The sequence below is a fragment of the Tenrec ecaudatus genome, unplaced genomic scaffold, assembly GCF_050624435.1.
Source record: "Tenrec ecaudatus isolate mTenEca1 unplaced genomic scaffold, mTenEca1.hap1 Scaffold_545, whole genome shotgun sequence".
Classification (NCBI taxonomy): Eukaryota; Metazoa; Chordata; class Mammalia; order Afrosoricida; family Tenrecidae; genus Tenrec; species Tenrec ecaudatus.
Window position 1 is genome coordinate 734,513 of NW_027459456.1, and position 576,716 is coordinate 1,311,228.

The following is a 576,716-nucleotide window of genomic DNA, read 5'->3' on the forward strand; positions in this document are numbered from 1 at the left end:
CCTCCTTCCTTTCCCCACCTTGTTTTGATCCAGTGATTTGTACTCCTTTCTTCCTCTCATCCCACCCCTCCCCATTGCTGGAGAAACATCAGTTCCTTGTGGCGCTGGTTTCTTGGCGCCAGACCCTGTTCTTTGGGTGTTCACAAGTCTGCGTCCTGTGTGCAAATATAAGACAGACATATGATCAGGGTTGGACAGAAGATTGGATTTGACAGGTGTTCTGCATCCCAAATCTTCAGCAGGCAAAGGTAAAGTCAGGCTCCTGCCTTTAAGGTTATGTCTCCCATTGTAACTGCATCCCACAGAGGCTCCTGCCTCCTGGTCACCTGAGGCCTGCTGCCTGCCTTCCTCTAGCTCCTGGGGAATTGGGGCAGCAGTGGCAAGAACAACAAAAATCCCCAGGAGTTGACAAGAAGGGAGGCTGCCTTGCTCGAAAGACGGCCCCCTCACCCACCTGCATGTTGTTGAGATGCAGGTTCTCATCCCTGTGGCTGGGCAAGAAACGCCCCCTCCCCAAACGCAGTGGCTTCAAACAGGACCATCATCGTGTGGTTGCTGGGAGGCCACTGGGTCGTGCTTGGAGTCTCCTATGAGTTGGCAGTCACATGGGAGCTGGGGCAGGGGCCTCTGGTGACTCCAGTGCGTACACGTGCACTCAGAGGGCTGGCAGCTGAAGCTGGCCGTTAGCTGGGTGCTTAGCTGGGTTGCTGGCTGGAGTGTCTCCACGTGGCCTTTCCAGGTGCCTCAGGCTTCTTTCAGCATAGTGTCCGGGTGCTGAGAAGTGTCCTGAGAGGTAGCACGTGCAGACTGGACATTCTAAGGGTGAGCACTCAAGAAGAAGTCTTTGAAGGGATTTTTCAGAAGCTGTGAAGCACTTTGTGGGAGGGAAGGGGGTTGCCCAAACTAGATGTCACTGTGTCATCTTCTCCATAATCTATTGGTCACAGAGGTCATAAAGCATCCCAATTTAAGGGGAAAGGGCATAGACTCTACCTTCCTATAGGTAGCCTGTCAAGGAATTTGGGGTTCACATACGAAGACTGGGAGACCCTGGGTGGCACAAATGGTTAAGGACTCAACGTATCAAGAGGTGGGCAGTTGCACCCCTCAGAAGAAATAACTAATGGCCTGCTTCTAGAAGCCCACAGGCTTGAGAATCCTGTGATGTGTAGTTTCTCCCTGGCACCCAGGGGGTCCTCGGGAGCCAGAACCAACATAACAGCAATGGGTTGGGTTTTTGTTGGTTTTGTTTGGGCTAATATTAAAACGACTAGTATGAAATTATATATGTATTGTGTTTAACTCTCAGGACTCTGATTATGCTGAAGTTGAACAAAACCGTCTGCCTCTTCTATGAATGCCAGCCGATGGAGGCAAAAGTGAGGGTCTAGAGAAAGAATGAATGTCACATTCCCGTCCTTATGTTTCAGTTGTCCTTAAAGGGCACAGGGAACAAACCAGACGTCTTTGACATGATTTTAGCCTAATGATGTGCTAGTATGATGATGAGCAGCCTGAAAAGTGGTTTTAACTAATGTGATCCAATATTTGAAAAGTTGACGATTTCACATCAAATTTTATATTCCCAGCATCTCAGTTACAAACAGAAAATCAGGCCTTAAAATCCTTGCATTTCCCCAAGGCAACAACAGTCTGGAGCTAGAATTTGAATGTCCCCTGTGGATGAGCTGACACGTGCCTGTTAACCACAGTCCCCATCCATCCCTATTGCCCCCAACACAGAGGTTGGCTACAAGTATCCTTTATCTATATGGCTAAATAGGTTAGTTGGTTTGGATTGGGTTGCTAGTTTTTCCTGTTTTGTTTTTGCTTACTTTTGATTTTTGGGGGGGCTAGGAAATGGCGTGTATTTTGGTACCATGTCTTCCAAAGCGAGAAAATAAAACCCAGTAAGCCAAGAAGGTCAAACAGTCTAGATTAATGATGAAAGGAGGAGCCCTGTTGGTGAAGTAGATTATGAGTTGGACTTCTAACTGCAAGATCAGAAGTTCGAAACTCCCCCCACCCCCACTCCACAAGAGAAAGATGAGATTTTCTACTCCTGTAAAGATTTACAGCCTTGGAAACCCACAGGGGCAGTTCTATACTCTGTCCAAAGGGTTGCTATATGTCAGAATTGATTCCAGGGTAGTGAGGTTTTCTGGATTGATATAAATAATTTTTGGTGAGTATTGAAAAAACCAGTCAGTATTATTTTTAATACACATCAAAGAAGGTCCACATTAATTGTTCACACAACCCTGCCACCTTCTTTCTTTATTCCCTTGCCTCCCACTCTCCTTTCTTCCTCCCTATGGTCTTTTATCTCATTCTTTTTCTTTCAAGGGTTAGCCTAGGAGTGGGAAAGTCCGACTAATTCTTAACCAAAAGACTAAATTGGTTTTATTGTTGGTGTTATTACTTGGGTTAATTTTTTTTCTTTTCTCTTCTTCTATTGGTTTGTGTCATGTAACCCAGAAAATGGGGAAACATTTGGAACATCAAAACACTATCATTTCTCAGTAGACTACAAGCATTAAAGGCAACAGAGATAAATACTCCAATAATAAAAATAACATACAAGGATAGCTAGAGAGATAAATAGATAGATAGAAAAACCACAAAATCTGAGCAGTTGTGGGAAGGAGAATGGGACTAGCCCCATGAATAAATATAGGTTTGCCAGAGAATAGTTCTATATACATATTAGCATATACTACAAATATGTCCATGAATATAATAGTGCATCCAGGAGGCATAGTTATGAAAATGTCTTAACTATAACAAAACCCCTTGAGGGAGCGTGTCCTAAATATGGGGGATCAGGAACATAGCTCTGAGAGACCTCAAGATCAATTGGTACAAACTAGCTCACAAAGACAATGTTCTGTATCCATCAGGGAAGTGACAGGGGTCTTCAAAATCTAGTGAGTAGCAAACTAAAAGTCGGTTCTTGGTCTCACCCTATGTGTTGGACAGGGTTCTCTAGAGAGACAAAACCATATTGCTAGTAATTATATATAAATATATTTATAAAACTAGATATACAATACAAGAAACGAACCACTAAATTATATACAGATAGATAACACAAGAAACTAACCGTTAAATTATAAAACAGTGAGACACTAGCAGTCCTTTAAGACTTGAGAGCCGCCAGTTGCCAGTCCCTTTTTGTAGAGAGAGCTGGGCTCTATATACCCAGGCAGCAAACAGCAAGGCAAGTCACCAACTGTCACCAACTGTCGGTCCCCAGCTCCAGAGACGAACATTCCAATCCTGTGGGATTAAATGGACCTCAACTTACAGCGACACAGTCCACAAGCTAGGCATCTAACAGGCAGTGTACCCCTTTAAATTGAGGCACAGAACAAGCAAGGCGAGGCTCACAAAGCCATTTATCCCTCTGCCCTTCGATTAATCCTACTTGTGTTTATCGGCCAGGCTGGCACAATAAACTATTGCACCCTGTCTGGAGCAAATAACAGTGAAGAAAATCAAGATGCCTGGCAACAATTAGTCCATATCAGTAATGGACTATGCGTACCTCAGCCTCTATGATGCTAAGGTCAGAAGAACTAAATGGTGCCTGCCTATCACAAACAGCTGCTCTGAAAGGGATCATGGTACATGATCCTAGATAGAGTGGGGAGTAATGTGTAAGAAAACTGAAAGTCATACTACTACTACCAATAGTAATAATAATAATGGTAAAAGATGAGGTTTATTGGTTAGATAGACTAGTGAGATCCCCACTACTATGGTCCTTCATCACCAATCAGGTCTGGAACTGAATTCAACCCCCTGAAAAATAGACAGGTTTATAAAGTGAACCTTATGAGAATCAAAGATTGCAGCCCTCAGTATGGATTACAACTCAATGTCAAGAAGACACACATCCTCACAACTTGATCAATAGGTACCATGATAAATGGAGAAGTTTGTTGTTGTTTTTTTTATTTGTTGTTATTTGTTGAAGTTGTCACGGATTTTTGTCTTCATGAGGTCTATAATCAATGCTCTTGGAAGCTGCAATCATGAGATCAAATGGCGCATTGCATATGGATACATTTGGTGCACAATACGTCTGTAGAGTGCTAAAAAGCAAGGATGTTACTTTGAGGACTAAGATGCACCTTACCCAAGCCATAGTAATTTAAGTTGCCTCATAAGTATGTGAAAGTCAGACATTGAATAAGGAAGGCTGAAGAAGAATTGATATGTTTGAATTGTGGTGCTGGTGAAGAATATTGGAAGTAACATGGACTGCCAAGGGAACAAACAGATCTGTCTTAGAAGAAGTATGGTCAGAGTGCTCCTTAAAGGCAAGGATGGTGAGACTTCCTCTCACATACTTTGGTCATGTTATTAAGAGAGACTAGTCCCTGGAGAAGGACATCATGCCAGGTGAAGTAGAGGGACAGTGAAAGAGAGGAAGCCCCTTAAGGAGATGGATTGACAGTGACTGAAACAAGGGGCTCAAGCTTGGGAACAATTAGGAGAATAATTCAGGGCTAGGTAGTGTTTCTTTCTGTTTGGCATAGGGTCAATGTGGGTTGCAACTGGCTCAATGGCACCTGATAAGAACAACTACACCAAAATGAATCACAGCACTGAGGAGCACACATTCCTCAGAACCATCAACCATTCAAAAGCAAATAGGCAGTATTTGCCCAAGGCCAAATTCAAAAGGCAGGCAAGGTTAAGGGAGAAGGGTGAATGAAAACAGGAAGCAGAGTTTCAATGGCATGAGTGATATTACATTGCAGGAGATTGTCATCAATGTCACATAACAAAACGTGTATAAATTGTTACGTGCAAAGCTGATTTTCTCTGTAAATCTTAACCCACCTTACAATAAAAAGTTTCTTTTTTTAAAAAAAGACACCAACGTTCATATAATAGACACAGCCAAAGATCTCCTGGACAATCCTAAAATGATCTCCCAAATGATTTGGATAGTTAGCCCTCCTCAGGGAGTTCTACCCATTGAAACGCTGCGCGGTTATAGCTGCAATTATATTTCAGGCCAGAAGAGGCAGCAGAGGCCTGGTTGTTCAAATGCTGCAAAACTACCAGACAATGGGCAAACAGCTTCTTTCCACAGACGACTAGCGGCTCTGTCATATCCATGTCTGGTGTTCAACACTTGGCGACAGAATCCAGCCCGCTGGGTTTGGGTGGGGTCTGTTTCTCACCCATGCTTGGCTTAGGATTGTTCTATGGCATCCACAAAGTGGAGTCCTCTCCTTTCTGATGTCCCAAGAAAGCTGTTTTCTCCTTTTTCTCTCTCTGGCCCTCTTCCCAAGAACCCTGGGGTTCACTCTGCTTTCCTCTGGTTGATGTTTCTCAGGCAGTTACTTGACCTTGGTTCATCTACTGCAGGTGACCATTTGCAAGTAACTGTACCGTCCTTGGATGGTATTGTTCATGAGCTAGGCTGCGAACTACGGGTTAAAGGTTTGAGTTCACCCAGAGGTGCCTTCCAAGAAGGGCCTGGTGATATGCCTCTGGAAAAAAACCCACCCCAGCCATGGAAAATTCGAGGGACCGGACTTCTCTAACACACTTGGGCTCTCCATGAGTCCGAGTTGACTCAATGGCAATTGGTTGCTGGTATTCCTGTAAGTAGAAGACAACAATCTTTACGCAGTCCCTCTTGGATTCATGGGAGAAGGATGGCTTCCTCTGAGAGAACTTCTCAGGGCTCCAAGGGCTCAATGATCTTACAAAAAATGAGAGAAACGATAAGCCTGATGACAGAGGATATTGCTATGCAGGCCCCGTTTCAGGATGCTCAAGTTTCCAGGTCTTTCCCTGACTCACAGTGGAGCCCTGTGAGGTTCCAAATAGAAGGGCACCCTTGCTCCCAGGACCTGGAGCCTTGTAGCTGAGCAGAGCGGTCATGATGAGAAAGAGGACCCAAGGGGGAAGTCAGGGGGCTGCTTCACTTGTCTCAGTGTCAAGCAAACAAATGTTTGGGCAGGAAATTTCTCTTCAAGAGTGTTCTGATTTCTTGAAGGAAATCTTTTTCTGAACCATTTCCTCAGGGGAAAACCACTCAACTACCTCGGGAAGGAAGATTTTTCTCCTTCCAAGCTTACCAGGCTGTGCTAACTCACAGAGGAGGTGTGACTAGCAGGCAATGAAACTGATTTCCACACTCCTATGAAAATCAGCATGTGCTCGGCTGCTAAGTGAAAGGTCGGCAGTTGGAAAACCCCACCTGCTCTGCAGGAGAAAGTGGTGGCTGACTGTGTCTGACAAGATGACAGCTTTGGAAACCCAATGGGGCAGTTCTCCTCTGTGCTCTACAGTTGCTTTGAGTTGGAGTGGACTTGACAGTGATAGATCTGATCTTTTTCCCCATGAAAATCGGCTTTCACGAATACATGTGCATTCATCGATGTCTGTGTCTGCTTTGGCATGCATGTGCACATATGTGCCTATTTGCACGTGGATGAATACGTCTGTGAATGTGGGCATTTCTATTTACTTTGCCATGTGTGTGCACATGTCTGCCTTTGTCAGTATGCATGGGGGCTGAGGCAGCATAAAGAGATCACAGAGAAACTTGGAGAGAAAGAGAAAAGTAACCTATTTTCTCATGGGTCTCCCATACCTGACAGTCTACTGGCATCCACCACCACGAAGACCAGAGGTCACTTCATGCCATGTGTCCAGCTGCCCATTGCTGGTTGAGGTCAGTCACCAGGGAGGCAAGTCAGACTGGCCTCGCCAACCTACCACCCACCTGCAGGAGTGATTCCCACCATCTGTCCTGGAGCCCCTCCCACCTTACTCAGCCTCCCTAGACCTTGAGTGAAAGGCGTTTCCAACGTTTTTACATAAAGATTTCTGAGATTGACTGAAGAAATGATTTCATTTGACAAAACAAGAAGCTTTGAATTTAAAGATTTGAGGCAAGTGCCCTCCAGAGAGGGGGACACAGGACGGGGCCATGCTCCCTTCCGGTATGCACAGGGGTTGCTATGAGTTGGAACCAACTTGATGAGCACCTGCCAGCAACAACAACAACCAGAAGTTGTCCAAACTTCTGTGGCCTCAACTCGGAAATGAGAATATTAATATTGCCTCCTAGAAAGAACTCAAGGTATGTACAATTGGTTAATAGGCGTTTGGAAAGTGAGTACATTAAGTGGACTGATGACATTGATAAGGCAATAAGAAACTGAGAAGGCTTCACTAACAGGTGCTTTCACATCTGTAACCAGTAGATTCCTCCCTTCTTCATCTCTTGCCATCATAATCAGCCCCCACACTTTCCAGCCAGCTTGAGGGATTAAATGTTCTGTCTGATCCTATTATAAGCCTCAGCCTCAGAATCAGAGGCTTTACCTGAGGTTTGAGGAGCTATACTGGGAATGAGTGAGAGTAACCTGTCTTTTCTATTGCTCTCCTATCGCTCCCTCTTCCCTAGCCCTTCCCTGTCTCTGGGCCTGCCTTTCCTCCCTAGAGCAGTGGCTTCCGGGAGAAGGGGATGGAAACAATGAGCACAATGAGCACATTCCTGACAAGGCCTCTTACCATGCTATCTTCCAAACCTCTCTTGAGAGGGCCTCCAAGAAGTCCTCTTATGTCATCTCACAATAACTTGTTAGATACCATTGAGTGAGCTCCTGACTCATAGCAAAAGTACACACAAGAGATTGAAGCAACACCTGGTCCTGCACCGTCCTCACAATGGTCCTTGTGTGTGAGCCCATGGTTGCAGCAGTGTTGAGGAGATCCTGTCCAAGAAGGCTGCCAGTGGGTGGGAGGGGCTGCAGATTTCAGAGACTTTGGAGGATGCCAAGGTGGATAGTTCACGGGATATCATATGAGGTCAGCCAGCGGGCCTTGTGGGCCCTTCCCATTGTCCATAGATATATGAAATAAATGGAGGCCCTCAGCAAGATGGGCTGCAGACACCTTCAGGACTCACTTGATCCTTGGGAAGCTCCCTTAGCCTTAGGACACCACCTGCTGGAACTGTGGCTTTGCTGCCTCTCCTGGCTCTCAACTTCCCTCCTAGAGGACTCCAGCCACCTTACTCCTTCCAGATCCTTGCAGCAGAGGCAGATATTGGTCTCTATGCTTTTGCATGTGGCCAGTTTTCTAGGGACAGATCAGCCTCTCCCAAGAATTTGGGTTCACCAGAGTGAGCGTGCCCACAAGTCTGCAGAGTGTATGGCCAGGCCTCTGAAGAGAGAACAGCTGGAAGATTTGCCCCTTTTCAAAAGCGCTAATTCCACAGTTGAGAGCTCGTCTCCTGGGGACTCAGCTTGAGTCTCAAGGAGCACATCCCCTTTGACACTGCTGGCAACTCGAGGTGCTCAGAGTCATATTCTTGCCTTTGAGGAGTGCAAGGGAAATGCTACAATCTGTCCCTTCACATGAACCACCAATCCTTATCTGGAGAACTCTCCGAGATGACAGGGATGGGAGGGAGATATTTCTGGGGCACGCTTTCACCTGCACATCTCTCAGGTGAGTCAAACATTTGACCCCCAAAAGTTGAGTATGATGGTGAGAGTTCAGGCTGGGCGATAGAGTGTCTGGGTTCAAATCGAGAGAATGCACATCTCAGCTCCCATGTTTCTCCTGCATAAAACCCAAGCCAAGCAGTTTATCACTTCCCTGCTGAGCATCCTACTGAGGCCAGCTAAACTCATTCTTTGCTGATGACAACGTTGCTTGTACCAAATGGCTTTGCCATGTAGCCCTTAGCAATGGCCAGAAGGGCTGCTCATCAAACCGCAGAGCAGGGCTTCTGGCGCACATGCTAAGAAGGGGGCTATTCACAACAAGGTCGGTAGTTCAGAACCCACTAGTTGTTTCTCTGGAGAAAAACTGTGGCTGTGTGCTTCCATAAAGATACCCAGCCATGGAACCCCCCTGGAGAGGGCCATGATGAGCTGGAGTGAGCTCTACAGGAGTGGGATTTTTTACTGTGGATGTAATCCCACTTGGGCAGAGATTTTCTTTGTGACATTAAAGAGGCTGTACTTTACACCAATCACATGGCTGGTACAAAAGGATTCAATTCAACACTGAAGCAAACCAACTCCAAGGGAAGAAGGCAGAGAGCTCCAAGGACCACCAACCATGGAGGTTATTGAAGCCAAAACAAGAATACCGCCCACCAGTCCTCAGCGCCAAGGGATGGACAAAGAGAGCCTGCCCATCAAGCTGGTGCACTGGCATGATGCTGTCAGCCTCCGGTGCTGTGAGAACATTGACTTTGGTGTGTTAAAGGCACCCACTTGCGGTATGTTTGTGATGTCAGCGTGTGGAAACTATGGCAAGCCCCCTCCCTGCCTCACAGAAGCAAAGCCTCGGCATTAAAACCCCGTGCCTTCTGTGGCACTTGCCAGCTGTGAGAGGACAGGAAATGCCCTTGGCTTTTCTGCTCCTTGTTGCGACCTCCCTCTGAGGCAGGGAGCAGAGGATGTGAGCTTGGAATCTGTTTTGTTTCATCACTACCCTTTGTCATCTCTCTGAACACTGTCATGTGCTCCTCACCCGTGCTTCGCCCTATCACCAAGCCATGTGCTCTTTAAAACATGCACACACACACACACACACACACACACACACACACACCTAATGTTCACATTTTGAGGCACATTTGTTTTTAATTCACTAATAATAACAATAATTATTCAAAGCCACTTTACCATCTGAAAAGAAATCTCTATGCATACACTTAGATCATGGATGCCAACTGCCTTCTTAAAAACATTTCCCAATGAAATATTCAGCAGCGATTATATTAAGCCTGAAGCTGTTCATCCAGTTTGTGTTAATCAAAACAAAATCAAGAGACGAAGGGATCCAAAAGGACATGTAAGTTCATAGACTGAAAGTAGCCCCATCGAGCACCAAAGGCTTGTCCAGAAGGGCAGAGCCACAGGTAAAAGTTATGTCTCTCTGGAGTTGCTGGCATTTAACTAGATGCAAAATGTCAGCGCAGGAAATGGCTTGCCCAATGCAAATACTAACAAGGGAGGCATGTGTTCCTGTGTAAATGGAGCTTCTGCCAACCCGGGCCTTCAGGATCCAGCTCCCATTGCAGCATCCACAGGAAGCACCAGGGGAATGTTCCATTTGCTTATTTTCCCTTTCTTTGCTAAGAAGAAAAAGAGCCTTTGTGGCCTAGTGGCTACAAGTTAGGCTGCTAATTGCTATATCAGCATTTTGAAACTACCAGCTGCTTTGTGGGAGAAAGATAAGGCATTCTGCTCCGATAAAGAGTTCGAGTCTCAGACACTTACAGGGGCAAACTCACAGGGGCAGTTCTACGCTGCCCTATAAGTTGGCTGTGAGTCAGCATGGATTCGATGGCAGTGAGTTTTCTAAGAGTAAGAAGTATCTAGGGGTGTAAAAAGTTAATGAGCTCTGCTATTAAGGGAAACGTTGTCATTCCCAACCCACTTAGAGGAGCTGTAAAAGAGAAGCCGGGCAATCTTCTTCAGAATCCTCGGCCATTGAAAAGTTTATAGAATGTATTGGCCTTGGTTGTTAAATAGATCCAGGTATATGGTGGAGCATACAGGGACCAATGTCATAAAACGGGGTGGGGGTGGAAAAAATCTCTAAGACAGATGCAAAAACTGTGAGGGAATGAGTTGTTGAGCCTGGGGGATCAGGACCATCATCTCTGGGATTTTCAAAGTTCCTGAGCAAGCAGGAAAGGGGCAACAGTTGGTCTCTCCCCATCCAGAGGACAGCAGAAGAGGAGAACTGATTGGGCCCAATGAATCAATGACTAGTGACTCAAGCAACGATCACCCTCCCCCACTGGAGACCAGAAGAACTAGATGGTGCCTAGCTCCCACTATCGACTGCTATGAAAGAAATCACATTAGAAGGGCTTGATTAGAGTAGAAGGGAAATGTGGGGCAAAACTCAAAATCATGATAAAACACCAAGCTTACTGTTTGGATAAAGGCTGGTGAAATTGCAAGACTATGGTGCTTAGTTACCCTGTAGGTCTGGAACTGAACTCATCATGGCTCGATGTTCAACCAAACAATAGACAGGTCTATAATGGGAACAATGACATTAGAGACATACAAATACCGTAGAATAATAGATCACATGAGATCAAAAGACAGCATTCCCCCAAGAACGAAGTTCAAAAAAGTTGAGAATGAAGGCAGCTTGGAGACAAGAAACAAGAAGATGTGGGGGAAGTGATGGTACATTGTGGGAATTGCTATCAATGACATGAAACAAAATGTGTATGCATTGCTCAATGGACAGCTGTGCTGCTCTTTAACCTTCACCCAAATCACAATAAAAATGTTTTTACTCAAAGAAAACTTCATGGTTCACTTCTACTCTGACACACACGGGGTGATGAGGAAATAGTGTCAACCGGGTTTGCTGTGGTCCAACCACCAGACATGTGCTTATGGGAGAAAGAGCATGCTGACGCTGGCAATACCGAGCAGGACCAAGATGGTTTTATTTGCCTGCATCATGAATATTGTAGGCCTGGTGGTGAGATGATTCAGAGCTCAAGTGCTAACCAAGAAGCCACCCAGTTTAAACTCACCCAGCCCTACTGAAGGAGATTTCCCTCCTCAAAGGTGTTGTTGGTTGTTATGTGCCATTGAGGCGATTCTGACTCCCTGTGATGGGAAGGAAAGGCACACTGTGCTATAGTGTTAGGGTTTTCAGCGGCTACTTCCTCTGAAGTGGGCAGTGGAACCCTTCTTTGTATTCTGTTCTTAGCCTGGAAGTTTCTTTGACACCTCTTCACTTGGGGTAACCCTGCTGGCATTTGAAATACCAGTCACGTGGCTTCCAGCATCACAGTAACACACAACTCACCACAGCACCACAAATGGACAGACAACAACAGGCTAGGAGTCTTCATGGGAGCAGGCAGTCACGTCTTCACTCTCTCGATGGGGATCAGTGAGTTCAAACTGCCAGTCTCTCTGTTACAGATGCACATGCAACCACTGTGCTGCTAGATACATTTCCTTAAAATTCTGCCTAGAAAAATCTGTGGAACAGTTCTTCTCTGTCACAGAGGGTCACTGTGAGCCAGGATGGGCTCTGAGACACACAAATGCAACACCATGAAGCCACCTTACTCTGTCCTGCTCTTCTTTAACTCTATTCTTTTCTGAGCTATCTTTTCCGTATATTCAGAAGAGACTGGCACTGAGCAGTGTTAATTCCACCAAGGCCAGGAAGGAGGTCAAAGAGTCACAAAGGACTATCTCTTTGCTTTCATGCCACTGCACTAAGGAGGCTTGGGTGGCAGCTGGAAGCTGCACATTTCACTCCCTGACCCTTCACTCCTGGCTGAGTCTCCTCAGAGTGAGACTGCCCCTTTACCCAGTTCACTGCATTGGCTGTCTTGCTCTGAAAAGAGAATTCGCACATGTGAGTCTCACTGGGTGGCAGATGGGAATCTTAATGCTGCTCTTTGGAATATGAAAGGCCTCAGATCAGAGTGCTGCAGGGGAGTGATGTCTGCAGAAGAACTGCTGGTCTCCAAGTTAGAAAGAAGCCTTCCCCTTTGCCTCAGAGGTGCGTTCACTGTGGGTGGCAAGTCAGATCCTTGGGCTGGCACTCTCAGTAAACAGATCATATGGGCACCTTGAGAAGCACTTGCACACTGACCCAACTCCCCAAGGATGTAAATATACCAACCAGGATGACTAAGGTCACATTCTTTGCAGGTGTACAAATGAGGTGGGCAGCCACCTTCGCTGATGGTGGCTGCACAGTGAGTGTCTGGAATCACACCTGGCTAGGTGGACCATTGAAAGAGTTGGTGACATGATAATAGGGAGTCCACCCCATTGCCAGTAAAGCTGAGGAAATGGCATTTGAGGAAGCAGGGGCAGCCGGGTCGCCAGCATGAAGTCAGCGAGAACCTTGCTTGTGCCTCCTTTGTTCACTGGTGGCTGCTGACATCTGGGTAGTGAGGACACCATGGCTACTGCCAGAATTTTCCACGGTCCCTGGTTCCACTCTCAAGTCGCTGGCTTCATCACTACCACTGCCATCGAGTCGATTCTGACTCACAACAACCCGAAAGGACAGAGTAGAACTGCGGCTGGTGGGCCTGGGGGGCTGTGGATCATTATGAGAGCATTTCTATCTCGCAGTAACTAAAGGGTCCAAAATGCTGACCTTACGGTTAGCAGCCCAACATAACCCACTTGGTCATGAACCCTTGCCAGCTGATCCAGGGAGTCCATTCCCAAGTGCATATCTAAAAGAATGAAAGATGAGTACCCAGATGGATGCTGCAGTAATCACTATGGGCAAAAGGTAAACAATAAGCCAACAATACCCATCAGTAGAAGAATAGAGAAAATATGATCTACACAGAGTGGGGTATACATATAGTCTGCCACAAGAAAACTAAGGCCTTTGATTCGGACAGACTCTGTAACACAGGTGAACGCAAGACATGAAGTGAAAGACGCCAAACACCAAATGCCATGTATTGTGAGTCCATTTAGAGGAAAAATGCTGGACAGGTAAATCCCGAAGAGCCATAGAGTAGATTGGTGGTTTCCCAGGGTGGGGTGGGAGGGGCAATGGGGAATGACTGCTTAATGGCTGCAGGGTCGATGAAAATGTTCTGGAACTGGATGGTGGGAATCTTTCACAGTGTCCTTAAAACTACTCTTAAAAAGGGGAGAGAAAGAATCTGCAGAAAGCACACACACACACACACACACACTCACACTCAGACCCCTGCAGAAACTCTAGAGGGCTTTTGACTTCGTGTCCTTCTTACACACACACACACACACACACACACACATTCACACTCATACCCTTCCAGATTCTCTGGAGAGCTTCTGATTTCGTGTCTATTTTACACACTCACACACACACACACACACACACACACCACTTCAGAATTTCTAGAGGGCTTCTGATTACTGTTCTTTTTACACACACACATAAACACACAATCAACACTTGCCGAAACTCTGGAGGGCTTCTGAATTCGTGTCCTTTTTACACACTCACACAGACACATACAGACAGGCATGGACCCTTGCAGAATCTCTGGAGGACTTCTGATTTCATGTCCTTTTTAGACACACACACACACACACACACACACACACTCACACGCTTGCCAAATCTTTACAGGGCTTCTGATTTCAAGGTCTTTTTACATATACACATACATTCACACCATTGCAGAATCTCTGGAGGGATTCTGATGTCGTGTCCTTTTTACACACACACACACACACACACACACACACCATTTCAGAACATCTGGAGGGCTTCTGACTTCTTGTCCTTTTAAACACACACACACACACCCTTGCAGAACATCTGGAGGGCTTCAGACTTCGAGTTCTTTTTACACACTCATACACACACATATACACATGCACACACCCTTGCAGAATCTCTGGAGGGCTTCTGATTTCGTGTCCTTTTTAGACACACACACATACACACACATGCCCTGGCAGAACCTCTGGAGGACTTCCGACCTTTGTCCTTTTTAAACACTCTCACCCGCACACACTGTTGAAGAATATCTAGAGGGCTTCTGACTTTGAGTCCTTTTTACACACTCACACACACACACACCCTTACAGAATTTTTGGGCGCTTTACATTGTGTCTTTTTACACACAAAAACAAACACACACACACCCTTGCAGAATCACTAGAGGGCTTCTGATTTTGTTTCCTTTTTACACACACAAACACACACACACACACACTCATACACTTGCAGAATCTCTGGAGGGCTTCTGAATTCATGATCTTTTTTGACACACACACACACACATAAACACTCACACCTTTGAAGAATCTCTGGTGGGCGTCTTACTTCGTGCCCTTTTGACACACACTCATACACTTGCAGAATCCCTTGAGAGCTTCTGACTTCGTGTCCTTTACACTCACACCCACACACATCCTTGCAAATCTCTAGAAGGCTACTGATTTGGTTTCCTTTTTACACAAACACACACACAATCTTGCAGAATCCCTTGAGGGCTTCTGACTTCGTGTCCTTTTTGCAAACACACACACACACTCACACTCACACTCATACCCTTGCAGAATCTCTGGAGGGCTTCTGAATTCGTGTCTTTTTTAGTCACACACATACAAACACTCACACCCTTTCCTAATCTCTGGAGGGCTTCTACTTGGTGTCCTTTACACTCACACCCACACACAACCTTCAAGAATCTCTAGAGGGCTTCTGATATCGTGTCCTTGTTAAACACACACACACACACATACTCACACTCATACACTTGGAGAAACATCTGGAACAGTCTGGTCTGGAGACTCTGATCCTGAGACTGTGGTGTGGGGGCACCAGGCTCACATGGCTGAGGATGTTTTAGTGCAGGGTGGAGCCATGCACCCCAGAGCTCTCTGTATTCCACAGGTCGATGGTGCTGTCAGAAGAGCAGGTGATAAAGGAGCTCGGGGCAGGCAGGCCTGTTGACTGTGCTTCACCTCAGGGTAGACCTGGTGGAGCACAAAGACCAGAGGGACCTGGGTCAGACTTTGGCTGCCCACAGAGATGGGACGGGATGAGAGTAGAGAAAAGGTTGGTCAAGACTTAGCCCCAGGCTTATCCCATAGCAAGCAAGTCATAATGATTAGCTCTTGTCTTTAACAAGTAAAGGAATATACATTAACCAAGCACCTAGTAAGTACTAGGCATTCTAAATCTCCCACTTACATTGTCTCCTTTTCGTAAAAATCAAATGCATCAGGTATGTCATTTCACAATTGCAGAAACTAAGGTTTGGTCAAGTTCAGGAACATGTCCAAAGAGGCCAAGCTAAGACTGCACAGGGGCAAACTGAAAAACGTCTGAGATGAGTCAGCACTAAATTCCCCTCCCATCCTCACAGCCAATTAACAGATAGGAAGGGACCCAGGGGCACTGCTGGGGGAGCAAGGGTGCTGGAGGAAACAAATTCCACACTTGAGGAACTCCAGCTCCTATTGGTAGCCCAGGAAACACGGTCAGTCTCAGCAGACCTGGCCCACGTACCTCTACACTCCAGAAGCAGGAGGAATGATACAGAGCTGAATAAACGTTGCCCACTTTCTTGGGGTCCTTCACATCCCAGACATAAGTACTATGGTCATTGTACACACAAGACAGCCACTGAGTTGCAGGATCAAAGGTCAAGGCGATGGAGTCCGGATACTTCGCATTGGCCACGCCAGCGAAAAGGCGACTGAGGAAAAAGGGGGCGGGGTGTCCAGGGCAGACAGGGCAAACTGGTGAGTGAGCACTAATGAAATGGGGCACTCAAGGGAGGAGCAGCAGGTTGGCCAGCAGTCACTGGAGAAAGAACGCAGCAGCTGGCTTGGCATTCCTTGCCATGGGGCTCTCCAAAAGAACACAAGCTATTTCATAGCCCCCAACGTCAGGCGGGGACAGTGTGTGGCCATGATGCAGCCAAGCAGATGTCAGGCCCTTCTAGACTCACGTCAGAGGACAAGGAAAGACACTGTGCAAGCCACAACCATGGTCATATATCATTTCCTACCAATTGCAGATTTAGTCCCCTCCTGCCTTGAAAGAGAAATTAATACACCCAACTGCAGAACTGCCCCGCTTCCTGACAGCACTGAAACCAGAGCAAAACTTCACTTCCTGCAATCACCCAACCCAAGGCCCGAGGCTACAATAAGCCCCTCCTACCGCAGCTGCAACGCAGCACCACCCTGAGGGAGAAAGGCCTGCTCCGTCAGGTTTCCAGTCTCTCTCAGAAACCCTAAGGAACTGCCCGTCTGTCCTAGCTGTGGTTTTTACAGGACAATGCATTACCACACGGCAGACTCAGATTACCACGGTTGCCCACAGTGAGCAAGAAATGCTAAAAGACCCACTTGTGCTTGACTGCAAGGGTCTTCCCAGAGGTCTATGTGTGCCCTCCTCTCCTTGCAGCATTCCAAGGATGGCCTGGCTCAGAGTGGGGCTCTGACAGGACTCAGGGGCCCACCCACACTGCTCACCTGGCCTCTGTGATGCTGGCAATGTCTGCCCACAGGGCATGGGGCCGGGGCAGCGTGCTGAGGAAGTGCTGGTTGGAGGGGTTGAAAAGGCGCACGGTGCCATCAGCACAGCCACAGAAGATGTAGTCCTGGCTCACCGAGATGCAGTGGGCCACTGTGGTCTGTGAGCACAGAAGCCCCAGTCAACAAGGGCGTCTGCGCACTCCTTCACCCGACACCTCAACATCTATGAGCCAAGAGGCAAGGACAAGTGTAAGGCAGGCCAGCTGCCCTGGCCGGAGCCCCTCAATGCCCTTCCCTCTAACAGCAGCTGACCAGAGGGCCCACAGCCCTGGGCAATTAGGGGGAAGGAGTCAGCAAGCCTTATAAGGCACCTGAGGTTGAGGCAAAGACACACTCAGAAAAGGCCGGCCATGAGAAAGGCAGCAGAGGCAGCAGACAGGGCCAGCACACTTACTGTGATGGTGTCTTTGTGCTGAGCAGAAGACGAAAGCAGAGGAAGAGGCAGAGACAGAGAGCGCGAGCGAGTAGAGAGGTTCCCAAACACCTTCCTCCGCCTGGGGACTCCCCCAGCGTGCATGCAGACCCCGCTGCTAGCCCCAGGACCCCCGGAGCCTGGAAGTGACAGACGGGAGGGTGCCGACAAAGCATTCACTTACCCTCAGCTCCACTCCCTTGTCCAACAGTCTCCGGTCACTGAACTCGCACAGCTGCCCCGAGGATGTGATACAGAAGGTGCTGTCAGCCTTCTTCTCGCGGCCACAGGCTACTTCAGTGAACAGGTTGTTCCGCAGGTCCCCCAGCGTCCCGGAGCGGCCAAACAGGGGCACAGTGGCATTCACCTGTGGAGGCACACCACAGGTGCCACCCACCCACCCACCCTGCAGGCTACCCCCTGGAAAGCAGGCCCTGGGGAGAGAGGGAAAAGGCTTCCCTTGCAGATTGACATAGCACCTGGCCCAGCTGAGACTTCCAAGTGGCTTTTGAGCATGCAGAAGGGGGCGCAGGTGGAACAGATCTGGGCAGACCCCACCCTGGTGGCTACTTGCTGCCTCACCTTTGAGGTCTTGCTGTCATCAAGGTACCAGAATTTGATGTGCCGGTTGCCTGCAATGACAAAGTAGCTGCAGTCCTCAGAGAAGGATACTGCTGTTACCCGACTGGACACCTTGTTGGAAGCCACTACAATGATTTTCTGGAGAGAAAGTCAAGGGAAATCAAGGCTCTGCTTCTAGGAGGTGAGGGAAAAGAAACTTACACACTGAAGGAGGTTAGACAAGCTGTGAACTTGACCTCTCCTTCTGCCCCTTCTTCAGCATCCTAGATACCCAGTTGCTCCTTTCTGCTCAGAGTTCTCTAGAAAGGGATTGAGGCCAGCAGGCGGAGTAAAGGCCACCTGTCAGCAGTTTCTTGGTTCCCCTCCTGGCCCTGCCTGTCCTGAGGCCAGCAGCCCACTCACCTTCCAGGCCCAGACAGTGACAATCATGTCATGCTGGTAGCCCACTGAGACAATGTACTTGGCGCTGGGTGAGAAGGCCACACACGCCACGCCATACTTATGCTCCTGAAGCTCTGCCACCTGGCTGCGCTCTGACACGTCCCATACCTGCACAGCAGGCATGTGTCCACTCTGTGGGGACGAAGACCCCAAAGTAAAGGCCAGAGGCAGCCAGCTCCCTCCCCATCCACGGAGGCCTGGCTCTCCCAGCCACTGGATAAAAGCCTGCACATAAATGAAGGAGATCTAACCTAATGTGCCTGCACATGAATCAAGGACACCCCCAGAGGGAATGTGATCAGTGTTGGGGAACAGGGACTCTCAGGGATGGGCTCCTGGCGTGATTTGGATTGGCAAGAACCACCACTCCTGCGTTTTGCTCCCACAGCCTCACAGGGCAAGTCTATGGGAGGGCAGCCCTGTTCCACACTGTGACCAGCAGGGGGACTCCAGGGATAAGGAATGTTTTAAGGAGGTGTTTTCCAAAATGTGGTTCCCAAATTGGCAGCTTCAGCCTCATCGGGAACTACTTGTTAGCATTGCAAACTGAAGAGAGCCACCCCAGACCTGCTGAGCCCAGGAGCCAGCAGTCTGTACTATGGGGCCACCATAGCACTTCTGACGCAGGCTACAGCCTAAGAACACTGCTCTAGGGCAGACCAAACACCCAAAGTGGACACCAGTACAGAAAGTCAAATTCGGCACCAGTCCTATGCAGGCCACAGGCTGTCACTCTCTGCTAAGGCCAGGCCACCCCCTTTGCAGTGCCTGAGCTTCCTTCCTCACTCACCTCGCTGGTGACCAGGTACTTGCCATCAGGAGAGAAGGCAAGGGCAGTGATGGTTTTCCTGAAAGGAATGCGGCCAGTCTCAAGAGGGGCACTGGCAGCCTGGCCCAGGTCTGGCCTCTCACAGTCCACTCTCAAAACAAGGACAGCAAACCCGCCCTCCCTGTGCTGCTTCCCTTGCAGGCCTGGGGCCCAACAGGGCCCAATGCCACAGAGAAGCAGGTGGCACCCCTCTGGCCGTCCCTGCGGAAAGGTGGCACTCCCCAAAGCCCCAGAGCCCATTTACCTGGAGCTGTTGAGGATGTGGTGCTGCTTGTGTTTCCGGGGATTGAAGAGCACAACCACACACCTGGGGAGAGGGAGAGGGGAGCACAGCCTTAGCACCCCACCTCAGTGGCCCAGCCCAGAGGACCCCACGTTGCCAGAGTGCAGCTGGCTCCTGGCAGCACTCTTCTGCCTTTTTCCCCATCTGTAGCCCCACACAGTGCAAGGGCCTGTAGGGAGCCCTGCCTGCCCAGTGCTCTGTGCACCAGCAACATTGGCCATGCCCCATAGTGATGGGGTGGCCGGTCTTCCCAGAGCCCTTGTCCCTACCCCAGGGCAGAGGGCAGAGAGAAGGATGCACATGATTTGGGTAAGAACAGGCCTCAGCTGTGCCCTTGTTTACAGACCTCCCAGTTTCCAGGAGAGAGTGGGATCTCTCATGTCTGCACCCATGTGTGTACTTGGCAAGAGCCAGCCCTCCACATGTTGGATGAGGAAGCAAGTGGAAGGTCAGGGCCCAGGGCCAGGCCTGCAGGGAGACTAAGGGGGATGGAGAGGCAGAAAACTGCCTGAGGAGGGAACTTCATGGAGTTGCTGGCCCACGTCAGACTCTTTAGCCCAATGAGCCTGAGCAGCGCCATTCTAACAGCCTCCAGGCTCCCTCTCCAGTCAGGCAGCAAGGCTGGGTGAGATTGCATGGATACTGAAATTCAAGAGTGAACTCGAGAGAGGGAGGCAGGTAAGAGTCAGGGACAAGGAGCTAGGAGCCAACAGCTCGCCAGTGTCTCAGGGGCCATGGCGCTCAGCAGGTTTAGGCCCTCTGCCCAGCTGTCCCCTCTCTTCATTAGTGCTATGCCTACTACTTGCTATAAGCTGGCCACAGCAAGCCTGGAGCCCATCCCAGGCAGGGGTTACATATCCCAAGCCCTTGATGGGGAGGCCTCAGGTAAGCAGTGGGCCCAATGGAGTTCTGGGTATGTGGGCTTGGGGGAGGGGAGACACCTTTGGGGCTGGACCAACCCAGGGCATCCCAAGTGGGATGGGGTGCAGGGGCCTGGGCAGGGTCCCTCTTCCTCTCCATCCTCCATGGCCAGTCAGGCTAACACAAGATCTTGGGCAGGCAGGGGGCCTGGGGCAGTGCCCAGATGAGCCAGGGGCTAGCTGGGCAGGGGGTGTTTCCTAGGTAGGCAGAGGGCCTCGGGCAGGGTCTTTGTGGCAGGCCCTGACCCAGGTGGGCAGGGACCTGGAACAGGGATCCCAGGTGTGTGCCCGGCCTGGACTGGACCCAGGGTTGGCAAGGGCCCTGATGCAGGTTCCTGGGCGGGCAGCGGGCCCAGGGCAGAGTCTTGGTGGTGAGCAGGCCCAGGGTGGGGGCAAGGGGTCTGGAGTGTGGTCCTGGGTGGGTCAGCTGGGCAGGGCAGGGATCCTGGTGGCTGGCCAGGTGCCTGGTGGGCTGCAGACCCACATCAGGGGTCATGGTGGCAAGGCCCTCCCTGGTGGGCAGGAGTCTGGGAAGGGGCGGGAAGGCTGCACAGGCCACACCTGGTCTTTGAAGTCCTAGGCCTTGCGCATCAGGTCATTAAGGCCCATGGAGGCAGTGCGGCTCCGAGGCTGGCTCACAGACTTCAGAGCTTGGCTCGCTCAGCTCCTGAGCCCTTGACCTCTATAGGAAGTGCTGGCTGGCCTCCTGTCATGTTCTCAATAGGCTCCAGCTGCTGCCAAGTAGGCCAAGCCTTAAAGGGGCCATGAGCTTCCACCTGTGCGCCCCTCCACCTCACCCTTAAAGGGGCCGCGTGCTGCCGCCAGAGACCTCTTTCAAAAGTGTTCTTCAAAGTGTTTAAGAGCAAGAATGTTACATTAAGGTGCACCTGACTAAAGCCATCTTAGTCATATTTTCGATGGCCTTCTATGCACGTGAAAGTTGGACATTGAAAAGGAAGATCAGAGAAGAATCAATGCATTTGAATTGGGAGGGTGGTGAAGAATATTGAAAGTACTCTGAACTGCCAAAGAACAAACAAATGTGGGTTAGAAGTACAGCCAGAATACTCCTTAGAAGCCAGGATGGTAAGGCTTCCCCTCACGTACCTTGGACATACTGTTAGGGAGAGACCAGTCCCTGGAGGAGGAAGGACGTCCTGCTTGGTGAAGCAGAGAGGCAGTGAAAATGAGGAAGAACTTCGGCCAATGGATTGACACAGTGGCTGCAACAAGGGGCTCAAACATAACAACAATTGAGAGGATGGGGCAGGACTGGGTTGTGTTTCGTTCTATTATCCATAGGGTGGTTAGGGGATGGAACTGACTCAATGGCATCTAACAGCAGAAACAATGTCTACACCCACTACTAACAGGACAGGAAGTTTTCCAACCCCTCTCATCTCTCAACCCCAGGAACAGAGATGCCACCTCCTTCTAGCTGTATTCCAAGTGTCTAGAGCAGAGCTCAGCAATGAAGTACCTAACAAACCTGAAGTAGCTGTTACTTAGCTCCATGCCTCATAGGTCTCAGTTCCCAAGTCCTGAAACAATGACATCAGTGTTGTTGTTTGTTGCCATCAAGTCGACTTCCATTTACACCTGCGTCACACCTGCCTACCTAGAATCCCACCTTATGAAAATAAGTCAGAACAATGATTCTTGCTCACGGTGTCTGCAGAGTATGACTCACCACTCTGAAGGGATGTCATGTAAACATTGAACTGCTAGCTCAAAGGTTGACAGTTCAAACCACCAGCTGCTTCAAGGAAAACGATGAGGCTGTCTGTTCCAGTAATGTTGGACAACGTTGGAAAACTTACATAGGGTCTCCATGAGTTGGAATTGACTGGACAGTAATGGGTTTGCTGTACCTGGAATGATGATGTGACCAGAGAAAGAATGAGAGGGAAGTCTGAAAAAGAAGCACTGACCTGCCCTTCCATCGGGCTGTATTGTGATTTTTTTGCAGCAGATGGTTCGAATGGAACAGGGAATGAAGAGGCAGAGTGCATGGCACAGTTGAGGGCTATTTGCCATTCTGAGCAAGTGCCTCTGTGAGAAAAGGGGGAGGGGAGGCTTGACCTGGATCTTGATCAAAGCCCAAGAAAATATATGAATTTCCAGAATGAGAGAGGTTTCCCAAGTCAGGGTAGTAACAGGAGCTGACAGCTCTAACCTCTGACCCTGTGGGCCCTGTTCAAAGAATCTCCTGGACTGGGTGGGAGGTGGGTGGTTAGGCAGAGAGACAAAGAGAGAGTCGAACTAGGAACTCTGGGTCTTTCCCAGCCTGAGCCTGAGCCCCTGAGCCTCCTCAACTCCACTCTCCCCTTCCACGGCCCCCCACAGGGACACCTTCCAGAGGTCTTCCTGTACCCATATGTAGGTTTTGGCTCTTCCTGCTTTTGGCTCTGCTCAGTGGCAGGTCATTTGAAGGGTGGTTGTGGGATTTGTACAGTTGACATTAGGGTAAATGCGTGATCATTTCTTAAATTTATCCTACTGCAGCTTTAGGCTGTGTTTCCAAACTCCCTGTCCTCTCAGAGGCTCTGCAGAGGGGACAGTGGCTCTGATTCCACCTGGAAGTTCCTGGTTGAGCACATGGATTTCCCATCGCAGTCTAGCCATGGCACCAGGGATCAGGGTGCTAGGAGAGGGGCAAATGGGTCCCCAAAGGAGATGTGTGGTGACCACAAAAGTGACACACTGGTGGTCACCTACTAATTGTACATGGTGGTGCTTGCCCCTCTCAAGGTGGAAACATACAATTTCACCTATGCCTCTTCTCTAAAAGCGAGTGGACCTGCTTGTGACATGAGGTTTTGGAAAGTTCTTTCATGGGCCACAAAGAAGTGTGGCTGGTCCAGTGTCTCAAGCTGATTTCGAGTAGTGTCCAGAGAGTTCGTGGTGAAAGGGGGTAGGGAACTGTGGGGGGCAGGCCAGGGAGTGAACACGGAGTAATTTGAGCCAGACAGAGTAATGAATGGGAGGCAGAATGGATATGGCAGTAATCTGGGGGACGAGTTTGGATCTGCCTCTGTGGTTTTCTGACACTATAAATTTGTCCATTGTCAGACGGCCTCATCTTTCTCCCTCTCAGAGCAGCTAGTGGGTTTGAACTGCTGGCTTTGAGATTAGTAGCGGGATGCTTAACCCACAGCATCACCAAAACTCCTTAGCAAGAAGGATATTACCACAACCACAGCCACCACCCCTTTTTCCTAATTTTCTGAGAGATAGAGAGGAAAGAGTGCTCTCCAGCATTTGACTCCCTTTAAAGAAAATGGGAGGGCCAGGGTGATGATAGCAGGTGGCTGGAACATCCCAGCCTGGCATCCAGGGACACCCGGAAAGATCCTCCCTTATGGGCTCTGTGAAGTAGGCACACTCAAAGACCACAGGACCCCGGTCTCAGCTGTCGGCCTCGGGGCTTGGGTTTCTTAGTTCCTGCTGCTTGGGGAAGGGCTGCTCGATGGAGAGCCTCATCACTTAGCATCATGGCTGCTCAGACGTGATACCACTGAGTCGTGTAATTTACATTTCATGCACAATTGAAGCAACTAATGGTGTCATTCTCCAAGGGGGGACAAGTTGTCATAATGTTAATTACATTGCAGGCGTGCTCCCTCTCCTTTGTCCCCAAGTGCTCCATGGGAATTCCCAGGTAGCAGTCGAGTGGGTGTCCAAGAGAGTGGCAATGGCTCTCTCCACGGTGTCAGGGCTGAGGAGTGGTTACAAGGCCAATAATTCTTTCTCTGACTTCGTTGTGGGTGTGTTGGCGCAGTGCGAGTAGAGGTGGCAGCTAAAACAGCCCAGTGATCTCCCCATCCTTTTCTCCCCTGCGCGTGTGCAATCGGGCAGGGCTGGAGGGTGCCTGTTCAATGCTCAAGCTAATTTTGCTTGATAGGGGACAGTGGAGATGATGTGTAGGGAAAAGGAGGCAAAATCCAACCACTCTTAGTCCAGATATCAGCAGACGGTAGAGCTAAGCCTGTAATCTCTGAGGCTGGTCTGCTGGGATTTAAATTCCAGCTCCCCCTTGGATAACCTGGTTACCCCTGGGCCAGATGGCTTCACCTCTCTGTTCATTCGTGTTCTCACCTATAGACGGAAGCTGATGCACTACCAATGGGTCAGTCGATTCCAACTCATAGTGAGCCTGGAGGACAGAGTGGAACCATTCTATAGGCGTTCCCATAGGCTGTGACTGATACTGGAGCAAATTGACGCATCATTCTCATGGGAAGCTGCTGAGTGTTTCACTGAGCTAATGGTAAATAGTCAAGAGCTTCTGTATTGCCCCGCCAGCGCTCCTCTTAAAGGGGTTGCAAAAGTCACCAAAACCCCACTTCTCTAGAGTTCATTCAGACTCATAGCAACTCAGCAGGATGAAGTAATAACTCCCTGCAGACGTCCGACCCTGAAAAACTTTATGAGCTCAGACAGCCCCATCTTGATTCTGAAGAAAAGCTGGTGGGTTTGAACCACCGACCTTCTGGTTAGCAGTTCTAATGCTTCACCCACACCACCACCCGTGGGATGAAATGAGTGAATGTACATGCAATGCTTAGAACACTAGTACATAACATGCACTTAGTAATTGTGAGCTATTGTGGTAGGAGGGGAGTCCAAAAACCAAACCAAACTCACTGCCATCGAATCCACTCTGACTCCCCATGACCTGAGTTCTACCCTATAGGATAGGGTCCAACTGCTCCTGTGGGTATTTGAGATTGTAACTTTATAGGATTGGAAAGTTTCATGTTTTTCCCTGAGAGTGGCTGGTGGTTTTGAACTGTTGACTTTGGGATTAGCAGCCCAATATGTAATCACTCACGCCATTATTAAATGAGAGCTACGAGTTTCTGACATTTTCTGTGAGGTGGTAGAAGTATATGTCATTCCTATATTTAAAGAAGGTAAATCTACTGAAGCAGGACAATTGCCATGGCTTTCCAAAGAGAGGAGAGATGTCAGTTTTAAGGATATATAGAGCTGTGAGTCATCCCTGGAGAGTACAAATGGTTAAAACACTTGGCCATTAACAGAAACTGAGGAGGTTCAAGCGCACCCAGAAATACCTTGGAAGAAAAGCCTGGCCATCTGTTTCTGAAAGGTTATGCCCATTGAAAGTCCTATGACTCACCATGAATCGCAATCAACTCAGTGTCAAATGGTCATTTTAAATTTCAGGATGGTTCCTGGGCAGAAAGCAAACATTCTAAGTTGTCTATTGAAGAGGAGGTTTGCGAGAGCACCTGGCCCATTCAAACACAACTGATGAGGAACCTCGGTGGGGCCACTGTACACAGACCAGGCCATGCTTTCTCCACATCTGGTTTTGTTGGATGCTGTCAAGTTGGTTTCAACTCGTGGCGACTCTACATACAACCAAAAGAAACACTGCCTGCTCCTGTGCCAGCCTCACAATTGTTATGTTTTAGTGTGTTGTTGTAGAAACTGTGTCCATCCATCTTGGTGAGGGTCCTCCCCTTTTGGGCGCCCCTTTACCAAGCATGATGGCCTTTTCCATGATGTTGCTCCTCATAGCTCCTGATGCCCAAGGATGTGAGATGAAGTCTAGCCATCCTTGCCTCTAAGGAGCAATCTGGATACACTTCTTTCAAGACAGATCTTGCTCCTCAACTGAAATTCTTGCAGAGAGAGTGAAAACACACCTGATTTTCCTAGAGTCTCGTTTCCCAAAGTGGGCAACACCACCCACCTACTGGGCACAGAAAAATCCAGAGATCTACAAAGCAGATATCTACATTTTATCCTGGATGGTGGGCTACAGTACAAAATACTTTCATTGCTGGGGGGTCCTGAGTAATTTCTTTTTCTGAAAAGAGGGCAGTAGGCAGAATAAGTTTGGGAACCTTTGGTCTGGAGCAGGAGCTGGAAACCTGTTTTTCTGCCAAGGACCATGTGGTGATTTATAACATCATTCATGGGGCCATACAGGTCAAATATTTAATGAACTCACCCCTAAGGTGATGGCTACAAATGCTTCTCGTTAGTGAGATGTGTGAAGCTGGCAGCTATTGATTATTTGGGGGCCCTATACAGCCCTCGGGCCATACGTTGGTCTAAGGTAGTCAATTTCAACTTGTGGGTCACGACACCTTTGGGGGTCCAATGACACTTTCACAGGGGTTGCCTGGTTCATTGCAGTAGCAAAATTACAGTGATGAATTAGCAATGAAATAATTTTTATGATCGGGGTAAACACAACCTGAGGAACTGTATGAAAGAATCATGGCATTCGGAAGGTTGAGAAACACTTGTCTAGGGAATGGTTGGGATCTCCATGTAGGCTACACATGAACTTCATAGACAGTCAGGTAGCGTATCACTTGGGTTTCATTGGAGAGGAAAGAACTATTGATCATGTTTCAAGGACAAACAAATCTGGAAGGAAATGCTATTTTGGATGAAAACAAAACATAAAACAAACTCTTGAAAGATTTCTGTATGCTAGAGATGAATTGCAATCAAGAAAATTAAATGATATCTCTGAGGGTTCCAGCAGAAAACAAACCATGCAGAAGGTTTAATTAAAGAGAGTTTAATGAAGACTATTCACAGTGGTGGGGATGGGCTTAAGAAAGCCAACAAAAGATAAGGAGGCCCCTAGGGTCTAACAAGAGCATAAAGCTGTTGCCACGTGTCCTATGGAATTTTCTCTTCAGCTCTTTGACTTTGTCATTTCTTCTCATTGTCTTAGCTACTCTATGATATAGAGCAATTCTGACTCAAAGGAATTTGATACTACTGTCCTCTCCCAATTTCCTTTATTTTCCAACTTCATGTGTGTTAAAATATGCAGTATTGCATCAGATTTCCTATGTTCTAAACCAGTGGTTCTCAACCTTCCTAATTCCTTGGCACTATAATGAAGTTCCTGATGTTGTGGTGAACATCCATTCGTAAAATTATTTTCATTGCTACTTCATAACTGTAATTTTGCTACTATGAAGAAGAGACCGACCCCTGTGAATGGGTAGCTCAACCCCCAAACAGGTCCCGATCCACAGGTTGAGAACCGCTGCTCTAAACTAAGAGGTGTTTCTTTAAGATGTAGTTCAGTATATTGTTAGACGCCCAAGACCTGTTCTTGTTGTTGTTAAGTGCCGTCGAGTGGATTTTGGCTCACAGCAACTCTATGTACAATGTACTGAAACGCTGCCCCGTCCTGTGCATTCCTCACAGTGGTTCTTTGCTTGCGCTCATTGTTGCAGCCACTGAGCTATTCCAAATTGTAGGTGCTTCCTCTCCTTTGCTGCCCTTCTACTCTACCAATATCTGTGTCTTCCACTAGGACAGTGCTTCTCAACCTTCCTAAATCCACGACACTTTCATACAGTTTCCTTTGTAGTGGTAGACACCCAATCATAAAATTATATTCTTTGCTACTTCGTAACTCTCGTTTTGTTACAAGTTATGAATAGTGCCACCCTATAAAGGGTTCGTCTAAGCCCCAAAGGGGTCACGACCCACATGGTGAGAACCGCTGCTCTAAATTGAGGGGAGTTTCTCTTAAGGTCTATTTCACCATACTGTTAGAAGCTCAAGTCCATTTGTTGTTGTTGTTAGGTGCCGTCGAGTGGGTATGTCTCATAGCAACTCTACGCACGATATAATGAAACGCCGCCCTGTCCTGTGACATCCTCACAGTGGTTTTCTGCTTGCGCTCATTGTTGCAGCCACTGTGCTAATGCATCTTGTTGGCGACCGCCTCTCTTTTCCTGCCCTTTCATACCAAGATTTGGGACTTCCTCTAGAGCAGTGGTTCTCAACTTTCCTAATGCCATATTTTCATACCGATTCTCATTTAGTGGTGACCCCCCCAAACATAAAATGATTTCATTGCAGCTTCATAACTGTAATTTTGTTACTGTTATGAGTCACGACACCCCTGTGAAATTTTCATTCCATATCCACAAAGGGGTCGCGACACACAGGTGAAGATCCCCTGCTCTAAACTAAGAGGAGATTCTCTTAAGATAGAATTCAGCATACTGGTAGATGCAAAAGTTCTGTTGTTATTGGTGTTAGGTACCATCGAGTGGGTTTTGGCTCATAGTGACTCTATGCACAATATAATGAAACGCTTTCCCATCCTATGCCATCCTCACAGTGGTTCTTTTGCTTGTGCTCATTGTTGCAGCCACTGTGCTAATCCAACTTTTGGGTAGCTGCCTCTTTTTTGTGGCCTTTCTACGGTACCAAGACTTGTGTCTTCCTCTAGGGCAGTGGTTGTCAAATTTCCTAATGCCATGACCCTTTCACACAGTTCCTCATGTAGTGGTGAGCCCCATCATAACATTATTGTTACTTCGTAGCTGTAATTTTCCTACAGTTATGAATCATTTCACACCTGTGAAAGGGTCATTCGATCGCCAAAAGTGGTCGCGAACCACAGGTTAAAAACCGCTGGTCTAAACTAAGAGGTGTTTCTCTTAATATCTACTTCACCCTATTGTCAGAAGCACAAATCCTATAGTTATTGTTAGATTCTGTTGTGTAGCTTTTGACGCCTAGCAACTCTAAGCACAATAAGATTGGAAGGTGCCCTGTCCTGCGCCGTCCTCCCAGTGGTTCTTTTGCTTGCGCGGATTGTTGCAGCCACTGTTGTATTCCATCGTGCTGTGGGCTGCCTCTTTTTGCTGCCTTTCTACTGTACCCAGATCTATGTCTCCCTCTAGGGCAGTGGTTCTCAACCTTCCTAATGTCATGACTCTTTCACACCATTCCTCATATACTAGTGACCCCTCCAATCATAAAATTATTTTCCTTGTTACTCCATAACTATAAATTTGGTATTGTTATGAATCAGGTCACCCATGTGAAATGCTCATTGTTCCCTCCTAAGACGTCCTGACCCACAGTTAGACAACTGTTAGTCTACACTAAGAGTTTCTTTTAAAGTCTTCTTCAGCATGTTGTTAGAGGCACAAATCCTGTTGTTTCGTACCTTCGAATGTGTTTAGGCTCATACCAACTCTATGCACCATGTAATGAAATGCTTTCCCATCCTGTGCCTTCCATACAGTGGTTCTTTTGCTCACATTCATTTTTGCAGCCACTGTGCTAATCCATCTTGTTGGGCACTGCCTCATTTTTCCTGCCCTTCTGTACCAAGATATGTGTCTTCCTCTAGAGCAGTGGTTCTCAACTTTCCAAATGCCACAACCACTTCACACCATTCCTCGTGTAGTGGTGACATCCAACCATAAAATGTTTGCATTGCTACATCATAATTGTAATTTTGCTTCTGTTATGGATCAGGCCACCCATGTGAAAGGTTCGTTAGTCTCCTCAAAGGTGTCTCGACACACAGTTTGAGAACCAATGGTCTAAACGAATAGGAGTTTCTCTTAAGGTCTACTTCAGAATATTCTTGGAAGCCCAAGTTCTTTTTATTATTGTTTGGTGCCTTTGAGTGTGTGTCGGCTCATAGCAACTGTATGCACAATATAATGAAACTCGGCCCCATCTCGTGCCATCCTCACTGTGGTCCTTTGCTTGCACTCACTGCTGCATCTATTCCATCTTGTAGGGGCTGCCTGACTTTTGCAGCCCTTCTGCTGTACCAACATTTGTGTCTTCCTCTAGGACAATGTTTCTCATACATCCTAATTCTGCGGCCCTTTTGTACAGTTCCCAATGTAGTGGTGGATCCCAATCATAAAATTATATTCATTGATATTTCATAACTGTACTTTTGCTACTGTTATGAATCAGGCCATCACTGTGAAGGGGTGTTTCGAAACACCCCCCACCTGAAAGTGTTCACGACCCAATGTTGAGATCCCTGCTCTAAACTAAGAAGAGATGCTCTTAAGATTTACTTCAGCATATTGTGAAACACACAAGCCCTGTTGTTATTGTTGTTAAGTTCCTTGAGGGGGTTTTGGCTCATCGCATCTCTATGCACAATATCATGAAATGCTTCCCAGACCTGTGCCATCCTGTCAGTGGTTGTTTGCTAGTGCTCATTGTTGGAGCCATATTTGGGGGGGCTGGCTATTTTTTGTTGCCCTTCTACTCTACCAAGATCTTTAGGGCAGTAGTTCTCAACCTTCCTAATGCCACAACATTTTCATACCGTTTCTCATATAGTGCTGACTGCCAAATCATAAAATTATTTTCATTGCAACTTTGTAACTCTAATTTTTCTACTTATGACTGGGCGACCACTATGAAAGGTTCATTCATCCCCCAACAGGGCTCGTGACCCAAAAGTTGAGAACCGCTGCACTAAACTATATAGGAGTTTCTCTTAAGGTCTACTTCAGCACATGATAAGAAACACAAGTCCTGATATTTTGTTGTCAGGTGCAGTCGAGTGGGTTTTGACTCATAGCAACTCTATGCTCCATATAATGTAATGCTGCCCCATCTTGTGCCATCCTCAGTGTTCCCTTAGCTTGAGCTCATTGCTGCAGCCACTATGCCATTCCATCTATTTGGGGGCTGACTCTATATTGCGGCCCTTCAACTGTATCAAGACTTGTGTCTTCCTGTAGGACTGTGGTTTTCATTAATCCTAATGCCACGACCCTTTCATACAGTGCCTCGTGTAGTTATGACCCCCCAACCAAAAAATTATACTGTTGCTACTTCATAACTGTAATTTTGCTACTGTTACGTATCTGGCCACGCCTATCGGAGGGCCATTCGAACACCCCCAAAGGATTTACCACTCACAAGTTGAGAATGGCTGCTCTAAACTAAGAGCAGTTTCTCTCAAGGTTTATTTGAGCATACTGTTAGATGTATGATTCCTCCTGTTATTGTTGTTTGGGCCGTGGAGAGGGTTAGGGCTCATAGCAACCCTGTGCACAATATAATAAAGGCCTGCCCAGTCTTGCATCATCCTCACGGTGGTTCTTTGCTTGCGCTCATTGTTGCAGCCACCGTGCAAATCCGTCTCATAGGGACTTCCTCTCTTCTGCTGCCCTTCTACTGTACTTGCGTCTTCCTCTAGGACAGTGTTTCTCATCCTTCCTATTTCTACGACCTTTCCATACACTTCCCAATGTGTAGTGGCGGTCCCCAAAGCATAAAGGTTTTTTTCTACTGTTATTCCATAACTGTAATTTTACAAGTCTTATGAATCTAGTCACCCTGTGAAAGGGTTGTTCAACCAACCAAAGTGGTCACAAATCACAGGTTGAGAACCGCTGTTCTAAATTAAGAGGAATTTCTCCTGTGGTATAGCTCAGTATATTATTACACGCACGAGTCCTGTTCTTATTGTTGTTAGGGGGCTGTCGAGTGGGTTTGGCTCATAGTTGGCTCATAACAACTCTATGCACAGTATCAGGAAACACTGTTCCATCCTCTAACACCCTCACACTTTTCTTTTGTTTTCACTCATTGTTGCAGTCTCTGTGCTAATCCATCTTTTGGGGGACTGCCTCTCATTTGCTGACCTTCTACTGTACCCAGATTTGTGTCTTCCTCTAGGGCAGTGGTTCTCAAACTTCCTAATGCACGACTCTTTCACACCATTCCTCATCTATTGGTAACCTCCCCCCCAATCATAAAATTACTTTCCTTGTTACTTTATAACTAAAATTATGCTACTGTTATGAATCAGGCCGCCATGTGATATAGTCATTCTCCCCCCACCCCCCAAAAGGCATCACGACCCACAGTTTGACAACTGATATTCTACACTAAGAGGAGTTTCTTTTTAAGGTATGTTTCAGCATATTGTTAGAAGCACAAATCCTGTTCTTGTTTTTGGCTGCCTTCGAGTGGGTTTTGGCTCATACCAACTCTATGCACAATGTAATGAAACGTTGTCCTGCCCTGTGCATCCTCACGGAGGTTCTTCTGTTTGCGCTCATTGTTGCGGCCACTGTGGTAATCCATCTTGTTAGGGACTACCTCTCTTTTCCTGCCCTTCCGTACCAAGATTTGTGTCTTCCTCAAGAATAGTGGTTCTCAACTTTCTGAATGCCACTACTATTTCATACCAGTCCTCATGTAGTGGTGACTCCCCAACCATAAAATATTTTCATTGCTACATCATAACTGTAATTTTGCTTCTGTTATGGATCAGGCCACCCATGTGAAAGGTTCATTAGTCTTCTAAAGGCACTGTGACACAGTTTGAGAACCACTGGTCTAAACTAAGGGGAGTTTCTCTTAAGGTCTACTTCAGCATATTCATAGACGCACAGTCCTGTTGTTATTGTTTGGTGCCTTTGAGTGTGTGCTGGCTCATAGCAACTCTATACACAATATAATGAAACGTGACCCTGTCTCGTGCCACCCTCACAGTGGTTATTTTGCTTGTTGTCATTGTTGCAGCCATGGTCTAATCCAACTTTTGGGGGCTGCCTCTCTTTTGCTGCCCCTCTACTGCCCTTTCATTCATTTCCTCATATAGTGATGAACCCCCAATCATAAAATTATTTTCATTGCTACTTCGTAACTTTAATTTTGCTACAGTTATGAATCAGGCCTCCACTGTGAAAGGGTCAGTTGACACCCCCCCAAAGGGCTCGCGACCCACAGGTTGAGAACCACTGCTCTAAACTAAGAGGAGTTTCTCTTAGAATCTACAGCACCATATTGTGAAAAGCATGAGTCCTACAGTGATTGTTGTTAGGTGTTGCCCAGTGGGTTTCGATTCTCAGCAACTCTACGCACAAGATAATGAAACGCTGTCCTGTCCTGTGCCATCCTCACAGTGGTTTCTTGTCTGCACTAATTGTTGCAGCCACTGCGCTAATCTATCATCTGGGGGTCTGCCTCTCATTTGTTGACTTTCTGCTCTGCCAAGATTACTGTCTTGCTCGAGGACAGTGGCTCTCAACCTTCCTATAATGCCACAGGCCTTTTATACCACTCCTCATGTAGTGGGTACAATCCCAGTCATAAATTTATCGTCATTGCTACTTCATAACTGTAATGTAGCTACTGCTATGAATTGGGCCACCCTGTGCAAGGGTAGTTCATCACCCTAATGGAGTCATGACCCACAGGTTGAGAATCTCTGCTCCAAACTATGAAGAATGTCTCTTAAGATATATTTCAGCACATTGTTAGAAGCAAAAGTCCTGTTGTTATTGTATTTAGGTGCCTTCAAGTGGGTTTTGGCTCATAGCAACTCTATGCAAAATATAACGAAACGCTCCTCCATCCTGTGCATTCCTCACAGTGGTTCATTGATATTTCATAACTGTAATTTTGCTAATCTTATGAATCAGGCAAACCTTGTGAAAGGGTCATTCAACCCACTCACTCCCCAAAAGGGTTCGTGATTCATAGGCTGAGAACCCTGCACTAAACTAAGAGGAGTTTCTCTTAAGATCTACGTCAGCATATTGTTAGAAGCTCAAGTTCTTTTTGTGTTGCTGTTAGTTGCCATCGAGTGGGTTTTGACTCTCAGCAACTCTATGCACAATATAATGAAACACTGCCCCGTCCTGTGCCGTCCTCACAGTGGTTCGTTGATGGCACTCATTGTTGCAGCCACTGAGCTATTCCATCTTGTAGGGTCTGCCTCTCACTTGCTGCCCTTCTGCAGTACCACGTTTTGTGTAATCCTCTCGGGCAATGTTTCTGAACCTTCTTAATGGCATGGCTCCTTTATACAATTCTTAAAGTTGTGGTGATCCTCCAACAGTAATTTTTTTTCATTGTTACTCCATTACTGTGATTTCACTACTGTTATGAATTGGGCAACACCTGTGAGAGGCTCGTCTGAAGCCCCATAGGGGTCACGAACCACAAGTTAAGAACCACTGCTCTAAATTTAGAGGAGTTTCTCTTAAGATCTAGTTCAGCATATTGTTAGAAGTACACGTCCTGTAGTTATTGTCGTTAAGTTCCGTCGAGTGGGTGTTCACTCTTAGCAACTCTATGCACAATATAATGAAACGCTGCCCTGCCCTGTGCCACACTCACCGTGCTTGTGTGCTTGGCCTCAGTGTTGCAGCCACTGTGCTAATTCAACTTGTTGGAGACTGCCGCTCTCTTCCTTCCCTTCTATGCCAAATTTGTGTCTTGCCCTAGAGAAGTGGTTCTTAGCCTTCCTAATGCCACTACCCTTTCATATCAATTCCCATTTAGTGGGGACCAGCAACCATAAAATTATTTTCATTGGTACTTTGTCACTGTAATTGTACTACCGTTATTAATCGGGCCACCCCCATGAAAGGGTCATTCTACCCTCCCAAGGGGCGCAACCCACAGGTTGAGAACTGCTGCTCTAAAGTTAAAGGACTTTCTCTTAAGTCATACTTCATCATATTGTTAGAAGCACAAGTCCTGTAGTTATTTTTGTTGAGTGCTGTCGAATGGGTTTCTGGTCACAGCAACTCTATGAACAATATAATGACATGCTGCCCAGTCCAATGCCATGCTGAGAGTTGTTCATTTGCCTGTGCTCATTGTTGCAGCCACTGGGCTAATCCATCTTGTAGGGGCTGCTTCTCCTTTGCTGCCCTTCTTCTCTACCAAGAATTCTGTCTTCCTCTAGGGAAGTGGTTCTCAACCTTCCTAATGCCACGACTCTTTCATACCATTCCTCATGTAGTGGTGACTACCAAATCGTGAAATTATTTTCATTGCTACATCATAATTCTAATTTTTCCACTTTACTGAACGGTCCACTGCCGTGAAAGGGTCATTCATCCCCCAAAAGGGGTCACGCCCCTCATTTTGAGGCCCGCTGCGCTAAACTAATAGGAGATTCTCTTAAGGTCTACCTAGGTACATTGTTAGAAAAACAAGTCCTGTTTTTTTTTCTTGTGGGTTTTGACTCATAGCAACTCTATGTCAATATAATGTAACACGGTCCCGTCTTGTGCCATCCTTGCAGTGTTTCTTTGGCTTGTGTTTATTGTTGCAGCCACTGTGCTATCCCATCTATATTGGGGCTGAGTCTATTTTGTTGCCCTTCAACTGTATCTAGATTTGAGTCTTCCTCTTGGACAGTGGTTTTCAACATTCTTACTCACGACCCTTTCATCCAGTTCCTCATGTAGTCGTGACCAACCAACCATAAAATTATTTTTGTTGCTACATCATAGCTGTAATTTTGCTACTGCTATAATTCAGGCCACCCCATGAAAGGGCTGTTTGACCCCCTAAGTAGGCACGACTCACAGGTCGATAGCCGCTGCTCTAAACGAAGGGGAGATTCTCTTAAGGTCTTCTTCAGCATATTGTTAGAAGCACAAGTCCTGTTGTTATTGTTGTTGGGTGCAGTCGAGTGGGTTTCGCTCATAGCCACTCTCTGCACAATATAATGAAACTCTGGGGGTCTTAAAGGCTTGAAGGCAAACAGGCTGAAATCTAGCTCAGAAGCAACAAAGCCCACAGAGAAGAAGCACACAAGCCTAAGTGAGCACGAGGTGTTGAAGGGATCAGGTAGCAGACACCAAAGAACAAAAACCATCATTGTGTGATCACCTTCCCCACATAAACGCTGAAGATGAATGTGTGCATAATTAAGTGTGGTGAAGAAGGCTGATGGTGCCCGGCTATCAAGCGATATAACCTCCCGGGTCTTAAAGGCTTGAAAGTAAACAAGCAGGCCCAGAAGCAACAAAGCCCACATGGAAGCATCACACCAACATGTGTGATCATGAAGGGCTGAGGGGACCAGTTTTCAAGCAACAAAGGCAGGAGGGGGGATTATATCATCGTGAATGAGGGGAGTGCATGACAGGGTACCAATGCCCACCTGTAGACAACTGGACATCCCTTGCGGAGAGGTAGTGGGAAGGAGATGATTCACTCAGGGTTCAGTGTAGCAATCATGAAACTCACAACCTTCCTCTAGTTATTAAACGCTTCCTCCCCCCACCTCTCAGGATCCCAATTCTACCTTGCAAACCTGGTTAGACCAGAAGATACACAGCGGTACAGACGGGAACTGGAAACACAGGGAATCCAGGACAGATGAACCCCCCAGGACCAGCGGTGAGAGTGGCGATACTGGGAGGAAAGTGGGTGTAGAAATGGGAAACCGGTCACAAGGATCTACATATAACTTCCCCCCTGGGAGATGGGCAACAGAAAATTGGGTGAAGGGAGACACCGCGCAGTTTAAGATAAGAGAAAATAATAATGTATAAATTACTAAGGGTTCATGAGGGAAGAGGTGCAGGGTGAGAGGGGGAGAGGGGAAAGGGGAAATGAGCTGATTCCAGGAACCCAAGCGGAAAGCAAATTTTGAGAATGATGAAGGCAACGAATGTATAAGTGTGCTTTACACAATTGGTGTATGTATGGATTGTGATGAGTTGTATGAGCCCCAATAAAATGATTTTAAAAAAGAAAAAGAAAGAAATGTCTATAAATGAATGAAGGCAATATATGTACAAAATGCCTGATGCAATCAATATGGATTGCAACAAAAGTTGTAAGAGTCTCCAAGAAAAGATTTTTAATAAAAATGTATATATAATAAATATTTTCCTAACTTATATAAATGATTAATAAGAATAAAATTAAGCACCCTGGGTGTTTTATAGGAAAAAATGATAAAAGAACAAATGAGAGATTCAGCAGGAAGCAATGGATAGGAAAATATTATAAGGAAAGGTTTCTCTTACATGGAATGTACATTCTCTTACATGACAACAATCAGAATATGCCGTAAGAACCACAGACCAAATACTAGAATAAAACAGAGGAAAAAATTCCCAACCCTTCAATAAAATGCTATATGTTTTCTGTGATTTTCACAAAAGTTCAAATTCTTTAACAAAATATTTTGTTCATTCAAATTTTTAATTATGCATCAATTTATGTCTACTTGCATTACATCTCATAAAAAGGCAGAAGAATTGTTTTCACTCTATCTAAAACTAAATAGAAGATAGTGAAGGCGAAAAAATAGCTTTCGTGAATGTTGCTTTGAAATACAAATGGCATTGTCCTAAGAAATTTAAATGATTTAATTTTTAAAAATCATTTTATTAGGGGCACATACAACTCTTATCACAATCCATACATACATCAGTTGTGTAAAGCACATCCGTACATTCATTGCCCTCATCATTCTCAAAACATTTGCTCTCCACTTTAGGCCCTGGCATCATGTCCTCATTTTTTTCCGCCCACCCTCCCTGTTCCCCCCTCACTCATGAACCCTTGATAATTTGTCAGATCTTACATATTTTGTCTCCCTTCACCCACTTTTCTGTTGTCCATCCCCCAGGGAGGAAGTTATATGTAGATCCTTGTAAATGAGGTCTCAGAGCAGCTGGGTGTGATGTAGGGGAGGCTCTGGAAGCAGCTGCAGACACTGCAGATGTTGGCAGCCCAACAGTGAGGGTCACTGCATCCGTGGGTACCAGAAAACTGGCTGGGGTTGCTTATTCCCCTAGATGCTACCCCTGCCTTGAAGAGAACTGTGACAGAGGCCTGTAGACATGTGTCAGGAAAAGATGAGTCCTTCACTGTTTCCTCTTCCCACAAACCTTTGAGGAGAGCCTGCAGGGCAGGGGCTCGGCTCCCTGGCTCCAGTCACCTGCCCTTCCCCACAGCCACACCCTCGCCAGCCCCAACTCCCCCTGCCCTGGGTTTGCTTCTTGAATCAAGAGGAGCAGCCTGGGCAAAGACCATGAAGAAGCTTGTCCTTCAGGCATCCCCTTTGATTGGGTCCCTTGTCCTCCAGAGTGTGGACACATGCACACTAACTGTTGGGGGACTCAGGCTGTCACCACAGGGGCCAGGATCTGAAGAGGATGCTGGCACTGCAGGGCTTCCTGAGGGAAGCAGAGGACTTGCAGAGCTGGCTGAGCAGCCAGCAGCAGGTGGCCAGAGGAGAGAAGACTATGAGCCCACCCTAGTGAGGAAGGGGCTAGGGACAAGGAAGGGGCCCTGGAGCCGAATGAAGACGGGTGGTGGAGGGGGGGCTGCATGCACAAGGGGCTGATGGGGAACATCAGTCTGGACTGAGGACAGCTGTGGCTTCCTATTCCCCTCTCTGCATAGAGGGACAAGTTCTGTGGCTGTCCAGTGCTGCCCTGCCCAGTCACTCACTGAGGTGTCTCACAGCCCACCAGCCAGGGCCCCCTGTGACCCCTCTCCTCTCCTCTCAGCTCCTCTTAACCAAGTTTGCAATATTTCGGCACCAAGTGAAGATGGGTGGCCACCAGGGGCAGCCTGCCCCACTAGCGGAGAGCCTGCTGGAGTGGCGGCCCAGCACTGCCCCCAGGGCCCAGCAGTGGTGACAAGACCTACAGTGAGTACCAGCAGCCTGGAGCAGGGGTGAGTTTGGGGGAGGTGCTGGGCATGGGGTGGAGGGGCTTACAGGGAGACCCTTGCTGTGCTGCGGCTCTGCCAACCCCCTGAGACGTGAACTGGTTTTATGTGTGCCCACCTTGGGGGCCCGGGCCACGTGTTCCAGGGAGCAACTTGTACAGCCTGGAGCTTGGGACTCCTTACTTAAGCTGAGAGGCCATGTCGGACGATCTTCAGCAAAGCTCAGCCTTCGAGTTCTGGGCGTCTGGCTTCAGGGCACGGTGAGGGCAGCTGCTGGTTCTGGCCTGGCTGTACAGCAAGCAGCCTGGCTGTACCTGGCCCTTCTGGGGACTCCAGATAGCACTGGGGAAACTGGGTGCACCGAGAGGCTGGCTTACTTGCTAGAGACCACAGCTAATTAGCAGTGGAGTTGAGACCCGATATGGCCCTCACCATAAAAAGGAAGTGTTTTCTGCCCTGGTGACCCCTGGCCTTCCCTGAGGTCAAGGGTGACCATAGCAGCCATATGAAGAGTGTCAGAAGCAGGGCACAATGACTGCCTCAACCTCCCCACTCTCCCCCCGCCGGGGCTCTTCCAGTCTTGGCCTAGGACCTCTATTGCTGGGGAGCAGGCTGGAGAGTCCCCCACCCCTGCAGGGCCCATAACCTTCCTAGCAGTGCCAGTGGATCTGAAAGGCACAGCCTGGCAGTGTGTGGCCAGGCTCCCTGGATATGGTCCCATTGAAGATCTGGAGAGCAGACCGATTGTTTTCCTTTGATTGTGTTACAGATATCTTATAGGAGAGAAGGACGTTTATAGATCACTGTCTACAGTTTCTGAACTTCAAAGCACTCAAATCATTGCCATCGAGTCGATTTCTATCATCGATGCCCTGTAGGACAGCACACGACGGCCCCTGCGGCTCTCTGAGGCTGTCACTACGGGGGCAGACAGCCGAGCCGCGTCTTTCTGATGGGTTTCAGACCACTGACCTTGCCAGGAGCAGCAGCCCGGGGCATGCCTTTTTCTGACCTTGGGTTTGACTAATATATATATACACACATATAATGCACATATATATATGAATTTTAATATAGAGGGGTTTTGTTTTAAGTGGAAACATGCAGAGCAGTTTAACAATTTCTACACATTTTGTTTGCAGCCCTCATAATATAACACAGCACTCTTCTTGCCTCCTCCCTGGCCCAACCCTCCCTCCTGAATTTTGAGGGCAAATGCTCACCTTTGCTCTGGGAAGCACTTGCCTCACAGGTGCCATGCGTTCACTTTATCAGCTCGACTGTTGCTTGGGCAGGGGTGATTCCCGGCGCTGGGCTCTGTTTTGGATTTGAAGGGCCCTGGTCTCAGGGTTCCAGCAGTCCCTGTCAAACTTGTAATGCCCTCACTTCACGAAGTCAACTTCCATTGGTTTTCAAGCTGTGCACAAGTTGCCAGTTTGAGCTCAACCAGAGCAGTTTGAGGCGGTGGCTGGGCACCATCTAACTCTCCTGGTCGCCAAGACAAGGATGGAGGGCTGTGGTGTTGGTGGTCCGTTAGTCCTGTGGACTGCTTTGCTTCAGTTTTTGATTTTCTTCACTCGTCAACTCCAGATGGGGAGAGAAGGGATCCTAGTTGCTAGAGGTGCCTTTGCAATGGAGACAAACATTTTATACTAAAGTGAGATTCTTACGTGACATTTGCGTGACTGCAGCAGCCCCTGCTCATCTTCCTCCGTGCTCACCCTAGCTGACCACCTTCCTGCCTCAGAGGATGGGGCACTCCCTCTGCCCGTCCACCCTCAGGTCCTCACTTTCAGCCCCACAGGATCCTGTGGTATCAATCCCCCCCCATCAGCCCCACCCCCAGCCTACACAAGGATTACAAACCCTCGCTCCACTCAGATTCTCTGTAGCTAGTGTCACCTCCCCTGTGTTCCTCAGAATGTGCTCTGCACCCATGAGATTATTGATTGGTTTCCACCCATAGTGACCCTCTATGTCCCACAGGGCTTGCTCTGGAGGCAGCTCTCAGAGGGGGAAAGCAGGAGGAGGAGGGGAGGGAGCAGTTGGGCAGAAGAAGCTGTGATGGACCCCACAGAGCCACACTGCCCATGGAGGACAGGACCCTGCGGCTGTTTCCCCAAAGGGGTGTCCCTCAGGGCAGATCAATGCTCTGGAGACCCCACCGCAGGTGGAGGCCCCTCGACCCCTCCTCAGTCCCGCCCTCCACACCCTCACCTACATTTGGAGCTGGGTGAGCTTCTCCTCCTGGGCCGCCAGCTGCCTTTCCAAGTCCTGGTGCCAGGCATGTGGCCCTCTAAGGGGCGGATCCCTGCTCACCCCACAGTCAGGGTCCAGCAGGAGGTCCTCTCAGGAGGCCAGCCAGACCTGGGCCTGCCCCAGCATTCCCCGCAGCTCCTCTTGGTCCTGGCTCACCTGGCAGTGCTCCTGGTGAAGGGCCCAGGCTGTCCGGAGCTCCTGCAGCTGCCTGTCCAGCTCCCGGAGACACTGTGACCTGGGGGGCAGAGGGCTGTTGGGAGGGGCGCAGGGTGTCGCCTGGGTCGGACAGGGCTTGGTTACTGTGGAGCATGGAGAAGCAGGAAAGGGAGCTCTGGCCACGCACCACCCTGGCCCTAGCCTTCAGCGCGCACATCTCTGGGGCCATGACGTGGCTGGTGTCCAGCAGCTGCTACCCCGCCGGCCGCACTGCCTGGGCTCTCAGGCAGAGCTCCTGCCCCAGTGTCTCCTTGGCTCCAGCTGGCCCTTCTGAGGATATAGACTAGCGCCTGCTTCTCTTGAGCCCGAGTGCTGGGTGGGGGACAGGGCATGGGAACAGGTCTCGGGGCCAGAGGGCAGAACCGGGAGGAGGCAGGGAAGAGCTGGGTGCCCCCACCCGCATGGAACAGAGCGAGCCCCCATCCAGGTGGGGTGGCACATACAGCAGTTCCTGGCAGTGCCTGAGGAAGGCGTGGCCATGGGCTACCCACTCCAGCTGCTGTCCCTGCCCCCAGGCCTACATGTCCAGGTGGCCCAGGCCTCCTGCACCTCAGCCAGCTGCCCGGCCAGGCCCTCCTGGACCGCAGGGTGTACCTGGATGGCCTCCATCCCCATCTGAACCACCACCACATCCACAGCCACCAGCTCCCTCTGCAGCTGGCAGAGAGCAGGCTGAATGCTCCTCCACCTAGGACTCTGCAGTCCATCCTGGCTGTACCCCAGCCTAGGTCAAACCCAGGCCCGTCACCCCCATCCCAAAGGGGGCAGGGGCAGGCTGCAGTCCTGCCTGGGGTCAGCTGGGGGTGAGGGCTCCTCATCCATCCATTGCCTACAAAGAGGGGTTCTTGCGGGGGGGAGGGACTGGGGCCCTCCCCTGCAGGAGGCGGTGCTGGCGCTGCAGGACCTTCACAGTCGCCAGGTCGTGGCCAAGGACAGCACCTTCCACCAAGGCCACCTTCTGCATGAGGCCCCACAGCTCGAGCACCGCCTTGTGGAAGTCGAGGGCTCAGCGGGAAGGAGGGCCAGCAACTTTCTCCCTGAGAACAGGGCCACCTCCTTTTGAGCAAAGACTGTGGCTTGGGGATTTGTGGGGCGTTAACACGGAGGGAAATAGGACGAAGACTCTATTCCCTAACTTATAACAGGGAGAATCTGGAAAGCTGGTATTCCACGGTAGGAAAGCCTCTACTTTGGTAAGTTAGAGGTAAAGTCCAAGTATATTATCCTGCTTTAAAAATCATTCCCATGGATTCTCCGTTAACAGCTAGGCTGCCTTAATGTGAGCACATGGCTGATTGTATCTCTGTGTAGAAGCAGATATGATCCTTTTGCCCTCTCTTCCCACCGTGACACCCAGCCCCCCTTGTAGCTTCCCCCAATGCAGGTATTAGCTTTCCTCACCTTGGTGAGCTCAAGTACAGGGGCCTTATGATAGATACCACCCACCTTGTGACCCATGTCACTTCTGAAGAGGTGTGTCTCCAGGCTCCCTATACACGTCCCAAGATAGCAAAGGTTCCACTTCTCCCAGTTCCACGTGGTCCATCAAGAGGAGCTGAAGTGAGCATGCCTAATAAAACATGTCTGACTCTGTATTGTATTCTCTCACCCCTGCCTTTCCTGTCCTCTGTGACTTTACCGTGACCTTTACCTATTATCATCGCTATACATTCGCGCATTCTGGCCCTTCGGTGGTTAGAAGATGGATGGTTTCCTCTGATCACAGCAGGTTCCTGATGAGGCCCGGGGGCCACAGGCAGGGCCCGAGGGAGGAAAGGGTCTTGACACGCATGTTGGGACAAAGGCAAAAAGATGGGGAGCCCTGAGCACATGTGGACGGCAGCTCAGGGAGCGAGTGGGCTGCCTGTCAGGGGGTCTGCCTGTAGCACCTCCAACAGTCAGTGAGGAGAGGGCTGGCCCCAGGGCCACCCAGACCCAGGATTTCGGTTGCAGGACCTGTCAGGTGCTCAGTGCACTGAGACACCAGTTCCCGAGAAAGGAGGGTGTGGGGATGGGAGGCAGGGAGCTCTAAGAGTGGTGGTCAGCAAGAAGACCAGCAGGGCCTGTGCCCCCAATGAAACTGCAGCCCGTGCTCAGGGAGCATTGGGAGAGCACACTTCGTGCTCCTGCCACAAGGAGTGAACTGCGCTGAAGGACTCCAAACTGGGGGCAGGAAGGAGCGTGGTTGAACGGGGAAGGCTGATTGATGCTGGGAGCTGAAGTCAGCCATGCCCCTTCAAAAACACATCCGCACACGAGAATACACACAGAAGTACGCATGCACACACCCACATGCCCACCCCTACACATGAGCACACACACACATGCACACACACGCACACACATCTGGGGTAGGCCCCTGTGTCCCGAGCCCCTTGGCTGTCGCTGGCCTGTCCCTCTGGGCACCCACCTCTGTGCGGGCTTTCATTGCCTTGTCCAGCCTCACCCATGGGGCCTCAACGCAGCTCCTGTGGACTTGACTCTGGGCCATGGAGCTGGGGGAGGCGAGTTCCAGGGCACCTGCCAGCTCCCTCAGGGCCTGCACCCTGGCAGCCCCACACTCTGCCCTTTCTCCCGGAAGACCTTGAACTTCTCTTCCAGCATCTGCCAAAGGTGGGGCTGGACAGGGTCAATGTGGATGGGGTTCAGGCAGCTCCTAAAACTCATGAAAGGGCCAGCTGGCCCCAACAGCTCCCACATCCCTCAGCCCTGGTTCTAGAATTCTGCAGGGCATCTCCTGCCCCCTCAGCCCACCCAGCATCTACCCTACCCTCCGTTCCTCCATCCACTTTCCCGGCACGACTCACTTCCACACACTCCAGGTCCTGCCCACACTGTCTCTGGAGAGGGCCCGAGTTCAGGGAACCCAGGGCAGCCCCTGCTGTCTGCGGCCTGTGGAGGAGGCAAAGCTGGGTCGGTGGATCAGGGATCCTGGTCACAAAGCCCACTTAGCAGGGTCACTTTCCCAAGCCAGGGGCTCCCTGCACCTTCAGGGGCGTTCTGGGAAGAGTTGAGCTGGGCTGAGGATGCCCTGCACAGCACCAGGCTGACCCAGGTCACAGTTCAAGCTACTGCGTTTCCAGCCCAGATGGAACTTAGGTGAGATAACGATTTGCCCATGATCCTAGCCCAGAGGCTGGCCCAGAGTCTCAGGGGCCCTGCATTTGCTGCATGCAAGAACCATGGAGGGGTGCAGCTTCTACCTTTGAAGGGTGTGCAGTCTCCTCCAAACACACAGCATGCCTGGGTGGCACACAACGTGGCTACCTGCGGAGTGTTGGGCTTTAGAATGACCCCACCTGCTGACTCATGGGGATGCTCCAGAGGGTTTGCAAGCCAGTAAATCTTTCCAGGAGCAGGGAACCGCTTCTTTCTCCTGAGGAGCAGTTAGTGGGACTGAACCAGGCAAAAGCCCAACACTTCCCAAGCAGGCCTCCTGGAGCATCGTTAGAGCAAGGGGTAAACTGCTACTGATAATGGGCTTCTGGGAGGAGAGTTTGCAGAAAGGCCTGAAGTGCTGAGCAAGATCTCAGGACGGTGGCCCTCTGGGAGCTTAGGGCAAGACCTAAACCCAGCCAGGAAGCTGAAGGGCTGACCAGACAGATGATGAAGGGGAGGAATGATCATGCTGGGATAACTGCTGACCCCCGCCTGGGGGCACGGCTTCCTGGTTGGAGCAGTGGGAGCTGACTCAGGCCAGACCCCACCTGCTCTGAGATGCTGAGGCCACCCTCAAAGTTCACAGCCAACTGTCTCACGTGCTAGTCAGTATCCAGGTGGGTGCCTGGGGGAGAGGGTGGCTTCTGCAAGTGCTGCCACCCCAGGCCCAGAGTCCCACCCTCAATGCCCGGGCCCTTGGCCACCATGCTGTCTCAGGAGAAAGCCACAAGCCTCCCAGATGCCGTGTCCCACTAGGTGGAGGCCCCCATGAGGAGACATGGATCGCACCAATGAATCACACAATCTGCCTCTGTCCCCTTGAGGCCTCCTCACCCCCCACTATCATCACCCCAGTGCCGCTTCCCACTCTGGACTAGAGTGCATAGGTATTAGGAAGAGATAAAACTCACAACACATGGAACCCAGGAACAGGAATGGGAATAGAGATACCAAAAGGGTAGGGGTAAGGGGGGTAGAGGATGGGAGGAAGGGGAACCGATAGCAATGAATGACATATAACCACACACCCCTCGAAGGGAGAGGAGAAACAGAAAGCTGAGGATAAAAGAGACAATGGTCGATGTGAGATATGAAAATAATAACAATCTAAAATCTATCAAGGAACCACGAGTGGGGAGGAGGAAAAAAAGGTGAGCTGATCCCAAGGGCTCAATAGAAAGTAAATGTCTAGAAAAGAATGATGGCAATATATGTATGACTATGTCAGATACAATTGGTGTATGGATTGGAACAAGAGTTGTAAGAGCCCCCAATAAGGACAAACTGCGGATGACGAAATACACCACTGAAAACCTTATGCTAATCATTGATACGTAGTGGAGAACTAGTAAAACTAGGCAGAACCTTGTCAGAGAGGACCAGATGACGAACACTTTTGGTCAGATTAAAGGGGAAGATCAGTGAAAAAGAGCCAGGCCGTTTGCAGGATGCATGGCCATGGGAGCTGCAACGATCGGTTCAAACATCAGAAAGAAATGAGGGTGGCCCAGGACTGGCAAGCCTTTCCTTGTCCTGTACATTGGGGTTGCTTTCAAGCAGACCAACTGGACAGCACCTACCAACAAGACCAACTGAGGAAGAGGAAGCCACTATGATCCCAGAAACCGACATCACTAGGACGTTTCAGGAGACTTTTATAAGGTAACCAATGGCCTGGCCCTACATCACAGAAAGCTGGGGAAGCACCATTGTCTTGGTTTACCAGACGTTCCCCAGATAAATTACTGTCCAGCTCCCCAAAGGAGGAGAAATACCTATAGACATGACGGAAGGGAGGTTCACTGCGCTATGGGAATGTGCTAATCTGTGCACTTAAATGTTGAAATCCACAGACACACGTGTATAGAAGAGAGTTGTACTTAAATATTAAATGCACATCAAGAAAACTTCCCTAAAAGATCTTTTTAATCTCATAAGCCCACCATTATGCGATAGGCCCCCCAGAATCCACAACCATCTACAAAAGAGATGGAATAAGGCTGACTGCTAGTAAGCGCCAAGTCAGAGAAAGCAAAAGAATCTCATATTTGGTGGGCATCTGCATATAGCTGGGGAGCACCCAAAGCTGTTTCACATAGATAAAGTGGCTTCTGCTCAGATATGTCTGAGTGTACGTGAGGTTTAACTGGCTAAGGCATCATCTCACTTTACTGAATTTCAAAATCAAGATGCTCAAGAACTTGCAATGCTAAAGTGACCAATGCGTGAATCATTCCGCCCTTCAATTAACACCACCTGTGCATCTTGGACATTTGGCGTGATAAGCTAACAATATGAGTCAGCATAACCTGTTGTGAAAATCAGGAAGATACAGAAAGCTCCATTGTTTAATGTAATTATTGTATACGGGAACCTGCAGGATGTAAAATTTCCCATCAACAACTGATGATGGAAAATGATAATGCTCCTTCACCCCCCCCCCCAAAAAAAAAAAAAAACTAATGTTGAGGCACTCTAGAAATGAAAAACCTAAATCTGGGTGAGGCAACACTGAAGTCAGCCTATGAAACGCGGCATGTTAAGATTTCCTTCACATTCAAATAGTTGAAAATCTAAGGCATGAGCTGAGAATAGTAAAACTGTTTGAGGCTCCATAATGGGTGAGGGGAAACACCAGAATAATTGCCTCTTCCTTAATAAACGTGAATCTGCTGGAGTTACATTTGGAGGTGAGATATGGGAAACTGTTTGAATTACAATAGTATGGAAGTAAAAGCAATTTTACACTGTGAGAAGCTCAAGTGTTTTCATTGGAATCGGTTGTCTGAATGACACCAACCTGGAGATTTTTTTTTTCAGTTGTAGCTTTTGATTCTGTGTCTTCTCTTCTGCAGTCTAGGTTTTCAGGGTATTGACTGCTCTTTCTAGACTTTTGACAAACCTTTAGGCTGCAGGTTTAAGGTTGGTGGTGGCTGCAGTTTTGTCTATGGGAAGGAGAGAGACACAGAATCAAAGGGTTTATTCAGATGGTATATGTGTCCTAACGTAGAATTCAGATAGAACAGTCTGGTTACTGTAGTTGCCATCCGTCTGGGACTGAGTTTTGGCTGCAGGAGAAGAAGGATAGGGATAAAAGTTATGCAAACAGAAGCAAGTCACTTTAATATATTGATGCGTTCAGATTCCGGCCTAGACACTGATCCTTTCTGGGGACATTATATGCAGTCTCCCATGACTCCAAAACAGTTCTGAGGAGTCGGTGATTGTGACTGAGTAGGAGGGCTCACTGCCTAGATATCACACGTCATAGGTCCACATGAGGGCTATTCCACGTCAAGCAGTGTCTTAGTGTGCCTCAATCAGTGTTTCCACCCAAATCCCTATGCTTCTGTAGTTCCTAGTACCCTGTATCCTGCAGTCCCTTTTACCCAATAACCCTGGTGTTTATACTTTATAACCACATTTTCATTTGTGGAGATTAAAAAAATTGTTATTAAATAATGTGGTTTATGGAAATTGAAAAAATAAGGCATTAAAAACGTATTTGGCTAAAAAAATATGACGCCAGTTTGCAAGGAAATGTGTGGATAGGCTGAGTAGGCAAAATAGAGCCGGATCAAAGTTGGCAGTCAAGCACTTGCTTCATTGAATGTGTGTCACTATCCACAGTGTTGGAAGTAAATTGGCGTCATGAAACAGGTTCCGGAAAGGTCCCCAAATCACTATTCCAAGGATTGAAACCATACTTTTTCCCATTCCATTTAGCCTTCCAGATCATTCAAGCTTTTAAAAAACAGGTCAATTTCACATTCAGTTCATCATCCCACATCTCAATTGGCTTATATCCGTTCAAAGACCCAGAAAACACAATCTCTGAGTTGTGCTGTATTATACTTATGATGAGCTGCATTATGACCATCTGCTTCACTTTCTGTTTTTAGAAAGTTTATCATAAGTAGCATGCACCCATGCAATACCACACACCTCTAATGCCATTGTAGCTGTAAGTTTATATCCAAAGTTTTGAAGCCCCGCAGACTGATGAAGGTGAGATATGTAAAGCTAGGGGGTGGGAGTCCCCCATCCAGAGATTTTTCACTTTTTTTAATATTAACAAACACACACATTAGTTTCTTTTGTTAGTTTTTTACAATTTTTAAAAAGATGCTCAGTTACTGTTTTGTTGGGGATTTTATATTTTGTGTTTGTTTTTATTTTTTACCTCTTTTGTATAAGTAGGGAATTTATAGGGAAATATGTACTTTATGGAATAAATTTTAAGAATGAAATATATTTCATCTTAAATAAATTAATGTATCTTTGATCTTACAGCTAAATCACTGATTATATATTTGCAGATCCGACTTAAAGGATGAAAGAAAATTCTATCAAGCGTGTTACTTTTGACTTCGAAGCCTTCCTAATAAAATCTTTGAAATACCTGTGGAAAAAAAATAAGAAAAGATAGTATCATGAGGTATTTGACTTCGGTCAGAACTGCCTCATGACAGAATCGTCAGGATGGGGCCGGTCACAACTCAGGACTGAGTATACTTGCATCCAATCAGTTACTGTGGGGTAGATTCCAAGTCATTGAAACCTGGTGTGCAGAGCCAAACTGAACCTTGTGAGATAGGGGCTGCAAGGCTCTGTGATGGTTCAAAAGCAAACCACTAGGTCTGCTTTCTGAGGTACCACGATATGGGTTCAGATGATCATTTGAGTTATGAATTGAGCACTTAACTGTTTGTGCCACCCAGAGATGGCATGGAGGAAAATAGCTTTTCACTGTTTAGTGTCTTTCGCAAATGGAAACGGGTGCTTACTTGTGTCCTGCCTTTTCTTATATTAGTTGTGTTAATCTGAGTACATTAGAGAAATAAATCCACAGAAACTGAAATGTATAAAAGAGAGCTTTAGATAAAGGGTAAATGCACATGGAGAAAAAATCCCAAACCAGTGCAGCCCAAGTGTACAAGTCCAACATTAGCCCATATGTCCCACACCAATCCACAATGTCCTTCTCCATCTCAACAAAGACATGCAGGGAGGGTGGCTGCAGGAGGAAAGAACTGTCCATCTGGGTTTCTGAGGTTGTTAACGCTTTACTGGTATTAAAAGTGTCTTTTGTGCGCCTGGAGCGGCTGGTGTTTGTAACCACTCAGACACGAGGGCTCCATCTCCTTGTGCAGGACCACTCGTGATTTATTATCTACCCCAATGCTGCTCCAAGGGTGGTACATGGGTCGGTGATAAACTGTGACCTGATTAAAATCTGTCCATTTGTAGCTAGGTACAGAAAGGAAAGTCAGAGTGCAGGTCACTGCTATTTCCAATGCCAGCAATGTCATTTAAAGGGCAATGCGCGCAGCAGGGTGTCTAGACTAAGTACACAATGAGGATGACACAATACACCACTGAATACCTTATGCTAATCATGGAAACACTGTCAGGTAGTGGAGGACTAGTAAACCAAGGCAGAACCTTGCCAGAGAGAGGGCCAGATGACGAACACTTCTGGTCAGATTAAAGGGGAGGGCCAGTGACAAAGAGCCAGGTCGTTTGCACGATACATGGCCACAGGGGCATCAAATATGGGTTCAAACATCAAAAAGATATGAGGGTGGCCCAGGATTGGCAAGCCTTTCTTTGTCCTGAACATTGCGGTTGCTTTGAAGCAGACAAACTGGATAGCACCTACCAACAAGACCAACCAAGGAAGAGGAAGCCTCTATGATCCCAGAAACAGACATCACTAGGACGTGTCAGGAGACTTTTATAAAGGTAACCAATGTCCTGGTCCCTCATCACAGAAAGCTGGGGAAGCACCATTGTCCTGATTTACCAGATATTTCCCAGATGAATTACTGTCAAGCTGCCCATAGGAAGGAGAAATACCTATAGACATGACGGAAGGGAGGTTCACTCTGCTATGGGAATGTGTTAATCTGTGCACTTTAGATGTGGAAATCTACAGACACACGTGTATAAAAGAGAGTTGTAATTAAATATTAAATGCACATCAAGAAACTTCCATACAAGATCTTTTTAATCTCATAAGCCCACAATTATGCCATAGGTCCCCCAGAATCCACAACCATCTACAAAAGAGATGGAATGAGGCTGACAGCTAGTAAAATCCAAGTCAGAGAAAGCAATAATCTCATATTTGGGGGGCATCTGAATATAGCTGTGTAGCACCCAAAGCTGTTTCACGTAGATAATGTGGCTTCTGCTCCGATATGTCTGGGTGTACGTGAGGATTGGAAGCAGTAGCATTTAACTGGCTAAGGCATCATCTCACTTTACTGAATTTCAAAATCAAGATGCTCGAGAACTTGCAAAGCTAAAGTGACCAATGCATGAATCATTCCGCCCTTCAATTAACACCACCTGCGCATCTTGGACATTTGGTGTGATAAGCTAACAATATCAGTGAGCATAACCTGTTTTGAAAAACAGGAAGATACAAAAAGCTCCATTGTTTAATGTAATTATTGTATACGGGAACGTGCAGGATGTAAAATTTCCCATCAACAACTGATAATGGGAAATGATAATGCTCTTTGACACCCCCCCAAAAAAACTCATGTTGAGGCACTCTAGAAATGAAAAACGTAAATCTGGGTGAGGCAACACAGAAGGCAGTCTGTGAAAGGTGGCATTTTATGATTTCCTTCACATTCAAGTTCTTGAAAATCTAAGGCATGAGCTGAGAATAGTAAAACTGTTTGAGGCTCCATAATCGGTGCAGGGGAAACACCAGAATAATTGCCTCTTCCTTAATAAACTTGAATCTGCTGGAGTTACATTTGGAGGTGAGATATGGGAAACTGTTTGAATTACAACAGTACGGAAATAAAAGCAATTTTACACCATGAGAAGCTCAAGTGTATTCATAGGAATCGGTTGTCTGAATGACACCCACCTGTAGCTTTTTTATTTTCTGTTGTAGCTTATGATTCTGTGTCTTATCTTCTGCACGCTAGGTTTCCAGGTTATTGACTGCTCTTTCTAGACTTTTCACAAACTCTTAGTCTGTAGGTTTAAGGTCTGGTGCTGGCTGCACTTTTGTCCATGGGAAGGAGAGGGACACAGAATCAAAGGGTTTATTCAGATGGTCTATGTGTCCTAATGTTAAAGTCAGACAGAACAGTCTGGTTACTGTAGTTGCCATCCGCCTGGGACTGAGTTTTTGCTGCATGAGAAGAATGATAGGGATAAAAGTGATTCAAACAGAAGCAAGCATCTTTAATATATTGATGCCTTCAGACTCCAGCCTGGACACTGATCCTTTCTTGGGACTTTATATGCAGTCTCCCCTGACTCCAAAACAGTTCTGATGAGTCGGTGATTGTGACTGAGTAGGAGGGCTCACTGCCTAGATATCATAAGTCGTAGGTCTGCATGAGGGCTATTCCACCTCAATAGGTGTCGTAGTGTGCCTCAATCAGTTTTTCCACCCAAATCCCTAGGATTCTGAAGTTCCTAGTACCCTGTGTCCTGCATTCCCTTTAACCCAATAACCCTGGTGTTTATACTTTATAACCACCTTTTCAATTGTGGAGATTAAAAAATTTTTGTTATTAAAAAAATGTCGTTTATGGAAATTGAAAAAATAAGCCATTAGAAACTTATTTGTCTGAAAAAAATAATGCCAGTTTGCAAGGAAATGTCTGGATAGACTGAGTAGGTGATAATAGAGCTGGCTCAAAGTTGGCAGTCAAGCACTTGCTTCATTGAATGTGTGTCACTCTCCAGAGTGTTGGAAGTAAATTGGCATCATGAAACAGGTTCCTGAAAGGTCCCCAAATCACTATTCCAAGGATTGAAACCATACTTTTCCCCTTTCCACTTAGCCTTCCAGATCATTCAAGCTATTAAAAAACAGGTCAATTTCACATTCAGTTCATCAGCCCACAACTCAATTGGCTCATATCAGTTCAAAGACCCAGAAAACACAATCTCTGAGTTGTTCTTTATTATAGTTATGATGAGCTGCATTATGACCATCTGCTTCTTTTTCTTATTTTAGAATGTTTACCATAAAGTAGCATGCACTCATGCTATACCACACACCTCTGATGCCATTGTAGCTGTAAGTATATATATAATGTATTCAAGCCCCACAGACTGATTACAGTGAGATATGTAAAACCAGGGGGTAGGAATCCCCCATCCAGGGATTTTTCACTTTTTTTTAATATTAACTAAGACACACAATATTGGTTTCTCTTGTTAGTTTTTTACAATTTTAAAAAAGATGCTCAGTTACTGTTTTGTTGGGGTTTTTATATTTTGTGTTTTTTTTATATTTACCTCTTTTGTATAAGTAGGGAATTTATATGGAAATATGTACTGTACGGAATAAATTTTAAGAACTAAAATATATTTTATTTTAAATAAATTAACGGATCTTTGATCTTACAGCTAAATCACTGATTATATATTTGAAGAGCCGACTTAAAGGATGAAAGAAAATTCTATCAAGGGTGTTACTTTTGACTTCAAAGCCTTTTAAATAAAGTCTTTTAACTACCTGTGGAAATAAATAAGAAAAGAAAAGCTAGAATCATGAGGTATTTGACTTCGGTCAGGACTGCCTCTTGACAGAATCGTCGGGATGGGAACGGACATAACTTAGAACTGAGTACCTTTCATCCAAACAGTTACTGTGGGGTAGATTCCAAGTCCTGGAACTAGCAGGTGTGCAGAGCAGAACTGAACCGAGAGAGATAGGGGCTGCTAGGCTGTGTGAGTTTACAAAAGCAGACCACCAGGTATGCCTTCTGAGGAACCACCATATGGGTTCAGATGATCGTTTAAGTTATGAATTGAGCACTTAACTGTTTGTGCCACCCAGAGATGGCATGGAGGAAAATAGCTTTTCACTGTTTAGTGTCTTTCCCAAACAGAAACGGGTGCTTGCTTGTGTCCTGCTTTTTCTTATATTACTTGGGTTTGTCTGAGTACATTAGAGAAATAAATCCACAGAAACTGAAATGTATAAAATAGAGCTTTAGAGAAAGGGTAAATGCACATGGAGAAAAAATCCCAAACTAGTGCAGCCAAAGTCTACAAGTCCAACATTAGCGCATATGTCACACCCCAATCCACTATGTCCTCCTCCATCTTAACAAACACATGCAGTGATGGTAGCTGCAGGTGGAAAGAACTGCCCATCTGGGTTTCTGAGGTTGTTAACTCTTTGCTGGAATTAAAAACGCCTTTTGTGCACCTGGAGCGGCTGGTGTTTGTAACCACTCAGCCACGAGGGCTCCATCTCCTTGTGCAGGACTACTCGTGATTTATTAACTACTCCATTGCTGATCCAAGGGTGGTACATGGGCCGGTGATAATCTGTGACCTGTTTAAAATCTGTCCATTTGTGGCTAGGTACTGAAAGGAAGGTCAGGGTGCAGGTCACTGCTCTGTCATGTAAAGGGCAAAGCCGAAGCAGGGTTTCTAGACTAAGGACACACTGAGGATGATGAAATACACCACTGAAAACCTTATGCTAATCATGGAACCACTGTCAGGTAGTGGAGGACTAGTAAACCAAGGCAGAACCTTGTCAGTGAGAGGGCCAGATGACGAACCCTTCTGGTCAGATTAAAGGAGAGGGCCAGTGACAAAGAGCCAGGCCGTTTGCACGATGCATGGCCACGGGCGCTGCAAAGATGGGTTCAAACATCAGAAAGATATGAGGGTGGCCCCGGACTGGCAGACCCCTAGTGACCCTATAGGACAGGGTAGAACTGCCCCTGTGGGTTTCCCAGACTGTCACTCTTCACAGGAGTCGACAGCCTCATATTTCTCCCAAGGAGTGGCTGGTGGTTTAAGACTACTGTCCTTGTGGTTAACAGCCCAAAAGTACCAGGGCCTCTAGAACTTCAGGATCCCAGGCCACACCCTGAACCCACAAAATCAGAATCTGCCTCCCACCCTGATTTCCAGGAACCTGGGTAAGTGCATGCATGTGAAAGTTTAATAAATACTGCCTTAGAAACCATTACTTTCCTGATCTACCTCCTCCTGCCAGGGGTGCAGAAATGGAATCCCATTGGGCCATGCTCCCCTACAAGCATATTGAGGTCTCAGTGCTCCTATATCCTGCCTGTCGTCCAGATTTCCTGATTCTCACCTGGACTGTTGTCCCTGCAGAAGGGTATTGGTGAGTCCTCAGTATGAACAGCCCCAAATTAGGTCTAGAGACACAGCTCCCATTTCAGAGTAGTAGAATCCACAGTTTACTGTAGAATTAATGGCTTTTACTGGCTTGGGGTAGGGTCTAGTGGGAAACGTGTTTCAGCAAGTGATATTATGTATTCCAGATGTACACAATGAGTTTGTCTTGAGACATATTTATGCCTGAAGTTGTTATGGAGTCTCTTTATATCCCATGCAACGTTAATCTTTTTGAAAATTTATATTTGCTTTTTATTACCCAGATATATGTGATTTATAGCTAGGTCTGATGGATTGGAATCAGATGGCCAAGCCTGGATTAACCATGGGTCCTGGTGACCATTAGTCAGTTCTTTCTGTTAATGATATTTTCACCTGAGTGAATGCATTCAAGACTTTTCTTCTCTTAAGATAAATAAGCAGGTGGGTATCATTTTGCTATGCTGGCACTTCCTTGTGCTGTTTTAAGTTCACCCAGCAATTTTTAAAAACACAGACATATTGTAACTGTCATACACTGAATAATTCATGTGGAAAAATGGGGGGATTGCTAAATAGAGGTGACTCGTGGTACAGTCTTATTTACTGCTTGTTAGAAGGTACTGTGATCTTGTATACATAAACACTAGAAACCAGAAGAGAGAAAATGGTGGCTTCATGGCACAATTCTCACTAGTCATGAAGGAAATTTGGGTTTGATTCTTGGCCAGTGTGCCTCCTGTTACAGCTACCACCTATCTGCTAGTGGAGGCTGGCATATTACTATGATGCTGAACAGATTTCAGCAATGGTTTCAGCAGAATATCTGGAGGGCTTCTGACCTCGAGTCCTTTGTACACACACACGCACACACGCCCTTTCAGAATATCTGCAGATCTTCTGACTTCGTGTCCTTTTTAAACAATAACACACACATGCACGCACCCTTGCAGAATCTCTGGAGGGCTTCTGACTTCTCCTTTTTACACATACACATTCACACCATTGCAGAATGTCTAAAAGACTTCTGAATTACTGTCCTTTTTACACACACACACACACACACACTATCACGCACCCTTGCTGAATCTCTGGAGGGTTTCTGAATTCATGTCCTTTTTTGACACACACACACACAAGCACAACTTTGAAGAATCTCTGGAGGACTTCTGACTTCGTGTCCTTTTCACACACACTCATACACTTGCAGAATCCCTTGAGAGCTTCTGACTTCGTGTCCTTTACACTCACACGCATTTAATATTTAATTACAACTCTCTTTTATACACGTGTGTCTGTGGGTTTCAACATGTAAAGTGCACAGATTAACACATTCCCATAGCGGAGTGAACCTCCCTTTCGTCATGTCTATAGGTATTTCTCCTTCCTATGGGCATCTGGACAGTAATTCATCTGGGGAACGTCTGTTAAACCAGGACAATGGTGCTTCCCCAGCTTTCTGGGATGAGGGGCCAGGCCATTGGTTACCTTTATAAAAGTCTCCTGACACGTGCTAGTGATGTCAGTTTCTGGGATCATAGAGGCTTCCTCTGCCTTGGTTGGTCTTGTTGGTAGATGCTATAAAGATGGTCTGCTTCAAAGCAACCCCAATGTACAAGACAAGGAATGGCTTACCTGTCCTGGGCCACCCTTATATCTTTCTGATGTTTGAACCCATCTTTGCAGCCCCCATGGCCATGCATCGTGCAAACGGCCTGGCTCTTTGTCACTGGCCCTCCCCTTTAATCTGAGCAGAAGGGTTCGTCATCTGGCCCTCTCTCTGACAAGATTCTGCCTTGCTTTACTAGTCCTCCAATACCTGACAGTGTTTCCATGATTAGCATAAGATTTTCATTGGTGTATTATGTCATCCTCAGTGTGTCGTTAGTCTAGAAACCCTGCTGCGTGCTTTGCCCTTTTCTTGACATTGCTGGCATTGGAAAAAGCTTGGCCCTGCACTCTGACCTTCATTTCTGTACCTAGCTACAAACGGACATATTTTAAACAGGTCACAGTTTATCACCGGCTCATGTACCACCCTTGGAGCAGCATGGGGGTAGATAATAAATCACGAGTAGTCCTGCACAAGTATATGGAGCCCTCGTGTCTGAGTGGTTACAAACACCTGCCGCTCCAGGCACACAAAAGGCGCTTTTAATTCCAGTAAAGAGTTAACAACCTCAGAAAACCAGATGGGCAGTTCTTTCCACCTGCAGCCACCATCACTGCATGTGTTTGTTAAGATGGAGAGGACATTGTGGATTGGGTGGGACATATGGGCTAATGTTGGACTTGTAGACTTTGGCTGCACTGGTTTGGGATTTTTTTCCAATGTGCATTTTAACTTTATCTGAAGCTCTCTTTTATACATTTCAGTTTCTGTGGATGTATTTCTCTAATGTACTCAGATTAACACAATTAATATAAGAAAAAGCAGGACACCTGTAAGCACCCGTTTCCGTTTGGGAAAAACACTAAAGAGTGAAAAGCTATCTCCCTCCATGCCATCTCTGTGTGGCACAAACATTTAATTGCTCAATTCATAACAAAAACGATCATCTGAGCCCATATGGTGGTACCTTAGAAGACAGACCTGGTAGTCTGCTTTTGAACCCACACACAGCCTTGCAGCCCCTATCTCACACGGTTCAGATTGGCTCTGCACACCTGGTAGTTCCATGACTTGGAATCTACCCCACAGTAACGGTTTGGGTGAAAGGTACTCAGTCCTGTGTCATGACAGGCCCCATCCTGATGATTCTGTCATGAGGCAGTCCTGACCGAAGTCAAATTCCTCATGATTCTTGCTTTGCTTTTCTTAATTTTTTCCCAGGTAGTTAAAAGACTTTATAAGAAGGCTTTGAAGTCAAAAGTAACACTCTTGATAGAATTTTCTTTCATCCTTTAAGTCGGCTCTGCAAATATATAATCAGTGATTCAGCTGTAAAATCAAAGATCTGTTAATTTATTTAAATTAAAATACATTTGGTTCTTAAAATTGATTCCATAAAGTACATATTTCCCTATAAATCCCCTACTTATACAAAAGAAGTAAAAAAAAAACAAACACAAAATATGAAATCCCCAACAAAACAGTAACTGAGCAGCTTTTTAAAAATTGTAAAAAACTAACAAGAGAAACCAATGTTTTGTGTCTGTGTTAATATTTAAAAAAAATTTTAAATCTTAGGATGGGGGAATCCTACACCCTGGCTTTCCATATCTCACCGTCACAGTCTGTGGGCCTTGAATACATTGGATATAAACTTACAGATACAGTGGCATCAGAGGTGGGTGGTATAGCATGAGTGCATGCTACTTATGGTAAACTTTCTAAAAAAAGGAAAGAGAGGCAGAGGGTCATAATGCAGCTCATCATAACTATAATACAGCACAACTCAGAGATTGTGTTTTCTGCGTCTTTGAACTGATATGAGCCAATTGAGTTGTGGGCTGATGAACTGAATGTGAAATTGACCTGTTTTTTAAAAGCTTGAATGATCTGGAAGGTTAAATGGAATGGGGAAAAGTATGGTTTCAATCCTTGGAAAAGTGATTTGGTGACCTATCAGGAACCTGTTTCATGACAAAAATTTATTTCCAAAACTGTGGATAGTCACACACATCCAATGAGGCAAGTGCTTGGCTGCCAACTTTGAGCTGGCTCTATTACTGCCTACTCAGCCTATCCAGACATTTCCTTGCAAACTGGCATTATTTTTGTTAGCCAAATAAGTTTGTAATGGCTTATTTTTTCATTTTCCATAAACCACATTATTTAATAACAAATTTGTTTTTGATCTCGACAAATGAAAAAGTGGTTATAAAGTATAAAAACCAGGGTTATTGAGTAAAAGGGACTGCAGGACACAGGGTACTGGGAACTTCAGAAGCCTAAGGGATTTGGGTGGAAACACTGATTGAGGCACAATGAGACACCGCTTGAGGTGGAATAGCCCTCATGCAGACCTACGAAGTGTGATATCTAGGCAGTGAGCCCTCCTACTCAGTCACTATCACCGACTCCTCAGAACTGTTTTGGAGTCAGTGGAGACTGCATATAGAGTCCCCAGAAAGGATCAGTGACCAGGCCGGAGTCTGAAGGCATCAATATATTAAAGATACTTGCTTCTGTTTGCATCACTTTTATCCCTATCATTCTTCTCCTACAGCCACAACTCAGTCCCAGGCAGATGGCAACTACAGTAACCAGACTTTTCTGTCTGACTTCTAAGTTCGGACACATAGACCATCTGAATAAACAATTTGATTCTGTGTCCCTATCCCTCTCATAGTCAAAGCTTCAGCCAGCACCAGACCTTAAACCTGCAGACTAAGAGTTTGTCAAAAGTCTACAAAGAGCTGTCAATAACCTGGAAACCTAGCCTGCAGAAGAGAAGACACAGAATCAAAAGCTGCAACTGAAAAAAAAAAAAAAAGCTCCAGGTGAGTTTCATTCAGACAACCGATTCCAATGAAAACACTAGAGCTTCTCAGAGTGTAAAATTGCTTTTACTTCCATGCTATTGTAATTCAAACAGTTTCCCATATCTCACCTCCAAATGTAACTCCAGCAGATTCAAGTGTATTAAGGAAGAGGCAATTATTCTGGTGTTTCCCCTGTACCGATTATGGAGCCTCAAACAGTTTTACTCTTCTCAGCTCATGCCTTAAATTTTCAACTACTTGAATGTGAAGGAAATCATAAAATGTCGCGTTAGACAGGCTGATTTCTGAGTTGCCTCACCCAGATTTATGTTTTTCATAAATCTAGAGTGCCTCAATATGGAATTTTTGGGGGGTTAATGAGCATTATCATTTCCCATCATCAGTTGTTGATGGGAAAAGTTACATCCTGCAGGTTCCCATATACAATAATTACATTAAACAATGGAGCTTTTTGTATCTTCCTGTTTTTCACAACAGGTTATGCTCACTGATATTGTAGGCTTATCATGCCAAATGTCCAAGATGCACAGGTGGTGTTAATTGAAGGGCGGAATGATTCAGGCATTGGTCACTTTAGCTTTGCAAGTTCTCCAGCATCTTGATTTTGAAATTCAGTATAGTGAGATGATGCCTTAGCCAGTTAAACGCTACTGCTTCCAAGCCTCAAGTACACTCGGAAATATCTGAGCAGAAGCCACATTATCTATGAGAAACAGCTTTGGGTGCTCCAGAGTTAAATGCACATGCCCACAAATGTGAGATTATTTTGCTTTCTCTGACTTGGCTTTTACTAGCAGTCAGCCTCATTCCATCTCTTTTGTAGATGGTTGAAGACTGTGGATTCTGGGAGGCCTATGGGATAATGGTGGGCTTATGAGATTAAAAAGATCTTTTAGGGAAGTTTTCTTGATGTGCATTTAATATTTAATTACAACTCTCTTTTATACACGTGTGTCTGTGGGTTTCAACATCTAAAGTGCCCAAATTAACACATTCCCATAGCGGAGTGAACCTCCCTTCCGTCATGTCTATGGGTATATCTCCTTCCTTTAGGCATCTGGACAGTAATTCATCTGGGGAACGTCTGTTAAACCAGGACAATGGTGCTTCCCCAGCTTTCTGGTATGAGGGGCCAGGCCATTGGTTACCTTTATAAAAGTCTCCTGACACGTCCTAGTGATGTCAGTTTCTGGGATCATAGAGGCTTCCTCTTCCTCCGTTGGTCTTGTTGGTAGATGCTATCCAGTTGGTCTGCTTCAAAGCAACCCCAATGTACAAGACAAGGAATGGCTTACCTGTCCTGGGCCACCCTTATAACTTTCTGATGTTTGAACCCATCTTTGCAGCCCCCATGGCCATGCATCTTGCAAACGGCCTGGCTCTTTGTCACTGGCACTCCCCTTTAATCTGAGCAGAAGAGTTCGTCATCTGGCCCTCTCTCTGACAAGATTCTGCCTTGCTTTACTAGTCCTCCACTACCTGACAGTGTTTCCATGATTAGCATAAGATTTTCATTGGTGTATTTCGTCATCCTCAGTGTTTCGTTAGTCTAGAAACCCTGCTGTGTGCTTTGCCCTTCACATGACATTGCTGGCATTGGAAATAGCTGGGACCTGCACTCTGACCTTCCTTTCTGTACCTCGCTACAAATGGACATATTTTAAACAGGTCACAGTTTATCACCGACCCATGTACCACCCTTGAAGCAGCATTGGGATAGATAATAAATCACGAGTAGTCCTGCACAAGGATATGGAGCCCTCGTGTCTGAGTGGTTACAAACACCAGCCGCTTCAGGCGCACAAAAGGAGCTTTTAATTCCCGTAAAGAGTTAACAACCTCAGAAAACCTGATGGGCTGTTCTTTCCACCTGCAGCCACCATCACAGCATGTGTTTTTTAAGATGGAGAGGACATTTTGGATTGGGGTGGGACATATGGGCTAATGTTGGACTTGTAGACTTTGGCTGCATTGGTATGGCATTTTTTTCTCCATGTGCATTTGCCCTTTATCTAAAGCTCTCTTTTATTCATTTCACTTTCTGTGGATTTATTTCTCTAATGTACTCAGACTAACACAACTAATATAAGAAAAGGCAAGACACAAGTAAGCACCCGTTTCCGTTTGGGAAAAACACTAAAGAGTGAAAAGCTATTTTCCTCCATGCCATATCTGGGTGGCAAAAACATTTAATTGCTCAATTCGTAACTAAAACGATCATCTGAGCCCATATGTTGGTACCTCAGAAGACAGACCTGGTGGTCTGCTTTTGAACCCAGACACAGCCTTGCAACCCCTCTATCACACGGTTCAGTTTGGCTCTGCACACCTGGTAGTTCCATGACTTGGAATCTACCCCACAGTAACTGTTTGGATGAAAGGTACTCAGTCCTGTGTTATTATAGGCCCCATCCTGACGATTCTGTCATGAGGCAGTCCTGACCGAAGTCAAATACCTCATGATTCTTGCTTTGCTTTTCTTATTTTTTTCCACAGGTTGTTAAAACACTTTATTAAGAAGGCTTTGAAGTCAAAAGTAACACTCTTGATAGAATTTTCTTTCATCCTTTAAGTTGGCTCACTTTTGAAAAATATTAACACAGACACAAAACATTGGTTTCTCTTGTTAGTTTTTTACAATTTTTAAAAAGCTGCACAGTTACTGTTTTGTTGGGTATTTTATATTTTGTGTTTATTTTCATATTTACCTCTTTTGTATAAGTAGGGAATTTATAGGGAAATATGTACCGTACGGAATAAATTTTAAGAATTAAATATATTTTATTTTAAATAAATTAACGGAACTTTGATCTTACAGCTGAATCACTGATTATATATTTGCAGAACCGACTTAAAGGATGAAAGAAAATTCTATCAAGAGCGTTACTTTTAACTTCGAAGTCTTCTTAATAAAGTCTTTTAACTACATGTGGAAAAAAATAAGAAAAGCCAAGCTAGAATCATGATGTATTTGACTTCGGTCAGGACTGCCTCATGACAGAATCGTCAGGATGGGGCCTGTCATAAAACAGGACTGAGTACCTTTCATCCAAACAGTTACTGTGGGGCAGATTCCAAGTCATGGAACTACCAGGTGTGCAGAGCCAAACTGAACCGTGTGACATAGGGGCTGCAAGGCTGTGTGTGAGTTCCAAAGCAGACCACCAGGTCTGTCTTCTGAGGTACCACCTTATGGGCTCAGATGATTGTTTTATTTACGAATTGAGCAATTAAATGTTTGTGCCACCCAGAGATGGCATGGAGGAAAAAAGCTTTTCACTCTTTAGTGTTGTTCCCAAACGGAAACGGGTGCTTACTTGTGTCCTGCATTTTCTTATATTGGTTGTGTTAGTCTGAGCACATTAGATAAATACATCCACAGAAACAGAAATGGATAAAAGAGAGCTTTAGATGAAAGGAAAATGCACATGGAGAAAAAAATCCCAAACCAGTGCAGCCAAAGTCTACAAGTCCAATATTAGCCCATATGTCCACCTCAATCAAGAATGCCCTCTCCATCTTAACAAACACATGCAGTGATGGTGGCTGCAGGTGGAAAGAACTGCCCATCTGGTTTTCTGAGGTTGTTAACTCTTTCCTGGAATTAAAAGCGCCTTTTGTGCGCCTGGAGCAGCTGGTGTTTGTAACCACTCAGACAAGAGGGCTCCATCTCCTTGTGCAGGACTACTCGTGTTTTATTATCTACCCCAATGCTGCTCCAAGGGTGGGTCATGGGCCGGTGATAAACTGTGACCTGTTTAAAATATGTCCATTTGTAGTGAGGTACAGAAAGGAAGGTCAGAGTGCAGGTCCCAGCTATTTCCAAAGCCAGCAATGTCATGTAAAGGGCAAAACACGCAGCAGGGTTTCTAGACTAACGACACACTGAGGATGACGAAATACACCAATGAAAATCTTATGCTAATCATGGAAACACTGTCAGGTAGTGGAGGACTAGTAAAACAAAACAGGATCTTGTCAGAGAGAGTGCCAGATGACGAACCATTCTAGTCAGATTAAATTGGAGGTCTAGTGACAAAGAGCCAGGCCGTTTGCACGATGCATGGCGATGGGGGCTGCAAAGATGGGTTCAAACATCAGAAAGATATAAGGGTGGACCAGGACTGACAAAGCATTCCTTGTCCTGTACATTGGGTTTTCTTAGAAGCATACCTACTGGATAGAATCTACCAACAAGACCAACCGAAGATGAGGAAGCCTCTATGGTCCCAGAAACTGACATCACTAGGACGTGTCAGGAGACTTTTATAAAGGTAACCAATGGCCTGGCCCCTCATCACAGAAAGCTGGGGAAGCACCATTGTCCTGGTTTAACAGACGTTCCCCAGATGAATTACTGTCCAGATGCCCATAGGAAGGAGAAATACCTATATACATGACGGAAGGGAGGTTCACTCCGCTATGGGAATGTGTTAATCTGTGCACTTTAGATGTTGAAACCCACAGACACACGTGTATAAAAGAGAGTTGTAATTAAAAATTAAATTCACATCAAGAAAACTTCCCCAAAAGATATTTTTAATCTCATAAGCCCACCATTATCCCATAGGCCTCCCAGAATCCACACAGTCTTCAACCATCTACAAAAGAGATGGAATGAGGCTGACTGCTAGTAAAAGCCAAGTCAGAGAAAGCAAAGTAATCTCATATTTGGTGGGCATTTGAATATAGCTGTGGAGCAACCAAAGCTGTTTCACGTAGATAATGTGGCTTCTGCTCAGATATTTCTGAGTGTACGTGAGGGTTGGAAGCAGTAGCGTTTAACTGGCTAAGGCATCACCTCACTTTACTGAATTTCAAAATCAAGATGCGGGAGAACTTGCAAAGCTAAAGTGACCAATGCCTGAATCATTCCGCCCTTCAATTAACACCACCTGTGCATCTTGGACATTTGGCATGATAAGCTAACAATATCAGTGGCCATAACCTGTTGTGAAAAACAGGAAGATACAAAAAGCTCCATTGTTTAATGTAATTATTGTATATGGGAACCTGCAGGATGTAAAATTTCCCATCAACAACTGATGATGGGAAATGATAATGCTCTTTGACCCCCCAAAAAACCCATATTGAGGCACTCTAGAAATTAAAAACATAAATCTTTGTGAGGCAACTCAGAAGGCAGCCTGTTTAACGCGACATTTTATGATTTCCTTCACATTCAAGTAGTTGAAAATCTAAGGCATGAGCTGAGAAGAGTAAAACTGTTTGAGGCTCCATAATCGGTGCAGGGGGAACACCAGAATAATTGCCTCTTCCTTAATACACTTGAATCTGCTGGAGTTACATTTGGAGGTGAGATATGGGAAACTGTTTGAATTACAATAGAATGGATGTAAAAGCAATTTTACACTGTGAGAAGCTCAAGTGTTTTCATTGGATCGGTTGTCTGAATGACACCCACCTGTAGCTTTTTTATTTTCAGTTGTAGCTTTTGATTCTGTGTCTTCTCTTCTGTAGGCCAGGTTTCCAGGTTATTGAGTGCTCTTTCTAGACTTTTGACAAACTCTTAGTCTGCAGGTTTAAGGTCTGGTGCTGGCTGAAGCTTTGACTATGAGAGGGATAGGGACACAGAATCAAATTTTTTATTCAGATGGTCTATGTGTCCTAACGTAGAAGTCAGACTAAACAGTGAGGTTACTGTAGTTGCCATCTGCCTGGGACTGAGTTGTGGCTGTAGGAGAAGAATGATAGGGATAAAAGTGATGCAAACAGAAGCAAGTATCTTTAATATTTTGATGCCTTCAGACTGCAGCCTGGACACTGATCCTTTCTGGGGACTTTATATGCAGTCTCCCCTAACTCCAAAACAGTTCTGAGGAGTCGGTGATAGTGACTGAGTAGGAGGGCTCACTGCCTAGATATCACACTTCATAGGTCTGCATGAGGGCTATTCCACCTCAAGCGGTGTCTCAGTGTGCCTCAATCAGTGTTTCCACTCAAATCCCTAGGCTTCTGAAGTTCCCAGTACTCTGTGTCCTGCAGTCCCTTTTACTCAATAACCCTGGTGTTTATACTTTATAACCACCTTTTCATTTGTGGAGATCAAAAACAAATTTGTTATTAAATAATGTGGTTTATGGAAAATGAAAAATAAGCCATTACAAACTTATTTGGCTAACAAAAATTATGCCAGTTTGCAAGGAAATGTCTGGATAGGCTGAGTAGGCAGTAATAGAGCCGGCTCAGAGTTGGCAGCCAAGGACTTGCCTCATTGAATGTGTGTTACTATCCACAGTTTTGGAAATAAATTGTTGTCATGAATAGGTTCCTGAAAGGTCCCCAAATCACTATTCCAAGGATTGAAACCATATTTTCCCCATTCCATTTAGCCTTCCAGATCATTCAAGCTTTTAAAAACAGGTCAATTTCACATTCAGTTCATCAGCCCACAACTCAATTGGCTCATATCTGTTCAAAGACCCAGAAAACACAATCTCTGAGTTGTGCTGTATTATAGTTATGATGAGCTGCATTATGACCATCTGCCTCTCTTTTTTTTAGAAAGTTTACCATAAGTAGCATGCACTCGTGCTATACCACACACCTCTGATGCCATTGTAGCTGTAAGTTTATATCCAATGTATTCAAGGCCCACAGACTGATGACGGTGAGATATGTAAAGCCAGGGGGTAGGATTCCCCCATCCTAAGATTTTTCACTTTTTAAAAATATTAACACAGACACAAAACATTGGTTTCTCTTGTTAGTTTTTTACAATTTTTAAAAAGCTGCTCAGTTACTGTTTTGTTGGGGATTTCCTATTTTGTGATTGTTTTTATTTTTTACCTCTTTTTTATAAGTAGGGGATTTATAGGGAAATATGTACTTTATGGAATCAATTTTAAGAACCAAATGTATTTTAATTTAAATAAATTAACAGATCTTTGATTTTACAGCTGAATCACTGATTATATATTTGCAGAGCCGACTTAAAGGATGAAAGAAAATTCTATCAAGAGTGTTACTTTTGACTTCAAAGCCTTCTTAATAAAGTCTTTTAATTACCTGGGAAAAAATTAAGAAAAGCAAAGCAAGAATCATGAGGAATTTGACTTCGGTCAGGACTGCCTCATGACAGAATCATCAGGATGGGGCCTGTCATGGCACAGGACTGAGTACCTTTCACCCAAACCGTTACTGTGGGGTAGCTTCCAAGTCATGGAACTACCAGGTGTGCAGAGCCAATCTGAACCGTGTGAGATAGGGGCTGCAAGGCTGTGTGTGGGTTCAAAAGCAGACCACCAGGTCTGTCTTCTGAGGTACCACCATATGGGCTCAGATGATCGTTTTTGTTATGAATTGAGCAATTAAATGTTTGTGCCACCCAGAGATGGCATGGAGGGAGATAGCTTTTAACTCTTTAGTGTTGTTCCCAAACGGAAACGGGTGCTTACTTGTGTCCTGCATTTTCTTATATTAATTGTGTTAATCTGAGTACATTAGAGAAATAAATCCACAGAAACTGAAATGTATAAAAGAGAGCTTCAGATAAAGTTAAAATGCACATGGGAAAAAAATCCCAAACCAGTGCAGCCAAAGTCTACAAGTCCAACATTAGCCCATATGTCCCACCCAATCCACAATGTCCTCTCCATCTTAACAAACACATGCAGTGATGGTGGCTGCAGGTGGAAAGAACTGCCCATCTGGTTTTCTGAGGTTGTTAACTCTTTACTGGAATTAAAAGCACCTTTCGTGTGCCTGGAGCGGCAGGTGTTTGTAACCACTCAGACAAGAGGGCTCCATATACTTGTGCAGGACGACTCGTGATTTATTATCTACCCCCATGCTGCTCCAAGGGTGGTACATGAGCCGGTGATAAACTGTGACCTGTTTAAAATATGTACGTTTGTAGCTAGGTACAGAAATGAAGGTCAGAGTGCAGGTCCAAGCTATTTCCAATGCCAGCATTGTCATGTAAAGGGCAAAGCACATAGCAGGGTTTCTAGACTAACGACACACTGAGGATGACAAAATACACCAATGAAAATCTTATGCTAATCATGGAAACACTGTCAGGTAGTGGAGGACTAGTAAAGCAAGGCAGAATCTTGTCAGAGAGAGGGCCAGATGACGAACCCTTCTGCTCAGATTAAAGGGGAGGGCCAGTGACAAAGAGCCAGGCCGTTTGCAAGATGCATGGCCATGGGGGCTGCAAAGATGGGTTCAAACATCAGAAAGATATAAGGGTGTCCCAGGACAGGTAAGCCATTCCTTGTCATGTACATTGGGGTTGCTTTCAAGCAGACCAACTGGATAGCATCTACCAACAAGACCAACCGAGGATGAGGAAGCCTCTATGGTCCCAGAAACTGACATCACTAGGACGTGTCAGGAGACTTTTATAAAGGTAACCAATGGCCTGGCCCCTCATCACAGAAAGCTGGGGAAGCACCATTGTCCTGGTTTAACAGACGTTCCCCAGATGAATTACTGTCCAGATGCCCATAGGAAGGAGAAATACCTATATACATGACGGAAGGGAGGTTCACTCCGCTATGGGAATGTGTTAATCTGTGCACTTTAGATGTTGAAACCCACAGACACACGTGTATAAAAGAGAGTTGTAATTAAAAATTAAATTCACATCAAGAAAACTTCCCCAAAAGATATTTTTAATCTCATAAGCCCACCATTATCCCATAGACCTCCCAGAATCCACACAGTCTTCAACCATCTACAAAAGAGATGGAATGAGGCTGACTGCTAGTAAAAGCCAAGTCAGAGAAAGCAAAATAATCTCATATTTGGTGGGCATTTGAATATAGCTGTGGAGCAACCAAAGCTGTTTCACGTAGATAATGTGGCTTCTGCTCAGATATTTCTGAGTGTACGTGAGGGTTGGAAGCAGTAGCGTTTAACTGGCTAAGGCATCACCTCACTTTACTGAATTTCAAAATCAAGATGCTGGAGAACTTGCAAAGCTAAAGTGACCAATGCCTGAATCATTCCGCCCTTCAATTAACACCACCTGTGCATCTTGGACATTTGGCATGATAAGCTAACAATATCAGTGACCATAATGTTGTGAAAAACAGGAAGATACAAAAAGCTCCATTGTTTAATGTAATTATTGTATATGGGAACCTGCAGGATGGAAAATTTCCCATCAACAACTGATAATGGGAAATGATAATGCTCTTTGACCCCCCCAAAAAACCCATATTGAGGCACTCTAGAAATTAAAAACATAAATCTTTGTGAGGCAACTCAGAAGGCAGCCTGTTTAACGCGACATTTTATGATTTCCTTCACATTCAAGTAGTTGAAAATCTAAGGCATGAGCTGAGAAGAGTAAAACTGTTTGAGGCTCCATAATCGGTGCAGGGGAAACACCAGAATAATTGCCTCTTCCTTAATACACTTGAATCTGCTGGAGTTACATTTGGAGGTGAGATATGGGAAACTGTTTGAATTTCAATAGAATGGATGTAAAAGCAATTTTACACTGTGAGAAGCTCAAGTGTTTTCATTGGAATCGGTTGTCTGAATGACACCCACCTGTAGCTTTTTTTTTCAGTTGTAGCTTTTGATTCTGTGTCTTCCCTTCTGTAGGCTAGGTTTCCAGGTTATTGAGTGCTCTTTCTAGACTTTTGACAAACTCTTAGTCTGCAGGTTTAAGGTCTGGTGCTGGCTGAAGCTTTGACTATGAGAGGGATAGGGACACAGAATCAAATTTTTTATTCAGATGGTCTATGTGTCCTAACGTAGAAGTCAGACTAAACAGTGAGGTTACTGTAGTTGCCATCTGCCTGGGACTGAGTTGTGGCTGTAGGAGAAGAATGATAGGGATAAAAGTGATGCAAACAGAAGCAAGTATCTTTAATATTTTGATGCCTTCAGACTGCAGCCTGGACACTGATCCTTTCTGGGGACTTTATATGCAGTCTCCCCTAACTCCAAAACAGTTCTGAGGAGTCGGTGATAGTGACTGAGTAGGAGGGCTCACTGCCTAGATATCACACTTCATAGGTCTGCATGAGGGCTATTCCACCTCAAGCGGTGTCTCAGTGTGCCTCAATCAGTGTTTCCACTCAAATCCCTAGGCTTCTGAAGTTCCCAGTACTCTGTGTCCTGCAGTCCCTTTTACTCAATAACCCTGGTGTTTATACTTTATAACCACCTTTTCATTTGTGGAGATCAAAAACAAATTTGTTATTAAATAATGTGGTTTATGGAAAATGAAAAATAAGCCATTACAAACTTATTTGGCTAACAAAAATTATGCCAGTTTGCAAGGAAATGTCTGGATAGGCTGAGTAGGCAGTAATAGAGCCGGCTCAGAGTTGGCAGCCAAGGACTTGCCTCATTGAATGTGTGTTACTATCCACAGTTTTGGAAATAAATTGTTGTCATGAATAGGTTCCTGAAAGGTCCCCAAATCACTATTCCAAGGATTGAAACCATATTTTCCCCATTCCATTTAGCCTTCCAGATCATTCAAGCTTTTAAAAACAGGTCAATTTCACATTCAGTTCATCAGCCCACAACTCAATTGGCTCATATCTGTTCAAAGACCCAGAAAACACAATCTCTGAGTTGTGCTGTATTATTGTTATGATGAGCTGCATTATGACCATCTGCCTCTCTTTTTTTTAGAAAGTTTACCATAAGTAGCATGCACTCGTGCTATACCACACACCTCTGATGCCATTGTAGCTGTAAGTTTATATCCAATGTATTCAAGGCCCACAGACTGATGACGGTGAGATATGTAAAGCCAGGGGGTAGGATTCCCCCATCCTAAGATTTTTCACTTTTTAAAAATATTAACACAGACACAAAACATTGGTTTCTCTTGTTAGTTTTTTACAATTTTTAAAAAGCTGCTCAGTTACTGTTTTGTTGGGGATTTCCTATTTTGTGATTGTTTTTATTTTTTACCTCTTTTTTATAAGTAGGGGATTTATAGGGAAATATGTACTTTATGGAATCAATTTTAAGAACCAAATGTATTTTAATTTAAATAAATTAACAGATCTTTGATTTTACAGCTGAATCACTGATTATATATTTGCAGAGCCGACTTAAAGGATGAAAGAAAATTCTATCAAGAGTGTTACTTTTGACTTCAAAGCCTTCTTAATAAAGTCTTTTAATTACCTGGGAAAAAATTAAGAAAAGCAAAGCAAGAATCATGAGGAATTTGACTTCGGTCAGGACTGCCTCATGACAGAATCATCAGGATGGGGCCTGTCATGGCACAGGACTGAGTACCTTTCACCCAAACCGTTACTGTGGGGTAGCTTCCAAGTCATGGAACTACCAGGTGTGCAGAGCCAATCTGAACCGTGTGAGATAGGGGCTGCAAGGCTGTGTGTGGGTTCAAAAGCAGACCACCAGGTCTGTCTTCTGAGGTACCACCATATGGGCTCAGATGATCGTTTTTGTTATGAATTGAGCAATTAAATGTTTGTGCCACCCAGAGATGGCATGGAGGGAGATAGCTTTTAACTCTTTAGTGTTGTTCCCAAACGGAAACGGGTGCTTACTTGTGTCCTGCATTTTCTTATATTAATTGTGTTAATCTGAGTACATTAGAGAAATAAATCCACAGAAACTGAAATGTATAAAAGAGAGCTTCAGATAAAGTTAAAATGCACATGGGAAAAAAATCCCAAACCAGTGCAGCCAAAGTCTACAAGTCCAACATTAGCCCATATGTCCCACCCAATCCACAATGTCCTCTCCATCTTAACAAACACATGCAGTGATGGTGGCTGCAGGTGGAAAGAACTGCCCATCTGGTTTTCTGAGGTTGTTAACTCTTTACTGGAATTAAAAGCACCTTTCGTGTGCCTGGAGCGGCAGGTGTTTGTAACCACTCAGACAAGAGGGCTCCATATACTTGTGCAGGACGACTCGTGATTTATTATCTACCCCCATGCTGCTCCAAGGGTGGTACATGAGCCGGTGATAAACTGTGACCTGTTTAAAATATGTCCGTTTGTAGCTAGGTACAGAAATGAAGGTCAGAGTGCAGGTCCAAGCTATTTCCAATGCCAGCATTGTCATGTAAAGGGCAAAGCACATAGCAGGGTTTCTAGACTAACGACACACTGAGGATGACAAAATACACCAATGAAAATCTTATGCTAATCATGGAAACACTGTCAGGTAGTGGAGGACTAGTAAAGCAAGGCAGAATCTTGTCAGAGAGAGGGCCAGATGACGAACCCTTCTGCTCAGATTAAAGGGGAGGGCCAGTGACAAAGAGCCAGGCCGTTTGCAAGATGCATGGCCATGGGGGCTGCAAAGATGGGTTCAAACATCAGAAAGATATAAGGGTGTCCCAGGACAGGTAAGCCATTCCTTGTCATGTACATTGGGGTTGCTTTCAAGCAGACCAACTGGATAGCATCTACCAACAAGACCAACCGAGGATGAGGAAGCCTCTATGGTCCCAGAAACTGACATCACTAGGACGTGTCAGGAGACTTTTATAAAGGTAACCAATGGCCTGGCCCCTCATCACAGAAAGCTGGGGAAGCACCATTGTCCTGGTTTAACAGACGTTCCCCAGATGAATTACTGTCCAGATGCCCATAGGAAGGAGAAATACCTATATACATGACGGAAGGGAGGTTCACTCCGCTATGGGAATGTGTTAATCTGTGCACTTTAGATGTTGAAACCCACAGACACACGTGTATAAAAGAGAGTTGTAATTAAAAATTAAATTCACATCAAGAAAACTTCCCCAAAAGATATTTTTAATCTCATAAGCCCACCATTATCCCATAGGCCTCCCAGAATCCACACAGTCTTCAACCATCTACAAAAGAGATGGAATGAGGCTGACTGCTAGTAAAAGCCAAGTCAGAGAAAGCAAAATAATCTCATATTTGGTGGGCATTTGAATATAGCTGTGGAGCAACCAAAGCTGTTTCACGTAGATAATGTGGCTTCTGCTCAGATATTTCTGAGTGTACGTGAGGGTTGGAAGCAGTAGCGTTTAACTGGCTAAGGCATCACCTCACTTTACTGAATTTCAAAATCAAGATGCGGGAGAACTTGCAAAGCTAAAGTGACCAATGCCTGAATCATTCCGCCCTTCAATTAACACCACCTGTGCATCTTGGACATTTGGCATGATAAGCTAACAATATCAGTGACCATAATGTTGTGAAAAACAGGAAGATACAAAAAGCTCCATTGTTTAATGTAATTATTGTATATGGGAACCTGCAGGATGGAAAATTTCCCATCAACAACTGATAATGGGAAATGATAATGCTCTTTGACCCCCCAAAAAACCCATATTGAGGCACTCTAGAAATTAAAAACATAAATCTTTGTGAGGCAACTCAGAAGGCAGCCTGTTTAACGCGACATTTTATGATTTCCTTCACATTCAAGTAGTTGAAAATCTAAGGCATGAGCTGAGAAGAGTAAAACTGTTTGAGGCTCCATAATCGGTGCAGGGGAAACACCAGAATAATTGCCTCTTCCTTAATACACTTGAATCTGCTGGAGTTACATTTGAGGTGAGATATGGGAAACTGTTTGAATTTCAATAGAATGGATGTAAAAGCAATTTTACACTGTGAGAAGTTCAAGTGTTTTCATTGGAATCGCTTGTCTGAATGACACCCACCTGGAGCTTTTTTTTTTCAGTTGTAGCTTTTGATTCTGTGTCTTCTCTTCTGTAGGCTAGGTTTCCAGGTTATTGAGTGCTCTTTCTAGACTTTTGACAAACTCTTAGTCTGCAGGTTTAAGGTCTGGTGCTGGCTGAAGCTTTGACTATGAGAGGGATAGGGACACAGAATCAAATTTTTTATTCAGATGGTCTATGTGTCCTAACGTAGAAGTCAGACTAAACAGTGAGGTTACTGTAGTTGCCATCTGCCTGGGACTGAGTTGTGGCTGTAGGAGAAGAATGATAGGGATAAAAGTGATGCAAACAGAAGCAAGTATCTTTAATATTTTGATGCCTTCAGACTGCAGCCTGGACACTGATCCTTTCTGGGGACTTTATATGCAGTCTCCCCTAACTCCAAAACAGTTCTGAGGAGTCGGTGATAGTGACTGAGTAGGAGGGCTCACTGCCTAGATATCACACTTCATAGGTCTGCATGAGGGCTATTCCACCTCAAGCGGTGTCTCAGTGTGCCTCAATCAGTGTTTCCACTCAAATCCCTAGGCTTCTGAAGTTCCCAGTACTCTGTGTCCTGCAGTCCCTTTTACTCAATAACCCTGGTGTTTATACTTTATAACCACCTTTTCATTTGTGGAGATCAAAAACAAATTTGTTATTAAATAATGTGGTTTATGGAAAATGAAAAATAAGCCATTACAAACTTATTTGGCTAACAAAAATTATGCCAGTTTGCAAGGAAATGTCTGGATAGGCTGAGTAGGCAGTAATAGAGCCGGCTCAGAGTTGGCAGCCAAGGACTTGCCTCATTGAATGTGTGTTACTATCCACAGTTTTGGAAATAAATTGTTGTCATGAATAGGTTCCTGAAAGGTCCCCAAATCACTATTCCAAGGATTGAAACCATATTTTCCCATTCCATTTAGTCTTCCAGATCATTCAAGCTTTTAAAAACAGGTCAATTTCACATTCAGTTCATCAGCCCACAACTCAATTGGCTCATATCTGTTCAAAGACCCAGAAAACACAATCTCTGAGTTGTGCTGTATTATTGTTATGATGAGCTGCATTATGACCATCTGCCTCTCTTTTTTTTAGAAAGTTTACCATAAGTAGCATGCACTCGTGCTATACCACACACCTCTGATGCCATTGTAGCTGTAAGTTTATATCCAATGTATTCAAGGCCCACAGACTGATGACGGTGAGATATGTAAAGCCAGGGGGTAGGATTCCCCCATCCTAAGATTTTTCACTTTTTAAAAATATTAACACAGACACAAAACATTGGTTTCTCTTGTTAGTTTTTTACAATTTTTAAAAAGCTGCTCAGTTACTGTTTTGTTGGGGATTTCCTATTTTGTGATTGTTTTTATTTTTTACCTCTTTTTTATAAGTAGGGGATTTATAGGGAAATATGTACTTTATGGAATCAATTTTAAGAACCAAATGTATTTTAATTTAAATAAATTAACAGATCTTTGATTTTACAGCTGAATCACTGATTATATATTTGCAGAGCCGACTTAAAGGATGAAAGAAAATTCTATCAAGAGTGTTACTTTTGACTTCAAAGCCTTCTTAATAAAGTCTTTTAATTACCTGGGAAAAAATTAAGAAAAGCAAAGCAAGAATCATGAGGAATTTGACTTCGGTCAGGACTGCCTCATGACAGAATCATCAGGATGGGGCCTGTCATGGCACAGGACTGAGTACCTTTCACCCAAACCGTTACTGTGGGGTAGATTCCAAGTCATGGAACTACCAGGTGTGCAGAGCCAATCTGAACCGTGTGAGATAGGGGCTGCAAGGCTGTGTGTGGGTTCAAAAGCAGACCACCAGGTCTGTCTTCTGAGGTACCACCATATGGGCTCAGATGATCGTTTTTGTTATGAATTGAGCAATTAAATGTTTGTGCCACCCAGAGATGGCATGGAGGGAGATAGCTTTTAACTCTTTAGTGTTGTTCCCAAACGGAAACGGGTGCTTACTTGTGTCCTGCATTTTCTTATATTAATTGTGTTAATCTGAGTACATTAGAGAAATAAATCCACAGAAACTGAAATGTATAAAAGAGAGCTTCAGATAAAGTTAAAATGCACATGGGAAAAAAATCCCAAACCAGTGCAGCCAAAGTCTACAAGTCCAACATTAGCCCATATGTCCCACCCAATCCACAATGTCCTCTCCATCTTAACAAACACATGCAGTGATGGTGGCTGCAGGTGGAAAGAACTGCCCATCTGGTTTTCTGAGGTTGTTAACTCTTTACTGGAATTAAAAGCACCTTTCGTGTGCCTGGAGCGGCAGGTGTTTGTAACCACTCAGACAAGAGGGCTCCATATACTTGTGCAGGACGACTCGTGATTTATTATCTACCCCCATGCTGCTCCAAGGGTGGTACATGAGCCGGTGATAAACTGTGACCTGTTTAAAATATGTACGTTTGTAGCTAGGTACAGAAATGAAGGTCAGAGTGCAGGTCCAAGCTATTTCCAATGCCAGCATTGTCATGTAAAGGGCAAAGCACATAGCAGGGTTTCTAGACTAACGACACACTGAGGATGACAAAATACACCAATGAAAATCTTATGCTAATCATGGAAACACTGTCAGGTAGTGGAGGACTAGTAAAGCAAGGCAGAATCTTGTCAGAGAGAGGGCCAGATGACGAACCCTTCTGCTCAGATTAAAGGGGAGGGCCAGTGACAAAGAGCCAGGCCGTTTGCAAGATGCATGGCCATGGGGGCTGCAAAGATGGGTTCAAACATCAGAAAGATATAAGGGTGTCCCAGGACAGGTAAGCCATTCCTTGTCATGTACATTGGGGTTGCTTTCAAGCAGACCAACTGGATAGCATCTACCAACAAGACCAACCGAGGATGAGGAAGCCTCTATGGTCCCAGAAACTGACATCACTAGGATGTGTCAGGAGACTTTTATAAAGGTAACCAATGGCCTGGCCCCTCATCACAGAAAGCTGGGGAAGCACCATTGTCCTGGTTTAACAGACGTTCCCCAGATGAATTACTGTCCAGATGCCCATAGGAAGGAGAAATACCTATATACATGACGGAAGGGAGGTTCACTCCGCTATGGGAATGTGTTAATCTGTGCACTTTAGATGTTGAAACCCACAGACACACGTGTATAAAAGAGAGTTGTAATTAAAAATTAAATTCACATCAAGAAAACTTCCCCAAAAGATATTTTTAATCTCATAAGCCCACCATTATCCCATAGGCCTCCCAGAATCCACACAGTCTTCAACCATCTACAAAAGAGATGGAATGAGGCTGACTGCTAGTAAAAGCCACGTCAGAGAAAGCAAAATAATCTCATATTTGGTGGGCATTTGAATATAGCTGTGGAGCAACCAAAGCTGTTTCACGTAGATAATGTGGCTTCTGCTCAGATATTTCTGAGTGTACGTGAGGGTTGGAAGCAGTAGCGTTTAACTGGCTAAGGCATCACCTCACTTTACTGAATTTCAAAATCAAGATGCGGGAGAACTTGCAAAGCTAAAGTGACCAATGCCTGAATCATTCCGCCCTTCAATTAACACCACCTGTGCATCTTGGACATTTGGCATGATAAGCTAACAATATCAGTGACCATAATGTTGTGAAAAACAGGAAGATACAAAAAGCTCCATTGTTTAATGTAATTATTGTATATGGGAACCTGCAGGATGGAAAATTTCCCATCAACAACTGATAATGGGAAATGATAATGCTCTTTGACCCCCCAAAAAACCCATATTGAGGCACTCTAGAAATTAAAAACATAAATCTTTGTGAGGCAACTCAGAAGGCAGCCTGTTTAACGCGACATTTTATGATTTCCTTCACATTCAAGTAGTTGAAAATCTAAGGCATGAGCTGAGAAGAGTAAAACTGTTTGAGGCTCCATAATCGGTGCAGGGGAAACACCAGAATAATTGCCTCTTCCTTAATACACTTGAATCTGCTGGAGTTACATTTGGAGGTGAGATATGGGAAACTGTTTGAATTTCAATAGAATGGATGTAAAAGCAATTTTACACTGTGAGAAGCTCAAGTGTTTTCATTGGAATCGGTTGTCTGAATGACACCCACCTGTAGCTTTTTTTTTCAGTTGTAGCTTTTGATTCTGTGTCTTCTCTTCTGTAGGCTAGGTTTCCAGGTTATTGAGTGCTCTTTCTAGACTTTTGACAAACTCTTAGTCTGCAGGTTTAAGGTCTGGTGCTGGCTGAAGCTTTGACTATGAGAGGGATAGGGACACAGAATCAAATTTTTTATTCAGATGGTCTATGTGTCCTAACGTAGAAGTCAGACTAAACAGTGAGGTTACTGTAGTTGCCATCTGCCTGGGACTGAGTTGTGGCTGTAGGAGAAGAATGATAGGGATAAAAGTGATGCAAACAGAAGCAAGTATCTTTAATATTTTGATGCCTTCAGACTGCAGCCTGGACACTGATCCTTTCTGGGGACTTTATATGCAGTCTCCCCTAACTCCAAAACAGTTCTGAGGAGTCGGTGATAGTGACTGAGTAGGAGGGCTCACTGCCTAGATATCACACTTCATAGGTCTGCATGAGGGCTATTCCACCTCAAGCGGTGTCTCAGTGTGCCTCAATCAGTGTTTCCACTCAAATCCCTAGGCTTCTGAAGTTCCCAGTACTCTGTGTCCTGCAGTCCCTTTTACTCAATAACCCTGGTGTTTATACTTTATAACCACCTTTTCATTTGTGGAGATCAAAAACAAATTTGTTATTAAATAATGTGGTTTATGGAAAATGAAAAATAAGCCATTACAAACTTATTTGGCTAACAAAAATTATGCCAGTTTGCAAGGAAATGTCTGGATAGGCTGAGTAGGCAGTAATAGAGCCGGCTCAGAGTTGGCAGCCAAGGACTTGCCTCATTGAATGTGTGTTACTATCCACAGTTTTGGAAATAAATTGTTGTCATGAAATAGGTTCCTGAAAGGTCCCCAAATCACTATTCCAAGGATTGAAACCATATTTTCCCCATTCCATTTAGCCTTCCAGATCATTCAAGCTTTTAAAAACAGGTCAATTTCACATTCAGTTCATCAGCCCACAACTCAATTGGCTCATATCTGTTCAAAGACCCAGAAAACACAATCTCTGAGTTGTGCTGTATTATTGTTATGATGAGCTGCATTATGACCATCTGCCTCTCTTTTTTTTAGAAAGTTTACCATAAGTAGCATGCACTCGTGCTATACCACACACCTCTGATGCCATTGTAGCTGTAAGTTTATATCCAATGTATTCAAGGCCCACAGACTGATGACGGTGAGATATGTAAAGCCAGGGGGTAGGATTCCCCCATCCTAAGATTTTTCACTTTTTAAAAATATTAACACAGACACAAAACATTGGTTTCTCTTGTTAGTTTTTTACAATTTTTAAAAAGCTGCTCAGTTACTGTTTTGTTGGGGATTTCCTATTTTGTGATTGTTTTTATTTTTTACCTCTTTTTTATAAGTAGGGGATTTATAGGGAAATATGTACTTTATGGAATCAATTTTAAGAACCAAATGTATTTTAATTTAAATAAATTAACAGATCTTTGATTTTACAGCTGAATCACTGATTATATATTTGCAGAGCCGACTTAAAGGATGAAAGAAAATTCTATCAAGAGTGTTACTTTTGACTTCAAAGCCTTCTTAATAAAGTCTTTTAATTACCTGGGAAAAAATTAAGAAAAGCAAAGCAAGAATCATGAGGAATTTGACTTCGGTCAGGACTGCCTCATGACAGAATCATCAGGATGGGGCCTGTCATGGCACAGGACTGAGTACCTTTCACCCAAACCGTTACTGTGGGGTAGATTCCAAGTCATGGAACTACCAGGTGTGCAGAGCCAATCTGAACCGTGTGAGATAGGGGCTGCAAGGCTGTGTGTGGGTTCAAAAGCAGACCACCAGGTCTGTCTTCTGAGGTACCACCATATGGGCTCAGATGATCGTTTTTGTTATGAATTGAGCAATTAAATGTTTGTGCCACCCAGAGATGGCATGGAGGGAGATAGCTTTTAACTCTTTAGTGTTGTTCCCAAACGGAAACGGGTGCTTACTTGTGTCCTGCATTTTCTTATATTAATTGTGTTAATCTGAGTACATTAGAGAAATAAATCCACAGAAACTGAAATGTATAAAAGAGAGCTTCAGATAAAGTTAAAATGCACATGGGAAAAAAATCCCAAACCAGTGCAGCCAAAGTCTACAAGTCCAACATTAGCCCATATGTCCCACCCAATCCACAATGTCCTCTCCATCTTAACAAACACATGCAGTGATGGTGGCTGCAGGTGGAAAGAACTGCCCATCTGGTTTTCTGAGGTTGTTAACTCTTTACTGGAATTAAAAGCACCTTTCGTGTGCCTGGAGCGGCAGGTGTTTGTAACCACTCAGACAAGAGGGCTCCATATACTTGTGCAGGACGACTCGTGATTTATTATCTACCCCCATGCTGCTCCAAGGGTGGTACATGAGCCGGTGATAAACTGTGACCTGTTTAAAATATGTCCGTTTGTAGCTAGGTACAGAAATGAAGGTCAGAGTGCAGGTCCAAGCTATTTCCAATGCCAGCATTGTCATGTAAAGGGCAAAGCACATAGCAGGGTTTCTAGACTAACGACACACTGAGGATGACAAAATACACCAATGAAAATCTTATGCTAATCATGGAAACACTGTCAGGTAGTGGAGGACTAGTAAAGCAAGGCAGAATCTTGTCAGAGAGAGGGCCAGATGACGAACCCTTCTGCTCAGATTAAAGGGGAGGGCCAGTGACAAAGAGCCAGGCCGTTTGCAAGATGCATGGCCATGGGGGCTGCAAAGATGGGTTCAAACATCAGAAAGATATAAGGGTGTCCCAGGACAGGTAAGCCATTCCTTGTCATGTACATTGGGGTTGCTTTCAAGCAGACCAACTGGATAGCATCTACCAACAAGACCAACCGAGGATGAGGAAGCCTCTATGGTCCCAGAAACTGACATCACTAGGACGTGTCAGGAGACTTTTATAAAGGTAACCAATGGCCTGGCCCCTCATCACAGAAAGCTGGGGAAGCACCATTGTCCTGGTTTAACAGACGTTCCCCAGATGAATTACTGTCCAGATGCCCATAGGAAGGAGAAATACCTATATACATGACGGAAGGGAGGTTCACTCCGCTATGGGAATGTGTTAATCTGTGCACTTTAGATGTTGAAACCCACAGACACACGTGTATAAAAGAGAGTTGTAATTAAAAATTAAATTCACATCAAGAAAACTTCCCCAAAAGATATTTTTAATCTCATAAGCCCACCATTATCCCATAGGCCTCCCAGAATCCACACAGTCTTCAACCATCTACAAAAGAGATGGAATGAGGCTGACTGCTAGTAAAAGCCAAGTCAGAGAAAGCAAAATAATCTCATATTTGGTGGGCATTTGAATATAGCTGTGGAGCAACCAAAGCTGTTTCACGTAGATAATGTGGCTTCTGCTCAGATATTTCTGAGTGTACGTGAGGGTTGGAAGCAGTAGCGTTTAACTGGCTAAGGCATCACCTCACTTTACTGAATTTCAAAATCAAGATGCGGGAGAACTTGCAAAGCTAAAGTGACCAATGCCTGAATCATTCCGCCCTTCAATTAACACCACCTGTGCATCTTGGACATTTGGCATGATAAGCTAACAATATCAGTGACCATAATGTTGTGAAAAACAGGAAGATACAAAAAGCTCCATTGTTTAATGTAATTATTGTATATGGGAACCTGCAGGATGGAAAATTTCCCATCAACAACTGATAATGGGAAATGATAATGCTCTTTGACCCCCCAAAAAACCCATATTGAGGCACTCTAGAAATTAAAAACATAAATCTTTGTGAGGCAACTCAGAAGGCAGCCTGTTTAACGCGACATTTTATGATTTCCTTCACATTCAAGTAGTTGAAAATCTAAGGCATGAGCTGAGAAGAGTAAAACTGTTTGAGGCTCCATAATCGGTGCAGGGGAAACACCAGAATAATTGCCTCTTCCTTAATACACTTGAATCTGCTGGAGTTACATTTGAGGTGAGATATGGGAAACTGTTTGAATTTCAATAGAATGGATGTAAAAGCAATTTTACACTGTGAGAAGTTCAAGTGTTTTCATTGGAATCGCTTGTCTGAATGACACCCACCTGGAGCTTTTTTTTTTCAGTTGTAGCTTTTGATTCTGTGTCTTCTCTTCTGTAGGCTAGGTTTCCAGGTTATTGAGTGCTCTTTCTAGACTTTTGACAAACTCTTAGTCTGCAGGTTTAAGGTCTGGTGCTGGCTGAAGCTTTGACTATGAGAGGGATAGGGACACAGAATCAAATTTTTTATTCAGATGGTCTATGTGTCCTAACGTAGAAGTCAGACTAAACAGTGAGGTTACTGTAGTTGCCATCTGCCTGGGACTGAGTTGTGGCTGTAGGAGAAGAATGATAGGGATAAAAGTGATGCAAACAGAAGCAAGTATCTTTAATATTTTGATGCCTTCAGACTGCAGCCTGGACACTGATCCTTTCTGGGGACTTTATATGCAGTCTCCCCTAACTCCAAAACAGTTCTGAGGAGTCGGTGATAGTGACTGAGTAGGAGGGCTCACTGCCTAGATATCACACTTCATAGGTCTGCATGAGGGCTATTCCACCTCAAGCGGTGTCTCAGTGTGCCTCAATCAGTGTTTCCACTCAAATCCCTAGGCTTCTGAAGTTCCCAGTACTCTGTGTCCTGCAGTCCCTTTTACTCAATAACCCTGGTGTTTATACTTTATAACCACCTTTTCATTTGTGGAGATCAAAAACAAATTTGTTATTAAATAATGTGGTTTATGGAAAATGAAAAATAAGCCATTACAAACTTATTTGGCTAACAAAAATTATGCCAGTTTGCAAGGAAATGTCTGGATAGGCTGAGTAGGCAGTAATAGAGCCGGCTCAGAGTTGGCAGCCAAGGACTTGCCTCATTGAATGTGTGTTACTATCCACAGTTTTGGAAATAAATTGTTGTCATGAAATAGGTTCCTGAAAGGTCCCCAAATCACTATTCCAAGGATTGAAACCATATTTTCCCCATTCCATTTAGCCTTCCAGATCATTCAAGCTTTTAAAAACAGGTCAATTTCACATTCAGTTCATCAGCCCACAACTCAATTGGCTCATATCTGTTCAAAGACCCAGAAAACACAATCTCTGAGTTGTGCTGTATTATTGTTATGATGAGCTGCATTATGACCATCTGCCTCTCTTTTTTTTAGAAAGTTTACCATAAGTAGCATGCACTCGTGCTATACCACACACCTCTGATGCCATTGTAGCTGTAAGTTTATATCCAATGTATTCAAGGCCCACAGACTGATGACGGTGAGATATGTAAAGCCAGGGGGTAGGATTCCCCCATCCTAAGATTTTTCACTTTTTAAAAATATTAACACAGACACAAAACATTGGTTTCTCTTGTTAGTTTTTTACAATTTTTAAAAAGCTGCTCAGTTACTGTTTTGTTGGGGATTTCCTATTTTGTGATTGTTTTTATTTTTTACCTCTTTTTTATAAGTAGGGGATTTATAGGGAAATATGTACTTTATGGAATCAATTTTAAGAACCAAATGTATTTTAATTTAAATAAATTAACAGATCTTTGATTTTACAGCTGAATCACTGATTATATATTTGCAGAGCCGACTTAAAGGATGAAAGAAAATTCTATCAAGAGTGTTACTTTTGACTTCAAAGCCTTCTTAATAAAGTCTTTTAATTACCTGGGAAAAAATTAAGAAAAGCAAAGCAAGAATCATGAGGAATTTGACTTCGGTCAGGACTGCCTCATGACAGAATCATCAGGATGGGGCCTGTCATGGCACAGGACTGAGTACCTTTCACCCAAACCGTTACTGTGGGGTAGATTCCAAGTCATGGAACTACCAGGTGTGCAGAGCCAATCTGAACCGTGTGAGATAGGGGCTGCAAGGCTGTGTGTGGGTTCAAAAGCAGACCACCAGGTCTGTCTTCTGAGGTACCACCATATGGGCTCAGATGATCGTTTTTGTTATGAATTGAGCAATTAAATGTTTGTGCCACCCAGAGATGGCATGGAGGGAGATAGCTTTTAACTCTTTAGTGTTGTTCCCAAACGGAAACGGGTGCTTACTTGTGTCCTGCATTTTCTTATATTAATTGTGTTAATCTGAGTACATTAGAGAAATAAATCCACAGAAACTGAAATGTATAAAAGAGAGCTTCAGATAAAGTTAAAATGCACATGGGAAAAAAATCCCAAACCAGTGCAGCCAAAGTCTACAAGTCCAACATTAGCCCATATGTCCCACCCAATCCACAATGTCCTCTCCATCTTAACAAACACATGCAGTGATGGTGGCTGCAGGTGGAAAGAACTGCCCATCTGGTTTTCTGAGGTTGTTAACTCTTTACTGGAATTAAAAGCACCTTTCGTGTGCCTGGAGCGGCAGGTGTTTGTAACCACTCAGACAAGAGGGCTCCATATACTTGTGCAGGACGACTCGTGATTTATTATCTACCCCCATGCTGCTCCAAGGGTGGTACATGAGCCGGTGATAAACTGTGACCTGTTTAAAATATGTCCGTTTGTAGCTAGGTACAGAAATGAAGGTCAGAGTGCAGGTCCAAGCTATTTCCAATGCCAGCATTGTCATGTAAAGGGCAAAGCACATAGCAGGGTTTCTAGACTAACGACACACTGAGGATGACAAAATACACCAATGAAAATCGTATGCTTATCATGGAAACACTGTCAGGTAGTGGAGGACTAGTAAAGCAAGGCAGAATCTTGTCAGAGAGAGGGCCAGATGACGAACCCTTCTGCTCAGATTAAAGGGGAGGGCCAGTGACAAAGAGCCAGGCCGTTTGCAAGATGCATGGCCATGGGGGCTGCAAAGATGGGTTCAAACATCAGAAAGATATAAGGGTGTCCCAGGACAGGTAAGCCATTCCTTGTCATGTACATTGGGGTTGCTTTCAAGCAGACCAACTGGATAGCATCTACCAACAAGACCAACCGAGGATGAGGAAGCCTCTATGGTCCCAGAAACTGACATCACTAGGACGTGTCAGGAGACTTTTATAAAGGTAACCAATGGCCTGGCCCCTCATCACAGAAAGCTGGGGAAGCACCATTGTCCTGGTTTAACAGACGTTCCCCAGATGAATTACTGTCCAGATGCCCATAGGAAGGAGAAATACCTATATACATGACGGAAGGGAGGTTCACTCCGCTATGGGAATGTGTTAATCTGTGCACTTTAGATGTTGAAACCCACAGACACACGTGTATAAAAGAGAGTTGTAATTAAAAATTAAATTCACATCAAGAAAACTTCCCCAAAAGATATTTTTAATCTCATAAGCCCACCATTATCCCATAGGCCTCCCAGAATCCACACAGTCTTCAACCATCTACAAAAGAGATGGAATGAGGCTGACTGCTAGTAAAAGCCAAGTCAGAGAAAGCAAAATAATCTCATATTTGGTGGGCATTTGAATATAGCTGTGGAGCAACCAAAGCTGTTTCACGTAGATAATGTGGCTTCTGCTCAGATATTTCTGAGTGTACGTGAGGGTTGGAAGCAGTAGCGTTTAACTGGCTAAGGCATCACCTCACTTTACTGAATTTCAAAATCAAGATGCGGGAGAACTTGCAAAGCTAAAGTGACCAATGCCTGAATCATTCCGCCCTTCAATTAACACCACCTGTGCATCTTGGACATTTGGCATGATAAGCTAACAATATCAGTGACCATAATGTTGTGAAAAACAGGAAGATACAAAAAGCTCCATTGTTTAATGTAATTATTGTATATGGGAACCTGCAGGATGGAAAATTTCCCATCAACAACTGATAATGGGAAATGATAATGCTCTTTGACCCCCCAAAAAACCCATATTGAGGCACTCTAGAAATTAAAAACATAAATCTTTGTGAGGCAACTCAGAAGGCAGCCTGTTTAACGCGACATTTTATGATTTCCTTCACATTCAAGTAGTTGAAAATCTAAGGCATGAGCTGAGAAGAGTAAAACTGTTTGAGGCTCCATAATCGGTGCAGGGGAAACACCAGAATAATTGCCTCTTCCTTAATACACTTGAATCTGCTGGAGTTACATTTGGAGGTGAGATATGGGAAACTGTTTGAATTTCAATAGAATGGATGTAAAAGCAATTTTACACTGTGAGAAGCTCAAGTGTTTTCATTGGAATCGGTTGTCTGAATGACACCCACCTGTAGCTTTTTTTTTCAGTTGTAGCTTTTGATTCTGTGTCTTCTCTTCTGTAGGCTAGGTTTCCAGGTTATTGAGTGCTCTTTCTAGACTTTTGACAAACTCTTAGTCTGCAGGTTTAAGGTCTGGTGCTGGCTGAAGCTTTGACTATGAGAGGGATAGGGACACAGAATCAAATTTTTTATTCAGATGGTCTATGTGTCCTAACGTAGAAGTCAGACTAAACAGTGAGGTTACTGTAGTTGCCATCTGCCTGGGACTGAGTTGTGGCTGTAGGAGAAGAATGATAGGGATAAAAGTGATGCAAACAGAAGCAAGTATCTTTAATATTTTGATGCCTTCAGACTGCAGCCTGGACACTGATCCTTTCTGGGGACTTTATATGCAGTCTCCCCTAACTCCAAAACAGTTCTGAGGAGTCGGTGATAGTGACTGAGTAGGAGGGCTCACTGCCTAGTTTTCACACTTCATAGGTCTGCATGAGGGCTATTGCACCTCAAGCGGTGTCTCAGTGTGCCTCAATCAGTGTTTCCACTCAAATCCCTAGGCTTCTGAAGTTCCCAGTACTCTGTGTCCTGAAGTGCCTTTTACTCAATAACCCTGGTGTTTATACTTTATAACCACCTTTTCATTTGTGGAGATCAAAAACAAATTTGTTATTAAATAATGTGGTTTATGGAAAATGAAAAATAAGCCATTACAAACTTATTTGGCTAACAAAAATTATGCCAGTTTGCAAGGAAATGTCTGGATAGGCTGAGTAGGCAGTAATAGAGCCGGCTCAGAGTTGGCAGCCAAGGACTTGCCTCATTGAATGTGTGTTATGATCCACAGTTTTGGAAATAAATTGTTGTCATGAAACAGGTTCCTGAAAGGTCCCCAAATCACTATTCCAAGGATTGAAACCATATTTTCCCCATTCCATTTAGCCTTCCAGATCATTCAAGCTTTTAAAAAACAGGTCAATTTCACATTCAGTTCATCAGCCCACAACTCAATTGGCTCATATCTGTTCAAAGACCCAGAAAACACAATCTCTGAGTTGTGCTGTATTATTGTTATGATGAGCTGCAGTATGACCATCTGCCTCTCTTTCTTTTTTTTAGAAAGTTTACCATAATTAGCATGCACTCGTGCTATACCACACACCTCTGATGCCATTGTAGCTGTAAGTTTATATCCAATGTATTCAAGGCCCACAGACTGATGACGGTGAGATATGTAAAGCCAGGGGGTAGGATTCCCCCATCCTAAGATTTTTCACTTTTTAAAAATATTAACACAGACACAAAACATTGGTTTCTCTTGTTAGTTTTTTACAATTTTTAAAAAGCTGCTCAGTTACTGTTTTGTTGGGGATTTCCTATTTTGTGTTTGTTTTTATTTTTTACCTCTTTTGTATAAGTAGGGGATTTATAGGGAAATATGTACTTTATGGAATCAATTTTAAGAACCAAATGTATTTTAATTCAAATAAATTAACCGATCTTTGATCTTACAGCTGAATCACTGATTATATATTTGCAGAGCCAACTTAAAGGATGAAAGAAAATTCTATCAAGAGTGTTACTTTTGATTTCAAAGCCTTCTTAATAAAGTCTTTTAACTACCTGTGGAAAAAAATAAGAAAAGGAAAGCTAGAATCATGATGTATTTGACTTCGGTCAGGACTGCCTCATGACAGAATCATCAGGATGGGGCCTGTCATAACACAGGACTGAGTAACTTTCATCCAAACAGTTACTGTGGGGTAGATTCCAAGTCATGGAACTACCAGGTGTGCAGAGCCAAACTGAACCGTGTGAGACAGGGGCTACAAGGCTGTGTGTGAGTTGAAAATCAGACCACCAGGTCTGTCTTCTGTGGTACCACCATATGGGCTCAGATGATCGTTTTAGTTACGAATTGAGCACTTAACAGTTTGTGCCAACCAGAGATGGCATGGAGGAAAATAGCTTTTCACTGTTTAGTGTTTTTCCCAAATGGAAACGGTTGCTTACTTGTGTCCTGCCATTTCTTATATTAGTTGTGTTAGTCTGAGTACATTAGAGAAATAAATCCACAGAAAATGAAATGAATAAAAGAGAGCTTTAGATAAAGGGAAAATGCACATGGCGAAAAAAATGCCATACCAATGCAGGCAAAGTCTGCAAGTCCAACATTATCCCATATGTCCCACCCCAAACCACAATGTCCTCTTCATCTTAACAAACACATGCTGTGATGGTGGCTGCAGGTGGAAAGAACTCCCCATCTGGTTTTCTGAGGTTGTTAACCCTTTACGGGAATTAAAAGCGCCTTTTGTGCGCCTGGAGCGGCTGGTGTTTGTAACCACTCAGACACGAGGGCTCCATCTCCTTGTGCAGGACTACAACATGATTTATTATCTACCCCAATGCTGCTCCAAGGGTGGTACATGGGCCGGTGATAAACTGTGACCTGTTTAAAATATGTCCATTTGTAGCTAGGTACAGAAAGGAAGGTCAGAGTGCAGGTCCCAGCTATTTCCAAAGCCAGCAATGTCATGTAAAGGGCAAAGCACGCAGCAGGGTTTCTAGACTAACGACACACTGAGGATGACAAAATACACCAATGAAAATCTTATGCTAATCATGGAAATACTGTCAGGTAGTGGAGGACTAGTAAAGCAAGGCAGAATCTTGTCAGAGAGGGGGTCAGATGACGAACCCTTCTAGTCAGATTAAATTGGAGGGCCAGTGACAAAGAGCCAGGCCGTTTGCATGATGCATGGCCATGAGGGCTGTAAAGATGGGTTCAAACATCAGAAAGATATAAGGGTGGCCCAGGACTGACAAAGTATTCCTTGTCCTACACATTGGGTTTTCTTAGAAGCAGACCAACTGGATAGCATCTAACAACAAGACCAACCGAGGAAGAGGAAGCCTCTATGGTCCCAGAAACTGACATCACTAGGACGTGTCAGGAGAGTTTTATAAAGGTAACCAATGGCCTGGCCCCTCATCACAGAAAGCTGGGGAAGCGCCATTGTCCTGGTTTAACAGACGTTCCCCAGATGAATTACTGTCCAGATGCCCATAGGAAGGAGAAATACCTATAGACATGACGGAAGGGAGGTTCACTCGCTATGGGAATGTGTTAATCTGTGCACTTTAGATGTTGAAACCCACAGACACACGTGTATAAAAGAGAGTTGTAATTAAATATTAAATGCACATCAAGAAAACTTCCCCAAAAGATATTTTTAATCTCATAAGCCCACCATTATCCCATAGGCCTCCCAGAATCCACACAGTCTTCAACCATCTACAAAAGAGATGGAATGAGGCTGACTGCTAGTAAAAGCCAAGTCAGAGAAAGCAAAATAATCTCAAATTTGGTGGGCATCTGCATATAGCTGTGGAGCAACCAAAGCTGTTTCACGTAGATAATGTGGCTTCTGCTCAGATATTTCTGAGTGTATGTGAGGCTTGGAAGCAGTAGCGTTTAACTGGCTAAGGCATCATCTCACTATACTGAATTTCAAAATCAAGATGCTGGAGAAATTGCAAAGCTAAAGTGACCAATGCCTGAATCATTCCGCCCTTCAATTAACACCACCTGTGCATCTTGGTCATTTGGCATGATAAGCTAACAATATCAGTGAGCATAACCTGTTGTGAAAAACAGGAAGATACAAAAAGCTCCATTGTTTAATGTAATTATTGTATATGGGAACCTGCAGGATGAAAATTTCCCATCAACAACTGATGATGGGAAATGATAATGCTCTTTGCTCCCCCACAAAACCCATGTTGAGGCACTCGAGAAATAAAAAACATAAATCTGGGTGAGGCAATTCAGAAGGCAGCCTGTCTAACGCGACATTTTATGATTTCCTTAACATTCAAGTAGTTGAAAATCTAAGGCATGAGCTGAGAAGAGTAAAGCTGTTTGAGGCTCCATAATCGGTTCAGGGGAAACACCAGAATAATTGCCTCTTCCTTAATACACTTGAATCTGCTGGAGTTACATTTGGAGGTGAGATATGGGAAATTGTTTGAATTACAATAGCATGGAAGTAAAAGCAATTTTACACTGTGAGAAGTTCAAGTGTTTTCATTGGAATCGCTTTTCTGAATGACACCCACCTGGAGCTTTTTTTTTTTTTTTAAAGTTGTAGCTTTTGATTCTGTGTCTTCTCGTCTGCAGCCTAGGTTTCCAGGTCATTGAATGCTCTTTCTAGACTTTTGACAAACTCTTAGTCTGCAGGTTTAAGGTCTGGTGCTGGCTGAAGCTTTGACTATGAGAGGGATAGGGACACAGAATCAAATTTTTTATTCAGATGGACTAGGTGTCCTAACGTAGAAGTCAGACAGAACAGTGTGGTTACTGTAGTTGCCATCTGCCTGGGACTGAGTTTGGCTGCATGAGAAGAATGATAGGGATAAAAGTGATGCAAAGAGAAGCAAGTATCTTTAATATATTGATGCCTTCAGACTCCAGCCTGGACACTGATCTTTTCTGGGGACTTTATATGCAGTCTCCCCTGACTCCAAAACAGTTCTGAGGATTCGGTGATAGTTACTGAGTAGGAGGGCTCACTGCCTAGATATCACACTCCGTAGGTCTGCATGAGGGCTATTCCCCCTCAAGCGGTGTCTCAGTGTGCCTCAAGAAGTGTTTGCACCCAAATCCCTAGGCTTCTGAACTTCCCAGTACCCTGTGTCCTGCAGTGCCTTTTACTCAATAACCCTGGTGTTTATACTTTATAACCACCTTTTCATTTGTGGAGATCATACAGAAATTTGTTATTAAATTATGTGGTTTATGGAAAATGAAAAATAAGCCATCAAAAACTTATTTGGCTAACAAAAATAATGCCAGTTTGCAAGGAAATGTCTGGATAGGGCACTTGGACTATCTAGGTTACCTAGCGGGCACTTAGACTATGTAGGTTAACTAGCAGGCACTTGGACTATCTAGGTTACCTAGCGGGCACATGGACTATGTATGTTTCCTAGTGGGCACTTGGACTATGTATGTTAACTTGCGGGCACATGGACTATGTAGGTTCCCTATCGGACAATTAGACTATGTGGGTTACCTAGGGGGCACTTGAACTATGTAGGTTCCCTAGCGGGCACTTGGACTATGCAGGTTACCTAGAGGGCCCTTGGACTATCTAGGTTACCTAACGGGCACTTGGACTATATAAGTTACCTAGAGGGCTCTTGGACTATTTAGGTTAACTAGCGGACACTTGGACGATCTAGGTTTACTAGCGGGCATTTGAACTATCTAGGTTACATAGCGGGCCCTTGGACTATGTAGGTTAACTAGCAGGCCCTTGGACTATGTAGGTTAACTAGAAGGGACTTGGACTATCAGGTTAACTAGCGGTCACTTGGACTATGTAGGTAACCTAGCGGGAACTTGGTCTGTCTAGGTTACCTAGCAGGCACTAGGACTATCTAGGTTACCTAACGGGCGCTTGGACTATGCAGGTAATGTGGCGGGCACTTGAACTGACTAGGTTACCTAGCGGGCACTTGGACTTCTAGGTTAACGAACGGCACTTGGACTATGTAGGTTGCCTAGCGGGCACTTGGACTATCTATGTTAGGTAACGGACACTTGGACTTTCTAGGTTACCTAGGGGGAACTTGGACTATGTAGGTTACCTAGCGGGCACTTAGACTATCTAGGTTACCTAACGGGCACTTTGACTATCTAGGTTACCTAGCGGGCACTTGGACTATCTAGGTTAACTAGCGGGCACTTGGTCTATCTAGGTTACCTAGCGGGCACTAGGACTATGTAGGTTTCCTAGCGGTCACTTGGACTATCTAGGCTACCTAACGGGCACATGGACTATGTAGGTTAACTAGCGGACACATGGACGATCTAGGTTAACTAGCGGGCACTTGGAATATCTAGGTTAACTAAGGGGTCCTTGGACTATGTAGGTTAACTAGTGGGCACTTGGACTATCTAGGTTAGCTAACAGGAACATGGACTATCTAGGTTACCTAGCGGAACTAGGACTATGTAGGTTACCTAGCGGTCACTTGGAGTATCTAGGCTACCTAACGGGCACTTGGATTACTTAGCTTAACTAGCGGACACTTGGACGATCTAGGTTGACTAGCGGGCACTTGGAATATCTAGGTTAGCTAACAGGAACATGGACAATCTAGGTTACCTAGCGGGCACTTTGACTATATAGGTTACCTAGCGGGCACTTGGACTATCTAGGTTAACTAGCGGGCACTTGGTCTATCTAGGTTACCTAGCGGGCACTAGGACTTGTAGGTTCCTAGCGGTCACTTGGACTATCTAGGCTACCTAACGGGCACTTGGACTAGTAGGTTAACTAGCGGACACTTGGACGATCTAGGTTAACTAGCGGGCACTTGGAATATCTAGGTTAACTAGGGGGTCCTTGGACTATGTAGGTTAACTAGCGGGCACTTGGACTATCTAGGTTAGCTAACAGGAACATGGACTATCTAGGTTACCTAGCGGCACTAGGACTATGTAGGTTACCTAGCGGTCACTTTGAGTATCTAGGCTACCTAACGGGCACTTGGATTACTTAGGTTAACTAGAGGACACTTGGACGATCTAGGTTGACTAGCGGGCACTTGGAATATCTAGGTTACCTAGGGGGCCCTTGGACTATGTAGGTTAACTAGCGGGCACTTGGACTATCTAGGTTAGCTAACAGGAACATGGACTATCTAGGTTACCTAGCGGGCACTAGGACTATTTTGGTTACCTAGCGGTCACTTGGAGAATCTAGGCTACCTAACGGTCACTTGGACTACTTAGGTTAACTAGCGGACACTTGGACGATCTAGGTTAACTAGCGGGCACTTGGAATATCTAGGTTAACTAGGGGGCTCTTGGACTATCTAGGTTACCTAGCGGGCACTAGGACTATGTAGGTTACCTAGCGGGCACTTGGACTATCTAGTTTAGCTAACAGGAACTTGCCCTATCTAGGTTACCTAGCGGGCACTTTGACTATGTAGGTCACCTAGCGGGCACTTGGACTATCTAGGTTAGCTAACGGGCACTTGGACTATCTAGGTTACCTAGCGGGCACTTAGACTATGTAGGTTACCTAGCGGGCAGTTGGACTATCTAGGTTACCTAACGGGCATTTGGACTATGCAGGTAACATAGCGGGCACTTGGACTGTCTAGGTTACCTAACGGGAACATGGACATCTAGGTTAACGAACGGGCACTTGGACTATGTAGGTTGCCTACTGGGCACTTGGACGATCTAGGTTAGGTAACGGGCACTAGGACTATCTAGGTTACCTAGCGGGAACTTGGACTTTGTAGGTAACCTAGCGGGCACTTGGACTATCTAGGTTACCTAATGGGCACTTGGACGATCTAGGTTAACTAGCTGGCACTTTGACTATGCAGGTTACCTAGCGGGCCTTTGGACTATGTAGGTTACCTAGCGGGCACTTGGAATATCTAGGTTAACGAACGGGCACTTGTACTATGTAGGTTAACTAACAGGAACTTGGATTATCTAGGTTAACTAGCGGGCACTTGGACGATGCAGGTTCGCTAGCGGGTACTTTGACTATGTAGGGTCGCTAGCGGGAACTTGGACTATGTGGGTTAACTAGCGGGCACTTGGACTATCTAGGTTAACTAGTAGGCCCTTGGACTATGTAGGTTAACTAGCGGGCACGTGGATTGTCAAGGTTACCTAGCGGGCACTTGGACTATCTAGGTTAACGAACGGGCACTTGGATTATGGAGGTAACCTAGCGGGCCCTTGGACTATGTAGGTTACCTAGTGGGCACTTGGACTATCTAGGTTAACGAACGGGCACTTGGACTATGTAGGTTAGCTAACAGGAACTTGGACTATCTAGGTTAACTAGCGGGCACTTGAACGATGCAGGTACCCTAGCGGGCACTTTGACTATGTAGGTTCCCTAGTGGGCACTTGGACTATGTGGGTAACCTAGCGGGCATTTGGACTATCTAGATTACCTAACGGGCATTTGGACAATGTAGGTTCCCTAGTGGGCACTTGGATTATGTAGGTTCCCTTCCTGCACTTGGACTATGTAGGTTACCTAACGGGCACTTGGATTATGTAGGTTCCCTATCGGGCACTTGGACAATGTAGGTTAACTAGCGGGCGCTAGGACTATGTAGGTGCCATAGAGGGCATTTGGACTATCTAGGTTACCTAATGGGCATTTGGACTATGTAGGTTCCCTAGTGGGCACTTGGATTATGTAGGTTCCCTTTTTGCACTTGGACTATGTAGGTTACTAGCGGGCATTTGGACTATGTAGGTTACCTAGCGGGCACTTGGATTATGTAGGTTCCCTATCGGGCACTTGTACAATGTAGGTTAAGTAGCGGGCGCTAGGACTATGGAGGTGCCCTAGAGGGCATTTGGACTATATAGATTACCAAGCGCGCACTTGGACTTTGTAGGTTACCTAGCGGGCACTTGGATTATCTAGGTTACCTAACGGGCACTTGGACTATCTAGGTTCCCTAGCGGGCACTTGGACTATATAGCTTCCCTAAAGGGCACTTGGACTATGTAGGTTCCCTAGCAGGCACTCGGACTATGAAGGTTCCCTAGCGGGCAATTGGACTATGTAGGTTCCCTAGCAGGCCCTTTGACTATGTAAGTTCTCTAACGGGCACTTGGACTATGTGGGTTCCCTAGCAGGCATATGGACTATCTAGGATACCTAACGGGCACTTGGACTATGTACGTTACTAGCGGGCATTTGGACTATGTGGGTTACCTAGCGGATACTTGGACTATGTAGGTTCCCTATCAGGGACTTGGACAATGTAGGTTAACCAGCGGGCACTAGGACTATGTAGGTTACCTAGCGGGCCCTTGGACTATGTAGGTTAACTAGCGGGCACTTGGACTATCTAGGTTAACTAGCGGGCACTTGGACTATCTAGGTTAACAAACGGGCACTTGGACTATGTAGGTTACCTAGTGGGCCCTTGGACTATGTAGGTTACCTAGCGGGCACTTGGACTATCTAGGTTAACGAACGGGCACTTGGACTATGTAGGTTAGCTAACAGGAACTTGGACTATCTAGGTTAACTAGCGGGCACTTGGACGATGCAGGTTCCCTCGCGGGCACTTGGACTATGTAGGTTCCCTAGCGGGCACTTGGACTATGTGAGTACCATAGCGGGCATTTGGACTATCTAGGTTACCTAACGGGCATTTGGACTATGTAGGTTCCCTAGCGGGCACTTGGATTATGTAGGTTCCCTTCTTGCACTTGGACTATGTACGTTACTAGAGGTCATTTGGTCTATGTAGGTTACCTAGCGGGCACTTGGACTATGTAGGTTAACTAGTGGGCGCTAGAACTATGTAGGTGTCCTAGCGGGCACTTGGACTATGTAGGTTAAATAGCGGGCACTTTGACTATCTAGGTTAACTAGTGGACACTTGGACGAACAAGGTTAACAAGCGGGCCCTTGGACTATGTAGGTTACATAGCGGGCACTTGGACTATCTAGGTTAGCTAACAGGAACTTGGACTATCTAGGTTACCTAGCGGGCACTTGGACTATCTAGGTTAACTAGCGGGCACTTGGACTATCTAGGTTACCTAGCGGGTCTTAGACTATGTAGGTTAACTAGCGGGCACTTGGACGATCTAGGTTAACTAGCGGGCACTTGGACGATATAGGTGTACTAGCGGGTACTTGGATTATCTAGGTTAGCTAGCGGGCATTTGGACTATGTAGGTTACCTAACGGGCACTTGAACTATGTAGGTTAAATAGTGGGCCCGTCGACTATCTAGGTTAGCTAACGGGCACTTGGACTATGTAGGTTAATTAGCGGGTATTTGGACTATGAAGGTGCCCTAGCGGGAATTTGGACTATATATAGGTTACCTAGCGGGCACTTGGACTATGTAGGTTACCTAGCGGGCACTTGGACTATCTAGGTTACCTAGCGTGCACTTGAACTATCTACGTCACCTAGCGGGTACTTGGACTATCCAGCTTAATTAGCGGGCAATTGGACTATGTAGGTTAACTAACGGCCACTTGGACTATGTAAGTTCCCTAGAGGGCACTTGGATTATGTAGGTTCCCTATCAGGCACTTGGACTATGTAGGTTACTAGCGGGCATTTGGACTATGTAGGTTACCTAACGGGCACTTGAACTATGAGGGTTCCGTATCGGGCACTTAGACAATGTTGGTCAACTAGCGGGCACTAGGACTATGTAGGTTACCTAGCGGGCACTTGGACTATCTAGGTTAGGTAACAGGCACGTGGACTATCTAGGTTACCTAGTGGGAACTTGAACTATGTAGGTTACCTAGCGGGCACTTTGACTATCTTGGTTACCTAGCGGGCACTTGGACTATGTAGGTTAACTAGCGGACACTTGAACGAACTAGGTTAACGAGCGGGCCCTTGGACTATGTAGGTTACCTAGGCGGCACTTGGACAATCTAGGTTAGCTAACAAGAACTTGGACTATCTAGGTTACTAGCGTGCACTTTGACTATGTAGGTCACCTAGCGGGCACTTGGACTATCTAGGTTAGCTAACGGGCACTTGGACTATCTAGGTTACCTAGCGGGCACTTGGACTATGTAGGTTAACTAGCGGGCACTTGGACTATCTAGGTTACCTATCGGGCACTTGACTTCTAGGTTAACGAACGGGCACTTGGACTATGTAGGTTGCCTAGCGGGCACATGGACGATCTAGGTTAGGTAACGGGCACTAGGACTATCTAGGTTACCTAGCGGTAATTTGGACTATGTACGTAACCTAGCGGGCACTTGGACTATCTAGGTTACGTAACGGCACTTGGACTATCTACGTTAACTAGCGGGCACTTGGACGATGCAGGTTCCCTACCGGGCACTTGGATTATCTAGGTTCCCTAACTGGCACTTGTACTATGTAGGTTCCCTAGCGAGTACTTTGACTATGTTGGTTCCCTATAGGGCACTTGGACTATGTAGTTTAACTAGCGGGCCCTTCGACTATGTAGGTTAACTAGCGGGCTCTTGGACTATCTAGGTTAGCTAACAGGAACATGGACTATCTAGGTTACCTAGCGTGCACTAGGAATATGTATGTTACCTAGCGGTCATTGGAGTATCTAGGCTACCTTACGGGCACTTGGACTATGTAGGTTAACTAGCGTACACTTGGACGATCTAGGTTAACTAGCGGGCTCTTGGAATATCTAGGTTACCTAGCGGGTTCTTGGACTATGTAGGTTAACTATCGGGCCTTTGGAATATGTAGGTTAACTAGCGGGCACTTTGACGATCTAGGTTAACTAGCGGGCACGTGGACTATGTAGGTTACCTAGCAGGCACTTGGACTGTCTAGGTAACCTAGCGGGCACTTGGACTATCTAGGTTAACTAGCGGGCACTTGGACTATCTAGGTTACCTAGCGGGCACTTGGACGATGCAGGTTCCCTAGCGGGCACTTGGACTATGTAGGTTAACTAGCGGAAACTTGAACTAACTAGGTTAACAGGCGGGCCCTTGGACTATGTAGGTTACCTAGCGGGCACTTGGACTATCTAGGTTAGCTAACAGGAACTTGGCCTATCTAGGTTACCTAGTGGGCACTTTGACTATGTAGGTCACCTAGCGGGCACTTGGACTATCTAGGTTAGCTAACGGGCACTTGGACTATCTAGGTTACCTAGCGGGCACTTAGACTATGTAGGTTACCTAGCGGGCAGTTGGACTATCTAGGTTTCCTAACGGGCATTTGGAATATGCAGGTAACATAGCGGGCACTTGGACTGTCTAGGTTACCTAACGGGAACATGGACTTCTAGGTTAACGAATGGGCTCTTGGACTATGTAGGTTGCCTACTGGGCACTTGGACGTGCTAGGTTAGGTAACGGGCACTAGGACTATCTAGGTTACCTAGCGGGAACTTGGACTTTGTAGGTAACCTAGCGGGCACTTGTACCATCTAGGTTACCTAACGGGCACTTGGACGATCTAGGTTAACTAGCGGGCACTTTGACTATGTAGGTTACCTAGCGGGACCTTGGACTATGTAGGTTACCTAGCGGGCACTTGGACTATCTAGGTTAACGAACGGGCACTTGTACAATGTAGGTTAGCAAACAGGAACTTGGACTATCTAGGTCAACTAGCGGGCAGTTGGACGATGCAGGTTCCCTAGCGGGTACTTTGACTATGTAAATTCCCTAGCGGGCACTTGGACTATGTGGGTTAACTAGCGGGCACGTGGACAATCTAGGGTAACTAGCAGGTCCTTGGACTATGTAGGTTAAATAGCGGGCACTTGGATTGTCTAGGTTACCTAGCGGGCACTTGGACTATCTAGGTTAACGAACGGGCACTTGGACTATGTAGGTAACCTAGCGGGCACTTGGACTATCTAGGTTAGCTAACGGGCACTTAGACTATCTAAGTTACCTAGCGGGCACTTTGACTATGTAGGTTACCTAGCGGGCACTTGGACTATCTAGGTTAACGAACGGGCACTTGGACTATGTAGGTGAGCTAACAGGAACTTGGACTATCTAGGTTAACTAGCGGGCACTTGGACGATGCAGGTATCCTAGCGGGCACTTTGACTATGTAGGCTCCCTAGCGGGCACTTGGACTATGTGGGTATCCTAGCGGGCATTTGGACTATCTAGGTGACCTAACGGGCATTTGGACTATGTAGGTTCCCTAGTGGGTACTTGGAGTATGTAGGTTCCCTTCCTGCACTTGGACTATGTAGGTTACTAGCGGGCATTTGGACTATGTAGGTTACCTAGCGGGCACTTGGATTATGTAAGTTCCCTATCGGGCACTTGGACAATGTAGGTTAACTAGCGGGCGCTAGGACTATGTAGGTGCCCTAGACGGCATTTGGACTATCTAGGTTACCTAACGGGCATTTGCACTATGTAGGTTCCCTAGTGGGCACTTGGATTATGTAGGTTCCCTTCTTGTACTTGGACTATGTAGGTTACTAGCGGGCATTTGGACTATGTAGGTTACCTAGCGGGCACTTGGATTATGTAGGTTCCCTATCGGGCACGTGGAAAATGTAGGTTAACTAGCGGGCCCTAGGACTATGTAGGTGCCCTAGAGGGCATTTGGACTTTATAGATTACCAAGCGCGCACTTGGACTTTGTAGGTTATCTCACGGGCACTTGGACTATCTAGGTTACCTAGCGGGCACGTGGACTATCTAGGTTCCCTAGCGGGCACTTGGACTATAGAGGTTCCCTAAAGGGCATTGGACTATGTAGGTTCCCTATCAGGCCCTTTGACTATGTAAGTTCTCTAACGGGCACTTGGACTATGTGGGTTCCCTAGCGGGCATATGGACTATCTAGGATACCTAACGGGCACTTAGACTACGTACGTTACTAGTGGGCATTTGGACTATGTGGGTTACCTAGCGGATACTTGGACTATGTAGGTTCCCTATCAGGGACTTGGACAATGTAGGTTAACTAGCGGGCACTAGGACTATGTAGGTTACCTAGCGGGCCTTGGAATATGTAGGTTAACTAGCGGGCACTTCCACTATCTAGCTTAACTAGCGGGCCCTTGGACTATCTAGGTTAACGAACAGGCACTTAGACTATGTAGGTTACCTAGCGGACCCTTGGACTATGTAGGTTACCTAGCGGGCACTTGGACTATCTAGGTTAACGAATGGGCACTTGGACTATGTAGGTTAGCTAACAGGAACTTGGACTATCTAGGTTAACTAGCGGGCACTTGGACCATGCAGGTTCCCTAGCGGGCACTTGGACTATGTAGGTTCCCTACCAGGCACATGGATTATGTGGGTACCATAGCGGGCATTTGGACTATCTAGGTTACCTAACGGGCATTTGGACTATGTAGGTTACCTAGCGGGCACTTCGACTATGTAGGTTAAATAGCGGGCATTTTGACTATCTAGGTTATCTAGCGGACACTTGGACGAACAAGGTTAACGAGCGGGCCCTTGGACTATGTAGGTTACATAGCGGGCCCTTGGACTATCTAGGTTAGCTAACAGGAACTTGGACTATCTAGGTTACCTAGTGGGAACTTGAACTATGTAGGTTACCTAGCGGGCACTTGGACTATGTAGGTTAACTAGCGGACAATTGAACGACCTAGGTTAACGAGCGGGCCCTTGGACTATGTAGGTTACCTAAAGGGGGACTTGGACTATCTAGGTTAGCTAACAGGAACTTGGACACTCTAGGTTACTAGCGGGCACTTTGACTATGTACGTCACCTAGCGGGCACTTGGACTATCTAGGTTAGCTAACGGACACTTGGACTATCTAGGTTACCTAGCGGGCACTTAGACTATGTAGGTTACCTAGCGGGCACTTGGACTATCTAGGTTACCTATCGGGCACTTGGACTATGCAGGTAACCTAGCGGGCACTTGGACAGTCTGGGTTACCTAGCGGACACATGGACTTCTAGGTTAACGAAAGGGCACTTGGACTATGTAGGTTGCCTAGCGGGCACTTGGACGATCTAGGTTAGGTAACGGGCACTATGACTATCTAGGTTACCTAGCGGGAACTTGGACTATGTAGGTAGCCTCGCGGGCACTTGGACTATCTAGGGTACCTAACGGGCACTTGGACGATCTAGGTTAACTAGCGGGCACTTGGAATATCTAGGTTAACTAGTGGGCACTTGGACTATCTAGGTTAACTAGCGGGCACTTGGACGATGCAGGTTCCCTAACGGGCACTTGTACTATGTAGGTTCCCTAGTGAGCACTTTGACTATGTTGGTTCCCTATCAGGCACTTGGACTATGTAGGTTAACTAGTGGGCCCATCGACTATGTAGGTTAACTAGTGGGCACTTAGACTATCTAGGTTACATAGCGGGCACGTGGACTATGTACATACCCTAGTGGGCACTTGGACTATCAAGGTTACCTAGCGGGCACTTGGACTATGTACGTCCCCTAGTGGGCACTTGGACTATCTAGGTTAACTAACGGGAAATAGGACTATCTAAGATAACTAGCGGGCACGTGGACTATCAAGGTTACCAAGCGGGCACTTGGACTATGTAGGTCAACTAGCGGGCCCTTGGAGTATCTAGATTAGCTTACGGGCACTTGGACTATGTAGGTTAACTAGCGGGCACTTGGACCATCTAGGTTAACTAGCGGGCACGTGGACTATATAGGTTAACTAGCGGACACTTGGATTAACTAGGTTACCTAGCGGGCACTTTAACCATGTAGGTTAACTACTTGGCCCTTGGACTATCTAGGTTAGCTAACGGGCACTTGGACTATGTAGGTTAATTAGCGTGCACTTGGACTATGTAGGTTCCCTAGCGGGCATATGGACTATATAGATTACCTAGTGGGCACTTGGACTTTGTAGGTTACCTAGCGGGCACTTGGACTATCTAGGTTACCTAGCGGGCAATTGGACTATCTAGGCTCCCTAGCGGGCACATGGACTACATAAGTTCCCTAAAGGGCACTTGGACTATGTAGGTTCCCTAGCAGGCCCTTTGACTATGTAAGTTCTCTAACGGGCACTTGGACTATGTGGGTTCCCTAAAGGGCACTTGGACTATGTAGGTTCCCTAGCAGGCCCTTTGACTATGTAAGTTCTCTAACGGGCACTTGGACTATGTGGCTTCCCTAGCGGGCATTTGGACTATCTTGGTTACCTAATGGGCATTTGGACTATGTAGGTGCCCTAGCGGGCACTTGGATTATATAAGGTCCCTATCGGTCACTTGGACTATGTACGTTACTAGCGGGCATTTGGACTATGTAGGTTACCTAGCGGATACTTGGACTATATAGGTTCCCTATCAGGGACTTGGACAATTTAGGTTAACTAGCGGGCACTAGGACTATGTAGGTTACCTAGCGGGCCGTTGGATTATGTAGGTTAACTAGCAGGCACTTGGACTATCTAGGTTAACTAGCGGGCCCTGGCACTATATAAGTTACCTAGCAGGCACTTGGACTGTCTAGGTTACCTAGCGGGCACTTGGATTATCTAGGTTAACGAACGGGCACTTGGACTATGTAGGTTACATAGTGGGCAATTGGACTATCTATGTTAGCTAACGGGCACTTGGACTATCTATGTTAGCTAACGGGCACTTGGACGATCTAAGTTACCTAGCGGGCACTTGGACTATGTAGGTTACCTAGCGGGCCCGTGGACTATGTAGGTTGCCTACTGGGCACTTGGACGATCTAGGTTAGGTAACGGGCACTAGGACTATCTAGGTTACCTAGAGGGAACTAGGACTTTGCAGGTAACCTAGCGGGCCCTTGGACTATCTAGGTTACCTAACGGGCACTTGGACGATCTAGGTTAACTAGCGGGCACTTTGACTATGTAGGTTACCTAGCGGTCCCTTGGACTATGTAGGTTACCTAGCGGGCACTTGGACTATCTAGGTTAACGAACGGGCACTTGTACAATGTAGGTTAGCAAACAGGAACTTGGACTATCTAGGTTACCTAGCGGGAACTTGGACTTTGTAGGTAACCTAGCGGGCACTTGGACTATCTAGGTTACCTAATGGGCACTTGGACGATCTAGGTTAACTAGCGGGCACTTTGACTATGTCGGTTAACTAGCGGGCACTTGGATTGTCTAGATTGCCTAGCGGGCACTTGGACTATCTAGGTTAACGAACGGGCACTTGGACTATGTAGGTAACCTAGCGGGCACTTGGACTATCTAGGTTAGCTAACGGGCACTTGGACTATCTAAGTTACCTAGCGGGCACTTGGACTATGTTGGTTACCTAGCGGGCCCTTGGACTATGTAGGTTACCTAGCGGGCACTTGGACTATCTAGGTTAACGAACGGGCATTTGGACTATGTAGGTTCCCTAGTGGGCACTTGGATTATGTAGGTTCCCTTCTTGCACTTGGACTATGTAGGTTACTAGCGGGCATTTGGACTATGTAGGTTACCTAGCGGGCACTTGGATTATGTAGGTTCCCTATCGGGCACTTGTACAATGTAGGTTAACTAGCGGGCGCTAGGACTATGTAGGTGCCCTAGAGGGTATTTGGACTATATAGATTACCAAGCGCGCACTTGGACTTTGTAGGTTACCTCGCGGGCACTTGGACTATCTAGGTTACCTAGCGGGCACTTGGACTATCTAGGTTAACTACCGGGCACTTGGACGATGCAGGTTCCCTAGCGGGCACTTGGACTGTGTAGGTTCCCTAGCAGGCACTCGGACTATGAAGGTTCCCTAGAGGGCAATTGGACTATGTAGGTTCCCTAGCAGGCCCTTTGACTATATAAGTTCTCTAACGGGCACTTGGACTATGTGGGTTCCCTAGCGGGCATATGGACTATCTAGGTTACCTAACGGGCACTTGGACTACGTACGTTACTAGCGGGCATTTGGACTATGTGGGTTACCTAGCGGATACTTGGACTATGTAGGTTCCCTATCAGGAACTTGGACAATGTAGGTTAACTAGCGGGCACTAGGACTATGTAGGTTAACTAGCGGGCACTTGGACTATCTAGGTTAACTAGCGGGCCCTTGGACTATCTAGGTTAACGAACGGGCACTTAGACTATGTAGGTTACCTAGTGGGCCCTTGGACTATGTAGGTTATCTAGCGGGCACTTGGACTATCTAGGTTAAAGAACGGGCACTTGGACTATGTAGGTTAGCTAACAGGAACTTGGACTAACTAGGTTAACTACCTGGCACTTGGACGATGCAGGTTCCCTAGCGGGCACTTGGACTATGTAGGTTCCCTAGAGGGCACTTGGATTATGTGGGTACCATAGCGGGCTTTTGGACTATCTAGGTTACCTAACGGGCATTTGGACTATGTAGGTTCCCTAGCGGGCACTTGGATTATGTAGGTTCCCTTCTTGCACTTGGACTATGTAGGTTACTAGCGGGCATTTGGACTATGTAGGTTACCTAGCGGGCCGTTGGAATATGTAGGTTAACTAGTGGGCGCTAGAACTATGTAGGCTACCTAGCGGGCACTTGGACTATGTAGGTTAAATAGCAGGCACTTTGACTATCTTGGTTAACTAGCCGACACTTGGACGAACAAGGTTAACGAGCGGGCCCTTGGACTATGTAGGTTACATAGCGGGCACTTGGACTATCTAGGTTAGCTAACAGGAACTTGGACTATCTAGGTTACCTAGCGGGCACTTGGACTATCTAGGTTACCTAGCGGGCACTTAGACTATGTAGGTTAACTAGCAGGCACTTGGACGATCTCGGTTAACTAGCGGGCACTTGGACGATATAGGTTAACTAGCGGGTACTTGGATTATCTAGGTTAGCTAGCGGACACTTGAACTATGTAGGTTAACTAGTGGGCCCGTCGACTATCTAGGTTAGCTAACGGGCACTTGGACTATGTAGGTTAATTAGCGGGTATTTGGACTATGAAGATGCCCTAGCGGGAATTTGGACTATATATAGGTTACCTAGCGGGCACTTGGACTTTGTAGGTTACCTAGCGGGCACTTGGACTATCTAGGTTACCTAGCGTGCACTTGAACTATCTACGTTACCTAGCGGGTACTTCGACTATCCAGCTTAACTAGCGGGCAATTGGACTATGTATGTTTACTAACGGCCACTTGGACTATGTAAGTTCCCTAGCAGGCACTTGGACTATGTAGGTTCCCTATCAGGCACTTGGACTATGTAGGTTACTAGCGGGCATTTGGACTATGTAGGTTACCTAACGGGAACTTGGACTATGAGGGTTCCGTATCGGGCACTTAGACAATGTTGGTTAACTAGCGGGCATTAGGACTATGTAGGTTACCTAGCGGGCACTTGGACTATCTAGGTTAGGTAACAGGCACGTGGACTATCTAGGTTACCTAGTGGGAACTTGAACTATGTAGGTTAACTAGCGGACACTTGAACGAACTAGGTTAACGAGCGGGCCCTTGGACTATGTAGGTTACCTAGGGGGCACTTGGACTATCTAGGTTAGCTAACAGGAACTTGGACTATGTAGGTTACTAGCGGGCACTTTGACTATGTAGGTCAGCTTGCGGGCACATGGACTATCTAGGTTAGCTAACAGGAACTTGGACTATCTAGGTTACTAGCGGGCACTTTGACTATGTAGGTCAGCTTGCGGGCACTTGGACTATCTAGGTTAGCTAACGGGCACTTGGACTATCTAGGTTACCTAGCGGGCACTTAGACTATGTAGGTTACCTAGCGGGCACTTGGACTATCTAGGTTACCTATCGGGCACTAGGACTATGCAGATAACCTAGAGGGCACTTGGACTGTCTAGGTTAACGAACGGGCACTTGGACTATGTAGGTTGCCTAGCGGGCACTTGGACGATCTAGGTTAGGTAAGGGGCACTAGGACTATGTAGGTTACCCAGCGGGAACTTGGACTATGTTAGTAACCTAGCGGGCACTTGGACTATCTAGGGTACCTAACGGGCACTTGGACGATCTAGGTTAACTAGCGGGCACTTGGACTATTTGGTTAACTAATGGGCACATGGACTATCTAGGTTAACTAGCGGGCACTTGGACGATGCAGGTTCCCTAGCGGGCACTTGGACTATCTAGGTTCCCTAACGGGCACTTGTACTATGTAGGTTCCCTAGCGAGCACTTTGACTATGTTGGTTCCCTATCAGGCACTTGGACTATGTAGGTTAACTAGCGGGCCCTTCGACTATGTAGGTTAACTAGCGGGCACTTAGACTATCTAGGTTACATAGCGGGCACGTGGACTATGTACATACCCTAGTGGGCACTTGGACTATCTAGGTTACCTAGCGGGCACTTGGACTATGTACGTCCCCTAGTGGGCACTTGGACTATCTAGGGTAACTAACGGGCAATAGGACTATCTAGGTTAACTAGCGGGCACGTGGACTATCTAGGTTACCAAGCGGGCACTTGGACTATGTAGGTCAACTAGCGGGCCCTTGGAGTATCTAGGTTAGCTTACGGGCACTTGGACTATGTAGGTTAACTAGAGGGTACTGGGACTATGTAGGTTAGCGAGCGGACACTTGGACGATCTAGGTTTACTAGCAGGCCCTTGCACTATGTAGGTTAATTAGCGGCCTCTAGGACTATGTAGGTTAACTAGCGGGCACTTGGACCATCTAGGTTAACTAGCGGGCATGTGGACTATATAGGTTAACTAGCGGAAACTTGGATTAGCTAGGGTACCTAGCGGGCACTTTAACCATGTAGGTTAACTAGTTGGCCCTTGGACTATCTAGGTTAGCTAACGGGCACTTGGACTATGTAGGTTAATTAGTGTGCACTTGGACTATGTAGGTTCCCTAGCGGGCATATGGACTATATAGATTACCTAGTGGGCACTTGGACTTTGTAGGTTACCTAGCGGGCACTTGGACTATCTAGGTTACCTAGCGGGCAATTGGACTATCTAGGCTCCCTAGCGGGCACATGGACTGCATAGGTTCCCTAAAGGGCACTTGGACTATGTAGGTTCCCTAGCAGGCCCTTTGACTATGTAAGTTCTCTAACGGGCACTTGGACTATGTGGGTTCCCTAGCGGGCATTTGGACTATCTAGGTTACCTAATGGGCATTTGGACTATGTAGGTTCCCTAGATAGTCCAAGTGCCCGCTAGTTAAGCTAGATAGTCCAAGTACTCGCTAGGTAACGTAGATAGCTCAAGTGCACGCTAGGTAATCTATATAGTCCAAATGCCCGCTAGGGCACCTACATAATCCAAATACCCGCTAATTAACCTACATAGTCCAAGTGCCCGTTAGCTAACCTACATCATCTAAGGGCCCACTAGTTAACCTACATAGTTCAAGTGCCCGCTAGCTAACCTAGATAATCCAAGTGCCCGCTAGTTAAGCGATATCATCCAAGTGCCCGCTAGTTAACCTAGTACGTCCATGTGGCCGCTAGTTAACCTACATAGTCTAAGTGCCCGCTAGGTAACCTAGATAGTCCAAGTGCCCGCTACTTAACCTACATATTCCAAGTGCCCGCTAGGTAACCTACATAGTCGAAGTGCCCTCTAGGTAACCTAGATAGTCCATGTTCCTGTTAGCTAACCTAGATAGTCCAAGAGCCCGCTAGGTAACCTACGTAGTCCAAGGGCCCGCTCGTTAACCTAGTTCGTCCAAGTGTCCGCTAGTTAACCTAGATAGTCCAAGTGCCCGCTAGTTAACCTACATAGTCCAAGGGCCCGCTAGGTAACCTACATAGTCCTAGCGCCCACTAATTAACCTACATTGTCCAAGTGCCCAATAGGGAACCTACATATTCCAAGTGCCCACTAGGTAACCTACATAGTCCAAATGCCCGCTAGTAACCTACATAGTCCAAGTGCAAGAAGGGAACCTACATAATCCAAGTGCCCGCTAGGGAACCTACGTAGTCCAAATGCCCGTTAGGTATCCTAGATAGTCAAAATGCCCGCTAGGGTACCCACATAGTCCAAATGCCCGCTAGGGAACCTACATAGTCAAAGTGCCCACTAGGGAACCTGCATCGACCAAGTGCCCGCTAGTTAACCTAGATAGTCCAAGTTCCTGTTAGCTAACCTACATAGTCCAAGTGCCCGCTAGGTAACCTACGTAGTCCAAGTGCCCGCTCGGTAACCTACATAGTCCATGTGCCCGCTAGGTAACTTAGATAGTCCAAGTGCCCGTTAGCTAATATAGATAGTCCAAATGCCCGCTAGGTAACCTACAGAGTCTAAGTGCCCGTTCGTTAACCTAGATAGTCCAAGTGCCCGCTAGGTTACCTAGACAGTCCAAGTGCCTGCTAGGTAACCTACATAGTCCATGTGCCGCTAGGTAACCTAGATAATCCAATTGCCCGTTAGCTAACGTAGATAGGCCACGTGCCCGCTAGGCAACCTACATAGTCCAAGAGCCCGTTCGTTAACATAGAAGTCCAAGTGCCCGCTAGGTAGCTTAGACTGTCCAAGTGCCCGCAAGTTTACCTGCATAATCCAAGTGCCCATTAGCTAACCTAGATAGTCCAAGTGCCCGCTAGGTAACCTACATAATCCAAGTTCCTGCTAGTTAACCTAGATCGTCCAAGTGTCCGATAGTTAACCTACATAGTCCAAGTGCCCGCTAGTTAACCTAGATAGTCCTAGTGCACATTAGTTAACCTAGATAGTCCAAGTGCCCACTAAGGGACATACATAGTCCAAGTGCCCGCTAGGTAACCTGCATAGTCCAAGTGCCCGTTAGGTAACCTAGATAGTCCAATTGCCCGCTAGGTAACCTACATAGTCCACATGCCCGCTAGGTAACCTAGATACTCCAAGTGCCCGTTAGCTAAGCTAGATAGTCCAAGTGCCCGCTAGGTAACCTAGATAGTCCAAGTTCCTGTTAGGTAAGCTAGATAGTCCAAGTGCCCGCTAGGTAACCTACATAGTCCAATGGCCCGCTCGTTAACCTAGTTCGTGCAAATGTCCGCTAGTTAACCTACATAGTCCAAGTGCCCGCTAGGTAACCTACATTGTCCAAGTTCCCACTAGGTAACCTAGATAGTCCAAGTGCCCGTTACCTAACCTAGATAGTCGAAGTGCCCGTTGGTAACCTACATAGTCCTCGTGCCCGCTAGTTAACCAACATAGTCCAAGTGCCCGATACGGAACCTATATAGTCCAAGTGCCCGTTAGGTAACCTACATAGTCCAAATGCCCGCTACTAACCTACATAGTCCAAGTGCCTGATAGGGAACCTACATAATCCAAGTGCCCGCTATGGAATTTACATAGTCCAAGTGCCCGTTAGTTAACCTAGATAGTCCAAGTGCCCGCTAGTTAACCTAGATAGTCCAAGTACCCACTAGGTAACGTAGATAATTCAAGTGCACAATAGGTAACCTAGATAGTCCAAGTGCACGCTAGGGCACCTTCATAGTCCAAGTACCCGCTAATTAACCTACATAGTTCAAGTGCCCGTTAGCTAACCTAGATAATCCAAGTGCCCGCTAGTTAACCTAGATCGTCGAAGTGCGCGCTAGTTAACGTACATAGTCCAAGGGCCCGCTAGTTAATCTACATAGTGTAAGGGCCCGCTAGTTAACCTAGATCGTCCAAGTGTCCGCAAGTTAACCTACATAGTCCAAGTGCCCGCTAGTTAACTTACATAATCCAAGTTCCCGTTAGCTAACCTAGATAGTCCAAGGGCCCGCTACTTGACCTACATAGTCCAAGTGCCCGCCAAGTAACCTAGATAGACCATGTGCCCGCTAGTTAACCTAGATAGTGCTAGTGCCCGTTAGTTAACCTAGATAGTACGGTGCCCACTAGGGGACGTATATAGTCCAAGTGCTGTCTAGGTAACGTAGATAGTACAAGTGCCCGCTAGGGTATGTACATAGACCAAGTGCCCGCTAGGGAACCTAGATAGTCCAAGTGCCCGCTTGTTAACCTACATAGTCAAAGTGCCTGATAGGGAGCCTATATAGTCCAAGTGCCCGCTAGGTAACCTACAAGTCCAAGTGCCCGTTAGCTAACCTAGATAGTCCAAGGGCCAACTAGTTAACCTACATGGTTCAAGTGCCCGCAGGGTAACCTAGCTAATCCAAGTGCCCGCAAGTTAACCTATATAGTCCAAGTGCCCGCTAGTTAACCTAGATGGTGCAAGTGCCCGCTAGTTAACCTATATAGTCCAAGTGCCTCTAGGTAACCTAGATAGTCCTATTGCCCGTTAGGTAACCTAGATAGTCCAAGTGCCCACTCGGGGACGTACATAGTCCAAGTGCCGTCTAGGTAACCTAGATAGTCCAAGTGCCCGCTAGGGTGTGTACATAGTCCAAGTACCCGCTAGTTAACCTACATAGTCCAAGGGCCCGCGAGTTAAACTACATAGTCCAAGTGCCCGATAGGGAACCAACTTAGTCCAAGTGTCCGCTAAGGGACGTACATAGTACTAGTGCCCGCTATAGACCCTTCATAGTCCAAGTGCCCGTTAGGGAACCTAGATAGTCCAAGTGCCCGCTAGGGAACCTGCATCGTCCAAGAGTTCGCTAGTTAACCTAGATAGTCCAAGTGTCTGCTAGTTAACCTAGATAGTCCAAGTGCCCGCTAGTTAACCTAGATTTTCCAAGTGCCCGTTAGGTAACCCAGATAGTCCAAGTGCCCGTTAGGTAACCTACATAGTCCAAGTGCCCGTTCATTAACCTAGATAGTACAAGTGCCCGCTAGGTAACCTACATAGTCCAACTTCCCGCTAGGTAACCTAGATACTCCAAGGGCCGTTAGCTAACCTAGATAGTCCTAGTGCCCGCTAGGTAATCTACATAGTCAAAGTGCCCGCTAGGTAACCTAGATAGTCCAAGTACCTGTTAGCTAACCTAGATAGTCCAAGTGCCCGCTAGGTAACCTACATAGCCCAAGGGCCCACTCGTTAACCTAGTTCGTCCAAGTGTCCGCTAGTTAACCTACATAGTCCAAGTGCACGCTAGGTAACCAAGATAGTCAAAGTGCCCGCTCGTTAACCTAGTTCGTCCAAGTGTCCGCTAGTTAACCTACATAGTCCAAGTGCACGCTAGGTAACCAAGATAGTCAAAGTGCCCGCTAGGTAACCTACATAGTCCTAGTGCCCGAAGTTAACCAATATAGTCCAAGTGCCCGATACGGAACCTACATAGTCCAAGTGCCCGTTAGGTAACCTACATAGTCCAAATGCCCGCTAGTAACCAACATAGTAAAAGTACCCGCTAATTAACCTTCATAGTCCAAGTGCCCGTTAGCTAACCTAGATAGTCTAAGGGCCCACTAGTTAACCTACATAGTTCAAGTGCCTGCTAGCTTACCTAGATAATCCAAGTGCCCGCTAGTTAACCTAGATCGTCCAAGTGCGTGCTAGATAAACTACATAGTCCAAGGGCCAGCTAGTTAACTTACATAATCCAAGTGCCCGTTAGCTAATCTAGATAGTCCAAGGGCCCGCTATTTGACCTACATAGTCCAAGTGCCCGCCAAGTATTCTAGATAGACCAAGTGCCCGCTAGTTAACCTAGATAGTCCTAGTGCCCGTTAGTTAACCTAGATAGTCCAAGTGCCCGCTAGGAAACGTACATAGTCCATGTGCCCGCTAGGTAACCTAGATAGTCCAAGTGCCTGCTAGTTAACCTACTTAGTCCAAGTACCTGCTAGTTAACCTACATAGTCCAAGTGCCCGCTAGGTAACTTACATAGTCCAAATGCCCACTAGTAACCTACATACTCCAAGTGCAAGAAGGGAACCTACATAATCCAAGTGCCCGCTAGGGAACCTACGTAGTCCAAATGCCCGTTAGGTATCCTAGATAGTCCAAATGCCCGCTAGGGTACCCACATAGTCCAATTGCCCGCTAGGGAACCTAGATAGTCAAAGAGCCCGCTAGGAAACATGAATCGTCCAAGTGCCCGCTAGTTAACCTAGATAGTCCAAGTTCCTGTTAGCTAACCTACATAGTACAAGTGCCCGTTCGTTAACCTAGATAGTCCAAGTGCCCGCTAGGTAACCTACATAGTTCAAGGGCCCGTTCGTTAACCTAGATAGTCCAAGACCCGCTAGGTAACCTAGACAGTCCAAGTGCATGCTAGGTAACCTACATAGTCCACGTGCCCGTTTGCTAACCTAGATCGTCAAAGTGCCCGCTAGTTAACCTACATAGTCCAAGGGCCCGCTAGTTAACCTAGATAGTCCAAGTGCCCGCTAGTTAACCTACATTGTCCAAGTCCCTGATAGGGAACCTACATAGTCCAAGTGCCCGCTAGGTAACCTACAAAATCCAAGTGCCCGCTAGATATCATAGATAGTCCAAGTGCCCGCTAGGTAACCTACTTAGTCCAAGTGCCCGTTCGTTAACCTAGATAGTCCCAGTGCCCTCTAGGTAACCTAGACAGTCCAAGTGCCTGCTAGGTAACCTACATAGTCCAAGTGCCCGCTAGTTAACCTAGATAGTCCAAGTGCCTGCTAGTTAATCTAGATCGTCCAAGTGCCCGCTAGTTAACCTACATAGTCCAAGGGCCCGCTAGTTAACCTACATAGTCCAAGAACCCACTAGTTAACCTAGATTATCTAAGTGCCCGATAGTTAACCTACATAGTCCAAGGGCCCCCTAGTTAACCTAGATATTCCAAGTGCCCGCTAGTTAACCTAGATCGTCCAAGTGTCCGCTAGTTAACCTACGTAGTCCAAGTGCCCGTTAGGTAGCCTAGATACTCCAAGTGACCGCTAGGTAACCTACATAGTCCTAGTGCCTGCTAGGTAACCTAGATAGTCCATGTTCCTGTTACCTAACCTAGATAGTCCAAGTGCCCGCTAGTTAACCTACATAGTCCAAGGGCCCCCTAGTTAACCTAGATATTCCAAGTGCCCGCTAGTTAACCTAGATCGTCCAAGTCTCCACTAGTTAACCTACATAGTCCAAGTGCCCGTTAGGTAGCCTATATAGTACAAGTGACCGCTAGGAAACCTACATAGTCCTACTGCCCGCTAGGTAACCTAGATAGTCCACGTTCCTGTTAGCTAACCTAGATAGTCCAAGTGCCCGCTAGGTAACCTAGATAGTCAAAGTGCCCGTTAGGTAACCTAGATAGTCTAAGTGCCCGCTAGGTAACCTACATAGTCCAAGTTCCCGCTAGGTAACCTAGATAGTCCAAGTGTCCGTTACCTAACATAGATCGTCCAAGTGCCCGCTAGGCAACCTACATAGTCCAAGTGCCCGTTCGTTAACCTAGAAGTCCAAGTGCCCGCTAGGTAACCTAGTCAGTCCAAGTGCCCGCCAGGTTACCTGCATAGTTCAAGTGCCCGTTAGGTAACCTAGATAATCCAAGTTCCTGTTAACTAACCTAGATAGTCCAGTGCCCGCTAGGTAACCTACATAGTCCAAACGCCCGCTCGTTAACCTAGTTCGTCCAAGTGTCTGCTAGTTAACCTACATAGTAAAAGTGCCCGCGAGGTTACCTAGATAGTCCAGGTGCCCCTTAGCTAACCTAGATAGTCCGAGTGCCTGCTAGGGAACCTACATAGTCCTAGTGCCCGCTAGTTAACCAACATAGTCCAAGTGCCCGATATAGAACCTACATAGTCCAAGTGCCCGTTAACTAACCTAGATAGCCTAAGGGCCCACTAGTTAACCTACATTGTTCAAGTGCCCGCTCGCTAACCTAGATAATCCAAGTGCCTGCTAGTTAACCTAGATCGTCCAAGTGCGCGCTAGTTAACCTACATAGTCCAAGGGCCCGCTAGTTAATCTACATAGTGCAAGGGGCCGCTAGTTAACATAGATCGTCCAAGTGTCCGCTAGTTAACCTACATAGTCCAAGTGCCCGCTAGTTAACTTACATAATCCAAGTGCCCGTTAGCTAACCTAGATAGACCAAGTGCCCGCTAGTTAACCTAGATAGTCCTAGTGCACATTAGTTAACCTAGATAGTCCAAGTGCCCACTAGGGGACATACATATTCAAAGTGCCCGCTAGGTAACCTAGATAGCCCATGTTCCTGTTAGCTTCCCTAGATAGTCCAAGTACCTGCTAGGTAACCTACATAGTCCAAGTTCCCACTAGGTAACCTAGATAGTCCAAGTGCCCGTTACCTAACCTAGATAGTCCAAGTGCCCGCTAGGTAACCTACATAGTCCTAGTGCCCGCTAGTTAACCAACATTGTTCAAGTGCCCGATACAGAACCCTCATAGTCCAAGTGCCCGTTAGGTAACCTACATAGTCCAAATGCCCGCTAGTAACCTACATAGTCCAAGTGCCTGATAGTGAACCTACATAATCCAAGTGCCCGCTAGGGAACTTACATAGTCAAAGTGCCCGTTAGTTAACCTAGATAGTCCAAGTGCCCGCTAGTTAAGCTAGATAGTCCAAGTACTCGCTAGGTAACATAGATAGTTCAAGTGCACGCTAGGTAATCTATATAGTCCAAATGCCCGCTAGGGCACCTACATAATTCAAATACCCGCTAATTAACCTACATAGTCCAAGTGCCCGTTAGATAACCTAGATCATGTAAGGGCCCACTAGTTAACCTACATAGTTCAAGTGCCCGCTAGCTAACCTAGATAATCCAAGTGCCCGCTAGTTAAGCGATATCATCCAAGTGGCCGCTAGTTAACCTAGTACATCCAAGTGCCCGCTAGTTAACCTACATAGTCTAAGTGCCCGCTAGGTAACCTAGATAGTCCAAGTGCCCGCTACTTAACCTACATATTCCAAGTGCCCGCTAGGTAACCTACATAGTCGAAGTGCCCTCTAGGTAACCTAGATAGTCCAAGTTCCTGTTAGCTAACCTAGATAGTCCAAGAGCCCGCTAGGTAACCTACGTAGTCCAAGGGCCCGCTCGTTAACCTAGTTCGTCCAAGTGTCCGCTAGTTAACCTAGATAGTCCTAGTGCCCGCTAGTTAACCAACATAGTCCAAGTGCCCGATACGGAACCTACATAGTCCAAGTGCCCATTAACTAACCTAGATAGCCTAAGGGCCCACTAGTTAACCTACATTGTTCAAGTGCCCGCTCGCTAACCTAGATAATCCAAGTGCCTGCTAGTTAACCTAGATCGTCCAAGTGCGCGCTAGTTAACCTACATAGTCCAAGGGCCCGCTAGTTAATCTACATAGTGCAAGGGGCCGCTAGTTAACATAGATCGTCCAAGTGCCCGTAGTTAACCTACATAGTCCAAGTGCCCGCTAGTTAACTTACATAATCCAAGTGCCCGTTAGCTAACCTAGATAGACCAAGTGCCCGCTAGTTAACCTAGATAGTCCTAGTGCACGTTAGTTAACCTAGATAGTCCAAGTGCCCACTAGGGGACATACATATTCAAAGTGCCCGCTAGGTAACCTAGATAGTCCATGTTCCTGTTAGCTTCCCTAGATAGTCCAAGTGCCTGCTAGGTAACCTACATAGTCCAAGTTCCCACTAGGTAACCTAGATAGTCCAAGTGCCCGTTACCTAACCTAGATAGTCCAAGTGCCCGCTAGGTAACCTACATAGTCCTAGTACCCGCTAGTTAACCAACATTGTTCAAGTGCCCGATACAGAACCCTCATAGTCCAAGTGCCCGTTAGGTAACCTACATAGTCCAAATGCCCGCTAGTAACCTACATAGTCCAAGTGCCTGATTGTGAACCTACATAATCCAAGTGCCCGCTAGGGAACTTACATAGTCAAAGTGCCCGTTAGTTAACCTAGATAGTCCAAGTGCCCACTAGTTAAGCTAGATAGTCCAAGTACTCGCTAGATAACATAGATAGTTCACGTGCACGCTAGGTAATCTATATAGTCCAAATGCCCGCTAGGGCACCTACATAATCCAAATACCCGCTAATTAACCTACATAGTCCAAGTGCCCGTTAGCTAACCTAGATCATCTAAGGGCCCACTAGTTAACCTACATAGTTCAAGTGCCCGCTAGCTAACCTAGATAATCCAAGTGCCCGCTAGTTAAGCGATATCATCCAAGTGGCCGCTAGTTAACCTAGTACGTCCAAGTGCCCGCTAGTTAACCTACATAGTCTAAGTGCCCGCTAGGTAACCTAGATAGTCCAAGTGCCCGCTACTTAACCTACATATTCCAAGTGCCCGCTAGGTAACCTACATAGTCAAAGTGCCCTCTAGGTAACCTAGATAGTCCAAGTTCCTGTTAGCTAACCTAGATAGTCCAAGAGCCCGCTAGGTAACCTACGTAGTACAAGGGCCCGCTCGTTAACCTAGTTCGTCCAAGTGTCCGCTAGTTAACCTAGATAGTCCAAGTGCCCGCTAGTTAACCTACATAGTCCAAGGTCCCACTAGGTAACCTACATAGTCCTAGCGCCCACTAATTAACCTACATTGTCTAAGTGCCCAATAGGGAACCTACATATTCCAAGTGCCCACTAGGTAACCTACATAGTCCAAATGCCCGCTAGTAACCTACATAGTCCAAGTGCAAGAAGGGAACCTACATAATCCAAGTGCCCGCTAGGGAACCTACGTAGTCCAAATGCCCGTTAGGTATCCTAGATAGTCAAAATGCCCGCTAGGGTACCCACATAGTCCAAATGCCGGCTAGGGAACCTACTTAGTCAAAGTGCCCACTAGGGAACCTATATCGTCCAAGTGCCCGCTAGTTAACCTAGATAGTCCAAGTTCCTGTTAGCTAACCTACACAGTCCAAGTGCCCGCTAGGTAACCTACGTAGTCCAAGTGCCCGCTCGGTAACCTACATAGTCCATGTGCCCTCTAGGTAACTTAGATAGTCCAAGTGCCCGTTAGCTAATATAGATAGTCCAAATGCCTGCTAGGTAACCTACATAGTCTAAGTGCCCGCTAGGTGACCTAGACAGTCCAAGTGACCACTAGGTTACCTACATAGTCCAAGTGCCCGTTCGTTAACCTACATAGTCCAAGTGCCCGCTGGGTAACATAGATAATCCAATTGCCCGTTAGCTAACGTAGATAGGCCACGTGCCCGCTAGGCAACCTACATAGTCCAAGAGCCCGTTCGTTAACATAGGAGTCCAAGTGCCCGCTAGGTAACTTAGACTGTCCACTTGGATTATGTAGGTGCCCTAGTGGGCATTTGGACTATATAGATTACCTAGCGGGCACTTGGACTTGTAGGTTACCTAGCGGGCACTTGGACTATCTAAGTTCCCTAGCGGGCACTTGGACTATATAGGTTCCCTAAAGGGCACTTGGACTATGTAGGTTCCCTAGCACGCACTAGGACTATGAAGGTTCCCTAGCGGGCACTTGGACTATGTATGTTCCCTCGCAGGCCCTTTGACTATGCAAGTTCCCTAGAGGGCACTTCGACTATGTGGGTTCCCTAGCGGGCATTTGGACTATCTAGGGTACCTAACGGGCACTTGGACTATGTGGGTACCCTAGCGGGCACTTGGACAATGTAGGTTAACTAGCGGGCGCTAGGACTATGTAGGTTACCTAGGGGGGGACCCTGGGACTATGTAGGTTAAAGAGCGGGCACTTTGACTATCTAGGTTAACTAGCGGGCCCATTGACTATCTAGGTTAACTAGGGGCCTTTGACGATCTAGGTTAGCAAACGGGCACTTGGACTATGTAGGTTACCTAGCGGGCAGTTGGACTATGTGGGTACCCTAGCGGGCACTTGGACAATATAGGTTAACTAGCGGGCGCTAGGACTATGTAGGTTACCTAGCGGGCAATTGGAATAAGTAGGTTAACTAGCAGGCACTTGGACAATCTAGGTTACCTAGCAGGCACTTGGACTATGTACGTTTCCTAGCGGGCACTTGCACTATCTATGTTAACTAACTGGCACATGGACTATGTAGGTTCCCAAGCGGGCACTTGGACTATGTAGGTTAACTAGCGGGCCCTTGGACTATCTAGGTTACCTAACGGGTACTTGGACTATCTAAGGTACCTAGAGGGCACTTGGACTATTTAGATTAACTAGAGGACCCCCGGAAGATCTAGGTTTACTAGCGGGCACTTGGACAATCTAGGTTACCTAACAGGCAATTGGACTATCTAGGGTACCTAACGGGCCCTTGGACTATCTAGGTTAACTAGCGGGCACTTGGACTATCTAGGTTACCTAGCGGGCCCTTGGACTATGTAGGTTACCTAGCGGGCACTTGGACTATCTAGGTTAACGAAAGGGCACTTGGACTATGTAGGTTACCTAGCGGGCACTTGGACTATCTAGGTTACCTAACGGGTACTTGGATTATCCAAGTTACCTAGAGGGCACTTGGACTATTTAGATTAACTAGCGGACACTTGGAAGATCTAGGTTTACTAGCGGGCATTTGGACAATCTAGGTTACCTACCTGGCCCTTGGACTATGTAGGTTAATAGCAGGCTCTTGGACTATCTAGGTTACCTAGCGGGCCCTTGGACTATGTAGGTTACCTAGCGGGCACTTGGACTATCTAGGTTACCTAACGGGTACTTGGACTATCTAAGTTACCTAGAGGGCACTTGGACCATTTAGATTAACTAGCGGACACTTGGAAGATCTAGGTTTACTAGCGGGCACTTGGACAATCTAGGTTACCTACCTGGCCCTTGGACTATGTAGGTTAATAGCAGGCTCTTGGACTATCTAGGTTACCTAGCGGGCCCTTGGACTATGTAGGTTACCTAGCGGGCTCTTGGACTATCTAGGTTAACGAATGGGCACTTGGACTATGTAGGTTACCTAGCGGGCACTTGGACTATCTAGGTTAGTTAACAGGAACTTGGAATATCTAGGTTACCTAGCGGGCACTTGGACTATGTAGGTTACCTTGCGGGCACTTGGATTATGTAGGATACCTTGCGGGCACTTGGACTATCTAGGTTACCTAACGGGAACATGGACTATGTATGTTAACTAGAGGACACTTGGACGATGTAGGTTAACTAGCGGGCACTTGGACTATGTAGGTTAACTAGCGGGCACTTTGACGATCTAGGTTAACTAGCGGGCACTTGGACTATGTAGGTTACCTAGCAGGCACTTGGACTGTCTAGGTAACCTAGCGGGCACTTGGACTATCTAGGTTAACGAACGGGCACTTAGACTATGTAGGTTACCTAGCGGGCACTTGGACTATCTAAGTTAACGAAAGGGCACTTGGACTATCTAAGTTACCTAGCGGGCACATGGACTATGTAGGTTACCGAGCGGACACTTGGACTATGTAGGTTACCTAGCGGGCACTTGGGCTATCTAGGTTAACGAACGGGCACTTGGACTATGTTGGTTAGCTAATAGGAACTTGGACTATCAAGGTTAACTAGCGGGCACTTGGACGATACAGGTTCCCTAGCTGGCACTTTGCCTATGTAGGTTCCCTAGCGGGCACTTGGACTATGTGGGTACCCTAGCGGGCATTTGGACTATCTAGGATACCTAACGGGCATTTGGACTACGTAGGTTCCCTAGCAGGCACTTGGATTATGTAGGTTCCCTTCTTGCACTTGGACTATGTAGGTTACTAGCGGGCATTTGGACTATGTAGGTTACCTAGTGGGCACTTGGAATATGTAGGTTCCCTATCGGGCACTTGGACAATGTAGGTTAATTAGTGGGCGCTAGGAATATGTAGGTTACCTAGCGGGCCCTTGGACTATGTAGGTTAACTAGGACGCACTTGGACTATCTAGGTTAACTAGCGGACACTTGGACGAACTAGGTTAACGAGCGGGCCCTTGGACTATGTAGGTTACCTAGCGGGCACTTGGACTATGTGGGTACCCTAGCGGGCATTTGGACTATCTAGGTTACCTAACGGGCACTTGGACTATGTGGGTACCATAGCCGGCACTTGGACAATGTAGGTTAACTAGCGGGCGCTAGGACTATGTAGGTTACCTAGCGGGCACTTGGACTAAGTAGGTTAACTAGCAGGCACTTGGACAATCTAGGTTACCTAGCAGGCACTTGGATTATGTATGTTTCCTAGCGGGCACTTGGACTCTCTATGTTAACTATCGGGCACATGGACTATGTAGGCTCCCTAGCGGGCACTTGGACAATGTAGGTTAACTAGCGCGCGCTAGGACTATGTAGGTTACCTAGCGGGCCCTTGGACTATGTAGGTTAACAAGCGGGCACTTGAACCATGTAGGTTAACTAGTTGGCCCTTGGACTATCTAGGTTAGCTAACGGGCACTTGGACTATGTAGGTTAATTAGCGTGCACTTGGATTATGTAGGTGCCCTAGTGGGCATTTGGACTATATAGATTACCTAGCGGGCACTTGGACTTGTAGGTTACCTAGCGGGCATTTGGACTATCTAGGTAACCTAGCGGGCACTTGGACTATCTAAGTTCCCTAGCGGGCACTTGGACTATATAGGTTCCCTAAAGGGCACTTGGACTATGTAGGTTCCCTAGCAGGCACTAGGACTATGAAGGTTCCCTAGCGGGCACTTGGACTATGTATGTTCCCTAGCAGGCCCTTTGACTATGCAAGTTCCCTAGAGGGCACTTCGACTATGTGGGTTCCCTAGCGGGCATTTGGACTATCTAGAGTACCTAACGGGCACTTGGACTATGTGGGTACCCTAGCGGGCACTTGGACAATGTAGGTTAACTAGCGGGCGCTAGGACTATGTAGGTTACCTAGGGGACCCTGGGACTATGTAGGTTAACAAGCGGGCACTTTGACTATCTAGGTTAACTAGCGGGCCCATTGACTATCTAGGTTAACTAGGGGCCGTTGACGATCTAGGTTAGCAAACGGGCACTTGGACTATGTAGGTTACCTAGCGGGCACTTGGACTATGTGGGTACCCTAGCGGGCATTTGGACTATCTAGGTTACCTAACGGGCACTTGGACTATGTGGGTACCCTAGTGGGCACTTGGACAATGTAGGTTAACTAGCGGGCGCTAGGACTATATAGGTTACCTAGCGGGCAATTGGACTAAGTAGGTTAACTAGCAGGCACTTGGACAATCTAGGTTACCTAGCAGGCACTTGGACTATGTACGTTTCCTAGCGGGCACTTGGACTATCTATGTTAACTAACTGGCACATGGACTATGTAGGTTCCCTAGCGGGCACTTGGACTATGTAGGTTAACTAGCGGGCCCTTGGACTATCTAGGTTACCTAACGGGTACTTGGACTATCTAAGTTACCTAGAGGGCACTTGGACTATTTAGATTAACTAGCGGACCCCCGGAAGATCTAGGTTTACTAGCGGGCACTTGGACAATCTAGGTTACCTAGCTGGCCCTTGGACTATGTAGGTTAACTAGCAGGCACTTGGACTATCAGGTTAACTAGCAGTCACTTGGACTATGTAGGTAACCTAGCGGGAACGTGGACTGTCTAGGTTACCTAGCGGGCAATTGGACTATCTAGGTTACCTAACAGGCAATTGGACTATCTAGGGTACCTAACGGGCCCTTGGACTATCTAGGTTAACTAGCGGGCACTTGGACTATCTAGGTTACCTAGCGGGCCCTTGGACTATGTAGGTTACCTAGCGGGCACTTGGACTATCTAGGTTAACGAAAGGGGACTTGGACTATGTAGGTTACCTAGCGGGCACTTGGACTATCTAGGTTACCTAACGGGTACTTGGACTATCTAAGTTACCTAGAGGGCACTTGGACTATTTAGATTAACTAGCGGACACTTGGAAGATCTAGGTTTACTAGCGGGCACTTCCACAATCTAGGTTACCTACCTGGCCCTTGGACTATGTAGGTTAATAGCAGGCTCTTGGACTATCTAGGTTACCTAGCGGGCCCTTGAACTATGTAGGTTACCTAGCGGGCACTTGGACTATCTACGTTAACGAATGGGCAGCTGGACTATGTAGGTTACCTAGCGGGCACTTGGACTATCTAGGTTAGTTAACAGGAACTTGGAATATCTAGGTTACCTAGCGGGCACTTGGACTATGTAGGTTACCTTGCGGGCACTTGGATTATGTAGGATACCTTGCAGGCACTTGGACTATCTAGGTTACTTAACGGGAACTTGGACTATGTATGTTAACTAGAGGACACTTGGACGATGTAGGTTAACTAGCGGGCACTTGGACTATGTAGGTTAACTAGCGGGCACTTTGACGATCTAGGTTAACTAGCGGGCACTTGGACTATGTAGGTTACCTAGCAGGCACTTGGACTGTCTAGGTAACCTAGCGGGCACTTGGACTATCTAGGTTAACGAACGGGCACTTAGACTATGTAGGTTACCTAGCGGGCACTTGGACTATCTAAGTTAACGAAAGGGCACTTGGACTATCTAAGTTACCTAGCGGGCACATGGACTATGTAGGTTACCGAGCGGACACTTGGACTATGTAGGTTACCTAGCGGGCACTTGGGCTATCTAGGTTAACGAACGGGCACTTGGACTATGTTGGTTAGCTAATAGGAACTTGGACTATCAAGGTTAACTAGCGGGCACTTGGACGATACAGGTTCCCTAGCTGGCACTTTGCCTATGTAGGTTCCCTAGCGGGCACTTGGACTATGTGGGTACCCTAGCGGGCATTTGGACTATCTAGGATACCTAACGGGCATTTGGACTACGTAGGTTCCCTAGCAGGCACTTGGATTATGTAGGTTCCCTTCTTTCACTTGGACTATGTAGGTTACTAGCGGGCATTTGGACTATGTAGGTTACCTAGTGGGCACTTGGAATATGTAGGTTCCCTATCGGGCACTTGGACAATGTAGGTTAATTAGTGGGCGCTAGGAATATGTAGGTTACCTAGCGGGCCCTTGGACTATGTAGGTTAACTAGGACGCACTTGGACTATCTAGGTTAACTAGCGGACACTTGGACGAACTAGGTTAACGAGCGGGCCCTTGGACTATGTAGGTTACCTAGCGGGCACTTGGACTATGTGGGTACCCTAGCGGGCATTTGGACTATCTAGGTTACCTAACGGGCACTTGGACTATGTGGGTACCATAGCCGGCACTTGGACAATGTAGGTTAACTAGCGGGCGCTAGGACTATGTAGGTTACCTAGCGGGCACTTGGACTAAGTAGGTTAACTAGCAGGCACTTGGACAATCTAGGTTACCTAGCAGGCACTTGGATTATGTATGTTTCCTAGCGGGCACTTGGACTCTCTATGTTAACTATCGGGCACATGGACTATGTAGGCTCCCTAGCGGGCACTTGGACAATGTAGGTTAACTAGCACGCGCTAGGACTATGTAGGTTACCTAGCGGGCCCTTGGACTATGTAGGTTAACAAGCGGGCACTTGAACCATGTAGGTTAACTAGTTGGCCCTTGGACTATCTAGGTTAGCTAACGGGCACTTGGACTATGTAGGTTAATTAGCGTGCACTTGGATTATGTAGGTGCCCTAGTGGGCATTTGGACTATATAGATTACCTAGCGGGCACTTGGACTTGTAGGTTACCTAGCGGGCACTTGGACTATCTAGGTTACCTAGCGGGCTCTTGGACTATCTAAGTTCCCTAGCGGGCACTTGGACTATATAGGTTCCCTAAAGGGCACTTGGACTATGTAGGTTCCCTAGCAGGCACTAGGACTATGAAGGTTCCCTAGCGGGCACTTGGACTATGTATGTTCCCTAGCAGGCCCTTTGACTATGCAAGTTCCCTAGAGGGCACTTCGACTATGTGGGTTCCCTAGCGGGCATTTGGACTATCTAGGGTACCTAACGGGCACTTGGACTATGTGGGTACCCTAGCGGGCACTTGGACAATGTAGGTTAACTAGCGGGCGCTAGGACTATGTAGGTTACCTAGGGGACCCTGGGACTATGTAGGTTAACAAGCGGGCACTTTGACTATCTAGGTTAACTAGCGGGCCCATTGACTATCTAGGTTAACTAGGGGCCGTTGACGATCTAGGTTAGCAAACGGGCACTTGGACTATGTAGGTTACCTAGCGGGCACTTGGACTATGTGGGTACCCTAGCGGGCATTTGGACTATCTAGGTTACCTAACGGGCACTTGGACTATGTGGGTACCCTAGTGGGCACTTGGACAATGTAGGTTAACTAGCGGGCGCTAGGACTATATAGGTTACCTAGCGGGCAATTGGACTAAGTAGGTTAACTAGCAGGCACTTGGACAATCTAGGTTACCTAGCAGGCACTTGGACTATGTACGTTTCCTAGCGGGCACTTGGACTATCTATGTTAACTAACTGGCACATGGACTATGTAGGTTCCCTAGCGGGCACTTGGACTATGTAGGTTAACTAGCGGGCCCTTGGACTATCTAGGTTACCTAACGGGTACTTGGACTATCTAAGTTACCTAGAGGGCACTTGGACTATTTAGATTAACTAGCGGACCCCCGGAAGATCTAGGTTTACTAGCGGGCACTTGGACAATCTAGGTTACCTAGCTGGCCCTTGGACTATGTAGGTTAACTAGCAGGCACTTGGACTATCAGGTTAACTAGCAGTCACTTGGACTATGTAGGTAACCTAGCGGGAACGTGGACTGTCTAGGTTACCTAGCGGGCAATTGGACTATCTAGGTTACCTAACAGGCAATTGGACTATCTAGGGTACCTAACGGGCCCTTGGACTATCTAGGTTAACTAGCGGGCACTTGGACTATCTAGGTTACCTAGCGGGCCCTTGGACTATGTAGGTTACCTAGCGGGCACTTGGACTATCTAGGTTAACGAAAGGGGACTTGGACTATGTAGGTTACCTAGCGGGCACTTGGACTATCTAGGTTACCTAACGGGTACTTGGACTATCTAAGTTACCTAGAGGGCACTTGGACTATTTAGATTAACTAGCGGACACTTGGAAGATCTAGGTTTACTAGCGGGCACTTGGACAATCTAGGTTACCTACCTGGCCCTTGGACTATGTAGGTTAATAGCAGGCTCTTGGACTATCTAGGTTACCTAGCGGGCCCTTGAACTATGTAGGTTACCTAGCGGGCACTTGGACTATCTACGTTAACGAATGGGCAGCTGGACTATGTAGGTTACCTAGCGGGCACTTGGACTATCTAGGTTAGTTAACAGGAACTTGGAATATCTAGGTTACCTAGCGGGCACTTGGACTATGTAGGTTACCTTGCGGGCACTTGGATTATGTAGGATACCTTGCAGGCACTTGGACTATCTAGGTTACTTAACGGGAACTTGGACTATGTATGTTAACTAGAGGACACTTGGACGATGTAGGTTAACTAGCGGGCACTTGGACTATGTAGGTTAACTAGCGGGCACTTTGACGATCTAGGTTAACTAGCGGGCACTTGGACTATGTAGGTTACCTAGCAGGCACTTGGACTGTCTAGGTAACCTAGCGGGCACTTGGACTATCTAGGTTAACGAACAGGCACTTAGACTATGTAGGTTACCTAGCGGGCACTTGGACTATCTATATTAGCTAACGGGCACTTGGACTATCTAAGTTACCTAGCGGGCACTTGGACTATGTAGGTTACCTTGCGGGCACTTGGATTATGTAGGATACCTTGCAGGCACTTGGACTATCTAGGTTACTTAACGGGAACTTGGACTATGTATGTTAACTAGAGGACACTTGGACGATGTAGGTTAACTAGCGGGCACTTGGACTATGTAGGTTAACTAGCGGGCACTTTGACGATCTAGGTTAACTAGCGGGCACTTGGACTATGTAGGTTACCTAGCAGGCACTTGGACTGTCTAGGTAACCTAGCGGGCACTTGGACTATCTAGGTTAACGAACAGGCACTTAGACTATGTAGGTTACCTAGCGGGCACTTGGACTATCTATATTAGCTAACGGGCACTTGGACTATCTAAGTTACCTAGCGGGCACATGGACTATGTAGGTTACCGAGCGGACACTTGGACTATGTAGGTTACCTAGCGGGCACTTGGGCTATCTAGGTTAACGAACGGGCACTTGGACTATGTTGGTTAGCTAATAGGAACTTGGACTATCAAGGTTAACTAGCGGGCACTTGGACTATGCAGGTTCCCTAGCTGGCACTTTGCCTATGTAGGTTCCCTAGCGGGCACTTGGACTATGTGGGTACCCTAGCGGGCATTTGGACTATCTAGGATACCTAACGGGCATTTGGACTACGTAGGTTCCCTAACAGGCACTTGGATTATGTAGGTTCCCTTCTTGCACTTGGACTATGTAGGTTACTAGCGGGCATTTGGACTATGTAGGTTACCTAGTGGGCACTTGGAATATGTAGGTTCCCTATCGGGCACTTGGACAATGTAGGTTAATTAGTGGGCGCTAGGAATATGTAGGTTACCTAGCGGGCCCTTGGACTATGTAGGTTAACTAGGAAGCACTTGGACTATCTAGGTTAACTAGCGGACACTTGGACGAACTAGGTTAACGAGCGGGCCCTTGGACTATGTAGGTTACCTAGCGGGCACTTGGACTATGTGGGTACCCTAGCGGGCATTTGGACTATCTAGGTTACCTAACGGGCACTTGGACTATGTGGGTACCATAGCCGGCACTTGGACAATGTAGGTTAACTAGCGGGCGCTAGGACTATGTAGGTTACCTAGCGGGCACTTGGACTAAGTAGGTTAACTAGCAGGCACTTGGACAATCTAGGTTACCTAGCAGGCACTTGGATTATGTATGTTTCCTAGCGGGCACTTGGACTCTCTATGTTAACTAACGGGCACATGGACTATGTAGGCTCCCTAGCGGGCACTTGGACAATGTAGGTTAACTAGCGCGCGCTAGGACTATGTAGGTTACCTAGCGGGCCCTTGGACTATGTAGGTTAACAAGCGGGCACTTGAACCATGTAGGTTAACTAGTTGGCCCTTGGACTATCTAGGTTAGCTAACGGGCACTTGGACTATGTAGGTTAATTAGCGTGCACTTGGATTATGTAGGTGCCCTAGTGGGCATTTGGACTATATAGATTACCTAGCGGGCACTTGGACTTGTAGGTTACCTAGCGGGCACTTGGACTATCTAGGTAACCTAGCGGGCACTTGGACTATCTAAGTTCCCTAGCGGGCACTTGGACTATATAGGTTCCCTAAAGGGCACTTGGACTATGTAGGTTCCCTAGCAGGCACTAGGACTATGAAGGTTCCCTAGCGGGCACTTGGACTATGTATGTTCCCTAGCAGGCCCTTTGACTATGCAAGTTCCCTAGAGGGCACTTCGACTATGTGGGTTCCCTAGCGGGCATTTGGACTATCTAGGGTAACCTAGCGGGCACTTGGACTATCTAAGTTCCCTAGCGGGCACTTGGACTATATAGGTTCCCTAAAGGGCACTTGGACTATGTAGGTTCCCTAGCACGCACTAGGACTATGAAGGTTCCCTAGCGGGCACTTGGACTATGTATGTTCCCTAGCAGGCCCTTTGACTATGCAAGTTCCCTAGAGGGCACTTCGACTATGTGGGTTCCCTAGCGGGCATTTGGACTATCTAGAGTACCTAACGGGCACTTGGACTATGTGGGTACCCTAGCGGGCACTTGGACAATGTAGGTTAACTAGCGGGCGCTAGGACTATGTAGGTTACCTAGGGGACCCTGGGACTATGTAGGTTAACAAGCGGGCACTTTGACTATCTAGGTTAACTAGCGGGCCCATTGACTATCTAGGTTAACTAGGGGCCGTTGACGATCTAGGTTAGCAAACGGGCACTTGGACTATGTAGGTTACCTAGCGGGCACTTGGACTATGTGGGTACCCTAGCGGGCATTTGGACTATCTAGGTTACCTAACGGGCACTTGGACTATGTGGGTACCCTAGCGGGCACTTGGACAATGTAGGTTAACTAGCGGGCGCTAGGACTATGTAGGTTACCTAGCGGGCAATTGGACTAAGTAGGTTAACTAGCAGGCACTTGGACAATCTAGGTTACCTAGCAGGCACTTGGACTATGTACGTTTCCTAGCGGGCACTTGGACTATCTATGTTAACTAACTGGCACATGGACTATGTAGGTTCCCTAGCGGGCACTTGGACTATGTAGGTTAACTAGCGGGCCCTTGGACTATCTAGGTTACCTAACGGGTACTTGGACTATCTAAGTTACCTAGAGGGCACTTGGACTATTTAGATTAACTAGCGGACCCCCGGAAGATCTAGGTTTACTAGCGGGCACTTGGACAATCTAGGTTACCTAGCTGGCCCTTGGACTATGTAGGTTAACTAGCAGGCACTTGGACTATCAGGTTAACTAGCAGTCACTTGGACTATGTAGGTAACCTAGCGGGAACGTGGACTGTCTAGGTTACCTAGCGGGCAATTGGACTATCTAGGTTACCTAACAGGCAATTGGACTATCTAGGGTACCTAACGGGCCCTTGGACTATCTAGGTTAACTAGCGGGCACTTGGACTATCTAGGTTACCTAGCGGGCCCTTGGACTATGTAGGTTACCTAGCGGGCACTTGGACTATCTAGGTTAACGAAAGGGGACTTGGACTATGTAGGTTACCTAGCGGGCACTTGGACTATCTAGGTTACCTAACGGGTACTTGGACTATCTTAGTTACCTAGAGGGCACTTGGACTATTTAGATTAACTAGCGGACACTTGGAAGATCTAGGTTTACTAGCGGGCACTTGGACAATCTAGGTTACCTACCTGGCCCTTAGACTATGTAGGTTAATAGCAGGCTCTTGGACTATCTAGGTTACCTAGCGGGCCCTTGAACTATGTAGGTTACCTAGCGGGCACTTGGACTATCTACGTTAACGAATGGGCAGCTGGACTATGTAGGTTACCTAGCGGGCACTTGGACTATCTAGGTTAGTTAACAGGAACTTGGAATATCTAGGTTACCTAGCGGGCACTTGGACTATGTAGGTTACCTTGCGGGCACTTGGATTATGTAGGATACCTTGCGGGCACTTGGACTATCTAGGTTACTTAACGGGAACTTGGACTATGTATGTTAACTAGAGGACACTTGGACGATGTAGGTTAACTAGCGGGCACTTGGACTATGTAGGTTAACTAGCTGGCACTTTGACGATCTAGGTTAACTAGCGGGCACTTGGACTATGTAGGTTACCTAGCAGGCACTTGGACTGTCTAGGTAACCTAGCGGGCACTTGGACTATCTAGGTTAACGAACGGGCACTTAGACTATGTAGGTTACCTAGCGGGCACTTGGACTATCTATATTAGCTAACGGGCACTTGGACTATCTAAGTTACCTAGCGGGCACATGGACTATGTAGGTTACCGAGCGGACACTTGGACTATGTAGGTTACCTAGCGGGCACTTGGGCTATCTAGGTTAACGAACGGGCACTTGGACTATGTTGGTTAGCTAATAGGAACTTGGACTATCAAGGTTAACTAGCGGGCACTTGGACTATGCAGGTTCCCTAGCTGGCACTTTGCCTATGTAGGTTCCCTAGCGGGCACTTGGACTATGTGGTTACCCTAGCGGGCATTTGGACTATCTAGGATACCTAACGGGCATTTGGACTACGTAGGTTCCCTAGCAGGCACTTGGATTATGTAGGTTCCCTTCTTGCACATGGACTATGTAGGTTACTAGCGGGCATTTGGACTATGTAGGTTACCTAGTGGGCACTTGGAATATGTAGGTTCCCTATCGGGCACTTGGACAATGTAGGTTAATTAGTGGGCGCTAGGAATATGTAGGTTACCTAGCGGGCCCTTGGACTATGTAGGTTAACTAGGAAGCACTTGGACTATCTAGGTTAACTAGCGGACACTTGGACGAACTAGGTTAATGAGCGGGCCCTTGGACTATGTAGGTTACCTAGCGGGCACTTGGACTATGTGGGTACCCTAGCGGGCATTTGGACTATCTAGGTTACCTAACGGGCACTTGGACTATGTGGGTACCCTAGCCGGCACTTGGACAATGTAGGTTAACTAGCGGGCGCTAGGACTATGTAGGTTACCTAGCGGGCACTTGGACTAAGTAGGTTAACTAGCAGGCACTTGGACAATCTAGGTTACCTAGCAGGCACTTGGATTATGTATGTTTCCTAGCGGGCACTTGATCTCTCTATGTTAACTAACGGGAACATAGACTATGTAGGCTCCCTAGCGGGCACTTGGACAATGTAGGTTAACTAGCGCGCGCTAGGACTATGTAGGTTACCTAGCGGGCCCTTGGACTATGTAGGTTAACAAGCGGGCACTTTGACTATCTAGGTTAACTAGCGGGCCCATTGATTATCTAGGTTAACTAGGCGCCTTTGACGATCTAGGTTAGCAAACGGGCACTTGGACTATGTAGGTTACCTAGCGGGCACTTGGACTATGTGGGTACCCTAGCGGGCATTTGGACTATCTAGGTTACCTAACGGGCACTTGGACTATGTGGGTACCCTAGCGGGCACTTGGACAATGTAGGTTAACTAGCGGGCGCTAGGACTATGTCGGTTACCTAGCGGGCACTTGGACTAAGTAGGTTAACTAGCAGGCACTTGGACAATCTAGGTTACCTAGCAGGCACTTGGACTATGTACGTTTCCTAGCGAGCCCTTGGACTATCTAGGTTGCCTAACGGGTACTTGGACTATCTAAGTTACCTAGAGGGCACTTGGACTATTTAGATTAACTAGCGGACACTTGGAAGATCTAGGATTACTAGCGGGCACTTGGACAATCTAGGTTACCTAGCTGGCCCTTGGACTATGTAGGTTAAATAGCAGGCCCTTGGACTATCTAGGTTAACTAGCGGGCACTTGGACTATCTAGGCTACCTAGCGGGCTCTTGGACTATGTAGATTACCTAGCAGGCACTTGGACTATCTAGTTTAACGAACGGGCACTTAGACTATGTAGGTTACCTAGCGGGCACTTGGAAGATCTAAGTTAGCTAACGGGCAATTGGATTATCTAGGTTACCTAGCGGCACATGGACTATGTAGGTTACATAGCGGGCACTTGGACTATCTAGGTTACCTAACGGGAACTTGGAAAATCTAGGTTAACTATCGCGCACTTCGACTATCTAGGTTAACTAACAGGCACTTGGACTATCTAGGTTAACTAGTGAGCACTTGGACAATGCAGTTTCCCTAGTGGGCACTTGGACTATCTAGGTTCCCTAACGGGCACTTGGACTATGTAGGTTCCCTGGCGGGCATTGTACTATGTACATCCCTTAGCGGGCACTTGGACTATGTTGGTTCCCTATCGGGCACTTGGACTATGTAGGATAACTAGCAGGCCTTTGGACTATGTAGGTTAACTAGCGGGCACTTAGACTATCTAGGTTACCTAGCGGGCACTTGGACTATGTACGTCCCCTAGTGTGCACTTGGACTACTAGGTTACCTAACGGGCATAAGACTATCTAGGTTACCTAACGGGAACTTGGACTATGTAGGTTAACTAGAGGACACTTGGATGATGTATGTTAACTAGCGGGCACTTGGACTATGTAGGTTCCCTTCTTGCACTTGAACTATGTAGGTTACTAGCGGGCATTTGCATTATGTAGGTTACCTAGCGGGCACTTGGACTATCTAGGTTAACGAATGGGCACTTGGACTATGTAGGTTACCAAGCGGGCACTTGGACTATCTAGGTTAGTTAACAGGAACTTGGAATATCTAGGTTACCTAGCGGGCACTTGGACTATGTAGGTTACCTTGCGGGCACTTGGATTATGTAGGTTACCTTGCGGGCACTTGGACTATCTAGCTTACCTAACGGGAACTTGGACTATGTAGGTTAACTAGAGGACACTTGGACGATGTATGTTAACTAGCGGGCACTTGGACTATGTAGGTTAACTAGCGGGCACTTTGACGATCTAGGTTAACTAGCGGGCACTTGGACTATGTAGGTTACCTAGCAGGCACTTGGACTGTCTAGGTAACCTAGCGGGCACTTGGACTATCTAGGTTAACGAACGGGCACTTAGACTATGTAGGTTACCTAGCGGGCACTTGGATTATCTATATTAGCTAACGGGCACTTGGACTATCTATGTTACCTAGCGGGCACATGGACTATGTAGGTTACCAAGGGGGCACTTGGACTATCTAGGTGAACGAACGGGCACTTGGACTATGTACGTTAGCTAACAGGAACTTGGACTATCTAGGTTAACTAGCGGGCACTTGGACGATGCAGGTTCCCTAGCTGGCACTTTGACTATGTAGGTTCCCTAGCGGGCACTTGGACTATGTGGGTACCCTAGCGGGCATTTGGACTATCTAGGATACCTAACGGGCATTTGGACTACGTAGGTTCCCTAGCGGGCACTTGGATTATGTAGGTTCCCTTCTTGCACTTGGACTATGTAGGTTACTAGCGGGCATTTGGACTATGTAGGTTACCTAGTGGGCACTTGGAATATGTAGGTTCCATATCGGGCACTTGGACAATGTAGGTTAATTTGTGGGCGCTAGGACTATGTAGGGTACCTAGCGGGCCCTTGGAGTATGTAGGTTAACTAGGGGGCACTTGGACTATCTAGGTTAACTAGCGGACACTTGCACGAACTAGGTTAACGAGCGGGCCCTTGGACTATGTAGGTTACCTAGCGGGCACTTGGACTATGTGGGTACCCTAGCGGGCATTTGGACTATCTAGGTTACCTAACGGGCACTTGGACTATGTGGGTACCCTAGCGGGCACTTGGACAATGTAGGTTAACTAGCGGGCGCTAGGACTATGTAGGTTACCCAGCGGGCGCTAGGACTATGTAGGTTACCCAGCGGGCACTTGGACTAAGTAGGTTAACTAGAAGGCACTTGGACAATCTAGGTTACCTAGCAGGCACTTGGACTATGTACGTTTCCTAGCGGGCACTTGGACTATCTATGTTAACTAACGGGCACATGGACTATGTAGGTTCCCTAGCGGGCACTTGGACTATGTAGGTTAACTAGCGGGCATTTGGGCTATGTAGGTTACCTTGTGGGCACTTGGAATATGTATGTTCTCTATCGGGCACTTGGACAATGTAGGTTAATTAGTGGGCGCTAGGACTATGTAGGTTACCTAGGGGGCCCTTGGAGTATGCAGGTTAACTAGCGGGCACTTGGACTATCTAGGTTAACTAGCGGACACTTGGATGAACTAGCTTAACGAGTGGGCCCTTGGACTATGTAGGTTACCTAGCGGGCACTTGGACTATGTGGGTACCCTATCGGGCATTTGGACTATCTAGGTTACCTAACGGGCACTTGGACTATGTGGGTACCCTAGCGAGCACTTGGACAATGTAGGTTAACTAGCGGGCGCGAGGACTATGTAGGTTACCTAGCGGGCGCTAGGACTATGTAGGTTACCTAGCGGGCACTTGGACTAAGTAGATTAACTAGCAGGCACTTGGACAATCTAGGTTACCTAGCAGGCACTTGGACTATGTACGTTTCCTAGCGGGCACTTGGACTATCTATGTTAACTAACGGGCACATGGACTATGTAGGTTCCCTAGCGGGCACTTGGACTATGTAGGTTAACTAGCGGGCCCTTGGACTATCTAGGTTACCTAACGGGTACTTGCACTATCTAAGTTACCTAGAGGGCACTTGGACTATTTAGATTAACTTGCGGACACTTGGAATATCTAGCTTAACTAGCGGGCACTTGGACAATCTAGGTTACCTAGCTGGCCCTTGGACTATGTAGGTTAACTAGCAGGCACTTGGACTATCAGGTTTACTAGCGGTCACTTGGACTATGTAGGTAACCTAGCGGGAACGTGGACTGTCTAGGTTACCTAGCGGGCAATTGGACTATCCAGGTTACCTAACAGGCAATTGGACTATCTAGGTTACCTAACGGGCCCTTGGACTATCTAGGTTAACTAGCGGGCACTTGGACTATCTAGGTTACCTAGCGGGCCCTTGGACTATGTAGGTTACCTAGCGGGCACTTGAACTATCTAGGTTAACTAGCTGGTACTTGGACTATCTAGGTTACCTAACGGGTACTTGGACTATCTAAGTTACCTAGAGTGCACTTGGACTATTTAGATTAACTAGCGGAGACTTGGAAGATCTAGGTTTCCTAGCGGGCACTTGGACAATCTAGGTTACCTACCTGGCCCTTGGACTATGTAGGTGAACTAGCAGGCACTTGGACTATCAGGTTAACTAGCGGTCACTTGGACTATGTAGGTAACCTAGCGGGAACGTGGACTGTCTAGGTTTCCTAGTGGGCAATTGGACTATCTAGGTTACCTAACAGGCAATTGGACTATCTAGGTTAGCTAACGGGCCCTTGGACTATGTAGGTTACCTAGCGGGCACTTGGACTATCTAGGTTAACGAATGGGCACTTGGACTATGTAGGTTACCTAGCGGGCACTTGGACTATCTAGGTTAGTTAACAGGAACTTGGAATATCTAGGTTACCTAGCGGGTACTTGGACTATGTAGGTTACCTTGCGGGCACTTGGATTATGTAGGTTACCTTGCGGGCACTTGGACTATCTAGGTTACCTAACGGGAACTTGGACTATGTAGGTTAACTAGAGGACACTTGGACGATGTATGTTAACTAGCGGGCACTTGGACTATGTAGGTTAACTAGCGGGCCCTTGGACTATGTAGGTTACCTAGCGGGCACTTGGAGTATCTAGGTTACCTAGCAGGCACTTGGACTGTATAGGTAACCTAGCGGGCACTTGGACTATCTAGGTTAACGAACGGGCAGTTAGACTATGTAGGTTACCTAGCGGGCACTTGGACTATCTATATTAGCTAACGGGCACTTGGACTAACTAAGTTACCTAGCGGGCACATGAACTATGTAGGTTACCGAGCGGGCACTTGGACTATCTAGGTTAACGAACGGGCACTTGGACTATGTAGGTTAGCTAACAGGAACTTGGACTATCTAGGTTAACTAGCGGGCACTTGGACGATGCAGGTTCCCTAGCTGGCACTTTGACTATGTAGGTTCTCTAGCGGGCACTTGGACTATGTGGGTACCCTAGCGGGATTTTGGACTATCTAGGATACCTAACGGGCATTTGGACTACGTAGGTTCCCTAGCGGGCACTTGGATTATGTGGGTTCCCTTCTTGCACTTGAACTATGTAGGTTACTAGCGGGCATTTGGACTATGTAGGTTACCTAGTGGGCACTTGGAATATGTAGGTTCCCTATCGGGCACTTGGACAATGTAGGTTAATTAGTGGGCGCTAGGACTATGTAGGTTACCTAGCGGGCCCTTGGAGTATGTAGGTTAACTAGCGGGCACTTGGACTATCTAGGTTAACTAGCGGACACTTGGACGAACTAGGTTAACGAGCGAGCCCTTGGACTATGTAGGTTACCTAGCGGGCACTTGGACTATCTAGGTTAGCTAACAGAAACTTTGACTATCTAGGTTACCTAGCGGGCACTTGGAAAATGTAGGTTAAGTAGCGGGCACTTGGACTATCTAGGTTACCAAGCGGGCACTTAGACTATGTAGGTTAACTAGCGGGCACTTCAACTATGTAGGTTAACTAGTGGGCCCTTAGACGATCTAGGTTAGCTAACGGGCACTTGGACTATGTAGGTTAATTAGCGGGTATTTGGATTATGTAGGTGCCCTAGCGGGCATTTGGACTATATAGATTACCTAGCGTGCACTTGAACTATCTACGTTACCTAGCGAGTACTTGGACTATCTAGCTTAACTAGCGGGCACTTGGACTATATAGGTTAACTAGCGGGCACTCGGATTAGCTAGGTTACCTAGCGGGCACTTGAACCATGTAGGTTAACTAGTTGGCCCTTGGACTATCTAGGTTAGCTAACGGGCACTTGGACTATGTAGGTTAATTAGCGTGCACTTGGATTATGTAGGTGCCCTAGTGGGCATTTGGACTATATAGATTACTTAGCGGGCACTTGGACTTGTAGGTTACCTAGCGGGCACTTGGACTATCTAGGTTACCTAGCGGGCTCTTGGACTATCTAAGTTCCCTAGCGGGCACTTGGACTATATAGGTTCCCTAAAGGGCACTTGGACTATGTAGGTTCCCTAGCAGGCAGTAGGACTATGAAGGTTCCCTAGCGGGCACTTGGACTATGTATGTTCCCTAGCAGGCCCTTTGACTATGTAAGTTCCCTAGAGGGCACTTCGACTATGTGGGTTCCCTAGCGGGCATTTGGACTATCTAGTGTACCTAACGGGCACTTGGACTATGTGGGTACCCTAGCGGACCCTTGGACAATGTAGATTAACTAGCGGGCGCTAGGACTATGTAGGTTACCTAGCGGGCCCTTGGACTATGTAGGTTAACAAGCGGGGACTTTGACTATCTAGGTTAACTAGCGGGCCCATTGACTATCTAGGTTAACTAGGGGCCTTTGACGATCTAGGTTAGCAAACGGGCACTTGGACTATGTAGGTTACCTAGCGGGCACTTGGACTATGTGGGTACCCTAGCGGGCATTTGGACAATGTAGGTTACCTAGTGGGCACTTGGAATATGTAGGTTCCCTATCGGGCACTTGGACAATGTAGGTTAATTAGTGGGCGCTAGGACTATGTAGGTTACCTAGCGGGCCCTTGGACTATTTAGGTTAACTAGCGGGCACTTGGACTATCTAGGTTAACTAGCGGACACTTGGACGAACTAGGTTAATGAGCGGGCCCTTGGACTATGTAAGTTACCTAGCGGGCACTTGGACTATCTAGGTTAGCTAACAGGAACTTGGACTATGTAAGTTACCTAGCGGGCACTTGGACTATCTAGGTTAGTTAACAGGAACTTGGACTATCTAGGTTACCTAGAGGGCACTTTGACTATGTAGGTTACCTAGCGGGCACTTGGAATATGTAGGTTAAGTAGCGGGCACTTGGACTATCTAGGTTACCAAGCGGGCACTTAAACTATGAAGGTTCCCTAGTGGGCACTTGGACTATGTATATGCCCTAGCAGGCCCTTTGACTATGTAAGTTCCCTAGAGGGCACTTTGACTATGTGGGTTCCCTAGCGGGCATTTGGACTATCTAGGGTACCTAACGGGCACTTGGACTATGTGGGTACCCTAGCGGACCCTTGGACAATGTAGGTTAACTAGCGGGCGCTAGGACTATGTAGGTAACCTAGCGGGCCCTTGGACTATCTAGGTTAACAAGCAGGCACTTGGACAATCAAGGTTCCCTAGCGGGCACTTGGACTATGTAGGTTAACTAGCGGGCCCTTGGACTATCTAGGTTACCTAACGGGTACTTGGACTATCTAAGTTACCTAGAGGGCACTTGGACTATTTAGATTAACTAGCGGACACTTGGAAGATCTAGGTTTACTAGCGGGCACTTGGACAATCTAGGTTACCTAGCTGGCCCTTGGACTATGTAGGTTAACTAGCAGGCACTTGGACTATCAGGTTAACTAGCGGTCACTTGGACTATGTAGGTAACATAGCGGGAACGTGGACTGTCTAGGTTACCTAGCGGGCAATTGGACTATCTAGGTTACCTAACAGGCAATTGGACTATCTAGGTTACCTACCTGGCGCTTGGACTATGTAGGTTAATAGCAGGCTCTTGGACTATCTAGGTTACATAGCGGGCCCTTGGACTATGTAGGTTACCTAGCGGGCACTTGGACTATCTAGGTTAACGAATGGGCACTTGGACTATGTAGGTTACCTAGCGGGCACTTGGACTATCTAGGTTAGTTAACAGGAACTTGGAATATCTAGGTTACCTAGCGGGCACTTGGACTATGTAGGTTACCTTGCGGGCACTTGGATTATGTAGGTTACCTTGCGGGCACTTGGACTATCTAGGTTACCTAACGGGAACTTGGACTATGTATGTTAACTAGAGGACACTTGGACGATGTATGTTAACTAGCGGGCACTTGGACTATGTAGGTTAACTTGCGGGCCTTTGACGATCTAGGTTAACTAGCGGGCACTTGGACTATGTAGGTTACCTAGCAGGCACTTGGACTGTCTAGGTAACCTAGCGGGCACTTGGACTATCTAGGTTAACGAACAGGCACTTAGACTATGTAGGTTACCTAGCGGGCACTTGGACTATCTATATAAGCTAACGGGCACTTGGACTATCTAAGTTACCTAGCGGGCACATGGACTATGTAGGTTACCGAGCGGACACTTGGACTATGTAGGTTACCTAGCGGGCACTGGGCTATCTAGGTTAACGAACGGGCACTTGGACTATGTAGGTTAGCTAATAGGAACTTGGACTATCAAGGTTAACTAGCGGGCACTTGGACGATGCAGGTTCCCTAGCTGGCACTTTGCCTATGTAGGTTCCCTAGCGGGCACTTGGACTATGTGGGTACCCTAGCGGGCATTTGGACTATCTAGGATACCTAACGGATATTTGGACTACGTAGGTTCCCTAGCAGGCACTTGGATTATGTAGGTTCCCTTCTTGCACTTGGACTATGTGGGTTACTAGCGGGCATTTGGACTATGTAGGTTACCTAGTGGGCACTTTTACAATGTAGGTTAATTAGTGGGCGCTAGGACTATGTAGGTTACCTAGCGGGCCCTTGGACTATGTAGGTTAACTAGGGGGCACTTGGACTATCTAGGTTAACTAGCGGACACTTGGACGAACTAGGTTAACGAGCGGGCCCTTGGACTATGTAGGTTACCTAGCGGGCACTTGGACTATGTGGGTACCCTAGCGGGCATTTGGACTATCTAGGTTACCTAACGGGCACTTGGACTATGTGGGTACCCTAGCGGGCACTTGGACAATGTAGGTTAACTAGCGGGCGCTAGGACTATGTAGGTTACCTAGCGGGCACTTGGACTAAGTAGGTTAACTAGCAGGCACTTGGACAATCTAGGTTACCTAGCAGGCACTTGGACTATGTATGTTTCCTAGCGGGCACTTGGACTCTCTATGTTAACTAATGGGCACATGGACTATGTAGGTTCCCTAGTGGGCACTTGGACAATGTAGGTTAAATAGCGGGCGCTAGGACTATGTAGGTTACCTAGCGGGCCCTTGGACTATGTAGGTTAACAAGCGGGCCCATTGATTATCTAGGTTAACTAGGCGCCTTTGACGATGTAGGTTAGCAATCGGGGACTTGGACTATGTAGGTTACCTAGCGGGCACTTGGACAATGTGGGTACCCTAGCGGGCATTTGGACTATCTAGGTTACCTAACGGGCACTTGGACTATGTGGGTACCCTAGTGGGCACTTGGACAATGTAGGTTAACTAGCGGGCGCTAGGACTATGTCTGTTACCTAGCGGGCACTTGGACTAAGTAGGTTAACTAGCAGGCACTTGGACAATCTAGGTTACCTAGCAGGCACTTGGACTATGTACGTTTCCTAGCGGGCACTTGGACTATCTATGTTAACTAACGGGCATGGACTATGTAGGTTCCCTAGCGGGCACATGGACTGTGTAGGTAACTAGCGGGACCTTGGACTATCTAGGTTACCTAACGGGTACTTGGACTATTTAGATTAACTAGCGGACACTTGGAAGATCTAGGATTACTAGCGGGCACTTGGACAATCTAGGTTACCTAGCTGGCCCTTGGACTATGTAGGTTAAATAGCAGGCCCTTGGACTATCTAGGTTAACTAGCGGCACTTGGACTATCTAGTTTAACGAACGGGCACTTAGACTAGGTAGGTTACCTAGCGGGCACTTGGAAGATCTACGTTAGCTAACGGGCAATTGGATTATCTAGGTTACCTAGCGGCACATGGACTATGTAGGTTACATAGCGGGCACTTGGACTATCTAGGTTACCTAACGGGAACTTGGAAAATCTAGGTTAACTATCGCGCACTTCGACTATCTAGGTTAACTAAGAGGCACTTGGACTATCTAGGTTAACTAGCGAGCACTTGGACAATGCAGTTTCCCTAGCGGGCACTTGGACTATCTAGGTTCCCTAACGGGCACTTGGACTATGTAGGTTCCCTGGCGGGCATTGTACTATGTACATCCCTTAGCGGGCACTTGGAATATGTTGGTTCCCTATCGGGCACTTGGACTATGTAGGTTAACCAGAAGGCCCTTGGACTATCTAGGTTAACTAGCAGGCACTTGGACTATGTACGTCCCCTAGTGGGCACTTGGACTACTAGGTTACCTAACGGGCAATAAGACTATCTAGGTTACCTAGCGGCACTTGGACTATCTAGGTTACCTAGCGGGCACTTGGACTATGTACGTCCCCTAGTGGACACTTGGACTACTAGGTTACCTAACGGGCAATTAGACTATCTAGGTTACCTAGCGGCACTTGGACTATCTACGTTACCAAGCGAGCACTCGGACTATGTAGGTCAACTAGTGGGCCCTTGGACTATCTAGGTTAGCTTACGGGCACTTGGACTATGTAGGTTAACTAGGGGGCACTTGGACTATGTAGGTTAACTAGAGGGCACTTGGACTATGTAGGTTAACTAGCGGGCACTTGGACCATCTAGGTTAACTAGCGGGCACTTGGACTATATAGGTTATCTAGCAGGCACTTGGATTAGCTAGTTTACCTAGCGGGCACTTGAACCATGTAGGTTAACTAGTTGGCCCTTGGACTATCTATGTTAGCTACCGGGCACTTGGACTATGTAGGTTAATTAGCGTGCACTTGGATTATGTAGGTGCCCTAGTGGGCATTTGGACTATATAGTTTACCTAGCGGGCACTTGGACTTGTAGGTTACCTAGCGGGCACATGGACTATCTAGGTTACCTAGCGGGTACTTGGACTATCTAAGTTCCCTAGCGGGCACTTGGACTATATAGGTTCCCTAAAGGGCACTTGGACTATGTAGGTTCCCTAGCAGGCACTAGGACTATGAAGGATCCCTAGCGGGCACTTGGACTATGTATGTTCCCTAACAGGCCCTTTGACTATGTAAGTTCCCTAGAGGGCACTTCGACTATGTGGGTTCCCTAGCGGGCATTTGGACTATCTAGGGTACCTAATGGGCACTTGTACTATGTGGGTACCCTAGCGGGCACTTGGACAATGTAGGTTAATTAGCGGGAGCTAGGACTATGTAGGTTACCTAGCGGACCCTTGGACTATGTAGGGTAACAAGCGGGCACTTTGATTATCTAGGTTAACTAGCGGGCCCATTGACTATTTAGGTTAACTAGGGGCCTTTGACGATCTAGGTTAGCAAACGGGCACTTGGACTATGTAGGTTACCTAGCGGGCAATTGGACTATGTGGGTACCCTAGCGGGCATTTGGACTATCTAGGTTACCTAACGGGCACTTGGACTATGTGTGTACCCTAGCGGGCACTTGGACAATGTAGGTTAACTAGCGGGCGCTAGGACTATGTAGGTTACCTAGCAGGCACTTGGACTAAGTAGGTTAACTAGCAGGCACTTGGAAAATCTAGGTTACCTAGCAGGCACTTGGACTATGTACGTTTCCTAGCGGGCACTTGGACTATCTATGTTAACTAATGGGCACATGGACTATGTAGGTTCCCTAGCGGGCACGTGGACTATATATGTTAACTAGCGGGCCCTTGGACTATCTAGGTTACCTAACGGGTACTTGGACTATCTAAGTTACCTAGAGGGCACTTGGACTATTTAGATTAACTAGCGGACACTTGGAAGACCTAGATTAACTAGCGGGCAATTGGACTATCTAGGTTACCTAACGGGCCCTTGGACTATCTAGGTTAACTAGCGGGCACTTGGACTATGTAGGTTACCTAGCGGGCCCTTGGACTATGTAGGTTACCTAGCGGGCACTTGGACTATCTAAGTTAACGAATGGGCACATGGACTATGTAGGTTACCTAGCGGGCACTTGGACTATCTAGGTTAACTAGGGGGTACTTAGACGATCTAGGTTACCTAACGGGTAATTGGACTATCTAAGTTACCTAGAGGGCACTTGGACTATTTAGATTAACTAGCGGACACTTGGAAGATCTAGGTTTACTAGCGGGCACTTGGACAATCTAGGTTACCTACCTGGCCCTTGGACTATATAGGTTAACTAGCAGGCACTTGGACTATCAGGTTAACTAGCGGTCACTTGCTCTATGTAGGTAACCTAGCGGGCACTTGGACTGTCTAGGTTACCTAGCGGGCAATTGGACTATCTAGGTTACCTAACGGGCCCTTGGACTATCTAGGTTAACTAGCGGGCACTTGGACTATCTAGGTTACCTAGCGGGCCCTTGGACTATGTAGGTTACCTAGCGGGCACTTGGACTATCTAGGTTAACGAATGGGCACTTGGACTATGTAGGTTACCTAGCGGGCACTTGGACTATCTAGGTTAGTTAACAGGAACTTAGAATATCTAGGTTACCTAGCGGGCACTTGGACTATGTAGGTTACCTTGCGGGCACTTGGATTATGTAGGTTACCTTGCGGGCACTTGGACTATCTAGGTTACCTAACGGGAACTTGGACTATGTATGTTAACTAGAGGACACTTGGACGATGTATGTTAACTAGCGGGCACTTGGATTATGTAGGTTAACTTGGGGGCCTTTGACGATCTAGGTTAACTAGCGGGCACTTGGACTATGTAGGTTACCTAGCAGGCACTTGGACTGTCTAGGTAACCTAGCGGGCACTTGGACTATCTAGTTTAAGGAACGGGCACTTAGACTGAGTAGGTTACCTAGCGGGCACTTGGAAGATCTACGTTAGCTAACGGGCAATTGGATTATCTAGGTTACCTAGCGGCACATGGACTATGTAGGTTACATAGCGGGCACTTGGACTATCTAGGTTACCTAACGGGAACTTGGAAAATCTAGGTTAACTATCGCGCACTTCGACTATCTAGGTTAACTAACAGGCACTTGGACTATCTAGGTTAACTAGCGAGCACTTGGACAATGCAGTTTCCCTAGCGGGCACTTGGACTATCTTGGTTTCCCTTACGGGCACTTGGACTATGTAGGTTCCCTGGCGGGCATTATACTATGTACATCCCTTAGCGGGCACTTGGACTATGTTGGTTCCCTATCGGGCACTTGGACTATGTCGGTTAACCAGAAGGCCCTTGGACTATGTAGGTTAACTAGCGGGCGCTAGGACTATGTCTGTTACCTAGCGGGCACTTGGACTAAGTAGGTTAACTAGCAGGCACTTGCACAATCTAGGTTACCTAGCAGGCACTTGGACTATGTACGTTTCCTAGCGGACACTTGGACTATCTATGTTAACTAACGGGCATGGACTATGTAGGTTCCCTAGCGGGCACATAACTGTGTAGGTAACTAGCGGGCCCTTGGACTATCTAGGTTACGTAACGGGTACTTGGACTATTTAGATTAACTAGCGGACACTTGGAAGATCTAGGATTACTAGCGGGCACTTGGACAATCTAGGTTACCTAGCTGGCCCTTGGACTATGTAGGTTAAATAGCAGGCCCTTGGACTATCTAGGTTAACTAGCGGGCACTTGGACTATCTAGGTTACCTAGCGGGCTCTTGGACTATGTAGATTACCTAGCATGCACTTGGACTATCTAGTTTAACGAACGGGCACTTAGACTATGTAGGTTACCTTGCGGGCACTTGGAAGATCTACGTTAGCTAACGGGCAATTGGATTATCTAGGTTACCTAGCGGCACATGGACTATGTAGGTTACATAGCAGGCACTTGGACTATCTAGGTTACCTAACGGGAACTTGGAAAATCTAGGTTAACTATCGCGCACTTCGACTATCTAGGTTAACTAACAGGCACTTGGACTATCTAGGTTAACTAGCGAGCACTTGGACAATGCAGTTTCCCTAGCGGGCACTTGGACTATCTAGGTTCCCTAACGGGCACTTGGACAATGTAGGTTCCCTGGCGGGCATTGTACTATGTACATCCCTTAGCGGGCACTTGGACTATGTTGGTTCCCTATCGGGCACTTGGACTATGTAGGTTAACCAGAAGGCCCTTGGACTATCTAGGTTACCTAGCGGCACTTGGACTATCTAGGTTACCTAGCGGGCACTTGGACTATGTACGTCCCCTAGTGGGCACTTGGACTACTAGGTTACCTAACGGGCAATAAGACTATCTAGGTTACCTAGTGGCACTTGGACTATCTAGGTTACCAAGCGGGCACTCGGACTATGTAAGTCAACTAGTGGGCCCTTGGACTATCTAGGTTAGCTTACGGGCACTTGGACTATGTAGGTTAACTAGGGGGCACTTGGACTATGTAGGTTAACTAGAGGGCACTTGGACTATGTAGGTTAACTAGCGGGCACTTGGACCATCTAGGTTAACTAGCGGGCACTTGGACTATATAGGTTATCTAGCAGGCACTTGGATTAGCTAGTTTACCTAGCGGGCACTTGAACCATGTAGGTTAACTAGTTGGCCCTTGGACTATCTATGTTAGCTAACGGGCACTTGGACTATGTAGGTTAATTAGCGTGCACTTGGATTATGTAGGTGCCCTAGTGGGCATTTGGACTATATAGATTACCTAGCGGGCACTTGGACTTGTAGGTTACCTAGCGGGCACTTGGACTATCTAGGTTACCTAGCGGGCACTTGGACTATCTAAGTTCCCTAGCGGGCACTTGGACTATATAGGTTCCCTAAAGGGCACTTGGACTATGTAGGTTCCCTAGCAGGCAGTAGGACTATGAAGGATCCCTAGCGGGCACTTGGACTATGTATGTTCCCTAACAGGCCCTTTGACTATGTAAGTTCCCTAGAGGGCATTTCGACTATGTGGGTTCCCTAGCGGGCATTTGGACTATCTAGGGTACCTAATGGGCACTTGTACTATGTGGGTACCCTAGCGGGCACTTGGACAATGTAGGTTAATTAGCGGGAGCTAGGACTATGTAGGTTACCTAGCGGACCCTTGGACTATCTAGGTTACCTAACGGGTATTTGGACTATCTAAGTTACGTAGAGGGCACTTGGACTATTTAGATTAACTAGCGGACACTTGGAATATCTAGCTTAACTAGCGGGCACTTGGAAAATCTAGGTTACCTAGCTGGCCCTTGGACTATGTAGGTTAACTAGCAGGCACTTGGACTATCAGCTTAACTAGCGGTCACTTGGACTATGTAGGTAACCTAGCGGGAACGTGGACTGTCTAGGTTACCTAGCAGGCAATTGGACTATCTAGGTTACCTAACAGGCAATTGGACTATCTAGGTTAGCTAACGGGCCCTTGGATTATCTAGGTTAACTAGCGGGCACTTGGACTATCTAGGTTACCTAGCGTGCCCTTGGACTATGTAGGTTACCTAGCGGGCACTTGGACTATCTAGGTTAACGAATGGGCACTTGGAATATGTAGGTTACCTAGCGGGCACTTGGACTATCTATGTTAACTAGCGGGTACTTGGACTATCTAAGTTACCTAGAGGACACTTGGACTATTTAGATTAATTAGCGGACACTTGGAAGATCTAGGTTTACTAGCGGGCACTTGGACAATCTAGGTTACCTACCTGGCCCTTGGACTATGTAGGTTAACTAGCAGGCACTTGGACTATCAGGTTAACTAGCGGTCACTTGGACTATGTAGGTAACCTAGCGGGAACGTGGACTGTCTAGGTTACCTAGCGGGCAATTGGACTATCTAGGTTACCTAACAGGCAATTGGACTATCTAGGTTACCTAACGGGCCCTTGGACTATTTAGGTTAACTAGCGGGCACTTGGACTATCTAGGTTACCTAGCGGGTCCATGGACTATGTAGGTTACCTAGCGGGCACTTGGACTATCTAGGTTAATGAATGGGCACTTGGACTATGTAGGTTACCAAGCGGGCACTTGGACTATCTAGGTTAGTTAACAGGAACTTGGAATATCTAGGTTAACTAACGGGTACTTGGACTATGTAGGTTAACTAGAGGACACTTGGACGATGTATGTTAACTAGTGGGCACTTGGACTATGTAGGTTAACTAGCGGGCACTTTGACGATCTAGGTTAACTAGCGGGCACTTGGACTATGTAGGTTACCTAGCAGGCACTTGGACTGTCTAGGTAACCTAGCGGGCACTTGGACTATCTAGGTTAACGAACGGGCACTTAGACTATGTAGGTTACCTAGCGGGCACTTGGACTATCTATATTAGCTAACGGGCACTTGGACTATCTACGTTACCTAGCGGGCACATGGACTATGTAGGTTACCGAGCCGGCACTTGGACTATCTAGGTTAACGAACGGGCACTTGGACTATGTAGGTTAGCTAACAGGAACTTGGACTATCTAGGTTAACTAGCGGGCACTTGGACGATGCAGGTTGCCTAGCTGGCACTTTGATTATGTAGGTTCCCTAGCGGGCACTTGGACTATGTGGGTACCCTAGCGGGCATTTGGACTATCTAGGATACCTAACGGGCATTTGGACTACGTAGGTTCCCTAGCGGGCACTTGGATTATGTAGGTTCCCTTCTTGCACTTGGACTATGTAGGTTACTAGCGGGCATTTGGACTATGTAGGTTACCTAGTGGGCACTTGGAATATATAGGTTCCCTATCGGGCACTTGGACAATGTAGGTTAATTAGTGGGCGCTAGGACTATGTAGGTTACCTAGCGGGCCCTTGGACTCTGTAGGTTAACTTGCGGGCACTTGGACTATCTAGGTTAACGAATGGGCACTTGGAATATGTAGGTTACCTAGCGGGCACTTGGACTATCTATGTTAACTAGCGGGTACTTGGACTATCTAAGTTACCTAGAGGACACTTGGACTATTTAGATTAATTAGCGGACACTTGGAAGATCTAGGTTTAATAGCGGGCACTTGGACAATCTAGGTTACCTAGCTGGCCCTTGGACTATGTAGGTTAACTAGCAGGCACTTGGACTATCAGGTTAACTAGTGGTCACTTGCACTATGCAGGTAACCTAGCGGGAACGTGGACTGTCTAGGTTACCTAGCGGGCAATTGGACTATCTAGGTTACCTAACAGGCAATTGGACTATCTAGGTTACCTAACGGGCCCTTGGACTATCTAGGTTAACTAGCGGGCACTTGGACTATCTAGGTTACCTAGCGGGCCCTTGGACTATGTAGGTTAACTAGCGGGCACTTGGACTATCTAGGTTAACGAATGGGCACTTGGACTATGTAGGTTAACTAGCGGGCACTTGGACTATCTAGGTTACCTAGCGGGCACTTGGACTATGTAGGTTACCTTGCGGGCACTTGGATTATGTAGGTTACCTTGCGGGCACTTGGACTATCTAGGTTACCTAACGGGAACTTGGACTATGTAGGTTAACTAGAGGACACTTGGACGATGTATGTTAACTAGCGGGCACTTGGACTATGTAGGTTAACTAGCGGGCACTTTGACGATCTAGGTTAACTAGCGGGCCCTTGGACTATGTAGGTTGCCTAGCAGGCACTTGGACTGTCTAGGTAACCTAGCGGGCACTTGGACTATCTAGGTTAACGAACGGGCACTTAGACTATGTAGGTTACCTAGCGGGCACTTGGACTATCTATATTAGCTAACGGGCACTTGGACTATCTAAGTTACCTAGCGGGCACATGGACTATGTAGGTTACCGAGCCGGCACTTGGACTATCTAGGTTAACGAACGGGCACTTGGACTATGTAGGTTAGCTAACAGGAACTTGGACTATCTAGGTTAACTAGCGGGCACTTGGACGATGCAGGTTCCCTAGCTGGCACTTTGATTATGTAGGTTCCCTAGCGGGCACTTGGACTATGTGGGTACCCTAGCGGGCATTTGGACTATCTAGGATACCTAACGGGCATTTGGACTACGTAGGTTCCCTAGCGGGCACTTGGATTATGTAGGTTCCCTTCTTGCACTTGGACTATGTAGGTTACTAGCGGGCATTTGGACTATGTAGGTTACCTAGTGGGCACGTGGAATATATAGGTTCCCTATCGGGCACTTGGACAATGTAGGTTAATTAGTGGGCGCTAGGACTATGTAGGTTACCTAGCGGGCCCTTGGACTCTGTAGGTTAACTTGCAGGCACTTGGACTATCTAGGTTAACTAGCGAACACTTGGACTAACTAGGTTAACGAGCGGGCCCTTGGACTATGTAGGTTACCTAGCGGGCACTTGGACTGTGTGGGTACCCTAGTGGGCATTTGGACTATCTAGGTTACCTAACGGGCACTTGGACTATGTGGGTACCCTAGCGGGCACTTGGACAATGTAGGTTAACTAGCGGGTGCTAGGACTATGTAGGTTACCTAGCGGGCGCTAGGACTATGTAGGTTACCTAGCGGGTACTTGGACTATCTAAGTTACCTAGAGGGCACTTGGACTATTTAGATTAACTAGCGGACACTTGGAACATCTAGCTTAACTAGCGGGCACTTGGACAATCTAGGTTACCTACCTGGCCCTTGCACTATGTAGGTTAACTAGCAGGCACTTGGACTATCAGGTTAACTAGCGGTCACTTGGACTATGTAGGTAACCTAGCGGGAACGTGGACTATGTAGGTTAACTAGCGGGCCCTTGGACTATCTAGGTTACCTAACAGGTACTTGGACTATATAAGTTACCTAGAGGGCACTTGGACTATTTAGATTAACTAGCGGACACTTGGAATACCTAGCTTAACTAGCGGGCACTTGGACAATCTAGGTTACCTAGCTGGCCCTTGGACTATGTAGGTTAACTAGCAGGCACTTGGACTATCAGGTTAACTAGCGGTCACGTGGACTATGTAGGTAACCTAGCGGGAACGTGGACTGTCTAGGTTACCTAGCGGGAAATTGGACTATCTAGGTTACCTAACAGGCAATTGGACTATCTAGGTTACCTAACGGGCCCTTGGAATATCTAGGTTAACTAGCGGGCACTTGGACTATCTAGGTTATCCAGCGGGCCCTTGGAATATGTAGGTTACCTAGCGGGCACTTGGACTATCTATGTTAACGAATGGGCACTTGGACTATGTAGGTTACCTAGCGGGCACTTGAACTATCTAGGTTAACTAGAGGGCACTTGGACTATTTAGATTAACTAGCGGACACTTGGAAGATCTAGGTTTACTAGCGGGCACTTGGACAATCTAGGTTACCTACCTGGCCCTTGGACTATGTAGGTTAACTAGCAGGCACTTGGACTATCAGGTTAACTAGCGGTCACTTGGACTATGAAGGTAACCTAGCGGGAACGTGGACTGTCTAGGTTACCTAGCGGGCAATTGGACTATCTAGGTTACCTAACAGGCAATTGGACTATCTAGGTTACCTAACGGGCCCTTGGACTATTTAGGTTAACTAGCGGGCACTTGGACTATCTAGGTTACCTAGCGGGCCCTTGGACTATGTAGGTTACCTAGCGGGCACTTGGACTATCTAGGTTAACGAATGGGCACTTGGACTATGTAGGTTACCTAGCGGGCACTTGGACTATCTAGGTTAGTTAACAGGAACTTGGAATATCTAGGTTACCTAACGGGAACTTGGACTATGTAGGTTAACTAGAGGACACTTGGACGATGTATGTTAACTAGCGGGCACTTGGACTATGTAGGTTAACTAGCGGGCACTTTGACGATCTAGGTTAACTAGCGGGCACTTGGACTATGTAGGTTACCTAGCAGGCACTTGGACTGTCTAGGTAACCTAGCGGGCACTTGGACTATCTATATTAGCTAACGGGCACTTGGACTATCTAAGTTACCTAGCGGGCACATGGACTATGTAGGTTACCGAGCCGGCACTTGGACTATCTAGGTTAACGAACGGGCACTTGGACTATGTAGGTTAGCTAACAGGAACTTGGACTATCTAGGTTAACTAGCGGGCACTTGGACGATGCAGGTTCCCTAGCTGGCACTTTGATTATGTAGGTTCCCTAGCGGGCACTTGGACTATGTGGGTACCCTAGCGGGCATTTGGACTATCTAGGATACCTAACGGGCATTTGGACTACGTAGGTTCCCTAGCGGGCACTTGGATTATGTAGGTTCCCTTCTTGCACTTGGACTATGTAGGTTACTAGCGGGCATTTGGACTATGTAGGTTACCTAGTGGGCACGTGGAATATATAGGTTCCCTATCGGGCACTTGGACAATGTAGGTTAATTAGTGGGCGCTAGGACTATGTAGGTTACCTAGCGGGCCCTTGGACTCTGTAGGTTAACTTGCGGGAACTTGGACTATCTAGGTTAACTAGCGGAAACTTGGATGAACTAGGTTAACGAGCGTGCCTTTGGACTATGTAGGTTACCTAGCGGGCACTTGGACAGTGTGGGTACCCTAGCGGGCATTTGGACTATCTAGGTTACCTAACAGGCACTTGGACTATGTGGGTACCCTAGCGGGCACTTGGACAATGTAGGTTAACTAGCGGGCGCTAGGACTATGTAGGTTACCTAGCGGGCGCTAGGACTATGTAGGTTACCTAGCGGGCACATGGACTAAGGAGGCTAACTAGCAGGCACTTCGACAATCTAGGTTACCTAGCAGGCACTTGGACTCTTTACATTTCCTAGCGGGCACTTGGACTATCTATGTTAACTAACGGGCACATGGACTATGTAGGTTCCCTAGCGGGCACTTGGACTATGTAGGTTAACTAGCGGGCCCTTGGACTATCTAGGTTACCTAACGGGTACTTGGACTATCTAAGTTACCTAGAGGGCACTTGGACTATTTAGATTAACTAGCGGACACTTGGAACATCTAGCTTAACTAGCGGGCACTTGGACAATCTAGGTTACCTACCTGGCCCTTGCACTATATAGGTTAACTAGCAGGCACTTGGACTATCAGGTTAACTAGCGGTCACTTGGACTATGTAGGTAACCTAGCGGGAACGTGGACTATGTAGGTTAACTAGCGGGCCCTTGGACTATCTAGGTTAACTAGCGGGTACTTGGACTATCTAGGTTACCTAACGGGTACTTGGACTATCTAAGTTACCTAGAGGGCACTTGGACTATTTAGATTAACTAGCGGACATTTGGAAGATCTAGGTTTACTAGCGGGCACTTGGACAATCTACGTTACCTACCTGGCCTTGGACTATGTAGGTTAACTAGCAGGCACTTGGACTATCAGGTTAACTAGCGGTCACTTGGACTAAGTAGGTAACCTAGCGGGAACGTGGACTGTCTAGGTTACCTAGCGGGCAATTGGACTATCTAGGTTACCTAACAGGCAATTGGACTATCTAGGTTACCTAACGGGCCCTTGGACTATCTAGGTTAACTAGCGGGCACTTGGACTATCTAGGTTACCTAGCGGGCACTTGGACTATCTAGGTTAACAAATGGGCACTTGGACTATGTATGTTACCTAGCGGGCCCTTGGACTATCTAGGTTACCTAACGGGTACTTGGACTATCTAAGTTACCTAGAGGGCACTTGGACTATTTAGATTAACTAGCGGACACTTGGAAGATCTAGGTTTACTAGCGGGCACGTGGACAATCTAGGTTACCTAGCTGGCCCTTGGACTATGTAGGTTAACTAGCAGGCACTTGGACTATCAGGTTAACTAGCGGTCACTTGGACTATGTAGGTAACCTAGCGGGAACGTGGTCTGTCTAGGTTACCTAGCGGGCAATTGGACTATCTAGGTTACCTAACAGGCAATTGGACTATCTAGGTTACCTAACGGGCCCATGGATTATTTAGGTTAACTAGCGGGCACTTGAACTATCTAGGTTACCTAGCGGGCACGTGGACTATCTATATTAGCTAACGGGCACTTGGACTATCTAAGTTACCTAGCGGGCACATGGACTATGTAGGTTACCGAGCCGGCACTTGGACTATCTAGGTTAACGAACGGGCACTTGGACTATGTAGGTTAGCTAACAGGAACTTGGACTATCTAGGTTAACTAGCGGGCACTTGGACGATGCAGGTTCCCTAGCTGGCACTTTGACTATGTAGGTTCCCTAGCGGGCACTTGGACTATGTGGGTACCCTAGCGGGCATTTGGACTATCTAGGATACCTAACGGGCATTTGCACTACGTAGGTTCCCTAGCGGGCACTTGGATTATGTAGGTTCCCTTCTTGCACTTGGACTATGTAGGTTACTAGCGGGCATTTGGACTATGTAGGTTACCTAGTGGGCACTTGGAATATATAGGTTCCCTATCGGGCACTTGGACAATGTAGGTTAATTAGTGGGCGCTAGGACTATGTAGGTTACCTAGCGGGCCCTTGGACTCTGTAGGTTAACTTGCGGGCACTTGGACTATCTAGGTTAACTAGCGGACACTTGGACGGACTAGGTTAACGAGCTGGCCCTTGGACTATGTAGGTTACCTAGTGAGCACTTGTACTGTGTGGGTACCCTAGCGGGCATTTGGACTATCTAGGTTACCTAACGGGCACTTGGACTATGTGGGTACCTTAACGGGCACTTGGACAATGTAGGTTAACTAGCGGGAGCTAGGACTATGTAGGTTACCTAGCGGGAGCTATGACTATGTAGGTTACCTAGCGGGCACTTGGACTAAGTAGGCTAACTAGCAGGCACTTGGACAATCTAGGTTACCTAGCAGGCACTTGGACTCTGTACGTTTCCTAGAGGGCACTTGGACTATCTATGTTAACTAACGGGCACATGGACTATGTAGGTTCCCTAGCGGGCACTTGGACTATGTAGGTTAACTAGCGGACCCTTGGACTATCTAGGTTACCTAACGGGTACTTGGACTATCTAAGTTACCTAGAGGGCACTTGGACTATTTAGATTAACTAGCGGACACTTGGAACATCTAGCTTAACTAGCGGGCACTTGGACAATCTAGGTTACCTACCTGGCCCTTGCACTATGTAGATTAACTAGCAGGCACTTGGACTATCAGGTTAACTAGCGGTCACTTGGACTATGTAGGTAACCTAGCGGGAACGTGGACAATGCAGGTTATCTAGCGGGCCCTTGGACTATCTAGGTTACCTAACCGGTACTTGGACTATCTAAGTTACCTAGAGGGCACTTGGACTATTTAGATTAACTAGCGGACACTTGGAATATCTAGCTTAACTAGCGGGCACTTGGACAATCTAGGTTACCTAGCTGACCCTTGGACTATGTAGGTTAACTAGCAGGCACTTGGACTATCAGGTTAACTAGCGGTCACTTGGACTATGTAGGTAACCTAGCGGGAACGTGGACTGTATAGGTTACCTAGTGGGCAATTGGACTATCTAGGTTACCTAACAGGCAATTGGACTATCTAGGTTACCTAACGGGCCCTTGGACTATTTAGGTTAACTAGCGGGCACTTGGACTATCTAGGTTACCTTGCGGGCCCTTGGACAATGTAGGTTACCTAGCGGGCACTTGGACTATCTAGGTTAACGAATGGGCACTTGGACTATGTAGGTTACCAAGCGGGCACTTGGACTATCTAGGTTAGTTAACAGGAACATGGAATATCTAGGTTACCTAACGGGAACTTGGACTATGTAGGTTAACTAGAGGACACTTGGACGATGTATGTTAACTAGCGGCCACTTGGACTATGTAGGTTAACTAGCGGGCACTTTGACGATCTAGGTTAACTAGCGAGCACTTGGACTATGTAGGTTACCTAGCAGGCACTTGGACTGTCTAGGTAACCTAGCGGGCACTTGGACTATCTAGGTTAACGAACGGGCACTTAGACTATGTAGGTTACCTAGCGGGCACTTGGATTATCTATATTAGCTAACGGGCACTTGGAGTATCTAAGTTACCTAGCGGGCACATGGACTATGTAGGTTACCGAGCGGGCACTTGGACTATCTAGGTTAACGAACGGGCACTTGGACTATGTACGTTAGCTAACAGGAACTTTGACTATCTAGGTTAACTAGCGGGCACTTGGACGATGCAGGTTCCCTAGCTGGCAATTTGACTATGTAGGTTCCCTAGCGGGCACTTGGACTATGTGGGTACCCTAGCGGGCATTTGGACGATCTAGGATACCTAACGGGCATTTGGACTACGTAGGTTCCCTAGCGGGCACTTGGATTATGTAGGTTCCCTTCTTGCACTTGGACTATGTAGGTTACTAGCGGGCATTTGGACTATGTAGTTTACCTAGTGGGCACTTGGAATATGTAGGTTCCCTATCGGGCACTTGGACAATGTAGGTTAATTAGTGGGCGCTAGGACTATGTAGGTTACTTAGCGGGCCCTTGGAGTATGTAGGTTAACTAGCAGGCACTTGGACTATCTAGGTTAACTAGCGGACACTTGGACGAACTAGCTTAACGAGTGGGCCCTTGGACTATGTAGGTTACCTAGCGGGCACTTGGACTATGTGGGTACCCTAGCGGGCATTTGGACTATCTAGGTTACCTAACGGGCACTTGGACTATGTGGGTACCCTAGCGGGCACTTGGACAATATAGGTTAACTAGCGGGCGCTAGGACTATGTAGGTTACCTAGCGGGCGATAGGACTATGTAGGTTACCCAGCGGGCACTTGGACTAAGTAGGTTAACTAGCAGGCACTTGGACAATCTAGGTTACCTAGCAGGCACTTGGACTATGTACGTTTCCTAGCGGGCACTTGGACTATCTATGTTAACTAACGGGCACATGGACTATGTAGGTTCCCTAGCGGGCACTTGGACTATGTAGGTTAACTAGCGGGCCCTTGGACTATCTAGGTTACCTAACGGGTATTTGGACTATCTAAGTTACCTAGAGGGCACTTGGACTATTTAGATTAACTGGCGGACACTTGGAATATCTAGCTTAACTAGCGGGCACTTGGACAATCTAGGTTACCTAGCTGGCCCTTGGACTATGTAGGTTAACTAGCAGGCACTTGGACTATCAGGTTTACTAGCCGTCACTTGGACTATGTAGGTAACCTAGCGGGAACGTGGACTGTCTAGGTTTACTAGCGGGCAATTGGACTATCTAGGTTACCTAACGGGCCCTTGGACGATCTAGGTTAACTAGCGGGAATTTGGACTATCTAGGTTACCTAGCGGGCCCTTGGACTATGTAGGTTACCTAGCGGGCACTTGGACTATCTAGGTTAGTTAACAGGAACTTGGAATATCTAGGTTACCTAGCGGGCACTTGGACTATGTAGGTTACCTTGCGGGCACTTGGATTATGTAGGTTACCTTGCGGGCACTTGGACTATCTAGGTTACCTAACGGGAACTTGGACTATGTAGGTTAACTAGAGGACACTTGGACGATGTATGTTAACTAGCGGGCACTTGGACTATGAAGGTTAACTAGCGGGCACTTTGACGATCTAGGTTAACTAGCGGGCACTTGGACTATGTAGGTTACCTAGCGGGCACTTGGACTGTCTAGGTAACCTAGCGGGCACTTGGACTATCTAGGTTAACGAATGGGCACTTAGACTATGTAGGTTACCTAGCGGGCACTTGGACTATCTATATTAGCTAACGGGCACTTGGACTATCTAAGTTACCTAGCGGGCACATGGACTATGTAGGTTACCGAGCCGGCACTTGGACTATCTAGGTTAACGAACGGGCACTTGGACTATGTAGGTTAGCTAACAGGAACTTGGACTATCTAGGTTAACTAGCGGGCACTTGGACGATGCAGGTTCCCTAGCTGGCACTTTGACTATGTAGGTTCCCTAGCGGGCACTTGGACTATGTGGGTACCCTAGCGGGCATTTGGACTATCTAGGATACCTAACGGGCATTTGGACTACGTAGGTTCCCTAGCGGGCACTTGGATTATGTAGGTTCCCTTCTTGCACTTGGACTATGTAGGTTACTAGCGGGCATTTGGACTATGTAGGTTACCTAGTGGGCACTTGGAATATATAGGTTCCCTATCGGGCACTTGGACAATGTAGGTTAATTAGTGGGCGCTAGGACTATGTAGGTTACCTAGCGGGCCCTTGGACTCTGTAGGTTAACTTGCGGGCACTTGGACTATCTAGGTTAACTAGCGGACACTTGGACGAACTAGGTTAACGAGCGGGCCCTTGGACTATGTAGGTTACCTAGTGAGCACTTGGACTGTGTGGGTACCCTAGCGGGCATTTGGACTATCTAGGTTACCTAACGGGCACTTGGACTATGTGGGTACCTTAGCGGGCACTTGGACAATGTAGGTTAACTAGCGGGAGCTAGGACTATGTAGGTTACCTAGCGGGAGCTATGACTATGTAGGTTACCTAGCGGGCACTTGGACTAAGTAGGCTAACTAGCAGGCACTTGGACAATCTAGGTTACCTAGCAGGCACTTGGACTCTGTACGTTTCCTAGAGGGCACTTGGACTATCTATGTTAACTAACGGGCACATGGACTATGTAGGTTCCCTAGCGGGCACTTGGACTATGTAGGTTAACTAGCGGGCCCTTGGACTATCTAGGTTACCTAACGGGTACTTGGACTATCTAAGTAACCTAGAGGGCACTTGGACTATTTAGATTAACTAGCGGACACTTGGAACATCTAGCTTAACTAGCGGGCACTTGGACAATCTAGGTTACCTACCTGGCCCTTGCACTATGTAGATTAACTAGCAGGCACTTGGACTATCAGGTTAACTAGCGGTCACTTGGACTATGTAGGTAACCTAGCGGGAACGTGGACTATGCAGGTTAACTAGCGGGCCCTTGGACTATCTAGGTTACCTAACCGGTACTTGGACTATCTCAGTTACCTAGAGGGCACTTGGACTATTTAGATTAACTAGCGGACACTTGGAATATCTAGCTTAACTAGCGGGCACTTGGACAATCTAGGTTACCTAGCTGACCCTTGGACTATGTAGGTTAACTAGCAGGCACTTGGACTATCAGGTTAACTAGCGGTCACTTGGACTATGTAGGTAACCTAGCGGGAACGTGGACTGTATAGGTTACCTAGTGGGCAATTGGACTATCTAGGTTACCTAACAGGCAATTGGACTATCTAGGTTACCTAACGGGCCCTTGGACTATTTAGGTTAACTAGCGGGCACTTGGACTATCTAGGTTACCTAGCGGGCCCTTGGACAATGTAGGTTACCTAGCGGGCACTTGGACTATCTAGGTTAACGAATGGGCACTTGGACTATGTAGGTTACCAAGCGGGCACTTGGACTATCTAGGTTAGTTAACAGGAACTTGGAATATCTAGGTTACCTAACGGGAACTTGGACTATGTAGGTTAACTAGAGGACACTTGGACGATGTATGTTAACTAGCGGGCACTTGGACTATGTAGGTTAACTAGCGGGCACTTTGACGATCTAGGTTAACTAGCGGGCACTTGGACTATGTAGGTTACCTAGCAGGCACTTGGACTGTCTAGGCAACCTAGCGGGCACTTGGACTATCTAGGTTAACGAACGGGCACTTAGACTATGTAGGTTACCTAGCGGACACTTGGATTATCTATATTAGCTAACGGGCACTTGGACTATCTAAGTTACCTAGCGGGCACATGGACTATGTAGGTTACCGAGCGGGCACTTGGACTATCTAGGTTAACGAACGGGCACTTGGACTATGTACGTTAGCTAACAGGAACTTTGACTATCTAGGTTAACTAGCGGGCACTTGGACGATGCAGGTTCCCTAGCTGGCAATTTGACTATGTAGGTTCCCTAGCGGGCACTTGGACTATGTGGGTACCCTAGCGGGCATTTGGACGATCTAGGATACCTAACGGGCATTTGGACTACGTAGGTTCCCTAGCGGGCACTTGGATTATGTAGGTTCCCTTCTTGCACTTGGACTATGTAGGTTACTAGCGGGCATTTGGACTATGTAGTTTACCTAGTGGGCACTTGGAATATGTAGGTTCCCTATCGGGCACTTGGACAATGTAGGTTAATTAGTGGGCGCTAGGACTATGGAGGTTACTTAGCGGGCCCTTGGAGTATGTAGGTTAACTAGCAGGCACTTGGACTATCTAGGTTAACTAGCGGACACTTGGACGAACTAGCTTAACGAGTGGGCCCTTGGACTATGTAGGTTACCTAGCGGGCACTTGGACTATGTGGGTACCCTAGCGGGCACTTGGACAATGTAGGTTAACTAGCGGGCGCTAGGACTATGTAGGTTACCTAGCGGGCGATAGGACTATGTAGGTTACCCAGCGGGCACTTGGACTAAGTAGGTTAACTAGCAGGCACTTGGACAATCTAGGTTACCTAGCAGGCACTTGGACTATGTACGTTTCCTAGCGGGCACTTGGACTATGTACGTTTCCTAGCGGGCACTTGGACTATCTATGTTAACTAACGGGCACATGGACTATGTAGGTTCCCTAGCGGGCACTTGGACTATGTAGGTTAACTAGCGGGCCCTTGGACAATCTAGGTTACCTAACGGGTATTTGGACTATCTAAGTTACCTAGAGGGCACTTGGACTATTTAGATTAACTGGCGGACACTTGGAATATCTAGCTTAACTAGCGGGCACTTGGACAATCTAGGTTACCTAGCTGGCCCTTGGACTATGTAGGTTAACTAGCAGGCACTTGGACTATCAGGTTTACTAGCCGTCACTTGGACTATGTAGCTAACCTAGCTGGAACGTGGACTGTCTAGGTTTCCTAGCGGGCAATTGGACTATCTAGGTTACCTAACGGGCCCTTGGACTATCTAGGTTAACTAGCGGGAATTTGGACTATCTAGGTTACCTAGCGGGCCCTTGGACTATGTAGGTTACCTAGCGGGCACTTGGACAATCTAGGTTAGTTAACAGGAACTTGGAATATCTAGGTTACCTAGCGGGCACTTGGACTATGTAGGTTACCTTGCGGGCACTTGGATTATGTAGGTTACCTTGCGGGCACTTGGACTATCTAGGTTACCTAACGGGAACTTGGACTATGTAGGTTAACTAGAGGACACTTGGACGATGTATGTTAACTAGCGGGCAATTTGACTATGAAGGTTAACTAGCGGGCACTTTGACGATCTAGGTTAACTAGCGGGCACTTGGACTGTCTAGGTAACCTAGCGGGCACTTGGACTATCTAGGTTAAAGAACGGGCACTTAGACTATGTAGGTTACCTAGCGGGCACTTGGACTATCTATATTAGCTAACGGGCACTTGGACTATCTAAGTTACCTATCGGGCACATGGACTATGTAGGTTACCGAGCCGGCACTTGGACTATCTAGGTTAACGAACGGGCACTTGGACTATGTAGGTTAGCTAACAGGAACTTGGACTATCTAGGTTAACTAGCGGGCACTTGGACGATGCAGGTTCCCTAGCTGGCACTTTGACTATGCAGGTTCCCTAGCGGGAACTTGGACTATGTGGGTTCCCTAGCGGGCATTTGGACTATCTAGGATACCTAACGGGCATTTGGACTACGTAGGTTCCCTAGCGGGCACTTGGATTATGTAGGTTCCCTTCTTGCACTTGGACTATGTAGGTTACTAGCGGGCATTTGGACTATGTAGGTTACCTAGTGGGCACTTGGAATATATAGGTTCCCTATCGGGCACTTGGACAATGTAGGTTAATTAGTGGGCGCTAGGACTATGTAGGTTACCTAGCGGGCCCTTGGACTCTGTAGGTTAACTTGCGGGCACTTGGACTATCTAGGTTAACTAGCGGACACTTGGACGAACTAGGTTAACGAGCGGGCCCTTGAACTATGTAGGTTACCTAGCGGGCACTTGGACTGTGTGGGTACCCTAGCGGGCATTTGGACTATCTAGGTTACCTAACGGGCACTTGGACTATGTGGGTACCCTAGCGGGCACTTGGACAATGTAGGTTAACTAGCGGGCGCTAGGACCATGTAGGTTACCTAGCGGGCGCTAGGACTATGTAGGTTACCTAGCGGGCACTTGGACTAAGGAGGCTAACTAGCAGGCACTTGGACAATCTAGGTTACCTAGCAGGCACTTGGACTCTGTACGTTTCCTAGCGGTCACTTGGACTATCTATGTTAACTAACGGGCACATGGACTATGTAGGTTCCCTAGCGGGCACTTGGACTATTTAGATTAACTAGCGGACACTTGGAACATCTAGCTTAACTAGCGGGCACTTGGACAATCTAGGTTACCTACCTGGCCCTTGGACTATGTAGGTTAACTAGCAGGCACTTGGACTATCAGGGTAACTAGCGGTCACTTGGACTATGTAGGTAACCTAGCAGGAACGTGGACTATGTAGGTTAACTAGCGGGCCCTTGGACTATCTAGGTTAACTAGCGGTCACTTGGACTATGTAGGTAACCTAGCAGGAACGTGGACTATGTAGTTTAACTAGCGGGCCCTTGGACTATCTAGGTTACCTAACGGGTACTTGGACTATCTAAGTTACCTAGAGGGCACTTGGACTATTTAGATTAACTAGCGGACACTTGGAATATCTAGCTTAACTAGCGGGCACTTGGACAATCTAGGTTACCTAGCTGGCCCTTGGACTATGTAGGTTAACTAGCAGGCACTTGGACTATCAGGTTAACTAGCGGTCACTTGGACTATGTAGGTAACCTAGCGGGAACGTGGATTGTCTAGGTTACCTAGCGGGCAATTGGACTATCTAGGTTACCTAACAGGCAATTGGACTATCTAGGTTACCTAACGGGCCCTTGGACTATCTAGGTTAACTAGCGGGCACTTGGACTATCTAGGTTATCTAGCGGGCCCTTGGACTATATAGGTTACCTAGCGGGCACTTGGACTATCTAGGTTAACGAATGGGCACTTGGACTATGTAGGTTACTTGGCGGTCACTTGAACTATCTAGGTTAACTAGCGGGTACTTGGACTATCTAGGTTACCTAATGGGTACTTGGACTATCTAAGTTACCTAGAGGGCACTTGGACTATTTAGATTAACTGGCGGACATTTGGAAGATCTAGGTTTACTAGCGGGCACTTGGACAATCTAGGTTACCTACATGGCCCTTGGACTATGTAGGTTAACTAGCAGGCACTTGGACTATCAGGTTAACTAGCGGGCACTTTGACGATCTAGGTTAACTAGCGGGCACTTGGACTATGTAGGTTACCTAGCAGGCACTTGGACTATCTAGGTTACCTAACAGGCAATTGGACTATCTAGGTTACCTAACGGGCCCTTGGACTATCTAGGTTAACTAGCGGGTACTTGGACTATCTAGGTTAACGAATGGGCACTTGGACTATGTAGGTTACCTAGCGGGTACTTGGACTATCTAGGTTAACGAATGGGCACTTGGACTATGTAGGTTACCTAGCCGGCACTTGGACTATCTAGGTTAACTACCGGGCCCTTGGACTATCTAGGTTACCTAACGGGTACTTGGACTATCTAAGTTACCTAGAGGGCACTTGGACTATTTAGATTAACTAGCGGACACTTGGAAGATATAGGTTTACTAGCGGGCACTTGGACAATCTAGGTTACCTACCTGGCCCTTGGACTATGTAGGTTACATAGCGGGCACTTGGACTATCTAGGTTAACGAATGGGCACTTGGACTATGTAGGTTACCTAGCGGGTACTTGGACTATCTAGGTTAACGAATGGGCACTTGGACTATGTAGGTTACCTAGCCGGCACTTGGACTATCTAGGTTAACTACCGGGCCCTTGGACTATCTAGGTTACCTAACGGGTACTTGGACTATCTAAGTTACCTAGAGGGCACTTGGACTATTTAGATTAACTAGCGGACACTTGGAAGATATAGGTTTACTAGCGGGCACTTGGACAATCTAGGTTACCTACCTGGCCCTTGGACTATGTAGGTTACATAGCGGGCACTTGGACTATCTAGGTTAACGAATGGGCATTTGGACTATGTAGGTTACCTAGCAGGCACTTGGACTGTCTAGGTAACCTAGCGGGCACTTGGACTATCTATATTAGCTAACGGGCACTTGGACTATCTAAGTTACCTAGCGGGCACATGGACTATGTAGGTTACCGAGCCGGCACTTGGACTATCTAGGTTAACGAACGGGCACTTGGACTATGTAGGTTAGCTAACAGGAACTTGGACTATCTAGGTTAACTAGCGGGCACTTGGACGATGCAGGTTCCCTAGCTGGCACTTTGACTATGTAGGTTCCCTAGCGGGCACTTGGACTATGTGGGTACCCTAGCGGGCATTTGGACTATCTAGGATACCTAACGGGCATTTGGACTACGTAGGTTCCCTAGCGGGCACTTGGATTATGTAGGTTCCCTTCTTGCACTTGGACTATGTAGGTTACTAGCGGGCATTTGGACTATGTAGGTTACCTAGTGGGCACTTGGAATATATAGGTTCCCTATCGGGCACTTGGACAATGTAGGTTAATTAGTGGGCGCTAGGACTATGTAGGTTACCTAGCGGGCCCTTGGACTCTGTAGGTTAACTTGCGGGCACTTGGACTATCTAGGTTAACTAGCGGACACTTGGACGAACTAGGTTAACGAGCGGGCCCTTGAACTATGTAGGTTACCTAGCGGGCACTTGGACTGTGTGGGTACCCTAGCGGGCATTTGGACTATCTAGGTTACCTAACGGGCACTTGGACTATGTGGGTACCCTAGCGGGCACTTGGACAATGTAGGTTAACTAGCGGGCGCTAGGACTATGTAGGTTACCTAGCGGGCGCTAGGACTATGTAGGTTACCTAGCGGGCACTTGGACTAAGGAGGCTAACTAGCAGGCACTTGGACAATCTAGGTTACCTAGCAGGCACTTGGACTCTGTACGTTTCCTAGCGGGCACTTGGACTATCTATGTTAACTAACGGGCACATGGACTATGTAGGTTCCCTAGCGGGCACTTGGACTATTTAGATTAACTAGCGGACACTTGGAACATCTAGCTTAACTAGCGGTCACTTGGACAATCTAGGTTACCTACCTGGCCCTTGGACTATGTAGGTTAACTAGCAGGCACTTGGACTATCAGGTTAACTAGCGGTCACTTGGACTATGTAAGTAACCTAGCAGGAACGTGGACTATGTAGGTTAACTAGCGGGCCCTTGGACTATCTAGGTTACGTAACGGGTACTTGGACTATCTAAGTTACCTAGAGGGCACTTGGACTATTTAGATTAACTAGCGGATACTTGGAATATCTAGCTTAACTAGCGGGCACTTGGACAATCTAGGTTACCTAGCTGGCCCTTGGACTATGTAGGTTAACTAGCAGGCACTTGGACTATCAGGTTAACTAGCGGTCACTTGGACTATGTAGGTAACTTAGCGGGAACGTGGACTGTGTAGGTTACCTAGCGGGCAATTGGACTATCTAGGTTACCTAACAGGCAATTGGACTATCTAGGTTACCTAACGGGCCCTTGGACTATCTAGGTTAACTAGCGGGCACTTGGACTATCTAGGTTATCTAGCGGGCCCTTGGACTATATAGGTTACCTAGCGGGCACTTGGACTATCAAGGTTAACGAATGGGCACTTGGACTATGTAGGTTACCTAGCGGGCACTTGAACTATCTAGGTTAACTAGCGGGTACTTGGACTATCTTAGTTACCTAGAGGGCACTTGGACTATTTAGATTAACTAGCGGACACTTGGAAGATATAGGTTTACTAGCGGGCACTTGGACAATCTAGGTTACCTACCTGGCCCTTGGACTATGTAGGTTACATAGCGGGCACTTGGACTATCTAGGTTAACGAATGGGCATTTGGACTATGTAGGTTACCTAGCAGGCACTTGGACTGTCTAGGTAACCTAGCGGGCACTTGGACTATCTATATTAGCTAACGGGCACTTGGACTATCTAAGTTACCTAGCGGGCACATGGACTATGTAGGTTACCGAGCCGACACTTGGACTATCTAGGTTAACGAACGGGCACTTGGACTATGTAGGTTAGCTAACAGGAACTTGGACTATCTAGGTTAACTAGCGGGCACTTGGACGATGCAGGTTCCCTAGCTGGCACTTTGACTATGTAGGTTCCCTAGCGGGCACTTGGACTATGTGGGTACCCTAGCGGGCATTTGGACTATCTAGGATACCTAACGGGCATTTGGACTACGTAGGTTCCCTAGCGGGCACTTGGATTATGTAGGTTCCCTTCTTGCACTTGGACTATGTAGGTTACTAGCGGGCATTTGGACTATGTAGGTTACCTAGTGGGCACTTGGAATATATAGGTTCCCTATCGGGCACTTGGACAATGTAGGTTAATTAGTGGGCGCTAGGACTATGTAGGTTACCTAGCGGGCCCTTGGACTCTGTAGGTTAACTTGCGGGCACTTGGACTATCTAGGTTAACTAGCGGACACTTGGACGAACTAGGTTAACGAGCGGGCCCTTGAACTATGTAGGTTACCTAGCGGGCACTTGGACTGTGTGGGTACCCTAGCGGGCATTTGGACTATCTAGGTTACCTAACGGGCACTTGGACTATGTGGGTACCCTAGCGGGCACTTGGACAATGTAGGTTAACTAGCGGGCGCTAGGACTATGTAGGTTACCTAGCGGGCGCTAGGACTATGTAGGTTACCTAGCGGGCACTTGGACTAAGGAGGCTAACTAGCAGGCACTTGGACAATCTAGGTTACCTAGCAGGCACTTGGACTCTGTACGTTTCCTAGCGGGCACTTGGACTATCTATGTTAACTAACGGGCACATGGACTATGTAGGTTCCCTAGCGGGCACTTGGACTATTTAGATTAACTAGCGGACACTTGGAACATCTAGCTTAACTAGCGGTCACTTGGACAATCTAGGTTACCTACCTGGCCCTTGGACTATGTAGGTTAACTAGCAGGCACTTGGACTATCAGGTTAACTAGCGGTCACTTGGACTATGTAAGTAACCTAGCAGGAACGTGGACTATGTAGGTTAACTAGCGGGCCCTTGGACTATCTAGGTTACGTAACGGGTTCTTGGACTATCTAAGTTACCTAGAGGGCACTTGGACTATTTAGATTAACTAGCGGATACTTGGAATATCTAGCTTAACTAGCGGGCACTTGGACAATCTAGGTTACCTAGCTGGCCCTTGGACTATGTAGGTTAACTAGCAGGCACTTGGACTATCAGGTTAACTAGCGGTCACTTGGACTATGTAGGTAACTTAGCGGGAACGTGGACTGTGTAGGTTACCTAGCGGGCAATTGGACTATCTAGGTTACCTAACAGGCAATTGGACTATCTAGGTTACCTAACGGGCCCTTGGACTATCTAGGTTAACTAGCGGGCACTTGGACTATCTAGGTTGTCTAGCGGGCCCTTGGACTATATAGGTTACCTAGCGGGCACTTGGACTATCAAGGTTAACGAATGGGCACTTGGACTATGTAGGTTACCTAGCGGGCACTTGAACTATCTAGGTTAACTAGCGGGTACTTGGACTATCTAGGTTACCTAATGGGTACTTGGACTATCTAAGTTACCTAGAGGGCACTTGGACTATTTAGATTAACTGGCGGACATTTGGAAGATCTAGGTTTACTAGCGGGCACTTGGACAATCTAGGTTACCTACCTGGCCCTTGGACTATGTAGGTTAACTAGCAGGCACTTGGACTATCAGGTTAACTAGCGGTCACTTGGACTATGTAGGTAACCTAGCGGGAACGTGGGCTGTCTAGGTTACCTAGCGGGCAATTGGACTATCTAGGTTACCTAACAGGCAATTGGACTATATAGGTTACCTAACGGGCCCTTGGACTATCTAGGTTAACTAGCGGGTACTTGGACTATCTAGGTTAACGAATGGGCATTTGGACTATGTAGGTTACCTAGCGGGTACTTGGACTATCTAGGTTAACGAATGGGCACTTGGACTATGTAGGTTACCTAGCGGGCACTTGGACTATCTAGGTTAACTAGCGGGCCCTTGGACTATCTAGGTTACCTAACGGGTACTTGGACTATCTAAGTTACCTAGAGGGCACTTGGACTATTTAGATTAACTAGCGGACACTTGGAAGATATAGGTTTACTAGCGGGCACTTGGACAATCTAGGTTACCTACCTGGCCCTTGGACTATGTAGGTTACCTAGCGGGCACTTGGACTATCTAGGTTAACGAATGGGCATTTGGACTATGTAGGTTACCAAGCGGGCACTTGGACTATCTAGGTTAGTTAACAGGAACTTGGAATATCTAGGTTACCTAACGGGAACTTGGACTATGTAGGTTAACTAGAGGACACTTGGACGATGTATGTTAACTAGCGGGCACTTGGACTATGTAGGTTAACTAGCGGGCACTTTGACGAACTAGGTTAACTAGCAGGCACTTGGACTATGTAGGTTACCTAGCAGGCACTTTGACTGTCTAGGTAACCTAGCGGGCACTTGGACTATCTAGGTTAACGAACGGGCACTTAGACTATGTAGGTTACCTAGCGGGCACTTGGATTATCTATATTAGCTAACGGGCACTTGGACTATCTAAGTTACCTAGCGGGCACATGGACTATGTATGTTACCGAGCTGGCACTTGGACTATCTAGGTTAACGAACGGGCACGTGGACTATGTACGTTAGCTAACAGGAACTTTGACTATCTAGGTTAACTAGCGGGCACTTGGACTATGTGGGTACCCTAGCGGGCACTTGGACAATGTAGGTTAACTGGCGGGCGCTAGGACTATGTAGGTTACCTAGCGGGCGCTAGGACTATGTAGGTTACCCAGCGGGCACTTGGACTAAGTAGGTTAACTAGCAGGCACTTGGACAATCTAGGTTACCTAGCAGGCACTTGGACTATCTATGTTAACTAACGGGCACATGGACTATGTAGGTTCCCTAGCGGGCACTTGGACTATGTAGGTTAACTAGCGGGCCCTTGGACTATCTAGGTTACCTAACGGGTATTTGGACTATCTAAGTTACCTAGAGGGCACTTGGACTATTTAGATTAACTAGCGGACACTTGGAGTATCTAGCTTAACTAGCGGGCACTTGGACAATCTAGGTTACCTAGCTGGCCCTTGGACTATGTAGGTTAACTAGCAGGCACTTGGACTATCAGGTTTACTAGCTGTCACTTGGACTATGTAGGTAACCTAGCGGGAACGTGGACTGTCTAGGTTTCCTAGCGGGCAATTGGACTATCTAGGTTACCTAACAGGCAATTGGACTATCTAGGTTAACTAATGGGCCCTTGGACTATCTAGGTTAACTAGCGGGCACTTGGACTATCTAGGTTACCTAGCGTGCCCTTGGACTATGTAGGTTACCTAGCGGGCACTTGGACTATCTAGGTTAACGAATGGGCACTTGGAATATGTAGGTTACCTAGCGGGCACTTGAACTATCTAGGTTAACTAGCGGATACTTGGACTATCTATGTTACCTAATGGGTACTTGGACTATCTAAGTTACCTAGAGGGCACTTTGACTATTTAGATTAACTAGCGGGCACTTGGACAATCTAGGTTACCTACCTGGCCCTTGGACTATGTAGGTTAACTAGCAGGCACTTGGACTATCAGGTTAACTAGCGGTCACTTGGACTATGTAGGTAACCTAGCGGGAACGTGGACTGTCTAGGTTTCCTAGCGGGCAATTGGACTCTCTAGGTTACCTAACAGGCAATTGGACTTTCTAGGTTAGCTAACGAGCCCTTGGACTATCTAGGTTAACTAGCGGGCACTTTGACTATCTAGGTTACCTAGCGGGCCCTTGGACTATGTAGGTTACCTAGCGGGCACTTGGACTATCTAGGTTAACGAATGGGCACTTGGACTATGTAGGTTACCTAGCGGGCACGTGGACTATCTAGGTTAACTAGTGGGCCCTTGGACTATGTAGGTTACCTAGCGGGCACTTGGACTATCTAGGTTAACGAATGGGCACTTGGACTATGTAGGTTACCTAGTGGGCACTTGGACTATCTAGGTTACCTAACGGGAACTTGGACTATGTAGGTTAACTAGAGGACACTTGGACGATGTATGTTAACTAGCGGGCACTTGGACTATGTAGGTTAACTAGCGGGCACTTTGACGATCTAGGTTAACTAGCAGGCACTTGGACTATGTAGGTTACCTAGCAGGCACTTGGATTGTCTAGGTAACCTAGCGGGCACTTGGACAATCTAGGTTAACGAACGGGCACTTAGACTATGTAGGTTACCTAGCGGGCACTTGGACTATCTATATTAGCTAACGGGCACTTGGACTATCTAAGTTACCTAGCGGGCACATGGACTATGTAGGTTACCGAGCCGGCACTTGGACTATCTAGGTTAACGAACGGGCACTTGGACTATGTAGGTTAGCTAACAGGAACTTGGACTATCTAGGTTAACTAGCGGGCACTTGGACGATGCAGGTTCCCTAGCTGGCACTTTGACTATGTAGGTTCCCTAGCGGCATTTGGACTAAGTGGGTACCCTAGCGGGCATTTGGACTATCTAGGATACCTAACGGGCATTTGTACTACGTAGATTCCCTAGCGGGCACTTGGATTATGTAGTTTCCCTTCTTGCACTTGGACTATGTAGGTTACTAGCGGGCATTTGGACTATGTAGGTTACCTAGTGGGCACTTGGAATATGTAGGTTCCCTATCGGGCACTTGGACAATGTAGGTTAATTAGTGGGCGCTAGGACTATGTAGGTTACCTAGCGGGCCCTTGGAGTATGTAGGTTAACTAGCGGGCACTTGGACTATCTAGGTTAACTAGCGGACACTTGGACGAACTAGGTTAACGAGCGAGCCCTTGGACTATGTAGGTTACCTAGCGGGCACTTGGACTATGTAGGTTACCTAGCGGGCACTTGGGCTATCTAGGTTAACGAACGGGCACTTGGACTATGTAGGTTAGCTAATAGGAACTTGGACTATCAAGGTTAACTAGCGGGCACTTGGACGATGCAGGTTCCCTAGCTGGCACTTTGCCTATGTAGGTTCCCTAGCGGGCACTTGGACTATGTGGGTACCCTAGCGGGCATTTGGACTATCTAGGATACCTAACGGGCATTTGGACTACGTAGGTTCCCTAGCAGGCACTTGGATTATGTAGGTTCCCTTCTTGCACTTGGACTATGTAGGTTACCTAGCGGGCCCTTGGACTATGTAGGTTAACTAGGGGGCACTTGGACTATCTAGGTTAACTAGCGGACACTTGGACGAACTAGGTTAACGAGCGGGCCCTTGAACTATGTAGGTTACCTAGCGGGCACTTGGACTATGTGGGTACCCTAGCGGGCATTTGGACTATCTAGGTTACCTAACGGGCACTTGGAGTATGTGGGTACCCTAGCGGGCACTTGGACAATGTAGGTTAACTAGCGGGCGCTAGGACTATGTAGGTTACCTAGCGGGCACTTGGACTAAGTAGGTTAACTAGCAGGCACTTGGACAATCTAGGTTACTTAGCAGGCACTTGGACTATGTATGTTTCCTATCGGGCACTTGGACTCTCTATGTTAACTAACGGGCACATGGACTATGTAGGTTCCCTAGCGGGCACTTGGACAATGTAGGTTAACTAGCGGGCGCTAGGACTATGTAGGTTACCTAGCGGGCCCTTGGACTATGTAGGTTAACAAGCGGGCCCATTGATTATCTAGGTTAACTAGGCGCCTTTGACGATCTAGGTTAGCAAACGGGCACTTGGACTATGTAGGTTACCTAGCGGGCACTTGGACTATGTGGGTACCCTAGCGGGCATTTTGACTATCTAGGTTACCTAACGGGCACTTGGACTATGTGGGTACCCTAGTGGGCACTTGGACAATGTAGGTTAACTAGCGGGCGCTAGGACTATGTCTGTTACCTAGCGGGCACTTGGACTAAGTAGGTTAACTAGCAGGCACTTGGACAATCTAGGTTACCTAGCAGGCACTTGGACTATGTACATTTCCTAGCGGGCACTTGGACTATCTATGTTAACTAACGGGCATGGACTATGTAGGTTCCCTAGCGGGCACATGGACTGTGTAGGTAACTAGCGGGCCCATGGACTATCTAGGTTACCTAACGGGTACTTGGACTATTTAGATTAACTAGCGGACACTTGGAAGATCTAGGATTACTAGCGGGCACTTGAACAATCTAGGTTACCTAGCTGGCCCTTGGACTATGTAGGTTAAATAGCAGGCCCTTGGACTATCTAGGTTAACTAGCGGGCACTTGGACTATCTAGGTTACCTAGCGGGCTCTTGGACTATGTAGGTTACCTAGCATGCACTTGGACTATCTAGTTTAACGAACGGGCACTTAGACTATGTAGGTTACCTAGCGGGCGCTTGGAAGATCTACGTTAGCTAATGGGCAATTGGATTATCTAGGTTACCTAGCGGCACATGGACTATGAAGGTTACATAGCGGGCACTTGGACTATCTAGGTTACCTAACGGGAACTTGGAAAATCTAGGTTAACTATCGCGCACTTCGACTATCTAGGTTAACTAACAGGCACTTGGACTATCTAGGTTAACTAGCGAGCACTTGGACAATGCAGTTTCCCTAGCGGGCACTTGGACTATCTAGGTTCCCTAATGGGCACTTGGACTATGTAGGTTCCCTGGCGGGCATTGTACTATATACATCCCTTAGCGGGCACTTGGACTACGTTGGTTCCCTATCGGGCACTTGGACTATGTAGGTTAACTAGAAGGCCCTTGGACTATGTAGGTTAACTAGCGGGCACTTAGACTATCTAGGTTACCTAGCGGGCACTTGGACTATGTACGTCCCCTAGTGGGCACTTGGACTACTAGGTTACCTAACGGGCAATAAGACTATCTAGGTTACCTAGCGGCACTTGGACTATCTAGGTTACCTAGCGGGCACTTGGACTATGTACGTCCCCTAGTGGGCACTTGGACTACTAGGTTACCTAACGGGCAATAAGACTATCTAGGTTACCTAGCGGCACTTGGACTATCTAGGTTACCAAGCGGGCACTCTGACTATGTAGGTCAACTAGTGGGCCCTTGGACTATCTAGGTTAGCTTACGGGCACTTGGACTATGTAGGTTAACTAGGGGGCACTTGGACTATGTAGGTTAACTAGGGGGCAATTGGACTATGTAGGTTAACTAGCGGGCACTTGGACCATCTAGGTTAACTATCGGGCACTTGGACTATATAGGTTATCTAGCAGGCACTTGGATTAGCTAGGTTACCTAGCGGGCCCTTGAACCATGTAGGTTAACTAGTTGGCCCTTGGACTATCTATGTTAGCTAAAGGGCACTTGGACTATGTAGGTTAATTAGCGTGCACTTGGATTATGTAGGTGCCCTAGTGGGCATTTGGACTATATAGATTACCTAGCGGGCACTTGGACTTGTAGGTTACCTAGCGGGCACTTGGACTATCTAGGTTACCTAGCGGGCACTTGGACTATCTAAGTTCCCTAGCGGGCACTTGGACTATATAGGTTCCCTAAAGGGCACTTGGACTATGTAGGTTCCCTAGCAGGCACTAGGACTATGAAGGATCCCTAGCGGGCACTTGGACTATGTATGTTCCCTAACAGGCCCTTTGACTATGTAAGTTCCCTAGAGGGCACTTCGACTATGTGGGTTCCCTGCGGGCATTTGGATTATCTAGGGTACCTAATGGGCACTTGTACTATGTGGGTACCCTAGCAGGCACTTGGACAATGTAGGTTAATTAGCGGGAGCTAGGACTATGTAGGTTACCTAGCGGACCCTTGGACTATGTAGGGTAACAAGCGGGCACTTTGACTATCTAGGTTAACTAGCGGGCCCATTGACTATTTAGGTTAACTAGGGGCCTTTGACGATCTAGGTTAGCAAACGGGCACTTGGACTATGTAGGTTACCTAGCAGGCAATTGGACTATGTGGGTACCCTAGCGGGCATTTGGACTAACTAGGTTACCTAACGGGCACTTGGACTATGTGGGTACCCTAGCGGGCACTTGGACAATGTAGGTTAACTAGCGGGCGCTAGGACTATGTAGGTTACCTAGCGGGCACTTGGACTAAGTAGGTTAACTAGCAGGCACTTGGACAATCTAGGTTACCTAGCAGGCACTTGGACTCTGTACGTTTCCTAGCGGGCACTTGGACTATCTATGTTAACTAATGGGAACATGGACTATGTAGGTTCCCTAGCGGGCACTTGGACTATATAGGTTAACTAGCGGGCCCTTGGACTATCTAGGTTACCTAACGGGTACTTGGACTATCTAAGTTACCTAGAGGGCACTTGGACAATTTAGATTAACTAGAGTACACTTGGAAGATCTAGATTAACTAGCGGGCAATTGGACTATCTAGGTTACCTAACAGGCAATTGGACTATCTAGGTTACCTAATGGGCCCTTGGACTATCTAGGTTAACTAGCGGGCACTTGGACTATCTAGGTTACCTAGCGGGCCCTTGGACTATGAAGGTTACCTAGCGGGCACTTGGACTATCTAGGTTAACGAATGGGCACTTGGACTATGTAGGTTACCTAGCGGGCACTTGGACTATCTAGGTTAACTAGGGGGTACTTAGACGATCTAGGTTACCTAACGGGTAATTGGACTATCTAAGTTACCTAGAGGGCACTTGGACTATTTAGATTAACTAGCGGACACTTGGAAGATCTAGGTTTAATAGCGGGCACTTGGACAATCTAGGTTACCTACCTGGCCCTTGGACTATGTAGGTTAACTAGCAGGCACTTGGACTATCAGGTTAACTAGCGGTCACTTGCTCTATGTAGGTAACCTAGCGGGAACGTGGACTGTCTAGGTCACCTAGCGGGCAATTGGACTATTTAGGTTACCTAACAGGCAATTGGACTATCTAGGTTACCTAACGGGCCCTTGGACTATCTAGGTTAACTAGCGGGCACTTGGACTATCTAGGTTACCTAGCGGGCCCTTGAACTATGTAGGTTACCTAGCGGGCACTTGGACTATCTAGGTTAACGAATGGGCACTTGGACTATGTAGGTTACCTAGCGGGCACTTGGACTATCTAGGTTAGTTAACAGGAACTTGGAATATCTAGGTTACCTAGCGGGCACTTGGACTATGTAGGTTACCTTGCGGGCACTTGGATTATGTAGGTTACCTTGCGGGCACTTGGACCCTCTAGGTTACCTAACGGGAACTTGGACTATGTAGGTTAACTAGAGGACACTTGGACGATGAATATAAACTAGCGGGCACTTGGACTATGTAGGTTAACTAGCGGGCACTTGGAGTATGTAGGTTACCTAGCAGGCACTTGGACTGTATAGGTAACTTAGTGGGCACTTGGACTATCTAGGTTAATGAACGGGCAGTTAGACTATGTAGGTTACCTAGCGGGCACTTGGACTATCTATATTAGCTAACGGGCACTTGGACTATCTAAGTTACCTAGCGGGCACATGGACTATGTAGGTTACCGAGCGGACACTTGGACTATGTAGGTAACCTAGCGGCCACTTGGACTATCTAGGTTAACGAACGGGCACTTGGACTATGTAGGTTAGCTAATAGGAACTTTGACTATCTAGGTTAACTAGCGGGCACTTGGACGATGCAGGTTCCCTAGCTGGCCCTTTGACTATGTAGGTTCCCTAGCGGGCACTTGGACTATGTGGGTACCCTAGCAGGCATTTGGACTATCTAGGATACCTAACGGGCATTTGTACTACGTAGGTTCCCTAGTGGGCACTTGGATTATGTAGGTTCCCTTCTTGCACTTGGACTATGTAGTTTACTAGCGGGCATTTGGACTATGTAGGTTACCTAGTGGGCACTTGGAATATGTAGGTTCCCTATCGGGCACTTGGACAATGTAGGTTAATTAGTGGGCGCTAGGACTATGTAGGTTACCTAGCGGGCCCTTGGACAATGTAAGTTAACTAGCGGGCACTTGGACTATCTAGGTTAACTAGCGGACACTTGGACGAACTACGTTAACAAGCGGGCCCTTGGACTATGTAGGTTACCTAGCGGGCACTTGGACTATGTTGGTACCCTAGCAGGCATTTGGACTATCTAGGTTACCTAACGGGCACTTGGACTATGTGGGTACCCTAGCGGGCACTTGGACAATGTAGGTTAACTGGCGGGCGCTAGGACTATGTAGGTTACCTAGCGGGCGCTAGGACTATGTAGGTTACCTAGCGAGCACTTGGACTAAGTAGGTTAACTAGCAGGCACTTGGACAATCTAGGTTACCTAGCAGGCAGTTGGACTCTGTACGTTTCCTAGCGGGCACTTGGACTATCTATGTTAACTAACGGGCACATGGACTATGTAGGTTCCCTAGCGGGCACTTGGACTATGTAGGTTAACTAGCGGGCCCTTGGACAATCTAGGTTACCTAACGGGTACTTGCACTATCTAAGTTACCTAGAGGGCACTTGGACTATTTAGAGTAACTAGCGGACACTTGGAATATCTAGCTTAACTAGTGGGCACTTGGACAATCTAGGTTACCTAGCTGGCCCTTGGACTATGTAGGTTAACTAGCAGGCACTTGGACTATCAGGTTAACTAGCGGTCACTTGGACTATGTAGGTAACCTAGCGGGAACGTGGACTGTCTAGGTTACCTAGCAGGCAATTGGACTATCTAGGTTACCTAACAGGCAGTTGGACTATCTAGGTTAGCTAACGGGCCCTTGGATTATCTAGGTTAACTAGCGGGCACTTGGACTATCTAGGTTACCTAGCGTGCCCTTGGACTATGTAGGTTACCTAGCGGGCACTTGGACTATCTAGGTTAACTAGCGGGCCCTTGGACTATCTAGGTTACCTAACGGGTACTTGGACTATCTAAGTTACCTAGAGGGCACTTGGACTATTTAGATTAACTAGCGGACACTTGGAAGATCTAGGTTTAATAGCGGGCACTTGGACAATCTAGGTTACCTATCTGGCCCTTGGACTATGTAGGTTAACTAGCAGGCACTTGGATTATCAGGTTAACTAGCGGTCACTTGGACTATGTAGGTAACCTAGCGGGAACGTGGACTGTCTAGGTTACCTAGCGGGCAATTGGACTATCTAGGTTACCTAACAGGCAATTGGACTATCTAGGTTACCTAACGGGCCCTTGGACTATCTAGGTTAACTAGCGGGCACTTGGACTATCTAGGTTACCTAGCGGGCCCTTGGACTATGTAGGTTACCTAGCGGGCACTTGGACTATCTAGGTTAACGAATGGGCACTTGGACTATGTAGGTTACCTAGCGGGCACTTGGACTATCTAGGTTAACTAGCGGGCCCTTGGACTATCTAGGTTACCTAACGGGTACTTGGACTATCTAAGTTACCTAGAGGGCACTTGGAATATTTAGATTAACTAGCGGACACTTGGAAAATCTAGGTTTACTAGCGGGCACTTGGACAATCTAGGTTACCTAGCTGGCCCTTGGACTATGTAGGTTAACTAGCCGGCACTTGGACTATCAGGTTAACTAGCGGTCACTTGCACTATGTAGGTAACCTAGCTGGAACGTGGACTGTCTAGGTTAACTAGCGGGCAATTGGACTATCTAGGTTACCTAACAGGCAATTGGACTATCTAGGTTACCTAACGGGCCCTTGGACTATCTAGGTTAACTAGCGGGCACTTGGACTATCTAGGTTACCTAGCGGGCCCTTGAACTATGTAAGTTACCTAGCGGGCACTTGGACTATCTAGGTTAACGAATGGGCACTTGGACTATGTAGGTTACCTAGCGGGCACTTGGACTATCTAGGTTAGTTAACAGGAACTTGGAATATCTAGGTTACCTAGCGGGCACTTGGACTATGTAGGTTACCTTGCGGGCACTTGGATTATGTAGGTTATCTTGCGGGCACTTGGACCCTCTAGGTTACCTAACGGGAACTTGGACTATGTAGGTTAACTAGAGGACACTTGGACGATGTATATTAACTAGCGGGCACTTGGACTATGTAGGTTAACTAGCGGGCACTTGGAGTATGTAGGTTACCTAGCAGGCACTTGGACTGTATAGGTAACCTAGTGGGCAGTTGGACTATCTAGGTTAACGAACGGGCAGTTAGACTATGTAGGTTACCTAGCGGGCACTTGGACTATCTATATTAGCTAACGTGCACTTGGACTATCTAAGTTACCTAGCGGGCACATGGACAATGTAGGTTACCGAGCGGACCTTGGACTATGTAGGTTACCTAGCGGGCGCTTGGACTATCTAGGTTAACGATCGGGCACTTGGACTATGTAGGTTAGCTAATAGGAACTTTGACTATCTAGGTTAACTAGCGGGCACTTGGACGATGCAGGTTCCCTAGCTGGCACTTTGACTATGTAGGTTCCCTAGCGGGCACTTGGACTATGTGGGTACCATAGCAGGCATTTGGACTATCTAGGATACCTAACGGGCATTTGGACTACGTAGGTTCCCTAGTGGGCACTTGGATTATGTAGGTTCCCTTCTTGCACTTGGACTATGTAGTGTACTACCGGGCATTTGGACTATGTAGGTTACCTAGTGGGCACTTGGAATATGTAGGTTCCCTATCGGGCACTTGGACAATGTAGGTTAATTAGTGGGCGCAAGGACTATGTAGGTTACCAAGCGGGCCCTTGGACTATGTAAGTTAACTAGCGGGCACTTGGACTATCTAGGTTAACTAGCGGACACTTGGACGAACTACGTTACCTAGCGGGCACTTGGACTATGTGGGTACCCTAGCAGGCATTTGGACTATCTAGGTTACCTAACGGGCACTTGGACTATGTGGGTACCCTAGCGGGCACTTGGACAATGTAGGTTAACTGGCGGGCGCTAGGACTATGTAGGTTACCTAGCGGGCGCTAGGACTATGTAGGTTACCTAGCGGGCACTTGGACTAAGTAGGTTAACTAGCAGGCACTTGGACAATCTAGGTTACCTAGGAGGCACTTGGACTCTGTACGTTTCCTAGCGGGCATTGGACTATCTATGTTAACTAACGGGCACATGGACTATGTAGGTTCCCTAGCGGGCACTTGGACTATGTAGGTTAACTAGCGGGCCCTTGTACAATCTAGGTTACCTAACGGGTACTTGCACTATCTAAGTTACCTAGAGGGCACTTGGACTATTTAGAGTAACTAGCGGACACTTGGAATATCTAGCTTAACTAGCGGGCACTTGGACAATCTAGGTTACCTAGCTGGCCCTTGGACTATGTAGGTTAACTAGCAGGCACTTGGACTATCAGGTTAACTAGCGGTCACTTGGACTATGTAGGTAACCTAGCGGGAACGTGGACTGTCTAGGTTACCTAGCAGGCAATTGGACTATCTAGGTTACCTAACAGGCAATTGGACTATCTAGGTTAGCTAACGGGCCCTTGGATTATCTAGGTTAACTAGCGGGCACTTGGACTATCTAGGTTACCTAGCGTGCCCTTGGACTATGTAGGTTACCTAGCGGGCACTTGGACTATCTAGGTTAACGAATGGGCACTTGGAATATGTAGGTTACCTAGCGGGCACTTGGACTATCTAGGTTAACTAGCGGGTCCTTGGACTATCTAGGTTACCTAACGGGTACTTGGACTATCTAAGTTACCTAGAGGGCACTTGGACTATTTAGATTAACTAGCGGACACTTGGAAGATCTAGGTTTAATAGCGGGCACTTGGACAATCTAGGTTACCTACCTGGCCCTTGGACTATGTAGGTTAACTAGCAGGCACTTGGATTATCAGGTTAACTAGCGGTCACTTGGACTATGTAGGTAACCAAGCGGGAACGTGGACTGTCTAGGTTACCTAGTGGGCAATTGGACTATCTAGGTTACCTAACAGGCAATTGGACTATCTAGGTTACCTAACGGGCCCTTGGACTATCTAGGTTAACTAGCGGGCACTTGGACTATCTAGGTTACCTAGCGGGCCCTTGGTCTATGTAGGTTACCTAGCGGGCACTTGGACTATCTAGGTAAACGAATGGGCACTTGGACTATGTAGGTTACCTAGCGGGCACTTGGACTATCTAGGTTAACTAGCGGGCCCTTGGACTATCTAGGTTACCTAACGGGTACTTGGACTATCTAAGTTACCTAGAGGGCACTTGGACTATTTAGATTAACTAGCGGACACTTGGAAAATCTAGGTTTACTAGCGGGCACTTGGACTATCTAGGTAAACGAATGGGCACTTGGACTATGTAGGTTACCTAGCGGGCACTTGGTCTATCTAGGTTAGTTAACAGGAACTTGGAATATCTAGGTTACCTAGCCGGCACTTGGACTATGTAGGTTACCTTGCGGGCACTTGGATTATGTAGGTTACCTTGCGGGCACTTGGACCCTCTAGGTTACCTAACGGGAACTTGGACTATGTAGGTTAACTAGAGGACACTTGGACGATGTATATTAACTAGCGGCCACTTGGACTATGTAGGTTAACTAGCGGGCACATGGAGTATGTAGGTTACCTAGCAGGCACTTGGACTGTATAGGTAACCTAGCGGGCACTTGGACTATCTAGGTTAACGAACGGGCAGTTAGACTATGTAGGTTACCTAGCGGGCACTTGGACTATCTATATTAGCTAACGGGCACTTGGACTATCTAAGTTACCTAGCGGGCACATGGACTATGTAGGTTACCGAGCGGACACTTGGACTATATAGGTTACATAGCGGGCACTTGGACTATCTAGGTTAACGAACGGGCACTTGGACTATGTAGGTTAGCTAATAGGAACTTTGACTATCTAGGTAAACTAGCGGGCACTTGGACGATGCAGGTTCCCTAGCTGGCACTTTGACTATGTAGGTTCCCTAGCGGGCACTTGGACTATGTGGGTACCCTAGCAGGCATTTGGACTATCTAGGATACCTAACGGGCATTTGGACTACGTAGGTTCCCTAGTGGGCACTTGGATTATGTAGGTTCCCTCCTTTTCACTTGGACTATGTAGTTTACTAGCGGGCATTTGGACTATGTAGGTTACCTAGTGGGCACTTGGAATATGTAGGTTCCCTATCGGGCACTTGGACAATGTAGGTTAATTTGTGGGCGCTAGGACTATGTAGGTTACCTAGCGGGCCCTTGGACTATGTAGGTTAACGAGCGGGCACTTGGACTATCTAGGTTAACTAGCGGACACTTGGACGAACTAGGTTAACAAGCGGGCCCTTGGACTATGTAGGTTACCTAGCGGGCACTTGGACTGTGTGGGTACCCTAGCGGGCATTTGGACTATCTAGGTTACCTAACGGGCACTTGGACTATGTGGGTACCCTAGCGGGCACTTGGACAATGTAGGTTAACTGGCGGGCGCTAGGACTATGTAGGTTACCTAGCGGGCACTTGGACTAAGTAGGTTAACTAGCAGGCACTTGGACAATCTAGGTTACCTAGCAGGCACTTGGACTCTGTACGTTTCCTAGCGGGCACTTGGACTACCAATGTTAACTTATGGGCACATGGACTATGTAGGTTCCCTAGCGGGCACTTGGACTATGTAGGTTAACTAGCGGGCCCTTGGACAATCTAGGTTACCTAACGGGTACTTGCACTATCTAAGTTACCTAGAGGGCACTTGGACTATTTAGATTAACTAGCGGACACTTGGAATATCTAGCTTAACTAGCGGGCACTTGGACAATCTAGGTTACCTGGCTGGCCCTTGGACTATGTAGGTTAACTAGCAGGCACTTGGACTATCAGGTTAACTAGCGGTCACTTGGACTATGTAGGTTACCTAGAGGGAACGTGGACTGTCTAGGTTACCTAGCAGGCAATTGGACTATCTAGGTTACCTAACAGGCAATTGGACTATCCAGGTTAGCTAACGGGCCCTTGGATTATCTAGGTTAACTAGCAGGCACTTGGACTATCTAGGTTGCCTAGCGTGCCCTTGGACTATGTAGGTTACCTAGCGGGCACTTGGACTATCTAGGTTAACGAATGGGCACTTGGAATATGTAGGTTACCTAGCGTGCACTTGGACTATCTAGGTTAACTAGCGGGTCCTTGGACTATCTAGGTTACCTAACGGGTACTTGGACTATCTAAGTTACCTAGAGGGCACTTGGACTATTTAGATTAACTAGCGGACACTTGGAAGATCTACGTTTAATAGCGGGCACTTGGACAATCTAGGTTACCTACCTGGCCCTTGGACTATGGAGGTTAACTAGCAGGCACTTGGACTATCAGGTTAACTAGCGGTCACTTGGACAATGTAGGTAACCTAGCGGGAACCTGGACTGTCTAGGTTACCTAGCGGGCAATTGGACTATCTAGGTTACCTAACAGGCAATTGGACTATCTAGGTTACCTAACGAGCCCTTGGACTATCTAGGTTAACTAGCGGGCACTTGGACAATCTAGGTTACCTAGCGGGCCCTTGGACTATGTAGGTTACCTAGCGGGCACTTGGAATATCTAGGTTAACGAATGGGCACTTGTACTATGTAGGTTACCTAGCGGGCACTTGGACTATCTAGGTTAGTTAACAGGAACTTGGAATATCTAGGTTACCTAGCGGGCACTTGGACTATGTAAGTTACCTTGTGGGCACTTGGATTATGTAGGTTACCTTGCGGGCACTTGGACTATCTAGGTTACCTAACGGGAACTTGGACTATGTAGGTTAACTAGAGGACACTTGTACGATGTATGTTAACTAGCGGGCACTTGGACTATGTAGGTTAACTAGCGGGCACTTTAACGATCTAGGTTATCTAGCGTTCACTTGGACTATGTAGGTTACCTAGCAGGCACTTGGACTGTCTAGGTAACCTAGCGGGCACTTGGACTATCTAGGTTAACGAACGGGCACTTAGACTATGTAGGTTACCTAGCGGACACTTGGACTATCTATATTAGCTAACGGGCACTTGGACTATCTAAGTTACCTAGCGGGCACATGGACTATGTAGGTTACCGAGCCGGCACTTGGACTATCTAGGTTAACGAACGGGCACTTGGACTATGTACGTTAGCTAACAGGAACTTGGACTATCTAGGTTAACTAGCGGGCACTTGGACGATGCAGGTTCCCTAGCTGGCACTTTGACTATGTAGGTTCCCTAGCGGGCACTTGGACTATGTGGGTACCCTAGCGGGCATTTGGACTATCTAGGATACCTAACAGGCATTTGGACTACGTAGGTTCCCTAGCGGGCACTTGGATTATGTAGGTTCCCTTCTAGCACTTGGACTATGTAGGTTACTAGCGGGCATTTGGACTATGTAGGTTACCTAGTGGGCACTTGGAATATATAGGTTCCCTATCGGGCACTTGGACAATGTAGGTTAATTAGTGGGCGCTAGGACTATGTAGATTAACTAGCGGGCCCTTGGACTCTGTAGGTTAACTTGCAGGCACTTGGACTATCTAGGTTAACTAGCGAGCACTTGGACAATGCAGTTTCCCTAGCGGGCACTTGGACTATCTAGGTTCCCTAATGGGCACTTGGACTATGTAGGTTCCCTGGCGGGCATTGTACTATATACATCCCTTAGCGGGCACTTGGACTACGTTGGTTCCCTATCGGGCACTTGGACTATGTAGGTTAACTAGAAGGCCCTTGGACTATGTAGGTTAACTAGCGGGCACTTAGACTATCTAGGTTACCTAGCGGGCACTTGGACTATGTACGTCCCCTAGTGGGCACTTGGACTACTAGGTTACCTAACGGGCAATAAGACTATCTAGGTTACCTAGCGGCACTTGGACTATCTAGGTTACCTAGCGGGCACTTGGACTATGTACGTCCCCTAGTGGGCACTTGGACTACTAGGTTACCTAACGGGCAATAAGACTATCTAGGTTACCTAGCGGCACTTGGACTATCTAGGTTACCAAGCGGGCACTCTGACTATGTAGGTCAACTAGTGGGCCCTTGGACTATCTAGGTTAGCTTACGGGCACTTGGACTATGTAGGTTAACTAGGGGGCACTTGGACTATGTAGGTTAACTAGGGGGCAATTGGACTATGTAGGTTAACTAGCGGGCACTTGGACCATCTAGGTTAACTATCGGGCACTTGGACTATATAGGTTATCTAGCAGGCACTTGGATTAGCTAGGTTACCTAGCGGGCACTTGAACCATGTAGGTTAACTAGTTGGCCCTTGGACTATCTATGTTAGCTAAAGGGCACTTGGACTATGTAGGTTAATTAGCGTGCACTTGGATTATGTAGGTGCCCTAGTGGGCATTTGGACTATATAGATTACCTAGCGGGCACTTGGACTTGTAGGTTACCTAGCGGGCACTTGGACTATCTAGGTTACCTAGCGGGCACTTGGACTATCTAAGTTCCCTAGCGGGCACTTGGACTATATAGGTTCCCTAAAGGGCACTTGGACTATGTAGGTTCCCTAGCAGGCACTAGGACTATGAAGGATCCCTAGCGGGCACTTGGACTATGTATGTTCCCTAACAGGCCCTTTGACTATGTAAGTTCCCTAGAGGGCACTTCGACTATGTGGGTTCCCTGCGGGCATTTGGATTATCTAGGGTACCTAATGGGCACTTGTACTATGTGGGTACCCTAGCAGGCACTTGGACAATGTAGGTTAATTAGCGGGAGCTAGGACTATGTAGGTTACCTAGCGGACCCTTGGACTATGTAGGGTAACAAGCGGGCACTTTTACTATCTAGGTTAACTAGCGGGCCCATTGACTATTTAGGTTAACTAGGGGCCTTTGACGATCTAGGTTAGCAAACGGGCACTTGGACTATGTAGGTTACCTAGCAGGCAATTGGACTATGTGGGTACCCTAGCGGGCATTTGGACTAACTAGGTTACCTAACGGGCACTTGGACTATGTGGGTACCCTAGCGGGCACTTGGACAATGTAGGTTAACTAGCGGGCGCTAGGACTATGTAGGTTACCTAGCGGGCACTTGGACTAAGTAGGTTAACTAGCAGGCACTTGGACAATCTAGGTTACCTAGCAGGCACTTGGACTCTGTACGTTTCCTAGCGGGCACTTGGACTATCTATGTTAACTAATGGGAACATGGACTATGTAGGTTCCCTAGCGGGCACTTGGACTATATAGGTTAACTAGCGGGCCCTTGGACTATCTAGGTTACCTAACGGGTACTTGGACTATCTAAGTTACCTAGAGGGCACTTGGACAATTTAGATTAACTAGAGTACACTTGGAAGATCTAGATTAACTAGCGGGCAATTGGACTATCTAGGTTACCTAACAGGCAATTGGACTATCTAGGTTACCTAATGGGCCCTTGGACTATCTAGGTTAACTAGCGGGCACTTGGACTATCTAGGTTACCTAGCGGGCCCTTGGACTATGAAGGTTACCTAGCGGGCACTTGGACTATCTAGGTTAACGAATGGGCACTTGGACTATGTAGGTTACCTAGCGGGCACTTGGACTATCTAGGTTAACTAGGGGGTACTTAGACGATCTAGGTTACCTAACGGGTAATTGGACTATCTAAGTTACCTAGAGGGCACTTGGACTATTTAGATTAACTAGCGGACACTTGGAAGATCTAGGTTTAATAGCGGGCACTTGGACAATCTAGGTTACCTACCTGGCCCTTGGACTATGTAGGTTAACTAGCAGGCACTTGGACTATCAGGTTAACTAGCGGTCACTTGCTCTATGTAGGTAACCTAGCGGGAACGTGGACTGTCTAGGTCACCTAGCGGGCAATTGGACTATTTAGGTTACCTAACAGGCAATTGGACTATCTAGGTTACCTAACGGGCCCTTGGACTATCTAGGTTAACTAGCGGGCACTTGGACTATCTAGGTTACCTAGCGGGCCCTTGAACTATGTAGGTTACCTAGCGGGCACTTGGACTATCTAGGTTAACGAATGGGCACTTGGACTATGTAGGTTACCTAGCGGGCACTTGGACTATCTAGGTTAGTTAACAGGAACTTGGAATATCTAGGTTACCTAGCGGGCACTTGGACTATGTAGGTTACCTTGCGGGCACTTGGATTATGTAGGTTACCTTGCGGGCACTTGGACCCTCTAGGTTACCTAACGGGAACTTGGACTATGTAGGTTAACTAGAGGACACTTGGACGATGAATATAAACTAGCGGGCACTTGGACTATGTAGGTTAACTAGCGGGCACTTGGAGTATGTAGGTTACCTAGCAGGCACTTGGACTGTATAGGTAACTTAGTGGGCACTTGGACTATCTAGGTTAATGAACGGGCAGTTAGACTATGTAGGTTACCTAGCGGGCACTTGGACTATCTATATTAGCTAACGGGCACTTGGACTATCTAAGTTACCTAGCGGGCACATGGACTATGTAGGTTACCGAGCGGACACTTGGACTATGTAGGTAACCTAGCGGCCACTTGGACTATCTAGGTTAACGAACGGGCACTTGGACTATGTAGGTTAGCTAATAGGAACTTTGACTATCTAGGTTAACTAGCGGGCACTTGGACGATGCAGGTTCCCTAGCTGGCCCTTTGACTATGTAGGTTCCCTAGCGGGCACTTGGACTATGTGGGTACCCTAGCAGGCATTTGGACTATCTAGGATACCTAACGGGCATTTGTACTACGTAGGTTCCCTAGTGGGCACTTGGATTATGTAGGTTCCCTTCTTGCACTTGGACTATGTAGTTTACTAGCGGGCATTTGGACTATGTAGGTTACCTAGTGGGCACTTGGAATATGTAGGTTCCCTATCGGGCACTTGGACAATGTAGGTTAATTAGTGGGCGCTAGGACTATGTAGGTTACCTAGCGGGCCCTTGGACAATGTAAGTTAACTAGCGGGCACTTGGACTATCTAGGTTAACTAGCGGACACTTGGATGAACTACGTTAACAAGCGGGCCCTTGGACTATGTAGGTTACCTAGCGGGCACTTGGACTATGTTGGTACCCTAGCAGGCATTTGGACTATCTAGGTTACCTAACGGGCACTTGGACTATGTGGGTACCCTAGCGGGCACTTGGACAATGTAGGTTAACTGGCGGGCGCTAGGACTATGTAGGTTACCTAGCGGGCGCTAGGACTATGTAGGTTACCTAGCGAGCACTTGGACTAAGTAGGTTAACTAGCAGGCACTTGGACAATCTAGGTTACCTAGCAGGCAGTTGGACTCTGTACGTTTCCTAGCGGGCACTTGGACTATCTATGTTAACTAACGGGCACATGGACTATGTAGGTTCCCTAGCGGGCACTTGGACTATGTAGGTTAACTAGCGGGCCCTTGGACAATCTAGGTTACCTAACGGGTACTTGCACTATCTAAGTTACCTAGAGGGCACTTGGACTATTTAGAGTAACTAGCGGACACTTGGAATATCTAGCTTAACTAGTGGGCACTTGGACAATCTAGGTTACCTAGCTGGCCCTTGGACTATGTAGGTTAACTAGCAGGCACTTGGACTATCAGGTTAACTAGCGGTCACTTGGACTATGTAGGTAACCTAGCGGGAACGTGGACTGTCTAGGTTACCTAGCAGGCAATTGGACTATCTAGGTTACCTAACAGGCAGTTGGACTATCTAGGTTAGCTAACGGGCCCTTGGATTATCTAGGTTAACTAGCGGGCACTTGGACTATCTAGGTTACCTAGCGTGCCCTTGGACTATGTAGGTTACCTAGCGGGCACTTGGACTATCTAGGTTAACGAATGGGCACTTGGAATATATAGGTTACCTAGCGGGCACTTGGACTATCTAGGTTAACTAGCGGGCCCTTGGACTATCTAGGTTACCTAACGGGTACTTGGACTATCTAAGTTACCTAGAGGGCACTTGGACTATTTAGATTAACTAGCGGACACTTGGAAGATCTAGGTTTAATAGCGGGCACTTGGACAATCTAGGTTACCTATCTGGCCCTTGGACTATGTAGGTTAACTAGCAGGCACTTGGATTATCAGGTTAACTAGCGGTCACTTGGACTATGTAGGTAACCTAGCGGGAACGTGGACTGTCTAGGTTACCTAGCGGGCAATTGGACTATCTAGGTTACCTAACAGGCAATTGGACTATCTAGGTTACCTAACGGGCCCTTGGACTATCTAGGTTAACTAGCGGGCACTTGGACTATCTAGGTTACCTAGCGGGCCCTTGGACTATGTAGGTTACCTAGCGGGCACTTGGACTATCTAGGTTAACGAATGGGCACTTGGACTATGTAGGTTACCTAGCGGGCACTTGGACTATCTAGGTTAACTAGCGGGCCCTTGGACTATCTAGGTTACCTAACGGGTACTTGGACTATCTAAGTTACCTAGAGGGCACTTGGAATATTTAGATTAACTAGCGGACACTTGGAAAATCTAGGTTTACTAGCGGGCACTTGGACAATCTAGGTTACCTAGCTGGCCCTTGGACTATGTAGGTTAACTAGCCGGCACTTGGACTATCAGGTTAACTAGCGGTCACTTGCACTATGTAGGTAACCTAGCTGGAACGTGGACTGTCTAGGTTAACTAGCGGGCAATTGGACTATCTAGGTTACCTAACAGGCAATTGGACTATCTAGGTTACCTAACGGGCCCTTGGACTATCTAGGTTAACTAGCGGGCACTTGGACTATCTAGGTTACCTAGCGGGCCCTTGAACTATGTAAGTTACCTAGCGGGCACTTGGACTATCTAGGTTAACGAATGGGCACTTGGACTATGTAGGTTACCTAGCGGGCACTTGGACTATCTAGGTTAGTTAACAGGAACTTGGAATATCTAGGTTACCTAGCGGGCACTTGGACTATGTAGGTTACCTTGCGGGCACTTGGATTATGTAGGTTATCTTGCGGGCACTTGGACCCTCTAGGTTACCTAACGGGAACTTGGACTATGTAGGTTAACTAGAGGACACTTGGACGATGTATATTAACTAGCGGGCACTTGGACTATGTAGGTTAACTAGCGGGCACTTGGAGTATGTAGGTTACCTAGCAGGCACTTGGACTGTATAGGTAACCTAGTGGGCAGTTGGACTATCTAGGTTAACGAACGGGCAGTTAGACTATGTAGGTTACCTAGCGGGCACTTGGACTATCTATATTAGCTAACGTGCACTTGGACTATCTAAGTTACCTAGCGGGCACATGGACTATGTAGGTTACCGAGCGGACCTTGGACTATGTAGGTTACCTAGCGGGCGCTTGGACTATCTAGGTTAACGATCGGGCACTTGGACTATGTAGGTTAGCTAATAGGAACTTTGACTATCTAGGTTAACTAGCGGGCACTTGGACGATGCAGGTTCCCTAGCTGGCACTTTGACTATGTAGGTTCCCTAGCGGGCACTTGGACTATGTGGGTACCATAGCAGGCATTTGGACTATCTAGGATACCTAACGGGCATTTGGACTACGTAGGTTCCCTAGTGGGCACTTGGATTATGTAGGTTCCCTTCTTGCACTTGGACTATGTAGTGTACTACCGGGCATTTGGACTATGTAGGTTACCTAGTGGGCACTTGGAATATGTAGGTTCCCTATCGGGCACTTGGACAATGTAGGTTAATTAGTGGGCGCAAGGACTATGTAGGTTACCAAGCGGGCCCTTGGACTATGTAAGTTAACTAGCGGGCACTTGGACTATCTAGGTTAACTAGCGGACACTTGGACGAACTACGTTACCTAGCGGGCACTTGGACTATGTGGGTACCCTAGCAGGCATTTGGACTATCTAGGTTACCTAACGGGCACTTGGACTATGTGGGTACCCTAGCGGGCACTTGGACAATGTAGGTTAACTGGCGGGCGCTAGGACTATGTAGGTTACCTAGCGGGCGCTAGGACTATGTAGGTTACCTAGCGGGCACTTGGACTAAGTAGGTTAACTAGCAGGCACTTGGACAATCTAGGTTACCTAGGAGGCACTTGGACTCTGTACGTTTCCTAGCGGGCATTGGACTATCTATGTTAACTAACGGGCACATGGACTATGTAGGTTCCCTAGCGGGCACTTGGACTATGTAGGTTAACTAGCGGGCCCTTGTACAATCTAGGTTACCTAACGGGTACTTGCACTATCTAAGTTACCTAGAGGGCACTTGGACTATTTAGAGTAACTAGCGGACACTTGGAATATCTAGCTTAACTAGCGGGCACTTGGACAATCTAGGTTACCTAGCTGGCCCTTGGACTATGTAGGTTAACTAGCAGGCACTTGGACTATCAGGTTAACTAGCGGTCACTTGGACTATGTAGGTAACCTAGCGGGAACGTGGACTGTCTAGGTTACCTAGCAGGCAATTGGACTATCTAGGTTACCTAACAGGCAATTGGACTATCTAGGTTAGCTAACGGGCCCTTGGATTATCTAGGTTAACTAGCGGGCACTTGGACTATCTAGGTTACCTAGCGTGCCCTTGGACTATGTAGGTTACCTAGCGGGCACTTGGACTATCTAGGTTAACGAATGGGCACTTGGAATATGTAGGTTACCTAGCGGGCACTTGGACTATCTAGGTTAACTAGCGGGTCCTTGGACTATCTAGGTTACCTAACGGGTACTTGGACTATCTAAGTTACCTAGAGGGCACTTGGACTATTTAGATTAACTAGCGGACACTTGGAAGATCTAGGTTTAATAGCGGGCACTTGGACAATCTAGGTTACCTACCTGGCCCTTGGACTATGTAGGTTAACTAGCAGGCACTTGGATTATCAGGTTAACTAGCGGTCACTTGGACTATGTAGGTAACCAAGCGGGAACGTGGACTGTCTAGGTTACCTAGTGGGCAATTGGACTATCTAGGTTACCTAACAGGCAATTGGACTATCTAGGTTACCTAACGGGCCCTTGGACTATCTAGGTTAACTAGCGGGCACTTGGACTATCTAGGTTACCTAGCGGGCCCTTGGTCTATGTAGGTTACCTAGCGGGCACTTGGACTATCTAGGTAAACGAATGGGCACTTGGACTATGTAGGTTACCTAGCGGGCACTTGGACTATCTAGGTTAACTAGCGGGCCCTTGGACTATCTAGGTTACCTAACGGGTACTTGGACTATCTAAGTTACCTAGAGGGCACTTGGACTATTTAGATTAACTAGCGGACACTTGGAAAATCTAGGTTTACTAGCGGGCACTTGGACTATCTAGGTAAACGAATGGGCACTTGGACTATGTAGGTTACCTAGCGGGCACTTGGTCTATCTAGGTTAGTTAACAGGAACTTGGAATATCTAGGTTACCTAGCCGGCACTTGGACTATGTAGGTTACCTTGCGGGCACTTGGATTATGTAGGTTACCTTGCGGGCACTTGGACCCTCTAGGTTACCTAACGGGAACTTGGACTATGTAGGTTAACTAGAGGACACTTGGACGATGTATATTAACTAGCGGCCACTTGGACTATGTAGGTTAACTAGCGGGCACATGGAGTATGTAGGTTACCTAGCAGGCACTTGGACTGTATAGGTAACCTAGCGGGCACTTGGACTATCTAGGTTAACGAACGGGCAGTTAGACTATGTAGGTTACCTAGCGGGCACTTGGACTATCTATATTAGCTAACGGGCACTTGGACTATCTAAGTTACCTAGCGGGCACATGGACTATGTAGGTTACCGAGCGGACACTTGGACTATATAGGTTACATAGCGGGCACTTGGACTATCTAGGTTAACGAACGGGCACTTGGACTATGTAGGTTAGCTAATAGGAACTTTGACTATCTAGGTAAACTAGCGGGCACTTGGACGATGCAGGTTCCCTAGCTGGCACTTTGACTATGTAGGTTCCCTAGCGGGCACTTGGACTATGTGGGTACCCTAGCAGGCATTTGGACTATCTAGGATACCTAACGGGCATTTGGACTACGTAGGTTCCCTAGTGGGCACTTGGATTATGTAGGTTCCCTCCTTTTCACTTGGACTATGTAGTTTACTAGCGGGCATTTGGACTATGTAGGTTACCTAGTGGGCACTTGGAATATGTAGGTTCCCTATCGGGCACTTGGACAATGTAGGTTAATTTGTGGGCGCTAGGACTATGTAGGTTACCTAGCGGGCCCTTGGACTATGTAGGTTAACGAGCGGGCACTTGGACTATCTAGGTTAACTAGCGGACACTTGGACGAACTAGGTTAACAAGCGGGCCCTTGGACTATGTAGGTTACCTAGCGGGCACTTGGACTGTGTGGGTACCCTAGCGGGCATTTGGACTATCTAGGTTACCTAACGGGCACTTGGACTATGTGGGTACCCTAGCGGGCACTTGGACAATGTAGGTTAACTGGCGGGCGCTAGGACTATGTAGGTTACCTAGCGGGCACTTGGACTAAGTAGGTTAACTAGCAGGCACTTGGACAATCTAGGTTACCTAGCAGGCACTTGGACTCTGTACGTTTCCTAGCGGGCACTTGGACTACCAATGTTAACTTATGGGCACATGGACTATGTAGGTTCCCTAGCGGGCACTTGGACTATGTAGGTTAACTAGCGGGCCCTTGGACAATCTAGGTTACCTAACGGGTACTTGCACTATCTAAGTTACCTAGAGGGCACTTGGACTATTTAGATTAACTAGCGGACACTTGGAATATCTAGCTTAACTAGCGGGCACTTGGACAATCTAGGTTACCTGGCTGGCCCTTGGACTATGTAGGTTAACTAGCAGGCACTTGGACTATCAGGTTAACTAGCGGTCACTTGGACTATGTAGGTTACCTAGAGGGAACGTGGACTGTCTAGGTTACCTAGCAGGCAATTGGACTATCTAGGTTACCTAACAGGCAATTGGACTATCCAGGTTAGCTAACGGGCCCTTGGATTATCTAGGTTAACTAGCAGGCACTTGGACTATCTAGGTTGCCTAGCGTGCCCTTGGACTATGTAGGTTACCTAGCGGGCACTTGGACTATCTACGTTAACGAATGGGCACTTGGAATATGTAGGTTACCTAGCGTGCACTTGGACTATCTAGGTTAACTAGCGGGTCCTTGGACTATCTAGGTTACCTAACGGGTACTTGGACTATCTAAGTTACCTAGAGGGCACTTGGACTATTTAGATTAACTAGCGGACACTTGGAAGATCTACGTTTAATAGCGGGCACTTGGACAATCTAGGTTACCTACCTGGCCCTTGGACTATGGAGGTTAACTAGCAGGCACTTGGACTATCAGGTTAACTAGCGGTCACTTGGACAATGTAGGTAACCTAGCGGGAACCTGGACTGTCTAGGTTACCTAGCGGGCAATTGGACTATCTAGGTTACCTAACAGGCAATTGGACTATCTAGGTTACCTAACGAGCCCTTGGACTATCTAGGTTAACTAGCGGGCACTTGGACAATCTAGGTTACCTAGCGGGCCCTTGGACTATGTAGGTTACCTAGCGGGCACTTGGAATATCTAGGTTAACGAATGGGCACTTGTACTATGTAGGTTACCTAGCGGGCACTTGGACTATCTAGGTTAGTTAACAGGAACTTGGAATATCTAGGTTACCTAGCGGGCACTTGGACTATGTAAGTTACCTTGTGGGCACTTGGATTATGTAGGTTACCTTGCGGGCACTTGGACTATCTAGGTTACCTAACGGGAACTTGGACTATGTAGGTTAACTAGAGGACACTTGTACGATGTATGTTAACTAGCGGGCACTTGGACTATGTAGGTTAACTAGCGGGCACTTTAACGATCTAGGTTATCTAGCGTTCACTTGGACTATGTAGGTTACCTAGCAGGCACTTGGACTGTCTAGGTAACCTAGCGGGCACTTGGACTATCTAGGTTAACGAACGGGCACTTAGACTATGTAGGTTACCTAGCGGACACTTGGACTATCTATATTAGCTAACGGGCACTTGGACTATCTAAGTTACCTAGCGGGCACATGGACTATGTAGGTTACCGAGCCGGCACTTGGACTATCTAGGTTAACGAACGGGCACTTGGACTATGTACGTTAGCTAACAGGAACTTGGACTATCTAGGTTAACTAGCGGGCACTTGGACGATGCAGGTTCCCTAGCTGGCACTTTGACTATGTAGGTTCCCTAGCGGGCACTTGGACTATGTGGGTACCCTAGCGGGCATTTGGACTATCTAGGATACCTAACGGGCATTTGGACTACGTAGGTTCCCTAGCGGGCACTTGGATTATGTAGGTTCCCTTCTAGCACTTGGACTATGTAGGTTACTAGCGGGCATTTGGACTATGTAGGTTACCTAGTGGGCACTTGGAATATATAGGTTCCCTATCGGGCACTTGGACAATGTAGGTTAATTAGTGGGCGCTAGGACTATGTAGATTACCTAGCGGGCCCTTGGACTCTGTAGGTTAACTTGCAGGCACTTGGACTATCTAGGTTAACTAGCGGACACTTGGACGAACTAGGTTAACGAGCGGGCCCTTGGACTATGTAGGTTACCTAGCGGGCACTTGGACTGTGTGGGTACCCTAGCGGGCATTTGGACTATCTAGGTTACCTAATGGGCACTTGGACTATGTGGGTACCCTAGCGGGCACTTGGACAATGTAGGTTAACTAGCGGGCGCTAGGACTATGTAGGTTACCTATCGGGCGCTAGGACTATGTAGGTTACCTAGCGGGCACTTGGACTAAGTAGGCTAACTAGCAGGCACTTCGACAATCTAGGTTACCTAGCAGGCACTTGGACTCTGTACGTTTCCTAGCGGGCACTTGGACTATCTAAGTTAACTAACGGGCACATGGACTATGTAGGTTCCCTAGCGGGCACTTGGACTATGTAGGTTAACTAGCGGGCCCTTGGACTATCTAGGTTACGTAACGGGTACTTGGACTATCTAAGTTACCTAGAGGGCACTTGGACTATTTAGATTAACTAGCGGACACTTGGAACATCTAGCTTAACTAGCGGGCACTTGGACAATCTAGGTTACCTAGCTGGCCCTTGGACTATGTAGGTTAACTAGCAGGCACTTGGACTATCAGGTTAACTAGCGGTCACTTGGACTATGTAGGTAACCCAGCGGGAACGTGGACTGTCTAGGTTACCTAGCGGGCAATTGGACTATCTAGGTTACCTAACAGGCAATTGGACTATCTAGGTTACCTAACGGGCCCTTGGACTATCTAGGTTAACTAGCGGGCACTTGGACTATCTAGGTTATCTAGCGGGCTCTTGGACTATGTAGGCTAACTAGCAGGCACTTGGACTATCAGGATAACTAGCGGTCACTTGGACTATGTAGGTAACCTAGCGGGAACGTGGACTGTCTAGGTTACCTAGCGGGCAATTGGACTATCTAGTTTATCTAACAGGCAATTGGACTACCTAGGTTACCTAATGGGCCTTGGACTATCTAGGTTAACTAGCGGGCACTTGGACTATCTAGGTTACCTAGTGGGCCCTTGGACTATGTAGGTTACCTAGCGGGCACTTGGACTATGTAGGTTACCTAGCGGGCACTTGGACTATCTAGGTTAACTAGCGGGCCCTTGGACTATCTAGGTTACCGAACGGGTACTTGGACTATCTAAGTTACCTAGAGGGCACTTGGACTATTTCGATTAACTAGCGGACACTTGGAAGATCTAGGTTTACTAGCGGGCACGTGGACAATCTAGGTTACCTACCTGGCCCTTGGACTATGTAGGTTAACTAGCAGGCACTTGGACTATCAGGTTAACTAGCGGTCACTTGGACTATGTAGGTAACCTAGCGGGAACCTGGACTGTCTAGGTTACCTAGCGGGCAATTGGACTATCTAGGTTACCTAACAGGCAATTGGACTATCTAGGTTACCTAACGAGCCCTTGGACTATCTAGGTTAACTAGCGGGCACTTGGACAATCTAGGTTACCTAGCGGGCCCTTGGACTATGTAGGTTACCTAGCGGGCACTTTGACTATCTAGGTTAGTTAACAGGAACTTGGAATATCTAGGTTAACTAACGGGAACTTGGACTATGTAGGTTAACTAGAGGACACTTGGACGATGTATGTTAACTAGCGGGCATTTGGACTATCTAGGATACCTAACGGGCATTTGGAATACGTAGGTTCCCTAGCGGGCACTTCGATTATGTAGGTTCCCTTCTTGCACTTGGACTATGTAGGTTACTAGCGGGCATTTGGACTATGTAGTTTACCTAGTGGGCACTTGGAATATGTAGGTTCCCTATCGGGCACTTGGACAATGTAGGTTAATTAGTGGGCGCTAGGACTATGTAGGTTACCTAGCGGGCCCTTGGAGTATGTAGGTTAAATTGCGGGCACTTGGACTATCTAGGTTAACTAGCGGACACTTGGACGAACTAGCTTAACGAGTGGGCCCTTGGACTATCTAGGTTACCTAGCGGGCACTTGGACTATGTGGGTACCCTATCGGGCATTTGGACTATCTAGGTTACCTAACAGGCATTTGGACTATGTGGGTACCCTAGCGGGCACTTGGAAAATGTAGGTTAACTAGCGGGCGCTAGGACTATGTAGGTTACCTAGCGGGCGCTAGGACTATGTAGGTTACCCAGCGGGCACTTGGACTAAGTAGGTTAACTAGCAGGCACTTGGACAATCTAGGTTACCTAGCAGGCACTTGGACTATGTACGTTTCCTAGCGGGCACTTGGACTATCTATGTTAACTCTCGGGCACATGGACTATGTAGGTTCCCTAGCGGGCACTTGGACTATGTAGGTTAACTAGCGGGCCCTTGGACTATCTAGGTTACCTAACGGGTATTTGGACTATCTAAGTTACCTAGAGGGCACTTGGACTATTTAGATTAACTAGCGGACACTTGGAATATCTAGCTTAACTAGCGGGCACTTGGACAATCTAGGTTACCTAGCTGGCCCTTGGACTATGTAGGTTAACTAGCAGGCACTTGGACTATCAGGTTTACTAGCCGTCACATGGACTATGTAGGTAACCTAGCGGGAACGTGGACTGTCTAGGTTTCCTAGCGGGCAATTGGACTATCTAGGTTACCTAACAGGCAATTGGACTATCTAGGTTACCTAACGGGCCCTTGGACTATTTAGGTTAACTAGCGGGCACTTGGACTATCTAGGTTACCTAGCGGGCCCATGGACTATGTAGGTTACCTAGCGGGCACTTGGACTATCTAGGTTAACGAATGGGCACTTGGACTATGTAGGTTACCTAGCGGGCACTTGGACTATCTAGGTTAACTAGCGGGCCCTTGGACTATCTAGGTTACCTAACGGGTACTTGGACTATCTAAGTTACCTAGAGGGCACTTGGACTATTTAAATTAAATAGCGGACACTTGGAAGATCTAGGTTTACTAGCGGGCACTTGGACAATCTAGGTTACCTAGCTGGCCCTTGGACTATGTAGGTTAACTAGCAGGCACTTGGACGATCTAGGTTAGTTAACAGGAACTTGGAATATCTAGGTTACCTAGCGGGCACTTGGACTATGTAGGTTACCTTGCGGGCACTTGGATTATGTAGGTTACCTTGCGGGCACTTGGACTATCTAGGTTACCTAACGGGAACTTGGACTATGTAGGTTAACTAGCGGGCACTTGGACTATGTAGGTTAACTAGCGGTCACTTTGACGATCTAGGTTAACTAGCGGGCACTTGGACTATGTAGGTTACCTAGCAGGCACTTGGACTGTCTAGGTAACCTAGCGGGCACTTGGACTATCTAGGTTAACGAACGGGCACTTAGACTATGTAGGTTACCTAGCGGGCACTTGGACTATCTATATTAGCTAACGGGCACTTGGACTATCTAAGTTACCTAGCGGGCACATGGACTATGTAGGTTACCGAGCCGGCACTTGGACTATCTAGGTTAACGAACGGGCACTTGGACTATGTAGGTTAGCTAACAGGAACTTGGACTATCTAGGTTAACTAGCTGGCACTTGGACGATGCAGGTTCCCTAGCTGGCACTTTGACTATGTAGGTTCCCTAGCGGGCACTTGGACTATGTGGGTACCCTAGCGGGCATTTGGACTATCTAGGATACCTAATGGGCATTTGGAATACGTAGGTTCCCTAGCGGGCACTTGGATTATGTAGGTTCCCTTCTTGCACTTGGACTATGTAGGTTACTAGCGGGCATTTGGACTATGTAGGTTACCTAGTGGGCACTTGGAATATATAGGTTCCCTATCGGGCACTTGGACAATGTAGGTTAATTAGTGGGCGCTAGGACTATGTAGGTTACCTAGCGGGCCCTTGGACTCTGTAGGTTAACTTGCGGGCACTTGGACTATCTAGGTTAACTAGCGGACACTTGGACGAACTAGGTTAACGAGCGGGCCCTTGGACTATGTAGGTAACCTAGCGGGCACTTGGACTGTGTGGGTACCCGAGCGGGCATTTGGACTATCTAGGTTACCTAACGGGCTCTTGGACTATGTGGGTACCCTAGCGGGCACTTGGACAATGTAGGTTAACTAGCGGGCGCTAGGACTATGTAGGTTACCTAGCGGGCGCTAGGACTTTGTAGGTTACCTAGCGGGCACTTGGACTAAGTAGGCTAACTAGCAGGCACTTGGACTCTGTACGTTTCCTAGCGGGCACTTGGACTATCTATGTTAACTAACGGGCACATGGACTATGTAGGTTCCCTAGCGGGCACTTGGACTATATAGGTTAACGAGCGGGCCCTTGGACTATCTAGGTTACCTAACGGGTACTTGGACTATCTAAGTTACCTAGAGGGCACTTGGACTATTTAGATTAACTAGCGGACACTTGGAACATCTAACTTAACTAGCGGGCATTTGGACAATCTAGGTTACCTACCTGGCCCTTGCACTATGTAGGTTAACTAGCAGGCACTTGGACTATCAGGTTAACTAGCGGTCACTTGGCTTTGTAGGTAACCTAGCGGGAACGTGGACTATGTAGTTTAAATAGCGGGCCCTTGGACTATCTAGGTTACCTAACGGGTACTTGGACTATCTAAGTTACCTAGAGGGCACTTGGACTATTTAGATTAACTAGCGGACACTTGGAATATCTAGCTTAACTAGCGGGCACTTGGACAATCTAGGTTACCTAGCTGGCCCTTGGACTATGTAGGTTAACTAGCAGGCACTTGGACTATCAGGTTAACTAGCGGTCACTTGGACTATGTAGGTAACCTAGCGGGAACGTGGACTGTCTAGGTTACCTAGCGGGCAATTGGACTATCTAGGTTACCTAACAGGCAATTGGACTATCTAGGTTACCTAACGGGCCCTTGGACTATCTAGGTTAACTAGCGGGCACTTGGACTATCTAGGTTATCTAGCGGGCCCTTGGACTATGTAGGTTACCTAGCGGGCACTTGGACTATCTAGGTTAACTAGCGGGTACTTAGACTATCTAGGTTACCTAACGGGTACTTGGACTATCTAAGTTACCTAGAGGGCACTTGGACTATTTAGATTAACTAGCGGACATTTGGAAGATCTAGGTTTACTAGCGGGCACTTGGACAATCTAGGTTACCTACCTGGCCCTTGGACTATGTAGGTTAACTAGCAGGCACTTGGACTATCAGGTTAACTAGCGGTCACTTGGACTATGTAGGTAACCTAGCGGGAACGTGGACTGTCTAGGTTACCTAGCGGGCAATTGGACTATCTAGGTTACCTAACAGGCAATTGGACTATCTAGGTTACCTAACGGGCCCTTGGACTATCTAGGTTAACTAGCGGGCACTTGGACTATCTAGGTTAACGAATGGGCACTTGGACTATGTAGGTTACCTAGCGGGCACTTGGACTATCTAGGTTAACGAATGGGCACTTGGACTATGTAGGTTACCTCGCGGGCACTTGGACTATCTAGGTTAACTAGCGGGCCCTTGGACTATCTAGGTTACCTAACGGGTACTTGGATTATCTCAGTTACCTAGAGGGCACTTGGACTATTTAGATTAACTAGCGGACACTTGGAAGATCTAGGTTTACTAGCGGGCACTTGGACAATCTAGGTTACCTACCTGGCCCTTGGACTATGTAGGTTAACTAGCAGGCACTTGGACTATCAGGTTATCTAGCGGTCACTTGGACTATGTAGGTAACCTAGCGGGAACGTGGACTGTCTAGGTTACCTAGCGGGCAATTGGACTATCTAGGTTACCTAACAGGCAATTGGACTATCTAGGTTACCTAACGGGCCCTTGGACTATTTAGGTTAACTAGCGGGCACTTGGACTATCTAGGTTACCTAGCGGGCCCTTGGACTATGTAGGTTACCTAGCGGGCACTTGGACTATCTAGGGTAACGAATGGGCACTTGGACTATGTAGGTTACCAAGCGGGCACTTGGACTATCTAGGTTAGTTAACAGGAACTTGGAATATCTAGGTTACCTAACGGGAACTTGGACTATGTAGGTTAACTAGAGGACACTTGGACGATGTATGTTAACTAGCGGGCACTTAGACTATGTAGGTTAACTAGCGGGCACTTTGACGATCTAGGTTAATTAGAGGGCACTTGTACTATGTAGGTTACCTAGCAGGCACTTGGACTGTCTAGGTAACCTAGCGGGCACTTGGACTATCTAGGTTAACGAACGGGCACTTAGACTATGTAGGTTACCTAGCGGGCACTTGGATTATCTATATTAGCTAACGGGCACTTGGACTATCTAAGTTACCTAGCGGGCACATGGACTATGTAGGTTACCGACCGGGCACTTGGACTATCTAGGTTAACGAACGGGCACTTGGACTATGTACGTTAGCTAACAGGAACTTTGACTATCTAGGTTAACTAGCGGGCACTTGGACGATGCAGGTTCCCTAGCTGGCACTTTGACTATATAGGTTCCCTACCGGGCACTTGGACTATGTGGGTACCCTAGCGGGCATTTGGACTATCTAGGATACCTAACGGGCATTTGGAATACGTAGGTTCCCTAGCGGGCACTTGGATTATGTAGGTTCCCTTCTTGCACTGGGACTATGTAGGTTACTAGCGGGCATTTGGACTATGTAGGTTACCTAGTGGGCACTTGGAATATGTAGGTTCCCTATCGGGCACTTGGACAATGTAGGTTAATTAGTGGGCGCTAGGACTATGTAGGTTACCTAGCGAGCCCTTGGAGTATGTAGGTTAACTAGCGGGCACTTGGACTATCTAGGTTAACTAGCGGACACTTGGACGAACTAGCTTAACGAGTGGGCCCTTGGACTATCTAGGTTACCTAGCGGGCACTTGGACTATGTGGGTACCCTAGCGGGCATTTGGACTATCTAGGTTACCTAACGGGCACTTGGACTATGTGGGTACCCTAGCGGGCACTTGGACAATGTAGGTTAACTAGCGGGCGCTAGGACTATGTAGGTTACCTAGCGGGCGCTAGGACTATGTAGGTTACCCAGCGGGCACTTGGACTAAGTAGGTTAACTAGCAGGCACTTGGACAATCTAGGTTACCTAGCAGGCACTTGGACTATGTACGTTTCCTAGCGGGCACTTGGACTATCTATGTTAACTAACGGCCACATGGACTATGTAGGTTCCCTAGCGGGCACTTGGACGATGTAGGTTAACTAGCGGGCCCTTGGACTATCTAGGTTACCTAACGGGTATTTTGACTATCTAAGTTACCTAGAGGGCACTTGGACTATTTAGATTAACTAGCGGACACTTGGAATATCTAGCTTAACTAGCGGGCACTTGGAAAATCTAGGTTACCTAGCTGGCCCTTGGACTATGTAGGTTAACTAGCAGGCACTTGGACTATCAGGTTTACTAGCCATCACTTGGACTATGTAGGTAACCTAGCGGGAACGTGGACTGTCTAGGTTTCCTATCGGGCAATTGGACTATCTAGGTTACCTAACAGGCAATTGGACTATCTAGGTTACCTAACGGGCCCTTGGACTATCTAGGTTAAATAGCGGGCACTTGGACTATATAGGTTACCTAGCGTGCCCTTGGACTATGTAGGTTACCTAGCGGGCACTTGAACTATCTAGGTTAACTAGCGGGTACTTGGACTATCTAGGTTACCTAACGGGTACTTGGACTATCTAAGTTACCTAGAGGGCACTTTGACTATTTAGATTAACTAGCGGACACTTGGAAGATCTAGGTTTCCTAGCGGACACTTGGACAATCTAGGTTACCTACCTGGCCCTTGGACTATGTAGGTTAACTAGCAGGCACTTGGACTATCAGGTTAACTAGCGGTCACTTGGTCTATGTAGGTAACCTAGCGGGAACGTGGACTGTCTAGGTTTCCTAGCGGGCAATTGGACTCTCTAGGTTACCTAACAGGCAATTGGACTATCTAGGTTACCTAGCGGGCCCTTGGACTATGTAGGTTACCTAGCGGGCACTTGGACTATCTAGGTTAACGAATGGGCACTTGGACTATGTAGGTTACCTAGCGGGAACGTGGACTGTCTAGGTTTCCTAGCGGGCAATTGGACTATCTAGGTTACCTAACAGGCAATTGGACTATCTAGATTACCTAACGGGCCCTTGGACTATCTAGGTTAACTAGCGGGCACTTGGACTATATAGGTTACCTAGCGTGCCCTTGGACTATGTAGGTTACCTAGCGGGCACTTGAACTATCTAGGTTAACTAGCGGGTACTTGGACTATCTAGGTTACCTAACGGGTACTTGGACTATCTAAGTTACCTAGAGGGCACTTTGACTATTCAGATTAACTAGCGGACACTTGGAAGATCTAGGTTTCCTAGCGGGCACTTGGACAATCTAGGTTACCTACCTGGCCCTTGGACTATGTAGGTTAACTAGCAGGCATTTGGACTATCAGGTTAACTAGCGGTCACTTGGACTATGTAGGTAACCTAGCGGGAACGTGGACTGTCTAGGTTTCCTAGCGGGCAATTGGACTCTCTAGGTTACCTAACAGGCAATTGGACTATCTAGGTTACCTAGCGGGCCCTTGGACTATGTAGGTTACCTAGCGGGCACTTGGACTATCTAGGTTGACTAGCGGGCCCTTGGACTATCTAGGTTACCTAACGGGCCCTTGGACTATCTAGGTTACCTAACGGGTACTTGGACTATCTAAGTTACCTAGAGGGCACTTGGACTATTTAGATTAACTAGCGGACACTTGGAAGATCTAGGTTTACTAGCGGGCACTTGGACAATCTAGGTTACCTAGCTGGCCCTTGGACTATGTAGGTTAACTAGCAGGCACTTGTACTATCAGGTTAACTAGCGGTCACTTGCACTATGTAGGTAACCTAGCGGGAACGTGGACTGTCTAGGTTACCTAGCGGGCAATTGGACTATCTAGGTTACCTAACAGGCAATTGGACTATCTAGGTTACCTAACGGGCCCTTGGCTATTTAGGTTAACTAGCGGGCACTTGGACTATCTAGGTTACCTATCGGGCCCTTGGACTATGTAGGTTACCTAGCGGGCACTTGGACTATCTAGGTTAACGAATGGGCACTTGGACTATGTAGGTTACCTAGCGGGCACTTGGACTATCTAGGTTAGTTAACAGGAACTTGGAATATCTAGGTTACCTAGCGGGCACTTGGACTATGTAGGTTACCTTGCGGACACTTGGATTATGTAGGTTACCTTGCGGGCACTTGGACTATCTAGGTTACCTAACGGGAACTTGGACTATGTAGGTTAACTAGAGGACACTTGGACGATGTATGTTAACTAGCGGGCACTTGGACTATGTAGTTTAACTAGCGGGCACTTTGACGATCTAGGTTAACTAGCGGGCACTTGGACTATGTAGGTTACCTAGCAGGCACTTGGATTGTCTAGGTAACCAGCGGCCACTTGGACTATCTAGGTTAACGAACGGGCACTTAGACTATGTAGGTTACCTAGCGGGCACTTGGACTATCTATATTAGCTAACGGGCACTTGGACTAACTAAGTTACCTAGCGGGCACATGAACTATGTAGGTTACCGAGCGGGCACTTGGACTATCTAGGTTAACGAACGGGCACTTGGACTATGTAGGTTAGCTAACAGGAACTTGGACTATCTAGGTTAACTAGCGGGCACTTGGACGATGCAGGTTCCCTAGCTGGCACTTTGACTATGTAGGTTCCCTAGCGGGCACTTGGACTATGTGGGTACCATAGCGGGCATTTGGACTATCTAGGATACCTAACGGGCATTTGGACTACGTAGGTTCCCTAGCGGGCACTTGGATTATGTAGTTTCCCTTCTTGCACTTGCACTATGTAGGTTACTAGCGGGCATTTGGACTATATAGGTTACCTAGTGGGCACTTGGAATATGTAGGTTCCCTATCGGGCACTTGGACAATGTAGGTTAATTAGTGGGCGCTAGGACTATGTAGGTTACCTAGCGGGCCCTTGGAGTATGTAGGTTAACTAGCGGGCACTTGGACTATCAAGGTTAACTAGCGGACACTTGGACGAACTAGGTTAACGAGCGAGCCCTTGGACTATGTAGGTTACCTAGCGGGCACTTGGACTATCTAGGTTAGCTAACAGAAACTTGGACTATCTAGGTTACCTAGCGGGCACTTGGAATATGTAGGTTAAGTAGCGGGCACTTGGACTATCTAGGTTACCAAGCGGGCACTTAGACTATGTAGGTTAACTAGCGGGCACTTGGATGATATCGCTTAATTAGCGGGCACTTGGATTATCTAGGTTAGGTAGCGGGCACTTGAACTATGTAGGTTAACTAGTGGGCCCTTAGACGATCTAGGTTAGCTAACGGGCACTTGGACTATGTAGGTTAATTAGCGGGTATTTGGATTATGTAGGTGCCCTAGCGGGCATTTGGACTATATAGATTACCTAGCGTGCACTTGAACTATCTACGTTACCTAGCGAGTACTTGGACTATCTAGCTTAACTCGCGGGCACTTGGACTATATAGGTTAACTAGCGGGCACTTGGATTAGCTAGGTTACCTAGCGGGCACTTGAACCATGTAGGTTAACTAGTTGGCCCTTGGACTATCTAGGTTAGCTAACGGGCACTTGGACTATGTAGGTTAATTAGCGTGCACTTGGATTATGTAGGTGCCCTAGTGGGCATTTGGACAATATAGATTTCCTAGCAGGCACTTGGACTTGTAGGTTACCTAGCGGGCACTTGGACTATCTAGGTTACCTAGCGGGCACTTGGACTATCTAAGTTCCCTAGCGGGCACTTGGACTATATAGGTTCCCTAAAGGGCACTTGGACTATGTAGGTTCCCTAGCAGGCACTAGGACTATGAAGGTTCCCTAGCGGGAACTTGGACTATGTATGTTCCCTAGCAGGCCCTTTGACTATGTAAGTTCCCTAGAGGGCACTTCGACTATGTGGGTTCCCTAGCGGGCATTTGGACTATCTAGGGTACCTAACGGTCACTTGGACTATGTGGGTACCCTAGCGGACCCTTGGACAATGTAGGTTAACTAGCGGGCGCTAGGACTATGTAGGTTACCTAGCGGGCCCTTGGACTATGTAGGTTAACTAGCGGGCACTTGGTCTATGTAGGTTAACTAGCAGGCCCTTGGACTATGTAAGTTAACTAGAGGGCACTTGGACGATCCTGGTTACCTAGCGGGAACTTGGATTATGTAGGTTCTCTAGCGGGCATTTGGACTATATAGGTTACCTAGCGGGCACTTGGACTATGTAGGTTACCTATCGGGAACTTGGACTATGTAGGTTAACTAGCGGGCACTTGGATTTTCTAGGTTAACTAACAGGCACTTGGACTATGTATGTTCCAGAGCGGGCAATTGGACTATGTAGGTTCCCTAGCGGGCGCTTGGACTATCTAGATTCACTAAAGGGCACTTGGACTATGTAGGTTAACTAGCGGACTATTGGTCAATCTAGGTTAACTAGCGGGTACTTGGACTATCTAGGTTAACTAGCGGGCATTTGGGCTATGTAGGTTAACTAGCGGACACTTGCACTATGTAGGTTACCTAGCGGGCACTTGGACTATCTAGGTTAACTAGCGGGCACTTGGACTATGTAGGTTAACTAGCGGACAATTGCACTATGTAGGTTACCTATCGTGCACTTGGACTAAGTACCTTACCTACCGGGCACTTGGACTATGTACTTTCCCTAGCGGGCACTTGGACTATGTAGGTTACCTAGCAGGCACTTGGACTATGTAGGTTAACTAGAGGACACTTGGACGATCTAGGTTAACAAGTGGGCCCTTGGACTATGTAGATTAACTAGCCGGAACTTGAATGATCTAGGTTAACCAGCGGGCACTTGGACTATCAAAATTAACAAGCGAGCCCTTGGACAATGTAGGTTAACTAGCGGGCCCTTGGACTATCTAGGTTACCTAGATAGCACTTGGACTATATAGGTTCCCTAGCGAGCACTTGGACTATCTTGTTTGGTAACGGGCACTTGGACTATCTAGGTTACCTTGCGGGAACTTGGACAATGTAGATTACCTAGTGGGCACTTGGACTATCTAGGTTACCAAACGGGCACTTTGACTATCGAGGTTACCTAGCGGGCTCTTGGACTATGTAGGTTAACTAGCGGGCACTTGGACTATCTAGGTTACCTAACGGGCACTTGGATTATGCAGGTAACCTAGCGGGCACTTGGACTGTCTAGGTTTCCTAGCGGGCACTTGCACTTCTAGGTTAACGAACGGGCACTTGGACTATTTAGGTTGCCTAGCGGGCACTTGGACGATCTAGGTTAGGTAACGGGCACTTGGACTATCTAGGTTACCTAGCGGGAACTTGGACTATGTAGGTTACATAGCGGGCACTTGGACTATCTAGGTTACCTAACGGGCACTTTGACTATCTAGGTTACCTAGCGGGCACTTGGACTATCTAGGTTAGGTAACAGGAACTTGGACTATCTAGGTTACCTAGCGGGCACTAGGACTATGTAGGTAACCTCGCGGGCACTTTGACTCTCTAGGTTAACTAGCGGGTTCTTGGACTATGTAGGTTAACTAGCGGGCCTTTGGACTATGTAGGTTAACTCGCGGACACTTGGAGGTTCTAGGTTAACTAGCGGGCACTTGGACTATCTAGGTTAACTAGCGGGCACTTGGATTATCTAGGTTACCTAGCAGGCACTTGCACGATGCAGGTTCCCTAGCGGGCACTTGGACTATCTAGGCTCCTTAACGGGCACTTGGTCTATGTAGGTTACCTAGCGGGCACTAGGTCAATGTACATACCCTAGCGAGCACTTGGACTATCTAGGTTACCTAGCGGGCACTTGGAGTATGTACGTCCCCTAGTGGGCACTTGGACTATCTACGTTACCTAGCGAGTACTTGGACTATATAAGTTACTAACGGGCACTTGGACTATGTAAGTTCCCTAGCGGGCACTGGACTATGTGGTTTCCCTAGCGGGCACTTGGACTGTCTAGGTTAAAGAACGGGCACTTGGACTATCTAGGTTACCTAGCGGGAACTTGGACTATGTAGGTTACATAGCGGGCACTTGGACTATCTAGGTTACCTAACGGGCACTTTGACTATCTAGGTTACCTAGCGGGCACTTGGACTATCTAGGTTAGGTAACAGGATCTTGGACTATCTAGGTTACCTAGCGGGCACTAGGACTATATAGGTAATCTCGCGGGCACTTGGACTCTCTAGGTTAACTAGCGGGTTCTTGGACTATGTAGGTTAACTAGCGGGCCCTTGGACTATGTAGTTTAACTAGCGGACACTTGGAGGTTCTAGGTTAACTAGCGGGCACTTGGATTATCTAGGTTACCTAGCAGGCACTTGCACGATGCAGGTTCCCTAGCGGGCACTTGGACTATCTACGCTCCTTAACGGGCACTTGGTCTATGTAGGTTACCTAGCGGGCACTTGGTCTATGTACATACCCTAGCGGGCACTTGGACTATCTAGGTTACCTAGCAGGCACTTGGAGTATGTACGTCCCCTAGTGGGCACTTGGACTATCTACGTTACCTAGCGGGTATTTGGACTATATAAGTTACTAACGGGCACTTGGACTATGTAAGTTCCCTAGCGGGCACTTGGACTATGTGGGTTCCCTAGCGGGCACTTGGACTGTCTAGGTTTAACGAAAGGGCACTTGGACTGTCTAGGTTAACTAGCGGGCACTTGGACTATGTAAGTTCCCTAGCGGACACTTGGACTATGTGGTTTCCCTAGCGGGCACTTGGACTGTCTAGGTTAACGAACGGGCACTTGGACTATCTAGGTTAACTAGCGGGCACTTGGACTATGTAAGTTCCCTAGCGGGCACTGGACTATGTGGTTTGCCAAGCAGGCACTTTGACTGTCTAGGTTAACGAATGGGCACTTGGACTATATAGGTTAACTAGCGGGCACTTGGACTATGTAAGTTCCCTAGCGGGCACTGGACTATGTGGTTTCTCTAGCGGGCACTTTGACTGCCTAGGTTAACGAATGGGCACTTGGACTATCTAGGTTAATTAGCAGGAACTTGGACTATGTAAGTTCCCTAGCGGGCACTTGGACTATGTGGATTCCCTAGCGGGCACTTGGACTGTCTAGGTTTAACCAAAGGGCACTTGGACTATCTAGGTTAACTAGCGGGCACTTGGACTATGTAAGTTCCCTAGCGGGAACTGGACTATGTGGTTTCTCTAGCGGGCACTTGGACTGTCTAGGTTAACGAACGGGCACTTGGATTATCTAGGTTAACTAGCGGGCACTTGGACTATGTAAGTTCCCTAGCGGGCACTGGACTATGTGGTTTCCCTAGCGGGCATTTGGACTAAGTACCTCACCTAGCGGGCACTTGGACTATGTACCTTCCCTAGCGGGCATTGGACTATGTAGGTTACCTAGCAGACACTTGCATTATGTAGGTTACCTAGCAGGCACTTGGACTATGTAGGTTAACTAGAGGACACTTGGACGATCTAGGTTAACAAGTGGGCCCTTGGACTACGTAGATTAACTAGCCGGAACTTGGATGATCTAGGTAAACTAGCGGGCACTTGGACGATCTAGGTTAAGCAGCGGGCACTTGGACTATCAAAATTAACAAGCGAGCCCTTGGACAATGTAGGTTATCTAGCGGGCCCTTGGACTATCTAGGTTACCTAGATAGCACTTGGACTATATAGGTTACCTAGCAGGCACTTGGACTATGTACGTCCCCTAGTGGGCACTTGGACTATCTACGTTACCTAGCGGGTACTTGGACTATATAAGTTACTAACGGGCACTTGGACTAAGTAAGTTCCCTAGCGGACACTTGGACTATGTGGGTTCCCTAGCGGGCACTTGGACTGTCTAGGTTTAACGAAAGGGCACTTGGACTATCTAGGTTAACTAGCGGGCACATGGACTATGTAAGTTCCCTAGCGGGCACTGGACTATGTGGTTTCCCTAGCGGGCACTTGGACTGTCTAGGTTAACGAACGGGCACTTGGACTATCTAGGTTACCTAGCGGGAACTTGGACTATGTAGGTTACATAGCGGGCACTTTGACTATCTAGGTTACCTAGCGGGCACTTGGACTATCTAGGTTAGGTAACAGGAACTTGGACTATCTAGGTTACCTAGCGGGCACTAGGACTATGTAGGTAACCTCGGGGGCACTTGGACTATCTAGGTTAACTAGCGGGCACATGGACTATGTAAGTTCCCTAGCGGGCACTGGACTATGTGGTTTCCCTAGCGGGCACTTGGACTGTCTAGGTTAACGAACGGGCACTTGGACTATCTAGGTTACCTAGCGGGAACTTGGACTATGTAGGTTACATAGCGGGCACTTTGACTATCTAGGTTACCTAGCGGGCACTTGGACTATCTAGGTTAGGTAACAGGAACTTGGACTATCTAGGTTACCTAGCGGGCACTAGGACTATGTAGGTAACCTCGGGGGCACTTGGACTCTCTAGGTTAACTAGTGGGTTCTTGGACTATGTAGGTAACCTCGGGGGCACTTGGACTCTCTAGGTTAACTAGCGGGCCCTTGGACTATGTAGGTTAACTAGGGGACACTTAGAGGTTCTAGGTTAACTAGCGGGCACTTGGATTATCTAGGTTACCTAGCAGGCACTTGCACGATGCAGGTTCCCTAGCGGGCACTTGGACTATCTAGGCTCCTTAATGGGCACTTGGTCTATGTAGGTTACCTAGCGGGCACTTGGTATATGTACATACCCTAGCGGGCACTTCGACTATCTAGGTTACCTAGCGGTCACTTGGAGTATGTACGTCCCCTAGTGGGCACTTGGACTATCTAAGTTACCTAGCGGGTATTTGGACTATATAAGTTACTAACGGGCACTTGGACTATGTAAGTTCCCTAGCGGGCCCTTGGACTATGTGGGTTTCCTAGCGGGCACTTGGACTGTCTAGGTTTAACGAAAGGACACTTGGACTATCTAGGTTAACTAGCGGGCACTTGGACTATGTAAGTTCCCTAGCGGGCACTGGACTATGTGGTTTCCCTAGCGGGCACTTGGACTGTCTAGGTTAACGAACGGGCACTTGGACTATCTAGGTTAACTAGCGGGCACTTGGTCTATCTAGGTTAGTTAACAGGAACTTAGAATATCTAGGTTTCCTAGCGGGCACTTGGACTATGTAGGTTACCTTGCGGGCACTTGGATTATGTAGGTTACCTTGCGGGCACTTGGACTATCTAGGTTACCTAACGGGAACTTGGACTATGTAGGTTAACTAGCGAGCACTTGGACTATCTAGGTTAACTAGCGGGCATTTGGCCTATACAGGTTACCTAGCCGGCACAGGACTATGTGGTTTCCCTAGCAGGCACTTTGACTGTCTAGGTTAACGAACGGGCACTTGGACTATCTAGGTTAACTAGCGGGCACTTGGACTATGTAAGTTCCCTAGCGGGCACTGGACTATGTGGTTTCCCAAGCGGGCACTTGGACTGTCTAGGTTAACGAACGGGCACTTGGACTATCTAGGTTAACTAGCGGGCACTTGGACTATGTAGGTTACCTAACGGGCACTTGGACTATGCAGGTAACGTAGCGGGCACTTGGACATCTAGTTTAACGAACGGGCACTCGGACTATGTAGGTAGCCTAGCGGGCACTTGGACGATCTAGGATAGGTAACGGGCCCTTGACTATCTAGGTTACCTAGCGGGAACTTGGACTATGTAGGTTCCCGAGCGGGCACTTGGACTATCTAGGTTACCTAAGGGCTCTTGGACTATGTAGGTTAACTAGAGGACACTTGGACAATCTAGGTTAACTAGCGGGCACTTGTACTATCTAGGTTAACTAGCGTTCACTTGGACTATGTAGGTTCCTTAGCGGGCACTTGGACTATCTAGGTTGCCTAGCGGGCACTTGGACGATATAGGTTAACTAGCGTGCCCTTGGAATATCTAGGTTACGTAGCGGGCACTTGGTATATAGGTTAACTAGCGGGCACTTGGACTATGTAGATTAACTAGAGGACACTTGGACTATCTAGGTTAACTAGTGGGCCCTTGGACTATGTAGGTTAACTAGCGGACAATTGGACAATCTAGGTTAACTAACGGGTACTTGGACTATCTAGGTTAACTAGCGGGCACTTGGACTATGTAGGTTAACTAGCAGACACTTGCACTATGTAGGTTCCTAGCGGGCACTTGGAATATCTAGGTTAACTAGCGGACACTTGCACTATGTAGGTTACCTATCGGGCACTTGGACTAAATACCTCACCTAGCGGGCACTTGGACTATCTATGTTAACTAGCGGGCACTTGGACTATGTAGGTTACCTAGCGGACACTTGCACTATGTAGGTTACCTAGCGGACACTTGCACTATGTAGGTTACCTAGCAGGCACTTGGGCTATGTAGGTTAACTAGAGGACAATTGGACGATCTAGGTTAACAAGTGGGACCTTGGACTATGTAGATTAACTAGCCGGCACTTGGATGATCTAGGTTAACTAGCGGGCACTTGGACGATCTAGGTTAACCAGCGGGCACTTGGACTATCAAAATTAACAAGCGAGCCCTTGGACTATATAGGTTAACTAGCGGGCCCTTGGACTATCTAGGTTACCTAGATAGCACTTGGACTATATAGGTTCCCTAGCGGGCACTTGGACTATCTAGGTTCCCTAAAGGGCACTTGGACTATCTAGGTTAACGAACGGGCTCTTGGACTATCTAGGTTAACTAGTGGGCCCTTGAACTATGTAGGTTAACTAGCGTACAATTGGACAATCTAGGTTAACTAACGGGTACTTGGACTATCTAGGTTACCTAGCGGGCACTTGGACTATGTAGGTTACCTAACGGGCACTTGGACTATGCAGGTAACGTAGCGGGCACTTGGACTTCTAGGTTAACGAACGGGCACTCGGATTATGTAGGTTGCCTAGCGGGCACTTGGACGATCTAGGATAGGTAACGGGCCATTGACTATCTAGGTTACCTAGCGGGAACCTGGACTATGTAGGTTCCCTATCGGGCACTTGGACTATCTAGGTTACCTAAGGGCACTTGGACTATGTAGGTTAACTAGCGGACACTTGGACAATCTAGGTTAACTAGCGGGCACTTGGACTATCTAGGTTAACTAAGGGGCCCTTCGACTATGTAGGTTAACTAGCGGGCACTTGGACTATCTAGGTTACCTAGCGGGCACTTGGTCTATGTACATACCCTAGTGGGCACTTGGACTATCTGGGTTAACTAACAGGCACTAGGACTATCTAGGTTACCTAGTGGGCACTTGGACTCTGTAGGTCAACTAGCGGCCCCGTGGACTATCTAGGTTAGCTAACGGGCATTTGGATTATGTAGGTTAACTAACGGACACTTGGACGATCTAGGTTAACTAGCGGGCACTTGGACTATCTAGGTTAGTTAGCAGGCACTTGGTCTATGTACATACCCTAGTGGGCACTTGGACTATCTGGGTTAACTAACGGGCACTAGGACTATCTAGGTTACCTAGTGGGCACTTGGACTCTGTAGGTCAACTAGCGGGCACTTGAATTATGTAGGTTAACTTGTGGGCCCTTAGACTCTCTAGGTTAGCTAACGGTCACTTGGACTATGTAGGTTAATTAGCGGGTACTTGGACTATGTAGGTTCCCTAGCGGGCATTTGGACTATATAGATTACCTAGCGGGCAATTGGACTTTGTAGGTTACCTAGCGGGCACTTGGACTATCTAGGTTACCTAGCGGGTACTTGGATGATACAGGTTCCCTAGCCAGCACTAAGACTATTGGTTCCCTAACGGGCACTTGGACTATGTAGGTTCCATAGAGGGCACTTGGACTATATAGTTTTATATCGGGCACTTGGACTATGTAGGTTAACTAGCGGGCACATGGACTATCTAGGTTACCTAGCGGGTACTTTTACTATCTAGGTTAACTAGGGGTCCCTTGGACTACGTAGGTTAAGTAGCGGACACTTGCACTATGTAGGTTACCAAGCGGGCACTTGGACTATCTAGGTTAACTAGCGTGCACTTAGACTATGTAGGTTAACTAGCGGACACTTGCACTATGTAGGTTACCTAGCGGGCACTTGGACTATGTAGGTTAACTAGCAGGCCCTTGGACTATCTAGGTTAGCTAGCAGGAATAGGATTATGAAGGATCCCTAGCGGGCAATTGGACTATCTAGGTTACCTAGCTGGCGCTTGGACTATGTAGGTTAACTAGTGGGCCAATGGATTAGGTAGGTTTACTAGGGGGCACTTGGACTATCTAGGTTAACTAGCGGGCACTTGGACTATGTAGTTTCCCTAGCGGGCATTTGGACAATTTAGGTTACCTAGTGGGCACTTGGACTATGTAGGTTACCTAGCGGGCACTTGGACTATCTAGGTTACCTAGCAGGCACTTTGACTATCTAGGTTAACGAACGAGCACTTGGACTATGTAGGTTACCTAGCCGCCACTTGGACTATCTAGGTTAGCTAACAGGCACTTGGACTATCTAGGTTCCCTAGTGGGCACTTGTACTATAGGTTACCTAGCTGGCTCTTGGACTATGTAGGTCAACTAGCGGGCCCTTGGACTATCTAGGTTAGCTAACGAGCACTTGGACTATGTATGTTCCAGAGCGGGCACTTGGATTATGTAGGTTGCCCAGCGGGCATTTAGACTCTGTAGGTTTCCTTGCGGGCATTTGGACTATGTAGGTTACCTAGCGGGCACTTGGGCTATGTAGGTTCCCAAACGGGCACTTGGACTATGTAGGTCCCCTAGCGGTCACGTGGACTATGTAGGCTCCCTAGAAGGCACTTGGACTATGTAGGTTAACTAGCGGACACTTGGACTATCCAGGTTACCAAGCGGGCACTTGGACTATGTAGGTTACCCAATGGGCACTTGGACTATCAACGTTAACGAACGGACACTTGGACTATGTAGGTTAGCTATCAGGAACTTGGAATATCTAGGTTACCAAGCAGGCACTTGGACTATGTAGGTTACCTAGCGGACACTTGGACGATTTAGGTTAACTAGCGGGCACTTGGACTATCTAGGTTAACTAGCAGGCCCTTGGACAATCTAGGTTTACTAGCGGGCACCTGGACTATCTAGGTTACCTAGCAGGCACTTGGATTATGAAGGATCCCTAGCGGGCAATTGGACTATCTAGGTTACCTAGCTGGCACTTGGACTATGTAGGTTAATTAGCGGACACTTGCACGATCTAGGTTAACTAGCGGGCCCTTGCACTATGTAGGTTAACTAGCGGGCCCATGGATTATGTAGGTTTACTAGGGGGCACTTGACTATCTAGGTTAACTAGCGGGCACTTGGACTATATAGTTTCCCTAGCGGGCATTTGGACTATTTAGGTTGCCTAGCTGTCACTTGGACTATATAGGTTACCTAGCGGGCACTTGGACTATCTAGGTTACCTAGCAGGCACTTGGATTATGTGAGTTCCCTATCGGGCACTTGGACTATGGAGGTTACTAGCGGGCATTTGGACTATGTAGGTTACCTAACAGGCACTTGGATTATGTAGGTCCGTGTCGGGCACTTGGACAATGTTGGTTAACTAGCGGACACTAGGACTATGTAGGTTACCTAGGGGGCACTTGGACTATCTAGGTTAGGTAACGGGCACTTGGACTATCTAGGTGACCTAGTGGGAACTTGGACTATGTAGGTTACGTAGCGGACACTTTGACTATCTTGGTTACCTAGCGGACACTTGGAAGAACTAGGTTAACGAGCGGGCCCTTGGACTATGTAGGTTACAAAGCGGGCACTAGGACTATCTAGGTTAACTAACAGGAACATGGACTATCTAGGTTACCTAGCGGGCACTTTGATAATGTAGGTTACCTAGCGGGCACTTGGACTATCTAGGTTAGCTAACGGGTACTTGGACTATCTAGGTTACCTAGCGGGCACTTGGACTATGCAGGTAACGTAGCGGGCACTTGGACTTCTAGGTTAACGAACGGGCACTCGGATTATGTAGGTTGCCTAGCGGGCACGTGGACAATCTAGGATAGGTAACGGGCCCTTGACTATCTAGGTTACCTAGCGGGAACTTGGACTATGTAGGTTAACTAGCGGACACTTGCACGATCTAGGTTAACTAGCCGGCCCTTGCACTATGTAGGTTAACTAGCGGGCCCATGGATTATGTAGGTTTACTAGGGGGCATTGAATATCGAGGTTAACTAGCGGGCACTTGGACTATGTAGTTTCCCTAGCGGGCATTTGGACTATTTAGGTTGCCTAGCGGGCACTTGGACTATGTAGGTTACCTAGCCGCCACTTGGACTATCTAGGTTACCTAGCAGGCACTTTGACTATCTAGGTTAACTAACGGGCACTTGGACTATGTAGGGTAACTAGCGGGCACTTGGACTGTGAGGTTACCTAACGGGCACTTGGATTATCTAGGTTAACGAACGGGCACTTGGACTATGTATGTTACCTAGCCGCCACTTGGACTATCTAGGTTAGCTAACAGGCACTTGGAATATCTAGGTTCCCTAGCGGGCACTTGTACTATCTAGGTTACCAAGCTGGCACTTGGACTATGTAGGTCAACTAGCGGGCCCTTGGACTATCTAGGTTATCTAACGGGCACTTGGACTATGTATGTTCCAGAGCGGGCACTTGGATTATGTAGGTTGCCTCGCGGACATTTAGACTATGTAGGTTTCCTTGCGGGCATTTGGACTATGTAGGTTACCTAGCGGGCACTTGGACTATGTAGGTTCCCTAGCGGGCACTTGGATTATGTGAGTTCCCTATCGGGCACTTGAACTATGTAGGTTACTAGCGGGCATTTGGACTATGTAGGTTACCTAAGAGGCACTTGGACTATGTAGGTCCGTGTCGGGCACTTGGACAATGTTGGTTAACTAGCGGGCACTAGGACTATGTAGGTTACCTAGCGGGCACTTGGACTATCTAGGTTATGTAACGGGCACTTGGACTATCTAGGTGACCTAGTGGGAACTTAGACTATGTAGGTTACGTAGCAGACACTTTGACTATCTTGGTTACCTAGCGGACACTTGGACAAACGAGGTTAACGAGCGGGGCTTTGGACTATGTAGGTGACCTAGCGGGCACTTGGACTATCTAGGTTAGCTAACGGGTACTTGGACTATCTAGGTTACCTAGCGGGCACTTGGACTATGTAGGTTACCTAACGGGCACTTGGACTATGCAGGTAACGTAGCGGGCACTTGGACTATCTAGGTTAACTAGCGTGCACTTAGACTATGTAGGTTAACTAGCGGACACTTGGACGATCTAGGATAGGTAACGGGCCCTTGACTATCTAGGTTACCTAGCAGGAACTTGGACTATGTAGGTTCCCTATCGGGCACTTGAACTATCTAGGTTACCTAGCTGGAACATGGACTATGTAGGTTAACTAGTGGGCCCATGGATTAGGTAGGTTTACTAGGGGGCACTTGGACTATCTAGGTTACCTAGCGGGCACTTGGTCTATGTACATACCCTAGTGGGCACTTGGACTATCTGGGTTAACTAACGGGCACTAGGACTATCTAGGTTACCTAGTGGGCACTTGGACTCTGTAGGTCAACTAGCGGGCCCGTGGACTATCTAGGTTAGCTAACGGGCATTTGGATTATGTAGGTTAACTAACGGACACTTGGACGATCTAGGTTAACTAGCGGGCCCTTGCACTATGTAGGTTAACTAGCGGGCACTTGGACTATCTAGGTTACCTAGCAGGCACTTGGTCTATGTACATACCCTAGTGGGCGCTTGGACTATCTGGGTTAACTAACGGGCACTAGGACTATCTAGGTTACCTAGTGGGCACTTGGACTCTGTAGGTCAACTAGCGGGCACTTGAATTATGTAGGTTAACTTGTGGGCCCTTGGACTCTCTAGGTTAGCTAACGGTCACTTGGACTATGTAGGTTAATTAGCGGGTACTTGGACTATGTAGGTTCCCTAGCGGGCATTTGGACTATTTAGATTACCTAGCGGGCAATTGGACTTTGTAGGTTACCTAGCGGGCACTTGGACTATCTAGGTTACCTAGCGGGTACTTGGATGATACAGGTTCCCTAGCCAGCACTAAGACTATTGGTTCCCTAACGGGCACTTGGACTATGTAGGTTCCATAGAGGGCACTTGGACTATATAGTTTTATATCGGGCACTTGGACTATGTAGGTTAAATAGCGGGCACATGGACTATCTAGGTTACCTAGCGGGTACTTTTACTATCTAGGTTAACTAGGGGTCCCTTGGACTACGTAGGTTAAGTAGCGGACACTTGCACTATGTAGGTTACCAAGCGGGCACTTGGACTATCTAGGTTAACTAGCGTGCACTTAGACTATGTAGGTTAACTAGCGGACACTTGCACTATGTAGGTTACCTAGCGGGCACTTGGACTATGTAGGTTAACTAGCAGGCCCTTGGACTATCTAGGTTACCTAAAAGGAATAGGATTATGAAGGATCCCTAGCGGGCAATTGGACTATCTAGGTTACCTAGCTGGCGCTTGGACTATGTAGGTTAACTAGTGGGCCCATGATTAGGTAGGTTTACTAGGGGGCACTTGGACTATCTAGGTTAACTAGCGGGCACTTGGACTATGTAGTTTCCCTAGCGGGCATTTGGACAATTTAGGTTACCTAGCGGGCACTTGGACTATGTAGGTTACCTAGCGGGCACTTGGACTATCTAGGTTACCTAGCAGGCACTTTGACTATCTAGGTTAACGAACGGGCACTTGGACTATGTAGGTTACCTAGCCGCCACTTGGACTATCTAGGTTAGCTAACAGGCACTTGGACTATCTAGGTTCCCTAGTGGGCACTTGTACTATCTAGGTTACCTAGCTGGCTCTTGGACTATGTAGGTCAACTAGCGGGCCCTTGGACTATCTAGGTTAGCTAACGAGCACTTGGACTATGTATGTTCCAGAGCGGGCACTTGGATTATGTAGGTTTCCTTGCGGGCATTTGGACTATGTAGGTTACCTAGCGGGCAATTGGGCTATGTAGGTTCCCAAACGGGCACTTGGACTATGTAGATCCCCTAGCGGTCACGTGGACTATGTAGGCTCCCTAGAAGGCACTTGGACTATGTAGGTTAACTAGCGGGCACTTGGACTATCCAGGTTACCAAGCGGGCACTTGGACTATGTAGGTTACCCAATGGGCACTTGGACTATCTACGTTAACGAACGGACACTTGGACTATGTAGGTTAGCTATCAGGAACTTGGAATATCTAGGTTACCAAGCAGGCACTTGGACTATGTAGGTTACCTAGCGGACACTTGGACGATTTAGGTTAAGTAGCGGGCACTTGGACTATCTAGGTTAACTATCAGGCCCTTGGAAATCTAGGTTTACTAGCGGGCACCTGGACTATCTAGGTTACCTAGCAGGCACTTGGATTATTAAGGATCCCTAGCGGGCAATTGGACTATCTAGGTTACCTAGCTGGCACTTGGACTATGTAGGTTAACTATCGGACACTTGCACGATCTAGGTTAACTAGCGGGCCCTTGCACTATGTAGGTTAACTAGCGGGCCCATGGATTATGTAGGTTTACTAGGGGGCACTTGACTATCTAGGTTAACTAGCGGGCACTTGGACTATATAGTTTCCCTAGCGGGCATTTGGACGATTTAGGTTGCCTAGCTGTCACTTGGACTATGTAGGTTACCTAGCGGGCACTTGGACTATCTAGGTTACCTAGCAGGCACTTGGATTATGTGAGTTCCCTATCGGGCACTTGGACTATGGAGGTTACTAGCGGGCATTTGGACTATGTAGGTTACCTAACAGGCACTTGGACTATGTAGGTCCGTGTCGGGCACTTGGACAATGTTGGTTAACTAGCGGGCACTAGGACTATGTAGGTTACCTAGCGGGCACTTGGACTATCTAGGTTAGGTAACGAGCACTTGGACTATCTAGGTGACCTAGTGGGAACTTGGACTATGTAGGTTACGTAGCGGACACTTTGACTATCTTGGTTACCTAGCGGACACTTGGAAGAACTAGGTTAACGAGCGGGCCCTTGGACTATGTAGGTTACCTAGCTGGCACTAGGACTATCTAGGTTAACTAACAGGAACATGGACTATCTAGGTTACCTAGCGGGCACTTTGATAATGTAGGTTACCTAGCGGGCACTTGGACTATCTAGGTTAGCTAACGGGCACTTGGACTATGTAGGTTACCTAGCGGGCACTTGGACTATGCAGGTAACGTAGCGGGCACTTGGACTTCTAGGTTAACGAACGGGCACTCGGATTATGTAGGTTGCCTAGCGGGCACTTGGACAATCTAGGATAGGTAACGGGCCCTTGACTATCTAGGTTACCTAGCGGGAACTTGGACTATGTAGGTTAACTAGCGGACACTTGCACGATCTAGGTTAACTAGCGGGCCCTTGCACTATGTAGGTCAACTAGCGGGCCCATGGATTATGTAGGTTTACTAGGGGGCACTTGACTATCTAGGTTAACTAGCGGGCACTTGGACTATGTAGTTTCCCTAGCGGGCATTTGGACTATTTAGGTTGCCTAACGGGCAATTGGACTATGTAGGTTACCTAGCTGCCACTTGGACTATCTAGGTTACCTAGCAGGCACTTTGACTATCTAGGTTAACTAATGGGCACTTGGACTATGTAGGTTAACTAGCGGGCACTTGGACTGTCTAGGTTACCTAACGGGCACTTGGATTATCTAGGTTAACGAACGGGCACTTGGACTATGCAGGTTACCTAGCCGCCACTTGGACTATCTAGGTTAGCTAACAGGCACTTGGAATATCTAGGTTCCCTAGCGGGCACTTGTACTATCTAGGTTACCAAGCTGGCACTTGGACTTTGTAGGTCAACTAGCGGGCCCTTGGACTATCTAGGTTATCTAACCGGCACTTGGACTATGTATGTTCCAGAGCGGGCACTTGGATTATGTAGGTTGCCTCGCGGACATTTAGACTACGTAGGTTTCCTTGCGGGCATTTGGACTATGTAGGTTACCTAGCGGGCACTTGGACTATGTAGGTTCCCTAGCGGGCACATGGATTATGTGAGTTCCCTATCGGGCACTTGAACTATGTAGGTTAGTAGCGGGCATTTGGACTATGTATGTTACCTAAGAGGCACTTGGACTATGTAGGTCCGTGTCGGGCACTTGGACAATATTGGTTAACTAGCGGGCACTAGGACTATGTAGGTTACCTAGCGGGCACTTGGACTATCTAGGTTATGTAACGGGCACTTGGACTATCTAGGTGACCTAGTGGGAACTTAGACTATGTAGGTTACGTAGCAGACACTTTGACTATCTTGGTTACCTAGCGGACACTTGGACAAACTAGGTTAACGAGCGGGGCTTTGGACTATGTAGGTTACCTAAGGGGCACTTGGACTATCTAGGTTAGCTAACGGGTACTTGGACTATCTAGGTTACCTAGCGGGCACTTGGACTATGTAGGTTACCTAACGGGCACTTGGACTATGCAGGTAACGTAGCGGGCACTTGGACTATCTAGGTTAACTAGCGTGCACTTAGACTATGTAGGTTAACTAGCGGACACTTGGACGATCTAGGATAGGTAACGGGCCCTTGACTATCTAGGTTACCTAGCGGGAACTTGGACTATGTAGGTTCCCTATCGGGCACTTGGACAATCTAGGTTACCTAAGGGCACTTGGACTATGTAGGTTAACTAGCGGACACTTGGACAATCTAGGTTAACTAGCGGGCACTTGGACTATCTAGGTTAACTAAGGGGCCCTTCGACTATGTAGGTTAACTAGCGGGCACTTGGACTATCTAGGTTACCTAGTGGGCACTTGGTCTATGTACATACCCTAGTGGGCACTTGGACTATCTGGGTTAACTAACGGGCACTAGGACTATCTAGGTTACCTAGTGGGCACTTGGACTCTGTAGGTCAACTAGCGGGCCCGTGGACTATCTAGGTTAGCTAACGGGCATTTGGATTATGTAGGTTAACTAACGGACACTTGGACGATCTAGGTTAACTAGCGGGCCCTTGCACTATGTAGGTTAACTAGCGGGAACATGGACTATCTAGGTTACCTAACAGGCACTTGGTCTATGTACATACCCTAGTGGGCGCTTGGACTATCTGGGTTAACTAACGGGCACTAGGACTATCTAGGTTACCTTGTCGGCACTTGGACTCTGTAGGTCAACTAGCGGGCACTTGAATTATGTAGGTTAACTTGTGGGCCCTTAGACTCTCTAGGTTAGCTAACGGTCACTTGGACTATGTAGGTTAATTAGCGGGTACTTGGACTATGTAGGTTCCCTAGCGGGCATTTGGACTATATAGATTACCTAGCGGGCAATTGGACTTTGTAGGTTACCTAGCGGGCACTTGGACTATCTAGGTTACCTGGCAGGTACTTGGATGATACAGGTTCCCTAGCCAGCACTAAGACTATTGGTTCCCTAACGGGCACTTGGACTATGTAGGTTCCATAGAGGGCACTTGGACTATATAGTTTTATATCGGGCACATGGACTATGTAGGTTAACTAGCGGGCACATGGACTATCTAGGTTACCTAGCGGGTACTTTTACTATCTAGGTTAACTAGGGGTCCCTTGGACTACGTAGGTTAAGTAGCGGACACTTGCACTATGTAGGTTACCAAGCGGGCACTTGGTCTATCTAGGTTAACTAGCGTGCACTTAGACTATGTAGGTTAACTAGCGGACACTTGCACTATGTAGGTTACCTAGCGGGCACTTGGATTATGTAGGTTAACTAGCAGGCCCTTGGACTATCTAGGTTAGCTAGCAGGAATAGGATTATGAAGGATCCCTAGCGGGCAATTGGACTATCTAGGTTCCCTAGCTGGCGCTTGGACTATGTAGGTTAACTAGTGGGCCCATGGATTAGGTAGGTTTACTAGGGGGCACTTGGACTATCTAGGTTACCTAAGGGCACTTGGACTATGTAGGTTAACTAGCGGACACTTGGACAATCTAGGTTAACTAGCGGGCACTTGGACTATCTAGGTTAACTAAGGGGCCCTTCGACTATGTAGGTTAACTAGCGGGCACTTGGACTATCTAGGTTACCTAGCGGGCACTTGGTCTATGTACATACCCTAGTGGGCACTTGGACTATCTGGGTTAACTAACGGGCACTAGGACTATCTAGGTTACCTAGTGGGCACTTGGACCCTGTAGGTCAACTAGCTGGCACTTGAATTATGTAGGTTAACTTGTGGGCCCTTAGACTCTCTAGGTTAGCTAACGGTCACTTGGACTATGTAATTTAATTAGCGGGTACTTGGACTATGTAGTTTCCCTAGCGGGCATTTGGACTATATAGATTACCTAGCGGGCAATTGGACATTGTAGGTTACCTAGCGGGCACTTGGACTATCTAGGTTACCTAGCGGGTACTTGGATGATACAGGTTCCCTAGCCAGCACTAAGACTATTGGTTCCCTAACGGGCACTTGGACTATGTAGGTTCCATAGAGGGCACTTGGACTATATAGTTTTCTATCGGGCACTTGGACTATGTAGGTTAACTAGCGGGCACATGGACTATCTAGGTTACCTAGCGGGTACTTTTACTATCTAGGTTAACTAGGGGTCCCTTGGACTACGTAGGTTAAGTAGCGGACACTTGCACTATGTAGGTTACCAAGCGGGCACTTGTACTATCTAGGTTAACTAGCGTGCACTTAGACTATGTAGGTTAACAAGCGGACACTTGCACTATGTAGGTTATCTAGCGGGCACTTGGAATATGTAGGTTAATGAGCAGGCCCTTGGACTATCTAGGTTACCTAGCAGGAATAGGATTATGAAGGATCCCTAGCGGGCATTTGGACTATCTAGGTTACCTAGCTGGCGCTTGGACTATGTAGGTTAACTAGTGGGCCCTTGGTCTATGTAGGTTAACTAGCAGGCCTTTAACTATGAAAGTTAACTAGAGGGCACTTTGATGATCCTGGTTAACTAGCGGGCACTTGGACTATCTAGGTTAACTAGCGGGCACTTGGACTATCTAGGTTAACTAGAGGGCACTTGGACTATGTAGGTTACTAGCGGGCATTTGGACTATGTAGGTTACCTAACAGGCACTTGGACTATGTAGGTCCGTATCGGGCACTTGGACAATGTTGGTTAACTAGCGGGTACTAGGACTATGTAGGTTACCTAGTGGGCACTTGGACTATCTAGGTTAGGTAACGGGCACTTTGACTATCTTGGTTACCTAGCGGACACTTGGAAGAACTAGGTTAACGAGCGGGCCCTTGGACTATGTAGGTTACCTAGCGGGCACTAGGACTATCTAGGTTAACTAACAGGAACATGGACTATCTAGGTTACCTAGCGGGCAATTTGATTATGTAGGTTACCTAGCGGGCACTTGAACTATCTAGGTTAGCTAACGGGTACTTGGACTACCTAGGTTACCTAGCGGGCACTTGGACTATGTAGGTTACCTAACGGGCACTTGGACTATGCAGGTAACGTAGCGAACACTTGGACTTCTAGGTTAACGAACGGGCACTCGGATTATGTAGGTTGCCTAGCGGGCACTTGGATGATCTAGGATAGGTAACGGGCCCTTGACTATCTAGGTTATCTAGCGGTAACTTGGACTATGTAGTTTCCCTAGCGGGCACTTGGACTATCTAGGTTACCTAAGGGCACTTGGACTATGTAGGTTAACTAGCGGATACTTGGACAATCTAGGTTAACTAGCGGGCACTTGGACTATCTAGGTTAACTAAGGGGCCTTTCGACTATGTAGGTTAACTAGCGGGCACTTGGACTATCTAGGTTACCTAGCGGACACTTGGTCTATGTACATACCCTAGCGGGCACTTGGACTATCTGTGTTAACTAACGGGCACTAGGACTATCTAGGTTACCTAGCGGGCCCTTGGAATATCTAGGTTAGCTAACGGTCATTTGGATTATGTAGGTTAACTAACGGACACTTGGACGATCTAGGTTAACTAGCGGGTTCTTGCACTATGTAGGTTAACTAGCGGGCGTTTGCACTATGTAGGTTAACTAGCGGGCACTTGGATTATCTAAGTTACATAGCGAGCACTTGAATTATGTAGGTTAACTAGTGGGCCCTTAGACTATCTAGGTTAGCTAACGGTCACTTGGACTATGTAGGTTAATTAGCGGGTACTTGGACTATGTAAGTTCCCTAGCGGGCATTTGGACTTTGTAGGTTACCTAGCGGGCACTTGGATGATACAGGTTCCCTAGCCAGCACTAAGACTATTGGTTCCCTAACGGGCACTTCGACTATGTAGGTTCCATAGAGGGCACTTGGACTATATAGTTTTCTATCGGGCACTTGGACTATGTAGGTTAACTAGCGGGCACATGGACTAACTAGGTTACCTAGCGGGTACTTGGACTATCTAGGTTAACTAGCAGGAAAAGATTATGAAGGATTCCTAGCGGGCAATTGGACCATCTAGGTTACCTAGCTGGCGCTTGGACTATGTAGGTTAACTAGCGTGCCCATGGATTATGTAGGTTTACTAGGGGGCACTTGGACTATCTAGGTTAACAAGCGGGCACTTGGACTATGTAGTTTCCCTAGCGGGCATTTGGACAATTTAGGTTACCTAGCGGGCACTTGGACTATCTAGGTTACCTAGCAGGCACTTTGACTATCTAGGTTAACTAACAGGCACTTGGACTATGTAGGGTAACTAGCGGGCACTTGGACTGTCTGGGTTACCTAACGGGCACTTGGATTATCTAGGTTAACGAACGGGCACTTGGACTATGTAGGTTACCTAGCGGGCACTTGGACTATCTAGGTTCCCTAGTGGGCACTTGTACTATCTAGGTTACCTAGCTGGCTCTTGGACTATGTAGGTCAACTAGCGGGCCCTTGGACTATCTAGGTTAGCTAACGGGCACTTGGACTATGTATGTTCCAGAGCGGGCACTTGGATTATGTAGGTTGCCTAGCGGGCATATAGACTATGTAGGTTTCCTTGCGGGCATTTGGACTATGTAGGTTACCTAGCGGACACTTGGACTATGTAGGTTCCCTAACGGGCACTTGGACTATGTAGGTTCCCTAGCGGTCACGTGGACTATGTAGGCTCCCTAGAAGGCACTTGGACTATGTAGGTTAACTAGCGGGATCTTGGACTATCCAGGTTACCAAGCGGGCACTTGGACTATGTTGGTTACCCAATGGGCACTTGGACTATCTACGTTAACGAACGGACACTTGGACTATGTAGGTTACTAGCGGGCATTTGGACTATGTAGGTTACCTAGCAGGCACTTGGACTATCTAGGTTAGGTAACGGGCACTTGGACTATCTAGGTGACCTAGTGGGAACTTGGACTATGTAGGTTACGTAGCGGACACTTTGACTATCTTGGTTACCTAGCGGACACTTGGACAAACTAGGTTAACGAGCGGGCCCTTGGACTATGTAGGTTACCTAGCGGGCACTAGGACTATCTAGGTTAACTATCAGGAACATGGACTATCTAGGTTACCTAGCGAGAACTAGGACTATGTAGGTTACCTAGCGGGCACTTGGACTATCTAGGTTAGGTAACGGTCACTTGGACTATCTAGGTGACCTAGTGGGAACTTGGACTATGTAGGATACGTAGCGGACACTTTGACTATCTTGGTTACCTAGCGGACACTTGGACGAACTTGGTTAACGAGCGGGCCCTTGGACTATGTAGGTTACCTAGCGGGCACTAGGACTATCTAGGTTAATATCAGGAACATGGACTATCTAGGTTACCTAGAGGGCACTTTGATTATGTAGGTTACCTAGCGGGCACTTGGAGTATCTAGGTTAGCTAACGGGTACTTGGACTATCTAGGTTACCTAGCGGGCACTTGGACTATGTAGGTTACCTAACGGGCACTTGGACTATGCAGGTAACGTAGCGGGCACTTGGACTTCTAGGTTAACGAACGGGCACTCGGATTATGTAGGTTGCCTAGTGGGCACTTGGACGATCTAGGATAGGTAACGGGCCCTTGACTATCTAGGTTGCCTAGCGGGAATGTGGACTATGTAGGTTCTCTAGCGGGACCTTGGACTATCTAGGTTACCTAAGGGCACTTGGACTATGTAGGTTAACTAGCGGACACTTGGACAATCTAGGTTAACTAGCGGGCATTTGGACTATCTAGGTTAACTAAGGGGCCCTTCGACTATGTAGGTTAACTAGCGGGCACTTGGACTATCTAGGTTACCTAGCGGGCACTTGGTCTATGTACATACCCTAGTGGGCACTTGGACTATCTGGGTTAACTAACGGGCACTAGGACTATCTAGGTTACCTAGTGGGCACTTGGACTCTGTAGGTCAACTAGCGGGCCCTTGGACTATCTAGGTTAGCTAACGGGCATTTGGATTATGTAGGTTAACTAACGGACACTTGGACGATCTAGGTTAACTAGTGGGTCCTTGCACTATGTAGGTTAACTAGCGGGCACTTGGACTATCTAGGTTACCTAGCAGGAACTTTGACTATCTAGGTTAAATAACGGGCACTTGGACTATGTAGGGTAACTAGCGGGCACTTGGACTGTCTAGGTTACCTAGCGGACACTTGGATTATCTAGGTTAACGAACGGGCACTTGGACTATGTAGGTTACCTAGCCGCCACTTGGACTATCTAGGTTAGCTAACAGGCACTTGGACTATCTAGGTTCCCTAGCGGGCACTTGTACTATCTAGGTTACCTAGCTGGCTCTTGGACTATGTAGGTCAACTAGCGGGCCCTTGGACTATCTAGGTTAGCTAATGGGCACTTGGACTATGTATGTTCCAGAGCGGGCACTTGGATTATGTAGGTTGCCTAGCGGGCATTTAGACTATGTAGGTTTCCTTGCGGGCATTTGGACTATGTAGGTTACTTAGCGGGCACTTGGACTATGTAGGTTCCCTAACGGGCACTTGGACTATGTAGGTTCCCTAGCGGTCACGTGGACTATGTAGGCTCCCTAGAAGGCGCTTGGACTATGTAGGTTAACTAGCGGGAACTTGGACTATCCAGGTTACCAAGCGGGCACTTGGACTATGTAGGTTACCCAATGGGCACTTGGACTATCTACGTTAACGAACGGACACTTGGACTATGTAGGTTAGCTATCAGGAACTTGGAATATCTAGGTTACCTAGCAGGCACTTGGACTATGTAGGTTACCTAGCGGACACTTGGACGATTTAGGTTAACTAGCGGGCACTGGACTATCTAGGTTAACTTGCAGGCCCTTGGACAATCTAGGTTTACTAGCGGGCACTTGGACTATCTAGGTTACCTAGCAGGCACTTGGATTATGAAGGATCCCTAGCGGGCAATTGGAGTATCTAGGTTACCTAGCTGGCACTTGGACTATGTAGGTGAACTAGCGGACACTTGCACGATCTAGGTTAACTAGCGGGCCCTTGCACTATGTAGGTTAACTAGTGGGCCCATGGATTATGTAGGTTTACTAGGGGGCACTTGACTATCTAGGTTAACTAGCGGGCACTTGGACTATGTAGTTTCCCTAGCGGGCATTTGGACTATTTAGGTTGCCTAGCGGGCAGTTGGACTATGTAGGTTACCTAGCGGGCACTTGGACTATCTAGGTTACCTAGCAGGCACTTTGACTATCTAGGTTAACTAACGGGCACTTGGACTATGTAGGGTAACTAGCGGGCACTTGGACTGTCTAGGTTACCTAACGGGCACTTGGATTATCTAGGTTAGGTAACGGTCACTTGGACTATCTAGGTGACCTAGTGGGAACTTGGACTATGTAGGATACGTAGCGGACACTTTGACTATCTTGGTTACCTAGCGGACACTTGGACGAACTTGGTTAACGAGCGGGCCCTTGGACTATGTAGGTTACCTAGCGGGCACTAGGACTATCTAGGTTAATATCAGGAACATGGACTATCTAGGTTACCTAGAGGGCACTTTGATTATGTAGGTTACCTAGCGGGCACTTGGAGTATCTAGGTTAGCTAACGGGTACTTGGACTATCTAGGTTACCTAGCGGGCACTTGGACTATGTAGGTTACCTAACGGGCACTTGGACTATGCAGGTAACGTAGCGGGCACTTGGACTTCTAGGTTAACGAACGGGCACTCGGATTATGTAGGTTGCCTAGTGGGCACTTGGACGATCTAGGATAGGTAACGGGCCCTTGACTATCTAGGTTGCCTAGCGGGAATGTGGACTATGTAGGTTCTCTAGCGGGACCTTGGACTATCTAGGTTACCTAAGGGCACTTGGACTATGTAGGTTAACTAGCGGACACTTGGACAATCTAGGTTAACTAGCGGGCATTTGGACTATCTAGGTTAACTAAGGGGCCCTTCGACTATGTAGGTGAACTAGCGGGCACTTGGACTATCTAGGTTACCTAGCGGGCACTTGGTCTATGTACATACCCTAGTGGGCACTTGGACTATCTGGGTTAACTAACGGGCACTAGGACTATCTAGGTTACCTAGTGGGCACTTGGACTCTGTAGGTCAACTAGCGGGCCCTTGGACTATCTAGGTTAGCTAACGGGCATTTGGATTATGTAGGTTAACTAACGGACACTTGGACGATCTAGGTTAACTAGTGGGTCCTTGCACTATGTAGGTTAACTAGCGGGCACTTGGACTATCTAGGTTACCTAGCAGGAACTTTGACTATCTAGGTTAAATAACGGGCACTTGGACTATGTAGGGTAACTAGCGGGCACTTGGACTGTCTAGGTTACCTAGCGGACACTTGGATTATCTAGGTTAACGAACGGGCACTTGGACTATGTAGGTTACCTAGCCGCCACTTGGACTATCTAGGTTAGCTAACAGGCACTTGGACTATCTAGGTTCCCTAGCGGGCACTTGTACTATCTAGGTTACCTAGCTGGCTCTTGGACTATGTAGGTCAACTAGCGGGCCCTTGGACTATCTAGGTTAGCTAATGGGCACTTGGACTATGTATGTTCCAGAGCGGGCACTTGGATTATGTAGGTTGCCTAGCGGGCATTTAGACTATGTAGGTTTCCTTGCGGGCATTTGGACTATGTAGGTTACTTAGCGGGCACTTGGACTATGTAGGTTCCCTAACGGGCACTTGGACTATGTAGGTTCCCTAGCGGTCACGTGGACTATGTAGGCTCCCTAGAAGGCGCTTGGACTATGTAGGTTAACTAGCGGGAACTTGGACTATCCAGGTTACCAAGCGGGCACTTGGACTATGTAGGTTACCCAATGGGCACTTGGACTATCTACGTTAACGAACGGACACTTGGACTATGTAGGTTAGCTATCAGGAACTTGGAATATCTAGGTTACCTAGCAGGCACTTGGACTATGTAGGTTACCTAGCGGACACTTGGACGATTTAGGTTAACTAGCGGGCACTGGACTATCTAGGTTAACTTGCAGGCCCTTGGACAATCTAGGTTTACTAGCGGGCACTTGGACTATCTAGGTTACCTAGCAGGCACTTGGATTATGAAGGATCCCTAGCGGGCAATTGGAGTATCTAGGTTACCTAGCTGGCACTTGGACTATGTAGGTGAACTAGCGGACACTTGCACGATCTAGGTTAACTAGCGGGCCCTTGCACTATGTAGGTTAACTAGTGGGCCCATGGATTATGTAGGTTTACTAGGGGGCACTTGACTATCTAGGTTAACTAGCGGGCACTTGGACTATGTAGTTTCCCTAGCGGGCATTTGGACTATTTAGGTTGCCTAGCGGGCAGTTGGACTATGTAGGTTACCTAGCGGGCACTTGGACTATCTAGGTTACCTAGCAGGCACTTTGACTATCTAGGTTAACTAACGGGCACTTGGACTATGTAGGGTAACTAGCGGGCACTTGGACTGTCTAGGTTACCTAACGGGCACTTGGATTATCTAGGTTAACGAACAGGCACTTGGACTATGTAGGTTACCTAGCCGCCACTTGGACTATCTAGGTTAGCTAACAGGCACTTGGACTATCTAAGTTCCCTAGTGGGCACTTGTACTATCTAGGTTACCTAGCTGGCACTTGGACTATGTAGGTCAACTAGCGGGCCCTTGGACTCTCTAGGTTAGCTAACGGGCACTTGGACTATGTATGTTCCAGAGCGGGCACTTGGATTATGTAGGTTTCCTAGCGGGCCTTTCGACTATGTAGGTTAACTAGCGGGCACTTGGACTATCTAGGTTACCTAGCGGACACTTGGTCTATGTACATACCCTAGCGGGCACTTGGACTATCTGGGTTAACTAACGGGCACTAGGACTATCTAGGTTACCTAGCGGGCCCTTGGAATATCTAGGTTAGCTAACGGTCATTTGGATTATGTAGGTTAACTAACGGACACTTGGACGATCTAGGTTAACTAGCGGGTTCTTGCACTATGTAGGTTAACTAGCGGGCGTTTGCACTATGTAGGTTAACTAGCGGGCACTTGGATTATCTAAGTTACATAGCGAGCACTTGAATTATGTAGGTTAACTAGTGGGCCCTTAGACTATCTAGGTTAGCTAACGGTCACTTGGACTATGTAGGTTAATTAGCGGGTACTTGGACTATGTAAGTTCCCTAGCGGGCATTTGGACTTTGTAGGTTACCTAGCGGGCACTTGGATGATACAGGTTCCCTAGCCAGCACTAAGACTATTGGTTCCCTAACGGGCACTTCGACTATGTAGGTTCCATAGAGGGCACTTGGACTATATAGTTTTCTATCGGGCACTTGGACTATGTAGGTTAACTAGCGGGCACATGGACTAACTAGGTTACCTAGCGGGTACTTGGACTATCTAGGTTAACTAGCAGGAAAAGATTATGAAGGATCCCTAGCGGGCAATTGGACCATCTAGGTTACCTAGCTGGCGCTTGGACTATGTAGGTTAACTAGCGTGCCCATGGATTATGTAGGTTTACTAGGGGGCACTTGGACTATCTAGGTTAACAAGCGGGCACTTGGACTATGTAGTTTCCCTAGCGGGCATTTGGACAATTTAGGTTACCTAGCGGGCACTTGGACTATCTAGGTTACCTAGCAGGCACTTTGACTATCTAGGTTAACTAACAGGCACTTGGACTATGTAGGGTAACTAGCGGGCACTTGGACTGTCTGGGTTACCTAACGGGCACTTGGATTATCTAGGTTAACGAACGGGCACTTGGACTATGTAGGTTACCTAGCGGGCACTTGGACTATCTAGGTTCCCTAGTGGGCACTTGTACTATCTAGGTTACCTAGCTGGCTCTTGGACTATGTAGGTCAACTAGCGGGCCCTTGGACTATCTAGGTTAGCTAACGGGCACTTGGACTATGTATGTTCCAGAGCGGGCACTTGGATTATGTAGGTTGCCTAGCGGGCATATAGACTATGTAGGTTTCCTTGCGGGCATTTGGACTATGTAGGTTACCTAGCGGACACTTGGACTATGTAGGTTCCCTAACGGGCACTTGGACTATGTAGGTTCCCTAGCGGTCACGTGGACTATGTAGGCTCCCTAGAAGGCACTTGGACTATGTAGGTTAACTAGCGGGATCTTGGACTATCCAGGTTACCAAGCGGGCACTTGGACTATGTTGGTTACCCAATGGGCACTTGGACTATCTACGTTAACGAACGGACACTTGGACTATGTAGGTTACTAGCGGGCATTTGGACTATGTAGGTTACCTAGCAGGCACTTGGACTATCTAGGTTAGGTAACGGGCACTTGGACTATCTAGGTGACCTAGTGGGAACTTGGACTATGTAGGTTACGTAGCGGACACTTTGACTATCTTGGTTACCTAGCGGACACTTGGACAAACTAGGTTAACGAGCGGGCCCTTGGACTATGTAGGTTACCTAGCGGGCACTAGGACTATCTAGGTTAACTATCAGGAACATGGACTATCTAGGTTACCTAGCGGGCACTAGGACTATGTAGGTTACCTAGCGGGCACTTGGACTATCTAGGTTAGGTAACGGTCACTTGGACTATCTAGGTGACCTAGTGGGAACTTGGACTATGTAGGATACGTAGCGGACACTTTGACTATCTTGGTTACCTAGCGGACACTTGGACGAACTTGGTTAACGAGCGGGCCCTTGGACTATGTAGGTTACCTAGCGGGCACTAGGACTATCTAGGTTAATATCAGGAACATGGACTATCTAGGTTACCTAGAGGGCACTTTGATTATGTAGGTTACCTAGCGGGCACTTGGAGTATCTAGGTTAGCTAACGGGTACTTGGACTATCTAGGTTACCTAGCGGGCACTTGGACTATGTAGGTTACCTAACGGGCACTTGGACTATGCAGGTAACGTAGCGGGCACTTGGACTTCTAGGTTAACGAACGGGCACTCGGATTATGTAGGTTGCCTAGTGGGCACTTGGACGATCTAGGATAGGTAACGGGCCCTTGACTATCTAGGTTGCCTAGCGGGAATGTGGACTATGTAGGTTCTCTAGCGGGACCTTGGACTATCTAGGTTACCTAAGGGCACTTGGACTATGTAGGTTAACTAGCGGACACTTGGACAATCTAGGTTAACTAGCGGGCATTTGGACTATCTAGGTTAACTAAGGGGCCCTTCGACTATGTAGGTGAACTAGCGGGCACTTGGACTATCTAGGTTACCTAGCGGGCACTTGGTCTATGTACATACCCTAGTGGGCACTTGGACTATCTGGGTTAACTAACGGGCACTAGGACTATCTAGGTTACCTAGTGGGCACTTGGACTCTGTAGGTCAACTAGCGGGCCCTTGGACTATCTAGGTTAGCTAACGGGCATTTGGATTATGTAGGTTAACTAACGGACACTTGGACGATCTAGGTTAACTAGTGGGCCCTTGCACTATGTAGGTTAACTAGCGGGCACTTGGACTATCTAGGTTACCTAGCAGGAACTTTGACTATCTAGGTTAAATAACGGGCACTTGGACTATGTAGGGTAACTAGCGGGCACTTGGACTGTCTAGGTTACCTAGCGGACACTTGGATTATCTAGGTTAACGAACGGGCACTTGGACTATGTAGGTTACCTAGCCGCCACTTGGACTATCTAGGTTAGCTAACAGGCACTTGGACTATCTAGGTTCCCTAGCGGGCACTTGTACTATCTAGGTTACCTAGCTGGCTCTTGGACTATGTAGGTCAACTAGCGGGCCCTTGGACTATCTAGGTTAGCTAATGGGCAATTGGACTATGTATGTTCCAGAGCGGGCACTTGGATTATGTAGGTTGCCTAGCGGGCATTTAGACTATGTAGGTTTCCTTGCGGGCATTTGGACTATGTAGGTTACCTAGCGGGCACTTGGACTATGTAGGTTCCCTAACGGGCACTTGGACTATGTAGGTTCCCTAGCGGTCACGTGGACTATGTAGGCTCCCTAGAAGGCGCTTGGACTATGTAGGTTAACTAGCGGGAACTTGGACTATCCAGGTTACCAAGCGGGCACTTGGACTATATAGGTTACCCAATGGGCACTTGGACTATCTACGTTAACGAACGGACACTTGGACTATGTAGGTTAGCTATCAGGAACTTGGAATATCTAGGTTACCTAGCAGGCACTTGGACTATGTAGGTTACCTAGCGGACACTTGGACGATTTAGGTTAACTAGCGGGCACTGGACTATCTAGGTTAACTTGCAGGCCCTTGGACAATCTAGGTTTACTAGCGGGCACTTGGACTATCTAGGTTACCTAGCAGGCACTTGGATTATGAAGGATCCCTAGCGGGCAATTGGAGTATCTAGGTTACCTAGCTGGCACTTGGACTATGTAGGTGAACTAGCGGACACTTGCACGATCTAGGTTAACTAGCGGGCCCTTGCACTATGTAGGTTAACTAGTGGGCCCATGGATTATGTAAGTTTACTAGGGGGCACTTGACTATCTAGGTTAACTAGCGGGCACTTGGACTATGTAGTTTCCCTAGCGGGCATTTGGACTATTTAGGTTGCCTAGCGGGCAGTTGGACTATGTAGGTTACCTAGCGGGCACTTGGACTATCTAGGTTACCTAGCAGGCACTTTGACTATCTAGGTTAACTAACGGGCACTTGGACTAAGTAGGGTAACTAGCGGGCACTTGGACTGTCTAGGTTACCTAACGGGAACTTAGATTATCTAGGTTAACGAACAGGCACTTGGACTATGTAGGTTACCTAGCCGCCACTTGGACTATCTAGGTTAGCTAACAGGCACTTGGACTATCTAGGTTCCCTAGTGGGCACTTGTACTATCTAGGTTACCTAGCTGGCACTTGGACTATGTAGGTCAACTAGCGGGCCCTTGGACTCTCTAGGTTAGCTAACGGGCACTTGGACTATGTATGTTCCAGAGCGGGCACTTGGATTATGTAGGTTTCCTAGCGGGCATTTAGACTATGTAGGTTTCCTTGCGGGCATTTGGACTATGTAGGTTACTTAGCAGGCACTTGGACTATGTAGGTTCCCCAACGGGCACTTGGACTATGTAGGTTCCCTAGCGGTCACGTGGACTATGTTGGCTCCCTAGAAGGCGCTTGGACTATGTAAGTTAACTAGCGGGAACTTGGACTATCCAGGTTACCAAGCGGGCACTTGGACTATGTAGGTTACCCAATGGGCACTTGGACTATCTACGTTAACGAACGGACACTTGGACTATGTAGGTTAGCTATCAGGAACTTGGAATATCTAGGTTACCTAGCGGACACTTGGACGATTTAGGTTAACTAGCGGGCACTGGACTATCTAGGTTACCTAGCAGGCACTTGCATTATGAAGGATCCCTAGCGGGCAATTGGACTATCTAAGTTACCTAGCTGGCACTTGGACTATGTAGGTGAACTAGCGGACACTTGCACGATCTAGGTTAACTAGCGGGCCCTTGCACTATGTAGGTTAACTAGTGGGCCCATGGATTATGTAAGTTTACTAGGGGGCACTTGACTATCTAGGTTAACTAGCGGGCACTTGGACTATGTAGTTTCCCTAGCGGGCATTTGGACTATTTAGGTTGCCTAGCGGGCAGTTGGACTATGTGGGTTACCTAGCGGGCACTTGGACTATCTAGGTTTCCTAGCAGGCACTTTGACTATCTAGGTTAACTAACGGGCACATGGACTATGTAGGGTAACTAGCGGGCACTTGGACTGTCTAGGTTACCTAACGGGCACTTGGATTATCTAGGTTAACGAACAGGCACTTGGACTATGTAGGTTACCTAGCCGCCACTTGGACTATCTAGGTTAGCTAACAGGCACTTGGACTATCTAGGTTCCCTAGCGGGCACTTGTACTATCTAGGTTACCTAGCTGGCTCTTGGACTATGTAGGTCAACTAGCGGGCCCTTGGAGTATCTAGGTTAGCTAACGGGCACTTGGACTATGTATGTTCCAGAGCGGGCACTTGGATTATGTAGGTTTCCTAGCGGGCATTTAGACTATGTAGGTTTCCTTGCGGGCATTTGGACTATGTAGGTTACCTAGCGGGCACTTGGACTATGTAGGTTCCCTAACGGGCACTTGGACTATGTAGGTTCCCTAGCGGTCACGTTGACTATGAAGGCTCCCTAGAAGGCTCTTGGACTACGTAGGTTAACTAGCGGGAACTTGGACTATCCAGGTTACCAAGCGGGCACTTGGACTATGTAGGTTACCCAATGGGCACTTGGACTATCTACGTTAACGAACGGACACTTGGACTATGTAGGTTAGTTATCAGGAACTTGGAATATCTAGGTTACCTAGTAGGCACTTGGACTATGTAGGTTACCTAGCGGACACTTGGACGATTTAGGTTAACTAGCGGGCACTTGGACTATCTAGGTTAACTAGCAGGCCCTTGGACAATCTAGGTTTACTAGCGGGCACCTGGACTATCTAGGTTACCTAGCAGGCACTTGGATTATGAAGGATCCCTAGCGGGCAATTGGACTATCTAGGTTACCTAGCTGGCACTTGGACTATGTAGGTGAACTAGCGGACACTTGCACGATCTAGGTTAACTAGCGGGCCCTTGCACTATGTAGGTTAACTAGCGGGCCCATGGATTATATAGGTTTACTAGGGGGCACTTGACTATCTAGGTTAACTAGCGTGCACTTGGACTATGTAGTTTCCCTAGCGGGCATTTGGACTATTTAGGTTGCCTAGCGGGCAGTTGGACTATGTAGGTTACCTAGCGGGCACTTGGACTATCTAGGTTACCTAGCATGCACTTTGACTATCTAGGTTAACTAACGGGCACTTGGACTATGTAGTGTAACTAGCGGGCACTTGGACTGTCTAGGTTACCTAACGGGCACTTGGATTATCTAGGTTAACGAACGGGCACTTGGACTATGTAGGTTACCTAGCCGCCCCTTGGACTATCTAGGTTAGCTAAAAGGCACTTGGACTATGTATGTTCGAGAGCGGGCCCTTGGATTATGTGGGTTGCCTGGCGGACATTTAGACTATGGAGGTTTCCTTGCGGGCATTTGGACTACGTAGGTTCCCTAGCGGGCACTTGGACTATGTAGGTTCCCTAGCGGTCATGAGGACTATGTAGGCTCCCAAGAAGGCACTTGGACTATGTAGGTTAACTAGCGGGCACTTGGTCTATCCAGGTTACCAAGCGGGCACTTGGACTATGTAGGTTACCCAATGGGCACTTGGACTACCTAGGTTAACGAACAGACACTTGGACTACGTAGGTTAGCTATCAGGCACTTAAACTATCTAGGTTACCTAGCAGGCACTTGGATTATGTAGGTTACCTAGCGGACACTTGGACGATTTAGGTTAACTAGCGGGCACTTGGACTATCTAGGTTAACTAGCAGGCCCTTGGACTATCTAGGTAAACTAACGGCACTTGGACTATGTAGTTTCCCTAGCGGGCATTTGGATTATTTAGGTAACCTAGTGGGCACTTGGACTATGTAGGTTACCGAGCGGGCAATTGGACTACGTAGGTTAACTAGAAGGCACTTGGACTATCAAGGTTACCTAGCGGGCCCTTGGACTATGTAGTTACCAGCGGGCACTTGGACTATCTCGGTTACCTAGCAGGCACTTTGACTATCAAGGTTAACGAACGTGCACTTGGACGATGTAGGTAACCTAGCGGGCACTTGGACTGTCTAGGTTACCTAGCGGGCACTTGGACTATCTAGGTTAATGAACGGGCAGTTGGACTATGTAGGTTAACTAGCGGACACTTCGACTATCTAGGTTAGCTAACGAGCAATTGGACTATCTAGGTTAACTAACGGGCACTTGGACTATGTAGGTTGAATAGCGAGCACTTGGACTATGTAGGTTCCCTAGCGGGCACTTGGACTATGTAGGTTCCCTATCGGGTACTTGGACTGTCTAGGTTATTTAGGGGGCAATTGGACTGTCTAGGTTACCTAGTGGGCACTTGGACAATGTAGGTTAACGCACGGGCACTTGGACTATGTAGTTTACCCAGCAGGTACTTGGATTATGTAGGTTAACTAGCGGGTACTTGGACTATCTAGGTTACCTACGGGCACTTGGACTATGTACGTTCCCTAGCGGGCACTTGGGCTATCTACGTTACCTATGGGGCACTTGGACTATGAAGGTTAACGAACGGGCACTTAGACTATGTGGGTAACCTAGTGGTCACTTGGACTGTCTAGGTTACCTAGCGGGAACTTGGACTATGTAGGTTAACTAGCGGGTACTTGGACTATCTAGGTTAACTAGCGGGCCCTTGGTCTATGTAGGTTAACTAGCAGGCCTTTAACTATGTAAGTTAACTAGAGGGCACTTTGATGATCCTGGTTAACTAGCGGGCACGTGGACTATCTAGGTTAACTAGCGGGCACTTGGACTATCTAGGTTAACAAGAGGGCACTTGGACTATGTAGGTTACTAGCGGGCATTTGGACTATGTAGGTTACCTAACAGGCACTTGGGCTATGTAGGTCCGTATCGGGCACTTGGACAATGTTGGTTAACTAGCGGGCACTAGGACTATGTAGGTTACCTAGCGGGCACTTGGACTATCTAGGTTAGGTAACGGGCACTTGGACTATCTAGGTGACCTAGTGGGAACTTGGACTATGGAGGTTACGTAGCGGACACTTTGACTATCTTGGTTACCTAGCGGACACTTGGACGAACTAGGTTAACGAGCGGGCCCTTGGACTATGTAGGTTACCTAGCTGGCACTAGGACTATCTAGGTTAACTAACAGGAACATGGACTATCTAGGTTACCTAGCGGGCATTTGATTATGTAGGTTACCTAGCGGGCACTTGGACTATCTAGGTTAGCTAACGGGTACTTGGACTACCTAGGTTACCTAGCGGGCACTTGGACTATGTAGGTTACCTAACGGGCACTTGGATTATGCAGGTAACGTAGCGGGCACTTGGACTTCTAGGTTAACGAACGGGCACTCGGATTATGTAGGTTGCCTAGCGGGCACTTGGACGATCTAGGATAGGTAACGGGCCCTTGACTATCTAGGTTATCTAGCGGGAACTTGGACTATGTAGTTTCCCTAGCGGGCACTTGGACTATCTAGGTTACCTAAGGGCACTTGGACTATGTAGGTTAACTAGCGGATACTTGGACAATCTAGGTTAACTAGGGGGCACTTGGACTATCTAGGTTAACTAAGGGGCCTTTCAACTATGTAGGTTAACTAGCGGGCACTTTGACTATCTAGGTTACCTAGCGGGCACTTGGTCTATGTACATACCCTAGCGGGCACTTGGACTACCTGGGTTAACTAACGGGCACTAGGACTATCTAGGTTACCTAGCAGGCCCTTGGACTATCTAGGTTAGCTAACGGGCATTTAGATTATGTAGGTTAACTAACGGACACTTGGACGATCTAGGTTAACTACCGGGTTCTTGCACTATGTAGGTTAACTAGGGGGGTTTGAACTATGTAGGTTAACTAGCGGGCACTTGCATTATTTAAGTTACATAGCGGGCACTTGAATTATGTAGGTTAACTAGTGGGCCCTTAGATTATCTAGGTTAGCTAACGGTCACTTGGACTATGTAGGTTAATTAGCGGGTACTTGGACTATGTAAGTTCCCTAGCGGGCATTTTGACTTTGTAGGTTACCTAGCGGGCACTTGGATGATACAGGTTCCCTAGCCAGCACTAAGACTTTTGGTTCCCTAACGGGCACTTGGACTATGTAGGTTCCATAGATGGCACTTGGCCTATATAATTTTCTATCGGGCACTTGGACAATGTAGGTTAACTAGCGGGCACATGGACTAACTAGGTTACCTAGCGGGTACTTGGACTATCTAGGTTAACTAGGGGTCCCTTGGACTACGTAGGTTAACTAGCGGACACTTGCACTATGTAGGTTACCTAGCGGGCACTTGGACTATCTAGGTTAACTAGGGTGCACTTGGACTATGTAGGTTAACAAGCGGACACTTGCACTATGTAGGTTATCTAGCGGGCACTTGGACTATGTAGGTTAACTAGCAGGCCCTTGGACTATATAGGTTACCTAGCAGGAATAGGATTATGAAGGATCCCTAGCGGGCAATTGGACTATCTAGGTTACCTAGCTGGCACTTGGACTATGTAGGTTAACTAGCGGGTCCATGGATTATGTAGGTTTACTAGGGGGCACTTGGACTATCTAGGTTAACAAGCGGGCACTTGGACTATGTAGTTTCCCTAGCGGGCATTTGGACAATTTAGGTTACCTAGCGGGCACTTGGACTATGTAGGTTACCTAGCGGGCACTTGGACTATCTAGGTTACCTAGCAGGCACTTTGACTATCTAGGTTAACTAACGGGCACTTGGACTATGTAGGGTAACTAGCGGGCACTTGGACTGTCTAGATTACCTAACGGGCACTTGGATTATCTAGGTTAACGAACGGGCACTTGGACTATGTAGGTTACCTAGAGGGCACTTGGACTATCTAGGTTCCCTAGTGGGCACTTGTACTATCTAGGTTACCTAGCTGGCTCTTGGACTATGTAGGTCAACTAGCGGGCCCTTGAACTATCTAGGTTAGCTAACGGGCACTTGGACTATGTATGTTCCAGAGCGGGCACTTGGATTAAGTAGGTTGCCTAGCGGGCATTTAGACTATGTAGGTTTCCTTGCGGGCATTTGGACTATGTAGGTTACCTAGCGGACACTTGGACTATGTACGTTCCCTAACGGGCACTTGGACTATGTAGGTTCCCTAGCGGTCACGTGGACTATGTAGGCTCCCTAGAAGGCACTTGGACTATGTAGGTTAACTAGCGGGAACATGGACTATCCAGGTTACCAAGCCGGCACTTGGACTATGTAGGTTACCCAATGGGCACTTGGACTATCTACGTTAACGAACGGACACTTGGACTATGTAGGTTACTAGCGGGCATTTGGACTATGTAGGTTACCTAACAGGCACTTGGACTATGTAGGTCAGTATCGGGCACTTGGACAATGTTGGTTAACTAGTGGGCACTAGGACTATGTAGGTTACCTAGCGGGCACTTGGACTATCTAGGTTAGGTAACGGGCACTTGGACTATCTAGGTGACCTAGTGGGAACTTGGACTATGTAGGTTACGTAGCGGACACTTTGACTATCTTGGTTACCTAGCGGACACCTGGACGAACTAGGTTAACGAGCGGGCCCTTGGACTATGTAGGTTACCTTGCGGGCACTAGGACTATCTAGGTTAACTAACAGGAACATGGACTATCTAGGTTACCTAGCGGGCACTTTGATTATGTAGGTTACCTAGCTGGCACTTGGACTATCTAGGTTAGCTAACGGGTACTTGGACTATCTAGGTTACCTAGCGGGCACTTGGACTATGTAGGTTACCTAACGGGCACTTGGACTATGCAGGTAACGTAGCGGGCACTGGGACTTCTAGGTTAACGAACGGGCACTCGGATTATGTAGGTTGCCTAGCGGGCACTTGGACGATCTAGGATAGGTAACGGGCCCTTGACTATCTAGATGGCCTAGCGGGAACTTGGACTATGTAGGTTCTCTAGCGGGACCTTGGACTATCTAGGTTACCTAAGGGCACTTGGACTATGTAGGTTAACTAGCGGACACTTGGACAATCTAGGTTAACTAGCGGGCACTTGGACTATCTAGGTTAACTAAGGGGCCCATCGACTATGTAGGTTAACTAGGGGGCACTTGGACTATCTAGGTTACCTTGCGGGCACTTGGTCTATGTACATACCCTAGTGGGCACTTGGACTATCTGGGTTAACTAACGGGCACTAGGACTATCTAGGTTACCTAGTGGGCACTTGGACTCTGTAGGTCAACTAGCGGGCACTTGGATTATCAAAGTTACCTAGCGGGCACTTGAATTATGTAGGTTAACTAGTGGACCCTCAGACTCTCTAGGTTAGCTAACGGTCACTTGGACTTTGTAGGTTAATTAGCGGGTACTTGGACTATGTAGGTTCCCTAGCGGGCACTTTGACTATCTAGGTTAACTAACGGGCACTTGGACTATGTAGGGTAACTAGCGGGCACTTGGACTATCTAGGTTACCTAGCGAGTACTTGGATGATACAGGTTCCCTAGCCAGCACTAAGACTATTGGTTCCCTAACGGGCACTTAGACTATGTAGGTTCCATAGAGGGCACTTGGACTATATAGTTTTCTATTGGGCACTTGGACTATGTAGGTTAACTAGCGGGTACATGGACTATCTAGGTTAACTAGGGGTCCCTTGGACTACGTAGGTTAACTAGCAGACACTTGCACTATGTACGTTACCTAGCGGGCACTTGGACTATCTAGGTTAACTAGCGTGCACTTGGACTATGTAGGTTAACAAGCGGACACTTGCACTATGTAGGTTATCTAGCGGGCACTTGGACTATGTAGGTTAACTAGCAGGCCCTTGGACTATATAGGTTACCTAGCAGGAATAGGATTATGAAGGATCCCTAGCGGGCAATTGGACTATCTAGGTTACCTAGCTGGCGCTTGGACTATGTAGGTTAACTAGCGGGCCCATGGATTATGTAGGTTTACTAGGGGGCACTTGGACTATCTAGGTTAACAAGCGAGCACTTGGACTATGTAGTTTCCCTAGCGGGCATTTGGACAATTTAGGTTACCTAGCGGGCACTTGGACTATGTAGGTTACCTAGCGGGCAATTGGACTATGTAGGTTACCTAGCAGGCACTTTGACTATGTAGGTTAACTAACGGGCTCTTGGACTAAGTAGGGTAACTAGCGGGCACTTGGACTGTCTAGGTTACCTAACGGGCACTTGGATTATCTAGGTTAACGAACGGGCACTTGGACTATGTAGGTTACCTAGCCGCCACTTGGACTCTCTAGGTTAGCTAACAGGCACTTGGACTATCTAGGTTCCCTAGTGGGCACTTGTACTATCTACGTTACCTAGCTGGCTCTTGGACTATGTAGGTCAACTAGCGGGCCCTTGGACTATCTAGGTTAGCTAACAGGCACTTGGACTATGTATGTTCCAGAGCGGGCACTTGGATTATGTAGGTTGCCTGGCGGGCATTTAGACTATGTAGGTTTCCTTGCGGGCATTTGGACTATGTATGTTACCTAGTGGACAATGGACTATGTAGGTTCCCTAACGGGCACTTGGATTATGTAGGTTCGCTAGCGGTCACGTGGACTATGTAGGCTCCCTAGAAGGCACTTGGACTATGTAGGTTAACTAGCAGGAACTTGGACTATCCAGGTTACCAAGCGGGCACTTGGACTATGTAGGTTACCCAATGGGCACTTGGACTATCTACGTTAACGAACGGACACTTGGACTATGTAGGTTACTAGCGGGCATTTGGACTATGTAGGTTACCTAACAGGCACTTGGACTATGTAGGTCAGTATCGGGCACTTGGACAATGTTGGTTAAATAGCGGGCACTAGGACTATGTAGGTTACCTAGCGGACACTTGGACGAACTAGGTTAACGAGCGGGCCCTTGGACTATGTAGGTTACCTAGCGGGCACTAGGACTATCTAGGTTAACTAACAGGAACATGGACTATCTTGGTTACCTAGCGGGCACTTTGATTATGTAGGTTACCTAGTGGGCACTTGGACTATCTAGGTTAGCTAACGGGTACTTGGACTATGTAGGTTAACTAGCAGACACTTGGACAATCTAGGTTAACTAGCGGGCACTTGGACTATCTAGGTTAACTAAGGGGCCCTTCGACTATGTAGGTTAACTAGCGGGCACTTGGACTATCTAGGTTACCTAGCGGGCACTTGGTCTATGTACATACCCTAGTGGGCACTTGGACTATCTGGGTTAACTAACGGGCACTAGGACTATCTAGGTTACCTAGTGGGCACTTGGACACTGTAGGTCAACTAGCGGGCCCTTGGACTATCTAGGTTAGCTAACTGGCATTTGGATTATGTAGGTTAACTAACGGACACTTGGACGATCTAGGTTAACTAGTGGGCCCTTGCACTATGTAGGTTAACTAGCGGGTAGTTGGACTATCTAGGTTACCTAGCAGGCACTTGGTCTATGTACATACCCTAGTGGGCACTTGGACTATCTGGGTTAACTAACGGGCACTAGGACTATCTAGGTTACCTAGTGGGCACTTGGACTCTGTAGGTCAACTAGCGGGCACTTGGATTATCTAAGTTACCTAGCGGGCACTTGAATTATGTAGGTTAACTAGTGGGCCCTTAGACTCTCTAGGTTAGCTAACGGTCACTTGGACTATCTAGGTTCCCTAGTGGGCACTTGTACTATCTAGGTTACCTAGCTGGCTATTGGACTATGTAGGTCAACTAGCGGGCCCTTGGACTATCTAGGTTAGCTAACAGGCACTTGGACTATGTATGTTCCAGAGAGGGCACCTCGATTATGTAGGTTGCCTAGCGGGCATTTAGACTATGTAGGTTTCCTTGCGGGCATTTGGACTATGTAGGTTACCTAGCGGACAATGGACTATGTAGGTTCCCTAACGGGAACTTGGACTATGTAGGTTCCCTAGCGGTCACGTGGACTATGTAGGCTCCCTAGAAGGCACTTGGACTATGTAGGTTAACTAGCGGGAACTTGGACTATCCAGGTTACCAAGCGGGCACTTGAACTATGTAGGTTACCCACTGGGCACTTGGACTATCTACGTTAACGAACGGTCACTTGGACTATGTAGGTTACTAGCGGGCATTTGGACTATATAGGTTACCTAACAGGCACTTGGACTATGTAGGTCAGTATCGGGCACTTGGACAATGTTGGTTAACTAGCGGGCACTAGGACTATGTAGGTTACCTAGCGGGCACTTGGACTATCTAGGTTAGGTAACGGGCACTTGGACTATCTAGGTGACCTAGTGGGAACTTGGACTATGTAGGTTACGTAGCGGACACTTTGACTATCTTGGTTACCTAGCGGACACCTGGACGAACTAGGTTAACGAGCGGGCCCTTGGACTATGTAGGTTACCTAGCGGGCACTAGGACTATCTAGGTTAACTAACAGGAACATGGACTATCTAGGTTACCTAGCGGGCACTTTGATTATGTAGGTTACCTAGCGGGCACTTGGACTATCTAGGTTAGCTAACGGGTACTTGGACTATCTAGGTTACCTAGCGGGCACTTGGACTATGTAGGTTACCTAACGGGCACTTGGACTATGCAGGTAACGTAGCGGGCACTTGGACTTCCAGGATAACGAACGGGCACTCGGATTATGTAGGTTGCCTAGCGGGCACAAGGACGATCTAGGATAGGTAACGGGCCCTTGACTATCTAGGTTGCCTAGCGGGAACTTGGACTATGTAGGTTCCCTATCGGGCACTTGGACTATCTAGGTTACCTAAGGGCACTTAGACTATGTAGGTTAACTAGCGGACACTTGGACAATCTAGGTTAACTAGCGGGCACTTGGACTATCTAGGTTAACTAAGGGGCCCTTCGACTATGTAGGTTACCTAGCGGGCACTTGGTCTATGTACATACCCTAGTGGGCACTTGGACTATCTGGGTTAACTAACGGGCACTGACTATCTAGGTTACCTAGTGGGCACTTGGACTCTGTAGGTCAACTAGCGGGCCCTTGTACTATCTAGGTTAGCTAACTGGCATTTGGATTATGTAGGTTAACTAACGGACACTTGGACGATCTAGGTTAACTAGTGGGCCCTTGCACTATGTAGGTTAACTAGAGGGCACTTGGACTATCTAGGTTACCTAGCTGTCACTTGGTCTATGTACATACCCTAGTGGGCACTTGGACTATCTTGGTTAACTAACGGGCACTAGGACTGTCTAGGTTACCTAGTGGGCACTTGGACTCTGTAGGTCAACTAGCGGGCACTTGGATTATCTAAGTTACCTAGCGGGCACTTGAATTATGTAGGTTAACTAGTGGACCCTTAGACTCTCTAGGTTAGCTAACGGTCACTTGGAATATGTAGGTTCCCTAGCGGGCATTTGGACTATGTAGATTACCTAGCGGGCCAATGGACTTTGTAGGTTACCTAGCGGGCACTTGGACTATCTAGGTTACCTAGCGGGTACTTGGATGATACAGGTTCCCTAGCCAGCACTAAGACTATTGGTTCTCTAACGGGCACTTGGACTACGTAGGTTCCATAGAGGGCACTTGGACTATATAGTTTTCTATCGGGCACTTGGACTATGTAGGTTAACTAGCGGGCACATGGACTATCTAGGTTACCTAGCGGGTACTTGGACTATGTAGGTTAACTAGGTGTCCCTTGGACTACGTACATTAACTAGCGGACACTTGCACAATGTAGGTTACCTAGCGGGCACTTGGACTATCTAGGTTAACTAGCGTGCACTTAGACTATGTAGATTAACTAGCGGACACTTGCACTATGTAGGTTACCTAGCGGGCACTTGGACTATTTAGGTTAACTAGCAGGCCCTTGGACTATCTAGGTTACCTAGCAGGAATAGGATTATGAAGGATCCCTAGCGGGCAATTGGACTATCTAGGTTACCTAGCTGGCACTTGGACTATGTAGGTTAACTAGCGTGCATATGGATTATGTAGGTTTACTAGGGGGAACTTGGACTATCTAGGTTAACTAGCGGGCACTTGGACTATGTAGTTTCCCTAGCGGGCATTTGGACATTTTAGGTTACCTAGCGGGCACTTGGACTATGTAGGTTACCTAGCGGGCACTTGGACTATCTAGATTAACTAGCAGGCACTTTGACTATCTAGGTTAACTAACGGACACTTGGACTATGTAGAGTAACTAGCGGGCACTTGGACTGTCTAGGTTACCTAACGGGCACTTGGATTATCTAGGTTAACGAACGGGTACTTGGACTATGTAGGTTACCTAGCCGCCACTTGGACTATCTAGGTTAGCTAACAGGCACTTGGACTATCTATGTTCCCTAGTGGGCACTTGTACTATCTAGGTTACCTAGCTGGCTATTGGACTATGTAGGTCAACTAGCGGGCCCTTGGACTATCTAGGTTAGCTAACGGGCACTTGGACTATGTATGTTCCAGAACGGGCACTTGGATTATGTAGGTTGCCTAACGGGCATTTAGACTATGTAGGTTTCCTTGCGGGCATTTGGACTATGTAGGTTACCTAGCGGGCACTTGGACTATGTAGGTTCCCTAACGGGCACTTGGACTATGTAGGTTCCCTAGCGGTCACATGGACTATGTAGGCTCCCTAGAAGGCACTTGGACTATGTAGGTTAACTAGCGGGCACTTGGACTATCCAGGTTACCAAGCGGGCACTTGGACTATGTAGGTTACCCAATGGGCACTTGGACTATCTACGTTAACGAACGGACACTTGGACTATGTAGATTAGCTATCAGGAACTTGGAATATCTAGGTTACCTAGCAGGCACTTGGACTATGTAGGTTACCTAGCGGACACTTGGACGATTTAGGTTAACTACCGGGCACATGGACTATCTAGGTTAACTAGCAGGCCCTTAGACAATCTAGGTTTACTAGCAGGCACTTGGACTATCTAGGTTACCTAGCAGGCACTTGGATTATGAAGGATCCCTAGCGGGCAATTGGACTATCTAGGTTACCTAGCTGGCACTTGGACTATGTAGGTTAACTAGCGGACACTTACACGATCTAGGTTAACCAGCGGGCCCTTGCACTATGTAGGTTAACTAGCGGGCCCATGGATTATGTAGGTTTACTAGGGGGCACTTGACTATCTAGGTTAACTAGCGGGCACTTGGACTATGTAGTTTCCCTAGCAGGCATTTGGACTATTTAGGTTGCCCAGCGGGCACTTGGACTATGTAAGTTACCTAGCGGGCACTTGGACTATCTAGGTTACCTAGCAGGCACTTTTACTATCTAGGTTAACTAACGGGCACTTGGACTATGTAGGGTAACTAGCGGGCACTTGGACTGTCTAGGTTACCTAACGGGCACTTGGATTATCTAGGTTAACGGACGGGCACTTGGACTATGTAGGTTACCTAGCCGCCACTTGGACTCTCTAGGTTAGCTAACAGGCACTTGGGCTATCTAGGTTCCCTAGCGGGCCCTTGTACTATCTAGGTTACCAAGCTGGCACTTGGACTATATAGGTCAACTAGCGGGCCCTTGGACTATCTAGGTTATCTAACGGGCACTTGGACTATGTATGTTCCAGAGCGGGCACTTGGATTATGTAGGTTGCCTGGCGGACATTTAGACTATGTAGGTTTCCTTGCGGGCATTTGGACTATGTAGGTTCCCTAGCGGGCACTTGGACTATGTAGGTTCCCTAGCGGTCACGTGGACTATGTAGGCTCCCTAGAAGGCACTTGGACTATGTAGGTTAACTAGCGGGCACTTGGACTATCCAGGTTACCAAGCGGGCACTTGGACTATGTAGGTTACCCAATGGGCACTTGGACTATATAAGTTAACGAACGGACACTTGGACTATGTAGGTTAGCTATCAGGCACTTGGACTATCTAGGTTACCGAGCAGGCACTTGGACTATGTAGGTTACCTAGCGGACACTTGGACGATTTAGGTTAACTAGCGGGCACTTGGACTATCTAGGTTAACTAGCAGGCCCTTGGACTATCTAGGTTAACTAGCGGAACTTGGACTATGTAGGTTACCAGCGGGCACTTGGACTATCTAGGTTAACGAACGTGCACTTGGACTATGTAGGTAACCTAGCGGGCACATGGACTGTCTAGGTTACCTAGCGGGCACTTGGACTATGTAGGTTAACTAGCGGACAATTGGACGATCTAGGTTAACTAGCGGACACTTGCACTATGTAGGTTACCTAGCGGGCACTTGGACTATGTAGGTTAACTAGCAGGCCCTTGGGCTATCTAGGTTACCTAGCAGGCACTTGGACTATGTAGGTTAACTAGCGGACACTTGCACTCTCTAGGTTACCTAGCGGGCACTTGGACTATGTACCTTCCCTAGCGGGCACTTGGACTATGTACCTTCCCTAGCGGGCACTTGGACTATGTAGGTTACCTAGCAGACACTTGCACTATGTAGGTTACCTAGCGGGCACTTGGACTATATAGGTTCCCTAGTGGGCACTTGGACTATCTAGGTTAACGAACGGGCACTTGGACTATGCAGGTAACCTAGCGGGCACTTCGACTGTCTAGGTTACACAACGGGCACTTGGACTTCTAGGTTAACGAACGGGCACTTGGACTATGTATGTTGCCTAGCGGGCACTTGGACTATCTAGGTTAGGTAACGGGCACCTGGACTATCTAGGTTACCTACAGAAAACATGGACAATGTAGGTTACCTAGCAGGCACTTGGACTATCTAGGTTACCCAATGGGCACTTTGTCTGTCTAGGTTACCTAGCGGGCCCTTCGACTATGTAGGTTACCTAGCGGGCACTTGGACTATCTAGGTTAACGAACGGTCACTTGGACTATGTAGGTAACCTAGCGGGCACTTGGACTGTCTAGGTTACCTAGTGGGCACTTTGACTATCTAGGTTAACTAGCAGACCTTGGACTATGTAGGTTAACTAACCGGCCCTTGGACTATGTAGGTTCCCTAGCGGGCAATTGGACTGTCTAGGTTAACTAGGGGGCAATAGGACTGTCTAGGTTACCTAGTGGGCACTTGGACTATGTACGTTCCCTGGTGGGCACTTGGGCTATCTACGTTACCTAGCGGGCACTTGGACAATATAGGTTAACGAGCGGGCACTTAGACTATGTAGGTAACCTAGTGGTCACTTGGACTATCTAGGTTACCTAGCGGGAACTTGGACTATGTAGGTTAACTAGCGGGCACATGGACTATCTAGGTTACCTAGCGGGTACTTGGACTATGTAGGTTAACTAGGTGTCCCTTGGACTACGTACGTTAACTAGCGGACACTTGCACAATGTAGGTTACCTAGCGGGCACTTGGACTATTTAGGTTAACTAGCGGGCCCTTGGACTATCTAGGTTACCTACGGGCACTTGGACTATGTACGTTCCCTAGAGGGCACTTGGGCTATCTACGTTACCTAGCGGGCACTTGGACTATGAAGGTTAACGAGCGGGCACTTAGACTATGTAGGTAACCTAGTGGTCACTTGGACTATCTAGGTTACCCAGCGGGAACTTGGACTATGTAGGTTAACTAGCGGGCACATGGACTATCTAGGTTACCTAGCGGGTACTTGGACTATGTAGGTTAACTAGGTGTCCCTTGGACTACGTACGTTAACTAGCGGACACTTGCACAATGTAGGTTACCTAGCGGGCACTTAGACTATGTAGATTAACTAGCGGACACTTGCACTATGTAGGTTACCTAGCGGGCACTTGGACTATTTAGGTTAACTAGCAGGCCCTTGGACTATCTAGGTTACCTAGCAGGAATAGGATTATGAAGGATACCTAGCGGGCAATTGGACTATCTAGGTTACCTAGCTGGCACTTGGACTATGTAGGTTAACTAGCGTGCATATGGATTATGTAGGTTTACTAGGGGGAACTTGGACTATCTAGGTTAACTAGCGGGCACTTGGACTATGTAGTTTCCCTAGCGGGCATTTGGACATTTTAGGTTACCTAGCGGGCACTTGGACTATGTAGGTTACCTAGCGGGCACTTGGACTATCTAGGTTACCTAGCAGGCACTTTGACTATCTAGGTTAACTAACGGACACTTGGACTATGTAGAGTAACTAGCGGGCACTTGGACTGTCTAGGTTACCTAACGGGCACTTGGATTATCTAGGTTAACGAACGGGTACTTGGACTATGTAGGTTACCTAGCCGCCACTTGGACTATCTAGGTTAGCTAACAGGCACTTGGACTATCTATGTTCCCTAGTGGGCACTTGTACTATCTAGGTTACCTAGCTGGCTATTGGACTATGTAGGTCAACTAGCGGGCCCTTGGACTATCTAGGTTAGCTAACGGGCACTTGGACTATGTATGTTCCAGAACGGGCACTTGGATTATGTAGGTTGCCTATCGGGCATTTAGACTATGTAGGTTTCCTTGCGGGCATTTGGACTATGTAGGTTACCTAGCGGGCACTTGGACTATGTAGGTTCCCTAACGGGCACTTGGACTATGTAGGTTCCCTAGCGGTCACATGGACTATGTAGGCTCCCTAGAAGGCACTTGGACTATGTAGGTTAACTAGCGGGCACTTGGACTATCCAGGTTACCAAGCGGGCACTTGGACTATGTAGGTTACACAATGGGCACTTGGACTATCTATGTTAATGAACGGACACTTGGACTATGTAGATTAGCTATCAGGAACTTGGAATATCTAGGTTACCTAGCAGGCACTTGGACTATGTAGGTTACCTAGCGGACATTTGGACGATTTAGGTTAACTACAGGGCACATGGACTATCTAGGTTAACTAGCAGGCCCTTAGACAATCTAAGTTTACTAGCAGGCACTTGGACTATCTAGGTTACCTAGCAGGCACTTGGATTATGAAGGATCCCTAGCGGGCAATTGGACTATCTAGGTTACCTAGCTGGCACTTGGACTATGTAGGTTAACTAGCGGACACTTACACGATCTAGGTTAACCAGCGGGCCCTTGCACTATGTAGGTTAACTAGCGGGCCCATGGATTATGTAGGTTTACTAGGAGGCACTTGACTATCTAGGTTAACTAGCGGGCACTTGGACTATGTAGTTTCCCTAGCAGGCATTTGGACTATTTAGGTTGCCGAGCGGGCACTTGGACTATGTAAGTTACCTAGCGGGCACATGGACTATCTAGGTTACCTAGCAGGCACTTTTACTATCTAGGTTAACTAACGGGCACTTGGACTATGTAGGGTAACTAGCGGGCACTTGGACTGTCTAGGTTACCTAACGGGCACTTGGATTATCTAGGTTAACGGACGGGCACTTGGACTATGTAGGTTACCTAGCCGCCACTTGGACTCTCTAGGTTAGCTAACAGGCACTTGGGCTATCTAGGTTCCCTAGCGGGCCCTTGTACTATCTAGGTTACCAAGCTGGCACTTGGACTATATAGGTCAACTAGCGGGCCCTTGGACTATCTAGGTTATCTAACGGGCACGTGGACTATGTATGTTCCAGAGCGGGCACTTGGATTATGTAGGTTGCCTGGCGGACATTTAGACTATGTAGGTTTCCTTGCGGGCATTTGGACTATGTAGGTTCCCTAGCGGGCACTTGGACTATGTAGGTTCCCTAGCGGTCACGTGGACTATGTAGGCTCCCTAGAAGGCACTTGGACTATGTAGGTTAACTAGCGGGCACTTGGACTATCCAGGTTACCAAGCGGGCACTTGGACTATGTAGGTTACCCAATGGGCACTTGGACTATATAAGTTAACGAACGGACACTTGGACTATGTAGGTTAGCTATCAGGCACTTGGACTATCTAGGTTACCGAGCAGGCACTTGGACTATGTAGGTTACCTAGCGGACACTTGGACGATTTAGGTTAACTAGCGGGCACTTGGACTATCTAGGTTAACTAGCAGGCCCTTGGACTATCTAGGTTAACTAGCGGAACTTGGACTATGTAGGTTACCAGCGGGCACTTGGACTATCTAGGTTAACGAACGTGCACTTGGACTATGTAGGTAACCTAGCGGGCACATGGACTGTCTAGGTTACCTAGTGGGCACTTGGACTATGTAGGTTAACTAGCGGACAATTGGACGATCTAGGTTAACTAGCGGACACTTGCACTATGTAGGTTACCTAGCGGGCACTTGGACTATGTAGGTTAACTAGCAGGCCCTTGGGCTATCTAGGTTACCTAGCAGGCACTTGGACTATGTAGGTTAACTAGCGGACACTTGCACTCTCTAGGTTACCTAGCGGGCACTTGGACTATGTACCTTCCCTAGCGGGCACTTGGACTATGTACCTTCCCTAGCGGGCACTTGGACTATGTAGGTTACCTAGCAGACACTTGCACTATGTAGGTTACCTAGCGGGCACTTGGACTATATAGGTTCCCTAGTGGGCACTTGGACTATCTAGGTTAACGAACGGGCACTTGGACTATGCAGGTAACCTAGCGGGCACTTCGACTGTCTAGGTTACACAACGGGCACTTGGACTTCTAGGTTAACGAACGGGCACTTGGACTATGTATGTTGCCTAGAGGGCACTTGGACTATCTAGGTTAGGTAACGGGCACTTGGACTATCTAGGTTACCTACAGAAAACATGGACAATGTAGGTTACCTAGCAGGCACTTGGACTATCTAGGTTACCCAATGGGCACTTTGTCTGTCTAGGTTACCTAGCGGGCCCTTCGACTATGTAGGTTACCTAGCGGGCACTTGGACTATCTAGGTTAACGAACGGTCACTTGGACTATGTAGGTAACCTAGCGGGCACTTGGACTGTCTAGGTTACCTAGTGGGCACTTTGACTATCTAGGTTAACTAGCAGACCTTGGACTATGTAGGTTAACTAACCGGCCCTTGGACTATGTAGGTTCCCTAGCGGGCAATTGGACTGTCTAGGTTAACTAGGGGGCAATAGGACTGTCTAGGTTACCTAGTGGGCACTTGGACTATGTACGTTCCCTAGTGGGCACTTGGGCTATCTACGTTACCTAGCGGGCACTTGGACAATATAGGTTAACGAACGGGCACTTGGACTATGTAGTTTACCTAGCAGGCACTTGGACTATTTAGGTTAACTAGCGGGCACTTGGACTATCTAGGTTACCTACGGGCACTTGGACTATGTACGTTCCCTAGAGGGCACCTGGGCTATCTACGTTACCTAGCGGCACTTGGACTATGAAGGTTAACGAGCGGGCACTTAGACTATGTAGGTAACCTAGTGGTCACTTGGACTGTCTAGGTTACCTAGCGGGAACTTGGACTATGTAGGTTAACTAGCGGGCACTTGGACTATCTAGGTTAACTAGCGGGCCCTTGGTCTATGTAGGTTAACTAGCAGGCCTTTACACTATGTAAGTTAACTAGAGGGCACTTTGATGATCCTGGTTAACTAGCGGGCACTTGGACTATCTAGGTTAACTAGCGGGCACTTGGACTATCTAGGTTAACTAGAGCGCTCTTGGACTATGTAGGTTCCCTAGCGGGCATTTAGACTATATAGGTTACCTAGCTGGCACTTGGACTATGTAGGTTACCTAGCGGGCACTGGACTATCTAGGTTGACTAGCGGGCACTTGGATTATCTAGGTTAACTAACGGGCACTTGGACTATGTATATTCCAGAGCGGGCAATTGGACTATGTAGGTTCCCTAGCGGGCACTTGGAATATCTAGGTTCCCTAAAGTGCACTTGGACTATCTAGGTTACCTAGCGGGCACTTGCACTATGTAGGTTACCTAGCGGCCACTTGGACTATGTAGGTTAACTAGCAGGCCCTTGGACTATCTAGGTTACCTAGCAGGCACTTGGACTACGTAGGTTAACTAGCGGGCACTTGCACTCTCTAGGTTACCTAGCGGGCACTTGGACTATGTACCTTCCCTAGCGGGGACTTGGACTATCTATGTTAACTAGCGGGCACTTGGACTATGTAGGTTACCTAGCAGACACTTGCACTATGTAGGTTACCTAGTGGGCACTTGGACTATATAGGTTCCCTAGTGGTCACTTGGTCTATCTAGGTTAACGAACGGGCACTTGGACTATGCAGGTAACCTAGCGGGCACTTGGACTGTCTAGGTTACATAGCGGGCAGTTGGACTTCTAGGTTAACCAATGGGCACTTGGACTATGTATGTTGCCTAGCGGGCACTTGGACTATCTAGGTTACCTAACGGGCACTTTGTCTGTCTAGGTTACCTAGCGGGCCCTTGGACTATGTAGGTTAACTACCGGGCACTTGGACTATCTAGGTTAACGAAAGGGCACTTGGAATATGTAGGTAACCTAGCGGGCACTTGAACTGTCTAGGTTACCAAGCGGGCACTTTGACTATCTAGGTTAACTAGCAGACCTTGGACTATGTAGGTTAACTAGCGGGCCCTTGGAATATGTAGGTTAACTAGCGGGCACTTGGACTATCTAGGTTTCCTAGCAGGCACTTGGACTATGTACATACCCTAGTGGGCACTTGGACTATCTAGGTTAACTAACGGGCACTAGGACTATCTAGGTTAACTAGCGGGCACTTGGACTATCTAGGTTACCTAGAATGCACTTGGATTATGAAGGATCACTAGCGGGCACTTGGATTATCTAGGTTAACGAACGGGTACTTGGACTATTTGGTTACCTAGCCACCACTTGGACTATCTAGGTTAGCTAACAGGCACTTGGACTATCTATGTTCCCTAGTGGGCACTTGTACTATCTAGGTTACCTAGCTGGCTATTGGACTATGTAGGTCAACTAGCGGGCCCTTTTACTATCTAGGTTAGCTAACGGGCACTTGGACTATGTATGTTCCAGAACGGGCACTTGGATTATGTAGGTTGCCTATCGGGCATTTAGACTATGTAGGTTTCCTTGCGGGCATTTGGACTATGTAGGTTACCTAGCGGGCACTTGGACTATGTAGTTTCCCTAACGGGCACTTGGACTATGTAGGTTCCCTAGCGGTCACATGGACTATGTAGGCTCCCTAGAAGGCACTTGGACTATGTAGGTTAACTAGCGGGCACTTGGACTATCCAGGTTACCAAGCGGGCACTTGGACTATGTAGGTTACCCAATGGGCACTTGGACTATCTACGTTAACGAACGGACACTTGGACTATGTAGATTAGCTATCAGGAACTTGGAATATCTAGGTTACCTAGCAGGCACTTGGACTATGTAGGTTACCTAGCGGACACGTGGACGATTTAGGTTAACTAGCGGGCACATGGACTATCTAGGTTAACTAGCAGGCCCTTAGACAATCTAGGTTTACTAGCAGGCACTTGGACTATCTAGGTTACCTAGCAGCCACTTGGATTATGAAGGATACCTAGCGGGCAATTGGACTATCTAGGTTACCTAGCTGGCACTTGGACTATGTAGGTTAACTAGCGGACACTTACACGATCTAGGTTAACCAGCGGGCCCTTGCACTATGTAGGTTAACTAGCGGGCCCATGGATTATGTAGGTTTACTAGGGGGCACTTGACTATCTAGGTTAACTAGCGGGCACTTGGACTATGTAGTTTCCCTAGCAGGCATTTGGACTATTTAGGTTGCCGAGCGGGCACTTGGACTATGTAAGTTACCTAGCGGGCACTTGGACTATCTAGGTTACCTAGCAGGCACTTTTACTATCTAGGTTAACTAACGGGCACTTGGACTATGTAGGGTAACTAGCGGGCACTTGGACTGTCTAGGTTACCTAACGGGCATTTGGATTATCTAGGTTAACGGACGGGCACTTGGACTATGTAGGTTACCTAGCCGCCACTTGGACTCTCTAGGTTAGCTAACAGGCACTTGGGCTATCTAGGTTCCCTAGCGGGCATTTGTACTATCTAGGTTACCAAGCTGGCACTTGGACTATATAGGTCAACTAGCGGGCCCTTGGACTATCTAGGTTATCTAACGGGCACTTGGACTATGTATGATCCAGAGCGGGCACTTGGATTATGTAGGTTGCCTGGCGGACATTTAGACTATGTAGGTTTCCTTGCGGGCATTTGGACTATGTAGGTTCCCTAGCGGGCACTTGGACTATGTAGGTTCCCTAGCGGTCACGTGGACTATGTAGGCTCCCTAGAAGGCACTTGGACTATGTAGGTTAACTAGCGGGCACTTGGACTATCCAGGTTACCAAGCGGGCACTTGGACTATGTAGGTTACCCAATGGGCACTTGGACTATATAAGTTAACGAACGGACACTTGGACTATGTAGGTTAGCTATCAGGCACTTGGACTATCTAGGTTACCGAGCAGGCACTTGGACTATGTAGGTTACCTAGCGGACACTTGGACGATTTAGGTTAACTAGCGGGCACTTGGACTATCTAGGTTAACTAGCAGGCCCTTGGACTATCTAGGTTAACTAGCGGAACTTGGACTATGTAGGTTACCAGCGGGCACTTGGACTATCTAGGTTAACGAACGTGCACTTGGACTATGTAGGTAACCTAGCGGGCACATGGACTGTCTAGGTTACCTAGCGGGCACTTGGACTATGTAGGTTAACTAGCGGACAATTGGACGATCTAGGTTAACTAGCGGACACTTGCACTATGTAGGTTACCTAGCGGGCACTTGGACTATGTAGGTTAACTAGCAGGCCCTTGGGCTATCTAGGTTACCTAGCAGGCACTTGGACTATGTAGGTTAACTAGCGGACACTTGCACTCTCTAGGTTACCTAGCGGGCACTTGGACTATGTACCTTCCCTAGCGGGCACTTGGACTATGTACCTTCCCTAGCGGGCACTTGGACTATGTAGGTTACCTAGCAGACACTTGCACTATGTAGGTTGCCTAGCGGGCACTTGGACTATATAGGTTCCCTAGTGGGCACTTGGACTATCTAGGTTAACGAACGGGCACTTGGACTATGCAGGTAACCTAGCGGGCACTTCGACTGTCTAGGTTACACAACGGGCACTTGGACTTCTAGGTTAACGAACGGGCACTTGGACTATGTATGTTGTCTAGCGGGCACTTGGACTATCTAGGTTAGGTAACGGGCACTTGGACTATCTAGGTTACCTACAGAAAACATGGACAATGTAGGTTACCTAGCAGGCACTTGGACTATCTAGGTCACCCAATGGGCACTTTGTCTGTCTATGTTACCTAGCGGGCCCTTCGACTATGTAGGTTACCTAGCGGGCACTTGGACTATCTAGGTTAACGAACGGTCACTTGGACTATGTAGGTAACCTAGCGGGCACTTGGACTGTCTAGGTTACCTAGTGGGCACTTTGACTATCTAGATTAACTAGCAGACCTTGGACTATGTAGGTTAACTAACGGGCCCTTGGACTATGTAGGTTCCCTAGCGGGCACTTGGACTGTCTAGGTTAACTAGGGGGCAATAGGACTGTCTAGGTTACCTAGTGGGCACTTGGACTATGTACGTTCCCTAGTGGGCACTTGGGCTATCTACGTTACCTAGCGGGCACATGGACAATATAGGTTAACGAACGGGCACTTGGACTATGTAGTTTACCTAGCAGGCACTTGGACTATTTAGGTTAACTAACGGGCACTTGGACTATCTAGGTTACCTACGGGCACTTGGACTATGTACGTTCCCTAGAGGGCACTTGGGCTATCTACGTTACCTAGCGGGCACTTGGACTATCTAGGTTACCTACAGAAAACATGGACAATGTAGGTTACCTAGCAGGCACTTGGACTATCTAGGTTACCCAATGGGCACTTTGTCTGTCTAGGTTACCTAGCGGGCCCTTCGACTATGTAGGTTACCTAGCGGGCACTTGGACTATCTAGGTTAACGAACGGTCACTTGGACTATGTAGGTAACCTAGCGGGCACTTGGACTGTCTAGGTTACCTAGTGGGCACTTTGACTATCTAGGTTAACTAGCAGACCTTGGACTATGTAGGTTAACTAACCGGCCCTTGGACTATGTAGGTTCCCTAGCGGGCAATTGGACTGTCTAGGGTAACTAGGGGGCAATAGGACTGTCTAGGTTACCTAGTGGGCACTTGGACTATGTACGTTCCCTAGTGGGCACTTGGGCTATCTACGTTACCTAGCGGGCACTTGGACAATATAGGTTAACGAACGGGCACTTGGACTATGTAGTTTACCTAGCAGGCACTTGGACTATTTAGGTTAACTAGCGGGCACTTGGACTATCTAGGTTACCTACGGGCACTTGGACTATGTACGTTCCCTAGAGGGCACTTGGGCTATCTACGTTACCTAGCGGGCACTTGGACTATGAAGGTTAACGAGCGGGCACTTAGACTATGTAGGTAACCTAGTGGTCACTTGGACTGTCTAGGTTACCTAGCGGGAACTTGGACTATGTAGGTTAACTAGCGGGCACTTGGACTATCTAGGTTAACTAGCGGGCCCTTGGTCTATGTAGGTTAACTAGCAGGCCTTTACACTATGTAAGTTAACTAGAGGGCACTTTGATGATCCTGGTTAACTAGCGGGCACTTGGACTATCTAGGTTAACTAGCGGGCACTTGGACTATCTAGGTTAACTAGAGCGCTCTTGGACTATGTAGGTTCCCTAGCGGGCATTTAGACTATATAGGTTACCTAGCTGGCACTTGGACTATGTAGGTTACCTAGCGGGCACTGGACTATCTAGGTTGACTAGCGGGCACTTGGATTATCTAGGTTAACTAACGGGCACTTGGACTATGTATATTCCAGAGCGGGCAATTGGACTATGTAGGTTCCCTAGCGGGCACTTGGAATATCTAGGTTCCCTAGAGGGCACATGGACTATCTAGGTTACCTAGCGGGCACTTGCACTATGTAGGTTACCTAGCGGCCACTTGGACTATGTAGGTTAACTAGCAGGCCCTTGGACTATCTAGGTTACCTAGCAGGCACTTGGACTACGTAGGTTAACTAGCGGGCACTTGCACTCTCTAGGTTACCTAGCGGGCACTTGGACTATGTACCTTCCCTAGCGGGGACTTGGACTATCTATGTTAACTAGCGGGCACTTGGACTATGTAGGTTACCTAGCAGACACTTGCACTATGTAGGTGACCTAGTGGGCACTTGGAGTATATAGATTCCCTAGTGGTCACTTGGTCTATCTAGGTTAACGAACGGGCACTTGGACTATGCAGGTAACCTAGCGGGCACTTGGACTGTCTAGGTTACATAGCGGGCACTTGGACTTCTAGGTTAACCAATGGGCACTTGGACTATGTATGTTGCCTAGCGGGCACTTGGACTATCTAGGTTACCTAACGGGCACTTTGTCTGTCTAGGTTACCTAGCGGGCCCTTGGACTATGTAGGTTAACTACCGGGCACTTGGACTATCTAGGTTAACGAAAGGGCACTTGGAATATGTAGGTAACCTAGCGGGCACTTGAACTGTCTAGGTTACCAAGCGGGCACTTTGACTATCTAGGTTAACTAGCAGACCTTGGACTATGTAGGTTAACTAGCGGGCCCTTGGAATATGTAGGTTAACTAGCGGGCACTTGGACTATCTAGGTTTCCTAGCAGGCACTTGGACTATGTACATACCCTAGTGGGCACTTGGACTATCTAGGTTAACTAACGGGCACTAGGACTACCTAGGTTAACTAGCGGGCACTTGGACTATCTAGGTTACCTAGAATGCACTTGGATTATGAAGGATCACTAGCGGGCACTTGGACTCTCTGTGTTAACTAACGGGCACTTGGACTATGTAGGTTAACTAGCAGACACTTGCACTATCTAGGTTAACTAGCGGGCCCTTGCACTATGTAGGTTAACTAGCGGACCCATGGATTATGTAGGTTTACTAGCAGGCACTTGGACTATCTAGGTCAACTAGCGTGCCCTTGGACTATCTAGATTAGCTAATGGGCACTTGGACTATGTAGGTTCCTTAGCGGTCACATGAACTATGTAGGCTCCCTAGAAGGCACTTGGACTATGTAGGTTAACTAGCGGGCACTAGGACTATCCAGGTTACCAGGCGGCACTTAGACTATGTAGGTTACCCAATGGGCACTTGGACTATCTAGGTTAACGAACGGACACTTGGACTATGTAGGTTAGCTATCAGGCACTTGGACTATCTAGGTTACCTAGCAGTCACTTGGACTATGTAGGTTACCTAGCGGGAACTTGGAAGATTTAGGTTAACTAGCGGACACTTGGACTATCTAGGTTAACTAGCGGGCCCTTGGACTATCTAGGTTTACTAGCGGGCACTTGGACTATCTAGGTAAACTAGCGGGCACTTGGACTATGTAGTTTCCCTAGCGGGCATTTGGATTATTTAGGTTACCTAGTGGGCACTTGGACTATGTAGGTTACCTAGCGGGCACTAGGACTACGCAGGTTAACTAGAAGGCACTTGGACTATCAAGGTTACCTAGCGGGCCCTTGGACTATGTCGGATACCAGAGGGAACTTGGACGATCTAGGTTAACGAACGTGCACTTGAACTATGTAGGTAACCCAGCGGGCACTTGGACTGTCTAGTTTACCTAGCTGGCCCTTGGACTATCTAGGTCAACGAACGGGCACTTGGACAATATAGGTTAAGTAGCGGACACTTCGACTCTCTAGGTTAGCTAACGGGCAATTGGACTATCTAGGTTAACTAACGGGCACTTGGACAATGTAGGTTGCCTAGCGAGCACTTGGACTATGTAGGTTCCCTAGCGGACACTTGGACTATGTAGGTTCCCTATCGGGTACTTGGACTGTCTAGGATAACTAGTGGGCAATTGGACGGTCTAGGTTACCTAGTGGGCACTTGGACTATGTACGTTCCTTAGCGGGCACTTGGGCTATCTACGTTACCTAGCGGGCACTTGGACAATGTAGGTTAACTAGCAGGCCCTCGGACTATGTAGGTTAACTAGTGGGCACTTAGACTATCTAGATTACCTAGCGGGCACTTGGATTATGTACACATCCTAGCGGGCACTTGGACTATGTAGTTTACCTAGCAGGCACTTGGACTATGTAGGTTAACTAGCGGGCACTTGGACTATCTAGGTTACCTACAGGCACTTGCACTATGTAGCTAACCTAGAGGTCACTTGGACTGTCTAGGTTACCTAGCGGGAACTAGGACTATGTAGCTTAACTAGCGGGCACTTTGACTATCTAGGTTAACTAGCGGGCCCTTGGTCTATGTAGGTTAACTAGCAGACCTTTGGACTATGTAAGTTAACTAGAGGGCACTTTGATGATCCTTTTTAACTAGCTGGCACTTGGACTATCTAGGTTAATTAGCGGGCACTTGGACTATCTAAATTAACTAGCGGACTCTTAGACTATATAGGTTCCCTAGCGGGCATTTGGACTATATAGGTTACCTAGCGGGCACTTGGACTATGTAGGTTACCTATCGGGCACTAGACTATCTAGGTTAACTAGCGGGCACTTGGATTATCTAGGTTAACTAAGGGGCACTTGGACTATGTATGTTCCAGAGCGGGCAATTGGACTATGTAGTTCCCCTAGCGGGCACTTGGACTATCTAGGTTCCCGAAAGGGCACTTGGACTATCTAGGTTAAAGAAAGGGCACTTGGACTATCTAGGTTACCTAGCGGGCACTTGGACTATGTAGGTTAACTAGCGGAAAATTGGACGATCTAGGTTAACTAGCGGACACTTGCACTATGTAGGTTACGTAGCGGGCACTTGGACTATCTAGGTTAACTAGCGGACACATTGACTATGTAAGTTAACTAGCGGACACTTGCACGATGTAGGGTACCTAGCGGGCACTTGGACTATGTAGGTTAACTAGCAGGCCCTTGGACTATCTAGGTTACCTAGCAGGCACATGGACAATGTAGGTTAACTAGCGGGCACTTGCACTCTCTAGGTTACCTAGCGGTCACTTGGAGTATGTACCTTCCCTAGCGGGCACATGGACTATCTATGTTAACTAGCGGGCACTTGGACTATGTAGGTTACCTAGCGGGCACTTGGACAATCTAGGTTAACTAACGGGCACGTGGACTATGAAAGTTAACAAGCGAGCCCTTGAACTATGTAGGCTAACTAGCGGGCCCTTGGACTATCTAGGTTACCTAGATAGCACTTGGACTATATAGGTCCCCTTGCGGGCACTTGGACTATGTAGGTTAACGAACGGGCACTTGGACTATGCAAGTAACCTAGCGGGCACTTGGATTGTCTAGGTTACATAGCGGGCACTTGGACTTTTAGGTTAACGATGGGCACTTAGACTATGTATGTTTCCTAGCGGGCACTTGGACTATGTAGGTTACGTAACGGGCACTTGGACTATCTAGGTTACCTAGCGGGAACATGGACAATGTATGTTACCTAGCAGGCACTTGGACTATCTAGGTTACCTAACGGGCATTTTGTCTATCTAGGTTACCTAGCGGGCCCTTTGACTATGTAGGTTACCTAGCGGGCACTTGGACTATCTAGGTTAACGAACGGGCACTTGGACTATGTAGGTAACCTAGCGGGCACTTGGACTGTCTAGGTTACCTAGCGGGCACTTTGACTATCTAGGTTAACTAGCAGACCTTGGACTATGTAGGTTAACTAGCGGGCACTTGGACTATCTAGGTTTCCTAGCAGGCACTTGGCCTATGTACATACCCTAGCGCGCTATAGGACTATCTAGGTTACCTAGCGGGCACTTGGACTATGTACGTCCCCTACTGGGTACTTGGACTATCTAGGTTAACTAACGGGCACTCGGACTATCTAGGTTAACTAGTGGGCACTTGGACTATCTACGTTACCTAGAAGGCACTTAGATTATGAAGGATCCCTAAAGGGCACTTGGACTATCTAGGTTACCGAACGGGCACTTGGACTATCTAGGTGACCTAGCAGACACTTGGACTATGTAGGTTAACTAGCGGAAAATTGGACGATCTAGATTAACTAGCGGACACTTGCACTATGTAGGTTGCCTAGCGGGCACTTGGACTATCTAGGTTAACTAGCGGGCACTTGGACTATGTAATTTCCCTAGCGGGCATTTGGACTATTTAGGTTACCAAGTGGGAACTTGGACTATGTATGTTACCTAGCGGGCACTTGGACTATCTAGGTTACCTAGCGGGCACTTTGACTATCTAGGTTAACTAACGGGCACTTGGACTATGTAGGTTCCCTAGCGGGCACTTGGATTATGTTGGTTAACTAGCGGGCACTTGGACTGTCTAGCTTACCTAGCGGGCACTTGGTATATAGGTTAACTAGCGGGCACTTGGACTATGTAGGTTAACTAGTGGACACCTGCACGATCTAGGTTAACTAGCGGGCCCATGGATTATGGAGGTTAACTAGCGGGACCTTGGACTATCTAGGTTACCTAGCGGGCACTAGGACTATGTAGGTTACCTAGTGGGCACTTGGACTATCTAGGTTACCTAACGGGCACTTTGAATATCTAGGTTACATAGCGGGCACTTGGACTATGTAAGTTAACTAGTGAGCACTTGGACTCTAGGTTACCTAGCGGGCACTTAGACTATCTAGGTTACCTAGCGGGCCCTTGGACTATGTAGGTTTCCTAGCGGGTACTTGGACTATCTAGGTTAACGAACGGGCACTTGGACTATATAGGTAACCTAGCAGGCACTAGGACAGTCTAGGTTACCTAGCGGGCACTTGGACTATCTAGGTTAACGAACGGGCACTTGGACTATGTAGGTTCCCTAGCGGGCATTTGGACTATATAGATAACCTAGCGGGCACTTAGACTTTGTAGGTTACCTAGCGGGCACTTGGACTATCTAGGTTACCTAGCTGGCACTTGAACTATCTACGTTGCCTAGCATGTTCTTGGAGTATGTTGGTTACCTAGCGGGCTATTGGACTATCTAGGTTACCTAGCGGGCACTTGGACTATCTAGGTTAACTAACGGGCACTTGGACTATGTAGGTTCCCTAGCGGGACCTTGGACTATGTAAGTTCCCTAGCGGGCACTTGGACTATGTGGGTTAACTAGAGGGCATTTGGACTATGTAAGCTACCTAGCGGGCACTTGGACTATGTAGGTTCCCTATCGGGCACTTGGAGAATGTAGGTTAACTACAGGGCACTAGGACTATGTAGGTTACCTAGCGGGCCCTTGGACTAGCTAGGTTACCTAGCGTGCATTTGGATTATGTAGGCTCCCTAACGGGTATTTGGACTATATAGATTCCTTAGCTGGCACTTAGACTTTGTAGGTTACCTAGCGGGCACTTGGACTATCTAGGTTACCTAGCTGGCACTTGAACTATCTACGTTACCTAGCGGGTACTTGGAGTATGTAGGTTACCTACCGGGCTGTTGGACTATCTTGGGTACCTAGTGGGCACTTGGACTATCTAGGTTAACTAACGGGCACTTGGGCTATGTAGGTTCCCTAGCGACCCTTGGACAATGTAAGTTCCTTAGCGGGCACTTGGACTATGTGGGTTCCCTAGCGGGCATTTGGACTATCTAGGTTACCTAACGGGAACATGGACTATGTAGGTTAACTAGCAGGCCTTTGGACTATGTAAGTTAACTAGAGGGCACTTTGATGATCCTGGTTAACTAGCGGGCACTTGGGCTATGTAGGTTAACTAGCGGGCGCTTGGACTATGTAGGTTCCCTAGCGGGCATTTGGACTATATAGGTTACCTAGCGGGCACTTGGACTATGTAGGTTACCTAGCTGGCACTTGGACTATCTGGGTTAACTAGCGGGCACTTGGATTATCTAGGTTAACTAACGGGCACTTGGACTATGTATGTTCCTGAGCGGGCAATTGGACTATGTAGGTTCCCTAGCGGGCACTTGGATTATCTAGGTTCCCTAAAGGGCACTTGGACTATCTAGGTTACCGAACGGGCTCTTGGACTATCTAGGTTACCTAGCGGGCACTTGGACTATGTAGGTTAACTAGCGGACAATTGGACGATCTAGGTTAACTAGCGGACACTTGCACTATGTAGGTTACCGAGTGGGCACTTGGATTATCTAGGTTAACTAGCGGGCACTTTGACTATGTAGGTTAACTAGCGGACACTTGCAATATGTAGGTTACCTAGCGGGCACTTGGACTATGTAGGTTAACTAGCAGGCCCTTGGATTATATAGGTTACCTAGCAGGCACTTGGACAATGTAGCTTAACAAGCGGGCACTTGCACTCTCTAGGTTACCTAGCGGGCACTTGGACTATGTACCTTCCCTAGCGGGCACTTGGACTATCTACGTTAACTAGCGGGCACTTGGACTATGTAGGTTACCTAGCAGACACTTGCACTAGGTAGGTTACCTAGCGGGCACTTGGACTATGTAGGTTAACTAGAGGACACTTGGACGATCTAGGTTAACTAGGGGGCACTTGTCGGTCTAGGTTTATTAACGGGCACTTGGAGTATCAAAGTTAACAAGCGAGCCCTTGGACTATGTAGGTTAACTAGCGGGCCCTTGGACTATCTAGGTTACCTAGATAGCACTTGGAGTATATAGGTTCCCTAGCGGGCACTTGGACTATCGAGGTTAATGAACGGGCACTTGGTCTGTCTAGGTTACATAGCGGGCTCTTGGACTTCTAGGTAACGAACGGGCACTTGGACTGTGTATGTTGCCTAGGGGGCACTTGGACTATCTAGGTTAGGTAACAGGCAATTGGACTATCTAGGTTACCTAGCGGGAACTTGGACAATGTAGGTTACCTAGCAGGCACTTGGACTATCTTGGTTACCTAACGGGAACTTTCACTATCTAGGTTACCTAGCGGGCACTTGGACTATGTAGGTTACCTAGCGGGCACTTGGACTGTCTAGGTTACCTAGGGGGCACTTGGATTATCTAGGTTAACGAACGGGCACTTGGACTATGTAGGTTACCTAGCCGCCACTTGGACTATCTAGGTTAGCTAACAGGCACTTGGACTATCTAGGTTCCCTAGCGGGCACTGGTACTATCTAGGTTACCTAGCTGGCACTTGGACTATGTAGGTCAACTAGCGGGCCCTTGGACTATCTAGGTTAGCTAACGGGCACTTGGACTATGTATGTTCCAGAGCGGGCACTTGGATTATGTAGGTTGCCTAGCGGGCATTTAGACTATGTAGGTTTCCTTGCGGGCATTTGGACTATGTAGGTTACCTAGCGGGCACTTGGACTATGTAGGTTCCCTAACGGGCACTTGGACTATGTAGGTTCCATAGCGGTCACGTGGACTATGTAGGCTCCCTAGAAGGCACTTGGACTATGTAGGTTAACTAGCGGGCACTTGAACTATCAAGGTTACCAAGCGGGCACTTGGACTATGTAGGTTACCCAATGGGCACTTGGACTATCTAGGTTAATGAACGGACACTTGGACTATGTAGGTTAGCTATCAGGCATTTGGACTATCTAGGTTACCTAGCAGTCACATGGACTATGTAGGTTACCTAGCGGACACTTGGACAATTTAGGTTAACTAGCCGGCACATGGACTATCTAGGTTAACGAACGTGCACTTGGATTATGTAGGTAACCTAGCGGGCACTTGGACTGTCTAGGTTACCTAGCGGGCACTTGGACTATCTAGGTTAAAGAACGGGCACTTGGAATATGTTGGTTAACTAGCGGACACTTCGACTATCTAGGTTAGCTAACGGGCAATTGGACAATCTAGGTAACCTAGCGGGCACTTGGACTATGTAGGTTCTCTAGCGGGCACTTGGACTATTTAGGTTACCTAGCTGGCACTTTGACTATCTAGGTTAACTAACGGGCACTTGGACTATGTAGGTTCCCTAGCGGGCAATTGGACTATGTAGGTTAACTAGCGGGCACTTGGACTATCCAGGTTATCAGGCGGGCACTTGGATTATGTAGGTTACCCAATGGGCACTTGGACTATCTAGGTTAACGAACGGACACTTGGACTATGTAGGTTAGCTATCAGGCACTTGGACTATCTAGGTTACCTAGCAGTCACTTGGACTATGTAGGTTACCTAGCGGACACTTGGACAATTTAGGTTAACTAGCGGGCACTTGGACTATCTAGGTTAACTAGCGGGCCCTTGGACTATCTAGGTTTACTAGCGGGCACTTGGACTATCTAGGTTAACTAGCGGGCACTTGGACTATGTAGGTTACCTAGCGGGCACTTGGACTATCCAGGTTATCAGGCGGGCACTTGGATTATGTAGGTTACCCAATGGGCACTTGGACTACCTAGGTTAACGAACGGACACTTGGACTATGTAGGTTAGCTATCAGGCACTTGGACTATCTAAGTTACCTAGCAGTCACTTGGACTATGTAGGTTACCTAGAGGACACTTTTAAGATTTAGGTTAACTAGCGGGCACTTGGACTATCTAGGTTAACTAGCGGGCCCTTGGACTATCTAGGTTTACTAGCCGGCACTTGGACTATCTAGGTTAACTAGCGGGCACTTGGATTATGTAGGTTACCTAGCGGGCACTTGGACTACGTAGGTTAACTAGAAGGCACTTGGACTATCAAGGTTACCTAGTGGGCCCTTGGACTATGTAGGTTACCAGCGGGCACTTGGACTATCTAGGTTTACGAACATGCACTTGGACTATGTAGGTAACCTAGCGAGCACTTGGACTGTCTAGGTTACCTAGCGGGAACTTGGACTATCTAGGCTGACGAACGGGCACTTGGACTATGTAGGTTAACTAGCGGACACTTCTACTATCTAGGTTACCTAACGGGCAATTGGACTATCTAGGTTACCTAGCGGGCACTTGGACTATGGAGGTTCCCTAGCGGGCACTTGGACTATTTAGGTTACCTAGCAGGCACTTTGACTATCTAGGTTAACTAACGGGCACTTGGACTATGTAGGTTGCCTAGCGAGCACTTGGACTATGTAGGTTCCCTATAGGGTACTTGGACTGTCTAGGTTAACTGGTGGGCAATTTGACTGTCTAGGTTACCTAGCGGGAACATGGACTATGTAGGTTAACTAGCGGGCACTTGGACTATCTAGGTTAACTAGCGGGCCCTTGGTCTATGTAGGTTAACTAGCAGGCCTTTGGACTATGTAAGTTAACTAGAGGGCACTTTGATGATCCTGGTTAACTAGCGGGCACTTGGACTATCTAGGTTAACTAGCGGGCGCTTGGACTATGTAGGTTCCCTAGCGGGCATTTGGACTATATAGGTTACCTAGCGGGCACTTGGACTATGTAGGTTACCTAGCTGGCACTTGGACTATCTGGGTTAACTAGCGGGCACTTGAATTATCTAGGTTAACTAACGGGCACTTGGACTATGTATGTTCCTGAGCGGGCAATTGGACTATGTAGGATCCCTAGCGGCCACTTGGACTATCTGGGTTCCCTAAAGGGCACTTGGACTATCTAGGTTACCGAACGGGCTCTTGGACTATCTAGGTTACCTAGCGGGCACTTGGACTATGTAGGTTAACTAGCGGACAATTGGACGATCTAGGATAACTAGCGGACACTTGCACTATGTAGGTTACCGAGTGGGCACTTGGACTATCTAGGTTAACTAGCGGGCACTTTGACTATGTAGGTTAACTAGCGGACACTTGCACTATGTAGGTTACCTAGCGGGCACTTGGACTATGTAGGTTAACTAGCAGGCCCTTGGATTATATAGGTTACCTAGCAGGCACTTGAACTATGTAGCTTAACTAGCAGGCACTTGCACAATCTAGGTTACCTAGCGGGCACTTGGACTATGTACCTTCCCTAGCGGGCACTTGGACTATCTACGTTAACTAGCGGGCACTTGGACTATGTAGGTTACCTAGCAGACACTTGCACTAGGTAGGTTACCTAGCGGGCACTAGGACTATGTAGGTTAACTAGAGGACACTTGGACGATCTAGGTTAACTAGTGGGCACTTGTCGGTCTAGGTTTATTAACGGGCACTTGGAGTATCAAAGTTAACAAGCGAGCCCTTGGCCTATGTAGGTTAACTAGCGGGCCCTTGGACTATCTAGGTTACCTAGATAGCACTTGGAGTATATAGGTTCCCTAGCGGGCACTTGGACTATCTAGGTTAATGAACGGGCACTTGGACTGTCTAGGTTACATAGCGGGCTCTTGGACTTCTAGGTTAACGAACGGGCACTTGGACTGTGTATGTTGCCTAGGGGGCACTTGGACTATCTAGGTTAGGTAACAGGCACTTGGACTATCTAGGTTACCTAGCGGGAACTTGGACAATGTAGGTTACCTAGCAGGCACTTGGACTATCTTGGTTACCTAACGGGAACTTTCACTATCTAGGTTACCTAGCGGGCACTTGGACTATGTAGGTTACCTAGCGGGCACTTGGACTGTCTAGGTTACCTAGGGGGCACTTGGATTATCTAGGTTAACGAACGGGCACTTGGACTATGTAGGTTACCTAGCCGCCACTTGGACTATCTAGGTTAGCTAACAGGCACTTGGACTACCTAGGTTCCCTAGCGGGCACTGGTACTATCTAGGTTACCTAGCTGGCACTTGGACTATGTAGGTCAACTAGCGGGCCCTTGGACTATCTAGGTTAGCTAACGGGCACTTGGACTATGTATGTTCCAGAGCGGGCACTTGGATTATGTAGGCTGCCTAGCGGGCATTTAGACTATGTAGGTTTCCTTGCGGGCATTTGGACTATGTAGGTTACCTAGCGGGCACTTGGACTATGTAGGTTCCCTAACGGGCACTTGGACTATGTAGGTTCCATAGCGGTCACGTGGACTATGTAGGCTCCCTAGAAGGCACTTGGACTATGTAGGTTAACTAGCGGGCACTTGAACTATCCAGGTTACCAAGCGGGCACTTGGACTATGTAGGTTACCCAATGGGCACTTGGACTATCTAGGTTAACGAACGGACACTTGGACTATGTAGGTTAGCTATCAGGCACTTGGACTATCTAGGTTACCTAGCAGTCACATGGACTATGTAGGTTACCTGGCGGACACTTGGACAATTTAGGTTAACTAGCCGGCACTTGGACTATCTAGGTTAACGAACGTGCACTTGGACTATGTAGTTAACCTAGCGGGCACTTAGACTGTCTAGGTTACCTAGCGGGCACTTGGACTATCTAGGTTAACGAACGGGCACTTGGAATATGTTGGTTAACTAGCGGACACTTGGACAATTTAGGTTAACTAGCCGGCACTTGGACTATCTAGGTTAACGAACGTGCACTTGGACTATGTAGGTAACTTAGCGGGCACTTGGACTGTCTAGGTTACCTAGCGGGCACTTGGACTATCTAGGTTAATGAACGGGCACTTGGAATATGTTGGTTAACTAGCGGACACTTTGACTATCTAGGTTAGCTAACGGGCAATTAGACAATCTAGGTAACCTAGCGGGCACTTGGACTATGTAGGTTCTCTAGCGGGCACTTGGACTATTTAGGTTACCTAGCAGGCACTTTGACTATCTAGGTTAACTAACGGGCACTTGGACTATGTAGGTTGCCTAGCGAGCACTTGGACTATGTAGGTTCCCTAGCAGGCACTTGTACTATGTTGGTTCCCTATCGGGTACTTGGACTGTGTAGGCTAACTAGTGGGCAATTGTATTGTCTAGGTTACCTAGTGGGCACTTGGACTATGTATGTTCCCTACCGGGCACTTGGGCTATCTATATTACCTAGCGGGCACTTGGACTATGTAGGTTAATGAACGGGCACTTGGACTATGTAGGTTAACGAACGGGCACTTGGACTATGTAGTTTACCTAGCACGCACTTGGACTATGTAGGTTAACTAGTGGGCACTTGGACTATCTAGGTTACCTAGCTCGCACTTGGACTATGTAGGTAACCTAGCGGGCACTTGGACTGTCTAGGTTACCTAGCGGGCACTTGGACTATCTAGGTTAACGAACGGGCACTTGGTATATGTTGGTTAACTAGCGGACACTTCGACTGTCTAGGTTAGCTAACGGGCAATTGGACAATCTAGGTAACCTAGCGGGCACTTGGACTATGTAGGTTCTCTAGCGGGCAATTGGACTATGTAGGTTAACTAGCGGGCACTTGGACTATCCAGGTTATCAGGCGGGCACTTGGATTATGTAGGTTACCCAATGGGCACTTGGACTATGTAGGTTCCCTAACGCGCACTTGGACTATGTAGGTTCCATAGCGGTCACGTGGACTATGTAGGCTCCCTAGAAGGCACTTGGACTATGTAGGTTAACTAGCGGGCACTTGAACTATCCAGGTTACCAAGCGGGCAATTGGACTATGTAGATTACCCAATGGGCACTTGGACTATCTAGGTTAACGAACGGACACTTGGACTATGTAGGTTAGCTATCAGACACTTGGACTATCTAGGTTACCTAGCAGTCACATGGACTATGTAGGTTACCTAGCGGACACTTGGACAATTTAGGTTAACTAGCCGGCACTTGGACTATCTAGGTTAACAAACGTGCACTTGGACTATGTAGGTAACTTAGCGGGCACTTGGACTGTCTAGGTTATCTAGCGGGCACTTGGACTATCTAGGTTAACGAACGGGCACTTGGAATATGTTGGTTAACTAGCGGACACTTCGACTATCTAGGTTAGCTAACGGGCAATTGGACAATCTAGGTAACCTAGCGGGCACTTGGACTATGTAGGTTCTCTAGCGGGCACTTGGACTATTTAGGTTACCTAGCAGGCACTTTGACTATCTAGGTTAACTAACGGGCACTTGGACTATGTAGGTTGCCTAGCGAGCACTTGGACTATGTAGGTTCCCTAGCGGGCAATTGGACTATGTACGTTAACTAGCGGGCACTTGGACTATCCAGGTTATCAGGCGGGCACTTGGATTATGTAGGTTACCCAATGGGCACTTGGACTATCTAGGTTAACGAACGGACACTTGGACTATGTAGGTTAGCTAACAGGCACTTGGACTATCTAGGTTACCTAGCAGTCACTTGGACTATGTAGGTTACCTAGCGGATACTTGGAAGATTTAGGTTAACTAGCGGGCACTTGGACTATCTAGGTTAACTAGCGGGCCCTTGGACTATCTAGGTTTACTAGAGGGCACTTGGACTATCTAGGTTACCTAGCAGTCACTTGGACTATGTAGGTTACCTAGCGGGCAATTGGACTATCCAGGTTATCAGGCGGGCACTTGGATTATGTAGGTTACCCAATGGGCACTTGGACTATCTGGTTAACGAACGGACACTTGGACTATGTAGGTTAGCTATCAGGCAGTTGGACTATCTAAATTACCGAGCAGTCACTTGGACTATGTAGGTTACCTAGAGGACACTTGGAAGATTTAGGTTAACTAGCGGGCACTTGGACTATCTAGGTTAACTAGCGGGCCCTTGGACTATCTAGGTTTATTAGCCGGCACTTGGACTATCTAGGTTAACTAGCGGGCACTTGGATTATGTAGGTTACCTAGCGGGCACTTGGACTACGTAGGTTAACTAGAAGGCACTTGGACTATCAAGGTTACCTAGTGGGCCCTAGGACTATGTAGGTTACCAGCGGGCACTTGGACTATCTAGGTTTACGAACATGCACTTGGACTATGTAGGTAACCTAGCGAGCACTTGGACTGTCTAGGTTACCTAGCGGGCACTTGGACTATCTAGGCTGACGAACGGGCACTTGGACTATGTAGGTTAACTAGCGGACACTTCTACTATCTAGGTTACCTAACGGCCAATTGGACTATCTAGGTTACCTAGCGGGCACTTGGACTATGGAGGTTCCCTAGCGGGCACTTGGACTATTTAGGTTACCTAGCAGGCACTTTGACTATCTAGGTTAACTAACGGGCACTTGGACTATGTAGGTTGCCTAGCGAGCACTTGGACTATGTATGTTCCCTAGCGGGCAATTGGACTATGTAGGTTCCCTATCGGGTACTTGGACTGTCTAGGTTAACTGGTGGGCAATTGGACTGTCTAGGTTACCTAGCGGGAACATGGACTATGTAGGTTAACTAGCGGGCACTTGGACTATCTAGGTTAACTAGCGGGCCCTTGGTCTATGTAGGTTAACTAGCAGGCCTTTGGACTATGTAAGTTAACTAGAGGGCACTTTGATGATCCTGGTTAACTAGCGGGCACTTGGACTATCTAGGTTAACTAGCGGGCGCTTGGACTATGTAGGTTCCCTAGCGGGCATTTGGACTATATAGGTTACCTAGCGGGCACTTGGACTATGTAGGTTACCTAGCTGGCACTTGGACTATCTGGGTTAACTAGCGGGCACTTGAATTATCTAGGTTAACTAACGGGCACTTGGACTATGTATGTTCCTGAGCGGGCAATTGGACTATGTAGGTTCCCTAGCGGCCACATGGACTATCTGGGTTCCCTAAAGGAAACTTGGACTATCTAGGTTACCTAGCGGGCACTTGGACTATGTAGGTTAACTAGCGGACAATTGGACCATCTAGGTTAACTAGCGGACACTTGCACTATGTAGGTTACCGAGTGGGCACTTGGACTATCTAGGGTAACTAGCGGGCACTTTGACTATGTAGGTTAACTAGCGGTCACTTGCACTCTCTAGGTTACCTAGCGGGCACTTGGACTATGTACCTTCCCTAGCGGGCACTTGGACTATCTACGTTAACTAGCGGGCACTTGGACTATGTAGGTTACCTAGCAGACACTTGCACTAGGTAGGTTACCTAGCGGGCACTAGGACTATGTAGGTTAACTAGAGGACACTTGGACGATCTAGGTTAACTAGTGGGCACTTGTCGGTCTAGGTTTATTAACGGGCACTTGGAGTATCAAAGTTAACAAGCGAGCCCTTGGCCTATGTAGGTTAACTAGCGGGCCCTTGGACTATCTAGGTTACCTAGATAGCACTTGGAGTATATAGGTTCCCTAGCGGGCACTTGGACTATCTAGGTTAATGAACAGGCACTTGGACTGTCTAGGTTACATAGCGGGCTCTTGGACTTCTAGGTTAACGAACGGGCACTTGGACTGTGTATGTTGCCTAGGGGGCACTTGGACTATCTAGGTTAGGTAACAGGCACTTGGACTATCTAGGTTACCTAGCGGGAACTTGGACAATGTAGGTTACCTAGCAGGCACTTGGACTATCTTGGTTACCTAACGGGAACTTTCACTATCTAGGTTACCTAGCGGGCACTTGGACTATGTAGGTTACCTAGCGGGCACTTGGACTGTCTAGGTTACCTAGGGGGCACTTGGATTATCTAGGTTAACGAACGGGCACTTGGACTATGTAGGTAACCTAGCCGCCACTTGGACTATCTAGGTTAGCTAACAGGCACTTGGACTATCTAGGTTCCCTAGCGGGCACTGGTACTATCTAGGTTACCTAGCTGGCACTTGGACTATGTAGGTCAACTAGCGGGCCCTTGGACTATCTAGGTTAGCTAACGGGCACTTGGACTATGTATGTTCCAGAGCGGGCACTTGGATTATGTAGGCTGCCTAGCGGGCATTTAGACTATGTAGGTTTCCTTGCGGGCATTTGGACTATGTAGGTTACCTAGCGGGCACTTGCACTATGTAGGTTCCCTAACGGGCACTTGGACTATGTAGGTTCCATAGCGGTCACGTGGACTATGTAGGCTCCCTAGAAGGCACTTGGACTATGTAGGTTAACTAGCGGGCACGTGAACTATCCAGGTTACCAAGCGGGCACTTGGACTATGTAGGTTACCCAATGGGCACTTGGACTATCTAGGTTAACGAACGGACACTTGGACTATGTAGGTTAGCTATCAGGCACTTGTACTATCTAGGTTACCTAGCAGTCACATGGACTATGTAGGTTACCTAGCGGACACATGGACAATTTAGGTTAACTAGCCGGCACTTGGACTATCTAGGTTAACGAACGTGCACTTGGACTATGTAGGTAACCTAGCGGGCACTTGGACTGTCTAGGTTACCTAGCGGGCACTTGGACTATCTAGGTTAACGAACGGGCACTTGGAATATGTTGGTTAACTAGCGGACACTTCGACTATCTAGGTTAGCTAACGGGCAATTGGACAATCTAGGTAACCTAGCGGGCACTTGGACTATGTAGGTTCTCTAGCGGGCACTTGGACTATTTAGGTTACCTAGTAGGCACTTTGACTATCTAGGTTAACTAACGGGCACTTGGACTATGTAGGTTGCCTAGCGAGCACTTGGACTATGTAGGTTCCCTAGCGGGCACTTGTACTATGTAGGTTCCCTATCGGGTATTTGGACTGTCTAGGTTAACTAGTGGGCAATTGGATTGTCTAGGTTACCGAGTGGGCACTTGGACTATGTATGTTCCCTAGCGGGCACTTGGGCTATCTATGTTACCTAGCGGGCACTTGGACTATGTAGGTTAATGAACGGGCACTTGGACTCTGTAGGTTAACGAACGGGCACTTGGACTATGTAGTTTACCTAGCACGCACTTGGACTATGTAGGTTAACTAGTGGGCACTTGGACTATCTAGGTTACCTAGCACGCACTTGGACTATGTAGGTAACCTAGCGGGTACTTGGACTGTCTAGGTTACCTAGCGGGCACTTGGACTATCTAGGTTACCTAGCGGGCACTTGGACTATGTAGGTTAACTAGCGGACAATTGGACCATCTAGGTTAACTAGCGGACACTTGCACTATGTAGGTTACCGAGTGGGCACTTGGACTATCTAGGTTAACTAGCGGGCACTTTGACTATGTAGGTTAACTAGCGGACACTTGCACTATGTAGGTTACCTAGCGGGCACTTGGACTATGTAGGTTAACTAGCAGGCCCTTGGATTATATAGGTTACCTAGCAGGCACTTGGACTATGTAGCTTAACTAGCGGGCACTTGCACTCTCTAGGTTACCTAGCGGGCACTTGGACTATGTACCTTCCCTAGCGGGCACTTGGACTATCTACATTAACTAGCGGGCACTTGGACTATGTAGGTTACCTAGCAGACACTTGCACTAGGTAGGTTACCTAGCGGGCACTAGGACTATGTAGGTTAACTAGAGGACACTTGGACGATCTAGGTTAACTAGTGGGCACTTGTCGGTCTAGGTTTATTAACGGGCACTTGGAGTATCAAAGTTAACAAGCGAGCCCTTGGCCTATGTAGGTTAACTAGCGGGCCCTTGGACTATCTAGGTTACCTAGATAGCACTTGGAGTATATAGGTTCCCTAGCGGGCACTTGGACTATCTAGGTTAATGAACGGGCACTTGGACTGTCTAGGTTACATAGCGGGCTCTTGGACTTCTAGGTTAACGAACGGGCACTTGGACTGTGTATGTTGCCTAGGGGGCACTTGGACTATCTAGGTTAGGTAACAGGCACTTGGACTATCTAGGTTACCTAGCGGGAACTTGGACAATGTAGGTTACCTAGCAGGCACTTGGACTATCTTGGTTACCTAACGGGAACTTTCACTATCTAGGTTACCTAGCGGGCACTTGGACTATGTAGGTTACCTAGCGGGCACTTGGACTGTCTAGGTTACCTAGGGGGCACTTGGATTATCTAGGTTAACGAACGGGCACTTGGACTATGTAGGTTACCTAGCCGCCACTTGGACTATCTAGGTTAGCTAACAGGCACTTGGACTATCTAGGTTCCCTAGCGGGCACTGGTACTATCTAGGTTACCTAGCTGGCACTTGGATTATGTAGGTCAACTAGCGGGCCCTTGGACTATCTAGGATAGCTAACGGGCACTTGGACTATGTATGTTCCAGAGCGGGCACTTGGATTATGTAGGCTGCCTAGCGGGCATTTAGACTATGTAGGTTTCCTTGCGGGCATTTGGACTATGTAGGTTACCTAGCGGGCACTTGCACTATGTAGGTTCCCTAACGGGCACTTGGACTATGTAGGTTCCATAGCGGTCACATGGACTATGTAGGCTCCCTAGAAGGCACTTGGACTATGTAGGTTAACTAGCGGGCACTTGAACTATCCAGGTTACCAAGCGGGCACTTGGACTATGTAGGTTACCCAATGGGCACTTGGACTATCTAGGTTAACGAACGGACACTTGGACTATGTAGGTTAGCTATCAGGCACTTGGACTATCTAGGTTACCTAGCAGTCACATGGACTATGTAGGTTACCTAGCGGACACTTGGACAATTTAGGTTAACTAGCCGGCACTTGGACTATCTAGGATAACGAACGTGCACTTGGACTATGTAGGTAACCTAGCGGGCACTTGGACTGTCTAGTTTACCTAGCGGGCACTTGGACTATCTAGGTTAAAGAACGGGCACTTGGAATATGTTGGTTAACTAGCGGACACTTCGACTATCTAGGTTAGCTAACGGGCAATTGGACAATCTAGGTAACCTAGCGGGCACTTGGACTATGTAGGTTCTCTAGCGGGCACTTGGACTATTTAGGTTACCTAGCAGGCACTTTGACTATCTAGGTTAACTAACGGGCACTTGGACTATGTAGGTTGCCTAGCGAGCACTTGGACTATGTAGGTTCCCTAGCGGGCACTTGTACTATGTAAGTTCCCTATCGGGTACTTGGACTGTCTAGGTTAACTAGTGGGCAATTGGATTTTCTAGGTTACCTAGTGGGCACTTGGACTATGTATGTTCCCTAGCGGGCACTTGGGCTATCTATGTTACCTAGCGGGCACTTGGACTATGTAGGTTAATGAACGGGCACTTGGACTATGTAGGTTAACGAACGGGCACTTGGACTATGTAGTTTACCTAGCACACACTTGGACTATGTAGGTTAACTAGTGGGCACTTGGACTATCTAGGTTACCTAGCTCGCACTTGGACTATGTAGGTAACCTAGCGGGCACTTGGACTGTGTAGGTTACCTAGCGGGCACTTGGACTATCTAAGTTAACGAACGGGCACTTGGAATATGTTGGTTAACTAGCGGACACTTCGACTATCTAGGTTAGCTAACGGGCAATTAGACAATCTAGGTAACCTAGCGGGCACTTGGACTATGTAGGTTCTCTAGCGGGCACTTGGACTATTTAGGTTACCTAGCAGGCACTTTGACTATCTAGGTTAACTAACGGGCACTTGGACTATGTAGGTTGCCTAGCGAGCACTTGGACTATGTAGGTTCCCTAGCAGGCACTTGTACTATGTTGGTTCCCTATCGGGTACTTGGACTGTGTAGGCTAACTAGTGGGCAATTGTATTGTCTAGGTTACCTAGTGGGCACTTGGACTATGTATGTTCCCTACCGGGCACTTGGGCTATCTATATTACCTAGCGGGCACTTGGACTATGTAGGTTAATGAACGGGCACTTGGACTATGTAGGTTAACGAACGGGCACTTGGACTATGTAGTTTACCTAGCACGCACTTGGACTATGTAGGTTAACTAGTGGGCACTTGGACTATCTAGGTTACCTAGCTCGCACTTGGACTATGTAGGTAACCTAGCGGGCACTTGGACTGTCTAGGTTACCTAGCGGGCACTTGGACTATCTAGGTTAACGAACGGGCACTTGGTATATGTTGGTTAACTAGCAGACACTTCGACTGTCTAGGTTAGCTAACGGGCAATTGGACAATCTAGGTAACCTAGCGGGCACTTGGACTATGTAGGTTCTCTAGCGGGCAATTGGACTATGTAGGTTAACTAGCGGGCACTTGGACTATCCAGGTTATCAGGCGGGCACTTGGATTATGTAGGTTACCCAATGGGCACTTGGACTATGTAGGTTCCCTAACGCGCACTTGGACTATGTAGGTTCCATAGCGGTCACGTGGACTATGTAGGCTCCCTAGAAGGCACTTGGACTATGTAGGTTAACTAGCGGGCACTTGAACTATCCAGGTTACCAAGCGGGCAATTGGACTATGTAGATTACCCAATGGGCACTTGGACTATCTAGGTTAACGAACGGACACTTGGACTATGTAGGTTAGCTATCAGACACTTGGACTATCTAGGTTACCTAGCAGTCACATGGACTATGTAGGTTACCTAGCGGACACTTGGACAATTTAGGTTAACTAGCCGGCACTTGGACTATCTAGGTTAACAAACGTGCACTTGGACTATGTAGGTAACTTAGCGGGCACTTGGACTGTCTAGGTTATCTAGCGGGCACTTGGACTATCTAGGTTAACGAACGGGCACTTGGAATATGTTGGTTAACTAGCGGACACTTCGACTATCTAGGTTAGCTAACGGGCAATTGGACAATCTAGGTAACCTAGCGGGCACTTGGACTATGTAGGTTCTCTAGCGGGCACTTGGACTATTTAGGTTACCTAGCAGGCACTTTGACTATCTAGGTTAACTAACGGGCACTTGGACTATGTAGGTTGCCTAGCGAGCACTTGGACTATGTAGGTTCCCTAGCGGGCAATTGGACTATGTACGTTAACTAGCGGGCACTTGGACTATCCAGGTTATCAGGCGGGCACTTGGATTATGTAGGTTACCCAATGGGCACTTGGACTATCTAGGTTAACGAACGGACACTTGGACTATGTAGGTTAGCTAACAGGCACTTGGACTATCTAGGTTACCTAGCAGTCACTTGGACTATGTAGGTTACCTAGCGGATACTTGGAAGATTTAGGTTAACTAGCGGGCACTTGGACTATCTAGGTTAACTAGCGGGCCCTTGGACTATCTAGGTTTACTAGAGGGCACTTGGACTATCTAGGTTACCTAGCAGTCACTTGGACTATGTAGGTTACCTAGCGGGCAATTGGACTATCCAGGTTATCAGGCGGGCACTTGGATTATGTAGGTTACCCAATGGGCACTTGGACTATCTGGTTAACGAACGGACACTTGGACTATGTAGGTTAGCTATCAGGCAGTTGGACTATCTAAATTACCGAGCAGTCACTTGGACTATGTAGGTTACCTAGAGGACACTTGGAAGATTTAGGTTAACTAGCGGGCACTTGGACTATCTAGGTTAACTAGCGGGCCCTTGGACTATCTAGGTTTATTAGCCGGCACTTGGACTATCTAGGTTAACTAGCGGGCACTTGGATTATGTAGGTTACCTAGCGGGCACTTGGACTACGTAGGTTAACTAGAAGGCACTTGGACTATCAAGGTTACCTAGTGGGCCCTTGGACTATGTAGGTTACCAGCGGGCACTTGGACTATCTAGGTTTACGAACATGCACTTGGACTATGTAGGTAACCTAGCGAGCACTTGGACTGTCTAGGTTACCTAGCGGGCACTTGGACTATCTAGGCTGACGAACGGGCACTTGGACTATGTAGGTTAACTAGCGGACACTTCTACTATCTAGGTTACCTAATGGCCAATTGGACTATCTAGGTTACCTAGCGGGCACTTGGACTATGGAGGTTCCCTAGCGGGCACTTGGACTATTTAGGTTACCTAGCAGGCACTTTGACTATCTAGGTTAACTAACGGGCACTTGGACTATGTAGGTTGCCTAGCGAGCACTTGGACTATGTATGTTCCCTAGCGGGCAATTGGACTATGTAGGTTCCCTATCGGGTACTTGGACTGTCTAGGTTAACTGGTGGGCAATTGGACTGTCTAGGTTACCTAGCGGGAACATGGACTATGTAGGTTAACTAGCGGGCACTTGGACTATCTAGGTTAACTAGCGGGCCCTTGGTCTATGTAGGTTAACTAGCAGGCCTTTGGACTATGTAAGTTAACTAGAGGGCACTTTGATGATCCTGGTTAACTAGCGGGCACTTGGACTATCTAGGTTAACTAGCGGGCGCTTGGACTATGTAGGTTCCCTAGCGGGCATTTGGACTATATAGGTTACCTAGCGGGCACTTGGACTATGTAGGCTACCTAGCTGGCACTTGGACTATCTGGGTTAACTAGCGGGCACTTGAATTATCTAGGTTAACTAACGGGCACTTGGACTATGTATGTTCCTGAGCGGGCAATTGGACTATGTAGGTTCCCTAGCGGCCACATGGACTATCTGGGTTCCCTAAAGGAAACTTGGACTATCTAGGTTACCTAGCGGGCACTTGGACTATGTAGGTTAACTAGCGGACAATTGGACCATCTAGGTTAACTAGCGGACACTTGCACTATGTAGGTTACCGAGTGGGCACTTGGACTATCTAGGGTAACTAGCGGGCACTTTGACTATGTAGGTTAACTAGCGGTCACTTGCACTCTCTAGGTTACCTAGCGGGCACTTGGACTATGTACCTTCCCTAGCGGGCACTTGGACTATCTACGTTAACTAGCGGGCACTTGGACTATGTAGGTTACCTAGCAGACACTTGCACTAGGTAGGTTACCTAGCGGGCACTAGGACTATGTAGGTTAACTAGAGGACACTTGGACGATCTAGGTTAACTAGTGGGCACTTGTCGGTCTAGGTTTATTAACGGGCACTTGGAGTATCAAAGTTAACAAGCGAGCCCTTGGCCTATGTAGGTTAACTAGCGGGCCCTTGGACTATCTAGGTTACCTAGATAGCACTTGGAGTATATAGGTTCCCTAGCGGGCACTTGGACTATCTAGGTTAATGAACGGGCACTTGGACTGTCTAGGTTACATAGCGGGCTCTTGGACTTCTAGGTTAACGAACGGGCACTTGGACTGTGTATGTTGCCTAGGGGGCACTTGGACTATCTAGGTTAGGTAACAGGCACTTGGACTATCTAGGTTACCTAGCGGGAACTTGGACAATGTAGGTTACCTAGCAGGCACTTGGACTATCTTGGTTACCTAACGGGAACTTTCACTATCTAGGTTACCTAGCGGGCACTTGGACTATGTAGGTTACCTAGCGGGCACTTGGACTGTCTAGGTTACCTAGGGGGCACTTGGATTATCTAGGTTAACGAACGGGCACTTGGACTATGTAGGTAACCTAGCCGCCACTTGGACTATCTAGGTTAGCTAACAGGCACTTGGACTATCTAGGTTCCCTAGCGGGCACTGGTACTATCTAGGTTACCTAGCTGGCACTTGGACTATGTAGGTCAACTAGCGGGCCCCTGGACTATCTAGGTTAGCTAACGGGCACTTGGACTATGTATGTTCCAGAGCGGGCACTTGGATTATGTAGGCTGCCTAGCGGGCATTTAGACTATGTAGGTTTCCTTGCGGGCATTTGGACTATGTAGGTTACCTAGCGGGCACTTGCACTATGTAGGTTCCCTAATGGGCACTTGGACTATGTAGGTTCCATAGCGGTCACGTGGACTATGTAGGCTCCCTAGAAGGCACTTGGACTATGTAGGTTAACTAGCGGGCACGTGAACTATCCAGGTTACCAAGCGGGCACTTGGACTATGTAGGTTACCCAATGGGCACTTGGACTATCTAGGTTAACGAACGGACACTTGGACTATGTAGGTTAGCTATCAGGCACTTGTACTATCTAGGTTACCTAGCAGTCACATGGACTATGTAGGTTACCTAGCGGACACATGGACAATTTAGGTTAACTAGCCGGCACTTGGACTATCTAGGTTAACGAACGTGCACTTGGACTATGTAGGTAACCTAGCGGGCACTTGGACTGTCTAGGTTACCTAGCGGGCACTTGGACTATCTAGGTTAACGAACGGGCACTTGGAATATGTTGGTTAACTAGCGGACACTTCGACTATCTAGGTTAGCTAACGGGCAATTGGACAATCTAGGTAACCTAGCGGGCACTTGGACTATGTAGGTTCTCTAGCGGGCACTTGGACTATTTAGGTTACCTAGTAGGCACTTTGACTATCTAGGTTAACTAACGGGCACTTGGACTATGTAGGTTGCCTAGCGAGCACTTGGACTATGTAGGTTCCCTAGCGGGCACTTGTACTATGTAGGTTCCCTATCGGGTATTTGGACTGTCTAGGTTAACTAGTGGGCAATTGGATTGTCTAGGTTACCGAGTGGGCACTTGGACTATGTATGTTCCCTAGCGGGCACTTGGGCTATCTATGTTACCTAGCGGGCACTTGGACTATGTAGGTTAATGAACGGGCACTTGGACTCTGTAGGTTAACGAACGGGCACTTGGACTATGTAGTTTACCTAGCACGCACTTGGACTATGTAGGTTAACTAGTGGGCACTTGGACTATCTAGGTTACCTAGCACGCACTTGGACTATGTAGGTAACCTAGCGGGCACTTGGACTGTCTAGGTTACCTAGCGGGCACTTGGACTATCTAGGTTACCTAGCGGGCACTTGGACTATGTAGGTTAACTAGCGGACAATTGGACCATCTAGGTTAACTAGCGGACACTTGCACTATGTAGGTTACCGAGTGGGCACTTGGACTATCTAGGTTAACTAGCGGGCACTTTGACTATGTAGGTTAACTAGCAGACACTTGCACTATGTAGGTTACCTAGCGGGCACTTGGACTATGTAGGTTAACTAGCAGGCCCTTGGATTATATAGGTTACCTAGCAGGCACTTGGACTATGTAGCTTAACTAGCGGGCACTTGCACTCTCTAGGTTACCTAGCGGGCACTTGGACTATGTACCTTCCCTAGCGGGCACTTGGACTATCTACATTAACTAGCGGGCACTTGGACTATGTAGGTTACCTAGCAGACACTTGCACTAGGTAGGTTACCTAGCGGGCACTAGGACTATGTAGGTTAACTAGAGGACACTTGGACGATCTAGGTTAACTAGTGGGCACTTGTCGGTCTAGGTTTATTAACGGGCACTTGGAGTATCAAAGTTAACAAGCGAGCCCTTGGCCTATGTAGGTTAACTAGCGGGCCCTTGGACTATCTAGGTTACCTAGATAGCACTTGGAGTATATAGGTTCCCTAGCGGGCACTTGGACTATCTAGGTTAATGAACGGGCACTTGGACTGTCTAGGTTACATAGCGGGCTCTTGGACTTCTAGGTTAACGAACGGGCACTTGGACTGTGTATGTTGCCTAGGGGGCACTTGGACTATCTAGGTTAGGTAACAGGCACTTGGACTATCTAGGTTACCTAGCGGGAACTTGGACAATGTAGGTTACCTAGCAGGCACTTGGACTATCTTGGTTACCTAACGGGAACTTTCACTATCTAGGTTACCTAGCGGGCACTTGGACTATGTAGGTTACCTAGCGGGCACTTGGACTGTCTAGGTTACCTAGGGGGCACTTGGATTATCTAGGTTAACGAACGGGCACTTGGACTATGTAGGTAACCTAGCCGCCACTTGGACTATCTAGGTTAGCTAACAGGCACTTGGACTATCTAGGTTCCCTAGCGGGCACTGGTACTATCTAGGTTACCTAGCTGGCACTTGGATTATGTAGGTCAACTAGCGGGCCCTTGGACTATCTAGGATAGCTAACGGGCACTTGGACTATGTATGTTCCAGAGCGGGCACTTGGATTATGTAGGCTGCCTAGCGGGCATTTAGACTATGTAGGTTTCCTTGCGGGCATTTGGACTATGTAGGTTACCTAGCGGGCACTTGCACTATGTAGGTTCCCTAACGGGCACTTGGACTATGTAGGTTCCATAGCGGTCACATGGACTATGTAGGCTCCCTAGAAGGCACTTGGACTATGTAGGTTAACTAGCGGGCACTTGAACTATCCAGGTTACCAAGCGGGCACTTGGACTATGTAGGTTACCCAATGGGCACTTGGACTATCTAGGTTAACGAACGGACACTTGGACTATGTAGGTTAGCTATCAGGCACTTGGACTATCTAGGTTACCTAGCAGTCACATGGACTATGTAGGTTACCTAGCGGACACTTGGACAATTTAGGTTAACTAGCCGGCACTTGGACTATCTAGGATAACGAACGTGCACTTGGACTATGTAGGTAACCTAGCGGGCACTTGGACTGTCTAGTTTACCTAGCGGGCACTTGGACTATCTAGGTTAAAGAACGGGCACTTGGAATATGTTGGTTAACTAGCGGACACTTCGACTATCTAGGTTAGCTAACGGGCAATTGGACAATCTAGGTAACCTAGCGGGCACTTGGACTATGTAGGTTCTCTAGCGGGCACTTGGACTATTTAGGTTACCTAGCAGGCACTTTGACTATCTAGGTTAACTAACGGGCACTTGGACTATGTAGGTTGCCTAGCGAGCACTTGGACTATGTAGGTTCCCTAGCGGGCACTTGTACTATGTAAGTTCCCTATCGGGTACTTGGACTGTCTAGGTTAACTAGTGGGCAATTGGATTTTCTAGGTTACCTAGTGGGCACTTGGACTATGTATGTTCCCTAGCGGGCACTTGGGCTATCTATGTTACCTAGCGGGCACTTGGACTATGTAGGTTAATGAACGGGCACTTGGACTATGTAGGTTAACGAACGGGCACTTGGACTATGTAGTTTACCTAGCACACACTTGGACTATGTAGGTTAACTAGTGGGCACTTGGACTATCTAGGTTACCTAGCTCGCACTTGGACTATGTAGGTAACCTAGCGGGCACTTGGACTGTGTAGGTTACCTAGCGGGCACTTGGACTATCTAAGTTAACGAACGGGCACTTGGAATATGTTGGTTAACTAGCGGACACTTCGACTATCTAGGTTAGCTAACGGGCTATTGGACAATCTAGGTAACCTAGTGGGCACTTGGACTATGTAGGTTCTCTAGCGGGCACTTGGACTATTTAGGTTACCTAGCAGGCACATTGACTATCTAGGTTAACTAGCGGGCACTTGGACTATGTAGGTTCCCTAGCGGGCAATTGGACTATGTAGGTTAACTAGCGGGCACTTGAACTATCCAGGTTACCAAGCGGGCAATTGGACTATGTAGGTTACCCAATGGGCACTTGGACTATCTAGGTTAACGAACAGACACTTGGACAATTTAGGTTAACTAGCCGGCACTTGGACTATCTAGGTTAACGAACGTGCACTTGGACTATGTAGGTAACTTAGCGGGCACTTGGACTGTCTAGGTTACCTAGCGGGCACTTGGACTATCTAGGATAACGAACGGGCACTTGGAATATGTTGGTTAACTAGCGGACACTTCGACTATCTAGGTTAGCTAACGGGCAATTGGACAATCTAGGTAACCTAGCGGGCACTTGGACTATGTAGGTTCTCTAGCGGGCACTTGGACTATTTAGGTTACCTAGCAGGCACTTTGACTATCTAGGTTAACTAACGGGCACTTGGACTATGTAGGCTGCCTAGCGAGCACTTGGACTATGTAGGTTCCCTAGCGGGCAATTGGACTATGTAGGTTAACTAGCGGGCACTTGACTATCCAGGTTATCAGGCGGGCACTTGGATTATGTAGGTTACCCAATGGGCACTTGGACTATCTAGGTTAACGAACGGACACTTGGACTATGTAGGTTAGCTAACAGGCACTTGGACTATCTAGGTTACCTAGCAGTCACTTGGACTATGTAGGTTACCTAGCGGATACTTGGAAGATTTAGGTTAACTAGCGGGCACTTGGACTATCTAGGTTAACTAGCGGGCCCTTGGACTATCTAGGTTTACTAGCGGGCACTTGGACTATCTAGGTTACCTAGCAGTCACTTGGACTAGTTAGGTTACCTAGCGGGCAATTTGTCTATCCAGGTTATCAGGCGGGCACTTGGATTATGTAGGTTACCCAATGGGCACTTGGACTATCTGGTTAACGAACGGACACTTGGACTATGTAGGTTAGCTATCAGGCAGTTGGACTATCTAAGTAACCGAGCAGTCACTTGGACTATGTAGGTTACCTAGAGGACACTTGGAAGATTTAGGTTAACTAGCGGGCACTTGGACTATCTAGGTTAACTAGCGGGCCCTTGGACTATCTAGGTTTACTAGCGGGCACTTGGACTATCTAGGTTAACTAGCGGGCACTTGGATTATGTAGGTTACCTAGCGGGCACTTGGACTACGTAGGTTAAATAGAAGGCACTTGGACTATTAAGGTTACCTAGCGGGCCCTTGGACTATGTAGGTTACCAGCGGGCACTTGGACTATCTAGGTTTACGAACATGCACTTGGACTATGTAGGTAACCTAGCGGGCACTTGGACTGTCTAGGTTACCTAGCGGGCACTTGGACTATCTAGGCTGACGAACGGGCACTTGGACTATGTAGGTTAACTAGCGGACACTTCTACTATCTAGGTTACCTAACGGGCAATTGGACTATCTAGGTCACCTAGCGGGCACTTGGACTATGGAGGTTCCCTAGCGGGCACTTGGACTATTTAGGTTACCTACCAGGCACTTTGACTATCTAGGTTAACTAACGGGCACTTGGACTATGTAGGTTGCCTAGCGAGCACTTGGACTATGTAGGTTCCCTAGCGGGCAATTGGACTATGTAGGTTCCCTATCGGGTACTTGGACTGTCTAGGTTAACTGGTGGGCAATTGGGCTGTCTAGGTTACCTAGCGGGAACATGGACTATGTAGGTTAACTAGCGGGCACTTGGACTATTTAGGTTAACTAGCGGGCCCTTGGTCTATGTAGGTTAACTAGCAGGCCTTTGGACTATGTAAGTTAACTAGAGGGCACTTTGATGATCCTGGTTAACTAGCGGGCACTTCGACTATCTAGGTTAACTAGCGGGCGCTTGGACTATGTAGGTTCCCTAGCGGGCATTTGGACTATATAGGTTACCTAGCGGGCACTTGGACTATGTAGGTTACCTAGCTGGCACTTGGACTATCTGGGTTAACTAGCAGGCACTTGAATTATCTAGGTTAACTAACGGACACTTGGACTATGTATGTTCCTGAGCGGGCAATTGGACTATGTAGGTTCCCTAGCGGCCACTTGGACTATCTGGGTTCCCTAAAGGGCACTTGGACTAACTAGGTTACCTAGCGGGCACTTGGACTATGTAGGTTAACTAGCGGACAATTGGACCATCTAGGTTAACTAGCGGACACTTGCACTATGTAGGTTACCGAGTGGGCACTTGGACTATCTAGGTTAACTAGCGGGCACTTTGACTATGTAGGTTAACTAGCGGACACTTGCACTATGTAGGTTACCTAGCGGGCACTTGGACTATGTAGGTTAACTAGCAGGCCCTTGGATTATATAGGTTACCTAGCAGGCACTTGGACTATGTAGCTTAACTAGCGGGCACTTGCACTCTCTAGGTTACCTAGCGGGCACTTGGACTATGTACCTTCCCTAGCGGGCACTTGGACTATCTACGTCAACTAGCGGGCACTTGGACTATGTAGGTTACCTAGCAGACACTTGCACTAGGTAGGTTACCTAGCGGGCACTAGGACTATGTAGGTTAACTAGAGGACACTTGGACGATCTAGGTTAACTAGTGGGCACTTGTCGGTCTAGATTTATTAACGGGCACTTGGAGAATCAAAGTTAACAAGCGAGCCCTTCGACTATGTAGGTTAACTAGCGGGCCCTTGGACTATCTAGGTTACCTAGATAGCACTTGGAGTATATAGGTTCCCTAGCGGGCACTTGGACTATCTAGGTTAATGAACGGGCACTTGGACTGTCTAGGTTACATAGCGGGCTCTTGGACTTCTAGGTTAACGAACGGGCACTTGGACTGTGTATGTTGCCTAGGGGGCACTTGGACTATCTAGGTTAGGTAACAGGCACTTGGACTATCTAGGTTACCTAGCGGGAACTTGGACAATGTAGGTTACCTAGCAGGCACTTGGACTATCTTGGTTACCTAACGGGAACTTTCACTATCTAGGTTACCTAGCGGGCACTTGGACTATGTAGGTTACCTAGCGGGCACTTGGACTGTCTAGGTTACCTAGGGGGCACTTGGATTATCTAGGTTAACGAACGGGCACTTGGACTATGTAGGTTACCTAGCCGCCACTTGGACTATCTAGGTTAGCTAACAGGCACTTGGACTATCTAGGTTCCCTAGCGGGCACTGGTACTATCTAGGTTACCTAGCTGGCACTTGGACTATGTAGGTCAACTAGCGGGCCCTTGGACTATCTAGGTTAGCTAACGGGCACTTGGACTATGAATGTTCCAGAGCGGGCACTTGGATTATGTAGGCTGCCTAGCGGGCATTTAGACTATGTAGGTTTCCTTGCGGGCATTTGGACTATGTAGGTTACCTAGCGGGCACTTGGACTATGTAGGTTCCCTAACGGGCACTTGGACTATGTAGGTTCCATAGCGGTCACGTGGACTATGTAGGCTCCCTAGAAGGCACTTGGACTATGTAGGTTAACTAGCGGGCACTTGAACTATCCAGGTTACCAAGCGGGCACTTGGACTATATAGGTTACCCAATGGGCACTTGGACTATCTAGGTTAACGAACGGACACTTGGACTATGTAGGTTAGCTATCAGGCACTTGGTCTATCTAGGTTACCTAGCAGTCACATGGACTATGTAGGTTACCTAGCGGACACTTGGACTATGTAGGTAACCTCGCGGGCACTTGGACTCTCTAGTTTACCTAGCGGGCACTTGGACTATCTAGGTTAACGAACGGGCACTTGGAATATGTTGGTTAACTAGCGGACACTTCGACTATCTAGGTTAGCTAACGGGCAATTGGACAATCTAGGTAACCTAGCGGGCACTTGGACTATGTAGGTTCTCTAGCGGGCACTTGGACTATTTAGGTTACCTAGCAGGCACTTTGACTATCTAGATTAACTAACGGGCACTTGGACTATGTAGGTTGCCTAGCGAGCACTTGGACTATGTAGGTTCCCTAGCGGGCACTTGTACTATGTAAGTTCCCTATCGGGTACTTGGACTGTCTAGGTTAACTAGTGGGCAATTGGATTGTCTAGGTTACCTAGTGGGCACTTGGACTATGTATGTTCCCTAGCGGGCACTTGGGCTATCTATGTTACCTAGCGGGCACTTGGACTATGTAGGTTAATGAACGGGCACTTGGACTATGTAGTTTACCTAGCACGCACTTGGACTATGTAGGTTAACTAGTGGGCACTTGGACTATCTAGGTTACCTAGCTCGCACTTGGACTATGTAGGTAACCTAGGGGGCACTTGGATTGTGTAGGTTACCTAGCGGGCACTTGGACTATCTAGGTTAACGAACGGGCACTTGGAATATGTTGGTTAACTAGGGGACACTTCGACTATCTAGGTTAGCTAACGGGCTATTGGACAATCTAGGTAACCTAGTGGGCACTTGGACTATGTAGGTTCTCTAGCGGGCACTTGGACTATTTAGGTTACCTAGCAGGCACATTGACTATCTAGGTTAACTAGCGGGCACTTGGACTATGTAGGTTGCCTAGCGAGCACTTGGACTATGTAGGTTCCCTAGCGGGCAATTGGACTATGTAGGTTAACTAGCGGGCACTTGAACTATCCAGGTTACCAAGCGGGCAATTGGACTATGTAGGTTACCCAATGGGCACTTGGACTATCTAGGTTAACGAACGGACACTTGGACAATTTAGGTTAACTAGCCGGCACTTGGACTATCTAGGTTAACGAACGTGCACTTGGACTATGTAGGTAACTTAGCGGGCACTTGGACTGTCTAGGTTACCTAGCGGGCACTTGGACTATGTAGGTTAACGAACGGGCACTTGGAATATGTTGGTTAACTAGCGGACACTTCGACTATCTAGGTTAGCTAACGGGCAATTGGACAATCTAGGTAACCTAGCGGGCACTTGGACTATGTAGGTTCTCTAGTGGGCACTTGGACTATTTAGGTTACCTAGCAGGCACTTTGACTATCTAGGTTAACTAACGGGCACTTGGACTATGTAGGTTGCCTAGCGAGCACTTGGACTATGTAGGTTCCCAAGCGGGCAATTGGACTATGTAGGTTAACTAGCGGGCACTTGAGTATCCAGGTTATCAGGCGGGCACTTGGATTATGTAGGTTACCCAATGGGCACTTGGACTATCTAGGTTAACGAACGGACACTTGGACTATGTAGGTTAGCTAACAGGCACTTGGACTATCTAGGTTACCTAGCAGTCACTTGGACTATGTAGGTTACCTAGCGGATATTTGGAAGATTTAGGTTAACTAGCGGGCACTTGGACTATCTAGGTTAACTAGCGGGCCCTTGGACTATCTAGGTTTACTAGCGGGCACTTGGACTATCTAGGTTACCTAGCAGTCACTTGGACTAGTTAGGTTACCTAGCGGGCAATTGGTCTATCCAGGTTATCAGGCGGGCACTTGGATTATGTAGGTTACCCAATGTGCACTTGGACTATCTGGTTAACGAACTGACACTTGGACTATGTAGGTTAGCTACCAGGCAGTTGGACTATCTAAGTTACCGAGCAGTCATGGACTATGTAGGTTACCTAGAGGACACTTGGAAGATTTAGGTTAACTAGCGGGCACTTGGACTATCTAGGTTAACTAGCGGGCCCTTGGACTATCTAGGTTTACTAGCGGGCACTTGGACTATCTAGGTTAACTAGCGGGCACTTGGATTATGTAGGTTACTTAGCGGGCACTTGGACTACGTAGGTCAACTAGAAGGCACTTGGACTATCAAGGTTACCTAGCGGGCCCTTGGACTATGTAGGTTACCAGCGGGCACTTGGACTATCTAGGTTAACGAACATGCACTTGGACTATGTAAGTAACCTAGCGGGCACTTGGACTGTCTAGGTTACCTAGCGGGCACTTGGACTATCTAGGTTGACGAACGGGCACTTGGACTATGTAGGTTAACTAGCGGACACTTCTACTATCTAGGTTACCTAACGGGCAATTGGACTATCTAGGTTACCTAGCGGGCACTTGGACTATGGAGGTTCCCTAGCGGGCACTTCGACTATTTAGGTTACCTAGCAGGCACTTTGACTATCTAGGTTAACTAACGGGCACTTGGACTATGTAGGTTGTCTAGCGAGCACTTGGACTATGTAGGTTCCCTAGCGGGCAATTGGACTATGTAAGTTCCCTATCGGGTACTTGGACTGTCTAGGTTAACTAGTGGGCAATTGGACTGTCTAGGTTACCTAGCGGGAACATGGACTATGTAGGTTAACTAGCGGGCACTTGGACTATCTAGGTTAACTAGCGGGCCCTTGGTCTATGTAGGTTAACTAGCAGGCCTTTGGACTATGTAAGTTAACTTGAGGGCACTTTGATGATCCTGATTAACTAGCGGGCACTTGGATTATCTAGGTTAACTAGCGGGCGCTTGGACAATGTAGGTTCCCTAGCGGGCATTTGGAATATATAGGTTACCTAGCGGGCACTTGGACTATGTAGGTTACCTAGCTGGCACTTGGAATATCTAGGTTAACTAGCGGGCACTTGGATTATGTAGGTTACCTAGCGGGACTTGGACTACGTAGGTTAACTAGAAGTCACTTGGTTTATCAAGGTTACCTAGCGGGCCCTTGGACTATGTAGGTTACCAGCGGGCACTTGGACTTCTAGGTAACGAACGGGCATTTGGACTGTGTATGTTGCCTAGGGGGCACTTGGACTATCTAGGTTAGGTAACAGGCACTTGGACTATCTAGGTTACCTAGCGGGAACTTGGACAATGTAGGTTACCTAGCAGGCACTTGGACTATCTTGGTTACCTAACGGGAACTTTCACTATCTAGGTTACCTAGCGGGCACTTGGACTATGTAGGTTACTTAGCGGGCACTTGGACTGTCTAGGTTACCTAGGGGGCACTTGAATTATCTAGGTTAACGAACGGGCACTTGGACTATGTAGGTTACCTAGCCGCCACTTGGACTATCTAGGTTAGCTAACAGGCACTTGGACTATCTAGGTTCCCTAGCGGGCACTGGTACTATCTAGGTTACCTAGCTGGCACTTGGACTATGTAGGTCAACTAGCGGGCCCTTGGACTATCTAGGTTAGCTAACGGGCACTTGGACTATGAATGTTCCAGAGCGGGCACTTGGATTATGTAGGCTGCCTAGCGGGCATTTAGACTATGTAGGTTTCCTTGCGGGCATTTGGACTATGTAGGTTACCTAGCGGGCACTTGGACTATGTAGGTTCCCTAACGGGCACTTGGACTATGTAGGTTCCATAGCGGTCACGTGGACTATGTAGGCTCCCTAGAAGGCACTTGGACTATGTAGGTTAACTAGCGGGCACTTGAACTATCCAGGTTACCAAGCGGGCACTTGGACTATGTAGGTTACCCAATGGGCACTTGGACTATCTAGGTTAACGAACGGACACTTGGACTATGTAGGTTAGCTATCAGGCATTTGGACTATCTAGGTTACCTAGCAGTCACATGGACTATGTAGGTTACCTAGCGGACACTTGGACAATTTAGGTTAACTAGCCGGCACTTGGACTATCTAGGTTAACGAACGTGCACTTGGATTATGTAGGTAACCTAGCGGGCACTAGGACTGTCTAGGTTACCTAGCTGGCACTTGGACTATCTAGGTTAAAGAACGGGCACTTGGAATATGTTGGTTAACTAGCGGACACTTCGACTATCTAGGTTAGCTAACGGGCAATTGGACAATCTAGGTAACCTAGCGGGCACTTGGACTATGTAGGTTCTCTAGCGGGCAATTGGACTATTTAGGTTACCTAGCAGGCACTTTGACTATCTAGGTTAACTAACGGGCACTTGGACTATGTAGGTTCCCTAGCGGGCAATTGGACTATGTAGGTTAACTAGCGGGCACTTGGACTATCCAGGTTATCAGGCGGGCCCTTTGATTATGTAGGTTACGCAATGGGCACTTGGACTATCTAGGTTAACGAACGGACACTTGGACTATGTAGGTTGGCTATCAGGCACTTGGACTATCTAGGTTACCTAGCAGTCACTTGGACTATGTAGGTTACCTAGCGGACACTTGGACAATTTAGGTTAACTAGCGGGCACTTGGACTATCTAGGTTAACTAGCGGGCCCTTGGAATATCTAGGTTTACTAGCGGGCACTTGGACTATCTAGGTTAACTAGCAGGCACTTCGACTATGTAGGTTAACTAGCGGGCACTTGGACTATCCAGGTTATCAGGCGGGTACTTGGATTATGTAGGTTACCCAATGGGCACTTGGGCTATCTAGGTAAACGAACGGACACTTGGACTATGTAGGTTAGCTATCAGGCACTTGGACTATCTAGGTTACCTAGCAGTCACTTGGACTATGTAGGTTACCTAGCGGACACTTGGAAGATTTAGGTTAACTAGCGGGCACTTCGACTATCTAGGTTAACTAGCGGGCCCTTGGACTATCTAGGTTTACTAGCGGGCACTTGGACTCTCTAGGTTAACTAGCGGGCACTTGGACTATCCAGGTTATTTGGCGGGCAATTGGATTATGTAGGTTACCCAATGGGCACTTGGACTATCTAGGTTAACGAACGGACACTTGGACTATGTAGGTTAGCTATCAGGCACTTGGACTATCTAAGTTACCTAGCAGTCACTTGGACTATGTAGGTTACCTAGAGGACACTTGGAAGATTTAGGTTAACTAGCGGGCACTTGGACTATCCAGGTAAACTAGCGGGCCCTTGGACTATCTAGGTTTACTAGCGGGCACTTGGACTATCTAGGTTAACTAGCGGGCACTTGGATTATGTAGGTTACCTAGCGGGCACTTGGACTACGTAGGTTAACTAGAAGGCACTTGGACTATCAAGGTTACCTAGCGGGCCCTTGGACTATGTAGGTTACCAGCGGGCACTTGGACAATCTAGGTTTACGAACATGCACTTGGACTATGTAGGTAACCTAGCGGGCACTTGGACTGTCTAGGTTACCTAGCGGGCACTTGGACTATCTAGGTTGACGAACGGGCACTTGGACTATGTAGGTTAACTAGCGGACACTTCTACTATCTAGGTTACCTAACGGGCAATTGGACTATCTAGGTTACCTAGCGGGCACTTGGACTATGGAGGTTCCCTAGCGGGCACTTGGACTATTTAGGTTAACTAGCAGGCACTTTGACTATCTAGGTTAACTAACGGGCACTTGGACTATGTAGGTTGCCTAGCGAGCACTTGGACTATGAAGGTTCCCTAGCGGGCAATTGGACTATGTAGGTTCCCAATTGGGTACTTGGACTGTCTAGGTTAACTGGTGGGCAATTGGACTGTCTAGGTTACCTAGCGGGAACATGGACTATGTAGGTAAACTAGCGGGCACTTGGACTATCTAGGTTAACTAGCGGGCCCTTGGTCTATGTAGGTTAACTAGCAGACCTTTGGACTATGTAAGTTAACTAGAGGGCACTTTGATGATCCTGGTTAACTAGCGGGCACTTGGACTATCTAGGTTAACTAGCGGGCACTTGGACTATGTAGGTTCCCTAGCGGGCATTTGGACTATATAGGTTACCTAGCGGGCACTTGGACTATGTAGGTTACCTAGCTGGCATTAGACTATCTGGGTTAACTAGCGGGCACTTGAATTATCTAGGTTAACTAACGGGCACTTGGACTATGTATGTTCCTGAGCGGGCAATTGGACTATGTAGGATCCCTAGCGGCCACTTGGACTATCTGGGTTCCCTAAAGGGCACTTGGACTATCTAGGTTACCGAAGGGGCACTTGGACTATCTAGGTTACCTAGCGGGCACTTGGACTATGTAGGTTAACTAGCGGACAATTGGACGATCTAGGTTAACTAGCGGACACTTGCACTATGTAGGTTACCGAGTGGGCACTTGGACTATCTAGGTTAACTAGTGGGCACTTTGACTATGTAGGTTAACTAGCGGACACTTGCACTATGTAGGTTACCTAGCGGGCACTTGGACTATGTAGGTTAACTAGCAGGCCCTTGGATTATATAGGTTACCTAGCAGGCACTTGGACTATGTAGCTTAACTAGCAGGCACTTGCACTCTCTAGGTTACCTAGCGGGCACTTGGACTATGTACCTTCCCTAGCGGGCACTTGGACTATCTACGTTAACTAGCGGGCACTTGGACTATGTAGGTTACCTAGCAGACACTTGCACTAGGTAGGTTACCTAGCGGGCACTAGGACTATGTAGGTTAACTAGAGGACACTTGGACGATCTAGGTTAACTAGTGGGCGCTTGTCGGTCTAGGTTTATTAACGGGCACTTGGAGTATCAAAGTTAACAAGCGAGCCCTTGGACTATGTAGGTTAACTAGCGGGCCCTTGGACTATCTAGGTTACCTAGATAGCACTTGGAGTATATAGGTTCCCTAGCGGGCACTTGGACTATCTAGGTTAATGAACGGGCACTTGGACTGTCTAGGTTACATAGCGGGCTCTTGGACTTCTAGGTTAACGAACGGGCACTTGGACTGTGTATGTTGCCTAGGGGGCACTTGGACTATCTAGGTTAGGTAACAGGCACTTGGACTATCTAGGTTACCTAGCGGGAACTTGGACAATGTAGGTTACCTAGCAGGCACTTGGACTATCTTGGTTACGTAACGGGAACTTTCACTATCTAGGTTACCTAGCGGGCACTTGGACTATGTAGGTTACCTAGCGGGCACTTGGACTGTCTAGGTTACCTAGGGGGCACTTGGATTATCTAGGTTAACGAACGGGCACTTGGACTATGTAGGTTACCTAGCCGCCACTTGGACTATCTAGGTTAGCTAACAGGCACTTGGACTATCTAGGTTCCCTAGCGGGCACTGGTACTATCTAGGTTACCTAGCTGGCACTTGGACTATGTAGGTCAACTAGCGGGCCATTGGACTATCTAGGTTAGCTAACGGGCACTTGGACTATGTATGTTCCAGAGCGGGCACTTGGATTATGTAGGTTGCCTAGCGGGTATTTACACTATGTAGGTTTCCTTGCGGGCATTTGGACTATGTAGGTTACCTAGCGGGCACTTGGACTATGTAGGTTCCCTAACGGGCACTTGGACTATGTACGTTCCATAGCGGTCACGTGGACTATGTAGGCTCCCTAGAAGGCACTTGGACTATGTAGGTTAACTAGCGGGCACTTGAACTATCCAGGTTACCAAGCGGGCAATTGGACTATGTAGGTTACCCAATGGGCACTTGGACTATCTAGGTTAACGAACGGACACTTGGACTATCTAGGTTAGCTATCAGGCACTTGGACTATCTAGGTTACCTAGCAGTCACATGGACTATGTAGGTTACCTAGCGGACACTTGGACAATTTAGGTTAACTAGCCGGCACTTGGACTATCTAGGTTAACGAACGTGCACTTGGACTATGTAGGTAACCTAGCGGGCACTTGGACTGTCTAGGTTACCTAGCGGGCACTTGGACTATCTAGGTTAACGAACGGGCACTTGGAATATGTTGGTTAACTAGCGGACACTTGGACAATTTAGGTTAACTAGCCGGCACTTGGACTATCTAGGTTAACGAACGTGCACTTGGACTATGTAGGTAACTTAGCGGGCACTTGGACTGTCTAGGTTACCTAGCGGGCACTTGGACTATCTAGGTTAATGAACGGGCACTTGGAATATGTTGGTTAACTAGCGGACACTTCGACTATCTAGGTTAGCTAACGGGCAATTGGACAATCTAGGTAACCTAGCGGGCACTTGGACTATGTAGGTTCTCTAGCGGGCACTTGGACTATTTAGGTGACCTAGCAGGCACTTTGACTATCTAGGTTAACTAACGGGCACTTGGACTATGTAGGTTGCCTAGCGAGCACTTGGACTATGTAGGTTCCCTTCGGGCACTTGTACTATGTAGGTTCCCTATCGGGTACTTGGACTGTCTAGGTTAACTAGTGGGCAATTGGATTGTCTAGGTTACCTAGTGGGCACTTGGACTATGTATGTTCCCTAGCGGGCACTTGGACTATCTACGTTAACTAGCGGGCACTTGGACTATGTAGGTTACCTAGCAGACACTTGCACTAGGTAGGTTACCTAGCAGGCACTAGGACTATGTAGGTTAACTAGAGGACACTTGGACGATCTAGGTTAACTAGTGGGCACTTGTCGGTCTAGGTTTATTAACGGGCACTTGGAGTATCAAAGTTAACAAGCGAGCCCTTGGACTATGTAGGTTAACTAGTGGGCCCTTGGACTATCTAGGTTACCTAGATAGCACTTGGAGTATATAGGTTCCCTAGCGGGCACTTGGACTATCTAGGTTAATGAACGGGCACTTGGACTGTCTAGGTTACATAGCGGGCTCTTGGACTTCTAGGTTAACGAACGGGCACTTGGACTGTGTATGTTGCCTAGGGGGCACTTGGACTATCTAGGTTAGGTAACAGGCACTTGGACTATCTAGGTTACCTAGCGGGAACTTGGACAATGTAGGTTACCTAGCAGGCACTTGGACTATCTTGGTTACGTAACGGGAACTTTCACTATCTAGGTTACCTAGCGGGCACTTGGACTATGTAGGTTACCTAGCGGGCACTTGGACTGTCTAGGTTACCTAGGGGGCACTTGGATTATCTAGGTTAACGAACGGGCACTTGGACTATGTAGGTTACCTAGCCGCCACTTGGACTATCTAGGTTAGCTAACAGGCACTTGGACTATCTAGGTTCCCTAGCGGGCACTGGTACTATCTAGGTTACCTAGCTGGCACTTGGACTATGTAGGTCAACTAGCGGGCCATTGGACTATCTAGGTTAGCTAACGGGCACTTGGACTATGTATGTTCCAGAGCGGGCACTTGGATTATGTAGGTTGCCTAGCGGGTATTTAGACTATGTAGGTTTCCTTGCGGGCATTTGGACTATGTAGGTTACCTAGCGGGCACTTGGACTATGTAGGTTCCCTAACGGGCACTTGGACTATGTAGGTTCCATAGCGGTCACGTGGACTATGTAGGCTCCCTAGAAGGCACTTGGACTATGTAGGTTAACTAGCGGGCACTTGAACTATCCAGGTTACCAAGCGGGCAATTGGACTATGTAGGTTACCCAATGGGCACTTGGACTATCTAGGTTAACGAACGGACACTTGGACTATCTAGGTTAGCTATCAGGCACTTGGACTATCTAGGTTACCTAGCAGTCACATGGACTATGTAGGTTACCTAGCGGACACTTGGACAATTTAGGTTAACTAGCCGGCACTTGGACTATCTAGGTTAACGAACGTGCACTTGGACTATGTAGGTAACCTAGCGGGCACTTGGACTGTCTAGGTTACCTAGCGGGCACTTGGACTATCTAGGTTAACGAACGGGCACTTGGAATATGTTGGTTAACTAGCGGACACTTGGACAATTTAGGTTAACTAGCCGGCACTTGGACTATCTAGGTTAACGAACGTGCACTTGGACTATGTAGGTAACTTAGCGGGCACTTGGACTGTCTAGGTTACCTAGCGGGCACTTGGACTATCTAGGTTAATGAACGGGCACTTGGAATATGTTGGTTAACTAGCGGACACTTCGACTATCTAGGTTAGCTAACGGGCAATTGGACAATCTAGGTAACCTAGCGGGCACTTGGACTATGTAGGTTCTCTAGCGGGCACTTGGACTATTTAGGTGACCTAGCAGGCACTTTGACTATCTAGGTTAACTAACGGGCACTTGGACTATGTAGGTTGCCTAGCGAGCACTTGGACTATGTAGGTTCCCTTCGGGCACTTGTACTATGTAGGTTCCCTATCGGGTACTTGGACTGTCTAGGTTAACTAGTGGGCAATTGGATTGTCTAGGTTACCTAGTGGGCACTTGGACTATGTATGTTCCCTAGCGGGCACTTGGACTATCTACGTTAACTAGCGGGCACTTGGACTATGTAGGTTACCTAGCAGACACTTGCACTAGGTAGGTTACCTAGCGGGCACTAGGACTATGTAGGTTAACTAGAGGACACTTGGACGATCTAGGTTAACTAGTGGGCACTTGTCGGTCTAGGTTTATTAACGGGCACTTGGAGTATCAAAGTTAACAAGCGAGCCCTTGGACTATGTAGGTTAACTAGCGGGCCCTTGGACTATCTAGGTTACCTAGATAGCACTTGGAGTATATAGGTTCCCTAGCGGGCACTTGGACTATCTAGGTTAATGAACGGGCACTTGGACTGTCTAGGTTACATAGCGGGCTCTTGGACTTCTAGGTTAACGAACGGGCACTTGGACTGTGTATGTTGCCTAGGGGGCACTTGGACTATCTAGGTTAGGTAACAGGCACTTGGACTATCTAGGTTACCTAGCGGGAACTTGGACAATGTAGGTTACCTAGCAGGCACTTGGACTATCTTGGTTACCTAACGGGAACTTTCACTATCTAGGTTACCTAGCGGGCACTTGGACTATGTAGGTTACCTAGCGGGCACTTGGACTGTCTAGGTTACCTAGGGGGCACTTGGATTATCTAGGTTAACGAACGGGCACTTGGACTATGTAGGTTACCTAGCCGCCACTTGGACTATCTAGGTTAGCTAACAGGCACTTGGACTATCTAGGTTCCCTAGCGGGCACTGGTACTATCTAGGTTACCTAGCTGGCACTTGGACTATGTAGGTCAACTAGCGGGCCCTTGGACTATCTAGGTTAGCTAACGGGCACTTGGACTATGAATGTTCCAGAGCGGGCACTTGGATTATGTAGGCTGCCTAGCGGGCATTTAGACTATGTAGGTTTCCTTGCGGGCATTTGGACTATGTAGGTTACCTAGCGGGCACTTGGACTATGTAGGTTCCCTAACGGGCACTTGGACTATGTAGGTTCCATAGCGGTCACGTGGACTATGTAGGCTCCCTAGAAGGCACTTGGACTATGTAGGTTAACTAGCGGGCACTTGAACTATCCAGGTTACCAAGCGGGCACTTGGACTATATAGGTTACCCAATGGGCACTTGGACTATCTAGGTTAACGAACGGACACTTGGACTATGTAGGTTAGCTATCAGGCACTTGGACTATCTAGGTTACCTAGCAGTCACATGGACTATGTAGGTTACCTAGCGGACACTTGGACTATGTAGGTAACCTCGCGGGCACTTGGACTCTCTAGTTTACCTAGCGGGCACTTGGACTATCTAGGTTAACGAACGGGCACTTGGAATATGTTGGTTAACTAGCGGACACTTCGACTATCTAGGTTAGCTAACGGGCAATTGGACAATCTAGGTAACCTAGCGGGCACTTGGACTATGTAGGTTCTCTAGCGGGCACTTGGACTATTTAGGTTACCTAGCAGGCACTTTGACTATCTAGATTAACTAACGGGCACTTGGACTATGTAGGTTGCCTAGCGAGCACTTGGACTATGTAGGTTCCCTAGCGGGCACTTGTACTATGTAAGTTCCCTATCGGGTACTTGGACTGTCTAGGTTAACTAGTGGGCAATTGGATTGTCTAGGTTACCTAGTGGGCACTTGGACTATGTATGTTCCCTAGCGGGCACTTGGGCTATCTATGTTACCTAGCGGGCACTTGGACTATGTAGGTTAATGAACGGGCACTTGGACTATGTAGGTTAACGAACGGGCACTTGGACTATGTAGTTTACCTAGCACGCACTTGGACTATGTAGGTTAACTAGTGGGCACTTGGACTATCTAGGTTACCTAGCTCGCACTTGGACTATGTAGGTAACCTAGGGGGCACTTGGATTGTGTAGGTTACCTAGCGGGCACTTGGACTATCTAGGTTAACGAACGGGCACTTGGAATATGTTGGTTAACTAGGGGACACTTCGACTATCTAGGTTAGCTAACGGGCTATTGGACAATCTAGGTAACCTAGTGGGCACCTGGACTATGTAGGTTCTCTAGCGGGCACTTGGACTATTTAGGTTACCTAGCAGGCACATTGACTATCTAGGTTAACTAGCGGGCACTTGGACTATGTAGGTTGCCTAGCGAGCACTTGGACTATGTAGGTTCCCTAGCGGGCAATTGGACTATGTAGGTTAACTAGCGGGCACTTGAACTATCCAGGTTACCAAGCGGGCAATTGGACTATGTAGGTTACCCAAAGGGCACTTGGACTATCTAGGTTAACGAACGGACACTTGGACAATTTAGGTTAACTAGCCGGCACTTGGACTATCTAGGTTAACGAACGTGCACTTGGACTATGTAGGTAACTTAGCGGGCACTTGGACTGTCTAGGTTACCTAGCGGGCACTTGGACTATCTAGGTTAACGAACGGGCACTTGGAATATGTTGGTTAACTAGCGGACACTTCGACTATCTAGGTTAGCTAACGGGCAATTGGACAATCTAGGTAACCTAGCGGGCACTTGGACTATGTAGGTTCTCTAGCGGGCACTTGGACTATTTAGGTTACCTAGCAGGCACTTTGACTATCTAGGTTAACTAACGGGCACTTGGACTATGTAGGTTGCCTAGCGAGCACTTGGACTATGTAGGTTCCCAAGCGGGCAATTGGACTATGTAGGTTAACTAGCGGGCACTTGACTATCCAGGTTATCAGGCGGGCACTTGGATTATGTAGGTTACCCAATGGGCACTTGGACTATCTAGGTTAACGAACGGACACTTGGACTATGTAGGTTAGCTAACAGGCACTTGGACTATCTAGGTTACCTAGCAGTCACTTGGACTATGTAGGTTACCTAGCGGATATTTGGAAGATTTAGGTTAACTAGCGGGCACTTGGACTATCTAGGTTAACTAGCGGGCCCTTGGACTATCTAGGTTTACTAGCGGGCACTTGGACTATCTAGGTTACCTAGCAGTCACTTGGACTAGTTAGGTTACCTAGCGGGCAATTGGTCTATCCAGGTTATCAGGCGGGCACTTGGATTATGTAGGTTACCCAATGTGCACTTGGACTATCTGGTTAACGAACTGACACTTGGACTATGTAGGTTAGCTACCAGGCAGTTGGACTATCTAAGTTACCGAGCAGTCACTTGGACTATGTAGGTTACGTAGAGGACACTTGGAAGATTTAGGTTAACTAGCGGGCACTTGGACTATCTAGGTTAACTAGCGGGCCCTTGGACTATCTAGGTTTACTAGCGGGCACTTGGACTATCTAGGTTAACTAGCGGGCACTTGGATTATGTAGGTTACTTAGCGGGCACTTGGACTACGTAGGTCAACTAGAAGGCACTTGGACTATCAAGGTTACCTAGCGGGCCCTTGGACTATTTAGGTTACCAGCGGGCACTTGGACTATCTAGGTTAACGAACATGCACTTGGACTATGTAAGTAACCTAGCGGGCACTTGGACTGTCTAGGTTACCTAGCGGGCACTTGGACTATCTAGGTTGACGAACGGGCACTTGGACTATGTAGGTTAACTAGCGGACACTTCTACTATCTAGGTTACCTAACGGGCAATTGGACTATCTAGGTTACCTAGCGGGCACTTGGACTATGGAGGTTCCCTAGCGGGCACTTCGACTACTTAGGTTACCTAGCAGGCACTTTGACTATCTAGGTTAACTAACGGGCACTTGGACTATGTAGGTTGCCTAGCGAGCACTTGGACTATGTAGGTTCCCTAGCGGGCAATTGGACTATGTAAGTTCCCTATCGGGTACTTGGACTGTCTAGGTTAACTAGTGGGCAATTGGACTGTCTAGGTTACCTAGCGGGAACATGGACTATGTAGGTTAACTAGCGGGCACTTGGACTATCTAGGTTAACTAGCGGGCCCTTGGTCTATGTAGGTTAACTAGCAGGCCTTTGGACTATGTAAGTTAACTTGAGGGCACTTTGATGATCCTGATTAACTAGCGGGCACTTGGATTATCTAGGTTAACTAGCGGGCGCTTGGACAATGTAGGTTCCCTAGCGGGCATTTGGAATATATAGGTTACCTAGCGGGCACTTGGACTATGTAGGTTACCTAGCTGGCACTTGGAATATCTAGGTTAACTAGCGGGCACTTGGATTATGTAGGTTACCTAGCGGGACTTGGACTACGTAGGTTAACTAGAAGTCACTTGGTTTATCAAGGTTACCTAGCGGGCCCTTGGACTATGTAGGTTACCAGCGGGCACTTGGACTTCTAGGTAACGAACGGGCATTTGGACTGTGTATGTTGCCTAGGGGGCACTTGGACTATCTAGGTTAGGTAACAGGCACTTGGACTATCTAGGTTACCTAGCGGGAACTTGGACAATGTAGGTTACCTAGCAGGCACTTGGACTATCTTGGTTACCTAACGGGAACTTTCACTATCTAGGTTACCTAGCGGGCACTTGGACTATGTAGGTTACTTAGCGGGCACTTGGACTGTCTAGGTTACCTAGGGGGCACTTGAATTATCTAGGTTAACGAACGGGCACTTGGACTATGTAGGTTACCTAGCCGCCACTTGGACTATCTAGGTTAGCTAACAGGCACTTGGACTATCTAGATTCCCTAGCGGGCACTGGTACTATCTAGGTTACCTAGCTGGCACTTGGACTATGTAGGTCAACTAGCGGGCCCTTGGACTATCTAGGTTAGCTAACGGGCACTTGGACTATGAATGTTCCAGAGCGGGCACTTGGATTATGTAGGCTGCCTAGCGGGCATTTAGACTATGTAGGTTTCCTTGCGGGCATTTGGACTATGTAGATTACCTAGCGGGCACTTGGACTATGTAGGTTCCCTAACGGGCACTTGGACTATGTAGGTTCCATAGCGGTCACGTGGACTATGTAGGCTCCCTAGAAGGCACTTGGACTATGTAGGTTAACTAGCGGGCACTTGAACTATCCAGGTTACCAAGCGGGCACTTGGACTATGTAGGTTACCCAATGGGCACTTGGACTATCTAGGTTAACGAACGGACACTTGGACTATGTAGGTTAGCTATCAGGCATTTGGACTATCTAGGTTACCTAGCAGTCACATGGACTATGTAGGTTACCTAGCGGACACTTGGACAATTTAGGTTAACTAGCCGGCACTTGGACTATCTAGGTTAACGAACGTGCACTTGGATTATGTAGGTAACCTAGCGGGCACTTGGACTGTTTAGGTTACCTAGCTGGCACTTGGACTATCTAGGTTAAAGAACGGGCACTTGGAATATGTTGGTTAACTAGCGGACACTTCGACTATCTAGGTTAGCTAACGGGCAATTGGACAATCTAGGTAACCTAGCGGGCACTTGGACTATGTAGGTTCTCTAGCGGGCACTTGGACTATTTAGGTTACCTAGCAGGCACTTTGACTATCTAGGTTAACTAACGGGCACTTGGACTATGTAGGTTCCCTAGCGGGCAATTGGACTATGTAGGTTAACTAGCGGGCACTTGGACTATCCAGGTTATCAGGCGGGCCCTTTGATTATGTAGGTTACCCAATGGGCACTTGGACTATCTAGGTTAACGAACGGACACTTGGACTATGTAGGTTGGCTATCAGGCACTTGGACTATCTAGGTTACCTAGCAGTCACTTGGACTATGTAGGTTACCTAGCGGACACTTGGACAATTTAGGTTAACTAGCGGGCACTTGGACTATCTAGGTTAACTAGCGGGCCCTTGGAATATCTAGGTTTACTAGCGGGCACTTGGACTATCTAGGTTAACTAGCAGGCACTTCGACTATGTAGGTTAACTAGCGGGCACTTGGACTATCCAGGTTATCAGGCGGGTACTTGGATTATGTAGGTTACCCAATGGGCACTTGGGCTATCTAGGTTAACGAACGGACACTTGGACTATGTAGGTTAGCTATCAGGCACTTGGACTATCTAGGTTACCTAGCAGTCACTTGGACTATGTAGGTTACCTAGCGGACACTTGGAAGATTTAGGTTAACTAGCGGGCACTTCGACTATCTAGGTTAACTAGCGGGCCCTTGGACTATCTAGGTTTACTAGCGGGCACTTGGACTCTCTAGGTTAACTAGCGGGCACTTGGACTATCCAGGTTATTTGGCGGGCAATTGGATTATGTAGGTTACCCAATGGGCACTTGGACTATCTAGGTTAACGAACGGACACTTGGACTATGTAGGTTAGCTATCAGGCACTTGGACTATCTAAGTTACCTAGCAGTCACTTGGACTATGTAGGTTACCTAGAGGACACTTGGAAGATTTAGGTTAACTAGCGGGCACTTGGACTATCCAGGTAAACTAGCGGGCCCTTGGACTATCTAGGTTTACTAGCGGGCACTTGGACTATCTAGGTTAACTAGCGGGCACTTGGATTATGTAGGTTACCTAGCGGGCACTTGGACTACGTAGGTTAACTAGAAGGCACTTGGACTATCAAGGTTACCTAGCGGGCCCTTGGACTATGTAGGTTACCAGCGGGCACTTGGACAATCTAGGTTTACGAACATGCACTTGGACTATGTAGGTAACCTAGCGGGCACTTGGACTGTCTAGGTTACCTAGCGGGCACTTGGACTATCTAGGTTGACGAACGGGCACTTGGACTATGTAGGTTAACTAGCGGACACTTCTACTATCTAGGTTACCTAACGGGCAATTGGACTATCTAGGTTACCTAGCGGGCACTTGGACTATGGAGGTTCCCTAGCGGGCACTTGGACTATTTAGGTTAACTAGCAGGCACTTTGACTATCTAGGTTAACTAACGGGCACTTGGACTATGTAGGTTGCCTAGCGAGCACTTGGACTATGAAGGTTCCCTAGCGGGCAATTGGACTATGTAGGTTCCCAATTGGGTACTTGGACTGTCTAGGTTAACTGGTGGGCAATTGGACTGTCTAGGTTACCTAGCGGGAACATGGACTATGTAGGTAAACTAGCGGGCACTTGGACTATCTAGGTTAACTAGCGGGCCCTTGGTCTATGTAGGTTAACTAGCAGGCCTTTGGACTATGTAAGTTAACTAGAGGGCACTTTGATGATCCTGGTTAACTAGCGGGCACTTGGACTATCTAGGTTAACTAGCGGGCACTTGGACTATGTAGGTTCCCTAGCGGGCATTTGGACTATATAGGTTACCTAGCGGGCACTTGGACTATGTAGGTTACCTAGCTGGCACTTAGACTATCTGGGTTAACTAGCGGGCACTTGAATTATCTAGGTTAACTAACGGGCACTTGGACTATGTATGTTCCTGAGCGGGCAATTGGACTATGTAGGATCCCTAGCGGCCACTTGGACTATCTGGGTTCCCTAAAGGGCACTTGGACTATCTAGGTTACCGAAGGGGCACTTGGACTATCTAGGTTACCTAGCGGGCACTTGGACTATGTAGGTTAACTAGCGGACAATTGGACGATCTAGGTTAACTAGCGGACACTTGCACTATGTAGGTTACCGAGTGGGCACTTGGACTATCTAGGTTAACTAGTGGGCACTTTGACTATGTAGGTTAACTAGCGGACACTTGCACTATGTAGGTTACCTAGCGGGTACTTGGACTATGTAGGTTAACTAGCAGGCCCTTGGATTATATAGGTTACCTAGCAGGCACTTGGACTATGTAGCTTAACTAGCAGGCACTTGCACTCTCTAGGTTACCTAGCGGGCACTTGGACTATGTATGTTACCTAGCCGCCACTTGGACTATCTAGGTTAGCTAACAGGCACTAGGACTATCTAGGTTCCCTAGCGGGCACTGGTACTATCTAGGTTACCTAGCTGGCACTTGGACTATGTAGGTCAACTAGCGGGCCATTGGACTATCTAGGTTAGCTAACGGGCACTTGGACTATGTATGTTCCAGAACGGGCACTTGGATTATGTAGGTTGCCTAGCGGGTATTTAGACTATGTAGGTTTCCTTGCGGGCATTTGGACTATGTAGGTTACCTAGCGGGCACTTGGACTATGTAGGTTCCCTAACGGGCACTTGGACTATGTAGGTTCCATAGCGGTCACGTGGACTATGTAGGCTCCCTAGAAGGCACTTGGACTATGTAGGTTAACTAGCGGGCACTTGAACTATCCAGGTTACCAAGCGGGCAATTGGACTATGTAGGTTACCCAATGGGCACTTGGACTATCTAGGTTAACGAACGGACACTTGGACTATCTAGGTTAGCTATCAGGCACTTGGACTATCTAGGTTACCTAGCAGTCACATGGACTATGTAGGTTACCTAGCGGACACTTGGACAATTTAGGTTAACTAGCCGGCACTTGGACTATCTAGGTTAACGAACGTGCACTTGGACTATGTAGGTAACCTAGCGGGCACTTGGACTGTCTAGGTTACCTAGCGGGCACTTGGACTATCTAGGTTAACGAACGGGCACTTGGAATATGTTGGTTAACTAGCGGACACTTGGACAATTTAGGTTAACTAGCCGGCACTTGGACTATCTAGGTTAACGAACGTGCACTTGGACTATGTAGGTAACTTAGCGGGCACTTGGACTGTCTAGGTTACCTAGCGGGCACTTGGACTATCTAGGTTAATGAACGGGCACTTGGAATATGTTGGTTAACTAGCGGACACTTCGACTATCTAGGTTAGCTAACGGGCAATTGGACAATCTAGGTAACCTAGCGGGCACTTGGACTATGTAGGTTCTCTAGCGGGCACTTGGACTATTTAGGTTACCTAGCAGGCAGTTTGACTATCTAGGTTAACTAACGGGCACTTGGACTATGTAGGTTGCCTAGCGAGCACTTGGACTATGTAGGTTCCCTTCGGGCACTTGTACTATGTAGGTTCCCTATCGGGTACTTGGACTGTCTAGGTTAACTAGTGGGCAATTGGATTGTCTAGGTTACCTAGTGGGCACTTGGACTATGTATGTTCCCTAGCGGGCACTTGGACTATCTACGTTAACTAGCGGGCACTTGGACTATGTAGGTTACCTAGCAGACACTTGCACTAGGTAGGTTACCTAGCGGGCACTAGGACTATGTAGGTTAACTAGAGGACACTTGGACGATCTAGGTTAACTAGTGGGCACTTGTCGGTCTAGGTTTATTAACGGGCACTTGGAGTATCAAAGTTAACAAGCGAGCCCTTGGACTATGTAGGTTAACTAGCGGGCCCTTGGACTATCTAGGTTACCTAGATAGCACTTGGAGTATATAGGTTCCCTAGCGGGCACTTGGACTATCTAGGTTAATGAACGGGCACTTGGACTGTCTAGGTTACATAGCGGGCTCTTGGACTTCTAGGTTAACGAACGGGCACTTGGACTGTGTATGTTGCCTAGGGGGCACTTGGACTATCTAGGTTAGGTAACAGGCACTTGGACTATCTAGGTTACCTAGCGGGAACTTGGACAATGTAGGTTACCTAGCAGGCACTTGGACTATCTTGGTTACGTAACGGGAACTTTCACTATCTAGGTTACCTAGCGGGCACTTGGACTATGTAGGTTACCTAGCGGGCACTTGGACTGTCTAGGTTACCTAGGGGGCACTTGGATTATCTAGGTTAACGAACGGGCACTTGGACTATGTAGGTTACCTAGCCGCCACTTGGACTATCTAGGTTAGCTAACAGGCACTTGGACTATCTAGGTTCCCTAGCGGGCACTGGTACTATCTAGGTTACCTGGCTGGCACTTGGACTATGTAGGTCAACTAGCGGGCCATTGGACTATCTGGGTTAGCTAACGGGCACTTGGACTATGTATGTTCCAGAGCGGGCACTTGGATTATGTAGGTTGCCTAGCGGGCATTTAGACTATGTAGGTTTCCTTGCGGGCATTTGGACTATGTAGGTTACCTAGCGGGCACTTGGACTATGTAGGTTCCCTAACGGGCACTTGGACTATGTAGGTTCCATAGCGGTCACGTGGACTATGTAGGCTCCCTAGAAGGCACTTGGACTATGTAGGTTAACTAGCGGGCACTTGAACTATCCAGGTTACCAAGCGGGCACTTGGACTATGTAGGTTACCCAATGGGCACTTGGACTATCTAGGTTAACGAACGGACACTTGGACTATCTAGGTTAGCTATCAGGCACTTGGACTATCTAGGTTACCTAGCAGTCACATGGACTCTGTAGGTTACCTTGCGGACACTTGGACAATTAAGGTTAACTAGCCGGCACTTGGACTATCTAGGTTAACGAACGTGCACTTGGACTATGTAGGTAACCTAGCGGGCACTTGGACTGTCTAGGTTACCTAGCGGGCACTTGGACTATCTAGGTTAACGAACGGGCACTTGGAATATGTTGGTTAACTAGCGGACACTTGGACAATTTAGGTTAACTAGCCGGCACTTGGACTATCTAGGTTAACGAACGTGCACTTGGACTATGTAGGTAACTTAGCGGGCACTTGGACTGTCTAGGTTACCTAGCGGGCACTTGGACTATCTAGGTTAATGAACGGGCACTTGGAATATGTTGGTTAACTAGCGGACACTTCGACTATCTAGGTTAGCTAACGGGCAATTGGACAATCTAGGTAACCTAGCGGGCACTTGGACTATGTAGGTTCTCTAGCGGGCACTTGGACTATTTAGGTTACCTAGCAGGCACTTTGACTATCTAGGTTAACTAATGGGCACTTGGACTATGTAGGTTGCCTAGCGAGCACTTGGACTATGTAGGTTCCCTTCGGGCACTTGTACTATGTAGGTTCCCTATCGGATATTTGGACTGTCTAGGTTAACTAGTGGGCAATTGGATTGTCTAGGTTACCTAGTGGGCACTTGGACTATGTATGTTCCCTAGCGGGCACTTGGGCTATCTATGTTACCTAGCGGGCACTTGGACTATGTAGGTTAATGAACGGGCACTTGGACTATGTAGGTTAGCGAACGGGCACTTGGACTATGTAGTTTACCTAGCACGCACTTGGACTATGTAGGTTAACTAGTGGGCACTTGGACTATCTAGGTTACCTAGCTCGCACTTGGACTATGTAGGTAACCTAGCGGGCACTTGGACTGTCTAGGTTACCTAGCGGGCACTTGGACTATCTAGGTTAACGAACGGGCACTTGGAATATGTTGGTTAACTAGCGGACACTTCGACTATCTAGGTTAGCTAACGGGCAATTGGACAATCTAGGTAAACTAGCGGGCACTTGGACTATGTAGGTTCTCTAGCAGGCAATTGGACTATGTAGGTTAACTAGCGGGCACTTGGACTATCCAGGTTATCAGGCGGGCACTTGGATTATGTAGGTTACCCAATGGGCACTTGGACTATCTAGGTTAACGAACGGACACTTGGACTATGTAGGTTAGCTATCAGGCACTTGGACTATCTAGGTTACCTAGCAGTCACTTGGACTATGTAGGTTACCTAGCGGACACTTGGAAGATTTAGGTTAACTGGCGGTCACTTGGACTATCTGGGTTAACTAGCGGGCCCTTGGACTATCTAGGTTTACTAGCGGGCACTTAGACTATCTCGGTTACCTAGCGGGCACTTGGACTATGTAGGTTACCTAGCGGGCACTTGGACTATCCAGGTTATCAGGCGGGCACTTGGATTAAGTAGGTTACCCAATGGGCACTTGGACTATGTAGGTTTCCTAACGGGCACTTGGACTATGTAGGTTCCATAGCGGTCACGTGGACTATGTAGGCTCCCTAGAAGGCACTTGGACTATGTAGGTTAACTAGCGGGCACTTGAACTATCCAGGTTACCAAGCGGGCAATTGGACTATGTAGGTTACCCAATGGGCACTTGGACTATCTAGGTTAACGAACGGACACTTGGACTATCTAGGTTAGCTATCAGGCACTTGGACTATCTAGGTTACCTAGCAGTCACATGGACTATGTAGGTTACCTAGCGGACACTTGGACAATTTAGGTTAACTAGCCGGCACTTGGACTATCTAGGTTAACGAACGTGCACTTGGACTTTGTAGGTAACTTAGCGGGCACTTGGACTGTCTAGGTTATCTAGCGGGCACTTGGACTATCTAGGTTAACGAACGGGCACTTGGAATATGTTGGTTAACTAGCGGACACTTCGACTATCTAGGTTAGCTAACGGGCAATTGGACAATCTAGGTAACCTAGCGGGCACTTGGACTATGTAGGTTCTCTAGCGTGCACTTGGACTATTTAGGTTACCTAGCAGGCACTTTGACTATCTAGGTTAACTAACGGGCACTTGGACTATGTAGGTTGCCTAGCGAGCACTTGGACTATGTAGGTTCCCAAGCGGGCAATTGGACTATGTAGGTTAACTAGCGGGCACTTGGACTATCCAGGTTATCAGGCCGGCACTTGGATTATGTAGGTTACCCAATGGGCACTTGGACTATCTAGGTTAACGAACGGACAGTTGGACTATGTAGGTTAGCTAACAGGCACTTGGACTATCTAGGTTACCTAGCAGTCACTTGGACTATGTAGGTTACCTAGCGGATACTTGGAAGATATAGGTTAACTAGCGGGCACTTGGACTATCTAGGTTAACTAGCGGGCCCTTGGACTATCTAGGTTTACTAGCGGGCACTTGGACTATCTAGGTTACCTAGCAGTCACTTGGACTATGTAGGTTACCTAGCGGGCAATTGGACTATCCAGGTTATCAGGCGGGCACTTGGATTATGTAGGTTACCCAATGGGCACTTGGACTATCTGGTTAACGAACGGACACTTGGACTATGTAGGTTAGCTATCAGGCAGTTGGACTATCTAAGTTACCGAGCAGTCACTTGGACTATGTAGGTTACCTAGAGGACACTTGGAAGATTTAGGTTAACTAGCGGGCACTTGGACTATCTAGGTTAACTAGCGGGCCCTGGACTATCTAGGTTTACTAGCGGGCACTTGGACTATCTAGGTTAACTAGCGGGCACTTGGATTATGTAGGTTACCTAGCGGGCACTTGGACTACGTAGGTTAACTAGAAGGCACTTGGATTATCAAGGTTACCTAGCGGGCCCTTGGACTATGTAGGTTACCAGCGGGCACTTGGACTATCTAGGTTAACGAAAATGCACTTGGACTATGTAGGTAACCTAGCAGGCACTTGGACTGTCTAGGTTACCTAGGGGGCACTTGGACTATCTAGGTTGACGAACGGGCACTTGGACTATGTAGGTTAACTAGCGGACACTTCTACTATCTAGGTTACCTAGCGGGCACTTGGACTTTGGAGGTTCCCTAGCGGGCACTTGGACTATTTAGGTTACCTAGCAGGCACTTTGACTATCTAGGTTAACTAACGGGCACTTGGACTATGTAGGTTGCCTAGCGAGCACTTGGACTATGTAGGTTCCCTAGCGGGCAATTGGACTATGTAGGTTCCCTATCGGGTACTTGGACTGTCTAGGTTAACTGGTGGGCAATTGGACTGTCTAGGTTACCTAGCGGGAACATGGACTATGTAGGTTAACTAGCGGGCACTTGGACTATCTAGGTTAACTAGCGGGCCCTTGGTCTATGTAGGTTAACTAGCAGGCCTTTGGACTATGTAAGTTAACTAGAGGGCACTTTGATGATCCTGGTTAACTAGCGGGCACTTGGACTATCTAGGTTAACTAGCGGGCGCTTGGACTATGTAGGTTCCCTAGCGGGCATTTGGACTATATAGGTTACCTAGCGGGCACTTGGACTATGTAGGTTACCTAGCTGGCACTTGGACTATCTGGGTTAACTAGCGGGCACTTGAATTATCTAGGTTAACTAACGGGCACTTGGACTATGTATGTTCCTGAGCGGGCAATTGGACTATGTAGGTTCCCTAGCGGCCACTTGGAATATCTGGGTTCCCTAAAGGGCACTTGGACTATCTAGGTTACCTAGCGGGCACTTAGACTATGTAGGTTAACTAGCGGACAAATGGACGATCTAGGTTAACTAGCCGACACTTGCACTATGTAGGTTACCGAGTGGGCACTTGGACTATCTAGGTTTCCTAGCGGGCACTTTGACTATGTAGGTTAACTAGCGGACACTTGCACTATGTAGGTTACCTAGCGGGCACTTGGACTATGTAGGTTAACTAGCAGGCCCTTGGATTATATAGGTTACCTAGCAGGCACTTGGACTATGTAGCTTAACTAGCGGGCACTTGCACTCTCTATGTTACCTAGCGGGCACTTGGACTATGTACCTTCCCTAGCGGGCACTTGGACTATCTACGTTAACTAGCGGGCACTTGGACTATGTAGGTTACCTAGCAGACACTTGCACTAGGTAGGTTACCTAGCGGGCACTTGGACTATGTAGGTTAACTAGAGGACACTTGGACGATCTAGGTTAACTAGTGGGCACTTGTCGGTCTAGGTTTATTAACGGGCACTTGGAGTATCAAAGTTAACAAGCGAGCCCTTGGCCTATGTAGGTTAACTAGCGGGCCCTTGGACTATCTAGGTTACCTAGATAGCACTTGGAGTATATAGGTTCCCTAGCGGGCACTTGGACTATCTAGGTTAATGAACGGGCACTTGGACTGTCTAGGTTACATAGCGGGCTCTTGGACTTCTAGGTTAACGAACGGGCACTTGGACTGTGTATGTTGCCTAGGGGGCACTTGGACTATCTAGGTTAGGTAACAGGCACATGGACTATCTAGGTTACCTAGCGGGAACTTGGACAATGTAGGTTACCTAGCAGGCACTTGGACTATCTTGGTTACCTAACGGGAACTTTCACTATCTAGGTTACCTAGCGGGCACTTGGACTATGTAGGTTACCTAGCGGGCACTTGGACTGTCTAGGTTACCTAGGGGGCACTTGGATTATCTAGGTTAACGAACGGGCACTTGGACTATGTAGGTTACCTAGCCGCCACTTGGACTATCTAGGTTAGCTAACAGGCACTTGGACTATCTAGGTTCCCTAGCGGGCACTGGTACTATCTAGGTTACCTAGCTGGCACTTGGACTATGTAGGTCAACTAGCGGGCCCTTGGACTATCTAGGTTAGCTAACGGGCACTTGGACTATGTATGTTCCAGAGCGGGCACTTGGATTATGTAGGTTGCCTAGCGGGCATTTAGACTATGTAGGTTTCCTTGCGGGCATTTGGACTATGTAGGTTACCTAGCGGGCACTTGGACTATGTAGGTTCCCTAACGGGCACTTGGACTATGTAGGTTCCATAGCGGTCACGTGGACTATGTAGGCTCCCTAGAAGGCACTTGGACTATGTAGGTTAACTAGCGGGCACTTGAACTATCCAGGTTACCAAGCGGGCAATTGGACTATGTAGGTTACCCAATGGGCACTTGGACTATCTAGGTTAACGAACGGACACTTGAACTATGTAGGTTAGCTATCAGGCACTTGGACATTCTAGGTTACCTAGCAGTCACATGGACTATGTAGGTTACCTAGCGGACACTTGGACAATTTAGGTTAACTAGCCGGCACTTGGACTATCTAGGTTAACGAACGTGCACTTGGACTATGTAGGTAACCTAGCGGGCACTTGGACTGTCTAGGTTACCTAGCGGTCACTTGGACTATCTAGGTTAACGAACGGGCACTTGGAATATGTTGGTTAACTAGCGGACACTTCGACTATCTAGGTTACCTAACGGGCAATTGGACAATCTAGGTAACCTAGCGGGCACTTGGACTATGTAGGTTAACTAGAGGACACTTGGACGATCTAGGTTAACTAGTGGGCACTTGTTGGTCTAGGTTTATTAACGGGCACTTGGAGTATCAAAGTTAACAAGCGAGCCCTTGGCCTATGTAGGTTAACTAGCGGGCCCTTGGACTATCTAGGTTACCTAGATAGCACTTGGAGTATATAGGTTCCCTAGCGGGCACTTGGACTATCTAGGTTAATGAACGGGCACTTGGACTGTCTAGGTTACATAGCGGGCTCTTGGACTTCTAGGTTAACGAACGGGCACTTGGACTGTGTATGTTGCCTAGGGGGCACTTGGACTATCTAGGTTAGGTAACAGGCACATGGACTATCTAGGTTACCTAGCGGGAACTTGGACAATGTAGGTTACCTAGCAGGCACTTGGACTATCTTGGTTACCTAACGGGAACTTTCACTATCTAGGTTACCTAGCGGGCACTTGGACTATGTAGGTTACCTAGCGGGCACTTGGACTGTCTAGGTTACCTAGGGGGCACTTGGATTATCTAGGTTAACGAACGGGCACTTGGACTATGTATGTTACATAGCCGCCACTTGGACTATCTAGGTTAGCTAACAGGCACTTGGACTATCTAGGTTCCCTAGCGGGCACTGGTACTATCTAGGTTACCTAGCTGGCACTTGGACTATGTAGGTCAACTAGCGGGCCCTTGGACTATCTAGGTTAGCTAACGGGCACTTGGACTATGTATGTTCCAGAGCGGGCACTTGGATTATGTAGGTTGCCTAGCGGGCATTTAGACTATGTAGGTTTCCTTGCGGGCATTTGGACTATGTAGGTTACCTAGCGGGCACTTGGACTATGTAGGTTCCATAGCGGTCACGTGGACTATGTAGGCTCCCTAGAAGGCACTTGGACTATGTAGGTTAACTAGCGGGCACTTGAACTATCCAGGTTACCAAGCGGGCAATTGGACTATGTAGGTTACCCAATGGGCACTTGGACTATCTAGGTTAACGAACGGACACTTGAACTATGTAGGTTAGCTATCAGGCACTTGGACATTCTAGGTTACCTAGCAGTCACATGGACTATGTAGGTTACCTAGCGGACACTTGGACAATTTAGGTTAACTAGCCGGCACTTGGACTATCTAGGTTAACGAACGTGCACTTGGACTATGTAGGTAACCTAGCGGGCACTTGGACTGTCTAGGTTACCTAGCGGTCACTTGGACTATCTAGGTTAACGAACGGGCACTTGGAATATGTTGGTTAACTAGCGGACACTTCGACTATCTAGGTTAGCTAACGGGCAATTGGACAATCTAGGTAACCTAGCGGGCACTTGGACTATGTAGGTTCTCTAGCGGGCACTTGGACTATTTAGGTTACCTAGCAGGCACTTTGACTATCTAGGTTAACTAACGGGCACTTGGACTATGTAGGTTGCCTAGCGAGCACTTGGACTATGTAGGTTCCCTAGCGGGCACTTGTACTATGTAGGTTCCCTATCGGGTACTTGGACTGTCTAGGTTAACTAGCGGGCAATTGGATTGTCTAGGTTACCTAGTGGGCACTTGGACTATGTATGTTCCCTAGCGGGCACTTGGGCTATCTATGTTACCTAGCGGGCACTTGGACTATGTAGGTTAATGAACGGGCACTTGGACTATGTAGTTTACCTAGCACGCACTTGGACTATGTAGGTTACCTAGTGGGCACTTGGACTATCTAGTTTACCTACGGGCACTTGGACTATGTACTTTCCCTAGCGGGAACTTGGGCTATCTACGTTACCTAGCGGGCACTTGGACTATGTAGGTAACCTAGTGGTCACTTGGACTGTCTAGGTTACCTAGCGGGAACTTGGACTATGTAGGTTAACTAGCGGACACTTGGACTATCTAGGTTAACTAGCGGGCCCTTGGTCTATGTAGGTTAACTAGCAGGCCTTTGGACTATGTAAGTTAACTAGAGGGCACTTTGATGATTCTGGTTATCTAGCGGGCACTTGGACTATCTAGGTTAATAGCGGGCACTTGGATTATCTAGATTAACTAGCGGGCGCTTGGACTATGTAGGTTCCCTAGCGGGCATTTGGACTATATAGGTTCCCTAGCGGGCACTTGGACTATGTAGGTTACCTAGCGGGCACTTGGACTATCTAGGTTAACTAGCGGGCACTTGGATTATCTAGGTTAACTAACGAGCACTTGGACTATGTATGTTGCAGAGCGAGCAATTGGACTATGTAGGTTCCCTAGCGGGCACTTGGACTATCTAGGTTCCCTAAAGGGCACTTTGACTATCTAGGTTACCGCAAGGGCACTTGGACTATCTAGGTTACCTAGCGGGCACTTGGACTATGTAGGTTAACTAGCGGACACTTGTACTATGTAGGTTACCTAGCGGGCACTTGGACTATCTAGGTTAACTAGCGGGACGTTGGACTATCTAGGTTAGCTAGCAGGCACTTGGACTATGTACCTTCCCTAGCAGGCACTTGGACTATCTATGTTAACTAGCGGGCACATGGACTATGTAGGTTACCTAGCAGACACTTGCACTATATAGGTTACCTAGCCGGCACTTGGACTATGTAGGTTAACTAGAGGACACTTGGACGATCTAGGTTAACTAGCGGGCACTTGGATGATCTAGGTTAACTAACTGGCACTTGGGCTATCAAAGTTAACAAGTGAGCACTTGGGCTATCAAAGTTAACAAGTGAGCCCTTGGAGTATGTAGGTTAACTAGCGGGCCCTTGGACTATCTATGTTACCTAGATAGCACTTGGACTATATAGGTTCACTAGCCAGCACTTGGACTATCTAGGTTAACGAACGGGCACATGGACTGTCTAGGTTACATAGCGGGCACTTGGACTTCTAGGTTAACGAAAGGGCACTTGGACTATGTATGTTGCCTAGCGGGCACTTGGACTATCTAGGTTAGGTAACGGGCACATGGACTATCTAGGTTACCTAGCGGGAACTTGGACAATATTGGTTACCTAGCAGGCACTTGGACTATCTAGGTTACCTAAAGGGCACTTTCACTCTCTAGGTTACCTAGCGGGCACTTGGATTATGTAGGTTAACTAGCGGGCACTTGGACTATCTAAGTTACCTAGCAGGCCCTTGGACTATGTAGGTTACCTAGCGGGCACTTGGACTATCTAGGTTAACGAACGGGCACTTGGACTATGTAGGTAACCTAGCGGGCACTTGGACTGTCTAGGTTACCTAGCGGGCACTTTGACTATCTAGGTTAACTAGCAGACCTTCGACTATGTAGGTTAACTAGCTGGCCCGTGGAATATGTAGGTTAACTAGCGGGCACTTGGACTATCTAGGTTTCCTAGCAGGCACTTGGACTATGTACATACCCTAGCGCGCACTTAGATTATCTAGGTTACCTAGCGGGTACTTGGACTATGTACGTCCCCTAGTGGGCACTTGGACTATCTAGGTTAACTAACGGGCACGAGGACTATCTAGGTTAACTAGTGGGCACTTGGATTATGAAGGATCCTTAGCGGCCACTTGGACTATTTAGGTTAACTAGCGGGCACTTGGACTATGTAGGTTAACTAGCAGGCACTTGGACTATCTAGGTTTCCTAGCAGGCACTTGGACTATGTACATACCCTAGCGCGCACTTGGATTATCTAGGTTACCTAGCGGGCACTTGGACTATGTACGTCCCCTAGTGGGCACTTGGACTATCTAGGTTAACTAACGGGCACGAGGTCTATCTAGGTTAACTAGTGGGCACTTGGATTATGAAGGATCCTTAGCGGCCACTTGGACTATTTAGGTTAACCAGCGGGCACTTGGACTATGTAGGTTAACTAGCGGACACTTGCACGATCTAGGTTAACTAGCGGGCCCTTGCACTATGTAGGTTAACTAGCGGGCCATTGGATTATGTAGGTATACTAGCAGGCACTTGGACTATCTGGGTTAACTAACGGGCACTTGGACTACGTAGTTTCCCTAGCGGGCACTTGGACTATGTAGGTTACCTAGCAGGCACTTTGACTATCTAGGTTAACTAACGGGCACTTGGACTATGTAGGTTGCCTAGCGGGCACTTGGATTATGTAGGTTCCCTAGCGGGCACTTGGATTATGTAGGTTCCCTATCGGGCACTTGGATTATGTAGGTTAACTAGCGGGCACTTGGATTATCTAGGTTAACGAATGGGCATTTGGACTATGTAGGTTACCTAGCCGCCACTTCGACTATATAGGTTAGCTAGGGGGCACTTGTACTATCTAGGTTACCTAGCTGGCACTTGGACTATGTAAGTCAACTAGCGGGCCCTTGGACTACCTAGGTTAGCTAACGGGAACTTAGATTATGTAGGTTAACTAGGGGGCACTTGGAATATGTACGTTAACTAGCGGACACTTGCACTATGTATGTTAACTAGCGGGCCCATGGACTATGTAGGTTTACTAGCGGGCCCTTGGACTATCTAGGTTCCCTAAAGGGCACTTGGACTATCTAGGTTACCGAATGGGCACTTGGACTATCTAGGATACCTAGCGGGCACTTGGACTATATAGGCTAACTAGGGGGCCCTTGGACGATCTAGGTTACCTAGGGGATACTTGAACTACATAGGTTAACTAGCGGGCACTTGCTGTATCTAGGTTACCTAGCGGGCACTTGGACTATCTATGTTAACTAACGGGCACTTGGACTATGTAGGTTGCCTAGCGAGCACTTGGACTATGTAGGTTCCCTAGCGGGCACTTGGACTATGTAGGTTAACTAGCGGGCACTTGGACTATCCAGGTTATCAGGCGGGCACTTGGATTATGTAGGTTACCCAATGGCACTTGGACTATCTAGGTTAACGAACGGACACTTGGACTATGTAGGTTAGCTATCAGGCACTTGGACTATCTAGGTTACCTAGCAGTCACTTGGACTATGTAGGTTACCTAGCGGACACTTGGAAGATTTAGGTTAACTAGCGGGCACATGGACTATCTAGGTTAACTAGCGGGCCCTTGGACTATCTAGGTTTACTAGCGGGCACTTGGACTATCTAGGTTAACTAGCGGGCACTTGGACTATGTAGGTTACCTAGCGGGCACTTGGACTACGTAGGTTAACTAGAAGGCACTTGGACTATCAAGGTTACCTAGCGGGCCCTTGGACTATGTAGGTTACTAGCGGGCACTTGGACTATCTAGGTTAACGAAAATGCACTTGGACTATGTAGGTAACCTAGCAGGCACTTGGACTGTCTAGGTTACCTAGGGGGCACTTGGAATATCTAGGTTGACGAACGGGCACTTGGACTATGTAGGTTAACTAGCGGACACTTCGACTATCTAGGTTACCTAACGGGCAATTGGACTATCTAGGTTACCTGGCGGGCACTTGGCCTATGGAGGTTCCCTAGCGGGCACTTGGGCTATTTAGGTTACCTAGCAGGCACTTTGACTATCTAGGTTAACTAACGGGCACTTGGAATATGTAGGTTGCCTAGCGAGCACTTGGACTATGTAGGTTCCCTAGCGGGCAATTGGACTATGTAGGTTCCCTATCGGGTACTTGGACTGTCTAGGTTAACTAGTGGGCAATTGGACTATCTAGGTTACCTAGCGGGAACTTGGACTATGTAGGTTAACTAGCGGGCCCTTGGTCTATGTAGGTTAACTAGCAGGCCTTTGGACTATGTAAGTTACCTAGAGGACACTTTGATGATCCTGGTTAACTAGCGGGCACTTGGAATATCTAGGTTAACTAGCGGGAGCTTGGACTATGTAGGTTCCCTAGCTGGCATTTGGACTATCTGGGTTACCTAGCGGGCACTTGGATTATCTAGGTTAACTAACGGGCACTTGGACTATGTATGTTCCAGAGCGGGCAATTGGACTATGTAGGTTCCCTAGCGGGCACTTGGACTATCTAGGTTCCCTAAAGGGCACTTGGACTATCTAGGTTACCGAAGGGGCACTTGGACTATCTAGGTTACCTAGCGGGCACTTGGACTATGTAGGTTAACTAGCGGACAATTGGACGATCTAGGTTAACTAGCGGACACTTGCACTATGTAGGTTACCGAGTGGGCACTTGGACTATCTAGGTTAACTAGCGGGCACTTTGACTATGTAGGTTAACTAGCGGACACTTGCACTATGTAGGTTACCTAGCGGGCACTTGGACTATGTAGGTTAACTAGCAGGCCCTTGGACCATCTAGGTTACCTTGCAGGCACTTGGACTATGTAGCTTAACTAGCGGGCACTTGCACTCTCTAGGTTACCTAGCGGGCACTTGGACTATGTACCTTCCCTAGCGGGCACTTGGACTATCTACGTTAACTAGCGGGCACTTGGACTATGTAGGTTACCTAGCAGACACTTGCACTAGGTAGGATACCTAGCGGGCACTTGGACTATGTAGGTTAACTAGATGACACTTGGACGATCTAGGTTAACTAGGGGGCACTTGGACGATCTAGGTTTATTAACGGGCACTTGGAGTATCAAAGTTAACAAGCGAGCCCTTGGACTACGTAGGTTAACTAGCGGGCCCTTGGACTATCTAGGTTACCTAGATAGCACTTGGAGTATATAGGTTCCCTAGCGGGCACTTGGACTATCTAAGTTAACGAACGGGCACTTGGACTGTGTATGTTGCCTAGGGGGCACTTGGACTATCTAGGTTAGGTAACAGGCACTTGGACTATCTAGGTTACCTAGCGGGAATTGGACAATGTAGGTTACCTAGCAGGCACATGGACTATCTTGGTTACCTAACGGGAACTTTCACTATCTAGGTTACCTAGCGGGCACTTGGACTATGTAGGTTAAATAACGGGCACTTGGACTATGTAGGGTAACTAGCGGGCACTTGGACTGTCTAGGTTACTTAGGGGGCACTTGGATTATCTAGGTTAACGAACGGGCACTTGGACTATGTAGGTTACCTAGCCGCCACTTGGACTATCTAGGTTAGCTAACAGGCACTTGGACTATCTAGGTTCCCTAGCGGGCACTGGTACTATCTAGGTTACCTAGCTGGCACTTGGACTATGTAGGTCAACTAGCGGGCCCTTGGACTATCTAGGTTAGCTAACGGGCACTTGGACTATGTATGTTCCAGAGCGGGCACTTGGATTATGTAGGTTCCCTGGCGAGCATTTAGACTATGTAGGTTTCCTTGCGGGCATTTGGACTATATAGGTTACCTAGCGGGCACTTGGACTATATAGTTTCCCTAACGGGCACTTGGACTATGTAGGTTCCATAGCGGTCACGTGGACTATGTAGGCTCCCTAGAAGGCACTTGGACTATGTAGGTTAACTAGGGGGCACTTGGACTATCCAGGTTACCAAGCGGGCACTTGGACTATGTAGGTTACCCAATGGGCACTTGGACTATCTAGGTTAACGAACGGACACTTGGACTATGTAGGTTAGCTATCAGGCACTTGGACTATCTAGGTTACCTAGCAGTCACATGGACTATGTAGGTTACCTAGCGGACACTTGGACGATTTAGGTTAACTAGCCGGAAATTGGACTATCTAGGTTAACGAATGGGCACTTGGAATATGTTGGTTAACTAGCGGACACTTTGACTATCTAGGTTAGCTAACAGGAACTTGGACTATCTAGGTTAACTAGCGGGCACTTGGACTATCTAGATTAACTAGCGGGCGCTTGGACTATGGAGGTTCCCTAGCGGGCATTTGGACTATATAGGTTACCTAGCGGGCACTTGGACTACGTAGGTTACCTAGCGGGCACTTGGACTATCTAGGTTAACTAGCGGGCACTTGGATTATCTAGGTTAACTAACGAGCACTTGGACTATGTATGTTCCAGAGCGAACAATTGGACTATGTAGGTTCCCTAGCGGGCACTTGGACTATCTAGTTTCCCTAAAGGGCACTTGGACTATCTAGGTTACCGCAAGGGTACATGGACTATCTAGGTTACCTAGCGGGGACTTGGACTATGTAGGTTAACTAGTGGACAATTGGACGATCTAGGTTAACTAGCGGACACTTGTTCTATGTAGGTTACCTAGCGGGCACTTGAACTATCTAGGTTAACTAGCGGGCCGTTGGACTATCTGGGTTACCTAGCAGGCACTTGGACTATGTACCTTCCCTAGCGGGCACTTGGACTATCTATGTTAACTAGCGGGCACATGGACTATGTAGGTTACCTAGCAGACACTTGCACTATATAGGTTACCTAGCAGGCACTTGGACTATGTAGGTTGCCTAGCCGCCACATGGACTATCTAGGTTAGCTAACAGGCACTTGGACTATCTAGGTTCCCTAGGGGGCACTTGTACTATCTAGGTTGCCTAGCTGGCACTTGGACTATGTAGGTCAACTAGCGGGCCCTTATATTACCTAGGTTAGCTAACGGGCACTTAGATTATGTAGGTTAACTAGGGGGCACTTGGAATATGTAGGTTAACTAGCGGACACTTGCACTATGTCGGTTACCTAGCAGGCACTTGGACTATCTAGGTTAACTAGCTGGCACTTGGACTATCTAGGTAAACTAGCGTGCACTTGGACTATGTAGGTCCCTTAGCGGGCACTTGGACTATCTAGGTTGCTTAGCGGGCACTTGTACTATGTAGGTTAACTAGCGTGCCCTTGGACTATCTAGGTTACGTAGCGGGAACTTGGTATATAGGTTAACTAGCGGGCTTTTGGACTATGTAGGTTAACTAGCGGACACTTACACGATCTAGGTTAACTAGCAGGCCCATGGATTATGTAGGTTTACTAGCAGGCACTTGGACTATCTAGGCAAACTAGCGGGCACTTGGACTATGTAGTTTCCCTAGCGGGCATTTGGACTATCTAGGTTACCTAGCGGGCACTTGGACTATCTAGGTTACCGAACGGGCACTTGGATTATCTAGGTTAACTAACGAGCACTTGGACTATGTATGTTCCAGAGCGAGCAATTGGACTATGCAGGTTCCCTAGCGGGCACTTGGACTATCTAGGTTCCCTAAAGGGCACTTGGACTATCTAGGTTACCGCAAGGGCACTTGGACTATCTAGGTTACCTAGCGGGGACTTGGACTATGTAGGTTAACTAGCGGACAATTGGACGATCTAGGTTAACTAGCGGACACTTGTACTATGTAGGTTACCTAGCGGGCACTTGGACTATCTAGGTTAACTAGCGGGCCGTTGGACTATCTGGGTTACCTAGCAGGCACTTGGACTATGTACCTTCCCTAGCGGGCACTTGGACTATCTATGTTAACTAGCGGGCACATGGACTATGTAGGTTACCTAGCAGACACTTGCACTATATAGGTTACCTAGCGGGCACTTGGACTATGTAGGTTAACTAGAGGACACTTGGACGATCTAGGTTAACTAGCGGGCACTTGGACGGTCTAGGTTAACTAACTGGCACTTGGACTATCAAAGTTAACAAGCGAGCCCTTGGAGTATGTAGGTTAACTAGCGGGCCCTTGGACTATCTAGGTTACCTAGATAGCACTTGGACTATATAGGTTCCCTAGCGAGCACTTGGACTATCTAGGTTAACGAATGGGCACATGGACTGTCTAGGTTACATAGCAGGCACTTGGACTTCTTGGTTAACGAACGGGCACTTGGACTATGTATGTTGCCTAGCGGGCACTTGGACTATCTAGGTTAGGTAACGGGCACTTGGACTATGTAGTTAACCTAGCGGGCACTTGGACTGTCTAGGTTACCTAGCGGGCACTTTGACTATCTAGGTTAACTAGCAGACCTTCGACTATGTAGGTTAACTAGCGGGCCCGTGGACTATGTAGGTTAACTAGCGGGCACTTGGACTATCTAGGTTTCCTAGCAGGCACTTGGACTATGTACATACCCTAGCTCGCACTTGGATTATCTAGGTTACCTAGTGGGCACTTGGACTATCTAGGTTAACTAACGGGCACGAGGTCTATCTAGGTTAACTAGCGGGCACTTGGATTATGAAGGATCCCTAGCGGCCACTTGGACTATTTAGGTTAACTAGCGGGCACTTGGACTATGTAGGTTAACTAGCGGACACTGGCACGATCTAGGTTAACTAGCGGGCCCTTGCACTATGTAGGTTAACTAGCGGGCCCATGGATTATGTAGGTTTACTAGCAGGCACTTGGACTATCTGGGTTAACTAACGGGCACTTGGACTACGTAGTTTCCCTAGCGGGCATTTGGACTATTTAGGTTACCAAGCGGGAACTTGGACTATGTAGGTTACCTAGCGGGCACTTGGACTATCTAGGTTACCTGGCAGGCACTTTGACTATCTAGGTTAACTAACGGGCACTTGGACTATGTAGGTTGCCTAGTGGGCGCTTGGATTATGTAGGTTCCCTATCGGGCACTTGGATTATGTAGGTTAACTAGCGGGCACTTGGACTGTCTAGGTTACCTAGCAGGCACTTGGATTATCTAGGTTAACGAATGGGCATTTGGACTATGTAGGTTACCTAGCCGCCACTTGGACTATATAGGTTAGCTAGGGGGCACTTGTACTATCTAGGTTACCCAGCTGGCACTTGGACTATGTAAATCAACTAGCGGGCCCATGGACTACCTAGGTTAGCTAACGGGAACTTAGATTATGTAGGTTAACTAGGGGGCACTTGGAATATGTAGGTTAACTAGCGGACACTTGCACTATGTAGGTTACCTAGCGGGCCCATGGACTATGTAGGTTTACTAGCGGGCCCTTGGACTATCTAGATTCCCTAAAGGGCACTTGGACTATCTAGGATACTGAACGGGCACTTGGATTATCTAGGTTAACTAACGAGCACTTGGACTATGTATGTTCCAGAGCGAGCAATTGGACTATGTAGGTTCCCTAGCGGGCACTTGGACTATCTAGGTTCCCTAAAGGGCACTTGGACTATCTAGGTGACCGCAAGGGCACTTGGACTATCTAGGTTACCTAGCGGGGACTTGGACTATGTAGATTAACTAGCGGACAATTGGACGATCTAGGTTAACTAGCGGACACTTGTACTATGTAGGATACCTAGCGGGCACTTGGACTATCTAGGTCCCTAAAGGGCACTTGGACTATCTAGGTTACCGCAAGGGCACTTGGACTATCTAGGTTACCTAGCGGGGACTTGGACTATGTAGGTTAAGTAGCGGACACTTGTACTATGTAGGTTACCTACCGGGCACTGGACTATCTAGGTTAACTAGCGGGCCGTTGGACTATCTGGGTTACCTAGCAGGCACTTGGACTATGTACCTTCCCTAGCGGGCACTTGGACTATCTATTTTAACTAGCGGGCACATGGACTATGTAGGTTACCTAGCAGACACTTGCACTATATAGGTTACCTAGCGGGCACTTGGACTATGTAGGTTAACCAGAGGACACTTGGACGATCTAGGTTAACTAGCGGGCACTTGGACGATCTAGGTTAACTAACTGGCACTTGGACTATCAAAGTTAACAAGCGAGCCCTTGGAGTATGTAGGTTAACTAGCGGGCCCTTGGACTATCTAGGTTACCTAGATAGCACTTGGACTATATAGGTTCCCTAGCGAGCACTTGGACTATCTAGGTTAACGAATGGGCACATGGACTGTCTAGGTTACATAGCAGGCACTTGGACTTCTTGGTTAACGAACGGGCACTTGGACTATGTATGTTGCCTAGCGGGCACTTGGACTATCTAGGTTAGGTAACGGGCACTTGGACTATGTAGGTAACCTAGCGGGCACTTGGATTGTCTAGGTTACCTAGCGGGCACTTTGAGTATCTAGGTTAACTAGCAGACCTTCGACTATGTAGGTTAACTAGCGGGCCCGTGGACTATGTAGGTTAACTAGAGGGCACTTGGACTATCTAGGTTTCCTAGCAGGCACTTGGACTATGTACATACCCTAGCTCGCACTTGGATTATCTAGGTTACCTAGTGGGCACTTGGACTATCTAGGTTAACTAACGGGCACGAGATCTATCTAGGTTAACTAGCGGGCACTTGGATTATGAAGGATCCCTAGCGGCCACTTGGACTATTTAGGTTAACTAGCGGGCACTTGGATTATGTAGGTTAACTAGCGGACACTTGCACGATCTAGGTTAACTAGCGGGCCCTTGCACTATGTAGGTTAACTAGCGGGCCCATGGATTATGTAGGTTTACTAGCAGGCACTTGGACTATCTGGGTTAACTAACGGGCACTTGGACTACGTAGTTTCCCTAGCGGGCATTTGGACTATTTAGGTTACCAAGCGGGAACTTGGACTATGTAGGTTACCTGGCAGGCACTTTGACTATCTAGGTTAACTAACGGGCACTTGGACTATGTAGGTTGCTTAGTGGGCACTTGGGCTATGTAGGTTCCCTAGCGGGCACTTGGATTATGTATGTTCCCTATCGGGCACTTGGATTATGTAGCTTAACTAGCGGGCACTTGGACTGTCTAGGTTACCTAGCGGGCACTTGGATTATCTAGGTTAACGAATGGGCATTTGGACTATGTAGGTTACCTAGCCGCCACTTGGACTATATAGGTTAGCTAGGGGCACTTGTACTATCGAGGTTACCTAGCTGGCACTTGGACTATGTAAGTCAACTAGCGGGCCCTTGGACTAGCTAGGTTAGCTAACGGGAACTTAGATTATGTAGGTTAACTAGCGGACACTTGCACTATGTAGGTTAACTAGCGGGCCCATGGACTATGTAGGTTTACTAGCGGGCCCTTGGACTATCTAGATTCCCTAAAGGGCACTTGGACTATCCAAGTTACCGAACGGGTACTTGGACTATCTAGGTTACCTAGCGGGCAGTTGGAATATGTAGGTTCCCAGGCGGGCATTTGGACTATATAGATAACCTAGCGGGCACTTAGACTTTGTAGGTTACCTAGCGGGCACTTGGATTATCTAGGTTACCTAGCTGGCACTTGAACTATCTCCGTTGCCTAGCGGGTTCTTGGAGTATGTAGGTTACCTAGAGGGCTGTTGGACTATCTAGGTTACCTAGCGGGCACTTGGACTATCTAGGTTAACTAACGGGCACTTGGACTATGTAGGTTCCCTAGCGGGCCCTTGGACTATTTAAGTTCCCTAGCGGGCACTTGGACTATGTGGGTTAACTAGAGGGTATTTTGACTGTGTAGGTTACCTAGCGGGCACTTGGACTATGTAGGTTCCTTATCGGGCACTTGGAAAATGTAGGTTAACTAGGGGGCACTAGGACTATGTGGGTTACCTAGCTGGCCCTTGGACTATCTAGGTTACCTAGCGGGCATTTGGATTATGTAGGCTCCCTAGCGGGCATTTGGACTATATAGATTCCTTAGCGGTCACTTGGACTTTGTAGGTTACCTAGCGGGCACTTGGACTACTTTGGTTACCTAGCTGGCACTTGAACTATCTACGTTGCCTAGCGAGCACTTGGACGATATAGGTTCCCTAGCAGGCACTTGGACTATGTAGGTTCCCTATCGGGTACTTGGACTGTCTAGGTTAACTAGTGGGCAATTGGACTGTCTAGGTTACCTAGTGGTCACCTGGAATATGTACATTCCCTAGCGGGCACTTGGGCTATCTACGTTACCTAGCGGGCACATGGACTATGTAGGTTAACGAACGTGCTCTTGGACTATGTAGTTTACCTAGCAGGCACTTGGACTTTGTAGGTTAACTAGCGGGCACTTGCACTCTCTAGGTTACCTAGCGGGCATTTGGACTATGTACCTTCCCTAGCGGGCACTTGGACTATCTATGTTAAGTAGCGAGGACTTTGACTATGTAGGTTACCTAGCAGACACTTGCACTATGTAGGTTACCTAGCGGGCACTTGGACTATGTACGTCAACTAGCGGGCCCTTGGACTACCTAGGTTAGCTAACGGAAACTTAGATTATGTAGGTTAACTAGGGGGCACTTGGAATATGTAGGTTAACTAGCGGACACTTGCACTATGTAGGTTAACTAGCGGGCCCATGGACTATGTAGGTTTACTAGCGGGCCCTTGGACTATCTAGATTCCCTAAAGGGCACTTGGACTATCTATGTTACCTAGCGGGCAGTTGGAATATGTAGGTTCTCAGGCGGGCATTTGGACTATATAGATAACCTAGCGGGCACTTAGACTTTGTAGGTTACCTAGCGGGCACTTGGATTATCTAGGTTACCTAGCTGGCACTTGAACTATCTACGTTGCCTAGCGGGTTCTTGGAGTATGTAGGTTACCTAGAGGGCTGTTGGACTATCTAGGTTACCTAGCGGGCACTTGGACTATCTAGGTTAACTAACGGGCACTTGGACTATGTAGGTTCCCTAGCGGGCCCTTGGACTATGTAAGTTCCCTAGCGGGCACTTGGACTATGTGGGTTAACTAGAGGGCATTTTGACTGTGTAGGTTACCTAGCGGGCACTTGGACTATGTAGGTTCCTTATCGGGCACTTGGAAAATGTAGGTTAACTAGGGGGCACTAGGACTATGTGGGTTACCTAGCTGGCCCTTGGACTATCTAGGTTACCAAGCGGGTATTTGGATTATGTAGGCTCCCTAGCGGGCATTTGGACTATATAGATTCCTTAGCGGTCACTTGGACTTTGTAGGTTACCTAGCGGGCACTTGGACTATGTAGGTTCCCTAGCGGGCACTTGGATTATGTAGGTTCCCTATCGGGCACTTGGACTATGTAGGTTAACTAGCGGGCACTTGGACTGTCTAGGTTACCTAGCATGCACTTGGCTTATCTAGGTTAATGAACGGGCACTTGGACTATGTAGGTTACCTAGCCGCCACTTGGACTATCTAGGTTAGCTAACAGGGACTTGGACTATCTAGGTTCCCTAGGGGGCACTTGTACTATCTAGGTTACCTAGCTGGCACTTGGACTATGTAGGTCAACTAGCGGGCCCTTATATTACCTAGGTTAGCTAACGGGCACTTAGATTATGTAGGTTAACTAGGGGGCACTTGGAATATGTAGGTTAACTAGCGGACACTTGCACTATGTAGGTTAACTTGCGGGCCCATGGACTATGTAGGTTTACTAGTGGGCCTTTGGACTATCTAGGTTCCCTAAAGGGAACATGGGCTATCTAGGTAACCGAACGTGCACTTGGACTATCTAGGTTATCTAGCGGGCACTTGGACTATGTAGGCTAACTATGGGGCCCTTGAACGATCGAGGTTAACTAGCGGGCACTTGCACTATCTAAGTTACCTAGCAGGCACTTGGACTATGTATGTTCCCTAGCGGGCACTTGGACTATCTATGTTAACTAGCGGGCACTTGGAATATGTAGGTTAACTAGCGGACACTTGCACTATGTCGGTTACCTAGCAGGCACTTGGACTATCTAGGTTAACTAGCTGGCACTTGGACTATCTAGGTAAACTAGCGTGCACTTGGACTATGTACGTTCCTTAGCGGGCACTTGGACTATCTAGGTTGCTTAGCGGGCACTTGTACTATGTAGGTTAACTAGCGTGCCCTTGGACTATCTAGGTTACGTAGCGGGCACTTGGTATGTAGGTTAACTAGCGGGCATTTGGACTATGTAGGTTAACTAGCGGACACTTACACGATCTAGGTTAACTAGCAGGCCCATGGATTATGTAGGTTTACTAGCAGGCACTTGGACTATCTAGGCAAACTAGCGGGCACTTGGACTATGTAGTTTCCCTAGCGGGCATTTGGACTATCTAGGTTACCTAGCGGGCACTTGGACTATCTAGGTTACCTAGCGAGCACTTGGACTATCTAAGTTACCTAGCAAGCACTTTGACTATCTTGGTTAACTAACGGGCACTTGGACTATGTAGGTTGCCTAGCGGGCACTTGGATTATGTAGGTTCCCTAGCTGGCACTTGGACTATCTAGGTTAACGAACGGGCACTTGGACTGTCTAGGTTACATAGCGGGCACTTGGACTTCTAGGTTAAGGAATGGGCACTTGGACTATGTATGTTGTCTAGCAGGCACTTGGACTATCTAGGTTAGGTTACGGGCACTTGGACTATCTAGGTTACCTAGCGGGCACTTGGACTATCTAGGTTAGGTTACGGGCACTTGGACTATCTAGGTTACCTAGCGGGCACTTGGACTATCTAGGTTAACTAACGGGCACTTGGACTATGTAGGTTCCCTAGCGCCCCTTGGACTATGTAAGTTCCCTAGCGGGCACTTGGACTATGTGGATTCCCTAGTGGGCATTTGGACTATCTAGGTTACCTAACGGGAACTTGGACTATGTAGGTTAACTAGCGGGCATTTGGACTATGTAGGTTACCTAGCGGCCACTTGGACTATCTAGGTTACCTAATGGGAACTTGGACTATGTAGGTTCCCTAGGGGGCATTTAGACTATATAGATTACCTAGCGGGCACTTGGACTTTGTAGGTTAACTAGCGGGCACTTGGACTATCTAGGTTACCTAGCGGGCACTTGGATGATACAGGTTCCCTAGCCAGCACTAAGACTATTGGTTCCCTAACGGGCACTTGGACTATGTAGGTTCCATAGAGGGCACTTGGACAATATAGTTTTCTATCGGGCACTTGGACTATGTAGGTTAACTAGCGGGAACATGGACTATCTAGGTTACCTAGCGGGTACTTGGACTATCTAGGTTAACTAGGGGTCCCTTGGACTACGTAGGTTAACTAGCGGACACTTGCACTACGTAGGTTACCTAGCGGGCACTTGGACTATCTAGGTTAACTAGCGTGTACTTGAACTATGTAGGTTAACTAGCGGACACTTGCATTATGTAGGTTACCTAGCGGGCACTTGGACTATGTAGGTTAACTAGCAGGCCCTTGGATTATATAGGTTACCTAGCAGGAATAGTATTATGAAGGATCCCTAGCGGGCAATTGGACTATCTAGGTTACCTAGCTGGCGCTTAGACTATGTAGGTTAACTAGCGGGCCTATGGATTATGTAGGTTTACTAGGGGACACTTGGACTATCTAGGTTAACTAGCTGGCACTTGTACTATGTAGTTTCCCTAGCGGGCATTTGGACAATTTAGGTTACCTAGCGGGCACTTGGACTATGTAGGTTACCTAGCGGGCACTTTGACTATCTAGGTTACCTAGCAGGCACTTTGACTATCTAGGTTAACTAACGGGCACTTGGACTATGTAGGGTAACTAGCGGGCACTTGGACTGTATAGGTTACCTAACGGGCACTTGGATTATCTAAGTTAACGAACGGGCACATGGACTATGTAGGTTACCTAGCCGCCACTTGGACTATCTAGGTTAACAGGTACTTGGACTATCTAGGTTCCCTAGCGGGCACTTGTACTATCTAGGTTACCTAGCTGGCACTTGGACTATATAGGTCAACTAGCGGGCCCTTGGACTCTCTAGGTTAGCTAACGGGCACTTGGACTATGTATGTTCCAGAGCGGGCACTTGGATTATGTAGGTTGCCTAGCGGGCATTTAGACTATGTAGGTTTCCTTGCGGGCATTTGGACTATGTAGGTTCCCTAACGGGCACTTGGACTCTGTAGGTTCCCTAGCGGTCACGTGGACTATGTAGACTTCCTAGAAGACACTTGGACTATGTAGGTTAACTAGCGGGCACTTGGACTATCCAGGTTACCAAGCGGGCACTTGGACTATCTAGGTTAACGAACGTGCACTTGGACTATGTAGGTAACCTAGCGGGCACTAGGACTGTCTAGGTTACCTAGCGGGCACTTGGACTATCAAGGTTAACGAAGGGGCACTTGGACTATGTAGGTTAACTAGGGGACACTTCGAATATCTAGGTTAGCTAACGGGCAATTGGACTATCTAGGTTACCTAGCAGGCACTTTGACTCTGTAGGTTCCCTAGCGGGCACTTGGACTATGTAGGTTCCCTATCGGGTACGTGGTCGGTCTAGGTTAACTAGTGGGCAATTGGACTGTCTAGGTTACCTAGTGGGCACTTGGACTATGTAAGTTCCCTAGCGGGCACTTGGGCTATCTACGTTACCTAGTGGGCACTTGGACTATGTAGGTTACCTAGCGGGCACTTGGATTATGTAGGTTAACTAGAGGACATTTGGACGATCTAGGTTAACTAGCGGGCACTTGGACGATCGAGGTAAACTAAAGGGCACTTGGACTATCAAAGTTATCAAGCGAGCCCTTGGACTATCTAGGTTAACTAGCAGGCCCTTGGACTATCTAGATGACCTAGATAGCACTTGGAATATATAGGTTCCCTAGCGGACACTTGGACTATCTAGGTTAACGAACGGGCACTTGGACTATGCAAGTAACCTAGCGGGCACTTGGACTGTCTAGGTTACATAGCGGGCACTTGGACTTCTAGGTTAACGAACGGGCACTTGGAATATGTATGTTGCCTAGGGGGCACTTGGACAATCTAGGTTAGGTAACGGGCACTTGGACTATCTAGGTTACCTAGCGGGAACTTGGACAATGTAGGTTACCTAGCAGGCACTTGGATTATCTAGGTTAACTAGCGGGCACTTGGACTATCTAGGTAACTTAACGGGCACTTGGACTGTCTACGTTACCCAGGGGGCACTTTGACTATCTAGGTTAACTAGCAGGACTTGGACTATGTAGGTTAACTTGCGGGCTCTTGGACTATCTAGGTTTCCTAGCAGGCACATGGACTATGTACATACCCTAGCGCACTTGGACTATCTAGGTTACCTAGCAGGCACTTGGACTATGTACGTCCCCTAGTGGGCACTTGGACTATCTAGGTTAACTAACGGGAACTAGGACTATCTAGGTTAACTAGCGGGCACTTGGACTATGTAGTTTAACTAGCGGGCCCATGGATTATGTAGGTTAATAGTAGGCACTTGGACTATCTAGGTTAACTAGCGGGCACTTGGACTATGTAGTTTCCCTAGCGGGCATTTGGACTATTAAGGTTACCAAGCGGGAACTTGGACTATGTAGGTTACCTAGTGGTCACTTGGACTATCTAAGTTACCTAGCAGGCACTTTGATTATCTAGGTTAACTAACGAGCACTTGGACTATGTAGGTTACCTAGCGGGCACTTGGACTATGTATGTTGCCTAGCGGGCACTTGGACTATCTAGGTTAGGTTACGGGCACTTGGACTATCTAGGTTACCTAGCGGGCCCTTGGACGATGTAGGTTAACTAGCAGGCCCTTGCATTATGTAGGTTAACTAGCGGGCCCATGGATTATGTAGGTTTTCTAGCAGGCACTTGGACTATCGAGGTTAACTAGCGGGCAATGGACTATGTAGTTTCCCTAGCGGGCATTTGGACTATTTAGGTTACCTAGCGGGCACTTGGACTATGTAGGTTACCTAGCGGGCACTTGGACTATCTAAGTTACCTAGCAGGCACTTTGATTATCTAGGTTAACTAACGAGCACTTGGACTATGTAGGTTGACTAGCGGGTACTTGGACTATGTTGGTTACCTAGCGGGCACTTGGATTATGTAGGTTCCCTATCGGACACTTGGACTATGTAGGTTAACGAACGGGCACTTGGACTATGTAGGTTACCTAGCCGCCACTTGGACTATCTAGGTTAGCTAACAGGCACTTGGACTATCTAGGTTACCTAGGGGGCACTTGTACTATATAGGTTACCTAGCTGGCACTTGGACTATGTAGGTCAACTAGCAGGCCCTTGGACTACCTAGGTTAGCTAACGGGAACTTAGATTATGGAGGTTAACTAGGGGGCACTTGGAATATGTAGGTTAACTAGCGGACACTTGCACTATGTATATTAACTAGCGGGCCCATGGACTATGTAGGTTTACTTGCGGGCCTTTGGACTATCAAGGATCCCTAAAGGGCACTGGGGCTATCTAGGTTACCGAAAGTGCACTTGGACTATCTAGGTTATCTAGCGGGCACTTGGACTATGTAGGCTAACTATGGGGCCCTTGAACGATCGAGGTTAACTACCGGGAACTTGCACTATCTAAGTTACCTAGCAGGCACTTGGACTATGTATATTCCCTAGCGGGCACTTGGACTATCTATGTTAACTAGCGGGCACTTGGAATATGTAGGTTAACTAGCGGACACTTGCACTATGTCGGCTACCTAGCAGGCACTTGGACTATCTAGGTTAACTAGCTTTCACTTGGACTATCTAGGTAAACTAGCGTGCACTTGGACTATGTAGGTCCCTTAGTGGGCACTTGGACTATCTAGGTTGCTTAGCGGGCACTTGTACTATGTAGGTTAACTAGCGTGCCCTTGGACTATCTAGGTTACGTAGCGGGCACTTGGTATATAGGTTAACTAGCGGGCATTTGGACTATGTAGGTTAACTAGCGGACACTTACACGATCTAGGTTAACTAGCAGGCCCATGGATTATGTAGGTTTACTAGCAGGCACTTGGACTATCTAGGCAAACTAGCGGGCGCTTGGACTATGTAGTTTCCCTAGCGGGCATTTAGACTATCTAGGTTACCTAGCGGGCACTTGGACTATCTAGGTTACCGAACGGGCACTTGGATTATCTAGGTTAACTAACGAGCACTTGGACTATGTATGTTCCAGAGCGAGCAATTGGACTATGTAGGTTCCCTAGCGGGCACTTGGACTATCTAGGTTCCCTAAAGGGCACTTGGACTATCTAGGTTACCTAGCGGGGACTTGGACTATCTAGGTTACCTAGCGGGGACTTGGACTATGTAGGTTAACTAGCGGACAATTGGACGATCTAGGTTAACTAGCGGACACTTGTACTATGTAGGTTACCTAGCGGGCACTTGGACTATCTAGGTTAACTAGCGGGCCGTTGGACTATCTGGGTTACCTAGCAGGCACTTGGACTATGTACCTTCCCTAGCGGGCACTTGGACTATCTATGTTAACTAGCGGGCACATGGACTATGTAGGTTACCTAGCAGACACTTTCACTATATAGGTTACCTAGCGGGCACTTGGACTATGTAGGTTAACTAGAGGACACGTGGACGATCTAGGTTAACTAGCGGGCACTTGGACGATCTAGGTTACCTAACTGGCACTTGGACTATCAAACTTAACAAGCGAGCCCTTGGAGTATGTAGGTTAACTAGCGGGCCCTTGGACTATCTAGGTTACCTAGATAGCACTTGGACTATATAGGTTCCCTAGCGAGCACTTGGACTATCTAGGTTAACGAATGGGCACATGGACTGTCTAGGTTACATAGCAGGCACTTGGACTTCTTGGTTAAAGAACGGGCACTTGGACTATGTATGTTGCCTAGCGGGCACTTGGACTATCTAGGTTAGGTAACGGGCACTTGGACTATGTAGGTAACCTAGCGGGCACTTGGACTGTCTAGGTTACCTAGCGGGCACTTTGACTATCTAGGTTAACTAGCAGACCTTCGACTATGTAGGTTAACTAGCGGGCCCGTGGACTATGTAGGTTAACTAGCGGGCACTTGGACTATCTAGGTTTCCTAGCAGGCACTTGTACTATGTACATACCCTAGCTCGCACTTGGATTATCTAGGTTACCTAGTGGGCACTTGGACTATCTAGGTTAACTAACGGGCACGAGGTCTATCTAGGTTAACTAGCGGGCACTTGGATTATGAAGGATCCCTAGCGGCCACTTGGACTATTTAGGTTAACTAGCGGGCACTTGGACTATGTAGGTTAACTAGCGGACACTGGCACAATCTAGGTTAACTAGCGGGCCCTTGCACTATGTAGGTTAACTAGCGGGCCCATGGATTATGTAGGTTTACTAGCAGGCACTTGGACTATCTGGGTTAACTAACGGGCACTTGGACTACGTAGTTTCCCTAGCGGGCATTTGGACTATTTAGGTTACCAAGCGGGAACTTGGACTATATAGGTTACCTAGCGGGCACTTGGACTATCTAGGTTACCTGGCAGGCACTTTGACTATCTAGGTTAACTAACGGGCACTTGGACTATGTAGGTTGCCTAGCGGGCACTTGGATTATGTAGGTTCCCTATCGGGCACTTGGATTATGTAGGTTAACTAGCGGGCACTTGGACTGTCTAGGTTACCTAGCAGGCACTTGGATTATCTAGGTTAACGAATGGGCATTTGGACTATGTAGGTTACCTAGCCGCCACTTGGACTATATAGGTTAGCTAGGGGGCACTTGTACTATCTAGGTTACCCAGCTGGCACTTGGACTATGTAAATCAACTAGCGGGCCCATGGACAACCTAGGTTAGCTAACGGGAACTTAGATTATGTAGGTTAACTAGGGGGCACTTGGAATATGTAGGTTAACTAGCGGACACTTGCACTATGTAGGTTACCTAGCGGGCCCATGGACTATGTAGGTTTACTAGCGGGCCCTTGGACTATCTAGATTCCCTAAAGGGCACTTGGACTATCTGGGATACCGAACGGGCACTTGGATTATCTAGGTTAACTAACGAGCACTTGGACTATGTATGTTCCAGAGCGAGCAATTGGACTATGTAGGTTCCCTAGCGGGCACTTGGACTATCTAGGTTCCCTAAAGGGCACTTGGACTATCTAGGTTACCGCAAGGGCACTTGGACTATCTAGGTTACCTAGCGGGGACTTGGACTATGTAGGTTAACTAGCGGACAATTGGAGGATCTAGGTTAACTAGCGGACACTTGTACTATGTAGGTTACCTAGCGGGCACTTGGACTATCTAGGTTAACTAGCGGGCCGTTGGACTATCTGGGTTACCTAGCAGGCACTTGGACTATGTACCTTCCCTAGCGGGCACTTGGACTATCTATGTTAACTAGCAGGCACATGGACTATGTAGGTTACCTAGCAGACACTTGCACTATATAGGTTACCTAGCGGGCACTTGGACTATGTAGGTTAACTAGAGGACACTTGGACGATCTAGGTTAACTAGCGGGCACTTGGACGATCTAGGTTACCTAACTGGCACTTGGACTATCAAAGTTAACAAGCGAGCCCTTGGAGTATGTAGGTTAACTAGCGGGCCCTTGGACTATCTAGGTTACCTAGATAGCACTTGGACTATATAGGTTCCCTAGCGAGCACTTGGACTACCTAGGTTAACGAATGGGCACATGGACTGTCTAGGTTACATAGCAGGCACTTGGACCTCTTGGTTAACGAACGGGCACTTGGACTATGTATGTTGCCTAGCGGGCACTTGGACTATCTAGGTTAGGTAACGGGCACTTGGACTATGTAGGTAACCTAGCGGGCACTTGGATTGTCTAGGTTACCTAGCGGGCACTTTGACTATCTAGGTTAACTAGCAGACCTTCGACTATGTAGGTTAACTAGCGGGCCCGTGGACTATGTAGGTTAACTAGCGGGCACTTGGACTATCTAGGTTTCCTAGCAGGCACTTGGACTATGTACATACCCTAGCTCGCACTTGGATTATCTAGGTTACCTAGTGGGCACTTGGACTATCTAGGTTAACTAACGGGCACGAGGTCTATCTAGGTTAACTAGCGGGCACTTGGATTATGAAGGATCCCTAGCGGCCACATGGACTATTTACGTTAACTAGCGGGCACTTGGACTATGTAGGTTAACTAGCGGACACTGGCACAATCTAGGTTAACTAGCGGGCCCTTGCACTATGTAGGTTAACTAGCGGGCCCATGGATTATGTAGGTTTACTAGCAGGCACTTGGACTATCTGGGTTAACTAACGGGCACTTGGACTACGTAGTTTCCCTAGCGGGCATTTGGACTATTTAGGTTACCAAGCGGGAACTTGGACTATGTAGGTTACCTAGCGGGCACTTGGACTATCTAGGTTACCTGGCAGGCACTTTGACTATCTAGGTTAACTAACGGGCACTTGGACTATGTAGGTTGCCTAGCGGGCACTTGGACTATGTAGGTTCCCTAGCGGGCACTTGGATTATGTAGGTTCCCTATCGGGCACTTGGATTATGTAGCTTAACTAGCGGGCACTTGGACTTTCTAGGTTACCTAGCGGGCACTTGGATTATCTAGGTTAACGAATGCGCATTTGGACTATGTAGGTTACCTAGCCGCCACTTGGACTATATAGGTTAGCTAGGGGCACTTGTACTATCGAGGTTACCTAGCTGGCACTTGGACTATGTAAGTCAACTAGCGGGCCCTTGGACTAGCTAGGTTAGCTAACGGGAACTTAGATTATGTAGGTTAACTAGCGGACACTTGCACTATGTAGGTTAACTAGCGGGCCCATGGACTATGTAGGTTTACTAGCGGGCCCTTGGACTATCTAGATTCCCTAAAGGGCACTTGGACTATCTAGGTTACCGAACGGGTACTTGGACTATCTAGGTTACCTAGCGGGCAGTTGGAATATGTAGGTTCCCAGGCGGGCATTTGGACTATATAGATAACCTAGCGGGCACTTAGACTTTGTAGGTTACCTAGCGGGCACTTGGATTATCTAGGTTACCTAGCTGGCACTTGAACTATCCACGTTGCCTAGCGGGTTCTTGGAGTATGTAGGTTACCTAGAGGGCTGTTGGACTATCTAGGTTACCTAGCGGGCACTTGGACTATCTAGGTTAACTAACGGGCACTTGGACTATGTAGGTTCCCTAGCGGGCCCTTGGACTACGTAAGTTCCCTAGCGGGCACTTGGACTATGTGGGTTAACTAGAGGGCATTTTGACTGTGTAGGTTACCTAGCGGGCACTTGGACTATGTAGGTTCCTTATCGGGCACTTGGAAAATGTAGGTTAACTAGGGGGCACTAGGACTATGTGGGTTACCTAGCTGGCCCTTGGACTATCTAGGTTACCTAGCGGGCATTTGGATTATGTAGGCTCCCTAGCGGGCATTTGGACTATATAGATTCCTTAGCGGTCACTTGGACTTTGTAGGTTACCTAGCGGGCACTTGGACTACTTTGGTTACCTAGCTGGCACTTGAACTATCTACGTTGCCTAGCGAGCACTTGGACGATATAGGTTCCCTAGCAGGCACTTGGACTATGTAGGTTCCCTATCGGGTACTTGGACTGTCTAGGTTAACTAGTGGGCAATTGGACTGTCTAGGTTACGTAGTGGTCACTTGGATTATGTACGTTCCCTAGCGGGCACTTGGGCTATCTACGTTACCTAGCGGGCACATGGACTATGTAGGTTAACGAACGTGCTCTTGGACTATGTAGTTTACCTAGCAGGCACTTGGACTTTGTAGGTTAACTAGCGGGCACTTGCACTCTCTAGGTTACCTAGCGGGCATTTGGACTATGTACCTTCCCTAGCGGGCACTTGGACTATCTATGTTAAGTAGCGAGGACTTTGACTATGTAGGTTACCTAGCAGACACTTGCACTATGTAGGTTACCTAGCGGGCACTTGGACTATGTAAGTCAACTAGCGGGCCCTTGGACTACCTAGGTTAGCTAACGGGAACTTAGATTATGTAGGTTAACTAGGGGGCACTTGGAATATGTAGGTTAACTAGCGGACACTTGCACTATGTAGGTTAACTAGCGGGCCCATGGACTATGTAGGTTTACTAGCGGGCCCTTGGACTATCTAGATTCCCTAAAGGGCACTTGGACTATCTAGGTTACCGAACGGGCACTTGGACTATCTAGGTTACGTAGCGGGCAGTTGGACTATGTAGGTTCCCAGGCGGGCATTTGGACTATATAGATAACCTAGCGGGCACTTAGACTTTGTAGGTTACATAGTGGGCACTTGGATTATCTAGGTTACCTAGCTGGCACTTGAACTATCTACGTTGCCTAGCGGGTTCTTGGAGTATGTAGGTTACCTAGAGGGCTGTTGGACTATCTAGGTTACCTAGCGAGCACTTGGACTATCTAGGTTAACTAACGGGCACTTGGACTATGTAGGTTCCCTAGCGGGCCCTTGGACTATGTAAGTTCCCTAGCGGGAACTTGGACTATGTGGGTTAACTAGAGGGCATTTTGACTGTGTAGGTTACCTAGCGGGCACTTGGACTATGTAGGTTCCTTATCGGGCACTTGGAAAATATAGGTTAACTAGGGGGCACTAGGACTATGTGGGTTACCTAGCTGGCCCTTGGACTATCTAGGTTACCAAGCGGGCATTTGGATTATGTAGGCTCCCTAGCGGGCATTTGGACTATATAGATTCCTTAGCGGTCACTTGGACTTTGTAGGTTACCTAGCGGGCACTTGGACTATGTAGGTTCCCTAGCGGGCACTTGGATTATGTAGGTTCCCTATCGGGCACTTGGACTATGTAGGTTAACTAGCGGGCACTTGGACTGTCTAGGTTACCTAGCATGCCCTTGGCTTATCTAGGTTAATGAACGGGCACTTGGACTATGTAGGTTACCTAGCCGCCACTTGGACTATCTAGGTTAGCTAACAGGCACTTGGACTATCTAGGTTCCCTAGGGGGCACTTGTACTATCTAGGTTACCTAGCTGGCACTTGGACTATGTAGGTCAACTAGCGGGTCCTTATATAACCTAGGTTAGCTAATGGGCACTTAGATTATGTAGGTTAACTAGGGGGCACTTGGAATATGTAGGTTAACTAGCGGACACTTGCACTATGTAGGTTAACTTGCGGGCCCATGGACTATGTAGGTTTACTAGCGGGCCTTTGGACTATCTAGGTTCCCTAAAGGGAACTTGGGCTATCTAGGTTACCGAACGTGCACTTGGGCTATCTAGGTTACCGAACGTGCACTTGGACTATCTAGGTTATCTAGCGGGCACTTGGACTATGTAGGCTAACTATGGGGCCCTTGAACGATCGAGGTTAACTAGCGGGCACTTGCACTATCTAAGTTACCTAGCAGGCACTTGGACTATGTATGTTCCCGAGCGGGCACTTGGACTATCTATGTTAACTAGCGGGCACTTGGAATATGTAGGTTAACTAGCGGACACTTGCACTATGTCGGCTACCTAGCAGGCACTTGGACTATCTAGGTTAACTAGCTGGCACTTGGACTATCTAGGTAAACTAGCGTGCACTTGGACTATGTAGGTTCCTTAGCGGGCACTTGGACTATCTAGGTTGCTTAGCGGGCACTTGTACTATGTAGGTTAACTAGCGTGCCCTTGGACTATCTAGGTTACGTAGCGGGCACTTGGTATATAGGTTAACTAGCGGGCATTTGGACTATGTAGGTTAACTAGCGGACACTTACACGATCTAGGTTAACTAGCAGGCCCATGGATTATGTAGGTTTACTAGCAGGCACTTGGACTATCTAGGCAAACTAGCGGGCACTTGGACTATGTAGTTTCCCTAGCGGGCATTTGGACTATCTAGGTTACCTAGCGGGCACTTGGACTATCTAGGTTACCTAGCGAGCACTTGGACTATCTAAGTTACCTAGCAAGCACTTTGACTATCTTGGTTAACTAACGGGCACTTGGACTATGTAGGTTGCCTAGCGGGCACTTGGATTATGTAGGTTCCCTAGCTGGCACTTGGACTATCTAGGTTAACGAACGGGCACTTGGACTGTCTAGGTTACATAGCGGGCACTTGGACTTCTAGGTTAACGAATGGGCACTTGGACTATGTATGTTGCCTAGCGGGCACTTGGACTATCTAGGTTAGGTTACGGGCACTTGGACTATCTAGGTTACCTAGCAGGCACTTGGACTATCTAGGTTAGGTTACGGGCACTTGGACTATCTAGGTTACCTAGCGGGCACTTGGACTATCTAGGTTACCTAGCTGGCACTTGAACTATCTACGTTACCTAGCAGGTACTTGGAGTATGTAGGTTACCTACCGGGCTGTTGGACTATCTAGGTTACCTAGCGGGCACTTGGACTATCTAGGTTAACTAACGGGCACTTGGACTATGTAGGTTCCCTAGCGCCCCTTGGACTATGTAAGTTCCCTACCGGGCACTTGGACTATGTGGGTTCCCTAGTGGGCATTTGGACTATCTAGGTTACCTAACGGGAACTTGGACTATGTAGGTTAACTAGCGGGCATTTGGACTATGTAGGTTACCTAGCGGCCACTTGGACTATCTAGGTTACCTAACGGGAACTTGGACTATGTAGGTTCCCTAGGGGGCATTTAGACTATATAGATTACCTAGCGGACACTTGGACTTTGTAGGTTAACTAGCGGGCACTTGGACTATCTAGGTTACCTAGCGGGCACTTGGATGATACAGGTTCCCTAGCCAGCACTAAGACTATTGGTTCCCTAACGGGCACTTGGACTGTGTAGGTTCCATAGAGGGCACTTGGACAATATAGTTTTCTATCGGGCACTTGGACTATGTAGGTTAACTAGCGGGAACATGGACTATCTAGGTTACCTAGCGGGTACTTGGACTATCTAGGTTAACTAGGGGTCCCTTGGACTACGTAGGTTAACTAGCGGACACTTGCACTATGTAGGTTACCTAGCGGGCACTTGGACTATGTAGGTTAACTAGCAGGCCCTTGGATTATATAGGTTACCTAGCAGGAATAGTATTATGAAGGATCCCTAGCGGGCAATTGGACTATCTAGGTTACCTAGCTGGCGCTTAGACTATGTAGGTTAACTAGCGGGCCTATGGATTATGTAGGTTTACTAGGGGACACTTGGACTATCTAGGTTAACTAGCTGGCACTTGTACAATGTAGTTTCCCTAGCGGGCATTTGGACAATTTAGGTTACCTAGCGGGCACTTGGACTATTTAGGTTACCTAGCGGGCACTTTGACTATCTAGGTTACCTAGCAGGCACTTTGACTATCCAGGTTAACTAACGGGCACTTGGACTATGTAGGGTAACTAGCGGGCACTTTGACTGTATAGGTTACCTAACGGGCACTTGGATTATCTAGGTTAATGAACGGGCACTTGGACTATGTAGGTTACCTAGCCGCCACTTGGACTATCTAGGTTAGCTAACAGGTACTTGGACTATCTAGGTTCCCTAGCAGGCACTTGTACTATCTAGGTTACCTAGCTGGCACTTGGACTATGTAGGTCAACTAGCGGGCCCTTGGACTCTCTAGGTTAGCTAACGGGCACTTGGACTATGTATGTTCCAGAGCGGGCACTTGGATTATGTAGGTTGCCTAGCGGGCATTTAGACTATGTAGGTTTCCTTGCGGGCATTTGGACTATGTAGGTTCCCTAACGGGCACTTGGACACTGTAGGTTCCCTAGCGGTCACGTGGACTATGTAGACTTCCTAGAAGGCACTTGGACTATGTAGGTTAACTAGCGGGCACTTGGACTATCCAGGTTACCAAGCGGACACTTGGACTATCTAGGTTAACGAACGTGCACTTGGACTATGTAGGTAACCTAGCGGGCACTAGGACTATCTAGGTTACCTAGCGGGCACTTGGACTATCAAGGTTAACGAAGGGGCACTTGGACTATGTAGGTTAACTAGGGGACACTTCGAATATCTAGGTTAGCTAACGGGCAATTGGACTATCTAGGTTACCTAGCAGGCACTTGGACTCTGTAGGTTCCCTAGCGGGCACTTGGACTATGTAGGTTCCCTATCGGGTACGTGGTCGGTCTAGGTTAACTAGTGGGCAATTGGACTGTCTAGGTTACCTAGTGGGCACTTGGACTATGTAAGTTCCCTAGCGGGCACTTGGGCTATCTACGATACCTAGTGGGCACTTGGACTATGTAGGTTACCTAGCGGGCACTTAGATTATGTAGGTTAAGTAGAGGACATTTGGACGATCTAGGTTAACTAGCGGGCACTTGGACGATCTAGGTAAACTAAAGGGCAGTTGGACTATCAAAGTTAACAAGCGAGCCCTTGGACTATCTAGGTTAACTAGCGGGCCCTTGGACTATCTAGGTGACCTAGATAGCACTTGGAATATATAGGTTCCCTAGCGGACACTTGGACTATCTAGGTTAACGAACGGGCACTTGGACTATGCAAGTAACCTAGCGGGCACTTGGACTGTCTAGGTTACATAGCGGGCACGTGGACTTCTAGGTTAACGAACGGGCACTTGGAATATGTATGTTGCCTAGGGGGCACTTGGACAATCTAGGTTAGGTAACGGGCACTTGGACTATCTAGGTTACCTAGCGGGAACTTGGACAATGTAGGTTACCTAGCAGGCACTTGGATTATCTAGGTTAACTAGCGGGCACTTGGACTATCTAGGTAACCTAACGGGCACTTGCACTGTCTACGTTACCCAGGGGGCACTTTGACTATCTAGGTTAACTAGCAGAACTTGGACTATGTAGGTTAACTTGCGGGCTCTTGGACTATCTAGGTTTCCTAGCAGGCACTTGGACTATGTACTTACCCTAGCGCACTTGGACTATCTAGGTTACCTAGCGGGCACTTGGACTATGTACGTCCCCTAGTGGGCACTTGGACTATCTAGGTTAACTAACGGGAACTAGGACTATCTAGGTTAACTAGCGGGCACTTGGACTATGTAGTTTAACTAGCGTGCCCATGGATTATGTAGGTTAATAGTAGGCACTTGGACTATCTAGGTTAACTAGCGGGCACTTGGACTATGTAATTTCCCTAGCGGGCATTTGGACTATTAAGGTTACCAAGCGGGAACTTGGACTATGTAGGTTACCTAGTGGTCACTTGGACTATCTAAGTTACCTAGCAGGCACTTTGATTATCTAGGTTAACTAACGAGCACTTGGACTATGTAGGTTGCCTAGCGGGCACTTGAACTATGTATGTTGCCTAGCGGGCACTTGGACTATCTAGGTTAGGTTACGGGCACTTGGACTATCTAGGTTACCTAGCGGGCCCTTGGACGATGTAGGTTAACTAGCGGGCCCTTGCATTATGTAGGTTAACTAGCGGGCCCATGGATTATGTAGGTTTTCTAGCAGGCACTTGGACTATCGAGGTTAACTAGCGGGCAATGGACTATGTAGTTTCCCTAGCGGGCATTTGGACTATTTAGGTTACCTAGCGGGCACTTGGACTATGTAGGTTACCTAGCGGGCACTTGGACTATCTAAGTTACCTAGCAGGCACTTTGATTATCTAGGTTAACTAACGAGCACTTGGACTATGTAGGTTGCCTAGCGGGCACTTGGACTATGTTGGTTACCTAGCGGGCACTTGGATTATGTAGGTTCCCTATCGGACACTTGGACTATGTAGGTTAACGAACGGGCACTTGGACTATGTAGGTTACCTAGCCGCCACTTGAACTATCTAGGTTAGCTAACAGGCACTTGGACTATCTAGGTTACCTAGCGGGCACTTGTACTATATAGGTTACCTAGCTGGCACTTGGACTATGTAGGTCAACTAGCAGGCCCTTGGACTACCTAGGTTAGCTAACGGGCACTTAGATTATGTAGGTTAACTAGGGGGCACTTGGAATATGTAGGTTAACTAGCGGACACTTTCACTATGTAGGTTAACTAGCGGGCCCATGGACTATGTAGGTTTACTTGCGGGCCTTTGGACTATCAAGGATCCCTAAAGGGCACTTGGGCTATCTAGGTTACCGAAAGTGCACTTGGACTATCTAGGTTATCTAGCGGGCACTTGGACTATGTAGGCTAACTATGGGGCCCTTGAACGATCGAGGTTACCTAGCGGGTACTAGAACTATCTAGGTTAACTAGCGGGCACTTGCACTATCTAAGTTACCTAGCGGGCACTTGTACTATGTACGTTCCCTAGCGGGCACTTGGACTATGTATGTTCCCTAGCGGGCACTTGGACTATCTATGTTAACTAGCGGGAACTTGGAATATGTAGGTTAACTAGCGGACACTTGCACTATGTCGGTTACCTAGCAGGCACTTGGACTATCTAGGTTAACTAGCGGGCACTTGGACTATCTAGGTTAACTAGCGTGCACTTGGACTATGTAGGTTCCTTAGCGGGCACTTGGACTATCTAGATTGCCTAGCGGGCACTTTTACTATTTAGGTTAACTAGCGTGCCCTTGGACTATCTAGGTTATGTAGCGGGCACTTTGTATATAGGTTAACTAGTGGGCATTTGGACTATGTAGGTTAACTAGCGGACACTTACACGATCTAGGTTAACTAGCGGGCCCTTGTACTATGTAGGTTAACTAGTGGGCCCATGTATTATGTAGGTTTACTAGCAGGCACTTGGACTATCTAGGCAAACTAGCGGGCACTTGGACTATGTAGTTTCCCTAGCGGGCATTTGGACTATATAGGTTACCTAGCGGGCACTTGGACTATCTAGGTTACCTAACCAGCACTTGGGCTATCTAAGTTACCTAGCAGGCACTTTGACTATCTAGGTTAACTAACGGGCACTTGGATTATGTAGGTTGCCTAGCAGGCACTTGGATTATGTAGGTTCCCTAGCTGGCACTTGGACTATGTAGGTTAACTAGAGGGCACTTGGACTATCTAGGTTAACTAGCGGGCACTTGGACTATGTAGGTTACCTAGCAAGCACTTGGACTATCTAGGTTACCTAGATAGCACTTGGACTATATAGGTTCCCTAGCGGGCAGTTGGACTATCTAGGTTAACGAACGGGCACTTGGACTATGCAGGTAAACTAGCGGGCACTTGGACTGTCTAGGTTACATAGCGGGCACTTGGACTTCTAGGTTAACGAACGGGCACTTGGACTATGTATGTTGCCTAGCGGGCACTTCGACTATCTAAGTTAGGTAACGGGCACTTTGACTGTCTAGGTTACTTAGCGGGCACTTGAACTATCTAGGTTAACTAGCGGGAACTTAGACTATCTAGGTTACCTAGCGGGCACTTGGACTATCTAGGTTACCTAGCGGTCCCTTGGACTATGTAGGTTACCTAGCGGGCACTTGGACTATCTAGGTTAACGAACGGGCACTTGGACTATGTTGGTAACCTAGCGGGCACTTGGACTGTCTAGGTTACCTAGCGGGCACTTTGAGTATCTAGGTTAACTAGCAGACCTTGGACTATGTAGGTTAATTAGCGGGCCGTTGGACTATGTAGTTTAACTAGCGGGCACGTGGACTATCTAGGTTTCCTAGCAGGCACTTGGACTATGTACATACCCTAGCGCGCACTTGGACTATCAAGCTTACCTAGCGGGCACTTGGACTATGTACGTCCCCTAGTGGGCACGTGGACTATCTAGGTTAACTAACGGGCACTAGGACTATCTAGGTTAAATAGCGGGCACTTGGACTATCTAGGTTACCTAGCGAGCACTTGGACTATCTACGTTACCTAGCAGGCACTTTGACTATCTTGGTTAACTAACGGGCACTTGGACTATGTAGGTTGCCTAGCGGGCACTTGGATTACGTAGGTTCCCTATCGGGCACATGGACTATGTAGGTTAACTAGCGTGCACTTGGACTGTCTAGGTTACCTAGCGCGCACTTGGACTATGTAGGTTAACTAGAGGACACTTTGACGATCTAGGTGAACTAGCTGGCACTTGGACGATCTAGGTTAACTAACGGGCACTTGGACTATCAAAGTTAACAAGCGAGCCGTTGGACTATGTAGGTTAACTAGCGGGCCCTTGGACTATCTAGGTTACCTAGATAGCACTTGGAGTATATACGTTCCCTAGCGGGCACTTGGACAATCTAGGTGAACGAACGGGCACTTGGAATGTGTAGGTTACATAGCGGGCACTTGGACTTCTAGGTTAACGAACGAGCACTTGGACTATGCAGGTAACCTAGCGAGCACTTGGACTGTCTAGGTTACATAGCGGGCACTTGGACTTCTAGGTTAACGAACGGGCACTTGGACTATGTATGTTGCCTAGGGGGCACTTGGACTATCTAGGTTAGGTTACGGGCACTTGGACTATCTAGGTTACCTAGCGGGAACTTGGACAATGTAGGTTACCTAGCAGGCACTTGGACTATCTAGGTTACCTAGCTGGCACTTGTACTATGTAGGTTAACTAGCGGGCACTTGGACGATCTATGTTAACTAGCGGGCACTTGGACTATATAGGTTACCTAGCGGGCACTTGGACTATCTAGGTTAACGAACGGGCACTTGGACTATGTAGGTTACCTAGCAGGCACTTGGACTATCTAGGTTACCTAGATAGCACTTGGAATGTATAGGTTCCCTAGCGGGCACTTGGACTATCTACGTTAACGAACGGGCACTTTGACTATGCAGGTAACCTAGCGGGCACTTGGACTGTCTAGGTTACATAGCGGGCACTTGAACTTCTAGGTTAACGAACGGGCACTTGGACTATGTATGTTGCCTAGCGGGCACTTGGACTATATAAGTTAGGTAACGGGCACTTGGACTATCTAGGTTACCTAGCGGGAACTTGGACAATGTAGGTTACCTAACGGGCACTTTGACTATCTAGGTAACCTAGCGGGCACTTGGACTATCTAGGTTAACTAGCGGGCACTTGGACTATGTAGTTTCCCTAGCGGGCATTTGGACTATTAAGGTTACCAAGCGGGAACTTGGACTATGTAGGTTACCTAGTGGTCACTTGGACTATCTAAGTTACCTAGCAGGCACTTTGTTTATCTAGGTTAACTAACGAGCACTTGGACTATGTAGGTTGCCTAGCGGGCACTTGGACTATGTATGTTGCCTAGCGGGCACTTGGACTATCTAGGTTAGGTTACGGGCACTTGGACTATCTAGGTTACCTAGCGGGCCCTTGGACGATGTAGGTTAACTAGCGGGCCCTTGCATTATGTAGGTTAACTAGCGGGCCCATGGATTATGTAGGTTTTCTAGCAGGCACTTGGACTATCGAGGTTAACTAGCGGGCAATGGACTATGTAGTTTCCCTAGCGGGCATTTGGACTATTTAGGTTACCTAGCGGGCACTTGGACTATGTAGGTTACCTAGCGGGCACTTGGACTATCTAAGTTACCTAGCAGGCACTTTGATTATCTAGGTTAACTAACGAGCACTTGGACTATGTAGGTTGCCTAGCGGGCACTTGGACTATGTTGGTTACCTAGCGGGCACTTGGATTATGTAGGTTCCCTATCGGACACTTGGACTATGTAGGTTAACGAACGGGCACTTGGACTATGTAGGTTACCTAGCCGCCACTTGGACTATCTAGGTTAGCTAACAGGCACTTGGACTATCTAGGTTACCTAGCGGGCACTTGTACTATATAGGTTACCTAGCTGGCACTTGGACTATGTAGGTCAACTAGCAGGCCCTTGGACTACCTAGGTTAGCGAACGGGCACTTGGACTATGTTGGTAACCTAGCGGGCACTTGGACTGTCTAGGTTAACTAGCGGGCACTTGGACTATCTAGGTTAACTAGCGTGCACTTGGACTATGTACGTTCCCTAGCGGGCACTTGGACTATCTATGTTAACTAGCGGGCACTTGGAATATGTAGGTTAACTAGCGGACACTTGCACTATGTCGGTTACCTAGCAGGCATTTGGACTATCTAGGTTAACTAGCGGGCACTTGGACTATCTAGGTTAACTAGCGTGCATTTGGACTATGTAGGTTCCTTAGCGGGCACTTGGACTATCTAGGTTGCCTAGCGGGCACTTGTACTATGTAGGTTAACTAGCGTGCCCTTGGACTATCTAGGTTACGTAGCGGGCACTTGGTATATAGGTTAACTAGCAGGCATTTGGACTATGTAGGTTAATTAGCAGACACTTACACGATCTAGGTTAACCAGTGGGCCCTTGTACTATGTAGGTTAACTAGCGGGCCCATGGATTATGTAGGTTTACTAGCAGGCACTTGGACTATCTAGGCAAACTAGCGGGCACTTGGACTATGTACTTCCCCTAGCGGGCATTTGGATTATCTGGGTTACCTAGCGGGCACTTGGACTATCTAGGTTACCTAGCGAGCACTTGGACTATCTACGTTACCTAGCAGGCACTTTGACTATCTAGGTTAACTAACGGGCACTTGGACTATGTAGGTTGCCTAGCGGGCACTTGGATTACGTAGGTTCCCTATCGGGCACATGGACTATGTAGGTTAACTAGCGTGCACTTGGACTGTCTAGGTTACCTAGCGCGCACTTGGACTATGTAGGTTAACTAGAGGACACTTTGACGATCTAGGTGAACTAGCTGGCACTTGGACTATCTAGGTTAACTAACGGGCACTTGGACTATCAAAGTTAACAAGCGAGCCGTTGGACTATGTAGGTTAACTAGCGGGCCCTTGGACTATCTAGGTTACCTAGATAGCACTTGGAGTATATACGTTCCCTAGCGGGCACTTGGACAATCTAGGTGAACGAAAGGGCACTTGGAATGTGTAGGTTACATAGCGGGCACTTGGACTTCTAGGTTAACTAACGAGCACTTGGACTATGTAGGTTGCCTAGCGGGCACTTGGACTATGTATGTTGCCTAGCGGGCACTTGGACTATCTAGGTTAGGTTACGGGCACTTGGACTATCTAGGTTACCTAGCGGGAACTTGGACAATGTAGGTTACCTAGCAGGCACTTGGACTATCTAGGTTACCTAACGGGCACTTTCACTATCTAGGTTACCTAGCTGGCACTTGTACTATGTAGGTTAACTAGCGGGCACTTGGACGATCTATGTTAACTAGCGGGCACTTGGACTATATAGGTTACCTAGCGGGCACTTGGACTATCTAGGTTAACGAACGGGCACTTGGACTATGTAGGTTACCTAGCAGGCACTTGGACTATCTAGGTTACCTAGATAGCACTTGGAATGTATAGGTTCCCTAGCGGGCACTTGGACTATCTACGTTAAAGAACGGGCACTTTCACTATGCAGGTAACCTAGCGGGCACTTGGACTGTCTAGGTTACATAGCGGGCACTTGGACTTCTAGGTTAACGAACGGGCACTTGGACTATGTATGTTGCCTAGCGGGCACTTGGACTATATAAGTTAGGTAACGGGCACTTGGACTATCTAGGTTACCTAGCGGGAACTTGGACAATGTAGGTTACCTAACGGGCACTTTGACTATCTAGGTAACCTAGCGGGCACTTGGACTATCTAGGTTAACTAGCGGGCACTTGGACTATGTAGTTTCCCTAGCGGGCATTTGGACTATTAAGGTTACCAAGCGGGAACTTGGACTATGTAGGTTACCTAGTGGTCACTTGGACTATCTAAGTTACCTAGCAGGCACTTTGTTTATCTAGGTTAACTAACGAGCACTTGGACTATGTAGGTTGCCTAGCGGGCACTTGGACTATGTATGTTGCCTAGCGGGCACTTGGACTATCTAGGTTAGGTTACGGGCACTTGGACTATCTAGGTTACCTAGCGGGCCCTTGGACGATGTAGGTTAACTAGCGGGCCCTTGCATTATGTAGGTTAACTAGCGGGCCCATGGATTATGTAGGTTTTCTAGCAGGCACTTGGACTATCGAGGTTAACTAGCGGGCAATGGACTATGTAGTTTCCCTAGCGGGCATTTGGACTATTTAGGTTACCTAGCGGGCACTTGGACTATGTAGGTTACCTAGCGGGCACTTGGACTATCTAAGTTACCTAGCAGGCACTTTGATTATCTAGGTTAACTAACGAGCACTTGGACTATGTAGGTTGCCTAGCGGGCACTTGGACTATGTTGGTTACCTAGCGGGCACTTGGATTATGTAGGTTCCCTATCGGACACTTGGACTATGTAGGTTAACGAACGGGCACTTGGACTATGTAGGTTACCTAGCCGCCACTTGGACTATCTAGGTTAGCTAACAGGCACTTGGACTATCTAGGTTACCTAGCGGGCACTTGTACTATATAGGTTACCTAGCTGGCACTTGGACTATGTAGGTCAACTAGCAGGCCCTTGGACTACCTAGGTTAGCTAACGGGCACTTAGATTATGTAGGTTAACTAGGGGGACTTGGAATATGTAGGTTAACTAGCGGACACTTGCACTATGTACGTTAACTAGCGGGCCCATGGACTATGTAGGTTTACTTGCGGGCCTTTGGACTATCAAGGATCCCTAAAGGGCACTTGGGCTATCTAGGTTACCGAAAGTGCACTTGGACTATCTAGGTTATCTAGCGGGCACTTGGACTATGTAGGCTAACTATGGGGCCCTTGAACGATCGAGGTTACCTAGCGGGTACTAGAACTATCTAGGTTAACTAGCGGGCACTTGCACTATCTAAGTTACCTAGCGGGCACTTGTACTATGTACGTTCCCTAGCGGGCACTTGGACTATGTATGTTCCCTAGCGGGCACTTGGACTATCTATGTTAACTAGCGGGAACTTGGAATATGTAGGTTAACTAGCGGACACTTGCACTATGTCGGTTACCTAGCAGGCACTTGGACTATCTAGGTTAACTAGCGGGCACTTGGACTATCTAGGTTAACTAGCGTGCACTTGGACTATGTAGGTTCCTTAGCGGGCACTTGGACTATCTAGATTGCCTAGCGGGCACTTTTACTATTTAGGTTAACTAGCGTGCCCTTGGACTATCTAGGTTATGTAGCGGGCACTTTGTATATAGGTTAACTAGTGGGCATTTGGACTATGTAGGTTAACTAGCGGACACTTACACGATCTAGGTTAACTAGCGGGCCCTTGTACTATGTAGGTTAACTAGTGGGCCCATGTATTATGTAGGTTTACTAGCAGGCACTTGGACTATCTAGGCAAACTAGCGGGCACTTGGACTATGTAGTTTCCCTAGCGGGCATTTGGACTATATAGGTTACCTAGCGGGCACTTGGACTATCTAGGTTACCTAACCAGCACTTGGGCTATCTAAGTTACCTAGCAGGCACTTTGACTATCTAGGTTAACTAACGGGCACTTGGATTATGTAGGTTGCCTAGCAGGCACTTGGATTATGTAGGTTCCCTAGCTGGCACTTGGACTATGTAGGTTAACTAGCGGGCACTTGGACTATCTAGGTTAACTAGCGGGCACTTGGACTATGTAGGTTACCTAGCAAGCACTTGGACTATCTAGGTTACCTAGATAGCAATTGGACTATATAGGTTCCCTAGCGGGCAGTTGGACTATCTAGGTTAACGAACGGGCACTTGGACTATGCAGGTAAACTAGCGGGCACTTGGACTGTCTAGGTTACATAGCGGGCACTTGGACTTCTAGGTTAACGAACGGGCACTTGGACTATGTATGTTGCCTAGCGGGCACTTCGACTATCTAAGTTAGGTAACGGGCACTTTGACTGTCTAGGTTACTTAGCGGGCACTTGGACTATCTAGGTTAACTAGCGGGAACTTAGACTATCTAGGTTACCTAGCGGGCACTTGGACTATCTAGGTTACCTAGCGGTCCCTTGGACTATGTAGGTTACCTAGCGGGCACTTGGACTATCTAGGTTAACGAACGGGCACTTGGACTATGTTGGTAACCTAGCGGGCACTTGGACTGTCTAGGTTACCTAGCGGGCACTTTGAGTATCTAGGTTAACTAGCAGACCTTGGACTATGTAGGTTAATTAGCGGGCCGTTGGACTATGTAGTTTAACTAGCGGGCACGTGGACTATCTAGGTTTCCTAGCAGGCACTTGGACTATGTACATACCCTAGCGCGCACTTGGACTATCAAGCTTACCTAGCGGGCACTTGGACTATGTAGGTCCCCTAGTGGGCACGTGGACTATCTAGGTTAACTAACGGGCACTAGGACTATCTAGGTTAAATAGCGGGCACTTGGACTATGTAGGTTAACTAGCGGACACTTGCACGATCTAGGTTAACTAGCGGGCCCTTGCACTATGTAGGTTAACTAGCGGGCCCATGGATTATGTAGGTTTAATAGCAGGCACTTGGACTGTCTAGGTTACCTAGTGTGCACTTGGACTATCTAAGTTACCTAGCAGGCACTTTGATTATCTAGGTTAACTAACGGGCACTTGGACTATGTAGGTTGCCTAGCGGACACTTGCACTATGTAGGTTAACTAGCGGGCCCATGGACTATGTAGGTTTACTAGAGGGCCTTTGGACTATCTAGGTTCCCTAAAGGGCACTTGGGCTATCTAGGTTACCGAACGGGCACTTGGACTATCTAGGTTATCTAGCTGGCACTTGCACTATGTAGGCTAACTAGGGGGCCCTTGAACGATCGAGGTTACCTAGCGGGTACTAGAACTATCTAGGTTAACTAGCGGGCACTTGCACTATCTAAGTTACCTAGCGGGCACTTGGACTATGTACGTTCCCTAGCGGGCACTAGGACTATCTATGTTAACTAGCGGGCACTTGGAATATGTAGGTTAACTAGCGGACACTTGCACTATGTCGGTTACCTAGCAGGCATTTGGACTATCTAGGTTAACTAGCGGGCACTTGGACTATCTAGGTTAACTAGCGTGCATTTGGACTATGTAGGTTCCTTAGCGGGCACTTGGACTATCTAGGTTGCCTAGCGGGCACTTGTACTATGTAGGTTAACTAGCGTGCCCTTGGACTATCTAGGTTACGTAGCGGGCACTTGGTATATAGGTTAACTAGCAGGCATTTGGACTATGTAGGTTAATTAGCAGACACTTACACGATCTAGGTTAACCAGTGGGTCCTTGTACTATGTAGGTTAACTAGCGGGCCCATGGATTATGTAGGTTTACTAGCAGGCACTTGGACTATCTAGGCAAACTAGCGGGCACTTGGACTATGTACTTCCCCTAGCGGGCATTTGGACTATATAGGTTACCTAGCGGGCACTTGGACTATCTAGGTTACCTAGCGAGCACTTGGACAATCTACGTTACCTAGCAGGCACTTTGACTATCTAGGTTAACTAACGGGCACTTGGACTATGTAGGTTGCCTAGCGGGCACTTGGATTACGTAGGTTCCCTATCGGGCACATGGACTATGTAGGTTAACTAGCGTGCACTTGGACTGTCTAGGTTACCTAGCGCGCACTTGGACTATGTAGGTTAACTAGCGGGCCCATGGATTATGTAGGTTTACTAGCAGGCACTTGGACTATCTAGGCAAACTAGCGGGCACTTGGACTATGTACTTCCCCTAGCGGGCACTTGGACTGTCTAGGTTAACTAGCGGGCACTTGGACTATCTAGGTTAACTAGCGTGAACTTGGACTATGTACGTTCCCTAGCGGGCACTTGGACTATCTATGTTAACTAGCGGGCACTTGGAATATGTAGGTTAACTAGCGGACACTTGCACTATGTCGGTTACCTAGCAGTCATTTGGACTATCTAGGTTAACTAGCGGGCACTTGGACTATCTAGGTTAACTAGCGTGCATTTGGACTATGTAGGTTCCTTAGCGGGCACTTGGACTATCTAGGTTGCCTAGCGGGCACTTGTACTATGTAGGTTAACTAGCGTGCCCTTGGACTATCTCGGTTACGTAGCGGGCACTTTGTATATAGGTTAACTAGCAGGCATTTGGACTATGTAGGTTAATTAGCAGACACTTACACGATCTTAGTTAACCAGTGGGCCCTTGTACTATGTAGGTTAACTAGCGGGCCCATGGATTATGTAGGTTTACTAGCAGGCACTTGGACTATCTAGGCAAACTAGCGGGCACTTGGACTGTGTACTTCCCCTAGCGGGCATTTGGACTATCTAGGTTACCTAGCGGGCACTTGGACTATCTAGGTTACCTAGCGAGCACTTGGACTATCTACGTTACCTAGCAGGCACTTTGACTATCTAGGTTAACTAACGGGCACTTGGACTATGTAGGTTGCCTAGCGGGCACTTGGATTACGTAGGTTCCCTATCGGGCACATGGACTATGTAGGTTAACTAGAGGACACTTTGACGATCTAGGTGAACTAGCTGGCACTTGGACGATCTAGGTTAACTAACGGGCACTTGGACTATCAAAGTTAACAAGCGAGCCGTTGGACTATGTAGGTTAACTAGCGGGCCCTTGGACTATCTAGGTTACCTAGATAGCACTTGGAGTATATACGTTCCCTAGCGGGCACTTGGACAATCTAGGTGAACGAACGGGCACTTGGAATGTGTAGGTTACATAGCGGGCACTTGGACTTCTAGGTTAACGAACGAGCACTTGGACTATGCAGGTAACCTAGCGGGCACTTGGACTGTCTAGGTTACATAGCGGGCACTTGGACTTCTAGGTTAACGAACGGGCACTAGGACTATGTAGGTTACCTAGCAGGCACTTGGACTATCTAGGTTACCTAGATAGCACTTGGAATGTATAGGTTCCCTAGCGGGCACTTGGACTATCTACGTTAACGAACGGGCACTTTGACTATGCAGGTAACCTAGCGGGCACTTGGACTGTCTAGGTTACATAGCGGGCACTTGGACTTCTAGGTTAACGAACGGGCACTTGGACTATGTATGTTGCCTAGCGTGCCCTTGGACTATCTCGGTTACGTAGCGGGCACTTGGTATATAGGTTAACTAGCAGGCATTTGGACTATGTAGGTTAATTAGCAGACACTTACACGATCTAGGTTAACCAGTGGGCCCTTGTACTATGTAGGTTAACTAGCGGGCCCATGGATTATGTAGGTTTACTAGCAGGCACTTGGACTATCTAGGCAAACTAGCGGGCACTTGGACTATGTACTTCCCCTAGCGGGCATTTGGACTATCTAGGTTACCTAGCGGGCACTTGGACTATCTAGGTTACCTAGCGAGCACTTGGACTATCTACGTTACCTAGCAGGCACTTTGACTATCTAGTTTAACTAACGGGCACTTGGACTATGTAGGTTGCCTAGCGGGCACTTGGATTACGTAGGTTCCCTATCGGGCACATGGACTATGTAGGTTAACTAGCGTGCACTTGGACTGTCTAGGTTACCTAGCGCGCACTTGGACTATGTAGGTTAACTAGAGGACACTTTGACGATCTAGGTGAACTAGCTGGCACTTGGACGATCTAGGTTAACTAACGGGCACTTGGACTATCAAAGTTAACAAGCGAGCCGTTGGACTATGTAGGTTAACTAGCGGGCCCTTGGACTATCTAGGTTACCTAGATAGCACTTGGAGTATATACGTTCCCTAGCGGGCACTTGGACAATCTAGGTGAACGAACGGGCACTTGGAATGTGTAGGTTACATAGCGGGCACTTGGACTTCTAGGTTAACGAACGAGCACTTGGACTATGCAGGTAACCTAGCGGGCACTTGGACTGTCTAGGTTACATAGCGGGCACTTGGACTTCTAGGTTAACGAACGGGCACTTGGACTATGTAGGTTACCTAGCAGGCACTTGGACTATCTAGGTTACCTAGATAGCACTTGGAATGTATAGGTTCCCTAGCGGGCACTTGGACTATCTACGTTAACGAACGGGCACTTTGACTATGCAGGTAACCTAGCGGGCACTTGGACTGTCTAGGTTACATAGCGGGCACTTGGACTTCTAGGTTAACGAACGGGCACTTGGACTATGTATGTTGCCTAGCGTGCCCTTGGACTATCTCGGTTACGTAGCGGGCACTTGGTATATAGGTTAACTAGCAGGCATTTGGACTATGTAGGTTAATTAGCAGACACTTACACGATCTAGGTTAACCAGTGGGCCCTTGTACTATGTAGGTTAACTAGCGGGCCCATGGATTATGTAGGTTTACTAGCAGGCACTTGGACTATCTAGGCAAACTAGCGGGCACTTGGACTATGTACTTCCCCTAGCGGGCATTTGGACTATCTAGGTTACCTAGCGGGCACTTGGACTATCTAGGTTACCTAGCGAGCACTTGGACTATCTACGTTACCCAGCAGGCACTTTGACTATCTAGGTTAACTAACGGGCACTTGGACTATGTAGGTTGCCTAGCGGGCACTTGGATTACGTAGGTTCCCTATCGGGCACATGGACTATGTAGGTTAACTAGCGTGCACTTGGACTGTCTAGGTTACCTAGCGCGCACTTGGACTATGTAGGTTAACTAGAGGACACTTTGACGATCTAGGTGAACTAGCTGGCACTTGGACGATCTAGGTTAACTAACGGGCACTTGGACTATCAAAGTTAACAAGCGAGCCGTTGGACTATGTAGGTTAACTAGCGGGCCCTTGGACTATCTAGGTTACCTAGATAGCACTTGGAGTATATACGTTCCCTAGCGGGCACTTGGACAATCTAGGTGAACGAACGGGCACTTGGAATGTGTAGGTTACATAGCGGGCACTTGGACTTCTAGGTTAACGAACGAGCACTTGGACTATGCAGGTAACCTAGCGGGCACTTGGACTGTCTAGGTTACATAGTGGGCACTTGGACTTCTAGGTTAACGAACGGGCACTTGGACTATGTATGTTGCCTAGCGGGCACTTGGACTATATAAGTTAGGTAACGGGCACTTGGACTATCTAGGTTACCTAGCGGGAACTTGGACAATGTAGGTTACCTAACGGGCACTTTGACTATCTAGGTAACCTAGCGGGCACTTGGACTATCTAGGTTAACTAGCGGGCACTTGGACTATGTAGTTTCCCTAGCGGGCATTTGGACTATTAAGGTTACCAAGCGGGAACTTGGACTATGTAGGTTACCTAGTGGTCACTTGGACTATCTAAGTTACCTAGCAGGCACTTTGTTTATCTAGGTTAACTAACGAGCACTTGGACTATGTAGGTTGCCTAGCGGGCACTTGGACTATGTATGTTGCCTAGCGGGCACTTGGACTATCTAGGTTAGGTTACGGGCACTTGGACTATCAAGGTTACCTAGCGGGCCCTTGGACGATGTAGGTTAACTAGCGGGCCCTTGCATTATGTAGGTTAACTAGCGGGCCCATGGATTATGTAGGTTTTCTAGCAGGCACTTGGACTATCGAGGTTAACTAGCGGGCAATGGACTATGTAGTTTCCCTAGCGGGCATTTGGACTATTTAGGTTACCTAGCGGGCACTTGGACTATGTAGGTTACCTAGCGGGCACTTGGACTATCTAAGTTACCTAGCAGGCACTTTGATTATCTAGGTTAACTAACGAGCACTTGGACTATGTAGGTTGCCTAGCGGGCACTTGGACTATGTTGGTTACCTAGCGGGCACTTGGATTATGTAGGTTCCCTATCGGACACTTGGACTATGTAGGTTAACGAACGGGCACTTGGACTATGTAGGTTACCTAGCCGCCACTTGGACTATCTAGGTTAGCTAACAGGCACTTGGACTATCTAGGTTACCTAGCGGGCACTTGTACTATATAGGTTACCTAGCTGGCACTTGGACTATGTAGGTCAACTAGCAGGCCCTTGGACTACCTAGGTTAGCTAACGGGCACTTAGATTATGTAGGTTAACTAGGGGGACTTGGAATATGTAGGTTAACTAGCGGACACTTGCACTATGTACGTTAACTAGCGGGCCCATGGACTATGTAGGTTTACTTGCGGGCCTTTGGACTATCAAGGATCCCTAAAGGGCACTTGGGCTATCTAGGTTACCGAAAGTGCACTTGGACTATCTAGGTTATCTAGCGGGCACTTGGACTATGTAGGCTAACTATGGGGCCCTTGAACGATCGAGGTTACCTAGCGGGTACTAGAACTATCTAGGTTAACTAGCGGGCACTTGCACTATCTAAGTTACCTAGCGGGCACTTGTACTATGTACGTTCCCTAGCGGGCACTTGGACTATGTATGTTCCCTAGCGGGCACTTGGACTATCTATGTTAACTAGCGGGAACTTGGAATATGTAGGTTAACTAGCGGACACTTGCACTATGTCGGTTACCTAGCAGGCACTTGGACTATCTAGGTTAACTAGCGGGCACTTGGACTATCTAGGTTAACTAGCGTGCACTTGGACTATGTAGGTTCCTTAGCGGGCACTTGGACTATCTAGATTGCCTAGCGGGCACTTTTACTATTTAGGTTAACTAGCGTGCCCTTGGACTATCTAGGTTATGTAGCGGGCACTTTGTATATAGGTTAACTAGTGGGCATTTGGACTATGTAGGTTAACTAGCGGACACTTACACGATCTAGGTTAACTAGCGGGCCCTTGTACTATGTAGGTTAACTAGTGGGCCCATGTATTATGTAGGTTTACTAGCAGGCACTTGGACTATCTAGGCAAACTAGCGGGCACTTGGACTATGTAGTTTCCCTAGCGGGCATTTGGACTATATAGGTTACCTAGCGGGCACTTGGACTATCTAGGTTACCTAACCAGCACTTGGGCTATCTAAGTTACCTAGCAGGCACTTTGACTATCTAGGTTAACTAACGGGCACTTGGATTATGTAGGTTGCCTAGCAGGCACTTGGATTATGTAGGTTCCCTAGCTGGCACTTGGACTATGTAGGTTAACTAGCGGGCACTTGGACTATCTAGGTTAACTAGCGGGCACTTGGACTATGTAGGTTACCTAGCAAGCACTTGGACTATCTAGGTTACCTAGATAGCACTTGGACTATATAGGTTCCCTAGCGGGCAGTTGGACTATCTAGGTTAACGAACGGGCACTTGGACTATGCAGGTAAACTAGCGGGCACTTGGACTGTCTAGGTTACATAGCGGGCACTTGGACTTCTAGGTTAACGAACGGGCACTTGGACTATGTATGTTGCCTAGCGGGCACTTCGACTATCTAAGTTAGGTAACGGGCACTTTGACTGTCTAGGTTACTTAGAGGGCACTAGGACTATCTAGGTTAACTAGCGGGAACTTAGACTATCTAGGTTACCTAGCGGGCACTTGGACTATCTAGGTTACCTAGCGGTCCCTTGGACTATGTAGGTTACCTAGCGGGCACTTGGACTATCTAGGTTAACGAACGGGCACTTGGACTATGTTGGTAACCTAGCGGGCACTTGGACTGTCTAGGTTACCTAGCGGGCACTTTGAGTATCTAGGTTAACTAGCAGACCTTGGACTATGTAGGTTAATTAGCGGGCCGTTGGACTATGTAGTTTAACTAGCGGTCACGTGGACTATCTAGGTTTCCTAGCAGGCACTTGGACTATGTACATACCCTAGCGCGCACTTGGACTATCAAGCTTACCTAGCGGGCACTTGGACTATGTAGGTCCCCTAGTGGGCACGTGGACTATCTAGGTTAACTAACGGGCACTAGGACTATCTAGGTTAAATAGCGGGCACTTGGACTATGTAGGTTAACTAGCGGACACTTGCACGATCTAGGTTAACTAGCGGGCCCTTGCACTATGTAGGTTAACTAGCGGGCCCATGGATTATGTAGGTTTAATAGCAGGCACTTGGACTGTCTAGGTTACCTAGTGTGCACTTGGACTATCTAAGTTACCTAGCAGGCACTTTGATTATCTAGGTTAACTAACGGGCACTTGGACTATGTAGGTTGCCTAGCGGACACTTGCACTATGTAGGTTAACTAGCGGGCCCATGGACTATGTAGGTTTACTAGAGGGCCTTTGGACTATCTAGGTTCCCTAAAGGGCACTTGGGCTATCTAGGTTACCGAACGGGCACTTGGACTATCTAGGTTATCTAGCTGGCACTTGCACTATGTAGGCTAACTAGGGGGCCCTTGAACGATCGAGGTTACCTAGCGGGTACTAGAACTATCTAGGTTAACTAGCGGGCACTTGCACTATCTAAGTTACCTAGCGGGCACTTGGACTATGTACGTTCCCTAGCGGGCACTTGGACTATCTATGTTAACTAGCGGGCACTTGGAATATGTAGGTTAACTAGCGGACACTTGCACTATGTCGGTTACCTAGCAGGCATTTGGACTATCTAGGTTAACTAGAGGGCACTTGGACTATCTAGGTTAACTAGCGTGCATTTGGACTATGTAGGTTCCTTAGCGGGCACTTGGACTATCTAGGTTGCCTAGCGGGCACTTGTACTATGTAGGTTAACTAGCGTGCCCTTGGACTATCTAGGTTACGTAGCAGGCACTTGGTATATAGGTTAACTAGCAGGCATTTGGACTATGTAGGTTAATTAGCAGACACTTACACGATCTAGGTTAACCAGTGGGCCCTTGTACTATGTAGGTTAACTAGCGGGCCCATGGATTATGTAGGTTTACTAGCAGGCACTTGGACTATCTAGGCAAACTAGCGGGCACTTGGACTATGTACTTCCCCTAGCGGGCATTTGGACTATATAGGTTACCTAGCGGGCACTTGGACTATCTAGGTTACCTAGCGAGCACTTGGACAATCTACGTTACCTAGCAGGCACTTTGACTATCTAGGTTAACTAACGGGCACTTGGACTATGTAGGTTGCCTAGCGGGCACTTGGATTACGTAGGTTCCCTATCGGGCACATGGACTATGTAGGTTAACTAGCGTGCACTTGGACTGTCTAGGTTACCTAGCGCGCACTTGGACTATGTAGGTTAACTAGCGGGCCCATGGATTATGTAGGTTTACTAGCAGGCACTTGGACTATCTAGGCAAACTAGCGGGCACTTGGACTATGTACTTCCCCTAGCGGGCACTTGGACTGTCTAGGTTAACTAGCGGGCACTTGGACTATCTAGGTTAACTAGCGTGAACTTGGACTATGTACGTTCCCTAGCGGGCACTTGGACTATCTATGTTAACTAGCGGGCACTTGGAATATGTAGGTTAACTAGCGGACACTTGCACTATGTCGGTTACCTAGCAGTCATTTGGACTATCTAGGTTAACTAGCGGGCACTTGGACTATCTAGGTTAACTAGCGTGCATTTGGACTATGTAGGTTCCTTAGCGGGCACTTGGACTATCTAGGTTGCCTAGCGGGCACTTGTACTATGTAGGTTAACTAGCGTGCCCTTGGACTATCTCGGTTACGTAGCGGGCACTTTGTATATAGGTTAACTAGCAGGCATTTGGACTATGTAGGTTAATTAGCAGACACTTACACGATCTTAGTTAACCAGTGGGCCCTTGTACTATGTAGGTTAACTAGCGGGCCCATGGATTATGTAGGTTTACTAGCAGGCACTTGGACTATCTAGGCAAACTAGCGGGCACTTGGACTGTGTACTTCCCCTAGCGGGCATTTGGACTATCTAGGTTACCTAGCGGGCACTTGGACTATCTAGGTTACCTAGCGAGCACTTGGACTATCTACGTTACCTAGCAGGCACTTTGACTATCTAGGTTAACTAACGGGCACTTGGACTATGTAGGTTGCCTAGCGGGCACTTGGATTACGTAGGTTCCCTAGCTGGCACTTGGACTATGTAGGTTAACTAGAGGACACTTTGACGATCTAGGTGAACTAGCTGGCACTTGGACGATCTAGGTTAACTAACGGGCACTTGGACTATCAAAGTTAACAAGCGAGCCGTTGGACTATGTAGGTTAACTAGCGGGCCCTTGGACTATCTAGGTTACCTAGATAGCACTTGGAGTATATACGTTCCCTAGCGGGCACTTGGACAATCTAGGTGAACGAACGGGCACTTGGAATGTGTAGGTTACATAGCGGGCACTTGGACTTCTAGGTTAACGAACGAGCACTTGGACTATGCAGGTAACCTAGCGGGCACTTGGACTGTCTAGGTTACATAGCGGGCACTTGGACTTCTAGGTTAACGAACGGGCACTAGGACTATGTAGGTTACCTAGCAGGCACTTGGACTATCTAGGTTACCTAGATAGCACTTGGAATGTATAGGTTCCCTAGCGGGCACTTGGACTATCTACGTTAACGAACGGGCACTTTGACTATGCAGGTAACCTAGCGGGCACTTGGACTGTCTAGGTTACATAGCGGGCACTTGGACTTCTAGGTTAACGAACGGGCACTTGGACTATGTATGTTGCCTAGCGTGCCCTTGGACTATCTCGGTTACGTAGCGGGCACTTGGTATATAGGTTAACTAGCAGGCATTTGGACTATGTAGGTTAATTAGCAGACACTTACACGATCTAGGTTAACCAGTGGGCCCTTGTACTATGTAGGTTAACTAGCGGGCCCATGGATTATGTAGGTTTACTAGCAGGCACTTGGACTATCTAGGCAAACTAGCGGGCACTTGGACTATGTACTTCCCCTAGCGGGCATTTGGACTATCTAGGTTACCTAGCGGGCACTTGGACTATCTAGGTTACCTAGCGAGCACTTGGACTATCTACGTTACCTAGCAGGCACTTTGACTATCTAGTTTAACTAACGGGCACTTGGACTATGTAGGTTGCCTAGCGGGCACTTGGATTACGTAGGTTCCCTATCGGGCACATGGACTATGTAGGTTAACTAGCGTGCACTTGGACTGTCTAGGTTACCTAGCGCGCACTTGGACTATGTAGGTTAACTAGAGGACACTTTGACGATCTAGGTGAACTAGCTGGCACTTGGACGATCTAGGTTAACTAACGGGCACTTGGACTATCAAAGTTAACAAGCGAGCCGTTGGACTATGTAGGTTAACTAGCGGGCCCTTGGACTATCTAGGTTACCTAGATAGCACTTGGAGTATATACGTTCCCTAGCGGGCACTTGGACAATCTAGGTGAACGAACGGGCACTTGGAATGTGTAGGTTACATAGCGGGCACTTGGACTTCTAGGTTAACGAACGAGCACTTGGACTATGCAGGTAACCTAGCGGGCACTTGGACTGTCTAGGTTACATAGCGGGCACTTGGACTTCTAGGTTAACGAACGGGCACTTGGACTATGTAGGTTACCTAGCAGGCACTTGGACTATCTAGGTTACCTAGATAGCACTTGGAATGTATAGGTTCCCTAGCGGGCACTTGGACTATCTACGTTAACGAACGGGCACTTTGACTATGCAGGTAACCTAGCGGGCACTTGGACTGTCTAGGTTACATAGCGGGCACTTGGACTTCTAGGTTAACGAACGGGCACTTGGACTATGTATGTTGCCTAGCGTGCCCTTGGACTATCTCGGTTACGTAGCGGGCACTTGGTATATAGGTTAACTAGCAGGCATTTGGACTATGTAGGTTAATTAGCAGACACTTACACGATCTAGGTTAACCAGTGGGCCCTTGTACTATGTAGGTTAACTAGCGGGCCCATGGATTATGTAGGTTTACTAGCAGGCACTTGGACTATCTAGGCAAACTAGCGGGCACTTGGACTATGTACTTCCCCTAGCGGGCATTTGGACTATCTAGGTTACCTAGCGGGCACTTGGACTATCTAGGTTACCTAGCGAGCACTTGGACTATCTACGTTACCCAGCAGGCACTTTGACTATCTAGGTTAACTAACGGGCACTTGGACTATGTAGGTTGCCTAGCGGGCACTTGGATTACGTAGGTTCCCTATCGGGCACATGGACTATGTAGGTTAACTAGCGTGCACTTGGTCTGTCTAGGTTACCTAGCGCGCACTTGGACTATGTAGGTTAACTAGAGGACACTTTGACGATCTAGGTGAACTAGCTGGCACTTGGACGATCTAGGTTAACTAACGGGCACTTGGACTATCAAAGTTAACAAGCGAGCCGTTGGACTATGTAGGTTAACTAGCGGGCCCTTGGACTATCTAGGTTACCTAGATAGCACTTGGAGTATATACGTTCCCTAGCGGGCACTTGGACAATCTAGGTGAACGAACGGGCACTTGGAATGTGTAGGTTACATAGCGGGCACTTGGACTTCTAGGTTAACGAACGAGCACTTGGACTATGCAGGTAACCTAGCGGGCACTTGGACTGTCTAGGTTACATAGTGGGCACTTGGACTTCTAGGTTAACGAACGGGCACTTGGACTATGTATGTTGCCTAGCGGGCACTTGGACTATATAAGTTAGGTAACGGGCACTTGGACTATCTAGGTTACCTAGCGGGAACTTGGACAATGTAGGTTACCTAACGGGCACTTTGACTATCTAGGTAACCTAGCGGGCACTTGGACTATCTAGGTTAACTAGCGGGCACTTGGACTATGTAGTTTCCCTAGCGGGCATTTGGACTATTAAGGTTACCAAGCGGGAACTTGGACTATGTAGGTTACCTAGTGGTCACTTGGACTATCTAAGTTACCTAGCAGGCACTTTGTTTATCTAGGTTAACTAACGAGCACTTGGACTATGTAGGTTGCCTAGCGGGCACTTGGACTATGTATGTTGCCTAGCGGGCACTTGGACTATCTAGGTTAGGTTACGGGCACTTGGACTATCTAGGTTACCTAGCGGGCCCTTGGACGATGTAGGTTAACTAGCGGGCCCTTGCATTATGTAGGTTAACTAGCGGGCCCATGGATTATGTAGGTTTTCTAGCAGGCACTTGGACTATCGAGGTTAACTAGCGGGCAATGGACTATGTAGTTTCCCTAGCGGGCATTTGGACTATTTAGGTTACCTAGCGGGCACTTGGACTATGTAGGTTACCTAGCGGGCACTTGGACTATCTAAGTTACCTAGCAGGCACTTTGATTATCTAGGTTAACTAACGAGCACTTGGACTATGTAGGTTGCCTAGCGGGCACTTGGACTATGTTGGTTACCTAGCGGGCACTTGGATTATGTAGGTTCCCTATCGGACACTTGGACTATGTAGGTTAACGAACGGGCACTTGGACTATGTAGGTTACCTAGCCGCCACTTGGACTATCTAGGTTAGCTAACAGGCACTTGGACTATCTAGGTTACCTAGCGGGCACTTGTACTATATAGGTTACCTAGCTGGCACTTGGACTATGTAGGTCAACTAGCAGGCCCTTGGACTACCTAGGTTAGCTAACGGGCACTTAGATTATGTAGGTTAACTAGGGGGACTTGGAATATGTAGGTTAACTAGCGGACACTTGCACTATGTACGTTAACTAGCGGGCCCATGGACTATGTAGGTTTACTTGCGGGCCTTTGGACTATCAAGGACCCTAAAGGGCACTTGGGCTATCTAGGTTACCGAAAGTGCACTTGGACTATCTAGGTTATCTAGCGGGCACTTGGACTATGTAGGCTAACTATGGGGCCCTTGAACGATCGAGGTTACCTAGCGGGTACTAGAACTATCTAGGTTAACTAGCGGGCACTTGCACTATCTAAGTTACCTAGCGGGCACTTGTACTATGTACGTTCCCTAGCGGGCACTTGGACTATGTATGTTCCCTAGCGGGCACTTGGACTATCTATGTTAACTAGCGGGAACTTGGAATATGTAGGTTAACTAGCGGACACTTGCACTATGTCGGTTACCTAGCAGGCACTTGGACTATCTAGGTTAACTAGCGGGCACTTGGACTATCTAGGTTAACTAGCGTGCACTTGGACTATGTAGGTTCCTTAGCGGGCACTTGGACTATCTAGATTGCCTAGCGGGCACTTTTACTATTTAGGTTAACTAGCGTGCCCTTGGACTATCTAGGTTATGTAGCGGGCACTTTGTATATAGGTTAACTAGTGGGCATTTGGACTATGTAGGTTAACTAGCGGACACTTACACGATCTAGGTTAACTAGCGGGCCCTTGTACTATGTAGGTTAACTAGTGGGCCCATGTATTATGTAGGTTTACTAGCAGGCACTTGGACTATCTAGGCAAACTAGCGGGCACTTGGACTATGTAGTTTCCCTAGCGGGCATTTGGACTATATAGGTTACCTAGCGGGCACTTGGACTATCTAGGTTACCTAACCAGCACTTGGGCTATCTAAGTTACCTAGCAGGCACTTTGATTATCTAGGTTAACTAACGGGCACTTGGATTATGTAGGTTGCCTAGCAGGCACTTGGATTATGTAGGTTCCCTAGCTGGCACTTGGACTATGTAGGTTAACTAGCGGGCACTTGGACTATCTAGGTTAACTAGCGGGCACTTGGACTATGTAGGTTACCTAGCAAGCACTTGGACTATCTAGGTTACCTAGATAGCACTTGGACTATATAGGTTCCCTAGCGGGCAGTTGGACTATCTAGGTTAACGAACGGGCACTTGGACTATGCAGGTAAACTAGCGGGCACTTGGACTGTCTAGGTTACATAGCGGGCACTTGGACTTCTAGGTTAACGAACGGGCACTTGGACTATGTATGTTGCCTAGCGGGCACTTCGACTATCTAAGTTAGGTAACGGGCACTTTGACTGTCTAGGTTACTTAGCAGGCACTTGGACTATCTAGGTTAACTAGCGGGAACTTAGACTATCTAGGTTACCTAGCGGGCACTTGGACTATCTAGGTTACCTAGCGGTCCCTTGGACTATGTAGGTTACCTAGCGGGCACTTGGACTCTCTAGGTTAACGAACGGGCACTTGGACTATGTTGGTAACCTAGCGGGCACTTGGAGTGTCTAGGTTACCTAGCGGGCACTTTGAGTATCTAGGTTAACTAGCAGACCTTGGACTATGTAGGTTAATTAGCGGGCCCTTGGACTATGTAGTTTAACTAACGGGCACTTGGACTATCTAGGTTTCCTAGCAGGCACTTGGACTATGTACATACCCTAGCGCGCACTTGGACTATCAAGCTTACCTAGCGGGCACTTGGACTATGTACGTCCCCTAGTGGGCACGTGGACTATCTAGGTTAACTAACGGGCACTAGGACTATCTAGGTTAAATAGCGGGCACTTGGACTATGTAGGTTAACTAGCGGACACTTGCACGATCTAGGTTAACTAGCGGGCCCTTGCACTATGTAGGTTAACTAGCGGGCCCATGGATTATGTAGGTTTAATAGCAGGCACTTGGACTGTCTAGGTTACCTAGTGTGCACTTGGACTATCTAAGTTACCTAGCAGGCACTTTGATTATCTAGGTTAACTAACGGGCACTTGGACTATGTAGGTTGCCTAGCGGGCACTTGGACTATGTAGGTTCCCTAGCGGGCACTTGGAATATGTAGGTTAACTAGCGGACACTTGCACTATGTAGGTTAACTAGCGGGCCCATGGACTATGTAGGTTTACTAGAGGGCCTTTGGACTATCTAGGTTCCCTAAAGGGCACTTGGGCTATCTAGGTTACCGAACGGGCACTTGGACTATCTAGGTTATCTAGCTGGCACTTGGACTATGTAGGCTAACTAGGGGGCCCTTGAACGATCGAGGTTACCTAGCGGGTACTAGAACTATCTAGGTTAACTAGCGGGCACTTGCACTATCTAAGTTACCTAGCGGGCACTTGGACTATGTACGTTCCCTAGCGGGCACTTGGACTATCTATGTTAACTAGCGGGCACTTGGAATATGTAGGTTAACTAGCGGACACTTGCACTATGTCGGTTACAAAGCAGGCATTTGGACTATCTAGGTTAACTAGCGAGCACTTGGACTATCTAGGTTAACTAGCGTGCATTTAGACTATGTAGGTTCCTTAGCGGGCACTTGGACTATCTAGGTTGCCTAGCGGGCACTTGTACTATGTAAGTTAACTAGCGTGCCCTTGGACTATCTAGGTTACGTAGCGGGCACTTGGTATATAGGTTAACTAGCAGGCATTTGGACTATGTAGGTTAATTAGCAGACACTTACACGATCTAGGTTAACCAGTGGGCCCTTGTACTATGTAGGTTAACTAGCGGGCCCATGGATTATGTAGGTTTACTAGCAGGCACTTGGACTATCTAGGCAAACTAGCGGGCACTTGGACTATGTACTTCCCCTAGCGGGCATTTGGACTATCTAGGTTACCTAGCGGGCACTTGGACTATCTAGGTTACCTAGCGAGCACTTGGACTATCTACGTTACCTAGCAGGCACTTTGACTATCTAGGTTAACTAACGGGCACTTGGACTATGTAGGTTGCCTAGCGGGCACTTGGATTACGTAGGTTCCCTATCGGGCACATGGACTATGTAGGTTAACTAGCGTGCCTTGGACTGTCTAGGTTACCTAGCGCGCACTTGGTCTATGTAGGTTAACTAGAGGACACTTTGACGATCTAGGTGAACTAGCTGGCACTTGGACGATCTAGGTTAACTAACGGGCACTTGGACTATCAAAGTTAACAAGCGAGCCGTTGGACTATGTAGGTTAACTAGCGGGCCCTTGGACTATCTAGGTTACCTAGATATCACTTGGAGTATATACGTTCCCTAGCGGGCACTTGGACAATCTAGGTGAACGAAAGGGCACTTGGAATGTGTAGGTTACATAGCGGGCACTTGGACTTCTAGGTTAACGAACGAGCACTTGGACTATGCAGGTAAGTTAGCGGGCACTTGGACTGTCTAGGTTACATAGCGGGCACTTGGACTTCTAGGTTAACGAACGGGTACTTGGAATATGTATGTTGCCTAGCGGGCACTTGGACTATCTAGGTTAGGTTACGGGCACTTGGACTATCTAGGTTACCTAGCGGGAACTTGGACAATGTAGGTTACCTAGCAGGCACTTGGACTATCTAGGTTACCTAACGGGCACTTTCACTATCTAGGTTACCTAGCTGGCACTTGTACTATGTAGGTTAACTAGCGGGCACTTGGACGATCTATGTTAACTAGCGGGCACTTGGACTATATAGGTTACCTAGCGGGCACTTGGACTATCTAGGTTAACGAAAGGGCACTTGGACTATGTAGGTTACCTAGCAGGCACTTGGACTATCTAGGTTACCTAGATAGCACTTGGACTGTATAGGTTCCCTAGCGGGCACTTGGACTATCTACGTTAACGAACGGGCACTTTGACTATGAAGGTAACCTAGCGGGCACTTGGACTGTCTAGGTTACATAGCGGGCACTTGGACTTCTAGGTTAACGAACGGGCACTTGGACTATGTATGTTGCCTAGCGGGCACTTGGACTATATAAGTTAGGTAACGGGCACTTGGACTATCTAGGTTACCTAGCGGGAACTTGGACAATGTAGGTTACCTAACGGGCACTTTGACTATCTAGGTAACCTAGCGGGCACTTGGACTATCTAGGTTAACTAGCGGTCCCTTGGACTATGTAGGTTACCTAGCGGGCACTTGGACTATCTAGGTTAACGAACGAGCACTTGGACTATGTAGGTAACCTAGCGGGCACTTGGACTGTCTAGGTTACCTAGCGGCCACTTTGACTATCTAGGTTAACTAGCAGACCTTGGACTATGTAGGTTAACTAGCGGGCCCTTGGACTATGTAGGTTAACTAGCGGGCACTTGGACCATCTAGGGTTCCTAGCAGGCATTTGGACTATGTACATACCCTAGCGCGTACTTGGACTATCTAGCTTACCTAGCGGGCACTTGGACTATGTATGTCTCCTAGAGGGCACGTGGACTCTCTAGGTTAACTAACGGGCACTAGGACTATCTAGGTTAACTAGCGGGCACTTGGTCTTCTAGGTTACCTAGCAGGCACTTGGATTATGAAGGTTCCCTAGCGGGCCCTTGGACTATCTAGGTTAACTAGCGGGCATTTGGACTATGTAGGTTAACTAGTGGACACTTGCACGGTCTAGGTTAACTAGCGGGCCCTTGCACTATGTAGGTTAACTAGCGGGCCCATGGATTATGTAGGTTTACTAGCAGGCACTTGGACTATCTAGGTTAACTAGCGGGCACTTAGACTATGTATTTTCCCTAGCGGGCATTTGGACTATTAAGATTTCCAAGCGGGAACTTGGACTATGTAGGTTACCTAGTTGGGACTTGGACTATCTAAGTTACCTAGCAGGCACTTTGATTATCTAGGTTAACTAACGGGCACTTGGACTATGTAGGTTGCCTAGCGGGCACTTGGACTATGTAGGTTAACTAGCGGACACTTGCACTATGTAGGTTAACTAGCGGGCCCATGGACTAAGTAGGTTTACTATAGGGCCTTTGGACTATCTAGGTTCCCTAAAGGGCACTTGGGCTATCTAGGTTACTGAACGGGCACTTGGACTATCTAGGTTATCTAGCGGGCACTTGGACTATGTAGGTTAACTAGCGTGCACTTGGAAGATCTAGGTAAACTAGCGGGTACTTGGACTATGTAGGTTAACTAGCGGGCCTTTGGACAATGTAGATTAACTAGCGGCACTTGGTCTATCTACGTTAACTAGTGGGCCCTTGGACTTTGTAGATTCCCTAGCGGGCACTTGGAATATGTATGTTCCAGAGCGGGCACTTCAACTATGTAGGTTCCCTAGCAGGCATTTGGACTATGTAGGTTCCAGAGCGGGCATTTGGACTATCTAGGTTCCCTAGCGGGCACTTGGACTATGTAGGTTAGCTAGCGCACACTTGGACGATCTAGGTTAACTAGCAGGTACTTGGACTATGAAGGTTAACTAGCGGATACTTTCACTAAGTAGGTTACCTAGCGGGCACTTGGACTATGTAGGTTAACTAGCAGGCCCTTGGACAATCTAGGTTACCTAGCGGGCACTTGGACTATGTATCTTCCCTAGCGGGCACATGGACTATCTATGTTAACTAGCGGGCTCTTGGACTATGTAGGCTAACTAGAGGACACTTGGACGATCTAGGTTAACTAGTGGGCCCTTGTACTATGTAGGTTAACTAGCCAGTACTTGGACGATCTAGGTTAACTAGCGGGCACTTGGACGATCTAGGTTAACTAAGGGGCACTTGGACTATCAAAGTTAACAAGCGAACCCTTGGACTATGTAGGTTAACTAGTGGGCCCTTGGACTATCTAGGTTACCTAGATAGCACTTGGACTATATAGGTTCCCTAGCGGGCACTTGGACTATCTATGTTAACGAACGGGCACTAGGACTATGCAGGTATCTTAGCCGGCACTTGGACTGTCTAGGTTACATAGCGGGCCCTTGGACTGTCTAGGTTACATAGCGGGCACTTGGACTTCTAGGGTAACGAATGGGCACTTGGACTATGTAGGTTGCCTAGCGGGCACTTGGACTATCTAGGTTAGGTAACGGGCACTTGGACTATCTAGGTTACCTAGCGGAAACTTGGACTATCTAGGTTGCCTAGCAGGCACTTGGATTATGAAGGATCCCTAGCGGGCACTTGGACTATCTAGGATACCTAGCGGGCACTTGGACTATGTACGTCCCCTAGTGGGCACTTGGACTATGTAGGTTAACTAACGCGCACTAGGATTATCTAGGTTAACTAGCGGGCACTTGGATATTCTAGGTTACCTAGCAGGCACTTGGATTATGAAGGATCCCTAGCGGGCACTTCGACTATCTAGGTTACCTAGCGGCCACTTGGACTATGTAGGTTAACTAGCGGACACTTGCACGATCTAGGTTAACTAGCGGGCCCTTGCACTATGTAGGTTAACTAGCGGGCCCATAGATTATGTAGGTTTACTAGCAGGCACTTGGACTATGTATGTTCCCTAGCGGGCACTTGGACTATGTAGGTTAACGAACAGGCACTTGGACTATGTGGGTAACCTAGTGGTCACTTGAACTGTCTATGTTACCTAGCGGGCACTTATACTATCTAGGTTAACTAGCGGGCCCTTGGAGGATGTAGGTTAACTAGCGGGCCCTTGGACTATGTAGGTTAGCTAGCGGGCCCTTGGACTATGTAGGTTAAGTAGCGTGCACTTGGAAGATCTAGGTAAACTAGCGGGTACTTGGACTATGTAGGTTAACTAGCGGGTTTGGACAATGTAGATTAACTATCGGCACTTGGACTATCTACGTTAACTAGCGGGCCCTTGGACTATGTAGATTCCCTAGCGGGCACTTGGACTATGTATGTTCCAGAGCGGGCACTTCAACTATGTAGGTTCCCTAGCAGGCATTTGGACTATGTAGGTTCCAGAGCGGGCATTTGGACTATCTAGGTTCCCTAGCGGGCACTTGGACTATGTAGGTTAGCTAGCGGACACTTGGACGATCTAGGTTAACTAGCAGGTACTTGGACTATGAAGGTTAACTAGCGGATACTTGCACTATGTAGGTTACCTAGCGGGCACTTGGACTATGTAGGTTAACTAGCAGGCCCTTGGACAATCTAGGTTAACTAGCGGGCACTTGGACTATGTACCTTCCCTAGCGGGCACTTGGACTATCTATGTTAACTAGCGGGCTCTTGGACTATGTAGGCTAACTAGAGGACACTTGGACGATCTAGGTTAACTAGTGGGCCCTTGTACTATGTAGGTTAACTAGCCAGTACTTGGACGATCTAGGTTAACTAGCGGGCACTTGGACGATCTAGGTTAACTAAGGGGCACTTGGACTATCAAAGTTAACAAGCGAACCCTTGGACTATGTAGGTTAACTAGTGGGCCCTTGGACTATCTAGGTTACCTAGATAGCACTTGGACTATATAGGTTCCCTAGCGGGCACTTGGACTATCTATGTTAACGAACGGGCACTAGGACTATGCAGGTATCTTAGCGGGCACTTGGACTGTCTACGTTACATAGCGGGCCCTTGGACTGTCTAGGGTACATAGCGGACACTTGGAGTTCTAGGGTAACGAATGGGCACTTGGACTATGTAGTTTGCCTAGCGGGCACTTGGACTATCTAGGTTAGGTAACGGGCACTTGGACTATCTAGGTTACCTAGCGGAAACTTGGACTATCTAGGTTGCCTAGCAGGCACTTGGATTATGAAGGATCCCTAGCGGGCACTTGGACTATCTAGGATACCTAGCGGGCACTTGGACTATGTACGTCCCCTAGTGGGCACTTGGACTATGTAGGTTAACTAACGCGCACTAGGATTATCTAGGTTAACTAGCGGGCACTTGGATATTCTAGGTTACCTAGCAGGCACTTGGATTATGAAGGATCCCTAGCGGGCACTTCGACTATCTAGGTTACCTAGCGGCCACTTGGACTATGTAGGTTAACTAGCGGACACTTGCACGATCTAGGTTAACTAGCGGGCCCTTGCACTATGTAGGTTAACTAGCGGGCCCATGGATTATGTAGGTTTACTAGCAGGCACTTGGACTATGTATGTTCCCTAGCGGGCACTTGGACTATGTATGTGCCCTACGGACACTTGAACTATGTAAGTTAACTACCGGGCACTTGGACTATGTATGTTAACTAGCGGGCCCTTGGACTATCTAGGTTAACTAGCGGGCACTTGGACTATGTAGTTTCCCTAGCGGGCATTTGGACTATTTAGGTTACCCAGCGGGCACTTGGACTACGTAGGTTACCTAGCGAGCACTTGGACTATCTAGGTTACCTAGCAGGCACTTTGACTATAGGTTAACTAACGGGCACTTGGACTATGTAGGTTGCCTAGCGGGCACTTGGACTATGTAGATTCCCTAGCGGGCACTAGGACTACGTAGGTTAACTAGCGGGCACTTGGACTGTCTAGGTTACCTAGCGGGCACTTGGATTATCTAGGTTAACGAATGGGCACTTGCACTATATAGGTTACCTAGCTGTGACTTGGACTATCTAGGTTAGCTAACAGGCACTTGGAACATTTAGGTTCCCTAGCGGGCACTTGTACTATCTAGGATACCTAGCTGGCACTTGGACTATGTAGGTCAACTAGCGGGCCCTTGGACTATCTAGGTTAGCTAACGAGCACTTAGATTATGTAGTTTAACTAGCGGGCACTTGGAATATGTAGGTGAACTAGGGGGCCCAAGGACTATGTAGGTTTACTTGCGGGCCCTTGGACTATCTATGTTCGCTAAAGGGCACTTGGACTATCTAGGTTACCTAGCGGGAACTTGGACTATTTAGGCAAACTAGGGGGCCCTTGGACGATCTAGGTTACATAGCGGGTACTTGAACTATCTAGGTTAACTAGGGGGCACTTGGACTATGTACGTTCCCTAGCGGGCACTTGGACTATCTGTGTTAACTAGCGGGCACTTGGAATATGTAGGTTAACTACCGGACACTTGCACTATGTAGGTTACCTAGCAGGCACTTGGACAATCTAGGTTAACTAGCGGGCACTTGGACTATCTAGGTTAACTAGCGTGCACTTGGACTATGTAGGTTCCTTAGCGGGCACTTAGACTATGTAGGTTAACTAGAAGACACATGGACTATCTCGGTTAACTAGTGGGCCGTTGGACTATGTAGGTTAACTAGCGGGCACTTGGACAATCTAGGTTAACTAGCGGGCACTTGGACGATCTAGGTTAACTTGCGGGCACTTGGACTATCAAAGTTAACAAGTGAGCCCTTGGACTATGTAGGTTAACTAGCGGGCCCTTGGACTATCTAGGTTACCTAGCGGGCACTTGGACTATATAGGTTACCTAGCGGGCACTTGGACTATGTTGGTTACCTAGTGGGCACTTGGACTATCTAGGTTAACGAACGGGCACTTGGAATATGCAGGTAACCTAGCGGGCACTTGGACTGTCTAGGTTACCTATCGGGCACTTGGACTTCTAAGTTAACGAACAGGCACTTGGACTATGTAGGTTGCTTAGAGGGCACTTGGACTATCTAGGTTAGGTAATGGGCACTTTGAGTATCTACGTTACCTAGCGGGAATTTGGACAATGTAGGTTACCTAGCGGGCACTTGGACTATCTAGGTTACCTAAAGGGCACTTTGACTATCTAGGTTACATAGCGGGCACTTGGACTATCTAGGTTACCTAGCGGACACTTGGACTATCTAGGTTACCTAGCGGGCACTTGGACTATGTAGGTTTCCTAGCGGGCACTTCGACTATCTAGGTTTACGAACTGACACTTGGACTATGTAGGTAACCTAGCGGGCACTTGGACTATCTAGGTTAACGAACGGACACTTGGACTATGTAGGTTACCTAGCGGGCACTTGGACTATGTATGATCCCTATCGGACATTTGGACTACTTAGGTTACCTAGCGGGCACTTGGACTATCTAGGTTAACGAACGGGCACTTGGACTAGGTAGGTTACCTAGCGGGCACTTGGACTATGTAGGATCCCTATCGGACATTTGGACTACTTAGCTTACCTAGCGGGCACTTGGACTATCTAGTTTAACGAACGGGCACTTGGACTATGTAGGTTACCTAGCGGGCACTTGGACTATGTAGGATCCCTATAGGACATTTGGACTACTTAGGTTACCTAGCGGGCACTTGGACTATCTAGGTTAACTAGCGGGCACTTGGAAGATCTAGGTTAACTAGAGGGCACTTGGACTATCTAGGTTAACTAGCGTGCACTTGGACTATCTAGGTTAGCTAATGGGCACATGGACTAAGTACGTCCCCTAGTGGGCACTTCGACTATCTAGGTTAACTAAGGGGCACATGGACTATCTAGGTTACCTAGCAGGCACTTGGACTATGAAGGTTCCCTAGCGTGCACTTGGATTATCTAGGTTACCCAGCGGGCACTTGGACTATGTAGGTCTACTAGCGGGCCCTTGGACTATCTAGGTTAGCTAACTGGCACGAGGACTATGTAGGTTAACTAGCGGGCTCTTGCACTATGTAGGTTAACTAGCTGGCCCATTGACTATGTAGGTTAACTAGCGGGCACTTGGACGATCTAGGTTAACTAGCGGGCACTTGGACGATATAGGTTAACTAGCGAGCCCTTGGATTATCTAGTTTACCTAGCGGGCACTTGGACTATGTAGGTTCCCTAGCGGGCATTTGGACTATATAGATAACCTAGCGGGCACTTAGACTTTGTAGGTTACCTAGCGGGCACTTGGACTATCTAGGTTACCTAGCTGGCACTTGAACTATCTACGTTGCCTAGCGGGTTCTTGGAGTATGTAGGTTACCTAGCGGGCTGTTGGACTATCTAGGTTACCTAGCAGGCATTGGACTATCTAGGTCAACTAACGGGCACTTGGACTAGGTAGGTTCCCTAGCGGGCACTTGGTCTATCTAGGTTAACTAGCGGGCACTTGGACTATCTAGGTTAACTAGTGAGCACTTGGACTATCTAGGATAACTAGAGGGCACTTGGACTATTAGGGTCCCTAGCGGGCATTTGGACTATATAGGTTACCTAGCGGGCACTTGGACTATGTAGGTTAACGAACAGGCACTTGGACTATGTGGGTAACCTAGTGGTCACTTGAACTGTCTATGTTACCTAGCGGGCACTTATACTATCTAGGTTAACTAGCGGGCCCTTGGAGGATGTAGGTTAACTAGCGGGCCCTTGGACTATGTAGGTTAGCTAGCGGGCCCTTGGACTATGTAGGTTAAGTAGCGTGCACTTGGAAGATCTAGGTAAACTAGCGGGTACTTGGACTATGTAGGTTAACTAGCGGGTTTGGACAATGTAGATTAACTATCGGCACTTGGACTATCTACGTTAACTAGCGGGCCCTTGGACTATGTAGATTCCCTAGCGGGCACTTGGACTATGTATGTTCCAGAGCGGGCACTTCAACTATGTAGGTTCCCTAGCAGGCATTTGGACTATGTAGGTTCCAGAGCGGGCATTTGGACTATCTAGGTTCCCTAGCGGGCACTTGGACTATGTAGGTTAGCTAGCGGACACTTGGACGATCTAGGTTAACTAGCAGGTACTTGGACTATGAAGGTTAACTAGCGGATACTTGCACTATGTAGGTTACCTAGCGGGCACTTGGACTATGTAGGTTAACTAGCAGGCCCTTGGACAATCTAGGTTAACTAGCGGGCACTTGGACTATGTACCTTCCCTAGGGGCACTTGGACTATCTATGTTAACTAGCGGGCTCTTGGACTATGTAGGCTAACTAGAGGACACTTGGACGATCTAGGTTAACTAGTGGGCCCTTGTACTATGTAGGTTAACTAGCCAGTACTTGGACGATCTAGGTTAACTAGCGGGCACTTGGACGATCTAGGTTAACTAAGGGGCACTTGGACTATCAAAGTTAACAAGCGAACCCTTGGACTATGTAGGTTAACTAGTGGGCCCTTGGACTATCTAGGTTACCTAGATAGCACTTGGACTATATAGGTTCCCTAGCGGGCACTTGGACTATCTATGTTAACGAACGGGCACTAGGACTATGCAGGTATCTTAGCGGGCACTTGGACTGTCTACGTTACATAGCGGGCCCTTGGACTGTCTAGGTTACATAGCGGACACTTGGACTTCTAGGGTAACGAATGGGCACTTGGACTATGTAGGTTGCCTAGCGGGCACTTGGACTATCTAGGTGAGGTAACGGGCACTTGGACTATCTAGGTTACCTAGCGGAAACTTGGACTATCTAGGTTGCCTAGCAGGCACTTGGATTATGAAGGATCCCTAGCGGGCACTTGGACTATCTAGGATACCTAGCGGGCACTTGGACTATGTACGTCCCCTAGTGGGCACTTGGACTATGTAGGTTAACTAACGCGCACTAGGATTATCTAGGTTAACTAGCGGGCACTTGGATATTCTAGGTTACCTAGCAGGCACTTGGATTATGAAGGATCCCTAGCGGGCACTTCGACTATCTAGGTTACCTAGCGGCCACTTGGACTATGTAGGTTAACTAGCGGACACTTGCACGATCTAGGTTAACTAGCGGGCCCTTGCACTATGTAGGTTAACTAGCGGGCCCATGGATTATGTAGGTTTACTAGCAGGCACTTGGACTATGTATGTTCCCTAGCGGGCACTTGGACTATGTATGTTCCCTACGGACACTTGAACTATGTAAGTTAACTACCGGGCACTTGGACTATGTATGTTAACTAGCGGGCCCTTGGACTATCTAGGTTAACTAGCGGGCACTTGGACTATGTAGTTTCCCTAGCGGGCATTTGGACTATTTAGGTTACCCAGCGGGCACTTGGACTACGTAGGTTACCTAGCGAGCACTTGGACTATCTAGGTTACCTAGCAGGCACTTTGACTATAGGTTAACTAACGGGTACTTGGACTATGTAGGTTGCCTAGCGGGCACTTGGACTATGTAGATTCCCTAGCGGGCACTAGGACTATGTAGGTTAACTAGCGGGCACTTGGACTGTCTAGGTTACCTAGCGGGCACTTGGATTATCTAGGTTAACGAATGGGCACTTGGACTATGTAGGTTACCTAGCTGTGACTTGGACTATCTAGGTTAGCTAACAGGCACTTGGAACATTTAGGTTCCCTAGCGGGCACTTGTATTATCTAGGATACCTAGCTGGCACTTGGACTATGTAGGTCAACTAGCGGGCCCTTGGACTATCTAGGTTAGCTAACGAGCACTTAGATTATGTAGTTTAACTAGCGGGCACTTGGAATATGTAGGTGAACTAGGGGGCCCAAGGACTATGTAGGTTTACTTGCGGGCCCTTGGACTATCTATGTTCGCTAAAGGGCACTTGGACTATCTAGGTTACCTAGCGGGCACTTGGACTATGTAGGCAAACTAGGGGGCCCTTGGACGATCTAGGTTACCTAGCGGGTACTTGAACTATCTAGGTTAACTAGGGGGCACTTGGACTATGTACGTTCCCTAGCGGGCACTTGGAGTATCTATGTTAACTAGCAGGCACTTGGAATATGTAGGTTAACTAGCGGACACTTGCAGTATGTAGGTTACCTAGCAGGCACTTGGACTATCTAGGTTAACGAGCGGGCACTTGGACTATCTAGGTTAACTAGCGTGCACTTGGACTATGCAGGTTCCTTAGCGGGCACATGGACTATGTAGGTTAACTAGAGGACACATGGACTATCTCGGTTAACTAGTGGGCCCTTGGACTATGTAGGTTAACTAGCGGACACTTGGACAATCTAGGTTAACTAGTGGGCACTTGGACGATCTAGGTTAACTTGCGGGCACTTGGACGATCAAAGTTAACAAGTGAGCCCTTGGACTATGTAGGTTAACTAGCGGGCCCTTGGACTATCTAGGTTACCTAGCGGGCACTTGGACTATATAGGTTACCTAGCGGGCACTTGGACTATGTTGGTTACCTAGTGGGCACTTGGACTATCTAGGTTAATGAACGGGCACTTGGAATATGCAGGTAACCTAGCGGGCACTTGGACTGCCTAGGTTACCTAGCGGGCACTTGGACTTCTAAGTTAACGAACAGGCACTTGGACTATGTAGGTTGCTTAGGGGGCACTTGGACTATCTAGGTTAGGTAATGGGCACTTTGAGTATCTACGTTACCTAGCGGGAATTTGACAATGTAGGTTACCTAGCGGGCACTTGGACTATCTTGGTTACCTAAAGGGCACTTTGACTATCTAGGTTACATAGCGGGCACTTGGACTATCTAGGTTACCTAGCGGGCACTTGGACTATGTAGGTTTCCTAGCGGGCACTTCGACTATCTAGGTTTACGAACTGACACTTGGACTATGTAGGTAACCTAGCGGGCACTTGGACTATCTAGGTTAACGAACGGACACTTGGACTATGTAGGTTACCTAGCGGGCACTTGGACTATGTAGGATCCCTATCGGACATTTGGACTACTTAGGTTACCTAGCGGGCACTTGGACTATCTAGGTTAACGAACGGGCACTTGGACTATGTAGGATCCCTATCGGACATTTGGACTACTTAGGTTACCTAGCGGGCACTTGGACTATCTAGGTTAACTAGCGGGCACTTGGAAGATCTAGGTTAACTAGAGGGCACTTGGACTATCTAGGTTAACTAGCGTGCACTTGGACTATCTAGGTTAACTAGCGGGCACCTGGATGATCAATGTTAACTAGCGGGCACTTGGACTATCTAGGTTAGCTAATGGGCACATGGACTAAGTACGTACCCTAGTGGTCACTTCGACTATCTAGGTTAACTAAGGGGCACTTGGACTATCTAGGTTAACTAGCAGGTACTTGGACTATGAAGGTTAACTAGCGGATACTTGCACTATGTAGGTTACCTAGCGGGCACTTGGACTATGTAGGTTAACTAGCAGGCCCTTGGACAATCTAGGTTAACTAGCGGGCACTTGGACTATGTACCTTCCCTAGGGGCACTTGGACTATCTATGTTAACTAGCGGGCTCTTGGACTATGTAGGCTAACTAGAGGACACTTGGACGATCTAGGTTAACTAGTGGGCCCTTGTACTATGTAGGTTAACTAGCCAGTACTTGGACGATCTAGGTTAACTAGCGGGCACTTGGACGATCTAGGTTAACTAAGGGGCACTTGGACTATCAAAGTTAACAAGCGAACCCTTGGACTATGTAGGTTAACTAGTGGGCCCTTGGACTATCTAGGTTACCTAGATAGCACTTGGACTATATAGGTTCCCTAGCGGGCACTTGGACTATCTATGTTAACGAACGGGCACTAGGACTATGCAGGTATCTTAGCGGGCACTTGGACTGTCTACGTTACATAGCGGGCCCTTGGACTGTCTAGGTTACATAGCGGACACTTGGACTTCTAGGGTAACGAATGGGCACTTGGACTATGTAGGTTGCCTAGCGGGCACTTGGACTATCTAGGTGAGGTAACGGGCACTTGGACTATCTAGGTTACCTAGCGGAAACTTGGACTATCTAGGTTGCCTAGCAGGCACTTGGATTATGAAGGATCCCTAGCGGGCACTTGGACTATCTAGGATACCTAGCGGGCACTTGGACTATGTACGTCCCCTAGTGGGCACTTGGACTATGTAGGTTAACTAACGCGCACTAGGATTATCTAGGTTAACTAGCGGGCACTTGGATATTCTAGGTTACCTAGCAGGCACTTGGATTATGAAGGATCCCTAGCGGGCACTTCGACTATCTAGGTTACCTAGCGGCCACTTGGACTATGTAGGTTAACTAGCGGACACTTGCACGATCTAGGTTAACTAGCGGGCCCTTGCACTATGTAGGTTAACTAGCGGGCCCATGGATTATGTAGGTTTACTAGCAGGCACTTGGACTATGTATGTTCCCTAGCGGGCACTTGGACTATGTATGTTCCCTACGGACACTTGAACTATGTAAGTTAACTACCGGGCACTTGGACTATGTATGTTAACTAGCGGGCCCTTGGACTATCTAGGTTAACTAGCGGGCACTTGGACTATGTAGTTTCCCTAGCGGGCATTTGGACTATTTAGGTTACCCAGCGGGCACTTGGACTACGTAGGTTACCTAGCGAGCACTTGGACTATCTAGGTTACCTAGCAGGCACTTTGACTATAGGTTAACTAACGGGTACTTGGACTATGTAGGTTGCCTAGCGGGCACTTGGACTATGTAGATTCCCTAGCGGGCACTAGGACTATGTAGGTTAACTAGCGGGCACTTGGACTGTCTAGGTTACCTAGCGGGCACTTGGATTATCTAGGTTAACGAATGGGCACTTGGACTATGTAGGTTACCTAGCTGTGACTTGGACTATCTAGGTTAGCTAACAGGCACTTGGAACATTTAGGTTCCCTAGCGGGCACTTGTATTATCTAGGATACCTAGCTGGCACTTGGACTATGTAGGTCAACTAGCGGGCCCTTGGACTATCTAGGTTAGCTAACGAGCACTTAGATTATGTAGTTTAACTAGCGGGCACTTGGAATATGTAGGTGAACTAGGGGGCCCAAGGACTATGTAGGTTTACTTGCGGGCCCTTGGACTATCTATGTTCGCTAAAGGGCACTTGGACTATCTAGGTTACCTAGCGGGCACTTGGACTATGTAGGCAAACTAGGGGGCCCTTGGACGATCTAGGTTACCTAGCGGGTACTTGAACTATCTAGGTTAACTAGGGGGCACTTGGACTATGTACGTTCCCTAGCGGGCACTTGGAGTATCTATGTTAACTAGCAGGCACTTGGAATATGTAGGTTAACTAGCGGACACTTGCAGTATGTAGGTTACCTAGCAGGCACTTGGACTATCTAGGTTAACGAGCGGGCACTTGGACTATCTAGGTTAACTAGCGTGCACTTGGACTATGCAGGTTCCTTAGCGGGCACATGGACTATGTAGGTTAACTAGAGGACACATGGACTATCTCGGTTAACTAGTGGGCCCTTGGACTATGTAGGTTAACTAGCGGACACTTGGACAATCTAGGTTAACTAGTGGGCACTTGGACGATCTAGGTTAACTTGCGGGCACTTGGACGATCAAAGTTAACAAGTGAGCCCTTGGACTATGTAGGTTAACTAGCGGGCCCTTGGACTATCTAGGTTACCTAGCGGGCACTTGGACTATATAGGTTACCTAGCGGGCACTTGGACTATGTTGGTTACCTAGTGGGCACTTGGACTATCTAGGTTAATGAACGGGCACTTGGAATATGCAGGTAACCTAGCGGGCACTTGGACTGCCTAGGTTACCTAGCGGGCACTTGGACTTCTAAGTTAACGAACAGGCACTTGGACTATGTAGGTTGCTTAGGGGGCACTTGGACTATCTAGGTTAGGTAATGGGCACTTTGAGTATCTACGTTACCTAGCGGGAATTTGACAATGTAGGTTACCTAGCGGGCACTTGGACTATCTTGGTTACCTAAAGGGCACTTTGACTATCTAGGTTACATAGCGGGCACTTGGACTATCTAGGTTACCTAGCGGGCACTTGGACTATGTAGGTTTCCTAGCGGGCACTTCGACTATCTAGGTTTACGAACTGACACTTGGACTATGTAGGTAACCTAGCGGGCACTTGGACTATCTAGGTTAACGAACGGACACTTGGACTATGTAGGTTACCTAGCGGGCACTTGGACTATGTAGGATCCCTATCGGACATTTGGACTACTTAGGTTACCTAGCGGGCACTTGGACTATCTAGGTTAACGAACGGGCACTTGGACTATGTAGGATCCCTATCGGACATTTGGACTACTTAGGTTACCTAGCGGGCACTTGGACTATCTAGGTTAACTAGCGGGCACTTGGAAGATCTAGGTTAACTAGAGGGCACTTGGACTATCTAGGTTAACTAGCGTGCACTTGGACTATCTAGGTTAACTAGCGGGCACCTGGATGATCAATGTTAACTAGCGGGCACTTGGACTATCTAGGTTAGCTAATGGGCACATGGACTAAGTACGTACCCTAGTGGTCACTTCGACTATCTAGGTTAACTAAGGGGCACTTGGACTATCTAGGTTACCTAGCAGGCACTTGGACTATGAAGGTTCCCTAGCGTGCACTTGGATTATCTAGGTTACCCAGCGGGCACTTGGACTATGCAGGTCTACTAGCGGGTCCTTGGACTATCTAGGTTAGCTAACTGGCACGTGGACTATGTAGGTTAACTAGCGGACACTTGCACGATCTAGGTTAACTAGCGGGCTCTTGCACTATGTAGGTTAACTAGCTGGCCCATTGACTATGTAGGTTAACTAGCGGGCACTTGGACGATCTAGGTTAACTAGCGGGCACTTGGACGATATAGGTTAACTAGCGAGCCCTTGGATTATCTAGTTTACCTAGCGGGCACTTGGACTATGTAGGTTCCCTAGCGGGCATTTGGACTATATAGATAACCTAGCGGGCACTTAGACTTTGTAGGTTACCTAGCGGGCACTTGGACTATCTAGGTTACCTAGCTGGCACTTGAACTATCTACGTTGCCTAGCGGGTTCTTGGAGTATGTAGGTTACCTAGCGGGCTGTTGGACTATCTGGGTTACCTAGCAGGCATTGGACTATCTAGGTTAACTAACGGGCACTTGGACTATGTAGGTTCCCTAGCGGGCCCTTGGACTATGTAGGTTCCCTAGCGGGCACTTGGACTATATAGATAACCTAGCGGGCACTTAGACTTTGTAGGTTACCTAGTGGGCACTTGGACTATCTAGGTTACCTAGCTGGCACTTGAACTATCTACGTTTCCTAGCGGGTTCTTGGAGTATGTAGGTTACCTAGCGGGCTGTTGGACTATCTGGGTTACCTAGCAGGCATTGGACTATCTAGGTTAACTAACGGGCACTTGGACTATGTAGGTTCCCTAGCGGGCCCTTGGACTATGTAGGTTCCCTAGCGGGCACTTGGACTATATAGATAACCTAGCGGGCACTTAGACTTTGTAGGTTACCTAGCGGGCACTTGGACTATCTAGGTTACCTAGCTGGCACTTGAACTATCTACGTTGCCTAGCGGGTTCTTGGAGTATGTAGGTTACCTAGCGGGCTGTTGGACTATCTGGGTTATCTAGCAGGCATTGGACTATCTAGGTTAACTAACGGGCACTTGGACTATGTAGGTTCCCTAGCGGGCCCTTGGACTATGTAAGTTCCCTATCGGGCACTTGGACTAGGTAGGTTCCCTAGCGGGCACTTGGTCTATCTAGGTTAACTAGCGGGCGCTTGGACTATCTAGGTTAACTAGCGAGCACTTGGACTATCTAGGATAACTAGCGGGCACATGGACTATTAGGGTCCCTAGCGGGCATTTGGACTATATAGGTTACCTAGCGGGCACTTGGACTATGTAGGTTAACGAACAGGCACTTGGACTATGTGGGTAACCTAGTGGTCACTTGAACTGTCTATGTTACCTAGCGGGCACTTATACTATCTAGGTTAACTAGCGGGCCCTTGGACTATGTAGGTTAGCTAGCGGGCCCTTGGACTACGTAGGTTAACTAGCGTGCACTTGGAAGATCTAGGTAAACTAGCAGGTACTTGGACTATGTAGGTTAACTAGCGGGCCTTTGGACAATGTAGATTAACTAGCGGCACTTGGACTATCTACGTTAACTAGCGGGCCCTTGGACTATGTAGATTCCCTAGCGGGCACTTGGACTATGTATGTTCCAGAGCGGCCACTTCAACTATGTAGGTTCCCTAGCAGGCATTTGGACTATGTAGGTTCCAGAGCGGGCTTTGAACTATCTAGGTTCCCTAGCGGGCACTTGGACTATGTAGGTTAGCTAGCGGACACTTGGACGATCTAGGTTAACTGGCAGGTACTTGGACTATGAAGGTTAACTAGCGGATACTTGCACTATGTAGGTTACCTAGCGGGCACTTGGACTATGTAGGTTAACTAGCAGGCCCTTGGACAATCTAGGTTACCTAGCGGGCACTTGGACTATGTACCTTCCCTAGCGGGCACTTGGACTATCTATGTTAACTAGCGGGCTCTTGGACTATGTAGGCTAACTAGAGGACACTTGCACGATCTAGGTTAACTAGTGGGCCCTTGTACTATGTAGGTTAACTAGCCAGTACTTGGACGATCTAGGTTAAATAGCGGGCACTTGGACGATCTAGGTTAACTAAGGGGCACTTGGACTATCAAAGTTAACAAGCGAACCCTTGGACTATGTAGGTTAACTAGTGGGCCCTTGGACTATCTAGGTTACCTAGATAGCACTTGGACTATATAGGTTCCGTAGTGGGCACTTGGACTATCTATGTTAACGAACGGGCACTAGGACTATGCAGGTATCTTAGCGGGCACTTGGACTGTCTAGGTTACATAGCGGGCCCTTGGACTGTCTAGGTAACATAGCGGGCACTTGGACTTCTAGGGTAACGAATGGGCACTTGGACTATGTAGGTTGCCTAGCGGGCACTTGGACTATCTAGGTTAGGTAACGGGCACTTGGACTATCTAGGTTACCTAGCGGAAACTTGGACTATCTAGGTTGCCTAGGAGGCACTTGGATTATGAAGGATCCCTAGCGGGCACTTGGACTATCTAGGATACCTAGCGGGCACTTGGACTATGTACGTCCCCTAGTGGGCACTTGGACTATGTAGGTTAACTAACGCGCACTAGGATTATCTAGGTTAACTAGCGGGCACTTGGATTATGAAGGATCCCTAGCGGACACTTGGACAATCTGGGTTACCTAGCGGCCACTTGGACTATGTAGGTTAACTAGCGGACACTTGCACGATCTAGGTTAACTAGCGGGCCCTTGCACTATGTAGGTTAACTAGCGGGCCCATGGATTATGTAGGTTTACTAGCAGGCACTTGGACTATGTATGTTCCCTAGCGGGCACTTGGACTATGTATGTTCCCTACGGACACTTGAACTATGTAAGTTAACTACCGGGCACTTGGACTATGTATGTTAACTAGCGAGCCCTTGGACTATCTAGTTTAACTAACGGGCACTTGGACTATGTAGTTTCCCTAGCGGGCATTTGGACTATTTAGGTTACCCAGCGGGCACTTGGACTACGTAGGTTACCTAGCGAGCACTTGGACTATCTAGGTTACCTAGCAGGCACTTTGACTATAGGTTAACTAACGGGCACTTGGACTATGTAGGTTGCCTAGCGGGCACTTGGACTATGTAGATTCCCTAGCGGGCACTAGGACTACGTAGGTTAACTAGCGGGCACTTGGACTGTCTAGGTTACCTAGCGGGCACTTGGATTATCTAGGTTAACGAATGGGCACTTGGACTATGTAGGTTACCTAGCCGCCACTTGGACTATCTAGGTTAGCTAACAGGCACTTGGAACATTTAGGTTCCCTAGCGGGCACTTGTACTATCTAGGATACCTAGCTGGCACTTGGACTATGTAGGTCAACTAGCGGGCCCTTGGACTATCTAGGTTAGCTAACGAGCACTTAGATTATGTAGTTTAACTAGCGGGCACTTGGAATATGTAGGTGAACTAGGGGGCCCATGGACTATGTAGGTTTACTTGCGGGCCCTTGGACTATCTATGTTCGCTAAAAGGCACTTGGACTATCTAGGTTACCTAGCGGGCACTTGGACTATGTAGGCAAACTAGGGGGCCCTTGGACGATCTAGGTTACCTAGCGGGTACTTGAACTATCTAGGTTAACTAGCGGGCACTTGGACTATGTAGGTTGCCTAGCGGGCACTTGGACTATCTAGGTTAGGTAACGGGCACTTGGACTATCTAGGTTACCTAGCGGAAACTTGGACTATCTAGGTTGCCTAGCAGGCACTTGGATTATGAAGGATCCCTAGCGGGCACTTGGACTATCTAGGATACCTAGCGGGCACTTGGACTATGTACGTCCCCTAGTGGGCACTTGGACTATGTAGGTTAACTAACGCGCACTAGGATTATCTAGGTTAACTAGCGGTTACTTGGATATTCTAGGTTACCTAGCAGGCACTTGGATTATGAAGGATCCCTAGCGGGCACTTCGACTATCTAGGTTACCTAGCGGCCACTTGGACTATGTAGGTTAACTAGCGGACACTTGCACGATCTAGGTTAACTAGCGGGCCCTTGCACTATGTAGGTTAACTAGCGGGCCCATGGATTATGTAGGTTTACTAGCAGGCACTTGGACTATGTATGTTCCCTAGCGGGCACTTGGACTATGTAGGTTAACGAACAGGCACTTGGACTATGTGGGTAACCTAGTGGTCACTTGAACTGTCTATGTTACCTAGCGGGCACTTATACTATCTAGGTTAACTAGCGGGCCCTTGGAGGATGTAGGTTAACTAGCGGGCCCTTGGACTATGTAGGTTAGCTAGCGGGCCTTTGGACTATGTAGGTTAAGTAGCGTGCACTTGGAAGATCTAGGTTCCCTAGCGGGCACTTGGACTATGTACGTTAGCTAGCGGACACTTGGACGATCTAGGTTAACTAGCAGGTAATTGGACTATGAAGGTTAACTAGCGGATACTTGCACTATGTAGGTTACCTAGCGGGCACTTGGACTATGTAGGTTAACTAGCAGGCCCTTGGACAATCTAGGTTAACTAGCGGGCACTTGGACTATGTACCTTCCCTAGCGGGCACTTGGACTATCTATGTTAACTAGCGGGCTCTTGGACTATGTAGGCTAACTAGAGGACACTTGGACGATCTAGGTTAACTAGTGGGCCCTTGTACTATGTATGTTAACTAGCCAGTACTTGGACGATCTAGGTTAACTAGCGGGCACTTGGACGATCTAGGTTAACTAAGGGGCACTTGGACTATCAAAGTTAACAAGCGAACCCTTGGACTATGTAGGTTAACTAGTGGGCCCTTGGACTATCTAGGTTACCTAGATAGCACTTGGACTATATAGGTTCCCTAGCGGGCACTTGGACTATCTATGTTAACGAACGGGCACTAGGACTATGCAGGTATCTTAGCGGGCACTTGGACTGTCTACGTTACATAGCGGGCCCTTGGACTGTCTAGGGTACATAGCGGACACTTGGACTTCTAGGGTAACGAATGGGCACTTGGACTATGTAGGTTGCCTAGCGGGCACTTGGACTATCTAGGTTAGGTAACGGGCACTTGGACTATCTAGGTTACCTAGCGGAAACTTGGACTATCTAGGTTGCCTAGCAGGCACTTGGATTATGAAGGATCCCTAGCGGGCACTTGGACTATCTAGGATACCTAGCGGGCACTTGGACTATGTACGTCCCCTAGTGGGCACTTGGACTATGTAGGTTAACTAACGCGCACTAGGATTATCTAGGTTAACTAGCGGGCACTTGGATATTCTAGGTTACCTAGCAGGCACTTGGATTATGAAGGATCCCTAGCGGGCACTTCGACTATCTAGGTTACCTAGCGGCCACTTGGACTATGTAGGTTAACTAGCGGACACTTGCACGATCTAGGTTAACTAGCGGGCCCTTGCACTATGTAGGTTAACTAGCGGGCCCATGGATTATGTAGGTTTACTAGCAGGCACTTGGACTATGTATGTTCCCTAGCGGGCACTTGGACTATGTATGTGCCCTACGGACACTTGAACTATGTAAGTTAACTACCGGGCACTTGGACTATGTATGTTAACTAGCGGGCCCTTGGACTATCTAGGTTAACTAGCGGGCACTTGGACTATGTAGTTTCCCTAGCGGGCATTTGGACTATTTAGGTTACCCAGCGGGCACTTGGACTACGTAGGTTACCTAGCGAGCACTTGGACTATCTAGGTTACCTAGCAGGCACTTTGACTATAGGTTAACTAACGGGCACTTGGACTATGTAGGTTGCCTAGCGGGCACTTGGACTATGTAGATTCCCTAGCGGGCACTAGGACTATGTAGGTTAACTAGCGGGCACTTGGACTGTCTAGGTTACCTAGCGGGCACTTGGATTATCTAGGTTAACGAATGGGCACTTGGACTATGTAGGTTACCTAGCTGTGACTTGGACTATCTAGGTTAGCTAACAGGCACTTGGAACATTTAGGTTCCCTAGCGGGCACTTGTATTATCTAGGATACCTAGCTGGCACTTGGACTATGTAGGTCAACTAGCGGGCCCTTGGACTATCTAGGTTAGCTAACGAGCACTTAGATTATGTAGTTTAACTAGCGGGCACTTGGAATATGTAGGTGAACTAGGGGGCCCAAGGACTATGTAGGTTTACTTGCGGGCCCTTGGACTATCTATGTTCGCTAAAGGGCACTTGGACTATCTAGGTTACCTAGCGGGAACTTGGACTATTTAGGCAAACTAGGGGGCCCTTGGACGATCTAGGTTACATAGCGGGTACTTGAACTATCTAGGTTAACTAGGGGGCACTTGGACTATGTACGTTCCCTAGCGGGCACTTGGACTATCTGTGTTAACTAGCGGGCACTTGGAATATGTAGGTTAACTACCGGACACTTGCACTATGTAGGTTACCTAGCAGGCACTTGGACAATCTAGGTTAACTAGCGGGCACTTGGACTATCTAGGTTAACTAGCGTGCACTTGGACTATGTAGGTTCCTTAGCGGGCACTTAGACTATGTAGGTTAACTAGAAGACACATGGACTATCTCGGTTAACTAGTGGGCCGTTGGACTATGTAGGTTAACTAGCGGGCACTTGGACAATCTAGGTTAACTAGCGGGCACTTGGACGATCTAGGTTAACTTGCGGGCACTTGGACTATCAAAGTTAACAAGTGAGCCCTTGGACTATGTAGGTTAACTAGCGGGCCCTTGGACTATCTAGGTTACCTAGCGGGCACTTGGACTATATAGGTTACCTAGCGGGCACTTGGACTATGTTGGTTACCTAGTGGGCACTTGGACTATCTAGGTTAACGAACGGGCACTTGGAATATGCAGGTAACCTAGCGGGCACTTGGACTGTCTAGGTTACCTATCGGGCACTTGGACTTCTAAGTTAACGAACAGGCACTTGGACTATGTAGGTTGCTTAGAGGGCACTTGGACTATCTAGGTTAGGTAATGGGCACTTTGAGTATCTACGTTACCTAGCGGGAATTTGGACAATGTAGGTTACCTAGCGGGCACTTGGACTATCTAGGTTACCTAAAGGGCACTTTGACTATCTAGGTTACATAGCGGGCACTTGGACTATCTAGGTTACCTAGCGGACACTTGGACTATCTAGGTTACCTAGCGGGCACTTGGACTATGTAGGTTTCCTAGCGGGCACTTCGACTATCTAGGTTTACGAACTGACACTTGTACTATGTAGGTAACCTAGCGGGCACTTGGACTATCTAGGTTAACGAACGGACACTTGGACTATGTAGGTTACCTAGCGGGCACTTGGACTATGTATGATCCCTATCGGACATTTGGACTACTTAGGTTACCTAGCGGGCACTTGGACTATCTAGGTTAACGAACGGGCACTTGGACTAGGTAGGTTACCTAGCGGGCACTTGGACTATGTAGGATCCCTATCGGACATTTGGACTACTTAGCTTACCTAGCGGGCACTTGGACTATCTAGTTTAACGAACGGGCACTTGGACTATGTAGGTTACCTAGCGGGCACTTGGACTATGTAGGATCCCTATAGGACATTTGGACTACTTAGGTTACCTAGCGGGCACTTGGACTATCTAGGTTAACTAGCGGGCACTTGGAAGATCTAGGTTAACTAGAGGGCACTTGGACTATCTAGGTTAACTAGCGTGCACTTGGACTATCTAGGTTAGCTAATGGGCACATGGACTAAGTACGTCCCCTAGTGGGCACTTCGACTATCTAGGTTAACTAAGGGGCACATGGACTATCTAGGTTACCTAGCAGGCACTTGGACTATGAAGGTTCCCTAGCGTGCACTTGGATTATCTAGGTTACCCAGCGGGCACTTGGACTATGTAGGTCTACTAGCGGGCCCTTGGACTATCTAGGTTAGCTAACTGGCACGAGGACTATGTAGGTTAACTAGCGGGCTCTTGCACTATGTAGGTTAACTAGCTGGCCCATTGACTATGTAGGTTAACTAGCGGGCACTTGGACGATCTAGGTTAACTAGCGGGCACTTGGACGATATAGGTTAACTAGCGAGCCCTTGGATTATCTAGTTTACCTAGCGGGCACTTGGACTATGTAGGTTCCCTAGCGGGCATTTGGACTATATAGATAACCTAGCGGGCACTTAGACTTTGTAGGTTACCTAGCGGGCACTTGGACTATCTAGGTTACCTAGCTGGCACTTGAACTATCTACGTTGCCTAGCGGGTTCTTGGAGTATGTAGGTTACCTAGCGGGCTGTTGGACTATCTAGGTTACCTAGCAGGCATTGGACTATCTAGGTCAACTAACGGGCACTTGGACTATGTAGGTTCCCTAGCGGGCCCTTGGACTATGTAAGTTCCCTATCGGGCACTTGGACTAGGTAGGTTCCCTAGCGGGCACGTGGTCTATCTAGGTTAACTAGCGGGCACTTGGACTATCTAGGTTAACTAGTGAGCACTTGGACTATCTAGGATAACTAGAGGGCACTTGGACTATTAGGGTCCCTAGCGGGCATTTGGACTATATAGGTTACCTAGCGGGCACTTGGACTATGTAGGTTAACGAACAGGCACTTGGACTATGTGGGTAACCTAGTGGTCACTTGAACTGTCTATGTTACCTAGCGGGCACTTATACTATCTAGGTTAACTAGCGGGCCCTTGGAGGATGTAGGTTAACTAGCGGGCCCTTGGACTATGTAGGTTAGCTAGCGGGCCCTTGGACTATGTAGGTTAAGTAGCGTGCACTTGGAAGATCTAGGTAAACTAGCGGGTACTTGGACTATGTAGGTTAACTAGCGGGTTTGGACAATGTAGATTAACTATCGGCACTTGGACTATCTACGTTAACTAGCGGGCCCTTGGACTATGTAGATTCCCTAGCGGGCACTTGGACTATGTATGTTCCAGAGCGGGCACTTCAACTATGTAGGTTCCCTAGCAGGCATTTGGACTATGTAGGTTCCAGAGCGGGCATTTGGACTATCTAGGTTCCCTAGCGGGCACTTGGACTATGTAGGTTAGCTAGCGGACACTTGGACGATCTAGGTTAACTAGCAGGTAATTGGACTATGAAGGTTAACTAGCGGATACTTGCACTATGTAGGTTACCTAGCGGGCACTTGGACTATGTAGGTTAACTAGCAGGCCCTTGGACAATCTAGGTTAACTAGCGGGCACTTGGACTATGTACCTTCCCTAGGGGCACTTGGACTATCTATGTTAACTAGCGGGCTCTTGGACTATGTAGGCTAACTAGAGGACACTTGGACGATCTAGGTTAACTAGTGGGCCCTTGTACTATGTAGGTTAACTAGCCAGTACTTGGACGATCTAGGTTAACTAGCGGGCACTTGGACGATCTAGGTTAACTAAGGGGCACTTGGACTATCAAAGTTAACAAGCGAACCCTTGGACTATGTAGGTTAACTAGTGGGCCCTTGGACTATCTAGGTTACCTAGATAGCACTTGGACTATATAGGTTCCCTAGCGGGCACTTGGACTATCTATGTTAACGAACGGGCACTAGGACTATGCAGGTATCTTAGCGGGCACTTGGACTGTCTACGTTACATAGCGGGCCCTTGGACTGTCTAGGTTACATAGCGGACACTTGGACTTCTAGGGTAACGAATGGGCACTTGGACTATGTAGGTTGCCTAGCGGGCACTTGGACTATCTAGGTGAGGTAACGGGCACTTGGACTATCTAGGTTACCTAGCGGAAACTTGGACTATCTAGGTTGCCTAGCAGGCACTTGGATTATGAAGGATCCCTAGCGGGCACTTGGACTATCTAGGATACCTAGCGGGCACTTGGACTATGTACGTCCCCTAGTGGGCACTTGGACTATGTAGGTTAACTAACGCGCACTAGGATTATCTAGGTTAACTAGCGGGCACTTGGATATTCTAGGTTACCTAGCAGGCACTTGGATTATGAAGGATCCCTAGCGGGCACTTCGACTATCTAGGTTACCTAGCGGCCACTTGGACTATGTAGGTTAACTAGCGGACACTTGCACGATCTAGGTTAACTAGCGGGCCCTTGCACTATGTAGGTTAACTAGCGGGCCCATGGATTATGTAGGTTTACTAGCAGGCACTTGGACTATGTATGTTCCCTAGCGGGCACTTGGACTATGTATGTTCCCTACGGACACTTGAACTATGTAAGTTAACTACCGGGCACTTGGACTATGTATGTTAACTAGCGGGCCCTTGGACTATCTAGGTTAACTAGCGGGCACTTGGACTATGTAGTTTCCCTAGCGGGCATTTGGACTATTTAGGTTACCCAGCGGGCACTTGGACTACGTAGGTTACCTAGCGAGCACTTGGACTATCTAGGTTACCTAGCAGGCACTTTGACTATAGGTTAACTAACGGGTACTTGGACTATGTAGGTTGCCTAGCGGGCACTTGGACTATGTAGATTCCCTAGCGGGCACTAGGACTATGTAGGTTAACTAGCGGGCACTTGGACTGTCTAGGTTACCTAGCGGGCACTTGGATTATCTAGGTTAACGAATGGGCACTTGGACTATGTAGGTTACCTAGCTGTGACTTGGACTATCTAGGTTAGCTAACAGGCACTTGGAACATTTAGGTTCCCTAGCGGGCACTTGTATTATCTAGGATACCTAGCTGGCACTTGGACTATGTAGGTCAACTAGCGGGCCCTTGGACTATCTAGGTTAGCTAACGAGCACTTAGATTATGTAGTTTAACTAGCGGGCACTTGGAATATGTAGGTGAACTAGGGGGCCCAAGGACTATGTAGGTTTACTTGCGGGCCCTTGGACTATCTATGTTCGCTAAAGGGCACTTGGACTATCTAGGTTACCTAGCGGGCACTTGGACTATGTAGGCAAACTAGGGGGCCCTTGGACGATCTAGGTTACCTAGCGGGTACTTGAACTATCTAGGTTAACTAGGGGGCACTTGGACTATGTACGTTCCCTAGCGGGCACTTGGAGTATCTATGTTAACTAGCAGGCACTTGGAATATGTAGGTTAACTAGCGGACACTTGCAGTATGTAGGTTACCTAGCAGGCACTTGGACTATCTAGGTTAACGAGCGGGCACTTGGACTATCTAGGTTAACTAGCGTGCACTTGGACTATGCAGGTTCCTTAGCGGGCACATGGACTATGTAGGTTAACTAGAGGACACATGGACTATCTCGGTTAACTAGTGGGCCCTTGGACTATGTAGGTTAACTAGCGGACACTCTGACAATCTAGGTTAACTAGTGGGCACTTGGACGATCTAGGTTAACTTGCGGGCACTTGGACGATCAAAGTTAACAAGTGAGCCCTTGGACTATGTAGGTTAACTAGCGGGCCCTTGGACTATCTAGGTTACCTAGCGGGCACTTGGACTATATAGGTTACCTAGCGGGCACTTGGACTATGTTGGTTACCTAGTGGGCACTTGGACTATCTAGGTTAATGAACGGGCACTTGGAATATGCAGGTAACCTAGCGGGCACTTGGACTGCCTAGGTTACCTAGCGGGCACTTGGACTTCTAAGTTAACGAACAGGCACTTGGACTATGTAGGTTGCTTAGGGGGCACTTGGACTATCTAGGTTAGGTAATGGGCACTTTGAGTATCTACGTTACCTAGCGGGAATTTGACAATGTAGGTTACCTAGCGGGCACTTGGACTATCTTGGTTACCTAAAGGGCACTTTGACTATCTAGGTTACATAGCGGGCACTTGGACTATCTAGGTTACCTAGCGGGCACTTGGACTATGTAGGTTTCCTAGCGGGCACTTCGACTATCTAGGTTTACGAACTGACACTTGGACTATGTAGGTAACCTAGCGGGCACTTGGACTATCTAGGTTAACGAACGGACACTTGGACTATGTAGGTTACCTAGCGGGCACTTGGACTATGTAGGATCCCTATCGGACATTTGGACTACTTAGGTTACCTAGCGGGCACTTGGACTATCTAGGTTAACGAACGGGCACTTGGACTATGTAGGATCCCTATCGGACATTTGGACTACTTAGGTTACCTAGCGGGCACTTGGACTATCTAGGTTAACTAGCGGGCACTTGGAAGATCTAGGTTAACTAGAGGGCACTTGGACTATCTAGGTTAACTAGCGTGCACTTGGACTATCTAGGTTAACTAGCGGGCACCTGGATGATCAATGTTAACTAGCGGGCACTTGGACTATCTAGGTTAGCTAATGGGCACATGGACTAAGTACGTACCCTAGTGGTCACTTCGACTATCTAGGTTAACTAAGGGGCACTTGGACTATCTAGGTTACCTAGCAGGCACTTGGACTATGAAGGTTCCCTAGCGTGCACTTGGATTATCTAGGTTACCCAGCGGGCACTTGGACTATGCAGGTCTACTAGCGGGTCCTTGGACTATCTAGGTTAGCTAACTGGCACGTGGACTATGTAGGTTAACTAGCGGACACTTGCACGATCTAGGTTAACTAGCGGGCTCTTGCACTATGTAGGTTAACTAGCTGGCCCATTGACTATGTAGGTTAACTAGCGGGCACTTGGACGATCTAGGTTAACTAGCGGGCACTTGGACGATATAGGTTAACTAGCGAGCCCTTGGATTATCTAGTTTACCTAGCGGGCACTTGGACTATGTAGGTTCCCTAGCGGGCATTTGGACTATATAGATAACCTAGCGGGCACTTAGACTTTGTAGGTTACCTAGCGGGCACTTGGACTATCTAGGTTACCTAGCTGGCACTTGAACTATCTACGTTGCCTAGCGGGTTCTTGGAGTATGTAGGTTACCTAGCGGGCTGTTGGACTATCTGGGTTACCTAGCAGGCATTGGACTATCTAGGTTAACTAACGGGCACTTGGACTATGTAGGTTCCCTAGCGGGCCCTTGGACTATGTAGGTTCCCTAGCGGGCACTTGGACTATATAGATAACCTAGCGGGCACTTAGACTTTGTAGGTTACCTAGCGGGCACTTGGACTATCTAGGTTACCTAGCTGGCACTTGAACTATCTACGTTGCCTAGCGGGTTCTTGGAGTATGTAGGTTACCTAGCGGGCTGTTGGACTATCTGGGTTACCTAGCAGGCATTGGACTATCTAGGTTAACTAACGGGCACTTGGACTATGTAGGTTCCCTAGCGGGCCCTTGGACTATGTAGGTTCCCTAGCGGGCACTTGGACTATATAGATAACCTAGCGGGCACTTAGACTTTGTAGGTTACCTAGCGGGCACTTGGACTATCTAGGTTACCTAGCTGGCACTTGAACTATCTACGTTGCCTAGCGGGTTCTTGGAGTATGTAGGTTACCTAGCGGGCTGTTGGACTATCTGGGTTATCTAGCAGGCATTGGACTATCTAGGTTAACTAACGGGCACTTGGACTATGTAGGTTCCCTAGCGGGCCCTTGGACTATGTAAGTTCCCTATCGGGCACTTGGACTAGGTAGGTTCCCTAGCGGGCACTTGGTCTATCTAGGTTAACTCGCGGGCACTTGGACTATCTAGGTTAACTAGCGAGCACTTGGACTATCTAGGATAACTAGCAGGCACATGGACTATTAGGGTCCCTAGCGGGCATTTGGACTATATAGGTTACCTAGCGGGCACTTGGACTATGTAGGTTAACGAACAGGCACTTGGACTATGTGGGTAACCTAGTGGTCACTTGAACTGTCTATGTTACCTAGCGGGCACTTATACTATCTAGGTTAACTAGCGGGCCCTTGGACTATGTAGGTTAGCTAGCGGGCCCTTGGACTACGTAGGTTAACTAGCGTGCACTTGGAAGATCTAGGTAAACTAGCAGGTACTTGGACTATGTAGGTTAACTAGCGGGCCTTTGGACAATGTAGATTAACTAGCGGCACTTGGTCTATCTACGTTAACTAGCGGGCCCTTGGACTATGTAGATTCCCTAGCGGGCACTTGGACTATGTATGTTCCAGAGCGGCCACTTCAACTATGTAGGTTCCCTAGCAGGCATTTGGACTATGTAGGTTCCAGAGCGGGCTTTGAACTATCTAGGTTCCCTAGCGGGCACTTGGACTATGTAGGTTAGCTAGCGGACACTTGGACGATCTAGGTTAACTGGCAGGTACTTGGACTATGAAGGTTAACTAGCGGATACTTGCACTATGTAGGTTACCTAGCGGGCACTTGGACTATGTAGGTTAACTAGCAGGCCCTTGGACAATCTAGGTTACCTAGCGGGCACTTGGACTATGTACCTTCCCTAGCGGGCACTTGGACTATCTATGTTAACTAGCGGGCTCTTGGACTATGTAGGCTAACTAGAGGACACTTGCACGATCTAGGTTAACTAGTGGGCCCTTGTACTATGTAGGTTAACTAGCCAGTACTTGGACGATCTAGGTTAACTAGCGGGCACTTGGACGATCTAGGTTAACTAAGGGGCACTTGGACTATCAAAGTTAACAAGCGAACCCTTGGACTATGTAGGTTAACTAGTGGGCCCTTGGACTATCTAGGTTACCTAGATAGCACTTGGACTATATAGGTTCCCTAGTGGGCACTTGGACTATCTATGTTAACGAACGGGCACTAGGACTATGCAGGTATCTTAGCGGGCACTTGGACTGTCTAGGTTACATAGCGGGCCCTTGGACTGTCTAGGTTACATAGCGGGCACTTGGACTTCTAGGGTAACGAATGGGCACTTGGACTATGTAGGTTGCCTAGCGGGCACTTGGACTATCTAGGTTAGGTAACGGGCACTTGGACTATCTAGGTTACCTAGCGGAAACTTGGACTATCTAGGTTGCCTAGGAGGCACTTGGATTATGAAGGATCCCTAGCGGGCACTTGGACTATCTAGGATACCTAGCGGGCACTTGGACTATGTACGTCCCCTAGTGGGCACTTGGACTATGTAGGTTAACTAACGCGCACTAGGACTATCTAGGTTAACTAGCGGGCACTTGGATTATGAAGGATCCCTAGCGGACACTTGGACTATCTGGGTTACCTAGCGGCCACTTGGACTATGTAGGTTAACTAGCGGACACTTGCACGATCTAGGTTAACTAGCGGGCCCTTGCACTATGTAGGTTAACTAGCGGGCCCATGGATTATGTAGGTTTACTAGCAGGCACTTGGACTATGTATGTTCCCTAGCGGGCACTTGGACTATGTATGTTCCCTACGGACACTTGAACTATGTAAGTTAACTACCGGGCACTTGGACTATGTATGTTAACTAGCGAGCCCTTGGACTATCTAGGTTAACTAACGGGCACTTGGACTATGTAGTTTCCCTAGCGGGCATTTGGACTATTTAGGTTACCCAGCGGGCACTTGGACTACGTAGGTTACCTAGCGAGCACTTGGACTATCTAGGTTACCTAGCAGGCACTTTGACTATAGGTTAACTAACGGGCACTTGGACTATGTAGGTTGCCTAGCGGGCACTTGGACTATGTAGATTCCCTAGCGGGCACTAGGACTACGTAGGTTAACTAGCGGGCACTTGGACTGTCTAGGTTACCTAGCGGGCACTTGGATTATCTAGGTTAACGAATGGGCACTTGGACTATGTAGGTTACCTAGCCGCCACTTGGACTATCTAGGTTAGCTAACAGGCACTTGGAACATTTAGGTTCCCTAGCGGGCACGTGTACTATCTAGGATACCTAGCTGGCACTTGGACTATGTAGGTCAACTAGCGGGCCCTTGGACTATCTAGGTTAGCTAACGAGCACTTAGATTATGTAGTTTAACTAGCGGGCACTTGGAATATGTAGGTGAACTAGGGGGCCCATGGACTATGTAGGTTTACTTGCGGGCCCTTGGACTATCTATGTTCGCTAAAAGGCACTTGGACTATCTAGGTTACCTAGCGGGCACATGGACTATGTAGGCAAACTAGGGGGCCCTTGGACGATCTAGGTTACCTAGCGGGTACTTGAACTATCTAGGTTAACTAGCGGGCACTTGGACTATGTAGGTTGCCTAGCGGGCACTTGGACTATCTAGGTTAGGTAACGGGCACTTGGACTATCTAGGTTACCTAGCGGAAACTTGGACTATCTAGGTTGCCTAGCAGGCACTTGGATTATGAAGGATCCCTAGCGGGCACTTGGACTATCTAGGATACCTAGCGGGCACTTGGACTATGTACGTCCCCTAGTGGGCACTTGGACTATGTAGGTTAACTAACGCGCACTAGGATTATCTAGGTTAACTAGCGGGCACTTGGATATTCTAGGTTACCTAGCAGGCACTTGGATTATGAAGGATCCCTAGCGGGCACTTCGACTATCTAGGTTACCTAGCGGCCACTTGGACTATGTAGGTTAACTAGCGGACACTTGCACGATCTAGGTTAACTAGCGGGCCCTTGCACTATGTAGGTTAACTAGCGGGCCCATGGATTATGTAGGTTTACTAGCAGGCACTTGGACTATGTATGTTCCCTAGCGGGCACTTGGACTATGTATGTGCCCTACGGACACTTGAACTATGTAAGTTAACTACCGGGCACTTGGACTATGTATGTTAACTAGCGGGCCCTTGGACTATCTAGGTTAACTAGCGGGCACTTGGACTATGTAGTTTCCCTAGCGGGCATTTGGACTATTTAGGTTACCCAGCGGGCACTTGGACTACGTAGGTTACCTAGCGAGCACTTGGACTATCTAGGTTACCTAGCAGGCACTTTGACTATAGGTTAACTAACGGGCACTTGGACTATGTAGGTTGCCTAGCGGGCACTTGGACTATGTAGATTCCCTAGCGGGCACTAGGACTATGTAGGTTAACTAGCGGGCACTTGGACTGTCTAGGTTACCTAGCGGGCACTTGGATTATCTAGGTTAACGAATGGGCACTTGCACTATATAGGTTACCTAGCTGTGACTTGGACTATCTAGGTTAGCTAACAGGCACTTGGAACATTTAGGTTCCCTAGCGGGCACTTGTACTATCTAGGATACCTAGCTGGCACTTGGACTATGTAGGTCAACTAGCGGGCCCTTGGACTATCTAGGTTAGCTAACGAGCACTTAGATTATGTAGTTTAACTAGCGGGCACTTGGAATATGTAGGTGAACTAGGGGGCCCAAGGACTATGTAGGTTTACTTGCGGGCCCTTGGACTATCTATGTTCGCTAAAGGGCACTTGGACTATCTAGGTTACCTAGCGGGAACTTGGACTATGTAGGCAAACTAGGGGGCCCTTGGACGATCTAGGTTACCTAGCGGGTACTTGAACTATCTAGGTTAACTAGGGGGCACTTGGACTATGTATGTTCCCTAGCGGGCACTTGGACTATCTGTGTTAACTAGTGGGCACTTGGAATATGTAGGTTAACTACCGGACACTTGCACTATGTAGGTTACCTAGCAGGCACTTGGACAATCTAGGTTAACTAGCGGGCACTTGGACTATCTAGGTTAACTAGCGTGCACTTGGACTATGTAGGTTCCTTAGCGGCACTTGGACTATGTAGGTTAACTAGAGGACACATGGACTATCTCGGTTAACTAGTGGGCCGTTGGACTATGTAGGTTAACTAGCGGGCACTTGGACAATCTAGGTTAACTAGCGGGCACTTGGACGATCTAGGTTAACTTGCGGGCACTTGGACTATCAAAGTTAACAAGTGAGCCCTTGGACTATGTAGGTTAACTAGCGGGCCCTTGGACTATCTAGGTTACCTAGCGGGCACTTGGACTATATAGGTTACCTAGCGGGCACTTGGACTATGTTGGTTACCTAGTGGGCACTTGGACTATCTAGGTTAACGAACGGGCGCTTGGAATATGCAGGTAACCTAGCGGGCACTTGGACTGTCTAGGTTACCTAGCGGGCACTTGGACTTCTAAGTTAACGAACAGGCACTTGGACTATGTAGGTTGCTTAGAGGGCACTTGGACTATCTAGGTTAGGTAATGGGCACTTTGAGTATCTACGTTACCTAGCGGGAATTTGGACAATGTAGGTTACCTAGCGGGCACTTGGACTATCTAGGTTACCTAGCGGGCACTTGGACTATGTAGGTTTCCTAGCGGGCACTTCGACTATCTAGGTTTACGAACTGACACTTGGACTATGTAGGTAACCTAGCGGGCACTTGGACTATCTAGGTTAACGAACGGACACTTGGACTATGTAGGTTACCTAGCGGGCACTTGGACTATGTATGATCCCTATCGGACATTTGGACTACTTAGGTTACCTAGCGGGCACTTGGACTATCTAGGTTAACGAACGGGCACTTAGATTATGTAGGTTACCTAGCGGGCACTTGGACTATGTAGGATCCCTATCGGACATTTGGACTACTTAGCTTACCTAGCGGGCATTTGGACTATCTAGGTTAACGAACGGGCACTTGGACTATGTAGGTTACCTAGCGGGCACTTGGACTATGTAGGATCCCTATAGGACATTTGGACTACTTAGGTTACCTAGCGGGCACTTGGACTATCTAGGTTAACTAGCGGGCACTTGGAAGATCTAGGTTAACTAGAGGGCACTTGGACTATCTAGGTTAACTAGCGTGCACTTGGACTATCTAGGTTAGCTAATGGGCACATGGACTAAGTACGTCCCCTAGTGGGCACTTCGACTATCTAGGTTAACTAAGGGGCACATGGACTATCTAGGTTACCTAGCAGGCACTTGGACTATGAAGGTTCCCTAGCGTGCACTTGGATTATCTAGGTTACCCAGCGGACACTTGGACTATGTAGGTCTACTAGCGGGCCCTTGGACTATCTAGGTTAGCTAACTGGCACGAGGACTATGTAGGTTAACTAGCGGGCTCTTGCACTATGTAGGTTAACTAGCTGGCCCATTGACTATGTAGGTTAACTAGCGGGCACTTGGACGATCTAGGTTAACTAGCGGGCACTTGGACGATATAGGTTAACTAGCGAGCCCTTGGATTATCTAGTTTACCTAGCGGGCACTTGGACTATGTAGGTTCCCTAGCGGGCATTTGGACTATATAGATAACCTAGCGGGCACTTAGACTTTGTAGGTTACCTAGCGGGCACTTGGATTATCTAGGTTACCTAGCTGGCACTTGAACTATCTACGTTGCCTAGCGGGTTCTTGGAGTATGTAGGTTACCTAGCGGGCTGTTGGACTATCTAGGTTACCTAGCAGGCATTGGACTATCTAGGTCAACTAACGGGCACTTGGACTATGTAGGTTCCCTAGCGGGCCCTTGGACTATGTAAGTTCCCTATCGGGCACTTGGACTAGGTAGGTTCCCTAGCGGGCACTTGGTCTATCTAGGTTAACTAGCGGGCACTTGGACTATCTAGGTTAACTAGTGAGCACTTGGACTATCTAGGATAACTAGCGGGCACTTGGATTATTAGGGTCCCTAGCGGGCATTTGGACTATATAGGTTACCTAGCGGGCACTTGGACTATGTAGGTTAACGAACAGGCACTTGGACTATGTGGGTAAGCTAGTGGTCACTTGAACTGTCTATGTTACCTAGCGGGCACTTATACTATCTAGGTTAACTAGCGGGCCCTTGGAGGATGTAGGTTAACTAGCGGGCCCTTGGACTATGTAGGTTAGCTAGCGGGCCCTTGGACTATGTAGGTTAAGTAGCGTGCACTTGGAAGATCTAGGTAAACTAGCGGGTACTTGGACTATGTAGGTTAACTAGCGGGTTTGGACAATGTAGATTAACTATCGGCACTTGGACTATCTACGTTAACTAGCGGGCCCTTGGACTATGTAGATTCCCTAGCGGGCACTTGGACTATGTATGTTCCAGAGCGGGCACTTCAACTATGTAGGTTCCCTAGCAGGCATTTGGACTATGTAGGTTCCAGAGCGGGCAATTGGACTATCTAGGTTCCCTAGCGGGCACTTGGACTATGTAGGTTAGCTAGCGGACACTTGGACGATCTAGGTTAACTAGCAGGTACTTGGACTATGAAGGTTAACTAGCGGATACTTGCACTATGTAGGTTACCTAGCGGGCACTTGGACTATGTAGGTTAACTAGCAGGCCCTTGGACAATCTAGGTTACCTAGCGGACACTTGGACTATGTACCTTCCCTAGCGGGCACTTGGACTATCTATGTTAACTAGCGGGCTCTTGGACTATGTAGGCTAACTAGAGGACACTTGGACGATCTAGGTTAACTAGTGGGCCCTTGTACTATGTAGGTTAACTAGCCAGTACTTGGACGATCTAGGTTAACTAGCGGGCACTTGGACGATCTAGGTTAACTAAGGGGCACTTGGACTATCAAAGTTAACAAGCGAACCCTTGGACTATGTAGGTTAACTAGTGGGCCCTTGGACTATCTAGGTTACCTAGATAGCACTTGGACTATATAGGTTCCCTAGCGGGCACTTGGACTATCTATGTTAACGAACGGGCACTAGGACTATGCAGGTATCTTAGCGGGCACTTGGACTGTCTACGTTACATAGCGGGCCCTTGGACTGTCTAGGTTACATAGCGGACACTTGGACTTCTAGGGTAACGAATGGGCACTTGGACTATGTAGGTTGCCTAGCGGGCACTTGGACTATCTAGGTTAGGTAACGGGCACTTGGACTATCTAGGTTACCTAGCGGAAACTTGGACTATCTAGGTTGCCTAGCAGGCACTTGGATTATGAAGGATCCCTAGCGGGCACTTGGACTATCTAGGATACCTAGCGGGCACTTGGACTATGTACGTCCCCTAGTGGGCACTTGGACTATGTAGGTTAACTAACGCGCACTAGGATTATCTAGGTTAACTAGCGGGCACTTGGATATTCTAGGTTACCTAGCAGGCACTTGGATTATGAAGGATCCCTAGCGGGCACTTCGACTATCTAGGTTACCTAGCGGCCACTTGGACTATGTAGGTTAACTAGCGGACACTTGCACGATCTAGGTTAACTAGCGGGCCCTTGCACTATGTAGGTTAACTAGCGGGCCCATGGATTATGTAGGTTTACTAGCAGGCACTTGGACTATGTATGTTCCCTAGCGGGCACTTGGACTATGTATGTTCCCTACGGACACTTGAACTATGTAAGTTAACTACCGGGCACTTGGACTATGTATGTTAACTAGCGGGCCCTTGGACTATCTAGGTTAACTAGCGGGCACTTGGACTATGTAGTTTCCCTAGCGGGCATTTGGACTATTTAGGTTACCCAGCGGGCACTTGGACTACGTAGGTTACCTAGCGAGCACTTGGACTATCTAGGTTACCTAGCAGGCACTTTGACTATAGGTTAACTAACGGGTACTTGGACTATGTAGGTTGCCTAGCGGGCACTTGGACTATGTAGATTCCCTAGCGGGCACTAGGACTATGTAGGTTAACTAGCGGGCACTTGGACTGTCTAGGTTACCTAGCGGGCACTTGGATTATCTAGGTTAACAAATGGGCACTTGGACTATGTAGGTTACCTAGCTGTGACTTGGACTATCTAGGTTAGCTAACAGGCACTTGGAACATTTAGGTTCCCTAGCGGGCACTTGTACTATCTAGGATACCTAGCTGGCACTTGGACTATGTAGGTCAACTAGCGGGCCCTTGGACTATCTAGGTTAGCTAACGAGCACTTAGATTATGTAGTTTAACTAGCGGGCACTTGGAATATGTAGGTGAACTAGAGGGCCCATGGACTATGTAGGTTTACTTGCGGGCCCTTGGACTATCTATGTTCGCTAAAGGGCACTTGGACTATCTAGGTTACCTAGCGGGCACTTGGACTATGTAGGCAAACTAGGGGGCCCTTGGACGATCTCGGTTACCTAGCGGGTACTTGAACTATCTCTGTTAACTAGCGGGCACTTGGACTATGTACGTTCCCTAGCGGGCACTTGGAGTATCTATGTTAACTAGCAGGCACTTGGAATATGTAGGTTAACTAGCGGACACTTGCACTATGTAGGTTACCTAGCAGGCACTTGGACTATCTAGGTTAACTAGCGGGCACTTGGACTATCTAGGTTAACTAGCGTGCACTTGGACTATGCAGGTTCCTTAGCGGGCACATGGACTATGTAGGTTAACTAGAGGACACATGGACTATCTCGGTTAACTAGTGGGCCCTTGGACTATGTAGGTTAACTAGCGGACACTTGGACAATCTAGGTTAACTAGTGGGCACTTGGACGATCTAGGTTAACTTGCGGGCACTTGGACGATCAAAGTTAACAAGTGAGCCCTTGGACTATGTAGGTTAACTAGCGGGCCCTTGGACTATCTAGGTTACCTAGCGGGCACTTGGACTATATAGGTTACCTAGCGGGCACTTGGACTATGTTGGTTACCTAGTGGGCACTTGGACTATCTAGGTTAATGAACGGGCACTTGGAATATGCAGGTAACCTAGCGGGCACTTGGACTGCCTAGGTTACCTAGCGGGCACTTGGACTTCTAAGTTAACGAACAGGCACTTGGACTATGTAGGTTGCTTAGGGGGCACTTGGACTATCTAGGTTAGGTAATGGGCACTTTGAGTATCTACGTTACCTAGCGGGAATTTGACAATGTAGGTTACCTAGCGGGCACTTGGACTATCTAGGTTACCTAAAGGGCACTTTGACTATCTAGGTTACATAGCGGGCACGTGGACTATCTAGGTTACCTAGCGGGCACTTGGACTATGTAGGTTTCCTAGCGGGCACTTCGACTATCTAGGTTTACGAACTGACACTTGGACTATGTAGGTAACCTAGCGGGCACTTGGACTATCTAGGTTAACGAACGGACACTTGGACTATGTAGGTTACCTAGCGGGCACTTGGACTATGTAGGATCCCTATCGGACATTTGGACTACTTAGGTTACCTAGCGGGCACTTGGACTATCTAGGTTAACGAACGGGCACTTGGACTATGTAGGTTACCTAGCGGGCACTTGGACTATGTAGGATCCCTATCGGACATTTGGACTACTTAGGTTACCTAGCGGGCACTTGGACTATCTAGGTTAACTAGCGGGCACTTGGAAGATCTAGGTTAACTAGAGGGCACTTGGACTATCTAGGTTAACTAGCGTGCACTTGGACTATCTAGGTTAACTAGCGGGCACCTGGATGATCAATGTTAACTAGCGGGCACTTGGACTATCTAGGTTAGCTAATGGGCACATGGACTAAGTACGTCCCCTAGTGGGCACTTCGACTATCTAGGTTAACTAAGGGGCACTTGGACTATCTAGGTTACCTAGCAGGCACTTGGACTATGAAGGTTCCCTAGCGTGCACTTGGATTATCTAGGTTACCCAGCGGGCATTTGGACTATGCAGGTCTACTAGCGGGTCCTTGGACTATCTAGGTTAGCTAACTGGCACGTGGACTATGTAGGTTAACTAGCGGACACTTGCACGATCTAGGTTAACTAGCGGGCTCTTGCACTATGTAGGTTAACTAGCTGGCCCATTGACTATGTAGGTTCCCTAGCGGGCATTTGGACTATATAGATAACCTAGCGGGCACTTAGACTTTGTAGGTTACCTAGCGGGCACTTGGACTATCTAGGTTACCTAGCTGGCACTTGAACTATCTACGTTGCCTAGCGGGTTCTTGGAGTATGTAGGTTACCTAGCGGGCTGTTGGACTATCTGGGTTACCTAGCAGGCATTGGACTATCTAGGTTAACTAACGGGCACTTGGACTATGTAGGTTCCCTAGCGGGCCCTTGGACTATGTAGGTTCCCTAGCGGGCACTTGGACTATATAGATAACCTAGCGGGCACTTAGACTTTGTAGGTTACCTAGCGGGCACTTGGACTATCTAGGTTACCTAGCTGGCACTTGAACTATCTACGTTGCCTAGCGGGTTCTTGGAGTATGTAGGTTACCTAGCGGGCTGTTGGACTATCTGGGTTATCTAGCAGGCATTGGACTATCTAGGTTAACTAACGGGCACTTGGACTATGTAGGTTCCCTAGCGGGCCCTTGGACTATGTAAGTTCCCTATCGGGCACTTGGACTAGGTAGGTTCCCTAGCGGGCACTTGGTCTATCTAGGTTAACTAGCGGGCGCTTGGACTATCTAGGTTAACTAGCGAGCACTTGGACTATCTAGGATAACTAGCGGGCACATGGACTATTAGGGTCCCTAGCGGGCATTTGGACTATATAGGTTACCTAGCGGGCACTTGGACTATGTAGGTTAACGAACAGGCACTTGGACTATGTGGGTAACCTAGTGGTCACTTGAACTGTCTATGTTACCTAGCGGGCACTTATACTATCTAGGTTAACTAGCGGGCCCTTGGACTATGTAGGTTAGCTAGCGGGCCCTTGGACTACGTAGGTTAACTAGCGTGCACTTGGAAGATCTAGGTAAACTAGCAGGTACTTGGACTATGTAGGTTAACTAGCGGGCCTTTGGACAATGTAGATTAACTACCGGCACTTGGACTATCTACGTTAACTAGCGGGCCCTTGGACTATGTAGATTCCCTAGCGGGCACTTGGACTATGTATGTTCCAGAGCGGCCACGTCAACTATGTAGGTTCCCTAGCAGGCATTTGGACTATGTAGGTTCCAGAGCGGGCTTTGAACTATCTAGGTTCCCTAGCGGGCACTTGGACTATGTAGGTTAGCTAGCGGACACTTGGACGATCTAGGTTAACTGGCAGGTACTTGGACTATGAAGGTTAACTAGCGGATACTTGCACTATGTATGTTACCTAGCGGGCACTTGGACTATGTAGGTTAACTAGCAGGCCCTTGGACAATCTAGGTTACCTAGCGGGCACTTGGACTATGTACCTTCCCTAGCGGGCACTTGGACTATGTTAACTAGCGGGCTCTTGGACTATGTAGGCTAACTAGAGGACACTTGGACGATCTAGGTTAACTAGTGGGCCCTTGTACTATGTAGGTTAACTAGCCAGTACTTGGACGATCTAGGTTAACTAGCGGGCACTTGGACGATCTAGGTTAACTAAGGGGCACTTGGACTATCAAAGTTAACAAGCGAACCCTTCGACTATGTAGGTTAACTAGTGGGCCCTTGGACTATCTAGGTTACCTAGATAGCACTTGGACTATATAGGTTCCCTAGTGGGCACTTGGACTATCTATGTTAACGAACGGGCACTAGGACTATGCAGGTATCTTAGCGGGCACTTGGACTGTCTAGGTTACATAGCGGGCCCTTGGACTGTCTAGGTTACATAGCGGGCACTTGGACTTCTAGGGTAACCAATGGGCACTTGGACTATGTAGGTTGCCTAGCGGGCACTTGGACTATCTAGGTTAGGTAACGGGCACTTGGACTATCTAGGTTACCTAGCGGAAACTTGGACTATCTAGGTTGCCTAGGAGGCACTTGGATTATGAAGGATCCCTAGCGGGCACTTGGACTATCTAGGATACCTAGCGGGCACTTGGACTATGTACGTCCCCTAGTGGGCACTTGGACTATGTAGGTTAACTAACGCGCACTAGGACTATCTAGGTTAACTAGCGGGCACTTGGACTATCTAGGTTACCTAGCAGGCACTTGGATTATGAAGGATCCCTAGCGGACACTTGGACTATCTAGGTTACCTAGCGGCCACTTGGACTATGTAGGTTAACTAGCGGACACTTGCACGATCTAGGTTAACTAGCAGGCCCTTGCACTATGTAGGTTAACTAGCGGGCCCATGGATTATGTAGGTTTACTAGCAGGCACTTGGACTATGTATGTTCCCTAGCGGGCACTTGGACTATGTATGTTCCCTACGGACACTTGAACTATGTAAGTTAACTACCGGGCACTTGGACTATGTATGTTAACTAGCAAGCCCTTGGACTATCTAGGTTAACTAACGGGCACTTGGACTATGTAGTTTCCCTAGCGGGCATTTGGACTATTTAGGTTACCCAGCGGGCACTTGGACTACGTAGGTTACCTAGCGAGCACTTGGACTATCTAGGTTACCTAGCAGGCACTTTGACTATAGGTTAACTAACGGGCACTTGGACTATGTAGGTTGCCTAGCGGGCACTTGGACTATGTAGATTCCCTAGCGGGCACTAGGACTACGTAGGTTAACTAGCGGGCACTTGGACTGTCTAGGTTACCTAGCGGGCACTTGGATTATCTAGGTTAACGAATGGGCACTTGGACTATGTAGGTTACCTAGCTGTGACTTGGACTATCTAGGTTAGCTAACAGGCACTTGGAACATTTAGGTTCCCTAGCGGGCACTTGTACTATCTAGGATACCTAGCTGGCACTTGGACTATGTAGGTCAACTAGCGGGCCCTTGGACTATCTAGGTTAGCTAACGAGCACTTAGATTATGTAGTTTAACTAGCGGGCACTTGGAATATGTAGGTGAACTAGGGGGCCCATGGACTATGTAGGTTTACTTGCGGGCCCTTAGACTATCTATGTTCGCTAAAAGGCACTTGGACTATCTAGGTTACCTAGCGGGCACTTGAACTATGTAGGCAAACTAGGGGGCCCTTGGACGATCTAGGTTACCTAGCGGGTACTTGAACTAACTAGGTTAACTAGCGGGCACTTGGACTATGTACGTTCCCTAGCGGGCACTTGGATTATCTATGTTAACTAGCGGGCACTTGGAATATGTAGGTTAACTAGCGGACACTTGCACTATGTAGGTTACCTGGCAGGCACTTGGACTATCTAGGTTAACTAGCGGGCACTTGGACTATCTAGGTTAACTAGCGTGCACTTGGACTATGTAGGTTCTTTAGCGGGCACTTGGACTATGTAGGTTAACTAGAGGACACTTGGACTATCTCGGTTAACTAGTGGGCCCTTGGACTATGTAGGTTAACTAGCGGGCACTTGGACAATCTAGGTTAACTAGCGGGCACTTGGACGATCTAGGTTAACTTGCGGGCACTTGGACTATCAAAGTTAACAAGTGAGCCCTTGGACTATGTAGGTTAACTAGCGGGCCCTTGGACTATCTAGGTTACCTAGCGGGCACTTGGACTATATAGGTTACCTAGTGGGCACTTGGACTATGTTGGTTACCTAGTGGGCACTTGGACTAGCTAGGTTACCTAGCAGGCACTTTGATTATAGGTTAACTAACGGGCACTTGGACTATGTAGGTTGCCTAGCGGGCACTTGGACTATGTAGATTCCCTAGCGGGCACTAGGACTACGTAGGTTAACTAGCGGGCACTTGGACTGTCTAGGTTACCTAGCGGGCACTTGGATTATCTAGGTTAACGAATGGGCACTTGGACTATGTAGGTTACCTAGCTGTGACTTGGACTATCTAGGTTAGCTAACAGGCACTTGGAACATTTAGGTTCCCTAGCGGGCACTTGTACTATCTAGGATACCTAGCTGGCACTTGGACTATGTAGGTCAACTAGCGGGCCCTTGGACTATCTAGGTTAGCTAACGAGCACTTAGATTATGTAGTTTAACTAGCGGGCACTTGGAATATGTAGGTGAACTAGGGGGCCCATGGACTATGTAGGTTTACTTGCGGGCCCTTGGACTATCTATGTTCGCTAAAGGGCACTTGGACTATCTAGGTTACCTAGCGGGCACTTGGACTATGTAGGCAAACTAGGGGGCCCTTGGACGATCTAGGTTACCTAGCGGGTACTTGAACTATCTAGGTTAACTAGCGGGCACTTAGACTATGTATGTTCCCTAGCGGGCACTTGGATTATCTATGTTAACTAGCGGGCACTTGGAATATGTAGGTTAACTAGTGGACACTTGCACTATGTAGGTTACCTGGCAGGAACTTGGACTATCTAGGTTAACTAGCGGGCACTTGGACTATCTAGGTTAACTAGCGTGCACTTGGACTATGTAGGTTCCTTAGCGGGCACTTGGACTATGTAGTTTAACTAGAGGACACTTGGACTATCTCTGTTAACTAGTGGGCCCTTGGACTATGTAGGTTAACTAGCGGGCACTTGGAAGATCTAGGTTAACTAGAGGGCACTTGGCCTATCTAGGGTAACTAGCGTGCTCTTGGACTATCTAGGTTAACTAGCGGGCACTTGGATGATCAATGTTAACTAGTGGGCACTTGGACAATCTAGGTTAGCGAACGGACACTTGGACTGTGTAGGTTACCTATCGGGCACTTGGACTATGTAGGATCCCTATAGGACATTTGGACTACTTAGGTTACCTAGCGGGCACTTGGACTATCTAGGTTAACGAACGGGCACTTGGACTATGTAGGATCCCTATCGGACATTTGGACTACTTAGGTTACCTAGCGGGCACTTGGACTATCTAGGTTAACTAGCGGACACTTGGAGGATGTAGGTTAACTAGCGGGCCCTTGGACTATGTAGGTTAGCTAGCGGGCCCTTGGACTATGTAGGTTAACTAGCGTGCACTTGGGAGATCTAGGTAAACTACCGGGTAATTGGACTATGTAGGTTAACTAGCGGGCCTTTGGACAATGTAGATTAACTAGCGGCACTTGGACTATCTACGTTAACTAGCGGGCCCTTGGACTATGTAGATTCCCTAGCGGGCACTTGGACTATGTATATTCCAGAGCGGGCACTTCAACTATGTAGGTTCCCTAGCAGGCATTTGGACTATGTAGGTTCCAGAGCGGGCATTTGGACTATCTAGGTTCCCTAGCGGCCACTTGGACTATGTAGGTTAGCTAGCGGACACTTGGACAATCTAGGTTAACTAGCAGGTACTTGGACTATGAAGGTTAACTAGCGGATACTTGGACTATGTAGGTTAACTAGCAGGCCCTTGGACAATCTAGGTTACCTAGCGGGCACTTGGACTATGTACCTTCCCTAGCGGGCACGTGGACTATCTATGTTAGCTAGCGGGCTCTTGGACTATGTAGGCTAACTAGAGGACACTTGGACGATCTAGGTTAACTAGCGGGCACTTGGACGATCTAGGTTAACTAACCTAACTTTGCTGAATTTACCTGCCCCCAGTTGCGTGTCCTCCCTTTCTTTTAAGGCCGATGGAGACGCACTGGTGTAAGGAGAACGGTGAATGGTGGCCGTTCATAAGCCAGGATCATCAGAAACCGCAGAGTAAATTTTAGGAACGTAGACGTAGGACAGCGGAGAAAACTTCACTTAGGGACTTCAGTGAACTCTCCTTACAATGCTGAGGCCTGACAAGCCTAGTGCTTGTGGGCAACCCGGCTCCTGCCCTAGGTAGTTTTGTTGAGCGTGCCTCCCTCAGGTGGTGCCTTTTGTCTCCCAGCAATATTGCTCCGTGAAATTCTGCCGATGATGGAAACTATTTGCCATGGGTTTTTCCTTTCACCTCATTGGCCTCATCTTTGAAGTACCAATGCTTTTCGACACGGGTGCTGCCTCCCTGAGCTTTCCTTTGTCTTGGCTCAATCGATGCAGATTCCTGTGCTGAATACGCCATGGACTAGTACAGGTGGGTTCTTGTCAGTATACCGGGCAAACGCAGCAATTTCGATTGTCAAGACCCACCTGGCTTGATCAAGGTTCTTTATTCCAGTGAAAACGATTTTTATCCAAATTCTAGAGGAGCACCAGTGTGCCTCTGGGAGCTACACCCGGGCCTGCTGAACAGCGGCTCCGGAGTTTTCATTTTCTGACTAAAATTCAACACGGAATTTCATGGATCTAAGGAAACCGTGAATTGTGGACGTACCAGATTCTCACATCTTCATTGTCTAATGGAAGCTGAAGTTTCCCAGTCTGATCCGGCTGCCACTTCATTTCTGGCAATGACCATTCAATTGTGGACGTTCAGCCTTCTTCGGGATTCTCTTATACCGGCATGTTCCCGCGCCACATTAAGACCACTCGGTGGAGGTTTATGTGACTCAGGACAGCTCTTTATTTCAGGCGTCTAGAACAAAGGGAATTCAAAGAGGTTGATGATCACTTATGAAAGTCCCGTTTCTCTATGATGCCCACTGAGGACACTTCTACATCTGAGTGCAAAGAGCTCGTGTAGCATGATATTCTCATTTCAGCCACGCCGCCTGCAGTTTCTTCCTTGCAGAAAAATCTTTCCCAGTGTACTTCTTTAAAATGCTGCAAAATAGTGGGACAGAAGATTTCGGTTTAGCGTTAACTTTAAACGGGCATAGATACAGGCATGTGGGCATGTTTAGAGACAGTGTTTCACTGGTCTACGGTAAAGGGTGAAGCGCCTGGGTTCCCGTGCTTCACTACTGTATGGCCTCAAGATGATGTGTAGGCACAGCGGCAAATCCATCGGTGGCAATTCTCTCATATTGTCATTGCGATGGGAAGATTCCTTATTCGCTAGGAAATGTTTTACCGTGGAAGACGGGTCACCACAGAGCTGTCTCTTTTGTGTTGAGACAAACTTTGCTGAATTTACCTGCCCCCAGTTGCGTGTCCTCCCTTTCTTTTAAGGCCGATGGAGACGCACTGGTGTAAGGAGAACGGTGAATGGTGACCGTTCATAAGCCAGGATCATCAGAAACCGCATAGTAAATTTTAGGAACGTAGACGTAGGACAGCGGAGAAAACTTCACTCAGGGACTTCAGTGAACTCTCCTTACAATGCTGAGGCCTGACAAGCCTAGTGCTTGTGGGCAACCCGGCTCCTGCCCTAGGTAGTTTTGTTGAGCGTGCCTCCCTCAGGTGGTGCCTTTTGTCTCCCAGCAATATTGCTCCGTGAAATTCTGCCGATGATGGAAACTATTTGCCGTGGGTTTTTCCTTTCACCTCATTGGCCTCATCTTTGAAGTACCAATGCTTTTCGACACGGGTGCTGCCTCCCTGAGCTTTCCTTTGTCTTGGCTCAATCGATGCAGTTTCCTGTGCTGAATACGCCATGGACTAGCACAGGTGGGTTCTTGTCAGTATACCGGGCAAACGCAGCAATTTCGATTGTCAAGACCCACCTGGCTTGATCAAGGTTCTTTATTCCAGTGAAAACGATTTTTATCCAAATTCTGGAGGAGCACCAGTGTGCCTCTGGGAGCTACACCCGGGCCTGCTGAACAGCGGCTCCGGAGTTTTCATTTTCTGACTAAAATTCAACACGGAATTTCATGGATCTAAGGAAACCGTGAATTGTGGACGTACCAGATTCTCACATCTTCATTCTCTAATGGAAGCTGAAGTTTCCCAGTCTGATCCGGCTGCCACTTCATTTCTGGCAACGACCATTCAATTGTGGACGTTCAGCCTTCTTCGGGATTCTCTTATACCGGCATGTTCCCGCGCCACATTAAGACCACTCGGTGGAGGTTTATGTGACTCAGGACAACTCTTTATTTCAGGCGTCTAGAACAAAGGGAATTCACAGAGGTTGATGACCACTTATTAAAGTCCCGTTTCTCTATGATGCCCACTGAGGACACTTCTACATCTGAGTGCAAAGAGCTCGTGCAGCATGATATTCTCATTTCAGCCACGCCGCCTGCAGTTTCTTCCTTGCAGAAAAATCTTTCCCAGTGTACTTCTTTAAAATGCTGCAAAATAGTGGGACAGAAGATTTCGGTTTAGCGTTAACTTTAAACGGGCATAGATACAGAAATGTGGGCATGTTTAGAGACAGTGTTTCACTGGTCTACGGTAAAGGGTGAAGCGCCTGGGTTCCCGCGCTTCACTACTGTATGGCCTCAAGATGATGTGTAGGCACAGCGGGATATCCATCGGTGGCAATTCTCTCATATTGTCATTGCGATGGGAAGATTCCTTATTCGCTAGGAAATGTTTTACCGTGGAAGACGGGTCACCACAGAGCTGTCTCTTTTGTGTTGAGACAAACTTTGCTGAATTTACCTGCCCCCAGTTGCGTGTCCTCCCTTTCTTTTAAGGCCGATGGAGACGCACTGGTGTAAGGAGAATGGTGAATGGTGGCCGTTCATAAGCCAGGATCATCAGAAACCGCAGAGTAAATTTTAGGAACGTAAACGTAGGACAGCGGAGAAAACTTCACTCAGGGACTTCAGTGAACTCTCCTTACAATGCTGAGGCCTGACAAGCCTAGTGCTTGTGGGCAACCCGGCTCCTGCCCTAGGTAGTTTTGTTGAGCGTGCCTCCCTCAGGTGGTGCCTTTTGTCTCCCAGCAATATTGCTCCGTGAAATTCTGCCGATGATGGAAACTATTTGCCATGGGTTTTTCCTTTCACCTCATTGGCCTCATCTTTGAAGTACCAATGCTTTTCGACACGGGTGCTGCCTCCCTGAGCTTTCCTTTGTCTTGGCTCAATCGATGCAGATTCCTGTGCTGAATACGCCATGGACTAGCACAGGTGGGTTCTTGTCAGTATACCGGGCAAATGCAGCAATTTCGATTGTCAAGACCCACCTGGCTTGATCAAGATTCTTTATTCCAGTGAAAACGATTTTTATCCAAATTCTAGAGGAGCACCAGTGTGCCTCTGGGAGCTACACCCGGGCCTGCTGAACAGCGGCTCCGGAGTTTTCATTTTCTGACTAAAATTCAACACGGAATTTCATGGATCTAAGGAAACAGTGAATTGTGGACATACCAGATTCTCACATCTTCATTCTCTAATGGAAGCTGAAGTTTCCCAGTCTGATCCGGCTCCCACTTCATTTCTGGCAACGACCATTCAATTGTGGATGTTCAGCCTTCTTCGGGATTCTCTTATACCGGCATGTTCCCGCGCCACATTAAGACCACTCGGTGGAGGTTTATGTGACTCAGGACAGCTCTTTATTTCAGGCGTCTAGAACAAAGGGAATTCAAAGAGGTTGATGATCACTTATGAAAGTCCCGTTTCTCTATGATGCCCACTGAGGACACTTCTACATCTGAGTGCAAAGAGCTCGTGCAGCATGATATTCTCATTTCAGCCACGCCGCCTGCAGTTTCTTCCTTGCAGAAAAATCTTTCCCAGTGTACTTCTTTAAAATGCTGCAAAATAGTGGGACAGAAGATTTCGGTTTAGCGTTAACTTTAAACGGGCATAGATACAGGCATGTGGGCATGTTTAGAGACAGTGTTTCACTGGTCTACGGTAAAGGGTGAAGCGCCTGGGTTCCCGTGCTTCACTACTGTATGGCCTCAAGATGATGTGTAGGCACAGCGGCAAATCCATCGGTGGCAATTCTCTCATATTGTCATTGCGATGGGAAGATTCCTTATTCGCTAGGAAATGTTTTACCGTGGAAGACGGGTCACCACAGAGCTGTCTCTTTTGTGTTGAGACAAACTTTGCTGAATTTACCTGCCAGCAGTTGCGTGTCCTCCCTTTCTTTTAAGGCCGATGGAGACGCACTGGTGTAAGGAGAACGGTGAATGGTGGCCGTTCATAAGCCAGGATCATCAGAAACCGCAGAGTAAATTTTAGGAACGTAGACGTAGGACAGCGGAGAAAACTTCACTCAGGGACTTCAGTGAACTCTCCTTACAATGCTGAGGCCTGACAAGCCTAGTGCTTGTGGGCAACCCGGCTCCTGCCCTAGGTAGTTTTGTTGAGCGTGCCTCCCTCAGGTGGTGCCTTTTGTCTCCCAGCAATATTGCTCCGTGAAATTCTGCCGATGATGGAAACTATTTGCCATGGGTTTTTCCTTTCACCTCATTTGCCTCATCTTTGAAGTACCAATGCTTTTCGACACGGGTGCTGCCTCCCTGAGCTTTCCTTTGTCTTGGCTCAATCGATGCAGATTCCTGTGCTGAATACGCCATGGACTAGCACAGGTGGGTTCTTGTCAGTATACCGGGCAAACGCAGCAATTTCGATTGTCAAGACCCACCTGGCTTGATCAAGGTTCTTTATTCCAGTGAAAACGATTTTTATCCAAATTCTAGAGGAGCCCCAGTGTGCCTCTGGGAGCTACACCCGGGCCTGCTGAACAGCGGCTCCGGAGTTTTCATTTTCTGACTAAAATTCAACACGGAATTTCATGGATCTAAGGAAACAGTGAATTGTGGACGTACCAGATTCTCACATCTTCATTCTCTAATGGAAGCTGAAGTTTCCCAGTCTGATCTGGCTCCCACTTCATTTCTGGCAACGACCATTCAATTGTGGATGTTCAGCCTTCTTCGGGATTCTCTTATACCGGCATGTTCCCGCGCCACATTAAGACCACTCGGTGGAGGTTTATGTGACTCAGGACAGCTCTTTATTTCAGGCGTCTAGAACAAAGGGAATTCAAAGAGGTTGATGATCACTTATGAAAGTCCCGTTTCTCTATGATACCCACTGAGGACACTTCTACATCTGAGTGCAAAGAGCTCGTGCAGCATGATATTCTCATTTCAGCCACGCCGCCTGCAGTTTCTTCCTTGCAGAAAAATCTTTCCCAGTGTACTTCTTTAAAATGCTGCAAAATAGTGGGACAGAAGATTTCGGTTTAGCGTTAACTTTAAACGGGCATAGATACAGGCGTGTGGGCATGTTTAGAGACAGTGTTTCACTGGTCTACGGTAAAGGGTGAAGCGCCTGGATTCCCGTGCTTCACTACTGTATGGCCTCAAGATGATGTGTAGGCACAGCGGGATATCCATCGGTGGCAATTCTCTCATATTGTCATTGCGATGGGAAGATTCCTTATTCGCTAGGAAATGTTTTACCGTGGAAGACGGGTCACCACAGAGCTGTCTCTTTTGTGTTGAGACAAACTTTGCTGAATTTACCTGCCCCCAGTTGCGTGTCCTCCCTTTCTTTTAAGGCCGATGGAGACGCACTGGTGTAAGGAGAACGGTGAATGGTGGCCGTTCATAAGCCAGGATCATCAGAAACCGCAGAGTAAATTTTAGGAACGTAGACGTAGGACAGCGGAGAAAACTTCACTCAGGGACTTCAGTGAACTCTCCTTACAATACTGAGGCCTGACAAGCCTAGTGCTTGTGGGCAACCCGGCTCCTGCCCTAGGTAGTTTTGTTGAGTGTGCCTCCCTCAGGTGGTGCCTTTTGTCTCCCAGCAATATTGCTCCGTGAAATTCTGCCGATGATGGAAACTATTTCCATGGGTTTTTCCTTTCACCTCATTTGCCTCATCTTTGAAGTACCAATGCTTTTCGACACGGGTGCTGCCTCCCTGAGCTTTCCTTTGTCTTGGCTCAATCGATGCAGATTCCTGTGCTGAATACGCCATGGACTAGCACAGGTGGGTTCTTGTCAGTATACCGGGCAAACGCAGCAATTTCGATTGTCAAGACCCACCTGGCTTGATCAAGGTTCTTTATTCCAGTGAAAACGATTTTTATCCAAATTCTAGAGGAGCACCAGTGTGCCTCTGGGAGCTACACCCGGGCCTGCTGAACAGCGGCTCCGGAGTTTTCATTTTCTGACTAAAATTCAACACGGAATTTCATGGATCTAAGGAAACAGTGAATTTTGGACGTACCAGATTCTCACATCTTCATTCTCTAATGGAAGCTGAAGTTTCCCAGTCTGATCCGGCTCCCACATCATTTCTGGCAACGACCATTCAATTGTGGATGTTCAGCCTTCTTCGGGATTCTATATACCGGCATGTTCCCGTGCCACATTAAGACCACTCGGTGGAGGTTTATGTGACTCAGGACAGCTCTTTATTTCAGGCGTCTAGAACAAAGGGAATTCAAAGAGGTTGATGATCACTTATGAAAGTCCCGTTTCTCTATGATGCCCACTGAGGACACTTCTACATCTGAGTGCAAAGAGCTCGTGCAGCATGATATTCTCATTTCAGCCACGCCGCCTGCAGTTTCTTCCTTGCAGAAAAATCTTTCCCAGTGTACTTCTTTAAAATGCTGCAAAATAGTGGGACAGAAGATTTCGGTTTAGCGTTAACTTTAAACGGGCATAGATACAGGCATGTGGGCATGTTTAGAGACAGTGTTTCACTGGTCTAGGGTAAAGGGTGAAGCGCCTGGGTTCCCGTGCTTCACTACTGTATGGCCTCAAGATGATGTGTAGGCACAGCGGGATATCCATCGGTGGCAATTCTCTCATATTGTCATTGCGATGGGAAGATTCCTTATTCGCTAGGAAATGTTTTACCGTGGAAGACGGGTCACCACAGAGCTGTCTCTTTTGTGTTGAGACAAACTTTGCTGAATTTACCTGCCAGCAGTTGCGTGTCCTCCCTTTCTTTTAAGGCCGATGGAGACGCACTGGTGTAAGGAGAACGGTGAATGGTGGCCGTTCATAAGCCAGGATCATCAGAAACCGCAGAGTAAATTTTAGGAACGTAAACGTAGGACAGCGGAGAAAACTTCACTCAGGGACTTCAGTGAACTCTCCTTACAATGCTGAGGCCTGACAAGCCTAGTGCTTGTGGGCAACCCGGCTCCTGCCCTAGGTAGTTTTGTTGAGCGTGCCTCCCTCAGGTGGTGCCTTTTGTCTCCCAGCAATATTGCTCCGTGAAATTCTGCCGATGATGGAAACTATTTGCCATGGGTTTTTCCTTTCACCTCATTGGCCTCATCTTTGAAGTACCAATGCTTTTCGACACGGGTGCTGCCTCCCTGAGCTTTCCTTTGTCTTGGCTCAATCGATGCAGATTCCTGTGCTGAATACGCCATGGACTAGCACAGGTGGGTTCTTGTCAGTATACCGGGCAAACGCAGCAATTTCGATTGTCAAGACCCACCTGGCTTGATCAAGATTCTTTATTCCAGTGAAAACGATTTTTATCCAAATTCTAGAGGAGCACCAGTGTGCCTCTGGGAGCTACACCCGGGCCTGCTGAACAGCGGCTCCGGAGTTTTCATTTTCTGACTAAAATTCAACACGGAATTTCATGGATCTAAGGAAACCGTGAATTGTGGACATACCAGATTCTCACATCTTCATTCTCTAATGGAAGCTGAAGTTTCCCAGTCTGATCCGGCTCCCACTTCATTTCTGGCAACGACCATTCAATTGTGGATGTTCAGCCTTCTTCGGGATTCTCTTATACCGGCATGTTCCCGCGCCACATTAAGACCACTCGGTGGAGGTTTATGTGACTCAGGACAGCTCTTTATTTCAGGCGTCTAGAACAAAGGGAATTCAAAGAGGTTGATGATCACTTATGAAAGTCCCGTTTCTCTATGATGCCCACTGAGGACACTTCTACATCTGAGTGCAAAGAGCTCGTGCAGCATGATATTCTCATTTCAGCCACGCCGCCTGCAGTTTCTTCCTTGCAGAAAAATCTTTCCCAGTGTACTTCTTTAAAATGCTGCAAAATAGTGGGACAGAAGATTTCGGTTTAGCGTTAACTTTAAACGGGCATAGATACAGGCATGTGGGCATGTTTAGAGACAGTGTTTCACTGGTCTACGGTAAAGGGTGAAGCGCCTGGGTTCCCGTGCTTCACTACTGTATGGCCTCAAGATGATGTGTAGGCACAGCGGCAAATCCATCGGTGGCAATTCTCTCATATTGTCATTGCGATGGGAAGATTCCTTATTCGCTAGGAAATGTTTTACCGTGGAAGACGGGTCACCACAGAGCTGTCTCTTTTGTGTTGAGACAAACTTTGCTGAATTTACCTGCCAGCAGTTGCGTGTCCTCCCTTTCTTTTAAGGCCGATGGAGACGCACTGGTGTAAGGAGAACGGTGAATGGTGGCCGTTCATAAGCCAGGATCATCAGAAACCGCAGAGTAAATTTTAGGAACGTAGACGTAGGACAGCGGAGAAAACTTCACTCAGGGACTTCAGTGAACTCTCCTTACAATGCTGAGGCCTGACAAGCCTAGTGCTTGTGGGCAACCCGGCTCCTGCCCTAGGTAGTTTTGTTGAGCGTGCCTCCCTCAGGTGGTGCCTTTTGTCTCCCAGCAATATTGCTCCGTGAAATTCTGCCGATGATGGAAACTATTTGCCATGGGTTTTTCCTTTCACCTCATTTGCCTCATCTTTGAAGTACCAATGCTTTTCGACACGGGTGCTGCCTCCCTGAGCTTTCCTTTGTCTTGGCTCAATCGATGCAGATTCCTGTGCTGAATACGCCATGGACTAGCACAGGTGGGTTCTTGTCAGTATACCGGGCAAACGCAGCAATTTCGATTGTCAAGACCCACCTGGCTTGATCAAGGTTCTTTATTCCAGTGAAAACGATTTTTATCCAAATTCTAGAGGAGCACCAGTGTGCCTCTGGGAGCTACACCCGGGCCTGCTGAACAGCGGCTCCGGAGTTTTCATTTTCTGACTAAAATTCAACACGGAATTTCATGGATCTAAGGAAACAGTGAATTGTGGACGTACCAGATTCTCACATCTTCATTCTCTAATGGAAGCTGAAGTTTCCCAGTCTGATCTGGCTCCCACTTCATTTCTGGCAACGACCATTCAATTGTGGATGTTCAGCCTTCTTCGGGATTCTCTTATACCGGCATGTTCCCGCGCCACATTAAGACCACTCGGTGGAGGTTTATGTGACTCAGGACAACTCTTTATTTCAGGCGTCTAGAACAAAGGGAATTCAAAGAGGTTGATGATCACTTATGAAAGTCCCGTTTCTCTATGATACCCACTGAGGACACTTCTACATCTGAGTGCAAAGAGCTCGTGCAGCATGATATTCTCATTTCAGCCACGCCGCCTGCAGTTTCTTCCTTGCAGAAAAATCTTTCCCAGTGTACTTCTTTAAAATGCTGCAAAATAGTGGGACAGAAGATTTCGGTTTAGCGTTAACTTTAAACGGGCATAGATACAGGCGTGTGGGCATGTTTAGAGACAGTGTTTCACTGGTCTACGGTAAAGGGTGAAGCGCCTGGATTCCCGTGCTTCACTACTGTATGGCCTCAAGATGATGTGTAGGCACAGCGGGATATCCATCGGTGGCAATTCTCTCATATTGTCATTGCGATGGGAAGATTCCTTATTCGCTAGGAAATGTTTTACCGTGGAAGACGGGTCACCACAGAGCTGTCTCTTTTGTGTTGAGACAAACTTTGCTGAATTTACCTGCCCCCAGTTGCGTGTCCTCCCTTTCTTTTAAGGCCGATGGAGACGCACTGGTGTAAGGAGAACGGTGAATGGTGGCCGTTCATAAGCCAGGATCATCAGAAACCGCAGAGTAAATTTTAGGAACGTAGACGTAGGACAGCGGAGAAAACTTCACTCAGGGACTTCAGTGAACTCTCCTTACAATACTGAGGCCTGACAAGCCTAGTGCTTGTGGGCAACCCGGCTCCTGCCCTAGGTAGTTTTGTTGAGCGTGCCTCCCTCAGGTGGTGCCTTTTGTCTCCCAGCAATATTGCTCCGTGAAATTCTGCCGATGATGGAAACTATTTCCATGGGTTTTTCCTTTCACCTCATTTGCCTCATCTTTGAAGTACCAATGCTTTTCGACACGGGTGCTGCCTCCCTGAGCTTTCCTTTGTCTTGGCTCAATCGATGCAGATTCCTGTGCTGAATACGCCATGGACTAGCACAGGTGGGTTCTTGTCAGTATACCGGGCAAACGCAGCAATTTCGATTGTCAAGACCCACCTGGCTTGATCAAGGTTCTTTATTCCAGTGAAAACGATTTTTATCCAAATTCTAGAGGAGCACCAGTGTGCCTCTGGGAGCTACACCCGGGCCTGCTGAACAGCGGCTCCGGAGTTTTCATTTTCTGACTAAAATTCAACACGGAATTTCATGGATCTAAGGAAACAGTGAATTGTGGACGTACCAGATTCTCACATCTTCATTCTCTAATGGAAGCTGAAGTTTCCCAGTCTGATCCGGCTCCCACTTCATTTCTGGCAACGACCATTCAATTGTGGATGTTCAGCCTTCTTCGGGATTCTATATACCGGCATGTTCCCGCGCCACATTAAGACCACTCGGTGGAGGTTTATGTGACTCAGGACAGCTCTTTATTTCAGGCGTCTAGAACAAAGGGAATTCAAAGAGGTTGATGATCACTTATGAAAGTCCCGTTTCTCTATGATGCCCACTGAGGACACTTCTACATCTGAGTGCAAAGAGCTCGTGCAGCATGATATTCTCATTTCAGCCACGCCGCCTGCAGTTTCTTCCTTGCAGAAAAATCTTTCCCAGTGTACTTCTTTAAAATGCTGCAAAATAGTGGGACAGAAGATTTCGGTTTAGCGTTCACTTTAAACGGGCATAGATACAGGCATGTGGGCATGTTTAGAGACAGTGTTTCACTGGTCTAGGGTAAAGGGTGAAGCGCCTGGGTTCCCGTGCTTCACTACTGTATGGCCTCAAGATGATGTGTAGGCCCAGCGGGATATCCATCGGTGGCAATTCTCTCATATTGTCATTGCGATGGGAAGATTCCTTATTCGCTAGGAAATGTTTTACCGTGGAAGACGGGTCACCACAGAGCTGTCTCTTTTGTGTTGAGACAAACTTTGCTGAATTTACCTGCCAGCAGTTGCGTGTCCTCCCTTTCTTTTAAGGCCGATGGAGACGCACTGGTGTAAGGAGAACGGTGAATGGTGGCCGTTCATAAGCCAGGATCATCAGAAACCGCAGAGTAAATTTTAGGAACGTAGACGTAGGACAGCGGAGAAAACTTCACTCAGGGACTTCAGTGAACTCTCCTTACAATGCTGAGGCCTGACAAGCCTAGTGCTTGTGGGCAACCCGGCTCCTGCCCTAGGTAGTTTTGTTGAGCGTGCCTCCCTCAGGTGGTGCCTTTTGTCTCCCAGCAATATTGCTCCGTGAAATTCTGCCGATGATGGAAACTATTTCCATGGGTTTTTCCTTTCACCTCATTTGCCTCATCTTTGAAGTACCAATGCTTTTCGACACGGGTGCTGCCTCCCTGAGCTTTCCTTTGTCTTGGCTCAATCGATGCAGATTCCTGTGCTGAATACGCCATGGACTAGCACAGGTGGGTTCTTGTCAGTATACCGGGCAAACGCAGCAATTTCGATTGTCAAGACCCACCTGGCTTGATCAAGGTTCTTTATTCCAGTGAAAACGATTTTTATCCAAATTCTAGAGGAGCCCCAGTGTGCCTCTGGGAGCTACACCCGGGCCTGCTGAACAGCGGCTCCGGAGTTTTCATTTTCTGACTAAAATTCAACACGGAATTTCATGGATCTAAGGAAACAGTGAATTGTGGACGTACCAGATTCTCACATCTTCATTCTCTAATGGAAGCTGAAGTTTCCCAGTCTGATCCGGCTCCCACTTCATTTCTGGCAATGACCATTCAATTGTGGACGTTCAGCCTTCTTCGGGATTCTCTTATACCGGCATGTTCCCGCGCCACATTAAGACCACTCGGTGGAGGTTTATGTGACTCAGGACAGCTCTTTATTTCAGGCGTCTAGAACAAAGGGAATTCAAAGAGGTTGATGATCACTTATGAAAGTCCCGTTTCTCTATGATGCCCACTGAGGACACTTCTACATCTGAGTGCAAAGAGCTCGTGCAGCATGATATTCTCATTTCAGCCACGCCGCCTGCAGTTTCTTCCTTGCAGAAAAATCTTTCCCAGTGTACTTCTTTAAAATGCTGCAAAATGGTGGGACAGAAGATTTCGGTTTAGCGTTCACTTTAAACGGGCATTGATACAGGCATGTGGGCATGTTTAGAGACAGTGTTTCACTGGTCTAGGGTAAAGGGTGAAGCGCCTGGGTTCCCGTGCTTCACTACTGTATGGCCTCAAGATGATGTGTAGGCACAGCGGGATATCCATCGGTGGCAATTCTCTCATATTGTCATTGCGATGGGAAGATTCCTTATTCGCTAGGAAATGTTTTACCGTGGAAGACGGGTCACCACAGAGCTGTCTCTTTTGTGTTGAGACAAACTTTGCTGAATTTACCTGCCAGCAGTTGCGTGTCCTCCCTTTCTTTTAAGGCCGATGGAGACGCACTGGTGTAAGGAGAACGGTGAATGGTGGCCGTTCATAAGCCAGGATCATCAGAAACCGCAGAGTAAATTTTAGGAACGTAGACGTAGGACAGCGGAGAAAACTTCACTCAGGGACTTCAGTGAACTCTCCTTACAATGCTGAGGCCTGACAAGCCTAGTGCTTGTGGGCAACCCGGCTCCTGCCCTAGGTAGTTTTGTTGAGCGTGCCTCCCTCAGGTGGTGCCTTTTGTCTCCCAGCAATATTGCTCCGTGAAATTCTGCCGATGATGGAAACTATTTCCATGGGTTTTTCCTTTCACCTCATTTGCCTCATCTTTGAAGTACCAATGCTTTTCGACACGGGTGCTGCCTCCCTGAGCTTTCCTTTGTCTTGGCTCAATCGATGCAGATTCCTGTGCTGAATACGCCATGGACTAGCACAGGTGGGTTCTTGTCAGTATACCGGGCAAACGCAGCAATTTCGATTGTCAAGACCCACCTGGCTTGATCAAGGTTCTTTATTCCAGTGAAAACGATTTTTATATAAAATTCTAGAGGAGCCCCAGTGTGCCTCTGGGAGCTACACCCGGGCCTGCTGAACAGCGGCTCCGGAGTTTTCATTTTCTGACTAAAATTCAACACGGAATTTCATGGATCTAAGGAAACAGTGAATTGTGGACGTACCAGATTCTCACATCTTCATTCTCTAATGGAAGCTGAAGTTTCCCAGTCTGATCCGGCTCCCACTTCATTTCTGGCAATGACCATTCAATTGTGGACGTTCAGCCTTCTTCGGGATTCTCTTATACCGGCATGTTCCCGCGCCACATTAAGACCACTCGGTGGAGGTTTATGTGACTCAGGACAGCTCTTTATTTCAGGCGTCTAGAACAAAGGGAATTCAAAGAGGTTGATGATCACTTATGAAAGTCCCGTTTCTCTATGATGCCCACTGAGGACACTTCTACATCTGAGTGCAAAGAGCTCGTGCAGCATGATATTCTCATTTCAGCCACGCCGCCTGCAGTTTCTTCCTTGCAGAAAAATCTTTCCCAGTGTACTTCTTTAAAATGCTGCAAAATGGTGGGACAGAAGATTTCGGTTTAGCTTCACTTTAAACGGGCATAGATACAGGCATGTGGGCATGTTTAGAGACAGTGTTTCACTGGTCTAGGGTAAAGGGTGAAGCGCCTGGGTTCCCGTGCTTCACTACTGTATGGCCTCAAGATGATGAGTAGGCACAGCGGCAAATCCATCGGTGGCAATTCTCTCATATTGTCATTGCGATGGGAAGATTCCTCATACGCTAGGAAATGTTTTACCGTGGAAGACGGGTCACCACAGAGCTGTCTCTTTTGTGTTGAGACAAACTTTGCTGAATTTACCTGCCCCCAGTTGCGTGTCCTCCCTTTCTTTTAAGGCCGATGGAGACGCACTGGTGTAAGGAGAACGGTGAATGGTGGCCGTTCATAAGCCAGGATCATCAGAAACCGCAGAGTAAATTTTAGGAACGTAGACGTAGGACAGCGGAGAAAACTTCACTCAGGGACTTCAGTGAACTCTCCTTACAATGCTGAGGCCTGACAAGCCTAGTGCTTGTGGGCAACCCGGCTCCTGCCCTAGGTAGTTTTGTTGAGCGTGCCTCCCTCAGGTGGTGCCTTTTGTCTCCCAGCAATATTGCTCCGTGAAATTCTGCCGATGATGGAAACTATTTGCCATGGGTTTTTCCTTTCACCTCATTGGCCTCATCTTTGAAGTACCAATGCTTTTCGACACGGGTGCTGCCTCCCTGAGCTTTCCTTTGTCTTGGCTCAATCGATGCAGGTTCCTGTGCTGAATACGCCATGGACTAGCACAGGTGGGTGCTTGTCAGTATACCGGGCAAACGCAGCAATTTCGATTGTCAAGACCCACCTGGCTTGATCAAGGTTCTTTATTCCAGTGAAAACGATTTTTATCCAAATTCTAGAGGAGCACTAGTGTGCCTCTGGGAGCTACACCCGGGCCTGCTGAACAGCGGCTCCGGAGTTTTCATTTTCTGACTAAAATTCAACACGGAATTTCATGGATCTAAGGAAACCGTGAATTGTGGACGTACCAGATTCTCACATCTTCATTCTCTAATGGAAGCTGAAGTTTCCCAGTCTGATCCGGCTCCCACTTCATTTCTGGCAACGACCATTCAATTGTGGACGTTCAGCCTTCTTCGGGATTCTCAAATACCGGCATGTTCCCGCGCCACATTAAGACCACTCGGTGGAGGTTTATGTGACTCAGGACAGCTCTTTATTTCAGGCGTCTAGAACAAAGGGAATTCAAAGAGGTTGATGATCACTTATGAAAGTCCCGTTTCTCTATGATGCCCACTGAGGACACTTCTACATCTGAGTGCAAAGAGCTCGTGCAGCATGATATTCTCATTTCAGCCACGCCGCGTGCAGTTTCTTCCTTGCAGAAAATTCTTTCCCAGTGTACTTCTTTAAAATGCTGCAAAATAGTGGGACAGATTTCGGTTTAGCGTTCACTTTAAACGGGCATAGATACAGGCATGTGGGCATGTTTAGAGACAGTGTTTCACTGGTCTAGGGTAAAGGCTGAAGCGCCTGGGTTCCCGTGCTTCACTACTGTATGGCCTCAAGATGATGTGTAGGCACAGCGGCAAATCCATCGGTGGCAATTCTCTCATATTGTCATTGCGATGGGAAGATTCCTCATACGCTAGGAAATGTTTTACCGTGGAAGACGGGTCACCACAGAGCTGTCTCTTTTGTGTTGAGACAAACTTTGCTGAATTTACCTGCCCCCAGTTGCGTGTCCTCCCTTTCTTTTAAGGCCGATGGAGACGCACTGGTGTAAGGAGAACGGTGAATGGTGGCCGTTCATAAGCCAGGATCATCAGAAACCGCAGAGTAAATTTTAGGAACGTAGACGTAGGACAGCGGAGAAAACTTCACTCAGGGACTTCAGTGAACTCTCCTTACAATGCTGAGGCCTGACAAGCCTAGTGCTTGTGGGCAACCCGGCTCCTCCCTAGGTAGTTTTGTTGAGCGTGCCTCCCTCAGGTGGTGCCTTTTGTCTCCCAGCAATATTGCTCCGTGAAATTCTGCCGATGATGGAAACTATTTGCCATGGGTTTTTCCTTTCACCTCATTGGCCTCATCTTTGAAGTACCAATGCTTTTCGACACGGGTGCTGCCTCCCTGAGCTTTCCTTTGTCTTGGCTCAATCGATGCAGATTCCTGTGCTGAATACGCCATGGACTAGCACAGGTGGGTTCTTGTCAGTATACCGGGCAAACGCAGCAATTTCGATTGTCAAGACCCACCTGGCTTGATCAAGGTTCTTTATTCCAGTGAAAACGATTTTTATCCAAATTCTGGAGGAGCACCAGTGTGCCTCTGGGAGCTACACCCGGGCCTGCTGAACAGCGGCTCCGGAGTTTTCATTTTCTGACTAAAATTCAACACGGAATTTCATGGATCTAAGGAAACAGTGAATTGTGGACGTACCAGATTCTCACATCTTCATTCTCTAATGGAAGCTGAAGTTTCCCAGTCTGATCCGGCTCCCACTTCATTTCTGGCAACGACCATTCAATTGTGGACGTTCAGCCTTCTTCGGGATTCTCTTATACCGGCATGTTCCCGCGCCACATTAAGACCACTCGGTGGAGGTTTATGTGACTCAGGACAACTCTTTATTTCAGGCGTCTAGAACAAAGGGAATTCACAGAGGTTGATGACCACTTATTAAAGTCCCGTTTCTCTATGATGCCCACTGAGGACACTTCTACATCTGAGGGCAAAGAGCTCGTGCAGCATGATATTCTCATTTCAGCCACGCCGCCTGCAGTTTCTTCCTTGCAGAAAAATCTTTCCCAGTGTACTTCTTTAAAATGCTGCAAAATAGTGGGACAGAAGATTTCGGTTTAGCGTTAACTTTAAACGGGCATAGATACAGGCATGTGGGCATGTTTAGAGACAGTGTTTCACTGGTCTAGGGTAAAGGCTGAAGCGCCTGGGTTCCCGTGCTTCACTACTGTATGGCCTCAAGATGATGTGTAGGCACAGCGGCAAATCCATCGGTGGCAATTCTCTCATATTGTCATTGCGATGGGAAGATTCCTTATTCGCTAGGAAATGTTTTACCGTGGAAGACGGGTCACCACAGAGCTGTCTCTTTTGTGTTGAGACAAACTTTGCTGAATTTACCTGCCAGCAGTTGCGTGTCCTCCCTTTCTTTTAAGGCCGATGGAGACGCACTGGTGTAAGGAGAACGGTGAATGGTGGCCGTTCATAAGCCAGGATCATCAGAAACCGCAGAGTAAATTTTAGGAACGTAGACGTAGGACAGCGGAGAAAACTTCACTCAGGGACTTCAGTGAACTCTCCTTACAATGCTGAAGCCTGACAAGCCTAGTGCTTGTGGGCAACCCGGCTCCTGCCCTAGGTAGTTTTGTTGAGCGTGCCTCCCTCAGGTGGTGCCTTTTGTCTCCCAGCAATATTGCTCCGTGAAATTCTGCCAATGATGGAAACTATTTCCATGGGTTTTTCCTTTCACCTCATTGGCCTCATCTTTGAAGTACCAATGCTTTTCGACACGGGTGCTGCCTCCATGAGCTTTCCTTTGTCTTGGCTCAATCGATGGAGATTCCTGTGCTGAATACGCCATGGACTAGCACAGGTGGGTTCTTGTCAGTATACCGGGCAAACGCAGCAATTTCGATTGTCAAGACCCACCTGGCTTGATCAAGGTTCTTTATTCCAGTGAAAACGATTTTTATCCAAATTCTAGAGGAGCACCAGTGTGCCTCTGGGAGCTACACCCGGGCCTGCTGAACAGCGGCTCCGGAGTTTTCATTTTCTGACTAAAATTCAACACGGAATTTCATGGATCTAAGGAAACAGTGAATTGTGGACGTACCAGATTCTCACATCTTCATTCTCTAATGGAAGCTGAAGTTTCCCAGTCTGATCCGGCTCCCACTTCATTTCTGGCAACGACCATTCAATTGTGGATGTTCAGCCTTCTTCGGGATTCTCATATACCGGCATGTTCCCGCGCCACATTAAGACCACTCGGTGGAGGTTTATGTGACTCAGGACAGCTCTTTATTTCAGGCGTCTAGAACAAAGGGAATTCAAAGAGGTTGATGATCACTTATGAAAGTCCCGTTTCTCTATGATGCCCACTGAGGACACTTCTACATCTGAGTGCAAAGAGCTCGTGCAGCATGATATTCTCATTTCAGCCACGCCGCGTGCAGTTTCTTCCTTGCAGAAAATTCTTTCCCAGTGTACTTCTTTAAAATGCTGCAATATAGTGGGACAGAAGATTTCGGTTTAGCGTTAACTTTAAACGGGCATAGATACAGGCATGTGGGCATGTTTAGAGACAGTGTTTCACTGGTCTAGGGTAAAGGCTGAAGCGCCTGGGTTCCCGTGCTTCACTACTGTATGGCCTCAAGATGATGTGTAGGCACAGCGGCAAATCCATCGGTGGCAATTCTCTCATATTGTCATTGCGATGGGAAGATTCCTTATTCGCTAGGAAATGTTTTACCGTGGAAGACGGGTCACCACAGAGCTGTCTCTTTTGTGTTGAGACAAACTTTGCTGAATTTACCTGCCAGCAGTTGCGTGTCCTCCCTTTCTTTTAAGGCCGATGGAGACGCACTGGTGTAAGGAGAACGGTGAATGGTGGCCGTTCATAAGCCAGGATCATCAGAAACCGCAGAGTAAATTTTAGGAACGTAGACGTAGGACAGCGGAGAAAACTTCACTCAGGGACTTCAGTGAACTCTCCTTACAATGCTGAGGCCTGACAAGCCTAGTGCTTGTGGGCAACCCGGCTCCTGCCCTAGGTAGTTTTGTTGAGCGTGCCTCCCTCAGGTGGTGCCTTTTGTCTCCCAGCAATATTGCTCCGTGAAATTCTGCCGATGATGGAAACTATTTCCATGGGTTTTCCTTTCACCTCATTGGCCTCATCTTTGAAGTACCAATGCTTTTCGACACGGGTGCTGCCTCCCTGAGCTTTCCTTTGTCTTGGCTCAATCGATGCAGATTCCTGTGCTGAATACGCCATGGACTAGCACAGGTGGGTTCTTGTCAGTATACCGGGCAAACGCAGCAATTTCGATTGTCAAGACCCACCTGGCTTGATCAAGGTTCTTTATTCCAGTGAAAACGATTTTTATCCAAATTCTAGAGGAGCACCAGTGTGCCTCTGGGAGCTACACCCGGGCCTGCTGAACAGCGGCTCCGGAGTTTTCATTTTCTGACTAAAATTCAACACGGAATTTCATGGATCTAAGGAAACAGTGAATTGTGGACGTACCAGATTCTCACATCTTCATTCTCTAATGGAAGCTGAAGTTTCCCAGTCTGATCCGGCTCCCACTTCATTTCTGGCAACGACCATTCAATTGTGGATGTTCAGCCTTCTTCGGGATTCTCATATACCGGCATGTTCCCGCGCCACATTAAGACCACTCGGTGGAGGTTTATGTGACTCAGGACAGCTCTTTATTTCAGGCGTCTAGAACAAAGGGAATTCAAAGAGGTTGATGATCACTTATGAAAGTCCCGTTTCTCTATGATGCCCACTGAGGACACTTCTACATCTGAGTGCAAAGAGCTCGTGCAGCATGATATTCTCATTTCAGCCACGCCGCCTGCAGTTTCTTCCTTGCAGAAAAATCTTTCCCAGTGTACTTCTTTAAAATGCTGCAAAATAGTGGGACAGAAGATTTCGGTTTCGCGTTCACTTTAAACGGGCATAATACAGGCATGTGGGCATGTTTAGAGACAGTGTTTCACTGGTCTAGGGTAAAGGGTGAAGCGCCTGGGTTCCCGTGCTTCACTACTGTATGGCCTCAAGATGATGTGTAGGCACAGCGGGATATCCATCGGTGGCAATTCTCTCATATTGTCATTGCGATGGGAAGATTCCTTATTCGCTAGGAAATGTTTTACCGTGGAAGACGGGTCACCACAGAGCTGTCTCTTTTGTGTTGAGACAAACTTTGCTGAATTTACCTGCCAGCAGTTGCGTGTCCTCCCTTTCTTTTAAGGCCGATGGAGACGCACTGGTGTAAGGAGAACGGTGAATGGTGGCCGTTCATAAGCCAGGATCATCAGAAACCGCAGAGTAAATTTTAGGAACGTAGACGTAGGACAGCGGAGAAAACTTCACTCAGGGACTTCAGTGAACTCTCCTTACAATGCTGAGGCCTGACAAGCCTAGTGCTTGTGGGCAACCCGGCTCCTGCCCTAGGTAGTTTTGTTGAGCGTGCCTCCCTCAGGTGGTGCCTTTTGTCTCCCAGCAATATTGCTCCGTGAAATTCTGCCGATGATGGAAACTATTTGCCATGGGTTTTTCCTTTCACCTCATTGGCCTCATCTTTGAAGTACCAATGCTTTTCGACACGGGTGCTGCCTCCCTGAGCTTTCCTTTGTCTTGGCTCAATCGATGCAGATTCCAGTGCTGAATACGCCATGGACTAGCACAGGTGGGTTCTTGTCAGTATACCGGGCAAACGCAGCAATTTCGATTGTCAAGACCCACCTGGCTTGATCAAGGTTCTTTATTCCAGTGAAAACGATTTTTATCCAAATTCTGGAGGAGCACCAGTGTGCCTCTGGGAGCTACACCCGGGCCTGCTGAACAGCGGCTCCGGAGTTTTCATTTTCTGACTAAAATTCAACACGGAATTTCATGGATCTAAGGAAACCGTGAATTGTGGACGTACCAGATTCTCACATCTTCATTGTCTAATGGAAGCTGAAGTTTCCCAGTCTGATCCGGCTCCCACTTCATTTCTGGCAACGACCATTCAATTGTGGACGTTCAGCCTTCTTCGGGATTCTCTTATACCGGCATGTTCCCGCGCCACATTAAGACCACTCGGTGGAGGTTTATGTGACTCAGGACAACTCTTTATTTCAGGCGTCTAGAACAAAGGGAATTCACAGAGGTTGATGACCACTTATTAAAGTCCCGTTTCTCTATGATGCCCACTGAGGACACTTCTACATCTGAGGGCAAAGAGCTCGTGCAGCATGATATTCTCATTTCAGCCACGCCGCCTGCAGTTTCTTCCTTGCAGAAAAATCTTTCCCAGTGTACTTCTTTAAAATGCTGCAAAATAGTGGGACAGAAGATTTCGGTTTCGCGTTCACTTTAAACGGGCATAATACAGGCATGTGGGCATGTTTAGAGACAGTGTTTCACTGGTCTAGGGTAAAGGGTGAAGCGCCTGGGTTCCCGTGCTTCACTACTGTATGGCCTCAAGATGATGTGTAGGCACAGCGGGATATCCATCGGTGGCAATTCTCTCATATTGTCATTGCGATGGGAAGATTCCTTATTCGCTAGGAAATGTTTTACCGTGGAAGACGGGTCACCACAGAGCTGTCTCTTTTGTGTTGAGACAAACTTTGCTGAATTTACCTGCCAGCAGTTGCGTGTCCTCCCTTTCTTTTAAGGCCGATGGAGACGCACTGGTGTAAGGAGAACGGTGAATGGTGGCCGTTCGTAAGCCAGGATCATCAGAAACCGCAGAGTAAATTTTAGGAACGTAGACGTAGGACAGCGGAGAAAACTTCACTCAGGGACTTCAGTGAACTCTCCTTACAATGCTGAGGCCTGACAAGCCTAGTGCTTGTGGGCAACCCGGCTCCTGCCCTAGGTAGTTTTGTTGAGCGTGCCTCCCTCAGGTGGTGCCTTTTGTCTCCCAGCAATATTGCTCCGTGAAATTCTGCCGATGATGGAAACTATTTGCCATGGGTTTTTCCTTTCACCTCATTGGCCTCATCTTTGAAGTACCAATGCTTTTCGACACGGGTGCTGCCTCCCTGAGCTTTCCTTTGTCTTGGCTCAATCGATGCAGATTCCTGTGCTGAATACGCCATGGACTAGCACAGGTGGGTTCTTGTCAGTATACCGGGCAAACGCAGCAATTTCGATTGTCAAGACCCACCTGGCTTGATCAAGGTTCTTTATTCCAGTGAAAACGATTTTTATCCAAATTCTGGAGGAGCACCAGTGTGCCTCTGGGAGCTACACCCGGGCCTGCTGAACAGCGGCTCCGGAGTTTTCATTTTCTGACTAAAATTCAACACGGAATTTCATGGATCTAAGGAAACCGTGAATTGTGGACGTACCAGATTCTCACATCTTCATTGTCTAATGGAAGCTGAAGTTTCCCAGTCTGATCCGGCTCCCACTTCATTTCTGGCAACGACCATTCAATTGTGGACGTTCAGCCTTCTTCGGGATTCTCTTATACCGGCATGTTCCCGCGCCACATTAAGACCACTCGGTGGAGGTTTATGTGACTCAGGACAACTCTTTATTTCAGGCGTCTAGAACAAAGGGAATTCACAGAGGTTGATGACCACTTATTAAAGTCCCGTTTCTCTATGATGCCCACTGAGGACACTTCTACATCTGAGGGCAAAGAGCTCGTGCAGCATGATATTCTCATTTCAGCCACGCCGCCTGCAGTTTCTTCCTTGCAGAAAAATCTTTCCCAGTGTACTTCTTTAAAATGCTGCAAAATAGTGGGACAGAAGATTTCGGTTTAGCGTTCACTTTAAACGGGCATAGATACAGGCATGTGGGCATGTTTACAGACAGTGTTTCACTGGTCTAGGGTAAAGGCTGAAGCGCCTGGGTTCCCGTGCTTCACTACTGTATGGCCTCAAGATGATGTGTAGGCACAGCGGCAAATCGATCGGTGGCAATTCTCTCATATTGTCATTGCGATGGGAAGATTCCTTATTCGCTAGGAAATGTTTTACCGTGGAAGACGGGTCACCACAGAGCTGTCTCTTTTGTGTTGAGACAAACTTTGCTGAATTTACCTGCCAGCAGTTGCGTGTCCTCCCTTTCTTTTAAGGCCGATGGAGACGCACTGGTGTAAGGAGAACGGTGAATGGTGGCCGTTCATAAGCCAGGATCATCAGAAACCGCAGAGTAAATTTTAGGAACGTAGACGTAGGACAGCGGAGAAAACTTCACTCAGGGACTTCAGTGAACTCTCCTTACAATGCTGAGGCCTGACAAGCCTAGTGCTTGTGGGCAACCCGGCTCCTGCCCTAGGTAGTTTTGTTGAGCGTGCCTCCCTCAGGTGGTGCCTTTAGTCTCCCAGCAATATTGCTCCGTGAAATTCTGCCGATGATGGAAACTATTTGCCATGGGTTTTTCCTTTCACCTCATTGGCCTCATCTTTGAAGTACCAATGCTTTTCGACACGGGTGCTGCCTCCCTGAGCTTTCCTTTGTCTTGGCTCAATCGATGCAGATTCCTGTGCTGAATACGCCATGGACTAGCACAGGTGGGTTCTTGTCAGTATACCGGGCAAACGCAGCAATTTCGATTGTCAAGACCCACCTGGCTTGATCAAGGTTCTTTATTCCAGTGAAAACGATTTTTATCCAAATTCTGGAGGAGCACCAGTGTGCCTCTGGGAGCTACACCCGGGCCTGCTGAACAGCGGCTCCGGAGTTTTCATTTTCTGACTAAAATTCAACACGGAATTTCATGGATCTAAGGAAACCGTGAATTGTGGACGTACCAGATTCTCACATCTTCATTGTCTAATGGAAGCTGAAGTTTCCCAGTCTGATCCGGCTCCCACTTCATTTCTGGCAACGACCATTCAATTGTGGACGTTCAGCCTTCTTCGGGATTCTCTTATACCGGCATGTTCCCGCGCCACATTAAGACCACTCGGTGGAGGTTTATGTGACTCAGGACAACTCTTTATTTCAGGCGTCTAGAACAAAGGGAATTCACAGAGGTTGATGACCACTTATTAAAGTCCCGTTTCTCTATGATGCCCACTGAGGACACTTCTACATCTGAGGGCAAAGAGCTCGTGCAGCATGATATTCTCATTTCAGCCACGCCGCCTGCAGTTTCTTCCTTGCAGAAAAATCTTTCCCAGTGTACTTCTTTAAAATGCTGCAAAATAGTGGGACAGAAGATTTCGGTTTCGCGTTCACTTTAAACGGGCATAATACAGGCATGTGGGCATGTTTAGAGACAGTGTTTCACTGGTCTAGGGTAAAGGGTGAAGCGCCTGGGTTCCCGTGCTTCACTACTGTATGGCCTCAAGATGATGTGTAGGCACAGCGGGATATCCATCGGTGGCAATTCTCCCATATTGTCATTGCGATGGGAAGATTCCTTATTCGCTAGGAAATGTTTTACCGTGGAAGACGGGTCACCACAGAGCTGTCTCTTTTGTGTTGAGACAAACTTTGCTGAATTTACCTGCCAGCAGTTGCGTGTCCTCCCTTTCTTTTAAGGCCGATGGAGACGCACTGGTGTAAGGAGAACGGTGAATGGTGGCCGTTCATAAGCCAGGATCATCAGAAACCGCAGAGTAAATTTTAGGAACGTAGACGTAGGACAGCGGAGAAAACTTCACTCAGGGACTTCAGTGAACTCTCCTTACAATGCTGAGGCCTGACAAGCCTAGTGCTTGTGGGCAACCCGGCTCCTGCCCTAGGTAGTTTTGTTGAGCGTTCCTCCCTCAGGTGGTGCCTTTTGTCTCCCAGCAATATTGCTCCGTGAAATTCTGCCGATGATGGAAACTATTTGCCATGGGTTTTTCCTTTCACCTCATTGGCCTCATCTTTGAAGTACCAATGCTTTTCGACACGGGTGCTGCCTCCCTGAGCTTTCCTTTGTCTTGGCTCAATCGATGCAGATTCCTGTGCTGAATACGCCATGGACTAGCACAGGTGGGTTCTTGTCAGTATACCGGGCAAACGCAGCAATTTCGATTGTCAAGACCCACCTGGCTTGATCAAGGTCCTTTATTCCAGTGAAAACGATTTTTATCCAAATTCTGGAGGAGCACCAGTGTGCCTCTGGGAGCTACACCCGGGCCTGCTGAACAGCGGCTCCGGAGTTTTCATTTTCTGACTAAAATTCAACACGGAATTTCATGGATCTAAGGAAACCGTGAATTGTGGACGTACCAGATTCTCACATCTTCATTGTCTAATGGAAGCTGAAGTTTCCCAGTCTGATCCGGCTCCCACTTCATTTCTGGCAACGACCATTCAATTGTGGACGTTCAGCCTTCTTCGGGATTCTCTTATACCGGCATGTTCCCGCGCCACATTAAGACCACTCGGTGGAGGTTTATGTGACTCAGGACAACTCTTTATTTCAGGCCTCTAGAACAAAGGGAATTCACAGAGGTTGATGACCACTTATTAAAGTCCCGTTTCTCTATGATGCCCACTGAGGACACTTCTACATCTGAGGGCAAAGAGCTCGTGCAGCATGATATTCTCATTTCAGCCACGCCGCCTGCAGTTTCTTCCTTGCAGAAAAATCTTTCCCAGTGTACTTCTTTAAAATGCTGCAAAATAGTGGGACAGAAGATTTCGGTTTAGCGTTCACTTTAAACGGGCATAGATACAGGCATGTGGGCATGTTTAGAGACAGTGTTTCACTGGTCTAGGGTAAAGGGTGAAGCGCCTGGGTTCCCGTGCTTCACTACTGTATGGCCTCAAGATGATGTGTAGGCACAGCGGGATATCCATCGGTGGCAATTCTCCCATATTGTCATTGCGATGGGAAGATTCCTTATTCGCTAGGAAATGTTTTACCGTGGAAGACGGGTCACCACAGAGCTGTCTCTTTTGTGTTGAGACAAACTTTGCTGAATTTACCTGCCAGCAGTTGCGTGTCCTCCCTTTCTTTTAAGGCCGATGGAGACGCACTGGTGTAAGGAGAACGGTGAATGGTGGCCGTTCATAAGCCAGGATCATCAGAAACCGCAGAGTAAATTTTAGGAACGTAGACGTAGGACAGCGGAGAAAACTTCACTCAGGGACTTCAGTGAACTCTCCTTACAATGCTGAGGCCTGACAAGCCTAGTGCTTGTGGGCAACCCGGCTCCTGCCCTAGGTAGTTTTGTTGAGCGTGCCTCCCTCAGGTGGTGCCTTTTGTCTCCCAGCAATATTGCTCCGTGAAATTCTGCCGATGATGGAAACTATTTGCCATGGGTTTTTCCTTTCACCTCATTGGCCTCATCTTTGAAGTACCAATGCTTTTCGACACGGGTGCTGCCTCCCTGAGCTTTCCTTTGTCTTGGCTCAATCGATGCAGATTCCTGTGCTGAATACGCCATGGACTAGCACAGGTGGGTTCTTGTCAGTATACCGGGCAAACGCAGCAATTTCGATTGTCAAGACCCACCTGGCTTGATCAAGGTCCTTTATTCCAGTGAAAACGATTTTTATCCAAATTCTGGAGGAGCACCAGTGTGCCTCTGGGAGCTACACCCGGGCCTGCTGAACAGCGGCTCCGGAGTTTTCATTTTCTGACTAAAATTCAACACGGAATTTCATGGATCTAAGGAAACCGTGAATTGTGGACGTACCAGATTCTCACATCTTCATTGTCTAATGGAAGCTGAAGTTTCCCAGTCTGATCCGGCTCCCACTTCATTTCTGGCAACGACCATTCAATTGTGGACGTTCAGCCTTCTTCGGGATTCTCTTATACCGGCATGTTCCCGCGCCACATTAAGACCACTCGGTGGAGGTTTATGTGACTCAGGACAACTCTTTATTTCAGGCCTCTAGAACAAAGGGAATTCACAGAGGTTGATGACCACTTATTAAAGTCCCGTTTCTCTATGATGCCCACTGAGGACACTTCTACATCTGAGGGCAAAGAGCTCGTGCAGCATGATATTCTCATTTCAGCCACGCCGCCTGCAGTTTCTTCCTTGCAGAAAAATCTTTCCCAGTGTACTTCTTTAAAATGCTGCAAAATAGTGGGACAGAAGATTTCGGTTTAGCGTTCACTTTAAACGGGCATAGATACAGGCATGTGGGCATGTTTAGAGACAGTGTTTCACTGGTCTAGGGTAAAGGCTGAAGCGCCTGGGTTCCCGTGCTTCACTACTGTATGGCCTCAAGATGATGTGTAGGCACAGCGGCAAATCCATCGGTGGCAATTCTCTCATATTGTCATTGCGATGGGAAGATTCCTCAAACGCTAGGAAATGTTTTACCGTGGAAGACGGGTCACCACAGAGCTGTCTCTTTTGTGTTGAGACAAACTTTGCTGAATTTACCTGCCAGCAGTTGCGTGTCCTCCCTTTCTTTTAAGGCCGATGGAGACGCACTGGTGTAAGGAGAACGGTGAATGGTGACCGTTCATAAGCCAGGATCATCAGAAACCGCAGAGTAAATTTTAGGAACGTAGACGTAGGACAGCGGAGAAAACTTCACTCAGGGACTTCAGTGAACTCTCCTTACAATGCTGAGGCCTGACAAGCCTAGTGCTTGTGGGCAACCCGGCTCCTGCCCTAGGTAGTTTTGTTGAGCGTGCCTCCCTCAGGTGGTGCCTTTAGTCTCCCAGCAATATTGCTCCGTGAAATTCTGCCGATGATGGAAACTATTTCCATGGGTTTTTCCTTTCACCTCATTGGCCTCATCTTTGAAGTACCAATGCTTTTCGACACGGGTGCTGCCTCCCTGAGCTTTCCTTTGTCTTGGCTCAATCGATGCAGATTCCTGTGCTGAATACGCCATGGACTAGCACAGGTGGGTTCTTGTCAGTATACCGGGCAAACGCAGCAATTTCGATTGTCAAGACCCACCTGGCTTGATCAAGGTTCTTTATTCCAGTGAAAACGATTTTTATCCAAATTCTGGAGGAGCACCAGTGTGCCTCTGGGAGCTACACCCGGGCCTGCTGAACAGCGGCTCCGGAGTTTTCATTTTCTGACTAAAATTCAACACGGAATTTCATGGATCTAAGGAAACCGTGAATTGTGGACGTACCAGATTCTCACATCTTCATTGTCTAATGGAAGCTGAAGTTTCCCAGTCTGATCCGGCTCCCACTTCATTTCTGGCAACGACCATTCAATTCTGGACGTTCAGCCTTCTTCGGGATTCTCTTATACCGGCATGTTCCCGCGCCACATTAAGACCACTCGGTGGAGGTTTATGTGACTCAGGACAACTCTTTATTTCAGGCGTCTAGAACAAAGGGAATTCACAGAGGTTGATGACCACTTATTAAAGTCCCGTTTCTCTATGATGCCCACTGAGGACACTTCTACATCTGAGGGCAAAGAGCTCGTGCAGCATGATATTCTCATTTCAGCCACGCCGCCTGCAGTTTCTTCCTTGCAGAAAAATCTTTCCCAGTGTACTTCTTTAAAATGCTGCAAAATAGTGGGACAGAAGATTTCGGTTTCGCGTTCACTTTAAACGGGCATAATACAGGCATGTGGGCATGTTTAGAGACAGTGTTTCACTGGTCTAGGGTAAAGGGTGAAGCGCCTGGGTTCCCGTGCTTCACTACTGTATGGCCTCAAGATGATGTGTAGGCACAGCGGCAAATCGATCGGTGGCAATTCTCTCATATTGTCATTGCGATGGGAAGATTCCTTATTCGCTAGGAAATGTTTTACCGTGGAAGACGGGTCACCACAGAGCTGTCTCTTTTGTGTTGAGACAAACTTTGCTGAATTTACCTGCCAGCAGTTGCGTGTCCTCCCTTTCTTTTAAGGCCGATGGAGACGCACTGGTGTAAGGAGAACGGTGAATGGTGGCCGTTCATAAGCCAGGATCATCAGAAACCGCAGAGTAAATTTTAGGAACGTAGACGTAGGACAGCGGAGAAAACTTCACTCAGGGACTTCAGTGAACTCTCCTTACAATGCTGAGGCCTGACAAGCCTAATGCTTGTGGGCAACCCGGCTCCTGCCCTAGGTAGTTTTGTTGAGCGTGCCTCCCTCAGGTGGTGCCTTTTGTCTCCCAGCAATATTGCTCCGTGAAATTCTGCCGATGATGGAAACTATTTGCCATGGGTTTTTCCTTTCACCTCATTGGCCTCATCTTTGAAGTACCAATGCTTTTCGACACGGGTGCTGCCTCCCTGAGCTTTCCTTTGTCTTGGCTCAATCGATGCAGATTCCTGTGCTGAATACGCCATGGACTAGCACAGGTGGGTTCTTGTCAGTATACCGGGCAAACGCAGCAATTTCGATTGTCAAGACCCACCTGGCTTGATCAAGGTTCTTTATTCCAGTGAAAACGATTTTTATCCAAATTCTGGAGGAGCACCAGTGTGCCTCTGGGAGCTACACCCGGGCCTGCTGAACAGCGGCTCCGGAGTTTTCATTTTCTGACTAAAATTCAACACGGAATTTCATGGATCTAAGGAAACCGTGAATTGTGGACGTACCAGATTCTCACATCTTCATTGTCTAATGGAAGCTGAAGTTTCCCAGTCTGATCCGGCTCCCACTTCATTTCTGGCAACGACCATTCAATTGTGGACGTTCAGCCTTCTTCGGGATTCTCTTATACCGGCATGTTCCCGCGCCACATTAAGACCACTCGGTGGAGGTTTATGTGACTCAGGACAACTCTTTATTTCAGGCGTCTAGAACAAAGGGAATTCACAGAGGTTGATGACCACTTATTAAAGTCCCGTTTCTCTATGATGCCCACTGAGGACACTTCTACATCTGAGGGCAAAGAGCTCGTGCAGCATGATATTCTCATTTCAGCCACGCCGCCTGCAGTTTCTTCCTTGCAGAAAAATCTTTCCCAGTGTACTTCTTTAAAATGCTGCAAAATAGTGGGACAGAAGATTTCGGTTTCGCGTTCACTTTAAACGGGCATAATACAGGCATGTGGGCATGTTTAGAGACAGTGTTTCACTGGTCTAGGGTAAAGGGTGAAGCGCCTGGGTTCCCGTGCTTCACTACTGTATGGCCTCAAGATGATGTGTAGGCACAGCGGGATATCCATCGGTGGCAATTCTCTCATATTGTCATTGCGATGGGAAGATTCCTTATTCGCTAGGAAATGTTTTACCGTGGAAGACGGGTCACCACAGAGCTGTCTCTTTTGTGTTGAGACAAACTTTGCTGAATTTACCTGCCAGCAGTTGCGTGTCCTCCCTTTCTTTTAAGGCCGATGGAGACGCACTGGTGTAAGGAGAACGGTGAATGGTGGCCGTTCATAAGCCAGGATCATCAGAAACCGCAGAGTAAATTTTAGGAACGTAGACGTAGGACAGCGGAGAAAACTTCACTCAGGGACTTCAGTGAACTCTCCTTACAATGCTGAGGCCTGACGAGCCTAATGCTTGTGGGCAACCCGGCTCCTGCCCTAGGTAGTTTTGTTGAGCGTGCCTCCCTCAGGTGGTGCCTTTTGTCTCCCAGCAATATTGCTCCGTGAAATTCTGCCGATGATGGAAACTATTTGCCATGGGTTTTTCCTTTCACCTCATTGGCCTCATCTTTGAAGTACCAATGCTTTTCGACACGGGTGCTGCCTCCCTGAGCTTTCCTTTGTCTTGGCTCAATCGATGCAGATTCCTGTGCTGAATACGCCATGGACTAGCACAGGTGGGTTCTTGTCAGTATACCGGGCAAACGCAGCAATTTCGATTGTCAAGACCCACCTGGCTTGATCAAGGTTCTTTATTCCAGTGAAAACGATTTTTATCCAAATTCTGGAGGAGCACCAGTGTGCCTCTGGGAGCTACACCCGGGATGCTGAACAGCGGCTCCGGAGTTTTCATTTTCTGACTAAAATTCAACACGGAATTTCATGGATCTAAGGAAACCGTGAATTGTGGACGTACCAGATTCTCACATCTTCATTGTCTAATGGAAGCTGAAGTTTCCCAGTCTGATCCGGCTCCCACTTCATTTCTGGCAACGACCATTCAATTGTGGACGTTCAGCCTTCTTCGGGATTCTCTTATACCGGCATGTTCCCGCGCCACATTAAGACCACTCGGTGGAGGTTTATGTGACTCAGGACAACTCTTTATTTCAGGCGTCTAGAACAAAGGGAATTCACAGAGGTTGATGACCACTTATTAAAGTCCCGTTTCTCTATGATGCCCACTGAGGACACTTCTACATCTGAGGGCAAAGAGCTCGTGCAGCATGATATTCTCATTTCAGCCACGCCGCCTGCAGTTTCTTCCTTGCAGAAAAATCTTTCCCAGTGTACTTCTTTAAAATGCTGCAAAATAGTGGGACAGAAGATTTCGGTTTAGCGTTCACTTTAAACGGGCATAGATACAGGCATGTGGGCATGTTTAGAGACAGTGTTTCACTGGTCTAGGGTAAAGGCTGAAGCGCCTGGGTTCCCGTGCTTCACTACTGTATGGCCTCAAGATGATGTGTAGGCACAGCGGCAAATCGATCGGTGGCAATTCTCTCATATTGTCATTGCGATGGGAAGATTCCTTATTCGCTAGGAAATGTTTTACCGTGGAAGACGGGTCACCACAGAGCTGTCTCTTTTGTGTTGAGACAAACTTTGCTGAATTTACCTGCCAGCAGTTGCGTGTCCTCCCTTTCTTTTAAGGCCGATGGAGACGCACTGGTGTAAGGAGAACGGTGAATGGTGACCGTTCATAAGCCAGGATCATCAGAAACCGCAGAGTAAATTTTAGGAACGTAGACGTAGGATTGCGGAGAAAACTTCACTCAGGGACTTCAGTGAACTCTCCTTACAATGCTGAGGCCTGACAAGCCTAGTGCTTGTGGGCAACCCGGCTCCTGCCCTAGGTAGTTTTGTTGAGCGTGCCTCCCTCAGGTGGTGCCTTTAGTCTCCCAGCAATATTGCTCCGTGAAATTCTGCCGATGATGGAAACTATTTCCATGGGTTTTTCCTTTCACCTCATTGGCCTCATCTTTGAAGTACCAATGCTTTTCGACACGGGTGCTGCCTCCCTGAGCTTTCCTTTGTCTTGGCTCAATCGATGCAGATTCCTGTGCTGAATACGCCATGGACTAGCACAGGTGGGTTCTTGTCAGTATACCGGGCAAACGCAGCAATTTCGATTGTCAAGACCCACCTGGCTTGATCAAGGTTCTTTATTCCAGTGAAAACGATTTTTATCCAAATTCTGGAGGAGCACCAGTGTGCCTCTGGGAGCTACACCCGGGCCTGCTGAACAGCGGCTCCGGAGTTTTCATTTTCTGACTAAAATTCAACACGGAATTTCATGGATCTAAGGAAACCGTGAATTGTGGACGTACCAGATTCTCACATCTTCATTGTCTAATGGAAGCTGAAGTTTCCCAGTCTGATCCGGCTCCCACTTCATTTCTGGCAACGACCATTCAATTCTGGACGTTCAGCCTTCTTCGGGATTCTCTTATACCGGCATGTTCCCGTGCCACATTAAGACCACTCGGTGGAGGTTTATGTGACTCAGGACAACTCTTTATTTCAGGCGTCTAGAACAAAGGGAATTCACAGAGGTTGATGACCACTTATTAAAGTCCCGTTTCTCTATGATGCCCACTGAGGACACTTCTACATCTGAGGGCAAAGAGCTCGTGCAGCATGATATTCTCATTTCAGCCACGCCGCCTGCAGTTTCTTCCTTGCAGAAAAATCTTTCCCAGTGTACTTCTTTAAAATGCTGCAAAATAGTGGGACAGAAGATTTCGGTTTCGCGTTCACTTTAAACGGGCATAATACAGGCATGTGGGCATGTTTAGAGACAGTGTTTCACTGGTCTAGGGTAAAGGGTGAAGCGCCTGGGTTCCCGTGCTTCACTACTGTATGGCCTCAAGATGATGTGTAGGCACAGCGGGATATCCATCGGTGGCAATTCTCTCATATTGTCATTGCGATGGGAAGATTCCTTATTCGCTAGGAAATGTTTTACCGTGGAAGACGGGTCACCACAGAGCTGTCTCTTTTGTGTTGAGACAAACTTTGCTGAATTTACCTGCCAGCAGTTGCGTGTCCTCCCTTTCTTTTAAGGCCGATGGAGACGCACTGGTGTAAGGAGAACGGTGAATGGTGGCCGTTCATAAGCCAGGATCATCAGAAACCGCAGAGTAAATTTTAGGAACGTAGACGTAGGACAGCGGAGAAAACTTCACTCAGGGACTTCAGTGAACTCTCCTTACAATGCTGAGGCCTGACAAGCCTAGTGCTTGTGGGCAACCCGGCTCCTGCCCTAGGTAGTTTTGTTGAGCGTGCCTCCCTCAGGTGGTGCCTTTTGTCTCCCAGCAATATTGCTCCGTGAAATTCTGCCGATGATGGAAACTATTTGCCATGGGTTTTTCCTTTCACCTCATTGGCCTCATCTTTGAAGTACCAATGCTTTTCGACACGGGTGCTGCCTCCCTGAGCTTTCCTTTGTCTTGGCTCAATCGATGCAGATTCCTGTGCTGAATACGCCATGGACTAGCACAGGTGGGTTCTTGTCAGTATACCGGGCAAACGCAGCAATTTCGATTGTCAAGACCCACCTGGCTTGATCAAGGTTCTTTATTCCAGTGAAAACGATTTTTATCCAAATTCTGGAGGAGCACCAGTGTGCCTCTGGGAGCTACACCCGGGCCTGCTGAACAGCGGCTCCGGAGTTTTCATTTTCTGACTAAAATTCAACACGGAATTTCATGGATCTAAGGAAACCGTGAATTGTGGACGTACCAGATTCTCACATCTTCATTGTCTAATGGAAGCTGAAGTTTCCCAGTCTGATCCGGCTCCCACTTCATTTCTGGCAACGACCATTCAATTGTGGACGTTCAGCCTTCTTCGGGATTCTCTTATACCGGCATGTTCCCGCGCCACATTAAGACCACTCGGTGGAGGTTTATGTGACTCAGGACAACTCTTTATTTCAGGCGTCTAGAACAAAGGGAATTCACAGAGGTTGATGACCACTTATTAAAGTCCCGTTTCTCTATGATGCCCACTGAGGACACTTCAACATCTGAGGGCAAAGAGCTCGTGCAGCATGATATTCTCATTTCAGCCACGCCGCCTGCAGTTTCTTCCTTGCAGAAAAATCTTTCCCAGTGTACTTCTTTAAAATGCTGCAAAATAGTGGGACAGAAGATTTCGGTTTAGCGTTCACTTTAAACGGGCATAGATACAGGCATGTGGGCATGTTTAGAGACAGTGTTTCACTGGTCTAGGGTAAAGGCTGAAGCGCCTGGGTTCCCGTGCTTCACTACTGTATGGCCTCAAGATGATGTGTAGGCACAGCGGCAAATCCATCGGTGGCAATTCTCTCATATTGTCATTGCGATGGGAAGATTCCTTATTCGCTAGGAAATGTTTTACCGTGGAAGACGGGTCACCACAGAGCTGTCTCTTTTGTGTTGAGACAAACTTTGCTGAATTTACCTGCCAGCAGTTGCGTGTCCTCCCTTTCTTTTAAGGCCGATGGAGACGCACTGGTGTAAGGAGAACGGTGAATGGTGGCCGTTCATAAGCCAGGATCATCAGAAACCGCAGAGTAAATTTTAGGAACGTAGACGTAGGACAGCGGAGAAAACTTCACTCAGGGACTTCAGTGAACTCTCCTTACAATGCTGAGGCCTGACAAGCCTAGTGCTTGTGGGCAACCCGGCTCCTGCCCTAGGTAGTTTTGTTGAGCGTGCCTCCCTCAGGTGGTGCCTTTTGTCTCCCAGCAATATTGCTCCGTGAAATTCTGCCAATGATGGAAACTATTTCCATGGGTTTTTCCTTTCACCTCATTGGCCTCATCTTTGAAGTACCAATGCTTTTCGACACGGGTGCTGCCTCCATGAGCTTTCCTTTGTCTTGGCTCAATCGATGGAGATTCCTGTGCTGAATACGCCATGGACTAGCACAGGTGGGTTCTTGTCAGTATACCGGGCAAACGCAGCAATTTCGATTGTCAAGACCCACCTGGCTTGATCAAGGTTCTTTATTCCAGTGAAAACGATTTTTATCCAAATTCTAGAGGAGCACCAGTGTGCCTCTGGGAGCTACACCCGGGCCTGCTGAACAGCGGCTCCGGAGTTTTCATTTTCTGACTAAAATTCAACACGGAATTTCATGGATCTAAGGAAACAGTGAATTGTGGACGTACCAGATTCTCACATCTTCATTCTCTAATGGAAGCTGAAGTTTCCCAGTCTGATCCGGCTCCCACTTCATTTCTGGCAACGACCATTCAATTGTGGATGTTCAGCCTTCTTCGGGATTCTCATATACCGGCATGTTCCCGCGCCACATTAAGACCACTCGGTGGAGGTTTATGTGACTCAGGACAGCTCTTTATTTCAGGCGTCTAGAACAAAGGGAATTCAAAGAGGTTGATGATCACTTATGAAAGTCCCGTTTCTCTATGATGCCCACTGAGGACACTTCTACATCTGAGTGCAAAGAGCTCGTGCAGCATGATATTCTCATTTCAGCCACGCCGCGTGCAGTTTCTTCCTTGCAGAAAATTCTTTCCCAGTGTACTTCTTTAAAATGCTGCAATATAGTGGGACAGAAGATTTCGGTTTAGCGTTAACTTTAAACGGGCATAGATACAGGCATGTGGGCATGTTTAGAGACAGTGTTTCACTGGTCTAGGGTAAAGGCTGAAGCGCCTGGGTTCCCGTGCTTCACTACTGTATGGCCTCAAGATGATGTGTAGGCACAGCGGCAAATCCATCGGTGGCAATTCTCTCATATTGTCATTGCGATGGGAAGATTCCTTATTCGCTAGGAAATGTTTTACCGTGGAAGACGGGTCACCACAGAGCTGTCTCTTTTGTGTTGAGACAAACTTTGCTGAATTTACCTGCCAGCAGTTGCGTGTCCTCCCTTTCTTTTAAGGCCGATGGAGACGCACTGGTGTAAGGAGAACGGTGAATGGTGGCCGTTCATAAGCCAGGATCATCCGAAACCGCAGAGTAAATTTTAGGAACGTAGACGTAGGACAGCGGAGAAAACTTCACTCAGGGACTTCAGTGAACTCTCCTTACAATGCTGAGGCCTGACAAGCCTAGTGCTTGTGGGCAACCCGGCTCCTGCCCTAGGTAGTTTTGTTGAGCGTGCCTCCCTCAGGTGGTGCCTTTTGTCTCCCAGCAATATTGCTCCGTGAAATTCTGCCGATGATGGAAACTATTTCCATGGGTTTTCCTTTCACCTCATTGGCCTCATCTTTGAAGTACCAATGCTTTTCGACACGGGTGCTGCCTCCCTGAGCTTTCCTTTGTCTTGGCTCAATCGATGCAGATTCCTGTGCTGAATACGCCATGGACTAGCACAGGTGGGTTCTTGTCAGTATACCGGGCAAACGCAGCAATTTCGATTGTCAAGACCCACCTGGCTTGATCAAGGTTCTTTATTCCAGTGAAAACGATTTTTATCCAAATTCTAGAGGAGCACCAGTGTGCCTCTGGGAGCTACACCCGGGCCTGCTGAACAGCGGCTCCGGAGTTTTCATTTTCTGACTAAAATTCAACACGGAATTTCATGGATCTAAGGAAACAGTGAATTGTGGACGTACCAGATTCTCACATCTTCATTCTCTAATGGAAGCTGAAGTTTCCCAGTCTGATCCGGCTCCCACTTCATTTCTGGCAACGACCATTCAATTGTGGATGTTCAGCCTTCTTCGGGATTCTCATATACCGGCATGTTCCCGCGCCACATTAAGACCACTCGGTGGAGGTTTATGTGACTCAGGACAGCTCTTTATTTCAGGCGTCTAGAACAAAGGGAATTCAAAGAGGTTGATGATCACTTATGAAAGTCCCGTTTCTCTATGATGCCCACTGAGGACACTTCTACATCTGAGTGCAAAGAGCTCGTGCAGCATGATATTCTCATTTCAGCCACGCCGCCTGCAGTTTCTTCCTTGCAGAAAAATCTTTCCCAGTGTACTTCTTTAAAATGCTGCAAAATAGTGGGACAGAAGATTTCGGTTTCGCGTTCACTTTAAACGGGCATAATACAGGCATGTGGGCATGTTTAGAGACAGTGTTTCACTGGTCTAGGGTAAAGGGTGAAGCGCCTGGGTTCCCGTGCTTCACTACTGTATGGCCTCAAGATGATGTGTAGGCACAGCGGGATATCCATCGGTGGCAATTCTCTCATATTGTCATTGCGATGGGAAGATTCCTTATTCGCTAGGAAATGTTTTACCGTGGAAGACGGGTCACCACAGAGCTGTCTCTTTTGTGTTGAGACAAACTTTGCTGAATTTACCTGCCAGCAGTTGCGTGTCCTCCCTTTCTTTTAAGGCCGATGGAGACACACTGGTGTAAGGAGAACGGTGAATGGTGGCCGTTCATAAGCCAGGATCATCAGAAACCGCAGAGTAAATTTTAGGAACGTAGACGTAGGACAGCGGAGAAAACTTCACTCAGGGACTTCAGTGAACTCTCCTTACAATGCTGAGGCCTGACAAGCCTAGTGCTTGTGGGCAACCCGGCTCCTGCCCTAGGTAGTTTTGTTGAGCGTGCCTCCCTCAGGTGGTGCCTTTTGTCTCCCAGCAATATTGCTCCGTGAAATTCTGCCGATGATGGAAACTATTTGCCATGGGTTTTTCCTTTCACCTCATTGGCCTCATCTTTGAAGTACCAATGCTTTTCGACACGGGTGCTGCCTCCCTGAGCTTTCCTTTGTCTTGGCTCAATCGATGCAGATTCCAGTGCTGAATACGCCATGGACTAGCACAGGTGGGTTCTTGTCAGTATACCGGGCAAACGCAGCAATTTCGATTGTCAAGACCCACCTGGCTTGATCAAGGTTCTTTATTCCAGTGAAAACGATTTTTATCCAAATTCTGGAGGAGCACCAGTGTGCCTCTGGGAGCTACACCCGGGCCTGCTGAACAGCGGCTCCGGAGTTTTCATTTTCTGACTAAAATTCAACACGGAATTTCATGGATCTAAGGAAACCGTGAATTGTGGACGTACCAGATTCTCACATCTTCATTGTCTAATGGAAGCTGAAGTTTCCCAGTCTGATCCGGCTCCCACTTCATTTCTGGCAACGACCATTCAATTGTGGACGTTCAGCCTTCTTCGGGATTCTCTTATACCGGCATGTTCCCGCGCCACATTAAGACCACTCGGTGGAGGTTTATGTGACTCAGGACAACTCTTTATTTCAGGCGTCTAGAACAAAGGGAATTCACAGAGGTTGATGACCACTTATTAAAGTCCCGTTTCTCTATGATGCCCACTGAGGACACTTCTACATCTGAGGGCAAAGAGCTCGTGCAGCATGATATTCTCATTTCAGCCACGCCGCCTGCAGTTTCTTCCTTGCAGAAAAATCTTTCCCAGTGTACTTCTTTAAAATGCTGCAAAATAGTGGGACAGAAGATTTCGGTTTCGCGTTCACTTTAAACGGGCATAATACAGGCATGTGGGCATGTTTAGAGACAGTGTTTCACTGGTCTAGGGTAAAGGGTGAAGCGCCTGGGTTCCCGTGCTTCACTACTGTATGGCCTCAAGATGATGTGTAGGCACAGCGGGATATCCATCGGTGGCAATTCTCTCATATTGTCATTGCGATGGGAAGATTCCTTATTCGCTAGGAAATGTTTTACCGTGGAAGACGGGTCACCACAGAGCTGTCTCTTTTGTGTTGAGACAAACTTTGCTGAATTTACCTGCCAGCAGTTGCGTGTCCTCCCTTTCTTTTAAGGCCGATGGAGACGCACTGGTGTAAGGAGAACGGTGAATGGTGGCCGTTCGTAAGCCAGGATCATCAGAAACCGCAGAGTAAATTTTAGGAACGTAGACGTAGGACAGCGGAGAAAACTTCACTCAGGGACTTCAGTGAACTCTCCTTACAATGCTGAGGCCTGACAAGCCTAGTGCTTGTGGGCAACCCGGCTCCTGCCCTAGGTAGTTTTGTTGAGCGTGCCTCCCTCAGGTGGTGCCTTTTGTCTCCCAGCAATATTGCTCCGTGAAATTCTGCCGATGATGGAAACTATTTGCCATGGGTTTTTCCTTTCACCTCATTGGCCTCATCTTTGAAGTACCAATGCTTTTCGACACGGGTGCTGCCTCCCTGAGCTTTCCTTTGTCTTGGCTCAATCGATGCAGATTCCTGTGCTGAATACGCCATGGACTAGCACAGGTGGGTTCTTGTCAGTATACCGGGCAAACGCAGCAATTTCGATTGTCAAGACCCACCTGGCTTGATCAAGGTTCTTTATTCCAGTGAAAACGATTTTTATCCAAATTCTGGAGGAGCACCAGTGTGCCTCTGGGAGCTACACCCGGGCCTGCTGAACAGCGGCTCCGGAGTTTTCATTTTCTGACTAAAATTCAACACGGAATTTCATGGATCTAAGGAAACCGTGAATTGTGGACGTACCAGATTCTCACATCTTCATTGTCTAATGGAAGCTGAAGTTTCCCAGTCTGATCCGGCTCCCACTTCATTTCTGGCAACGACCATTCAATTGTGGACGTTCAGCCTTCTTCGGGATTCTCTTATACCGGCATGTTCCCGCGCCACATTAAGACCACTCGGTGGAGGTTTATGTGACTCAGGACAACTCTTTATTTCAGGCGTCTAGAACAAAGGGAATTCACAGAGGTTGATGACCACTTATTAAAGTCCCGTTTCTCTATGATGCCCACTGAGGACACTTCTACATCTGAGGGCAAAGAGCTCGTGCAGCATGATATTCTCATTTCAGCCACGCCGCCTGCAGTTTCTTCCTTGCAGAAAAATCTTTCCCAGTGTACTTCTTTAAAATGCTGCAAAATAGTGGGACAGAAGATTTCGGTTTAGCGTTCACTTTAAATGGGCATAGATACAGGCATGTGGGCATGTTTACAGACAGTGTTTCACTGGTCTAGGGTAAAGGCTGAAGCGCCTGGGTTCCCGTGCTTCACTACTGTATGGCCTCAAGATGATGTGTAGGCACAGCGGCAAATCGATCGGTGGCAATTCTCTCATATTGTCATTGCGATGGGAAGATTCCTTATTCGCTAGGAAATGTTTTACCGTGGAAGACGGGTCACCACAGAGCTGTCTCTTTTGTGTTGAGACAAACTTTGCTGAATTTACCTGCCAGCAGTTGCGTGTCCTCCCTTTCTTTTAAGGCCGATGGAGACGCACTGGTGTAAGGAGAACGGTGAATGGTGGCCGTTCATAAGCCAGGATCATCAGAAACCGCAGAGTAAATTTTAGGAACGTAGACGTAGGACAGCGGAGAAAACTTCACTCAGGGACTTCAGTGAACTCTCCTTACAATGCTGAGGCCTGACAAGCCTAGTGCTTGTGGGCAACCCGGCTCCTGCCCTAGGTAGTTTTGTTGAGCGTGCCTCCCTCAGGTGGTGCCTTTTGTCTCCCAGCAATATTGCTCCGTGAAATTCTGCCGATGATGGAAACTATTTGCCATGGGTTTTTCCTTTCACCTCATTGGCCTCATCTTTGAAGTACCAATGCTTTTCGACACGGGTGCTGCCTCCCTGAGCTTTCCTTTGTCTTGGCTCAATCGATGCAGATTCCTGTGCTGAATACGCCATGGACTAGCACAGGTGGGTTCTTGTCAGTATACCGGGCAAACGCAGCAATTTCGATTGTCAAGACCCACCTGGCTTGATCAAGGTTCTTTATTCCAGTGAAAACGATTTTTATCCAAATTCTGGAGGAGCACCAGTGTGCCTCTGGGAGCTACACCCGGGCCTGCTGAACAGCGGCTCCGGAGTTTTCATTTTCTGACTAAAATTCAACACGGAATTTCATGGATCTAAGGAAACCGTGAATTGTGGACGTACCAGATTCTCACATCTTCATTGTCTAATGGAAGCTGAAGTTTCCCAGTCTGATCCGGCTCCCACTTCATTTCTGGCAACGACCATTCAATTGTGGACGTTCAGCCTTCTTCGGGATTCTCTTATACCGGCATGTTCCCGCGCCACATTAAGACCACTCGGTGGAGGTTTATGTGACTCAGGACAACTCTTTATTTCAGGCGTCTAGAACAAAGGGAATTCACAGAGGTTGATGACCACTTATTAAAGTCCCGTTTCTCTATGATGCCCACTGAGGACACTTCTACATCTGAGGGCAAAGAGCTCGTGCAGCATGATATTCTCATTTCAGCCACGCCGCCTGCAGTTTCTTCCTTGCAGAAAAATCTTTCCCAGTGTACTTCTTTAAAATGCTGCAAAATAGTGGGACAGAAGATTTCGGTTTCGCGTTCACTTTAAACGGGCATAATACAGGCATGTGGGCATGTTTAGAGACAGTGTTTCACTGGTCTAGGGTAAAGGGTGAAGCGCCTGGGTTCCCGTGCTTCACTACTGTATGGCCTCAAGATGATGTGTAGGCACAGCGGGATATCCATCGGTGGCAATTCTCCCATATTGTCATAGCGATGGGAAGATTCCTTATTCGCTAGGAAATGTTTTACCGTGGAAGACGGGTCACCACAGAGCTGTCTCTTTTGTGTTGAGACAAACTTTGCTGAATTTACCTGCCAGCAGTTGCGTGTCCTCCCTTTCTTTTAAGGCCGATGGAGACGCACTGGTGTAAGGAGAACGGTGAATGGTGGCCGTTCATAAGCCAGGATCATCAGAAACCGCAGAGTAAATTTTAGGAACGTAGACGTAGGACAGCGGAGAAAACTTCACTCAGGGACTTCAGTGAACTCTCCTTACAATGCTGATGCCTGACAAGCCTAGTGCTTGTGGGCAACCCGGCTCCTGCCCTAGGTAGTTTTGTTGAGCGTGCCTCCCTCAGGTGGTGCCTTTTGTCTCCCAGCAATATTGCTCCGTGAAATTCTGCCGATGATGGAAACTATTTGCCATGGGTTTTTCCTTTCACCTCATTGGCCTCATCTTTGAAGTACCAATGCTTTTCGACACGGGTGCTGCCTCCCTGAGCTTTCCTTTGTCTTGGCTCAATCGATGCAGATTCCTGTGCTGAATACGCCATGGACTAGCACAGGTGGGTTCTTGTCAGTATACCGGGCAAACGCAGCAATTTCGATTGTCAAGACCCACCTGGCTTGATCAAGGTCCTTTATTCCAGTGAAAACGATTTTTATCCAAATTCTGGAGGAGCACCAGTGTGCCTCTGGGAGCTACACCCGGGCCTGCTGAACAGCGGCTCCGGAGTTTTCATTTTCTGACTAAAATTCAACACGGAATTTCATGGATCTAAGGAAACCGTGAATTGTGGACGTACCAGATTCTCACATCTTCATTGTCTAATGGAAGCTGAAGTTTCCCAGTCTGATCCGGCTCCCACTTCATTTCTGGCAACGACCATTCAATTGTGGACGTTCAGCCTTCTTCGGGATTCTCTTATACCGGCATGTTCCCGCGCCACATTAAGACCACTCGGTGGAGGTTTATGTGACTCAGGACAACTCTTTATTTCAGGCGTCTAGAACAAAGGGAATTCACAGAGGTTGATGACCACTTATTAAAGTCCCGTTTCTCTATGATGCCCACTGAGGACACTTCTACATCTGAGGGCAAAGAGCTCGTGCAGCATGATATTCTCATTTCAGCCACGCCGCCTGCAGTTTCTTCCTTGCAGAAAAATCTTTCCCAGTGTACTTCTTTAAAATGCTGCAAAATAGTGGGACAGAAGATTTCGGTTTAGCGTTCACTTTAAACGGGCATAGATACAGGCATGTGGGCATGTTTACAGACAGTGTTTCACTGGTCTAGGGTAAAGGCTGAAGCGCCTGGGTTCCCGTGCTTCACTACTGTATGGCCTCAAGATGATGTGTAGGCACAGCGGCAAATCGATCGGTGGCAATTCTCTCATATTGTCATTGCGATGGGAAGATTCCTTATTCGCTAGGAAATGTTTTACCGTGGAAGACGGGTCACCACAGAGCTGTCTCTTTTGTGTTGAGACAAACTTTGCTGAATTTACCTGCCAGCAGTTGCGTGTCCTCCCTTTCTTTTAAGGCCGATGGAGACGCACTGGTGTAAGGAGAACGGTGAATGGTGGCCGTTCATAAGCCAGGATCATCAGAAACCGCAGAGTAAATTTTAGGAACGTAGACGTAGGACAGCGGAGAAAACTTCACTCAGGGACTTCAGTGAACTCTCCTTACAATGCTGAGGCCTGACAAGCCTAGTGCTTGTGGGCAACCCGGCTCCTGCCCTAGGTAGTTTTGTTGAGCGTGCCTCCCTCAGGTGGTGCCTTTTGTCTCCCAGCAATATTGCTCCGTGAAATTCTGCCGATGATGGAAACTATTTGCCATGGGTTTTTCCTTTCACCTCATTGGCCTCATCTTTGAAGTACCAATGCTTTTCGACACGGGTGCTGCCTCCCTGAGCTTTCCTTTGTCTTGGCTCAATCGATGCAGATTCCTGTGCTGAATACGCCATGGACTAGCACAGGTGGGTTCTTGTCAGTATACCGGGCAAACGCAGCAATTTCGATTGTCAAGACCCACCTGGCTTGATCAAGGTTCTTTATTCCAGTGAAAACGATTTTTATCCAAATTCTGGAGGAGCACCAGTGTGCCTCTGGGAGCTACACCCGGGCCTGCTGAACAGCGGCTCCGGAGTTTTCATTTTCTGACTAAAATTCAACACGGAATTTCATGGATCTAAGGAAACCGTGAATTGTGGACGTACCAGATTCTCACATCTTCATTGTCTAATGGAAGCTGAAGTTTCCCAGTCTGATCCGGCTCCCACTTCATTTCTGGCAACGACCATTCAATTGTGGACGTTCAGCCTTCTTCGGGATTCTCTTATACCGGCATGTTCCCGCGCCACATTAAGACCACTCGGTGGAGGTTTATGTGACTCAGGACAACTCTTTATTTCAGGCGTCTAGAACAAAGGGAATTCACAGAGGTTGATGACCACTTATTAAAGTCCCGTTTCTCTATGATGCCCACTGAGGACACTTCTACATCTGAGGGCAAAGCTCGTGCAGCATGATATTCTCATTTCAGCCACGCCGCCTGCAGTTTCTTCCTTGCAGAAAAATCTTTCCCAGTGTACTTCTTTAAAATGCTGCAAAATAGTGGGACAGAAGATTTCGGTTTCGCGTTCACTTTAAACGGGCATAATACAGGCATGTGGGCATGTTTAGAGACAGTGTTTCACTGGTCTAGGGTAAAGGGTGAAGCGCCTGGGTTCCCGTGCTTCACTACTGTATGGCCTCAAGATGATGTGTAGGCACAGCGGGATATCCATCGGTGGCAATTCTCCCATATTGTCATTGCGATGGGAAGATTCCTTATTCGCTAGGAAATGTTTTACCGTGGAAGACGGGTCACCACAGAGCTGTCTCTTTTGTGTTGAGACAAACTTTGCTGAATTTACCTGCCAGCAGTTGTGTGTCCTCCCTTTCTTTTAAGGCCGATGGAGACGCACTGGTGTAAGGAGAACGGTGAATGGTGGCCGTTCATAAGCCAGGATCATCAGAAACCGCAGAGTAAATTTTAGGAACGTAGACGTAGGACAGCGGAGAAAACTTCACTCAGGGACTTCAGTGAACTCTCCTTACAATGCTGAGGCCTGACAAGCCTAGTGCTTGTGGGCAACCCGGCTCCTGCCCTAGGTAGTTTTGTTGAGCGTGCCTCCCTCAGGTGGTGCCTTTTGTCTCCCAGCAATATTGCTCCGTGAAATTCTGCCGATGATGGAAACTATTTGCCATGGGTTTTTCCTTTCACCTCATTGGCCTCATCTTTGAAGTACCAATGCTTTTCGACACGGGTGCTGCCTCCCTGAGCTTTCCTTTGTCTTGGCTCAATCGATGCAGATTCCTGTGCTGAATACGCCATGGACTAGCACAGGTGGGTTCTTGTCAGTATACCGGGCAAACGCAGCAATTTCGATTGTCAAGACCCACCTGGCTTGATCAAGGTCCTTTATTCCAGTGAAAACGATTTTTATCCAAATTCTGGAGGAGCACCAGTGTGCCTCTGGGAGCTACACCCGGGCCTGCTGAACAGCGGCTCCGGAGTTTTCATTTTCTGACTAAAATTCAACACGGAATTTCATGGATCTAAGAAAACCGTGAATTGTGGACGTACCAGATTCTCACATCTTCATTGTCTAATGGAAGCTGAAGTTTCCCAGTCTGATCCGGCTCCCACTTCATTTCTGGCAACGACCATTCAATTGTGGACGTTCAGCCTTCTTCGGGATTCTCTTATACCGGCATGTTCCCGCGCCACATTAAGACCACTCGGTGGAGGTTTATGTGACTCAGGACAACTCTTTATTTCAGGCCTCTAGAACAAAGGGAATTCACAGAGGTTGATGACCACTTATTAAAGTCCCGTTTCTCTATGATGCCCACTGAGGACACTTCTACATCTGAGGGCAAAGAGCTCGTGCAGCATGATATTCTCATTTCAGCCACGCCGCCTGCAGTTTCTTCCTTGCAGAAAAATCTTTCCCAGTGTACTTCTTTAAAATGCTGCAAAATAGTGGGACAGAAGATTTCGGTTTAGCGTTCACTTTAAACGGGCATAGATACAGGCATGTGGGCATGTTTAGAGACAGTGTTTCACTGGTCTAGGGTAAAGGGTGAAGCGCCTGGGTTCCCGTGCTTCACTACTGTATGGCCTCAAGATGATGTGTAGGCACAGCGGGATATCCATCGGTGGCAATTCTCCCATATTGTCATTGCGATGGGAAGATTCCTTATTCGCTAGGAAATGTTTTACCGTGGAAGACGGGTCACCACAGAGCTGTCTCTTTTGTGTTGAGACAAACTTTGCTGAATTTACCTGCCAGCAGTTGCGTGTCCTCCCTTTCTTTTAAGGCCGATGGAGACGCACTGGTGTAAGGAGAACGGTGAATGGTGGCCGTTCATAAGCCAGGATCATCAGAAACCGCAGAGTAAATTTTAGGAACGTAGACGTAGGACAGCGGAGAAAACTTCACTCAGGGACTTCAGTGAACTCTCCTTACAATGCTGAGGCCTGACAAGCCTAGTGCTTGTGGGCAACCCGGCTCCTGCCCTAGGTAGTTTTGTTGAGCGTGCCTCCCTCAGGTGGTGCCTTTTGTCTCCCAGCAATATTGCTCCGTGAAATTCTGCCGATGATGGAAACTATTTGCCATGGGTTTTTCCTTTCACCTCATTGGCCTCATCTTTGAAGTACCAATGCTTTTCGACACGGGTGCTGCCTCCCTGAGCTTTCCTTTGTCTTGGCTCAATCGATGCAGATTCCTGTGCTGAATACGCCATGGACTAGCACAGGTGGGTTCTTGTCAGTATACCGGGCAAACGCAGCAATTTCGATTGTCAAGACCCACCTGGCTTGATCAAGGTCCTTTATTCCAGTGAAAACGATTTTTATCCAAATTCTGGAGGAGCACCAGTGTGCCTCTGGGAGCTACACCCGGGCCTGCTGAACAGCGGCTCCGGAGTTTTCATTTTCTGACTAAAATTCAACACGGAATTTCATGGATCTAAGGAAACAGTGAATTGTGGACGTACCAGATTCTCACATCTTCATTCTCTAATGGAAGCTGAAGTTTCCCAGTCTGATCCGGCTCCCACTTCATTTCTGGCAACGACCATTCAATTGTGGATGTTCAGCCTTCTTCGGGATTCTCATATACCGGCATGTTCCCGCGCCACATTAAGACCACTCGGTGGAGGTTTATGTGACTCAGGACAGCTCTTTATTTCAGGCGTCTAGAACAAAGGGAATTCAAAGAGGTTGATGATCACTTATGAAAGTCCCGTTTCTCTATGATGCCCACTGAGGACACTTCTACATCTGAGTGCAAAGAGCTCGTGCAGCATGATATTCTCATTTCAGCCACGCCGCGTGCAGTTTCTTCCTTGCAGAAAATTCTTTCCCAGTGTACTTCTTTAAAATGCTGCAATATAGTGGGACAGAAGATTTCGGTTTAGCGTTAACTTTAAACGGGCATAGATACAGGCATGTGGGCATGTTTAGAGACAGTGTTTCACTGGTCTAGGGTAAAGGCTGAAGCGCCTGGGTTCCCGTGCTTCACTACTGTATGGCCTCAAGATGATGTGTAGGCACAGCGGCAAATCCATCGGTGGCAATTCTCTCATATTGTCATTGCGATGGGAAGATTCCTTATTCGCTAGGAAATGTTTTACCGTGGAAGACGGGTCACCACAGAGCTGTCTCTTTTGTGTTGAGACAAACTTTGCTGAATTTACCTGCCAGCAGTTGCGTGTCCTCCCTTTCTTTTAAGGCCGATGGAGACGCACTGGTGTAAGGAGAACGGTGAATGGTGGCCGTTCATAAGCCAGGATCATCAGAAACCGCAGAGTAAATTTTAGGAACGTAGACGTAGGACAGCGGAGAAAACTTCACTCAGGGACTTCAGTGAACTCTCCTTACAATGCTGAGGCCTGACAAGCCTAGTGCTTGTGGGCAACCCGGCTCCTGCCCTAGGTAGTTTTGTTGAGCGTGCCTCCCTCAGGTGGTGCCTTTTGTCTCCCAGCAATATTGCTCCGTGAAATTCTGCCGATGATGGAAACTATTTCCATGGGTTTTCCTTTCACCTCATTGGCCTCATCTTTGAAGTACCAATGCTTTTCGACACGGGTGCTGCCTCCCTGAGCTTTCCTTTGTCTTGGCTCAATCGATGCAGATTCCTGTGCTGAATACGCCATGGACTAGCACAGGTGGGTTCTTGTCAGTATACCGGGCAAACGCAGCAATTTCGATTGTCAAGACCCACCTGGCTTGATCAAGGTTCTTTATTCCAGTGAAAACGATTTTTATCCAAATTCTAGAGGAGCACCAGTGTGCCTCTGGGAGCTACACCCGGGCCTGCTGAACAGCGGCTCCGGAGTTTTCATTTTCTGACTAAAATTCAACACGGAATTTCATGGATCTAAGGAAACAGTGAATTGTGGACGTACCAGATTCTCACATCTTCATTCTCTAATGGAAGCTGAAGTTTCCCAGTCTGATCCGGCTCCCACTTCATTTCTGGCAACGACCATTCAATTGTGGATGTTCAGCCTTCTTCGGGATTCTCATATACCGGCATGTTCCCGCGCCACATTAAGACCACTCGGTGGAGGTTTATGTGACTCAGGACAGCTCTTTATTTCAGGCGTCTAGAACAAAGGGAATTCAAAGAGGTTGATGATCACTTATGAAAGTCCCGTTTCTCTATGATGCCCACTGAGGACACTTCTACATCTGAGTGCAAAGAGCTCGTGCAGCATGATATTCTCATTTCAGCCACGCCGCCTGCAGTTTCTTCCTTGCAGAAAAATCTTTCCCAGTGTACTTCTTTAAAATGCTGCAAAATAGTGGGACAGAAGATTTCGGTTTCGCGTTCACTTTAAACGGGCATAATACAGGCATGTGGGCATGTTTAGAGACAGTGTTTCACTGGTCTAGGGTAAAGGGTGAAGCGCCTGGGTTCCCGTGCTTCACTACTGTATGGCCTCAAGATGATGTGTAGGCACAGCGGGATATCCATCGGTGGCAATTCTCTCATATTGTCATTGCGATGGGAAGATTCCTTATTCGCTAGGAAATGTTTTACCGTGGAAGACGGGTCACCACAGAGCTGTCTCTTTTGTGTTGAGACAAACTTTGCTGAATTTACCTGCCAGCAGTTGCGTGTCCTCCCTTTCTTTTAAGGCCGATGGAGACGCACTGGTGTAAGGAGAACGGTGAATGGTGGCCGTTCATAAGCCAGGATCATCAGAAACCGCAGAGTAAATTTTAGGAACGTAGACGTAGGACAGCGGAGAAAACTTCACTCAGGGACTTCAGTGAACTCTCCTTACAATGCTGAGGCCTGACAAGCCTAGTGCTTGTGGGCAACCCGGCTCCTGCCCTAGGTAGTTTTGTTGAGCGTGCCTCCCTCAGGTGGTGCCTTTTGTCTCCCAGCAATATTGCTCCGTGAAATTCTGCCGATGATGGAAACTATTTGCCATGGGTTTTTCCTTTCACCTCATTGGCCTCATCTTTGAAGTACCAATGCTTTTCGACACGGGTGCTGCCTCCCTGAGCTTTCCTTTGTCTTGGCTCAATCGATGCAGATTCCAGTGCTGAATACGCCATGGACTAGCACAGGTGGGTTCTTGTCAGTATACCGGGCAAACGCAGCAATTTCGATTGTCAAGACCCACCTGGCTTGATCAAGGTTCTTTATTCCAGTGAAAACGATTTTTATCCAAATTCTGGAGGAGCACCAGTGTGCCTCTGGGAGCTACACCCGGGCCTGCTGAACAGCGGCTCCGGAGTTTTCATTTTCTGACTAAAATTCAACACGGAATTTCATGGATCTAAGGAAACCGTGAATTGTGGACGTACCAGATTCTCACATCTTCATTGTCTAATGGAAGCTGAAGTTTCCCAGTCTGATCCGGCTCCCACTTCATTTCTGGCAACGACCATTCAATTGTGGACGTTCAGCCTTCTTCGGGATTCTCTTATACCGGCATGTTCCCGCGCCACATTAAGACCACTCGGTGGAGGTTTATGTGACTCAGGACAACTCTTTATTTCAGGCGTCTAGAACAAAGGGAATTCACAGAGGTTGATGACCACTTATTAAAGTCCCGTTTCTCTATGATGCCCACTGAGGACACTTCTACATCTGAGGGCAAAGAGCTCGTGCAGCATGATATTCTCATTTCAGCCACGCCGCCTGCAGTTTCTTCCTTGCAGAAAAATCTTTCCCAGTGTACTTCTTTAAAATGCTGCAAAATAGTGGGACAGAAGATTTCGGTTTCGCGTTCACTTTAAACGGGCATAATACAGGCATGTGGGCATGTTTAGAGACAGTGTTTCACTGGTCTAGGGTAAAGGGTGAAGCGCCTGGGTTCCCGTGCTTCACTACTGTATGGCCTCAAGATGATGTGTAGGCACAGCGGGATATCCATCGGTGGCAATTCTCTCATATTGTCATTGCGATGGGAAGATTCCTTATTCGCTAGGAAATGTTTTACCGTGGAAGACGGGTCACCACAGAGCTGTCTCTTTTGTGTTGAGACAAACTTTGCTGAATTTACCTGCCAGCAGTTGCGTGTCCTCCCTTTCTTTTAAGGCCGATGGAGACGCACTGGTGTAAGGAGAACGGTGAATGGTGGCCGTTCGTAAGCCAGGATCATCAGAAACCGCAGAGTAAATTTTAGGAACGTAGACGTAGGACAGCGGAGAAAACTTCACTCAGGGACTTCAGTGAACTCTCCTTACAATGCTGAGGCCTGACAAGCCTAGTGCTTGTGGGCAACCCGGCTCCTGCCCTAGGTAGTTTTGTTGAGCGTGCCTCCCTCAGGTGGTGCCTTTTGTCTCCCAGCAATATTGCTCCGTGAAATTCTGCCGATGATGGAAACTATTTGCCATGGGTTTTTCCTTTCACCTCATTGGCCTCATCTTTGAAGTACCAATGCTTTTCGACACGGGTGCTGCCTCCCTGAGCTTTCCTTTGTCTTGGCTCAATCGATGCAGATTCCTGTGCTGAATACGCCATGGACTAGCACAGGTGGGTTCTTGTCAGTATACCGGGCAAACGCAGCAATTTCGATTGTCAAGACCCACCTGGCTTGATCAAGGTTCTTTATTCCAGTGAAAACGATTTTTATCCAAATTCTGGAGGAGCACCAGTGTGCCTCTGGGAGCTACACCCGGGCCTGCTGAACAGCGGCTCCGGAGTTTTCATTTTCTGACTAAAATTCAACACGGAATTTCATGGATCTAAGGAAACCGTGAATTGTGGACGTACCAGATTCTCACATCTTCATTGTCTAATGGAAGCTGAAGTTTCCCAGTCTGATCCGGCTCCCACTTCATTTCTGGCAACGACCATTCAATTGTGGACGTTCAGCCTTCTTCGGGATTCTCTTATACCGGCATGTTCCCGCGCCACATTAAGACCACTCGGTGGAGGTTTATGTGACTCAGGACAACTCTTTATTTCAGGCGTCTAGAACAAAGGGAATTCACAGAGGTTGATGACCACTTATTAAAGTCCCGTTTCTCTATGATGCCCACTGAGGACACTTCTACATCTGAGGGCAAAGAGCTCGTGCAGCATGATATTCTCATTTCAGCCACGCCGCCTGCAGTTTCTTCCTTGCAGAAAAATCTTTCCCAGTGTACTTCTTTAAAATGCTGCAAAATAGTGGGACAGAAGATTTCGGTTTAGCGTTCACTTTAAACGGGCATAGATACAGGCATGTGGGCATGTTTACAGACAGTGTTTCACTGGTCTAGGGTAAAGGCTGAAGCGCCTGGGTTCCCGTGCTTCACTACTGTATGGCCTCAAGATGATGTGTAGGCACAGCGGCAAATCGATCGGTGGCAATTCTCTCATATTGTCATTGCGATGGGAAGATTCCTTATTCGCTAGGAAATGTTTTACCGTGGAAGACGGGTCACCACAGAGCTGTCTCTTTTGTGTTGAGACAAACTTTGCTGAATTTACCTGCCAGCAGTTGCGTGTCCTCCCTTTCTTTTAAGGCCGATGGAGACGCACTGGTGTAAGGAGAACGGTGAATGGTGGCCGTTCATAAGCCAGGATCATCAGAAACCGCAGAGTAAATTTTAGGAACGTAGACGTAGGACAGCGGAGAAAACTTCACTCAGGGACTTCAGTGAACTCTCCTTACAATGCTGAGGCCTGACAAGCCTAGTGCTTGTGGGCAACCCGGCTCCTGCCCTAGGTAGTTTTGTTGAGCGTGCCTCCCTCAGGTGGTGCCTTTAGTCTCCCAGCAATATTGCTCCGTGAAATTCTGCCGATGATGGAAACTATTTGCCATGGGTTTTTCCTTTCACCTCATTGGCCTCATCTTTGAAGTACCAATGCTTTTCGACACGGGTGCTGCCTCCCTGAGCTTTCCTTTGTCTTGGCTCAATCGATGCAGATTCCTGTGCTGAATACGCCATGGACTAGCACAGGTGGGTTCTTGTCAGTATACCGGGCAAACGCAGCAATTTCGATTGTCAAGACCCACCTGGCTTGATCAAGGTTCTTTATTCCAGTGAAAACGATTTTTATCCAAATTCTGGAGGAGCACCAGTGTGCCTCTGGGAGCTACACCCGGGCCTGCTGAACAGCGGCTCCGGAGTTTTCATTTTCTGACTAAAATTCAACACGGAATTTCATGGATCTAAGGAAACCGTGAATTGTGGACGTACCAGATTCTCACATCTTCATTGTCTAATGGAAGCTGAAGTTTCCCAGTCTGATCCGGCTCCCACTTCATTTCTGGCAACGACCATTCAATTGTGGACGTTCAGCCTTCTTCGGGATTCTCTTATACCGGCATGTTCCCGCGCCACATTAAGACCACTCGGTGGAGGTTTATGTGACTCAGGACAACTCTTTATTTCAGGCGTCTAGAACAAAGGGAATTCACAGAGGTTGATGACCACTTATTAAAGTCCCGTTTCTCTATGATGCCCACTGAGGACACTTCTACATCTGAGGGCAAAGAGCTCGTGCAGCATGATATTCTCATTTCAGCCACGCCGCCTGCAGTTTCTTCCTTGCAGAAAAATCTTTCCCAGTGTACTTCTTTAAAATGCTGCAAAATAGTGGGACAGAAGATTTCGGTTTCGCGTTCACTTTAAACGGGCATAATACAGGCATGTGGGCATGTTTAGAGACAGTGTTTCACTGGTCTAGGGTAAAGGGTGAAGCGCCTGGGTTCCCGTGCTTCACTACTGTATGGCCTCAAGATGATGTGTAGGCACAGCGGGATATCCATCGGTGGCAATTCTCCCATATTGTCATTGCGATGGGAAGATTCCTTATTCGCTAGGAAATGTTTTACCGTGGAAGACGGGTCACCACAGAGCTGTCTCTTTTGTGTTGAGACAAACTTTGCTGAATTTACCTGCCAGCAGTTGCGTGTCCTCCCTTTCTTTTAAGGCCGATGGAGACGCACTGGTGTAAGGAGAACGGTGAATGGTGGCCGTTCATAAGCCAGGATCATCAGAAACCGCAGAGTAAATTTTAGGAACGTAGACGTAGGACAGCGGAGAAAACTTCACTCAGGGACTTCAGTGAACTCTCCTTACAATGCTGAGGCCTGACAAGCCTAGTGCTTGTGGGCAACCCGGCTCCTGCCCTAGGTAGTTTTGTTGAGCGTTCCTCCCTCAGGTGGTGCCTTTTGTCTCCCAGCAATATTGCTCCGTGAAATTCTGCCGATGATGGAAACTATTTGCCATGGGTTTTTCCTTTCACCTCATTGGCCTCATCTTTGAAGTACCAATGCTTTTCGACACGGGTGCTGCCTCCCTGAGCTTTCCTTTGTCTTGGCTCAATCGATGCAGATTCCTGTGCTGAATACGCCATGGACTAGCACAGGTGGGTTCTTGTCAGTATACCGGGCAAACGCAGCAATTTCGATTGTCAAGACCCACCTGGCTTGATCAAGGTCCTTTATTCCAGTGAAAACGATTTTTATCCAAATTCTGGAGGAGCACCAGTGTGCCTCTGGGAGCTACACCCGGGCCTGCTGAACAGCGGCTCCGGAGTTTTCATTTTCTGACTAAAATTCAACACGGAATTTCATGGATCTAAGGAAACCGTGAATTGTGGACGTACCAGATTCTCACATCTTCATTGTCTAATGGAAGCTGAAGTTTCCCAGTCTGATCCGGCTCCCACTTCATTTCTGGCAACGACCATTCAATTGTGGACGTTCAGCCTTCTTCGGGATTCTCTTATACCGGCATGTTCCCGCGCCACATTAAGACCACTCGGTGGAGGTTTATGTGACTCAGGACAACTCTTTATTTCAGGCCTCTAGAACAAAGGGAATTCACAGAGGTTGATGACCACTTATTAAAGTCCCGTTTCTCTATGATGCCCACTGAGGACACTTCTACATCTGAGGGCAAAGAGCTCGTGCAGCATGATATTCTCATTTCAGCCACGCCGCCTGCAGTTTCTTCCTTGCAGAAAAATCTTTCCCAGTGTACTTCTTTAAAATGCTGCAAAATAGTGGGACAGAAGATTTCGGTTTAGCGTTCACTTTAAACGGGCATAGATACAGGCATGTGGGCATGTTTAGAGACAGTGTTTCACTGGTCTAGGGTAAAGGGTGAAGCGCCTGGGTTCCCGTGCTTCACTACTGTATGGCCTCAAGATGATGTGTAGGCACAGCGGGATATCCATCGGTGGCAATTCTCCCATATTGTCATTGCGATGGGAAGATTCCTTATTCGCTAGGAAATGTTTTACCGTGGAAGACGGGTCACCACAGAGCTGTCTCTTTTGTGTTGAGACAAACTTTGCTGAATTTACCTGCCAGCAGTTGCGTGTCCTCCCTTTCTTTTAAGGCCGATGGAGACGCACTGGTGTAAGGAGAACGGTGAATGGTGGCCGTTCATAAGCCAGGATCATCAGAAACCGCAGAGTAAATTTTAGGAACGTAGACGTAGGACAGCGGAGAAAACTTCACTCAGGGACTTCAGTGAACTCTCCTTACAATGCTGAGGCCTGACAAGCCTAGTGCTTGTGGGCAACCCGGCTCCTGCCCTAGGTAGTTTTGTTGAGCGTGCCTCCCTCAGGTGGTGCCTTTTGTCTCCCAGCAATATTGCTCCGTGAAATTCTGCCGATGATGGAAACTATTTGCCATGGGTTTTTCCTTTCACCTCATTGGCCTCATCTTTGAAGTACCAATGCTTTTCGACACGGGTGCTGCCTCCCTGAGCTTTCCTTTGTCTTGGCTCAATCGATGCAGATTCCTGTGCTGAATACGCCATGGACTAGCACAGGTGGGTTCTTGTCAGTATACCGGGCAAACGCAGCAATTTCGATTGTCAAGACCCACCTGGCTTGATCAAGGTCCTTTATTCCAGTGAAAACGATTTTTATCCAAATTCTGGAGGAGCACCAGTGTGCCTCTGGGAGCTACACCCGGGCCTGCTGAACAGCGGCTCCGGAGTTTTCATTTTCTGACTAAAATTCAACACGGAATTTCATGGATCTAAGGAAACCGTGAATTGTGGACGTACCAGATTCTCACATCTTCATTGTCTAATGGAAGCTGAAGTTTCCCAGTCTGATCCGGCTCCCACTTCATTTCTGGCAACGACCATTCAATTGTGGACGTTCAGCCTTCTTCGGGATTCTCTTATACCGGCATGTTCCCGCGCCACATTAAGACCACTCGGTGGAGGTTTATGTGACTCAGGACAACTCTTTATTTCAGGCCTCTAGAACAAAGGGAATTCACAGAGGTTGATGACCACTTATTAAAGTCCCGTTTCTCTATGATGCCCACTGAGGACACTTCTACATCTGAGGGCAAAGAGCTCGTGCAGCATGATATTCTCATTTCAGCCACGCCGCCTGCAGTTTCTTCCTTGCAGAAAAATCTTTCCCAGTGTACTTCTTTAAAATGCTGCAAAATAGTGGGACAGAAGATTTCGGTTTAGCGTTCACTTTAAACGGGCATAGATACAGGCATGTGGGCATGTTTAGAGACAGTGTTTCACTGGTCTAGGGTAAAGGCTGAAGCGCCTGGGTTCCCGTGCTTCACTACTGTATGGCCTCAAGATGATGTGTAGGCACAGCGGCAAATCCATCGGTGGCAATTCTCTCATATTGTCATTGCGATGGGAAGATTCCTCAAACGCTAGGAAATGTTTTACCGTGGAAGACGGGTCACCACAGAGCTGTCTCTTTTGTGTTGAGACAAACTTTGCTGAATTTACCTGCCAGCAGTTGCGTGTCCTCCCTTTCTTTTAAGGCCGATGGAGACGCACTGGTGTAAGGAGAACGGTGAATGGTGACCGTTCATAAGCCAGGATCATCAGAAACCGCAGAGTAAATTTTAGGAACGTAGACGTAGGACAGCGGAGAAAACTTCACTCAGGGACTTCAGTGAACTCTCCTTACAATGCTGAGGCCTGACAAGCCTAGTGCTTGTGGGCAACCCGGCTCCTGCCCTAGGTAGTTTTGTTGAGCGTGCCTCCCTCAGGTGGTGCCTTTAGTCTCCCAGCAATATTGCTCCGTGAAATTCTGCCGATGATGGAAACTATTTCCATGGGTTTTTCCTTTCACCTCATTGGCCTCATCTTTGAAGTACCAATGCTTTTCGACACGGGTGCTGCCTCCCTGAGCTTTCCTTTGTCTTGGCTCAATCGATGCAGATTCCTGTGCTGAATACGCCATGGACTAGCACAGGTGGGTTCTTGTCAGTATACCGGGCAAACGCAGCAATTTCGATTGTCAAGACCCACCTGGCTTGATCAAGGTTCTTTATTCCAGTGAAAACGATTTTTATCCAAATTCTGGAGGAGCACCAGTGTGCCTCTGGGAGCTACACCCGGGCCTGCTGAACAGCGGCTCCGGAGTTTTCATTTTCTGACTAAAATTCAACACGGAATTTCATGGATCTAAGGAAACCGTGAATTGTGGACGTACCAGATTCTCACATCTTCATTGTCTAATGGAAGCTGAAGTTTCCCAGTCTGATCCGGCTCCCACTTCATTTCTGGCAACGACCATTCAATTCTGGACGTTCAGCCTTCTTCGGGATTCTCTTATACCGGCATGTTCCCGCGCCACATTAAGACCACTCGGTGGAGGTTTATGTGACTCAGGACAACTCTTTATTTCAGGCGTCTAGAACAAAGGGAATTCACAGAGGTTGATGACCACTTATTAAAGTCCCGTTTCTCTATGATGCCCACTGAGGACACTTCTACATCTGAGGGCAAAGAGCTCGTGCAGCATGATATTCTCATTTCAGCCACGCCGCCTGCAGTTTCTTCCTTGCAGAAAAATCTTTCCCAGTGTACTTCTTTAAAATGCTGCAAAATAGTGGGACAGAAGATTTCGGTTTCGCGTTCACTTTAAACGGGCATAATACAGGCATGTGGGCATGTTTAGAGACAGTGTTTCACTGGTCTAGGGTAAAGGGTGAAGCGCCTGGGTTCCCGTGCTTCACTACTGTATGGCCTCAAGATGATGTGTAGGCACAGCGGCAAATCGATCGGTGGCAATTCTCTCATATTGTCATTGCGATGGGAAGATTCCTTATTCGCTAGGAAATGTTTTACCGTGGAAGACGGGTCACCACAGAGCTGTCTCTTTTGTGTTGAGACAAACTTTGCTGAATTTACCTGCCAGCAGTTGCGTGTCCTCCCTTTCTTTTAAGGCCGATGGAGACGCACTGGTGTAAGGAGAACGGTGAATGGTGGCCGTTCATAAGCCAGGATCATCAGAAACCGCAGAGTAAATTTTAGGAACGTAGACGTAGGACAGCGGAGAAAACTTCACTCAGGGACTTCAGTGAACTCTCCTTACAATGCTGAGGCCTGACAAGCCTAATGCTTGTGGGCAACCCGGCTCCTGCCCTAGGTAGTTTTGTTGAGCGTGCCTCCCTCAGGTGGTGCCTTTTGTCTCCCAGCAATATTGCTCCGTGAAATTCTGCCGATGATGGAAACTATTTGCCATGGGTTTTTCCTTTCACCTCATTGGCCTCATCTTTGAAGTACCAATGCTTTTCGACACGGGTGCTGCCTCCCTGAGCTTTCCTTTGTCTTGGCTCAATCGATGCAGATTCCTGTGCTGAATACGCCATGGACTAGCACAGGTGGGTTCTTGTCAGTATACCGGGCAAACGCAGCAATTTCGATTGTCAAGACCCACCTGGCTTGATCAAGGTTCTTTATTCCAGTGAAAACGATTTTTATCCAAATTCTGGAGGAGCACCAGTGTGCCTCTGGGAGCTACACCCGGGCCTGCTGAACAGCGGCTCCGGAGTTTTCATTTTCTGACTAAAATTCAACACGGAATTTCATGGATCTAAGGAAACCGTGAATTGTGGACGTACCAGATTCTCACATCTTCATTGTCTAATGGAAGCTGAAGTTTCCCAGTCTGATCCGGCTCCCACTTCATTTCTGGCAACGACCATTCAATTGTGGACGTTCAGCCTTCTTCGGGATTCTCTTATACCGGCATGTTCCCGCGCCACATTAAGACCACTCGGTGGAGGTTTATGTGACTCAGGACAACTCTTTATTTCAGGCGTCTAGAACAAAGGGAATTCACAGAGGTTGATGACCACTTATTAAAGTCCCGTTTCTCTATGATGCCCACTGAGGACACTTCTACATCTGAGGGCAAAGAGCTCGTGCAGCATGATATTCTCATTTCAGCCACGCCGCCTGCAGTTTCTTCCTTGCAGAAAAATCTTTCCCAGTGTACTTCTTTAAAATGCTGCAAAATAGTGGGACAGAAGATTTCGGTTTCGCGTTCACTTTAAACGGGCATAATACAGGCATGTGGGCATGTTTAGAGACAGTGTTTCACTGGTCTAGGGTAAAGGGTGAAGCGCCTGGGTTCCCGTGCTTCACTACTGTATGGCCTCAAGATGATGTGTAGGCACAGCGGGATATCCATCGGTGGCAATTCTCTCATATTGTCATTGCGATGGGAAGATTCCTTATTCGCTAGGAAATGTTTTACCGTGGAAGACGGGTCACCACAGAGCTGTCTCTTTTGTGTTGAGACAAACTTTGCTGAATTTACCTGCCAGCAGTTGCGTGTCCTCCCTTTCTTTTAAGGCCGATGGAGACGCACTGGTGTAAGGAGAACGGTGAATGGTGGCCGTTCATAAGCCAGGATCATCAGAAACCGCAGAGTAAATTTTAGGAACGTAGACGTAGGACAGCGGAGAAAACTTCACTCAGGGACTTCAGTGAACTCTCCTTACAATGCTGAGGCCTGACGAGCCTAATGCTTGTGGGCAACCCGGCTCCTGCCCTAGGTAGTTTTGTTGAGCGTGCCTCCCTCAGGTGGTGCCTTTTGTCTCCCAGCAATATTGCTCCGTGAAATTCTGCCGATGATGGAAACTATTTGCCATGGGTTTTTCCTTTCACCTCATTGGCCTCATCTTTGAAGTACCAATGCTTTTCGACACGGGTGCTGCCTCCCTGAGCTTTCCTTTGTCTTGGCTCAATCGATGCAGATTCCTGTGCTGAATACGCCATGGACTAGCACAGGTGGGTTCTTGTCAGTATACCGGGCAAACGCAGCAATTTCGATTGTCAAGACCCACCTGGCTTGATCAAGGTTCTTTATTCCAGTGAAAACGATTTTTATCCAAATTCTGGAGGAGCACCAGTGTGCCTCTGGGAGCTACACCCGGGATGCTGAACAGCGGCTCCGGAGTTTTCATTTTCTGACTAAAATTCAACACGGAATTTCATGGATCTAAGGAAACCGTGAATTGTGGACGTACCAGATTCTCACATCTTCATTGTCTAATGGAAGCTGAAGTTTCCCAGTCTGATCCGGCTCCCACTTCATTTCTGGCAACGACCATTCAATTGTGGACGTTCAGCCTTCTTCGGGATTCTCTTATACCGGCATGTTCCCGCGCCACATTAAGACCACTCGGTGGAGGTTTATGTGACTCAGGACAACTCTTTATTTCAGGCGTCTAGAACAAAGGGAATTCACAGAGGTTGATGACCACTTATTAAAGTCCCGTTTCTCTATGATGCCCACTGAGGACACTTCTACATCTGAGGGCAAAGAGCTCGTGCAGCATGATATTCTCATTTCAGCCACGCCGCCTGCAGTTTCTTCCTTGCAGAAAAATCTTTCCCAGTGTACTTCTTTAAAATGCTGCAAAATAGTGGGACAGAAGATTTCGGTTTAGCGTTCACTTTAAACGGGCATAGATACAGGCATGTGGGCATGTTTAGAGACAGTGTTTCACTGGTCTAGGGTAAAGGCTGAAGCGCCTGGGTTCCCGTGCTTCACTACTGTATGGCCTCAAGATGATGTGTAGGCACAGCGGCAAATCGATCGGTGGCAATTCTCTCATATTGTCATTGCGATGGGAAGATTCCTTATTCGCTAGGAAATGTTTTACCGTGGAAGACGGGTCACCACAGAGCTGTCTCTTTTGTGTTGAGACAAACTTTGCTGAATTTACCTGCCAGCAGTTGCGTGTCCTCCCTTTCTTTTAAGGCCGATGGAGACGCACTGGTGTAAGGAGAACGGTGAATGGTGACCGTTCATAAGCCAGGATCATCAGAAACCGCAGAGTAAATTTTAGGAACGTAGACGTAGGATTGCGGAGAAAACTTCACTCAGGGACTTCAGTGAACTCTCCTTACAATGCTGAGGCCTGACAAGCCTAGTGCTTGTGGGCAACCCGGCTCCTGCCCTAGGTAGTTTTGTTGAGCGTGCCTCCCTCAGGTGGTGCCTTTAGTCTCCCAGCAATATTGCTCCGTGAAATTCTGCCGATGATGGAAACTATTTCCATGGGTTTTTCCTTTCACCTCATTGGCCTCATCTTTGAAGTACCAATGCTTTTCGACACGGGTGCTGCCTCCCTGAGCTTTCCTTTGTCTTGGCTCAATCGATGCAGATTCCTGTGCTGAATACGCCATGGACTAGCACAGGTGGGTTCTTGTCAGTATACCGGGCAAACGCAGCAATTTCGATTGTCAAGACCCACCTGGCTTGATCAAGGTTCTTTATTCCAGTGAAAACGATTTTTATCCAAATTCTGGAGGAGCACCAGTGTGCCTCTGGGAGCTACACCCGGGCCTGCTGAACAGCGGCTCCGGAGTTTTCATTTTCTGACTAAAATTCAACACGGAATTTCATGGATCTAAGGAAACCGTGAATTGTGGACGTACCAGATTCTCACATCTTCATTGTCTAATGGAAGCTGAAGTTTCCCAGTCTGATCCGGCTCCCACTTCATTTCTGGCAACGACCATTCAATTCTGGACGTTCAGCCTTCTTCGGGATTCTCTTATACCGGCATGTTCCCGTGCCACATTAAGACCACTCGGTGGAGGTTTATGTGACTCAGGACAACTCTTTATTTCAGGCGTCTAGAACAAAGGGAATTCACAGAGGTTGATGACCACTTATTAAAGTCCCGTTTCTCTATGATGCCCACTGAGGACACTTCTACATCTGAGGGCAAAGAGCTCGTGCAGCATGATATTCTCATTTCAGCCACGCCGCCTGCAGTTTCTTCCTTGCAGAAAAATCTTTCCCAGTGTACTTCTTTAAAATGCTGCAAAATAGTGGGACAGAAGATTTCGGTTTCGCGTTCACTTTAAACGGGCATAATACAGGCATGTGGGCATGTTTAGAGACAGTGTTTCACTGGTCTAGGGTAAAGGGTGAAGCGCCTGGGTTCCCGTGCTTCACTACTGTATGGCCTCAAGATGATGTGTAGGCACAGCGGGATATCCATCGGTGGCAATTCTCTCATATTGTCATTGCGATGGGAAGATTCCTTATTCGCTAGGAAATGTTTTACCGTGGAAGACGGGTCACCACAGAGCTGTCTCTTTTGTGTTGAGACAAACTTTGCTGAATTTACCTGCCAGCAGTTGCGTGTCCTCCCTTTCTTTTAAGGCCGATGGAGACGCACTGGTGTAAGGAGAACGGTGAATGGTGGCCGTTCATAAGCCAGGATCATCAGAAACCGCAGAGTAAATTTTAGGAACGTAGACGTAGGACAGCGGAGAAAACTTCACTCAGGGACTTCAGTGAACTCTCCTTACAATGCTGAGGCCTGACAAGCCTAGTGCTTGTGGGCAACCCGGCTCCTGCCCTAGGTAGTTTTGTTGAGCGTGCCTCCCTCAGGTGGTGCCTTTTGTCTCCCAGCAATATTGCTCCGTGAAATTCTGCCGATGATGGAAACTATTTGCCATGGGTTTTTCCTTTCACCTCATTGGCCTCATCTTTGAAGTACCAATGCTTTTCGACACGGGTGCTGCCTCCCTGAGCTTTCCTTTGTCTTGGCTCAATCGATGCAGATTCCTGTGCTGAATACGCCATGGACTAGCACAGGTGGGTTCTTGTCAGTATACCGGGCAAACGCAGCAATTTCGATTGTCAAGACCCACCTGGCTTGATCAAGGTTCTTTATTCCAGTGAAAACGATTTTTATCCAAATTCTGGAGGAGCACCAGTGTGCCTCTGGGAGCTACACCCGGGCCTGCTGAACAGCGGCTCCGGAGTTTTCATTTTCTGACTAAAATTCAACACGGAATTTCATGGATCTAAGGAAACCGTGAATTGTGGACGTACCAGATTCTCACATCTTCATTGTCTAATGGAAGCTGAAGTTTCCCAGTCTGATCCGGCTCCCACTTCATTTCTGGCAACGACCATTCAATTGTGGACGTTCAGCCTTCTTCGGGATTCTCTTATACCGGCATGTTCCCGCGCCACATTAAGACCACTCGGTGGAGGTTTATGTGACTCAGGACAACTCTTTATTTCAGGCGTCTAGAACAAAGGGAATTCACAGAGGTTGATGACCACTTATTAAAGTCCCGTTTCTCTATGATGCCCACTGAGGACACTTCAACATCTGAGGGCAAAGAGCTCGTGCAGCATGATATTCTCATTTCAGCCACGCCGCCTGCAGTTTCTTCCTTGCAGAAAAATCTTTCCCAGTGTACTTCTTTAAAATGCTGCAAAATAGTGGGACAGAAGATTTCGGTTTAGCGTTCACTTTAAACGGGCATAGATACAGGCATGTGGGCATGTTTAGAGACAGTGTTTCACTGGTCTAGGGTAAAGGCTGAAGCGCCTGGGTTCCCGTGCTTCACTACTGTATGGCCTCAAGATGATGTGTAGGCACAGCGGCAAATCCATCGGTGGCAATTCTCTCATATTGTCATTGCGATGGGAAGATTCCTTATTCGCTAGGAAATGTTTTACCGTGGAAGACGGGTCACCACAGAGCTGTCTCTTTTGTGTTGAGACAAACTTTGCTGAATTTACCTGCCAGCAGTTGCGTGTCCTCCCTTTCTTTTAAGGCCGATGGAGACGCACTGGTGTAAGGAGAACGGTGAATGGTGGCCGTTCATAAGCCAGGATCATCAGAAACCGCAGAGTAAATTTTAGGAACGTAGACGTAGGACAGCGGAGAAAACTTCACTCAGGGACTTCAGTGAACTCTCCTTACAATGCTGAGGCCTGACAAGCCTAGTGCTTGTGGGCAACCCGGCTCCTGCCCTAGGTAGTTTTGTTGAGCGTGCCTCCCTCAGGTGGTGCCTTTTGTCTCCCAGCAATATTGCTCCGTGAAATTCTGCCAATGATGGAAACTATTTCCATGGGTTTTTCCTTTCACCTCATTGGCCTCATCTTTGAAGTACCAATGCTTTTCGACACGGGTGCTGCCTCCATGAGCTTTCCTTTGTCTTGGCTCAATCGATGGAGATTCCTGTGCTGAATACGCCATGGACTAGCACAGGTGGGTTCTTGTCAGTATACCGGGCAAACGCAGCAATTTCGATTGTCAAGACCCACCTGGCTTGATCAAGGTTCTTTATTCCAGTGAAAACGATTTTTATCCAAATTCTAGAGGAGCACCAGTGTGCCTCTGGGAGCTACACCCGGGCCTGCTGAACAGCGGCTCCGGAGTTTTCATTTTCTGACTAAAATTCAACACGGAATTTCATGGATCTAAGGAAACAGTGAATTGTGGACGTACCAGATTCTCACATCTTCATTCTCTAATGGAAGCTGAAGTTTCCCAGTCTGATCCGGCTCCCACTTCATTTCTGGCAACGACCATTCAATTGTGGATGTTCAGCCTTCTTCGGGATTCTCATATACCGGCATGTTCCCGCGCCACATTAAGACCACTCGGTGGAGGTTTATGTGACTCAGGACAGCTCTTTATTTCAGGCGTCTAGAACAAAGGGAATTCAAAGAGGTTGATGATCACTTATGAAAGTCCCGTTTCTCTATGATGCCCACTGAGGACACTTCTACATCTGAGTGCAAAGAGCTCGTGCAGCATGATATTCTCATTTCAGCCACGCCGCGTGCAGTTTCTTCCTTGCAGAAAATTCTTTCCCAGTGTACTTCTTTAAAATGCTGCAATATAGTGGGACAGAAGATTTCGGTTTAGCGTTAACTTTAAACGGGCATAGATACAGGCATGTGGGCATGTTTAGAGACAGTGTTTCACTGGTCTAGGGTAAAGGCTGAAGCGCCTGGGTTCCCGTGCTTCACTACTGTATGGCCTCAAGATGATGTGTAGGCACAGCGGCAAATCCATCGGTGGCAATTCTCTCATATTGTCATTGCGATGGGAAGATTCCTTATTCGCTAGGAAATGTTTTACCGTGGAAGACGGGTCACCACAGAGCTGTCTCTTTTGTGTTGAGACAAACTTTGCTGAATTTACCTGCCAGCAGTTGCGTGTCCTCCCTTTCTTTTAAGGCCGATGGAGACGCACTGGTGTAAGGAGAACGGTGAATGGTGGCCGTTCATAAGCCAGGATCATCAGAAACCGCAGAGTAAATTTTAGGAACGTAGACGTAGGACAGCGGAGAAAACTTCACTCAGGGACTTCAGTGAACTCTCCTTACAATGCTGAGGCCTGACAAGCCTAGTGCTTGTGGGCAACCCGGCTCCTGCCCTAGGTAGTTTTGTTGAGCGTGCCTCCCTCAGGTGGTGCCTTTTGTCTCCCAGCAATATTGCTCCGTGAAATTCTGCCGATGATGGAAACTATTTCCATGGGTTTTCCTTTCACCTCATTGGCCTCATCTTTGAAGTACCAATGCTTTTCGACACGGGTGCTGCCTCCCTGAGCTTTCCTTTGTCTTGGCTCAATCGATGCAGATTCCTGTGCTGAATACGCCATGGACTAGCACAGGTGGGTTCTTGTCAGTATACCGGGCAAACGCAGCAATTTCGATTGTCAAGACCCACCTGGCTTGATCAAGGTTCTTTATTCCAGTGAAAACGATTTTTATCCAAATTCTAGAGGAGCACCAGTGTGCCTCTGGGAGCTACACCCGGGCCTGCTGAACAGCGGCTCCGGAGTTTTCATTTTCTGACTAAAATTCAACACGGAATTTCATGGATCTAAGGAAACAGTGAATTGTGGACGTACCAGATTCTCACATCTTCATTCTCTAATGGAAGCTGAAGTTTCCCAGTCTGATCCGGCTCCCACTTCATTTCTGGCAACGACCATTCAATTGTGGATGTTCAGCCTTCTTCGGGATTCTCATATACCGGCATGTTCCCGCGCCACATTAAGACCACTCGGTGGAGGTTTATGTGACTCAGGACAGCTCTTTATTTCAGGCGTCTAGAACAAAGGGAATTCAAAGAGGTTGATGATCACTTATGAAAGTCCCGTTTCTCTATGATGCCCACTGAGGACACTTCTACATCTGAGTGCAAAGAGCTCGTGCAGCATGATATTCTCATTTCAGCCACGCCGCCTGCAGTTTCTTCCTTGCAGAAAAATCTTTCCCAGTGTACTTCTTTAAAATGCTGCAAAATAGTGGGACAGAAGATTTCGGTTTCGCGTTCACTTTAAACGGGCATAATACAGGCATGTGGGCATGTTTAGAGACAGTGTTTCACTGGTCTAGGGTAAAGGGTGAAGCGCCTGGGTTCCCGTGCTTCACTACTGTATGGCCTCAAGATGATGTGTAGGCACAGCGGGATATCCATCGGTGGCAATTCTCTCATATTGTCATTGCGATGGGAAGATTCCTTATTCGCTAGGAAATGTTTTACCGTGGAAGACGGGTCACCACAGAGCTGTCTCTTTTGTGTTGAGACAAACTTTGCTGAATTTACCTGCCAGCAGTTGCGTGTCCTCCCTTTCTTTTAAGGCCGATGGAGACACACTGGTGTAAGGAGAACGGTGAATGGTGGCCGTTCATAAGCCAGGATCATCAGAAACCGCAGAGTAAATTTTAGGAACGTAGACGTAGGACAGCGGAGAAAACTTCACTCAGGGACTTCAGTGAACTCTCCTTACAATGCTGAGGCCTGACAAGCCTAGTGCTTGTGGGCAACCCGGCTCCTGCCCTAGGTAGTTTTGTTGAGCGTGCCTCCCTCAGGTGGTGCCTTTTGTCTCCCAGCAATATTGCTCCGTGAAATTCTGCCGATGATGGAAACTATTTGCCATGGGTTTTTCCTTTCACCTCATTGGCCTCATCTTTGAAGTACCAATGCTTTTCGACACGGGTGCTGCCTCCCTGAGCTTTCCTTTGTCTTGGCTCAATCGATGCAGATTCCAGTGCTGAATACGCCATGGACTAGCACAGGTGGGTTCTTGTCAGTATACCGGGCAAACGCAGCAATTTCGATTGTCAAGACCCACCTGGCTTGATCAAGGTTCTTTATTCCAGTGAAAACGATTTTTATCCAAATTCTGGAGGAGCACCAGTGTGCCTCTGGGAGCTACACCCGGGCCTGCTGAACAGCGGCTCCGGAGTTTTCATTTTCTGACTAAAATTCAACACGGAATTTCATGGATCTAAGGAAACCGTGAATTGTGGACGTACCAGATTCTCACATCTTCATTGTCTAATGGAAGCTGAAGTTTCCCAGTCTGATCCGGCTCCCACTTCATTTCTGGCAACGACCATTCAATTGTGGACGTTCAGCCTTCTTCGGGATTCTCTTATACCGGCATGTTCCCGCGCCACATTAAGACCACTCGGTGGAGGTTTATGTGACTCAGGACAACTCTTTATTTCAGGCGTCTAGAACAAAGGGAATTCACAGAGGTTGATGACCACTTATTAAAGTCCCGTTTCTCTATGATGCCCACTGAGGACACTTCTACATCTGAGGGCAAAGAGCTCGTGCAGCATGATATTCTCATTTCAGCCACGCCGCCTGCAGTTTCTTCCTTGCAGAAAAATCTTTCCCAGTGTACTTCTTTAAAATGCTGCAAAATAGTGGGACAGAAGATTTCGGTTTCGCGTTCACTTTAAACGGGCATAATACAGGCATGTGGGCATGTTTAGAGACAGTGTTTCACTGGTCTAGGGTAAAGGGTGAAGCGCCTGGGTTCCCGTGCTTCACTACTGTATGGCCTCAAGATGATGTGTAGGCACAGCGGGATATCCATCGGTGGCAATTCTCTCATATTGTCATTGCGATGGGAAGATTCCTTATTCGCTAGGAAATGTTTTACCGTGGAAGACGGGTCACCACAGAGCTGTCTCTTTTGTGTTGAGACAAACTTTGCTGAATTTACCTGCCAGCAGTTGCGTGTCCTCCCTTTCTTTTAAGGCCGATGGAGACGCACTGGTGTAAGGAGAACGGTGAATGGTGGCCGTTCGTAAGCCAGGATCATCAGAAACCGCAGAGTAAATTTTAGGAACGTAGACGTAGGACAGCGGAGAAAACTTCACTCAGGGACTTCAGTGAACTCTCCTTACAATGCTGAGGCCTGACAAGCCTAGTGCTTGTGGGCAACCCGGCTCCTGCCCTAGGTAGTTTTGTTGAGCGTGCCTCCCTCAGGTGGTGCCTTTTGTCTCCCAGCAATATTGCTCCGTGAAATTCTGCCGATGATGGAAACTATTTGCCATGGGTTTTTCCTTTCACCTCATTGGCCTCATCTTTGAAGTACCAATGCTTTTCGACACGGGTGCTGCCTCCCTGAGCTTTCCTTTGTCTTGGCTCAATCGATGCAGATTCCTGTGCTGAATACGCCATGGACTAGCACAGGTGGGTTCTTGTCAGTATACCGGGCAAACGCAGCAATTTCGATTGTCAAGACCCACCTGGCTTGATCAAGGTTCTTTATTCCAGTGAAAACGATTTTTATCCAAATTCTGGAGGAGCACCAGTGTGCCTCTGGGAGCTACACCCGGGCCTGCTGAACAGCGGCTCCGGAGTTTTCATTTTCTGACTAAAATTCAACACGGAATTTCATGGATCTAAGGAAACCGTGAATTGTGGACGTACCAGATTCTCACATCTTCATTGTCTAATGGAAGCTGAAGTTTCCCAGTCTGATCCGGCTCCCACTTCATTTCTGGCAACGACCATTCAATTGTGGACGTTCAGCCTTCTTCGGGATTCTCTTATACCGGCATGTTCCCGCGCCACATTAAGACCACTCGGTGGAGGTTTATGTGACTCAGGACAACTCTTTATTTCAGGCGTCTAGAACAAAGGGAATTCACAGAGGTTGATGACCACTTATTAAAGTCCCGTTTCTCTATGATGCCCACTGAGGACACTTCTACATCTGAGGGCAAAGAGCTCGTGCAGCATGATATTCTCATTTCAGCCACGCCGCCTGCAGTTTCTTCCTTGCAGAAAAATCTTTCCCAGTGTACTTCTTTAAAATGCTGCAAAATAGTGGGACAGAAGATTTCGGTTTCGCGTTCACTTTAAACGGGCATAATACAGGCATGTGGGCATGTTTAGAGACAGTGTTTCACTGGTCTAGGGTAAAGGGTGAAGCGCCTGGGTTCCCGTGCTTCACTACTGTATGGCCTCAAGATGATGTGTAGGCACAGCGGGATATCCATCGGTGGCAATTCTCCCATATTGTCATAGCGATGGGAAGATTCCTTATTCGCTAGGAAATGTTTTACCGTGGAAGACGGGTCACCACAGAGCTGTCTCTTTTGTGTTGAGACAAACTTTGCTGAATTTACCTGCCAGCAGTTGCGTGTCCTCCCTTTCTTTTAAGGCCGATGGAGACGCACTGGTGTAAGGAGAACGGTGAATGGTGGCCGTTCATAAGCCAGGATCATCAGAAACCGCAGAGTAAATTTTAGGAACGTAGACGTAGGACAGCGGAGAAAACTTCACTCAGGGACTTCAGTGAACTCTCCTTACAATGCTGAGGCCTGACAAGCCTAGTGCTTGTGGGCAACCCGGCTCCTGCCCTAGGTAGTTTTGTTGAGCGTGCCTCCCTCAGGTGGTGCCTTTTGTCTCCCAGCAATATTGCTCCGTGAAATTCTGCCGATGATGGAAACTATTTGCCATGGGTTTTTCCTTTCACCTCATTGGCCTCATCTTTGAAGTACCAATGCTTTTCGACACGGGTGCTGCCTCCCTGAGCTTTCCTTTGTCTTGGCTCAATCGATGCAGATTCCTGTGCTGAATACGCCATGGACTAGCACAGGTGGGTTCTTGTCAGTATACCGGGCAAACGCAGCAATTTCGATTGTCAAGACCCACCTGGCTTGATCAAGGTCCTTTATTCCAGTGAAAACGATTTTTATCCAAATTCTGGAGGAGCACCAGTGTGCCTCTGGGAGCTACACCCGGGCCTGCTGAACAGCGGCTCCGGAGTTTTCATTTTCTGAATAAAATTCAACACGGAATTTCATGGATCTAAGGAAACCGTGAATTGTGGACGTACCAGATTCTCACATCTTCATTGTCTAATGGAAGCTGAAGTTTCCCAGTCTGATCCGGCTCCCACTTCATTTCTGGCAACGACCATTCAATTGTGGACGTTCAGCCTTCTTCGGGATTCTCTTATACCGGCATGTTCCCGCGCCACATTAAGACCACTCGGTGGAGGTTTATGTGACTCAGGACAACTCTTTATTTCAGGCGTCTAGAACAAAGGGAATTCACAGAGGTTGATGACCACTTATTAAAGTCCCGTTTCTCTATGATGCCCACTGAGGACACTTCTACATCTGAGGGCAAAGAGCTCGTGCAGCATGATATTCTCATTTCAGCCACGCCGCCTGCAGTTTCTTCCTTGCAGAAAAATCTTTCCCAGTGTACTTCTTTAAAATGCTGCAAAATAGTGGGACAGAAGATTTCGGTTTAGCGTTCACTTTAAACGGGCATAGATACAGGCATGTGGGCATGTTTACAGACAGTGTTTCACTGGTCTAGGGTAAAGGCTGAAGCGCCTGGGTTCCCGTGCTTCACTACTGTATGGCCTCAAGATGATGTGTAGGCACAGCGGCAAATCGATCGGTGGCAATTCTCTCATATTGTCATTGCGATGGGAAGATTCCTTATTCGCTAGGAAATGTTTTACCGTGGAAGACGGGTCACCACAGAGCTGTCTCTTTTGTGTTGAGACAAACTTTGCTGAATTTACCTGCCAGCAGTTGCGTGTCCTCCCTTTCTTTTAAGGCCGATGGAGACGCACTGGTGTAAGGAGAACGGTGAATGGTGGCCGTTCATAAGCCAGGATCATCAGAAACCGCAGAGTAAATTTTAGGAACGTAGACGTAGGACAGCGGAGAAAACTTCACTCAGGGACTTCAGTGAACTCTCCTTACAATGCTGAGGCCTGACAAGCCTAGTGCTTGTGGGCAACCCGGCTCCTGCCCTAGGTAGTTTTGTTGAGCGTGCCTCCCTCAGGTGGTGCCTTTTGTCTCCCAGCAATATTGCTCCGTGAAATTCTGCCGATGATGGAAACTATTTGCCATGGGTTTTTCCTTTCACCTCATTGGCCTCATCTTTGAAGTACCAATGCTTTTCGACACGGGTGCTGCCTCCCTGAGCTTTCCTTTGTCTTGGCTCAATCGATGCAGATTCCTGTGCTGAATACGCCATGGACTAGCACAGGTGGGTTCTTGTCAGTATACCGGGCAAACGCAGCAATTTCGATTGTCAAGACCCACCTGGCTTGATCAAGGTTCTTTATTCCAGTGAAAACGATTTTTATCCAAATTCTGGAGGAGCACCAGTGTGCCTCTGGGAGCTACACCCGGGCCTGCTGAACAGCGGCTCCGGAGTTTTCATTTTCTGACTAAAATTCAACACGGAATTTCATGGATCTAAGGAAACCGTGAATTGTGGACGTACCAGATTCTCACATCTTCATTGTCTAATGGAAGCTGAAGTTTCCCAGTCTGATCCGGCTCCCACTTCATTTCTGGCAACGACCATTCAATTGTGGACGTTCAGCCTTCTTCGGGATTCTCTTATACCGGCATGTTCCCGCGCCACATTAAGACCACTCGGTGGAGGTTTATGTGACTCAGGACAACTCTTTATTTCAGGCGTCTAGAACAAAGGGAATTCACAGAGGTTGATGACCACTTATTAAAGTCCCGTTTCTCTATGATGCCCACTGAGGACACTTCTACATCTGAGGGCAAAGCTCGTGCAGCATGATATTCTCATTTCAGCCACGCCGCCTGCAGTTTCTTCCTTGCAGAAAAATCTTTCCCAGTGTACTTCTTTAAAATGCTGCAAAATAGTGGGACAGAAGATTTCGGTTTCGCGTTCACTTTAAACGGGCATAATACAGGCATGTGGGCATGTTTAGAGACAGTGTTTCACTGGTCTAGGGTAAAGGGTGAAGCGCCTGGGTTCCCGTGCTTCACTACTGTATGGCCTCAAGATGATGTGTAGGCACAGCGGGATATCCATCGGTGGCAATTCTCCCATATTGTCATTGCGATGGGAAGATTCCTTATTCGCTAGGAAATGTTTTACCGTGGAAGACGGGTCACCACAGAGCTGTCTCTTTTGTGTTGAGACAAACTTTGCTGAATTTACCTGCCAGCAGTTGTGTGTCCTCCCTTTCTTTTAAGGCCGATGGAGACGCACTGGTGTAAGGAGAACGGTGAATGGTGGCCGTTCATAAGCCAGGATCATCAGAAACCGCAGAGTAAATTTTAGGAACGTAGACGTAGGACAGCGGAGAAAACTTCACTCAGGGACTTCAGTGAACTCTCCTTACAATGCTGAGGCCTGACAAGCCTAGTGCTTGTGGGCAACCCGGCTCCTGCCCTAGGTAGTTTTGTTGAGCGTGCCTCCCTCAGGTGGTGCCTTTTGTCTCCCAGCAATATTGCTCCGTGAAATTCTGCCGATGATGGAAACTATTTGCCATGGGTTTTTCCTTTCACCTCATTGGCCTCATCTTTGAAGTACCAATGCTTTTCGACACGGGTGCTGCCTCCCTGAGCTTTCCTTTGTCTTGGCTCAATCGATGCAGATTCCTGTGCTGAATACGCCATGGACTAGCACAGGTGGGTTCTTGTCAGTATACCGGGCAAACGCAGCAATTTCGATTGTCAAGACCCACCTGGCTTGATCAAGGTCCTTTATTCCAGTGAAAACGATTTTTATCCAAATTCTGGAGGAGCACCAGTGTGCCTCTGGGAGCTACACCCGGGCCTGCTGAACAGCGGCTCCGGAGTTTTCATTTTCTGACTAAAATTCAACACGGAATTTCATGGATCTAAGAAAACCGTGAATTGTGGACGTACCAGATTCTCACATCTTCATTGTCTAATGGAAGCTGAAGTTTCCCAGTCTGATCCGGCTCCCACTTCATTTCTGGCAACGACCATTCAATTGTGGACGTTCAGCCTTCTTCGGGATTCTCTTATACCGGCATGTTCCCGCGCCACATTAAGACCACTCGGTGGAGGTTTATGTGACTCAGGACAACTCTTTATTTCAGGCCTCTAGAACAAAGGGAATTCACAGAGGTTGATGACCACTTATTAAAGTCCCGTTTCTCTATGATGCCCACTGAGGACACTTCTACATCTGAGGGCAAAGAGCTCGTGCAGCATGATATTCTCATTTCAGCCACGCCGCCTGCAGTTTCTTCCTTGCAGAAAAATCTTTCCCAGTGTACTTCTTTAAAATGCTGCAAAATAGTGGGACAGAAGATTTCGGTTTAGCGTTCACTTTAAACGGGCATAGATACAGGCATGTGGGCATGTTTAGAGACAGTGTTTCACTGGTCTAGGGTAAAGGGTGAAGCGCCTGGGTTCCCGTGCTTCACTACTGTATGGCCTCAAGATGATGTGTAGGCACAGCGGGATATCCATCGGTGGCAATTCTCCCATATTGTCATTGCGATGGGAAGATTCCTTATTCGCTAGGAAATGTTTTACCGTGGAAGACGGGTCACCACAGAGCTGTCTCTTTTGTGTTGAGACAAACTTTGCTGAATTTACCTGCCAGCAGTTGCGTGTCCTCCCTTTCTTTTAAGGCCGATGGAGACGCACTGGTGTAAGGAGAACGGTGAATGGTGGCCGTTCATAAGCCAGGATCATCAGAAACCGCAGAGTAAATTTTAGGAACGTAGACGTAGGACAGCGGAGAAAACTTCACTCAGGGACTTCAGTGAACTCTCCTTACAATGCTGAGGCCTGACAAGCCTAGTGCTTGTGGGCAACCCGGCTCCTGCCCTAGGTAGTTTTGTTGAGCGTGCCTCCCTCAGGTGGTGCCTTTTGTCTCCCAGCAATATTGCTCCGTGAAATTCTGCCGATGATGGAAACTATTTGCCATGGGTTTTTCCTTTCACCTCATTGGCCTCATCTTTGAAGTACCAATGCTTTTCGACACGGGTGCTGCCTCCCTGAGCTTTCCTTTGTCTTGGCTCAATCGATGCAGATTCCTGTGCTGAATACGCCATGGACTAGCACAGGTGGGTTCTTGTCAGTATACCGGGCAAACGCAGCAATTTCGATTGTCAAGACCCACCTGGCTTGATCAAGGTCCTTTATTCCAGTGAAAACGATTTTTATCCAAATTCTGGAGGAGCACCAGTGTGCCTCTGGGAGCTACACCCGGGCCTGCTGAACAGCGGCTCCGGAGTTTTCATTTTCTGACTAAAATTCAACACGGAATTTCATGGATCTAAGGAAACCGTGAATTGTGGACGTACCAGATTCTCACATCTTCATTGTCTGATGGAAGCTGAAGTTTCCCAGTCTGATCCGGCTCCCACTTCATTTCTGGCAACGACCATTCAATTGTGGACGTTCAGCCTTCTTCGGGATTCTCTTATACCGGCATGTTCCCGCGCCACATTAAGACCACTCGGTGGAGGTTTATGTGACTCAGGACAACTCTTTATTTCAGGCCTCTAGAACAAAGGGAATTCACAGAGGTTGATGACCACTTATTAAAGTCCCGTTTCTCTATGATGCCCACTGAGGACACTTCTACATCTGAGGGCAAAGAGCTCGTGCAGCATGATATTCTCATTTCAGCCACGCCGCCTGCAGTTTCTTCCTTGCAGAAAAATCTTTCCCAGTGTACTTCTTTAAAATGCTGCAAAATGGGACAGAAGATTTCGGTTTAGCGTTCACTTTAAACGGGCATAGATACAGGCATGTGGGCATGTTTAGAGACAGTGTTTCACTGGTCTAGGGTAAAGGCTGAAGCGCCTGGGTTCCCGTGCTTCACTACTGTATGGCCTCAAGATGATGTGTAGGCACAGCGGCAAATCCATCGGTGGCAATTCTCTCATATTGTCATTGCGATGGGAAGATTCCTCAAACGCTAGGAAATGTTTTACCGTGGAAGACGGGTCACCACAGAGCTGTCTCTTTTGTGTTGAGACAAACTTTGCTGAATTTACCTGCCAGCAGTTGCGTGTCCTCCCTTTCTTTTAAGGCCGATGGAGACGCACTGGTGTAAGGAGAACGGTGAATGGTGACCGTTCATAAGCCAGGATCATCAGAAACCGCAGAGTAAATTTTAGGAACGTAGACGTAGGACAGCGGAGAAAACTTCACTCAGGGACTTCAGTGAACTCTCCTTACAATGCTGAGGCCTGACAAGCCTAGTGCTTGTGGGCAACCCGGCTCCTGCCCTAGGTAGTTTTGTTGAGCGTGCCTCCCTCAGGTGGTGCCTTTAGTCTCCCAGCAATATTGCTCCGTGAAATTCTGCCGATGATGGAAACTATTTCCATGGGTTTTTCCTTTCACCTCATTGGCCTCATCTTTGAAGTACCAATGCTTTTCGACACGGGTGCTGCCTCCCTGAGCTTTCCTTTGTCTTGGCTCAATCGATGCAGATTCCTGTGCTGAATACGCCATGGACTAGCACAGGTGGGTTCTTGTCAGTATACCGGGCAAACGCAGCAATTTCGATTGTCAAGACCCACCTGGCTTGATCAAGGTTCTTTATTCCAGTGAAAACGATTTTTATCCAAATTCTGGAGGAGCACCAGTGTGCCTCTGGGAGCTACACCCGGGCCTGCTGAACAGCGGCTCCGGAGTTTTCATTTTCTGACTAAAATTCAACACGGAATTTCATGGATCTAAGGAAACCGTGAATTGTGGACGTACCAGATTCTCACATCTTCATTGTCTAATGGAAGCTGAAGTTTCCCAGTCTGATCCGGCTCCCACTTCATTTCTGGCAACGACCATTCAATTGTGGACGTTCAGCCTTCTTCGGGATTCTCTTATACCGGCATGTTCCCGCGCCACATTAAGACCACTCGGTGGAGGTTTATGTGACTCAGGACAACTCTTTATTTCAGGCGTCTAGAACAAAGGGAATTCACAGAGGTTGATGACCACTTATTAAAGTCCCGTTTCTCTATGATGCCCACTGAGGACACTTCTACATCTGAGGGCAAAGAGCTCGTGCAGCATGATATTCTCATTTCAGCCACGCCGCCTGCAGTTTCTTCCTTGCAGAAAAATCTTTCCCAGTGTACTTCTTTAAAATGCTGCAAAATAGTGGGACAGAAGATTTCGGTTTCGCGTTCACTTTAAACGGGCATAATACAGGCATGTGGGCATGTTTAGAGACAGTGTTTCACTGGTCTAGGGTAAAGGGTGAAGCGCCTGGGTTCCCGTGCTTCACTACTGTATGGCCTCAAGATGATGTGTAGGCACAGCGGGATATCCATCGGTGGCAATTCTCTCATATTGTCATTGCGATGGGAAGATTCCTTATTCGCTAGGAAATGTTTTACCGTGGAAGACGGGTCACCACAGAGCTGTCTCTTTTGTGTTGAGACAAACTTTGCTGAATTTACCTGCCAGCAGTTGCGTGTCCTCCCTTTCTTTTAAGGCCGATGGAGACGCACTGGTGTAAGGAGAACGGTGAATGGTGGCCGTTCATAAGCCAGGATCATCAGAAACCGCAGAGTAAATTTTAGGAACGTAGACGTAGGACAGCGGAGAAAACTTCACTCAGGGACTTCAGTGAACTCTCCTTACAATGCTGAGGCCTGACAAGCCTAATGCTTGTGGGCAACCCGGCTCCTGCCCTAGGTAGTTTTGTTGAGCGTGCCTCCCTCAGGTGGTGCCTTTTGTCTCCCAGCAATATTGCTCCGTGAAATTCTGCCGATGATGGAAACTATTTGCCATGGGTTTTTCCTTTCACCTCATTGGCCTCATCTTTGAAGTACCAATGCTTTTCGACACGGGTGCTGCCTCCCTGAGCTTTCCTTTGTCTTGGCTCAATCGATGCAGATTCCTGTGCTGAATACGCCATGGACTAGCACAGGTGGGTTCTTGTCAGTATACCGGGCAAACGCAGCAATTTCGATTGTCAAGACCCACCTGGCTTGATCAAGGTCCTTTATTCCAGTGAAAACGATTTTTATCCAAATTCTGGAGGAGCACCAGTGTGCCTCTGGGAGCTACACCCGGGCCTGCTGAACAGCGGCTCCGGAGTTTTCATTTTCTGACTAAAATTCAACACGGAATTTCATGGATCTAAGAAAACCGTGAATTGTGGACGTACCAGATTCTCACATCTTCATTGTCTAATGGAAGCTGAAGTTTCCCAGTCTGATCCGGCTCCCACTTCATTTCTGGCAACGACCATTCAATTGTGGACGTTCAGCCTTCTTCGGGATTCTCTTATACCGGCATGTTCCCGCGCCACATTAAGACCACTCGGTGGAGGTTTATGTGACTCAGGACAACTCTTTATTTCAGGCCTCTAGAACAAAGGGAATTCACAGAGGTTGATGACCACTTATTAAAGTCCCGTTTCTCTATGATGCCCACTGAGGACACTTCTACATCTGAGGGCAAAGAGCTCGTGCAGCATGATATTCTCATTTCAGCCACGCCGCCTGCAGTTTCTTCCTTGCAGAAAAATCTTTCCCAGTGTACTTCTTTAAAATGCTGCAAAATAGTGGGACAGAAGATTTCGGTTTAGCGTTCACTTTAAACGGGCATAGATACAGGCATGTGGGCATGTTTAGAGACAGTGTTTCACTGGTCTAGGGTAAAGGGTGAAGCGCCTGGGTTCCCGTGCTTCACTACTGTATGGCCTCAAGATGATGTGTAGGCACAGCGGGATATCCATCGGTGGCAATTCTCCCATATTGTCATTGCGATGGGAAGATTCCTTATTCGCTAGGAAATGTTTTACCGTGGAAGACGGGTCACCACAGAGCTGTCTCTTTTGTGTTGAGACAAACTTTGCTGAATTTACCTGCCAGCAGTTGCGTGTCCTCCCTTTCTTTTAAGGCCGATGGAGACGCACTGGTGTAAGGAGAACGGTGAATGGTGGCCGTTCATAAGCCAGGATCATCAGAAACCGCAGAGTAAATTTTAGGAACGTAGACGTAGGACAGCGGAGAAAACTTCACTCAGGGACTTCAGTGAACTCTCCTTACAATGCTGAGGCCTGACAAGCCTAGTGCTTGTGGGCAACCCGGCTCCTGCCCTAGGTAGTTTTGTTGAGCGTGCCTCCCTCAGGTGGTGCCTTTTGTCTCCCAGCAATATTGCTCCGTGAAATTCTGCCGATGATGGAAACTATTTGCCATGGGTTTTTCCTTTCACCTCATTGGCCTCATCTTTGAAGTACCAATGCTTTTCGACACGGGTGCTGCCTCCCTGAGCTTTCCTTTGTCTTGGCTCAATCGATGCAGATTCCTGTGCTGAATACGCCATGGACTAGCACAGGTGGGTTCTTGTCAGTATACCGGGCAAACGCAGCAATTTCGATTGTCAAGACCCACCTGGCTTGATCAAGGTCCTTTATTCCAGTGAAAACGATTTTTATCCAAATTCTGGAGGAGCACCAGTGTGCCTCTGGGAGCTACACCCGGGCCTGCTGAACAGCGGCTCCGGAGTTTTCATTTTCTGACTAAAATTCAACACGGAATTTCATGGATCTAAGGAAACCGTGAATTGTGGACGTACCAGATTCTCACATCTTCATTGTCTGATGGAAGCTGAAGTTTCCCAGTCTGATCCGGCTCCCACTTCATTTCTGGCAACGACCATTCAATTGTGGACGTTCAGCCTTCTTCGGGATTCTCTTATACCGGCATGTTCCCGCGCCACATTAAGACCACTCGGTGGAGGTTTATGTGACTCAGGACAACTCTTTATTTCAGGCCTCTAGAACAAAGGGAATTCACAGAGGTTGATGACCACTTATTAAAGTCCCGTTTCTCTATGATGCCCACTGAGGACACTTCTACATCTGAGGGCAAAGAGCTCGTGCAGCATGATATTCTCATTTCAGCCACGCCGCCTGCAGTTTCTTCCTTGCAGAAAAATCTTTCCCAGTGTACTTCTTTAAAATGCTGCAAAATGGGACAGAAGATTTCGGTTTAGCGTTCACTTTAAACGGGCATAGATACAGGCATGTGGGCATGTTTAGAGACAGTGTTTCACTGGTCTAGGGTAAAGGCTGAAGCGCCTGGGTTCCCGTGCTTCACTACTGTATGGCCTCAAGATGATGTGTAGGCACAGCGGCAAATCCATCGGTGGCAATTCTCTCATATTGTCATTGCGATGGGAAGATTCCTCAAACGCTAGGAAATGTTTTACCGTGGAAGACGGGTCACCACAGAGCTGTCTCTTTTGTGTTGAGACAAACTTTGCTGAATTTACCTGCCAGCAGTTGCGTGTCCTCCCTTTCTTTTAAGGCCGATGGAGACGCACTGGTGTAAGGAGAACGGTGAATGGTGACCGTTCATAAGCCAGGATCATCAGAAACCGCAGAGTAAATTTTAGGAACGTAGACGTAGGACAGCGGAGAAAACTTCACTCAGGGACTTCAGTGAACTCTCCTTACAATGCTGAGGCCTGACAAGCCTAGTGCTTGTGGGCAACCCGGCTCCTGCCCTAGGTAGTTTTGTTGAGCGTGCCTCCCTCAGGTGGTGCCTTTAGTCTCCCAGCAATATTGCTCCGTGAAATTCTGCCGATGATGGAAACTATTTCCATGGGTTTTTCCTTTCACCTCATTGGCCTCATCTTTGAAGTACCAATGCTTTTCGACACGGGTGCTGCCTCCCTGAGCTTTCCTTTGTCTTGGCTCAATCGATGCAGATTCCTGTGCTGAATACGCCATGGACTAGCACAGGTGGGTTCTTGTCAGTATACCGGGCAAACGCAGCAATTTCGATTGTCAAGACCCACCTGGCTTGATCAAGGTTCTTTATTCCAGTGAAAACGATTTTTATCCAAATTCTGGAGGAGCACCAGTGTGCCTCTGGGAGCTACACCCGGGCCTGCTGAACAGCGGCTCCGGAGTTTTCATTTTCTGACTAAAATTCAACACGGAATTTCATGGATCTAAGGAAACCGTGAATTGTGGACGTACCAGATTCTCACATCTTCATTGTCTAATGGAAGCTGAAGTTTCCCAGTCTGATCCGGCTCCCACTTCATTTCTGGCAACGACCATTCAATTCTGGACGTTCAGCCTTCTTCGGGATTCTCTTATACCGGCATGTTCCCGCGCCACATTAAGACCACTCGGTGGAGGTTTATGTGACTCAGGACAACTCTTTATTTCAGGCGTCTAGAACAAAGGGAATTCACAGAGGTTGATGACCACTTATTAAAGTCCCGTTTCTCTATGATGCCCACTGAGGACACTTCTACATCTGAGGGCAAAGAGCTCGTGCAGCATGATATTCTCATTTCAGCCACGCCGCCTGCAGTTTCTTCCTTGCAGAAAAATCTTTCCCAGTGTACTTCTTTAAAATGCTGCAAAATAGTGGGACAGAAGATTTCGGTTTCGCGTTCACTTTAAACGGGCATAATACAGGCATGTGGGCATGTTTAGAGACAGTGTTTCACTGGTCTAGGGTAAAGGGTGAAGCGCCTGGGTTCCCGTGCTTCACTACTGTATGGCCTCAAGATGATGTGTAGGCACAGCGGGATATCCATCGGTGGCAATTCTCTCATATTGTCATTGCGATGGGAAGATTCCTTATTCGCTAGGAAATGTTTTACCGTGGAAGACGGGTCACCACAGAGCTGTCTCTTTTGTGTTGAGACAAACTTTGCTGAATTTACCTGCCAGCAGTTGCGTGTCCTCCCTTTCTTTTAAGGCCGATGGAGACGCACTGGTGTAAGGAGAACGGTGAATGGTGGCCGTTCATAAGCCAGGATCATCAGAAACCGCAGAGTAAATTTTAGGAACGTAGACGTAGGACAGCGGAGAAAACTTCACTCAGGGACTTCAGTGAACTCTCCTTACAATGCTGAGGCCTGACAAGCCTAATGCTTGTGGGCAACCCGGCTCCTGCCCTAGGTAGTTTTGTTGAGCGTGCCTCCCTCAGGTGGTGCCTTTTGTCTCCCAGCAATATTGCTCCGTGAAATTCTGCCGATGATGGAAACTATTTGCCATGGGTTTTTCCTTTCACCTCATTGGCCTCATCTTTGAAGTACCAATGCTTTTCGACACGGGTGCTGCCTCCCTGAGCTTTCCTTTGTCTTGGCTCAATCGATGCAGATTCCTGTGCTGAATACGCCATGGACTAGCACAGGTGGGTTCTTGTCAGTATACCGGGCAAACGCAGCAATTTCGATTGTCAAGACCCACCTGGCTTGATCAAGGTCCTTTATTCCAGTGAAAACGATTTTTATCCAAATTCTGGAGGAGCACCAGTGTGCCTCTGGGAGCTACACCCGGGCCTGCTGAACAGCGGCTCCGGAGTTTTCATTTTCTGACTAAAATTCAACACGGAATTTCATGGATCTAAGAAAACCGTGAATTGTGGACGTACCAGATTCTCACATCTTCATTGTCTAATGGAAGCTGAAGTTTCCCAGTCTGATCCGGCTCCCACTTCATTTCTGGCAACGACCATTCAATTGTGGACGTTCAGCCTTCTTCGGGATTCTCTTATACCGGCATGTTCCCGCGCCACATTAAGACCACTCGGTGGAGGTTTATGTGACTCAGGACAACTCTTTATTTCAGGCCTCTAGAACAAAGGGAATTCACAGAGGTTGATGACCACTTATTAAAGTCCCGTTTCTCTATGATGCCCACTGAGGACACTTCTACATCTGAGGGCAAAGAGCTCGTGCAGCATGATATTCTCATTTCAGCCACGCCGCCTGCAGTTTCTTCCTTGCAGAAAAATCTTTCCCAGTGTACTTCTTTAAAATGCTGCAAAATAGTGGGACAGAAGATTTCGGTTTAGCGTTCACTTTAAACGGGCATAGATACAGGCATGTGGGCATGTTTAGAGACAGTGTTTCACTGGTCTAGGGTAAAGGGTGAAGCGCCTGGGTTCCCGTGCTTCACTACTGTATGGCCTCAAGATGATGTGTAGGCACAGCGGGATATCCATCGGTGGCAATTCTCCCATATTGTCATTGCGATGGGAAGATTCCTTATTCGCTAGGAAATGTTTTACCGTGGAAGACGGGTCACCACAGAGCTGTCTCTTTTGTGTTGAGACAAACTTTGCTGAATTTACCTGCCAGCAGTTGCGTGTCCTCCCTTTCTTTTAAGGCCGATGGAGACGCACTGGTGTAAGGAGAACGGTGAATGGTGGCCGTTCATAAGCCAGGATCATCAGAAACCGCAGAGTAAATTTTAGGAACGTAGACGTAGGACAGCGGAGAAAACTTCACTCAGGGACTTCAGTGAACTCTCCTTACAATGCTGAGGCCTGACAAGCCTAGTGCTTGTGGGCAACCCGGCTCCTGCCCTAGGTAGTTTTGTTGAGCGTGCCTCCCTCAGGTGGTGCCTTTTGTCTCCCAGCAATATTGCTCCGTGAAATTCTGCCGATGATGGAAACTATTTGCCATGGGTTTTTCCTTTCACCTCATTGGCCTCATCTTTGAAGTACCAATGCTTTTCGACACGGGTGCTGCCTCCCTGAGCTTTCCTTTGTCTTGGCTCAATCGATGCAGATTCCTGTGCTGAATACGCCATGGACTAGCACAGGTGGGTTCTTGTCAGTATACCGGGCAAACGCAGCAATTTCGATTGTCAAGACCCACCTGGCTTGATCAAGGTCCTTTATTCCAGTGAAAACGATTTTTATCCAAATTCTGGAGGAGCACCAGTGTGCCTCTGGGAGCTACACCCGGGCCTGCTGAACAGCGGCTCCGGAGTTTTCATTTTCTGACTAAAATTCAACACGGAATTTCATGGATCTAAGGAAACCGTGAATTGTGGACGTACCAGATTCTCACATCTTCATTGTCTGATGGAAGCTGAAGTTTCCCAGTCTGATCCGGCTCCCACTTCATTTCTGGCAACGACCATTCAATTGTGGACGTTCAGCCTTCTTCGGGATTCTCTTATACCGGCATGTTCCCGCGCCACATTAAGACCACTCGGTGGAGGTTTATGTGACTCAGGACAACTCTTTATTTCAGGCCTCTAGAACAAAGGGAATTCACAGAGGTTGATGACCACTTATTAAAGTCCCGTTTCTCTATGATGCCCACTGAGGACACTTCTACATCTGAGGGCAAAGAGCTCGTGCAGCATGATATTCTCATTTCAGCCACGCCGCCTGCAGTTTCTTCCTTGCAGAAAAATCTTTCCCAGTGTACTTCTTTAAAATGCTGCAAAATGGGACAGAAGATTTCGGTTTAGCGTTCACTTTAAACGGGCATAGATACAGGCATGTGGGCATGTTTAGAGACAGTGTTTCACTGGTCTAGGGTAAAGGCTGAAGCGCCTGGGTTCCCGTGCTTCACTACTGTATGGCCTCAAGATGATGTGTAGGCACAGCGGCAAATCCATCGGTGGCAATTCTCTCATATTGTCATTGCGATGGGAAGATTCCTCAAACGCTAGGAAATGTTTTACCGTGGAAGACGGGTCACCACAGAGCTGTCTCTTTTGTGTTGAGACAAACTTTGCTGAATTTACCTGCCAGCAGTTGCGTGTCCTCCCTTTCTTTTAAGGCCGATGGAGACGCACTGGTGTAAGGAGAACGGTGAATGGTGACCGTTCATAAGCCAGGATCATCAGAAACCGCAGAGTAAATTTTAGGAACGTAGACGTAGGACAGCGGAGAAAACTTCACTCAGGGACTTCAGTGAACTCTCCTTACAATGCTGAGGCCTGACAAGCCTAGTGCTTGTGGGCAACCCGGCTCCTGCCCTAGGTAGTTTTGTTGAGCGTGCCTCCCTCAGGTGGTGCCTTTAGTCTCCCAGCAATATTGCTCCGTGAAATTCTGCCGATGATGGAAACTATTTCCATGGGTTTTTCCTTTCACCTCATTGGCCTCATCTTTGAAGTACCAATGCTTTTCGACACGGGTGCTGCCTCCCTGAGCTTTCCTTTGTCTTGGCTCAATCGATGCAGATTCCTGTGCTGAATACGCCATGGACTAGCACAGGTGGGTTCTTGTCAGTATACCGGGCAAACGCAGCAATTTCGATTGTCAAGACCCACCTGGCTTGATCAAGGTTCTTTATTCCAGTGAAAACGATTTTTATCCAAATTCTGGAGGAGCACCAGTGTGCCTCTGGGAGCTACACCCGGGCCTGCTGAACAGCGGCTCCGGAGTTTTCATTTTCTGACTAAAATTCAACACGGAATTTCATGGATCTAAGGAAACCGTGAATTGTGGACGTACCAGATTCTCACATCTTCATTGTCTAATGGAAGCTGAAGTTTCCCAGTCTGATCCGGCTCCCACTTCATTTCTGGCAACGACCATTCAATTCTGGACGTTCAGCCTTCTTCGGGATTCTCTTATACCGGCATGTTCCCGCGCCACATTAAGACCACTCGGTGGAGGTTTATGTGACTCAGGACAACTCTTTATTTCAGGCGTCTAGAACAAAGGGAATTCACAGAGGTTGATGACCACTTATTAAAGTCCCGTTTCTCTATGATGCCCACTGAGGACACTTCTACATCTGAGGGCAAAGAGCTCGTGCAGCATGATATTCTCATTTCAGCCACGCCGCCTGCAGTTTCTTCCTTGCAGAAAAATCTTTCCCAGTGTACTTCTTTAAAATGCTGCAAAATAGTGGGACAGAAGATTTCGGTTTCGCGTTCACTTTAAACGGGCATAATACAGGCATGTGGGCATGTTTAGAGACAGTGTTTCACTGGTCTAGGGTAAAGGGTGAAGCGCCTGGGTTCCCGTGCTTCACTACTGTATGGCCTCAAGATGATGTGTAGGCACAGCGGGATATCCATCGGTGGCAATTCTCTCATATTGTCATTGCGATGGGAAGATTCCTTATTCGCTAGGAAATGTTTTACCGTGGAAGACGGGTCACCACAGAGCTGTCTCTTGTGTTGAGACAAACTTTGCTGAATTTACCTGCCAGCAGTTGCGTGTCCTCCCTTTCTTTTAAGGCCGATGGAGACGCACTGGTGTAAGGAGAACGGTGAATGGTGGCCGTTCATAAGCCAGGATCATCAGAAACCGCAGAGTAAATTTTAGGAACGTAGACGTAGGACAGCGGAGAAAACTTCACTCAGGGACTTCAGTGAACTCTCCTTACAATGCTGAGGCCTGACAAGCCTAATGCTTGTGGGCAACCCGGCTCCTGCCCTAGGTAGTTTTGTTGAGCGTGCCTCCCTCAGGTGGTGCCTTTTGTCTCCCAGCAATATTGCTCCGTGAAATTCTGCCGATGATGGAAACTATTTGCCATGGGTTTTTCCTTTCACCTCATTGGCCTCATCTTTGAAGTACCAATGCTTTTCGACACGGGTGCTGCCTCCCTGAGCTTTCCTTTGTCTTGGCTCAATCGATGCAGATTCCTGTGCTGAATACGCCATGGACTAGCACAGGTGGGTTCTTGTCAGTATACCGGGCAAACGCAGCAATTTCGATTGTCAAGACCCACCTGGCTTGATCAAGGTTCTTTATTCCAGTGAAAACGATTTTTATCCAAATTCTGGAGGAGCACCAGTGTGCCTCTGGGAGCTACACCCGGGATGCTGAACAGCGGCTCCGGAGTTTTCATTTTCTGACTAAAATTCAACACGGAATTTCATGGATCTAAGGAAACCGTGAATTGTGGACGTACCAGATTCTCACATCTTCATTGTCTAATGGAAGCTGAAGTTTCCCAGTCTGATCCGGCTCCCACTTCATTTCTGGCAACGACCATTCAATTGTGGACGTTCAGCCTTCTTCGGGATTCTCTTATACCGGCATGTTCCCGCGCCACATTAAGACCACTCGGTGGAGGTTTATGTGACTCAGGACAACTCTTTATTTCAGGCGTCTAGAACAAAGGGAATTCACAGAGGTTGATGACCACTTATTAAAGTCCCGTTTCTCTATGATGCCCACTGAGGACACTTCTACATCTGAGGGCAAAGAGCTCGTGCAGCATGATATTCTCATTTCAGCCACGCCGCCTGCAGTTTCTTCCTTGCAGAAAAATCTTTCCCAGTGTACTTCTTTAAAATGCTGCAAAATAGTGGGACAGAAGATTTCGGTTTAGCGTTCACTTTAAACGGGCATAGATACAGGCATGTGGGCATGTTTAGAGACAGTGTTTCACTGGTCTAGGGTAAAGGCTGAAGCGCCTGGGTTCCCGTGCTTCACTACTGTATGGCCTCAAGATGATGTGTAGGCACAGCGGCAAATCGATCGGTGGCAATTCTCTCATATTGTCATTGCGATGGGAAGATTCCTTATTCGCTAGGAAATGTTTTACCGTGGAAGACGGGTCACCACAGAGCTGTCTCTTTTGTGTTGAGACAAACTTTGCTGAATTTACCTGCCAGCAGTTGCGTGTCCTCCCTTTCTTTTAAGGCCGATGGAGACGCACTGGTTTAAGGAGAACGGTGAATGGTGACCGTTCATAAGCCAGGATCATCAGAAACCGCAGAGTAAATTTTAGGAACGTAGACGTAGGACAGCGGAGAAAACTTCACTCAGGGACTTCAGTGAACTCTCCTTACAATGCTGAGGCCTGACAAGCCTAGTGCTTGTGGGCAACCCGGCTCCTGCCCTAGGTAGTTTTGTTGAGCGTGCCTCCCTCAGGTGGTGCCTTTAGTCTCCCAGCAATATTGCTCCGTGAAATTCTGCCGATGATGGAAACTATTTCCATGGGTTTTTCCTTTCACCTCATTGGCCTCATCTTTGAAGTACCAATGCTTTTCGACACGGGTGCTGCCTCCCTGAGCTTTCCTTTGTCTTGGCTCAATCGATGCAGATTCCTGTGCTGAATACGCCATGGACTAGCACAGGTGGGTTCTTGTCAGTATACCGGGCAAACGCAGCAATTTCGATTGTCAAGACCCACCTGGCTTGATCAAGGTTCTTTATTCCAGTGAAAACGATTTTTATCCAAATTCTGGAGGAGCACCAGTGTGCCTCTGGGAGCTACACCCGGGATGCTGAACAGCGGCTCCGGAGTTTTCATTTTCTGACTAAAATTCAACACGGAATTTCATGGATCTAAGGAAACCGTGAATTGTGGACGTACCAGATTCTCACATCTTCATTGTCTAATGGAAGCTGAAGTTTCCCAGTCTGATCCGGCTCCCACTTCATTTCTGGCAACGACCATTCAATTCTGGACGTTCAGCCTTCTTCGGGATTCTCTTATACCGGCATGTTCCCGCGCCACATTAAGACCACTCGGTGGAGGTTTATGTGACTCAGGACAACTCTTTATTTCAGGCGTCTAGAACAAAGGGAATTCACAGAGGTTGATGACCACTTATTAAAGTCCCGTTTCTCTATGATGCCCACTGAGGACACTTCTACATCTGAGGGCAAAGAGCTCGTGCAGCATGATATTCTCATTTCAGCCACGCCGCCTGCAGTTTCTTCCTTGCAGAAAAATCTTTCCCAGTGTACTTCTTTAAAATGCTGCAAAATAGTGGGACAGAAGATTTCGGTTTCGCGTTCACTTTAAACGGGCATAATACAGGCATGTGGGCATGTTTAGAGACAGTGTTTCACTGGTCTAGGGTAAAGGGTGAAGCGCCTGGGTTCCCGTGCTTCACTACTGTATGGCCTCAAGATGATGTGTAGGCACAGCGGGATATCCATCGGTGGCAATTCTCTCATATTGTCATTGCGATGGGAAGATTCCTTATTCGCTAGGAAATGTTTTACCGTGGAAGACGGGTCACCACAGAGCTGTCTCTTTTGTGTTGAGACAAACTTTGCTGAATTTACCTGCCAGCAGTTGCGTGTCCTCCCTTTCTTTTAAGGCCGATGGAGACGCACTGGTGTAAGGAGAACGGTGAATGGTGGCCGTTCATAAGCCAGGATCATCAGAAACCGCAGAGTAAATTTTAGGAACGTAGACGTAGGACAGCGGAGAAAACTTCACTCAGGGACTTCAGTGAACTCTCCTTACAATGCTGAGGCCTGACAAGCCTAATGCTTGTGGGCAACCCGGCTCCTGCCCTAGGTAGTTTTGTTGAGCGTGCCTCCCTCAGGTGGTGCCTTTTGTCTCCCAGCAATATTGCTCCGTGAAATTCTGCCGATGATGGAAACTATTTGCCATGGGTTTTTCCTTTCACCTCATTGGCCTCATCTTTGAAGTACCAATGCTTTTCGACACGGGTGCTGCCTCCCTGAGCTTTCCTTTGTCTTGGCTCAATCGATGCAGATTCCTGTGCTGAATACGCCATGGACTAGCACAGGTGGGTTCTTGTCAGTATACCGGGCAAACGCAGCAATTTCGATTGTCAAGACCCACCTGGCTTGATCAAGGTTCTTTATTCCAGTGAAAACGATTTTTATCCAAATTCTGGAGGAGCACCAGTGTGCCTCTGGGAGCTACACCCGGGATGCTGAACAGCGGCTCCGGAGTTTTCATTTTCTGACTAAAATTCAACACGGAATTTCATGGATCTAAGGAAACCGTGAATTGTGGACGTACCAGATTCTCACATCTTCATTGTCTAATGGAAGCTGAAGTTTCCCAGTCTGATCCGGCTCCCACTTCATTTCTGGCAACGACCATTCAATTGTGGACGTTCAGCCTTCTTCGGGATTCTCTTATACCGGCATGTTCCCGCGCCACATTAAGACCACTCGGTGGAGGTTTATGTGACTCAGGACAACTCTTTATTTCAGGCGTCTAGAACAAAGGGAATTCACAGAGGTTGATGACCACTTATTAAAGTCCCGTTTCTCTATGATGCCCACTGAGGACACTTCAACATCTGAGGGCAAAGAGCTCGTGCAGCATGATATTCTCATTTCAGCCACGCCGCCTGCAGTTTCTTCCTTGCAGAAAAATCTTTCCCAGTGTACTTCTTTAAAATGCTGCAAAATAGTGGGACAGAAGATTTCGGTTTAGCGTTCACTTTAAACGGGCATAGATACAGGCATGTGGGCATGTTTAGAGACAGTGTTTCACTGGTCTAGGGTAAAGGCTGAAGCGCCTGGGTTCCCGTGCTTCACTACTGTATGGCCTCAAGATGATGTGTAGGCACAGCGGCAAATCCATCGGTGGCAATTCTCTCATATTGTCATTGCGATGGGAAGATTCCTCAAACGCTAGGAAATGTTTTACCGTGGAAGACGGGTCACCACAGAGCTGTCTCTTTTGTGTTGAGACAAACTTTGCTGAATTTACCTGCCAGCAGTTGCGTGTCCTCCCTTTCTTTTAAGGCCGATGGAGACGCACGAGTGTAAGGAGAACGGTGAATGGTGGCCGTTCATAAGCCAGGATCATCCGAAACCGCAGAGTAAATTTTAGGAACGTAGACGTAGGACAGCGGAGAAAACTTCACTCAGGGACTTCAGTGAACTCTCCTTACAATGCTGAGGCCTGACACGCCTAGTGCCTGGGGGCAACCCGACTCCTGCCCTAGGTAGTTTTGTTGAGCGTGCCTCCCTCAGGTGGTGCCTTTTCTCTCCCAGCAATATTGCTCCGTGAAATTCTGCCGATGATGAAAACTGTTTGCCATGGCTTTGTCCTTTCACCTCATTGGCCTCATCTTTGAAGTACAAATGCTTTTCGACACGGGTGCTGCCTCCCTGAGCTTTCCTTTGTCTTGGCTCAATCAATGCAGGTTCCTGTGCTGAATACGCCATGGACTAGCACAGGTGGGTTCTTGTCAGTATACCGGGCAAACGCAGCAATTTCGATTGTCAAGACCCACCTGGCTTGATCAAGGTTCTTTATTCCAGTGAAAACGATTTTTATCCAAATTCTAGAGGAGCACCAGTGTGCCTCTGGGAGCTACACCCGGGCCTGCTGAACAGCGGCTCCGGAGTTTTCATTTTCTGACTAAAATTCAACAGAGAATTTCATGGATCTAAGGAATCCGTGAATTGTGGACGTACCAGATTCTCACATCTTCATTGTCTAATGGAAGCTGAAGTTTCCCAGTCTGATCCGGCTGCCACTTTATTTCTGGCAATGACCATTCAATTGTGGACGTTCAGCCTTCTTCGGGATTCTCTTATACCGGCATGTTCCCGCGCCACATTAAGACCACTCGGTGGAGGTTTATGTGACTCAGGACAACTCTTTATTTCAGGCGTCTAGAACAAAGGGAATTCACAGAGGTTGATGATCACTTATGAAAGTCCCGTTTCTCTATGATGCCCACTGAGGACACTTCTACATCTGAGGGCAAAGAGCTCGTGCAGCATGCATGATATTCTCATTTCAGCCACACCGCCTGTAGTTTCTTCCTTGCAGAAAATTCTTTCCCAGTGTACTTCTTTAAAATGCTGCAAAATAGTGGGACAGAAGATTTCGGTTTAGCGTTAACTTTAAACGGGCATAGGTACAAGCATGTGGGCATGTTTAGAGACAGTGTTTCACTGGTCTAGGGTAAAGGGTGAAGCGCCTGGGTTCCCGTGCTTCACTACTGTATGGCCTCAAGATGATGTGTAGGCACAGCGGCAAATCCATCGGTGGCAATTCTCTCATATTGTCATTGCGATGGGAAGATTCCTCAAACGCTAGGAAATGTTTTACCGTGGAAGACGGGTCACCACAGAGCTGTCTCTTTTGTGTTGAGACAAACTTTGCTGAATTTACCTGCCAGCAGTTGCGTGTCCTCCCTTTCTTTTAAGGCCGATGGAGACGCACGAGTGTAAGGAGAACGGTGAATGGTGGCCGTTCATAAGCCAGGATCATCCGAAACCGCAGAGTAAATTTTAGGAACGTAGACGTAGGACAGCGGAGAAAACTTCACTCAGGGACTTCAGTGAACTCTCCTTACAATGCTGAGGCCTGACACGCCTAGTGCCTGGGGGCAACCCGACTCCTGCCCTAGGTAGTTTTGTTGAGCGTGCCTCCCTCAGGTGGTGCCTTTTCTCTCCCAGCAATATTGCTCCGTGAAATTCTGCCGATGATGAAAACTGTTTGCCATGGCTTTGTCCTTTCACCTCATTGGCCTCATCTTTGAAGTACAAATGCTTTTCGACACGGGTGCTGCCTCCCTGAGCTTTCCTTTGTCTTGGTTCAATCAATGCAGGTTCCTGTGCTGAATACGCCATGGACTAGCACAGGTGGGTTCTTGTCAGTATACCGGGCAAACGCAGCAATTTCGATTGTCAAGACCCACCTGGCTTGATCAAGGTTCTTTATTCCAGTGAAAACGATTTTTATCCAAATTCTAGAGGAGCACCAGTGTGCCTCTGGGAGCTACACCCGGGCCTGCTGAACAGCGGCTCTGGAGTTTTCATTTTCTGACTAAAATTCAACACGGAATTTCATGGATCTAAGGAATCCGTGAATTGTGGATGTACCAGATTCTCACATCTTCATTGTCTAATTGAAGCTGAAGTTTCCCAGTCTGATCCGGCTGCCACTTCATTTCTGGCAATGACCATTCAATAGTGGACGTTCAGCCTTCTTCGGAATTCTCTTATACCGGCATGTTCCCGCGCCACATTAAGACCACTCGGTGGAGGTTTATGTGAATCAGGACAACTCTTTATTCAGGCGTCTAGAACAAAGGGAATCACAGAGGTTGATGATCACTTATGAAAGTCCCGTTTCTCTATGATGCCCACTGAGGACACTTCTACATCTGAGGGCAAAGAGCTTGTGCAGCATGCATGATATTCTCATTTCAGCCACGCCGCCTGCAGTTTCTTCCTTGCAGAAAAATCTTTCCCAGTGTACTTCTTTAAAATGATGCAAAATAGTGGGACAGAAGATTTCGGTTTAGCGTTAACTTTAAACGGGCATAGATACAAGCATGTGGGCATGTTTAGAGACAGTGTTTCACTGGTCTAGGGTAAAGCGTGAAGCGCCTGGATTCCCGTGCTTCACTACTGTATGGCCTCAAGATGATGTGTAGGCACAGCGGCAAATCCATCGGTGGCAATTCTCTCATATTGTCATTGCGATGGGAAGATTCCTTATTCGCTAGGAAATGTTTTACCGTGGAAGACGGGTCACCACAGAGCTGTCTCTTTTGTGTTGAGACAAACTTTGCTGAATTTACCTGCCAGCAGTTGCGTGTCCTCCCTTTCTTTTAAGGCCGATGGAGACGCACGAGTGTAAGGAGAACGGTGAATGGTGGCCGTTCATAAGCCAGGATCATCCGAAACCGCAGAGTAAATTTTAGGAACGTAGACGTAGGACAGCGGAGAAAACTTCACTCAGGGACTTCAGTGAACTCTCCTTACAATGCTGAGGCCTGACACGCCTAGTGCCTGGGGGCAACCCGACTCCTGCCCTAGGTAGTTTTGTTGAGCGTGCCTCCCTCAGGTGGTGCCTTTTCTCTCCCAGCAATATTGCTCCGTGAAATTCTGCCGATGATGAAAACTGTTTGCCATGGCTTTGTCCTTTCACCTCATTGGCCTCATCTTTGAAGTACAAATGCTTTTCGACACGGGTGCTGCCTCCCTGAGCTTTCCTTTGTCTTGGCTCAATCAATGCAGGTTCCTGTGCTGAATACGCCATGGACTAGCACAGGTGGGTTCTTGTCAGTATACCGGGCAAACGCAGCAATTTCGATTGTCAAGACCCACCTGGCTTGATCAAGGTTCTTTATTCCAGTGAAAACGATTTTTATCCAAATTCTAGAGGAGCACCAGTGTGCCTCTGGGAGCTACACCCGGGCCTGCTGAACAGCGGCTCCGGAGTTTTCATTTTCTGACTAAAATTCAACAGAGAATTTCATGGATCTAAGGAATCCGTGAATTGTGGACGTACCAGATTCTCACATCTTCATTGTCTAATGGAAGCTGAAGTTTCCCAGTCTGATCCGGCTGCCACTTCATTTCTGGCAATGACCATTCAATTGTGGACGTTCAGCCTTCTTCGGGATTCTCTTATACCGGCATGTTCCCGCGCCACATTAAGACCACTCGGTGGAGGTTTATGTGACTCAGGACAACTCTTTATTTCAGGCGTCTAGAACAAAGGGAATTCACAGAGGTTGATGATCACTTATGAAAGTCCCGTTTCTCTATGATGCCCACTGAGGACACTTCTACATCTGAGGGCAAAGAGCTCGTGCAGCATGCATGATATTCTCATTTCAGCCACACCGCCTGTAGTTTCTTCCTTGCAGAAAATTCTTTCCCAGTGTACTTCTTTAAAATGCTGCAAAATAGTGGGACAGAAGATTTCGGTTTAGCGTTAACTTTAAACGGGCATAGGTACAAGCATGTGGGCATGTTTAGAGACAGTGTTTCACTGGTCTAGGGTAAAGGGTGAAGCGCCTGGGTTCCCGTGCTTCACTACTGTATGGCCTCAAGATGATGTGTAGGCACAGCGGCAAATCCATCGGTGGCAATTCTCTCATATTGTCATTGCGATGGGAAGATTCCTTATTCGCTAGGAAATGTTTTACCGTGGAAGACGGGTCACCACAGAGCTGTCTCTTTTGTGTTGAGACAAACTTTGCTGAATTTACCTGCCAGCAGTTGCGTGTCCTCCCTTTCTTTTAAGGCCGATGGAGGCGCACGAGTGTAAGGAGAACGGTGAATGGTGGCCGTTCATAAGCCAGGATCATCCGAAACCGCAGAGTAAATTTTAGGAACGTAGACGTAGGACAGCGGAGAAAACTTCACTCAGGGACTTCAGTGAACTCTCCTTACAATGCTGAGGCCTGACACGCCTAGTGCCTGGGGGCAACCCGACTCCTGCCCTAGGTAGTTTTGTTGAGCGTGCCTCCCTCAGGTGGTGCCTTTTCTCTCCCAGCAATATTGCTCCGTGAAATTCTGCCGATGATGAAAACTGTTTGCCATGGCTTTGTCCTTTCACCTCATTGGCCTCATCTTTGAAGTACAAATGCTTTTCGACACGGGTGCTGCCTCCCTGAGCTTTCCTTTGTCTTGGTTCAATCAATGCAGGTTCCTGTGCTGAATACGCCATGGACTAGCACAGGTGGGTTCTTGTCAGTATACCGGGCAAACGCAGCAATTTCGATTGTCAAGACCCACCTGGCTTGATCAAGGTTCTTTATTCCAGTGAAAACGATTTTTATCCAAATTCTAGAGGAGCACCAGTGTGCCTCTGGGAGCTACACCCGGGCCTGCTGAACAGCGGCTCCGGAGTTTTCATTTTCTGACTAAAATTCAACACGGAATTTCATGGATCTAAGGAATCCGTGAATTGTGGATGTACCAGATTCTCACATCTTCATTGTCTAATTGAAGCTGAAGTTTCCCAGTCTGATCCGGCTGCCACTTCATTTCTGGCAATGACCATTCAATAGTGGACGTTCAGCCTTCTTCGGAATTCTCTTATACCGGCATGTTCCCGCGCCACATTAAGACCACTCGGTGGAGGTTTATGTGACTCAGGACAACTCTTTATTCAGGCGTCTAGAACAAAGGGAATCACAGAGGTTGATGATCACTTATGAAAGTCCCGTTTCTCTATGATGCCCACTGAGGACACTTCTACATCTGAGGGCAAAGAGCTTGTGCAGCATGCATGATATTCTCATTTCAGCCACGCCGCCTGCAGTTTCTTCCTTGCAGAAAAATCTTTCCCAGTGTACTTCTTTAAAATGATGCAAAATAGTGGGACAGAAGATTTCGGTTTAGCGTTAACTTTAAACGGGCATAGATACAAGCATGTGGGCATGTTTAGAGACAGTGTTTCACTGGTCTAGGGTAAAGCGTGAAGCGCCTGGATTCCCGTGCTTCACTACTGTATGGCCTCAAGATGATGTGTAGGCACAGCGGCAAATCCATCGGTGGCAATTCTCTCATATTGTCATTGCGATGGGAAGATTCCTTATTCGCTAGGAAATGTTTTACCGTGGAAGACGGGTCACCACAGAGCTGTCTCTTTTGTGTTGAGACAAACTTTGCTGAATTTACCTGCCAGCAGTTGCGTGTCCTCCCTTTCTTTTAAGGCCGATGGAGACGCACGAGTGTAAGGAGAACGGTGAATGGTGGCAGTTCATAAGCCAGGATCATCCGAAACCGCAGAGTAAATTTTAGGAACGTAGACGTAGGACAGCGGAGAAAACTTCACTCAGGGACTTCAGTGAACTCTCCTTACAATGCTGAGGCCTGACACGCCTAGTGCCTGGGGGCAACCCGACTCCTGCCCTAGGTAGTTTTGTTGAGCGTGCCTCCCTCAGGTGGTGCCTTTTCTCTCCCAGCAATATTGCTCCGTGAAATTCTGCCGATGATGAAAACTGTTTGCCATGGCTTTGTCCTTTCACCTCATTGGCCTCATCTTTGAAGTACAAATGCTTTTCGACACGGGTGCTGCCTCCCTGAGCTTTCCTTTGTCTTGGCTCAATCAATGCAGGTTCCTGTGCTGAATACGCCATGGACTAGCACAGGTGGGTTCTTGTCAGTATACCGGGCAAACGCAGCAATTTCGATTGTCAAGACCCACCTGGCTTGATCAAGGTTCTTTATTCCAGTGAAAACGATTTTTATCCAAATTCTAGAGGAGCACCAGTGTGCCTCTGGGAGCTACACCCGGGCCTGCTGAACAGCGGCTCCGGAGTTTTCATTTTCTGACTAAAATTCAACAGAGAATTTCATGGATCTAAGGAATCCGTGAATTGTGGACGTACCAGATTCTCACATCTTCATTGTCTAATGGAAGCTGAAGTTTCCCAGTCTGATCCGGCTGCCACTTCATTTCTGGCAATGACCATTCAATTGTGGACGTTCAGCCTTCTTCGGGATTCTCTTATACCGGCATGTTCCCGCGCCACATTAAGACCACTCGGTGGAGGTTTATGTGACTCAGGACAACTCTTTATTTCAGGCGTCTAGAACAAAGGGAATTCACAGAGGTTGATGATCACTTATGAAAGTCCCGTTTCTCTATGATGCCCACTGAGGACACTTCTACATCTGAGGGCAAAGAGCTCGTGCAGCATGCATGATATTCTCATTTCAGCCACACCGCCTGTAGTTTCTTCCTTGCAGAAAATTCTTTCCCAGTGTACTTCTTTAAAATGCTGCAAAATAGTGGGACAGAAGATTTCGGTTTAGCGTTAACTTTAAACGGGCATAGGTACAAGCATGTGGGCATGTTTAGAGACAGTGTTTCACTGGTCTAGGGTAAAGGGTGAAGCGCCTGGGTTCCCGTGCTTCACTACTGTATGGCCTCAAGATGATGTGTAGGCACAGCGGCAAATCCATCGGTGGCAATTCTCTCATATTGTCATTGCGATGGGAAGATTCCTTATTCGCTAGGAAATGTTTTACCGTGGAAGACGGGTCACCACAGAGCTGTCTCTTTTGTGTTGAGACAAACTTTGCTGAATTTACCTGCCAGCAGTTGCGTGTCCTCCCTTTCTTTTAAGGCCGATGGAGACGCACGAGTGTAAGGAGAACGGTGAATGGTGGCCGTTCATAAGCCAGGATCATCCGAAACCGCAGAGTAAATTTTAGGAAGGTAGACGTAGGACAGCGGAGAAAACTTCACTCAGGGACTTCAGTGAACTCTCCTTACAATGCTGAGGCCTGACACGCCTAGTGCCTGGGGGCAACCCGACTCCTGCCCTAGGTAGTTTTGTTGAGCGTGCCTCCCTCAGGTGGTGCCTTTTCTCTCCCAGCAATATTGCTCCGTGAAATTCTGCCGATGATGAAAACTGTTTGCCATGGCTTTGTCCTTTCACCTCATTGGCCTCATCTTTGAAGTACAAATGCTTTTCGACACGGGTGCTTCCTCCCTGAGCTTTCCTTTGTCTTGGTTCAATCAATGCAGGTTCCTGTGCTGAATACGCCATGGACTAGCACAGGTGGGTTCTTGTCAGTATACCGGGCAAACGCAGCAATTTCGATTGTCAAGACCCACCTGGCTTGATCAAGGTTCTTTATTCCAGTGAAAACGATTTTTATCCAAATTCTAGAGGAGCACCAGTGTGCCTCTGGGAGCTACACCCGGGCCTGCTGAACAGCGGCTCCGGAGTTTTCATTTTCTGACTAAAATTCAACACGGAATTTCATGGATCTAAGGAAACCGTGAATTGTGGACGTACCAGATTCTCACATCTTCATTGTCTAATGGAAGCTGAAGTTTCCCAGTCTGATCCGGCTGCCACTTCATTTCTAGCAATGACCATTCAATTGTGGACGTTCAGCCTTCTTCGGGATTCTCTTATACCGGCATGTTCCCGCGCCACATTAAGACCACTCGGTGGAGGTTTATGTGACTCAGGACAACTCTTTATTTCAGGCGTCTAGAACAAAGGGAATTCACAGAGGTTGATGATCACTTATGAAAGTCCCGTTTCTCTATGATGCCCACTGAGGACACTTCTACATCTGAGGGCAAAGAGCTCGTGCAGCATGCATGATATTCTCATTTCAGCCACACCGCCTGTAGTTTCTTCCTTGCAGAAAATTCTTTCCCAGTGTACTTCTTTAAAATGCTGCAAAATAGTGGGACAGAAGATTTCGGTTTAGCGTTAACTTTAAACGGGCATAGGTACAAGCATGTGGGCATGTTTAGAGACAGTGTTTCACTGGTCTAGGGTAAAGGGTGAAGCGCCTGGGTTCCCGTGCTTCACTACTGTATGGCCTCAAGATGATGTGTAGGCACAGCGGCAAATCCATCGGTGGCAATTCTCTCATATTGTCATTGCGATGGGAAGATTCCTTATTCGCTAGGAAATGTTTTACCGTGGAAGACGGGTCACCACAGAGCTGTCTCTTTTGTGTTGAGACAAACTTTGCTGAATTTACCTGCCAGCAGTTGCGTGTCCTCCCTTTCTTTTAAGGCCGATGGAGACGCACGAGTGTAAGGAGAACGGTGAATGGTGGCCGTTCATAAGCCAGGATCATCCGAAACCGCAGAGTAAATTTTAGGAAGGTAGACGTAGGACAGCGGAGAAAACTTCACTCAGGGACTTCAGTGAACTCTCCTTACAATGCTGAGGCCTGACACGCCTAGTGCCTGGGGGCAACCCGACTCCTGCCCTAGGTAGTTTTGTTGAGCGTGCCTCCCTCAGGTGGTGCCTTTTCTCTCCCAGCAATATTGCTCCGTGAAATTCTGCCGATGATGAAAACTGTTTGCCATGGCTTTGTCCTTTCACCTCATTGGCCTCATCTTTGAAGTACAAATGCTTTTCGACACGGGTGCTTCCTCCCTGAGCTTTCCTTTGTCTTGGTTCAATCAATGCAGGTTCCTGTGCTGAATACGCCATGGACTAGCACAGGTGGGTTCTTGTCAGTATACCGGGCAAACGCAGCAATTTCGATTGTCAAGACCCACCTGGCTTGATCAAGGTTCTTTATTCCAGTGAAAACGATTTTTATCCAAATTCTAGAGGAGCACCAGTGTGCCTCTGGGAGCTACACCCGGGCCTGCTGAACAGCGGCTCCGGAGTTTTCATTTTCTGACTAAAATTCAACACGGAATTTCATGGATCTAAGGAATCCGTGAATTGTGGATGTACCAGATTCTCACATCTTCATTGTCTAATTGAAGCTGAAGTTTCCCAGTCTGATCCGGCTGCCACTTCATTTCTGGCAATGACCATTCAATAGTGGACGTTCAGCCTTCTTCGGAATTCTCTTATACCGGCATGTTCCCGCGCCACATTAAGACCACTCGGTGGAGGTTTATGTGACTCAGGACAACTCTTTATTCAGGCGTCTAGAACAAAGGGAATCACAGAGGTTGATGATCACTTATGAAAGTCCCGTTTCTCTATGATGCCCACTGAGGACACTTCTACATCTGAGGGCAAAGAGCTTGTGCAGCATGCATGATATTCTCATTTCAGCCACGCCGCCTGCAGTTTCTTCCTTGCAGAAAAATCTTTCCCAGTGTACTTCTTTAAAATGCTGCAAAATAGTGGGACAGAAGATTTCGGTTTAGCGTTAACTTTAAACGGGCATAGATACAAGCATGTGGGCATGTTTAGAGACAGTGTTTCACTGGTCTAGGGTAAAGCGTGAAGCGCCTGGATTCCCGTGCTTCACTACTGTATGGCCTCAAGATGATGTGTAGGCACAGCGGCAAATCCATCGGTGGCAATTCTCTCATATTGTCATTGCGATGGGAAGATTCCTTATTCGCTAGGAAATGTTTTACCGTGGAAGACGGGTCACCACAGAGCTGTCTCTTTTGTGTTGAGACAAACTTTGCTGAATTTACCTGCCAGCAGTTGCGTGTCCTCCCTTTCTTTTAAGGCCGATGGAGACGCACGAGTGTAAGGAGAACGGTGAATGGTGGCCGTTCATAAGCCAGGATCATCCGAAACCGCAGAGTAAATTTTAGGAACGTAGACGTAGGACAGCGGAGAAAACTTCACTCAGGGACTTCAGTGAACTCTCCTTACAATGCTGAGGCCTGACACGCCTAGTGCCTGGGGGCAACCCGACTCCTGCCCTAGGTAGTTTTGTTGAGCGTGCCTCCCTCAGGTGGTGCCTTTTCTCTCCCAGCAATATTGCTCCGTGAAATTCTGCCGATGATGAAAACTGTTTGCCATGGCTTTGTCCTTTCACCTCATTGGCCTCATCTTTGAAGTACAAATGCTTTTCGACACGGGTGCTGCCTCCCTGAGCTTTCCTTTGTCTTGGCTCAATCAATGCAGGTTCCTGTGCTGAATACGCCATGGACTAGCACAGGTGGGTTCTTGTCAGTATACCGGGCAAACGCAGCAATTTCGATTGTCAAGACCCACCTGGCTTGATCAAGGTTCTTTATTCCAGTGAAAACGATTTTTATCCAAATTCTAGAGGAGCACCAGTGTGCCTCTGGGAGCTACACCCGGGCCTGCTGAACAGCGGCTCCGGAGTTTTCATTTTCTGACTAAAATTCAACACGGAATTTCATGGATCTAAGGAATCCGTGAATTGTGGACGTACCAGATTCTCACATCTTCATTGTCTAATGGAAGCTGAAGTTTCCCAGTCTGATCCGGCTGCCACTTCATTTCTGGCAATGACCATTCAATTGTGGACGTTCAGCCTTCTTCGGGATTCTCTTATACCGGCATGTTCCCGCGCCACATTAAGACCACTCGGTGGAGGTTTATGTGACTCAGGACAACTCTTTATTTCAGGCGTCTAGAACAAAGGGAATTCACAGAGGTTGATGATCACTTATGAAAGTCCCGTTTCTCTATGATGCCCACTGAGGACACTTCTACATCTGAGGGCAAAGAGCTCGTGCAGCATGCATGATATTCTCATTTCAGCCACACCGCCTGTAGTTTCTTCCTTGCAGAAAATTCTTTCCCAGTGTACTTCTTTAAAATGCTGCAAAATAGTGGGACAGAAGATTTCGGTTTAGCGTTAACTTTAAACGGGCATAGGTACAAGCATGTGGGCATGTTTAGAGACAGTGTTTCACTGGTCTAGGGTAAAGGGTGAAGCGCCTGGGTTCCCGTGCTTCACTACTGTATGGCGTCAAGATGATGTGTAGGCACAGCGGCAAATCCATCGGTGGCAATTCTCTCATATTGTCATTGCGATGGGAAGATTCCTTATTCGCTAGGAAATGTTTTACCGTGGAAGACGGGTCACCACAGAGCTGTCTCTTTTGTGTTGAGACAAACTTTGCTGAATTTACCTGCCAGCAGTTGCGTGTCCTCCCTTTCTTTTAAGGCCGATGGAGGCGCACGAGTGTAAGGAGAACGGTGAATGGTGGCCGTTCATAAGCCAGGATCATCTGAAACCGCAGAGTAAATTTTAGGAACGTAGACGTAGGACAGCGGAGAAAACTTCACTCAGGGACTTCAGTGAACTCTCCTTACAATGCTGAGGCCTGACACGCCTAGTGCCTGGGGGCAACCCGACTCCTGCCCTAGGTAGTTTTGTTGAGCGTGCCTCCCTCAGGTGGTGCCTTTTCTCTCCCAGCAATATTGCTCCGTGAAATTCTGCCGATGATGAAAACTGTTTGCCATGGCTTTGTCCTTTCACCTCATTGGCCTCATCTTTGAAGTACAAATGCTTTTCGACACGGGTGCTGCCTCCCTGAGCTTTCCTTTGTCTTGGCTCAATCAATGCAGGTTCCTGTGCTGAATACGCCATGGACTAGCACAGGTGGGTTCTTGTCAGTATACCGGGCAAACGCAGCAATTTCGATTGTCAAGACCCACCTGGCTTGATCAAGGTTCTTTATTCCAGTGAAAACGATTTTTATCCAAATTCTAGAGGAGCACCAGTGTGCCTCTGGGAGCTACACCCGGGCCTGCTGAACAGCGGCTCCGGAGTTTTCATTTTCTGACTAAAATTCAACACGGAATTTCATGGATCTAAGGAATCCGTGAATTGTGGACGTACCAGATTCTCACATCTTCATTGTCTAATGGAAGCTGAAGTTTCCCAGTCTGATCCGGCTGCCACTTCATTTCTGGCAATGACCATTCAATTGTGGACGTTCAGCCTTCTTCGGGATTCTCTTATACCGGCATGTTCCCGCGCCACATTAAGACCACTCGGTGGAGGTTTATGTGACTCAGGACAACTCTTTATTTCAGGCGTCTAGAACAAAGGGAATTCACAGAGGTTGATGATCACTTATGAAAGTCCCGTTTCTCTATGATGCCCACTGAGGACACTTCTACATCTGAGGGCAAAGAGCTCGTGCAGCATGCATGATATTCTCATTTCAGCCACACCGCCTGTAGTTTCTTCCTTGCAGAAAATTCTTTCCCAGTGTACTTCTTTAAAATGCTGCAAAATAGTGGGACAGAAGATTTCGGTTTAGCGTTAACTTTAAACGGGCATAGGTACAAGCATGTGGGCATGTTTAGAGACAGTGTTTCACTGGTCTAGGGTAAAGGGTGAAGCGCCTGGGTTCCCGTGCTTCACTACTGTATGGCCTCAAGATGATGTGTAGGCACAGCGGCAAATCCATCGGTGGCAATTCTCTCATATTGTCATTGCGATGGGAAGATTCCTTATTCGCTAGGAAATGTTTTACCGTGGAAGACGGGTCACCACAGAGCTGTCTCTTTTGTGTTGAGACAAACTTTGCTGAATTTACCTGCCAGCAGTTGCGTGTCCTCCCTTTCTTTTAAGGCCGATGGAGGCGCACGAGTGTAAGGAGAACGGTGAATGGTGGCCGTTCATAAGCCAGGATCATCTGAAACCGCAGAGTAAATTTTAGGAACGTAGACGTAGGACAGCGGAGAAAACTTCACTCAGGGACTTCAGTGAACTCTCCTTACAATGCTGAGGCCTGACACGCCTAGTGCCTGGGGGCAACCCGACTCCTGCCCTAGGTAGTTTTGTTGAGCGTGCCTCCCTCAGGTGGTGCCTTTTCTCTCCCAGCAATATTGCTCCGTGAAATTCTGCCGATGATGAAAACTGTTTGCCATGGCTTTGTCCTTTCACCTCATTGGCCTCATCTTTGAAGTACAAATGCTTTTCGACACGGGTGCTGCCTCCCTGAGCTTTCCTTTGTCTTGGCTCAATCAATGCAGGTTCCTGTGCTGAATACGCCATGGACTAGCACAGGTGGGTTCTTGTCAGTATACCGGGCAAACGCAGCAATTTCGATTGTCAAGACCCACCTGGCTTGATCAAGGTTCTTTATTCCAGTGAAAACGATTTTTATCCAAATTCTAGAGGAGCACCAGTGTGCCTCTGGGAGCTACACCCGGGCCTGCTGAACAGCGGCTCCGGAGTTTTCATTTTCTGACTAAAATTCAACACGGAATTTCATGGATCTAAGGAATCCGTGAATTGTGGACGTACCAGATTCTCACATCTTCATTGTCTAATGGAAGCTGAAGTTTCCCAGTCTGATCCGGCTGCCACTTCATTTCTGGCAATGACCATTCAATTGTGGACGTTCAGCCTTCTTCGGGATTCTCTTATACCGGCATGTTCCCGCGCCACATTAAGACCACTCGGTGGAGGTTTATGTGACTCAGGACAACTCTTTATTTCAGGCGTCTAGAACAAAGGGAATTCACAGAGGTTGATGATCACTTATGAAAGTCCCGTTTCTCTATGATGCCCACTGAGGACACTTCTACATCTGAGGGCAAAGAGCTCGTGCAGCATGCATGATATTCTCATTTCAGCCACACCGCCTGTAGTTTCTTCCTTGCAGAAAATTCTTTCCCAGTGTACTTCTTTAAAATGCTGCAAAATAGTGGGACAGAAGATTTCGGTTTAGCGTTAACTTTAAACGGGCATAGGTACAAGCATGTGGGCATGTTTAGAGACAGTGTTTCACTGGTCTAGGGTAAAGGGTGAAGCGCCTGGGTTCCCGTGCTTCACTACTGTATGGCCTCAAGATGATGTGTAGGCACAGCGGCAAATCCATCGGTGGCAATTCTCTCATATTGTCATTGCGATGGGAAGATTCCTTATTCGCTAGGAAATGTTTTACCGTGGAAGACGGGTCACCACAGAGCTGTCTCTTTTGTGTTGAGACAAACTTTGCTGAATTTACCTGCCAGCAGTTGCGTGTCCTCCCTTTCTTTTAAGGCCGATGGAGACGCACGAGTGTAAGGAGAACGGTGAATGGTGGCCGTTCATAAGCCAGGATCATCCGAAACCGCAGAGTAAATTTTAGGAAGGTAGACGTAGGACAGCGGAGAAAACTTCACTCAGGGACTTCAGTGAACTCTCCTTACAATGCTGAGGCCTGACACGCCTAGTGCCTGGGGGCAACCCGACTCCTGCCCTAGGTAGTTTTGTTGAGCGTGCCTCCCTCAGGTGGTGCCTTTTCTCTCCCAGCAATATTGCTCCGTGAAATTCTGCCGATGATGAAAACTGTTTGCCATGGCTTTGTCCTTTCACCTCATTGGCCTCATCTTTGAAGTACAAATGCTTTTCGACACGGGTGCTTCCTCCCTGAGCTTTCCTTTGTCTTGGTTCAATCAATGCAGGTTCCTGTGCTGAATACGCCATGGACTAGCACAGGTGGGTTCTTGTCAGTATACCGGGCAAACGCAGCAATTTCGATTGTCAAGACCCACCTGGCTTGATCAAGGTTCTTTATTCCAGTGAAAACGATTTTTATCCAAATTCTAGAGGAGCACCAGTGTGCCTCTGGGAGCTACACCCGGGCCTGCTGAACAGCGGCTCCGGAGTTTTCATTTTCTGACTAAAATTCAACACGGAATTTCATGGATCTAAGGAATCCGTGAATTGTGGATGTACCAGATTCTCACATCTTCATTGTCTAATTGAAGCTGAAGTTTCCCAGTCTGATCCGGCTGCCACTTCATTTCTGGCAATGACCATTCAATAGTGGACGTTCAGCCTTCTTCGGAATTCTCTTATACCGGCATGTTCCCGCGCCACATTAAGACCACTCGGTGGAGGTTTATGTGACTCAGGACAACTCTTTATTCAGGCGTCTAGAACAAAGGGAATCACAGAGGTTGATGATCACTTATGAAAGTCCCGTTTCTCTATGATGCCCACTGAGGACACTTCTACATCTGAGGGCAAAGAGCTTGTGCAGCATGCATGATATTCTCATTTCAGCCACGCCGCCTGCAGTTTCTTCCTTGCAGAAAAATCTTTCCCAGTGTACTTCTTTAAAATGCTGCAAAATAGTGGGACAGAAGATTTCGGTTTAGCGTTAACTTTAAACGGGCATAGATACAAGCATGTGGGCATGTTTAGAGACAGTGTTTCACTGGTCTAGGGTAAAGCGTGAAGCGCCTGGATTCCCGTGCTTCACTACTGTATGGCCTCAAGATGATGTGTAGGCACAGCGGCAAATCCATCGGTGGCAATTCTCTCATATTGTCATTGCGATGGGAAGATTCCTTATTCGCTAGGAAATGTTTTACCGTGGAAGACGGGTCACCACAGAGCTGTCTCTTTTGTGTTGAGACAAACTTTGCTGAATTTACCTGCCAGCAGTTGCGTGTCCTCCCTTTCTTTTAAGGCCGATGGAGACGCACGAGTGTAAGGAGAACGGTGAATGGTGGCCGTTCATAAGCCAGGATCATCCGAAACCGCAGAGTAAATTTTAGGAACGTAGACGTAGGACAGCGGAGAAAACTTCACTCAGGGACTTCAGTGAACTCTCCTTACAATGCTGAGGCCTGACACGCCTAGTGCCTGGGGGCAACCCGACTCCTGCCCTAGGTAGTTTTGTTGAGCGTGCCTCCCTCAGGTGGTGCCTTTTCTCTCCCAGCAATATTGCTCCGTGAAATTCTGCCGATGATGAAAACTGTTTGCCATGGCTTTGTCCTTTCACCTCATTGGCCTCATCTTTGAAGTACAAATGCTTTTCGACACGGGTGCTGCCTCCATGAGCTTTCCTTTGTCTTGGCTCAATCAATGCAGGTTCCTGTGCTGAATACGCCATGGACTAGCACAGGTGGGTTCTTGTCAGTATACCGGGCAAACGCAGCAATTTCGATTGTCAAGACCCACCTGGCTTGATCAAGGTTCTTTATTCCAGTGAAAACGATTTTTATCCAAATTCTAGAGGAGCACCAGTGTGCCTCTGGGAGCTACACCCGGGCCTGCTGAACAGCGGCTCCGGAGTTTTCATTTTCTGACTAAAATTCAACACGGAATTTCATGGATCTAAGGAATCCGTGAATTGTGGACGTACCAGATTCTCACATCTTCATTGTCTAATGGAAGCTGAAGTTTCCCAGTCTGATCCGGCTGCCACTTCATTTCTGGCAATGACCATTCAATTGTGGACGTTCAGCCTTCTTCGGGATTCTCTTATACCGGCATGTTCCCGCGCCACATTAAGACCACTCGGTGGAGGTTTATGTGACTCAGGACAACTCTTTATTTCAGGCGTCTAGAACAAAGGGAATTCACAGAGGTTGATGATCACTTATGAAAGTCCCGTTTCTCTATGATGCCCACTGAGGACACTTCTACATCTGAGGGCAAAGAGCTCGTGCAGCATGCATGATATTCTCATTTCAGCCACACCGCCTGTAGTTTCTTCCTTGCAGAAAATTCTTTCCCAGTGTACTTCTTTAAAATGCTGCAAAATAGTGGGACAGAAGATTTCGGTTTAGCGTTAACTTTAAACGGGCATAGGTACAAGCATGTGGGCATGTTTAGAGACAGTGTTTCACTGGTCTAGGGTAAAGGGTGAAGCGCCTGGGTTCCCGTGCTTCACTACTGTATGGCCTCAAGATGATGTGTAGGCACAGCGGCAAATCCATCGGTGGCAATTCTCTCATATTGTCATTGCGATGGGAAGATTCCTTATTCGCTAGGAAATGTTTTACCGTGGAAGACGGGTCACCACAGAGCTGTCTCTTTTGTGTTGAGACAAACTTTGCTGAATTTACCTGCCAGCAGTTGCGTGTCCTCCCTTTCTTTTAAGGCCGATGGAGACGCACGAGTGTAAGGAGAACGGTGAATGGTGGCCGTTCATAAGCCAGGATCATCCGAAACCGCAGAGTAAATTTTAGGAACGTAGACGTAGGACAGCGGAGAAAACTTCACTCAGGGACTTCAGTGAACTCTCCTTACAATGCTGAGGCCTGACACGCCTAGTGCCTGGGGGCAACCCGACTCCTGCCCTAGGTAGTTTTGTTGAGCGTGCCTCCCTCAGGTGGTGCCTTTTCTCTCCCAGCAATATTGCTCCGTGAAATTCTGCCGATGATGAAAACTGTTTGCCATGGCTTTGTCCTTTCACCTCATTGGCCTCATCTTTGAAGTACAAATGCTTTTCGACACGGGTGCTTCCTCCCTGAGCTTTCCTTTGTCTTGGCTCAATCAATGCAGGTTCCTGTGCTGAATACGCCATGGACTAGCACAGGTGGGTTCTTGTCAGTATACCGGGCAAACGCAGCAATTTCGATTGTCAAGACCCACCTGGCTTGATCAAGGTTCTTTATTCCAGTGAAAACGATTTTTATCCAAATTCTAGAGGAGCACCAGTGTGCCTCTGGGAGCTACACCCGGGCCTGCTGAACAGCGGCTCCGGAGTTTTCATTTTCTGACTAAAATTCAACACGGAATTTCATGGATCTAAGGAATCCGTGAATTGTGGACGTACCAGATTCTCACATCTTCATTGTCTAATGGAAGCTGAAGTTTCCCAGTCTGATCCGGCTGCCACTTCATTTCTGGCAATGACCATTCAATAGTGGACGTTCAGCCTTCTTCGGAATTCTCTTATACCGGCATGTTCCCGCGCCACATTAAGACCACTCGGTGGAGGTTTATGTGACTCAGGACAACTCTTTATTCAGGCGTCTAGAACAAAGGGAATCACAGAGGTTGATGATCACTTATGAAAGTCCCGTTTCTCTATGATGCCCACTGAGGACACTTCTACATCTGAGGGCAAAGAGCTTGTGCAGCATGCATGATATTCTCATTTCAGCCACGCCGCCTGCAGTTTCTTCCTTGCAGAAAAATCTTTCCCAGTGTACTTCTTTAAAATGCTGCAAAATAGTGGGACAGAAGATTTCGGTTTAGCGTTAACTTTAAACGGGCATAGATACAAGCATGTGGGCATGTTTAGAGACAGTGTTTCACTGGTCTAGGGTAAAGCGTGAAGCGCCTGGATTCCCGTGCTTCACTACTGTATGGCCTCAAGATGATGTGTAGGCACAGCGGCAAATCCATCGGTGGCAATTCTCTCATATTGTCATTGCGATGGGAAGATTCCTTATTCGCTAGGAAATGTTTTACCGTGGAAGACGGGTCACCACAGAGCTGTCTCTTTTGTGTTGAGACAAACTTTGCTGAATTTACCTGCCAGCAGTTGCGTGTCCTCCCTTTCTTTTAAGGCCGATGGAGACGCACGAGTGTAAGGAGAACGGTGAATGGTGGCCGTTCATAAGCCAGGATCATCCGAAACCGCAGAGTAAATTTTAGGAAGGTAGACGTAGGACAGCGGAGAAAACTTCACTCAGGGACTTCAGTGAACTCTCCTTACAATGCTGAGGCCTGACACGCCTAGTGCCTGGGGGCAACCCGACTCCTGCCCTAGGTAGTTTTGTTGAGCGTGCCTCCCTCAGGTGGTGCCTTTTCTCTCCCAGCAATATTGCTCCGTGAAATTCTGCCGATGATGAAAACTGTTTGCCATGGCTTTGTCCTTTCACCTCATTGGCCTCATCTTTGAAGTACAAATGCTTTTCGACACGGGTGCTGCCTCCCTGAGCTTTCCTTTGTCTTGGTTCAATCAATGCAGGTTCCTGTGCTGAATACGCCATGGACTAGCACAGGTGGGTTCTTGTCAGTATACCGGGCAAACGCAGCAATTTCGATTGTCAAGACCCACCTGGCTTGATCAAGGTTCTTTATTCCAGTGAAAACGATTTTTATCCAAATTCTAGAGGAGCACCAGTGTGCCTCTGGGAGCTACACCCGGGCCTGCTGAACAGCGGCTCCGGAGTTTTCATTTTCTGACTAAAATTCAACACGGAATTTCATGGATCTAAGGAATCCGTGAATTGTGGACGTACCAGATTCTCACATCTTCATTGTCTAATGGAAGCTGAAGTTTCCCAGTCTGATCCGGCTGCCACTTCATTTCTGGCAATGACCATTCAATTGTGGACGTTCAGCCTTCTTCGGGATTCTCTTATACCGGCATGTTCCCGCGCCACATTAAGACCACTCGGTGGAGGTTTATGTGACTCAGGACAACTCTTTATTTCAGGCGTCTAGAACAAAGGGAATTCACAGAGGTTGATGATCACTTATGAAAGTCCCGTTTCTCTATGATGCCCACTGAGGACACTTCTACATCTGAGGGCAAAGAGCTCGTGCAGCATGCATGATATTCTCATTTCAGCCACACCGCCTGTAGTTTCTTCCTTGCAGAAAATTCTTTCCCAGTGTACTTCTTTAAAATGCTGCAAAATAGTGGGACAGAAGATTTCGGTTTAGCGTTAACTTTAAACGGGCATAGGTACAAGCATGTGGGCATGTTTAGAGACAGTGTTTCACTGGTCTAGGGTAAAGGGTGAAGCGCCTGGGTTCCCGTGCTTCACTACTGTATGGCCTCAAGATGATGTGTAGGCACAGCGGCAAATCCATCGGTGGCAATTCTCTCATATTGTCATTGCGATGGGAAGATTCCTTATTCGCTAGGAAATGTTTTACCGTGGAAGACGGGTCACCACAGAGCTGTCTCTTTTGTGTTGAGACAAACTTTGCTGAATTTACCTGCCAGCAGTTGCGTGTCCTCCCTTTCTTTTAAGGCCGATGGAGACGCACGAGTGTAAGGAGAACGGTGAATGGTGGCCGTTCATAAGCCAGGATCATCTGAAACCGCAGAGTAAATTTTAGGAACGTAGACGTAGGACAGCGGAGAAAACTTCACTCAGGGACTTCAGTGAACTCTCCTTACAATGCTGAGGCCTGACACGCCTAGTGCCTGGGGGCAACCCGACTCCTGCCCTAGGTAGTTTTGTTGAGCGTGCCTCCCTCAGGTGGTGCCTTTTCTCTCCCAGCAATATTGCTCCGTGAAATTCTGCCGATGATGAAAACTGTTTGCCATGGCTTTGTCCTTTCACCTCATTGGCCTCATCTTTGAAGTACAAATGCTTTTCGACACGGGTGCTGCCTCCCTGAGCTTTCCTTTGTCTTGGCTCAATCAATGCAGGTTCCTGTGCTGAATACGCCATGGACTAGCACAGGTGGGTTCTTGTCAGTATACCGGGCAAACGCAGCAATTTCGATTGTCAAGACCCACCTGGCTTGATCAAGGTTCTTTATTCCAGTGAAAACGATTTTTATCCAAATTCTAGAGGAGCACCAGTGTGCCTCTGGGAGCTACACCCAGGCCTGCTGAACAGCGGCTCCGGAGTTTTCATTTTCTGACTAAAATTCAACACGGAATTTCATGGATCTAAGGAAACCGTGAATTGTGGATGTACCAGATTCTCACATCTTCATTGTCTAATTGAAGCTGAAGTTTCCCAGTCTGATCCGGCTGCGACTTCATTTCTGGCAATGACCATTCAATAGTGGACGTTCAGCCTTCTTCGGAATTCTCTTATACCGGCATGTTCCCGCGCCACATTAAGACCACTCGGTGGAGGTTTATGTGACTCAGGACAACTCTTTATTCAGGCGTCTAGAACAAAGGGAATCACAGAGGTTGATGATCACTTATGAAAGTCCCGTTTCTCTATGATGCCCACTGAGGACACTTCTACATCTGAGGGCAAAGAGCTTGTGCAGCATGCATGATATTCTCATTTCAGCCACGCCGCCTGCAGTTTCTTCCTTGCAGAAAAATCTTTCCCAGTGTACTTCTTTAAAATGCTGCAAAATAGTGGGACAGAAGATTTCGGTTTAGCGTTAACTTTAAACGGGCATAGATACAAGCATGTGGGCATGTTTAGAGACAGTGTTTCACTGGTCTAGGGTAAAGCGTGAAGCGCCTGGGTTCCCGTGCTTCACTACTGTATGGCCTCAAGATGATGTGTAGGCACAGCGGCAAATCCATCGGTGGCAATTCTCTCATATTGTCATTGCGATGGGAAGATTCCTTATTCGCTAGGAAATGTTTTACCGTGGAAGACGGGTCACCACAGAGCTGTCTCTTTTGTGTTGAGACAAACTTTGCTGAATTTACCTGCCAGCAGTTGCGTGTCCTCCCTTTCTTTTAAGGCCGATGGAGGCGCACGAGTGTAAGGAGAACGGTGAATGGTGGCCGTTCATAAGCCAGGATCATCCGAAACCGCAGAGTAAATTTTAGGAACGTAGACGTAGGACAGCGGAGAAAACTTCACTCAGGGACTTCAGTGAACTCTCCTTACAATGCTGAGGCCTGACACGCCTAGTGCCTGGGGGCAACCCGACTCCTGCCCTAGGTAGTTTTGTTGAGCGTGCCTCCCTCAGGTGGTGCCTTTTCTCTCCCAGCAATATTGCTCCGTGAAATTCTGCCGATGATGAAAACTGTTTGCCATGGCTTTGTCCTTTCACCTCATTGGCCTCATCTTTGAAGTACAAATGCTTTTCGACACGGGTGCTGCCTCCCTGAGCTTTCCTTTGTCTTGGTTCAATCAATGCAGGTTCCTGTGCTGAATACGCCATGGACTAGCACAGGTGGGTTCTTGTCAGTATACCGGGCAAACGCAGCAATTTCGATTGTCAAGACCCACCTGGCTTGATCAAGGTTCTTTATTCCAGTGAAAACGATTTTTATCCAAATTCTAGAGGAGCACCAGTGTGCCTCTGGGAGCTACACCCGGGCCTGCTGAACAGCGGCTCCGGAGTTTTCATTTTCTGACTAAAATTCAACACGGAATTTCATGGATCTAAGGAATCCGTGAATTGTGGACGTACCAGATTCTCACATCTTCATTGTCTAATGGAAGCTGAAGTTTCCCAGTCTGATCCGGCTCCCACTTCATTTCTGGCAACGACCATTCAATTGTGGACGTTCAGCCTTCTTCGGGATTCTCTTATACCGGCATGTTCCCGCGCCACATTAAGACCACTCGGTGGAGGTTTATGTGACTCAGGACAACTCTTTATTTCAGGCGTCTAGAACAAAGGGAATTCACAGAGGTTGATGATCACTTATGAAAGTCCCGTTTCTCTATGATGCCCACTGAGGACACTTCTACATCTGAGGGCAAAGAGCTCGTGCAGCATGCATGATATTCTCATTTCAGCCATACCGCCTGTAGTTTCTTCCTTGCAGAAAATTCTTTCCCAGTGTACTTCTTTAAAATGCTGCAAAATAGTGGGACAGAAGATTTCGGTTTAGCGTTAACTTTAAACGGGCATAGGTACAAGCATGTGGGCATGTTTAGAGACAGTGTTTCACTGGTCTAGGGTAAAGGGTGAAGCGCCTGGGTTCCCGTGCTTCACTACTGTATGGCCTCAAGATGATGTGTAGGCACAGCGGCAAATCCATCGGTGGCAATTCTCTCATATTGTCATTGCGATGGGAAGATTCCTTATTCGCTAGGAAATGTTTTACCGTGGAAGACGGGTCACCACAGAGCTGTCTCTTTTGTGTTGAGACAAACTTTGCTGAATTTACCTGCCAGCAGTTGCGTGTCCTCCCTTTCTTTTAAGGCCGATGGAGACGCACGAGTGTAAGGAGAACGGTGAATGGTGGCCGTTCATAAGCCAGGATCATCTGAAACCGCAGAGTAAATTTTAGGAACGTAGACGTAGGACAGCGGAGAAAACTTCACTCAGGGACTTCAGTGAACTCTCCTTACAATGCTGAGGCCTGACACGCCTAGTGCCTGGGGGCAACCCGACTCCTGCCCTAGGTAGTTTTGTTGAGCGTGCCTCCCTCAGGTGGTGCCTTTTCTCTCCCAGCAATATTGCTCCGTGAAATTCTGCCGATGATGAAAACTGTTTGCCATGGCTTTGTCCTTTCACCTCATTGGCCTCATCTTTGAAGTACAAATGCTTTTCGACACGGGTGCTGCCTCCCTGAGCTTTCCTTTGTCTTGGTTCAATCAATGCAGGTTCCTGTGCTGAATACGCCATGGACTAGCACAGGTGGGTTCTTGTCAGTATACCGGGCAAACGCAGCAATTTCGATTGTCAAGACCCACCTGGCTTGATCAAGGTTCTTTATTCCAGTGAAAACGATTTTTATCCAAATTCTAGAGGAGCACCAGTGTGCCTCTGGGAGCTACACCCGGGCCTGCTGAACAGCGGCTCCGGAGTTTTCATTTTCTGACTAAAATTCAACACGGAATTTCATGGATCTAAGGAATCCGTGAATTGTGGATGTACCAGATTCTCACATCTTCATTGTCTAATTGAAGCTGAAGTTTCCCAGTCTGATCCGGCTGCCACTTCATTTCTGGCAATGACCATTCAATAGTGGACGTTCAGCCTTCTTCGGAATTCTCTTATACCGGCATGTTCCCGCGCCACATTAAGACCACTCGGTGGAGGTTTATGTGACTCAGGACAACTCTTTATTCAGGCGTCTAGAACAAAGGGAATCACAGAGGTTGATGATCACTTATGAAAGTCCCGTTTCTCTATGATGCCCACTGAGGACACTTCTACATCTGAGGGCAAAGAGCTTGTGCAGCATGCATGATATTCTCATTTCAGCCACGCCGCCTGCAGTTTCTTCCTTGCAGAAAAATCTTTCCCAGTGTACTTCTTTAAAATGCTGCAAAATAGTGGGACAGAAGATTTCGGTTTAGCGTTAACTTTAAACGGGCATAGATACAAGCATGTGGGCATGTTTAGAGACAGTGTTTCACTGGTCTAGGGTAAAGCGTGAAGCGCCTGGATTCCCGTGCTTCACTACTGTATGGCCTCAAGATGATGTGTAGGCACAGCGGCAAATCCATCGGTGGCAATTCTCTCATATTGTCATTGCGATGGGAAGATTCCTTATTCGCTAGGAAATGTTTTACCGTGGAAGACGGGTCACCACAGAGCTGTCTCTTTTGTGTTGAGACAAACTTTGCTGAATTTACCTGCCAGCAGTTGCGTGTCCTCCCTTTCTTTTAAGGCCGATGGAGACGCACGAGTGTAAGGAGAACGGTGAATGGTGGCCGTTCATAAGCCAGGATCATCCGAAACCGCAGAGTAAATTTTAGGAACGTAGACGTAGGACAGCGGAGAAAACTTCACTCAGGGACTTCAGTGAACTCTCCTTACAATGCTGAGGCCTGACACGCCTAGTGCCTGGGGGCAACCCGACTCCTGCCCTAGGTAGTTTTGTTGAGCGTGCCTCCCTCAGGTGGTGCCTTTTCTCTCCCAGCAATATTGCTCCGTGAAATTCTGCCGATGATGAAAACTGTTTGCCATGGCTTTGTCCTTTCACCTCATTGGCCTCATCTTTGAAGTACAAATGCTTTTCGACACGGGTGCTGCCTCCCTGAGCTTTCCTTTGTCTTGGCTCAATCAATGCAGGTTCCTGTGCTGAATACGCCATGGACTAGCACAGGTGGGTTCTTGTCAGTATACCGGGCAAACGCAGCAATTTCGATTGTCAAGACCCACCTGGCTTGATCAAGGTTCTTTATTCCAGTGAAAACGATTTTTATCCAAATTCTAGAGGAGCACCAGTGTGCCTCTGGGAGCTACACCCGGGCCTGCTGAACAGCGGCTCCGGAGTTTTCATTTTCTGACTAAAATTCAACACGGAATTTCATGGATCTAAGGAATCCGTGAATTGTGGACGTACCAGATTCTCACATCTTCATTGTCTAATGGAAGCTGAAGTTTCCCAGTCTGATCCGGCTGCCACTTCATTTCTGGCAATGACCATTCAATTGTGGACGTTCAGCCTTCTTCGGGATTCTCTTATACCGGCATGTTCCCGCGCCACATTAAGACCACTCGGTGGAGGTTTATGTGACTCAGGACAACTCTTTATTTCAGGCGTCTAGAACAAAGGGAATTCACAGAGGTTGATGATCACTTATGAAAGTCCCGTTTCTCTATGATGCCCACTGAGGACACTTCTACATCTGAGGGCAAAGAGCTCGTGCAGCATGCATGATATTCTCATTTCAGCCACACCGCCTGTAGTTTCTTCCTTGCAGAAAATTCTTTCCCAGTGTACTTCTTTAAAATGCTGCAAAATAGTGGGACAGAAGATTTCGGTTTAGCGTTAACTTTAAACGGGCATAGGTACAAGCATGTGGGCATGTTTAGAGACAGTGTTTCACTGGTCTAGGGTAAAGGGTGAAGCGCCTGGGTTCCCGTGCTTCACTACTGTATGGCCTCAAGATGATGTGTAGGCACAGCGGCAAATCCATCGGTGGCAATTCTCTCATATTGTCATTGCGATGGGAAGATTCCTTATTCGCTAGGAAATGTTTTACCGTGGAAGACGGGTCACCACAGAGCTGTCTCTTTTGTGTTGAGACAAACTTTGCTGAATTTACCTGCCAGCAGTTGCGTGTCCTCCCTTTCTTTTAAGGCCGATGGAGACGCACGAGTGTAAGGAGAACGGTGAATGGTGGCCGTTCATAAGCCAGGATCATCTGAAACCGCAGAGTAAATTTTAGGAACGTAGACGTAGGACAGCGGAGAAAACTTCACTCAGGGACTTCAGTGAACTCTCCTTACAATGCTGAGGCCTGACACGCCTAGTGCCTGGGGGCAACCCGACTCCTGCCCTAGGTAGTTTTGTTGAGCGTGCCTCCCTCAGGTGGTGCCTTTTCTCTCCCAGCAATATTGCTCCGTGAAATTCTGCCGATGATGAAAACTGTTTGCCATGGCTTTGTCCTTTCACCTCATTGGCCTCATCTTTGAAGTACAAATGCTTTTCGACACGGGTGCTGCCTCCATGAGCTTTCCTTTGTCTTGGCTCAATCAATGCAGGTTCCTGTGCTGAATACGCCATGGACTAGCACAGGTGGGTTCTTGTCAGTATACCGGGCAAACGCAGCAATTTCGATTGTCAAGACCCACCTGGCTTGATCAAGGTTCTTTATTCCAGTGAAAACGATTTTTATCCAAATTCTAGAGGAGCACCAGTGTGCCTCTGGGAGCTACACCCGGGCCTGCTGAACAGCGGCTCCGGAGTTTTCATTTTCTGACTAAAATTCAACACGGAATTTCATGGATCTAAGGAATCCGTGAATTGTGGACGTACCAGATTCTCACATCTTCATTGTCTAATGGAAGCTGAAGTTTCCCAGTCTGATCCGGCTGCCACTTCACTTCTGGCAATGACCATTCAATTGTGGACGTTCAGCCTTCTTCGGGATTCTCTTATACCGGCATGTTCCCGCGCCACATTAAGACCACTCGGTGGAGGTTTATGTGACTCAGGACAACTCTTTATTTCAGGCGTCTAGAACAAAGGGAATTCACAGAGGTTGATGATCACTTATGAAAGTCCCGTTTCTCTATGATGCCCACTGAGGACACTTCTACATCTGAGGGCAAAGAGCTCGTGCAGCATGCATGATATTCTCATTTCAGCCACACCGCCTGTAGTTTCTTCCTTGCAGAAAATTCTTTCCCAGTGTACTTCTTTAAAATGCTGCAAAATAGTGGGACAGAAGATTTCGGTTTAGCGTTAACTTTAAACGGGCATAGGTACAAGCATGTGGGCATGTTTAGAGACAGTGTTTCACTGGTCTAGGGTAAAGGGTGAAGCGCCTGGGTTCCCGTGCTTCACTACTGTATGGCCTCAAGATGATGTGTAGGCACAGCGGCAAATCCATCGGTGGCAATTCTCTCATATTGTCATTGCGATGGGAAGATTCCTTATTCGCTAGGAAATGTTTTACCGTGGAAGACGGGTCACCACAGAGCTGTCTCTTTTGTGTTGAGACAAACTTTGCTGAATTTACCTGCCAGCAGTTGCGTGTCCTCCCTTTCTTTTAAGGCCGATGGAGACGCACGAGTGTAAGGAGAACGGTGAATGGTGGCCGTTCATAAGCCAGGATCATCCGAAACCGCAGAGTAAATTTTAGGAAGGTAGACGTAGGACAGCGGAGAAAACTTCACTCAGGGACTTCAGTGAACTCTCCTTACAATGCTGAGGCCTGACACGCCTAGTGCCTGGGGGCAACCCGACTCCTGCCCTAGGTAGTTTTGTTGAGCGTGCCTCCCTCAGGTGGTGCCTTTTCTCTCCCAGCAATATTGCTCCGTGAAATTCTGCCGATGATGAAAACTGTTTGCCATGGCTTTGTCCTTTCACCTCATTGGCCTCATCTTTGAAGTACAAATGCTTTTCGACACGGGTGCTTCCTCCCTGAGCTTTCCTTTGTCTTGGTTCAATCAATGCAGGTTCCTGTGCTGAATACGCCATGGACTAGCACAGGTGGGTTCTTGTCAGTATACCGGGCAAACGCAGCAATTTCGATTGTCAAGACCCACCTGGCTTGATCAAGGTTCTTTATTCCAGTGAAAACGATTTTTATCCAAATTCTAGAGGAGCACCAGTGTGCCTCTGGGAGCTACACCCGGGCCTGCTGAACAGCGGCTCCGGAGTTTTCATTTTCTGACTAAAATTCAACACGGAATTTCATGGATCTAAGGAATCCGTGAATTGTGGATGTACCAGATTCTCACATCTTCATTGTCTAATTGAAGCTGAAGTTTCCCAGTCTGATCCGGCTGCCACTTCATTTCTGGCAATGACCATTCAATAGTGGACGTTCAGCCTTCTTCGGAATTCTCTTATACCGGCATGTTCCCGCGCCACATTAAGACCACTCGGTGGAGGTTTATGTGACTCAGGACAACTCTTTATTCAGGCGTCTAGAACAAAGGGAATCACAGAGGTTGATGATCACTTATGAAAGTCCCGTTTCTCTATGATGCCCACTGAGGACACTTCTACATCTGAGGGCAAAGAGCTTGTGCAGCATGCATGATATTCTCATTTCAGCCACGCCGCCTGCAGTTTCTTCCTTGCAGAAAAATCTTTCCCAGTGTACTTCTTTAAAATGCTGCAAAATAGTGGGACAGAAGATTTCGGTTTAGCGTTAACTTTAAACGGGCATAGATACAAGCATGTGGGCATGTTTAGAGACAGTGTTTCACTGGTCTAGGGTAAAGCGTGAAGCGCCTGGATTCCCGTGCTTCACTACTGTATGGCCTCAAGATGATGTGTAGGCACAGCGGCAAATCCATCGGTGGCAATTCTCTCATATTGTCATTGCGATGGGAAGATTCCTTATTCGCTAGGAAATGTTTTACCGTGGAAGACGGGTCACCACAGAGCTGTCTCTTTTGTGTTGAGACAAACTTTGCTGAATTTACCTGCCAGCAGTTGCGTGTCCTCCCTTTCTTTTAAGGCCGATGGAGACGCACGAGTGTAAGGAGAACGGTGAATGGTGGCCGTTCATAAGCCAGGATCATCCGAAACCGCAGAGTAAATTTTAGGAACGTAGACGTAGGACAGCGGAGAAAACTTCACTCAGGGACTTCAGTGAACTCTCCTTACAATGCTGAGGCCTGACACGCCTAGTGCCTGGGGGCAACCCGACTCCTGCCCTAGGTAGTTTTGTTGAGCGTGCCTCCCTCAGGTGGTGCCTTTTCTCTCCCAGCAATATTGCTCCGTGAAATTCTGCCGATGATGAAAACTGTTTGCCATGGCTTTGTCCTTTCACCTCATTGGCCTCATCTTTGAAGTACAAATGCTTTTCGACACGGGTGCTGCCTCCCTGAGCTTTCCTTTGTCTTGGATCAATCAATGCAGGTTCCTGTGCTGAATACGCCATGGACTAGCACAGGTGGGTTCTTGTCAGTATACCGGGCAAACGCAGCAATTTCGATTGTCAAGACCCACCTGGCTTGATCAAGGTTCTTTATTCCAGTGAAAACGATTTTTATCCAAATTCTAGAGGAGCACCAGTGTGCCTCTGGGAGCTACACCCGGGCCTGCTGAACAGCGGCTCCGGAGTTTTCATTTTCTGACTAAAATTCAACACGGAATTTCATGGATCTAAGGAATCCGTGAATTGTGGACGTACCAGATTCTCACATCTTCATTGTCTAATGGAAGCTGAAGTTTCCCAGTCTGATCCGGCTGCCACTTCATTTCTGGCAATGACCATTCAATTGTGGACGTTCAGCCTTCTTCGGGATTCTCTTATACCGGCATGTTCCCGCGCCACATTAAGACCACTCGGTGGAGGTTTATGTGACTCAGGACAACTCTTTATTTCAGGCGTCTAGAACAAAGGGAATTCACAGAGGTTGATGATCACTTATGAAAGTCCCGTTTCTCTATGATGCCCACTGAGGACACTTCTACATCTGAGGGCAAAGAGCTCGTGCAGCATGCATGATATTCTCATTTCAGCCATACCGCCTGTAGTTTCTTCCTTGCAGAAAATTCTTTCCCAGTGTACTTCTTTAAAATGCTGCAAAATAGTGGGACAGAAGATTTCGGTTTAGCGTTAACTTTAAACGGGCATAGGTACAAGCATGTGGGCATGTTTAGAGACAGTGTTTCACTGGTCTAGGGTAAAGGGTGAAGCGCCTGGGTTCCCGTGCTTCACTACTGTATGGCCTCAAGATGATGTGTAGGCACAGCGGCAAATCCATCGGTGGCAATTCTCTCATATTGTCATTGCGATGGGAAGATTCCTTATTCGCTAGGAAATGTTTTACCGTGGAAGACGGGTCACCACAGAGCTGTCTCTTTTGTGTTGAGACAAACTTTGCTGAATTTACCTGCCAGCAGTTGCGTGTCCTCCCTTTCTTTTAAGGCCGATGGAGACGCACGAGTGTAAGGAGAACGGTGAATGGTGGCCGTTCATAAGCCAGGATCATCTGAAACCGCAGAGTAAATTTTAGGAACGTAGACGTAGGACAGCGGAGAAAACTTCACTCAGGGACTTCAGTGAACTCTCCTTACAATGCTGAGGCCTGACACGCCTAGTGCCTGGGGGCAACCCGACTCCTGCCCTAGGTAGTTTTGTTGAGCGTGCCTCCCTCAGGTGGTGCCTTTTCTCTCCCAGCAATATTGCTCCGTGAAATTCTGCCGATGATGAAAACTGTTTGCCATGGCTTTGTCCTTTCACCTCATTGGCCTCATCTTTGAAGTACAAATGCTTTTCGACACGGGTGCTGCCTCCCTGAGCTTTCCTTTGTCTTGGCTCAATCAATGCAGGTTCCTGTGCTGAATACGCCATGGACTAGCACAGGTGGGTTCTTGTCAGTATACCGGGCAAACGCAGCAATTTCGATTGTCAAGACCCACCTGGCTTGATCAAGGTTCTTTATTCCAGTGAAAACGATTTTTATCCAAATTCTAGAGGAGCACCAGTGTGCCTCTGGGAGCTACACCCAGGCCTGCTGAACAGCGGCTCCGGAGTTTTCATTTTCTGACTAAAATTCAACACGGAATTTCATGGATCTAAGGAAACCGTGAATTGTGGATGTACCAGATTCTCACATCTTCATTGTCTAATTGAAGCTGAAGTTTCCCAGTCTGATCCGGCTGCGACTTCATTTCTGGCAATGACCATTCAATAGTGGACGTTCAGCCTTCTTCGGAATTCTCTTATACCGGCATGTTCCCGCGCCACATTAAGACCACTCGGTGGAGGTTTATGTGACTCAGGACAACTCTTTATTCAGGCGTCTAGAACAAAGGGAATCACAGAGGTTGATGATCACTTATGAAAGTCCCGTTTCTCTATGATGCCCACTGAGGACACTTCTACATCTGAGGGCAAAGAGCTTGTGCAGCATGCATGATATTCTCATTTCAGCCACGCCGCCTGCAGTTTCTTCCTTGCAGAAAAATCTTTCCCAGTGTACTTCTTTAAAATGCTGCAAAATAGTGGGACAGAAGATTTCGGTTTAGCGTTAACTTTAAACGGGCATAGATACAAGCATGTGGGCATGTTTAGAGACAGTGTTTCACTGGTCTAGGGTAAAGCGTGAAGCGCCTGGATTCCCGTGCTTCACTACTGTATGGCCTCAAGATGATGTGTAGGCACAGCGGCAAATCCATCGGTGGCAATTCTCTCATATTGTCATTGCGATGGGAAGATTCCTTATTCGCTAGGAAATGTTTTACCGTGGAAGACGGGTCACCACAGAGCTGTCTCTTTTGTGTTGAGACAAACTTTGCTGAATTTACCTGCCAGCAGTTGCGTGTCCTCCCTTTCTTTTAAGGCCGATGGAGACGCACGAGTGTAAGGAGAACGGTGAATGGTGGCCGTTCATAAGCCAGGATCATCCGAAACCGCAGAGTAAATTTTAGGAACGTAGACGTAGGACAGCGGAGAAAACTTCACTCAGGGACTTCAGTGAACTCTCCTTACAATGCTGAGGCCTGACACGCCTAGTGCCTGGGGGCAACCCGACTCCTGCCCTAGGTAGTTTTGTTGAGCGTGCCTCCCTCAGGTGGTGCCTTTTCTCTCCCAGCAATATTGCTCCGTGAAATTCTGCCGATGATGAAAACTGTTTGCCATGGCTTTGTCCTTTCACCTCATTGGCCTCATCTTTGAAGTACAAATGCTTTTCGACACGGGTGCTGCCTCCCTGAGCTTTCCTTTGTCTTGGATCAATCAATGCAGGTTCCTGTGCTGAATACGCCATGGACTAGCACAGGTGGGTTCTTGTCAGTATACCGGGCAAACGCAGCAATTTCGATTGTCAAGACCCACCTGGCTTGATCAAGGTTCTTTATTCCAGTGAAAACGATTTTTATCCAAATTCTAGAGGAGCACCAGTGTGCCTCTGGGAGCTACACCCGGGCCTGCTGAACAGCGGCTCCGGAGTTTTCATTTTCTGACTAAAATTCAACACGGAATTTCATGGATCTAAGGAATCCGTGAATTGTGGACGTACCAGATTCTCACATCTTCATTGTCTAATGGAAGCTGAAGTTTCCCAGTCTGATCCGGCTCCCACTTCATTTCTGGCAACGACCATTCAATTGTGGACGTTCAGCCTTCTTCGGGATTCTCTTATACCGGCATGTTCCCGCGCCACATTAAGACCACTCGGTGGAGGTTTATGTGACTCAGGACAACTCTTTATTTCAGGCGTCTAGAACAAAGGGAATTCACAGAGGTTGATGATCACTTATGAAAGTCCCGTTTCTCTATGATGCCCACTGAGGACACTTCTACATCTGAGGGCAAAGAGCTCGTGCAGCATGCATGATATTCTCATTTCAGCCATACCGCCTGTAGTTTCTTCCTTGCAGAAAATTCTTTCCCAGTGTACTTCTTTAAAATGCTGCAAAATAGTGGGACAGAAGATTTCGGTTTAGCGTTAACTTTAAACGGGCATAGGTACAAGCATGTGGGCATGTTTAGAGACAGTGTTTCACTGGTCTAGGGTAAAGGGTGAAGCGCCTGGGTTCCCGTGCTTCACTACTGTATGGCCTCAAGATGATGTGTAGGCACAGCGGCAAATCCATCGGTGGCAATTCTCTCATATTGTCATTGCGATGGGAAGATTCCTTATTCGCTAGGAAATGTTTTACCGTGGAAGACGGGTCACCACAGAGCTGTCTCTTTTGTGTTGAGACAAACTTTGCTGAATTTACCTGCCAGCAGTTGCGTGTCCTCCCTTTCTTTTAAGGCCGATGGAGACGCACGAGTGTAAGGAGAACGGTGAATGGTGGCCGTTCATAAGCCAGGATCATCTGAAACCGCAGAGTAAATTTTAGGAACGTAGACGTAGGACAGCGGAGAAAACTTCACTCAGGGACTTCAGTGAACTCTCCTTACAATGCTGAGGCCTGACACGCCTAGTGCCTGGGGGCAACCCGACTCCTGCCCTAGGTAGTTTTGTTGAGCGTGCCTCCCTCAGGTGGTGCCTTTTCTCTCCCAGCAATATTGCTCCGTGAAATTCTGCCGATGATGAAAACTGTTTGCCATGGCTTTGTCCTTTCACCTCATTGGCCTCATCTTTGAAGTACAAATGCTTTTCGACACGGGTGCTGCCTCCCTGAGCTTTCCTTTGTCTTGGCTCAATCAATGCAGGTTCCTGTGCTGAATACGCCATGGACTAGCACAGGTGGGTTCTTGTCAGTATACCGGGCAAACGCAGCAATTTCGATTGTCAAGACCCACCTGGCTTGATCAAGGTTCTTTATTCCAGTGAAAACGATTTTTATCCAAATTCTAGAGGAGCACCAGTGTGCCTCTGGGAGCTACACCCAGGCCTGCTGAACAGCGGCTCCGGAGTTTTCATTTTCTGACTAAAATTCAACACGGAATTTCATGGATCTAAGGAAACCGTGAATTGTGGATGTACCAGATTCTCACATCTTCATTGTCTAATTGAAGCTGAAGTTTCCCAGTCTGATCCGGCTGCGACTTCATTTCTGGCAATGACCATTCAATAGTGGACGTTCAGCCTTCTTCGGAATTCTCTTATACCGGCATGTTCCCGCGCCACATTAAGACCACTCGGTGGAGGTTTATGTGAATCAGGACAACTCTTTATCCAGGCGTCTAGAACAAAGGGAATCACAGAGGTTGATGATCACTTATGAAAGTCCCGTTTCTCTATGATGCCCACTGAGGACACTTCTACATCTGAGGGCAAAGAGCTTGTGCAGCATGCATGATATTCTCATTTCAGCCACGCCGCCTGCAGTTTCTTCCTTGCAGAAAAATCTTTCCCAGTGTACTTCTTTAAAATGATGCAAAATAGTGGGACAGAAGATTTCGGTTTAGCGTTAACTTTAAACGGGCATAGGTACAAGCATGTGGGCATGTTTAGAGACAGTGTTTCACTGGTCTAGGGTAAAGGCTGAAGCGCCTGGGTTCCCGTGCTTCACTACTGTATGGCCTCAAGATGATGTGTAGGCACAGCGGCAAATCCATCGGTGGCAATTCTCTCATATTGTCATTGCGATGGGAAGATTCCTTATTCGCTAGGAAATGTTTTACCGTGGAAGACGGGTCACCACAGAGCTGTCTCTTTTGTGTTGAGACAAACTTTGCTGAATTTACCTGCCAGCAGTTGCGTGTCCTCCCTTTCTTTTAAGGCCGATGGAGACGCACGAGTGTAAGGAGAACGGTGAATGGTGGCCGTTCTTAAGCCAGGATCATCAGAAACCGCAGAGTAAATTTTAGGAACGTAGACGTAGGACAGTGGAGAAAACTTCACTCAGGGACTTCAGTGAACTCTCCTTACAATGCTGAGGCCTGACACGCCTAGTGCCTGGGGGCAACCCGACTCCTGCCCTAGGTAGTTTTGTTGAGCGTGCCTCCCTCAGGTGGTGCTTTTTCTCTCCCAGCAATATTGCTCCGTGAAATTCTGCCGATGATGAAAACTTTTACCATGGCTTTGTCCTTTCACCTCATTGGCCTCATCTTTGAAGTACAAATGCTTTTCGACACGGGTGCTGCCTCCCTGAGCTTTCCTTTGTCTTGGTTCAATCAATGCAGGTTCCTGTGCTGAATACGCCATGGACTAGCACAGGTGGGTTCTTGTCAGTATACCGGGCAAACGCAGCAATTTCGATTGTCAAGACCCACCTGGCTTGATCAAGGTTCTTTATTCCAGTGAAAACGATTTTTATCCAAATTCTAGAGGAGCACCAGTGTGCCTCTGGGAGCTACACCCGGGCCTGCTGAACAGCGGCTCCGGAGTTTTCATTTTCTGACTAAAATTCAACACGGAATTTCATGGATCTAAGGAATCCGTGAATTGTGGATGTACCAGATTCTCACATCTTCATTGTCTAATTGAAGCTGAAGTTTCCCAGTCTGATCCGGCTGCCACTTCATTTCTGGCAATGACCATTCAATAGTGGACGTTCAGCCTTCTTCGGAATTCTCTTATACCGGCATGTTCCCGCGCCACATTAAGACCACTCGGTGGAGGTTTATGTGAATCAGGACAACTCTTTATTCAGGCGTCTAGAACAAAGGGAATCACAGAGGTTGATGATCACTTATGAAAGTCCCGTTTCTCTATGATGCCCACTGAGGACACTTCTACATCTGAGGGCAAAGAGCTTGTGCAGCATGCATGATATTCTCATTTCAGCCACGCCGCCTGCAGTTTCTTCCTTGCAGAAAAATCTTTCCCAGTGTACTTCTTTAAAATGATGCAAAATAGTGGGACAGAAGATTTCGGTTTAGCGTTAACTTTAAACGGGCATAGATACAAGCATGTGGGCATGTTTAGAGACAGTGTTTCACTGGTCTAGGGTAAAGCGTGAAGCGCCTGGATTCCCGTGCTTCACTACTGTATGGCCTCAAGATGATGTGTAGGCACAGCGGCAAATCCATCGGTGGCAATTCTCTCATATTGTCATTGCGATGGGAAGATTCCTTATTCGCTAGGAAATGTTTTACCGTGGAAGACGGGTCACCACAGAGCTGTCTCTTTTGTGTTGAGACAAACTTTGCTGAATTTACCTGCCAGCAGTTGCGTGTCCTCCCTTTCTTTTAAGGCCGATGGAGACGCACGAGTGTAAGGAGAACGGTGAATGGTGGCCGTTCATAAGCCAGGATCATCCGAAACCGCAGAGTAAATTTTAGGAACGTAGACGTAGGACAGCGGAGAAAACTTCACTCAGGGACTTCAGTGAACTCTCCTTACAATGCTGAGGCCTGACACGCCTAGTGCCTGGGGGCAACCCGACTCCTGCCCTAGGTAGTTTTGTTGAGCGTGCCTCCCTCAGGTGGTGCCTTTTCTCTCCCAGCAATATTGCTCCGTGAAATTCTGCCGATGATGAAAACTGTTTGCCATGGCTTTGTCCTTTCACCTCATTGGCCTCATCTTTGAAGTACAAATGCTTTTCGACACGGGTGCTGCCTCCCTGAGCTTTCCTTTGTCTTGGATCAATCAATGCAGGTTCCTGTGCTGAATACGCCATGGACTAGCACAGGTGGGTTCTTGTCAGTATACCGGGCAAACGCAGCAATTTCGATTGTCAAGACCCACCTGGCTTGATCAAGGTTCTTTATTCCAGTGAAAACGATTTTTATCCAAATTCTAGAGGAGCACCAGTGTGCCTCTGGGAGCTACACCCGGGCCTGCTGAACAGCGGCTCCGGAGTTTTCATTTTCTGACTAAAATTCAACACGGAATTTCATGGATCTAAGGAATCCGTGAATTGTGGACGTACCAGATTCTCACATCTTCATTGTCTAATGGAAGCTGAAGTTTCCCAGTCTGATCCGGCTGCCACTTCATTTCTGGCAATGACCATTCAATTGTGGACGTTCAGCCTTCTTCGGGATTCTCTTATACCGGCATGTTCCCGCGCCACATTAAGACCACTCGGTGGAGGTTTATGTGACTCAGGACAACTCTTTATTTCAGGCGTCTAGAACAAAGGGAATTCACAGAGGTTGATGATCACTTATGAAAGTCCCGTTTCTCTATGATGCCCACTGAGGACACTTCTACATCTGAGGGCAAAGAGCTCGTGCAGCATGCATGATATTCTCATTTCAGCCATACCGCCTGTAGTTTCTTCCTTGCAGAAAATTCTTTCCCAGTGTACTTCTTTAAAATGCTGCAAAATAGTGGGACAGAAGATTTCGGTTTAGCGTTAACTTTAAACGGGCATAGGTACAAGCATGTGGGCATGTTTAGAGACAGTGTTTCACTGGTCTAGGGTAAAGGGTGAAGCGCCTGGGTTCCCGTGCTTCACTACTGTATGGCCTCAAGATGATGTGTAGGCACAGCGGCAAATCCATCGGTGGCAATTCTCTCATATTGTCATTGCGATGGGAAGATTCCTTATTCGCTAGGAAATGTTTTACCGTGGAAGACGGGTCACCACAGAGCTGTCTCTTTTGTGTTGAGACAAACTTTGCTGAATTTACCTGCCAGCAGTTGCGTGTCCTCCCTTTCTTTTAAGGCCGATGGAGACGCACGAGTGTAAGGAGAACGGTGAATGGTGGCCGTTCATAAGCCAGGATCATCTGAAACCGCAGAGTAAATTTTAGGAACGTAGACGTAGGACAGCGGAGAAAACTTCACTCAGGGACTTCAGTGAACTCTCCTTACAATGCTGAGGCCTGACACGCCTAGTGCCTGGGGGCAACCCGACTCCTGCCCTAGGTAGTTTTGTTGAGCGTGCCTCCCTCAGGTGGTGCCTTTTCTCTCCCAGCAATATTGCTCCGTGAAATTCTGCCGATGATGAAAACTGTTTGCCATGGCTTTGTCCTTTCACCTCATTGGCCTCATCTTTGAAGTACAAATGCTTTTCGACACGGGTGCTGCCTCCCTGAGCTTTCCTTTGTCTTGGCTCAATCAATGCAGGTTCCTGTGCTGAATACGCCATGGACTAGCACAGGTGGGTTCTTGTCAGTATACCGGGCAAACGCAGCAATTTCGATTGTCAAGACCCACCTGGCTTGATCAAGGTTCTTTATTCCAGTGAAAACGATTTTTATCCAAATTCTAGAGGAGCACCAGTGTGCCTCTGGGAGCTACACCCAGGCCTGCTGAACAGCGGCTCCGGAGTTTTCATTTTCTGACTAAAATTCAACACGGAATTTCATGGATCTAAGGAAACCGTGAATTGTGGATGTACCAGATTCTCACATCTTCATTGTCTAATTGAAGCTGAAGTTTCCCAGTCTGATCCGGCTGCGACTTCATTTCTGGCAATGACCATTCAATAGTGGACGTTCAGCCTTCTTCGGAATTCTCTTATACCGGCATGTTCCCGCGCCACATTAAGACCACTCGGTGGAGGTTTATGTGAATCAGGACAACTCTTTATCCAGGCGTCTAGAACAAAGGGAATCACAGAGGTTGATGATCACTTATGAAAGTCCCGTTTCTCTATGATGCCCACTGAGGACACTTCTACATCTGAGGGCAAAGAGCTTGTGCAGCATGCATGATATTCTCATTTCAGCCACGCCGCCTGCAGTTTCTTCCTTGCAGAAAAATCTTTCCCAGTGTACTTCTTTAAAATGATGCAAAATAGTGGGACAGAAGATTTCGGTTTAGCGTTAACTTTAAACGGGCATAGGTACAAGCATGTGGGCATGTTTAGAGACAGTGTTTCACTGGTCTAGGGTAAAGGGTGAAGCGCCTGGGTTCCCGTGCTTCACTACTGTATGGCCTCAAGATGATGTGTAGGCACAGCGGCAAATCCATCGGTGGCAATTCTCTCATATTGTCATTGCGATGGGAAGATTCCTTATTCGCTAGGAAATGTTTTACCGTGGAAGACGGGTCACCACAGAGCTGTCTCTTTTGTGTTGAGACAAACTTTGCTGAATTTACCTGCCAGCAGTTGCGTGTCCTCCCTTTCTTTTAAGGCCGATGGAGACGCACGAGTGTAAGGAGAACGGTGAATGGTGGCCGTTCTTAAGCCAGGATCATCAGAAACCGCAGAGTAAATTTTAGGAACGTAGACGTAGGACAGTGGAGAAAACTTCACTCAGGGACTTCAGTGAACTCTCCTTACAATGCTGAGGCCTGACACGCCTAGTGCCTGGGGGCAACCCGACTCCTGCCCTAGGTAGTTTTGTTGAGCGTGCCTCCCTCAGGTGGTGCTTTTTCTCTCCCAGCAATATTGCTCCGTGAAATTCTGCCGATGATGAAAACTTTTACCATGGCTTTGTCCTTTCACCTCATTGGCCTCATCTTTGAAGTACAAATGCTTTTCGACACGGGTGCTGCCTCCCTGAGCTTTCCTTTGTCTTGGTTCAATCAATGCAGGTTCCTGTGCTGAATACGCCATGGACTAGCACAGGTGGGTTCTTGTCAGTATACCGGGCAAACGCAGCAATTTCGATTGTCAAGACCCACCTGGCTTGATCAAGGTTCTTTATTCCAGTGAAAACGATTTTTATCCAAATTCTAGAGGAGCACCAGTGTGCCTCTGGGAGCTACACCCGGGCCTGCTGAACAGCGGCTCCGGAGTTTTCATTTTCTGACTAAAATTCAACACGGAATTTCATGGATCTAAGGAATCCGTGAATTGTGGATGTACCAGATTCTCACATCTTCATTGTCTAATTGAAGCTGAAGTTTCCCAGTCTGATCCGGCTGCCACTTCATTTCTGGCAATGACCATTCAATAGTGGACGTTCAGCCTTCTTCGGAATTCTCTTATACCGGCATGTTCCCGCGCCACATTAAGACCACTCGGTGGAGGTTTATGTGAATCAGGACAACTCTTTATTCAGGCGTCTAGAACAAAGGGAATCAAAGAGGTTGATGATCAGTTATGAAAGTCCCGTTTCTCTATGATGCCCACTGAGGACACTTCTACATCTGAGGGCAAAGAGCTTGTGCAGCATGCATGATATTCTCATTTCAGCCACGCCGCCTGCAGTTTCTTCCTTGCAGAAAAATCTTTCCCAGTGTACTTCTTTAAAATGATGCAAAATAGTGGGACAGATTTCGGTTTAGCGTTAACTTTAAACGGGCATAGATACAAGCATGTGGGCATGTTTAGAGACAGTGTTTCACTGGTCTAGGGTAAAGGGTGAAGCGCCTGGGTTCCCGTGCTTCACTACTGTATGGCCTCAAGATGATGTGTAGGCACAGCGGCAAATCCATCGGTGGCAATTCTCTCATATTGTCATTGCGATGGGAAGATTCCTTATTCGCTAGGAAATGTTTTACCGTGGAAGACGGGTCACCACAGAGCTGTCTCTTTTGTGTTGAGACAAACTTTGCTGAATTTACCTGCCAGCAGTTGCGTGTCCTCCCTTTCTTTTAAGGCCGATGGAGACGCACGAGTGTAAGGAGAACGGTGAATGGTGGCCGTTCATAAGCCAGGATCATCAGAAACCGCAGAGTAAATTTTAGGAACGTAGACGTAGGACAGCGGAGAAAACTTCACTCAGGGACTTCAGTGAACTCTCCTTACAATGCTGAGGCCTGACACGCCTAGTGCCTGGGGGCAACCCGACTCCTGCCCTAGGTAGTTTTGTTGAGCGTGCCTCCCTCAGGTGGTGCCTTTTCTCTCCCAGCAATATTGCTCCGTGAAATTCTGCCGATGATGAAAACTGTTTGCCATGGCTTTGTCCTTTCACCTCATTGGCCTCATCTTTGAAGTACAAATGCTTTTCGACACGGGTGCTGCCTCCCTGAGCTTTCCTTTGTCTTGGTTCAATCAATGCAGGTTCCTGTGCTGAATACGCCATGGACTAGCACAGGTGGGTTCTTGTCAGTATACCGGGCAAACGCAGCAATTTCGATTGTCAAGACCCACCTGGCTTGATCAAGGTTCTTTATTCCAGTGAAAACGATTTTTATCCAAATTCTAGAGGAGCACCAGTGTGCCTCTGGGAGCTACACCCAGCCTGCTGAACAGCGGCTCCGGAGTTTTCATTTTCTGACTAAAATTCAACACGGAATTTCATGGATCTAAGGAAACCGTGAATTGTGGATGTACCAGATTCTCACATCTTCATTGTCTAATTGAAGCTGAAGTTTCCCAGTCTGATCCGGCTGCCACTTCATTTCTGGCAATGACCATTCAATAGTGGACGTTCAGCCTTCTTCGGAATTCTCTTATACCGGCATGTTCCCGCGCCACATTAAGACCACTCGGTGGAGGTTTATGTGACTCAGGACAACTCTTTATTTCAGGCGTCTAGAACAAAGGGAATTCACAGAGGTTGATGATCACTTATGAAAGTCCCGTTTCTCTATGATGCCCACTGAGGACACTTCTACATCTGAGGGCAAAGAGCTCGTGCAGCATGATATTCTCATTTCAGCCACGCCGCCTGCAGTTTTTTCCTTGCAGAAAAATCTTTCCCAGTGTATTTCTTTAAAATGCTGCAAAATAGTGGGACAGAAGATTTCGGTTTAGCGTTAACTTTAAACGGGCATAGGTACAAGCATGTGGGCATGTTTAGAGACAGTGTTTCACTGGTCTAGGGTAAAGGGTGAAGCGCCTGGGTTCCCGTGCTTCACTACTGTATGGCCTCAAGATGATGTGTAGGCACAGCGGCAAATCCATCGGTGGTAATTCTCTCATATTGTCATTGCCATGGGAAGATTCCTTATTCGCTAGGAAATGTTTTACCGTGGAAGACGGGTCACCACAGAGCTGTCTCTTTTGTGTTGAGACAAACTTTGCTGAATTTACCTGCCAGCAGTTGCGTGTCCTCCCTTTCTTTTAAGGCCGATGGAGACGCACGAGTGTAAGGAGAACGGTGAATGGTGGCCGTACTTAAGCCAGGATCATCAGAAACCGCAGAGTAAATTTTAGGAACGTAGACGTAGGACAGTGGAGAAAACTTCACTCAGGGACTTCAGTGAACTCTCCTTACAATGCTGAGGCCTGACACGCCTAGTGCCTGGGGGCAACCCGACTCCTGCCCTAGGTAGTTTTGTTGAGCATGCCTCCCTCAGGTGGTGCCTTTTCTCTCCCAGCAATATTGCTCCGTGAAATTCTGCCGATGATGAAAACTGTTTGCCATGGCTTTGTCCTTTCACCTCATTGGCCTCATCTTTGAAGTACAAATGCTTTTCGACACGGGTGCTGCCTCCCTGAGCTTTCCTTTGTCTTGGTTCAATCAATGCAGGTTCCTGTGCTGAATACGCCATGGACTAGCACAGGTGGGTTCTTGTCAGTATACCGGGCAAACGCAGCAATTTCGATTGTCAAGACCCACCTGGCTTGATCAAGGTTCTTTATTCCAGTGAAAACGATTTTTATCCAAATTCTAGAGGAGCACCAGTGTGCCTCTGGGAGCTACACCCGGGCCTGCTGAACAGCGGCTCCGGAGATTTCATTTTCTGACTTAAATTCAACACGGAATTTCATGGATCTAGGGAAACCGTGAATTGTGGACGTACCAGATTCTCACATCTTCATTGTCTAATGGAAGCTTAATTTTCCCAGTCTGATCCGGCTGCCACTTCATTTCTGGCAATGACCATTCAATAGTGGACGTTCAGCCTTTTTGGGATTCTCTTATACCGGCATGTTCCCGCGCCACATTAAGACCACTCGGTGGAGGTTTATGTGACTCAGGACAACTCTTTATTTCAGGCGTCTAGAACAAAGGGAATCACAGAGGTTGATGATCACTTATGAAAGTCCCGTTTCTCTATGATGCCCACTGAGGACACTTCTACATCTGAGGGCAAAGAGCTTGTGCAGCATGCATGATATTCTCATTTCAGCCACGCCGCCTGCAGTTTCTTCCTTGCAGAAAAATCTTTCCCAGTGTACTTCTTTAAAATGCTGCAAAATAGTGGGACAGAAGATTTCGGTTTAGCGTTAACTTTAAACGGGCATAGATACAAGCATGTGGGCATGTTTGGAGACAGTGTTTCACTGGTCTAGGGTAAAGCGTGAAGAGCCTGGGTTCCCGTGCTTCACTACTGTATGGCCTCAAGATGATGTGTAGGCACAGCGGCAAATCCATCGGTGGCAATTCTCTCATATTGTCATTGCGATGGGAAGATTCCTTATTCGCTAGGAAATGTTTTACCGTGGAAGACGGGTCACCACAGAGCTGTCTCTTTTGTGTTGAGACAAACTTTGTTGAATTTACCTGCCAGCAGTTGCGTGTCGTCCCTTTCTTTTAAGGCCGATGGAGACGCACGAGTGTAAGGAGAACGGTGAATTGTGGCCGTTCATAAGCCAGGATCATCCGAAACCGCAGAGTAAATTTTAGGAACGTAGACGTAGGACAGCGGAGAAAACTTCACTCAGGGACTTCAGTGAACTCTCCTTACAATGCTGAGGCCTGACACGCCTAGTGCCTGGGGGCAACCCGACTCCTGCCCTAGGTAGTTTTGTTGAGCGTGCCTCCCTCAGGTGGTGCCTTTTCTCTCCCAGCAATATTGCTCCGTGAAATTCTGCCGATGATGAAAACTGTTTGCCATGGCTTTGTCCTTTCACCTCATTGGCCTCATCTTTGAAGTACAAATGCTTTTCGACACGGGTGCTGCCTCCCTGAGCTTTCCTTTGTCTTGGTTCAATCAATGCAGGTTCCTGTGCTGAATACGCCATGGACTAGCACAGGTGGGTTCTTGTCAGTATACCGGGCAAACGCAGCAATTTCGATTGTCAAGACCCACCTGGCTTGATCAAGGTTCTTTATTCCAGTGAAAACGATTTTTATCCAAATTCTAGAGGAGCACCAGTGTGCCTCTGGGAGCTACACCCGGGCCTGCTGAACAGCGGCTCCGGATATTTCATTTTCTGACTTAAATTCAACACGGAATTTCATGGATCTAAGGAAACCGTGAATTGTGGACGTACCAGATTCTCACATCTTCATTGTCTAATGGAAGCTTAAGTTTCCCAGTCTGATCCGGCTGCCACTTCATTTCTGGCAATGACCATTCAATAGTGGACGTTCAGCCTTCTTCGGGATTCTCTTATACCGGCATGTTCCCGCGCCACATTAAGACCACTCGGTGGAGGTTTATGTGACTCAGGACAACTCTTTATTTCAGGCGTCTAGAACAAAGGGAATCACAGAGGTTGATGATCACTTATGAAAGTCCCGTTTCTCTATGATGCCCACTGAGGACACTTCTACATCTGAGGGCAAAGAGCTTGTGCAGCATGCATGATATTCTCATTTCAGCCACGCCGCCTGCAGTTTCTTCCTTGCAGAAAAATCTTTCCCAGTGTACTTCTTTAAAATGATGCAAAATAGTGGGACAGAAGATTTCGGTTTAGCGTTAACTTTAAACGGGCATAGATACAAGCATGTGGGCATGTTTGGAGACAGTGTTTCACTGGTCTAGGGTAAAGCGTGAAGCGCCTGGGTTCCCGTGCTTCACTACTGTATGGCCTCAAGATGATGTGTAGGCACAGCGGCAAATCCATCGGTGGCAATTCTCTCATATTGTCATTGCGATGGGAAGATTCCTTATTCGCTAGGAAATGTTTTACCGTGGAAGACGGGTCACCACAGAGCTGTCTCTTTTGTGTTGAGACAAACTTTGTTGAATTTACCTGCCAGCAGTTGCGTGTCGTCCCTTTCTTTTAAGGCCGATGGAGACGCACGAGTGTAAGGAGAACGGTGAATTGTGGCCGTTCATAAGCCAGGATCATCCGAAACCGCAGAGTAAATTTTAGGAACGTAGACGTAGGACAGCGGAGAAAACTTCACTCAGGGACTTCAGTGAACTCTCCTTACAATGCTGAGGCCTGACACGCCTAGTGCCTGGGGGCAACCCGACTCCTGCCCTAGGTAGTTTTGTTGAGCGTGCCTCCCTCAGGTGGTGCCTTTTCTCTCCCAGCAATATTGCTCCGTGAAATTCTGCCGATGATGAAAACTGTTTGCCATGGCTTTGTCCTTTCACCTCATTGGCCTCATCTTTGAAGTACAAATGCTTTTCGACACGGGTGCTGCCTCCCTGAGCTTTCCTTTGTCTTGGTTCAATCAATGCAGGTTCCTGTGCTGAATACGCCATGGACTAGCACAGGTGGGTTCTTGTCAGTATACCGGGCAAACGCAGCAATTTCGATTGTCAAGACCCACCTGGCTTGATCAAGGTTCTTTATTCCAGTGAAAACGATTTTTATCCAAATTCTAGAGGAGCACCAGTGTGCCTCTGGGAGCTACACCCGGGCCTGCTGAACAGCGGCTCCGGAGATTTCATTTTCTGACTTAAATTCAACACGGAATTTCATGGATCTAAGGAAACCGTGAATTGTGGACGTACCAGATTCTCACATCTTCATTGTCTAATGGAAGATTAATTTTCCCAGTCTGATCCGGCTGCCACTTCATTTCTGGCAATGACCATTCAATAGTGGACGTTCAGCCTTCTTCGGGATTCTCTTATACCGGCATGTTCCCGCGCCACATTAAGACCACTCGGTGGAGGTTTATGTGACTCAGGACAACTCTTTATTTCAGGCGTCTAGAACAAAGGGAATCACAGAGGTTGATGATCACTTATGAAAGTCCCGTTTCTCTATGATGCCCACTGAGGACACTTCTACATCTGAGGGCAAAGAGCTTGTGCAGCATGCATGATATTCTCATTTCAGCCACGCCGCCTGCAGTTTCTTCCTTGCAGAAAAATCTTTCCCAGTGTACTTCTTTAAAATGCTGCAAAATAGTGGGACAGAAGATTTCGGTTTAGCGTTAACTTTAAACGGGCATAGATACAAGCATGTGGGCATGTTTGGAGACAGTGTTTCACTGGTCTAGGGTAAAGCGTGAAGCGCCTGGGTTCCCGTGCTTCACTACTGTATGGCCTCAAGATGATGTGTAGGCACAGCGGCAAATCCATCGGTGGCAATTCTCTCATATTGTCATTGCGATGGGAAGATTCCTTATTCGCTAGGAAATGTTTTACCGTGGAAGACGGGTCACCACAGAGCTGTCTCTTTTGTGTTGAGACAAACTTTGTTGAATTTACCTGCCAGCAGTTGCGTGTCGTCCCTTTCTTTTAAGGCCGATGGAGACGCACGAGTCTAAGGAGAACGGTGAATGGTGGCCGTTCATAAGCCAGGATCATCAGAAACCGCAGAGTAAATTTTAGGAACGTAGACGTAGGACAGCGGAGAAAACTTCACTCAGGGACTTCAGTGAACTCTCCTTACAATGCTGAGGCCTGACACGCCTAGTGCCTGGGGGCAACCCGACTCCTGCCCTAGGTAGTTTTGTTGAGCGTGCCTCCCTCAGGTGGTGCCTTTTCTCTCCCAGCAATATTGCTCCGTGAAATTCTGCCGATGATGAAAACTGTTTGCCATGGCTTTGTCCTTTCACCTCATTGGCCTCATCTTTGAAGTACAAATGCTTTTCGACACGGGTACTGCCTCCCTGAGCTTTCCTTTATCTTGGCTCAATCAATGCAGGTTCCTGTGCTGAATACGCCATGGACTAGCACAGGTGGGTTCTTGTCAGTATACCGGGCAAACGCAGCAATTTCGATTGTCAAGACCCACCTGGCTTGATCAAGGTTCTTTATTCCAGTGAAAACGATTTTTATCCAAATTCTAGAGGAGCACCAGTGTGCCTCTGGGAGCTACACCCGGGCCTGCTGAACAGCGGCTCCGGAGATTTCATTTTCTGACTTAAATTCAACACGGAATTTCATGGATCTAAGGAAACCGTGAATTGTGGACGTACCAGATTCTCACATCTTCATTGTCTAATGGAAGCTTAATTTTCCCAGTCTGATCCGGCTGCCACTTCATTTCTGGCAATGACCATTCAATAGTGGACGTTCAGCCTTCTTCGGGATTCTCTTATACCGGCATGTTCCCGCGCCACATTAAGACCACTCGGTGGAGGTTTATGTGACTCAGGACAACTCTTTATTTCAGGCGTCTAGAACAAAGGGAATCACAGAGGTTGATGATCACTTATGAAAGTCCCGTTTCTCTATGATGCCCACTGAGGACACTTCTACATCTGAGGGCAAAGAGCTTGTGCAGCATGCATGATATTCTCATTTCAGCCACGCCGCCTGCAGTTTCTTCCTTGCAGAAAAATCTTTCCCAGTGTACTTCTTTAAAATGCTGAAAAATAGTGGGACAGAAGATTTCGGTTTAGCGTTAACTTTAAACGGGCATAGATACAAGCATGTGGGCATGTTTGGAGACAGTGTTTCACTGGTCTAGGGTAAAGCGTGAAGCGCCTGGGTTCCCGTGCTTCACTACTGTATGGCCTCAAGATGATGTGTAGGCACAGCGGCAAATCCATCGGTGGCAATTCTCTCATATTGTCATTGCGATGGGAAGATTCCTTATTCGCTAGGAAATGTTTTACCGTGGAAGACGGGTCACCACAGAGCTGTCTCTTTTGTGTTGAGACAAACTTTGTTGAATTTACCTGCCAGCAGTTGCGTGTCGTCCCTTTCTTTTAAGGCCGATGGAGACGCACGAGTGTAAGGAGAACGGTGAATTGTGGCCGTTCATAAGCCAGGATCATCCGAAACCGCAGAGTAAATTTTAGGAACGTAGACGTAGGACAGCGGAGAAAACTTCACTCAGGGACTTCAGTGAACTCTCCTTACAATGCTGAGGCCTGACACGCCTAGTGCCTGGGGGCAACCCGACTCCTGCCCTAGGTAGTTTTGTTGAGCGTGCCTCCCTCAGGTGGTGCCTTTTCTCTCCCAGCAATATTGCTCCGTGAAATTCTGCCGATGATGAAAACTGTTTGCCATGGCTTTGTCCTTTCACCTCATTGGCCTCATCTTTGAAGTACAAATGCTTTTCGACACGGGTGCTGCCTCCCTGAGCTTTCCTTTGTCTTGGTTCAATCAATGCAGGTTCCTGTGCTGAATACGCCATGGACTAGCACAGGTGGGTTCTTGTCAGTATACCGGGCAAACGCAGCAATTTCGATTGTCAAGACCCACCTGGCTTGATCAAGGTTCTTTATTCCAGTGAAAACGATTTTTATCCAAATTCTAGAGGAGCACCAGTGTGCCTCTGGGAGCTACACCCGGGCCTGCTGAACAGCGGCTCCGGAGATTTCATTTTCTGACTTAAATTCAACACGGAATTTCATGGATCTAAGGAAACCGTGAATTGTGGACGTACCAGATTCTCACATCTTCATTGTCTAATGGAAGCTTAAGTTTCCCAGTCTGATCCGGCTGCCACTTCATTTCTGGCAATGACCATTCAATTGTGGACGTTCAGCCTTCTTCGGGATTCTCTTATACCGGCATGTTCCCGCGCCACATTAAGACCACTCGGTGGAGGTTTATGTGACTCAGGACAACTCTTTATTTCAGGCGTCTAGAACAAAGGGAATTCACAGAGGTTGATGATCACTTATGAAAGTCCCGTTTCTCTATGATGCCCACTGAGGACACTTCTACATCTGAGGGCAAAGAGCTCGTGCAGCATGCATGATATTCTCATTTCAGCCATACCGCCTGTAGTTTCTTCCTTGCAGAAAATTCTTTCCCAGTGTACTTCTTTAAAATGCTGCAAAATAGTGGGACAGAAGATTTCGGTTTAGCGTTAACTTTAAACGGGCATAGGTACAAGCATGTGGGCATGTTTAGAGACAGTGTTTCACTGGTCTAGGGTAAAGGGTGAAGCGCCTGGGTTCCCGTGCTTCACTACTGTATGGCCTCAAGATGATGTGTAGGCACAGCGGCAAATCCATCGGTGGCAATTCTCTCATATTGTCATTGCGATGGGAAGATTCCTTATTCGCTAGGAAATGTTTTACCGTGGAAGACGGGTCACCACAGAGCTGTCTCTTTTGTGTTGAGACAAACTTTGCTGAATTTACCTGCCAGCAGTTGCGTGTCCTCCCTTTCTTTTAAGGCCGATGGAGACGCACGAGTGTAAGGAGAACGGTGAATGGTGGCCGTTCATAAGCCAGGATCATCTGAAACCGCAGAGTAAATTTTAGGAACGTAGACGTAGGACAGCGGAGAAAACTTCACTCAGGGACTTCAGTGAACTCTCCTTACAATGCTGAGGCCTGACACGCCTAGTGCCTGGGGGCAACCCGACTCCTGCCCTAGGTAGTTTTGTTGAGCGTGCCTCCCTCAGGTGGTGCCTTTTCTCTCCCAGCAATATTGCTCCGTGAAATTCTGCCGATGATGAAAACTGTTTGCCATGGCTTTGTCCTTTCACCTCATTGGCCTCATCTTTGAAGTACAAATGCTTTTCGACACGGGTGCTGCCTCCCTGAGCTTTCCTTTGTCTTGGCTCAATCAATGCAGGTTCCTGTGCTGAATACGCCATGGACTAGCACAGGTGGGTTCTTGTCAGTATACCGGGCAAACGCAGCAATTTCGATTGTCAAGACCCACCTGGCTTGATCAAGGTTCTTTATTCCAGTGAAAACGATTTTTATCCAAATTCTAGAGGAGCACCAGTGTGCCTCTGGGAGCTACACCCAGGCCTGCTGAACAGCGGCTCCGGAGTTTTCATTTTCTGACTAAAATTCAACACGGAATTTCATGGATCTAAGGAAACCGTGAATTGTGGATGTACCAGATTCTCACATCTTCATTGTCTAATTGAAGCTGAAGTTTCCCAGTCTGATCCGGCTGCGACTTCATTTCTGGCAATGACCATTCAATAGTGGACGTTCAGCCTTCTTCGGAATTCTCTTATACCGGCATGTTCCCGCGCCACATTAAGACCACTCGGTGGAGGTTTATGTGAATCAGGACAACTCTTTATCCAGGCGTCTAGAACAAAGGGAATCACAGAGGTTGATGATCACTTATGAAAGTCCCGTTTCTCTATGATGCCCACTGAGGACACTTCTACATCTGAGGGCAAAGAGCTTGTGCAGCATGCATGATATTCTCATTTCAGCCACGCCGCCTGCAGTTTCTTCCTTGCAGAAAAATCTTTCCCAGTGTACTTCTTTAAAATGATGCAAAATAGTGGGACAGAAGATTTCGGTTTAGCGTTAACTTTAAACGGGCATAGGTACAAGCATGTGGGCATGTTTAGAGACAGTGTTTCACTGGTCTAGGGTAAAGGGTGAAGCGCCTGGGTTCCCGTGCTTCACTACTGTATGGCCTCAAGATGATGTGTAGGCACAGCGGCAAATCCATCGGTGGCAATTCTCTCATATTGTCATTGCGATGGGAAGATTCCTTATTCGCTAGGAAATGTTTTACCGTGGAAGACGGGTCACCACAGAGCTGTCTCTTTTGTGTTGAGACAAACTTTGCTGAATTTACCTGCCAGCAGTTGCGTGTCCTCCCTTTCTTTTAAGGCCGATGGAGACGCACGAGTGTAAGGAGAACGGTGAATGGTGGCCGTTCTTAAGCCAGGATCATCAGAAACCGCAGAGTAAATTTTAGGAACGTAGACGTAGGACAGTGGAGAAAACTTCACTCAGGGACTTCAGTGAACTCTCCTTACAATGCTGAGGCCTGACACGCCTAGTGCCTGGGGGCAACCCGACTCCTGCCCTAGGTAGTTTTGTTGAGCGTGCCTCCCTCAGGTGGTGCTTTTTCTCTCCCAGCAATATTGCTCCGTGAAATTCTGCCGATGATGAAAACTTTTACCATGGCTTTGTCCTTTCACCTCATTGGCCTCATCTTTGAAGTACAAATGCTTTTCGACACGGGTGCTGCCTCCCTGAGCTTTCCTTTGTCTTGGTTCAATCAATGCAGGTTCCTGTGCTGAATACGCCATGGACTAGCACAGGTGGGTTCTTGTCAGTATACCGGGCAAACGCAGCAATTTCGATTGTCAAGACCCACCTGGCTTGATCAAGGTTCTTTATTCCAGTGAAAACGATTTTTATCCAAATTCTAGAGGAGCACCAGTGTGCCTCTGGGAGCTACACCCGGGCCTGCTGAACAGCGGCTCCGGAGTTTTCATTTTCTGACTAAAATTCAACACGGAATTTCATGGATCTAAGGAATCCGTGAATTGTGGATGTACCAGATTCTCACATCTTCATTGTCTAATTGAAGCTGAAGTTTCCCAGTCTGATCCGGCTGCCACTTCATTTCTGGCAATGACCATTCAATAGTGGACGTTCAGCCTTCTTCGGAATTCTCTTATACCGGCATGTTCCCGCGCCACATTAAGACCACTCGGTGGAGGTTTATGTGAATCAGGACAACTCTTTATTCAGGCGTCTAGAACAAAGGGAATCAAAGAGGTTGATGATCACTTATGAAAGTCCCGTTTCTCTATGATGCCCACTGAGGACACTTCTACATCTGAGGGCAAAGAGCTTGTGCAGCATGCATGATATTCTCATTTCAGCCACGCCGCCTGCAGTTTCTTCCTTGCAGAAAAATCTTTCCCAGTGTACTTCTTTAAAATGATGCAAAATAGTGGGACAGATTTCGGTTTAGCGTTAACTTTAAACGGGCATAGATACAAGCATGTGGGCATGTTTAGAGACAGTGTTTCACTGGTCTAGGGTAAAGGGTGAAGCGCCTGGGTTCCCGTGCTTCACTACTGTATGGCCTCAAGATGATGTGTAGGCACAGCGGCAAATCCATCGGTGGCAATTCTCTCATATTGTCATTGCGATGGGAAGATTCCTTATTCGCTAGGAAATGTTTTACCGTGGAAGACGGGTCACCACAGAGCTGTCTCTTTTGTGTTGAGACAAACTTTGCTGAATTTACCTGCCAGCAGTTGCGTGTCCTCCCTTTCTTTTAAGGCCGATGGAGACGCACGAGTGTAAGGAGAACGGTGAATGGTGGCCGTTCATAAGCCAGGATCATCAGAAACCGCAGAGTAAATTTTAGGAACGTAGACGTAGGACAGCGGAGAAAACTTCACTCAGGGACTTCAGTGAACTCTCCTTACAATGCTGAGGCCTGACACGCCTAGTGCCTGGGGGCAACCCGACTCCTGCCCTAGGTAGTTTTGTTGAGCGTGCCTCCCTCAGGTGGTGCCTTTTCTCTCCCAGCAATATTGCTCCGTGAAATTCTGCCGATGATGAAAACTGTTTGCCATGGCTTTGTCCTTTCACCTCATTGGCCTCATCTTTGAAGTACAAATGCTTTTCGACACGGGTGCTGCCTCCCTGAGCTTTCCTTTGTCTTGGTTCAATCAATGCAGGTTCCTGTGCTGAATACGCCATGGACTAGCACAGGTGGGTTCTTGTCAGTATACCGGGCAAACGCAGCAATTTCGATTGTCAAGACCCACCTGGCTTGATCAAGGTTCTTTATTCCAGTGAAAACGATTTTTATCCAAATTCTAGAGGAGCACCAGTGTGCCTCTGGGAGCTACACCCAGGCCTGCTGAACAGCGGCTCCGGAGTTTTCATTTTCTGACTAAAATTCAACACGGAATTTCATGGATCTAAGGAAACCGTGAATTGTGGATGTACCAGATTCTCACATCTTCATTGTCTAATTGAAGCTGAAGTTTCCCAGTCTGATCCGGCTGCGACTTCATTTCTGGCAATGACCATTCAATAGTGGACGTTCAGCCTTCTTCGGAATTCTCTTATACCGGCATGTTCCCGCGCCACATTAAGACCACTCGGTGGAGGTTTATGTGAATCAGGACAACTCTTTATCCAGGCGTCTAGAACAAAGGGAATCACAGAGGTTGATGATCACTTATGAAAGTCCCGTTTCTCTATGATGCCCACTGAGGACACTTCTACATCTGAGGGCAAAGAGCTTGTGCAGCATGCATGATATTCTCATTTCAGCCACGCCGCCTGCAGTTTCTTCCTTGCAGAAAAATCTTTCCCAGTGTACTTCTTTAAAATGATGCAAAATAGTGGGACAGAAGATTTCGGTTTAGCGTTAACTTTAAACGGGCATAGGTACAAGCATGTGGGCATGTTTAGAGACAGTGTTTCACTGGTCTAGGGTAAAGGGTGAAGCGCCTGGGTTCCCGTGCTTCACTACTGTATGGCCTCAAGATGATGTGTAGGCACAGCGGCAAATCCATCGGTGGCAATTCTCTCATATTGTCATTGCGATGGGAAGATTCCTTATTCGCTAGGAAATGTTTTACCGTGGAAGACGGGTCACCACAGAGCTGTCTCTTTTGTGTTGAGACAAACTTTGCTGAATTTACCTGCCAGCAGTTGCGTGTCCTCCCTTTCTTTTAAGGCCGATGGAGACGCACGAGTGTAAGGAGAACGGTGAATGGTGGCCGTTCATAAGCCAGGATCATCAGAAACCGCAGAGTAAATTTTAGGAACGTAGACGTAGGACAGTGGAGAAAACTTCACTCAGGGACTTCAGTGAACTCTCCTTACAATGCTGAGGCCTGACACGCCTAGTGCCTGGGGGCAACCCGACTCCTGCCCTAGGTAGTTTTGTTGAGCGTGCCTCCCTCAGGTGGTGCCTTTTCTCTCCCAGCAATATTGCTCCGTGAAATTCTGCCGATGATGAAAACTGTTTGCCATGGCTTTGTCCTTTCACCTCATTGGCCTCATCTTTGAAGTACAAATGCTTTTCGACACGGGTGCTGCCTCCCTGAGCTTTCCTTTGTCTTGGTTCAATCAATGCAGGTTCCTGTGCTGAATACGCCATGGACTAGCACAGGTGGGTTCTTGTCAGTATACCGGGCAAACGCAGCAATTTCGATTGTCAAGACCCACCTGGCTTGATCAAGGTTCTTTATTCCAGTGAAAACGATTTTTATCCAAATTCTAGAGGAGCACCAGTGTGCCTCTGGGAGCTACACCCAGCCTGCTGAACAGCGGCTCCGGAGTTTTCATTTTCTGACTAAAATTCAACACGGAATTTCATGGATCTAAGGAAACCGTGAATTGTGGATGTACCAGATTCTCACATCTTCATTGTCTAATTGAAGCTGAAGTTTCCCAGTCTGATCCGGCTGCCACTTCATTTCTGGCAATGACCATTCAATAGTGGACGTTCAGCCTTCTTCGGAATTCTCTTATACCGGCATGTTCCCGCGCCACATTAAGACCACTCGGTGGAGGTTTATGTGACTCAGGACAACTCTTTATTTCAGGCGTCTAGAACAAAGGGAATTCACAGAGGTTGATGATCACTTATGAAAGTCCCGTTTCTCTATGATGCCCACTGAGGACACTTCTACATCTGAGGGCAAAGAGCTCGTGCAGCATGATATTCTCATTTCAGCCACGCCGCCTGCAGTTTTTTCCTTGCAGAAAAATCTTTCCCAGTGTATTTCTTTAAAATGCTGCAAAATAGTGGGACAGAAGATTTCGGTTTAGCGTTAACTTTAAACGGGCATAGGTACAAGCATGTGGGCATGTTTAGAGACAGTGTTTCACTGGTCTAGGGTAAAGGGTGAAGCGCCTGGGTTCCCGTGCTTCACTACTGTATGGCCTCAAGATGATGTGTAGGCACAGCGGCAAATCCATCGGTGGTAATTCTCTCATATTGTCATTGCCATGGGAAGATTCCTTATTCGCTAGGAAATGTTTTACCGTGGAAGACGGGTCACCACAGAGCTGTCTCTTTTGTGTTGAGACAAACTTTGCTGAATTTACCTGCCAGCAGTTGCGTGTCCTCCCTTTCTTTTAAGGCCGATGGAGACGCACGAGTGTAAGGAGAACGGTGAATGGTGGCCGTACTTAAGCCAGGATCATCAGAAACCGCAGAGTAAATTTTAGGAACGTAGACGTAGGACAGCGGAGAAAACTTCACTCAGGGACTTCAGTGAACTCTCCTTACAATGCTGAGGCCTGACACGCCTAGTGCCTGGGGGCAACCCGACTCCTGCCCTAGGTAGTTTTGTTGAGCATGCCTCCCTCAGGTGGTGCCTTTTCTCTCCCAGCAATATTGCTCCGTGAAATTCTGCCGATGATGAAAACTGTTTGCCATGGCTTTGTCCTTTCACCTCATTGGCCTCATCTTTGAAGTACAAATGCTTTTCGACACGGGTGCTGCCTCCCTGAGCTTTCCTTTGTCTTGGTTCAATCAATGCAGGTTCCTGTGCTGAATACGCCATGGACTAGCACAGGTGGGTTCTTGTCAGTATACCGGGCAAACGCAGCAATTTCGATTGTCAAGACCCACCTGGCTTGATCAAGGTTCTTTATTCCAGTGAAAACGATTTTTATCCAAATTCTAGAGGAGCACCAGTGTGCCTCTGGGAGCTACACCCGGGCCTGCTGAACAGCGGCTCCGGAGATTTCATTTTCTGACTTAAATTCAACACGGAATTTCATGGATCTAAGGAAACCGTGAATTGTGGACGTACCAGATTCTCACATCTTCATTGTCTAATGGAAGCTTAATTTTCCCAGTCTGATCCGGCTGCCACTTCATTTCTGGCAATGACCATTCAATAGTGGACGTTCAGCCTTTTCGGGATTCTCTTATACCGGCATGTTCCCGCGCCACATTAAGACCACTCGGTGGAGGTTTATGTGACTCAGGACAACTCTTTATTTCAGGCGTCTAGAACAAAGGGAATCACAGAGGTTGATGATCACTTATGAAAGTCCCGTTTCTCTATGATGCCCACTGAGGACACTTCTACATCTGAGGGCAAAGAGCTCGTGCAGCATGCATGATATTCTCATTTCAGCCACGCCGCCTGCAGTTTCTTCCTTGCAGAAAAATCTTTCCCAGTGTACTTCTTTAAAATGCTGCAAAATAGTGGGACAGAAGATTTCGGTTTAGCGTTAACTTTAAACGGGCATAGATACAAGCATGTGGGCATGTTTGGAGACAGTGTTTCACTGGTCTAGGGTAAAGCGTGAAGCGCCTGGGTTCCCGTGCTTCACTACTGTATGGCCTCAAGATGATGTGTAGGCACAGCGGCAAATCCATCGGTGGCAATTCTCTCATATTGTCATTGCGATGGGAAGATTCCTTATTCGCTAGGAAATGTTTTACCGTGGAAGACGGGTCACCACAGAGCTGTCTCTTTTGTGTTGAGACAAACTTTGTTGAATTTACCTGCCAGCAGTTGCGTGTCGTCCCTTTCTTTTAAGGCCGATGGAGACGCACGAGTGTAAGGAGAACGGTGAATTGTGGCCGTTCATAAGCCAGGATCATCCGAAACCGCAGAGTAAATTTTAGGAACGTAGACGTAGGACAGCGGAGAAAACTTCACTCAGGGACTTCAGTGAACTCTCCTTACAATGCTGAGGCCTGACACGCCTAGTGCCTGGGGGCAACCCGACTCCTGCCCTAGGTAGTTTTGTTGAGCGTGCCTCCCTCAGGTGGTGCCTTTTCTCTCCCAGCAATATTGCTCCGTGAAATTCTGCCGATGATGAAAACTGTTTGCCATGGCTTTGTCCTTTCACCTCATTGGCCTCATCTTTGAAGTACAAATGCTTTTCGACACGGGTGCTGCCTCCCTGAGCTTTCCTTTGTCTTGGTTCAATCAATGCAGGTTCCTGTGCTGAATACGCCATGGACTAGCACAGGTGGGTTCTTGTCAGTATACCGGGCAAACGCAGCAATTTCGATTGTCAAGACCCACCTGGCTTGATCAAGGTTCTTTATTCCAGTGAAAACGATTTTTATCCAAATTCTAGAGGAGCACCAGTGTGCCTCTGGGAGCTACACCCGGGCCTGCTGAACAGCGGCTCCGGAGATTTCATTTTCTGACTTAAATTCAACACGGAATTTCATGGATCTAAGGAAACCGTGAATTGTGGACGTACCAGATTCTCACATCTTCATTGTCTAATGGAAGCTTAAGTTTCCCAGACTGATCCGGCTGCCACTTCATTTCTGGCAATGACCATTCAATAGTGGACGTTCAGCCTTCTTCGGGATTCTCTTATACCGGCATGTTCCCGCGCCACATTAAGACCACTCGGTGGAGGTTTATGTGACTCAGGACAACTCTTTATTTCAGGCGTCTAGAACAAAGGGAATCACAGAGGTTGATGATCACTTATGAAAGTCCCGTTTCTCTATGATGCCCACTGAGGACACTTCTACATCTGAGGGCAAAGAGCTTGTGCAGCATGCATGATATTCTCATTTCAGCCACGCCGCCTGCAGTTTCTTCCTTGCAGAAAAATCTTTCCCAGTGTACTTCTTTAAAATGCTGCAAAATAGTGGGACAGAAGATTTCGGTTTAGCGTTAACTTTAAACGGGCATAGATACAAGCATGTGGGCATGTTTGGAGACAGTGTTTCACTGGTCTAGGGTAAAGCGTGAAGCGCCTGGGTTCCCGTGCTTCACTACTGTATGGCCTCAAGATGATGTGTAGGCACAGCGGCAAATCCATCGGTGGCAATTCTCTCATATTGTCATTGCGATGGGAAGATTCCTTATTCGCTAGGAAATGTTTTACCGTGGAAGACGGGTCACCACAGAGCTGTCTCTTTTGTGTTGAGACAAACTTTGTTGAATTTACCTGCCAGCAGTTGCGTGTCGTCCCTTTCTTTTAAGGCCGATGGAGACGCACGAGTGTAAGGAGAACGGTGAATTGTGGCCGTTCATAAGCCAGGATCATCCGAAACCGCAGAGTAAATTTTAGGAACGTAGACGTAGGACAGCGGAGAAAACTTCACTCAGGGACTTCAGTGAACTCTCCTTACAATGCTGAGGCCTGACACGCCTAGTGCCTGGGGGCAACCCGACTCCTGCCCTAGGTAGTTTTGTTGAGCGTGCCTCCCTCAGGTGGTGCCTTTTCTCTCCCAGCAATATTGCTCCGTGAAATTCTGCCGATGATGAAAACTGTTTGCCATGGCTTTGTCCTTTCACCTCATTGGCCTCATCTTTGAAGTACAAATGCTTTTCGACACGGGTGCTGCCTCCCTGAGCTTTCCTTTGTCTTGGTTCAATCAATGCAGGTTCCTGTGCTGAATACGCCATGGACTAGCACAGGTGGGTTCTTGTCAGTATACCGGGCAAACGCAGCAATTTCGATTGTCAAGACCCACCTGGCTTGATCAAGGTTCTTTATTCCAGTGAAAACGATTTTTATCCAAATTCTAGAGGAGCACCAGTGTGCCTCTGGGAGCTACACCCGGGCCTGCTGAACAGCGGCTCCGGAGATTTCATTTTCTGACTTAAATTCAACACGGAATTTCATGGATCTAAGGAAACCGTGAATTGTGGACGTACCAGATTCTCACATCTTCATTGTCTAATGGAAGCTTAAGTTTCCCAGACTGATCCGGCTGCCACTTCATTTCTGGCAATGACCATTCAATAGTGGACGTTCAGCCTTCTTCGGGATTCTCTTATACCGGCATGTTCCCGCGCCACATTAAGACCACTCGGTGGAGGTTTATGTGACTCAGGACAACTCTTTATTTCAGGCGTCTAGAACAAAGGGAATCACAGAGGTTGATGATCACTTATGAAAGTCCCGTTTCTCTATGATGCCCACTGAGGACACTTCTACATCTGAGGGCAAAGAGCTTGTGCAGCATGCATGATATTCTCATTTCAGCCACGCCGCCTGCAGTTTCTTCCTTGCAGAAAAATCTTTCCCAGTGTACTTCTTTAAAATGATGCAAAATAGTGGGACAGAAGATTTCGGTTTAGCGTTAACTTTAAACGGGCATAGATACAAGCATGTGGGCATGTTTGGAGACAGTGTTTCACTGGTCTAGGGTAAAGCGTGAAGCGCCTGGGTTCCCGTGCTTCACTACTGTATGGCCTCAAGATGATGTGTAGGCACAGCGGCAAATCCATCGGTGGCAATTCTCTCATATTGTCATTGCGATGGGAAGATTCCTTATTCGCTAGGAAATGTTTTACCGTGGAAGACGGGTCACCACAGAGCTGTCTCTTTTGTGTTGAGACAAACTTTGTTGAATTTACCTGCCAGCAGTTGCGTGTCGTCCCTTTCTTTTAAGGCCGATGGAGACGCACGAGTGTAAGGAGAACGGTGAATTGTGGCCGTTCATAAGCCAGGATCATCCGAAACCGCAGAGTAAATTTTAGGAACGTAGACGTAGGACAGCGGAGAAAACTTCACTCAGGGACTTCAGTGAACTCTCCTTACAATGCTGAGGCCTGACACGCCTAGTGCCTGGGGGCAACCCGACTCCTGCCCTAGGTAGTTTTGTTGAGCGTGCCTCCCTCAGGTGGTGCCTTTTCTCTCCCAGCAATATTGCTCCGTGAAATTCTGCCGATGATGAAAACTGTTTGCCATGGCTTTGTCCTTTCACCTCATTGGCCTCATCTTTGAAGTACAAATGCTTTTCGACACGGGTGCTGCCTCCCTGAGCTTTCCTTTGTCTTGGTTCAATCAATGCAGGTTCCTGTGCTGAATACGCCATGGACTAGCACAGGTGGGTTCTTGTCAGTATACCGGGCAAACGCAGCAATTTCGATTGTCAAGACCCACCTGGCTTGATCAAGGTTCTTTATTCCAGTGAAAACGATTTTTATCCAAATTCTAGAGGAGCACCAGTGTGCCTCTGGGAGCTACACCCGGGCCTGCTGAACAGCGGCTCCGGAGATTTCATTTTCTGACTTAAATTCAACACGGAATTTCATGGATCTAAGGAAACCGTGAATTGTGGACGTACCAGATTCTCACATCTTCATTGTCTAATGGAAGATTAATTTTCCCAGTCTGATCCGGCTGCCACTTCATTTCTGGCAATGACCATTCAATAGTGGACGTTCAGCCTTCTTCGGGATTCTCTTATACCGGCATGTTCCCGCGCCACATTAAGACCACTCGGTGGAGGTTTATGTGACTCAGGACAACTCTTTATTTCAGGCGTCTAGAACAAAGGGAATCACAGAGGTTGATGATCACTTATGAAAGTCCCGTTTCTCTATGATGCCCACTGAGGACACTTCTACATCTGAGGGCAAAGAGCTTGTGCAGCATGCATGATATTCTCATTTCAGCCACGCCGCCTGCAGTTTCTTCCTTGCAGAAAAATCTTTCCCAGTGTACTTCTTTAAAATGATGCAAAATAGTGGGACAGAAGATTTCGGTTTAGCGTTAACTTTAAACGGGCATAGATACAAGCATGTGGGCATGTTTGGAGACAGTGTTTCACTGGTCTAGGGTAAAGCGTGAAGCGCCTGGGTTCCCGTGCTTCACTACTGTATGGCCTCAAGATGATGTGTAGGCACAGCGGCAAATCCATCGGTGGCAATTCTCTCATATTGTCATTGCGATGGGAAGATTCCTTATTCGCTAGGAAATGTTTTACCGTGGAAGACGGGTCACCACAGAGCTGTCTCTTTTGTGTTGAGACAAACTTTGTTGAATTTACCTGCCAGCAGTTGCGTGTCGTCCCTTTCTTTTAAGGCCGATGGAGACGCACGAGTGTAAGGAGAACGGTGAATTGTGGCCGTTCATAAGCCAGGATCATCCGAAACCGCAGAGTAAATTTTAGGAACGTAGACGTAGGACAGCGGAGAAAACTTCACTCAGGGACTTCAGTGAACTCTCCTTACAATGCTGAGGCCTGACACGCCTAGTGCCTGGGGGCAACCCGACTCCTGCCCTAGGTAGTTTTGTTGAGCGTGCCTCCCTCAGGTGGTGCCTTTTCTCTCCCAGCAATATTGCTCCGTGAAATTCTGCCGATGATGAAAACTGTTTGCCATGGCTTTGTCCTTTCACCTCATTGGCCTCATCTTTGAAGTACAAATGCTTTTCGACACGGGTGCTGCCTCCCTGAGCTTTCCTTTGTCTTGGTTCAATCAATGCAGGTTCCTGTGCTGAATACGCCATGGACTAGCACAGGTGGGTTCTTGTCAGTATACCGGGCAAACGCAGCAATTTCGATTGTCAAGACCCACCTGGCTTGATCAAGGTTCTTTATTCCAGTGAAAACGATTTTTATCCAAATTCTAGAGGAGCACCAGTGTGCCTCTGGGAGCTACACCCGGGCCTGCTGAACAGCGACTCCGGAGTTTTCATTTTCTGACTAAAATTCAACACGGAATTTCATGGATCTAAGGAAACCGTGAATTGTGGATGTACCAGATTCTCACATCTTCATTGTCTAATTGAAGCTGAAGTTTCCCAGTCTGATCCGGCTGCCACTTCATTTCTGGCAATGACCATTCAATAGTGGACGTTCAGCCTTCTTCGGAATTCTCTTATACCGGCATGTTCCCGCGCCACATTAAGACCACTCGGTGGAGGTTTATGTGAATCAGGACAACTCTTTATTCAGGCGTCTAGAACAAAGGGAATCACAGAGGTTGATGATCACTTATGAAAGTCCCGTTTCTCTATGATGCCCACTGAGGACACTTCTACATCTGAGGGCAAAGAGCTTGTGCAGCATGCATGATATTCTCATTTCAGCCACGCCGCCTGCAGTTTCTTCCTTGCAGAAAATTCTTTCCCAGTGTACTTCTTTAAAATGCTGCAAAATAGTGGGACAGAAGATTTCGGTTTAGCGTTAACTTTAAACGGGCATAGGTACAAGCATGTGGGCATGTTTAGAGACAGTGTTTCACTGGTCTAGGGTAAAGGGTGAAGCGCCTGGGTTCCCGTGCTTCACTACTGTATGGCCTCAAGATGATGTGTAGGCACAGCGGCAAATCCATCGGTGGCAATTCTCTCATATTGTCATTGCGATGGGAAGATTCCTTATTCGCTAGGAAATGTTTTACCGTGGAAGACGGGTCACCACAGAGCTGTCTCTTTTGTGTTGAGACAAACTTTGCTGAATTTACCTGCCAGCAGTTGCGTGTCCTCCCTTTCTTTTAAGGCCGATGGAGACGCACGAGTCTAAGGAGAACGGTGAATGGTGGCCGTTCATAAGCCAGGATCATCAGAAACCGCAGAGTAAATTTTAGGAACGTAGACGTAGGACAGCGGAGAAAACTTCACTCAGGGACTTCAGTGAACTCTCCTTACAATGCTGAGGCCTGACACGCCTAGTGCCTGGGGGCAACCCGACTCCTGCCCTAGGTAGTTTTGTTGAGCGTGCCTCCCTCAGGTGGTGCCTTTTCTCTCCCAGCAATATTGCTCCGTGAAATTCTGCCGATGATGAAAACTGTTTGCCATGGCTTTGTCCTTTCACCTCATTGGCCTCATCTTTGAAGTACAAATGCTTTTCGACACGGGTACTGCCTCCCTGAGCTTTCCTTTATCTTGGCTCAATCAATGCAGGTTCCTGTGCTGAATACGCCATGGACTAGCACAGGTGGGTTCTTGTCAGTATACCGGGCAAACGCAGCAATTTCGATTGTCAAGACCCACCTGGCTTGATCAAGGTTCTTTATTCCAGTGAAAACGATTTTTATCCAAATTCTAGAGGAGCACCAGTGTGCCTCTGGGAGCTACACCCGGGCCTGCTGAACAGCGGCTCCGGAGATTTCATTTTCTGACTTAAATTCAACACGGAATTTCATGGATCTAAGGAAACCGTGAATTGTGGACGTACCAGATTCTCACATCTTCATTGTCTAATGGAAGCTTAATTTTCCCAGTCTGATCCGGCTGCCACTTCATTTCTGGCAATGACCATTCAATAGTGGACGTTCAGCCTTCTTCGGGATTCTCTTATACCGGCATGTTCCCGCGCCACATTAAGACCACTCGGTGGAGGTTTATGTGACTCAGGACAACTCTTTATTTCAGGCGTCTAGAACAAAGGGAATCACAGAGGTTGATGATCACTTATGAAAGTCCCGTTTCTCTATGATGCCCACTGAGGACACTTCTACATCTGAGGGCAAAGAGCTTGTGCAGCATGCATGATATTCTCATTTCAGCCACGCCGCCTGCAGTTTCTTCCTTGCAGAAAAATCTTTCCCAGTGTACTTCTTTAAAATGCTGCAAAATAGTGGGACAGAAGATTTCGGTTTAGCGTTAACTTTAAACGGGCATAGATACAAGCATGTGGGCATGTTTGGAGACAGTGTTTCACTGGTCTAGGGTAAAGCGTGAAGCGCCTGGGTTCCCGTGCTTCACTACTGTATGGCCTCAAGATGATGTGTAGGCACAGCGGCAAATCCATCGGTGGCAATTCTCTCATATTGTCATTGCGATGGGAAGATTCCTTATTCGCTAGGAAATGTTTTACCGTGGAAGACGGGTCACCACAGAGCTGTCTCTTTTGTGTTGAGACAAACTTTGTTGAATTTACCTGCCAGCAGTTGCGTGTCGTCCCTTTCTTTTAAGGCCGATGGAGACGCACGAGTGTAAGGAGAACGGTGAATTGTGGCCGTTCATAAGCCAGGATCATCCGAAACCGCAGAGTAAATTTTAGGAACGTAGACGTAGGACAGCGGAGAAAACTTCACTCAGGGACTTCAGTGAACTCTCCTTACAATGCTGAGGCCTGACACGCCTAGTGCCTGGGGGCAACCCGACTCCTGCCCTAGGTAGTTTTGTTGAGCGTGCCTCCCTCAGGTGGTGCCTTTTCTCTCCCAGCAATATTGCTCCGTGAAATTCTGCCGATGATGAAAACTGTTTGCCATGGCTTTGTCCTTTCACCTCATTGGCCTCATCTTTGAAGTACAAATGCTTTTCGACACGGGTGCTGCCTCCCTGAGCTTTCCTTTGTCTTGGTTCAATCAATGCAGGTTCCTGTGCTGAATACGCCATGGACTAGCACAGGTGGGTTCTTGTCAGTATACCGGGCAAACGCAGCAATTTCGATTGTCAAGACCCACCTGGCTTGATCAAGGTTCTTTATTCCAGTGAAAACGATTTTTATCCAAATTCTAGAGGAGCACCAGTGTGCCTCTGGGAGCTACACCCGGGCCTGCTGAACAGCGGCTCCGGAGATTTCATTTTCTGACTTAAATTCAACACGGAATTTCATGGATCTAAGGAAACCGTGAATTGTGGACGTACCAGATTCTCACATCTTCATTGTCTAATGGAAGCTTAAGTTTCCCAGTCTGATCCGGCTGCCACTTCATTTCTGGCAATGACCATTCAATAGTGGACGTTCAGCCTTCTTCGGGATTCTCTTATACCGGCATGTTCCCGCGCCACATTAAGACCACTCGGTGGAGGTTTATGTGACTCAGGACAACTCTTTATTTCAGGCGTCTAGAACAAAGGGAATCACAGAGGTTGATGATCACTTATGAAAGTCCCGTTTCTCTATGATGCCCACTGAGGACACTTCTACATCTGAGGGCAAAGAGCTTGTGCAGCATGCATGATATTCTCATTTCAGCCACGCCGCCTGCAGTTTCTTCCTTGCAGAAAAATCTTTCCCAGTGTACTTCTTTAAAATGATGCAAAATAGTGGGACAGAAGATTTCGGTTTAGCGTTAACTTTAAACGGGCATAGATACAAGCATGTGGGCATGTTTGGAGACAGTGTTTCACTGGTCTAGGGTAAAGCGTGAAGCGCCTGGGTTCCCGTGCTTCACTACTGTATGGCCTCAAGATGATGTGTAGGCACAGCGGCAAATCCATCGGTGGCAATTCTCTCATATTGTCATTGCGATGGGAAGATTCCTTATTCGCTAGGAAATGTTTTACCGTGGAAGACGGGTCACCACAGAGCTGTCTCTTTTGTGTTGAGACAAACTTTGTTGAATTTACCTGCCAGCAGTTGCGTGTCGTCCCTTTCTTTTAAGGCCGATGGAGACGCACGAGTGTAAGGAGAACGGTGAATTGTGGCCGTTCATAAGCCAGGATCATCCGAAACCGCAGAGTAAATTTTAGGAACGTAGACGTAGGACAGCGGAGAAAACTTCACTCAGGGACTTCAGTGAACTCTCCTTACAATGCTGAGGCCTGACACGCCTAGTGCCTGGGGGCAACCCGACTCCTGCCCTAGGTAGTTTTGTTGAGCGTGCCTCCCTCAGGTGGTGCCTTTTCTCTCCCAGCAATATTGCTCCGTGAAATTCTGCCGATGATGAAAACTGTTTGCCATGGCTTTGTCCTTTCACCTCATTGGCCTCATCTTTGAAGTACAAATGCTTTTTGACACGGGTGCTGCCTCCCTGAGCTTTCCTTTGTCTTGGTTCAATCAATGCAGGTTCCTGTGCTGAATACGCCATGGACTAGCACAGGTGGGTTCTTGTCAGTATACCGGGCAAACGCAGCAATTTCGATTGTCAAGACCCACCTGGCTTGATCAAGGTTCTTTATTCCAGTGAAAACGATTTTTATCCAAATTCTAGAGGAGCACCAGTGTGCCTCTGGGAGCTACACCCGGGCCTGCTGAACAGCGACTCCGGAGTTTTCATTTTCTGACTAAAATTCAACACGGAATTTCATGGATCTAAGGAAACCGTGAATTGTGGATGTACCAGATTCTCACATCTTCATTGTCTAATTGAAGCTGAAGTTTCCCAGTCTGATCCGGCTGCCACTTCATTTCTGGCAATGACCATTCAATAGTGGACGTTCAGCCTTCTTCGGAATTCTCTTATACCGGCATGTTCCCGCGCCACATTAAGACCACTCGGTGGAGGTTTATGTGAATCAGGACAACTCTTTATTCAGGCGTCTAGAACAAAGGGAATCACAGAGGTTGATGATCACTTATGAAAGTCCCGTTTCTCTATGATGCCCACTGAGGACACTTCTACATCTGAGGGCAAAGAGCTTGTGCAGCATGCATGATATTCTCATTTCAGCCACGCCGCCTGCAGTTTCTTCCTTGCAGAAAATTCTTTCCCAGTGTACTTCTTTAAAATGCTGCAAAATAGTGGGACAGAAGATTTCGGTTTAGCGTTAACTTTAAACGGGCATAGGTACAAGCATGTGGGCATGTTTAGAGACAGTGTTTCACTGGTCTAGGGTAAAGGGTGAAGCGCCTGGGTTCCCGTGCTTCACTACTGTATGGCCTCAAGATGATGTGTAGGCACAGCGGCAAATCCATCGGTGGCAATTCTCTCATATTGTCATTGCGATGGGAAGATTCCTTATTCGCTAGGAAATGTTTTACCGTGGAAGACGGGTCACCACAGAGCTGTCTCTTTTGTGTTGAGACAAACTTTGCTGAATTTACCTGCCAGCAGTTGCGTGTCCTCCCTTTCTTTTAAGGCCGATGGAGACGCACGAGTCTAAGGAGAACGGTGAATGGTGGCCGTTCATAAGCCAGGATCATCAGAAACCGCAGAGTAAATTTTAGGAACGTAGACGTAGGACAGCGGAGAAAACTTCACTCAGGGACTTCAGTGAACTCTCCTTACAATGCTGAGGCCTGACACGCCTAGTGCCTGGGGGCAACCCGACTCCTGCCCTAGGTAGTTTTGTTGAGCGTGCCTCCCTCAGGTGGTGCCTTTTCTCTCCCAGCAATATTGCTCCGTGAAATTCTGCCGATGATGAAAACTGTTTGCCATGGCTTTGTCCTTTCACCTCATTGGCCTCATCTTTGAAGTACAAATGCTTTTCGACACGGGTACTGCCTCCCTGAGCTTTCCTTTGTCTTGGCTCAATCAATGCAGGTTCCTGTGCTGAATACGCCATGGACTAGCACAGGTGGGTTCTTGTCAGTATACCGGGCAAACGCAGCAATTTCGATTGTCAAGACCCACCTGGCTTGATCAAGGTTCTTTATTCCAGTGAAAACGATTTTTATCCAAATTCTAGAGGAGCACCAGTGTGCCTCTGGGAGCTACACCCGGGCCTGCTGAACAGCGGCTCCGGAGATTTCATTTTCTGACTTAAATTCAACACGGAATTTCATGGATCTAAGGAAACCGTGAATTGTGGACGTACCAGATTCTCACATCTTCATTGTCTAATGGAAGCTTAATTTTCCCAGTCTGATCCGGCTGCCACTTCATTTCTGGCAATGACCATTCAATAGTGGACGTTCAGCCTTCTTCGGGATTCTCTTATACCGGCATGTTCCCGCGCCACATTAAGACCACTCGGTGGAGGTTTATGTGACTCAGGACAACTCTTTATTTCAGGCGTCTAGAACAAAGGGAATCACAGAGGTTGATGATCACTTATGAAAGTCCCGTTTCTCTATGATGCCCACTGAGGACACTTCTACATCTGAGGGCAAAGAGCTTGTGCAGCATGCATGATATTCTCATTTCAGCCACGCCGCCTGCAGTTTCTTCCTTGCAGAAAAATCTTTCCCAGTGTACTTCTTTAAAATGCTGCAAAATAGTGGGACAGAAGATTTCGGTTTAGCGTTAACTTTAAACGGGCATAGATACAAGCATGTGGGCATGTTTGGAGACAGTGTTTCACTGGTCTAGGGTAAAGCGTGAAGCGCCTGGGTTCCCGTGCTTCACTACTGTATGGCCTCAAGATGATGTGTAGGCACAGCGGCAAATCCATCGGTGGCAATTCTCTCATATTGTCATTGCGATGGGAAGATTCCTTATTCGCTAGGAAATGTTTTACCGTGGAAGACGGGTCACCACAGAGCTGTCTCTTTTGTGTTGAGACAAACTTTGTTGAATTTACCTGCCAGCAGTTGCGTGTCGTCCCTTTCTTTTAAGGCCGATGGAGACGCACGAGTGTAAGGAGAACGGTGAATTGTGGCCGTTCATAAGCCAGGATCATCCGAAACCGCAGAGTAAATTTTAGGAACGTAGACGTAGGACAGCGGAGAAAACTTCACTCAGGGACTTCAGTGAACTCTCCTTACAATGCTGAGGCCTGACACGCCTAGTGCCTGGGGGCAACCCGACTCCTGCCCTAGGTAGTTTTGTTGAGCGTGCCTCCCTCAGGTGGTGCCTTTTCTCTCCCAGCAATATTGCTCCGTGAAATTCTGCCGATGATGAAAACTGTTTGCCATGGCTTTGTCCTTTCACCTCATTGGCCTCATCTTTGAAGTACAAATGCTTTTTGACACGGGTGCTGCCTCCCTGAGCTTTCCTTTGTCTTGGTTCAATCAATGCAGGTTCCTGTGCTGAATACGCCATGGACTAGCACAGGTGGGTTCTTGTCAGTATACCGGGCAAACGCAGCAATTTCGATTGTCAAGACCCACCTGGCTTGATCAAGGTTCTTTATTCCAGTGAAAACGATTTTTATCCAAATTCTAGAGGAGCACCAGTGTGCCTCTGGGAGCTACACCCGGGCCTGCTGAACAGCGACTCCGGAGTTTTCATTTTCTGACTAAAATTCAACACGGAATTTCATGGATCTAAGGAAACCGTGAATTGTGGATGTACCAGATTCTCACATCTTCATTGTCTAATTGAAGCTGAAGTTTCCCAGTCTGATCCGGCTGCCACTTCATTTCTGGCAATGACCATTCAATAGTGGACGTTCAGCCTTCTTCGGAATTCTCTTATACCGGCATGTTCCCGCGCCACATTAAGACCACTCGGTGGAGGTTTATGTGAATCAGGACAACTCTTTATTCAGGCGTCTAGAACAAAGGGAATCACAGAGGTTGATGATCACTTATGAAAGTCCCGTTTCTCTATGATGCCCACTGAGGACACTTCTACATCTGAGGGCAAAGAGCTTGTGCAGCATGCATGATATTCTCATTTCAGCCACGCCGCCTGCAGTTTCTTCCTTGCAGAAAAATCTTTCCCAGTGTACTTCTTTAAAATGATGCAAAATAGTGGGACAGAAGATTTCGGTTTAGCGTTAACTTTAAACGGGCATAGATACAAGCATGTGGGCATGTTTGGAGACAGTGTTTCACTGGTCTAGGGTAAAGCGTGAAGCGCCTGGGTTCCCGTGCTTCACTACTGTATGGCCTCAAGATGATGTGTAGGCACAGCGGCAAATCCATCGGTGGCAATTCTCTCATATTGTCATTGCGATGGGAAGATTCCTTATTCGCTAGGAAATGTTTTACCGTGGAAGACGGGTCACCACAGAGCTGTCTCTTTTGTGTTGAGACAAACTTTGTTGAATTTACCTGCCAGCAGTTGCGTGTCGTCCCTTTCTTTTAAGGCCGATGGAGACGCACGAGTGTAAGGAGAACGGTGAATTGTGGCCGTTCATAAGCCAGGATCATCCGAAACCGCAGAGTAAATTTTAGGAACGTAGACGTAGGACAGCGGAGAAAACTTCACTCAGGGACTTCAGTGAACTCTCCTTACAATGCTGAGGCCTGACACGCCTAGTGCCTGGGGGCAACCCGACTCCTGCCCTAGGTAGTTTTGTTGAGCGTGCCTCCCTCAGGTGGTGCCTTTTCTCTCCCAGCAATATTGCTCCGTGAAATTCTGCCGATGATGAAAACTGTTTGCCATGGCTTTGTCCTTTCACCTCATTGGCCTCATCTTTGAAGTACAAATGCTTTTCGACACGGGTGCTGCCTCCCTGAGCTTTCCTTTGTCTTGGTTCAATCAATGCAGGTTCCTGTGCTGAATACGCCATGGACTAGCACAGGTGGGTTCTTGTCAGTATACCGGGCAAACGCAGCAATTTCGATTGTCAAGACCCACCTGGCTTGATCAAGGTTCTTTATTCCAGTGAAAACGATTTTTATCCAAATTCTAGAGGAGCACCAGTGTGCCTCTGGGAGCTACACCCGGGCCTGCTGAACAGCGGCTCCGGAGATTTCATTTTCTGACTTAAATTCAACACGGAATTTCATGGATCTAAGGAAACCGTGAATTGTGGACGTACCAGATTCTCACATCTTCATTGTCTAATGGAAGCTTAAGTTTCCCAGTCTGATCCGGCTGCCACTTCATTTCTGGCAATGACCATTCAATAGTGGACGTTCAGCCTTCTTCGGGATTCTCTTATACCGGCATGTTCCCGCGCCACATTAAGACCACTCGGTGGAGGTTTATGTGACTCAGGACAACTCTTTATTTCAGGCGTCTAGAACAAAGGGAATCACAGAGGTTGATGATCACTTATGAAAGTCCCGTTTCTCTATGATGCCCACTGAGGACACTTCTACATCTGAGGGCAAAGAGCTTGTGCAGCATGCATGATATTCTCATTTCAGCCACGCCGCCTGCAGTTTCTTCCTTGCAGAAAAATCTTTCCCAGTGTACTTCTTTAAAATGATGCAAAATAGTGGGACAGAAGATTTCGGTTTAGCGTTAACTTTAAACGGGCATAGATACAAGCATGTGGGCATGTTTGGAGACAGTGTTTCACTGGTCTAGGGTAAAGCGTGAAGCGCCTGGGTTCCCGTGCTTCACTACTGTATGGCCTCAAGATGATGTGTAGGCACAGCGGCAAATCCATCGGTGGCAATTCTCTCATATTGTCATTGCGATGGGAAGATTCCTTATTCGCTAGGAAATGTTTTACCGTGGAAGACGGGTCACCACAGAGCTGTCTCTTTTGTGTTGAGACAAACTTTGCTGAATTTACCTGCCAGCAGTTGCGTGTCGTCCCTTTCTTTTAAGGCCGATGGAGACGCACGAGTGTAAGGAGAACGGTGAATTGTGGCCGTTCATAAGCCAGGATCATCCGAAACCGCAGAGTAAATTTTAGGAACGTAGACGTAGGACAGCGGAGAAAACTTCACTCAGGGACTTCAGTGAACTCTCCTTACAATGCTGAGGCCTGACACGCCTAGTGCCTGGGGGCAACCCGACTCCTGCCCTAGGTAGTTTTGTTGAGCGTGCCTCCCTCAGGTGGTGCCTTTTCTCTCCCAGCAATATTGCTCCGTGAAATTCTGCCGATGATGAAAACTGTTTGCCATGGCTTTGTCCTTTCACCTCATTGGCCTCATCTTTGAAGTACAAATGCTTTTTGACACGGGTGCTGCCTCCCTGAGCTTTCCTTTGTCTTGGTTCAATCAATGCAGGTTCCTGTGCTGAATACGCCATGGACTAGCACAGGTGGGTTCTTGTCAGTATACCGGGCAAACGCAGCAATTTCGATTGTCAAGACCCACCTGGCTTGATCAAGGTTCTTTATTCCAGTGAAAACGATTTTTATCCAAATTCTAGAGGAGCACCAGTGTGCCTCTGGGAGCTACACCCGGGCCTGCTGAACAGCGACTCCGGAGTTTTCATTTTCTGACTAAAATTCAACACGGAATTTCATGGATCTAAGGAAACCGTGAATTGTGGATGTACCAGATTCTCACATCTTCATTGTCTAATTGAAGCTGAAGTTTCCCAGTCTGATCCGGCTGCCACTTCATTTCTGGCAATGACCATTCAATAGTGGACGTTCAGCCTTCTTTGGAATTCTCTTATACCGGCATGTTCCCGCGCCACATTAAGACCACTCGGTGGAGGTTTATGTGAATCAGGACAACTCTTTATTCAGGCGTCTAGAACAAAGGGAATCACAGAGGTTGATGATCACTTATGAAAGTCCCGTTTCTCTATGATGCCCACTGAGGACACTTCTACATCTGAGGGCAAAGAGCTTGTGCAGCATGCATGATATTCTCATTTCAGCCACGCCGCCTGCAGTTTCTTCCTTGCAGAAAATTCTTTCCCAGTGTACTTCTTTAAAATGCTGCAAAATAGTGGGACAGAAGATTTCGGTTTAGCGTTAACTTTAAACGGGCATAGGTACAAGCATGTGGGCATGTTTAGAGACAGTGTTTCACTGGTCTAGGGTAAAGGGTGAAGCGCCTGGGTTCCCGTGCTTCACTACTGTATGGCCTCAAGATGATGTGTAGGCACAGCGGCAAATCCATCGGTGGCAATTCTCTCATATTGTCATTGCGATGGGAAGATTCCTTATTCGCTAGGAAATGTTTTACCGTGGAAGACGGGTCACCACAGAGCTGTCTCTTTTGTGTTGAGACAAACTTTGCTGAATTTACCTGCCAGCAGTTGCGTGTCCTCCCTTTCTTTTAAGGCCGATGGAGACGCACGAGTCTAAGGAGAACGGTGAATGGTGGCCGTTCATAAGCCAGGATCATCAGAAACCGCAGAGTAAATTTTAGGAACGTAGACGTAGGACAGCGGAGAAAACTTCACTCAGGGACTTCAGTGAACTCTCCTTACAATGCTGAGGCCTGACACGCCTAGTGCCTGGGGGCAACCCGACTCCTGCCCTAGGTAGTTTTGTTGAGCGTGCCTCCCTCAGGTGGTGCCTTTTCTCTCCCAGCAATATTGCTCCGTGAAATTCTGCCGATGATGAAAACTGTTTGCCATGGCTTTGTCCTTTCACCTCATTGGCCTCATCTTTGAAGTACAAATGCTTTTCGACACGGGTACTGCCTCCCTGAGCTTTCCTTTATCTTGGCTCAATCAATGCAGGTTCCTGTGCTGAATACGCCATGGACTAGCACAGGTGGGTTCTTGTCAGTATACCGGGCAAACGCAGCAATTTCGATTGTCAAGACCCACCTGGCTTGATCAAGGTTCTTTATTCCAGTGAAAACGATTTTTATCCAAATTCTAGAGGAGCACCAGTGTGCCTCTGGGAGCTACACCCGGGCCTGCTGAACAGCGGCTCCGGAGATTTCATTTTCTGACTTAAATTCAACACGGAATTTCATGGATCTAAGGAAACCGTGAATTGTGGACGTACCAGATTCTCACATCTTCATTGTCTAATGGAAGCTTAAGTTTCCCAGTCTGATCCGGCTGCCACTTCATTTCTGGCAATGACCATTCAATAGTGGACGTTCAGCCTTCTTCGGGATTCTCTTATACCGGCATGTTCCCGCGCCACATTAAGACCACTCGGTGGAGGTTTATGTGACTCAGGACAACTCTTTATTTCAGGCGTCTAGAACAAAGGGAATCACAGAGGTTGATGATCACTTATGAAAGTCCCGTTTCTCTATGATGCCCACTGAGGACACTTCTACATCTGAGGGCAAAGAGCTTGTGCAGCATGCATGATATTCTCATTTCAGCCACGCCGCCTGCAGTTTCTTCCTTGCAGAAAAATCTTTCCCAGTGTACTTCTTTAAAATGCTGCAAAATAGTGGGACAGAAGATTTCGGTTTAGCGTTAACTTTAAACGGGCATAGATACAAGCATGTGGGCATGTTTGGAGACAGTGTTTCACTGGTCTAGGGTAAAGCGTGAAGCGCCTGGGTTCCCGTGCTTCACTACTGTATGGCCTCAAGATGATGTGTAGGCACAGCGGCAAATCCATCGGTGGCAATTCTCTCATATTGTCATTGCGATGGGAAGATTCCTTATTCGCTAGGAAATGTTTTACCGTGGAAGACGGGTCACCACAGAGCTGTCTCTTTTGTGTTGAGACAAACTTTGTTGAATTTACCTGCCAGCAGTTGCGTGTCGTCCCTTTCTTTTAAGGCCGATGGAGACGCACGAGTGTAAGGAGAACGGTGAATTGTGGCCGTTCATAAGCCAGGATCATCCGAAACCGCAGAGTAAATTTTAGGAACGTAGACGTAGGACAGCGGAGAAAACTTCACTCAGGGACTTCAGTGAACTCTCCTTACAATGCTGAGGCCTGACACGCCTAGTGCCTGGGGGCAACCCGACTCCTGCCCTAGGTAGTTTTGTTGAGCGTGCCTCCCTCAGGTGGTGCCTTTTCTCTCCCAGCAATATTGCTCCGTGAAATTCTGCCGATGATGAAAACTGTTTGCCATGGCTTTGTCCTTTCACCTCATTGGCCTCATCTTTGAAGTACAAATGCTTTTCGACACGGGTGCTGCCTCCCTGAGCTTTCCTTTGTCTTGGTTCAATCAATGCAGGTTCCTGTGCTGAATACGCCATGGACTAGCACAGGTGGGTTCTTGTCAGTATACCGGGCAAACGCAGCAATTTCGATTGTCAAGACCCACCTGGCTTGATCAAGGTTCTTTATTCCAGTGAAAACGATTTTTATCCAAATTCTAGAGGAGCACCAGTGTGCCTCTGGGAGCTACACCCGGGCCTGCTGAACAGCGGCTCCGGAGATTTCATTTTCTGACTTAAATTCAACACGGAATTTCATGGATCTAAGGAAACCGTGAATTGTGGACGTACCAGATTCTCACATCTTCATTGTCTAATGGAAGCTTAAGTTTCCCAGTCTGATCCGGCTGCCACTTCATTTCTGGCAATGACCATTCAATAGTGGACGTTCAGCCTTCTTCGGGATTCTCTTATACCGGCATGTTCCCGCGCCACATTAAGACCACTCGGTGGAGGTTTATGTGACTCAGGACAACTCTTTATTTCAGGCGTCTAGAACAAAGGGAATCACAGAGGTTGATGATCACTTATGAAAGTCCCGTTTCTCTATGATGCCCACTGAGGACACTTCTACATCTGAGGGCAAAGAGCTTGTGCAGCATGCATGATATTCTCATTTCAGCCACGCCGCCTGCAGTTTCTTCCTTGCAGAAAAATCTTTCCCAGTGTACTTCTTTAAAATGATGCAAAATAGTGGGACAGAAGATTTCGGTTTAGCGTTAACTTTAAACGGGCATAGATACAAGCATGTGGGCATGTTTGGAGACAGTGTTTCACTGGTCTAGGGTAAAGCGTGAAGCGCCTGGGTTCCCGTGCTTCACTACTGTATGGCCTCAAGATGATGTGTAGGCACAGCGGCAAATCCATCGGTGGCAATTCTCTCATATTGTCATTGCGATGGGAAGATTCCTTATTCGCTAGGAAATGTTTTACCGTGGAAGACGGGTCACCACAGAGCTGTCTCTTTTGTGTTGAGACAAACTTTGCTGAATTTACCTGCCAGCAGTTGCGTGTCCTCCCTTTCTTTTAAGGCCGATGGAGACGCACGAGTCTAAGGAGAACGGTGAATGGTGGCCGTTCATAAGCCAGGATCATCAGAAACCGCAGAGTAAATTTTAGGAACGTAGACGTAGGACAGCGGAGAAAACTTCACTCAGGGACTTCAGTGAACTCTCCTTACAATGCTGAGGCCTGACACGCCTAGTGCCTGGGGGCAACCCGACTCCTGCCCTAGGTAGTTTTGTTGAGCGTGCCTCCCTCAGGTGGTGCCTTTTCTCTCCCAGCAATATTGCTCCGTGAAATTCTGCCGATGATGAAAACTGTTTGCCATGGCTTTGTCCTTTCACCTCATTGGCCTCATCTTTGAAGTACAAATGCTTTTCGACACGGGTACTGCCTCCCTGAGCTTTCCTTTATCTTGGCTCAATCAATGCAGGTTCCTGTGCTGAATACGCCATGGACTAGCACAGGTGGGTTCTTGTCAGTATACCGGGCAAACGCAGCAATTTCGATTGTCAAGACCCACCTGGCTTGATCAAGGTTCTTTATTCCAGTGAAAACGATTTTTATCCAAATTCTAGAGGAGCACCAGTGTGCCTCTGGGAGCTACACCCGGGCCTGCTGAACAGCGGCTCCGGAGATTTCATTTTCTGACTTAAATTCAACACGGAATTTCATGGATCTAAGGAAACCGTGAATTGTGGACGTACCAGATTCTCACATCTTCATTGTCTAATGGAAGCTTAATTTTCCCAGTCTGATCCGGCTGCCACTTCATTTCTGGCAATGACCATTCAATAGTGGACGTTCAGCCTTCTTCGGGATTCTCTTATACCGGCATGTTCCCGCGCCACATTAAGACCACTCGGTGGAGGTTTATGTGACTCAGGACAACTCTTTATTTCAGGCGTCTAGAACAAAGGGAATCACAGAGGTTGATGATCACTTATGAAAGTCCCGTTTCTCTATGATGCCCACTGAGGACACTTCTACATCTGAGGGCAAAGAGCTTGTGCAGCATGCATGATATTCTCATTTCAGCCACGCCGCCTGCAGTTTCTTCCTTGCAGAAAAATCTTTCCCAGTGTACTTCTTTAAAATGATGCAAAATAGTGGGACAGAAGATTTCGGTTTAGCGTTAACTTTAAACGGGCATAGATACAAGCATGTGGGCATGTTTGGAGACAGTGTTTCACTGGTCTAGGGTAAAGCGTGAAGCGCCTGGGTTCCCGTGCTTCACTACTGTATGGCCTCAAGATGATGTGTAGGCACAGCGGCAAATCCATCGGTGGCAATTCTCTCATATTGTCATTGCGATGGGAAGATTCCTTATTCGCTAGGAAATGTTTTACCGTGGAAGACGGGTCACCACAGAGCTGTCTCTTTTGTGTTGAGACAAACTTTGCTGAATTTACCTGCCAGCAGTTGCGTGTCGTCCCTTTCTTTTAAGGCCGATGGAGACGCACGAGTGTAAGGAGAACGGTGAATTGTGGCCGTTCATAAGCCAGGATCATCCGAAACCGCAGAGTAAATTTTAGGAACGTAGACGTAGGACAGCGGAGAAAACTTCACTCAGGGACTTCAGTGAACTCTCCTTACAATGCTGAGGCCTGACACGCCTAGTGCCTGGGGGCAACCCGACTCCTGCCCTAGGTAGTTTTGTTGAGCGTGCCTCCCTCAGGTGGTGCCTTTTCTCTCCCAGCAATATTGCTCCGTGAAATTCTGCCGATGATGAAAACTGTTTGCCATGGCTTTGTCCTTTCACCTCATTGGCCTCATCTTTGAAGTACAAATGCTTTTCGACACGGGTGCTGCCTCCCTGAGCTTTCCTTTGTCTTGGTTCAATCAATGCAGGTTCCTGTGCTGAATACGCCATGGACTAGCACAGGTGGGTTCTTGTCAGTATACCGGGCAAACGCAGCAATTTCGATTGTCAAGACCCACCTGGCTTGATCAAGGTTCTTTATTCCAGTGAAAACGATTTTTATCCAAATTCTAGAGGAGCACCAGTGTGCCTCTGGGAGCTACACCCGGGCCTGCTGAACAGCGGCTCCGGAGATTTCATTTTCTGACTTAAATTCAACACGGAATTTCATGGATCTAAGGAAACCGTGAATTGTGGACGTACCAGATTCTCACATCTTCATTGTCTAATGGAAGCTTAAGTTTCCCAGTCTGATCCGGCTGCCACTTCATTTCTGGCAATGACCATTCAATAGTGGACGTTCAGCCTTCTTCGGGATTCTCTTATACCGGCATGTTCCCGCGCCACATTAAGACCACTCGGTGGAGGTTTATGTGACTCAGGACAACTCTTTATTTCAGGCGTCTAGAACAAAGGGAATCACAGAGGTTGATGATCACTTATGAAAGTCCCGTTTCTCTATGATGCCCACTGAGGACACTTCTACATCTGAGGGCAAAGAGCTTGTGCAGCATGCATGATATTCTCATTTCAGCCACGCCGCCTGCAGTTTCTTCCTTGCAGAAAAATCTTTCCCAGTGTACTTCTTTAAAATGATGCAAAATAGTGGGACAGAAGATTTCGGTTTAGCGTTAACTTTAAACGGGCATAGATACAAGCATGTGGGCATGTTTGGAGACAGTGTTTCACTGGTCTAGGGTAAAGCGTGAAGCGCCTGGGTTCCCGTGCTTCACTACTGTATGGCCTCAAGATGATGTGTAGGCACAGCGGCAAATCCATCGGTGGCAATTCTCTCATATTGTCATTGCGATGGGAAGATTCCTTATTCGCTAGGAAATGTTTTACCGTGGAAGACGGGTCACCACAGAGCTGTCTCTTTTGTGTTGAGACAAACTTTGTTGAATTTACCTGCCAGCAGTTGCGTGTCGTCCCTTTCTTTTAAGGCCGATGGAGACGCACGAGTGTAAGGAGAACGGTGAATTGTGGCCGTTCATAAGCCAGGATCATCCGAAACCGCAGAGTAAATTTTAGGAACGTAGACGTAGGACAGCGGAGAAAACTTCACTCAGGGACTTCAGTGAACTCTCCTTACAATGCTGAGGCCTGACACGCCTAGTGCCTGGGGGCAACCCGACTCCTGCCCTAGGTAGTTTTGTTGAGCGTGCCTCCCTCAGGTGGTGCCTTTTCTCTCCCAGCAATATTGCTCCGTGAAATTCTGCCGATGATGAAAACTGTTTGCCATGGCTTTGTCCTTTCACCTCATTGGCCTCATCTTTGAAGTACAAATGCTTTTTGACACGGGTGCTGCCTCCCTGAGCTTTCCTTTGTCTTGGTTCAATCAATGCAGGTTCCTGTGCTGAATACGCCATGGACTAGCACAGGTGGGTTCTTGTCAGTATACCGGGCAAACGCAGCAATTTCGATTGTCAAGACCCACCTGGCTTGATCAAGGTTCTTTATTCCAGTGAAAACGATTTTTATCCAAATTCTAGAGGAGCACCAGTGTGCCTCTGGGAGCTACACCCGGGCCTGCTGAACAGCGACTCCGGAGTTTTCATTTTCTGACTAAAATTCAACACGGAATTTCATGGATCTAAGGAAACCGTGAATTGTGGATGTACCAGATTCTCACATCTTCATTGTCTAATTGAAGCTGAAGTTTCCCAGTCTGATCCGGCTGCCACTTCATTTCTGGCAATGACCATTCAATAGTGGACGTTCAGCCTTCTTCGGAATTCTCTTATACCGGCATGTTCCCGCGCCACATTAAGACCACTCGGTGGAGGTTTATGTGAATCAGGACAACTCTTTATTCAGGCGTCTAGAACAAAGGGAATCACAGAGGTTGATGATCACTTATGAAAGTCCCGTTTCTCTATGATGCCCACTGAGGACACTTCTACATCTGAGGGCAAAGAGCTTGTGCAGCATGCATGATATTCTCATTTCAGCCACGCCGCCTGCAGTTTCTTCCTTGCAGAAAATTCTTTCCCAGTGTACTTCTTTAAAATGCTGCAAAATAGTGGGACAGAAGATTTCGGTTTAGCGTTAACTTTAAACGGGCATAGGTACAAGCATGTGGGCATGTTTAGAGACAGTGTTTCACTGGTCTAGGGTAAAGGGTGAAGCGCCTGGGTTCCCGTGCTTCACTACTGTATGGCCTCAAGATGATGTGTAGGCACAGCGGCAAATCCATCGGTGGCAATTCTCTCATATTGTCATTGCGATGGGAAGATTCCTTATTCGCTAGGAAATGTTTTACCGTGGAAGACGGGTCACCACAGAGCTGTCTCTTTTGTGTTGAGACAAACTTTGCTGAATTTACCTGCCAGCAGTTGCGTGTCCTCCCTTTCTTTTAAGGCCGATGGAGACGCACGAGTCTAAGGAGAACGGTGAATGGTGGCCGTTCATAAGCCAGGATCATCAGAAACCGCAGAGTAAATTTTAGGAACGTAGACGTAGGACAGCGGAGAAAACTTCACTCAGGGACTTCAGTGAACTCTCCTTACAATGCTGAGGCCTGACACGCCTAGTGCCTGGGGGCAACCCGACTCCTGCCCTAGGTAGTTTTGTTGAGCGTGCCTCCCTCAGGTGGTGCCTTTTCTCTCCCAGCAATATTGCTCCGTGAAATTCTGCCGATGATGAAAACTGTTTGCCATGGCTTTGTCCTTTCACCTCATTGGCCTCATCTTTGAAGTACAAATGCTTTTCGACACGGGTACTGCCTCCCTGAGCTTTCCTTTGTCTTGGCTCAATCAATGCAGGTTCCTGTGCTGAATACGCCATGGACTAGCACAGGTGGGTTCTTGTCAG